Source organism: Miniopterus natalensis, chromosome 6 (assembly GCF_054644295.1).
Source record: "Miniopterus natalensis isolate mMinNat1 chromosome 6, mMinNat1.hap1, whole genome shotgun sequence".
Taxonomy (NCBI): domain Eukaryota; kingdom Metazoa; phylum Chordata; class Mammalia; order Chiroptera; family Miniopteridae; genus Miniopterus; species Miniopterus natalensis.
Window position 1 is genome coordinate 67,203,409 of NC_142086.1, and position 576,716 is coordinate 67,780,124.

General features: G+C 37.3%; 5 protein-coding genes and 2 non-coding genes across 8 annotated transcripts; 5 read left to right on the top strand and 2 right to left on the bottom strand.

Moving 5' to 3' along the window:
• Positions 1 to 100,531: 100,531 nt before the first annotated feature.
• Positions 100,532 to 164,663, bottom strand: SERPINI1 (serpin family I member 1). Its single transcript, XM_016215747.2, has 9 exons — positions 164,547 to 164,663; positions 127,155 to 127,422; positions 125,926 to 126,156; positions 123,847 to 124,041; positions 122,007 to 122,211; positions 115,254 to 115,351; positions 105,623 to 105,709; positions 104,055 to 104,144; positions 100,532 to 103,784 (listed from the first exon to the last, which is right to left on the bottom strand). Exons 2-9 carry the CDS (start codon positions 127,402 to 127,404, stop codon positions 103,708 to 103,710), a joined length of 1,233 nt encoding a protein of 410 aa, XP_016071233.2. The 5' UTR covers positions 127,405 to 127,422; positions 164,547 to 164,663; the 3' UTR covers positions 100,532 to 103,707.
• Positions 151,182 to 151,308, bottom strand: LOC148092935 (small nucleolar RNA SNORA25). The gene has a single exon (XR_015714715.1). It is a non-coding gene; the product is annotated as a small nucleolar RNA SNORA25 (small nucleolar RNA).
• Positions 164,664 to 165,458: 795 nt separating the features above from the next.
• PDCD10 (programmed cell death 10) lies at positions 165,459 to 207,562 on the top strand. The gene is made up of 8 exons (XM_016215741.2): positions 165,459 to 165,565; positions 182,110 to 182,320; positions 190,543 to 190,596; positions 196,603 to 196,720; positions 197,984 to 198,110; positions 204,081 to 204,159; positions 204,343 to 204,425; positions 207,079 to 207,562. The coding sequence occupies exons 2-8, from the start codon at positions 182,225 to 182,227 to the stop codon at positions 207,158 to 207,160; spliced, it is 639 nt and encodes a 212-aa protein (XP_016071227.1). The 5' UTR covers positions 165,459 to 165,565; positions 182,110 to 182,224; the 3' UTR covers positions 207,161 to 207,562.
• A 21,320-nt stretch (positions 207,563 to 228,882) lies between these two features.
• On the top strand, positions 228,883 to 338,261 carry WDR49 (WD repeat domain 49). Its single transcript, XM_087817821.1, is given in 19 exon segments — positions 228,883 to 229,026; positions 248,312 to 248,752; positions 253,932 to 254,108; positions 255,322 to 255,496; positions 265,485 to 265,652; positions 267,293 to 267,441; positions 279,133 to 279,366; positions 292,988 to 293,152; positions 296,313 to 296,430; positions 296,433 to 296,460; positions 302,727 to 302,857; positions 304,926 to 305,024; positions 306,671 to 306,835; positions 308,724 to 308,911; positions 309,833 to 310,030; positions 313,517 to 313,698; positions 320,371 to 320,480; positions 322,533 to 322,679; positions 338,131 to 338,261. Coding segments are annotated over 19 exon segments (3,150 nt in total).
• On the top strand, positions 233,196 to 233,302 carry LOC148092936 (U6 spliceosomal RNA). Its single transcript, XR_015714728.1, has one exon. It is a non-coding gene; the product is annotated as a U6 spliceosomal RNA (small nuclear RNA).
• Positions 338,262 to 344,877: 6,616 nt separating the features above from the next.
• SERPINI2 (serpin family I member 2) lies at positions 344,878 to 370,349 on the top strand. The gene is made up of 8 exons (XM_016215721.2): positions 344,878 to 345,730; positions 350,718 to 350,948; positions 352,282 to 352,476; positions 352,558 to 352,750; positions 358,626 to 358,723; positions 362,515 to 362,601; positions 366,048 to 366,137; positions 370,141 to 370,349. The coding sequence occupies exons 1-8, from the start codon at positions 345,487 to 345,489 to the stop codon at positions 370,215 to 370,217; spliced, it is 1,215 nt and encodes a 404-aa protein (XP_016071207.2). The 5' UTR covers positions 344,878 to 345,486; the 3' UTR covers positions 370,218 to 370,349.
• Positions 370,350 to 402,885: 32,536 nt separating this feature from the next.
• Positions 402,886 to 480,899, top strand: ZBBX (zinc finger B-box domain containing). Of its 2 annotated transcripts, XM_016215717.2 has the most exons (19): positions 402,886 to 402,977; positions 406,881 to 406,994; positions 409,547 to 409,637; positions 415,420 to 415,468; positions 416,364 to 416,473; positions 422,895 to 422,990; positions 439,523 to 439,681; positions 443,501 to 443,675; positions 447,705 to 447,825; positions 450,493 to 450,602; positions 450,965 to 451,065; positions 451,947 to 452,026; positions 453,780 to 453,919; positions 458,141 to 458,451; positions 462,215 to 462,368; positions 463,176 to 463,297; positions 469,206 to 469,458; positions 478,902 to 479,037; positions 480,773 to 480,899. In XM_016215717.2, exons 1-19 carry the CDS (start codon positions 402,910 to 402,912, stop codon positions 480,897 to 480,899), a joined length of 2,517 nt encoding a protein of 838 aa, XP_016071203.2. In that variant the 5' UTR covers positions 402,886 to 402,909. The 2 variants fall into 2 exon arrangements, with proteins under 2 accessions (XP_016071203.2, XP_016071204.2); XM_016215718.2 differs by lacking the exon at positions 463,176 to 463,297 and having other exon boundaries at positions 469,201 to 469,458.
• Positions 480,900 to 576,716: the final 95,817 nt, after the last annotated feature.

Below are 576,716 nucleotides of genomic sequence, written 5' to 3' on the forward strand. Positions count from 1 at the left end.
CAAAAAGTAAGTAAAAATTTAAAAACCTAAGTGTTCATGATGAATTATTTATTATCTAGTAACCAGCTATTTTAAATATCAAAACCAAGACTTTATATTAAGAATAATGAACCCCCAAATTATGTATCTTTTCACCAAATACTTCACAGTATCACTTATATGTGGAATCTAAATAACTGAACTCATAGAGTCAGAGAACAAATTGGTGGTTGCCAGGGGGTGGGGGATGGGGGAAATGGGTGAAGGTGATCAAAGGGGGCAAACTTCTAGTTTTAAGATAGGTAATTTCTGGGGGCGCAATATACAGCATGTTGATTATTGTTAACAATACTGTATGTATATTTGAAAGTTGTTTAGACAGTAAATTTTAAAAGTTCTCAACACAAGAAAGCTGTAACTATATGAGGTGATGGATGTGTTTACTAACCTTATTGTGCTAATCACTTTGCAATGTACATATATCAAACCATTATGCTGCGCACCTAAAAATCACACAATGTTATATGTCAATTATATCTCAGTAAAGCCGGGGGTAGGGGGAGTGATATGACCCCATTTAAATCTAGCAAAGATCTACCTGCTTTGTAAAGAATGAACTGAAGTAAGAGGAAAGAAAAGCCCAAATCAGGGAAGTTGCAGTGAGAATAGAAGATGAACAGTGAAATATGTTGTCAAGACTAGAAATTTATTGCTTGGGAGCCAGGAAGGAAAGTAGAAGGTAATTGAGATTTTGAGCCTGAGCTGGTTGTCTAAAAAGGAGGAAGGAAACAGCATGAGAGGACAGTTGGTGAGCACTTGGGGCATGTGATTGTGGGGACTGTGGTATGTCTTGGCAACCTGGGATGTGCAGCAGTAATTCAGAGAAGAGAATGAAGGGGAAGATAGAAATTTGGGAGCCATCTACATAGATATTATCCTGTGGTAGCAATGAGGTGGGAGGAATTCTCCCAGAGAAAATGAATATAGAGAAAAAAGGAAAAAGGCTTTAAACATATTCTTGAGAATCTGAAAATGCAATTATAAATTGGCATTTCTATGCCTTAATTCTAATATGAGTAACTGCTAAAGCTAGAATATTTATTTTCCAGCTTTCCAAATTAAGCAGAAAAGAGAAATAATTCTTTTATGGTGCTTGCAGCTTGCAACATGATTAGAAATTAAATAGTCTATTTATGAGATATGGATGTTTTGTTTTGAGAAATGCAGAAAGCAGGTCAGACAGAATAAATATTGCTATAAATAAACACATATAATAGGCAACCCCAAAGCATCCTGATTTTGAAAATCAAGCTATCAACCATCTAATATTTTGTCAAGAAGAGAAGATGCAAAGGCCAAATGAGATTTGTAAAGAACAGATGGATGTCCTCAGGTGACAAATTTTTAACTTGAACAATAGCAGCCATTTCTCAGTAGGCTGAAAAAATCTTAATGACCTAAAATTTATTTTAACTTTCTCTGCTTCAATGAATGAACACCCACCACCTCCCCAGCCTCCTTAGGCAGTTTGTTGTGATAGATACACTTTAAAGATAAAATATTGACCTAAACTATATTGACAAGGTGGATGAGAGCTCCCAAACTTTGTTCATGGAGCCTTTGGCATCTCAGCATCTTTTTTCACCGTATTTATTTCTGTGTATTTCAGTATTTTTTTCTCAGGACTTATTTTATAAGTATTCATGTTCTAGCAACTCAGTAGCCATTTGAAAAAAATAATATACATACACTGAAAGAGAAAAATATTTTATATCATTCTTGAATAACCACAATTACTTCCTAATGGGAAGTACAGCTGTTGAGCACTGCAAAATTTCTCAAACCTTGGAATCAAATTGGATGCCACTACCTTCATTTCCTGTTTCAGATAAATTTTTGTGAAGTATTTGCTTTTTATCATAGCAACTGCAGAAAACTGAGCATCTAAAAGATATTATGTCATCCAAAGAAATGTTATGTGGTCTGAAAATTACCTCAACCTTGTAATTTATGAATCATCTGAGAGACACTAAGTATCTATGTGTTTCCCTTAAAAATATAAAATATCCACAGCTCCCCTATGAATTTTGTGCATCACTGTGTGATGACTTGGCACTAAGTTGAGAGATGCAGCTTTAGGGAATTTGACGGTAATCAGAAATCAAAATGAGATAAGGGAACAGAACATTTAGGAGATCATCTCTTTGGATGACCAAGTGATTTCCTCCCTGTGTAAAACTAAGATTCATTGAGCTCATAAGAGGCCTCATCATTTGTTTCTAGTTACACATCAACGTGAGTTTGCATAACTCTTTCTAAAATATATAATTAGTTTTCAAGATAAAGCAATGACCTTGTATCTTCAGAGTCCATCAGAATGTTTTGAGTAAAATCAGGTCAGACTACGTCACTACTTTGGTGGGCAGAATCCAGGAGCCAGGCAGGTCTGACAAGATGTGATTTGTTCCTCTCTTAGAATATGTTGAATTGTTCCTCTGGCACTTTGTTAAAGGACATAGCATCAGAACTATTATCTATTAGAAAAGCCAGGAAATCACTGCATCTAATCGCTACCAAGCCTGGGGATACTTTATTATATGAATGAGATATTAGGCTCCTACATCACCTTAATTGTGTTCCAAATTAGATCCCAACATTAAATCCTTGAGTCCTTTCTCTAATTGCTAAACTTGTTTCCCCCCACCCCCCGCTATGACAACATATTCATTGTAAGTTATAATTTATCAGCTCTCTAATGCAATCATTAGACAGGCCATCAAGATTACCTCTATCTAGCTCCTAGGACAATTATGGAAAAGCTCATTTATCTCCCCCCATTTTGCCCAGAATAAACCTGATTCTAGAATGTGTCATCTGTGAAAGGAAGAAGAAAAAGAAACAATTACTTATTTTTTTCTAGTGTTTATTCTGTCCTAAGCACTTTAGTTATCTTAACGAATTTAGAACTCACAAAAACTCTTAAGTACACAAAACAGTCTCCTTTTCACTGTGAGGAAAACCCTCCTCAGAATTAGTAAGTACTAGAGTGGGAATTCAGATATCAACATGAATGTTCTTTTTACTATACACTGTCTCTCTCTCTCCAGGACTCTTGGACAATGCCACCAGATAATGCAAAGCCCATGCTTGATCTGTGTTGCTCCATTCTAGAACCACAAGTCCAGGATCAAAGGAAGTCAGGGTTAGGTTAAGGCCAGGGTTGGGAATGTCCCAACAGCCAATGTATAGAAATGTGCTCCCTCAGGGGTTGGAAATGGAGTTGGTATTTGATCATACCTACATATCAAGTCCCAACAGTATGGGATCCAGAGCGTATCACACTCCAACTCCATGGGGACAGAAGCTCCTGTACTTGGGACCCTCCCAGACCTTGCCCTGTGTATTGCTAGATCTGACTGTTCATCTGAATCTTTTATAATATTCTTAAATAAACTGGTAAACATAAATAACTATTTCCCTGAGTTCTGTGAGCTGCTCCAGCAAATTATTCAAACCTGAGGAAGGGGTCATTATAACCTCAGATCTATAGCCGGTGGGTCAGAAGATAGGTGATGACCTGAACTTGAGACCAAAAGATAGGGGAGGGACAGTCTTATGAGCCTGCAACCTGTAAGATTTGATGCTATCTCCAGGCAGATAATGTCAGAATTGGGTTAAATTGTAGGACACACAGGTGATGTTGGAACTTGCTTACTGTTGTAGGGGGAAAAACCATATTTGTTGATTAAAAGTGTCAGAAGTGTTTTGTGGAGGAGAAAAGGAACCTCACAGGGCAGAGACTCATTGTAAGGAAGAACTGGGGTTTCCCTTTCCATGTCCTAAACTGTTAATCTAACGACTCCAATGTGAGAGGTGGGAGGGGAGAGCACACAGCAGTGTGCATGCACATTGTTGTAGGTTTATAGGTGATTTCTTTTTCTTCTTCTATCTTTTAGTATATTTCAAATTAAGTAACAATAATAAAATTGTTTTTATCTCTAAGATAAAATAATTTTTAACTGTTGGATGGGATTCTTTTCAATATCTATTTAAATCTCTGATAACAATGAAATAACCTCATGGTTCTTATAATTTTGGCAACTCATAACAATTGAGTATTGAAGTAAAGCTATGGACCCTCTTGCCAGAAGCCAATATACACCAAAAGGGGTTTCAGGGATTAATTGATTCTTTGAAGCATATCTGGTTTTAAAATGCTGCTATGAAGCAAAGAGGGGAGAAAAAGGGACATTTTTTGAACAAGGTAATATTCTGAACAACAACAACAACAAAAAATTGGATAAGCAAATCCCCAAACATTTCTATTTATGTTATAGTAAGGCTATTTAAAATAACAATTTTTAATAAAAATATGCAGGTTAAATTTATATTTATTTTTTCTATATTTGGAGATTATACCTCAATTATCTATCCCTGCCTAATAAATACACTAAATATTGCTTGAACATAGTAAAGTAGTTTTAAAGTCACTTTAATTTTTTAAGGTGGAAAATCACCCCCTCCTTTGGCATATGGAGATGTGCTCTATATCATCATTATTCAGATATCAGGATATAGCCTGAATTGGACTTATTGACATGCCATTCTGTTCAACTAGTAATGTATTTTGAATGATAGGCATATAAAAATATTCAAGATGCAAATTATGTATACAAACAAAATAACCTTGTAAGTCAGCATTCCTGTTGGAATAAACTAAGGTGGTTTGTAAAAAACAATAAATCTTTCTTCCAAAGATTAGTAATGTTTCACAAAGATTAAAGTAAGAGTGTTGTTAGGATTCAAAATACAGCAGACAATATCAAATGACTCTAATTTGTTAGAATGGATTTGTGTCTAAGGTGAGAAAAGTTGAATAAGACTTTAAACAAATTTTAAAATTAATTTTTTAGCTAGAAATGTCAGTTATCATAATCATTTATCATAGGCAGGTATTTAATGCCTCTTAATTAATGATTTTCTCAAAATTATGTCAATCTCAAAAAGAGTCACATAGCTTAATGACAGTTTCACTTTGCTGAGAAGGTGGGTTTCAATTTCATTTCTGTAGTGTTTTTCTTTTTTGTAGTTAATTGCAGATTCGTGGATCTACTTGTGACCTATACCGTTCTCTATTGCTCTGATCAATTCAGTAGTACATTTCTGTTATTTCTAGAAATCTTAAAATACTGACACAGTTTCAAACTTCATAGAAAATGAAGATCAAGGAGTGGATACAGCCCTTACTTGGTAATAGGGAGGGTTAATCCACGGTAACCCTGGTGATGTTATGAAACATAAATGGAAATTATGGAGTGTTTGAGGTAAGGCTAGCCTAGTCTAATATTTCGTACACCAGCAGTGGGTCTGCCTCATTGCTAAAGACAAATACTCCCTGGGAATAGGTGCTGTTTTGCTTCACATGTGCACAAGTGCACATTTATAGCCAATTTTAGAATATAGCTATCATCTGTACTGAACATTAGCTCACAGCTCAGATTAGGTGACACGAAACTATTCAGTCTGTTTTACAAGTGTGACTTTATTCAGGTGGCTTGGTTTAGTTTGTTGGATTAAAAGCACCTTCACCCTGTTAGTTGGCAAGAGCATTTCGTTTTTTCGGTTAACATATAAAATTTTAAATGCCATATTCAGGGGACATTTATGAGAATGTTTCCTGCTGTCACCATTATTTCCCACCCATCATCAAAACTTGACAGGCAGCCCTGTGATGAATACTTTAAAGGACTGAGAAAATTTTCTTTCACTAAGAAATGTCACCACTGGGATGAACCAGATTTTGAAAACAGTCAAAGCTTTAATAATGGATGATATTAGGAATACTATTTATATCCTGGATAGGCCAAAATATCATGGTTGGCATGTTAATGAATAAATTAAGTTTATAATGAATTTAATGGAGAAGATTCTTATTTCTTTTTGAGATATTGCTTTATGTGATATCAATAATAATAATAAAGAGAGAAAACCTAAGTTAAGCATGTACTATATGAAAGACTGCTAACTGTTTTATATGATTATTTTATTTGATAAGATACATCTTAGGAGGTAGGTAGTGCTATTATTCTCATTTTACATGTGATGAAATAGATACTTTGTGTGTTAGTTTTCTATTGCTTCGTAACATATTACCACCTTTGGCTTAAAACAACACCCATTTATTAATTAGCTCACAGTTCAGTAGGGCAGAAGTCTGAGCATGGGGTGGCTTGGTTCTCTGCTCAGGATCTCACAATGCTAAAATCAAGGTGCCAGCTGGGCTGCTTTCTCATCTAGAGCCTCCAAGGAAGAATTCACTTCCAAGTGCATTCAGGATTTTGGCAGAATCTAGTTTCTTCAGACTATGAACTGAAGTCCCAATTTCCTTGCTGGCTCAGTTGGAGGTCACTCCTAGCCACCAGAGGCTGGTCACATTCCTTGTCATGTAGCCTCTTCCATCTTTAAAACAGACAATGGGGATGTCTTGCATCAAATCTCTGACTCCTTTGTCTCTGGTTTAGAAGGCTCATGTGGTTAAGTGAAGTCCACCCTTTCCTAAAGTCAACTATGTCATATGATATAATCTGACTATGAGAGTGACTATCCTGTCACATTCATAGTTCACACCCACAGTCAAAGGGGAGGGTGTTATACAAGGGTTGAATTACTGCAGGTGGTCTCAGAATTCTGCCTACTACACCCTGATTGCATAAATAACTTTCCTAGGTAACATAGCTAAAGACTGGTGTCACTAAGATTTGAACCATAGTTGTCTGATTCTAGTGCTTTGCCCTAGATATTAATTTAAAGCTAAAGATAAGTGAGGAATGTCTGGCCACTGTGATGATGATGATGATGATGATGATGTCATCCTGACTAGACCGTGCTATCTCTTGTCCTGTTCTAAATCCATATCTGCTTTATAATTTAAAAATTTTATCACCAGGATACATGCATTTATTTTTAAAAGTCAGAGGGTACCATAAAAGTTATTTTTGCTTTGTATTTTGAAATAAATTTAACTTGCCAAAAAACTACAAAATTTAGAAATCCCATATACCTGTCACCCAAGTCTTGTTTCTGAAAGACTGAATCTTGAGTTTTCTGCTGAGGAAAAGAAAGGGTAAGAGCCTGACTGTGCAGAATGTGGGGATGGACATGGAGGGTTAAGTGCGACATCTGAATACTTTCAACAAATCTTCCTGTTTTCAGCCCCACTCTGCACCCTTCCCATCAGAGTGATAACTTCAGTTTATGCTTGTGTGTGGTTTTGCAGCTTAAATTATCTTCTTTCTAGCAATTGTGTTGTCATCTTTTTCTACTGTTGTTTCCTTCTTTTCTTGTATGTGTGTGTGGGAGCTATATGTCTTCTTAAAATTTCTGATTGTTTCCTAACTGTGATTTTCTAATAGTCATCTTAGTGGGGGGTCCATTGTAGGGACTGAAAACCAATACCATCAGTTCCACCACCCTAGATAACCATTTATTGAGACTCCAGCAGCAAGAGTTTGCGGGATGGACAGATTGCAGGAACTGAGGAAGAAATCAAACCCCGACCAGAACTCCTACGCCAAGGAAGGGAAGGTGGAAGCCTGTGCTCCATGGTAACGCTGATATTTAGACATGGGCCTCTTATGAGAATCAGTTGGCAGACAATGTTAAGAAACAGTGACAAAGAACAAGAGAGGTCTGCCATCTGACTCTGAGCAATCATGGGTGCCCTGGCCTAGTTCTCCTTCCCAACATCAGAGAAAAAGCTCAGAAAGCAGAGGCAGAAATGTGGGAAGAGCAGATTATACCTCTTCTCTAAGCCGCAGGAGAAATAGCCTGCAAAGGGGAAGAGGAAGAGTGTGAACTTGGAGAATGAGGCAGAACTTTCTGCATAATTGATATTGACTCTTTGAATGCCCCAGTGAGACTATTTAAATAATAAAATAAGGACTAGAAGATTATAGATTCTGGACAAAATGTACATAAGAGAGTTACTGTCCACCTGGAAAGGGATGTGCTATATGACCCCATTGGAGACTATTTTGTTCATACACGAATAAGTAAAAACCAATAATCAGGTGATGTGGTGAAATACAGCTACTCTGAAGTTTACATGTATTCAGATCAAGAAAAGAGAATATATTTTTTGAGGCACTCTAGATTCTAGTCTCAAATACTTGGGGCAAAAGAGTTAGACCAGGAACAGGCTGGCTTAAGCCAAGTGTCTACCCATAATCCAACTAGATGGGGTGGGAGAATGAGGAGGGAGAGCATGGGCAGGGACACAGTATAAATATTACTTTGGGGCCATTTTTATAGATGGTTCTCAGAGTAGGTGGAACATAGGTTGGGAAAATAGTCTCAAAAATAGTGTTATAACTAAAGGCCCGTTAGCTTGCTGGCAGTGATGTCATCAGAGTTAAAATATCAAGTCCACCAGAATCTAATACACTTTTCTTTTCCCTGTGCAAAGTAACTGTGTGATCAAGCAAAAAATAAGTTAGTCATTTGCTCTAGGGAAAAATTACTACTTCCAACTTGCTTACCAACACTAATAGCTTATTCATCAGTACTTTAAGCCCTCACCTCACCGTGCCCTCTAAACCAAAGCTACCACGTTGTAAACGTTGCCCAATACTAATCAGTTCTCCTCCTTGCAAGGCCTACCTAAAATCTCCCAACCTAAGTCATAAAACCCTTCAAATATTTTCCATTGGCTTTCCTCTTCTATATTTCTGTCAAGGTGGTATTCTCTCTCCTTACAATAAATCTGATAAACTGAGCTTTGCTGGAGCAGTAGGTTCATCTGGGGGTCTTCATGCATGTCAACAGCTGACATTGAGAGCTATGATTTCCGCTACATTTCCTGTTTCAAATTAATTTCTACATTTTATTACCACTTGCTTCCCAGAAGAGTTATATGTAGTCAACATTTGCAAAGCAAAAAATATACTTTTTACAGAAAAACTTATTGAAAAGATTCACTAGTGACAAATTGTATCCTGAAGAAGGCTACAGCACTCGGAAATAAGTTTGAAGATAAACACAATAATCAAAGTTTACTCAAAATGTTAGTCAGCCTTTTAGTTGAAATGTAGGTTGAATATTCAGAGAAATAACAATTAGACAGAAGTGGTGATTAAAGAACCACCCATGAGAAATTCTACAGCGTTAATATCAATGACTAAAGAACCGTGGTAATCAAAAGCATTGCTAATACTGCCAATTTTAAGTAACTTTTTGAGTACATTTTCCCTGGCGTATTTTTTAATTTCTCCTAATCATTGACCTCCCATCTGGTAAATAGTAATAAAGGGTAGAGTCTCTGTAATATAAAAATTTGGAACATGACGCTTTTTATTTCTTGCATATCCCAATACTCCTACAGCAACACTATATACAAAGTTAGGTGTTGTGACTCTGCCTCCATTGTAATATTGTCTTTATTTTACTAAAAAGTATGCTCATGACCATATTTAAAATCTGATGCCATATAAGAACAATTAGGGTTGGCTTCAGTCAGAGTAAATATTGGGCAAAATTCCATGCGCAAGTTTTCCTGTGCATACTCAAGGACAAAAGTTAATAGTATTGCTTTGTGTTCATGTAGGTCATTATCACAAGAAGAACCTAGGAAATTGTGGAAGTCTGTTTTCAAAACACCTGTCCAAAGCATTCACTAAGCCACAAAATTTCACTTTCTTTCTAACGATGGCTGTGAGGTAATGACATCATATGTTATTACATTAAGTACTGCTGACACACAGGGACCATAGGAAATTCAGCAAAAACTTTTTCTTAAATATCAATTTACAGTCTCTGATTGGGTGATCTTGGGCAAGTGAGTAAAATTATTTTTCAGCCAAAGTTGTCTCAATTGCTGTATGTAAAGAATAGTATCTGCCTTTCACGTTGTTATGAAGATTAGAGAAAATATCTTAGAACCACGCCCTCCTCTCAATAAGTGTTAGTTTTTGATAATCCATGCAATACAAAAATGAAGCAAAAGAAATTTCAATATATAGGCACTCAAAAACTAGTAGAGGTAAGCTCATTTGCCAGTGAAAAAATTGAGAAATGTGTTCTAACCCTGGAAGAGCTGAGTTAATTTACCACAAAGGAAGCATCTATAACAGAAAGGCAAAAGGGAAGATTTCAGCAGCCTCCTCAAATCAGAGAGTTGGCTGGCATGTCATACCTCTTTTACATCCATCATTCATTAGGAGATTCTGCACTGGATACTTGGCAAGTCAGATTTTGTATAGTGTGACAGAAAAGGAGATATCAAGTTTAAAACTTTTTTGTTTTGGACTTCAAGTATTACCAGAGGCCATCAATATTACCATACAAATATTTAGATGGCTCACTGGAAGAAGAAAAATCAAATTCTAGATATATAATTCATAAATTGAAGTCACATAGGACAGATAGGAGAAACTTTTTGCAAAGAAACTTATTCAAATGAAGAATTTTTGAATTAAAGGCCTCTAATAGAACCAGATGACACTAATACACTTGGGAGCACCTTCTCTGTGGGAAAGTGCATTTTCCCTCATGCACTGGTGAGATCAAAAGGGAGAGGCATTTATGTCTTAAATAGAGATGTAGCCCCTGGGTCAAAATTAACATGCATCCTAACTGCGTGGTTCACACATGGAATAGAGTACTCTTTCCTCCTCTATTTTCTGCAAGAGTCTGTGAATGATTGACATTATTTCTTCCCTAAATATTTGATAGAATTCACAGGTAAAGCCATTTGGGGCTGATATTTTCTTTGTGAGAAAAAATTTAAAATATTATTTCAATTACTTGTTAAAGAGCTATTTGACATCTCTTTGAATACATTTTGTTACTTCATGTATTTTTAAGGAATTTGCTCATTTCAGGTAATTGTCTAATTTAATGCGTAAGTTAGTTCATAATATTTCTTAATAATATTTTTTATTTTTGTAGATTGGCAGTGATGTTTTTTCTTTCATTCCTGATTTTGGTAATTTATGTTTTCTCTCTTTTATTCTTGCTAAATCAAACAAAAGGTTTATCAGTTTTGTTGAACATTTCAAAGAACCAATTTTTTAGTATCTGTGATTTTTCTGTTATTTTTCTGGTTTCTCTTTTATTGATTTTTGCTTTGATCTTCATTATTCTTTTGTTATATCTTCCTTATTAATTTGTTCGATTATATTATATTATTGATTTTAATTCCTTCTTCCTTTTCAATATAAACACTAAAGCAACAAATTTCCCTCTAACATTGCTTTAGCTGCCTCCCACATACAATTGAGAAACTTTATTGAGAAATAAAATTAATGAAATTAAATAACTACATTTGTACTCTAGTTATAAAAACAGAGCAAAGAAGGGAAGAAAAATAGCATAATTATTTGAATAATTTGCTCTTTTGAGTTAGTAACTTACTGTTTAAATAGAGGAAAGAAGTAAGTGAGCAGTATTCTCATACATCATTGGATCTAATAACACTGCAACCTAGAGTGTATATTTTTTCCAGGGCATTGCTGGAGATATCATTATCCCACAGCAGCAGTTCTTTCAGAGCCAAGTTCCTAAAAACCCAGTTAAAGTGTGTAAATATAGTTGACTTTTATGAGCCTTCCATTGTTCACGCCTATCATCAATACAGATTATGGCATTTGCATCTGGTAATAATGGCAGTATTGGTGGGTCAGATAGGCAGAAGAATGCAATACAAAGGAAGAATAGGAATTAAACAGTGAGATTTCCTTTTATCCTGTGATTACTTCACCTGATGTAATAATCTCTGCAGCTGGACCTTGCTGGAGAAAAATACTTTTTTGCAGACACCAGAAGGACTTTTAAAAATGTAGGTCAAATCATGTGACTTCATGCAAATCCCTTCCACAATCCCACTCCCCTCAAAGTGAAAGCCGGGATCTTTGCACTGGCTTACAAGGCCCTGCATGACCTGGCTTCCGTTGCTTCTTGAGTTTCATCTGTGGTTCCTCTTGCCGTATTCACTCTGCTCTGGTCACAGTGGTGCCTAGACATTTCCTGCAACACAGTAGGCATCTCCCGAATACAGGCTTCTGTGGGTGCTGTTCCCCGTGCCTGAATTACTTTTCCTCCACATATCCCTATTGTTTGCTTTCTTACCTTATAATACAAAGAAAGTGTAGAAAGTGAGAGTATTTATAAACCATTATAGCCATTGGCATGGCATATCATGGTATCCAAGTTCATGATCAGAGAACTCATCTTGTTTAATAGCATATAGATCAGTACAGATGCTGCTGAACTTGGTGGTGCTCTGCTTGTTGTTCAGCTGCATACTAGTCATGTGTGATATTTTAAAGTTAGTCAACTATAACCCAAAATTGTATAAAAATCTGACAACTGGTAAGCATTAAATTATAACTTATTTATTTATTTTTAATATATCTTTATTGATTTCAGAGAGAGGAAAGGAGGGGGAGAGAGAGAGATAAAAACATCAATGATGAGAGAGTCATTGATCCGCTGCCTCCTGCATACCCCCTGCTAGGGATCGAGCCCACAACCCAGGCATGTGCCCTGACTGGGAATTGAACCTCCATCGCCTGGATCCTAGATGGACACTCAACCCCTGAGCCACACCTGGCCGGGCTAAATTATAACTTATTATTTTAATTGTTTTACTTCTTAATTCAGAATTTTGAAATTTATAGTTTAACATTCTTTGCTATATTTCATTAGTAAAATTTATATTTATTTATATTTAACCCAAACTTACAGGTGACCTTTTTCTAAGCCTAGTTTCATGAACTTTTTTTTTGTCAAGAGAAAAGACTTTTTTTCCTGAATATGTCATTAAAATATAAGTGATTACTAAGAAGAGAAAAGCAAAAGAACCCATACCAGTTTCAAATAGAAAAAAATATGATGCCTCATGTGTAGAGTTTAGTTTTGTGGCCACAGTTGATGGAGACATGTGAAAACGTCACTGTGTTACTTGTGGGAAAAGTACTGGCAGATTAACTTACACAAATAATAAAAATATAATCAGGATTTGCATTCATAGAATAAAGAAATATGTTTAAATCTAAAAGAATTATTTAAAGAAAAAATATTGAAATGAAAAGCTGACAGAAGTACATTTTCACTATTTCAAATATAAACATTATATTTCACATGTAAATATGGGTGCTCTCTGGGTTACCTAAAACATAGCACTACACACAATTACTGAAGCTTAGGCAAAAACCGACATTAAAGATTTTTGCTTGTAAATCTTGGGTTATGCTGTTGCAAAGAAGGTGGATCAAGCACTTTCCAGTGATACCATCACAGTCTGACATATCAAGGAATAGGTGAATGATAGGGAAAACCAAGTTAAAACAAATAAAGCTAACAAGTAGTTTTCTCCTCGCCTTGACAAACGTACAGATACTGTTCATGACAATTCTTTTATGTATACATGATTTGAACATGATGGCAATTATTCTGTCAGCAAATGTGGTTCAGAGTTTCAGTTTAGTTTGGGAATAAATTCTGATGATGGTGGTAATAACAGGAAACTAATCTGGAGTAGTCGCCCAGATTAAAGAGTTTGTGCCAGAATATAAATCAACTCACTGTTTCCAGCATTAATAAAGTCTTGTCTCAAGGAAAAAGAACAAAAGTCAGCTGAACTACACAGCAAGCTAAGTAGTAAAAATTGTGAATTACATAAAAAAAAATATGTTAAATTCAGGATTATTCCCTTTACTGTATCATAAGGAAGCTGATCATAAACAACAACTACATATGCTGATGAAGATGGTTATCTAAGGGGAATGTTCTGCCAAGAATGCTTGAACTATGGAACAAATTCTTAATGTTTCTACAGTGTATGAAACCAGTTTGCTCTCAACTTTTTTTAAGAACTTTAACAAGATGACAGACTTGTTTTTTTATCTGACAAATGAGTTTTATATAATTTTTAAATTTATCTTTATTATTGAAAGTATTACAGGTGTCCCATTTTTTCCCCCCAGTTGACCCCCTCCACTTCACTCCCACCCCCTCCCCAGGCCTTCATCTTGTTATTGACTGTGTCCATGGGTTATGCATATATGCATATAACTTCTGTGGTTAATCTCTTCCCACCCTCCACCACCCTCCCCTCTTTTCTCTGAAATATGATTGTCTGTTGCATGCCTGAATGTTCTGGATCTATTTAGTTCGCTAGATTCTTTTGTTCATTAACTTCTTCTTAAAGAAGACCCTTCAACATTTCCTGTAGTGCTGGTTTGGTGGTGATGAACTCTTTTAGCTTTTCCTTGTCTGAGAAGCTCTTTATCTGACCTTCAGTTCTAAATGATAGCTTTGCTGGGTAGAGCAATCTTGGTTGTAGTTCCATGTTTTTCATCACTTTGAATATTTCTTGCCACTCCCTTCTGGCCTGCAAAATTTCTGTTGAGAAATCAGCTGACAGTCGTATGGGTGCTCTCTTGTAGGTAACTAATTGCTTTTCTTTTGCTGCTTTTAAGATTCTCTCTTTGTCTTTAACCTTTGGCATTTTAATTATGATGTGTCTTGCTGTGGGCTTCTTTGAGTTCCTCTTGTTTGGGACCCTCTGTTCTTCCTGGACTTGTAAGTCTGTTTCTTTCCCCAGGTAGGGGAAGTTTTCTGTCATTATTTTTTCAAATAGGTTTTCAATTTCTTGGTCTCTTTCCTCTCCTTCTGGCACCCCAATAATATGAATATTGGGCCTCTTGAAGTTGTCCCAGAGGCTCCTTATACTATCTTCATATTTCTGGATTCTTTTTTCTTTTTGCTCTTCTGGTTGGGTGTTTTTTGTTTCTTCATGTTCCAAATTGCTGATTTGATTCTCAGCGTCCTCTACTCTACTGTTGATTCCCTGTAAATTATTCTTCATTTCAGTTTGTGTAGCCTTCTTTTCTGATAGGTACTTTATTATGTCATCGATTTTCTCAATTATTTTCATCATACTCTTACTAATATCCTTGAGCATCCTTATAACCATTATTTTGAACTCTGCATCTGTTAGCTTGCTTGGATCTATTTCATTTAGTTCCTCTTCTAGAGATTTCTTCTCTTCTTTCCTTTGTGACATGTTTCTTTGCCTCCGCATTTTGGCTGCTTCCAGGTGTTTGTTTCTATGTATTAGGTAGAGCTGCTATGTCTCCTGGAATTGGTAGAGTGGCTTTGTGTAGTAGGTGTCCTGTAGGGTCCAGTGGCTCAGCCTCCCCAGTCACCTGAGCTGGGCCTTCTAGGTGCTCCCCTGTGTGGGCTGTGTGCAATGTCCTGTTGTAGTTGAGCCTTGGTTGCTGTTGGCATCCCTGGGAGGAATTGACCCCCAGACCAATCAGCTGTGAGGACCAGCTGCAACTACAGCCAGAGAGCTGCTGTGCTGGAGGCACCCCTGTGGAGCAGGATTTACTTCAGTGGGGCTTTGGTATTCACCAAATGCGCCCCTTGAGTGTGTCACTCATGGATATGGTAGGATTGTAATCCAGCTTGGTGGAGTCTGACCACCAGGTGCACTGTCCCTGAGGCCTCCCCTGAGGTGCCAAGTCAGCCTGTGCCAGTGCCTTGCCCAGGGCCCCCCAGCATGAGTTACACAGCAAACAGTAGTTGGCTGCTACTTGTGCTGGGCTTGGAGGTGCCCAGGAGAGGCCAAGCTATGAGCCAATGCAGCTGCCGCTAGTGCCAGCCCTGGGGCCCCTTATCAAGCTGTATGAGGCATGATGCTGCTTGTTTGAAAGCTTTTAGCAAAGTCCTAAGCATGAGGCTCGAGAAGCCACTTGCACAGAAAAGCCCCTGGAAATGGCCTGGATGAGCTGCAGGTGGGGAGGGGCGGGGCCTCCGGGAATCATGGGGCGGGGCCAAAGGTGTGAGTCAGGTGCTGGCGTTTTAAATATGGTGCCTCCCTGCTGGCTGTGTGTGTGTGTGTGGGGGGGGGGGGGGGGGACGGGACTTGCCACAGGAGCCATGGCCTCCGCCAGCCCTTCTGCCTGGGAGGAAGCCGCCCTCCGCCTCTCGCCCGGATCTCAGGCAGGTTAGTTCCCCCCGAGTGTCCCGGGTCCTTTCAGGCTGCTGCCCGGCGCTGGGCTCAGAGGGAGCGTCCGAGTGAGTCCGTGCCGGGCCCTTTAGAGGAGCTGCTGGGGCTCCCGCAGCCTCCGCGACCCTCAGGGACAGTCCCCGCTGGTTTCATAGCCCGAAGGTGTGGGGACGTCTCTTCCCGGCCCTGGAGCCCTGGGCTGGGGGCCTGCTGTGGGGCTGGGACCCCTCCCTCCTCCAGGAAACCCCCACCGCCCAGATTCCCTCCCGGGTGTGGGCTCGTGGCCGCGTCTCCGTGGTTCAGCGCCGATTCCCCCGCGTCTCCGCCCCTCCTCCTGCTCTCGGTGCTTCCTCAGCTCCCTGGTTGTGGGGCTTCTGTTCAGCCGGATGTCATGAGGCTCTGAGTGATGGTGGTTCTGTGTTTTAGGTGTGATTTTGATGTGGTTGCGGGAGGCGGCGGGTGCAGCTGTTACCTACGTCGCCATCTTGTGTCTTCTACTGAGATATTTTTAATGAGATTTAATTTTCCCGTGCAAGGAAGGGATACAACATATTTTCCAAAGAAAGATGAGACCAAAGGCCAAAATGTACATTAGAAGCCTGGAAGAACAGTTTTTATAGATTGTTATGACATGTCTCTTAGGTGAACAATTTTCTGTGACGTTGTAGGTGATGATCTTGATGAAGCACAGCAGCTAAATGAAATTTCCATAGGTTATTTTTCTAGGTGGAAAATGAGACCTGGGGCATGTTTGTTTTATGATATGGATATACATCTATCACCTAAGGAATTACTGTTGTTTGAGTCACCTTGGCTTTTTGTTCCCTTACTTGGCTCCCCTCTGTTTAATTTTTAGAAAGATTAAAGATAGTATAAATAACATGTAATTTAGTATTGATTACTTTTCTTTGCTAAAAGCATTCTCATTTGGCATTCTTCTTTATTTTTTTTTGGTAAACTTAATTTTCTTCCGCTGTACCATAGGTGCCTAGATAATCATCATGATGCTGCTGATGATGGTGATGATACTGCTGCAGATGACTATTATTTTAAAATCTAAAAAAATTGTCCCTTTTGTTGTCTTCTTGGAATAGCAAATTTTACATTTAAGTGCACCATTTGACTCTGCCACCGAAACTGACACATTTAGTCTTTTGAGATATCTTGGTATCACGCCACAAAAGCTTTTAAAATGGCATTTTAGTGGAAAGAGATATTCTATAAAGAACTGCAGTTATGTACAAATTATTGCCTAAATTACTTTACTTTTCTTGTTCTCCAACCTGAGACCTGTAGTTAAAGAAAAGAAAGTCTGATTCATTTGCTCATTTAATAAATCATTATAAACCCGAAGGTTTACCCTGCCAACAGATGTGGTTCTCTCTATTCCTTACTCTCTTGAAAGCAAGAAGGAACAGTCACCTTGTTCTAATGATTGCTGCAGGTATACGCTGCCAGATCTTAGCTTAATGATCTATATTAGAGCAGAAATACTGATAACTTAGAGATTTTTGAAACAAATCATAGTTTTAAATTTTTTTAAAATTCTGTAGATCAGGGAATAACAAAGTCTATTCCCCACATTTCATCTTGAGTCAACACCACACATATGCACCATTTTCTCCTGCCACTCTCTGGTTACCCTCATATGAAATCTCTCCAGGTATTTTTCACTTTTACAGAATTTAAAGACTTCTGATATTGAGATGCCACTTCAGTAGGGAACTATAGGGTCTGGGCTTTACCTTATATGGGGGATGAAGAAAATGAATTTTAGTTCTAGGGGCCAAGAGTAATCCTGTCTTCTAGCATGTGACCTGTTTCCTGCTAGGCCTATTGTGAATTCCACTATGATTGATGAAAACACACTCTGGGCTGCTGGAGAATGTCTAGAAATGGGGTCATGGTAGAGTAATATGAAAGCTGTGAAAACTGGAGGTGTTACAGCAAGCCTATTGGTTTGGCGGTCGTAAGACCTTGACCTGAGCCAGCAACAACACTTAGTAACTGAATAATCGCAAATAAGTCACTCTAACCTCTCTGAATCTCAGTTTTCTGCACCATATAATGGGAATACTATTACCTAGTGAGCAAGTTATAAAGATTACATACAGTACTATAAGAAATATTTTAAATTGTATACACAAATGTATCGCCTCATAGTGATAAGTGCTCTACATTTTACTCATGGGTTTTGTTTTGAAGTTCACTCCCAAGGCTGCTGCATCAATCAGTAGCTCACAATGGGAAATGGTCTTCCTTGAACTTTGTATAATTTTCTAGATTTTACTTGATATTTCTATATTCTTTTTGAATCTCTTTTTTGAGTTCACCAAAGGGATTCATTTCAAATGTAATTTGAATGCTTTCCAGTGCATCTGCCTTTTCTTGCTCAGGAACCTGCTCTTGCTGTGAGCTAGTTGCTTATACCCACAGCTCCCGGCTGCCCCTGCTCAGGCCTTCCTCAGGCCTCTCATCATGGCCTTCACCCCTGCTTGACCTCTGGCACCCCCTTGTGATCTGCTCTCTCCTTCATGTCCCCAGCCTGTCTCTGGGTATAATTTGCCTCTCTCTCTCCAGTTGGTTAGAAAATACTATACTCTTCACTTTCTTCATTCCGAGAGGTGGGATAAGGGATCCGAGTGGAGCAGTTTATGTTTCTACTGAGAGTTCTCACAGACTTAGCACACAGGCCTTTCCAGCTCTCCAGACATTCCCTCCACTTCCCAGATACTCCATCCTCACTTCAGGTCCTTACAGTTTTCCCTGGCACAGACTACACCACCAACTCTGACCAATCAGGCCAGCCTCTCCTCATTTATGGGGATTAGTTTTCCAGGAGACCTAGTGGGGATCTTTCCAGTCTAGTGTCTCTTATCCCTCAGTACAGACTAGATTCTGTGAGCCTCTTGGGCTGTTTGCAAATCAGAGGTGTGTCTAGATACTAGTGGGTATACCAACAAATTCTTCATGCTAAAATACCAGGACCTCACCTAAGACCTCCATTAATTTGAGTGAAAATAATGGACTTGTTTGGTAAATAAACATTACTCATAGATACATAAGCAGTATCAGAATATGTAACTCCTGAAGAAAAACACCGTTTATGGTAATTCAGGTTCTGATGGATTGGCCCTGTTATTATATCATTTTTGTCTCTGGTAGCAGTTTTTGTCTTAAAGTCTATTTTTTCTGATATTAATATAGCACTCTAGCTCTTTTTTTGATTATTGCTTTCATATTACATTTTTAATGCTTTTACTTTTCACCTGTATGTGTCTTTGAATCTAAAGTGCATCTCAGCATATAGTTGGATCCATTTAAAAATTCTCTGCACTTTGATTGGAGTATTTAATTTATTTACAATTAATGTAATTACTGGTGAGGTAGAATAGTAAGATCTGGCCAGTCAACATCTATCATTCATCCATTTGAAAGAAGACACTATCATTCCTTTACATTCAGACACAGCCAATGACACAATACAATATTTCAACCCCCAAATAGTATGACCCTGGTAATTTTCTTTAGATTTTCCTTTAAACACTTGTAATTTTTATTTAATCAGCCAGTCCAATTGAGGTCTGCCTTTTTTTTGTACTTTCTCTCAAATAAATGCATTCTTATTAATTTCATCTGAATCTTCGTATCTTCTTTACTTAAATAAAAGTATTTCAAAATGGAAGCTTTATGTCCCTATTTAAATAAACACCCACCTGCTATGTATGTGTGTGTATACACACACATGCACACACACATATACCATATCTTAAATAAAGTGAAAATAAAACATTGCTATTAAATATTAGCTAAATACTGTTACCTACTTGAGTCTTTGAGCCTGGAATTTATCATTTCTTTCTTAGAATATATTAGCAACCATTAGTGATGTAATAAAGATATCCCAGCACTAAACTGAGATTGTTTCTTGACTAAGACAAATAAAACAAAATATAAAAGGAGAAGGCTTCTACCCATTTGATTTAATGTTATTTATTGCACCACTTGAAATTCCTTGTACAGAGTCTACATTTTGCAAAGTGCTCTACTAGTGAGAGCTGGCCAATTTTTCTACTCATTTTAGAGCACATACTTTCAATATAGAAAATACTCGGGGCTTATCTTATTGAAGTTAGCTTAGCAACTGATTGAATGAGGCTCATCCACATTATGGAGGGCAATCTGCTTTATACGAAGTCCACTGTTTTAAATGTTGATTTCATCCAAAAAAACACCTTTACAGAAACATCCAGAATAATGTTTGACGTAATATCTCGGCACCGTGGCCCAGTCAGTTGACAGATAAATTTAGCCATCAGAGCCTGTTTGTTTTTATACTACACCTGCCTCCTTCTCTCTCTTTTCCACTCTGACCCCATCAAAATTCAAGGGAGAAGACTATCTACTCCCCAATGGAGGAGTAGAGAGAGATCAAATGCAAATGAAATCCTAGAAAACAATTTTGTAGACTGGAGGAGGGCTAGGATTAGGTTCCTCATATCCCAAAACCTGTTTACTGCTGAAATTACATTTTAAAAAAAGGATAGCAAAGTTACATATGTGCTAGCACAGGGCCTAAAAATGTTTGTATAGGGTCTTGAATATTGTGGCTGCTAAATGAATATTAGGTATCCTAGAAATATTATAAAGTATCTGATCCCTTACCTATCCACCTGCTATTAATCTTAAAATCAGAGCCAAATTACATAGGCTCTTTTGTGTAGATGGAAGAGCTGTGAAGAGTTAAGTATGAGAGAAACAAACATAGGGATGTGCACAAACTTCCCCCAAAGTTTAGAGTATAAGAACAACAATGTATGATAAAATTCATTTGCTTCTTATAAATTTATTTTCCTTCACCAGTGGGCTATTTTCTATGTTTATCCATGCAATTTACTGAGAGGAAAAAAAAAAAGACACAAAGCTTTTAAAAAATGTGTTTTAGACAGATAATGCTTTTAAAAGCAGAGAAAATACATCTAGTCATTGAACAGGTGTGCGCTTGCAAAAGGGAAATAAATGAACCTTTTAAAGCACAATTTTTCATCAAAATGAGTTTTACTTCTAAAAAATGATGGCAATATACCCTTGGATACTTAATATATATTCATTTGAAAGGCATCCGAGATCTTTTACCTAGTGATCAATCGCTTTGTCTTTATTTTTATTTTAGAAAGCCAAAGAGAGAGGCCATAATTCTTCTGAGCAATACAGACCAATATTTAGCTACTTGCTTGAATTTCACAGCTTTGGGTGAGAATAAATATACATTCACATTAGTTCCTTATTTGATCCTTAATTTGCACAACAAAGGTTTGCTATGTTAACTTTCTGTATTGTGCATAGGAAATATTCTTTATGTAACTCTGACTATATTGGCAATAGATTTAGAATCTGTAAAGGTGGGACCTATAGAAGTTAATATATATTCTTAATTGTTTATAGTAGATTTTGACAAAAGTCAAATTTAATGTTTTGTATGAAATCTATCAACATATATTTATGTATGTATGCAAACACATACTCTATTGAGAGTAGGGTGAGATTAGCATACTATTAAAATGGTATTTTGGCCATAAAACTCAGGAATACCAGAATTCTTCCACAGAAAAATACCTCTTCCAATTTTCTAGAAGGAGATAAGTGAAGAGAACAATGACTAGTTAAACAAAATAACATTTTATCACAAGTTAGATCTCTGACAAAAGCTATGGACCTATTCTCATAAATTGTGCTGGAATTTAGTAGAGTTTACCCCCAAACTAGATGTACTAGTAGGTGCCATCTCCTGAGCCCATATTTAACATTTAGAAGTAACAAAAAGCTACACCTCCCAGCTCAGGGATACATGGGGACAAGCAAGTAGAAAAGAGCTTTGATCCACTTGCCTAGTACTGAGTGGGCCCAGACCACCTGACAGGCTCACCTCCAGGACCAGGGCACAGTCTCCCAATGAAGGGGAGAGTGGGAGGGACAAACTGTGTGTGGTGTGTGAGTGTGTGTGTGAGAGAGAGAGAGATGAAGGGAAGAGAGTAGATTAGAAGAGAGGGGAGGAGAAAGAGAGGGAAGGGAGAGAAGGAGAGAAGGGAGAAGAGGGGAGGGGAGAGGAGAGGAATGAAAGCTGTGTCTTTACCATTTTACAAGTGTGGAAGGAAGACAATTAGGAAAATAAAAATCAAAGCCTGCTTGAATACTCCATCCATATAAAACTCAAAGGACTCCCTTAGCAAGGTTCAAACAGCCAGCCTTCTCTCCTTGGGTGAAGGGAAGAGGGGGGACAGAATGGCTGGTTTGAGATGTGGTTTGAGGGAAAGGGGTGAGGGAATGGACAGAAAGGAAGCCAGAATGACACCAAGACTAGCATCCATCTCAGAGAGAAGTTGACATTTCAGTGAGATGTTTGGTTTCCACAAAATATATGTTTTTGCCCTATAACATTGTTCCTTTAGATTCATAAGATATAATTTTTAAAACATTTTCCCCCAGAACTAGAGATCTAACCTCAAGGAGGATCTACTCAAATTTCACTCATTCGCTCAATACTCATAGAGAATGACATTTAGCTTTTGAGAGGTATAAAGAAATAAGTTGAATCCTGCTCTTGAAGGAACTTGTATTTTATACATTGTCAAAAAAAGCTAGAATATAAACTATAAAGTGAAAAATATCTTAAAATATGTATTGCTCAAGGACACTGAGTTTGGAGAAAATAAAATTTTTTTAGCAACAGTAGATTTCACTGTGATTTTCATAAAGTAGTATATTAAGTTTCAGAGTGACCTTTTAGAAATTTCAAACAGAGCTCATAGAATACTTCTTCTGAAGAGAGAAAAAAAAGTGGATAAGCAAATATGCACCTGCATGGTTCAAATATTATGCATCTGCTCCAGAGCTCTAAAGCTAATTAGAAATTTTGTTTCATGACTGCAATTAGCCTTTAAAAAGATGGGCATCCATTAACACAATTTGGTAGTATAATGACAAGCAATTAGTTATAATTGTTCTATTCTGGAGAGAAATAATAATTGAAAGTAGATGACTTGTAAAGGAATTGAAAAACAAGCTTGCTAACTTAATTCTAAAAATTCATTTTAGGAATCTTCCTCTTTGGATGTATATAGAACTTGAAGAAAATAACATTCTTTTCTGTTTTGCTTCTTTCTAGCTCACTTTTATCTACTCTTCCTCGATCTGCTTTATCTCACAAATCTTAGTTTTACCATTTACATTTCCACAGTAATACTAGAGAAAAATATCAGGGTACTTTCAAGAACCTGGAAGGTCAGAACAATTCCTTAGAAGATGGAATTAATTATACCTACTTGAGACATTTGAACAATTAGGTGGAAGTTACAGAAGGCAGATAATAGTTCAATATGAGGGAGAACTTCTTAAAGATTAGGATGAATCAAAAACAATTTTTTTCAAATGTTTATAATTCCTCAGTTTGTTCAAATGTAAGCTGTAAAATCTTTTATTGGATGTTGTAGAGTTCATACGAGTTGATTCGCTGGGTACTTGTGAAGAGTTGGACTAGTTGATATGTAAGGTTTGTTTCCTCAGGCATTGGAGCCTCTCTCACTGAAATTATTTTCTAACAAAGGAGTCATTTGCATTGTGTCCTCTGTCAGAAAGTTGTAATATTTACACAGTTTAATTTCTGCCACTGTTCTGAGTTGAGCCAGTTAGATAATCGTGACTCTGCACACATGCGTCATTCAGAGGAACAAGAAACTGAGACACAAAATTATATATGAGATGCTAGGTGGCACTAGGACATTCCTTTTATGCCTATTATCTCCAGTATATTGAAGAACTGAATATTTCCTAAGGATGGATGTACCTAGAAGTTTTAGAATGGGAGCTTGGTGTGGTTGAGTTAAATAGAATAAAGCTAGAAGTTAGCCCTCTTTGGTGCCTATCCACAAAATTCCCACAAATATAGCTCTATTGCTAATAAGAATCCTTGTATATTTCCCAACACAGTATGTCTGCCAATATGCTTAAATAGAATATAGCTAGGTGCAAGGAAGTGTTACACAGGTCATGTGAGCAGATTTATTTGAAATATTAGCATACCATTTTTGGTTATATCACCCCTAGCAGCTACTAGAGCTGCTGCCACGGCAAAGAGGAGATAGATTCGATAATAGGTTTAATGGTATTCAGTTTATCCAATCAGTGCCTCTTTGTCTTAGTTAGGTATCACCAATTTAAGTCAATGGCCTCTTGCCACACTGCCCACAGAACCTGTGTCTCTTAAAATCAGGACATCAGATTGCAAGCCAACACAGGCTACCTCTTAAAAATAGTGTTATAAACATCTAGAGACCCTTACTTATCAGTGAGGCTAGTCATTCTTCCTCACAGCTACCCAGCACCCAGACCTCTTACCTTCCACATATGAAACCCATGATTTTCTTTGCCAGTTAGAATGTTTTTGCTTGCAGCTAACAGACAACTCAATTCAAGCTATCTTAAACAATACAAAAATTCGTTGGCTGTCATAATGCCCAAATTTCTCATGCCATCATAACTTCTCTATTTCCAACACTTTTGGCCTAAAGTTTTTAATACATTTCACCTTCACTAAGGTAGTTGTATCCTATCTTGTAAGATTACCACTCAAGTCATAATTTCCTATAATCATTTATTCATTTTTTCAACATTTTGATTGCCTACTATGCTATTTTTTTTTGGGGGGGGGGAGCACATCATTGAATAGGTTAAATTGCAGTCCCTAAAATCAAGGAGCTGTATTAGTTGAGAAAGACCAGTTTATGGTATAGCATCAGATGAAATTGCAGAGGTTGATCACATGGGTCTATTCTCTCTTATATATATCTCTGCTCATTTCATATTCACTGCAGGACCTAGGCTAATGAAACAGCCTCTATCTGGAAATCTGCCTGCTAGTGTGGCACAGGGAAAGAAAGTGTGACAAAGCACAGTCTGGTTCTCAAAATTTCTGCCTACAAGTTATCTATATCACACTCACTTATATTTCACTGGCCAAATCACATTGCTGACTTCAAGGAGTAGGGGAAGTATACGCCTCTTCCAGAGAGGGCAATCGATATTGGTAAAGAGTAAAGCAATCAACCACATGACCCTAAAATTTAGAGTAGGGGTCAGCAAAAAACAGTCTGTCACATGATTTTGTAAACAATCTTTTATTGGGACAGAATGATACCCATTCATTTACACATGGACTATGGCTACTTCTGTGCATTACAGGGCAGAGTTGAGTGATTATGACAGAGTCTATATGGCCTGAAAAGCCTAAAATATTTAGTCTTTAGTCCTTTCCAGAAAATAATTTTCTACCCTGATTTGGAGAGGCAGAAAGATACATGCATCAACATTTAAAATGAAATGTGTCCCACTTTCTTAGTTATTTCATGATAGAAGCCTTTTTTGGGGGAAGCAGGCAAGGTATAATTTTTTTTAAATCAAGTGGAGGCATTATTAAGAAAATGTGTCATAAAAAATGGACTATGGAACTGCAGAGGAAATATGACTGAAAAGATGAGGGAAGTTTTTTTTTTAAGAAGATAATATTTGAAGTGAGCTTTGAAAGGAGTAAAGATTTCTCAGGAGTGCCTTCAAGGGAAAAGTATTGAAGAACGAAGGAAAAACTTGAATAAAGAAAGTTTAGGATATGCTCAAAAAATGGTGAGTACTTGCAATGAATTATGGGAGATAAAGCTGTCCATGGAAACACAAACATACCCCCTTGAACTTTCATATTCAAACTATGTTATTAAAAGATGCAGCAAGGGTGATGAAAGGTGTCCAGGCTTTGAATCTTGGCTTCGCCATGTAATAGTTGTGTGACCTGCCTGGTGTGACCTTTCTGAGCCTCAGCCATCCCTGCCTATGAAATGAGAATTATTGGGACCTCGTAGTTTTTTGAGGATTTAAATAATGGATATATATACCTGTCCTGCCCCTGATACATAGTAGATGCTCAAAATTTGTAGCTATTATTATTCATATTACTCTTTTTTAAACCCTTGTCAATCCACTTCTTTGACTTTTGCAACCAGGCCCATTCCTTTCTGACACACACACTTTCTGGTCTTTGTGCTCCTTTTCATGTTGTGCCAACTCACTGGTACAATCTGCTGTTAACTACAATATCCTCCTCAAATAATATTCTTTCTAGAAAGTCTTAAAGTGACTTCACATAAGTTAAAGTTATGTGTGCTGTCTTCTTTAGTCACTCATAAGATTTTTGAGGGAAGGGATTGTATCTTGGTCTTCTTAGAATCTTTGTTGTAAAATTTTACGAACAACATTCACTCATGGCAGAATGATTCAAAAAAATTCCTATTTCTTGCTAGACTCGCTGATTAATCAATGAGCCATCTTGGGAAAACCTTAGTTCTGCAATGAAATTGACCTTTATAAATAAAAATACAAGATTATAAGTTGATCTAGTTGTTAACCTTTCCATAAATTTTGGGAGCGATTAAATTGAATTGTGTTCTTTCTCATTAGCATATAGGGAAGGCAGTTTAAAAATCACATTTATGAAATTCTTTAAACAAAATCTACCTTATTGTTTATTTTCTAAGTATTTAATGAATAGTATATGTAGCATATGGCCTGGGATCTTCCTAAATTTTTATTGTGTCAAAGTCACTAATGATTGAAAGAACATTTAAAATGAAGAGTCCAATGTATGTGGCCTAAAATAACACAAGACATTTCTGATTGTTCCTTTTTGTTTTGATGGCTTCAGATATTTATTTATTATTATTATTTTTTAAATATATCTTTATTGATTTCACAGAGAGGAAAGGAGAGGGAGAGAGAGAGATAAAAACATCAATGATGAGAGAGCCATTGATTGAGCCCATGACCCAGGCATATGCCCCGACCAGGAATCGAACCCTGATTGCCTAGATCCTAGGTTGATGCTCAACCGCTGAGCCATGCCTGGCTAGGTGATGGCTCCAGATATTTAAAGCAGTACTCCCAAAACAAGGGGCTCATAGTTCTGAGGGTGGGCCGGATGAGTCCCTGGAACATGGGGAGACCTTAGAGCCCTTACTCATGTTCAATTTTTATCCCATCATCTATAGATCTCTACTATTTGATGTTTTAAATATAAATATAGTTATCTAGTATTTGATGTATATAATTTTAAAATAAAAATTAATTATATGTGTATACTCAAAATTTATTTACTAATAAGGTATAGAATTTTTAAAAACTGAAAATCATTGATTTAAAGGAAAACTACATATAATATCTATGATAAGTAGCTATATTTAGTCATGCATTTCCTGTTTTTATTGCTTTTAGAGGCAATAGTGATTGCTTTCTTTCTAAGCAGATTGCATTAAAATATAATACATAATTTTGAAAAAATACTGGTGTCTGGTGGTGCAGAATCCTCTGGGAGCTTCGGGGTTCCGTCCAGCATTTTTAGGTTTGGCAAACAGGAGAACACTCTAGAGCAAAAGTTAAAAAAGGAAAAATGAGTAACTACTGAACAAAAGCATCATATTTCACTTACTCTCTTTACAAACAAGTGATCCCTGCCTATTACTATGAGAAGGATGAGTGGCTATCACTTCATTCTGTTTTTCTTATCTTTGCAATGGGTTTAAAATGAAATACTATTCATGTTCATTGTGCTGTAGCTTGCCCTCTTAGGGAGCTACTAGATAGTTTAGTAATTTGTTAAGTATTGATCAACGAAGTGGGACTGCATACAGTCTGTTCTTATGAGAGATCTTATTCCAGTTTTTACAAAGTCCTATAAAAGAAAAAAATATGAATGAATAAATTTAGCCAACTGACCATGAGAGAGAGAATGAGGTCATGTTATGTGCATGTTATAAAGTTAGAAGTTTTCCAAAGAAAAAGTAAAGCAAGGCCACGTTATTTAGTGATAGTTAAGGAAGAATTCTGGCTGAGAGATATAAGAGAACGGGTGGGAAATAATATTGTTCCAAGTTATTTTCTCTTGACAGAGAGCATTTTGAAGCTCAAATGTCAAGTTTAGACCGTCTTTCATGTCAACCCAGTTAAACAGCAGTCGCCTACCCAGCAGCGTGATAAAGCAGCGTTTTCTTTCCAGATCTTTTCTAAATCTGGGGAGTCTGGGGGCTCAGGCCAGAGGAAATGTGTGGCACTAGGATTTCCCCAGGATGAAAAGCACGGACACTTCTCAGCAGCCATGCCAAGTCAACCAATGGTGGTGGTGACCTCCTTGAGTGCTCCCACGGGCCATATGATTCTTTTAGCACCAAATGCTTTCTGCACACTATCTCATTGCATCCTCACAACCACTCTGTCAGGTTGGTTTTGAACCCTCCTTCTCCATTTTAGGTAATTTATCCAAGATTATTAAGCCTGTGGGTGACAGAGCAAAGATTCAAATCTAAGTCTTCTGGCTCCAGTGTTTAGACTTAGTTGACAGGAACGTCTAGTCACTACTTCCTATTAAAAAGTCAAGCTCTGCTGAACTAATATCACTCTGACTTCTGGGGAATGGCAGGGGAGTTTGCTTGTGGGTGTCCCAGGAAGTGGGGCTGCCCTCTATCTACTGGGACTTACACTATTAGCTCTATCATTAAGTCCTTTCACTTTTTGAACTGTGCTGTCTTCTTATTGGAGGATCTGAAACAAAGGAGGAAGGGGAAGACGGTCATAATTTTAGGTGACTATGATCAAGAAAACTCATACTCAAACAACTCTGATCAGAATGTAAGGGGCCACTGAAGGTCTGGCCCAAATCCTCAACACAAAATACCCGGTGACAAAACGGATGCTGCTATAATCCTCAAAGGGTGGGTTGTTGGCTAGGCAACTAAAACTCAATTTGGAAGAATTTGAGACTTCTGCTTAGTTCAGCTTAGCAGGAGTGGATATTTAAATCCTTTCCTCATACTTTAAAATGACCACATCTTTCTGTTTAAAGTAACCCTGTGCTACCTAAGTCAATACACCCTGGCTTTTACAGCTTGAATGTCAGTATATATATCTACCTTAGATTCAACCCAATAAACTTAATACTAGAAAAATAGAAGAACCTCATTATAGCCTTCATTCCCACATGATTCTATACCACTTCATGAATTTTGAAGACAGATTTATAGTGAGACCTCAGGGCATATCAGATTTCAGATAATTAATCTTAATACTATTGTTGTAAGGCATTCTTTGAAGGGAGACAAGTAACTGAGTTGGGCCTAAAGTGTTTTATAAAATCTCACATATAAATTAACAAAAATGACATAATAATAATAAATTATCTTTATGACTGGAAATGTGATTTTTTAATGAATAATGTTAAAATATCCAGTTAAACCTCCTCTGACTGTAGAAAATATGATTTTAAACTTCAAAACATTATTATGGTTAAATATTAAAGCAAATGTGCTGTTACTTTTCACTTATGTAAGAGCCATATGAGAATTCATTATCACAGCACATGAAATTTTGCTCTCAGACTAGAGTCATAAGGGAGACAACTGGAGTAATGAAATTGATGTAGTAACAGCAGAGATTAGAATTTTTATTCCGACAGTGTTTCACTGCACATCAGGGATTGAAGAGTCAAATATGGTGCAGACCTGTGGACTATAGTTGGCGTCTTGGGGAAAGGGCAATGTGAGAAAGGAAGGCAGCGAGAGCCGTGGCTCCTAGCAAAGCTGATGTGGATGAAAGGCTGTAATCACCGGGCAGGGATGGAACATGGAACCGAGAGATGACCTTTGTGCAACACAGTCAGGCTGAGAGGGGAAGACTTGTGGTCATGTGGAGGCAAATACAGGTTGGAGAACTCGGGTGCTCGTTTATGTCCTTTTAATGCCTGAAAGTACACTAATAGTGGTGCTGGGGACTGACTGCAATAAATAGGTGGTCATTTTATTTGGTGCACACTCCAAAGTTGTTTAGATTCCATTATTATCATTAAGAATGTTCCCAACAGTGACAAAGGAATAAAAATGGTTTATTCTTGGCAGGTTTTCAAGCTCTTTCAAGCCACTAGAGTAGATTGAATCAGTTACTTCTTTGTATTCACTTAATGGTGTCCTGTGGCCAAAGGAGTGAAATAAAACCAGAGAATAAGCAGTTTATGAGATTGTCACATGGACCTTGATTGGAAATTATATTTAGAAAATTTTAAAAAGAGTATCTATTAAACATTATGAAAGAAAATGCATAGGATGTGAACATCTAAAATAAAATATTTTTCTATGTGTAAAGTCACATTACAAGAGGAGCAGCAAAGTTGTACGGCAATTGTAAATTAACAAAGGGTGTATTAAAGATTTTTTTAAAAGACAAAAAAGATCAATTCAAAGTTTTTTAGGTGAGATTAGAAGCATGAAATGTCCAAAGTATAGTAAATATAATAAATATTTTCTGAGTGAATTTAAGAAGAGAACTGTTAAAAGTATATGAACAAAATAGGTCCAGAGCCATGGATGCCTGGAACAAAATGACAAATCTCAGAAGGGAGGGAGGTGGATGGGACAAGAACATGCTAACCAAAGACCATATATGTATATATGCATAACCCATGGACACAGACAATAGTGTGGGGAAGACCTGGGGTGGGGAGGAGTTTGAGGGGAGGGGAACAAAGGGGGGGCAAGGGGGGCATCTTTAATACCATCAACAATAAAAAAGTATGATATGCAATGAAGTACAAAAGATTACTTGAGGCACCTGTGGTCTTACCGTTTCCGGTAATTTTGGTAAAATTCACAAGGGTTCCTCTTGAGCACAAGGGATTCTAGCGGAGTGCACCTTAAACTGGAGAGCCCCGTCAGAGTCTCAATGTGGTTCTCAGCCAAGGATAAGTGCTGTATCCTAGGTAGCTTTGGCAATTGTTTGAAAGATGTGAGATGGTTTTTGTTCATATTTAAAACTCTGCAGCTAAATACAAAATATAGACATCTTGTCATTTGTCTCCTAATGAGGATGGTTAACTTCTAAATCTTGCATATGACTAATATGTATGCCTCGCCTAGACCACAGCTGCTCAAAGGAGTGATGTTTTCTACAAATGTCATTTGTAGGAAAAGAGAAATATTTATGTTAAAATATTAAGAGAAAATAAGCAGTATCTATGAGATTGTAAGCTTGCTGAGTGTAGGAATCTATGTTCTTTCTGGCCCATTGTAGATCCTCAATATGTCCTGAATGAAAGAGTGAATGACGGCATATAATCTCAGCTATGAAAAGTTCTCACAGAGAAACAGAATTTGTGAAGAGTACTGACTCTAAATTGTGAGATTACAGTTATTTTTTTTCTTCCAATGTTTCTCTACTTAAATTCTATATTGAGAAAATAACATTTTAGATCAGGGAAAAAGCCTTTTTATATAAAAGAAACCCAAAAGGTCTTCTTAGGAGAAGAGATGCTCAATTTTCTTCATCTCCTAATCCCTTCCTGAGGACCTCTGTCTGCTACTACCAAAGCTCACTCCACCAACCATCTTGCCTAGCGAAGCAGACGGCAGCTCTTTACAGAAAGGGTCTCAAGCAATCCAGAGCCAAGACAGATTATTTTGGGATCCTTGGAGGACCAGTTGTCCATATCATTTGAAAACTTTTCAGTTTGTTTTTGTCACTGTCCTGATTTCCAAACCCACCCCTTCATTAGAATGTGACCCTGAAGCCAAAACTTTGTCAACTACCTGTAGAGTCTTTCCCCACAGGCACTAAATAAATCTAAGTAAAAATTGCTGTCTTGCAACAATAATGTATATATAATGTAACTGCATTTCCAGTTCACAATGCAAGAAGCATGGCAACCTTTCCTGCCAATATGATTCTAGGATTACAAATTACTCCCCTAAACAATGATAATAACAATATTAATTTGGAAAATAAGAGTTTTTCCTCTCTAACGTGTGAAATTTTGATATTTAAACTTATCTTTTTGCCTTGCCGAGGCATCATTTAGCACTAATACCTCTAAGACCTGACCACATGACGTGAACTGCAACATGTATGGACAATGGTCACATGTCCCCAAGTAGCAAAGATTTGATTTTAACTTAGTAACTGGACATGCTAGGAAGCAGGTACCTTGGCAACCTTATGGCACTTAAATCCACCAGTGAGTTGTCCACTAACCAGAGGGTTTCAACTCGAATTAGTCTTCTAAGAATCCTGTTAAAATTTTTGACTTGATAAGGATCCCCCAAGTCCTGAAAGGAAATGTTCAAATTCTGAAGGAAAAAAGAAAAAGAAAATTGTTTGCCAATTTAAAAAAATAGTTATTAAGAATATGTTGTATATGTTATTTAAACCAGTAGTGAGGGGTGTGTATCTCAAGGTAGTGAGGGTGAGAATCCTGACTAAATAATCATTAAAATGACATTCAAGTTTGGGGGTCAGGGGTGGAGGCCAGGATCCTCAGATTCTGAAATTTTCTAAGGGTGGAGAGTGGAAGGGATAAAGCTCTGTTTGGGAATTATTGATTTAAATGTTTATTTATCTTCAGCTTCCTTGGAAATCCTAAAAAAAATCACATTCCGTTTCAAAACAACTAAAAGTGACTTGACATATTTCAAAGAGACTTGGTTTTATTTTTACTTTTAACATCAGTCAATTTTGATGTAAAGGAAAGTAAAACCACTCTCAGTAGTAGCATTGCTCCTGAAAGCTCTATTAGTAAAAATGAGATTAACTTTTTTATTTTCACAATAAAAAACTTTACAATCAATTTTTGTCAATAAATATTATGGAATAAAATGACAATCCCCTTTTTAAAAATTTGAAGCAAAATAGTTTAGTATTTTAAAGGAAATATAGATATCTCTATCTTTAAAAAAAATCACTAAGGTTTTGATATTTAAGATATTAAACATTATAAAATTTGATACTTTAAGTTCCATTTTCTGAAAGTATGAAAGGTCTTAATTTTTAAATAAAACATAAGAAATTATAAAAAAAGTTATATCTATCATTTCTATATTAAATGTCACCTCTTCAGAGAGGGTTTTTTTTGACCACTATTTTTCTATTAAGTTTTCTCTAATAGTTTTGAGTTTATTTAGCCATTCTCTTAAAATCTAGTTATCTCAGGCCAATTAAATTTTCTATGATAATTTATTATCAAGGTTCTATTATCCTTTATTATATATCCATGGTTTAAATGGCAGCTATAAAGAATGAATGCATAATACACTGAAATTATTACTTTAAAGAGAGTCCTTAGAGGTCAAAGTTTAGATGTATTGTTTAAATTTTTTTAAATAAATAAATAATTGTATTCCTTAAATTTTTAAGAGTAGAATATATGCATCTATTATATAGGCATAATTTAAAATTAAATTTTTTAAAAAAGAAAGCACTATGCAGGGAAACATTCTATTTTCATATTTTCGACTAACAAGTAGTGTAACGCCGGCCAATCATTTCTCTTTCTGAACTTCTCTTTCCTTTTGTGAAAGGAAGGAGTTTAGACCAGACCCTGTCTGAAGCTCCTTCTTACCCCCTATTCTTATAATTCTCCAACATACAAGATCAAGTGAAGCAAGAGTCATCAGGAGGCCCTCAATAAGCAGGATTTAAACTCATTCTCATTTCCAAAATCTTCCTGTACAATTTTATTATTTCAAAAAACAAATATATGGCCATGCCACTCTGTTGTGAAGTTGATTCACTTTTATTGCTACCAGCACTTATTTTTCCCACTTAAATCTTTAGTCCTCTGTCTAAATATAATTTGATCCAACCTCAATTTGAAGTTTGAATAATCGCCATCCCATAGATTTGTAGTGGTCAAGATGACTAACTGTAGGGGCTGTTTCAGCTGGGTTATTTTCAGCACAAAGAAATCACAGCTCCTATCCTTCATTGGGGGAAAAGTTTGATTTGTTCCAGATAGCTCTGTTCAGACCAGGCTGGCTGCTCCAGCTGATCAGAGCTGCTCACTTAACATATTGTTCAAGGGACTCCAGGTTGCATCATCAGCTCATTGATAAAGATTATTGCCCAACATTTGGCTTTTTTTTAAATTATCGAGAGAAATAATCTCATTCTCAAAGATTTTAAACTTTTCCCAAGTTTAGCAGTGTCAGGATAAAATAAAAGTTAGAAAAGAAGCAACATGTCATAATGAAGAAAGGTTGAGAGAGAGGTGGAGAAACCCAAACACCACTAGTTTTAGAGAAAGCTCTGAAGAGATACTTAAATATTTGCCCTGGTTATTGCCCTTAAAAAGTGTCATAATTTAATTGACACTTTTTATTGAAAAAAATAGACTTCTTTCTGCTTGTTTTAAGCTCTCACCTTGCAGTCCTCCCAGTTTTCTTGTAGCCATGTTTCCCATTTGTGTTTTTCAATAACACTTTTCCGTGGAGGCAAGGCACACTCCCCCTGTGTGAAGAGTAGCTCTTCTGCAGAGGGTCCTAGGTGAAAGTCACAAGGTAAGATCTTGGAATTAGGTTTAGGGTGACAGGACTGACACCTTCACTTCGTATTTGGCCAGTTGCTTTAAACTTCCATTCAATATTTGGATTGAGGAAATCATGATTTGACCCATATTGTGCCCAAATAGTGTGAGCAGTAACAAAAAGAGTTAACTTTTAACCCTACATAAATTATTTCTAGCCTAGGCAAATGAGAAAAAATCACCAGAATAGTGACTATGATCTTTGTGTAATTATTTCTTACGGGTGTGAAGTCATTCCTGACTTTTCCTCTCTTGTATCTGAATTTAATTAGCCACATGGTCCTACCAGTTTTCCCCTTGAGAATCTTCCCTTCCTTGTCAATGTCCAGGCCCTCAAATTTTCCTACCTGAACTTTAACTTTCCCTTGGATCTCCTTGTGTGCAATGTTCTCTCCTTCAAAATAAATGATACAAATTGTCATCCAACCTTCTTTAAAATACAGCTTTACCATTGGACTCACATGTTCAAAACATTTCAGAAATAAGTCAGACAGAAAAAGCTATGAACCATATGATTTCACTCATATGTGGGGTATTTAACTGACGCTCATAGACACAGACAGCAGCACAGTGGTTACCAAATAAAGGGGTGAGGGGAGTTGTATAGGGTAAAGGGGGCCTAATATTATATGGTGATGGAAGATGATTTGACTTTGGGTGGTGGGCACACAATGCAATATACAGATCATATATCATAGAAATGTACACTTGAGACCTATATGATCTTATTAACCAATGTCATCCCAATAAATTTAATTTTTAAAAATTCAGAAATTTCTTATTGCGTATCATATAAAGATGAAACATCCTAGATTGTCAAGCAAGGTTTCTCAAAATCTTACCAATCTCCAGTTCTAAACTGATTTCCCTCTATTTCTAACCTTATTGTCCAAATTAGGTTTGCACAAAACCTTCAGGGTTGGGGAAAGGTACCCTAATCCCAGTTTTGAGTTGGGTACTAGGTAACTATTTGACTGCAAGTACCTAATTTAATTTTCTGAGTTTCAGTTTTCTATGTCTGATAACATATAGGGAAGACTGGAATCAGGGGCCAGCATGAGCTGAATTGGGTAAGAAAATATGTTTGTTTCAAGTTCATAATATAAAAATATCTATTTCTAATACTTTTCTAATATGAAAATACTATTCTACACCAACACATGCTTTCTTATGGCAATAAACCCCTACACTTTTGTGCTACCCCAGATAAACTTCAATCTGCTATCATGTCAGTCAGGCCCAGGACAACAATCACCCAATTGACTGGGGACATCTTGGGCTCTATTGTCTTTAATACCCACCCCCAATGGTAACTCGCTTTGTGCAATAGATACCCCAGAGTTTATTAAACTCTTCCCTGTATTATTTGTTTGACTTCTATTGATCATCTGCACTTTCAATTATTTTTTTAAAGCAACTTTTGAAGGTTTCTTTGAAGTTGGAGGCCATAGGTCATCTCCACTGTAAGGAGTTGCATTAAATTGGATTTAAAAAAATTTTTTTTTTACTCAGACTTGGTTAGTAATTGAGGATAGATCTTAGTAGCTCAGAACTACAATAGGAATACCTGACAGCCCAAGGATGTTGGCTTTCCTTGCTATCTCTGAGATTGTCCTTGGTCCCCTCACTGGATTTGTAACTTGTAACAGCAATGACTGAATTAACTTGCTGAGAGCTTTTCATACAGAAAGCACTTTCTCTTTAAAAGAATTGTGCCAACAGTTTCCTCTTTTGCTTCATTTAATTGGGAGGAGTTAAGTCAGTCTTGCTCCTCTGACCAAAGTCTTGGGGAATTGCTGTTTATCACACACCGGATAACCTTTGTTTTCTTAGGGACTCTTCTTGGATGTACAATTGGGATAGTTGAGCCCAAATGAAGTAGTTTTGATGGGTCTTTCAGGATCTAAGCTAAGAGGAGGATAATTCTTATCAGGATGCTTTTAAATCTCTCTCTCTCTCTCTCTCTCTCTCTCTCTCTCTCTCTGTCTCTCACACACACACAGGCACACACACACACACACACACTTAAAATTAAGGGCAGCAAATGAGGAACATATTTTTCTCCATGGTTTGAGGTGATGGGATTTTCCAACATTTTCCATTCCCTACATCACCCTCCATTCCTTTTACGACTGCTCACTCAGCCAGAGATTGGGTGTTGTTAATGATCTATGGTGGGAAAATGTGCTTTATCTCCGCTGCGCAATCATATCCTCTGCATGAATGGCCACTGTGGTCATTATGTGGGATTGGTTTTGCTGAAAGCTGACCTCAGCACATGACCTGGCTGCTTAAATCATGGAAGGAGGTAGGCCACTGGGCTCTCTTTATACATGCTCATTTTCATTTTACTCCTACGTTTTAATCTTTGGTCATCCCCTCCAATTTCTTCACTTCTGCAATTCTCTAAACCTCACTCTCCAACTGTGCTCAGAATGCAATTTCTTTTCTCCTCACTGTGGCTGCCACAATCAGCAACCGCCTCCCTCACACAGACACATAAACGCCAGTGCCCTTACTTTACCAACCTTTGGACTTTCTATTCAGATTCCTTCCTTCCCTTCTTCCAAACCTCCTAAACCAGTGTTTCTCACTGTATGGCCCTCAGGTAATCTGCAACAGAATTTCCTGTGATCATTTTTACAAATGCAGATATGGGGGCCCCACTCTTTACTAACTACATCAGATTTTGGAGGGTGTAAGGCCCAGGAGTCTGCATTTTCACACACCTCCAAGCAACTTGTCCACACACTAAAGTTAAGAACCAACTAAACTCAGCCCACGTTAGCCTGTGAGGTAGTCCCATCTTCCTTCTGCTGATGAATTCCTTACACGTGACACACTGCCTCCACTTCCTGAATCTTCTTTCATTCTAATTCCCCGTAATTTCTTGCTCTTTGAAAAATATTTTCTCTAAGGTCTCGAAAGGACAAATATAAATTACCTCTAGTTGCACTATCTACTAATATTTTAAAAATAAGAGTCAGTGCTTAGCTGCAAATAGAGCTGACAGAGTTAAAACATAATGTATTTCACTCAAAGTTTCAGAAAATGATACTATTTCAGTCTCCCTTTGTCAACTGAGTTTCACTGAAAGAAGAAAGGCATTGTGAGAGTAAAGTGAGGCAACAGAGAGGGTCAAATAGGCAGATAAATATACCTATAGCAACTTTTTCTAAATCAGTATAACAATGTACAATATAACTGCCAGTCTGAAAATAGAGATGGGAGATAGCCAAGATATTTGATGTTTTATAAAGACTAAATTCTCATTGAAGCAGGAATTATGTCTAATATTATCTCATCAGCTTATGGGGAATGCAAAAGAGACATGAGAAATGCATGGTCTCTTTTCTTACACAATTTATAATCTATTGAAATCTACTTATAGAAAACAAACTATAACCTGCTTATACTAATCAAGTTATGCATATCAGTGGCTGTAGATCAAGGCTCTTCACACTGTCATACTAATTCATTTATAGAATCTGAGGGGAAAACAGGAATATTAAAATATTGGTTATTCTACCAAATTTAAAATGTTTAGTGAAAACATAAAATGAGATGACCTGGCTTATTTACTCTCTTTTGATGTTATTTTAAAAAGTGTAAAATTAAAGTCATCCATTGAAGTGATAGTGTTGTCTATGATTGTTAAATATAGTGAATAAACTAAATTTCCAAAATGGCCATTGGTTAAATAAGTTTAATATTCACATGATGAAAATATATGCAACCTTTAATAAACATGCTTTGGGTAACGTTGAATAACATGGAAGAAGTGCTCATAATACTAAGATAAGTGAAAATACTTGTTCACTTATTCTAAATTGTTCATACAATTCTGTTAAGAAGTACATATACATAGGCTTTTCAAAGAAAGCATAATTGAAAATAAAAGTCATAGTGACTATTTCTGTAGTTGAATTACAGGTTCTTCTTTATCTGTTTTCCAATATTTATACTGAACATTTACTATTTTCATAATCAAATATTACAATATGCTTTTAAAGGTAGCTTCACTAAATTAGCAATTTCATGATCTTAAAAAAAGAAATTTTTCTACCTACAAGTAATATCTTTTTAAAAATATAATGTCTTTTAATCCCCCCACCAAAAAAACCCCAGTCTACTCAGAGCATGTACACAGAGAATACACGCAGTTGTTCTTTTACCTTCTCTTACTCTTGGACAACGCAGTTGACTTCCTTGAATGTCATGTTGTTCTACTTCGTGCCAAGTGAGGTACTTAAAATAATCTGATGGAAGCTTTAAAATAAGAGAGAGAAAAAATTTCATCTGGCAATATATATTTCATTTACTTTTATGTATAGAAGTGATGCAAATCCATGCCAGACATTCAGCCAAATAATGGAACTCCAAGTACCTAATGGTGTGCTCATAGAAGTCATCTTAGTTTAATCAAAATAGTATATTCTTATACAACTTTGCATCTCCAACACCTGCAACAACTTATGTTTGATGGTAAATGGCAGCAGAACTAAATCTATGTACTCATTCATGGTTCCACTTCACACCACCTCTGATAAATTGTCCTTTAATGTTTACTGAATATCTCATGATGAATCTCATTCTATTTTTGAGCAGTTCTAACGATTAAGGGCTCTTCATTCTATGGGACCTACAAGACTTCCTCCACATGTGACGACTATTTTAAGAGTTTGATAACAGTTGTCATCTTGTTCCTAAGTCATTCAATTATTACTCAAAGATCATACTTTGCAAATGATTAAATATCTAGGAAGAACATGTGGTTCTCCTTGGGAAGAATTCCAATTTATTGACATTGTTCTTAAAATGTGTAGCCAATATTGAATGAAATATTTCATGTATGGCCATCTTCCTTGTTCTAGACAGTATATATTACTGACCAAAATATATGCCAAGATCACATTTGGGACAATTTTATATTGCTTATGACTAGTCAATCACAATTCCCATTATTTTATGCAGTTTATGGTAGTTTCAAGGTAACACAAGCAAAAAGACATATTACTAGGAAAAGATAATTATGTTAAATACCATGGATTTATTCTTTTGTTAGCCAGTGTTATACATATATACAAACAAGCCCAGAATGTTTGATTTAAAGAAATATTAAAGTATTTGGAGCAACTGCGCTCATCTCACAGAGCAGCATTTCACAGAGCTTATGCTTTGCTTGAGCTGTAAATTTGTGTGATTGATACTAACATCAAAAACATTTCCACCATTAAATAAACTATGAGGCTCCGGATTAAACCAAGTAAAGCATTTCTCTTTATTGCCAGACTTCTCAGAGACTTTTATTATTTATTCTAATATATATTGTGAGCCTATACTACAAAGTGTTCCCCTGAACTTTTAAAACATAGAACTATTATTCTTGGAGCAACATGTAGAACTCTGCATCTTTTAAAGCAGAATTTGGAAAAGCTGCCTCAAAATAACTTGGGAAGAGTGGCTTTTTAATAATCATTTAACTTTGATCTTTTTTCTTAATTTACTTATTTACTGAATGGCCTTGATTGTCCCAGTAAATAACTCAATATCTTCACTTAGAAAATAGAATGAATAATAAAATATCTCTTCCTTATTAACAGTAACACTAAAATATTAATGCTTGAACAATTCTTTGAGATATCTTGAGGATTTGCTAACATGCTTTCAAGGAATTCACTCATTCTTTAGAACTACTTTTATTATTTATTTATTTATTTTTAAATATATCTTTATTGATTTCAGAGAGAGGAAAGGAGAGGGAGAGAGAGAGATAGAAACATCAATGATAAGAGAGTCATCATTGATCAGCTGCCTCCTGCACGCCCCCAACTGAGGATCGAGCCCACAACCTGGGCATGTGCCCTGACCAGGAATCGAACCCCGATCGCCTGGATCCTAGGTCGATGCTTAACTGCTGAGCCATGCATGGCTGGGCTAGAGCTATTTTTAAAAGAAACTAAGACACACAAATACATTTTAGATTATTGAGGAATGCAGTCCCTGGCCTATTCTTGGTTGTTAAGTTTAATGTTTATGGAAACTTCATTCCAAACCTGTTATGTGCTTTTGGAATATTTTTTTCTTGCTTCTATCATAGAATACAAATTTCTTAGAAGTTATATTCTCATACTACATTGTCTCTTTGTACTGTTTCTTGGGGCTGTTGCTGTGGGAAAAATGAATCTAAGCTAAAGATGTATTTAAGAAGAAAGTTTTCATCTTTTAACTGGCATCTAATTTTGTCCCCCCCAAAATATTGTTTTTTTAAAAGCAGTTATGGGGTGATTTTGGGATTTCTGACATTGTATATGAGCCATTGGCTTTCTTTGTTTATATCCAGGTAGGGTTGTCAATGTGCTGCAGTTTTGTGAAATGTTGTTTCTTCTTAAGGGAATAGTGAATATTTGTACCTTGCCCTTTTCTTTTCCCCCTTTTAATTCTGACAGACCAACAGACTGATTCATTGGTTCAATAAATATTATTGAAGCAACTATGCTTCATTTCATTCATTTATTCAAAAATACATACTATACATTTGCTAATTGTGAGGCACTCTGTCAGACACTGGGGATACAAAGTTAAATAAAACATGGCATTTGTGCTTAAAAAACTCATTTTATATAATTTGGGAGGCAGGCATAAATAACTCATCTTGATCCAGTGGGATAAGTGGAACAATTATGAACGAAGGCAAGGAGGAAAAGCACACATGGTGGGTTAGAGAAGTCTTGGAAATGGGCAGTTTAGGAGAGGAAAATCAAGGACATCAATCTTAAGCTAGAGACAGGATTTGAACTCAGTGGGAGAAAGGAAGGGATGCCATTCTTGTTTCTGTGGGCATTATCTTTCCACCCTCTCCTCTGGTGTTCCTCCACCCAGCTTCTTTCCTTTCCTCTCCAAGAGGGGACTGAGAGTATCAGCCCCTAATTACAAGGGTGGATTTAAGAAGTTTACACACTTATTAAAAAGTGTGACATATAAAATGAAGTTCACTTTATAAACGTATCATTAGGTAAAGGGCTAATTGAGAATGTTCACCTGGGATGATATTCCAGAATCCGAACGTGAGCGAGCTGTTCTGCTCCTCGGCAGGGCCCACCAGGGGTATGGCTCGCTCAGATCAGAGCAGGACGATGAATTAGATGGACGAGCCTCCTGGCTGCTTGTGTTTCGACCTGAAGAGCTGTGTGAAAGAAAATGCTTAAAATATCTCTTTTAAAGTCTTTAAATGTAAATGCTTTCATATAAAAAAACAATAACAAATTATAAGCGCCAATTTTTCCATTAGAGGAGAAATAAATGATACCCTAGGAATTTACCTAGATCTCAAGGAGTTTTACATCTTATCATAGTCCCAAGCACATTTTTATGGCTAAAAGTCACTTAAGATAAATTCTTCTCAAAGGTAAGGGTGCCTATGTAGACTGTATTCTTAGAAAAGTTTATCTATTGGTGCACACAAATACTCACACTGGTTTATAAGATACGAACCAGGAGGTCTGCCCTCAGGTTAGAGTATCGTTCCTAGAAGAGCTACAGTGACACGAGGCATCTGTAGACTCCCTATTGGTTTCCCATTAATCTGGGCCTTAAATTTTCCCCAAACCTCTTATATTTCCTCAAATTGGTGGCAAGCAAATTAAAAAGTCTGGCTCTTTCCTCAATATTACTCACTTTGAAATACTACCGAATCATTTCACTTAATCCAGTTCCCTGTGTACTCCATTTTTTTACCACTGAAATATAAAATGTCTTTTCTGCTCTCCTGTACAAATTCTCTCGGTAAATATTCATTGTTATATATTTTTTAATCCTTACCCGAGGATATGTTTTTATTGATTTTAGAGAGAGAGGAAGAGAGAGAGAAAGAAAGAAACATTGATGTGAGAGAGAAACACCCACTGGTTGCCTCCCATCCATGCCCGGACGGGGGATTGAATTTGCAACCTAGGTCTGTGCCCTGACTGGAATCAAACCTGCAACCTTTTGGTGTAAGGGGTGACACTCCAACCAACCGAGCCACAGCAGCCAGGGCTTCATAGTTATTCTTACACATTTCCCTTTCTCTTCAGCAATAATAACAAGTTTCTCTTTCTGTAATTGATTCTTTACACTATTTTAAATCAATTTTAAAATAATATCTTAATATGCTTTTTTATGTTAAGTAAAACTAGAAATCAAAACTTAATTTCTAGCTTCTTTTTACTCTTAATAGATCATGTTTTAGGCTCCAGGAATCTTAAGAGACAGCAGATTATATTTTATGGCAGTTATGCCTCTGTAGCAATTTTGCTTACAAGAAACTACACATCTCTTATGTATCAAGGTTGCCTTCATGAACTACAGTATAGAAATCTTTCATTTATTAATTTATTAATTGAGCTGGTAGAGTAGAAGAGCATAACCATTACATCATATTCTAAAAATAGCATTACTGTGCCATTAAAAACACACACCTTATTATAAAAAAGAAAACTATCCTCCCATCTACCACTAAATAAAAAATAATTAGGTCCTATATGAAAAAGTCAGAAAATATATGCCTCTCATATCTTTCCTACTTAAGCAATTCTTTAACAGTTTAGATATTGTTTCTTGAAATTACCAAAGAGTATCTTGCCATACAAACAAATTAACAAACATTAGCAGAACAATATTAAATGGTACAAAATGTATTATTCTTGAAGCAGGTAAATTCTGCCATCTATAACTAGAGTTTTGGCCAACAATCAGGGGGAAGAAATGAGGAGGGAAATAAAATAATATATCAGGGGATAAACAGAGGATAGAAGTGTAACTGGCTTTTTTGGCTCATTTGTCTTTGTTAATATTGTTCACCGTTTTATACCAAAATGACATCAGGAAAATAAGGAGAGTGAATGGGGCTGAATTTTTCTTCAATGACTGGTGTCTGGTGATTCTAAACTCCAGTGATGGTTACACAGTGAGAGGATGAATTAATAGAAAAACCTGGAACTCTCCCACTCTCTTGTTTTTAATCTAAAGTGTGAGAAATGGTCTTATTTTACTTATATAATCTCCTCAAAGAAGGGCACAGGGGAAGTAATAAGTTCACATAATTAAAATATTTGATGAGAAAGATCTAGTTGGTCAGGTTTTCCCATGCTTTCCTTGTATAATTCTGTAAGACTACACACACAGCTTCAAGGTGAAATTAAGTTTAAAAGTAACAAAATTACCTCATCATTATCGTTAGATAACTTTTAGTTTAAACTAGAAATCTTTATGCTATTATCCTGATTACTACTAGACATTATTAATAACAGAAGGTAATTAAAAAATTGGTAACACAATAGGCACCTAACATCCCCGCCATGCATCTCCCATTCTCTCTCTCTCTCTCTTTCTCTCTCTCTCTCTCTCTCTCTCTCTCCAGAATGACTGAAGATTGGTCAAGGGTTTCAGCTAAAGACAGATTACCTGAGAAGATTCTAAATAATACATGACTAGTAGAATTGTCTTCCAGTGTGTAATCTCTCTGTAGGCCCCAAAGTCTGGATTTTTCCCCTCACTTTTTTAATATTACTCCTGAGCACCACACCAGAGTGTAGTGGTGAAGGGCAGTGTGCTGGGGTTTTGTGATAAAACTTTGGGGCATATTCAAAATTTTCTTTGTTTTGTTACTTTTATCACAAATTCCATATAAAGTTTTTCTTCAGTCTGCCTTTTTTGGGAGGGCAAAAATCTTAGCAAAATAAGATAATTTGGGATCCTTTAGTTTAAAAAAGAAAAATAGGACATCCTCCAGGTTATGTAACTAACCTAAACTCCTGCTCCATCTACAACTGCCTTAAATGTGCACATCAATGAAGTCAAAATTACAAGAATTGTGAGTCCTTGAAATCTAAGAAATAGCTACTGCTTTGACCTTGGGCAAGACACTTAGCAGTTCTTATTTTGAATATTCAGATGACGTGGACTCTGCCTGAGTGATAGGATTTTTTGTTTTTATTTTGTAACATTGCAATGATGACAGCTACTACTACTACTACTACTACAATCATTTTGTTATTTACATTTATTGAGCACTTGCTTTGTGCTGGCCACTGAACTAAGAGATTTAGATGGATTAACTCATTTAATCATTGAAATCACCTAATGAAGTGGGTAATATAATTGTTTTGATTTTATAGATGAGGAAACTGAGGCACAGAGAGGTAGTATAACTTGCCCAAGTCACACAAGTAAATGACCAAGTTTTTTCTAACAACTAGGATTCAAATAAGATTCAGATAAGCTACTGTGATTCTTTAAATAACTGTAAAGCTGTATCATTATTAGAGTGCAGTTATTAAGGAAAACCATTAGTATCGATTTTTCTAATTCTAATTATTCCACTTAGGTATATATAAATAATTGCATTGGTTAATAGTACACATCAATCTGAGTCATTATTATTTGCTGAAAACAAAAGTTAAGTCTTCAGTAGAACCTGTGAGAACACCATTCAGATAACAGCCTGGTTTTAAAAACCTCCCTTACTTTCCCTCCCCAAAGAAAATAGAACCAGACACATGCAGTTTAGTTGGTATATTGGTTTACTCATTTTTAATCTTTCTGCCTACAGTGAACAGTTCTCATAAATTACAAATCTAAACCCTTATGAAAGAGGAATTAATATTATTAATGCTCTAATATAAAGCTGCCGCAGAGACGATGCCATGGCTACAGTCGTACAGCATTCGTCAGAGGTGATTTATAGTGTCTTTAAAATAGGTAACATTATCAGAATTGGCCATCTATTCTTGGTTTTAAAAAATGTAGACTGGCCAACAATAAGAGTCAGGTGAGCTAAGACTGCTGTAGGAAAGTGGTGATAATGTAACATCAATTCATGAGCCCCTCTCATCAGAAGATTGCAATGTCCTCTACAATCACAAATTTATAAGCCTCATAAATTGCTGGCTGCAATGGGTGCTATCTGCTTAATTAAAATGTCAAGTTGGTGATTATATAACTTTGTAAGAGAGTGGAGGAAGTTGAGGATGGCCTAGTTTCTGAGGTGAAGCCGAGCTCTTGAGCTAAAGGAGGCGATGTTGGGCACACACCACCTAGGAGGCTGGGGAGGCTCTTTCAGACGTTGAGGGCTGTCCAGATTGTATTGCCTCTGACTTGATTGCTAACCGTTCCGTTTATATTTAGCGTTGCATCGTGAGAGCTTTGTTTTGAGGAAGGAACGAAGAGTTCAATCTAATTTTTCAGCTAGCAGACTTTTCCCAAATCCTCACTGTCTTTCTTTCCCTTCAAAATATTGAGCGAGGCTCTCACATCTTGTGGGATCTTGCTAAAACCAGGTACTTTTGAGGTACAGGCTAGAAGAAAATTACCAAGGACTCTAGTGCATTAAATTAGGATGAAAGGAGATATCAAAACAGCTTTTTGATTTCTTTGACTATTCTTTTTATTTTTGAAATCCAGAATCTCTGTCCTTGCTATGTCTATATTTTATTAATTTGCAAAATGAGTAATAATTATGTTATGTGCTAAAAATGATAATGAGATAATAGAAGTCCTCTGAAAGGAATTCTTATGAAAGCAGGAAGAAATTTGATATTATAATTTGATAGTTTCTGAAATGGTAAATTAGGTATAACAGGTTTTTAAATTTAAATATTATTATGTTTAAATTTCTGATGACTCTAAACTATGTCCCTGGAACTAAACCCATAGATTGAGTAAATAGTAATATAACAATGAGCTGTTCTGAAAAACTGTGTTCTACAGATATTCCAAAAGTATTTCAGTCCCCAAAGTCTAGAGTTTTAATAGATATATCTTAAATTATTTAGGTTGCTGATTCTAAACCCATATAATAATAAATTGTAATTTTTGAAAACCATACTAGAATGAATTTTCAACTCCATCTTAATGAGTCATATTTTAATTTTATGTAACCTAAACTGTATTCTTATAAATTTTGCATGTCTCTGTTACACCAGACCCATGCGCATTCCTATAAATACAAATAGGAGTCCAAATTAAGGTACAACAAAAGTAAAAGAACAAACATCTACTAAGTTGCTTTGAGGGAAAGCTTGTAAACTCCAGTGACTATTAGTGGGTTTGTTGACATTTATAAAGCAAAAGATATATTCAAATACCAGAAACAATGAAGATAGAGAGGCTAAGCTACAGCTGTGCTCCTTCTACAAGACTATATTTAGAAGTTTGTAGAAATTTATGTTAACCATAAATTTTCAATACTTGAGGAATGTTTTATTACTCCTTATATTGTTACAACTTTGAAAATCCAACCACATACAACACTACAACAGAAGAAAAATGTAGATACTAAAAGATAATATGTGATTGAGGTAGAGCTTGTGAACAGAGGCAAAACTATGAAATCTCAAAGGAAATGGGCTGTATATTAAAAAGACAGTATGTATAAAACTCTTGTGTTTTGTTTTTTTTGTGTTCAGAAATGTGACTGAACAAAAATACTAGCATTAAGGAAACTTCTTTTCTTTTCCTTCCTTTCTTCCCCTCCCCCAAAGTTTGAAAACTAAGGTTTAAGTTATAGTATGGACATCATTTTTTTTAACGCACTCTTTAAAATAATTTTATAAATATTTACTAGCTAAAACAATAATAATGATAATAAAGATCATTTTAGACAGAGCTCACAAATAAACCTCCTCTTGGTACAGCATATTAAAGGGTGTTAGCAACTGGGAGAAAAATAAAGTTCATAATTCTTCACAGAACTTCTACCCATTTAGAAACGATTATTTCACAAGTTTATTTCTCCAAATGATGGCACAATTTTTAGCATTAAAATCAACATAATATCTAAACACTGCTTGAGATCTACACAGTTTGCTAACAAAAATAGAACTTCTGTAATAGAACTGCTTTGTCTTCCAAAGCCCTGCCTACGCGTGATTCCTCTCTTAACTATAGGCAGTAAATGAAAGCTATAAATAAGTTTCTTACACTCATATGAAACCATAATGTACTTAATCCTGAAAACTAAAGGTACAAACCTCATTTTTTAAAATTGAGAGGCATCACTATAAAGACAAAAAAAGTCAAGAAACTTACAACTCACCTAATTGTGTATTGTCTAACTATCAGCATGCTTCAAGAAACGTTTATGAAACAGCTATGAAATTTAGAAATGAGGGAGCAAGGGTTGGGTTTTGGCCTCTTTTTTAATTTGATTTGTGGCTTTAATGAGCTAGTACAAGCCCTGTTTTTGTGGTAGTAATTTCATTTAAACTTAACTAATAAATATTAACTAGTATTAACTAACAACGAATAGATATAAACTAATCAATATTTCCTTTTGGCTGCCTTGTTTATTTTTCTCCTGAAATTCACACAAGCTCCTTTAAAGGGCCCTGTGTGTCTATAGATATGCCATCAATAAAACAGTAAGCCCACCTCCCTCTGTTATAACAATGATCCCAGAAATTGCATTGTATTTGTAACCAGTTGCATGGTATTGCGGAGAGGGTGGCAGGAGAGTTTGCTTCTCTCTCAAAACAACCATCATCAGTAACACAGGCTGCATGACTTGACATTTTTAAATGAAATTTAACCTGGTAATGCTGTCTTGGTTGGTTGGTTTGTTTTCTCTCAAGTAATGACAGGTTGCTTTTAAAATTACGTTTTCTTACCTTTCAGACATATCTTGCTGATGCAAAAAGTTCCTCTGGCCTTCATAAAGCTATTTTTCTGAAGATATTTTTCAGCATGTTTCCAGGAGGGCATATGAGAGCTGTCCACCAAGGATCGGTAGTCTCTTTGGGGGTCTTCCATGTGTTCACCGTGACCAAGGAAACGAGGTGTAACCTAGCAACCTGGCCCTTCAGGAGGTATTGTTACCAGTCTCATCAAAGGGATCCCTGTGCTCTTGGAACAAACTGACAGTGAACATTGCTGCCGGGGAGTTGTCTACACTGTGGCTTACCTGAACCGTGACGACAGAAACACAAATGACAGCAGGGGGAACAGGCATCTGCAGAGCATCCCTTAAGAAGCTTGTAGTCCTCAGCTCCATTATTTCTTGAATGGTTTGCATCTGGCTTGGGTTTAAATGGAGCTGTGTTTGTGCAACATATTCCTCAGTGTTTGGTTTCTCACTTCTCTTCTGTAGTTTCAGAAAACCAGCAGAAGGAGCAAAAGGGAAGTTGTCTAATTCCTGCATGAACCTGGCTCAAATAAAACTACTTAGAATCGAAGACAGGGAGTTCTGCCTTATTCAGTACAGGAAAGAAATGATAGGTTTTTTTAAAGCAGAATTTTCACAGAAAAGGGAGCGAATATCACATTATAGTATATACTCATTTATTGGTCCTACAAGTCTGCCCAGAGTGCCTGCTATGTGTATAGACCGCACTGTGAATTTTTAACATCATGAGCTGATAAAACAAAAGTCCTCTAACCCTGTGACTTGCATGTCTCTTTTTCCCAAAATAGAAAAATGTTAGCTGTGTTTTGGAGGACTGAGAAAGTGTTTGCTAAGAGTGTCTCCTCCTGGAAACACTCTCTTCATAAGTGATTTAAATACTTCCATAGTCTACTGCTTCTGGGAACAATACATTTCGGAAAACTTTTTATTCAAAACCTAGTTTCAAAGTAAGATATCTTGGACGGACCCTCAGGTTTACCTTTGCTTTCACTCCCTTTTTCTCATTCCACCTTCATTCGCCTTCTCTGTGAGAAGTCCGGGAAGACACACAGGTGAGGACTTGATAGTCTTTGCCTTCAAATACCTTGCGTGCTACCAGCTATAAACTCTATAGAAGCTGGCGTACAAGCATCTTCCCCCCTTATTTCTCAATTTAACCAAGTTCTTAGCCACCGTTTCTGACCAGGAAAAAAATTCTTACTGTTTCCACTCAGAGTAACTCAGAATCTTCTGGGTTTAAATGTGGTCAATTCAGAATTTAAACCTTGACTGTGAACGATCTCTATTCAGGACCAGCTATGTAATTTTTGGGCCCCATCGCAAAATGTCAATGCAAGGCTCCTTGTTCCAAATTATTAATAGTTTCAAGACAGCAAAAGCAGAGCATGCAATCAAGCATGAAGCCCTTCTGATCATGGGACCCTATATGGATTGCAGGGCATGAAGCCAAGTCTCATCTTCCTTATACCCTGTAGGATGGGACCTTTCAAATGTGTTTACTTTCCCTCTACCCAAGCAAACGAGGACAGTCTGACTCTTTTGCCTGTAGATTATTTTCCAGAGAGGAGGCCTCAGATACATCAGAATTCTCATTTAGCGTTTACATTATGTATTCCCATTCATTCCATCACTGTCCATTGCTTATCACTCTGGGGTCTGTTTGCTTAGAGTTCTCTGCTAGTTATTTTATTCACAGGGTGTGTAATGACACTTTCTCTGACTTGGTGGCAAATCCATAAATTCCATTGTCTCACTCTGGCAAATGAATACATGGTTCTTTGTGCACACATCTTTCTCTTGGAAGTATATATTGACATTAATTCACTGTCTTCCAAACTGCTGTGTTGCCAAAAATACAGTCCAAATGACAGTCTGATTCTCTTTCATTTGCAACTTTTTTTTCTATCTTGAAGCTTATAGGATTTTTCTCTTTACACTTCAAGTTTAGGAATTGTACCTGGATATGCTGAGTTATATGGCTTTTCTCTTCAATACTGCCTAGTACTCAGAATAAAAATGCTGCAGACTAAGGGTTTCTTTAGACCTGCTTTCTCATCAGCTCAGATACATTTCTTTTTGTTATTTGTGTATAAATAAGCTCTCATCTGTTCTTTGCTCCTGCTGGAACAGATATTGTTCATGTACATGGTCTCATGAATCTGTACACAGATTTGCTTACTTTCTCCAGGATTTCCTTTTCTTTGCTGATTTTCTCTTACTTATTGCTCTTGATCTTCCAGTTCAGATTTTAATAATCACCCTTCCGGTTATCTACAGCGTGGAAAAGATCATGATTTTTATTCCAGAGAATTTCCTTTTCTCAGTGCCATGGGCAACTCTTCTTTGTTGTTCTCCCCTTTTCACTTGAGTTCTTGAATAGGTTTCCCAGCCCTTCATTTCTCTGAGGAGCCACCTGGACTGGTGCTCTTCTTGCTCTTCCGCCCTTGCTCTGGATTCTCCATCTCCTTACTCTGAGCTCAGGACACCAGTGGTATTCCAAGAGCAGGGCAGAGTCTGCCCTGCTTACCAGCTGCTAAGAGATACCATGTAGTTGTGGAGCTGGTAGTCTGACATGCCAGCATGGCTGGTTCCAGTAGAGCCTTCATCTGGTTTGTAGACTGCCAGCTCATTGTTGCATCCTCACACGGCAGAAAGAGCAACAAAATTTTTTTTAAATTTATTGATTTTTTTACAGAGAGAGGGGGAGGAGGGGAGAGAGAGAAAAAGAGAGAGAGAGAGGCAGAGAGAACAGAGAGAAAGAGAAATTTGGTGTTCCACTTATTTAGGCCTTTACTGGTTGATTCTTGTAAAGTGCCCTGACCAGTGATTGAACCTGCAACCTTGGCATATTGGGAAGATGCTCTAACCAACTGAACCACCAGGCCAGGGTCCACAAGACTTTTTAATAAAATTTTTTATTTTCCAAATAAGGTAAATAAAAGCAAAAACAACAAAAATACTATATACTTTCATCATCATTTCTAAAATGAAAAAGATATATTAGGTAATCCTAAATAGGAAAAATACTATTTTAAAATAAATAGTATTTCTTTAAATTAACAAAATGTCTCTTTATAAAAATTTTCCAAGTTATTGTTTATTTTTCTTTGTTGGCCCTTGGCTTTGCTGACACTAACTTGTAGACCTGGCTTTGGGTGTTTCAGAGTCCCTGCTCTGGAATCCATTGTAGAGAAGTAACCAGGCTACAGAATGTGCATAAAGGAGAAGGAAAAGTCTATTTATTCAGGAGATTTATAATCTGGAATCTCAAAGCAGGCCATAGGGCATGTCATACTAATATAACTCCTGTGTTTTGGTATGATAACATCGTTTGTACACAAGGGATTTATGTGAAATATGAAGGAAGACTTTCCTATTTTCAGATAAATAATGGGATGAGTTAACAGCTCAACTCTGGCAACCTAAAATATGAGGATGGGATGGTTCTGATAAAAGGTATAAGAGAATATACTAAACAATATTTGGGGTTGCCATAGGTCTCATGTAATAGCACTGCTGATTCTGGGAATAGTAACATTTTCCTCATACATATATCATCTTGTTTAACTTAGCTGATAAGTTCTAAAGATTTTTCTTTTTATGGTAGAAATGTCAGCTAGCCAAATGCCAATGAAATTCACTTTAAAAAATTTTATTCACAAAAAAAATATAATATGTGCCAAGGGCTCTACTTTGTTTTGCCAAAGGCCATTAAAATTATTGATATTTCCCAGTCATAATGAGTTGTTTCTTTAGGGAAAAGGAGAGCAATAAATGTTCAACACTTAATAAAACCACTGTGTGCTCTATACTTATTTTATTGCACTCTAGTTTTTATCTCCAAATTTTTGTTACTATACAGATTTTAGCATCTATCACATCAGCTTTCAAAAACAGCTTATTCCTGGAAACTTATAATGTTTTTATTACTTTTCTGTTTGAAGTTAATTAACCTGCCATTACCAGTAAAATCACTGTTAAATGTGTATTGACAATTTCTAAAATAAGACTCCATTTCTGACTTTATTGTCTTGGGTGCCCTTTAGACAACTACCTTGCTTTATGTTTTAATGTGAGATATCTAGTCTGGTAGAAATAAGTGTAAAGTCATCAAATAATTTTATTGAATCTGAAATCATTTTAATTAACTGAAATTGCCATATAGCCTGGTAGCTCTGAGAGAAGTGATTGAAAAGAATTATTATGATAAATACCAAACAAAAAGCAAGTTATATTTTAAATCATTTATTCTTGTTTTCTTCAAAGAGCATGCTTACTGTTCACTCCATTTTCCAAGGCAAATTTTGACAGCCTTAATATGGTGAATAATGCCCCGGCTGGTGTGGCTCAGTTGGTTGGGCGTCATCCCATGTACCAAGAGGTTGCCAGTTGAGTTCCCAGTCAGGGCACATGCCCAGGTTTCAGGCTCCATCCTGGGTAGGAGGGGGCCGATCAATGTCTAGCTCTCGCATTGATGTTTCTCTCTCTCCCTCCCCTTCCTCTCTCTCAACAGGGCAAACAATAAAAGTCACATGGTGAAATCAACAGATTCAGAAAAAGTGTTTGGCATTATCCTATGTGCATTTTTTAATGTAGTGTCTGTCTAGGGCTGCTTTTTGCTACACTGGCAGAGCTGAGTAGAAGTTGCCACACAACAAAGCCAAAAATATTGACTATCTGACCCTTGATAAGAAAAGTCTGTCTATGTTTCTTTAGATAACACATAGTTCTCCAATGAAACACACATTTATTCTTCCTGTGAATATATTTCTCCTCTTTATTTTTTTCTTCTAGTTCTTTTGCTTGATTTAGCCCATTTTTTCCTTCCTGTCATCCAAGATTCTGTCCTGTTTCTCCTCTTTAACTCATTATTTCTCCTTTAAATAACCAGAACATGAAACTGAAATATAATATATAAAACATAATTTATTGGGTGAATTTTTAGGTTTCTTCTTGAATCCAAAATGAAAATATATCTTCTTTGTTCTCAGCACATCCTGTGCCCTAAGAATCTAACATTAATGGGAAGTTATTGTTCACTATGTTATAAACATTTGTAGCAAGTCAATGACCCTTAAAAGAAAAGGGGCTCCTCACCTGAGAAAAGAGAATCAGGGGCCAGGGAGTAGTTAGTTGCCATCCCCACCAAGAGTAAAAAAAGGAACATTTGATTACATTTCAGTGAGAATTGAGAAAGTGGCTTAATATAATCATTTTCTTTTTCTCTGAATCGCTCTTCCACTGGTGTGTAGATAAAACAGTGTAAAGTTTGGATTGACTACTGAAAGTGTAACATCAGCATTTTAAAATATAAACGTACAAATATAATATGATATATAGTATATTATATCATAAATATATAGTGTCAGCATTTTTAAAAACCACAATATTCCCATGGAGAAAAGGTTTACAAGGAAATGTTTTCCATCACCCTCCCCTGCTGACTCTCTTTGCCTCCCTAATTCTTTCCTATTCTATTTTATCTTTTTATCTCTGTACATGTCTTAAATGTCATTTTTTCCCTCACAATACTGTCTTTGATCTCTTTTCTTTATACATTCTCTGTCTGAATACTCTCATCTATTCCTATCATTTTAACTTCCAAGAGATGATTCTCAGTCTGTATCTTTAACTGAATTCTAACTAAAGCTATAGACATTACGTGCATCTCTGTATAACTCATGTATTAAATTGATATCTCTAATTTAGTGTTATTGGGTCAAACTCAATATAATGTCTCCAAGTTCACCCCATAAATTTTATTTCTACATTCCTCCCCATCAAGCAACCCACACTACCTTACACCCATTTTCAATCAATCCCAACTTTTTTTCATTGCAGGAAAGGGTACCTATATCTGCAACTTACACTGGAATGCATAAAAAAGATGGATAGAGAATAAAGTGAGTGATAAATAAATGGATAGGATGTGGTAAAGCAAGTATAATAAAAAGTTGATTATAAAATTAGGTGGTGGGTATACGGGTATTCACTGTAAAAGGCTTTACACTTTTTTATGTTTCAATTTTTCTCATTAAAAGTGTTAAAAAATTTATTTCAATTTGCCTTCAAATTACCTTTAGTGACTACCACTTTGCCCTATGCCCTCATCATCTCTCACCTAAATTGCTGCAATAGTTTCCTTTGGTTTCCTGCCATCATGTTTGTGCCTATTAGATACTCACAAAGAAAAGTTCTCTAAAATGTTGCTACTCAAAGTGTGGTCCACAGACCAGTAAACAGCCAGCGTGCCACCTGGGAACTTGCCGGAAATGCAGGCCCCACCAGACATCCTGAGTCAGGATTCACAGTGAAAAAGATCCCCAAGTAATTTGTATGAACTTTTAAGTATGAGAAGGACAGCTCCATGTGACACCTCCATTCTGTATTATTCCCTTGCCTCAGGCACTTCAGTGGCTCCCCATTGCCTACAGGGTGGTGTCTAAGACCTTTAGCATGGTACGCAAAGGTCTCTGAGTCTTGGGTAATGTCTACCTCAAAAGCCTCATCTCTTACCAGTACCCCCATTCCCCCTCCACAGCCAGTGGCAGACTTAACGATCACACTTGCCTATTTTGAACATTTTGAATATTTCCAAGGCACAGGTGTCTTGTCTCAGTCTGTCTTCCCTTTCTGTAACACTCTCCCTACACCTTAGCCCTTTGCCTAACTCTGTCCTATTTGTCCTTCAAGATAATTTAGTCTACATCGCTCCCTTATTATTTTGTGCATAGATTTATTGTATCCCTGTATTGTAATTTTTTTGAAATAAGAATGAATGTGTTACTTTTCCCACTGGGCCCTGAGCCTCAGAAAGCAGGAAATATGTTTTATTCATGATTATATTCCCATAGTTCTTGTGCTAGCATAGTTCTTGTCACAGATGTGAGATATTTAATAAATGCTTATTGAACTGAACATGAAAGGAGGTGGTGACCATTGCAGAAGGCGTACTTCAATGTGGAGTGGTGGTTCAGAAAGAGGTTGCTATGGGGTAAGCAAATAAGTAAAACCAAATTCTATTATAGCTATATTCATTTAGCTGTATCTACCAATTTACTTATCTATCATGAGTTCTTATATCTACTTTCCAGATCTCTGAATTTATACATAATAAAACAGCTATTTGATTAAGTGCTTGTATTCTGAATTAAAAATATAAAAGACATGCAAATTCACTGAGCATAAGTATTTACTGAGCATCTTTAAAATGAGGCTGGTCTTATTGAGATGTAACATTGCTTTTGTTACACTTAAAGAGATTTTCTGAGAGTTATAGCAATTATATTTTATCAAGTGTCATGCACAATAGACAAAAATACAATGTCATATTTATCAACAAAGACAATGAAATGTCATTTAGATATTCATCAGGCAATCATCATCTGTCAACAAAGCATATTTCAAATCTCATTTTGACCTTTGCCTGTGAATTTATTACAACTGAAGAGAGAATTAAATATTTTGTCTATGTGTCTTCTTAATAAGGTAAATGAGAGTCGAAAGTAAAAGAACAAAAAGATAAAAATTTCTTGTAATTTAAACTCTAATCTTATTTATCATCCAATAAAAAGCAGTTTTTAACCATATTAGTGGAATAGTAAAACTCTTTTTAAAATTTGCATAGAAGTATGCTGGCAGAATTCATCTATCATTAAAATAATTTTAATGTCAACCACATAGAGCTAAATTATTTTATATAAAACGAATAAACTGAGAAATGTAGATTCTTTCTTCAATTTCCTTCCTTCCTTTCTTTTTCCTTCCACAATATTTATTGAGCAGTTATATTGTGTAAAACATTGTGCTATGCTAGCTTCCAGGGACATGAAGATAAAGTATCCTCTCATTCATTCCACAAATATTTAGTACCTTCCATATGCCAGGCACTGTAGAGATACAGCAGCTAATGGACAAAGCTCCTGTGCTCTTGGAGTTTATATTCTAGCGGCTGAGACAGACAACAACAATTAAACAAATGGGTGAGGAGTATGGTTACTGATAGGTGCTCTGAAAAACATAAAACAGAATAGCGGTATACAGTAGGTAAGGTGGGGGAGCAGGGCCAGGGTGCTATTTTAGCTAGAGTAGCAGGAAAGTTCTCTTTAAGGAGACAGTATTTGAATAGAGATCCAAAGGATCTGAAAAAGTGAGCAATTTGAAGATTGGGAGTGGAGGGAGGTATTCTCAGCAGAGGGAACAGCAAGGATAGAAACTAAGATGAGACGGAGTTGGGGACGTTTTCAGCAACAAAAAAGGGCAAAGCTGATTGGACCACAGGGACCAAGTGGAGCGTGGTAGGACAAAAAGTCAAGACCCAGGCATGATCGGATCATTTGATGTGTTAAGATTTTATTTAAAATGTGCTGGGAAGCCATTAAAGAGATTTAAGCAGAGAGTTTGTGAAATGATGATCATCGAACAAAGATCATTCCGGCTGCTGTGTGGGGAAGGAGCCGCAGAGGAACAAGCGGGAGCAAGAAGTTGGGTTAGGAGCTCATTTCAGCATTCCAGGAAACAAGTAGTCGTGTCTTAAATTTCTCCCCACGTAGGTAGAAAGAAGTGCTTGAATTTGAGATATATTGTTAAGGTGTGTTTGGTTTAGATTTAGAGGGATTTACAGAAAATAATCAGAGCAGGCTCCTGTCAGTGATGGAGTGAACAGTGAGTTAAGGTGGCTAGAGGAGGCCGAGCTGGTGGGGGAGACTGAGAGTTCGGTATAAGATCCGCGGGACACAGCGAGGTGGAAAGGCCAGGCAGCGGGCTTGCTTAGGCACGACTCGGGCTCAGAGGTCAAGGCTGAAGTACACACTTGGATATAATCCCCAAATAGATGATATTTAAAGCCCAGGGACTGGATGACATCGCCTAAAGAAATAAATAAGAGAAGCCCTTGAAGTGACCCGAATGATACAGTATCTAGGGCCAGCGAGGAAGACTGAGAAGGTGTGGCCGGCGGTGTGGAAGGAGCCCGGGGGCAGGGGCGCCCTGGGCCTGCGAGGGCAGCTGCACAGCCCCTCGCCCTCCGAAGGGCTCCACGCTTGGCACTGCTGCTGCCCATTCTTCACAATTGTATCTTTGAACTTGTGTTTTGTGAGTGAGGTTCGATGGGACCATGGAGCACGCGAGGGAGGAAAGTGAGGAGAGAAGGTGGGTGCGTCGTGGGTGCCCTCCACCCCGTGACACCCGTCACGTCGTGATGCCCGTGAACACAGGGTGCAGAGGGCCCATGGGGCTCGGGGTGGGCGAGAGAGGCCCCAAGCAGGCCGGGGGGGCACGCTGCACCTGCAGCAGGGCAAGGGGCCGTGCCGGTGCCTCCAGGCTGTCCTCCTGTGCAGGCTGGAACCTGCTTTCAGAGCGGAAAGAAGGCCGTGGGGAGCGGCGAAGCCTGAGCAATCAGGACCCTCGCATACCCTTTCTTACTTATGTTACTTCCCCGAATGAGCCGACTTCTTACACCGAAATGATACCGTAGAGGGAAAGGGAAAGATGGAGCAACCCGTGAGGCCTTTTCTTTCCAGCCCTTCCCTAGGCGTCCATAAGCCAAAGGGAGAGTGGTGATAGGATGCGGGCATGTGGAGAAGTGAAAATAGTTGAGTTAGTTTTGTGCAGCATTTCCACTCTTCGCTGAAGAATGAAATCTATTTGCATCTATGAGCTACAACATATGAGCTGTGTCATTTATATGAGTTAAATGCTTTTATATTTTTATTTAAATCTGGCATTATGCAATATAAAGATGAATGGTAAAATTCATGCTTATACCTTTAATTTAAAATTTTTCTTTATTTACGAACAATGTTCAAAACAAAAAACACCATAACAAGTTGAGGGAGAGACAGTGAAAGAAAGAAAAAGAGCTTTATGAATAGCATCTTGGTGTTTTTTTTTTCTTTCTTTTTGAACAAGGAAGCCCACATTCTCATCTTGCTCTGGCCCCACCACTGATGCAGCTGGCTCTGCCACGAAAATTTGGCCCCCTGGAAGCCAAGTGAAGAAAATGGTTCCAGAAGGAGGGAGGGGCCTGTCAACTGTGCCAATGGCTGCTGAGAATTGTTTTAGATGATAGAAAATTGATCATTGCCTTAGGCATGGGGACTATCTAATTAAAGTTAGTTTTGTCAGTTTAGATAGTGAAGTATATGTATATAACAGTTTAACAACAGTAAAAATGGGGGGTGTGTACATACACTCATTTTTATCTATGATGTTTCCAAGTGTTAGTTTTATTTATTCTAGTTGATCTCAGGAATAAACTGGCATTTGTTCAATGTAAAAAGGAATCACCCCAGAGCTGAAATAAGTTAAGAAATATAATTAAATTACATACTGTTTATATCTTCTGTCATGACAGTAAAAAAATGTTATTTTATTTTTCTTTCTCTTCTTTTCCTTTGCTCTCTCTTTATCCCTGCACCCCACCCCCTTGCTTTGAAGATGTCTGTGCAAAAGGGAGTGAATTATTATTAGATCAAATTTGGCACTTAAAAATAGCTTGTTAAGTGAAAATCTGTATGTTTCCTGCTTTGTTGGCAACACTAAAAGATGCAGGTGAAATCTGATGCCCCCAACTTTGGCTTCCTCTGTATTATTTACATAAAATAAAATTTCTAATTCGTTATGTAGTAGCTTAAGTCAGCCACTAGATGGTAGATGTTACCATAGTCAACAAATCCTTTCATGAAAGGAAACTGGTTGTAAGTTCACTTTGAATTATGAGTTGCAGAAACACAACCTTCTGTTGATTCTTCCTCTCCATCCCTCCTTCTTTTGAAGAATTCATTTGTGGGGGGGGGGGGGGAAGGTGCTGATTTCTATGAGTTTTCCTTGCATAGAAGTGGGAAGATTAAAGCTTTCACCTATGTACAAGATGGATGATTTCGAAAGCAATTCTAGAATCTTATCAACTTCATAAAATACAAAGTGGAGTCACAAAACTGGCTAACAAATTGCATTTAAATGACTATGAAGATGAATGGCAATGTTGCGCTGGAGTGTTTTCAACCAAGACCAAATAAATAACCTCATTGATCTTATATCTTACAAAGAAGGAAATGACACAAAGATTACAAACCAAAGGTAATATTATTACCCGTATGTTAAACTAGTTATATTGCATAAAAATAGAACTTTTGATATATGTTTGTTGGTTATTTATTCCTTATATGGCAGTTTCACTTGACGAGTACAGGGAGGAAAAATAAACCTGAGCTGGTAGAATAATATTATACCACAGTGCTCAATGTTGTCCCTCAATTATACAAATTGAATTACAGAATCTGCTAGAGATTATGTTTTAATTAACCAAATTGCTTTTGTGGAGTTGTGTATTGTTTATATTTTGACTGATGACTTTAAATATATTTAAGCAACAGAGGCTTATAAAACATGAAACTATAAGTTTGTAATTTTCCTAAGTTGACATACTGATTTTTTCTTATGATAAAGGGAATTTTTTATCTTTGATAATTTTGTTCACATTTAATTTCATTAAAATAGCTGTGGATATCCTGCAGTACTGCACAGCAAATACATATATATATTAAAACAACAGGAATTGGTTGACATGAGAAATTTTAGAACTTAAAAATTAAGAATCAGGTTTGGAAAAGAAACTGAATTTCCTCGTGGAGCTCCCTATCACTCTCCCTTCCTTGGTTCCACGATGCACTCTCTCCTTGATTTTTCCCTGTTCTCGTTGCTTGCCCCTTCTCAGTCTCTTCCCTGGGTTCCTCTTATGCCTGCTTCTCTGATGTTTTTGCTCTCGGTTTTTATTGTGTATTTGTTTTTGTTTTTGTTTGTTTGCTCTTTTGCTCACTCTCCACTATCATCTTTAGGCTCTGGCATTAGGCTGCTGAGGTTCAAACTCTGGTCTGACCACTTAATGGTTAGGTGATCTTGATAAATAACCTCATTATCATTATTCTGTTTTGTAATTTGAGAATAATAAGAATCCTAATATCTCCTGTTAAGTGATAATGAAGCAATGCATGTAATGCACTTAGCACAGTATCTGGCAAAATGTAAGGACTTAGTAAATATTCCATCTAGGACTTTTTTCTTAGAAAATAGAGCTATATCAATTGAATGGCTCTATTCAGATGTGTTATAGAAACTTTAAAATGATATATCCAAATCTAACAAATCAATATCCTATCTTTCTCCAAGTCATTCTCTTTCTTAAATTCATTACCTAAATTAACAGCAACAATGTAATCTAATTTAATCTCTCTAACCTTTCACATTTATTTCATACCTATATCCCGTTGACTCTACCTGGTCAATCTCACCTGAGTTTATTCCTTCCAGTCACTCCCCATTTATTCACTTATATCTTTTTATTCTTTCATTCATTAAGGAATATATTGCCAAATGTGATGGGATCTGGAGAAATGGCAATGAGGAAGACAGTACAGACTACTGGGGAAGGCTGACACGAAACAGGAATTACAAGTAGCTCCTATCTTAGTTATTTCCCACCTAGATTGTCACAGTTACTCTCCCATCTTTCCTCCTTTCAAAACATCTGTTAAATTTGCAAGAAGTTTCTCTTTAAAACACAAATCTAAATCTTAAAATATTAGCCAAAATAATCCAACAGCACAGTTTTTAAAAAATGGATATGACCAAGTTAGTTTTATTCGAAGATTGTAAGGGTGATCCAATATTAGGAAATCCATTATTGTAATTCATTGTATTAATGAAGTAAAAAGGAAAAAAAAAATCATATGATTATCTCCATTGGTGCAGTAGATGCCCTAGACAAAATCTAGCACCCATTCATATGAAAAATACTCAGTGAACTCACTTAACATGTTGCCATATATTTATGGCATCCCTAAAATCTGGGGACACTTTAATGTTTAATATATAATATTGTAACGTTTTTCCTCTAAAGTCAGGAACAAAGATACTTATGATATTTATTATATTTTGCATATGTTGCGAATACTAACCAATGCAATTAGACAGGAGAAAGCAATTAGTGGAATATGAATAGGAAACAAAAGGTTAAACCTTATTTTTTAAGAGAAGATGTGATTATATATCTGAAAAATTCAAAAGAATCCATAGAAAAGCACAATAATTAATGAGACAATTTGGTAAGGACACAGGTTTAAAATGAGAATGTAAAAATTAATAGCAGGTATATGCATATATATACATACTTATATGCATACATACTATATACATATCCATACACACATAAACAAAACCAGTTAGAATATATAATTGAAGATAAGACTCCATTTGTCTTAGGAAAGAGAAGAAAAATACCTTGACATAAACTTAACAAGAAACGTACAACACTTATATTAGCAAAACTGCAAATTGCGTTTGAAAGATCTAGAGATCTTAATGAATGGAAAGACATGTTGATTTTGGAAAAGAAAGAGAGAGGCCAACATCATAAAAATGTCAGTTTTTCCTAAATTAAGGGCTGGGAGGAAAAGCCGTATCAGATTTTTAAAAGTACTATAAAGACTCTATAATTTAAACAGTTTAATATTAGCACATGAATAGGCAGACAAAGCAATGAAAAAATAGAAAATCCAGAAATAGCTGCAATTCCATGTGGAAATTTAGTATGCAGTATTGGTGGCATCTCAAATCACTGGGTAAAAGATGAACTTTTAAATAAGTGTTGTTATGACACTGGATAGCCCTATGCCAAAAAATAATATCGGGCTCATTTCTTGCAACATAAGCCAAGATAAATTCCCATCAGGTCAGATATTTAAATCAAGGGTAAAAAAGAAAAAACAAAAAAACAGCATGCATGTGTTTAAAAAAGCACTTGCAAATTCCTCTATGATCTGGGGATGGGAATACTCTCCTAAATGTGACTCGAAATCGAGAAGCAATGATTAATAAATTTTATTATATGAAAATTTAAATTTATTTCATGGTAAAAAATATACCATAAGCAAAGTAAAAATACAAATGACAGAGAAAAATATTTGCAGTGTACAGCATGAAAATTATAATAAAATATAATACAAAGTTATCCCTACTACATAAAGAGCCTCTAAAAATTGCGATGAAAAAGGCCAAGAACTCTATGGTGCAATGGACCGATCTGCAGAAAATTCATAGAAAAAGAAATGAAAATTGCTCTTAACTGTATAAAAAATTGCCCAGCCTCACTCATGAGGTGATAGTTGTTGACTGGGTGATTGGTACATGGGTGTTCATTACATACATGCAGATATAAATCTGATCGTGTCGTTCATGTGGTTGAGAACTTCAGATGGTTTTTCCTAGCCTAGGATAAAGTCCTCAATTTAAGGTTTAGAATCAGAGTTCTAATTATTTAGTCTAATTCCTCACCATGAACTGGCTCTGCAACGTTGTGCTGTGATCACACCAAAGGTTTTGTTTTTCTCTGATCATGACACATAAATTTTACACTCAGGGCTCTTGAATCACGCTGTTTCTTCTGTGAATGGTGCCCCTTCTTCTGTTCTCTGCTTGGCAAAATCCTGGCCGTCTTCCAGATATACTCAAAGTTCAAGACTGAACTTTTCTTTAGAGCACTTTGCTTGCTCCTTTGAGTCATCACAACACTTTCTACAGGCATCTACGAAGCTCCTCTTACACACTTCTGCAGTGATCGGCTTTTATATATGTCTCTGACATGGGGAAAGGGCACTTTCTTGCCCCAATCTCCTTAGTGTTTTTAGTGCTTAGCATGAAACCTGGCCCCAAAGAGGTACACAATATATTTGTTGAATAATATAATTTTTATGCACTTGCCAAAGAGACTTCAGTGTTTCCCATATAAATCTTTCAGGACAGATGTCAGAGGAATAGAAGCTGGAAAATAGATGTCTTGCAGATTTTGTTTACTTAGCACTCTGAGTTTTGGCTATTAGGACTCTTTCAGTTCAATGACAAAGATTCAACTTTAACTCTGCAAATAGGCAGAATATTTGCTCCTAAAATCAAACCTTGGAAAGTAGATTTGGCCTCAGAGTCCCTGGATTTCTATCTCTCTGTCTCTCTGGCTCTCTGGCTCTGTCATCTGACGCGCACACACAGGCACATGCACGTACTTCTGCCTGTTTCTGGTTGCTGCCTTCATTATTATAAGCCTGAGATCTCCGTGAGGCAGGACCTGGTAGCACATAGCTCTGGGCTTATATTCTCATAGCCTTGTAGTTAGCAAGGAACAGAGCTACTTCCTGCCAGCTCCAGTTAAAAAAACTCCTAATAAAAGCACTCTGGTTCGCCTGAGTCCCACACCTTTCCCTAGATTAATTTCCATGACCAGGAAGGTAGAGCATGTGATTGACGCCAGTTGGGCACCACGCCTCATCCTTGGGTGGGAGAGCGTGATCGGCAGCCCGAAGCAGGGCAGTATTTTGGAATTTGAGGGGAGGCCTCTCTAAGACAGCGAAGATCTCATCCGGGCAAACAAAGAAACAGCTCTTCACCCACACGTGAGGAGGATAGATAATAAGATCAAATGTTGGAAGGAATCTCATATAATTTTATGACTAAAACTTCCTTATTCCCATTACATAAACATTGTAGCTCAAATGCATGATAAAAATATATCGATCAAAAGAAATGACTAATCCGGAATTTTATTTGGACACTTTCATCTTTTCTTTTTCTCCTACTTTCTGATTCTTTTTAAAATAAGGATCCACCTAAAGAGTAAAATTCCCTAACCTAAACTTTCTAAGTTTGATCAATTTTAGTCTTTGTCAACTGTAGTCTCTTTGTTCTTTCTTTCACTGAGCCTATTTCCCCCCAAACCAAATACTGCATTTGAAAGGAAAATGGGGAAAAAAACACACACAACCCAACTGAAGAGAAAAGCTGTCTTATTTGTGAATAAGTTCCTGCTCGCAGGTGTTGTGAGGGTAGGAGGGAAATGGAGCAAGTCCTTGCGTGATACTCTTAGGCGATGCTCGGCCGGCACTGGCGACGCCGTCTTAGGATCCCAGTGCTCTGCGTCTGGAAAACCGAGCTGCCTGGGCAAGTACTAGCACCAAACCGAGGCCTGTGGGAACTGCCATTGGGGAAACTCTGACGTGTCACCTTGCGGGCTTAGCAGCTTTCTCTTGGGTTTATTTGGTCCGCATACATCCGAGTGCCCTTATGTGCAAAGGACTGTCCTAGGAACAGCGATGGACAGGAGAAAGTGCTCCAGGGGCCAGCCTTCTGTGAGAAGAGAAGTGTGCAAGGCTTCTGGGAGGCATTTTGAAAGAAGTTCACTTTCCTTAAGCAAGTTAAACACGCTAAGGTAAAGATGGATTTGTTTTGCTTATCTCTATTTTCTGCTTTGTTTCTTACAATGAACAGATATCTCAAGGGTAATAAAGCAAAATGAAATGAAAACTTACTGTAAAATATGAAAGGGTGCGCCTCCCCTGGCATCAGAGGTGCCAATCCCGTTTCTATCAGCGACCAGCTGTGTGAATGTGGGCAAGTTAATTAATCTCCCTAAGCTTTGGTGTCTGGCCTGTTAAATGGAACTAATAATTTGACCTACCTGCAGAATTGTGGGTATTAAATAAAAGAAAATGTAACCAAGTGGTTAACACTAGACCTGGAAGATGCACAAAATAGATTATGTTCATTATTCTTGTTTTTCATATAAAAAAAAAAAAAGCCATTTGAGGGCTAAACAAACATAAAATCTAGGAACAAGTGATTCTGATCCATTTTCTCCTTTCCCAATATTTTCTCGAGTATGAATTCTTTAGACTCTTCCCACTTTGTACCGAACCCTCTCAGAAGCCACCCAAGGGTTCACTGCTATGAGGTCTCCAGACATTCAGTTGCTATTACTTTGTGTTTTATTTCTAGCAGAAGGAGCTAGTAGAACTTCAGCCCTGTTTATAATTAGAACCTTCAAACTAAGTGACATTTGTCACCATGCAGGCCCAACTGTGGATAATTGAAGCCTATATGTTTCCCTGTAATTGAATCTCAAGGGCACCAATAAAATGGTGACTTTTCTTTTTCATCTTTTCCTGCAACTTTATTTTTCAAGAGTACTCAGGGCAGAAGCAGTGAATGGTGAGAGACTCTTGCTGGCTTCTTCGGTCCTCACCTCCACCCCGCTCTCCCACCCCAAATTGCTGACTCTCCTTCTACTCAACTCTCCCCCAGATTCACTAACTGCCAAAATAGGTTTTCTTTTGAGAGGAACCTTCATTTCTTTCTCTTGTACAAATCTAGTTGTGTGTTGTTTTAAAAAATACATTTAGTTTTACCCACCTTAGAGGTTTTCAGCCAGTTCAGATAGTCAACTCTTAAGTTCATTTTCCTTGGACTCATTCTTTGGATAGTTTCCCTAGTATATAGCAGTGTAACTGGAAAAACAAACCAGCATAATTCTCACTAACAGAATCTTGGAAAACAGAATTGATGATTCTCTAAATATGGTAGCAGCTACTACTAGTACTTCTATTAATGGACATTTAATGAGCACTTACTATGAGTTAGGCAAGGCACAGGCATCATTGAATCCTTTTAAGAACCATATGAGTTGTTATGATTTTCTTTTCCATTTTATAGTTGAGGAAACTTGCTTAGAATGTTAACTAATTGGATCAAGACCACCCAGCCAATGAGTGATGGAGTCTGGGAATGTTAATTAAAATATTAAGCTTAAAATATTTTATGATCTACTTCATAGTAGACAGGAATATAACCATTGAATTAAATATTTGTGTATCAAAGTCTATTCACAAAAGCATGAATTTGGCTCCACAACCTATTTGCATTAAATGAAAACAATAGTTGTTTAGCAATGAATTAAAGTCTGTTATCTTTAAGCATAATTTATGTTACCTACTGTTCCAAGTTTGTGGACTTCTTGGACCACTATGGCATTTTAGTGGCCTAACAAAAAGAATTTAGAATGTCTACTTTCATGTTTTTCCAGTAATGCTCCGAGGCTGCCAGTGTAACAGGGACTGTCTGGAGAAAGGGGTGGGGTTATCTGGTACAACTGGGGTTGCCTGGCTGCATAATTATTTGACTCTCTATGTAATAAGGATGTATAGGTCATTTTAAACTGGTTGATAATTTGCGGTAGTTTGGCAAATTTGGTGAAACATCCACAAAACATTGTCTAAATGTTTAAATTTTCAACCAGCTTTGCCGGTAGTGTGACTTTGGTTTTAAGACTTGACAAGAAAGGAAAGTATGTCCTCTTCATGAGATTTATGTCCAGGGTGTACAAGCACAGTGGATTTTCTCAAGTACTCCCAACTTCAAACATTCAGTTGTTTTTGAAATATCTCCCAAATTTTAGTTTATAGAAAATATAACTGACTGAGTTAAGTCAGTAAACATTACAGAATGAACTAGTCACAAAAGATGATGCAGCACAAGAACTGTGAAATAACAAACCAGGGGCTATCTGGCTGCATTAAAAAAATTATACTTACTTATGAAAATACCTGAATGTCTAGCCTTTCAAGGCACAGCTCTTTAAGAACATGGTGCTTTTCCAGTTGTAAGGTTTTATAAAACCATGATAATAAAAAAGCAGTGTAACTGAGGTTGCAAAGAAAACTGCTGCAGCGCAGGGTGTGTGATGGGATAATCATTGTGTCCATTATGGGCCATTACTTAGTCTATGATCAGAAGTTTGAATTATATTCAAAAAGATTTAGTTATCATTTAATGTGTTATGCGCTCAGGTAGAAATATGTTTGCATTTATTTATGCAGCAGATACATGCACCTGCGAATACATACATAACCACTAGGGGTAGTAGTTGGAGTGTGAGTGATAGGGGCTGCCTGGGTTCAAATCCGGACTCTGCCACTTACTAGCAGCTCAGCTTGGGCAAGTTATTTCACTTCTCTACTCCTCAATTTCATCATCCGTAAAATAAGGATAGCAATAGAACCTAAATCATATAGTGGATGTGAAGATGAAAGGATTTAAAACAGTACCTGGCATATACTACTGTACAAATACTTATTGAGTGCCAAGCAACGTTCTTCATTCTGGGGACACTGAGGTGAACACAACAGGGAAGGCCCCTGTTCTAACCTGTAATTACATTCTCTTGCAGGAGGGAGACAACCAGGAGCATAAACTATAAATAAATCATATAATTGAAGGTTATGATTAAGTACTAAGAGAACAAGAAAAGCATTTTTTGAGAACAATTGAACTCACAATATAACTTAAGATTGATATGTTCTCATTTTTTAAAAAAGTATATATCGATTTCAGAGAGAGGAAGGGTGAGGGAGAGAGTTATAGAAACATCAATGATGAAAGAGGACCATTGATCTACTGCCTCCTGCACGCCCCCTACTGGAGATCAAGCCCTCAACCTGGGCATGTGCCCTGACCGGGAATTGAACCAGCCACCTCTTGGTTAATAGGTCGACATTCAACCACTGAGCCGTGCCAGCTGGGCTGATACTTTTCATTTTATTACAAGTCATAGAAGCATGCGTACATACATGTATATAGGAATGACAGTTAACTTTTGGTGCACCCTCACAAAAGAACTAATGAAAATACTTTGAGAGATATATTCAAATAATAAATTGACCTCTGTTCAACACAGCTGGTCTCCTCTTCTGTGTTCTCTCCGGGTTCTGTTTCTACCTTATCTCCTACGGGCAGCCCATTTATTTGCCGGGCTGTGGCTTTCCTACCCCTTTGCCCTCCCTGTGGGTTGCTGCGCGCTAGCTGCTGAGAAGGCAGTGGAGTACTGCTAAGGGAGCTTTGCTTCCCTCCCAATCTGTTCTATAATAAATGTCTGGGGTTAAGAGCTTTTATCAACAGGGCCGGTTTTTCCTTTGTGTTTGCATGATGCTACAGCTCTTCCAGCCTCTCTGCTGGCAGCACTGCCTTTCCCTTGCTGGCTACCTCGGAGTCTTTGCCCATGTCTTCTGTGCTGTCATGATGGGCTATTTAGCCTAGTTCATCTGGTAGAGGAGCGTTCTCACTGGGGTTTGAACTGAAAGCAGGTTTCCCTTTGAGCAGAAATGAGAAAGCCATGACACTTCATATGTAATATCATAGCCTCTCGGTCCATCATATTTTATCTATCTATCATCTATCTATCTATCTATCTATCTATCTATCTATCTATCTATCTATCTATCTATCTATCTATCTATCATCTATCTATCTATCTATCTATCTATCTATCTATCTATCTATCTATCTATCTATCTCTATCTATCATCTATCTATCTATCTATCTATCTATCTATCTATCTATCTATCTATCTATCTATCATCTATCTATCTATCTATCATCTATCTATCTATCTATCTATCTATCTATCTATCTATCTATCTATCTCTATCTATCTATCTATCTATCTATCTATCTATCTATCTATCTATCTATCTATCATCTATCTATCTATCTATCTATCATCTATCTATCTATCTATCTATCATCTATCATCTATCATCTATCTATCTATCATCTATCTATCTATCATCTATCTATCTATCTATCTATCTATCTATCTATCTATCTATCTATCTATCTATCTATTTATTTTTATGTTATTTTATTTTTAAAAACATATGTTTATTGATTTCAGAGAGAGGAAAGGAGGGGGCGAGAGATAGAAGCATCAATGATGAGAGAGTCATTGATCGGCTGCCTAGCCCGCAACCTGGGCATGTGCCCTGACCCAATCTCTGGGACCCCAGGTCGATGCTCAACCACTGAGCCACGCCCGGCCAGGCCATCATATTTTATTTTTAATGACAAAAGCAACACATAATCTCACCAGAAAGTATTGCAACATAGTAGTGATAGCAGACATCCGTATCTTCTTGCTGCTTCAAATGAGACTGCGCTTAAAACTTGAGCATTCAATACCATCAGTGATTTTTGCTCTTTGTTCTTTTTAGTGTTAGAAAGTAGGTGCCTGTATCTACATCTTTATAAACTATAAGGTGCCTTTGCCATGCTTTTCACATTTAATCTCTTCTCTCTCTCATTGGAATGTTAAATAAACAAGCAAAAATAACTTCCACAGCTGAAATCCCTTTTGAAAGTAAGATTTCGTTAAGCAAATGCTAGCCAAAAAAGACCAGTCTTGGGGCGTGGAGTCTGACCTGCCAGCATCATGGCTAGGTAGAAAGGCAGGTCAGCTGCCCCTAAGTGTGAAGCATTTTTATACATCAAGTAGGAAAGGTGGTCTGAAAGAGATTACATCAGCTATAGGCAAAGGGGTGGGAGAAGGTCCCAGAGATGCAGGGCCAGGCCTGGGACAGGCAGAATCCAAAAAAGCAATGTCCACTCCCATGGACTGGCTGTGGGCAGGAGCCCAGCAGGCCCACCTGCAAACAAGCAGCTAGGGCTTCTGGAGTGAGCTGGAGCCTGGCTGAGCGAGCCTGCAGAGAGAGCCACCTGGAAATCAACCCGAAGCTCCAGCAGGCGGCAGGAGACACGAGCACAGCCTTTATCTGGCCAGCAGCCATTAACAGACTAATTAGTTCTGTCTCTTTCTCACTCTTTGGACTCTGTAATTTAATTTAGAACATCTCAGAATTTTCTCCTTGTCAGCAACATGAACGTCTTATTCACTTCAAATGAGTCAATAGATCAACCTCAGGAAAGGGGCACAATGAGGAGGAGGGACTAATGAAGGAAAAAAGAGCGGATGAAGGAGGGAAGGTGCTGGAAGCCTTTTGTAAATAGATACCCACAGCATAAGGAATATCGTCAACATGCTTTCTACTACTACAGATAAACACCACCAATAAGGGTTTAGATATTTTTCTATCTATTTATAAGTAGATGTGAAGACATCCTCTATTCATACATCAACATAGTTCTCTATGTTCATGCTTTTCAATTAATATATTGTGGACACTATTCAATGTTAGTGCATAGAAATCTAAGTGACCATTTCTAAATGGCGAATATGTAGATGTACAATAAATTATTTAGCCAGCTCTCTTAAAAGATGTTTATGGAATTTTTTCAAGATTTTTTTCAACTGAGAACAAGTAATAAACCTATTTTTACACACATCTTTGCACCATTGCATAAATACTTCTTTAAGATAAATTTTAAAGAAATTGGGTTTTTAAAAGCATATGCAATTAAAAAACCCCAAGTATATACATTCCAAATATCTTCCTGAAAGTCTCTACCAATTTACACTCTTACTGTTGGTGCTGAGAATTTGTTTATATGTACTTTCAGTATCACTAAAAGCTATCTATTTTTTATGCCTCCTAGCAAATCTCAAGTCCGGGAAAGTAGGAAACCAAGAAAGAAAGTAATGTCCCCAAAACTGCTGCAGTCCTTCAGTCTATGCAACACTGAACTCATGACTTATATCAAGTTTCAGTTTATATGTTTAATATACCCCAGGACAGTTCTTTGACCTCTTCAACAAAATTCAATTTTAATTTATATTTGTCCACACCCTTTCCTATGTGATTTGGACAGCTGCAGGCTATCGAGTATAGTAAGAGCAAGCTTCTCAGTGCTTCCCTTGAGTTAGTTCAGAGGTCCTACTTTAACAGGCAGGAGTTAGTCAAGAAATAACGATTCAACTATTTCTTAAAGATTTCACAATTCTACATTCCATAAAGAAAAATGTGAACTCCTGGAAGGTATGGTATTTTCGAAGTGTTTAATGTCAGCTCCTGTGAAGGGCTTGGACATATCCACACTCCAAATCTCACAGGACCCCGTGTTGCAGAATTTGCTAGTTTGCTAACTTCTCAAATGGGATTTGAGCATCACTGTGTGAGTTGCAGGTTACTTGAGCAGAAAAGGGTATAAAAATATTTTATAGTAAAGTTTACTATAAAATAGCAACAATGTTTTTTCAGTTTGAAAGAGCAATAAAGGGGAGCCTTGAGGGATAAAATCTTGCCTATCTCATTGTCTGGATAATGAATGTGAAAGGATATTACCAAACCAGTAGCATAAAAGGCAACATGGTGTGCCGCCTTTAATTTGTTTGCTTAATGAATCATAGTTACGGATTTCCTAATATTGACCCATGAGATGCCATGGATTTTTAAAATATAGAGATAATATAAATGGACAAGATGCTATGACTACAATAGATTTCAATTTGAAGTATTTATTCCTAAACAGAAAAGTTAGCCAGGATATGAAACATGAAAAACATGAAACTGTTGTTGCAAAATTCAAGTGCTGGCTGTTGGCAGGGGTGGGGAGTTTGCTCGGGATGGAGAGGCAGGGGCAGGAGGAAATGTCTCCTATTCAAGGGGTTGAGAGGGGAAGGGACAGGAGGCAATGGACAAATAAAATACTTTGGTGGCTACAGTTACTTATTAATATTTATGTGTTAATAGAGAGATATAGATTTTAATATTACTCTTACAATAGTAAGGTACTATTTAGGGGCATGGGGAATTATAAAATAACATTAATTTAGAAATCAGAGCGAGGAGGTAAAAGATAAACAGGACTAGCAAAATGCTTAGTATGATGAACAAGAACAGAGGGAGGGGTTAAAAAGAGAAAAAATAATAAATAGTGAACAGGATTAAATAAAGTGAGAATAAAACCAAATTATTATCTTTACAATAAATTCAAAAGAACCAAATTTCCCTATTATGAAATAAAGGACATCGAATTATATTTAAAAATATGTACAGATATGCGCTGTTTATAAGAAACACACCTGTAATAAAATGAAGATAAAGGTCGAAAAGAAAAGAATGTATAGAATTACAAAGGCAAATGCAAATAAAAAAGTAAGAGCTAACAGTATCAATATATGAAACAAAGCAAAATCTACAACTGTATTAAGTGAGAGATGGGAGTTGTGTCATGGTAAAAGCTGTAGACCAAAGTGCAGTTTATATCTTTATTCACCAGGCACATAATATCAAAAATATATAAAACAAAATCCTCCAGAAATACAAAGATAATTTAATCAAGCAAAGATGCAATGCATTAAAAATAGGATCAGCAGACTCTTTTTCAAATATTTATAAACACGTATATTTAAAATGTTTGTCTTCTACTGACAGAGATTCTGCATTATTTTCTTACATTATTAGAACATGTACAATTGTGAATCATGTGCTTTATCTCACAGAGAGCCACAGAAACTGCAGTCTCCAGTCAATCCAATAAAACTAAAAATCAACAACAAAATCATGAATAAATAACCAAAAGTACTTTTCTAAGCATCCACCAGATCAGAGTAGAAATTGAATGGCTGATAAAGGCAAATTAATTCTTTTCATGAGCCCTTCAAAATCCATGCAGTTGTGGCCTTGAACATTCTATCAACAGAAAAAGCCTGACATTTAACAATTACGAATTCCGCTTAAGAAAGGAGAAGACCAAGTTCTGTTATTCTAAGAGCTGAACTATTTTAGGCTTCTGGCTTATTTAGTACATTTAAGGTCAGACTGCACAAAATTCATGGGGATTCAGGCCTATTTTTGACAATTTTCCTGTCACAGGCTGCTTTGGCCCTGAGGGGTCCAGGCGTAGATTCCCAGCAAGGAAGAGGCATCTCAAACTTTGGGTTTGAGAGCCCCAAGCAACCCCTCCCCCCCCCCCACCACACAGGCACACACACAGACACGCACACACACACACCCCTTCCAGGAATGCCTCTCACTGGGAGCTGGATGCAAAGTCAGGAGCCTGGGTGGTTCTCAGCAGGCTGATGGTGCCAGGGCTGGGAGTTGCACCAGGAAAGGTGCTAACACAGTGGTACAGGTTATGTCTTGCCCAAGTGCCCACTGAGGGTCAGTGGAACCTTCGGTCTAGCCCTGCTCCACTGGCCAAGTCATGCCTCGGTTTATCCACATCTCTGTCCCCACGTGAAGGGCTATCTTCTTCTGTCTTGGGGCCATGAATGGCAAGGGTGGTGGCAAAAGTCATAGACTACAATACAAGTCAGAGGCAACCATCTCTCTGGGGCCAGAGAGGAGCTCAGGAAGCCAAGCAGATGATGCAGCAGTAAACCGGCCCCCTGGTCTCACGCAACCTTCCCCAGGGAGGTGGGGGCAATAGGAAGAGACACAGTGTCTTCTGGAAGGTTGGAGGCCCAGAAACCACAAGAGCAAGGGATTAGCATACCCTCCTGCACCCCGCCTTGCTCCTCCTGTATGAGGACAGTCTTTTAGGTCCCGATGCCGTGTGGGCAGGTGTGAGGTTGGCCTTCACCACCTGAGCTGTGCTCCTCAGAGCCCTCGGCCTCCACCACCGGAGGAACTGGCTGCCCATCTTTGAGGACCACATGCACCAAATGTGGCCTGAGCGTGTGCCAGGTACCTACCGACAGGGCAGAGCCCTAAGTCAAGCATGGAGGGTTCAGTCACCTCTGAGGCTGCACACGCGCCACCCCGTGACATCTTCCACTGGTTTAAACAGCCAGCTTTGAGGAAGCTCAGAGCTTTCCCAGCTCTTTGGAATGCAGCAGATTCACTGAACCACACAGGGCTCGATGGTACTCCAAGAGCTTGCTACTCAGTCTGAAGTCTGGGAGCATCAGAATCCCCTGGGAGACAAGACGCTCAGGTGACTGGTGAGCATCCGCAAATGTGAGAAGCAGTGTGGTACCAGACCATCCCCTTTCTGGCTCAGTTAGAATTAGTGCAAGAGAAGGTCTACATTGTTTTAAAGCTAAGGCCTTTGAGTGCTGTGTGGTTGGCAGGTGTCTACCCTTTTCTCTGGTTTAAGTTGCTGAGAGGCCTTTAACTTCTGGTCTTTGTGTATGACTGAAAGTTGCTGTTGGCATATGGGGCTTGTTTCATCCCCGCCTGGAGCCCCGAATCTGAATCTGATGTCTGTAGTTAAGGCTCTGAGGCTGTGCTGTTTGAAGAATGGAATGTTAAGTGCCACTCAGTTGGACAGCGAAGGACTTTCTCCTGATGAGTTTACCCTTTTCAGAACCCAGAATGAGTTCTCGCCTTAGAAAACGCCATGGCATCGCATTTTACATTCATTAGGATATGGTACCTTATACTCAGTAGTTCTGTTTCCTACATGACAGTGACCTGTCAAATATGCAATGTGTTCATCTCCCTTCTTCCAAAGGAAACAATCCTCATGAGGAAGCCACGATTTACCAAAAATGCTGAGATGAACTGCTCAGGAAGGAACAGTTTTATTTGGTTTCTTACATTCCTATGTTTGATTTAGACACAGTCCATTATATTTCTATGGCATGATTTCAACAACAGTGGACACTTTAATCATCATTTTGTTTACAACAAAGTATAGCCCATTCATCATGAGGAAGATTTCCAAATACCAGTTATATGTCCGTGCTTTGTGAGGCCATTTGTAAAAAGGATCCACAAAGTATTGTTTTAAATGTGGCATTTTTGAATTCTCTAGGGCACTGGGCTTTCTTTCTCATGGTGATACTAAGAAGGAAGTGGGGCATTCTGTGTAACGGGCTGAGGTCTAATCTCTGTGGGGGTACAAAAAGGAAAAACATGGCCTCTCTCAAGAGTTTACAGTCCAGTGTAGCATCCACAAAATAGGGAAAATTGAATATTATTATGTTATGGTTGCACTGCCTAGCTTGAAGTACAAAGAGAGAAGACATCTCTTGCTGTAGGAATCTGGGAAGCCTGCTGACAAAATGTGTGACTTAAGTATTCCACTTAAATAAAGGCAGGCTTTTCAGTGAATGTGGGCATTGAAATAAAATTAGATGTTAGCCAACATCTGTGTGGAGGTAAACTACAAAACACCTTCCCCAGCGTTTCTGATTTCAAATATCCTCTTTTTCTTCTAGCTTAAAATTGTCATGAGGATGTCCCACTCATGACAAATACACTGGTTAGAGACCAGGGTCCAAGTCATGGGTCTGGGGATGGAGAGAAACTTGCAGGCTATACCTCACATACACAGAGCATGAGAAAAGCTGGGATTAGAATTATATTAGCGTAATGGATCTTCTCATTATCAATGTAATGCATACCCATTGCAAAAAAAAAGAAAAAGAAAAGATAATGCAGAAAATTAATAAATAAGTTACTTGATCTAATATGTTAATCAGAGATTATTACTATAAACATTTAGGACTATATTTTACTAGAATTTTTGTGTGTGCATTTATACTCTAATATAATACATGGGTTGATATCCTGCTGAGTTCTTGGGACTGGCTGTGGAGGTGAGAAGAGAGGGAGTAAAAGAAGCTACAATTCATATCTCTTTCAGCTGGAATTGCATTGTCTTGCATCGATTTTCAGTGCTATCATTTTGATGTATGGTATGACAAGTTACCCTCTTTAGCACCATTCAGTATTCGCTTATGTTGTCTACACTGTTCTCTGTGAGGTTTGACAAATACACAGGCTGAACAAAATGGAAGTGATTCCCTTAGAGTTTTGTCATGGGTTTTGATTTAGTAAGCATATGAAGGTTGAGAGTTACTCAGTTGTTCCTTGAAAAGTTTCAAATGCCCATATCTGCTTCAGTGTGAGGAAAATGTTAAGTCCTGCAAGATGTGGTTCTGATATAATATAAACCTTTTTTGCTAAGCTTATATGTCTCTTAATCCCAAATTACCTGTGTTTTGCAGAATGGAACTGACTGACTGAGAGTTTATGTCTTAAACACATTATATTAGACCCTTTGCAAGAGAGAAATTTGCACCAAATACAGCCTTCATTTATTGAACTCACTATCTGAATGAGAGATATGGAGCATATGGGTTATTCTAATCATGACCTTAGGGATGGGTATAAATTCCAGAAAAAAGCAGAGATGACTGGCCGTCACACCTCCCTAAGGAATCCAAATCACACTCTCAGATTCTCTTGGCACCCTCTTCACCAGGAAACCTCTGAGTCCTTAGTCTATAGACCCTTCCATGGTATGTGAATTAGACTATGCATGCTTCTGTCACTACACTTAACTCTGTTTTTCTTGTTTCTTTCTTATCTAGACTGTGAGTAGTTTGAGAGCAAAAAGTATGACATCCATTGTTGCATCCCTCAGAAATAGCATCTGGCACATTAAAACATTTATAAATGCTATTGGAGTTTATGAAATCCAGAGACGTTCAAGAAAGGAACTGCAAATCAAAATCATTTTGATTTTGAGGTACAGGCATCATCTTTAAAAAGCCAAAATTTCAAAAAGCAGTTATTACATAAAGTAGAACTAAGGAGGTGATCCAAGTGAGAATGTTGGCACTGAAGGCATCCACTCTCTCACAAACAAGTGGGCTGCCTTGACTTGCCTCAGTAGACAGCGAAATTGATTGGTGGTTTAAGAGAAGAGAACAGATTTGTTGGACATTTTTAAGGTTGTGATACAAAATTCAAAGACAAGTTAATTTTAGAAACTAGCCTTTATTTAAATAAGGCAGGTAAATTGAAACAAAATTTATTTCAGAATTTTTAAAAGAAGGGATTTTCTAAATAATTGAATGATTTCCAATTATTTAAGAGATACTGTTTCCCAATCTCTTCTTTGTCACCTACATTACTTTCATTTTCTACCATCTTTTAAGCCAACTTTTCAAAACACAAATATATTTTAAATAGTCATTCAATGTGAAGCAATTTGGCTGTGGGAGGCTCTCAGGGCAAAGGAGAGGGTCATATCATTTGAGGAGGTTGACAGGTATTCATAATATGCATGTATATGATGTATAGGGAAAGAATCAAATCTTAATTAGCCTGAGAAACACATTTCAGAATAATTCTGGAAGAGTAGAGGTTAATATATTTGATTATAAGATGCATTGGTTCCAGTTTACCATATAATTTCTGTCACCTTCATCAAATCTATAAGGAAATGATTACACTGCATTGTTATGCTCAAGTTTCTCATAAGCCCTTCTTGTAAAAAACATTTAGGAATAGGTTGTTCTCTTGGTATTTTCTTTAGCCTGGTTAAATTAATTTTTAATTTATTTTTAATTTTTATTTTATTTTTTAAATTTATCTGTATTGTTGAAAGTATTACAGGTGTCCCCAATTGACCCCCACCCCCTCGCTCCCATCCTCTCCCCAGGCCTTCACCCCGTCTTGTCTGTGTCCATGGGTTATGCATATATGCATATATCTTCTTTGGTTAATCTCTTCCTACCCTCCACCCCCCTTCCCTCTTCCCTCTGAAATATGATCATCTGTTACATGCATCAGTGTCTCTGGATCTATTTAGTTCATCAGATTCTTTTGTTCATTAGCTTCTTGTTAAAGAAGATGCTTCAGCATTTCCTGTAGTGCTGGTTTGGTGGTGATGAACTCCTTTAGCTTCTCCTTGTCTGAGAAGCTCTTTATCTGACCTTCAGTTCTAAATGATAGCTTTGCTGGGTAGAGTAATCTTGGTTGTAGGTCCATGTTTTTCATCACTTTGAATATTTCTTGCCACTCCCTTCTGGCCTGCAAAGTTTCTTTTGAGAAATCAGCTGACAGTCGAATGGGTGCTCCCTTGTATGTAATTAACTGCTTTTCTCTTGCTGCTTTTAAGATTCTCTCTTTGTCTTTCACCTTTGGCATTTTAATAATGATGTGTCTTGCTGTGAGCCTCTTTGGGTTCCTCTTGTTTGGGACCCTCTGTGCTTCCTGGACTTGTAAGTCTATTTCTTTCCCCAGGTAGAGAAAGTTTTCTGTAATTCTTTTTTCAAATAGGTTTTCAATTTCTTGGTCTCTTTTCTCTCCTTCTGGCACCCCAATAATATGAATATTGGGCCTCTTGAAGTTGTCCCAGAGGCTCCTTATGCTTTCTTCATATTTCTGGGTTCCTTTTCCTTTTTGCTCTTTTTTTGGTTGGGTGTTTTTTGTTTCTTCATGTTCCAAATTGCTGACTTGATTCTCAGCGTCCTGTACTTTACTGTTGATTCCCTGTAAATTATTCTTCATTTCAGTTTGTGTAGCCTTCTTTTCAAATTGGTCCTTTATTATGTCGTCGATTTTCTCAATTATTTTTGTCATATTCTTACTAATATCCTTGAGCATCCTTATAGCCATTATTCTGAACTCTGAAGCTGTTAGCTTGCTTGGATCTGTTTCATTTAGTTCCTCTTCTAGAGATTTCTTCTGTTCTTTCCTTTGTGACATGTTTCTTTGCCTCCGCATTTTGGCTGCTTCCTGGTGTTTGTTTCTATGTATTAGGTAGAGCTGCTATGTCTCCTGGAATTGGTAGAGTGGCTTTGTGTAGTAGGTGTCCTGTAGGGTCCAGTGGCTCAGCCTCCCCAGTCACCTGAGCTGGGCCTTCTAGGTGCTCCCCTGTGTGGGCTGTGTGCTCTGACCTGTTGTAACTGAGCCTTGGCTGCTATTGGCGTCCCTGGGAGGAATTGACCCCCAGGCCAATCAGCTGTGAGGACCAGCTACAACTACAGCCAGAGAGCTGCTGTGCTGGAGACAACTCTATGGAGCAGGATTTACTTCAGTGGAGTTTTGGTGTTCACCAAGTGCGCCCCTTGAGTGTGTCACTGGTGGATGTGGTAGGGTTGTAATCCAGTGTGGTTGAGTCTGACCACCAGGTGCACTGTTCTTGGGGCCTCCTGGGAGGTGCAAAGTCAGCCTCTGCCAGTGCCTTGCCCAGGGCCCCCCAGCATGAGCTACACAGCAAACAGTAGTTGGCTGCTACTTGTGCTGGGCTTGGAGGTGCCCAGGAGAGGCCAAGCTATGAGCCAATGCAGCTGCCGCTAGTGCCAGGCCTGGGGCCACTTATCAAGCCGTGTGGGGCCCGCTGCTGCTTGTTTGAGAGATTTTAGGAAAGTCCTAAGCATGAGGCTCCAGAGGCCACTTGCACAGAAAAGCCCCTGGAAATGGCCTGGATGAGCTGCAGGTGGGAGGGGCGGGGCCTCCGGGAATCACGGGGCGGGGCCAAAGGTGTGAGTCAGGTGCTGGCGACTCAAACATGGCGCCTGCCTGCCGGCTGTGTGCGGGGAGGACTCGCCAAAGGAGCAATGGCCTCCGCCAGCCCTTCTGCCTGGGAGGAAGCCGCCCCTCCGCCTCTCGCCCGGATCTCAGGCAGGTTAGTTCCCCCCCGAGTGTCCCGGGTCCTTTCCGGCTGCTGCCCGGCGGTGGGCGCAGAGGGAGCGTCCGAGTGAGTCCGTGCCGGGCCCTTTAGAGGAGCTGCTGGGGCTCCCGCAGCCTCCGCGACCCTCAGCCACAGTCCCCGCTGGTTTCACTGCCCGGAGCTGTGGGGACGTCTCTTCCCAGCCCTGGAGCCCTGGGCTGGGGGCCTGGTGTGGGTTTGGGACCCCTCCCTCCTCTGGGAAACCCCCACCGCCGAGATTCCCTCCCAGGTTTACCCCGTGGCACCAGGTGTGGGCCCGCGGCTGAGTCTCGGATCTGCCCGTGTCTCCTCCCCGGTCTCGCTGTTTCCTCAGTTCCCTGGTTGTGGGGCTTCTGTGCAGCCGGGTTTCAGGAGGCTCTGAGTGGTGGTGGTTCTGTGTTTTAGTTGTAATTTTGATGTGGTTGCGGGAGGCAGCGGGTGCAGCTGTTACCTACGGGGCCTTCTTGTTTCTCCCTCCTAAATTAATTTTTAAGTTGAAAGCTAAATCTCTTGAGATTGTATTTGGATTACAATATTTTATTACAAAAGTGGGAAAGAAGTGTTAAAGTTGAAAGGAATCTTGTAACTTTCCTAATCTGATCCTGAACAAGGTGAATAGAAATAGAAGTACTTGTCGCAGTGCTATGAAAAGAAAGTAAATTTTGTAACCAAGTGATGCTGGCTGTTTCCCTAGTTCTACCACCTACTTTGTGGATTTTCTATTAAGTAGGAATGAACTAAATCATTAAAAACTTGAAATAAAACAGTTGATTAGACTCAATGTTTTACATGCTTCAATTGAGAGCTTACTGAACTAAATATTCTAATAGAATGTCAGCTCCATCAAAGCAGGAATTTGTATCTGTTTTCCAGAGCCTGGAAACAATGCCTGAAACACATAGGTGCTCTATAAAATCTTTTAAATCAATGAATTTAATAAATTAATAGCTTTGAAGAAATAAAACATATTTAACATTAAAACTGTACTAAATATAATTCAGTTTTAATAACTCAGAATCACTATTAAAATTACCACATATCCTCACATCATTAAAGTGTTTTAATTTTGAGGTGCCCAGTTATTTTGGAGGTTCTCATTTTATGGGTTGATGGAAATGAAGTTTATTGGGATTTAACTTCTGCTTTAAAATTTTTAGAGACAGGGACCTTACTATGTATTTGTTCAGACTTGGCTTTTTTTATTAATGTTGAGACTATTCTCTCTGTGGTTCATGGGAGAAGACCAAGAAATATGACTTAATTATTATAGGTAGCAACATTTTGGCAGCAAGCTGTCAAATAAATGGACTCATTAATCTACCCAACCACCCATCTATTCATAATTGTTCAGCATTGGAAGCTGGCACGTTGGATGAACTAGGAAGTGTGTGGTGTAGAGTGGTTCAATAAAGCCTTCCTGTTTAATATTTATTGGGCATCCTTAGTGTGCCTGCCAAATATCCCATTAGATCACAGTTCTCACCTTCAAAAAGTAAGACATAAACATCTTGTAAAGTCTCCGTGGAATGAGGCAACTTGCCAAACCAAAAAATAAATAAATTTTAAAAGTAAAGACTGCAGTTTTACTCTTGAATCTTGATTCTTTCGTGCTCAGTCTGAAGGAATAAATCTGAAATAGAACAAATGGGGCATATCCAGCCTGTGTTCAGTATCCAGGCCATTGAAAGTAGACCCATCCATCTGCAGAAGTCTATACTGAGCTGCCTTTGTGGAAGAAAACTGGATTTATGTTTTAAGAGAGAATGAACTTCATTAATTTTTTGAAAGTTGTGATACAAAGTTCAAGGGAAAGTTTTTTCCTAGAAATTTGCCTCTATTTAATAAGGCAGCAACTTAAGTTAGGAAAATATTCCCTCCAGATAGTGTTAAATTCATTTTATTTATTTATTTATATATGTATGTATGTATTTACTTATTTAGTATTGTTTTAAATTCCCACTCCCCACACCTCCTTCTTGGCAACCATCAGCTGTTCTCTATATCTATAGGTCTGTTTCCTACTACATACTCACCTTTCTCACTGTCCTGTTCCAATGCTTCTAATGGCTTTCCAGTGTCTGCAAGGCAAACATCCTAATTCCTTAGAAGATCATAGTTATGGCATTTGGTCTTTACCTCAATCTTTCTGTGTTTTGGCCAGAGAGAACAGCCTGGCACTATTTACTTTCTCCTGAAATCATGCTTTCTTTCATTCATTCAACAAAATATATCAATTACCTGGCATGCATCAGGCACTCTTCCAGGCATTGAAGAAACAGTAGGTAAATCAGACATTCTTTCTCCTGACAGAGGGCTTATACTCTAAAGAATAGGATATTTCTGTCTCAATAAACTTTGTCCCTGCTTCTTAAATTTGCTTTTTTCCTCTTCTACCACAGATTAAATGTTACCTCCACTTTGAAGCCTTTATTCTGGTAGAATAAATGCTATCTGTCTCTATACTTTGCATTTATTGTTTGGTGGAACTGTTTCTCTATTACTTCATTATCTCCCCACCCAGTGTGAGATCTCAATGACAGGAGCTGTGTTATACCTATCTGTGTATCTACAACATCTGGCATGTTATGGATACTTAAAAAATGCCTGCTGAAATGCCTCAACATTATTGTCTTTTATTTAAATGTCTTTATTTCTTTTTTTATTATTATTGATTTTTGAGAGGGAGGAAAAGAGAGAGAGAGAGATACATCGATTGGCCTCCCATACTCACCCCAACTGGGATCAAGCCTGCAACCTAGGCATGTGCAGGGAATGAAAACCTGCCACCTTCCAGTGTATGGAAGGATGATGCTCCAACCAACTGAGCCACAAAAGCCAGGGAAAATATCTTTATTTTTTGCTTTTGTATTTTCTCCAGGATTATATAATATCCAGAAGCTTGGCAATCCAAGTTTAGCTCAGAACAGTTACACAACCAAAATACGCTCTAAAGAAGTCTATTCCAAGCAGTATTGGTAGAATGATTTAACATATTTCTTTCTGTATCTAAACAGTGAAGCCATTCCTGTCTTTTGGGCAAAAAATAAAGTATATAGCACCCCAAATTACTCTCAAAATGAAGGATAAACATCTGCTATCATTTTGAAAATTAAACCTATTTTGACCATCAGAAACTCATTTCAATGCATACAAAAATAGAGCTATCTATAGTTCACACAGATTTGCATGTTGCTAAGTTATAATCACTGAGTCACTGATTAAGGAGTGGCTTACATCTGGCACTTGTCTTGAAAACAAGATTTTTCACCATCAAAATGGTTGTTTTCCTTTCTTCAGTATTTAATAAAAACTAAAGGAATACAAGATTTCCAATGGCAGTCTGTGACTCTTTCAAGGCTATCAGTTGAACTTTATTGATCAACTCTATTAAAGGGTAAAAATAAGTAAGTATGTAGTTGATTAGAACCCCAGACAACCTCAACATTTGCAAGACACAGAACCAGCAGAATAATTTCAAGCAACTGAAATTGGCATCCAAATAGGGAGGGACTCAGTCTCCTGTTTTGCCTGGCAGCCTAGCATGGTATGACAGCAGGCAGGATGGGACTCACAAGGAGAAAATCATGCAATAAGGTAGCAGCAATCTGTACATCAGATCTACCAAGTACCAACAGAATAATGGCCAAGTCAGGAGATGAGAGCACAAAGGCATGACAGGAGGCCAACTATCCGCTCACGTACCCAACACCGCTGCTCTGTGCATGCCTCCTGGTTTCACATGCAGCACCGGAAAAATGTCAAGGAATTAATCCTGAAATGAAAGAGATTTATTTTTACCACCTGGTGCAATGTGCTTGAAGTATAAATCAAGTTGACTTATAGGTAAAAAAGTACATTTCTTGCATAGTTGAGTTTAGAATCTCGTATGCAAATATGTTGCACCATATTCCTGTGTATTTGTGTGTATTTCTAAAGACTGTATTTCTAGAAGTGAAATGCTAGGTCAAAATATAGTAGGTATCTTTCACATTTTGGTAGGTACTACCAAATTGCCCTCAAAAATTATGTAGAGTTTTATTTTTCTACTAATGTATGAGAGTGCCTTTTGTCTGATGCATTTGCCAATATTTATCAATAGCTTCTAAAGATTCATTTACCTAAAATACCTCCTTTAATTTATTTCCACACTATTATCTTTTTTGGTTTGCTTCCAGAAAGGCCTTATCCAAAGATAACTCATCGCATTTAGCTCAATTCCATTCAAATCTAATGTCATTAATTCATTTTTATCACCTATTTCCTTTGTTTTGAGAGATATGTGTAATAGAGGTGGAAGGTGAGAGACTAACATTCATTAGGTGAATACACTGAATCAGGTAATTTACAAACAGTATTTCTCATCCTAATAACATTATTTCAGTGGTTCTCAAAGTGTGGTGTCTAGACAAGCATCTTCAGCATAACCTGGGACCTTTTTCAGAAGTGCAAATTCTCAGGCCCTGCTTCAGAAAATCTGTGGAGGGCCCAGCACTTTGTTTTTCTCTTTTTATAAGCCCTCCAGGTAATTCTAATATACCCTACAATTTGCATTATGCTCATTTCATAGAAGAGGAACTGAAATGAAATAAATGTGTTATTATAGATTCTTAAACAGTACATCTTCAGGAAATATAACAATTTCAAGGAGAAAAAAGAGTTTCCAATTGTGATATAGAAAACTTTATTATCAAAGAGCCTCATGTCTCATTTCTGCTTATAATGTGCAGCACAGCCCTGTCACATAGGAAGACTTAGAGTTCATTTGACTTACACTTTTTTTTATAGTACATACTCTTGATAGATCATTGACCAGGTATATTGTTACTGCCATAACATTACCAAATAGATTCTTAAGGTATAAACTAGACCCTATTTTAACTTGTAAAGAAAATAATGTTTTGATGTTGTACTTACAGTGGTACCTGGGTTTTCTAATGTAATCCATTCTGGAAGACCATTCAAATTCTGAAACGTTTGAAAACCAAGGGATCAACACTGACAGCTAGGCCTCAGGACCTTGCCCTCAGCAGAAGCCACGTGGCATGTTCGACTTCTGAGGCATGTTCGAAAACCGAAGCACTTTCGGGTTTTTGGCGTTCGTAAACAGCAATGTTGGTCAATGGAGATGTTAAAAAACCAAGGTACCACTGTATTTGCATTTATTTAATAAGTAAAATTATGTAGGGGACTGCTATGCCTGTGGCCAGGGACATATTACTTTATAAAGTACTTGCTTTGTACCACAGATATAAATTGTGATTTATCTACTTTCTTATGCACTGGTATGAAGGATTCACTTGAAGGCTAAATCTAGTTAGAGTATTTACAAGGGTCCCTTAGTAACACTTACTAAATCACCATCAAAATGCTGTGTGCTGGGATTTCTTCTCTAATGGAAGAAAATATTTTTTATTAGCCTCGGCTTCCTTGTGACCAAGAATATTCATTGGTAAGACTGAGATTTCAATGCCTGGTTAAGGCTTTTGTCTTTGGCCAGTAAGCAGAACACAAAAATTCTTGTAGTGCTGATAATGTAGCAAAAGACAGGGTCAAAGTTGAAAGAAGACAAATTTATTCTGTGCTAGAATTAAGGCATCTTTGTCAGAGATGATTATTAGTCCCTGTAATATCTTGTCGTTTTAAGGAGAAAATAGTGCATGTTTTGTTTGGGTCACAGAGTGTATGGGAAATAGAGGATAAAGGGCTTTTATTTTGGCAGAGGAGCGAGTTCAGTGTCACTCATTGTTAAGTTAAAGAAAATTGGTTCCATGAGATGCAGACTTTCCCTAGCTTGCTTTGCCTGCTCACATAGAAATGTAACTCAGGCTGTATATGGCCATTAATTCAAGAATGCAATCTTGGAAATGGGGCTCAAAGGGTGGATGATCGCCAACTCAAGAGCCCTTTGAAACTAGGGGAAAGACAACTTTCCCTTCTTCTGGTGTAGTGGGATAGCCATCAAGGGTATCCTAGGTTGACTTTTGGGAAAAGGCAATAATTTTCTTTTCTGCCAAACCATAAAGCAACCAGAAAAAAATTGATCTACTTAGGGGAAGTACTGTGGGTACTAGGTTGGAGTCCAGTGTTTTTCAATGTTAATGTGCATCAGAATCACCTAGTGAGCTTGTTGAACAGGGGTTGCTAGGTCAGACTCCCAGAATTTCTGATTTATTAGGTCTGGAGTGGGTCCCAAGAATTTGCTTTCCTAACAAGTTCCCAGATAAGGCTGATAATCTGAGAACCACTGGTGTAAGAAAAACAGTTTGGATTTGGGAATCAGCTTACTAATTCCAAATCCTAACAATTAATTGCCAAGTGCTCTTGGACAAATCACTTAACCTTTCTGATTTATTATTTCTCTTTTGTAAATTATGCATGATGGTAATAACACCATCGTAATGAGGTGGTCCAGAATTGTTGGGGGGACCAAATGTGGCCATGCAGGAGAATGCCTGTGAATATTGGTTAATAATGTGTGTATGATGATTACCTTTATGTGTCCACTTGACTGAACTAAGGGATGACCACATACCTGGTAAAACATAATTTCTCAGTGCATCTGGGAAGGTGTTTTGAAAGGAGATTAACGTTTGAATCAATGGACTGATTAAAGATATCTTCCCTCACCAGTGTGAAAGGACATTATCCATTGAGGACTTTAATAGAACAAAAGGATGGAGGGAATCACAAAGTCTCTCTCTTCTTGGGACCTGGGATGTCCATCTTCTCCTATCTTCAGACCTCGGAGCTCCTAGTTCTTGGGCCTTCAGACTGAACTGGATTATATCGTTAGCTTTCTGAGTTCTCCAGCTTGCAGACAGCAGATTGTGTGACTTCATGGCTTCCGTAACTACAAGATACAATTCCTAGAATAAATCTCTCTCTCTCCTTTCTATCTATCTATTGGCTTTCTTTCTCTGGATAATTCTGACTAATATAGTGTGTTCCTTCCCCCTTATTTTACAGTTAAAAACAAAACAAAACTCTTCCATCCACAAATTTATCTCCAGATGGCTCTGCCTTTCTTTTCTCAGGACTGATGTAAGCCAAAGTAAGTCTATCACAATAAATTGGAAATTCTGGTAGATAGTGTTGGTGACCTACCCAATAGCCACTTCTTCCCATTTCCTCTTATTAACAGAAAATTAATTTTGTTCAAGGATGAGGTAGCTTTGTGCTCAAGGAAGAAGGGTTTCTCCCCTAGCCCAGGGATATAAATTATGATTGGTCTAAGCATCTTGGTAACCTTGGTTTTCTTTCACATAATAGAAATAAGAAGTTTGTGAAATAAGTTTTGTACATTACCCAAACTAGAGATATAAAATGAGGTCATATCATAGAGGTATTATAGTGGTTATGTTGGGAATTTCAGATTTTATCCAAAGAGAAAAATAGGAAGCCACTGAAGGATTTTAGAAATAGTCAGAAGAGAAGATTTGCATTAAAAAATTTTTTCTTGCTGCCCCTGAAGAATGAATTGATTTGGAACCAAGTGGACATATGTGAAACCCATAAACAGGCACTGCAACAAGAGATGGTCACAGCTTGAACCAGAGCTACTCTGTACAATATGGTAGGCAGTAGCTACATGTAACTACTGAGCACTTGAGATATGGTTTATCCAGATTACAAAGTGCTGTAAGTATAAAATGCACACCAGATTTCAAAGACTCAGCCAGAAAGAAAGAATGTAAATATCTCATAATATTGATTCCATATTAAAATGAAAATATTTTGGTTATATTGAGTTAAGTAATATGTCTTATAAATTTAACTTCACCAGTTACTTTTTTAATGTGGCTACTGGAAAATTTAAAATTGCATGTGTGACTTACATGTGTGCATTACATTATATTTCATCAGACAGTGCTGATCATTGTTTTGACAACTGAGATAGAAAGAAGTATACACATTAAAAAGTGTTTAGGAGGCTAAATTGACTAATTTGATGATTTATTGTGAAAGACGGTATTATCAAGGATTGTCTCTGTTTCTGGTATGAATAATTGGATAGATACATCATTTGAGATACTGAAGAAGGAGCTGGGTTCAGGAGAGTATGAAAGATAATGTGTTTAAATTCGGTCACATTGAATTTGATGTTCCTTAGAAAAGATACCTGAGCAGGTCATATGAATTTAGAAGCTGGTGAAAGATGGTAAAGGAAGCCATAGGAGTGGCTGAGCTTAAGGAAGAGCTGATAGTCTGAAGAAAAGAAGAGGAGACGGAAAAGGACCTGTCAAAGGGCTAAGAGGCAAAGTAGGAGAGTGTGTTGTCAGAAGAAAAGGAGGGATATGTCAGCATGTAAAACGCTATTGAGACAAAACCCAGCAGAATGTTGATAATTACTCAAAATTGGTGATAGACACATGGTACTTTATTACGATTCTCTCTATAATTGTGTATATTAAAACTTTTATAATGCAAAATTGCTGTTTAATTTTCCAGAGATCTGGAAAGATAAGGGCTGAAACATATTCTTTGGAGAGGTTCAGCCAAATCATCCATAAATTTCTACCAGAGTTAACTTGTACACATTTATAGCTCAATTGATATAAAATACAACAGATGTAGATCTTAAGGCTCAGGGAGGCTTGTTCAGTGAAGACTACCTTACATACATGTCCTTCTCTGTGGCAATAATAGTGTGATTTCATGTAACTGAGAAGGGAGAACGTAATCATTGTCCATAAGTGAGAAAGAGCATAAGAATAAGAAAGTTGGGATCATGTCCTGTGAATTTTCAACCCCCCCCCCCACTGGCCCAAAGAAGGAACAAGACAGAGAGCTGTAAAACTGAGATTTCAGTCAGTTGTGTGGTAATAAGCAGTAGCTTAAATCAAGGGTAATATATTCCAGCTTTGTGGTTTCTTGTTATTAACATTTTAGCCAATGATGAGTATTGTCCAAGTCTTCGTGCTTGCTATATTGTAATTATTTAGACTATAAATTCAAATTCCTGGAATTTTCAGTATAATGATCTAAATATTAGGAATCAATAGATCATCAATATTGTTTTCTTCTCTAGTCATGAGTAAACCAGAATTAAAAGAGCAGTAAAAAATTTTAAAAAGCAATATTTTGTCATATAGATTGCATTAAATGAACTTCACGAAACATTAAAATTCTTTCAAAAATGTAATAGAAATATACCTTTTTGTAGAAAAATAATTTATTATTTTCAAACAGAAAAAGAGAATTTAAAAATTCACAAGCAGGATATATAATAAGTATTGAAAAAATTTAAGTTAGCAGGCTAAGTCTGGATTATTCAAGGAATGACTTTAAAACAGCTGATTAACTCTTGGTAATAATCTATAATAAAATAAAATTAGATTTCTTGCTCCATATGCCCAAATATACTAAAATAAACTCCATATGGTTTGAGTATCCAAATGCAAAATGAAACAGAAATGCTAAAGAATACATAAGTGATTATACATATAAGCATAAAACATTAAGAGAAATATTGATAAATTAACTTCATTAAATTCAAGACATTAAAAACTCCCTAAATTAAAATGAAAGGCAAAACACAACTTAAAGGAAATGTTCACAGCATATGAGAAAAGGTTAATATGTTTAATATAAATATCTTATGAAACTATAAGTAAAAAGATAAACATCCTAGTGAAATACAGGCAAAAGGCATAAAAAATAAATTTATAAAAACAAAAAGACTAAAATTTTATTTCATGTAACTAGTAAAGATTTTAAAAAATAAATGCTATTTTGAGAGCGTGGGATCTCTTGCAGATGTCTGTTGCTATGACTTATTATAATATTTTTGGAGAGAAATTTCAAAACATGCATTAAACCTAAAAAAATTGTATATAGTTTTGACTCAGAAAACTTGCTTATAAGACTATATTTCAAGGAAATTATCATGGTTATGTATGCAAAATATACGTACAAGAATATTCATTAAAACATTATTTTAAATTTTGAAAATTAAAACAGCCAACATTTCCAGGAAGGGAGGATTGATTAAACAAAGCATGTTAGAGACATACAATAAAATGTCCTTTGGGAAAGACATATCGATAAATATTTAATATTCTGAAAATATTTAATATTATGTTTACAATATAATTGTTTAAGTGGTAACAAAATGTATGGTGCCATGTTCTACACACATGACTGCACAATATACAGCAGAATGTTAAAGTGGTTACTTCTGGATGATAAAGTTCTGGTGGTAGAATAATGAAAAATTATTTTTCCTGGCTTGACAGAATTTTTAAAAATGTTCTCTTCTTTCCATCTTCAATAACTTTCTTTTAAAAATTATGACATAGTTCAAACATACAGAAAAGCATAAGTGTCGTGTCACAAACATTCCAGAACTGAAAACTCAAAGTGCAAGCCTCTGACGCTTCACTACGTCATTTTCAGAGTGTTTTCCTTTTTTTTTCTTTTGCTAGTTTTTAGAGTAAATAAGATTTGCACTTCAAACCATAAGGAAATAAGAGGGTCAGGAGTTATTTTTCTACCTTAAATTACTTAAAAAGAATAAATTATAGGTGACAACTATTTTCTGACGTTGAGCTAAAGGCGGTCAGCCCTGGGACCCGTTAGGAAAGGCAGGTGAGCCCCAGAGTCACCTGGACTTCCCGCCTGGAGGGAACTGGGGGGCTGTGAAACAGATCCACTGGACATGCCCTTCCTTGATCTCATTTCTACTATCCTGATCCCTTCTCCATTATTATAAAAATGATATCATACTATATATATATTTTTTTGCTCAATACTATGCTTGAGAGATTTCTTTTCACATTAATCCATGAAACTTTATTTTCATAGTATTGTAGGAATCTAATAATTTATCCATCCATTTCTGTTTTGATGGATATTTAACTCATATTTTATACAATAAATGGATATTACTTTCACAAAATCACAAGTTATTGAGATTATTGAGCAGTGGTGAAAAATATGCCATGATGAGATTCAAATAATATATTTTGCTAGACTCTTGTAAGGATTACCTGATTTTGCCACTAACATGCAAAGATCCATGGATAAGTTTCCCCTACATAGAGATGAACTCTGTTTAAACTCATAATAACTTAAAATTCTTTCACCTTTAATTAAAAAAACACACAAAACCTTTACTCTCAAAAATACTAAGAAGAATTAAAAAGAAAAAGAAAAAACTTACCTTAGTCTCTTTTTTAATGGAAATTTCCTGGGCAATCACACATCTGGCAAAAAGTTTTATCCATTTCAAAAAGTCAACTGAATTTTAATATTTTAATGTATAGTTCACCATCAAGTTGACATAAAGCTAATTTTTCTGAACCCGAAGGTAGTGCTGATGTTCATTCCTCTGTCCTAGGGGCTTGGCACATAATGGGTGGCCAGCAAATGTTTGTTAAAATACATGGATATTGAAGATATTGATTTTGGGCTTTGAGAGACAGTCTGGGAGAGGGCATGCTGGTGTCAGAACCTAAAGATTTCAGAAACACTTGGTGTTTTACAATAAAGAGTGTGGACAGAATATATACTTTAAATTGGTATTTTCCTAAGAAATCTGAGACACATGATTATGGTAGATTATAATAGCTTCCTGTCTGCCTTGCTGACCCTTTTACTCAATATCTGCTAGATGACATTAAAGCTTCAATAAAGAAGTATCAGACAGCAATATATTGGCACATAAATCAGCTTCAATTTAGGAAATATAGATGTGTATATATACGTACATATATACATATCACTGATCATCATGGTATATACATATTATCATATACTAAATATGTTGTCTTTTTATTAGAAATTTCAAAATGTTAATGCTATATTAATTCTTTAAAGATTATAGTTTCAGTTTTGTCATTATTTCCTTGCTGTTTACATTTATTCTTATTTCTTCAATATATACTCTCATATAACTCAGTCATGTTCTGGGGTAGCAACTTCTTTGCAGGTAATACACACTTTTCTCTCTCTGAATTGTCTTATATTTTATTTTCTATTTAAAATCATGATTAAAATGTAGAGGTAACTTTGGGAAAAAAATGAAACCGATGTTTAACTAACTATACAAATGGAACCACTCTTTCAAATGTGTTGGTGAAAATCTATTGCAGGTAAATTTGTGAAGACATGGCATTATTGTGCATTTAATTTTCATTCATTCATTTGCTCAACAATATCTCTGAGTGCCTACAATGTGACAAATTGTGTAATAACTGTACTGACAATGCCTGGCGGTCCTGAGCCCTGGCTTCTAACTGTGGATCACAACCAACAAGCAGTTTGGGGCAGCGATTAGGAAAGCTGGCTCTGAAGAACCTCCCTCTCCCAAGTTAAATTTTAGTGGTGAGACCATGAGCATGATATACAATTGCTTCAAGCATCAGTGTCCTCATTAATTACTGAGGATGAAAATGGCACCTGAGGTTGTTAAGAAGATGGTGTGGTCCAATGCGTACAAAGCGCTGTGGCCAGCACGCATACAGTGCGCAGTAAGTGTTCACACAATGATGAATTGATAACGATGCCTGTGTTGGGGAAAGCTGCACCTTTTTGGATCTCTGTTTCCTTACCTGTAAAATGCAGGGTTGAACCCTGTTCTCTTTAAGGGCAAATCAATGATTATTTGGAAGCTTGAGGGAACTTCTAGTAGAAAACATTTGTACCTCCATTGCCTTAGAATAAATGAGTCATCCTGAGAGGTCGTTAAGGGCTAGTGGAAGTTCAAATACACAGAGATAACAATTCCATTCCTGAGACGTGAACAGATTATGTGTCCATAGTGCTTCCTTTGCCACATCTGAAACCTATGCCAAATCCTAGCAATGGTCATTCTTTAGCATTGTGAAATAAAAAGGGATTTTGCTGAGGGTACCACTTCCAAAAATTTTAAGGTCTGCCTTGTATTCAAACACAGTCACAGTGCCAGATACACTAATATTCAATATGTTTCTCATAGTATTTACTTAATGTCAGGATTTTAACATTTACAAAGTAGAACTATTTATTTTTGCAAACCATTTTTAAAATATATGTTTCAAAGATCATATTTGATGATCTGTTATTTTCCTAGGCTTTTATTAAAAGGTGTTCAGTTTTCTTTGTTGTTGTTGCTATTATAGTATTTGGGGCAGATAGTTTGTTTTAGACAATCAATTTTATTTGCTTGTTTTTGCTAGACATTTTGAGTTTTGAGGTTTTATTTGTTCTGTTTTGATTTTGAAACTTATGCTCAGAACTGAGTTCTTATATTGATAGCTTAAATGCAGTCTCTGGGGGATGCACATAAAACTGCTAAATTGCGTGCAAGTCCTCCCTCATCTGTTCTGTTATCATTTATTTAGAGCTTCCATAGTATATTTTCAAAGTATTTTAGCACTGTTTTAATTTGTGTTATGTCTGTGAAATGACAATGCCATAAATACCCCCAAAGTAGGCTAGTTAGCAAAGGATCAGTAAAAATTTTTAGTTTTTAGGAGAAAATAAAAGCCCAAACTAAAAATCAGAAATAAAAGGTAAATGTATTTAAATAAATGCAGTATGAAAACAAATCTAAAGGAAGTGTTCTTTGCAATAGAGGAAGGGGATTCTAATAACAAATGCTATTTTAAAAAAATGCTTTTATAAGCTCCTTTCCAACAGTACTTTAAAAAAATGTATTCTATAGCTACAATAAAGTGCACAAATCTTAAGTTAGCGCAGCTCAATTAATTTTGACAAATACCCACCCTGAGCTTCTTCTATCACATGCCTTGCAAAGGATCCTAACTGCCTTTCTAAGCTCTGAGAGTAGGAGCTGAGCCAAGCTCCCTTGCTCAGTCAGTGGTGAATGAATTAATAAAGGAATAAGCATTCATTAATAGGATACCTTATCATACTGTCTGGGTGCTTTTGTTTGTGGCTCAGACCTGGGGAGAGATGATGAGGTTAAAGGTGGTCAGCAGCTGTAGCAGCCTCCGCCTGAGGGTGTTGGAGGACCATAAATCAGTCAGGTCTCTTCTTAAGTGCAGTTCAGGGAGAGAGAGGGAGAGAGAAAATCAGGCAAAAGATGCAGTGTCCAGGGGCAGACCTGGCCAGGAAACAAAAGGCTGTTTCAAATTATTTGTTTCTTGGAGTCAGAAGCAGAGATGTAAAAATCTGTCATACCTGTTGCTGACGCACTAGGCCTGTACAAGGGGGCTGCCTAATATCCTGCTTTATTCAACAGCTTTTAGTGAGAGCGACTTCACAAAGATTAGCATTAATTTAAAATATATGTGTAATGATAATTTGAGACCACATTGTGACTTGGGATAAGTATATTATGTAGTGTATTATTTTGGTACAATGTCAAGGAAAAGAAAAATGAAAAAAAATAAAAGGATATGCAGCATGCTTATGAGAATCAATCAGTCTTCTGTATGCTTGGATCACGGTAGGCTGAGGCTATAATAAACAAATAGACTCAAATTTAGTGACTTAAATGTACAAGTTTTAGCTGTTGCTCTTGCACAGGTCAAATGAGTGTTCCTGGTCCCATGGCTCTTCTGGACAGCTCTTCTCCAAGTGGAAACTCAGGGAACCAGGCTCCTTCCCTCTGGGGGTTCTTCCAGCACCTAAGATGTGAGCCTTTCTGTGTACAGTCTGCACCCAGCCCTCAGGTGAGGGGAGAGAAAGAGCTGGAGGGTAATGAATGACATACATATGTCCGATTACAGACCTTTGGCCGGAATTTAGTTACTTGGCTGCACACAGTTGCAAGGCAAGCTGGGCTATGCTGTGTGCCAAAGAGAAAAATGAACCAGTGATAAAAAGCATTTTTTTTTTTTTGCCACAGGGCTAGTCCTATGTCTCCTTCTTCTGAACTGTTATGTTCATTTTTTTTGATATGTTTTAACCACCTTCACCCATTTCCCTAATCCCAAACCCCCAGCGTTTAGCAACCACCAATCTGTTGTTTTTATGAGTTTACTTTTTTTTAAGATCCCACATATACGGGAGATTATACATATAAGTGTTTCTCTTTCTGACTTACCTCATTTATCATAATGTCTTTAAGGTTCATCCATGCTGTTACAAATGGTAGGATTTCCTTCTTTCTTTCCAGCTGAACTATATATATATACATACACACATACACAAGGTGTCCCCCAAAAAAGTACACACACTTAACAGCTGATAGCTCAATTGATGTTTCTTTCTTTTCAAATTTGACCCATTGGAATTAATAATTATTCAAAGTGTGTACACATTTTTTTGAGACACCCTGTATATATCACATTTTCCTTACCCACTTACTGATACATGGACACTTAGGTTGCTTCCATGTCTTGACTATTGTAAATAATGTTGCAATGAACATGGGGGGGGGTGCAGAAATCTCTCTGAGATAGTGATTTTGTTATCTTTAGATATATATCCAGAAGTGGAATTGCTAGATCATATGGTAGTTCTACTTTTACATTTCTGAGGAACCTCCATCGTGGCTGCACCAATTTCCGTTCTCATAAAAAATGCACAAGATTTCCTTTTTCTCCACATCCTCGCCAACGCTCGTTATCCGTGTCTTTTCAATGTTGCCTGTTCTAAGGGATGTGAGATGATATATCATTGTGCTTTTGACTTGAATTTCCCTGATGATTAGTGATGTTGAACATCTATTCATATACCCGGTGGGCATCTGTATGTCTCCTTTGAATAAATGTTTATTCAGTTCCTCATCCATTTTGTAATCAGACTGTTTGCTTTTTTGTTACTGAGGCTTTTTTAGAATTGTTTTTAAATTAAAAAAATTCAATCCTCCAAAGAAAATATCTTCTGTTTGACAGTTACTGAAATTTTTACTTTAGGAGGAAGCCATAGCAAGTCCTAGGCCAGATCAGAGAAGCTGGTTGGGGTTGCAGGGTATGGTAAGGGTATGACTTGGACTTGGTTTAGGCTGCCAACATTTGAGCTTATTCCTCAAATAGCAAAAAATCAGTACAAAGGACATAAAGAATACCAAATGAGAATGAGTGGACACAGTATTTCATGCCTCCCTTGTAGAGGTGGCCCAAGAGTTGGTGGTCCTGGTGACCCTCGTGGAGGGAGGTCTCCTCAAGGTTGGAGGAGCATGAGGACCGTGAACTTGCTCTGTCTACTCCCAGCCACGTCATTGCCCTGAAACAGCTTCTGTGTCTGTCCACAGCTCTAAATCTGCTACTTAAGAACTCTGTCCCCTTGTAATAATATCCAACTTTTGATCTTCAGGATCGCTTCTGTGTCAGCACCAGAATAATCCCCCTTGCCTGGGTTTGAACCTCAGAACCAAGGAGTTTGCCATTTATGCCTATGTTGGGGCTTCCACAGGTAAGACTAGCTGTGACCTACCTCAGGGGAGAAGCCGTTTTCCTAATGCCAGACACTAGGTTTGGGAATCTAAAAATGCTTTACTAACGAGGATAGAACTTCTAGCTGACAAAGTAAACTGATAGGCTTTGCGGTACCTTTACTTTCCATTAGAGTGACTTTTTAAAACCTTTTTCTTTTTTTTTTTTACAGATGTGTGGGTCAATAAATAAGCACCTTTTCTGCAATTTTACATTCAGAAGCAAACAAGTGTAGAATTCAATATGATTATGCAGCCCCACGAGCATTACTTTAGAGAACATCTCTTTAGAAATGTTTTCTATCTTCAAGTGAACAATTTCTTACATTTCTTTCCCATTACCAATCATGCAAGTTAAAAAATGGTTGGTTTCATTAGGTAAGACAATTTATCAAACTGAAAATAAAACTGAAATCATGCATTTTGGCAGGTTTTCTTTTAGTACAGAGGGAAATAAAAAAGCATAGCAAGTGGGAAAAAAAAAATCACCTGAAAATCTTTTTTGCTTCCCATTTGGGATTTATACAGAATTGGACCTTTTTTACCCCCCTTCCTGAAGAACTCACTGTTTCATCTATGCCCCTATTGCACCCAATATAATCAATCTCCTATCCTGACGTCATCTGCTACAACAGTTGCCTTCCTCCACTCGATTTCAAGAGCCTTAAGAGCTTGGTTCTGTGTCCAATTCATGTTTGTACGTCTGGCTCATGATAAATTGGTTAAGCGAATAAATATGGAAAAAACTTCAGTAAAAGGTAAACCGATTACCAAAATTATTGGTGGAAAAGGCTTTAATCTACTGAGTTATAAGAATTTGCTTCCTGAAATATTTTCAGAGACATTCTTTTTTAAAAGGAACAGCTTTTAAAAATAGTTGCCCCCCAAATCCATATGTTCAATCAGTCCCTTGTAAATAGAGCCTAAGAGTTCCAAATATAACATTATTTTACACATTCAAAGACATAGGAGAGCTTTTTAAAATAAATATATTTTCTTTACCAGTTAATGGCAAAAATGATCTTGATAGAACCACCTACACTCACTTTTCTCCATGAGTTTGTCACTAGAGTTGAAACAGGTTTATACACCCCCCTGTAATCTGTATGCTTTGACTATAGAATGTGAGACTTTCAACAGGGAAGTTAACAAGAATGGGCAGTTCATTTATGATTTTTCTTTTGAGTACATTACCAAGAGACATTTTTTTTTTCTTCATATATGGCCCAAGCTGTGTTTTTCTCTGTATTTTATCTTTTTTTTTTTTTTTGCTGGCAGTGGAACCTTTCATAGACATCAAAGTCATCATAGAATTGGTATAAAGAGCTTTTACTGGATCTTTAACCTGGAGTTTTTACTTCCATTGAGTCAAAAATATTATCCCATTTCAAATCTGAATCAGAAATAAGGCAGATGCAATTGTGTCATGAAAATGAAAATGATTTTATTTCAAAAGAATAGGAGATTTTTATTCTACTCTATGAAAATTGTCATTGGATGCCAAAGGCTCATTCCAGGGTGCACGTTTTATAGTTATGTGTAGCTCTGGAAAGATACATGGTAATATCACCAACTGCTTTGTGCCCGTTGTGAAGATTTTTTTCACCTAACTTCTTTACATGTTGAAATAAAAAGGGTTTCTACCCTTATCGGTTCTATTACGATTACAATGACATCTTGTGGCATTTCATTTTCTCTTTTAAAACTTGCCCAGGTAAAAATCAAACATTTTAGTTCTTGCTAAAGAATTTTAGCTTTATTGATGTAATATATATAAATTAAAATTTGAAAAACCTAGAAATTATTATTTGAAGTAGAAGCCAACTGAACAAAATGCATCCTGTGTTATTTGTTCAGCAGATATTTCTAAATAATTTCAATTAGAAAAAATATTTTCTTTCAAAAATATCAAGATGTCACAGTTATTTTAAATTTTATTCCATTGGCACCATTGTGCTATAGGAACTGCCCAAGAAATTGGTTTTAAGGACAATGAAATTAAAAATGAAAAGTCTGCTGCTACTGAAGTATTGTGTGAATTGTTTAGACAAGCTAATTAAAACAATATTAGTGGAGGAAATATTTTACTGAAAGAAAAAAATTAGGACAAAATTGAACCTCTGTCATTTAAATCTAATAATTATCAGCCTCTTCATGGACTCCCTCCAATTAACATGGACAGTATGCTACATTAAAAGATGTAAATTTTTTTAAATGACAAACTGGATTCAAGATTCCCACCCTCCCACTCTGCCTCTCTCTCTCTCTCTCTCTCTCTCTCTCTCTCACACACACACACACACACACACACGCACACACACTCCAGTCATTAACATTCACTTCTATGCGATGGATGTCAGAAAAATTCTTTCAGGTGTATTTTAATGACCAAGTCTAGTCTACTTCAGGTACCGGAGAGCCGTTTTGCTGATAATAATTGCCATTTGCATGTAGCTTGTGAATATTTGCTTTTCTACTTCCTTCTTTCTTTCCTCCCTCCCCTCTTTTTGAATTTGAACTTCTAAGTAACCCTTCTGTGAAAGCAATCACTTTTGGAAATTATAGGCAACATACCCACTTGCTATGTGCTTTAATAAACATGATTCCCTCACAAGCCATGCTGTGAACATTATGCAATTTCCAATTCAAGACACCAATTGTAAGACACTCCTTTGTTTCATGTATTGCTAAGGAAGAACAAATCATTGTCAGTTAAACTTTGACACGTTGAATAGAAAGTTTATTTTAAACTCATTCAAAACATTAAGTATGTCTTTTAGACTTAAACAAAATTTTTTACATGTCATACTTATGTATATTTTACAATAAAAATATAAGCAAATGACAATGTTTTCAAAGCACAGAGTGCAGCTCCAAGTCCTTTTCTGCTATGTCCCTGGTCACCTATATCATTGGCCTCTATGCCACTAAGAGCATCGGTGACACAGCCATGCCCACAATGCAACTTCTGTCTCTAGGGCTTTCTTCTAAGCTATTGACACCAATTCCACAAGTTTTGAAACTGGCATTTTATCTTACTTAAAAAAAAAAAAAATCAATGAAAGGTTTTCAGACAATAAGCAGGATTTACAATGCTTCCTAAAATAGTCATTACGATTCTTTTTCAAATGGTTTGTTGACTGAGAAGCAAAGGGATGGCAGTTAGACAACCGTTATTCAACAAGATTACTGCATGCACAGGCAATGTCATCTAAAGCCACAACTTCTAGTTTTACCAGCAATTGTAAAACACCATTGATCGCTCTGTTTAAATAAATGTTAAACTGTGAAAAATGATGCTCCATAGTAGAGCTGAAATATGGTAATGTCAATGCTAATAGCTAACCTTTCATGAGTGACTGCTGTGTGTCAAGTACTATTTATATTCTTCATATACATTATATTATTAAATTATTAATATAATCCTATGAAGTAGGTGTTACTTAAATATAATTAAAAATTAAATAATTTGTTCCAAGGCAGACATCTAGTAAGTGGTAGATCTGGTATTTAAAACTGGTTCTCTGTCATTCCACAGTGCATATTTTCCCCCACAGATCACTGGTTATAAATATTTAAACAGAAAGTACCAAAAGGTGGGGTCACTCAATCATATGGAAAAAGATAATCTCTCCATCAGCAATTTTCCTTGAATAATAGAGCGAAGAACAATTATGTGAACAAATGTCAGGTTTATATATTTGTGAATTATCACAAAACTTTCAGAAAAGGAGAGAGATAAAATAGTCTATTTGAGAAAGAGAGAAAAATGCTATATCAGCCAGAAGTTGCAATGGCTGCAGAAGAAACATTTTCTGGAAAATGCCATATGTCACAAATAACCACTTAATCTTTCCCCAAATAAACAAACCTCTGCAATTTTCAAAGAGAGGAAAAGTTTATCTATACTTCATGTATAAAAAAAGGGTTAATCTGGGCAAAAGAAAGTACATGGTTTTTTTGCATTGGTGTTATTTTCATTCATTAAACATTCTTTGCACAAATCCATGAATCTCTGTCTCATCAAAATCAGAAACCAATATGAACATAACGCACTTTTAGCTTAGGTTGATTAATGTTAAACTATCTTCTATACTTTGAACCAAAGTAGTTAATAAAAAAAACATTAAACTGATTCTGTGAAAATCTCTCTCCCTGTCTTCATAAGGCACAGATTTCCCCCCTCCTCCATAGCGATGTTTATGTGCATGTAGAGGCTTCAACATTCCCTCAAGAATAACTTAGTTCCCCTGGCCTGTGTTGCTCAGCTGTTAGAGTGTCCGCCAGAGCACCGAAGGGTGGCAGATTTGATTCCTGGTCAAGGGCACATACCGGGTGCAGGTTTGATCCTGTCCGGGCCAGGTGTGTTTGGGAAGCAACCAATTGATGTGTTTCTCTCACATTGATGTTTCTCTCTCTCTCCCTCTCTCTCTTTCTCTCCCCCCCCTCCCCTCCCACTCTCTCTATAAAAATCAATGCAAAAAATAATAATAATAACTTTGTTGGCCCTGGGGGTAGCTCAGTTGGTTAAAGTATCATTAGAGCCAAGGTTGTGGGTTCCATCCCTTGTCAGGGCAAATACAAGAATCAACCAATGAGTGCATAAATAAGTGGAACAACAAGTCAGTGTTTTTCTCTCTCCCCCTTCCTCTCTCTCTTTCCCTCTCAAATCAATAAATTAATTTTAAAAAATAATAATTTTGTTGGCAGACATTAAACAAAATAACTGGGCTAAGTATCATACTCTCTGTATTGCATTCTTAGAAGAAAATTTAGGGAAAAAGCTTCTTGACATTGGTTGTGGATATGTCCAATAATTTTTGGATATGACACCAAAAGCACAGGCAACAAAAGAAAAAATAATAATTGGGACTATATCAAACTAAAAAGTTTCTGCACAGCAAAGGGAACAATCAATACTGTGAAAAGGCAACCTACAGAATAGGAAAAAATATTGGCAAACCATATATATGATAAGATATTAGTATCTAAAACATATAAGAAGCAAAATCAGTATTTTGAAGAGGTATCTGTACTCCCATGTTTATTACAAGGTTATTCATAATAGCCCAGATACCCTAAATGTTCATCAATGTATATATGGATAAAGAAAATGTAATATATATTCCTATGTAATATATGTATGCATATAAATGTATGTGTGTGTGTATATATATACACACACACATATGTAAACACAAATGCAAATATTATTCAGCCATAAAAAGAAGGAAACCCTGCCATGTGCAACAGCATGGATGAATATGGAAGACATTATGCTAAGTGGAATAAGCCAGACAGAGAAAGACCAATACCACATGATCTCACTCATAATGTGGAATCTAAAAAATAAGAAGTAGAGCTCATAGAAACAGAGTAGAATAGTGGTTGCCAGGGGCTGGGTTCTGGGTAAAATCGAGTGACACTGGTCAAAGGGTAAATACTTTCAGTTATAAGATGAGTAAGTTCTGGGGATATAATGTATAGCATAATGACTATAATTATGAATACTATATTGCATACTTGACATTTGCTAAGAGTAAATCTCAAGCATTCTCACCACACAGCTTGAAAAAGCAACTGTGTTAATTTGATGGTGGTAATCATTTTACAATGGGTATATATATATTTTCATGTGCAATTTAAATAAATACCATTTTATTTGTCAAATGTACCTCAATAAGGCTGGAAAAAAGGTTTAATTTAAAAACAAAAGATGCATAATTGTTGATTTCTTCCCCAAAAGATATGTTCAAAGAGAAAGAAGTTTCCATTAGCTGTGAACACTGTGTGTGTAGTAATGAATGCATTTTAAAATAAGTGAAACTAAACCATAAGATGTTACTTTTTCAATAGAAAAGAAAATATTGAAGAAATTATAAACAAAGTCAAACAGTAGTAAAAACTTGGTATTATCAAGTATTCTATTTTTAGCCACTCCATTAACATGCTAAGAATAAGGTTTTATTTAAGGGACATCTAAATTGTATTGAAATATTTTAAGGTAAACATTCTGAATGGTAGAGTTTAATCTTATATTAGCGAAGAAAATGTATTTTGGGCTTTATGCTTGTTTAATGATGTTGACTCTTCCTTATAGGTAACTCATTTATTTGACTAATAGACATATAGATAGAGCAAATATGTGATGCTTAGCAAGTAGAGATCCAGTACTGAGGAGTATCACAAACTCAGAATAACAATCTTGAGTCAACATCAGTGAGCCTGATCTGTGTACATTATAAATGAAAACAGGAGCACTGTTCTACAATAACCTCAGCTTTATGAATAAACGATAAGTTTTCTGAGAATATAAGCTGTAAAAGATTCAGTGTTGAGCATTGTGACCTGGCTATTCATAAATTCTTTTGTGGGCTTTGCCTGTAAATGTCTCTATATGTTTAAAGGATATATTTGAAGTGTTCTAATATGCAGAGGAAGCCTGCATTTTTCCATAGTATGTAACAAGGGAAAAGCTTTAGAGTAAAACCATTTTTTCTCATTTTGCATAAGTTCATTGCATTTTTAATGTAGACTACTGCTCCATTCCCCAAATCTCTCTAAGTTGTGTGAAAATTATAGCCTTTTCTGTTTCCATGTATAAAAATATCAAACATGTAAACCTTATTTTAAATGTAGTTTTGCTACTAACATGAATCCATGGATCAATGGCAATGCATCACCCGCAGGTTGTTAGAAATGCAGGTTCTCAGGTTCTGCCCTAGGCCTACCAAAATGAGAATCTGCTTTACGATCCCCAGGTAATTCTAATACACAGAAAGTCTGAGAAGCACTAACTTAGGACACTTCACTGATTGATCTAATTTTCTGTAAGTTAACTCTATCTAAACAGCCAGTATACAAGAATTCCACATGCGTTCTTTATTTCGCAATATTCAAGATTTAGTGTGTAATAAAATCACCAAGGGAACTCATTAAAATACAGATTTTCAAGTTTTTCCTCAGAGTTTGAAATTCAGTAGGTCTAGGGTCAGACCTGGTTTCCCCAAATCACAACTCTTCTGAACAGAATTAAAGTTAATGACAATATCAATTCCTGTTAACAGCTCCAAATCCTACCTAACACAAGAAAGTCACATCCTAGCTGTTTCTGTTAAATTTTTAAATGGTTTGAACTTTTTCTGAAACTGTTAATCACAGAATCAAAAATTTGGTATTAAGTGTGCCTAATTTCATTCCTAGAACATGATGAGTTCATTCTTTCATTTTTCTCCCCACGCCCTGAAAAAGAAAACCATTATTTCAGCCAATGGATAACAAAGCAATTCACTAGAGACCTGCCTCCACTGGAGTCAACTACTTCTTGTTCTAGAAATGAGACCAATATACCCTGCAAAGTACTTATAATTCTCCAGAGGCCCCGAACAAATGCACCAGGAGCCATCAAGTAACCAATGGGAGAAACAGAAACGTGATACCCCAATTACAAACATTCAGGATCAAAAATGTAAAAACCTCTTAGAACAAACAAGAACACCTCTGTGGGTAGAATTCAGCCCAAGCCCTGTGGATTCCCAGTATCTGAACTAGCATGTTTTTTTCTAGTTAATTACCTGGTCACATACATACCACAGAGCTTATTTTTATTATTAATTTGCTTACATGGTTTACTTTGAGGCTTTTGAGAACTTGGGTGTAGTTTGGATTTTACTTGCAGCAGCAAAACATGGTGATACACCAGGCGTGTAATCTACTTGAGGCTTCTGACGCCACATGGGTTTTTAAAGACACGGCCAATAAACCATAGCTATAAGCTGTGGGTTTGCAGAGCCCTATTCTTCTAACAGGTTTTGTCGTGAAGCCATTCAAAAGACATTCAGTTTGCATTCTTCTATATTACACTAGACACTTTTCAGAGAAAAAAACAATCAAAATTCTTTCAGAGTACCTGTCTTCGTTTCAATGATTACTGCTTGTTATGTTTAAGCGTATAGTGCTCATTTACTTTCGTGCCTTGAGCCTGCATGATTATAAAAGATTTACGATGTCCCCATCTTAAATTTGGAAAACTCACTGTTTCCAGATTTCACCTGGAGGTATTTTTATACTACAACTTCTAAAATGAAAAGCAGAGCTGTTCACATGTTCACTATGTACTTTATTTTAAATACCAGTACAACAAACACAACAACACAAGGAGCTTTACCTCAATAATACTGATAACATTCCTTGACAAGTTGGCTTATAATTTACATACATTGCTTTTAGTTGCAGTTATTTTAATTATTATCTCAAGATATACTGTAAGACACAAATCTTAAATATATACCAGTTGCAAACATAATGTGCTTAGTTACTATTTTTCTTGTTATTCAAGTGAAATGATTTAAAGTTCCTCAAAATCATGTCCGTTTGTGTTCATTGTTTCAGGATGCATGACTCGGCCCATGAACAGGATCGTCCCTGCATTGGGTTGGAAGTGAACAAAAGAGGGGATAAACAACAACAAAATATATTTATATTAAAAAAGGGATATTTACTTCTCTTCTTGCTTACAACAAGCAATATTTAAAAAATAAAAATAACGTATCATTTATAACGTATCACGATATAAATAAAAAATCATTTGAACATTAGAAATTATCCAATAAACAATGTGGGAAAATGTTACCAATTTAAAAATTTATTTCTCTTTAACCTAGTAAAAAAGTTCTGTTCTCATAACAGACTCACCTGTCCTCCTATTCCTGATAAGAAAGAAAAACGGATGGTCGACAATCACTTGGGGATACAGCACAGCCATCCTACTAATGGCAATCATTCCTAAGTGCAGAGAGAAGGTAATTACATGTCTGCGGATGTGCAGGGACTAATGAGTAATTTCTCCAAGCCATCTATATTTAATGCAAAGGCAATGGCTTACGGGAAACCCGACTTTAAAGACTTAAAGAGAGAAAAATGATAAAGGTGCTAATATTTCTATTTGACTTTGAACACCCCCCCCCACCACACCCAGTTTCCTACCCCACCAAAAATAATAGGACAATTTATTCTGCCTCTTACAAAACATAGTCTCAGTCTCAGATAAATACTTACATCTTTACTGAAATGATCTTTCAGTTGAAGGAAGACAGAAGAAAAAAACACCCTAAAAAAACTAAGAGTTTAAAAAACACCCTAAAAAAACTAAAAGAAATGACTTGAGAATATAAAAAGCTAAGAGTTTTTTTATATTCTCAAATCATTATTTCTTTTGTCTGAAATGGGTATTTTCACATAGCAAGTCCCCAGGCCTCTCCTAAGTGGCTGGAATGGCAGTGATCAAAGGGAATATATAGCAGTGAGAGACTCAATGTGTTTCCTACAAGCTGGGAAACTGAATTCCCCTGAGATACTTATTATGAATGACCGTTTTATACTTGCTTCAGGGTGATTCCACTGTCAGGAAAAGGTCGCTATTAAATTATGTAACTTTTAAGCTTTCTTGATGCCTGAGACTACTTCTATTTCCTCCTGAAATACTGTTTTTACTCGGGCTATCCTTTTAATGGACAAATTTAATGCAAAGGTAGAAATAATGTATGCAAATACAATGCTACATTTTATGAGGCAGTGATGGTGGAAATTTGGCTAAAATTTAATGATAAAATGGAAACAAATCCAACCAAATAAAAGGAGGGGGGGGAAAAAGGCAATGTGAATATCATTCTCACTTAACTAAGGAAGTCAGAATGATCGAAATGATCAAGGATATTTGCCATTTGCCATTTTTGCCTTGGACACATGGTTTGTGTCAAATTCCTTGAATTGTTTATTCAAAATTGTGATTTTATTGGTATTGTTATTTAGTTAAAAGTATTTACTACATGCTATCATACACTCTTGTTTATGTATGTGCTTTTAAAATCAAAACTTTTCACTGACAAAATTATAAACTAACTTCCGTAAGTAATTAAGTAGGAAGAAAAATGTTGAACTGGGCAGCAGGGAAATATTTAAGACAGTGGAACAGGCAGCACAGCAGGGAAGTCTATCCTACAGAGCTGACTGTGCCCTGCATTTATTAGACAGAAAACAGGACATGGGAGCTCCCTGCACGGCGCCCGGGGTGAGCGCACACTTCGTAGCCTACTTAGAAAATTCTAGCTGGTTCAGCATTAGCTAGACTTCTACGTTAGAGCAGAGCCAGAGCAGTCAGCTTTGTGGCTAGGCTCTGAAAATGACCCCTGCCCTCCACCCAAGAGCGCTTCAAAACTACAAATCTAGAAACGGTGAGAAGATTGTAGAAAGGAACTGGGCACCTGAGGTGGCAGCAGCCTCCGAGCCCTCTTCATTAACCTCGATGAAGGACTTGTGAATTGCTTTGGAGAGGAAAACCCCTTTGTTATCTGCAAGAAAGAGATGACAGAGCATTTCTTCAGCATCAGAGACAGGAAAGCATTTTACCCTTTGATAAGAGGATTTAAAAACTGTACGAGGCATCATATGCTGACGCATGATATAAACTTAATGGTATAAAACAAGAAATAATGTAAGATTACATTTATGATTTGAGAGAACCATCAAAGATGTATATTCTGATTAGCCCTCGTTTTATATTCTCCTGCATTTATAACTAGTCAAATATATTTAGTTGGCAAAACACACACATGAATTCCAAGACAGAAAATATAAATTCATATTTAACTGATGCTATATTATTTTCAGACTCTGATGCCTATTTTCATTGGTCTGACAGCAAAGGGAGGGACAATGACTAAGGGCCAATATTATGGCCCTAAATGCAAAAGTGACAGAACCCAGTTCCTGAATGGTAATGGGTACCCACATTCCCAGCTAAGCCCTCTTCAAATATTCTGAGGGGAGTTCTCAAAGACACCTTACGATGTTTCAGCCACATCAATTTGCACAGAGGAAACTGCCCCCAATGGTTCCTGAGCCTGATCTGCTGGCTGTAGGAGGCACCTTGAAAGAAGGAATCTTGTCCTTTCAACTCTGACCTCTGTCCCAAGTGTACCCTCCTCTCCTCTAGTCACCTAACCTCTCATCTGCCCTCATTGACCCACACAGAGTGGTGGCAGTGGGAGAGGCATAAAAATCAAGAAAACAAGGATGCTGAGGGTTCTTGCAAGAGAGCTAGTTATTTTTTAAAAATAATGAAATGGATAAACCTTTAGTAAGGTAAGTGAGGAAGAGAGGCTGCTCACATAAACAGTGTTAAGACAAAAAAGAACATATCTAAAGATACAGATGAGAATTTTTAAAAACCACAAAAACACTATGTATAATTTTCTGAAGGTAAATGCTAATCAACTTTACAAGGTATAATTTATTTACTATAAGTGTATCTATTTACAAAACACAGTTTGGCAAGTTTTGATAGTTATATATATATCTGTAAACCCACATCCACAAATAAGAGAATATTTCCATCTCCCCCAAAATATTTTTGTGCTTTATTTAATGCAGGTAATTTTGAAAATGAATGGGTTTGCCATCAACTGGACACTTTTACAGTAATGTATAAATTATAAAATTGAGCCAAGGAAAAAATAGATCTGAATAATCCAGTAACCATTAGAGTACTAGTAGACAAAAACTTCCACCATCCTCAAAATTAAAGACTCCAAGACTAATGGGTTTTCTGGGTGATTTAACCAAACCTTCAAGGAACAGGCAGAAATTTCTGTTAAAAAAAAATTCTAGATGCTAGAAAAAGAATAAAAGTAATCTCAGTCATCTACGGGTAGTCGTACCTTGCTATTAAAATTGAGCAAGGGCAGTCTTCTAAGGGAAAAAATATTAACCAAACTCTCCTATTAACATGTAGGTAAGTGGTTTTTCTTTCTTTAAATCAGAAAATTAAACCCGGCAAGATATTCAAATAAAATTTTTAAATGAGTTTCAGGGGATGTCACAGTATGTTATGTCGCCACAGTTGAAATCAATTCCAACTGTCTTGAGTTCACATCAGAGCTTCCTCCGGGATGACCTTATCAAACGCAACCAATTTATGCCATTACCCTAGTAAAAACCCTCTCCCCGCTCCTGCGCACACTGCCTCCCGCCTGCGGCATGTGCCACCCTGCGCGCCTGCTCATATGCGATGTGAGGTCCCCCGTGCGGTCCCCCTGCTGCATTCGCTCGCGCTCCAGTTCACTTGAGCCGCCACAGCCCGGCGTCCACACTTGACCGCGTTTGTGTCTTTGCTCTCCCAGAAGCTCTTTTAACATTTGCTGTCCAGTAAGACACCTAATCTACTTTTAAAGTTCAACTTCGAGACCTGCCAGGGCCTCTTCTGCTCTCCACTGATTCCTACCTCCCGCTGAAGTAGAACTGACCACACTTTCCCGCTCAACCCAGGATCTAACTCTATTGAAGCCTTCATAATAGGTCCCATTTGCACGGACCTCGCTTCCCGGACTGCCAGCTTCCTTCAACCGAGGAGTGTGCCATTCCCCTTAGTACCCCTGGCTTCTGGCATTCAGCGGGGGAGGAAGTTTCCTGGTGGTGTGTAATTTTCCAGTATTTAACCCAATAAACAGAAATTTATTAATTGCTGAAGGAAAGAGGTCACCTATTTCATATTGTAAGACTTTGGGTCTTGGCACTCGGTGAGCACCATGACCACAATTCTGTTCACGATTATAGCTATAAACTTTATTCTTATAATCAATAAAACATATGACACTAATCCAACTAGATGCTCTAGGAAAATTGATGGAGAACAGCAGCAGAGAGGGAAAGAATACAAAGACCACACACACTGAAACTATAAAAATCTAATCGAGCAGAAGAGCAAAGGGAATGGCACCCAACAGACCAGTGTCATCATAGACATTTCAGAGAGCAAAATAAAGATCCTGTCCAATGTTCTGACTCCCAGGGGCGAGCAACTGCTGCGTGAGGGATGGCAAAGGTCTGCAGACGTAAACGGGACCTCAGGACACTCAACCTTCAGAAAAACAGTACCCGTTTGGAAATACAAGTGGGAGAAAAATGTAAGGAATAAGAAATCACATCACAGATACTGAGGGGGAAAAAGAAAATGAGTTTTTTTCTCTTGGGAGGAACTTCAAGCAGTCACATTAAAGTAAAATGTATGCCGAAAGTGGTTTAAGCAAGAACGCTGTCTGCTGTCACCGAATTTTAGGAGGAGATCAGCTCATGCAGGGATGCAGGCACGTTAACAACCTCCAGCTTGCCCTCCAATGCTGCCCCTTGTCGAGTAATTGTGTCCATCAGGCCATCTTTCCCGCTCAGCCCTACGCTTACTCCTCCAGGGCCTGGACCTTGCCTGGCCTATTCATCTTCTATCAACAGGTTCTTTCACACTCCCAGGCACCAAGTACACACTCAGATATTTGATGAATCAGAATGTAAGGGAAATTAAAGAGATCTAATTTACACTGATGAGCTTGTCTTATTGGTTAGAGAAAAGTCAACTCTTCTCTAAAATAGAAAATAAATAAATGTAAATCAAACAGAGCTACAAAAAAAAAAAAAAAAAATCCATACGCTGGCCCCAAGCAGTCTTCTCCTTCTGGCCACAGCAGACATTGCTGCCAAAGGACGGGTCCTACTTTCCTCCAGGCAGTGTGGAGCCAGGCTTTTCACACGGATAAGATGGGAACTGGGCCAGAAAACCCTAGTTTCCTCAGAGAAGAGCTGGGCAACAATTCAAGCTCTTCTGAAGACAGCGGGGCAAAATACTTAGGCATTCATTGAGTCATTGAGCAAATATTTATCAAGTGCTCTATGTGTAAGAGGTATTGTGCAGGGCCCCAAAGGCTCTAAGTATCTGTGATTAACATAATGCTGGCAGGATGGCATCATGCAAGTGGATGCCACCACATCCCTTGTGGCACGGTTCCTAAACACAGCCAGTACAAATGGATTTCTGTGTCCCCAGGATCATGCTTAAAATAACAAAATGAAGAGTGTTCCATAAAAGGATGATGAAACTAAATATTTTAGATGCTAAAATATTTTTAGCTTTAACCCCACCCATGAACTTTAGAAAGGTTTCCAGAATTTGAGCTCCTTCAAGGTAGGAATAATGTGTGTTTGTTTTACTGGATAAATTTTGTTATAGACAAGCAAATATTCACCCATTCACTCACTCTTCATTCATTCATTCATTCATTCATTCATTCATTCATTCATTCATTCATTCATCCTTCCTTCCTTATACTAAGCACCTCCTATGTGCCAGACACTGTTGACGCACTGGGTATAATGGTGAACTAAACAGGTTCTTCCTAATGGGGGAAAGCAGACATTGAGTGACAAGGACAACTAAAAAGCAAATCAATAAATGACCACAATTTCAGTGTGTGATAAGTGTACTTAGAAATAAGAGCAGGTGATGCGTTGGCTGGTGACTAGGGCAGGGAAGAAGAGCTCCCTGACACAGGGCGTTAGGAAAGGCATGTCTGAGAAGGTCCATTTGAGCTGAGGCCTAAAGTGTACAAAGGAGCCAGCCAGGGGAAGACCTGAGGTAGGGTTTCCTGTGGAGGGAAAGGCTAGTGCAAGGCACATACAAGCCAGGCGTGTTCAAGGACCCAAAAGAGAGCTTGTGGGGCTGAAATGTGGGAGTGAGGAGGGCTGGAGGTTTGAGAGAAGCCCCCACGCCCGGAGCCAGCGGGGCGAGCACCATTCCCTCACCACGCACCTACCCAGCGTTATCCCGGGCCCCACTCCGCGCCGGGCTCTGAGGATGGAACAGCGTGGGATGCAGTCCCTGCTGCTGAGGAGCTCTGAGGCCCAAGACACATGTGTGCACGTACAGCCTAAGAAAAGCTTTGCGCTGTGAGAGTCCACAGGAGGGAACGTCAGTCGTCTAGGAAGGAAGAGGTGTCAGTGGAAGCTTCTCAGAGGCGGCAATATTTGGGCTGGTTCTTGAAGAATCGGCAGAGGAGTGAAAGTCAGAGAAGGGGACAAGGGCATTCCAAGCAGAGGATTATACTTGCAAAGTGAGACAAGCAGAGGGGATGACCTGGAGGTGCAGCTGGAGCCTGGTTTATTGGGGGATGGGGAGTGGCAGGGGATTCGCCTGACCTTAAGCATTTGCACCATGATGCTAGAGAGCTGGGCTTTGTCCAGAAATAACGGAACATGACTGCTTGATTTTAGAAGACTCCTGTGGGTGAGCAAAAAGGTAGGGGCACGAAGATCAAGTTTGTTAACTGCTGCAATAGTCTGGGCAAGAAAGTAGGAGTGGAAGTGGAATTATGGCACCAGGAGAGAAATACAGCCTCTGGCTTCCAGGTGCAAGGAGAAAGCGCGCAAACAAGGGCAGGATGGGAGTCAGGCGCCATAAATCTGAGCACTGGAGTCTGACCTGGGTATGGCTTTTGCCATGTCTTCTTAACTCCCGTATTTTATTGGCGCCTTTATGAAAGCTCGTACTTTATGCTGAAAGATTTAATACTCATTTTTTCCTTCCTTACACCTTCCAAGAGGATTATCTATTAATCCAAATACTGACAGTCACTCATTTCCATTACAAAAATAGCCCTGCTCCCTAACAGGATCCACACTGCAACTGGATGAGCATTTTAAATCGAGCCCGAGAAGAAAATGATTCTCAGCACTCTCTAGATTCCATGTTTATTGTATGAGCGTTTACTACGTTTTATGTTAATGAAATTTAGCATCAAAAGCAATGGATATCAAATTGAGATAAAAATCCAACAATAAATACAGAGCATCTCATCTTGTTCGTTCCATCATTCAGTAAGTACAGGGCAGAAAGCACAGTGCTGGGTGCTTCCCAAGCTCACATAAGGCTCAGTCTTCGGGAGGTTTAAATTCTGGCATGGGATATCCAGTGCATAAATAATGATGTGATCAGATGTGATATGTGACATACAGACAAGGACAGAATATTTTAGAATGTAAGGAGTGAGCGCTTCTGGTTGTAATCATGGTGGCTTGATAAAGCTGGGGATGTCTGAGCTGAGGCTCAGTTCTAGAGGTATTTTGGGTGGGAGAGATTTCATAAAGTGGGGAGCGGGGGGATGTGTGGTGCAGAGCGAGTGTTCAGTTTGGCTGGAGCACAAGCTGTGTATAAGGAATCAGCCAGTTAAGGCTGGAGGGAGCTGAGGTCTGAGTACCCCACTGAGCAGGGGCCGGTGCACAGCAGGCTGAAGCGAGGCTCTGAACAGGAACTGGAGTGATCTGAGAGTGAGTTTTAAGGCGATTAATCTTGGCAGTAGTAGATAAGCGGCAGATAAGACAGATTAAATGGAAGAGAGATTGGAAACCATTTAGGAGGCTATTGAAATAGTCTAGGGCAGCAGTAACGGGAGTCTGAAATGAAGGCGGATGCCAATGAATTAGAAAATAAAAGAGTGGATTCTAGAAGTCTCAGCAAAGGATTCTCAAGCCACTCTTTTTCCAGAAGCAGGAGGACATTAAGCAGAGTTGCTGCTGCTGCTGGTGTTGACTTGGCCCACTACTAAATCACATTTGCTATTTTTGAAGATACATATTTTATTGCATGATTTAAGAATGTAGCAGTGTCCCATTAGTACCTAATTGTTTTCTGGGTGCTTTCGAATTTACAAAACCTATTAATAATGTTATTTTTAAAGTGTTTCTCAGTTTTTAAGTAAGAATTTTAATTGAAGAAATAATACATACACAGGGTAAAATTCCAAACAAACAGTACCCAGTATGTGAAACAAAAACTCCTCTCTTATCTAAAAGCCATTGTCCCGTATTCAAGAGGCAACTACTGCTATTAGTTTCTAAGGCCTTGTTCAGAAATGTTCTGTGCATTTAAACGCTTAAATACACACCTATATTTCCTCTTCCATCTTTGGACCCAATATGTTCCCATTCTGCTCTTCAATTTTTTCCCCCTCTCTGCTTCCACAGTGCTTTCTCTAGTACAGGATTTCTTAACTCGTCATTACTCTTGACATTTTGGGCTGGATCATTCCTTGTGGGGCTGTCCTGTGCAGTGTACATTACACATTTATAGAAAGCAACCCTGGTCCCTGCACCCAAGAAAGCAGTAACACTGCCTGATTTTGACAACCAAAAAGGTCTGCAGCTATTGCTAAATATCCCCTGGATGGCCAAACTGTCCTGGTTGGGAACCACCACACCAATAAAACATTTCTATCACTCTTTGTTGTATTAAATCCAGCTGTTTATGTCCTTTCCCCCATAGTGTGTGTGCTTCTTTAAAACGGGTATAATATCTTGGTCATTTCTTTATTTTATGATATAGTACTTTGCTCACACTATCTGCCTCACAGAGAGTTGTTAAATGAAAGAAACAGACATGGCATTGAATATAATTAATGTACATCTTAAACACCATGAAGTTCTCATTAAAGTAGAAAATAACAACCAAGTAATAATTTTCCTGGGTACTTGTGGGGGTTACTAAGTGTCATAGACATTTTAGTTATTATTTGGATGCAAAAAACGTGACAGGTGACAAGAATACCAACCATGTAAGGCAGAGTATATGGTGCCCAAATAAATGATGCAGGGATCAAATGGCACTGAACTTGGAGGAAGCAGAAAGGCAAGCTTATAGTTGTATAGTGTTTGAATGAATGAGTCATACATTAATGTGTGTGTGTGAAAGGGCGGGGGGAGGATGTATTGGTTGGGGTGGCAGGCATGCTGGGGCTATCAAGACTCTGGCAAAACTAAAAATTTAAGAATTAAAGCTTGAGATACTGGCTTTAGATCTTTTATCAAAGCTATCCTGAGGACCTGAACTGGGTAGTGTCTGGGGATGGCCAATTCTGGATTTCTTACATATGTTTTAAGGAGCACATGTTTCAAGAAATGTACCATGTAAGGTGGCCTCAAAGAAACCTCTTCCCTCCTCCCCTCCCTCGCCTTATCCTCCGGGGAACATCTGCTGTGTGCCAAGTATGTGCCAGCCCTGTGCCAGGTACGGGAACGCAGCTGCAAACAGGGCGCTGGGAAGGATCCGATTCTGATGGAGTTTTGATCAAACAAACAGCGACTTCACATATATATGATATGAACTCTGAGGGATCCTATTGTTATTTCTAATCTCCAAACCGTCTGCATTCATAATGTATATCTATGCTCTATTGTCTCTGTACATAGTAAAGGCAACTAAATATTACCTTATAAATATTACCTTCCAGATATGTCAAAAACTTTAAGCTACACTGGCCACAATAATTGACTTGCCACTGCAGTGCTACTCCCTCAGGACTGAAAAAGCAGCAGATATTCGTATGTGTGACATAACAGCCTAGATGTTTGCGTGAGACAGTGAGAGTGACTCTCTAATCAAACTGAAAGCAGAGCCATGGACAGAAAGCAGAATGTAATTACCTAGTTGGAATTTGGCCAGTATGGTAGACAGATTCTTTCAGTTCCTAAGAAAGGGAGCACAAGGCCTTTACATCCTACTATGCTTGAGCCATGAATGTATTTCTGACTCAGGTTCAAAGACTCCCATTACCTTTGGAATCTCCACCATTATCACCTTCTTGACAACCTCACTGAAGAGTTCAGAGCCTTAGTTGCCAGATGTGAGTCATGAAAACCTTTACTCAGGGGAAAGTCACTTCTTTTGTGTGGATGGGAACATTTACGCAGTGGACATTAAGAAAAGCCCTATTAGTGTTTTGCAATGTAAGCTCTCTAAATGCAGGACAGAAGGTGTGGTATCAGATACATCAGTATAATCTCACTGCTGAAAGCTAAGTGCTGCTTAGAAAACAATCTGCCCAGTCCTAAACCTGGGAGGGCAAAGCTTTCTTGATTGTAGACTTTGAGAATTTATTGAAAACTATGAATGTGCTATCCCCTCCCTGGCGTAACCCCCCCCCCCCCCCCCCCCCCGCCACCCGCCCCTGTGAATGTACAGCTATCTGCAATTTCAGGGACCAAGGCCTCTACTTCTCTGAATTCGGTCCATGGGCCCTCACGCTCCAGGTTTAGAAGCTATCATTCAGTCAGCTGGATTTTCTATAGGGTGATACTTCAGGAGAAAACTAATTTCTCCCCCGAAACTATGAACTGCCAAGGAAATTTCCTATCACCTCAGCTCTCTCTAGATGGAGAACTGGTTTCAATAAATAGCATATAGAGGCCTTACATTTGGAGATTCTTTTGCCTTGATAGATATTTGACTTTATATCATCAAAAACAGATTGTTTTATTTTCCGTGTTCTATAGAAATGATAGAAAATAATTATAATATAAGCGGAATCTCAAACTCACAGGTAGCTTAATGATAAACGTCTTGGGGTTGGCTGCTTAAAAATATTTCCAAAAAGATTTTGCATGTTCTAAGTACTTTAACATTACTCATATGTTATGATTTTTACCCTGAACAAATTAGGGCATTCAAATCAACCAATTTGAGTGGATTTTATTTTCTTGGGATAGTTAAAATAAATTACTCAACACCCAATATACTAGGTATATTTTGAAGCTACTTCTTCAAAACCGATGTTTTTTATTAAAGACTTAGAATAATATTTGCATCATCTCACTAAGTACTCTTTTAAAAAGTGTCTAGTTCCCACAGCAGAAACTCATTTACCCTCTTTCCCTTCTTCTTTCCCCTATGATTTATTATTACCAGACACACTGAGATATTCAATCAACACATTTATCGATTATCTACTCTACAAGGCATTATGTCAGATGAGATGGGAAGTTTAATGATGTATAAGACAGGTCTTCTGGAGAATATAATCTACTAATGAAGATAAGACATGGACCGGAATAATAGAAACTTAATGTTACGACTATACTTATAGTTTTGCCTGTAGAAGTGAATTATATTTGATATATTTATCTAGCAAATAACTATATTTTACCTCGAAACTCAATAGTCAATAGAGGCTTCAATATCATCACTTTAAAAAGCTTTCATGAAATACATTTTTTTTTTAAATTGTTTTTATTTCCTACCAGACAAGGCTGTCAAATTTGCATTTTTGATGAAAACTTCAGTTATTCCAAGAGCCTTCAGAACATCTTTTAAGTCAATTTCCTCTTCCACTGTGAACCTGGAGAACACACAGGGGGAAAAATAACTAGGTATAGCATTTTAAAAGTATTTAGGTACAGTATCTTGTTACCTGGGACAAGAATAAAATATTAGATACGTTGATTTTTAAAGTCTCTTTTATGAGAAAAAATTATGCTAAAACTGTCTTTTGACTGCAAGTAGTATTTGATTGTGCTTGTAAAAAGAGGGGGAACCAAATAGAATAATATGATAGAAGAGTATTAAATTATTAAGTAGAAAAAATATATAATATGGACACTAACCATAATATATGGTGGAATAAATGAGTTTTGAGATCAAGAATCATTACCATAGTACTACGTAAAACTTGTAAATGAACAGCTTTCAAATCCTTCGACCTGGTAATATATTTGCTTTATAGACGGGTAATGAGTAATCACACATTTCCTCAAGGTGCTTCATTCTCTTCTTAGTATCCTGGTCAACAGTCTACGCAGTGGAAAGGGCTATGTAAGAGCCAAGTTTTGCTGTAGAATTAATACATGCAGTATTTCAACTCTATATATTATAACTCACAGAAAGGAAACATAAAAACTATCACTTTAAAAAATATATGTCTTCATGGTTATATTAACCTCTAGGACATAAGCCTATTCTCACAGTAGCATCCCAGAAAAACTGCTAATCAGTGAAAGTGGGTTAAATATTATATCTTAAAAATGATGCACTTTTACAAGTATACAGAGTTTTTTTAAGATAATAGATCTTTTTTTGTTCTAATGAATTAATATACATAAAAATTAACATACTTTATGAATTATACATAAATGTGCCTCATTTTTGTAAAAATAAATACATTATTTAAAAACTTAAAAATAAATACAGTGATCATTAACAGAACATTAATTTTAAAAACTGTTTTCCACAGAAAGCCAGATTGTTACTAAAATGGAATATCTCCTAAATCAATGAACTGTATCACCCATCTTACTAGTAAAATATATGGACCATACATGGCTGCATTAAAAAACAAGTGTATTTGTTAAAAGCAAATGGTTTTATTACTTTCCATAAAAAGTGAAAACAACTGATTAGAACTAAATGTGCCTCCTGATCAGCATAGATGAAAATGTAAATTTTAGGCAATGTCTGTGTACTTAAAAGAGCTAAGACTGCCACAGTCACTGAATGTTACGTGCCTTCTGATGTTTGGCTTTAAGAAGAGTGACAAGGCAATGATCGCTGTCAATGAGACTCAGATAGCGAGTGGAGTGATTAGGAGAAAATAGTTTTAGCAGGTCTATGTTTATGGAAAAATAAGGTAAAAGACAAGTAAATGTATAGCAAACATATTAAACTAAATACTAAATTTTATCTATAGCCTACACTTTAACTTGGACTTAACATTGTTTGTCTTTTACAAAAAAAGTAGATATTAATTGTGAAAGTATAAAGGGGGGATGAGTAGCAAAATATGGAACATCTTGGAGAATACATTCAATGGCTTGACTAAGGTGTTTTTGTATGTGTGCGTTATTATCATCATTATTATTAACTTATTTTTTGATCACTTATATGGGCCTTACTATCTGCTAGGAACTGTTCCAAGAGAAAAAACACCAGATTTCTTTAAACATTACCACTTTGAAGTAGGTATTATTATTAGCCTCAGTTAAAAGAAGGAGAACCTGAAGGGCAGAAAGATGAAATAACTTGACAAGGTCCTACAGCTAAATAAATGGTAGAACTGGGTTAGGGGTCAGGTAGCATGACATTGGTCCTGATTCACCTCAAATACAAAAGTAAAGGGAGATATCAGAAGGGGATTCTTTTTCCTTCTTAAAAGAAACTTGGTTTGTTTCACACTTCTGAGGCTGGTTGTTTCGGTGAGGATGGTAAGTTAGTCGGATTGACCTTGGGCAAGTCCCTTCACTTCTGAGCATCAGTTTGGGCTTATGGAAAAATGGCAATAATAATAATAATAATACCCACTTCATAGTATTTTTGAGGGAATTAAATAAGGTTTCTAAAAGTCTTAGGATGGCTCTGGCATGTAGCAGGATGCAATAAAGGGCAGTACTATTAAGAGTTCTTATTATATTGAAGTTATACATAATATTCACATTATTATAGGCGTTAAGATGTGCATATTTGCACTTTAGTGGTAATGAAGTAACTTGATTAAATAGCTGTTTTAATCCCTGCTACTTTAACTGTAAATTAGTCAAATCTAGTGTCTTTCATTTTAATATTTGTATATCTGACATAGGACAAAATGCATAGGTCAGAGTGAAATAAAATCTAGGTGTCCATGAGAATGTTTGTTCTAAGTTTAAGACAGGATATAACCACTTGCCATTTATTCATTCATCTTCCTTTCCTCATCAAACTATTGAAAAAGAAACAATACCTATTATCCATTTTTTATCTCTTTCCCTTTAACATAGGCTAATATTAATATAAATGATCATTATTATCTTCTTTATACTGAATGCTTACTATTTCAAAGGTACTATGCAAATCCTTTTATGTACAGTATCTCCTTTAATCATCCCTCTGACAACCTCACACAATCCTATGAGAAAGGTATTATCTGTCCCACAAAAGAACAAACTGAAGCCCCCAAAAGCTAAGCAACTTGCCCTAGTCACACAGCTAGTGGGTCATCAAATGAGGATATTAACTAAGGTCCTTCTGACTGCAAAGGCCCCCAACACTAATCACTGTAATTCCAACAATGGTTTATTTGAAAACAAACAAACAACTACAGGCAGATTTTATATTTCACCCACTGAATTTAAAAATAAAAGGCCAAACAGTGCTTTTTTTTTTTTAAACCAAAGCCATGGCTGCTTTAATACAGGCATATAATGTATTGGTGTATTTGCACCTTTTTATTTTATTATTATTATTTTTTAATCTTCACGCAAGGGTATCTTTTCATTGCTTTTCAGAGAGAGTAGAAGGGAGAGAGAGAGAAACATAGATGTGAGAGAGACACATCAATTGGTTGCCTCCCACACTTGCCCTGATGGGAGGCAGGAATTGAGCCTGCAACCGAGGTATGTGCCCTTGGCCGAAATCGAACCCGGGACCCTTTAGTCCTCAGGCCAACCCTCTAACCACTGAGCAATACTGGCCAGGGCTATTTGCACCTTTTTTATCTGAGTAAGTTGCAGAGGTATGTAGAGGGCAGGAGATTTAGAGACTGAGTGGATGTGTGGAGCAAATGTTAGAAAAGAACAAATATATGTTACCTTTAAGAAAATTTATAACATTTATAAGCAATTAAGAAACTAAGCAAGCCCTTTGTAGAAAAACCTAAGAAAAAACATTCATGTTAAAAATGAAATCAGATGGCTTATGCATTGGTTTTCTTTTACAAACATGCAACTGAAGTGCTTTATTAGTAGATAATCATTTCAAAACAACAGCATGGTTTCTGGTTACATAACAGAGAACCACTTTATATCCTTTGGTTTCTCTCTGATCACAAATGACAAATCTGAGACTACAAAAGTCAGAGTGGAAAGATACTACAGCCAGAGACCTCTGCCTCCCAAGTATTAAGATATTGGATTCTGATTTTAGGAAACTCTTCTTACACCTAAGCTGTATCAGTAAAGACTGAAAAGCCAGAACATACAATGAAGAATGTAATGCTCATTAGAACTAGGTTTTTAAAACTCCTACCTAGAGAAAAGTATATATAAAACTACCCAGAGGTTAACATAAGATAAATACTAAATAGTATTTAAAATGTACACTGAAAAATAAACAATAATAGTAACAATAGTACTTATATGATGCTTACTCTGTGCCAGGAATTATTCTAAAGTGTTTTTTAGAGAATATATATATTTTATATATTGGCCACCTATTTTTGCTACCATGGGTAAGTTAGAAAAATATCTGACAATCTCATTTAAATCTTAGAGATGTATGCCTGTACATAAACCTTATGGCATTTCACTGGGTTTGGTGACATCACATGGGTATAGCAACCTTACGCTCTCCTGAACATACTTCTTGTATTTTGGATAAAAATACAATTTTAATTTATCATCTTATTCCTGTAGGATTTATTGTTTTTTTTTGGGGGGGGGTAACAAAAATACAATAGTCATTGTCCCTTCTCTCTCCCCCACCCCAAAATACCGTATACCCCTTACGGAAAGCATTTTACAGCTTTTTGTATAAAATCTACTATAACAGAAAGTAAAGTACCTGTCAAGCAGAACAAGAATTGGCCAAATTACAGAAATGCAAAGTTGCATTTTCAGGTAATAATTTCCACAGGAATAAAACTACACAAACCATTTAAGGCAGACACTTGAGTGAACCTAGAACGCGGGTATCAGAACATTTTTACCTTTGCTAAAACTGGGTCGCATGAGTCATTACCCTCACGGAACATTTTGTGGATCCTAATGCTATCAAATGGAGGGGGTGGCTCGCTTCCCGTGGATTCTCACCGACACAGACGCATCTGCAAACGCCAACCTCTTGAAAAGGGCAACCAAACTGATCTCCTCTAGCCTCCCTGCCTACGCGTTAGCCGCGCAGAGCTCCCAGAGAAACGCTGCATGGGAATCAGCGGCGCCTGGTTCAGTAACAGGCATTAATAGGAGCAAGCAAGCTAAACCGTTTCGTAATTGAAGAGCATCTCTTAGAATATGAAAAAGTAATTGTCTTCTGCTGCCATGTTCAGTTTCTCAGTGAACAGGACCTGGAGGCCGCATTTTCTAGTGAGTATGGTTGAATTAGAGTATGTGATACTTAGGCACTCGTTTACAATTCTGCTACACTGCTCCTAAGTTACTTTGCATCCTCACAGAATTCAGCATTTGGAGATGCTGCACTTAATGCATAACATTCAGTAAGGGAAGCATTAATATGGTACTGAATTTCTCATATTATCAAAAGGCATTTATTATAAAATGCAAGGAAAAATACGAAGTTAATGATAAAAGTCTCCGGATGAGAGTTTAGATCTGATTTAGATAGTTATTTAAATTTAGTTAGTAATGGTTAAAAGTAAATTCTTTTAGAGTTAAGATATGTTGTTTATATATTCAGTATGTAGACATCAATTATATATCTATATGAAACTTTGCCTTATTTACTAGATATTCACTGGCTAACTCACCTCGAACACAGACATAGTGGAATCTTTCTACATAAATGTGTTATCATGGAAAGTTATGCAAACTTAACACTTTAGCAAAAAAGAAAAATAAATATTTGGAGTACAAGTACCTTAATTTTTCTATGTAGACTAAGAAATGTATGCCTAAATATTATGTATGGTTATATATTATGGGTTTGTAATACTAACATAATGTGTATATATAGTTCTAGCCAAAACTGTCTACAGTTCCAATAATCTCCATTAACATAAGCAAACATCAACTAATTTTCTGAAAAATAAGCATTTATATAAAATAGAACTTTTAAATAGTTCCTAAAATTAGAATAAATATAAATGGATGTTCAGTAACTCCATTTTAATAATAACATTATCACCTTTCAATGCTCATATTAATTAATCGTATTTGTATAACTTTCTTCATATGGAATGAATGTCAGAACTGTACTTACACACACACACACACACACACACACATGTGTTTAATCTGTTGTTTATTTGTATGTCTTGTTTACTAGTCCAGAATTTACACACTAGATGTATAAACTTGTTTGGGCTCACTGGCCACGCTCCCCTACTAGGTTTTTAAAGTATTCAAGGACTGAAAAATTATCTTCAGTTGGGTTTTGTGGCAAACACTTCTCTGTTATGGGGGAGAGATCGACTCTAGAAGAACTTACAGAAGTAAAGCAAAACTTACAAAAGGGTAATTTCATGGTGGGGTGGTAACATAAATGCATTGTCACAACAGGGAGATGCACAAGTGAGGGCAAAGTGAGAGTCACCTGCTCCACAAGGGGGCTCATGGAAGGCTTCCCAAAACTGGTGCCAGAGCTGCACCCTGAAGGCTAAGTAAATAAATCTGGCAGAGCAACGTGAGGAGAGCATTTTAGGCCAATACAAAAACACATAGAGGCCCAGAGGCACGGAGAGAGCACGGTGCCTGTGGCATAAATACAAGCACACAGACAGTCCACGTTACATGTTTGCTGTGCTGAGTGGCCAGAGGCGGGCTGAGGAAGAGAAGGGGAGTCGGCGCACCACGGCCCTGTTCGGACTCTATTCTTTTGGCCACGGGGAAAATGCTGAGCTCCTTCCTGCTGACCTATGGCTGCAGCTCGACACCTAGCACAGTGACTTGCTGGTACTTTTTCCAGCAACGTCAGAGGTTATTTTTCCAGCTATAATCAACTTAAAATATTAATGAAATACAGAAGACTGTCAATGTAAATTATGTTCAGAGACAATCTATTGGAAAATCTTCTAAAATGAAGCTAAGACTATTGACTCCGATCTGAAGCTAGGTGTTGGTAAATAGTACTGAAAAAATCAATGTGAGCCTGTGTCTCTGGGCAAGACCACATGAAAAGGAAAGAATACTTTGAAAATAGGAGAAAAGGAGAGGAGGGACAGCTGGGGGGGGGCAGGAGGAGGAGAGAGGGGCACAAGCCTTCAAACCCAGCAGCAACGGCGGCAGCTGTCCGGGCAGAGTGTTCGTTGCTATGCGCCCTCGGCGCTGTGACGGGTCACTCGGGAGCCTCACCTGGGCAGGTACACCTCCACTTTCTGCTTCTTCACGGAGCCCGCCCACTCTTCAATCAGCTGCGCTTTGAGCAGTGGCTCCAGGGTGGCCAGGGGAACTTCCTGTCTGGACAGCACCAGCATCATGCTGATCTCATCTCCCTCATATGGTATTTCTAGGACTTGGTAGATACCACCAGCTTCATTGGAGCCATCACTAAATTCCCCTAAAGAGAAAAAAAAAGGTGTTAAAAGGCCCATATCAAAGCCTAAATAGAAGGTTTAAATTTGTTATAATTATTTTCCAAAGCAGCGTATAGAATGTAAGAAATCTGGGCATCTGAGAAAAAAGGGTTTATTTAAAAATAGACCTTAAAATTCAAGTGAGTCCTGAGCCCTCCAGAATTTATTTTAGAATCCCCAGAATTATTGCACATTTGTCATAATATGCTCTCTAGACTTAGTTTTTATTTTTAAATAAGACTTTGAACGAATATAGATTTAAAGGATGTTATTAGAAACAATGAAAAGCTCTGGTTAGAAAAATAAAGTCCTGAATCCAATATCACATTTACCAATATCTGCCTGATTACTAAGAAGAGAAAAATTGATCATGTAATACCTGGTACTCTATTAATACCACAGTTAAAAGTTTTGAGGCAAAGGGAGCACAGCAAAAATAAAATCTATTGCATTAACAATATCAATCTAGTGTACTTGTGGTGATTATGACCTTCAGATTAGGTAATTAGGAAAATTAGATAATTGGCTTTGTGTTTTTTAAACGTAACTAAATTGACTAGGCTTTCATAAAAAATGAAGTCTTTAAAACAAATGGTCTTGCCACAACTTTAAAATTTCCTCCATTTTTCAAAAAACAGTATTGCTTTTATTGTGACTACTTTCCTATAATTGATCTAGGGCCTTTAAACATCACATTAAACATTTTGGTTCTCAAATAAATGGGCATTTTCTTTTCTTGTTTTAACTGCTAATTTGATTAACTGTGATTAAATCTTTTATTTTTACAACACATTTTTAAATAGAATAAGCTAGTAGTTCTAACATACATTTAGCTTACAATTACATTTTGCTTATGACAACAAACTATTAGTTTAATATAGGGTGCATGAAAGATTCACACCGGAAACTTCTGAAAAGTCCAATAAAACATCTTTGAAAATAATGCCAAGGATATTGAGTTTTATCACAAATTATAGACCCTCAATAAATGAAACTATCAATGAATAATTATGTTGGACCACACATCCATAGGTGTGAAAGCAAAATTTCAAATGAATGTTTATAATTCAAAAAGTTGAAAGGAGTCAAATCAAGAGCTGAGTGGAACATATGGATCAATGAAAACCATCCTAAAGCCAATGACTTTTTGTAGTAACTGTATAGTCTTACACTAGGTCAGGTATTTTTATGTGAATAAAGTCACTCTGCAGGTGAGATCAAACTTATAAATTAAAGAAACATTGAAAATCTGTCAGTGCACATAATACTCATTTAGGATCTAATTAGAGGCTTAGAAAATGGAGCTAAGGAAATTTAGCTCAAAGTAAATTGACAAGAAATTTAAGTAATGAATATTTCATGTTCTTTCTTAGAAATTTGTGGAGCTCTGGCTGGTATGGCTCAGTTGGTTGAATGTTGTCCTGTGCACCAAAAGGTGACCTGTTTGATTCCCGATCAGGCCTCATACCCAGGTCGGGGTGCCTATGGGAGGCCACCAATTGATGTTTCTCACTTTGATGTTTCCCTCTCCTTTCCTCTCTCTCTAAAATCAATAAAACATACTTAAGAAATTTGTTGATATACCTCAAAAAGAGAGAAATAAAAGCCAAATGTCATACCATAATAAAATTCTCCTTGTTGATACATCATTGGAATTTGGACTTCACTTTCATCATCTTTAGTGAAGGAAAACGTTCTAGTATTTTCGGGTCTAAATTGTGACTTCCAGTTGCCCTTGAAATAGACAGCATTGATGAGTGCCAATTGAGTGACAGCGTCAAAATCTCTTGGGGATACCAAATCTTTCAACAGACCTATTCAGGAAAAATAAATGGATGAAAGTCCATATTAAATTGGAAGATGAAAGGAGACCAAAGATTATCAAACTACCATCTGATAGAGTGATCCAGAAAAACTGTATACCATTACTAAACTTACAATAAAATTTAAAAAGTATCTTACTTTCAAAAGAAAAATGTTACACACACACACACACACACACACACACACGCACACACGCACACACACACTCTTACAGTTTAAGGGCATCTAAAACACCCACACCATCTAAAATAATACAAGTATCTTGAGCCTTGCAGAAACTACAGAACTATATACAGCAGAATCTCAGGCTTCACCAGTTTCTAGTTGCAATGATGCATGTAAAACTCAGCACGGAGTAAGCACTCAATAAACAGTGCTAAGTTTATTTTTGAACCTTATACATGATTAAAATGTCATTCATTTCAATCATGCCCCTTGTACACTGGATGCCTTTCTACCAAATATAACAACTAATTTTGACTAGGTAAAATCACGTAAGTGGAAGCCAATTGAAAGTGTGCTGCCTTATTTTCTGTCCCCTGAAATGTTCCTTTCCAAATCTGTCTTGAAAGGTACTGGGTCCCTGATGATTGTTAAGTGTTTACAAAGAGTTTGGAAACAAACAACTTTTAATAACTCAGCCTATCCCAGGTAGGTGATTCTTCTTGATTTATTCTTTGAATGTTAAAAAAACAACAATATACATTTCTTTTATCTTACATTTTAATCTCATAATTGAAAGAGTGATCGTAGTAAGAGTGATCATAGAGAAAAAGTCATATAGTGAAAAACATAGGACCTAATTTTGCTCTGTACTCTCTCATTTTATTAATTTTAGCACTTCTGTGCTTACAAAGGTGCTTCCGTTTTTGAGGATAGGACATAGGGTATGCCATCAGGGTTTTTTTGTTTTTGTTCCAACATAAAATTTATTAGATTAACATTATTTGAGGAGTTTGATAATACGAATTAATTTAATGAACAGCTGTAGTAAAACTACTTTAAATTTGGTCTCATTTTTTAGATTCTAATTTCAATTTTTTATGGTAAAATTAGAAAATAAAATGAAATATGAAACATTTGGAAAACTTAAGTACATTTAAAATATATGAATTAAAAATAAAATTTTAAAGTAATGCATTTCTTTCTAATTTCTCTCCATTTACTTGGGCTTAAAATGGGAAGGGGCGTTGGGAAGAGATTAACCAAAGAACTTATATGCATATATGCATAACCCATGGACACAGACAACAGTGTGGTAAAGGCCTAGGGAGGGGGAGGGAGTAGGGCAGAGGGGGTCAGTGGGGGAAAAAAGGGGACATCTGTAATGCTTTCAACAATAAAGATAATTAAAAATAAATAAATAAATAAATAAATAAATAAATAAATAAAATGGGTTGCTCTCTTTTAAAGGAATCCCATACAATTTTTTGATTACCAATCAAGTTCCTGTGTTTTAAAAGCCAACAAAAATCTTTAAACTCTGACTTTTAACTCTCTTATTCTATTTTAATCATAAGAGAGCCACCAACTGTCATTCCAACCAGTATCTAATTTATTAAATAGTCAGCTCAAGCAAAATTCCAAACAGTAGCTAAGATTACTGCACAGAAAAAAGCCATCAACTGGGGAGTACAGACTTCAGAGTAATTTATCAGTGTCGAAATTCTAGGCATGCCAAAAGACTAAACTTATTTCTCAAATGTTTCTTTATAAACAATGCTTCCAGAAAGACTTTAATCCGTACAATATAAGATGCTTAACTAAATGCTATCTAATATTCAAAATGCAAAAGGAATGAAGAGGCAAATAATTTCAGGGCTAAGCAAGTCAAAGCTAAGCTATCTGAGAAAGAAAAGCGGCAGACGACATACTGTTGGTGTGATTCTCCACCCACTTATTGATGTGGTTGGCCACGGCGATATTTTGACTGAAGTCCACATGATTTACTTCCGCATTAAAATACTTTTTCATCATTTGTAAAAACTCGTCATTGACGTGAAATTCATTTTGCACAAAGAGGGAATTGGCAATTTTCATCACATACTGGCTCTTTTCAGCAGTTGCCATGTTAGAAAAATCCTTCAAGAAAGAAAATTCTTCACCTGCAAAGTGACACAGGATAAGTTTATTAGTGGAGCAAACACAGAGAGTGGAGGGGCAGTAAAAACACAGCCAGGGGCCCAGGGGAAAAGCACCCCCTAATCCCCATACTGACTTGGTAAGGAGGTTCAACTTTGTGAGATTTCTAGACGTTCAAATGAACATTTTGCAACTGATATTATTTTTCATTCTAACTGATATTTTGTTAGAATCAATAAAGTAAAGATTTTCTGGTGGTTTACTTTCAAAGTGCTTAGGTTACTTCCATTAAATTAGTCTTATGTTTATTAGGAATAAGAATTAAGTTTAATTATCTAGTTTAAAAAATCAAATTATTCCTTTAATTTTAGTTTTACTAGACTTTTTAAAAACTTTAAAACTAGAAAATCCATTCGTAATTGTTTTAGTTTTTAACTTTTTAATGAGTTAATTCTCACATGTATATTAGAAACATTAAAATAGAAATCTTACATCATGTCAGTGATTACAAATACCTTTTGACTACAAATTTTCTCTAATACATGCAATTCTCATAATAATGAAAAAATTCTTAGATGCTATCTAAACAATGAAGATAGAGTTAATTTTAAGCAAAAAAAATTCTGATATTCTTAGGGAATCATGTTGCTTTTCTTTAGAGCACTCATCACAGTTGTAAGTTTTCATTTATTTATGTGATAATTGATTAATATATGTCTCTCCCTCTAAACTGAAAATTCCATCAGAGCAAGAAAGTTTGCTTTTGTTTATCACAGTAAAGTTTATTTAAGTAATAATAACATTATTAATAATAATAATATATAATTTCCTTAAATTAACTCAGTGAGGGATGGAGCATGGAATCCCCTTTCTTGGGCTGCCTAATGTTTCTCCTAGCCATACCATCTCAATGAGGTTACTTTCTTACTGAGGGTAAATACTACTGCCTCTGGCATGAGAACATAACTAGCTGAAAGTTAAAGCTAAGCTATCGTAAGAAATCAAACCTAAGCACACTTACCATTTTTCAGGCTGTCATATCCCATTGAACGACGTATTTCTTTCAGGGTAGACCCTTGGGCCCCAAGTTCCATCATTCCCATTGCTAGGGTGATGCTCAATGGAGAGAAAAGAATGTTTTCATCTTCCCCAGTGGCTCGAAGGTGATTATACATATTCACCGAGAGCTCAGCAATGGTTTCATCAGGGAAAGTGGCCCCCACAGCCAAACTGTGCAGAACCAGCAAAGAGAGAAGTCCAAGGAAAGCCATGTTGGAATAGTTTTGGTCCTGGAAAACAGTAATTTACATTAATTATCTCAGGAAAATAAAGAAAAAAATATAATATAAAAAATCAATGACTTTTAGCAAAGTTGTAAAGCAAACCAAAAGTTTTTAAATATATACAGTGTTAATATCTCTCCAACAGAAGCCCCATTAAAGGATTATGTTGGAGGGCCTTCTTTTTGTCCCTAATTCCTTCGCCATCTTTTTCACCCAGCCCTGCAACCTCCCCTCCCCGCTGACAGCTGTCAGTCTGTTCTCTATTTATAAGGAAGGTCCTATTTTAAAAAGTAAATTAATAGTTGAACAAATAACATTGCTAAGTTCTGAGGATACTCTCAGGAACAAGATGGCCCCAGCCCCCCGTGGTTAAGGTTATGTGGAGAGACATATACAAGTAATTCTAGGGTGTGTGTGTTGAGGTTAATTAGCCTGTTTGTCACAGCCTCCCCATACGTAGCTTGGTCATAATTCTGAAACAGTCTACTTTAGCTTGCACCACACGACATAGATCCAGGGCAGCTAGAATGACAACCAAAAGACAGTTCCAGGGTTCGGGATGAACTTGTGAAGTCAGGCAGGTGAAAATGCCACTCTCCCCATTCACAACTGTTAAAATGAATGCCCCGTGCAGCTGGGTCACCATGTGGCGGGAAGAGGTGGGACACACACCTGCCCGCCGCGGGCCGGGTTAGCAGCCCCGGCTGTAGGCGCCCGGGAGGTGGCAGCCCGCAGAGGCCCGGGAGCTGGCAGCCCGCAGAGGCCCGGGAGCTGGCAGCCCGCAGAGGCCCGGGAGGTGGCAGCCCGCAGAGGCCCGGGAGCTGGCAGCCCGCAGAAGTGGCCGGTGCAGAGCAGCCTTGCTGGCCTCCCTCCCGCAGCGGCTCCCGCTGACAATCCGGTGGCAGGAACCCCTGAAACACTGTGCTTTCTACACCCAGGATAATGCCACCATGTCAGCTTACAGCAACAAGCCGGGGTTCTCCTTAAATGAATGCTTCTGAATATCAAGTTCACCTGGTCCTTGAACCCATTTCTCTTGGGAAGAGAAGGCGCTGGCAGGGCCCAGACACCTCTGAATAGGACCTCTGCCTCTCGGAACACCAGGGTTCCAAAGGCTCTGTCCCCCCAAACAGCTGACCGGCACACAGTGGGGACTTGATTCCCTTTTTCCTTGGAGTCTTTCAGTTTGTTGGCATCTGAAAGCTAAACTACTTATTTAAACAATTAAGTAGCTTACTTGTTCTCTATATTGTATATCTATTTCCACACATACATAAATATATTTAAATCATCATCAGCACAACACGTAAAGTGATGTTGAGCAAACACATTTGGAAAATTGTATTTCAATTAGTATGAAACATTAATAGTCCCTGTTCCTCAGTTAAGAGAGTGCATAAATATTTAACTTAAGAGCAGTGTGTTTCCAACAGATTTTTGAGACAGGCCTTCCTAATCGGTGCTGTCATATTTGTAATTGCAGTTGCAGAGAGCTGCCTGGTTAATCTGTAAGTCCTTCACATTTGGGGGTCTAGTTTTAGGTATCGGTTCTGTTGGACTGAGAGGTTCCAAGTTACTGTTCCCCCAGTCCCACTTTTATATTAAGCTTTAAATACTACTCGCCTGTTTAGGACGGTAAGGTTAGCCTGTGTGTAAATATGGGCTCGCACTGCCCACTCTGTGAGGAGGCAGAGGATGGCTGCTGTCGGGAAACCGAGCGCGATGCCACGGGGCAGTGTCCCCCACCCTTGACACTTGGGGGCAGAAGCCGGGTGCCGAGGCGGCAGGGCTCCCCTGCTAGTCTACCAGCTTCGGCCGTCCATGGGAGGCTGCTCGGCACCCCCTCTTCCTTTTCTGAGCCAGAGGAGTCCAGGAAAAGACTGAAGTAGAATAGATGAGTTTTCTCTCTTTCAGATTCAGATGGCAATTTAGCAGGTAGCCTTCTAAGTTAAAAGAGAACTTATAACATATCCAGTATTTAATACTTAGGATGTAATGCTGTTTAAGGGAACTCTGAAATCCAGGCCAGATCCCAAAGTCCATGATCTTAATCAGGACACTCTACTGTTATCAGACATGTCATCTTAACCTCTACTAAGTACAGACCCAAACCTGGTCCTCATTACTTTCACTTAATGTTATCTAATACAAGACCAAAAAGTTAAAGACACTATATTACTATAGCGTCTGTCATTCAATAATACAACTATTTGGGAACCACTGCATTTAACATGAATGTCAAATTCCAGGCTAATAAAAAGGTTTCATTCATATAAAACAAAAATTAACCTACTGCAAACCAATAAGAATTCCAGGAAACAAGCCCAAATATGTTATGTTCATAGGCATTTTTATTTACAAATGATTGTACCTTGAGATAATAATAATAGTGGACGTATGATGTGTGATCTTTGGCCAGTCACATGCATTCTATTAGTCTTAGCTTTCTCATTTGTGACACGAAGATGCTAATCCCTGCTCTGCATAACACTAAAGAAATAAATGAGATTGTGTGTGGGAAGCATTCGTTTCAAAGTACACATTATACTAACAAAGAACATTATCATTAGAAAATATGCTTCCTAGGTATACATATTTGCTAAGTCAAACAAGAGTCTATTGAGCCAACATGAGTGTTTTATCGTTCCTGATGGCCCATCTAATGTACCACCATTAGCCATTCATTCAATCAAGATGGATAGAGGTATCAGGAAAATACCAAAATTTATAAGAAAAAGCTCTTGTCTTCAAGGAACTCACAGTATTACAGTGTTCTTATCTATTTAAAAGAAGGAGACTCATAAGAATCAGGAGAAGGGTAAATCATTTCTTCAGAAAAATGCATGCACATGGAGCACAGAACATTACATTGACTGGCCAAGATATTCACTGGCCTCAGGTCAGGAACTCCTAGTCTACAGCAGATGGTCTAGATGCAAAAAAGAGCAGACATTCAACTTGGCAGTGTTCTCTTACTCTGGGAAAGAGATACTAAAACCACTAATGCATCTTTGGGCTTCTAGAGGACGCCTGGAAAGAGCACCCATATGTTTGTGAGAGGGCTCTCCCCAGGGCAGTGAGCAGCAGGCCATTGATTTACATGTTCTGCTTGGAAACTAGGAGCACCATGGCTGTGAATGGTGGGAGTGGTCATATCAGGAAACTCCTTAGTAAAGATTTAAAGCACTCTGCTCTGAAAACACACGTACTACCCATAATTAAGTGATCCCTCCTCCTTTTGAAGGTAAGATTTCCAGTGTGCAAGCAAAAGGACCTCTGCTAGCCTGGTCTAGCCTTTCTGGTGCCACCTACCCCACCCCTCATCCCTGGCCCCCTTCACCTCTGACTACTGCCTCTGACTACTCTTTCTGAGTCTCCCCCCCCCCCCCAGGGCAGAGGGAAAAATTTCCTTTCCCCCTTATGCCTTCTAGGTGTAGGTATTCTCCATGGATCTATTCTTAGCCTTCTTTGGGTAAAGTTCTCACTCCCGCTGGTGAACTTCTTGCAAAACAAAGATGCTTCCACTATTATCCTAATCCTATTATTCCCAAGTAAGTAAAATTCTAGCTCTGGCTTTATTTTTATCTTAATTTCTGATGTGCATTGCAAATTGCTCTTGATATATTTAGCCTTTGACTCTTGCCAGCACTTCAGATTCAAGGTGGCTCAAATAGGACTCTCATCAATCAAACCCATTCTTTTTTTTTCTTCTTAAAACATCAAAATCCTTGTCTCCTCTCCATATCATTTTCTCTTATGTTCAATAAGCTGTCAAGACTTATCCCACGCTGCAGCCCTGTCACCTCTTGTATCCATCATCCTGTGGCCATTCCCATGGCCAGAGTGACAGTTCTTCCCTTTAATGCATTTTCAAGGACTCCACCAGTAGCTCTCAGCCATTCTCTGAACCCCAGGTTACTGCCCTCTTCAATGCAACATATGCATAGCCTCCAGGTGAATTGTCTGATGTACTGTTATGAACAGGTATTCCTCTATTTATAAAACCTCAGGATCTCTCTCATGCCTGTGGATTAAAGCCCAAAATCTTTAGTCTCGAACATGACCTACTGCACTGTGACCCAGCATGACTTTCTCCCTACAACTCTCCCTTATAAATCCTGCAATTCTAGCCAGACATCCTTTTGCAGTACAGATCCCAGAACTTCCCTCTCCTGTTGCTGGATTGTACAGTTCTTTTTCTGGAAATACTTTAACCTGGTTCCATATGTTCAAATCCTAACCACTCCTCAAGGTTCTGCTCCACTTCCATTTCCTACATGAATACCCGTCTGGTTCTTCCATTAAAATAATTTCCCCCTCTCTGAAATCTTGGCACATTTTATCTCAACCACAGCACATAACACTGCTTTCTCTTACTACAGATAAATCTGTACATGTATCATCTCTTTTCCTAGGCTTTTTGAAGGCACAAATGGAAATACATTCTTTTATTTTTTTTAGTATGTTTTTATTGATTTCAGAGAGAGGAAGGGAGAGGGAGAGAGAGATAGAAACATCAATGATGAGAGTCATTGATCAGCTGCTTCCTGCATGCCCCCTACTGGGGATCATGTGCCCTGACCAGGAATTGAACAGTGGTCTCCTGGTTCATGGGTGGAGGCTCAACTACTGAGCCACGCTGGCCAGGCAATACATTCATCTTTGTGTATCTTAAGATAACCGAAATAAGCACCTAATGCATTACACATAGTAGGTGCTAAATATATATTTGTTGAATTAATACAGCATGAGGTATAAAGACCCACAATGCTGCATTAGAAGGAACAGCAAGAATAGCTGTTGCTTCTAAGTTCCCGAAGCTAATTTAATCTGAGCCCAAAGGTAGTACCTCATTTCCATTTTTTATTCCTTTTGATAAAGTGTTTCCTTATTGAGTCTGAGACGATCTTTCCAGCCTGACAAAGTGGCCCTGTCACTAATGCTGGCATAATTCAATGGCTGGACATGGGATGCATTAACAAACAAGTACACCACCTTGAAAAATCACAAAAGGTGCTACCCAAATGTTACTGTATTAACATTAGTCTACAAAATGCCAGGGCCTCACCATTAATCATAATAGCACATTCTAAAATGAGTTACTCTCGCTTAGAGCATTACTTTGTAGATTCATAATTTTCAAGCTACTGAATAACATGCCTTTACATAAAAACAAGGGCCTGCAGTACAGAATAGTAGTCCTGCTAGAAAAGGCAGAAGGCGTTGAGCTTAAATAAACTACCGTTGATTCTTCCATTTCTCTTCCTTGCTGCCAGTGCTGGGGTAGGTTGTGGGCATTGTGTGTGTGTATGTGGCTTTAGAAAATACTTCATTGAAACAGGTCAGGGACGTAAATCTTGTAACTGAGGTATGAGGAATCATAAAACCAGAAGATAGCACAATTAAAAAGATGGTCTTTTAAAAAACTTCCTTAGTAGTTAATCTTATTTATAGAGATGGATTATCCACAAATGTAACTTGCTTTGTTTTTGGTAACCCAATTATTTGATTTAAAAAAAGGTTTCAGCCCGGCTGGCTGGGCATGGCTTAGCAGTTCAGCGTTGACCTGAGATCCAGGTGATCGGGGTTCGATTCCCGGTCAGGGCCCATGCCCGGGTTATAGGCTCGATCCCCAGTCGGGGGCGTGCAGGAGGCAGCCGATCAAGGACTCTCTCATCATTGATGTTTCTCTCTCTCTCTCTCTCTCTCTCTCCCTCCTTTCTTCTTTCTGAAGTCAATAAAGACATATTAAGAATTTTTTTTAAAAAATAAATAAATAAATAAAGGTTTCAAATTGTGAGTTGAGGGACAAAAGGAAGTGTTCTTTAGCAGGTGAGAACAACGGCTGAAGAAAGTCCTTTCTCCAGCAAAAAACAAACAACAAAACAAACCAATAAAAAACCCCAACAAAACAAAAAAACAGCCACAGGAAACAACTAAGGAGAGATGCCTAATGCCAAGAACACTGTCTTGAATCTTTCTAGCCTATTCTCAGATTTTGCAAGTAAAGGACTAGTAATTTTTTAAACGGAGGGAGCCAATATAGGGTGGCTAAAGTTTTGTTTTACCAGTAAATAAACTGGGATGGGGGCAAAAAAAATTTAACAATCACATAAAAGAACACATCAAAGAAAAGAATGAGCATTTCAACATAAAAATAAGCCAGTCCTTTAAAGTGGGTATATTTGAATTCATGAAGTTTCGCTACTTTTATTTTTATTGTTCCCCATGGCCTAGTGCTTGGTGCTTGGAAACCATTGTTCTAACTTTGGTTAGCACTAGCTCCCTTGGTGAAATTTGGAGCAGGTTGAAGTCTCCAAGACTTTGCTTCCTGACTTACTAAGAGAAAGGGTTAACCTAGATCACCAGCTATGAAGCTGGGAAATTTGTCAAATAATTTGTCACACATACACACACGTCATTATCTTCTGAAACAATCTGTATTTTAGCAATCTGTAATTTAGCAAATTTCCTCAATTCTAACATGCATGGTGTTCCCTCCCACCACTAATTTAAACTTCTCTAAAATTGGAATTTTACAATCAATGTCCAAAGAAATCAGCTAGTTCTCCGACGGAGAGACAAGCTGTGACACTGTTGTCATTTCCTGTGTGTCATAGGCTGGACAAATGTGAACTTTCCGCTACTTGCTTACCATTGCTTCCCCAGTTGACTTATTTCCATTGGCACTGCCTCCACTGTGGAGTTTTTGCTAAACTTGGGTCCAGAATTGTCCTCAAAGGACTGTACTATGATTGCAGCACTGAAAAGGAAAGGGACCACATATGCAGAACAGAAAGGTAGGTGTAAATTTATTGTAAGTTATGCAAGTGTTCATCACTTGAGAAGTGAACCAACTGACTTTCTTGTAAAACAACAACCGAATGTTTTACAAAGGTTCCAAGAATAGAAGACACAGGCAAGTAGATAAATTTGTGCCAGAGATAAGTCTCTTGTCCTTGGGATATATACAAAAGAACTTTCTGTTGGATGTCAAGCAGCACAATTTTAAAGGCAGAAGAATTTGCCAAATCTCTCAAAATAAATCAGTATTTTGAAATCAAGAAAAGGGGAATGACCCAGGTATGCTTTGTGAAAGACTATGGCTCAGGTACTAAGCTGTCAGAAGCTTCCAGATAGCTTTCAACATTAGCTGTATAAATGTGTGGAGGGTAGGGGTGTGGGGTGGACTATTGGTCAAATAATCAAATGGAAATGTAGAGAATACACAAAAACATACTTTGAAATTACTTAAGATTACATTTTTAATCACAAAGGTGTTAAAAAGTTTTGATCAGGAAATGCATTATGAAAAGTATCATGTCATACACATGATAAATGGTGGCCACAAGTGATTCAGGATGTTAAGAAGGCTTACGCTTAAACTTTGATTATTAAGGCTGTAATATGCTAAGGTATGCATAAATATCCTCCATTGTGCTATTTTAAAAAACTGTACATTTTTCCAGTTAAAAGTTTTTCTCCCAAAAAAGTGTTACTATATTGAGATGGGTCTTAAGACCAAGGGGGCAGAACCAAAGAAATAAAGGATATAAGGAGGCTTAATTCTGTAATCTCAACACTATGAAGTTATGATCTACATGATTTAATCTTTTCATCTTTTTCTCTTTCTTTGGCTTCTTCCAACTATCTAGACCACTGTGACTCTTCCCATACTGTCTTACACTTTCAATAAAATACATGTTTATGTTCTTTTTTCTGTTTTACTGAATCAAGCAAAAAGAAAAGCCCACCAGGTATCTCTCAAACAAGAAAGAAATGGCCAGATAAATCAAAGGTACAGCACTATGGAGAGAAAGTAACCTATAAATATTTAATTTACCAGAAAAAGTTATGAAAGACTTGGAAATGGACCAATTTTTCTTTGATGAAAAATTAGGCATTATCTAGAACATACCTTTCCAGGTTATGAGATCCTATGGGTTTGAGGCCCTTCATTGTCTTTGAACAATATTACAACTCTCTAAGTCTCAGATAATTGATAGTGATGCGAATGATTCCTATCCATAAAAATGACAGTGTAGAGGTATGGTTAAATGCAACTGATTATTGACCTATGGACATTGACCAGTTTTGCATTTATTAAGCAAATGTATTTCAGAATTCCTGATGGGTTTATATTTTATCTACTTTTTGAATTCTCTCATGAATTGGTTATAACATTTTACTGGTTGTCTCATTAATTAATGAGGCAATAAAATCTTTTAATTTTTATAATTTTATGAGTATGAGAGTCAAGATTATTATCTTTTAAAAACAATTATTCTTTAAACTTTTAAAGTTAAAATTTTTCTTTCAAGAAATACCTACTTTCATGGGCTACTCAAATAATCAGAGTAGAAAAGAACTGGAATATTAATCTTTTCTTAATCATGGAATATTCTTTAATTACTGGTTCAATTGATAATGTACCAGTGGTACCCCAAAATGATTTAGTAGAACCATGAGGCTTGGAATTACTGATCACATAGCAGCTAGTGCTGAGGTAGCTATGCTATATGTCTAAAGGTCGAAAGTTCTTGTGTATTTTGCAAGCATCAAAGAGGAAGTTTAGGACTGGAAGAGTCTATAGTGGCCCACTCATTTAGGAACTAACCAGTCCTGGATATGTTGGCAAACAACCGAGGGAAGATGTGGTGCTAAAACTCCCTAGAATTTCTAAAGTGCTTTGGTACATATGAATATATTGTGTCAATTCCTCAGCCTCAAGAGGAGGTTCACTGGAATGAAGATAAACTGTGACTTAGAAGATTCTCTTTCTTTGGTGGTACTCAAGGCTTCCAAGGAGATTTTGATTTTCCCCAGTAATCTCCCTGGGACATATCTAGTAGAAAGTAGGAGCTAAAACCTTCAAGAACATTTCACAGCAAAGATAACCTCTTGGTAAATTGTCTTGACTCGATAAGTAGATGCTGAATAAATAAGTCTCTGGCTAAACCTTTCCCCACGATAAGCCATAAGAAATTTCAAAAATTAAAAGCCAAAATACTTGATTACTCTGTGTCCTTCAAGAAGTTAGAAAAATGTGGCCCAAAAGAACTTTCTGTGATGATAGAAATATTACATATGTATACTTGCCACTGTGGCTACTGGGTACTTTTAATGTGGCTAGTGTGAGAAACAAGAACTTTAATTTTATTTAATTGTAATTAATGTCTATAGCCACATATGGCTAGTGGTTACCATATTTGGCAGTGCAGGGTTAGAAGTAGGCTAAACAGATCTACTCTTTGTAGCATTGGTTCTTGACCAAACAGCCCATAATACAAGTGTTTAAACCAAAGACCAGAAAAATAAGTAGCATAAACTCCACAAAAGATGTCTCCTTACCTAAGATGTTTTATTCAGAAACATATCCCCTTTCTTCAGGAGATCTCAACTGATAAAGAGGCTCTATTTAGAATTCACCTGCTTTTCATTAAAGCTGGTGACTACTGGGGAAAATAAAAATGCAAACCAGAACCAGTGAGCTGGTAGGTCCCTATCCCTCCTACAAATGTGATTTGAGCTTTCCATAAAATGGTAATGAATAATTCTGTTTGGCACAATCCTGGAGCCTTTGTGCTTGCCAATGAATGATTTCCTTTGGAATACTGTCAGGAGAGCTAAACAAGTGACACACAAGCCCCAAGGCAAAATTCAGGGAGTCGTTTCAAAGAGACCTGTTAAAAAGTCATCATCAATCAAGGTCATGTGTGGCCCAAGGCCATTTTGGAAGAAAGCCTGGCATTAATGGTTTTAGCTTACCCATTAATGTTGTAAGAAATCTATACTAATAGCTCTCTTCCCCAGCCTGTGTGCTTAGCTGTTTACAAGACTACATCATGTTCCTGTTAGAAATGCCTGTCCAGACCCTCTTTCTAGAGGTGAGGAAACAGTCATTTGTACTGAACAACTTCTTGTATACAAAGGGTATTTAATGAGCTACTATAGATGCTAAAATGATAAAATTCAAAGGTGAATGCAATACCTAGAATTGCATTCATTCATTCATTCATTCATTCACTCATTCATTCATTCAATAAAGATGTGTCCTTGCCAGCTACATGTTAGGCCCTGTGCTGTGTGTTTGGGATACAGACAGAACAAGATGACACAAGATACATGCCTTTCTGTTATTTTCCTTCATGTGATAGGTCTACATTGTTTAAAGAGAAATCTGGCTTTTTATTCACAGCTTTAAAAGTACTGAATTTTCTAATCTTTTCATATAAAAATGGCACTTGTATAACAAAGTTTTAAAAAGTTGGCTGTGTCCCTGAAAATCTAAAAATACCCAGATGTAAAGGCTGTTTCTCAATTATTTTGCTAATGGAGGGAATAGTAGACTGACTCACCCTCCAAACATTCAGTAACACTTGAGTGTTTCCTGAAGGGCTGGGAAACAGGTAAAATATTCAGAGAAGTTCCTCAGTGTACAAACCTAAAGAAAAAAAATTCTCACAGAAAGACTTTCAGAGCATTCAAAGCCAGTTTTAAACTTACCTTAGCGAAAACTGTAAATACACTATTGTAATGTGATGATATCCTAACAGGGGATAGTGGCAGTTAGGGCTGTTGGTCAGACACAGCAAAATGCATGTATCCCAGCTACTCAGTATCTATATTTGTATTTATATCAATTATGTTAATTTATGTTAAATTACATTTGGGCTATATTTACTGTTTCTGTCGTGTCTTCCTTTTGTTTTTGGATTCTGTGTCTGCCACTGTAATGTAGCCCTCATAGCTGCTGCCATTTGCTCCTTTAGCTTTATTTAACCTCTTTCCTGACGTTATATGATCATGTGTGAGAGTTTGAGGACATCTCAAAACTCTCCTGAGAGGAAATGCATAGGCTCACTTTGCTTCAGTGTCTACTGAGACCACACAAAGCTATTTTCTTTTATTTATTTATTTAATTTTAATTTATCTTTATTGATTTCAGAGAGAGGAAAGGAGAGGGAGAGAGATAGAAACATCAATGATGAGAGTCAATGATCAAGCCCGCAATTGGGCATGTGCCCTGACCGGGAATCGAACCCCGATCGCCTGGATCCTAGGTCGACGCTCAACCGCTGAGCCATGCCGGCAGGGCACACAAAGCTATTTTCTTATTCAGCTAATAGCCATAATATTTCCGAGATCCGAGTGTTCTTTTAGTAAGATGGTTCAGGCTCAAGGGATTCTGACACTAAGGTAAATGAGAAAGGACATTAATATTAGGTCATATCTTGTGAACTGCCATTTTTATAAGTCAAAGTGGTCAAATATCAGCAACCTACTCCTTACTGAGCATTTGCTGTGTGCCAGGCTGAGGAATAGAACTTTCATATGCTGTTTTTGCTAATTTATATTTCATACAGTTGTTTCAATTTTTTCAGAAGTCGCAGTATCTCATATTTTAAAAATGCACACTAATTTAGAAATTTGAAAAAAAAAAACTATTATTTTAATTCCTGTTTAGAATTCTGTTCTCTTCACCTAGTTTAGAAATGCTAGAAACTGACAGAAGGGACTCCTTAGTGATAAAAGTTACTGAAATCAGGTGGCTCTTTCTTTCAAAGAAAAAAACACAAAATACTCATGGCTCACCCTAACTGTACCCTGGGGAAATGGTTACATACATTCCTTTTTAAACAGTCTTTTGCAGGACTACAGACCACAGGGAAGGGGAAAGTGAGAAAGTGTGTGAGAAATAATTTTACTGCTTTGTTTTTTAATGTCCCTATAAACTTGAAATACAAAATTTCCATCACATTGACTAATGTATTAATACCCTAAAAATATCCACCTGTTAGCCCATTTATAACCCTGCCAGAGCCACTGCAATCGGGGTTTCTAAAAGCAGCGCTGGTTTCCTCTCCCTGCAATTCTCGCCGCAGAGTGTGGGCAATCAAGAAAAACGCAAGCGGATGAAAAGACTCCCTGAAAGTATTCTGGTTACATTTCCCTGTAATTTTCCCAACCCCATTTACAGTATAGTAACACCTTGAGGAAGTGTGTAGAAAGATAAATCAAAGAAATAAGCCTATTTTAATGTTGGACAGGGGAAAAAAGGGAGGAGAGAGAATACTTCTCTCCACACGGCAAAGTGAAACCACCCGAACAGTAATCGACGGCTCTTACTTTCCCAGATCTGGAGAGAAACGGATTTCATTATTTTCTTCTGAGTCTCTTCCACGTTTAACCGCCCTCGTTGACAGGAAATTCTCCTTTATTGTCCTTGATCAAGCTCCTCGCAGCAGCTTAAGGCTTTTCTCCTTGTCTGGGAGGGATGCTTTAGGGGTCTGGTGTGAGCAGCGGCGCCTGCGGCCCAGCGCACCTAAGGCGCTCGGCTCTCCTTAGTTCACTGAAGGGTCTCGGAAGAGTCAAGGCGAAGCGCAGGCAAGGGTGTCAGTTTTTGTTTTGCTATCTTGTCGACTGCTTCTTACAAGTCTTAAACAGTATCCAAAGTGAAAGCTAGTTGTGTCAGAGAAATCTCAGAGAATATGTTTATGACTCAAGGTATGTGTCAGAGCCCATCTTGGAGATGAGATTTATCTCTAAGTAAATTGAATAAATTAAATAGTTCTCCGAACATGTTTTAAAAATGCAGATAATTGGTCCTGCAGAGAATGAATGAACAATGGGCATCCGGTTGGCATAAGCGCCATGGGTTTTATGCTGTAACAGAGCTATAGATCTGTATTTTAAATATACAGTTTTATAGTCCCAATAAGAAAAACAATGGGAGTCAAAGCTCAACAAGTGAGACAAGCGCAGCCCCAATGGGACGGGATACCTGTCATACGTTCTCACTTCTAGTGTTGCTTGGGAGTCTACATGTGAGTGGCTGGAGCTTGAAGCAGGCAATTGTTAATAAAATTCAAGAATGTGATAGGAATATCTAAGTTTCAAAATTTTAAAAAAAGGAATTCTTCCTGTAAAATATATTCCTTTGACCTCACTTTCCTCCCCAGGGACCAACTAATTCATGGAATCCTAGAGCTGAAATAATGTAATAGACCAGGCATCTAGACATAATACAAATTAATACTGGTCTTCATAAGAAGCCAGAGGATAAGTGAAGGTAACCCCATTTTGTAGATTAGGAAACTGAAACCAGTAAATTTACGATATTTTACCAAGTTCATAAGTTTCCTGAGGAATAAAAAGGGGATCTGAACTCTTGTCTAAAAGCTTAGAATCCCTTGCTTTACTCTGCCATGCTGCGCCTGTTGGGCAGGAATTTTCTCTACAGGACCATGTGTGTGCATGCGTGTGAGTGTGCATGTGTGTGTGTGTGTGCGTGTGAAAGAGAGAAAGCTGTTCATCCCAGTTTCAGATTGGCTCCCTTACTGACTAGGTATTTCTTAATGTTTAGATGACATCTAACTCCTTTTAACATATTGATTCTATTTGTGACAAACGATGCTACAATAATCTTTAAACATAAAGTACATTAACTGGGATTAATGCATTAACCTGCTCTATAACGCACTACAAGACAAATTTTTTTAACTAAAAAAAGTTAAATAGGTAAAACATTCACAGAGTATGAAAACATTCAAAGTGAAACATTCCAAAGGTATGAAAAAGCATGTAGTGAAGACTCTCTTTCCCACACTCTCTTGTCTCCTAGTCAGCCAATTTCTCTTTGGTGGAATGAATTAATGTTATCTTCCAGAGATATGTATGTATATGCAATATATGTATTTCCCCTTTTCTTACAGAATAACATAATATACATTCTATATATACTGATTTGCAATCTCATTTCTTCATTTAGCAACATATCTCAGAAACTATTTCCTATCATTACACAGGAAGCATCCTCATTTCTTTAAAATCAGCTTTACAGCATTTCACTGCATGGATACTCGATAATTTACCTAGTCTCCCACCACTGGGAATTTAGATTATTGCAATCTTTTGCTATTACAAATAATGAGGCCATGAGTAATTTCAGAAATGCATCATTTCACAGGTGTGCAATTATCTCTGCAGGATAAATTCCTAGAAATTAAATTGCTAGGTCAAAAGACACAAGTACTGGTAATTTTGATAAATATTGCCAAACTGCCCTCCATAGAGGTTATATCATTATAAACCCTAGGGATATACTCAGAAAGAAACAGGAAAGACCTACATAAGTATAATTGAAATGCTGCTGAGGAATATACACACAAAAAAGACCAGAACAGTTCATCTCCTATGTAGCATTTTTCCTGAAATGAGGGCAGATAAACATGTTAAACAACACCATGGGTGTACAATCAGCACAATCCAGATGGTGGGAAACTCCACAGGATAACTGATTCAGTTTCAACAAATAAAATGTAGAGATAAAAGGCAATGAGAGTCAGGAAAGCAGGGAGTCAGATGGCTTAAAAGAGATGAGAGACATATCATCAAACTGAAGTGCCTGTCTTTTATTTGGATGCTGGTTAAAACAAACTGTAAAAATCATTTGTGTTATTATAAGACAATTGGGGGAAAAGAGTAGAATAAGTGGAAATTGGTACCTTATTCTTAGATATAAATATTCGATATCATAAAGATACCAGTTCTTCCAATATTATTCTATACAGTTAATGCAATTTCAATAAAAATAGCAGCTTTAAAAAAAATCATACATTATAATTTAAATTCATGTGGAAAAAATAAGAAGCAGGAATAGTGAGGAAAATTCTGGGGGGAAAAGGACAGTGATGAGCTACTAAAATGCATTGAAAAGCTATAATAATTAGAATAAGGTGAAAAATATACTTTGGTATATGACAAAATTTGGCATGTAAAATCAATGGGGTAAGAGACAGTATTCAGTACCTATAAAGAGGATGATTACTTTGTTCTTTAAATCAAAATGAATTCCAGATGGGTCAAACTTTAAATGTGAAAATGAAACTTTAAAATTTGAGGTAGCCCGGCCGGGCATGGTTCAGTGGTTGAGCATTGACCTACGATCCAGGAGATTGAGGTTCGATTCCCAATCAGGGGTCAGGGCACATACCAGGGTTGTGGGCTCGATGCCCAGTCGGGGGTGTGCAGGAGGCAGCCGATCAATGAGGACTCTCTCATCACTGATGTTTCTCTCTCTCTCTCCCTTCTCCCTTCCTCTTTCTGAAATAAAAAAAAGATATATTTAAAAAAATAAAATAGAATTCGAGGAAGAAATGATGGGAATTTAAAAACCTATATTCATAGGGTACGTGTGTGTGTGTGTTTCATTTATACAAAGAATTGTGTATGTGTACATACATGCATATAATTTTTATGTATTATATACATATATACATATAATGTTGAAACAGAGAAGTCTTAAGTGTGATAAAAACATAGAAACCATTAAAGAAAAGATTAACAAATATACCAAAAAAAATATGCACAGCAACAATCTTATGAGTAAAGTCAAAAGATAAGTGAAAAACTGAAAAATGTTAAATTACAGACTAGAGGATAATTTTCCCTACTCTATATAGAACCTCTATAAATAAATAAAACCAACAAAAACAGTATAGAAAAGTAGCAAAAGTTATGAATAGATAGTTCACAAAAAAAGATTTTAAATAGCTCTTGGTCAAACTTTTAAATAATTATTAATTACAGTAAAATACACCAAGGTAACATGAATCACGTATCAGATTGATAAAAGTAAATTAAGACCTACACTATATTATTATTAGAGTATGACCCTAAGGCAATTTGATTTGTGGCATGTAATGGACAAGGGCAAAAAGCTGTGACCCCTTAGAAATTACAGAACACGCCTGCAATCTCTAGGATCGGGGCTATGCTGTCTCACTTACACAAAGGTCACAATATTAGATGACTTATCCGGAATGCCACTGAAAAACTAGAAGCAGCAAAATCTTTAAGGTTTTTAAATTAAAATAAAAAACCCATAAAGATACACATTTTGTATTGAAGACTGTATACTTAACTCAGAGGAGCATGCCACGGTCGCTACTTCGGACTGTTTATTTTATTCCACGTACAATAATAGTATATATGCTTGTTTCGTTTTCCCATTTTTAGCAATTAAAAGAAAAAAAAAACTGAGAAAGGAGTTCATGGAGACAGGCACACTGACTTTAGGAAGCCACAAAAAATGTTGGTCTTACAGCAGATGAAAACTATGCATATCTGATATAAGGCCTTAAGTGTAGCACCATCATCCGCAGGCGCTTTCTGTGCGGATCAGTGTATCAGCACCCAGTGTTGGATGTTGATGATGATGCCCTTGAACCCCCTCAAATATATTCACTTACTCTGGTAGACTCTGGAGGGATGTATGTAATATATGCCAGAAAAACGACCATAGGCCATCTGAAACAGAATCCTGGGATACCAGGATACATTTCAGTTGTCTAGAACACTCAAACCCAGAAAAACAAATTCCTCCGTGGACGCAGCTAGCTATCTTAATGTAGTTTTATTTTTTATTGAATTTATTGAGATGACATTGGTTAATAAAACCAGATGGGTTTCAGGTATACACTTCTATAATACATAATCTGTATATTGTAGGATGTGTTCACCACCCCAAGTCAAGTATCCTACCAATTCTTTACCTCCTTCTACCTCCACCCACCACCCCCTTCCCTCTGGTAATCACCACACTGTTGTCTGTGTCTATGAGTTTATTTTTATTTTTTCCGCTTAATTCCATCACCTTTTCCACCTAGGCCCCCAACAACCCTCCCCTCTGACAACTTCTGTTCTCTGTATCTATGAGTCTATTTTGCTTGTTATTTTATTTTGTACCCTAGGTTCCACATGAGTGAAATCACATGGTATCTGTCTTTCTCTGACTGGCTTATTTCACTTAGTATAATACTCTCCAGGTTCATCCACGCTGTCACAAATAAGATTAATGTAATCAAAAGACAAATAATAAATTGCCATTGGTGTGCTTTTGTTTTTAACACACAATTCAGATTTCCCAGCCTTCAATAAGTCTGAATTGGGTAATATATAACTTATCTTATGATGACTTATTAAGAAATAGTGTCATAGGTTTATGACCTTATCGCAAAACATGGCCACATGTCATATTTCAACCTTACTGGCCTTGGCATCGTTATGTTAACAGAGTGGAATTATGTTCATGTTTGAATCTGCACGGCTTAATAGTGGCAGCAGTCAGCACCATCTGCTGATGGCTCTCAGTGTCTGTGGCAGGAAGGCTCTCTGTGGTCAATTTTCTTTTTGGTTGCAGTTCTCTTTGCTGTTCCTCGCTTTTTAGCCATGAAAATGGATGGCTTTTAAAAGTCATCAAGTGTTTTTTGCAGTCAAGCTGCTAGGCAACAAAAGGTGTCCTCAGGGGGGTGAGTTATTTTAAGACTGAGAATCCAGTATGATTAGATAGTGTGTGTGTGGCCTCCAAGCATCATTAATATCATTAATGTGAGGCAAAAGTCCTGGACTAAATGGCTTCTGGGAGAGCATAATTTATTTCAGAATGACATGACTTTAACATGTTTTTGTAACCTATTATTAAAAGGGGAGACAATAAAAGGATTTCTCTAAATCAGCACTTCGCAGTGTGTGGCCGGGGGGGACTTCTGCATCAGAATTTCCTAGGAGACGGTGAAAATGCAGGTTGGGGACCACATCACCAACCTCTTGAATCAGAAATTCTAGACATGGGCCCCAGTTGCCGGTCTTAAAAGATACTTCAGGTGATTGTTGGAAGCAGTCAGGTGCGAACACTAAGTTGGGAGGGTAATAATGAGGAGATGCCTGTCGGGAAAGCTGAGGTCAAAACAGGGGAATGGGGCGAATGGGGAAGTAGAACTAATTACAGACCAGGCACTTTACAAGTCAGCTCATTTATTCCTTTACAATCGAGTGGCTGTGATGTTGACATTTATTTCTAGGATTATTGTTTAATACCTACTTCCTCCCTAGACTGCAGGCCCCACCAGGGCAGGAACCACATCTATTCCACTCAGGGCTCTGGGCCTAGCCTGTGGCTTGGCCTGAGATGTTCCTCAATATTTGCTGAGTGAATGATTTAGGTATGTCATCTGCACATAAGGACAGGCAAACAGACTCATAGAGGGTAGATAGCCTAAGACCACACAGTTTATAGTGAGCACAGTCAGTCGGGGCTGGATCCAAAGCCCAGGCCACTATGTCCAATACCCTTTGTTTATCATGGGCCATTTAATTTGTTTGCAGAGGAGACTTATCTCCATATTGCCTGTTAAACGCTCAAATCCCCCTGTAACTGAGTTTATTTATAAAATGAAATAATATGGTATATTAGAATGTGATAAATATCCTGTAAAAAAAACAAACAGCAACTCAGGGGAAGGGGATAAGAGAACAAGGGGATGAGAGGAGTATTATAATTTGAAATAAAAAGATTAGGAAGGCTTCCCTACATAGGCGATTTTCAACAAAGGCTTCAAGGAAGAAGAAACACACTGATAACTGGGGTCAGAGGCCAGAGATTAGCAAGAGCAAATGACCGAGGAAGGAGTGTATCTGTTTAGTCCAACATCCAGCAAGAATCCAACACAGGTAATAGAGAGGGTGAGGAGAGTGGTGGGTGAAGCTTCATCAGAGCGAGTTGAGGAAGGACAGGAAGAGAGGAGTTAGAAACTGAGCAAAGACCGTTCTTGAAGAACAGAGAAATCAGGAGTAGCCAAGAGAAGGGAGTAGCCAAGAGAGGGTTGTCTTTGTGCTTGCTTCACGTAAAAGAAAAAACCAGATGCTTGTTTCTTAGGAGTGATGCTCCAGGAGAGGGGGCGGTGGTGATGATTCAGGAGAGAGGGCCTTGAGGAGCGGTGGTGTGAGGAGAGGATGACAACCTGAGCACAAGCAGGGACCAGCCTTGGACAGAAGCAGACAATTCATCTCTAGAAAAAGGAGACAAGGCAAAGTGTATGGGTAAAGACAGATGCTTTTAGGTGGGGTTCTATGGGAGTGGAGGCTGTGGAAATTTTTTCATGGATTCCCTTTTCTCCAGGAAATGGGACACAAGGTCATGAGCTGGGAACAAGGTGGGAGCAGGTACTGGAGAACCTGCCTCAGGAATATTTTTCACTGCATCCTACTCCTATATATGCACTGTACTTGGTACTTCTGCTTAAACATATGGGAATATCTTATGCAAATATTCTTGCCAAAACAGTGTTACTCATCTTTGGTTAGAATTAGCTTGGAAAGTAAATTGTACAAGTAATGAATTTTGAGATAGAAATTAATACAGATTGAAAGCCCTCTCCTCTGCTCCCATTTGTATTGCAAATTTATTCTCTTAAAATTATTTCATGTTCTGAATGTCACTGAGAAATTTTGTAGATCGCAGATGTGCACCCCAGGAGTGGGTTTCCAACCGTAATTTAATTGAAAGGGTCATAACTAAGTTTCACCATATGGGGCTGCCAGATGTAATCAATGCAATGTAAATTTGAAGAAGGCATTATTGAGTGTGTCGAGGCACATTTTATAAGCAATGAGAGCTATCATTTATACAACAGAAGTCATTCTAATGTCTTATGAAATTAGAACATCAGTAGAATACACAAGTGTTACAGGGTTAATACAGAACGAGTAATTTTGGTTGAATAAAATACTATTTAAAGACATACACAGTCAGACAATAAAGGCACTGCTTACCACTCCTCCACCCTACTACATCAATCAAATCTGTGTGGCTAACATGGCTTAAAGTTTTAATACTAATACAGTTGATGATATATTTGAAAACTGATACAATTGGGAATTTATTACAGAGAATGTGGACAAATTCTTCAGCCATAAAGTAGAGCCCTATAAAGTTTTTAACCTGGGGCCCATGAACGGTTTAACACACCGAAATTGCCATCACTGAACTTTCGGCTTGTTATTTGGAATCTTCGTCTCAAAGCTGTTGAAACTCAGTGGCCAGTCTTGCAATGCATAAACTTTATAACAAAACCAGTGATCCCCCAAGTCTATTATTTGAATGTCTGAAGTCAGGCTCAGAACAAAAGATCACACCTGAATAAAAAACATATAAAAGGCACTGTTTTCTCCCTGTCTACGTCAGGTTGTAGAAGGCTCTTGTAAAGCAAAATTGTGCTTCAGGAGTAGCTGTTGTGCTGGTATCAAATCTTGCTCAAATACAGATGTGTGTATATATATATATATATATATATATATATATATATACACATTCCATATGCCACCAAACAATGACACTCCAAAGCTAAAGATCCAAGACTACCCACCCCACAGAGAATATCATCTTGAACTCAGCTACAGTTATTTGCAGTTGTGATGAATGAATCTTAAATGTTAATAAAAATCTCCATGACGTTGAATTGATGCCCCTCACAGGCTAATCTGAACACATGTGTGAAACCGATGAAGGCAAACAGAGATTTTGAACTTGGTGATCTTTGGCCAGATTGGATAAATCCAGGAGAGCTGTTCCACTTAAATAATCCAGAGGGTTTCAGCAGGTTAAGAGTTGTAGTCAACCACACACACACACACACACACACACACACACGGACACACACACACACACACACACACACACACGGACACACACACATGGCCAGGCTACCAGAACAAAGGAATCTCCTGTTGACAGCTCACAAATTTAAGCTGAGGCAGGAGGTTCACCCCAGGGACAGTGTGAGAGTACTGGAGGCCACATGTATTCTCTGCTCAGTTGCCTTCTGCCCTTCTGGTGCCAGAACAGCATGTGATGCGCGGCACCTTCTCTTGACATTAGTTATACAGCCAGCAGTTGGCCCTTCTACCAGAATCACTATAATTTTGGTAAGATCCAACTGATGGCACCACACTGAGGAACTGATGAAGCCAGCCCGCTGAACCACAGAGCTATACAGACAGCAAGACTAATTTAAGCTTACTAGTGAAGCGGAATTTAAGTCGATTCCAAAACAATCACCAAAGCAAAGTTAACATGAAGCAATTAACATGCACTTTTAAACAGCAGCCTGTCAGTGGCCTTTCCCTGGGGATGGGCACTAAATGTTTACATAATAGTAGTAAAAGGGACCTCAAGGATGCTGAGCTTTAAGGCCAATTCTGTCGCACTCTTGCTACCATTTTTAGAGGCCCAGTTACCACCACTGCTACTTGGAATGAAATTCCTAACCTTTGTCACTTCGATACTTCTGTTTCTCTTTCAAAACTCACCTTATTTAAAGACAGCCCCCACGAGTCATTTCCATTTTTGTATGAATGTTGCTCAGTACAGTGTCTTGCCTGGAAGATTCTAAACAAATGTTTGCCACATAAAAGAAGAAAACAGAGAGAAATAGCTATATTTATAGAATAAAAATGAAAACTGGATTAAGAATGAGAAGAACTGAACTTGAGCTCAAACTCCATCCCTCACTAAATGGCAAATCTCTCACTCTTGCTGGATTCTGTTTCCAAGACTATAAAATGGGAATAATAATGCCTTCTCCATCTTCCTTGTAAAGTAGTTATGAGAATGCAGGGGCCATAGTGAGGAAAGGGAATCTAACAGGACACAGACACATGGCTCAATGATGGGTAGCCTTGGGCAAATCACTGGCTGGCATCTATTTCTTGTGTCAAGTGAGGATCATAAAAACTCCCCTATCTCTTCTTAGGCTCTTTTTATCAAGGGTCACTCAATTATCAGAAAGTGTTATGCCTTTTTATTTATTTTTAAAATATTTTAAAATTTAATTCTGAAATAATTTTAAACTTACAGAGAGGTTGAAAAAAGTACAAAGAGGTGTTGTTATATAAACCCTTTACCTGGTTTCCCCAAATGTTAACATCTTAATTATAACTGATGCAGAATTATCAAAACTAAGAAATTAACATTGATATAATACTATTAACTGATCTACAGACCTTATTCAAATTTTTCCAGTTATTCCACTAATGTCCCTTTCTGGTCCTGGATTCTATCCAGGGTCCCACATTGCATTTAGTTGTCACGTCTCCTTAGTCTCCTGCAATGTTAAAACAAGTATCTTGTGGCCCTAGCCTGTTTGGTTCAGTGGTTAGAGTGTCAGCCCATGGACTGAAGGATCTCAGGTTCCAGTCAAGGGCAGAGGCATGTACCTCAGTTGAAGGCTCGATCCCTGGCCCTGGCTGGGGTAAGTGTGGGAGGCAACTAATTGATGAGTCTCTCTCACATCGATGTTTCCCTCCCTTTTCCTCTCCCTTCCACTCTTTCTGAAAAGCAATGGGAAAGATATCCTCAAGTGAGGATTAAAAAAATGATAATGAAACAAGTATCCTGTGGATGGATTCATTAAGACCATGCAAATATCCTATTTCTCACACTTTTGGCCAGGAATTTTAACATCCCATGATTATTCTCATCTGCAACGACTAGCTAAATGGTGATTTTTCTAATGGTTTATTTCTGCTATATTCATCGGTTGGAATTCCACTGTAAAGAGCGATCCCTTCCCTCTCTTTTATTTACATGTTAAAATCACTTGTTTGTACAAGCATGAACTCATAGGTATTTCTTTTATTCTATGAGTTATAGTCCATTGCTCTCATTAGTTCTCAAATTGTCCTAGATTTTCTATGACCTTTTCAGATGGTTCAACTCCCATAGATCAATGCCTTGCTAAAAGTCAATTCACCCCCAAGAAATGCCTGTTTGGATACGTGGCATATGAGAAAACATTAAAATGCATAGCTGGAGAAGCAAAAAATGTCTGGGTTATCAAAGAAACAGGATACTGGCTCCAGACACCAGCAGCTCCAAATGAAGACAAAAGACCTTTAAGGAGATAGGAGCGCAGAGTACTGAATACTCCAGGCATTTATACTCTGGCTGGAGGTTTGACCATCTGGCAATTGGCAAGAAGGGTGATTAGGGACATTTATATTCCTGGTTAATCTGAATATACAGAGGCCAGGGAGAAGTACAATTTCAAGTTCAATAACTATATTTCATGGGGGGGGGGAATATATCATTAGTGTTTAGGCTACTTTAATGACTACTTTAATGAGAAAACTTTTGAAAACACATAAAATCAATCTTGAGTATGATCTGTATAACATAAATCCCTGTGCAACAGACAGATGATCATGTTTGTTCATAAAATCACTTATGAATTCATCACACAGACTCATATTTTGAAGGTTTGATATTCCCCAGCACTGTGCAAATACCATCGATATGAGCAACAATTAAACAATGTCTCTAGTGATCTTGCAGTGTGGTAGAAACAGTTCTTTCACAAAGCCAGAGTGTTGCAGGTGGTCTCAGAAAAAGCTCTGGGCTTCACCAGTAAAATGGCAAGGTGCTCTTTGATCTTTCCAGCACTGAAGTAATTTGATGCTGTGACTCACTAACTTGATTATTTAAAAATTGCTGTTTACTCTTTTTCTATTTTTAATACTCACCCGAGGATATTTTTCCCATTGCTTTTCAGAGAGAGAGAGGGAGAGGGAGAGGGAGAGGGAGAGAGAGAGAGGAAGAGAAAGGGGGGGAGGTGAGAGAGACACATCAATTGGACCTGGGACCCTTCAGTCCCAGGGCCAACACTCTAACCACTGAGCCAAACTGGCTAGGGCAAAAATTGCTGTTTAATGTGTCTTTCTCTCAAAAAATCCTAAACACAGTAATAGATGCATTTTTCTCCTTGACAAATCCTTTGTAGCTGCTTAAACACTGAATCTCCCAGAACGGATTCCCGATGTGGGGAAAACCTCATTTACATATGGTCACCAACTATTTTTCACACAGTGGCTTAGACGTGTGATGTAATGAAGAGTCAGCTGAGACTCTGAACACATTATGTTTTTTAACTTCTGTCTCCTCAGGGAAGCACAGCACTATTGAGTGTCCATTACATCTTATGGAGAACTTCCATCTTAGGTCACCGTATTAAGAGCTCCTGGTTTTGGTCCCACAAGCTCTCTTTGAAATGACCTATAGGAATACATTATTTTTAAAGTTGGAGGCAGACAGTTGGTTGCATATTGTAGTTACTTAAGTTTTTTCTTCTTCTTTTGATTAATGGAAATCCAATAGCTAATCTAAATAATTGTAGCGGTGGACTAGAAATTGCTTTCACTGCTGTGATGCCATATTAAGGACACGAGGAATATGCTTGTATCTTTATCTTCCAAAATAAGAAGATGCCTTATCTTAGGACTGATGGATAGAAATACTTATTTGGAAATTTAATTAAGAAACTAATTTTAGAAAATCAGCACATCTACTTGTTTTAATAGTTAACAATATAAGCTTTAGGTTTATTATCCTAAACCCAAACTATTTCATTAGTACTAGAATCTCACTAGAAAAATGAAAAACAAGATATTTTTTAAAAAGGCTCTTTATGTCATAATATCATATTCACATTTTATATTTACTGCAACTTCAACTATGAATAGTGATATTGGTTTACATTGTACAAGGTTCCAGTATTAACCAAAGGCTACTTTTAGTTACCTTTTTCCTAACCCTTAACCTAAATAACAGATTTTTATACAAAGCATAGCTATACCACAATGGGCTTGTTTGAAGGAGTCTAAGACTATCATGTTGTTGTTTTTTAAAACAACTGATTTTCACTTATAAGTTGATTTTAAAATATTGAATCTATGAAGTAAATTCTTAATTAGGAATTGCTTCCAAACTAGCATCCTGAAATATATCATGATTAAAATGTATCCCTTACAGATAAACTTATATAGATGTGGAGTAATACGTGTAATGCTTATAGTGAGAGAAAGGACCTACTGACCTGTTAGGAGAGTTGAAAGACTATAGTAAAAGTAAGGAAGGAACTGGGTTTTGTTAAATGAGTATGTTTTAGAAATATCAGTGCAGACAACAGAATGGCTCACTGAGCTGCCTGGGGCTGCAGGGAAGAGTCATCAAAGATGTTTGTGAGCAGCAGGGAAGGAAGAAAAGAAATCAGCATGACCAACTAGGTGGTGAGTGCTGATGGGAATTGAGGAAGCAAGCAGCTACTGGAGCTGCAGAGGAGAGGGGCAAGGCCAGTTCAGCTCTGGACTCCATGGTAGGCCTGCAGATTAGCACTGAAAGACAGAAATCCTGAAGTGAAAGAAAACCAAGGAATTTAGCTGATCAAATCTTGGAGCCCTGTAGAGCAGCAGCTTGAAAATGAGTTTGGTATAACTAAACAAATAATGAGGGTGTGTCCAATTAACATCCTTGTCTTGAATACAGTTCTACCAGAAGTAGTTTTACTTCTAATCCATTTCTCTGGTGAGTGACATTCCCAGTGTGTCCCAAGTTTGTGTAAATTCAGATTTGCACCATGGATTTCCTTAAGGCCAGGTCATAAACCTTAATGTTATTGTATGCTGACATTTAAAATATTCTAACTTGAACAGCCTCCATGCAATATAGAAGGCAGAGCTTCATGCTGCAAACTGCGAGCTATGAAAGCATATGTCCCATAGAAGCAGGGCACTCAGAATTGCTTAAATATTTCAATTGCATAAACGATCCAAATGCTTGCAAACATTTTACAATTATAGACCAGTAGAGGGCTTTAAGAGGCACTTTCATCTATTCCAACTGCTGAATTTGCATCTCCGTAGCCCAAGGTCTGGCTGTAATGTGTGGTTCTGTGGGTTGACAGATTCTCATTTCTCCTGTTTCTGGGATTTGTGGACATCCTGTGGTGATTCTAACCCCCATCCCTTTCTCCCTTCTGGATTTCATGCCTAATTAACTGACATAAAAATGATTGCAGAGCTCACAAATTCTTAAACTGAGATAAAACAAAGGTAAATGTGGCATAACTGAGTCTCTTCCAACCAGTCATTAGGAGTATAAATATTTCCCTTGGAAAAGGAGCGTGAAGTAAGGTTAATACACGATTTTGGAGAGTAAGAAATCTATTCCCCCTTCCTTCCTTCCTTCCTTCCTTCCTTCCTTCCTTCCTTCCTTCCTTCCTTCCTTCCTTCCTTCCTTCCTTCCTTCCTTCCTTCCCTCCCTCCCCCCCTCCCTCCCCTTTTTCTTTTCTTTTTTTTTTAAATTATGGGCTAGCAACTGTATTTAGAATGAAATCCAAAGTAATATACCTAGAGGCACATTCTACAAGCACATTATGACATTCCTCACCAACAGACAGACAGCAGCATCACTGAATAATCATTGCACAGTTTCATATACTGGATATGCTTTTGCCTGACAACACTGACAACCCTGATATACAGCCAACAACATTTATTGGCTATTATCCCAGCGACAGTGGTTCCAGGCAAGATTCAGAAAACGTGTTTCTTCACCTTTGCCTCAGCACACTTGAGGAATATATTTAAAAAGAGCCACTCTTTTTTTTATCTCTCTTAAAGAGATCCCCATTGCTGAATCCCCTGAATCCCAGCAGGATTCATTTATTCCAAAAGGAGATAATAGAAAAGTACTCAACATGCCAAAGTCTTGTGAAGAAAATGAAGGAAAACCACAGAACATGCCAAAGGCTGAGGAAGACGGCCCACAGAAGGCAGAAGGATGCCCTCAGCCTTCCGAAGACAGTGAGCGGAGGCAGAAGGAAACCTGCCCAGGGATTTCGAGGCCACTCCCGTTAGGCACACGGACCCTGAAGAAATGCTAAGAGCAGAGGAGGTGGAAAGGCTTAGGGAAGAAGCAGGAAGAGGGAGACACAGGTTTGTGAGGATGCACTGGACGCAGGGCCATTCACGCAGCTGTCCTTATGTGTGCTTTAGGCCTGGCTTTTTTTTTTTTTTTTTTTTTTTTTTTAGGTAGTTTTCTTGCTACCAGCATCTTACTGAATTTTTGTATTTTGCCCCATTCTCCAGGTCTACTTTTCAACTGAGAAGTTTCACCCATATGCATGAAAATATATTCACTCCATACTGTAAAGTAAAATGTAAGTTACAAAGCAGCATATTTAGTATCAGCTCACATACGGAGCATAAAATCCCAAATTGTGTGTGTATGTGCGTGTGTGTACATACATACATACATCGAAACCTCAGCTGTGCTTATTTCTGTGTGGCGTGAGTTTTCTTTTGCTCATATGTATTTTTTAATGAGCACGTGTCACAGACAGAATTAAATATTTTTAATAAGTGAGAGTAAAAAAATTTGTGACCAGCTTATAAGGGCAATGGGGCACCTAAACTCTTGATGAGATACCTTTTAAAATGTAAACCTCAAATCACCTCTGGATCTCTTAGCCAGGGGGATAAAACTGGCAATTATTACAGATAAAAAAATAAATAAAAATAGCTGCTCTGTAATAGGCAGTGGAAGTGAGGAAAAGTTGAGTGAGGTAGTCTGCAAAAAGCTGCAGAGGCTATTTTAATGCAGCCACCTCGCTGCACATGCTCCTATGCCCCCTTCTCAATCTTCATGGGGGCCCAGGGCTTTTGAAAATCACTGATGTAAAAAAACCAAAAACGTTTTGCAAAAGGCATTAGGGTTTTCGGCATTTATTGAGTACCTGTTATGTACTAAGCACTTTCTATGTTTGTTTGTTTTATTAAACCCCTCCCAGTATCATAAGGGAACTTCACAAAAGAGAAAACAGAAGTTCATTCACTCAACAAATATTTTTTAAGCATCTACTATTTTCCAGGCACTTTTCTAAGACCTTGGTGATACAGCTGTGAACAAAACAAGGTATCCGCTTCCAAAGCTTACAGTCTATGGGCTCAGAAAACACTCCCCCCAAATGAAGCTGATATTTGAGACTAGCCTGTGTTCCACATTCTGTATGCCCCACTTCCAGAGGCCCCTCCTCATCACAACCTTTCCTGAACCATTGTTTTCTTCAAGCCCCAGTATCCCAGACAGACTGCTGTTCGCTTTGAGCAGATACCATGCAGGAGGTACTGGGCCCTGCACACAGTGATGAGCACGGCAGACAGGGGCCCTGCCTTATGGAGCTAATCAACCCAACAAACACATGAGTATCTAATTGCAAACCGTGTTAACACAATGAAGAATACATAATAACGCGCTATGTAGAAGAATCCTGCGGGTCTACTTCAGACTGGGGTGGGCATCAGGGACGGCTTCTTCGAGCAAGTGTCATTTATGCTGAGAGCTGAAGGATAAATGAGTAGGAGAGACACAGTATTCCGGACACAGGGAAAAGTGAAGGCCGGAGGGCAGGAAAGAGATCTTAGAATATGAGGTACGAAAAGAAATCGACAGAGGAGGCTGGATAAGTACACAGGGGGCAGATCATATAACGGCTTTGGAGGCAGCAAGGATGCTGCCGTTTCTCCTAAATGCAAAACACTTAAGCTATTTACAGAATGGGTTATAGGGCATCTAGAGTAGAAGCCTAAGAACAAACTGGGTGGTTACTGCAACAATCGAGGTGAAAGGAGACTGGCTGGGTTAAGGTGGCTGCAGTGGAGACAGAGCAGGAGTAGACAGATTGCGGATATCCTTATTCGAGACAGACTGAACAGGACTTAGGTAATGGAAAGGAAGGGTGAGATGACACCCAGATTTCTCCTGGACCATCTGGGTGGGTGGGGATGCCCTTCACTGAGATGGATTAGAATGGACCAAGAACAGAGAAGGTGAGAGACGGGGATCGGTTTTGTTTTGGAGTGGTAAATCCGAGATGCTTATGAGACATCTCCTTGGGAAGTTAAGGAAGTCGTTTGATAAACAAGGCTAGAGTTCAGAGTATAGGTCTGGGATAGAGACACATTTGCGAGTGCTCAGCACATTTAAGACGATCCTATCAGGATGATGAGATTTCCTGGGGAGTGTGGAGAAGAGAAGGCCTATGGCCAAGCTCTGGGAAATTCCAATACTTGCAAGAGAGAAAATAATCATTCATGTGAGCACAGGGCCTGGCAGAAAGCAGGCACACAATGCATGTTTATTACCAACCTAGAAACCAAACTGTATTTTAGCTGCTGTCAAAACACACTTTCCTAGTTTGAAGCAATACACTCTAGGTTGGAATAGCTAATGTATGAGGTGGAACAATGTGAATTGTCTTTATGTGAATTGTCTTTATTAATTTATTTTTATAGGTAAAAAATAGCCAAATTTTGGCAATTCCATAAAGTTCAACCTTATAAACACAACTTGAAATGAAATCCATTTATATCATAACATAGTAAACAGTTTTAAAATGTTGCCCTGTCATACTCGAGGAATAATCTTTTGCTAACATTAGAAGCTTCTTTTGCAAAAGATATTAAAACAAATTGTGCTGCATACCACTTACCAATTAGTCTTACCCTGGCAATTAAGCTGACAGCCTGGAAATGTCATTGACAATTTATCACCATGTTCTGACTATTGATGGCCCCAATATTATTCCCCAGTTAATCTACACGTATTCAGCAGGGTAAGCATATGGTTTCACACATCTCAATTTTCCAGTCTGGCTTTAAAAAAAAATTCTGATTTCCTACTCCTCTCTACAGGGAGAAAGCACTTAAAGGAAATTAATAGACATGGTTAAACACTCCATAATTTAATCTTAGCTTGTAGAGACTAGCTTTGAAAAACTATTCTGATACAGTGTGAGTTACTTTGTATAATCACAGGTCTAGTTCATTTTATCAAACATACATATTCCGAAGAGTTGTTAATAATTCAACAGCATATTTTAAATTTACCAAGAGCTCGTGATTCAAAGCTGAGATTACAAACTCAGATATCAGATATGTAAATTAGGCCAATGTAATAGAGAGGAGTGGAAACTGAAGAGGGTATTCCACGCCTAAAGAAAAACATAAACTCTGTAGAACAATTCAGCTGGGATGATACAAGATGGGAAAATTTCAGCTTCCAAGCTGACAGTCTGAGACCTCTGATTTAAAGTAAACTTACAGTGGACTTTCTTGTATTACCACTAGACAGACTCTACTTTGTCTAAAGTTAGAAGACTTTACATACAATAATTTTACTATATTTTAAAAGGGTCATGCCTATAATTGTAAATATGCTAATTTTTTAAGAACAGAAGACTTATAGTTGTAGAATGCAAGATGAAATACACAAAACACTGTGTAGTAACTATGGTCTATTCTATAGAAATACACAAAGGACTTTGATCACTTCTAAAGTAATGAATGAACCATGTTTAGGCTAGAAACAAACCTGGCTCTAAGTGGTGATACCTGGGGCAACCCACATAACTTTCTATGACTCATTTTCCTCATCTACAAAATAGGGATCAAAGTAGTACTTATCTCACAGACATATTATAAAAATTAGGTGGGATAACATGTGTGTTCTTATCTCCCCTTGATGATCTGTGCTGCTGGAATACTTCTTGCAGAGCTTCCTAAATTCAACCTGGAAAAGAGAAAGCCTACAACATAATGTACAACTAGTCATTTCACATGTGTGTCTCTAAACACATCACCATTAGCAACCATTACTTTAGATGTTTGGATAAACAACCATGTGAGAGCAAAACATCGATTGGCATCCCACCGAGGATCAAGCCCGAAACCCGGGCAATGTGCCCTGCCCTGGAATCAAACCAGCAACCTTTGGGTGCACGAGATGATGCCCAACCTACTGAGAGCCAAACCGGCCAGGGTGTCTGTCTTAGATTTACTTAATGTTCTTTGTGTTCAAGACCTCATAATACATATAGTTTCTTCAAGGTTTTTTGATTTAGCAAAAACAATAATTATACCATTGTTACATAGCTGTGAGAATACTGGTATTGTACAAGTTTCATCCAGTATTACATGTCAAATGAAATGATATAAAATACAATTTAACCTGCTTTGAATGTAGAGCAAGTGATTTAATATCTGTAAGCAATTTAGGATATTTTGTAGAGGCTTCTTAACTGGAAGGGTGAATGTATTTAAAAAACATTAATTGCTTCAATGATTTTAAATTGCTCTGTGAAGTACACAACAATTAAATGCTCCAGTGACTGATTTAATTCAAGTGAATGGCCAAAATTATACATCATAATACAGCATCTATAGCGTACTACTAACAGTGGAAAAACAATAAAATTAACTCTTCAAGTTACATAGGGTTAAAAGACCTCATGTACAACTAGTTTTTCAAAACAAAATTTAAGTTATATATAAAAAAAAAATGACAGAAGCAACCCAATGTGAGGCAAAATATCAAAAGTATGCCAGTGAGCTCTTCTGAATCCACTCAAAAGAAGCCAAACTGCTGGGGAAGTGGGGAGGGGAAATGGACTATAAAGTTGATAGGTAATCATTGAATTGCGCTATGGAGATCACTTTGTGACACCTGAGTTACTGCTACTAAGAATTCTGGTCTGAGCTATATCTGGGAAAAACAATACACTTAGGAAAATGAGGTTATTAAATCTAAGTAAATTCCATCTGCCTTCCTTCCTATACTAAATTACGAGCTGTAAAGAGCTCAGAAGATTCCTTTCCTAGGCTGAACCAGAAGGGGGCCTCGAAGCAGTGGCTGGAATCTGAGGTACCAGGCTCACACTTCAGCAGCTACGCTGCACAGGCCAGCAGTGAGCATGTTAGTCCCAAATCTCAGAACTCATCCCTTCCTGTGCTGGCTCAAAGATGACAAATACCTGTATAATTTAGGTATAAGCCTGAATAAGGCCTCCCATTTCATTAAAAATAGAACTTTCAAGACCAGTTGAATTTTAGTTAAGATAAAGCTTCATATTCCATTTATTTCTTTTTCTCTAATTCTCTATTTCTGTGTCAAGAAAAAAAAAGTCCTAAGAAGTGTGTGTATGTATGTGTGGGGAGTGTCACTTAAAAGTACATCTTTAAGTCAGCACAGTTCTAGAGTCAAGGAGAAACCACATAAATTCCAAACAACATTCAATTAATAAATTTATATCTAAAGTACACACACATATACAAGGCTGCAGCTAATAGCAACGTTTGTTCTGTTCATTCAGAAACCCAACGAAAGACAGCAATATTTATATTTCGTTCTATATAATCAACTGTTGTGGGAGGACTGAATTTAGTGCTAAAACAGATGTCTAAGAAAAATTCACTTTTCTAGTAGTACTTGACTGCGAAAAACGTAAAGTGATACTTTATTATAGGTCGTCAAATATTTAAACAAACTGTTACCAAGTACAGACTATACATAAGGCTCTCAAAGTAAATACAAAGGTAAATGAAACTGTCTTAGTTCTGAAGATACTACTAAGCACCTGGTAAAGACAGTTACTAACTCGGTTACATGGGCACCATGACAAGCACCGACAGTAATGCAGAAGGAACCCGGTGAGGGATGATTAATCGATCATTAGTTCTAAGCCAGTCTGTATCTATCAGCAGGCTAGCAAACGTTAAAACACAAAAGAGAGTTAAATATCTGCACTTATTACATTTACTACAAAAGAACTATTAACAATTAACCAGACTGCTCCAGGTCTTACAGTAACGAAAAGAAAAAAACACATTTGAGTACTTAATTCTAACACTAATCAGATTAATTTGTTTCTGCAAGGTCAAATGCAAAAAACAATAAATACCCAACTCCACATGCGTGTCAACGCAATCAGTCTGACTTCTTTTCTTCTTGCTCTTTTTTTAAGAAGGAATGATTAGAAACGTGGATATGAGGAAATTCCGTTTTCACAGAATGAAATATGCTCTTTATAGAAAAGATTCAACGAAGGTATTTACGTGAGGAAAATGGTTCTGAGCCACACACAGGCTTCCCTGGTTGTAAAGAGACCGCAGGTGCCGAGGGTGGGAGCGCCTCTTCCTCTCGCCCAGATTCCCTACCCTGGGGACACATTGAGAAACACCGGCACTCAGCGTTGTAGGTAAGTCCTTTTGCGGCCCACACAGTCCAAATCAAATTGAGCTCAACTGACACTTTCACAAAGGCTAACCAGCAGGAAGACATTCTCAGGTTTAATTAATAGTTATTATTCTGTGAGGTCAACTGACTCTTGCCTATCAAAGTGCAAGACATCTTAGTGAGTACAATCCAATTAAAAAATGGGCAAAGGATGTGAATAGACACTTCTCCAAAGAGGACCTACAGATGGCCAAGAGACACATGAAAGGATGGTCAACATCACTAATCAGAGAGATGCAAATTAAAACCAGGATGAGATATCCCCTCACACCTGTTGGGATGGCCACCATCAATAAATCAACAAACAAGTGCTGGCCAGGGTGCAGAGAAAAGGGCACCCTTGTGCACTGTTGGTGGGAATGCGGATGGGTGCAGCCACTGTGGAAAACAGTGTGGGATTTCCTCAAATAATTAAAAATGGAACTGCCTCATGACCCAGCGATTCCACTTCTGGGAATATATCTGAAGAAACCCGACACAGATTTTAAAGAATATATGCACCCCTATGTTCACGCAGTGTTATTTACAATAGCCAAGTACTGGAAGCAGCCCAAGTGCCCATCAGTAGATGAGTGGATATAAAAGCTGTGGCACATTTACACACTGGGATATTACTCAGCTGTAAAAAAAGAAGGAAATCTTACCTTTTGCAACAGCATGGATGGACCTGGAGAGTATTATGCTAAGTGAAATAAACCAGTCAGAGGAAGACAGATAGCATATGATTTCACTTATATGTGGAATATAATCAACAAAATAAACAAACAAAATAGAAACAGACTCATACAGAGAACAGACTGACAGCTGTTAAGAGGGGAGGGGGGTTGGGTGAAAAAGGTGAGAGGATTAAGCAAAAACAAAACAAAACAAAAAACTCATAGACAACAGTGTGGTGATTACCAGAGGGAAAGGGGGTTGGGGGAGGTAGAGGAGGGTGAAGGGGGAATATGGTGATGGAGAGGACCTGACTTGGGGTGGTGAACACACAGTACAATATCCAGATGATGTGTTATAGAATTGTACACCAGAAACGTACATAATTTTATTAACTAATGTCACCCCAATATATTCAACAGAAATTTTTTTTTAAAGTATTGGTCAATGGTTCTGATTCAGTAAGTGGCAAATCCTTACCTTTGTATAATAATTAATACCGATCCTCAAAGCAACACTTAACCTTAGGGGTTTGGTTTAAAAGGGGACAGGTGTGTGTGTTACTTTTGCTATCTTTAGTGTCTGGGTCAAGTACCTCTGTTATTAAGGGGCAAAACATCATTTTAGGTTTTTACTTCTTTTTAATATTATATCCAAATAATAGTAAGTTTCAGTTAGAAATGATTGTATGAATGCATGATCTTTTCTGCTTTCTTTCAATAACCAATGATTATTCAAAATCTAATGAATTAATGTCAGTCTGACTCCAGTTAAAATGACAATGTAGGAAAGTACGGTATCCCACTATGGATATAGGCCTCTAAAAATTAATGATTTGGGGGAGCTCATGAAATCACTTACAGGCATTTAACAAATTAAAAAAAGATCAAACCTCTTTGCTCTTACTAAGGGTATGTTTTTCAAACAGTTTTCTTCACATCTATTTCCACTTGTAAAGCCCCCAACCCTACCCCACTGCACCAAAACCATTTGCTCTTGAACATTTAAGTCATCAGTGAATCCTCCTGTTAGAAAGAGAAATTCATGCTACTCAATAGGCTTAGAGTCAGAATTTCAAATTTAAAAAAAAAGTCCAAAATGTATTTTGTAATTAACCAAGTCTTTGGCTAAAGAACATTAATCTCAGAGCATCTTCCATTCAAGAGAGAGATTCAGCACCCTGTTGGTTTTCATGTTGTATATTCACGGATAGCCATACACAAATGATAAAAATCAAGAGCAGAATAATTGGCTTTTAACCTAGGTAGTACTTTACATAAAACTCTGAACTGTCATGTACTAAACCTTCTCAACACCAGTAACATACAATCAATGTCTTCAGATTATCTGAGATTTAATGTGAATGTCAATTTAAAATGTGTCAAGAATTCAAGGTAACAAATACCCAAGTACCATATATTGCTAATGATTTCCTCCCTTATAAAAACATCATCTTGGGAGCACCTTTCTATTTAGTAGATGGGGTGCTGCCTGATTCATGAATTGTTGAATAAAGCCAATTAGATCTCTAAAAATAAATAAATAAATAAATAAATAAATAAAATAGAAATATGCTCTCCTTACTTCCAAATGATATAGGAACCCAATCTCTTTCACTGACATAACAAAAAAATTCACCTTGGAAACAGGTGAAAAATCCACTGCTTTAATATCACAAACTCATTCATTCCGAAAGAAATTCAATCCTTTATTATACCTTAGAGTAGAAGACCTATGAATAGTTGGGATTCAAAGTACATCTGAATTTTAACAGTTTGATATTTATTTTATTTCCCATTTACTTGATTATTAGCTCATCTCCAACCAAGCTCTTCCAAAAAGATCTTTTATAAAGGCTCTGAAAGAACTTCATTGCCAGTATTGTTATTATTATTAGTATACAAGGAAAATAAACCATTGACAGCAAGTGTTCAGTTTCACAAAATGAATCACTAGCAGAGTCTGAGAAAGAATCTAAGACCGATTCAGGACAATCCACTTAATAACAAATAACAAGGGTAAACAATCTTTTCTAAGCCTCACTACACCCTAGCATCCATTTTCCCCCCTAAAATCATTTTCACAGGGTCATATCAGCTGTGTGGATTAATGGACTCTCCCATGATGTAGCAAAGATTAAATCAGATCCTTACCATGGCTGCCAAGTTTAGTGGCTACTGTTGCGTTTTCTTCTAAGCTCTCGGCTGCTTCTAATACTTACCTGATCTGCCTGGGGACAATCTAAAGGCAGCTGCTTTTCTAAGACCTGTCAACCTATATATTTCCCTGGTGTATGAGAGTGTGGGAGGGAAGGAGTTACTGGAGGGAGGGAGTAAATACATTGATAAGTCACTTAGGTTTATCAGTGGTAGCACACTGGTGGGAATGAACTTTAAGCTATGAATAGAATTTCTTCCAGCCATTTCTTTTCAAAAAGGAATTTTGTGTGCCTTTACAGAAATAAAACCCAAAAGTCCTAAATAAATCAAGAAAGCATGAAAACAAGAAAATAGAAGGTAATTACTCCATTTTATTGACCTGAGTTCAAAAACATCCAGATTAAAATATTCAGGCAGACTCTGAAATATACAACTGTCACAATGAAAGAATTTCAGAGCAAAATGTGCTGCAGTATGCTACTATGAATAAAAGCTATGTAATCTGGGGAACCTGTAACAAAAAGAAAACAAACTAGGCAAATAGATTTTTACATACTTTTCTAAAAACGAAAGGCTGTAATATTGTCATAGGTACACAAAGGTATGCAGTCTCTCATCTTTACCTAATATTAAAATATATTTTCATCCATAGTTATTTAATTACATTATATCACACATGGTTTAATACTAAGAATAAACTTATTTTATGATACTATTACAAGTATTTTAATTCTGAATACATCATAACACATTTGAGGGGTAATCAATTAGCATATACTGTTTAAGCAGAAAAGATCCTCTTACAGCTCTCCTTGTACTTTTTAATATACTTTTGTTTTTTAAAATGTGCTAATATTTCCGGATATGTACAAATGAGAGAATTAGGAGCAGCAATGAAGTGCACCATATGTTCGCACTGTGGCTGAGTCCCGGTCTTTGTTCCAATAGTCTAGAGCCACTGGAAGGAAAGCTAAGTATCCATCTACTGAAACATATTTTTACATTATTGCTGGCAAAAGTTCTTCTAATGGGTTTAGTTTTCTTGATTATTCCTGCCTGCATTTGCTTCTTTAATACAGACCTCTTTCAATTCTAGGGACCTGCAGTACAACCACCCTGGAAAACAGGTCGGTAGCAGGATAATCTGATAAAACAATGTAACGGATAGATAGCGAAGGATGCAAAGTTATTTTCCTAGTGACAGAGTTCTGAAGTAATTCTGTATCAGTGACATTTTGTTTTTTACCATCTACGCACCTACCCAGATAACATTCACCTTGTTCTCAATTAACAGGTTTTCCCTCAATTTTACAATCTCCCTGAACAGTTTTCATGGCACAACTCAAACCAAACAACACTAACCACGCCCTTTCCATCCAGAGTCAGGCCACCTTTCGCTCCCCCGCGTCCCCGCCGGCCAAAGTCCAAAAATGTACATTTCACCTAAAAAGGTTCGCACAGCCCTCTGAGCCGAGGCAGAGACTCTTTCTCGGCCGTGCCGTGATGGAATTCCTGCTGGGAGACGCTTTCTCCCGGGCAATGTGCAGGCGCCAGAGAAACGCTCAGCTTACCTCCCACACACCTGCAAGCCCTGGCGGGATGCGGGCGCTGAGGCTCAGGACCGCGCTCCGCTCCGCTCCGCTCCGGATCCTGCTCTCCTCTCTCCCGGGAAACTAAGTCCGGGCTGCGCCGTCGGCTGCTACGGGGACACAAGCTCCGCCTTCCCCTCCTCCAGTTGGCGAATTCGGCAGCTGTTGCTCCTCCCCCCGCTGTTTCTGCTGCCGCCCCGGCTGGAGGCGGCGGGAAGCCGTCCTGGACCTTCCCGACCCCTGCGCTTCTGCAGCTGTTCCGCCGCCTCCCTTTCCCTGGGGACCCCTCTCCTCTCGCTCCGTAGCCTCACACCTGGAGCTGCCCCCCGCCCCGCCCGGGCACCGCCAGGAGTCCAGGCTCAACCTATCCCTCCCCGACTCGCAGGTCTGGCCGCCCGATGTGTCTGGGGCTCGGCCGCTCCCGTGGAAGCTGCTCCTCCGGCCACGGACCCTCCCCACACTGCCCCCTCCCTCCACCGCGGCGCTTCCCCCAACGCGTCCATTCCAACCCTGTCCACAGCTCAGTAGCTCTATGTTCCCCACTTTGAACTCTCCCCCTGAGCTACTTCCCTTCTTTCCTCAGCTCCACTAGCCCGCCCCCACAATGGGTGAGTAGTCGCAGGGCCGATCGTGCACCCTGATTGGCGCAGGTGAGAGCTGAACCCTCCTTTCCTCTTCTTTCCGTGCACCCTCTCTCTTCATTTCACCTCCTCCCGCAAAGGCAGGGAACTCTCCTACTATTGGCTAGAAGTGTCCCCACCCATCGCCTTACGCTCCACCGCACGGCCTTTCGGGAGTTGTAGTCCTGCTTGTGCACGAATTGCCGGCGAAGCCGGCGAGTGGAACTACGAGTCCCCATAGGCCCCTGCGCGACTCCGGCTGGGCAGGATTCCGGACAACGCCTGGTTCCTCTCGGGTCCTTCCGGCGTCGCCGGAGTGAATTGATCCGGGAGTTGAAGAGGGCTCGAAGGTGGGAAGTGAAGTCAGTGCCTCAGTTGCCGGTAAGGTGTGGCTGTTCTGTCCCGGCTCCTGTAGCCCTGCGCGGAGCACTAGAGGTTTGGAATCACACGAGGGCCGTGGCTGAGGCACTCGGGCTCGGTTCTGGCAGGCGGAGCGGACGGAGCTGGAAACGGGGCCCTATGGGCGTAAGCGAGGTTACCCTACGCGAGTGGCGTAAAGCTGGTTTGTAAATGCCGCCTGCCCTGCTCGGGCCCGAACGCCTCCAGGAAGTCTCTTCTAGGTGGGGGCGGGAGGGGAAGGGCGAGGTTGGCCTCTGGTGCCCCGGGAGCAGGGAGAGGGCGGATGTACCTGGGGTGGGGTCCTCTTAAGGTGTGGCTTGGGGAGGGGAGGCGAGGCTGCTGTTTTCCTTTGCCTCAGAAGTAGCCTAGGGAGGAGTGGAGGAAGGAAAAGACGCTTGGGAGTCTTCTCGGGGTGACTCAGGTTATGCCCTTTGAGGAAAGAGCTGGGGAAGGAGGAGTCAAATGTTGACAGAGATCTACGGATTCATTTCCAGCTTCCGGATGTCGCCCCTCTAAGGAGGTAACTTTGCCCTGAGGAGAAAACCGTAACCCTCTTCAGGGTAATCCCTAAGATACGTGTACACTTCACTGCGTTCCAAGAGCTTTTACTTGGGGTGCTGATGAGGAAACTGAGAAGATGAATGATGTGCCCAAGGTCACACACGTAGGCACAGATCTTCCGAATCACAGCTGCTGCACCAGAAACAGAGTTGGTTGTTTTTGAAGAGGGTAGAGAAAGTTGCAAAATAATGCCTTTTATGTATTTTTAAGAAGCCGTGTGCAAGGTGAAGACTTTTTGAACTGGGGGAAAATTCCTCCATAAAAAAAAAAGGACACACTTTATAACTTTTTGAGAAAATAAGAAAAAAATCAGTTTCAACTTAACATATGTTTTTCTTTTATTAGGGATATATTAAGTGATGGACCGTACTATTACTTTAAACAGTGGATGATGATATAGGAGAAAGTCAGTTAAAGCACTGTATCCCATCCTTTAAAGAAAATTCTTTTCCCCTCCTACCGTAGGACTTTTTTCTCTCTCGTTTTATAAAACTGACTACAGTGGGATTGGAATTCTTATAACTTGTTTTACACTTTTTAAAAATAAAATAGCATCAAGAGAGTTTAGTGTGATCATTACTAGAAAAGAAGATATGTTGCATTTCTTGGAGGTAATAGCACATTTTTGTTGATTTTTTTTTTTTTTTAATTTTTCCCTCATTTTTTGCCTCTGGGATGTTTGTATAAATAACATGAGGCTCATACATATTTTATTTTTCTTAGCATTTTCTATGATTTTGAACTCATTCTCAATTTAAATTAAAGTGGAAAAATGGGACATTAATGTTTTATATTGAGTAGAAAGTGATGTGCTTGTCTCAGTCTTATCCTATACAATTGTTATAGTTCATGAATATATTATTGGGTAGTTCTTCAGTAGAATTTTGGAGTGTATTCATTTACATCAGGATTTCTTCCTGGTAAGTTTATAAACAATCAGATCTCTAGTAATAGCAGGTAATCAGTCATAGTTTACTGTTGTATAAGTTGACCATTGAAATATGCTGCGTTTTGAATGTATTTTGCAATTATTAATATTATCACCTTTTGAATGCAAAAACACTAGGATCAGAGGTATTAGGTTCCTCTATGATCGAAGTTAAGACGACCTGGAAATTAATATGACATTTAAAATAGGAGAGAGGTATTATACTGTAGAATGAAGTAAAATCAGGAATAATATAGCACCATGAGTAATGCAGTACACAAGGAAGGGAGACCAACTGAACAAATGGAAAATTATGTGGGGGTTAACTTGCTTCATGCTAAGTTAGAAAGGTGCCATAGTTTAAGTAGACCATAAGGTGAATGTGAGTGAATGAGATAGTAAAGCAAGAATGTTAATGTATTTTATAGATGGCAATGTAGGCATTTACTTTTTGTTGGGGGAAGTGTGAAATGAGTTCTGCCTTTTGGCATGCAGCTGTGAGGTTGTGAATGAGCTTTTGAATTAAAAGTCAGGAAACTTTGGAAGTAAGTACAATTAATATAATGCACTTGCTCTGCATGTGTTATTTTTTTGTCCTTGGTTCAATTCTACCACTAACTTTATTTCTGAGGTCCAGTTTTGATATTTCACCCATGTTGCAATGGTGGAGTAACGTTTCTATTATATTTATTCTCTTGCAATCACATGCTGGAGTACTGTGGTCGTTTTGGATATCTGTAAATTGAATAATTTCAGGTTTACAGGGTTATGAGTGCACTTGTATTTTCATAGTGGTTTTGCAGGAGCCTTGTGTCAGCCTTTGGACGTCATCTCTTATAGGACGTAGGATGGATGTCTCCCATGCACATCTCTCTCTTTCTTTTTAAGGATATAAGATCATAAGAACGTGTGTATTATCGTTGTATTCCCAGTAGGTAAAATATTGAGTACCTGTTTACAAAGAGAATGAAGAGGTTCAGAATGGTTAAGTGCAAGGGCATGTAACTGGTCACTGGTGGGACCAAGGCATTATCCAGGTCTTCTTTCTGCAGATCTTGAACATTGTAGACTCAGTTCCCTTAGGTTATTTATTTTACACGAGAAAAAGACTTTAAATGACTTAAATATTCAGATACTGTTATCATCTTACTCTGTTTTATGCTGACAATTTATCTTTTGTCTCCTATTCAGCTCTCTACCCTTATCCCCAGCCTTTCTCATTTGCTGTGCCTTTCAGCCACTGTATCCATGAACTCCTTCCTGACTTGGGGACCTTTGATTTATGTTCTGTTCTCCCCTGCCTGGACTGCTTCTCCTCCCCTTCATAAAGCTGGCCAACTTCTAGTCGTTTTCAAGTCTCAATTTAAATGTCATTTGTCAGGGGAACCTTTCCTGACCTTTGACCACTCCTTCCTAAAATTAGAGTAAGTTCTCATGATGTCTTCACCACACTCTGTACTTCTCCTTGGTAGCATCATCACAATAGGAACTTAACTGTTTCTGTATCTATTTGATAAACGTCTGTCTCCCTCACTAAACTATAAGCTACCTGGGCAGAGCCCTATCATTTGTCATGTGCCTTACTTCTCTACTTTCACAGTATCTGGCACAAAGTAAATGCCCAGTAAATATTTGCTGAATGAATGAATAAATGAGTGAATGAATGAGTGCATTCATACACAGTGCCTCCAGCACTCTGCTAGGGACAGAAATACAGAAATGAGTAAAACAGACATGTTTCCTACCCTTAGATAAAAAGGAATTATTGACAGAAGTTTAATGTAAATTGTAGAAAGATGTTCTTTCTTGGAGGTCTCTAAAATCAGAATAGTTTTCTATGGGCAAATGATGTAGGAATCATTTTCTATTACAGCAAATTTTCTGTATAACAGAGCATTTTGGAGACCTTATCACTGCCCTGTTTTTTGCAAGCAACATTCATGACAAAATACAGAAATAGAAGAAACATAACTTTTAATGAATTCTATTTTTCCCTAATGTTACCTAATTTTGTCCCAAACTAAATCTGTTTCTTTTTTACTTTGTTGTTTCATTTTGGTTTTTAACCATGGCTATCTTCCTTTGAATTTCACCTTTAATATTACCTTTAGACAGGTGCCTTTGTAAAGTCGAGTAGTGCTTGTTTCGAAGGAACTTATATTTTGGGCTTCCTGAAAAAATTCATATTTCATTAAGTTTTATGGTAATATTGTATTTGCTTTCAGCCTAGATACTTACGAGAGTAAAAAGATGGTCATTTTAAAAACATGCAAACTATATTTCAGGAATAAATTGCCTTAGGTGTTGGTCCTGAAAACAAATTCTTTAATCCTTTTCAGTACTGTAGTGATGGCATAGAATAAATTCAATAGCTCTGAGTTGCTGTAGGCTTATATGCTTACATGAATTTACCAATTCACTCTCCCACAAGATATTGTCAAAAAAGTGATTGCTGATATTTGGCTTTAAAATTTGATAATTCTCCCAGTTTTTATTATTAAATATAAGTCTTTGATAAGTTTACTTTTTAAAAAATCAGTCCTGTTATTGGAATCTTGGACAAAATTATATCTTTTGCTGTGATAGCCAAGATATGGAGGGTAAAACTGAAGTACTATTTCTTATGTTGTTGGTTTCTTCAGGTCAGATGATAGATGATATTACTAAGAATTTAAAGTTAATTCCATGATATTTTTTTCTCCATAATATAAACTGTAAAAATGATTTAGAGGTTAGTGTGATTGATTGTGTCTGTTACTGCATTTGAAGTGTCATAGAAAGTTTTAGTGTTAGAGACTTATGTTTTAGGAATACACACACACTCTGTAAAAAATGAAAGCACATTCATTGCAACAATTAGAAATTTATTTGCAGAAAGGTTAAACGGTGTAGTGTAGTGGTCCATTTTTTGTCTGCATGAAGAGGAAAAATTCAAGTTTTCTCATTTTAGCTACAAAATTAATTGCATCTCGGATGTATTGTAATATCACAATCCTATTTTTCAAGGTCACCCTTACATTTTTGTATGGGTAATCTTTTTTTTTTTTTAACCACCCAAAATGGGATCTATTCAATCTCACTTTTTTACAGTTGCCTAGAACCAAGTGTTGTTATTTTTTTTTAAAAAAAAAAGGAAAGAAAAAAGGGGATTTAACAGCAGGCTCATGATTTATTGGGTAACAGCAGTAGAACATATTAAATGGTAGTCAGTACTGTTTACTCAGGCCAGTCCCTTGGAAATAAATTTACCAGAAGTAAGTATAGATTTCATAATAATGATACTTTAGTTCATTCATTTATCAAATATTTATTGAGTATATACATAATGTGTGAAACTGCCTTTGGAATTTTCTTTGGAATGAATTGGGATATAATACGATAGCCAATAGTTACTGAGCAGTAACTAAGTGCCAGGCGACATGCTAAGGATTTTACATGATCTCATAATCCTCGCAACAATTCTGTGAGGTAGGGGCACTATTATCCCCAGTTTAAATGAGGAAACTAAAGCATAGAGAGGTTAAGCAACTTGCCCAAGGTCACGCAACCAGTAATTGCTTAGAATTAGTATTTGAATCCAGGTGGACTCAAGAGACCTTATGTTTAATCATTGTAGTAAAATTGATGTTAGTGATTGAGCTCCATTAGAGGGCAGTTAGATTTAGAGTTGCAATTACAGAGTAGTTGTATCCTAGATGCTAGTCAGTGTGGCAGGCAAAAATTACTTGTATTCAAACTCAATCTAAAAAATCCCTTTGGAGGCTACCTCTTTGGAGACTAACATAATTTCAACATAGTCAGTTTTTCCTCTAGCTCTGGAATAGAATTACTTTTCCTGTGAGTGCTAGATGAAGTATTTAACTTGTTATTCAGAGGCCATGTTGGAAAAGAAATGCGTATATTGTAGGACTAGTACAGGAGTCACAGTGTGGTGAGCTGCTCATTGTGAGAGGCACTGTGACTTTAAATCTAGGGGGTGGGGGTGGGGAGATAGCAGGTCCATGTCTCATTTCTTTTATTCTGGGGTTTATGTGCATGGAATGGAATTATGATTACTACGTATTTCAATAGTTATTTTTCTGTTTTGTTTTCAAAAAAATGTTAAGCATGTCTGTTGAACTTACGTAGGGTAAGTATGTATATAGTAATGCAGGTATGCTCCTTGAGTTATGCAAAGTGGCAACTTGACATGTCTAGTTTTTTTATTTTTATTGTCTTTCCTCCCTGCAAGACTACACACCTTCAAGGACATGGACTATATCTGACTTTCCATCACATCTCCAACTAATACTGTTGTTGACTTAAACTGACTGCAGAGTACTCTGCTGGGTACTAGGAAATAAAGGAATAAAAAAGTTCCTTTTAGGGCATTTCTAATATGGTGGATAGAAGGGGAAGGGGATGGAAAGGCTACTATATGAACATTTAGTCTTTCTGATATACGTATTTTTTTCTAGGTTTCCTTTTGTTTTTACCTTTCGATTCCCTTCACCCCCTTTCTGATATATTAAGTACTTTCACATTCTTTAGTTCATTTGATAATTTTGGGTTAGAGCTGTTAGGAAGGGGGGAAAATGATAGTTTCTCTAACTTAACATCTGGTTCCTGGCACTGAAACATCCTTCCTTCATTCTGCGTTCAGGATGAACTGGAACTCAAATGGAGTTAAGAAATGACCAGACCCTAAAATGTCACACCTCTGCTGCCTTCATGGACTTACATATAAGGTTGCTATAAAAAAGCCAGTTGGGAATGGTAAATGAATCAGACCTGGCCTCTAGGCTACCCTCCTCCTTGTACTAGTTCAGATTGTTGCAAGGGTTTCTTGATTCCAAAGGATTTTGAATAATTCTGTGGTCTTTTATGCAGAAATCACATACTTTTGTTTGCTGCCTTTATCTATAATAAAATTAGCTTTTGGCAATATTGTCAAAACTTGAGAAATTTCTGAGTTCCTAACTTAATTTTGGTGTACTTCATTAAAAAGCGAATTACAGTTTTGCAAGTGAAGGTTATGTGAAGAATTGTGTATACAATATAAACAGATATCATTCTATCTTCCTCATTTCTTCTTGTGACTAGTTGCATTTGTATTTGAGATCAGTTAGAAGCTAATGGTGAAGTTAAATGTCATTATCAAGATAGAACCTGTTCTTTTTAGCACCTAGTGTTAAACAGATGAGCCAGAGTCAATTTGTTTTCCGGGGCTAATCATTTTATCAACATTTGAGTGTCTTGTGGCAACATTTTGATGTGAAGAAATTTTGTAAGGTAAGGTAAAGAAAATATACATTGCATAGAGGACCGTAGGCAATTAGTGGTCATTAACTGTAGATATCTAAGATTATAAGAGAGACAGAGCCAGACCCATGTGGTATAATCTCCTTAAAGTGTACTTTCCAGCAGAAAACATAGGATCAGTATGAGTACTTAAATTGAGTTGAATTTCTAAGGGATTTTAAAGGAAAGCTTTGGGATTATACTGGAGAAATTTAAACAAGAGATCACAGATACTAACAAAAAGGAAAATAGAAAGATGTATCTCAATTAAATACTTAAGGACTATTCAGTTAGACGTTATTTGATTCATGAACCACTAGATTAAGAACTTTATGGGCAAAAGGTGGACATATCCGAGGGGACACATTTGTTTCCTGTCCTCCAACAAAGGTTTTCATTTAAATTTTGTTCAGACTTGGCTTTAAGAAAAATTTAGGCATTGGAATAGGAAAAATAATTGAGGCTTGTCACAACTAAAGAGATATGTATTCTTTCCCCTGAACCAGTTGTACAGAAATATTTTAGAAGCCAGTGGTTGGTGTTTTTGTTGTTCCCATTTCCCATCAGCTGATTCAGAGGTAAGGAGCCCTTTGATTCTTCCATCAACTTTTGATTATCTTGTGTAGACTATCTTCTTTTATGAATTATCTCAAGAAGGTCCTTGATCGTTACTTAGTCTGCTTCTGGGCCCCAGCTTTCTTTATTAAGTTGATGTATGCACGTTAAAAGAATAAAAAGTAATTTTAACATGAGCTTGACAAATGATGTTAAAATGCAGTTGATGACCAGATTATTTTAAGTATTCCAAAACTATGTAATTTTCTTTGGATGATATGTAACTTTTTCTGGTGGCCCAGTAATTTATTTTTGCCTCCATTTTGGCAAGTGGACGTGAAAAGTTATTAAAAATGTGCTATGTAAGCGTATGGCCTTTATGATATTGTGATGTCAGTATTATGCTATGATTGTGTGTGTTATGCCAGGGGCAAGACTAGGGTGAGGCAAATGGGGCCTAGGGTGCAAAATTTAAGGAGATACTGTGTCTTGCAAATAAGAGCTCAGTTTTGTGCTTTAGACATCTGGTGTGCCTCACCCTATTTCCAGTCCTGATGCCATGTCAGGTTCATAGAATTTTGAATAAAATATCAATAACTACAGTGTGAATTGAATGCTTATCATGTGTTAGCCACAGTATTAAGTGCTTTATATGCATTTAGTACTCTTAATAACTCCCTGAGGTGAGTACTTTAATCAATATTTCCATTAGTTTCTCACTGAATTTAGAAAGATTAAATAACAAATGATATGACCCAGCTGAGCAAAAATTCAAACTCAGGTCTTTGTTTCAAACAAACGCTTATCTACTGCTCTATACTGTCCATCTGTGTGTAGAAAAGCTGCTCATTCACTTCTCTGCAGAATATGCAAGTGCACACACTGCCATGATACGTTTAACTTTCAGGGTGAGTGAATCAGAGGTCTCAGCAGCACCCAGCTGAAAGTCACAGACTTGTGTGGCTGAGTACCCTAAAGTGCCTTTGAATCAGAGCCACATTCCTTTTGGCTTTAGTCTCCAGACATTCTGCATGGAGTCTGGGGGTCTTGACCCCTGGATGACACAGAGCAGGATAGGTTAGTCTAGAAGTAGTTCAAGTTTAGCAGATTAACATGTCTGTACAATTGGCTATAGTAACTCAGTAGCATATATTTGTTTAAAATATCTGTCACCATTCTATTTTGTTTCTTAATGTGACTAACTGTGGAATATTATTTCTGCATTGTGGAATTTGGAGATTGGACTAGATAATGTATTTGGAGATTGGACTAGACTGTTTTCGCTTTAAAAATTTAGTGTTTTAACATTTAAGTTTCTTGAATGTGTAAGCATGTGACAGGAGTAAGGGTAAATTTGGAGACCTGGAACTGTCTGAGCTATGGGAAAATCTAGGTCCAAACATCTTTTGCCAGCCCTTACCCTTTCTATTGGGGCCACTCATCTTTGTTCTTCATAATGCTCTGTTTATAATGCTTGTGTACCGATTGTCCCAGAGTAGTAGTTTTCAAATTGTGGAGAAAGGGATGGTAAACTATAGTTACTTAACACATTGGATGAATGAACAGCTTAGTGTTTTATCTTTTGTATAGAGTTTGATAAAATATTTTATTTGGAAAACAAAGGAACAAACAAGCCTTCTGCTGTTTTAAAGAATTTTAAATCACTTATCTTTATTTATGTGGCTTTCAGGAGTCCTTGAGTCCTCTGGCTTGATTGTGCAGAAGATCTGACTTTTAGAAAGAGATCTGATCTTGTCATTCTAAATTAAATGTACTTAATCGTGGTAGCTAATGTTGAATAATTACCATGTGCCATTCACTGGTAACCTTAAACGATAAATACTATTGTTATTCCCATTTTGTAGATGAGGAAAGTGTAGCACAGAGAAATTTGGTAACTTACCCTAACTTACACAACTAGTGAGCGGTAGACCCAGGATTGAATCCAGGCAAGTCTGGTTCTAGAATCACTATGCTTATTACTCACCTCTGATAACAATGCTGTTAATGTTGGCTAAGTATAACTGAAACAGTCATATTCCTCTTTTCCTTAGGTAACGTTGTGGATTTTGAAGCTTTTCTTAGATCCTTAACTCTCACTTAACCCTCCATAGAAAAATGAATTGTGAGTTTTAAATGAGTATTTATAAACCATATGTTTAGAACCAAGTCTGTATTATTAAAGGAACACCTATCTGTGACAGATATATGGAGATTTTTAAAAATGATAAAATGAATGGAGTTAAATTTAGAACATTTTTACATTTTTCCTTCATGGTTCATTGTGATCTCATTTGCCAGTGTTTTCAAAGATATCTTCACTCAATTTTCAGATGTTTTAGTTAAAACCTCTGTTAATAGCTCAGCAAATGTTTATTTGGTCAGATATGTTTACAGAGATGTTGAAGATTATATCTTTTTTATCTTGTTTTTAAAAATAGTAAAGGTGGAGTTCTTCAACTAATTAGTGGTATCAGATACCCAGAAATTGTGGCATAAGACTTAGAGTGCCTTTAAAATTTTGATTGAGTAGGGTAGATCTTCCAATGAGGTGATAATTCTTTGTGGAATGTGTACTTCCTTTGAATGGTTACTTAAAAGTGCAAAAATGCAGTGCTTAGTAACTTTGTAAAATGAAGTCTTTAATATAGAGGCTTTATGGTTTGATTTAAAAATTACCTTATCTTTCATTCTGACCACATCTCTTTCAAGTATACAGCTCAGTTTTTTTCCACATTATAGAAGAAACTAAAGCATAGAGAGGTGAAGTGACTTGATCAGAGACATGATGGTTTATAATTGACAGTAAGTACAAGGATGTGAGCCCTTGTTTTCAGACTTTAATTCTTATGCTCTTTTCCCATATCTCTCTCTGTGCACAAGTTATCCATTTGATATTTCGAAGTAGCCTTAAAAAAAAGTTTGGTATATATAAACAAATAGAGTGGCCAAGTGTCACATATTGCACTTACCATTAACAAGAGATTGTTTCTGGATGTTCCTAAATCCAAAATTCAGTAAATGCTAAACCAACTGTATTGCATGTTCAGGGAAGTTGAGTTCTACATTCCCTTATTTAAAAAGAAAACTGTAGAATGGAAGACCTTGAATTACAGAAAATATAATTTTCAGAGGAGGGAGAGAGACAGAGGTATATCTTGAAGGCTACCTGCTTGTTTTGGTTTGAGTAGGATCTCCTACCTACTTTATTCTTCTGCCTCCCTTTTTCCTAGTTTTCTTCTCTCTACCCCTTTTGTCACTTGTTTGGAAGTGACTACAGCATTTTGACATAAGAAGGCCCTAAAAAGTAGGTTTGATATTGCATGCTCACCTTTCCAGCTATGTGAAATGGTTAGACTGAGCTACATAGTCTTGGAATAAAATCAGTTTATCTAGGAGCCTAATGGGTATGATTCCTGATGCCAGGTGCTTGAGAAGAAAGCAAGGGGTTGTCAGTTAGTTGAAACCTTGAATCAACCAACTATTGAGGAGGCTTTCTTTACTAGAATTTGTAAATAGTTTTTATGATCCAATCAGGTCTTTTCCTTTTTTAAAAAAAATTTTCCATGAGATTACTTTTGAACCTAGAGTAGATACCAGTACATAATAAAATATTATCACTGAATTTTAGAGTTTAAGGCCTTGAGATGATGTAATTTTACCCCCTTTCTGCTTCAGATAGGGAAACAAGGTCAGTGATTAAGTGAAACTTGGACAAAGTCAAAACCAAAAGCCCCTGTCTCAGGTGCTTAGTCAAACTTAATTTTAGCTGAGTCTCTGAGACTGACCTTAGTAGCTAGGTTCTCTGATGTAGCCACAGTTCTTTCCATACCAGTGGTCTCCAGCCTGTCCTGTTCACAAGCGTCATTTCGACTGTCTGCTAAAAAGACAGCTTCCTGGACCTTTTGTTGGAGATTCTGATTGAGCAGTCTTGGGAATATGTGTTTTTAGTAGGCACTGAAGTGATTGTGATGGCTTAGAAACTATCGCTTGCATCCTTTCCCATAGAGAAAGTTTTGCTTTGTGATAAAAGTAGGATAACTTTTGGGATCTTATGTGTAAATCAAGGTTAATCTAATGTTGAAAATGTTTGCACGTTGACAATTTTGTGAACTACTAAATTATATACTTTTTGTTTCCCCAGCATCTAAAAAATATTCTAGCAGCCCTAATAAAAATGAAACATTAGAATTTATAACCTTGGACTTTTATTTTTCTTTAGTTTTATTTGGTGTTCGTGTATATTTCTGTTAAAATCCTGATTTTATTTGCAGTCATTTTTTGCTTATATTCTCTTAGCTTAGTAGGAAGAGCTTAGGAAAGTAAGAAGTAGTAAAAACTGGTAAATGTGACATGGTCCAGACTTTGTTAATAGAATTAATTAGATTTCTGTGTTTTTGCTTTGCTAGGCTTGGTAATTTGAAAAGTATTAACAAGGATGATTCAATTTATAAATTGCCCATCTCTTATTAATTTGTTCATTCAACAAACATTTATTAATGGTCTACTGTGTACTTGCTATGCTGACTCTAATGTCTCTAAAGGGAAAAAGAAAAACTTATAAATGGTAACACAAACACATGGATTCTGCTTACTGCTAGAATGAATAAACTTCTTTTAGCTAAATGTTCATGGACAGGTTGGAGATCCAACAAAAATAAATAACACTTCTCTCTTTAGGGAGGGAAATTAAAGGAATTACAAGAATTTAGGCCTGGGTACGAGGGCTGGGTACTGGATTTGACTACAAAGGAAAACAAGACAAATAGGCCTGCCTAGAAAGCTTTTAAGTGTCAAATTAACTTGGGAAGCTTCTTTTTCACCCCAAGAAATGCATACATCAGTACCAAGTATTTCCCTTTGTCCACTCTTTTTATTTGTAAGTAAATATAGCTTTGACTCTAGAGTTATCTCATGCCCCAGATGGAGTAAAGTGAGGCTGTTTAAGGAAATGCTGATTCTGAAGCTTGAGATATACCCAAGTGAAGTTCTTGAAATGAGCAAGCTCCTGAAGGTTGGGCAGGGCAGAAACTTCTAACAGTAAGAGTTTAGCATTGGAATGGCCAAGAACTTATTTTTGTTGCTAGCCAGGCAGCACATCATCAGTCCCTAAGGGAATAATTGTTTTAAGCCCAGGAATATATTTAAGACTGATTCCCTCTGTTAGAAATTTGCAGTACTATTTTGAACATTCAGGGAAATAAGGGGAAAAGTATAAATAAGTAGCTTGCCTATATTCTGTTTGTTCTAGTATCTTCATGTTACAAAGGCTGTTTTTGAAGGCGAGTTTGTTGAAAAGTATACCTTGTATCTAAATTACTAGTATCTATAGTTCTGGTTCCTTTTTCTTTTTTAATTCTGTGGATGCTAACCACTCAAGAAACAAAGCTTACTTTGAAATGAAACCTTTTACCCCAAAGTAACACATCTGAAATTGGAAGCAAATAGTTCTTGCTATGTTGCCACCCCTACCCACATTAATTTTTATTTATTTATTATTAGCTAGCAGTTGTAACCATGGACAAGTCATTTTTTGAATTTTGGTTTCTGCTGTACTAGTGGGTGGATGAGGTGACTTTTTAAGGTCTTTCCAGATTTGGGATATAGCCTCAGAATTCTTCAGTCTAGTATGAATGCATAATCAGTACTCACTCCAGAAACCAGTATCCCTTAGGGGCTGATGATGTACTGCCTGACTGACCAAGGCCTGGCCACACCCATGCTAAAAGGAAGGAACCTTCTCAAAGGGGCAGGGCCTGAGCCCTTCCTCAGATCAGCTGACCCTTGCTCTTTAGGTAAAAGGTTCTTTTTTGCTTGGAGTGATTTCAGGTTGTCCATTTAACCATTTCAAATGAAGAAGCATGTAGAAAGAATGACAGCATATTTTAACAGCAGAAGAATTTAATAAGCCTTGTTGGAATTAGTGGTTTTTGGTTGGTTGGTTTTTTTGTTTGTTTGTTTTGTGGTGTATGTGTTTTTTGGTTTTTTATTTTAGAGGACATTTATTAAAGCTGGAAACTGTGAAACAAGGAAGGGTGTGGGATAACAGAAGGGGGAAATGAGCCTAGGCTGGGCTGTTTTGGCTCACTAAGAAGTCAGAGAAAAGGGGACCTTGGGCGCAGGTTCAGGGGTTTGCCTGGGAGGAACTGCTGCAGCCCTTTGCTCCTCTGGTTGTAAGCCTCGTGGAATCCCTTAGAGTTTAGGAGATGCATGCCTGTGGGGGAAGAAGAGGAAGAGGGAGTAGGGGAGGGGAAAAGCCAGGTCATACTCCCTGGAAGGAGATTGTACTGGATTTGGTGGTTTTTAACTCATGTAAACACTGATGAAACCATGAATGGCCCTACTTTGTGAACGTGTGTTCTGAAAAGTTGGAAGTTAATCCACAGGAACAATATTAAAAGGTGGTTAAGTGTGTTGTAGTCCAGCCACCTATTTAACCCAGAATGTTGTTGCTATAATACCATCTTTTGTTATGACAAATAGTAGCTGATAGTATTGTAAAATTAGTTTAGAGGAAATATATAATTAATTTGAATCATAAATATCTTAAAACTTCCTGACATAGTATAATACTACTTATTAAACACAATTGAAAACTGAAGAATTCAATGCCAGTATTTACAAAAATTAAAAATTAAGTATTTGAGCAAGTTTAGTGTAGTGTATAGGTAGATGTCAGCAGGAATTCTAAAGTTACTACCTCTCTACTGATCCCTTCATCTCCTTCTGCCTTTATATGCAGGGATAGGCACATGTCTTCCAAAGAGTAAAAGAAAATTATTCCATTGAGCCTACTTTAGTATATTCGCCTCCATTAGTGTTTCATCTCCTTTTTACTGAGATTCTTGTAGACTTCTCTCTCACCAGCTCACTATATTAGCCCCTGCAAGGATGATCCTGCTCTTTGAATGTTACTCTTGACCTCACCAAGAAATCAGAAGTTAAAAAAAAAAATTGTGGTCCATGCTTGGGAGTATTTGAAACACCTGGTTTTTGTGATGCTGGTTCTCTCATCCCTTTATCCCACAGCAGTAGAGATTCCTGACTTCTCCCCTGTGTCATACTCACAATTGTTCATTTTCTGTCTTTCCTTCCATGTAGTATAAGCTCCATGAGGTCAGAGACTATCTAGCCTTGTTTACTGGTCTCTGTTTAGTACCGGGCCTAATGTTGTATAGGTTAATGAATAAATATTTATTAAATAAATGAATGATTTTTTTTTTCTGTCTCCCAGTGAGAGAGCTCTTTAGGTTCTGTTGTTGACCCTGTCCTGCTATTTCTTACTTGCTTTTTTTCATTGATAACGATGCCTTTTACTGTTAAACTGTGAATACAGTACCCATTGTTTTCATTTTGACAAGTTTCCCTGTATTTCAACCCCTCTTCTTTGTTCCAAATTTATTATAAAGAAGAATTTACAGTTCTTTCTAAGTGGAAAAGTAGATTACCAAATGGCCTATTAAGTAGTTGAATAGGAACAGTAGGGCCACAACTGAGATTTACCTACTTCCTCTTGCTCATTTTCATCCTGTTGATCTCTCGTAAAGACATGTTTTCCCTGCCTTTAGTTTCTGTTCCTCCATTCTATTCTTAATGTTCTGACCAAAGCAATCTACTTAAATCAGTGGTCTGATCAGGTACTGATTTTCTCTTGCCCTATAGAATAAAATGTAGGAATTGGCCTTTTGTTGTTGTTGTTTTTCTGTGAAGTCAGGGGGCATATATTTCAGTTCAGAAATTGGAAAAACCGACCATGTTTAGAACTACCAGAAATGCGACCAGACTGTCCCAGTAGATGTTGCGTTCCCCCTTCACTGGTCAGGATACAGAAGGCTGGTAAGCAGTTCTCAAATGGGATGGGTTATTGGAGATTTGAAGCTCTAAGTACTACTCCAGGCCTTTGATCGTATCTTTCAAACTGCTCAGGCTTTCCACAGTCTGGCCCAGGTACTTTGTTAATGATTAGGACATCTTATTCACCCCCACTGCATCTTGCATGCAGTAGGTGCTAAATATATATTTATTCGGTGAATAAATAACTTCTACTTTCTGGATATTTATATGGGTGGATGGGCTCAAGTTGTTTTGTTTCCACTTCAGATTTGATTTTCTGATGTGGAAATATCAGATCTGGATTCTAAGTACTGGGATCCGGTCTTGGGCCTCTGCATGTGTGATCATGGGCAAGTTATTTATTGTCTCTGAGCCTGCTTTTTTATCTGTAAAATTAGAAGGACAGTTACTGTAAAGTAAGTTATTATAAGGACTAAATGCATGGAAAAAATGTTCCAAGAATGCTTTACAAATGTTAGAAATTGTTCAAAATTGATTGCTTTTTGTTTAATATATTATTATTAATATATAGGTATGTCACTACTATTATGCTTTCACTCTATAATAGGCTTATATTTTAGCCTAGCACAGGAAATAAGTATAGTTGCTTTCTCTTAAAAAGCAACATATTTCCTCAGCTCCTGAAGGTAAATTTCTCTATTACTGAATTCTTGATATTTGAATTCCAAGCTACCTGTGTCTGTGGATTTCTTGTCTTAGTTTTTGTGTCAGATTTGGACAGAGGTTCAAAAAGTACCACTGGCAAAATTAAATAACATTTTTTCCCCCAAATAGACCACATTTGGTAGCGATTTTTCCAATTTTAAGATTTGTCTTAAATTATTTGGTGCTTATGTTTTTATTTTTAGGTGACAAAATCAGTGAGCAATTAGCAAAAGGATTTTAATGAAAATGTTATACACTTTAATTTTTTATTCTTTATTCTTTATTTGTATTCCATATGCACTTATACATTGTACATTTCATAATTACAATTTTATATTACATATAAATGCTATAATGATGTATTGTGATGCTTTCTCCTAGATTGCATGTGATGGAATTAGATATGTCATTAAATCTGTGGTGCTTCATACAGAGCTCTTTCTGAGTGCAAGATGAGTGGGTTCATGAAACACTGCTTTGTGAAGTAGTACCTAGTAAGAGATTTGCTGTTAAGAAAGGGCAACTCTTGAATCCGAGAAGGGAAATAGAAATATCTCACTGACCAGGGCTGCCTTTACAAGTGAGATATAGTAACAGATCAGATTTTCATAAGATAAGGATTCTACTTTGGAATAGAAAATTATCGGTATTTGTTGTTTTCTCTTAATATAGTAAATCTTTGTTTTTTCTCTCCTTTACCCAGATCAGTATATGTTTTGTGCCCTATTCTTTTATCACAAAAAAGAGAAGAAATACTGCAGTGAATGAAGATTCCTCTGCATTTTAGCACTGCTTTTTCTACTGTAGTTGGCTTTTGAATGAGGATGACAATGGAAGAGATGAAGAATGAAGCTGAGACCACTTCCATGGTTTCTATGCCCCTCTATGCAGTCATGTATCCTGTGTTTAATGAGGTAGGTTGGGATCTCATGGGATCTCTGTAGTTCCTTAACGTTTGTTTGTTCCTTCATATAGCAAATACTTATATAAATGAACTCCATCTATGTGTTAGGTATTGTGCCAGGACTGGACATAAAACTGGGAGGAAAACCCAAGATACATTGTTCTGCCTCTGGAGGTTTCACTGTAGTAGCAGAGAGATACATTAAACAAAAGAATACAAGTAATTAGATAAATGAAAAATTGTGGTAAGTGCTATGAAGTTAAAAAAGAAAAATAGGTGGGACCTGTTTTAGAGGTCAGGGCAGGACTCACTGAAGGAGAGACATGCTAAGCTCTGAAAGGGATAAATACGGATTAGACAGTTGAAGAGTTAGGGACAAGCAAATTTTAGATAGCCAGAGGAGAAGCACAAAAATATCCTAATGAGTTACAGTCAGTAGCGACATTTTACTGATAAATAGAACATACCAGTGCTTTGTATTTAGAGAAGATGTGGTTGCTTTTTTTATTTGAGGAATATTCTAGGACTTAATAATATCAATATATTTTTGATTTTTCTTTTAAATTAATATTAATTTGCTAAGGTGTGTACAGAATTCTAGAGCTGTGCAAGTTTCTTAAATATAATCTAATCACTTCCTCCTTTTAATGGTAAACTAAGGTCTTGATATGTGAAATTATTTTTCTGAAATTACCAGTAACTAAAATCTAGGACTCCAAATTCAGTGGCTTAATGCTTTTTATCTATTTAATTAGGTCCGCCCCCCCCCCCCGTTTTATTAATCTAATTAATTATAAAGCTATTGATTCCATTAACCTTATTGTTATTACTATAGCCTGGAAGCCGTTACTATTTCTAAAAGCTTTTCATCTCTTTTTGTAAAATAGTTACATTAGAGTAAGATTGTGGGCTTCAAAACCATTTATCCCACATTATTAGGTTTAATAATGTATTTGATGTATTTTATGATCTAATGTCTTGGAGCCAATAGAGATTCATCCTCTTCAACTTGAAATCCAGAGACTTAGTTTTCAGTTCATACAAATATTTTGAACTTCAGACACTGTCCGCTAGGTAGTGTTAGGCTCAGTGACCATAGAAGAAAATGCAAAGCAGTGGCATAGGTAAAATTTATTTCTCTTACATAAAAAATTACACAGGTAAATGGACTAGGGCTAGTATTTTGGCACAGTATCATCAGAAACTCAGTTCCTGTCTTCTGTCCCATCGTCTTAGTGCTTACCTTCCATTTTTAAGATCACTTCAGCATGTGGGATGGCTGCTGAAGCTCATCATGTCCTAAGTTGTTTCCTGGAAGGGGCAAAAAATGGAGGGGGTGGGGGTATTACTTCCAGGTATTATTCTTAATAACCTTTTGAATGTCCTGTACAAGATTTCCATTTACATCTCACTGGCAAAAATGTAGTCTTATGACCACACCTAGATGCATTAACACCCCTAGATGCAAAAGAGATTGGGAAATTTAGAAGTTTGCTACTAAAGAGGAAGCAAGTAGGCATCTTTTGAAAAACCTGTCTCTATTATACTGCTATAGTGCTAGCTTCTAAGGCACTCTTTTAGTGCTGGATACACCTATCTCTGGCAGCAATAGCAGGCTCCAGTAAGTAATTCCACCATTTTCTTCTAATACTTTACCCATTCAATGCAAGACTAGAGTTACTGTTAGAAGCAAGTGCTGTTTAGTATTTACTAAATGCCAACCATTTTATTTGCTGAGTGTTCTGCTCCGGTTTGGAGATGTGGAGAAAATAAAAAGCATTTTTAAGCATTGTAAAACACAGATGCTTAAGCAAATAAATTATAAGCATTGTAGGGAACAGATGCTTAAGCAAATAAATTATTTAATTATCTGTATACAAGGTAAGACTTAAGCTAATGGGTAATCTTGACGACTGGTTGGTGGACTTCTCAGGTACTTTAAGAACCATTATGACAGTTCTTCCCAGAGGTGCTCCCTCTTTGCGTGTCTGTAGTCTAACTTTGTAGGTAACTCAGTAGGCTGTTGGGACAATTTGTAATGGGGGATATTCTGTATTTACCTTGTTATTTTGAGTCTTTTTCTTGAAAGGAGGGCAATTACATGTCTGAGCTTCAGTCTGATCCTTTCATTAATGAGGAAGAATGAGAAAAGCTTTTTTAACAATTTGGGTGATCTTTTTCTACATATGGAAAGTGAATTTTATTTCAGTCTTGACTTTGGAAAATGATTGTATAGGTTGTGGCATCCTGGTAAAATGCACTGTTGGGATTAATACTGACACAACCTTTCCTAATACATTCATGTATAAGGAAAGTTAACTTGAAAGAAAAGAATGGCTATGAATGGACTAGTAAATCTCTTTCAGAGATAAAGGCAGTGATTCTCTCCAGATGAGATCTGAAAATAAATGTAGGTTAATGGAAGTGGTTCAAGAACTAATTGTTAGAAGTAAAATTTGAAAAAGAAATGACTAGATGTGGCAGACTGAGAGATACTGCATCAAATTGTCAGGGTCTAATTCTCAGATTGAAATTACTGATCAAACATAGTATACAGGCTTTTTAAAAAAATTATTTCTGTCCTGTATTTTAAAAAGAGTATTCAGAATTAATAGGCTTTTAGGAATATTGGTAGTAGTAGGTTTCCTCTTTGATAGAAGTGAAACCTTGGCCTTGATTTAGGAATGGAGTCAAATAATTATTGCGCCTTCAAATGTGAAGTGTTTGGTTAAAAAGAATAAAATACTAGCATTGTTCTCTGACATTCCAGTGTATTAATGTAACATCTTAAATAAGATACCTAATCAGCTAATATTTATAGTTCAGAGGTGGATTTTGATATAAATCTACTCATTGGGAAATGAGTTAGTTTGGCTTTTGTTTTTCTGTGCTATGCAGATTTAAAGATAAGTGGTTATCAAATTAATCCTGCAGAAAGTAGTACCACAGTAGGGATGAACATTTTGCTCTGAAACTAAATGAACCACTAAATTTTGTCCACAATGTAAGATGAGAGTGAAAAGGCTTATGCGTTCTCACCATAACATTACATCCATAATAATAACAATGGTGGGACTCGAAGTCATCCTGTAGAACAGATTTTTAGTCAGCAGTACATCCTTACACCTGAGGAAATCTTAGTACTCCAGCTCACAAGGTGGAATTATTTATGGCATTCTGGGAGCTTGATGCTTGCTAAACTTAATGAAGCTATGCTAGGACAGCTGAAGGAGTGGGCTTGTTTAATCAGCAGCTGCAGAGTTCAGAGTCCAAGTATATTGCATGTGTTGTAAATGTACTGTGAAATAGGTCTCCTGGTTGCATTATGGAATGAGTTTATAGAAACCTCATGCTAAGTGTTAGATCAGATTCTCATGTACTTAATACTTTTCACTAATTCTTTATATTTGGAGGAGAGCTGCATGGTTCATTTCTTTATTCCAGGAAAAGATTTATCATGTATTTTATTTTCCCGTGACTTTTTGGAGGAATTGTTTTAAGGTGAAATATAATTTACGAAGAAGTAGGTATTTTGAGACAGAAGTAACAGTTTTGCAACCAAAGATGAATTTTATAATCAAAGGATTATATGCTTGTTTATTAATCACAAAAACCAGCACTTCTGAATAAGTAATTAGTATCATTCTATTCAGAAGCATCCAAAGCAGCTATTTCTGCTCTCAGCAGAATATGCAACTCTTAGTTTACCAATACGGGAATGAATCCTGGGATTACTTCTCCAGCTTTATGTATCTACCTATTCCATTTTTTTTTCCTAGTGAAAAAAAAATCAAATCCCAAATTTTGAGCATAGTAAACATACTTTTTCACAGTGAAGGCTTGGGTTTCACCTGCAATACCACCATCCAGAGGTAATCATAGTTAATATTTACATTTTGATTACTGCTGTCACTTACTAGGCTATATAATTTTGTCTTAGTTTTCTTATGTGTAAAATGAAGATAAAAACTAATTCTCACCCTCGCCAGGGTTTTCAGTGGTTAGAGGATCTGCCCTCACACCTAAGGGTGGCAGGTTTGATTTCCAGTCAAGGTTGGGGCATGTGCGGGAGACAACCAATCAATATGTCTCTCTCACATTGATGTTTCTCTCTCTTTCCCTCCCTCTCTCCCCTCCTGCCTCCCACTCTCTCTAAACAGCAATGAAAAAAATATCTTTAGGTGAGGAGTAAAAATAATAATAATAATTCTCACAACTCAGTGAAATAAATGAGTTAATATATTGTAGTGCTTAGAATAGTAGCAGGCATTGTAGTTAGCTTTAATTATTAAGTAGTGTTCCACGTAATTTCCTGACAAAATTGTGATGATACCCTAGTTTTGCTTACTTATAAGCAATGTTTTAAAGGAGTATGTTTATATTAGTTAGGTGGTTCTGCTTACCTTTTTGCCAGACAATATGGCATCCCCAGGAACTGATTCTTTTAGAAACATTTATTGAACTTACTATGTACAAAACACAGATGACTGCATTTGCTTTCTCTTTGGCAGTAATATTTGGGGATGGAGTGGGAGGTATGTCAGTATGGCAAATCATATCTGATTTTGAGGAAGTAAGATTTGGAGACATTTCAGAACTAACTAGCCTAATTATTTTGACTTTAAAAAAACTTTCAAAAGATTTTATGCAGGACTCTTTAAAACTTAAGCAACCAAAAGGTTAGATGGATTTGTTTAAATAGTGGGTTTAAGAAACTGGCTTGATACTACAAAATAAAGTATAGTAATTAACTGATACTTCTGGAGGGAGCAAATAATAAATGAGCTCTATGGAGTCAATGTCTAACTTTTTAAAATATTTTTAAAATAATCTAGAGAGTAAAATATTACAAGTTTGCAGTTAATGGTGCTCTCAAAAGCTATCAAGAATAAGTTGCAGGAGTTCACAAAACAGAGTGGTCAGAATATAAGGTTGGGGTGAGACCTAATGCTAACATTTCCCTCCAAATGTACTTCAGCAGGCACTTTTCCTTCTCTTTTAGGTGAGATGAGGTGTTATGTACCTTTTTCTCTCACTCCGATATTCTTCTTTTCCTTTACTCTTTTATGGATGACATCGGAGTTCTTTATGAAGGAGGCCCAAGGAGTGCCTCTCCTTGTCCCAGGATCCATTAATGCAAAGTGTACTCATCTATTCCCTCTTCTTTCTTTCCCTCATCTATTCCACTTTCTTTCAGTGCAGGTGTATGCACTGTTAAGTACTACTAAAAAATGAGTGCATTGACTCTTTAAAGATACCCCAGCCAAAGACTGTTATCCCAAAAGCAAAAAAGTGCTGATCTCATTAGTAAAAGTATTGGAAACAAAATAGAAATTCTATTCTAATCTTACATAAAGTCATTATGTCCCCATGTTACAACCCTGAGGAAACCCATAAGTGGGAGAACTGCCAAGGAAGATGATTTTAAGAGGCCACACTCTTCAAGGACCAGTTCAGATCTCATCTTCATATTTTTATCTACTTTAGTTGACAGTGGTTCCATTAATTTCCATGTAGCTGCTTTCTTAAATCTGTCTTCTGGGGTTCCAGGACTATCCTCTGTTTCTTTGCATCTCTCTCACTGTCTCCCTTACACATGGTGGAAACTCAGGTATTTGTTGGTTCTTAAGTAGTTGAAGAGATTCACTGATATGGTAGACTCCACTGTGGAGAGGGTGAGTACAGGGAGACAGGGTAGCATTAGTGTTTTGTGCATGGATTTTGGAGCCAGACACATCTGGTGTGAATCCTCTCTTTATTTCCTAGCTGTTTAACATTTGTATAAATTTATACAAACTGAGTTTATTTTTCTATAAGATGGAAATGATGATATCTAGTTCCAGATTTATTGTGAGGATTATAGATACTCTCTATAAAAATACTGTGTATAATAAAGGCCATAATAATTAGGGTAGCTGTTAGAATATTACTGGAACCTGATATTCTCATAAAAGGTACTAATAAGATGAACATGATTTTATTATGAAATCATATATCACAAGTGAGAGGCCTGACGTAGAAGCACTTTTAATTGGGAAGAGAAAAGCATATCTTGTTACCTAAGTATTACAGGCTAAAATTATAGATTCAAGAACAATTTAGATAAATTTGTGGATGAGAGATTAAGTTCAGTTAAAAATATATATGCACCTATATGCCTGATACCCCCTGGGCAATGTGGGTATCATAGAGGTAATAAAACCTAGTGGGTTTTTGCAAGATGTGTGAGTATATAGTGTATCCTAGAATGACTCCTCTCAGAGTTCTGGTGAGGTGTTTCACACTTCACAGATTTGATTTAGTATGTTTCCTATGACCTTCCCCTTTCTTTTCTAAGGTACGCATATGTAAAAATCTAGAAATCTAGAGATGTTGATGGTAAAGGAAGTTGGCTAATTCTATGAGTTCCTCACTGACTTTTCTTGGGCCCTTTTACATTCCTTTCACATATCAGGGCATTACAGAATGAGTTATATTGCTGTTATTGAAGGCACACATCTGACTCAGACCTTTGACTTGTTGAAAGAGGTCAGAATGTGGTGGTAACCCAAATGAGGAAATAGGTTTCTGTCAGGGTGGAAACATTCATCCTGTCTCCTCCTGCCTGTCTCTTGCACAAGAAGAACTTGAGATCAGATGAGTTGTATTGTTATTTTAATCTACAGTTGAAGTCCTTATAATTAAATGAATTCTGTGAGGAAAAAATTCATTTTTGGAGATATACCTCTTTGTTAACTTTATAAATGTCTCATAGAATTGCTTTTTTGCTATATTTGCCAACCTGGTCCCCTTGTGTTTCCGTATTACCTATGAAGGCAGCGTTAGATTTGCAAGATGTGTAGAAGCTAAGTTAAATACTAAATCAAAGGGCCCACTGTTTATTTTTGGAGATAAAATATTTATCTTGTCAGATTTTGTTGCTTTTGCCTATGCTTAAGGTGAGTAACTTATAGGGAGATAAGGTTCTTAACATTTCTGTCTTGTTTAGAAAATAAATTGATTCAAAGTGTTAGAGATTCCTTAGATATGTATATATACAGGGTAGGTAAAAGTAGGTTTACAGTTGTTTGTATGGATAATAATACAAGAATAAAGTATTTCACATACTCAAAACTAAACCTGTTTTTGCCCCACCCTGTTATGTTATTTATAAAGGAAAACCTACATTTTCACTGCCTCAAGAGATTGAAAGGAATATTTATTGTGTAATAAATGCTTATGAGGTTTTTGTAGAAATTTTCTACTTGCATAAAAATTTATAAAAGTCAGAATGCTTTTGGACGTTTAATATTGTCCCAATTAAAAGATACATACACTGAATTTTATTGAGTTAACTGGCCTATTCCTTAGGGACTAAAGAAATCTGAATTTGACTGAAGATAGTTATTTTAAGCCTGACAGTTAACTCTTCAACTAAGAGGTTTTTTTGTTTTGTTTTTTTTACAAAATTGTATGCCTTCTTTGGCTCACTGAAAATGAGTTATATAAAGTGTCTCAAGGTCATTTTATCTTCCAAAATTATAAACCTTACATATTTGGTATAAAAATTAAAAGCATTTGGATTGAACTTTGGATTTAGTATTTTACTAACTCTTTTTTAATCCTGATAAAAGAGAGAACAGATATAAGCATCCCTGAAATCCGGTGATCCACAGTCTTCAATTTGAGTGTCAAGCAAACCTTTTATCTGCACTATTTGCTAATTAATAAAATAGACTAATCTCAGCTTAATCCTTGGCTGAGGGGATTGTAAAGCAATTAGGAAGGAGTAAGGTAGTAAATACAAAGAATCTTAAGTAATAAATGTTTTCTTTGTATTTGTCATTTTATATTCAGTATATACACACACACACAATTTGCCATGTATTTGCAGCAGAGCATTGAGAGTTAATCTTAAACCTTCCCTGTTTTTAATAATTCAAGTGATTATATTTATTCTTTCTGTAGGGACTTATTTTGTATTTTGTGCTTATCTTAAATGTACCTTTAAGGTACAGGGTTTCTTTAAAAAAAAAAAAAAGGAATAAAGAACTGATATGCATACCTTTATTTTTCATGGTTTCTGATGAAAATTTTAGATAGAATCTCTTTGGAGAATTATAGTGATTTAGCAGTAATTTTTGTTAGTTGAGTGATGTATGTATCAGTGTGCTTACTATAGAGTAGGATATCCGAAATGTTGCTTTTTCTAAGAAAGTTGATATTAATTTTGATTTAAAATTTTTATTGCAGCTAGAACGAGTAAATCTGTCTGCGGCTCAGACACTGAGAGCAGCTTTCATTAAGGTGAGGCAAAAGTAACTTACTATGGTTATTAAAATGTATTTTATACATAAACGTAAATACCAGCTGATAATTGCCAGGTTATTTTTTTAGTTATGACCCTTTCAACCATCTTGCACCTGTTTTGGCGTACTCTGTAAAGCTTAACACGCTTCCAAAAAGTAAGCCAAAACAAGTGCTCTTTCCTTAAAGTTCATCTTTTCACTGTGTGCTTTTGAAACTGACTTTGAAGTTAACTTTGGAGTAGATTTTTAAATTATTTTTTGTTTGACTTGTTAAAAACTTCTGTAAAATTATAACTCAAAAAGTGTTTCTTCATATTGTTTAATTATAGAACATAAGTATAAAACAATGTTTTTGAGTGGGGAAATAAGACCCATGTGTTCATCAGATTAAGGACACTTTGAGAATATACAGCTAAGTCACTCAGCATGAATTTTTTCATTGTCTCTAGACCTGAGATTTTCAACTGGTAATCACTAGTCACGTGTCTCTGTTAAGCATTTAAAATATGGCAAGTTCCAAGTAAGTTGTATTGCACATATAAAATACACACCAAATTTCTAAGACTTAGTACAAAAAAAGAATGTAAAATAACTCAGTAATAAGTATTTTATATTGAGTACATGTTGAAATAATATTTTAGATACTCTTAAGATAATATTTTAGATACTCTTAAGATAATTACATTTTTTTCAAAAAATTAAAATATGGCTACTAGAAAATTTAAAATTACAGAGGCTTATATTTGTTTCTTGCATTGTATTTTTATTGGATGGCCCTACCTTACATATTTGGTGCATTCTTTCATATAAAACTTTATCCCCATTCCCCAAAATACATATCAGGATGCCTCAAACTTTAATTTTTATTTACTTTTTTTGTGTTTGTTCCCATCAGTAGCTAAAACAACTTATATTTTAGGTAAAGTATTTTAATGTTTAAATCTAGAATAAATTTATAGTTGAGATTCCTTGGAGTTGAAAGTATAAATCCATCTAATATTTTAATGGCAAAGATTAGTTTATAGGTATCACTCTTAACTGATAGTATAATGTCACCTGACACCCCCCCCCCCCTTATCTCTCCACAAGAAATTACATTGTATTTGTTAGATTGGAACTATTTAGATGTGTTTAATACTCTAAAGTGTAGTGTCAGGGTACACATTCATACTAGCTTCTTTAAAACATATCCTTGCGAAATCATTGGGTTAATGAAGAAAACCAGCAAATCAATACCCTTTTTTTTTCTTATTTGCTTATTAGTGTGGTTTGAAATAGCATATTTGGTCATTAGGGAGGCTTAATGGCAACTATTTTAAGCATGTACATAACCAAAGGAAAGAAGGAAAAGTTATAGGTTGCACAGTGTGCTATTGGTAAGGCAAAAGTCAGTTTTTCAGCTCTCCTGCTACCAAGGACAGAAGGTCTCCTGTGTGTTCTGGTAGAGAAGACCCTATCTGAAGCAGTAGATTGTATACTAAATGATATTCATACAAGAGATAAAATAATGAATTTCATGAAGCTTTTTCTTGTAATGTCTTTATATATAAGCTTATGTTTTAACACTGAAGTACAAGTTAAAAGCGAACAATGTGTTTACAGTGTGTGGCTATGGTAGATCTGGTTTGATACATGGGCACATTTTGCTATCCACAGCAGGGATACTTAACTGGGGATAGTATGAGTTATTTTGGAGGAAAACAGTCAGTTTTGCATTGACTTAATTAGCACATTTAATTTGTTAAATTTCAGATGAAATTTCAGATGAAATTAAAGGAGGCATGCATTGGAAAGATGATGATTTTTGTGTTTATATGCATATTTCCATTTCTTGGTCCACAACAACAGTTGTATTTATCAAATTTTAATATCTATTTTTGTTATTTGGGGGAAAAGGGTTAAAATAATTTTTTTTCAAGATAAAATAATACTAGTGAGAATCTATTCTTGCTTTAGATTCCTTTCCCCTCTAGAGGTTCTGATAGATTGTGCTGTTGAGAATCACCGATTCGCAAGAATGGATATTACTACCCTTGGGAATAGCTTTCTCACAGTTGGATTCTTCGTAGAAATTGGATACCCATAGTGTTGAGGGTTTTATTCAAGGGAGGGGGGACCTGTAGTTATATAGTCTCTGATTTAATGGTAGCTTTATTTATTTTGTTAGAGTCATTGGGTAAATTTAAGGCTTTTAAAATAAGAAGTAGCTTAGGTTAGACTTCATACAGAAGATACTAAGACAACTATTCTCAAAGTATGTGCTGAAGTATCCTGGGTCCCCACAGCAAACTCGGGTGTTATGAGATATTTTAAAATTTTGAAGAAACAGTGCTGTTCAACATCTGGTTGACACTGAACTACTAGCTTGCATACTTGCTGATTCATCATATTTGATTGGACTACATTCCTTTCAGTCGTGTCATGTCTGTTAGCTGGACTTTTGGCCATTGCTGTGATAAAAAGCAAGTGCCACAAGAAAATCAGTGTACAACAGGAAGTGAGGGTAGAGTGTCCAATCTAATTCCAACATTTGAGTCATTGTACATTGCCCAACATTGTGCACAGGTCTCATTAAAATAGTAATTATGGTTATTTAAGAATGAAATTAAATACTTTCAATTTTTGCATTTTTTTGAGGGCTACTAAGTTGTTAGGACTAAGTCATTTGAACCTATTTAATACACAGTACTGTTAGGTATTTCTTTTGGCACTAAGAACACTGAGCTGAGAAAGTTAGGGACCTCTGTGAGATTTCTGTAATGTTCTAGCTTTCGCATTTTGGGGCCCCAGACCAACCTGGTATTGAAAACTTTTTCAGGCTTTCAGCATTTAATTTTTTCAACACCTTATTATAATTTAATCAGAGAGATTGTTTTCTGCAGGCAGTGTCTGGAAGCATACAGAGAATGCTCCCCTGCTTTCCAAGATAATGTGTTATGATACTTTAATGCTACTTAGGAAAGATAAGCCAATTATCAAATACTAACTTATTTAAATAGTGTATTATATGTAATTTTTGTAGCAGTTCACCAAATTTATAAAGTTTATACTATACTATCCTAAGCCATTTGTATAGCTAGCTTTTCTTTTAAAGGCAACTCTTGTTTTCTTTAATTAAATAGATCCTATCTTAAATATATTTGTGGAAGGAAAAATTAAAACAGATTATACAGTGGTTCCCCCTTATCCACAGTTAAACTTTAGTTACCTGTAATTAACTGCAGTCCAAAAACATTAAATGGAAAATTCCAGAAACAGTAAGTTTTATAATTTTAAAATTTTAAATTTATAACCCTGCCGATGTTGCTCAACCCATGCACAAAGAGGTTACGTGATCGATTCCTGGTCAGGGCACATGCCCCGGTGCTGCCTCGATCCCCAGCAGGGGTTGTGCCAGAGGCAGCCGATGGGTGTTGTTGCATCTGTGTTTCTCTCTCCCTCCCTTTCCCTTCCTCTCTCTCTAAAAATCAATAAAAACTTTTTTTTTTAATGTGGAAATTATAAATTTATATTTTAAATTTTAAAATTCCAGAAATAAGTTCATAAGTTTTAAGTTTTCTTTCAAATATTGGGGTGTAATCTCACACCATCTTGCTCAGTCCCACCCAGGACTTGAATCATCCCTTTGTCCAGCGTCTCCATGCTGTATATGCTCCCCTCCATGATCCATTTAGTCACTTTCTCAGTGATCAGATCAGTCTGTCGCAGTATTCCAGGGCATGTGTTTAATCCTTATTTTACTTAATAATGTCCCCAAAGCTCAAATGCAGTTATACTGGCAATTTGGAGATACCAGAGGGAAGCTACAAAGTGCTTCTTTAAGGGAAAGGGTAAAAGTTTTTGACTTAATAAGGAAAGAAAAAAATTTGTATGTTGAGGTTGCTAAGGTCACTGGTGAGAACAAATCTTCTATTCATGAAATTGTGAAGAAAAAAAAATTCGTGCAAGTTTGCTTTCGCACCTCAATCTACAAAAGTTACAGCACAGTGCATGATGAGTGTTTATATAGTTAAGTAAAAAAATCATTAAATTTGTGGGTGGAAGCCATAAACAGAAAATGTTCCAGTTGATGACAAAAACATGTTGCACCAGAAAACATTGAGCCCGTGTAAAGACTTCAGCAAGGGATCCCCTGAAACGAGTGACACCAAGCCATTTATTGCAAGTAAGGGTTGGTTACAATAAGATATTTTGGTAGAGAGACCATGTTTATGTAACTTTTATTACAGTATATTGATATAATTATTCTTTTTTATTGTTGTTGGTCTCTTATTGTGCCTAATTTATTTATAAGTTAAACTTTACCATAGATGTGTATGTATAGGAAAAACATAGTACCAGACAGTCCCCAACTTATAATGATTTGACCTAATGATTTTTCAACTCTACAGTGGTTTGAAAGCTGTTCGCATTCAGTAGAAAATGTACTTGGAGTTTCGAACTCTCATCTTTTCCTGGGCTAACAATATGCGGTCTGATACTTTCAGGATGCCAGGCAGTAGCAGTGATCTGTGGTTCCCAGCCAGGGTAAACAACCGATACTGTGTTCCCAGTGTTTTTTAGATACTGTGTTCTGAGTATAGGTAGGTTTGGCTAAGATATGATGTTCAGTTGGTTAGGTGTATAAAATGCACTTTCAAGTTAGGATATTTTCAATTTGTGATGGGTTTATAGGGTCATAACTTTATCGTAAGTTGAGGAGCTTCTGTATGTATAGGGTTTGGTGCTATCCAAGGTATTGCCCATGGGTAAAGAGAGACTACTTACTGTTAAAGGAAATGGAGTTCAGTAGGACACACTTTATTGTTACTAATTACCTATCAAAATGACTTCCCTGAACATCATTTGACAACAGTTAAAATGATGTCAGGATTGACATAAATGTGTGTATTTTCTTTGCCCATTTTATTCTACAACCTTTTAGTTTTTGATACTGAATCTAATGAGAAACAAGATGTCATAATGGAGAGAGTAATAGGAGCAGAAGAAAGCTGGATCTGCAATGATACCAGAGTGGAATTGAAAAGGCAGAGATTAAATGTGCTTGACACACAAGAAAACAAATAGGTTGCCATCTGGTTAAGATCATAAAGTGTTTCTATTTTCTGTTTAATATCAGGGCAAGAAAGATGGGAAATCATCAGCATAATGATTAAAATTGGCATCCTAAAAGAAACCAAGATATTGTGTGATTATAAGATTTAAAACAATTATAAAATGGGACAGAATTACTGGGGAAAAGCCAAATCTTGAAAATTTACTTGGTCGACACAGAACTCTTTACGCTCAGTTCTGAAATTACTAGACAATTTTAGTGCTCTAGGGTGTAACGTAGAACCAAATGCAAACTCATTAGTGAAACAAGCTCAGGAGGTAGTAAAAGGATTAGTGATGTTCAGAAAACTAGTGAAGGAAATATTCTTGCTACAAAAATAAAACAGAAAGTGAAAATCATTGTATAGGAAAGTATTTAAGGGATTATGTGTCTTCAGTAAAACTTGCAAAAGAAATCCTGTTTTATTCGTTTCATTTTGTTTTTGTTACTCCTGACATTGTTGGTTTAAATGTAAAGAATCTGCAAAACACTGGTGAAATGAGTAATTAATTGCTTATTCCTCAAGTTGAAAAATTAGCTAATGAAAAAATCTGAAAATCCTTAGTATATTTAAACAACTGAAAAGAGCAATGGATGGACTACCAAAATACATATAATGTTTTATTTCTATCTTGGTTATTAGTTTGATTGCAGGAGCGTGTAAAGAAGTAGGAAATGTTAAGTACTTTATGTTCAAATGGAAAACGGACCGTGGCTGTAATAAAAAGTTAGTGATGCTTAAGTTTTAACAAAACAGAAGTGAATGTTATCACCACACCTGATTTACAAAGATTTCTGCCTTCCTAAGTTGATCAGTCTAAGTTCCCAAAGGTTCAAAACAATTTAATTTCGGTTTTGAAATTCTGACTTAGTTTTTATATTTCAAAACTAGCTTTCTTTTTCTTATAGGCTGAAAAAGAAAATCCAGGACTCACACAAGACATCATTATGAAAATTTTAGAGAAAAAAAGTGTAGAAGTTAACTTCACAGAATCCCTTCTTCGAATGGCAGCTGATGATGTAGAAGGTAAATCAGAAAGAGTCTTGTTTAGTTTTCTTACAGTTGTTGGAAAGCACTTTTTCCAAATCTTTATTACTTGGCAAAAGGTGCAGCTGCTCCTTCCTCACCCTCTCTTCTTTCCTTTTCTTCTTGTGATGATATTGGGGGAGGGAGGACTATATAAAATAGAAAAGCAGTTCTTTTTGTTTTATGTTTGTCAGATTTAATTACTTGAAATAAAGTGTTTATGTTGTGCAGTTTAATTTTCCCCCCTATTAATATGTTTGATGATTTCTGGTTTTACCAAAAGAGAAACTCTATCGAATGATTATTTAATTTTGTGTTGACTTTATAGCAATTTGAAATAATGAGGGTGTTTTTTTAACTTTAGAATAGCTTTTTTTTCCCTCCAAGCACAGATTTGAGAGAACAATATAATCACCTTTACTTCTGCTGCTTTCTCATTTTTTGCTTTTTTAAAACTAGAAATGGGTTTCACTTAAATTTAGCCATTTTCCCACTAATAAAGAAAAAAACAGAAGTACAATTTCCCATACTTATTAAGGGAGAACAAAAGTAAATATTTTGACTAATTCCATAACTTATGTTCTAAACTTAAGCATTTCCAGCCTGTGAGGCCAAGTTACATTGATTGGTAGGGTGTAATGTTTCCAAGTCTACAACCGATCTGCTAGTAACGTGTTTGCCTCTGCCACATCTGGTTGAACTTCCTTTTCAAAGTTGCTATTCTGTGACTTGACCGTTGTGTTGAATTTTTGGTAGTGTTTTTGTTTTTAAGTGAGATATCAAGAACATGCTGAAGATTTTACTAGGTTGTTTGGGCTTTGGTATAATGAGCCATTGTATATTCAAGATAGAGGGTTTGTTCAAGTCATATTCCCCATTGGCAAATGCATACTGTTCTGCCATCATGTTGTCATGAACGTCATTACTTTAAGGTCCCCTTGGGAAATGTAGCTTCAGAGGCCCGATAAATTTGATTAAGACTCCTTTTTAATTTTATTTATTTATTTTGCTTTCATGACTTTCTATTTACCCCAAATTGAAAATGTTTAGTCTTTTATCTTCTGTTACTTTACTTGGTAAGAGCCTTTTTACTATCAAACTAAGTTGAACTCTAACAAATTCTGCTTTGCAACCTTGTCTTTCCTAGTTATCTGGCCTTTCTGCTCCCCTCCCTTATTACCCTGTTGACCAACATTGGGAATTCGTAGACTTGCACTTGACAGGGAGTTGCCTGATGCTTTTATTATGTATTCATTTTATCAGAGTATATGATTGAGCGACCAGAGCCAGAATTCCAGGACCTAAACGAAAAGGCACGAGCACTTAAACAAATTCTCAGTAAGATCCCAGATGAGATCAATGACAGAGTGAGGTTTCTGCAGACAATCAAGTAAGCAACTTCTTGCTTTTGTTCTTTTTTTCTCAACCACTTCAAAGGAACCATTCATTCTAGATGTTTTATTTTGGTATGACATTAATATTAAATTAAAATATTAATTTCAAATAAAATTGGAGTTTTTAAATGGTACATGTTTATTAACTTCTAAGCTGTGGCATTTAGCTTCAGAGTACAGTAACATTATTTTAGAATGTTTGTTTTAAAACAATGAAATGTATGTAAACTGGAATATAGTTTAAACTACATAAACTGTGGAAAAATTAAGTGTCAGATTAAAGTGAGTAGAGAAGTTGGATAAATTATACAGCTTCATAACAAAAGATACCACTGTTGCTTTTATTTCAGAATTGGCACGTCATTAGAATAAATCACATACTCTTTGTGAATAGCATTTGTAATATTGACCAAATTGTGAAGCTTCAAATCCTTGCCCTTGGGATGCTGGTTAAAAGACTAAAAATGCATGGGTCCAGGAGGCTGGCTGTTGGGAAAGGTCATTGTAGAGCAGTGGTTCTCATACCAAGACCACTCTCCCCAGGGGTGAAAGGGTGGAGGAACGAGGGGGGAACTACAAACATAACTTCTTGATGAGTAGTTTTAAACTGAAGCGTCTGATAATTTTCTTCAACCGCAATGGATAGAAAACAGAGAAATCTGGAAATAATTGTAGTGTCACTGTTAACGCAACCTGTTGTTGAAACCACAACAAGAAATTGCTAGAAAGGAAAGATTTAGTGGTTGCATCAAACATCGTGTCATTAAAGAACGTTGGGAGGCTCACTTGGAATAAATTTTAACATTCATTTCTCAGAAATAGTACTCTTTGTAATTTACATTCCAAAATGTTATTTTAGTTAGTTTGGGCACTTATTTTGAGTGATATAAAGGGAAGAATATGTCCCATTTTGGAAAATAATGGTTCTTGATGGGCACCCAACCCAGCTATCAAGGAGAGACCCTCTGCTTTTCAGTCTTCTGAGGAACAGAAAGTGTGATAAAGGCTTCATTGACTAGCCAAAATCTGTGCAGTGGGACAAACCCTAAGGTAAATATTTTACCATTATTGAGAAGCCCCAACTTTCTTTAACTATTTTTAATATGTGAAGAAGGAAGACAATCAACTGTTCATGGATTTTTATTTTTAGGTTGGTATAAAGTAAACATGTTTGGCCCATAAAAGGATAAATTGTCCGTGATCTCAAACGGAGTTGTTTAAACAACATTTCTACATTTTTCTAGTAATTAAGTTTAAAATTGTTTTGTTGATCTGTACTACATTTTTATGAAGATTTGACATTTTCGGAATAGTATTTCAGCAAATTTTGCTTCAGGTCATTGAAGTAAAGGTTTATAGAATCAATGTCATCTTAATAATAATATTAATCACTTATATAGAACTTACATGCTAAGCACTTTTTTAAGCACTTTATATACATATTAACTTATTACAAAGGAAAGGAAATTGAGGCATCAGAAATGAAGTAACTTTCCCAAGTTCACAGAGCTAGCTGGGTAGTTTGTAGAGCCTGGTATGAAGCCAAGTAGACTGACTCCAGGGTTTTCTCTGCTACTTCCTACCATAGATTCATAATGTTGATTTAATTTGGTAATTGAATGAAAAGTTTCTGTTTGGAAGAAGTGTGACAAAGGCCATCTTTTATAGAATGCCAGTAGGGAAGAGGGAGAACAGTATTGTGGTTACAGCTAGGGTAGAAATGATTGGTCCAGAGCCCTCATCCTTCTACTTTAACTCCTTCTCTTGCCCCTAGGGAGTCCTGAAGCCTCTGTGCTAAACCCAGTCTGGCTCTAGAGAGATACAGTTTGAAAACCACTGTATTAACAGCCACATTTTAATCATAAGGATGTTGAGGTCAAGAGCCTAAGACTTGTCCACAGTCATTGACAGAGACTGAATTAGGGCCTTGTCTCTCATTTTTGAGACAATAGTAATATTTCAGTTCTGTTTTCTGGAGTGTACTCTGCACAACTGAATTAAGATAATTGGCAGTTACAATTTATTTTTAAACGTTTCGGGATAATTTGTCATGGAAAGTTTGTTGATAATATGGTATTTCTGAGCCTAAAATTCAGTGATGTATAAATTAGCATACATAGCTAAAGGTGTAATTATCTGTGTTACTGATATAGATAGATAGATAGATGATAGAGGATAGATAGATATATTTTAATATATAATGTTACAACTGTTAAATTATTTAACAAAATAGTAGCTAAAATTTTACCAAAATAAAAAGTGGTTTATCCTTTAGGTTCACGTATTGTGCAGTTACTATTTTTCTTAAAAACATTTTACTTTCTCATATTAAGGTAGGTATGCCTTCTATTCATTTATTTTAGCAATATTTTTCAATGATTATGTATCAAATACCTAACTATATCAAGTACTATTCATGATGTTATAGGTTATATTAGCGTAAAAAAAACATTCCTGCCGGCTAACAAATATCCGGGTATTTTTGTATGTGTTAGCAGACCTAGGTTTGAATCTCCATTCCAGTATTTAGCTGTGTGACCTTGGATAAGGTGCTTAGCTTCTGTAATTCTAGTTTCTACCTGTGAAGATGAGGGTAATAGTTGTGAGAATGGAAATAAATGATGTACACAAAGTGCGTAGCACAGAACCTAGCATTCACTCATAGCACATACTAGCATTGTGAAGTAAGGTTTGTTTTTTTCAATTTCTCTCTGTGGAGTTGATTAGGAAAAATGATCCAGCAAACAAATATTTTAAAGTACTTTTGATTAATGAATGTTTCTGTTTGATTACATTTGAGCTTATGCAAATATTTTGTAAAATTAATTCATGGGATTTTTTTCTAAGTCTGGCACATTCCAATTAATGGATGACTAGTAGAGACTTGTGATTCAATAGACCATAAAGCTATGCATTTATCTACTTACTCATTATAATCTACATTTGCATATTCATAAGCAAAATTTTGCCTGAGTTTGGTTGGTTTCCATGATGGCTTCAAAATAGCTTTTCCAGAGCTGCTTATTCTAGAGCAAACTAAACATATAGCATAGGAATTTCCTTCCCTTAGAGTGTTTGCTAACAGTGATACAGTTAGAAGCTCTGCTATTCTATGCAATTTTTTGATAGGATGTGTGTTTATATTTCATCTGATGCCTGTTGTCCTTTCAGTATATATGTTTTCCCAAAGTTTCCCTACTAAATAGCTGCAGTTTGCTAAAATTCATTCCTATTATATCCATACTCTTTGTCCCTTACCACAGAAACCATTAACTCCAGCATATAATTGTATTGTTGTTTTTTTACCTTCAAAACCTTTTTTACCTTTTCCCTAGTTCTTAATCTATTTAAGTATTGTGTGTGTGTGTGTGTGTGCATGCTGGCGCATGCTGCTATTTTCTCCCATAGGAACCAAACCCTCAGGTATTCACTAATATAATTTATCTTCCTTGGTGCCATAAATGAAAATGTTGTTCTACGTACATACAGATGACATACTATTTGACATAAATTGATGTAGATTGTTTTAGAGAAAGCCAAGCCTAAGGATAAACAGCCTTGGCCTTTATAAAGCTCTATGGCAAATAATGGATTGATCAAACCTTACTCTACGTTCTGGGTTCCCATACTGTGGTTTCCAAACCAGGTTAATCAGCAGAATCACTTGGGGAGCTTTTTTTTTCTTTTTCTTTTAAAGCACAGACAAATTCCCAATATTCATTATAGGATGGAATACTGTCCACTACTAAACCCTTTTCTTCCCTGCCACTGCTACCGCCTTTTGTTTTTGCTCCCAGGTGAGTGAGTGAGCGAGCAACCAGTTTCAGAACTGCTCTTTTGACCTATGGAATCCAGTCATTATCACTATATATGGAACATATGTTCATGTTGATGAGCATTGAATGCACATTTTAATCCTTTTTAGCATAATTTTAAAGTATACCACAAAGTATAGTTGTGTCTAAACAGCTCTCTCATCACTGTGTAACTTGCTCCATTATATTTTGTCTTAAATAGGCTCATTGTGGATTTAAAGAATCATCCATATTCAGAGATTTGACATTTTTTATTTGTTGAAATTGTAATTTTTGTTACATAATAGGATGGTCATGTGACACCTTTTTATTAAGCATAGGTGGACTTAAGCATCACAGCAATACAGAAAGATTCAACTTGCTTAAAACCACAAATGAAAGGAACAGTTGTATAACTTAAAACTGTTATTAGTAAACTAGAGGTAAAAAAAAAAAGTGCATAGATATCATGTCTGTGTAAAATTCTTTGTCTTATTTGAACATATGATGTTTCTACCTGAGGCTGATGTTTGAAACAGGATATATTAAGTAAATACTTACTGAAATGTTATTAATACTCTAGACTAGGTTAAAATAACTTTCTTCATACCAAAGTCCTGCCTACTTACAAGTTTTAGAATTTCCACATGTTTATGTACTAGAAATATGCTGTGAAACACACACATGCACACAGAAAGCTGGACAGTCTGCACACTGAGCTTTTTTTTTCTTTAATAAGCAAAGCTGAAATGTTACAGGTATGAAATAATTGAAATCTGACATTTATGATTAAAAAGTCAGTAATAAAAGGTTGTATTTGGGATGGTCTCAATGTATGTCTTACTAATTCATATCTTCACACTTGGATTGCATTTAAACAGCAAAAAGAAGAGATGTGAAAAAGAAGGCTTGCCTTAGAGAATCTGAGACTATTTGTAAATGCAGAATTAGGTTAAGTTCAGTTTGACCAAAAAAATTGCTGTAAGTTAGAACATAAAAATTGAAAAGAGAATAGATATAGAAGATAAGAAGAGTGTAGAAAAAATGGTGCATGGGTAGGAAGAATAGTGAAATGAGAATTATAGATTTCTTCTCTTTCTTTAGTTAGGGGAGAGAGGTATTGATGCATATATAGGGTGCCCCCCCAAAATGTATATACACTTTGAATGATTATAAAGTCAGTGTTTATTAACATACAGTTCATTTTCAAAATTTTTAAAAGAATATACAGAAATGAATAAATTTTTTTTGTCAACACCTATTTTCAAACTGATGACCTTTCTGGTCCAGGTATTGCTGGTACACAAAGCAGTGGAATCGCAAACATCAAGAATCATTTCATTCGATATTTGTGCACCTGAATTCATCTACTGTTCCTCATTCTGTACTGTAAACTTTATCTTTTATGTATCTCCATAAAAAATCTAGTGGATAAATTTTCTTTGTTCAAAGCTTAGTTTGGCTTCACCCATTATTTCAAATCAGTTAAACCTGAAAAGGAGTGAAAATTAAGTGAGTTATCTGCTGTTAAAGTGTATATACATTATTGGGGGGATACCCTGAAGGATGATTGCTGGAAAAATTAAGGTAGAAAAATACTCTGATATTGTCTCTCCCAGAAATTTAAATGTACTTTAAATACATAAATACAGGTTTGGAAGGGGAGGGGAGGTGGTCATTAGATAGAAGGTAAATGTTTCAAGAGAACTGTGTCTGAGGAGGAAATATTTTAAAGCAGACTATTAGATATATAACTGGAAGTGTTGGTAAATATGGCAATGAGTTACATGTAATAGCAAAATTTTATATGATTGCTTATGAGATAGCAAAAACAGAATATGGTAACTTGCATTCAGCTGTATTAGAGAAAGAAAAATTATAATTAGAAAAGATGAGAAGCAGAGGCATGTTCTTTTAAATTTAAGTAATGCTGAATGAAATGTTACTAATTCGGGAAAGTTAATGTGGAATGTTTGGTCAGCAGTGCAAGAGAAAAGTCAGGATCACAGAAGGGTACACACTGTAAAACCAGCCAGCCAAATGTTTGCACTTGATGTGATGTTTGTGGGTATGGTAATTAACAGTGTGAGTAGTAATTCTTAAAAATATATATACAAACTTCTTTTAGATATAACTGATTTTAAGAAGATTCTTTTTTTTCTTACCCAACAGGGATATAGCTAGTGCAATAAAAGAACTTCTTGATACGGTGAATAATGTCTTCAAGAAGTATCAGTACCAGAACCGCAGGGTAAGTTTACTAGAAGCCTTGCCACTGCCACCCCGGTGTTTGGTTTGCACCTAGTTATTTCATTGCATTGAGTACTAAGACAGTTTGATTACTGATAATAACCTCCTACCTTTGACTTTGGCTTTTGTGTTATTTCTTTTTTCTTATTTGGTGTTTTTTTCTTACTATTTTTGATGTCTGTAGGCACTTGAACACCAAAAGAAAGAATTTGTAAAGTACTCCAAAAGTTTCAGTGATACTCTGAAAACCTATTTTAAAGATGGCAAGTAAGTACTTTTACTTATCTTTCTTCTCTTTTAAAATAAAATATATAGTTTATATGATACTAAAACCATATAAATTCTTTTTACTATATTAACCCTCCTACTACTAAGGTAAACTGTTAACAATAAACAGTGAATGGTTGATAATCCAGCCATACCATTCTATAGCAGGGATGGCAGACTTTTCTTTGAAAAGGGCCAGATAGCAAATATTTTGACTTGGTGGGCATGTTGCAACTGCCTGCCTCACCTGTGCTGTTGTAATGCAAAAGCAGCCATAGGTGATATGGAAACAAGGAGCATTGTGGCCATGTTCTAATAAAAATTTATTTATAAACCCTGAAATTTCCATTTTGTGTAACTGTCACCTGTCACATAAGATTTTGATTTTACCATTTAAAAAACAAAAGTATTCTTAGTACACAGTCCATACAGAAACAAGGTGAGATTCAGCTTACTGGCCCAACTTTTTTAGTAGTGTCACAATACCCTGGAAGACTTGTTAAAGCACAAATTGCCTTGGGTCACAACCCCCAGAGTTTCTTATTGTCAATTATTGTCCAAGAATTTGCATTTATTTCTAAGAAGTTTTCAGATGATACTGATGCATAGGTCTCTTGAGAGCTGCTGCACTAAAATTAAAACAAGGGTTCTCTATCCTTTTTGCACATTAGGTTCTCTTAGGTTCATATTTTCCCTGTGCATTGGCTCCACCCACCTTCAGAAATTCTGACTCAGTTGCCTTGGAGTTGGGCCAGGATTTAGGCTTGTTTTTTTGCAAGTGTGCTGCAAAGGTGGTAATCCATTGCCCTGGCAAGAGAGACACTTTCATAGGAAGTATACTAAAAAGGTGAATTAGTTACTATTTTTTAATTTGTATACAGTTGGCTGTTGAACACTCCAGAACACCAAAATTTTTATGTTTTTTTGCATAATATATATAGGTATATATAATGTGTATAAGCTAATGCAGAGGCCGTTCTGCAGCATCATACCTTATAGAGAATTTTTTGTATCAAGTAGAATTCAGGAAACTTTGTCGTCAAAACCATTTTTCTAACAGTGTTTAAAGTCAGAAAAATAAAGTGATTATTTCAGTTATAATTGGCAGGGACCTCTAATATGCTGTCTCACCATAGACGTTTTAAGGTCACTATATCCATGTCAAATTATTACGGTATTATTGTAATAGTATTTAAAAATAATAAAATAATACATTAGAATGGTCTATTGATTTTTAAAGCTATTTTTATAGTTCAAATAAGTAAAAATATTTATATTATAAATCAAAGATGCTGAGCTAAAGTATTAATGGTTTTTAGTTGTTCCATACCACTATTCAGATTGTCTCGGGGAAATGCTTCTTCATGATTTAGTTTAATAAGCTGGCAGGTGTGTTCTGAAAATACACTTGCATCTGTTTTTCCTTGATCTCCTCTGCCAAGGCCAAAAAACCAAAAAAACACTTTAAGAGAATAATTTACATGTTGGGATCATTATTTCCAATTCTAACTCATTAAGGACTGTCATGGAATAAGTATATTGACTGTCATGGAATAAGTATATTGAAAGGTAGAGATTCATTTAGAGCCTAATTTTCGTTGATCTGAAATTATTTACTTGCATTCCTGTTTGCAGTTAGGATACTTGGGTTCAGCATTTAAAAATCCCAATGCCTTGGCCCCAAAGTTATTTTTAACAGTTCAAACAGGCATATGGATTATTCAGGTTTCCTGTCACTGCTTTTTCTCCATTCAGCAGCTTTAAATTACAATTATTTATGTATGAATAATGTACCACCAATTTTGTACCTGTTTCCTCAAACTGAAAGTTATTACTACAGCCTGATCTTTGAGTTATCTTTCAATAGGGGGATGAATTTGCATTGATTAAACTAATTCTTCAGGTCCCTCTTTTTTGAGAAACGCCTAGGAAGAAGATAAAATCTTTAGCTGTGCAATGAAGAAACTGACAAGGCCACACAATAGCACTAAGAGCATCAGCTCTGTCCTCTAGTCTCATGAAGATGGGCAGATAGCAAATGTGGAACAGCACAACATAATTTTTAAGAACATATTTTGATATATTGTCAGCTTCAAAAATTGAAACTGCATGATTATTTTGTTTTAAAAGTAGATTAATTTTAAAAGCAGTTCAGAATTCTCAGATTTGTTTTGAAAGACGGTAAGAGAGATTGAGATGGATTATATTTGAAAGTAATTAGGTTTTTCTTAAATATTTATAATGCCCATTGACATATAGATTTTGAGATTGATTATAATGCTTCTGTAGGTTTTAATTTGGTAACTTCTACAAAACCACAGCTGGAGACTGCATTTGAATCAGTTATTTGTTGGACCTATGAATGAATCCTGGTGGTTCACGCTCCACCTATCATTAGTCACCCACCAACCCTTACATGCCAACCGGAACCACTAGGGGGCAGTAATTCCTAGATAGTTTCAAATGATTGAGGACCATTCAATTCCAATCTGGAATAAAAGGTAAAGTTAGGATACTCAGTACTTCCTCGCCTTTTTTTTTTCTAAATTGATTTAATTGCTACTGTTAGTAGATAGAATTAGTATAAATACTTTTAAAGAATGAATTTTTTTGGATAAAATTAATGCTTGTTCTTTTTTTTCTCTTTGAACAGGGCAATAAATGTGTTCATGAGTGCCAACCGACTAATTCATCAAACCAACTTGATACTTCAGACCTTCAAAACTGTGGCCTGAAAGTTGTATATGTTAAGAGATGTACTTCTCAGTGGCAGTATCGTACTGCCTTTATCTGTAAATTTTAAAGTTTGACTGTATAAATTATCAGTCCCTCCTGAAGGGATCTAATCCAGGATGTTGAATGGGATTATTGCCATCTTACACCATATTTTTGTAAAATGTAGCTTAATCATAATCTCACACTGAAGATTTTGCATCACTTTTGCTATTATCATTCTTTTAAGAATTATAAGCCAAAAGAATTTACGCCTTAATGTGTCATTATATAACATTCCTTAAAAGAATTGTAAATATTGGTGTTTGTTTCTGACATTTTAACTTGAAAGCGATATGCTGCAAGATAATGTATTTAACAATATTTGGTGGCAAATATTCAATAAATAGTTTACATCTGTTAAACATTTCTTTACTTGAAAAAAATGGCTATATATATATATAATTATATATATATATATAAAATCGGAATACCAAGACTACTTGGGTTAATGTCTAAAGAACTTCTGATGGGAGTTTATTCGCAGTTTATCAGATAATAAAGCAGCAAGAATTTTTATTTTTTTTGTCCTAATCACTCTGGGCAAAAAGTAGTCAATGGAAATATTTTTTTAGTTATGTATGGGGTACTGACTATTTTTCCAGCCTGTTTTAAGAGACATATGAGATAGGTGGCAATTTATAGTGTCTTCACACTATAATGCCACTTTCTGAACTCTGACAATGTAAAATTAAGTCTTTCTTGTGTGCTAGGCCCTAATAAACTTTGCACCTTTCCCCCACAATAGCCACAACTAATAGTAATTTGAAGCTGTACCAGTGCTAGTTGGTTTGAGATTGTCATGAGTGTTAATAATACTATATACTCTTTTTAAATATATATAGTTTTGTTTCACCATAGGGAAGTTTTAAGGGAATTATGTATCAAATATTCATGTTAATAAGCATTTTCATTTTTCAGTTATGAAATAAAGGAAAAAATAGAATTTGTTTATTTTTTATAAAGATTTTAAATGTTAAACTAAATTTCTGTTGACAATATCATTTTTGATGCTATAATGAATTTATTTTTAAAACTTTTCTTCATTTTAAAAAATATTTTAACAAGAATTACTGTCATTGGGAATAAAAAAGGAATGAATTGTCCTCTAGATGTAAAAAGAAAATATGTGGAAAGAAGCAGAACAGTAGACTACTGGATGAAATCTCATAATTTATGGACATTTTACTGAACTGATGTTTTTTTTCTTTCAAGATACATAGCCACTAAAACAAATAGAATTGGTGATCTTAGTAATATTTATTCTTGACAAACTATTATTTACTCTTAGAAGTAGATGGATGGTCTTTTGCAAAATAGACATGAGTTTATGAAAACAAACGTAATTTTTTTTGGAGCAGCAGACTTTTCTAACATAAACCAGTGCTTCCGCCTGTTGTTTTTACCTCCTTAACAGAACACGTGAGCTGCCAGCCGTGCCACAACTCATCTGTTTTCATAAGCCGCCTTCTGTCTTTTTAACCCACTATCCAATATCTCTGGCTTTGGTTTTCATGAAATTTACCTCCAGAAAGGACACTTATTCTCAGGATAATTCTGTTTCTTTCTTAATTCTGGTGGGGCTGAATTGGGATCAGTGAGGAAAGGGCTAATGTGGCCCCAGTCAGATACATCTCCAGAGAACAGAAAGGTGGCTCCCAAGGAAAGGAAGGCAGGGAGACACTGTCGAGCACCTTCTCTGTGTGAAGAACTGTTCTGGGTACATTAATTATCTTAATAGTCCTGTGATTTAGTTGTCTGCCTTGCAATTGAGGAAACTAAGAGAGCTTAGGTTACAAGAGCTGGTAACAGCTAGAGCCAGGGTTTGAATTTGGCGTTTGTCTCCAGACCATGCTCTTTCCAACAAACTACTTCATCCGTTGCCAGAAATGGACCTTGTTTAGAATTCCGGTTCCCTAACACAACCTGGCAGGCTCTCCTGGGCCACAGGGAAGTGAGAGAAAATAGTGCAATGTGATAAGTCTTTTTCATAAATCCAAACTTTAAAGGGTCACTTTTTACTTGGTGATAATGGCTATTTTTTTGGATGTTTAAAATGCTGCCACCTCACACTTTCTTTAAATGATACAGTCGTAGATGGTAGTTGTGTTTTTTTTTAATGATTGCATTTTAATAACCTTATCAGGTAAAACATGAGATTGGCAACTCAATTCAGTCCCTCCTAAATTTTTTTAACTTTATGGAAATGATTTTATTTTTTTAAATATATATATGTGTCTGTGTGTGTATATATATAATTTCGTTTTTTCCTTCACCATTTATCCCCTCTATGCCCTCCTCCACCTCCACCTGGAAATGATTTTAAATTTACAGAAAATTGGCAAAAATAAGAATAGTACAAAGAACATCTATACATCTTTTACCCAGATTCACCTATTACTGAGATTTTAGCATTTTCGTTTTAACTTTTGCTTGTTTATTTGCCCTCCCTGAGGTGGTCTTGGCTCCAGATCATTTCTGTGGCCCCCTTTGTCTTTTCCAGAGTTTACGTAACATACAGTCTTCGGTCTCCTGTCGCCCCCTTTTTAATAGCATGTCCTTCATTTTGGGTTTCCTCATTAGACTCAGGTTATGCATTCTTAGGTTACTACATTGGTGATGCTGTGTCGTCATGTGTCACACCTGGAGGCCTACAGTGACCATCAGCTCCTCACTGCTGGTGGTAATTTTGTTCACCAACCAGGTCAGGGTTTGTTCAGTTACTCCAATGGAGATTTACTGATTTTACCTTGCATGTAGAGAGCAAGCTGTGGGAGACTCTTTAAATCCAGGCTAGCTTTTCCCCCTGGATTTAGCATCCATTGATTCTTCCTCTTTATTTTGATAGTTGCAAAATGGTGATTTCCCAGTTACAGCATCTCTTCCTCGCGCGCCAGTTAGCACGCAGCATTCTGCTGTAAGCAGGAACACTCCTTTCTTCATCCATAGCTGTCCACGAGAATTTTTATGTTAACTATTGTTCTGGATTCCTGGTTTTCTATCTTTTCAACTGCTTGCATTTCATTACTTACTTCGGTGCTTAAATTGTCTTAGATCTGGCCAGTAGGAGCTTCTGGCTCCTATTTCCTTGTGGCATCTGCAATCTTTTTTTTTTTTTTTTAGCACATTATCTTAAATAAAAGATGTTCCCAGATCTGGAACCTGGCTGCTGTGTGTGCTCATCTTTACTAGGTGTTTTCCTGCTGCTAGGCCTATTCAGCAACAGAACTAGGAAATGTGCGTATACACACAAATGCGCGTATTCACATTTTATACGTGCTCATGCCCACATTTGATTCACACTAATATCTCCAGTTCCAGTCCAGCCTCAGGGTTCTTTCTTGCCTTCCCCATTTCATATTTCTTTGTCCCCTTTTCCTCAGAATCCTGACTCCCAAAAAAGTCAGTTTATTCACTTGTTCAATCCTATAATCTAAAATAGTTTTTCCTGCTTTTGCCCATATCGCTGTAAAAAACACACACTTAAAAGCCTGCAAAATTATTTGTATTCTCTCCCTGCCTGTACCCTGCCTGAGACTAAGGGTATATAATTACAGTCTGTGTTCATAAATTACTTCGATTCATTCTTTTTTTCTCTTTCACTGTGATTACTTGTTTGAAATAAATTGGGTTCATTTGTTTCAGTTTTCTTCCAAGTGTAAGGTCCTCCCCACCTCCACTTCCCATCCTTGGTTTAATTTTCTTTTAAAGTATAGGACATTAACATGCTTCTAAAAGTCAGAACTATACAAAAAGGTGTCAGAGAAGTGTCACTCATGTCTCTTCGGCCCCATCTCCCCCACCCCCACCCCCTTTAAGTACCCAACTTCAGTGTTTTTCCCCATGTTTCATTATATAAGAAAAGTAGTAAATGTGTTTTCTTATTTCCCCTCTTTCTTACACAAAGGGTAGCACACATGTGGGGAGAGCAATCTTGGTTCGTCCAGGACTGAGAACTTTCTTGGGACACAGAACTTTCAGTTAAAGCTAAAACTGGATGTGTCAGGCAAACTGGGAGGGTTGGTCATTTTATATACATGCTCTTTTAAAAAAAAAAACTATTGGTGTGTAATTTACATCCCATAAAATTCACATATATGTCCTTTTAAAAAAAATTCAAGGTATTTAATGTCACAGAATTCACCCATTTTAAGAGTTGTGCAACCTGACCACAACAATCCAGTTTTAGAACATTTTCTTCATTCTAAGAAAATTCCTCACGCCTGGTTACAGCTAAACCTTGGTCCCAGCTCACCCCGGTCCTCGCCAGTTCCAGGCAACCAGCAGCTACTTTCTTCTACAGGCTTTTCTGGGCATTTCCTATAAATAGAAACAGACAGTGTTATCTTTTGAGTCTGGCCTCTTTTACTTAGTACACTGTGCTCGAAGCCCATCCATGTCAGCATTTCCATCAGTATTATTGCTGACTAGTGCTCCATTGTTTGAATGATGCATGTTTTATTACTCATTTAATAGTTGGTGGACATTTGCATTGTTTCCTTTTTGGCTGTGATGCATCAGGCTGCAGTGAACATCACCTGAAAGTCTTTATGTGGACATGGTGTTCTTTTCTATCGAGTGGAATAGTTGGATTGTTTGAATAACTTATATTTAACTTTTTAAGAAACTGTCAAACTGCTTTCCAAGTAGCTCTACCATTTTACATTCCCACCAGCCATGTGTGAGGGGTCTTGCTTCTCCATACCCTCACCAACATTCTTGATGACTTTTTATAGACATTCTTGTAGATACAAAGCGGTACCTCATGGATTAAATTTGCAGTTCCCTAAAGATAAATGAAGTTGAGCACCTTTTCGTGTGCTTATTAACTGTTTCACATACAGAATTCATAGAGATCTTTAGCATTCTTTATTTTTTTGTAGATAGCTTAACATTCCATGGTGTGTAGATACTATATTTTATCTTATCAATCCACTATACTTGGGCATTTAGGTGTTCTGTATCTTGCAAAATTACAAATACTATTACAATGAATTACCTTACATAAGCATTTCTGTTTAAAGGTATACCTTCAGAGTAACTTCCAAAAGCAGTATGCATAGGCATGTGTAGTTTCATTAGATCGCCAAATTCCTTTCCATAAAAGTTGTGGCAATTTGGATTCCACCAGGAATGTGAGACTATTTTCCCAAAGCTTCACTAACAATATATTGTCAAGCTTTTGAGTTTTTGCCAGTCTGATGGGTGAGAAATGGTATCTCATTGCAGCTTTAATTTGCATTTCTCCTTTAAGTGAAGTTAAAAATCTTTCATATTTAAGGACCATTTTATGTCTTTTTGTGATTTTGATTTTGCTATAGTTTTTATCATACAAACTTCTAAAATTTTTATGTAGATAAATTTATCAATTCCTTTATGAAACCATCAGGGCTTAGTGCTTTTTTGTTATCAAAAAAAGTTTCCTTGATAACTTTCTTTTATGTGTTGGTTCTTTAAACTTCGTGCAGGAGTCATTTTGCTAAACCATTTTTCTAAGAAACTATCCATATCCTCTAGGTATTCAGATGTATTTCCATTGAAGTGAGTGAAATAATATTCTATGTTTAAAATTTTTTTCTCTAATTGGCTATTTCTCTATTGTTACCTCTTATTCTGTATATATGCACTTTCTCCCCTTTATTAAACTAGCACATCCTTTGTCGACATTTTTGTTTTTACAGGATTTTTATTCATTAATTTGATGTATTTCTGTTCTCTACCTCTTTAATTTCAATTTGTTAATTTCTGTTCTTGTATTTATTATTTTCTTCCTTGGGCTTTCTTTTGTTTTACTTTTTGTCCTAGACTCTTTCAGATGGGAATATAATTAATCTTCATTATTTATCGATATAGGTGTTTAGTGCTATGCAATTTTCTCTAAGCACTGCTTAGAATGTATTCCACAGAAGTATTTATCATTATTTTCAGAAATTCTGTAATTTTTGTTTATTTTTTATTTTGCCCTGGAGTTAAGTTTATTAGAATATCTCTAATTTCCAAATGGAAGAACCTTTTTGTTTGCATTATTAATTTCTATTTTTATTGCATTATAATTAGCAAGTAGTTTGTAATAACTTTATAGTACCCGCTGATTCTTTCTATGTGCAATAATATATAGTCAGGTTTTTGCATGTCTGTGTAAATGTTTCATGCATACTTGAGAAGGTTGTATATTCTCTTATTAGGATATAGTATTCAATATAAATACATAACATATATCTTTAGCTTTTTTTCTGCTGTTCACTGGCCCTGTGTTGCACTGTTTGTGAAAGTGTCTATTAGTAGTGTGTTTCTATGTTTCTCCTGGCCTCTCTTGTAGTATTTGTTTTGTTTAGGTGGTTGATGTGTTATTTGTTGTATAGATATTCATACCTGTTACATCCTAAATGTGAAATGTGGATTTTAACATTATAAAGCGCCCTTTTTTGTCTAAGTTAATGCTTTTTGAAGTTTGTCTTTTCACCTTGAGTTAAACCCATTCACATTTATTGAGATGACTGTTATGTTTGGGCTTAATTCTGTTATATTATTTGTTATAATTTCTATGTGTGTATTTTTTCTTTTTGGTGTGCCCACTTTAAAAAAAAAATCCTTTTGGTATTTAAGAAAGTTTGTACTTTTAACCTTGTTGTGGCTTTAGATTAATAATTACAGGATTTTTAAATCGCCTTTTTTTCTTAAACTTGTCCTGTCTGGTATGCCAAGTGAAATCATGTTCTTCCACTCTCACCTATTACCTAAATGAGAGTACTTTTTCCCCCCTTACATTTCCCTTTTTCTCTTTCATCTCTCATTTTATTACCTTATCAAGACTTAGAGTATTTACACATTACATTTCAACCTCTGGTCCCACCGGTTTCAGTCTAAACTCGACAATTAAATATATGAATTGCTCCTAACTAGTATTTTTGCCTAAATTTTCTCAATCATTTAGGTTGGATGAAACTCATGCCCTAGTAGCTTCTATACTACACATTTATATAGTATTCTGAGTTCTTGGATGTTCAACATAATTTTCCTATAGTCTTGATACTTAAGGGTTATCTTGGTTGTATATATCATGCTTGGTTCACATTTTCTTAAGTTTCATGAAAATGTAGCTTTCCTGTTGCTTTGTACAGGGTGGGGCAAAAGTAGGCTTATGGTCCTTTCACGTACTCACAACTGTAAACCTACGTTCGCCGCACCCTTATGTTGTTTGGAGCAGCCCAATGTTAGCCTCACTCTCGCCTTTAAATTATTTTTTCTTTTTGCCTGGAAACCCTGGAGATTTTTTCCCCTGTTTTCAGAGTCCAGAAATTTTGTTAGGATACGTATCAGAATGGATGATTCCAGCTCAATTTCCTGCACTTTGATAGGCCTTTTCTGTGTGTGGCTTGAGGTCTTCCTGTATGTCTAGAAAGTTTTCTTGGGTTACAGTTTTAAGTGTTAATTCTGTCCATTGTTTTTGACCTTCTGAGACATCAGTTAACACGTTGGGTCCTCTTTGCCTGTCTTCTGTTTTAACCACTTTCTCTGACCTTTTCAACTTCATGCTTTTTTTAATTTTCACTTCTCCTGGTTGTTTTTTCCTGTTTTTCTTCAAGACTGTTAAATTTTTATCCAAATGTACTCTATCTGGCACCTTTGAATTTAATCTTGATTTTTGGTATAATTTCTTTTTTCTTTCCTGCATTCAATCAACTCTCATTTCTTCCTATTTTTGTGCTTTTCTGTTCTTAGCACTTCTGATTTAGGCTACTTTTTTCATATGTCATATGTTCACTTGAGCCTACTTTCTTTAGTTGGGATGTACAGTTATGGTTTTATTTAGTTCCTTTGGATATTTTTGGAAGGAGGGGATTTGCAGCAGCAGCCATGAATTGTGGTGGTGCTGGGGAAAGAAGCCCAGTGTGCCTTGCCTCTTTTTATTACTATCAGATACTTAAATCCCTTCTTATTTCCTTCTTTCCTCCCACTGCCTCCTCTTCTGGATACAGCCCTGACTCTTCCGTGTAACTAGTTCTATGAACTATGAAATAACCACTTAATTTTCAGAATCTTGGCCTTTACCGTTGCACTTTCTCTTTCTAGGGATGATTTCGCCTTTGCTTTCTCTACATCTTCTGTTCCTTCTCTGCTCCTTTTCACAGAATCTCCTAAACTCCTCCTTCCTTGCTGTTCTTACTCTCAGGCTGGCCAGCCGCAGGAGAGAAGTGTGAGCTCTGCTGGGATTTTTCTTCTCTACTTATAGGTGATTTGGAGGTTGTAGTGATCACTGTCTCCTAATACTGAAGGCACAAGTCATCTAAAGTTTAATTTACACTCCTTGTTGAAATTAATCATTTTATTTGGCCGGGTGCAGGGGGATATTAAGACTCAGCCAGCCACTGTTCGCCAAACCTGAAATTTCCTTTTTCAGTTTCTAAAATAATTCTGCTGGTTTGTGAAATCCAAAATTCCTAAAACCTATGGAATAAAAGACTGGGCTTTAGGGATACGTCATCACCCAGCCTTTTTCCTGGGAGGCCAGATCAGGAGAAAGCTGTTGGCTCCCCTCTGTCCTTTCAGTCCCCTCTCCCATAGGCAGCCCTGGTAGGAAATGAGCGCCGTTGCTCTTTCCCTGGTCGTGGCACTCTTGCTGCTCACCTGCAGGTTAACTTGGGATACACTCTTCTGTTCCAAGAAAGTTCTAAATGGCATATCCATGTTGGCTAAAATGGAATACTCCTGGGCTTCAAATTAAGAAATAATGTCTATTGAGTCCAGTGGTTATTTTGAGTCATCCAGTGGAATATGCAAAGTAACTGTGATAAGTGATGGCATAAATATAAATTTTTAGTAAAATCTAGTACTATTAATGATGCCTAAATTCACATATATTAGTCTACTTTGGCTGCTATAAGGAAATGCCATCAACCACATGCCATAAACAATAACAATTTATTTTCCCACAGGCCTAGAGGCTGGAAGTCTGAGGTCAGGGTGTCAGTACAGTCAGGTGCTGGTGAAGGCTCTCTTCCTGGCTTGTAGATGGCCACCTGCTCACTGTGTGCTCATATGGCGGAGAGAGAGAGGGGGAAGGGGGGAGAGATTGATTTTAGTATAAGGAATTGGTTCATGTAATTGTGGAAGCTGACATGTCTCAAGATCTGCAAGTTGAGTTGGCAAGCTGGAGACGCAGGAGGGCAATAATTTAGTTCCAGTCTGAGTCTGAAAGCCTGAGAACCAGGAGAGTCTGAGGGCAGGAAAGAAGCTAATATGCCAATTCAAAGACCATCAGGCAAGAAAGAATTTTCTCTTACTCAGGGTAGGGCCAACCTTTTTGTTCTAGTGAGGCCTTCCACTGATTGGATGAAGCCCACCTACATTACAGAGGTAGTCTGCTTTACTCAGTCTACGACTTAAATGTTAACCTCATCCAAAAATTCCTACTCAGAATAATGTTTGACCAATTATCTGGGAGTCCCCTCTCGCAGTCAAGCTGACCATCACAGACTGCGGGGAGGGAGTCTTGGACCTGTTGGTAAGACTTGGAAAGGAGATAACAGAACAGCCTAGAAGAACTAACAGTTTAAAAATCTGAATTTAGAATTTAATTCACATGTGAAACATTCCCTTGTCTTTGAAATGTGATAGTGACATCACTGATGAGGTCAGGCATTCCAATAATTTGGGTTCCAAATGTAAAATGATCTTAAGTTTTGAATTTGGCAAATCAATGGTGTATTTTGATGCCCCTCCCTCCCAAACTATAGCTTACCAACAAGTAGGCCTAAAGAAAGATGAAATCTAATTTATTTTAGCTGAAAAATAAATAGGACTCATAAATGATATCTGTTAAATAATTGTAATTGCCAATACAATTATTTAACAGAATGCCACCTTCTTCCTAAAACATGCACAGGAAAACATGGAGAGGCCAGAAGAGGAAAGGACAGCCAGCACAGTGCTTAAACTTAGGCACTCCATGAATATTGAAGGAATGGCCCATTAAACTACTTTTACAAAACAGTGAAATAACATTAAATGTATGTTAAGTGTAGAAAATCTTTAGAGAAGATTAAGAGAGGGTTAAGGGTGCTAAGTGAAAACAGGATTTTTTTTCTCCCTTGCAGAGCAACAGAGAAAGAATCAAGGAAGATAATGCTAACAGAAACGAGTGAACCTTCAGACATCTTAAGGAAGATCTAAGATAGATGCTAAAATTAATACTAACAAGGAGGGATAAAGCCCCTGGGAAAAAACACAAGAATGAAAAAATGAATTTGCATACTAGGCCTTTCAGCTACGAGAAATGAAATTAGGAGAAGGGAACTGTTGTTCTAGAGGATGAGTCTAAATAACGTTACCTTATAAATGTACTAAAATGTTTCATTTCACATGAAATATTAAGATACTTTTGAGTGTTTTGTAAAGACGCTAAATAAGAGCAAATAGTGCTTCAGAAAAGATTTCACCTGGGCACAATGCCTAAAAAGCTACAAAAATTACCAAGGACATTATTCTAAATGGAATTTGAAGAAAAAAAGAAATTATATACATTAAATTCCAAATGAGCTAAGATTTCTGTAGGGGGGTTGGGGGGATGGGAGTATATTGGTCTATTTCACCTACTTTTTTTGATTGGCATTTGTATTTGGCTTCTTTATAATGTTTATGTATTTTTCTTTTTTATTAAGCCTTTTCCAAAAATTGTTTTTGAGAGTATTTTTTTTATTTTGACAGTTTGACATTTATATTCCAAACAAAAGTGCCAAGCTTTTTCAAGCCTGTGTTACTAAGGTCTTTGAGAAAATGAACCCAGTCATTTGATACCACTGCAGGGAAATAGTTATCTTTCTGAGTCAAATCAGCTATCACACAGGTGTTCCATATTCCATTTTATTCTATAATTACCCTAGGGCGTCTGCTTGGCGAGTGTGGGTGGAAAGCCACTCTGCACAGCAGGGTACGCACTAACACCTTTCTTACCTGCCTCCTTCGGTGGAACCTGTACTCGGAAGCGCCAGGTCAGCCGCCTGGGCTTCCTCCAGGCGCCCCTCTTAAGGAAACTGCCTCACCCACGGTCTTTGCTGAAGGAGAACGACCTTGGCTGTTTCTGTGTGACCTTTCCCAGCTACACGGATTGGAACAGGGGTGGAAACCTATCCAAGGGCAAAAAATTGCTGGCGGATGGCCTTTGAGTTTGCCAGTTCATAATATGACTTGGCTCCATCGTGATGAGCCACTGCAGATTCTTGCTTCAGCTTCTAAACTAGATGATTCTGAAGATTGGTTGGCAGGCGGAGAGGAAGCTGAAAAGGCACAAGGAAGCTGTAACGCAGACGGGGCTTCCCTGAGCGACACCGGGAGGAAGCAGAGGATGGGGGAGGGAAAACTGATCCAGGGGTCAGTTGCCAGCTTGTAGTGAAAAAATAGTGTGAAGACAAAAGAACAGCTGGGAGGTTCTCAACGTACATTTAAATAAGAATCCAGTTGACTGCTGTTGAGATAAAATAATCCAGTTCCCAGCCCTGGTTGGGTTCCAGAATGACCTTCCTGTACTTTTTAGTAGTTCATCAAATTTGGTGGTGCTCTAATTCCTTACTTCTCCAGGAGTGCCCACCCCTCCTCCCTCCCTCCCTCCCTCCCTCCCTCCCTCCCTCCCTCCCTTCCTCCCTCCCTCCCTCCCTCCATCTCTCTCTTCCCCCATCTCCATCTCTCCCTCCCTCTTTTTAATAGCACTATATAACAAATCCTCATTACGTGGCTATCTGAGTGAGCTTGTTTTTATAACCAAAATAGCCTGGCCTACATTGCTTAATGGTAGTTTTTGGGTGGCTCTATTTGTGGAACATTAATAGTTAGGTATTCATTTATTTCCCTAGTGCCAAAATATTACATTTATTCTCTTAATTTCTCCATTTCCCCCAATATAGTTTGCCTCCCCTCCCCCCCCTTTTTTGGAGACAGTTCACCACTGAAATGAAGGTGGGCGGGGAGTGCAATCTAATTAGCAATGCTCTCCCTGCTGTCTGCACAATCACCAGCCACAGAATCCCCTGGCTGATCAGAAGTTCCTTATACTTTAGAAGAGGGGGATGCCTCCAGTTCTACCTATCACTGACTAATAAAAGGCAGTTATATGTTTTTAGGTTTATTTCCTTTTTTCTTTCCTGCTTAAGAGTGAAAACCGTACAAAACAGATACTTCCCAGGTAACAGGAAGGCACGAAGGAACAATAGTCCTCGCCTGTTCCTTTCCTCCTGTGTGTTCAAAACTACAAAAAGCACAGAAACACAGGAAAATGATGTCAGGCCCAGCTTTTCCATGACTAGTGGTCAGAATCCTGATCTGCGCTGATCCCCCATCTTGATCTCCTTCCTCCCGCCCCAAATATGAAACACGGAGAAAGCACCCCAACATACATAACCTCTTCTCGACTGGACACCCTCTTAGCTGGTTCCCAGAAACCTGGGTCTAACAATTACAAAACGGCACTTACTGCTAAACCTTGCATATTCTCTAGTATTTTCTAACAAGACAAATGTTACCATCTTCCTAATTGTGTGTATCTGTTAGGAAAAATTAGGCTGCACGTAACAAAACTCTCCTATTTAAATAAATAGGAATTTTTTTTTTAAACATAAGGAATCTAGAAAAAGGCAGTTGCTGATGTTGGTTAAGTGGCTCAAGCATTGACTTTCTGAGAATTTGCCGTCTTTCCCTCATTACTCCCGTCATGATGTCCACGTTCAGGGCAGGATGGAGAAAAGGGGAACTCCTGGCCTATTTTACCATATAAAACATAAGCTTTTCCAGGACCCACAAGCCTTGCACTTAGGGTTGTGTTGGCCGGAGTTGTGTCATGTGGCCGTTTCTGCCTGGAAGGGAGTCTGAGGAAAAAGCAGGCCACCTTGCCTGGTGTTGGACACAGTGTTCTACGTGAAACGCAGGCCTTGTTAGCAAAGGAGAGGCAGGGAGGAGATGCGGGCAGGAGACCCAAACTGCTTGCAAGGTGGCCAGAAGAAAAGATTAGCAGTTGGTTCACTCGCCTTTACGAGCCTCAGAAAGGTCAAGCATTTGACCTTGACACATTAACTCCAAGAATTATAAGGAGGCTGTGTATGCTGGACCTAAGGAAAAGGAGAGTCCCACCAAATGTGACAATGGTCCAAGCACCTGTACTTCCCTGTCGCAAATGAGCGTGGAGAAATGAATAACTGGTACTACGAGATGCGGGCTGCCCTGGAGAGTGGGCACAGTCATGGGCACCTGGGTGGGAGCAGCGGTGCTGTGACTCCCAGGTGAAAAGCTGAAGGGACCCCAGAGCCAAGGGTTTCCCTGAGCGAGGTTGTCCTACCCAGATGAGAGCCACAGGGCATCCGGGAATCTTCCATAAATGCACATCTCATCATGCTCCAGACTCTGCTTGAAAATTGCCTTAGCCTCAGTGCCCTCAGCATGCACGCCTGGCTCCTCAGTGCGACTGTCATGGTCTGGACCCGCTTCTGCAGCCAGGCCCCCGCCCCTCCTCCCGGGCCTCCTTCCCTATGCATGAGCCCTCCACACGACACTGCTTCTGTCCCCAGAAATCCACCGTGAACTCGGTTCCCTCCAGACCTTTGACATACTGTGTCCTCTGCTTAAACCCTCTTCTTCCTGCTCTTACCTGGCAAACAGCGAATCAGCACTTGGGTGCCATCAGAGCTATGGTTTCTTTCAATCACATCTTCTTTCCTCACCTTGCAACTTTGGGTTAGGAGGCCCCGCGTGTCCTTCCTTGAATCCAGCTCATCAGCTCTCTTAGAGCACTGTAGGTAGTTCCTCTGCTTATTTGCTATCTCGCCCTACTAGATCGTGAGCTTCATGAGAGTAGGGGCCAGCCTGTCTTTGTGACTTTATATCGCCAGTGCCTAGCACTGTGCTTGGCCCTTAGTATCAGTCACTGTATGGGGAAATGAATGAATGAATGGGTGAAGACACAAATATATTTACATTGTATTTCTTTGAGAGAGTTCACTTGCTATAAACAAGTACCAAAATCCCCACTGTGATCCAACAGGAGAAGCAGGTGGTATAGGGCTCAGCGTGTGGCAGATGTACAGGTGCTTGACTGACAGATCCATTAGTTGATCATATGATTTCACTCATCATCATTTAGAAACTATTGTCAGAGTCCACATTCATGTTCTGGATATTACACATATGACTATAATAATATTACCTGGGACGTAACATCTTCTCTTTCTCTGTGGCACTCACAACATTCTTATACTTTCCCCCTCCCCTCTTTTTAAAATTAAGTATTGGAAGGGACTTTAAAAATCATGTGATTTAAGTTTTTAGATGAAGATTCTGAAACCAGAGAAGTTGAATAACTTTCCCCAAGGTCAAGCAGCTGGTTGTTGTCATAGATCTGTATCATTATTTCCTTTGTTGGAAACCTGACTCACTTCCCTAAATTTAGCATCCCACTTGGTAAATCTGTGAGCCCAGACCATTACCACTGCTATATTTTCCCAGTAGGTGGATGAGCTCTTTCTCTGAGCCGACTGTCTCCCTCTCCGCACTTGCACACATCTGCAGTGGACACGAACACAGTAATCAGCATCCTCCCATCTGTGCACTCCCTGCCTCATTCGGGACTGCACTTTAAAGGACCTTGTGTTTTGTGTGTGTGTTTTTTCAGACATTGGCAAGAATTAATCTTGAAAGTTACAAAACCAAAATATGTTGAGTAAATTAAGACCCATTTTCTCTGACAGCATTTGGTCTAGGCAGTGATTGCAAAAGCTCCATCTGCATTTTGCAAGATGCCATCTCTATGAGTACACTTAACAACCTGATTTAGGAGTGTACTTCTGATATGAATTTGACTATTGCTGCTCCTGCCACGGAGAAATAGAGGCCCTTGGTCTTTAGGGCTTTTCATCAGAGTGCCATTTCGGGAGCACTGTGTTCTGCGAGAAATATTTATTGTGGCCGTGCTCTCTTGGGATCGCAGCTTTCAATCTTTTAGAGTGCATTTGTCTCAGAACTTTGATTTTTACAAGTTTTTGAATTTCTTTTTATTGCCTTTTATTTTTTAAAATTTCTTTGCTTTCCTACATAGACTTTCTTAGAGTAAAGAAAAGTGAAATGGCTGCATTTTTCACAGGAGTGAAAAATTTTCTGAGTTTGTGTGTGTGATAAATACAGGATTGGCCCAAGGGCAGAAGTATGAAATACATAATTATCTCCAAATTACACTTCTGCCACCCAATTAGTGATCAGTGCTCATCCAAAGCTCTGTGACTACTCACTGTCCTCCTGTGCTCATTAGGCAACTTGCCTGAGAAGCTACACTCCTACACATCTCTTCTCCCTCTCCCTGCCTTTCTCTATGTATATGTACATATACATGTATATGAATATGCATATGTACATGTATGATCTTTCCCTGAGGCTAACCCATTCAGAGAGTCCATATTGAATTAAAATCTGCTTCCCTTCTAGAATAGTTTTTAATGCTTTATAAACAAAACATCTGATTCTGAGGATTTGGGGACTCAACCTGAGAGTCGCTTTATGACAGACAGTAGTTACACTGTTTTGGTTTGGGGAAAAAGCCATTTCTGATGTTATTAAAGCTCGGTTCAGACAGTGCCAGACAGACCAGTTAGTTCTTCTCAGAGAAGACTTCTGTAGTTACCATTAGTGCGATTCATTCTAAGAGAGAAAATGTTTCTTCAAAGTGTTAAAAACCACACATACACACACATTGCATTCATAACCCACCTTGAAAATATTGATATGGAATAGATTTAGACATTAGCATGCCCTAGAAGCAATAGGAAGGATTATACAATCCTGGCTTCAATATGAAGCTTCATGACATGGGTAATTTTGCTTCATTCTGTTTTACAACTGCAATGTTCCAGCCCCTCTGTGAACTCCTGTATGGCCTCCCCGAGCTTGGAGCAATTTGCTTTCCTCCGAGTGTGTACTAATATTAATGCTGATTCTTGTGCATAATGTTCCTGCAATTTACAGACAGCTTTCACCATGTTATGTCATTTTAACCTTAAAGCCATTCAGTGACCTAAATAACATTGCTATCTTCATTTGGAGAAATGAGTCAGTTTGCTCAAGATTATAGCGTTGAAAGCGAGAGGTCCGAAATTTGAGCCCGGTATTCTAACTGCAAATTCTAAGCTCCTTTGACTTTATTACCTAGGCTATGCTTTATTATTTTCCCACTTTCCCCACTCCTCCGCTCCCAAACTGGATTAGAATTTACGACAGTGTTTAGCAGATTATACTGTACATGGTTTTACACTATGGACTACATAGAAGAGTCTGAGTTTTGAGTTCCAGCTTTGCTACTTCTTTGCTATTGGACAAATTGCTTAATCTGCTTAAGCCTCAGTTTATAAATAATGTTGACCAGAATAGTGCCTACATCATAGGATTTCAAAGAGAATTAAATGACAAAAAATTGGTGTAAAGTCTTAGCAGAGACCATAACATGACATTATTATATTATGCAATTTACAAGTTGTGTGAAGTTGGGAAAGATACTTAATCATGCTTAGTTCCATCATCAGTTTAAAAAAAAAAAAAAAAAAAAGGGACAATATTAAGTACTGTGCAGGCATATCATGAGGTTTAATAGAATATCATTTGTGAAAGGGCCTAACACAGTACTTGGCGCATACTAGGAACTCAATAATTGTTAATTTCCAACCTACCTGCTTTCTTTCTCTCTTCAAAGAGGAAATCAATACGTGTTTACTGGATTTTCAGTGACTCCTTTCATGCAATGATTTTATGACTATTTTTTAGTGGTTCTATACATAGATGCAAGTATTCGATATCAAGGTGACTTTGACAAACTGTTCTAAAGCTCCAAGTAGAATAAAGCGCAGCGTTTTCTCAGAGAGGCGACATAAAGGAACCTGGTAACCTCGTTCAGAGTAATTGCCCAGAAAGTGGCTCCCTAGTGAAACCTTCGCGGACAACCAGCAAGTCCACTGCGACCTTGAACATAGACATTGGATTTCAAAGAGAAGTATTTGTTCAAGCAAAGAGGAGCTCAAAAGTGATTAACTGTTCAGAAGACCCATCAGAATTTGCTCTAAAAGACTGAACTTGAGATATTTTTTAGGCACTGATTCTTAATATTCAATTCAGTAGACTCTATGTGTCTCCTGATAAAGCCCCTTTTCAAATGGGTAGGGATTCTGAAGTCAATAATTGGGATTTTCTCAATTTTACATTTCCTTCCATATATTTTTAAATTTGGCCACCACCCTTTGCTTAGACTAGAACTTAAAATACAATGACAAGTAATTTATTGCAGAATTGCACACTTAGTTATTTTAGGATATCATTATTTCACAAATTCTCTTGTTCAAATACTCGAACAATCTGAGAAATGCTGTTATGAAAATAGTTTTGTTACTTTGGACATTGTGTTTGGACATTGTTCAGCAGATCAGAGGAAAGCAAACATTGTGTTTCCTCCGATTTAACAGGGGACCTGCTTTCTCAAGAGATAGGATTAATTTGAAACCAACATTTACTGTTAACCTGTATCTCTGAGCAACGGTGGGCATAGAGCTGTGTCTCACTCCTCTTTGCTTTTCTGGTGCTAGAGTAGCGCCTGGCACAGTGTAAGGCCTCAACACATTTTCATCTTACGTAGAAATTATACATACATGCATATATATACACACATATAATAAATGCTTTGTTTCAAGAGCGCTTGAATAGTGTATTAAAAGTGCCTTGAAGGTGCACTTTCCAATTTTGTTTCCCTCATTTTCTTATATCACGGAATCCTGCCACTGAATCTCACTCAATGCCCCCTATTCCCAGGACCCTGCCCTGCAAACTCAAAGCTGTAGGTGAATTTCACTTCCCACCCATCCTATTTTACAGATGAGTTCCCACTGCTATGTGCTGTGTAGTTATGCAAAGCTCTGCGCTGGGCAATGTAAGGCATCGGTGAGGCACTGTCCTTGTTCTTAGGGAGTTAATGTAGTCAGAGAGATACACAGGCAACTAATTATATTTCAAGGCAGAAAGAAAAAGTGCTGTGGTGAAAGTACAAACAAAATGCTGTGGTTGCAGAGTGGAGGGAGTAATTAAGTTGGACTGGGAGGATCAGGAGCAAGGAAGGAAAGGAACTAATATTTATTGAGGGCCTAGAAGCTGCCAAAAGCACGGCTGGTGCTTTCTTTCCCTCAGGCTCTGGGAGGAGATTGGGTTTAAAGTGAGCCCGGGGAGCCCTGGCCTGTGTGGCTCCCCCCAGTCAAGGGCATGCACCTGGCTACAGGTTCATTTCCCTGCCCCAGGCGGGGCCAGTGCAGGAGGCCTCTCTCACATCCATGTTTCTCTCTCCCCCCTCCCTCCCCCTTCCCTTCCTCTCTCTCTGAAAAATCAAGTGAAAGTTAACAACAACAACAACAACAAAAGAGCCCAGAGAGATATGGCGACTGGGCCATATTAGGAAGGCCCATGTTTAAGAAGCGAGGAGACCATGGGAAGCCACCCTTCCTTCTACTGGCCCCAAGGGACAGGGACGGGACAAGAAGCAGCCTCAGCAGCCTCAGCTTGAAATGGTTCGGTGGGCAATGGGGTGGAACCTGACTTCCGTTAAAGTGAGGAGGTGTTGGGGAGGGTTCTAGGCACAGGTGAAGAATTTTAGTAAGAAAAGGCTTCACTGCGAGGGGAGGGCAAACATAGGGAAGGGGAATTAGAGGAAAGACGAGGCCCGCGTTTGTGTCGATGAGTATAAATTACTGGGGAAAACAGAGCAGGGATTTGGGGTTGCGCTGGGGAGTTATGAAAAAGACACATATGGGGGTGCTTGTTCAATGGGGAGAGCAAATCAGTCCCAAGGTGCCAGAGGGGGCAAAGGAGAGTGGGTGTCTGTGCTTGCTTTGCTCTCTTGGGTGCTTTGCTCTCCAGGATGCTAGTAGTGCTGGCCCATTCCTAAAGAGGTGGGAGCAAGTGTTGGTTCATTTGTTAGCATTCTCTCTCAGCTCAACCCTCCACTCCTTCAGAGCATGGACTATCTCCATCACTACACTGTTCTCCAAAGAGCCTGCTATTGGAGTGGGCATGTGGCAGATAGTGACAAAATCATAATTGCTTCATGACAAGCAAGAAGATACATTTCAGCAGAGTCAAGAGGCTAGTTATGGATTTTCCAGGGTTGTGGAAATTTAACCTGAAAATTAACCATACACTTCCAAAGTGGTTTAAAGCCATTTATGATTTTATGATCAAGAACTATCTCTAATGACATAATTTTACAGAAAGAACATGGTGTCAATTTATTAACTTCTAGAGTAATGTGTTAGCTGCTCGTTATATTTTCCTGTTTTGATTAATGAAAACGTTTAGAGCTGCATCTTTATGAAGGCCAAGTAAGCCAGGCAGTTTGACCGTCTTAGAATAATGAGAGAGGCCCTGGCCGGTGCGGCTCAATTGGTTGGGCGTCGTACCATACACCAAAAGGTTACTAGTTGGATTCCTGGTCACAGCACATGCCCGAGGTGCAGGCTTGATCCCCTGTAGGGGGTGATAGGAGACAGCAGGTCAATGTTTTCCCCTCACTTCGATGTTTCTCTCTCTCCCTCTCCCTTCCTCTCTCTCTAAAAATCAATAGAAAAAATCTTTAAAAAAAGAATAGAGAATTTTGCATCACCAGCCAGTGGGATACCTACCTCTCCTGCAACTTCCCTCATTAGTGTCTGTTACTGAGCAAAGCCCAGCTCTCCAGAATACCACTATAAAACATTCTGCAGACATTTATGGACAGATCCAGCTCATCTAAACTATTATTAATTTACAAGTTAGGATGGGATAAGACAAATTTTGTTCTTATGTGAGATAACTTAGGGGAATTTATAATATTAGCTCTTAAAATGGTTTCCTAGCTCACGTGAAATGATAAGCCAAAACAGGGACATTGGTGGTAGACATGTCCCTTTTGCTTTCCTGTGCCCCTGATACACAGCTATAATATATGATGCCACTCTTTTCCTCTGAGCCAAGATAGGACTTCAGAATCCTTCTCAACACAGCACTATAAACAGCAAGAGGTTGGGACTGGGCTGAAAGATGAACTAGACAGGTAATTGCTTCTAAAAAACTATAAACCGTTTGGGACAGGTCCCAGGTCCAATTCAGGACTTGACATAGGATAGGTTTTTAATAAATGATTTTTGGAATAAATGATGGACAGATAGATAGATGAATTAGTGAATTCATAAATGTCATGTCTTTTCTTTTTCTTAAACTGGTATAGGAATGTCTGCAGGAAGCTTCCTTCCCTGTGTTGAAGGCAATGTACTGCGTGCCACCATGTGTCTTGTAAGTACCAGCTCATACAGTGATAGGGTGGAAAGGACCTAGAGACTATTTAGTGACAACTTTTCAGTTTTACAGAGACAAAAATAAGGTGCAGAGAGGGGAACATCTGTAATCAGGCTCCTGAGGAGGGAGCCAGGCAGGCTGCCCACTGTATCTCACCCCTTACTGACCGAGTGGCCTGTGGCATTTGCCGTGTCTCTTCATCTATACAGGGGCACAGAGATCTTACCTGCCCAGAGGGTTGTTGCGAAGCTTGAGGTAAGGAATACAAAGTGCTCACTGTAGTGCCTGGCACACTGCAAATAGTCTAAAAATGTCAACATGTCTTCTTTTCCCTCTTTTATATTAATAGTAGCTGAACCAGTGATGGTACTATAAGTAGTTTTATCATAAGGTTAATCATATTATATGTTGCTGTTTTTTGTCATATTTTCAGTGAATTGAAAATTCTTTCAGACCATCCCCACTTTAGGCAAAGAGAATATAAGGAATGGATTCTTATTAAATAAGAAAAAAGAACCGCAACATTTCCTGTGCAAAACATATAATTCTTGAATGTTATGCCCTTTTCTTTGGCTAATCATATCATTTCATAATACACGCCATGCTTCATAGAAAATATATTTATAAAAGACGACTTTAAATAACACAGCAATAAGATTTAATGAAAACTGAGTGGGCTGAATTGTCCTTTAAAAAAACCCCTCAGCATTTGCATTATATAGTCCACCCTTCAGGTCAGTTATTAGCTGGGGGCTGGGGGAGGAAGAAAGGAAGAGTTGTAGTTGGCTCTATGTCGGTTGCCAGGAAACATACAAAAGCAGCAGCGACAGAGGAAACAAACAACCGGCCCGGCGGGAAGGTGGCCTTCAGGGCAGCGCTTCGCGGGACACAAACCCTGCAGCTGCCCATCCAATGTCTCCAGACAAGACAGCGGAGTTTCAAACCGCAGCATGTTCGTAGAAACGAGGTTAGCCAACAAGGTTTTGAGAAGTTGCTTTTCTAATGCACTTGACATGAGGATTAGGAGCTGCTCTCTGTGTCAGTTGCTATAAATATGGGGGAAACTTTACCCATTTTTAACCAAGTCAGGTTCAACAGCGTGTAAGGAGGGGGTGTTTTAAAACATTGGACTGCGGACTTTGACAATAAACTGTGAAAGTGTGGGGGACGAGGGCTTCCATTCTCTCCCTCTCAGCTCGAACATTCTGCCTCCTTCTTATAAGCCTTGAAGTGGATTTGGATTTGGATTTGGAATTCTATTGCTAAGTTGGGTTTCTTTTCAAAGATACTTGTTGAAGGAAGAAAAAAAAAGTCTAGAAATAGTTGAAGGCTCTTGAAAAGAGGCGAAGCCATTATGAGTTACCAGAGTGCTGCACTTGAGCTGAACAAGGGGTCGGAGCCTGGGCCGGAAAGAACAGAAGGTGAAGGCCACGGCACAGCTCTGCTCGAAAACCAACTCAGTGCGGGCGACTTTGTCAAAATACAGAGGGCCTTTGAGGTAAGCACTAATCGTATATACTGGAGGCTTGGAGTTGCTACTGAAGGAGACTAGATGAAACAGGGAGATTTTCCTCTTAAAAATTGTTATGTATTTAATGGTTAAAATATATTTAATGGTTTTATATATTTAATGGTTAAGTTCACACAGTGACAGATGATTACTAGACTTAGGGAGGTGATCAAATTATAAGGTATAAAGATGTTGAATCGCTATATTGTACACCTGAGACTAACACAACCAATATAAGATCATACACCAAATATAGTTAAATTAAAAAAATAATTAATAAAAAAGAAAACCAAATAAAGGTATTATTCTTAAAAACAAAACAAACGAAACAAAATGGAATTGAAAAGAATTGATCAGGCTTGGATTTAAAACCAGAGTAACTTCATCCCTCTATTCTTCCAGTCAAATTATATTATTTAATTTAGTGTGAAAGTGCTGCTGTTGAATACCATTACCACGGAGGAAGGAAAATGAATTATTGGACAAAATTCTTCTTAGAGATCAACGAAAAGTTATGGTTATGAGTGGGGAAAGCCAGATGTCTAAGGCGACTCCCAGCAATAGCTGCTCTTGCACGTAACAGGGAAGTAAAACTCTGCATCGCAACATGCGCCTCTAGTTTGTGAAAATCCCCCCCCCCCCCCCAGGTGACCCAGCTCCTTTTCAAAGCTGATTTTGGCACTTCCTTGTCTGGAGATCCCACATGAAGGACCCGTCTCCCACTCTTTTTCTAAATTTTGGAACAATGCCAATGAAAACAAAATGTAAAGTTTTCATTTTAATTATACACATGAAATAAAGCTTAGGAATTCTAACTATAAATGAATATTTTTTTCTCTCTTAGTTAATCAGTTGGGAATTCTGCAGCTATGCTCCATAAAGAGCCCATATTAAAATGGTTTTTAGTTTCTCACGCGGATAGGAAGAAGTGATCTGTGCTGTGGAATTTAGGTAGGCATGAGCCTCCAATCTTTCTACTTCATTATGTTTGTTAAAATATGATCTCAGGGCTTCAGAAGGTCCTCCCAGGCTGCTTGGAAGTGTCCATATTAATTTGAAACCCACATACAATGTTTTGGAATATTACCTTGAAATTAACAAAGTATGATGAAATCTAAAAACTGTATTATACTGTAATTGGCACAAATTTTAATCTTTAGCTATTCCAAAAAAAAAAAAAAGGTTGCTAACCACTGAAAAACTGCTGTACTGTGTTTTGTATAACATGTTAGATTTTACCTGTGTTGATAAATTAATGTCCCAACAGTATCGATCATTTCTTCATGATAGAATCTACCATAGTTAGTAGCAAAGACCTGCTCTGCCCTACACTTTTTTCATTCTTATCTTTACATATTTGCTGTTCATCCAACCCCCTTTGTCTGAAAGATTTCAGTGCTGCTCATGTCCAATGCCCCAAATAAATTTGGCATATTTTGATAAATATAGCAAACAATTTGACAGGACATTTGGAAAAACATGTCAGCAGGTTATGACAGCTCTGACTCTGGAATGAATAAAAATGTGGCAGTTTTGTTCTGGTGCTAAGAACACAAATAATCTGAATGCTCAGGTTTATTAGGAGAGTCAACATTATAAAGTCAATATGTTAGAGAATGAAACCGTTCAGAAAGATGGGGGGTGGGTGTTCTTTTCAAATTACTGATTGATTATTTGGGGTAAATCCATGTGAAACTGGTCAATTAAATCTCAAGATTTTTTTTTCTTTTTTTCACTTTAAACGTTTCAAAGGCCAGACCACTTAATTTGAAATTACCAGTTGGAGAAACACGTATTACTGATGGGAGAAGAGATTGCAGTCCAGAGCTATTGTGAACATAGAGAATCTAATGATAGCTTTTTAAAAAAAGAAATTGAACTTTGCAGGTGTACTATCAAGGAAAAAAAAAGTCTCTCCATTTTTTAACAGACTCAACACACACAGAATGGAATAATTCAATGGCAAATGTGTAGGTAGGACTAAAAGTTAGGCCCTTGATCCAACACGATTTCCAAACACAGTGTGGACACCTAGAGAAGAATGATACCCTAGGCGATTTCACTGGAGCCCAGCCCGTCTGTCATGAGCGTTGGGCCCACAGGCTACAGGTACAGATAGAGCTGTGAAAGGAAACATTGCCCTCGGCAGCTGTCCTGCAACACTGAACTGTAAAGGCAGTGATTTGTAGCCCAGTCACTGACACATCATCTTAGAGATTGACTCTAGATCCCTTTATCTCTTATTTTGTTTATTGTTTATATGTAGTCTCCTTATTTGGATCTGAAGAGTTGTCAGACGTGAGGTAAAGCCCATCCCCTTTAATAGCTGTAGTGATGCTTGATTGAAAATGGGAAGTTGGGTCCTTCAATTGTATAGCAAATATTTTACACATATTTCCAAATGAAATGTTGCATATCATATAAATCTTAGTAGTAATATTTAGAAATAAAGTAAGTCAAATTCTTATGTTTATCGTGTGACAGTACAAATGAGTCACAATCACTTAATGTTTGAAATCCAGTTTTGCGAATTATGATGTGACTGTGCCAATCACTTAACCTCTTTGGGCCTCAGTTTCCTTTATTTCTAACTTGGGGATAATAGAGTTGTTATGAGGATTAAGTGAGAGCTCAATTAACAGCTATTACATGCTCACTTAGCCGAGGGTGAACCACATGGTCTCTAATGTCTTCATTCTAATTCATATATTTCCTAAAGGCAATTAAATTTTAATAACACTCACTGCTCCGCTTCTACATTTCTTTTAGCTGTGGTAGGAAGTGGGGATAGTAAGATTTTCAAAGATATAAATTCACATAGAAGAGAGCAAAAGCATCATTTCCCATCTCCTGCTTTATATTTTAATAGCATTCGAAACATTTTAATTGATGCCATGATCCTTTCTTTTAGAGCAAAAGTTTCCTGGGTAGAAGTACTAGAAAAATAACTTATGAATTTCATTTTCTTTCAAGTGATGGTGTCCAAAAAGCCATATGTCAGCTGGAAGGGAGGGAAACGTGTATTATTCATAGAATTGTAAAATGGCTGTTCCCCAAAGCTTCCTATAGCTCCTATGATGCTTAGAGAAATGGCACGGCCTCTGGGTATTCCTATTATTTTGATGTCAACCATAATTTACATGTTCTTAGGTACTTCAAAAGCCAGCTATTGTGTAAGGAAGGATGGCTGTGGCTTGCTGATTTGATAGGAATGTTGAGAAGTAGAAATTATGGGCCAAGGGAAAGTTGGGAAAGGTGATGGGCCTAGAGCTGGGGGCTGGCCCCATCTACTCCATGCTGCCATTTACCCAAGCTCTGAGAAATCTTTAAATTAAAATAGCTAGAAACGGTGTTTCCTAAACCATATGTAAAAGGTGGAGTGTTTATACTCAGAGCAGGAAAGGCCAAAACCAGTTCAGGGTGAGAAAGGCAGAGTAAAGGCCTGAGCAGGAAGCCCCACCGACGTTCAGGGAGGGTTCTCGGAACAAACCTGTCCCGGGCGTGGGGGGGGGGGGGCGCAAAATGGAATCTGAACACTATGCACTTGTGCCAACTTCACCTCAAAGGACCGGGGAAGTTCAGGAGGCAATGGCGCAGGTCTGAGAATCGTGCTTGAGGTGTAATGAAGTGAATGATCCACAGGACGTAGGATATCCTCGTGCTTGATTGTCTTTGTAAAGTTCCACTGATGGCTGCAGACAGGTTCTCCCGCAGGGCTATCGGCAATGCTTCTTCGCTCCAACAGGTCGAAGCTGAGGGGCCTGACGCCCTGCCAGGCAGGCTAGGCTCAAGGGGTCAAGAGAATCAGACTTAGTCCTGTTCTACCTTTCCATTGTCTTTCTTTCAAAACGCCCAGGATTACTCCCAATTCATTAAGGAACAGTCTTCTCTTGTCTTCTCACTGCCCGTTGTATCTTCACTATCAAGTTACCCAAATGGACAGGAGTTCCTGGACATGTCTCATGTGCTGACTATTCTCATCTCTGGCTTCTTTCCTTTCTACCCCAGGAACCACCATCTCAAAAACATAAATAAAGTCACCCTTCCTTGTTCCATTTCCTTTCTTTAGAACTGTTAGATTTTGCTCCTCTCTGACAAAATATGAGACAGTCCCTAAAGTTTTAAAAATGAAATAAAACTGATCGTTAAAAATTCTGGTGCTCACTTCGGCAGCACATGTACTAAAACTGGAACAACACAGAGAAGATTAGCATGGCCCCCGCACAAGTGTGACATGCAAATTCATGAAGCAAAAAACAACAACAAAACCACACACACACACACACACACACACACACACACACAACTCTGTATTATGTTCTTCAATAAACTTTCAAATTTAAAAACCTTCATTTTTATAGTGTGCAAACTGTGTAAAATAGCTCACACATGATAGAGGTTCCTTTCTCACTCATGTAAAGTAGAAAGCGGGTGTTTCTATTTGGTGGCAGCGCCAAGTAATTCAGGTGCTCAGGCTCCTTGTAACGTCTACCTTCCATGCCCCCCACGCATCGAGCTAGTGCTTGGGGGAAGGGGTGCAGGAGCACATGGGAAGGTTTTGTGGGCTCCCATCCCAACTGCAAGGGCGACTGGAGAATGTAGACAGGCGTGTGCCCAGAAAACAATCTCACCACACTTCTCAGAGTTTAATGGCAGGAGATTTTTCTTCGCTCCTATAAACCAGCATGCTTCATTTTGTAAATGAAGGAGAGTCATGTGCCAAATAGTGCTTTGTGTTCTGCCTTAGCCGCCAGGAAGTTAAAAGCTAAATTTAGTGTTCAATTGATAGAACTATTTTTAACATCGGTTTTTCTGGAACAATTATCTGCTATTTTCATTATATGACTCTTGCTCTTTTATCTTTGCTTTAATGGTCCAGCTGCCTATGAACCTTCTGTTGTAACGGAACTAAAACTCTTTCTGGAAATCAGTGGAGGTAAAATGGTGAATACGAATTTAATGCTTTTCAAGCATGGTAAGATCTGCTAAAGCACTTCTATATGTATTTTGATATTTGATACTCTCACCAACCTGGAATGTGGGCAGGGCCGACATTTTTATTTCCCATTTACACATAAGGAGAACACAGCTCAAAAATGTGTAATTGAATTACCCCTGGGGCAGAAGGAGCCAGGGCTCAGGGGGCAGACTGTTGGCTCTCCAGCCCATTGTATGGCATGGCTCCCACTGGCCACAAGACAACCTCTCTTTGGGACATTGCTCTAAGGGACAGGGTAAGGACTGCATTAGCTAAATGAGCATTGCTAAGTTAATAGCACACAGGCACTGTATCTCACTATCTTGGAATTAATGTGTAATCAGCAAATAAGCAATAATTCCTACAATAAAATCAGTGCAGAGAAAGAATGGATGAATAAAAGGAAAAGATAAGAATATTCCATTATTTTTTTAATTATATTTTCCTTTCTAAAGGCTTCTCAGTGGAGACGTGTGAGAAGGCAAACAGGTAAAGCTTAATTTATAACTCTCTTATATGGTGCAGAGTGCACACAGCAGCTCAGTCAATTCATCACCTACTGAAAAAAGAAGCAGGTCAGAACATGTCTCACCCTAACTCTCTCAGTGGAATCAAAACCCCTATTTTTGATGGCAGCAGAAAAATCAGTGAGGCTCTGCAAGTCCCTCTTCTCAGCATTAGGTAATAGTGTAAAGACAAATCCAATTCCACTGCAGCTGGCACAATTGGAAATGACAGAGGACTCTGGTGGTTTGGTCCAACTTGTTAGAATTCATGGGTGAGGTTAGCAAACAATGTCATCACTAAAACGCAATAAGTGAAGTTGTGTGTCAACACATGAAAAATTGGTTTTCCTTGAATGCTGTGGCCTTTGAGCTGAATTCTGTGACAACTTCTAACAGCTTCATGCCTTTTCCAATTTCTCTGTGTGCTTCTGGAACAGGTGTTTATAAACATTAATCTGGATCAGAGAGGCTGACGAGCAGTGCTTTTGGTGAACAAATGTTTTAACCTTGAGCTTGGGCCAGGACTGGAGCAGAGGAGGCAACCAGGAAACTTGTTATAAAGGCGAGAGAAGGGCAGCAAAGGTGCTGTTGCTATTCATTTGTGGTGCATGTAGCCAGACCTGTAGACCAAATCCTACTTTTTCAAATTTCCTGAGAATTAAAAGAAAACAAAGAACTGTAATTTGTGCCATTTTGACTTCACATTTCTCACATATTACCAAGTATAGCATACCCAATAATGACACAAGGCCCCACCAACTCTGTTGTTACAAATAGGGAGCCTCTGAATTGTCCCTTGATGATTTCTGACTTTTTTCCTAGACTCTGTGTCACACTTGCTCAGGCACAAGTTCCTTGGGGTCTTTTCTTTCTTCTTCATGTCTTACCACCGTTTTGTGGATGTGACTCTCATTAAATCTCGACTCTCTGGGCACCAGCGTTCTCTGCTGAGGATGGGCAGGTACACTGTTTTCCTCTACCCCTTGGCTTCCCGTGTGTGCATGCTTCTTCCCTAATTCTCAACACAGCTGAGGCCAGGTTGTCACACTGGTCTTGCTATAGACCCGCACTGTCCAACATGGTGGCCACAAACCATATGTAGCTATTTAAATTAAAATGAAATGAAATAAGAATTTAATAAAATAAAACATTCAGTTCATCAAAAGCAAAGCCACATTTAAAGTACTCAGTAGCCACATGTGGCTAGTAGCTACCATATTGGACAGCTAAGGAAGGAAAAGATGCAGGCCAATCTATATGTGGGGTGCAGAAATTTGAGAAAGTTCCCATCTGATTGACATCTCCTCTTCTCCTCTTCCTCCTCTCATCTTCCTCTTTTTCTCCCCTTCATTCCTGTGACTTACAAGTTAAATTTCTTTATTAGTAGAAAGTGGAGAATAAGACTAAGAGTTTGGCAAGAAAACTTGGAAGGGTTCCAAGTAGTTTAGAGGACCTTTTTGAGGTTGGAGAGCCTGTGTTTTCTTACAGTGATAACATTCTGCCCATTTGTATGACCGTTGTCCATCAGTGTTCAGCAGCCTGCATGTGGGCCTGGAGAAGATGCTTTTCCAGGGCTAGTTACTAGATACCTGAAATAATGAGAGATCAAAGGTATGAGTATAATGACCGGAGATTGACTGAAGTGTTGGACCTTTGGTTTGAGAAATGGAATAGCAAGGAGGAGATGATAATTTGGGTATAACGGTTTTCTTCTAGAACCTGGTTGGGAATCTTTCTGACTTTTGAGTCATTTCATGCTTACTTTATTGATTTGGAGTTCATATATAAATTTTGAGTATAACATCATAAAGTTTGAGGGTTCTAAGTAAATATCTTTTACCAAAACTGCATGAGGTCATTTGAGTATACACATTCCAACCTCATATTTTTCAGCTTTGTTGGTGAACATGTTATGCTAGAGATAATCAAGTTTGGTTGAAATCAATGTATTTGTGCTGTGATAAAAGTGATTAGGAATTAAAAGTCCTTGTTTGTAGGCCCACTTTTGCCAATAGTGTGCTTTGTGTCCTGAGAAGTCTTTTTAACTCTCTGGGCCTCAGTGTTTTCCTTTTAAATGAAAAGTTTGGTGTAGATTCTCTAAACTTTCTCCCAGCTCTAAAATGCATGGAATTCAGGATGCATTAAATCCTTTGACTCAATTTATGGTTTCTAACAAAAGAACAAGAGCCCAGATGCCCATCAGTAGATGAGTGGATAAAAAAGCTGTGGTACACTTACACAATGAAATATTACACGACTGTAAAAAAGAAGGAAATCTCACTTTTGTGACAGCATGGATGGACCTGGAGGGTATTAAGCTAAATGAAATATGCCATTCAGGGAAAGGCAAATATCATATGATCTTACTTATATGTGGAATCTAATGAACAAAATAAACCAATGAACAAAATAGAACCAGAGACGTGATTAGGTGGAACAGACTGACAGCTGTCAGAGGGGAGGTGGCTGAGGAGACTAGATGAAAGAAGGTGAAAGATTTAGCTAAAGAACATATATGCATAACCCATAGACACAGAGAGCAGTGTGGTGATAGTCAGAGGGAAATGTAGGTGGGGGCTGGGTGAAGGTGGGCAAAGTGGGTGGAAATGGGGACAGGAAGAGACTTCGCTTGGGGCAATGGGCACACAATGTGGTATGCAGATGATGTTTTATTGAGGTGTACACTTGAAACCTGTATGGTTTTGTGAACCAATGTCACCCCAATAAATTCAATTAAAATATTTAAAATAACAACAATTAAAATGGTTTTTATAAACAGTACATGTTTAACCTTTTGTAGTGATATTTCCAGATGGAGCTCATTGAAGCTCAGTTGTCTCTTGGTGGCACCATTCCTCTGGGCAGGCTCATGACCCCAAGTTTCTAGCTTAAACAAAACAGATAATAGTAATAAATATCACTTAGGCCTAAAGCAGAGAACTGAAAACTTCCATAGATAGAGAAAAATGATATGGACAATTATACATCTCGGCGATTACAATTATCTTCATTTAAAAGTGAAAGATAGATTTATAGATTTTGTTTTTCCTGCAGCTGCAATTCAATTTCAATTTTTCCAATTTATAAGGAAATCTAACTGCTGAAATTTTGGTTTGGGAAAGTTTAGTTCCAAAGTTTAAATTCAGTACAGGGATTTCAAGGTGTGTGTCTTTGTTAGTCACAAAATTTAAACTCCATTTAGTTTGGTGAGCTTTTGAATCATTGATATCATCATGTAAATGAAAATTAAAACCAACTAAAATCAGTTGAAGCAAGAGAAACAGCACTATGAACCTCGGCTGGTAGGCTGGTCTCCTGTTCTGTTCTTCAGTCTCTCATGAATGTTCACTGGGAGGTGAAAATTGCAGGGGGTGATGTCAACTGATGCCTCTGTTTTGAAATTACATATCTAATTTGCTCCAGAAGATGCTCATAGGGTTTGACAGCACACCCTAATACATATTCATTACCAATGTTCTTTGTAACCAAGGGAAATTGAGGCAAGTGAGGCAGCATAAAGCATGAGAAAGCAACGTGTTAATTTTAAATTTAATTACAGAGATGGGGGCAGAATGCATGTTGATAGTGCATATTAATTCCGCTGTCACGAAACATTACCCCCAAATCATGCCAAATGTTTCGCAGAAAAAAAATGTTGTTTATGGTGAGGCGCTTGTTAAAACTAGAGGATTCTGAGGAAAACAAGATTCTGAAACCCTATTAGAAACTATTTTTTCATGTAGAGAAAAAGAAACATTGCAGAATTCTAATGATCAAAAGTAAAAGCAGGAAGAAAAAAGCTTTCCAACTAAGGAGAGGTGGCTGGGCCATACCAGATTTCTGTTTATGGAATTTTATGGAATGTTTAAAGGTTAAATTCAGTATGAATTTGGAAAAAACAGTAATTAGTATGATTCTTGTGATCTCTTTACTTTTGGTACCTAGAACCACGTGTCATTCATTGTGACCAGCACACTTCGCCTCCCCACCTAAGTATAAGGATTTGAAGAGCATAGGCCTTGTCTGTCTTGTTCGCAGCTGGTGATGAGTGCTTAGAATAGAGTTTGACATGGAGCAGGCAGTTAATAAGTGTTTGCTTAATAAATAAACCTACCCCATGCTAGCTTGTGTCGTTTACATGCCCAATAGATCAATAAATAGATATATAGAAGGATGGATGGATGGATGGATGGATGGATGGATGGATGGATGGATGGATGGACGGATGGAAAGATTTCTCTAAGTGCCTTACAATTCATCATTAGGCATTAATTTTTGGGATCTGGAAGAAAATACTAACACTGGATAAGGGTAGTGATCCTTGGGTCATTGACATGCAAACACACTGTCAGTTTTGACAGAGGAGAAAATACCCAGATTTCTGATCCAGTGGAATTATGTTCTCTCCATAGTTTGTAACTGGGAACTGTATTCTTGTCTTGGGCAAGTCCTTATTTACAGAGTAGGAGAAAAGAAACTTTGTCTTTCCTCATTTCATTATAAAATATTGCTATATATAGGAAAAAGTTAAGGGAAAAAACAAACAACATTTCTGAGAGGTAGCAGGTTTTTGAAAGAACTGAATGTCTGCTTTGGGAATGTATTGCTCTGTTCTACCAGAAAGTATGTAAATGTTTAGGCTTACTAGAACTATTTTTTAGCAACTGATGAGTTCTATAAGGGTGAGAATACCACAACTTGGTAAGCTTTGGAGCAATATAGGCAATCTCATATACTTTTGATGGAAATGTAAATTTGTCCAACCACCTCCAGAGGAGGGTTTGGGGAGATACATAAAAAACTTTCAGAATGTGCAAATTCTTTGACTCAGCAATTCTGCTTCTAGGAAATTTCCCTCAGGAAATAATTGGGCAACTGAGCAAAGATATATGCATAGGGATGTTACTGGGTTGTTTACATAAAACAGCAAAGATAGAAAATAATAGGGGTTTGTAAATTGTATGTCTTCTCCTTAGAAAATTGTGCAGCCATTAAAAATGATGATAAAGACCAGTATATATTGTATAGGCACAGCTTCATGACATGACCTAAAGTGGGAAAGCAGCAGAGATATGTATATCATGACACCATTTGGTGAATAAAACACAGATATTTATATTTCTGCCTAGAAAAAATCTGAAAGACCGATGGCATTATGGAGGTTTTTAATTTTGGGTTTATCTATATCTTATATGTTCTATAGTAAAAACAGATTATTTTGTGCAAAAATGAACAATTTTAAAAATGCACTGGCACACACACATTGCCAATTGAAAGCACATGATATCTTCCTTAAGAAAAAAAGGCTGTCAAGTTTCTTACAAAGGGTATTTTCTTGAAGGTTTGCACTTAAGTTTAGTGCTCAGTTTTCCTATACGTTACAGTGAAACCCAAATTTTGCAAAGCTCAGAAGCTGAAGGGAATTTTACAGAGTTCATTTTTTGTTTTTATAAACAAGATAGGCAGCTCACTAGCACTAACTGTACCTGCAGAAAAGCATTTATAGGCAGAAGGAAATGATTTTTACAATATTCTCTGAAAGGGATTCAGGGAGACAGGAACCTTTTCTAATGGTCTAAAGTTGTGCATGCTGAAATAATCAACCGGACATGCTGAATATATTACCTGTCTTGCAAGAAAAGTCAGAGGAAATAACTGATTATTTTCTTACATAGCGAAATAACATAGCAAAATAAATTTACAAACATTATCTTAGGGAGGGCTGAATGAGAATATGTTTTTCAATGGATCATACACTTTTCACTTTTACCAGAAAATGAGTTCTCAGAGACACAGGGGCACTAAATTTTACCTCAAAAAAACCCAGAGAGAGAATATTGACTAATAGGAGTGACAGGCATACATTAAAACACGATTAGGTAGTTTTTATTTGGTAGGTCTACATCAAATTAGAACAAATTGGAAGAAAATTTTATTAAACCCATATAAATTAAATTTTCAAGTGAAGGGACTGAGAATTAATTATTTTGTGCTCTATGTTTTATAATGAAATCAAATTTTCTAAATTCTTACTATTTCCCTAATTATACTGAATACATGCTAGTGAATTTAGCTTGATGTGGATGTATCTTCAACAATAATAACTGTTTGAATGGAATTATTTAATGAAAAAATGGTCTTATATACAGATTATCTTATTGGACCTTCAGACAAACACTGAGGCAGGTTATGGCTGGCCTGTGGTGACACAAATATTATTTAACAAACTCAGGCATAAAACCCAGCTGCTATAAAAATTAGTACTGATTTAAATATGTAAGTATATATGTATACATACAGATATACATACATACATATACATATATATATATATACATATACATATAAAAAATATATATATCCAGCCCTGGCCACTTTGGCTCAGTTGATTGGAGCATTGTTCTGGTTGTGGGTTTGATTCCTGCTCATGGCACATACCTAGGTTGCAGGTTCAATCTGGTTGGGGTACATAATGAAGGCAACAGATAGATTCACATCAATGTTTCTCTCTCTCTGTCTCTCTTCCTCTCTCTCTAAAATCAATAGACATATCCTTGGGTGAGGATTTATGGATATATATATTAATATATATACATATATATACATACATATATCTACAAAGATAGCTCAAAGAGAAATTATTTTGCCACTCACTACTGAAATTAACACAGGTTGAGAGTTTGTAGAAATTAAATCATAGTATACACAAGCTCATGTTCAAATTGAAGGATTATTTTTTCTTCCTTTCTGTGAAGTAACATTTTGCCAAGAAGTTTAAGGCAAAAATCTCTAGCTCACCTAAAGTTCATAGAGTAGCAGTACACGTGGCTCAAGACAAGAGGGAAGCTACTGTTACTCACAGTGATGAAATGTAAGTCTTATGTGTATGAAATGGTCGCCTGGTCTTGGTTTCTGGGAACAGGTAAACTTTCACCGGGCTCACTTAGGATAGTTTATATTTATGCCTCTGAGGAAGAGCAGCTGACAGAATGTGTACACAGTTTCTGTTTCATGTTATGCCTCAAACTAGCATCTGCTGTCATGATGGCAATGGTCAGAGACACAGGGCTTCACATCCGATTGTGGAGTCTCCTACACATATTCTTCTGACCTACTAAGAAGTCTCTTAGAATCATCTAGTTAGCAACTAGCTAACCCTGATAGATAGGACCAGCTTATTTTATTTTTAAAAAGAACTTTGTGTATTGATTTTAGAGAAAGAAAGGACAGGAGGGGGGGAGAGAAGTTTGTTGTTCCACTTATTTATGCATTCATTGGTTGATTCTTGTATGTGCCCTGACCAAGAATCGAACCTGCAATCTTGGTGCATCAGGCAGTGCTCTAACCAACTGAGCTACTTGGCCAGGGCAGATTAGTTTATTAAAATTAGTAATTTTGTACAACTTCAGAGGCCTTACACACACACATACACACACACACACAAGCACACACATCAACAAATGAATTTAGCTTAAATCTTCAGCGAAGAGTCATTGTTATCATGATGACTTAATTTATAGTCTTATTCTTTAAAACCTTTAGCAGAGAATTAACTCTTATGGAGTGTAAGTGTGCTATGCTCACATGAAATTATCCCATGCGGTATACATACATTGAATTATCAACTAATCCTGAGATCGGCCCTAAGAGCTAGTTATTATGATCCCCATTAGAGGTGCAGTAGCTGAGGCTGAGGCAACTATACAACCACACAATCTCCTTACCACAGCTTGTGATGTATACTGTAATATATATATGTGTGTGTGTGTGTGTATATATATAAAAATATAGCAGAATGAATGAAGTAATCTTAGGCCCAGAACGTAAATGGGAGCCACTGACAAAATAAGAGTTAATCATATGGTTAAGCATTTGTGCTTTAAAACTTCTATAAAAGATCACATACTTTAATTGTACATTTAACTAATTTATTAAAGCGACATACTAGAATAAAATAAACCACATACTTATTGATCAAGGCATAATGGTTCTTGAATAAGTTGAGATTTTTCAGTAAAGGCAAATTCCTAAATTTTACCCAAAGATATGCCAAAAATCATGGTTTTATTTTAAACTTAAAACAACAAAAGCTAATGAGTGAACAATCAGTAATGGAACTGTCAGGTATATCATACAGTTGTACCTTTCTGTCAAATTTCTTAAAGTGGGAGTACTCATCAAATCTTCCCAGTGCATACTGGCATTATCAATGTGCAGAAATTATTTTCATTGTTTAACTCACTTCAGGGAAGAAAATTTGTTTTAGTCTTTGTTTATGGTCTAGTTCCAATTTCATATTCCAGAATATATAAAAGATTGTTTTGATATTTGTCTGTCAGAAGAGTTTCTTGTTCTTAGAAATAAAAATAAGTTATTACTTTATAGGAGGAAAATACTCTGAGATTCAGCTTTAAAATATATATATATTTTAAAAATGGGACACTAACATAGATAAGAGGTTGATTGATGTGATGCAATGATTTAAGTACAAGGTCAACATTGACTCAGTTTTCAAATAGTTTGCAGTTTTGGCTCAGATGGAGTGTTTTTAGGATCAGATTTCTTTCTCTACACTTAAAATACGGGTCACTGAAAAATTTCCATCTATCTAAGCTTTTTAGACTAAAAATAATTTAAGAAAGATAAGAATAATGGACTTCTGAGTAGTTCAAAGGGATAGATATCAATTATTTCACAGGAAGTTAATTTAATTAAAAACCTAGATTAACTTCTGTTAAATACTTGATTACATAGTTCTGGCACACATAATATCCTGCCTCAAGTTGACTATATTTTTGTGGGTCTACTTCTGAGCTCTCTGATCTGATCCATTGATATATTTATCTATTCTTATGCCAATACCACACTGTCTTGGTTACTATAACTTTTTAAAAAAATTTATCTTTATTGTTGAAAGTATTACAGGTGTCCCATTTCTCCCCCCCCCAATTGACCCCCTCCACTTCGCTCGTACCCCCTCCCCAGGCCTTCACCCTGTTCTTGACTGTGTCCATGGGTTATGCATATATACATATAACTTCTGTGGTTAATCTCTTCCCACCCTCCACCACCCTTCCCTCTTTCCTCTGAAATATGATCATCTGTTGCATGCGTCAATGTCTCTGGATCTATTTAGTTCATCAGATTCTTTTGTTCATTAGCTTCTTCTTAAAGAAGACCCTTCCTGTAGTGCTGGTCTGGTGGTGATGAACTCCTTTAGCTTTTCCTTGTCTGTGAAGCTCTTTATCTGACCTTCAGTTCTAAATGACAGCTTTGCGGGGTAGAGCAATCTTGGTTGTAGGTCCTTGTTTTTCATCACTTTGAATATTTCTTGCCACCCCCTCCTGGCCTGCAAGGTTTCTGTTGAGAAATCAGTTGACAGTTGTATGGGTGCTCCCTTGTAGGTAACTAATTGCTTTTCTCTTGCTGCTTTTAAGATTCTCTCTTTGTCTTTAACCTTTGGCATTTTAGTTATGATGTGTCTTGCTGTGGGCCTCTTTGGGTTCCTCTTGTTTGGGGCTCTCTGTGCTTCCTGGACTTGTAAGTCTATTTCTTTCCCCAGGTAGGGGGCTTTTTCTGTAATTATTTTTTCAAATAGGTTTTCGATTTCTTGCTCTCTTTCCTCTCCTTCTGGCAGCCCAATAATACGATGTTGGGCCTCTTGAAGTTGTCCCAGAGCCTCCTTATGCTATCTTCATATTTCTGGATTCTGTTTTCTTTTTGCTCTTGTGGTTGGGTGTTTTTTGTTTACTATGTTCCAAATTGCTGATTTGATTCTCAGTGTCTTCTACTCTACTGTTGATTCCCTGTAAATTATTCATTTCAGTTCATGTAGCCTTCCTTTCTGATTGGTATTTTATTATGTTGTCAATTTCCTCAGTTATTTTCATAATAATATGCTTGAGCGTCCTTATAAACAAAATTCTGAATGCTGTATCTGTTAGCTTGCTTGGATCTATTTCATTTAGTTCCTTTTCTAGAGCTTTCTTCTGTTCTTTCCTTTGTGACATGTTTCTTTGCCTCCACAGTTTGGCTGCTTCCAGGTGTTTGTTTCTATGTATTGGGTAGAGCTGCTTTGTCTCCTGGAATTTGTAGAGTGGCTTTGTGTAGTAAGTGTCCTATAGGGTCCAATGGCTTAGCCTCCCCAGTCACCTGAGCTGGGCCTTCTAGGTGCTCCCCTGTGTGGGCTGTGTGCACTGTCCTGTTGTAGCTGAGCCTTGGTTGCTATTGGCGTCACTGGGAGGAACTGACCCCCAGGCCAATCAGCTATGAGGACCAGCTGCAACTACAGCCAGAGAGCTGCTGTGCTGGAGACACCCCGATGGAGCAGGATTTACTTCAGTGGAGCTTTGGTGTTCACCAAGTGTGCCCCTTGAGTGTGTCACTCGTGGATGTGGTAGGGTTGTAATGCAGCGTGGTTGAGTCTGACCACCAGGTGCACTGGCTCTGGGGCCTCCTGGGAGGTGCAAAGTCAGCCTCTGCCAGTGCCTTGCCCAGGGCCCCCCAGCATGAGCTACACAGCAAACAGTAGTTGGCTGCTCCTTGTGCTGGGCTTGGAGGTGCCCAGGAGAGGCCAAGCTATGAGCCAATGTAGCTGCCAATAGTGCCAGGCCTGGGGCCACTTATCAAGCCGTATGGGGCCCGCTGCTGCTTGTTTGAGAGATTTTAGGAAAGTCCTAAGCATGAGGCTCGAGAGGCCACTTGCACAGAAAAGCCCCTGGAAATGGCCTGGCTGAGCTGCAGGCGGGGAGGGGCGGGGCCTCCGGGAATCACGGGGCGGGGCCAGAGGTGAGAGTCAGGTGCTCGCGATTCAAATATGGCGCCTGCCTGCCGGCAGTGTGCGAGGAGACCCGCCAAAGGAGCCATGGCCTCCGCCAGCCCTTCTGCCTGGGAGGAAGCCGCCCCTCCGCCTCTCGCCCGGATCTCAGGCAGGTTAGTTCCCCCCCGAGTGTCCCGGGTCCTTTCAGCTGCTGCCCGGCGCTGGGCTCAGAGGGAGCGTCCGAGTGAGTCCGTGCGCAGCCCTTTAGAGGAGCTGCTGGGGCTCCCGCAGCCTCCGCGACCCTCAGAGACAGTCCCCGCTGGTTTCACAGCCCGGAGTTGTGGGGACGTCTCTTCCCAGCCTGGAGCCCTGGGCTGGGGGCCTGCTGTGGGGCTGGGACCCCGCCCTCCTCCGGGAAGCCCCCACCGCCGAGATGCCCTCTCGGGTTTAAATGGTGGCACTGGGTGTGGGCTCATGGCCGCGTCTCCAATTCAGCCCCGATCCGCCCGCATTTCCGCGCCTCCTACTGCTCTCGATGCTCCCTCAGCTCCCTGGTTGGGGGCTTCTGTTCAGCCGGGTTTCAGGAGGCTCTGAGTGACGGTGGTTCTGTGTTTTAGGTGTGATTTTGGCGAGGTTGCAGCTGTTACCTGCACCGTCATCTTGTTTCCCGGTTACTGTAACTTTAAAGTAAGCCTGGAAGCTGGGTAGAGTCAGTCCTCCAGCTTTGTTTTTGTCTTTCAATATTTTACTAGATCATCTGGGTCTTTTGCTTTCTCCATGTAAACTTTAGAATCAGTTTTTTCATATCCACCAAATAAGTTGCTGAGGTTTTGATTGGAATTGCATGAAAACTTTGGATTATCTTGAGTCTCCCTGCTCTTGAACAGGAACAATTTCTCCATTTATTTAGTTCTTCATGATTTCATTAATCGAAGGTTTGTAGTTTTTCTCATATAGGTCTTGTACATATATATTTTGTTAGATTTACACATAAGTATTTCATTTTTGTGGATGGTAATGTAAATGGTATGGTTTTAATTTCAAATTCCATGTGTTCATTGATGGTGTATAAGGAAGCCATTGCCTTTTGTATATTAGCCTTGTATCCTACAGCCTTGCTGTAATCACTTATTAGTTTCAGGAGTTTGTTGATTCCTTCAGATTTTCTACATAGATGACCATGTCATCTGAGAACAAATGCAGTTTCACTTCTTCCTTCACAATCTTTATATCTCTTATTTCCTTCTTTTTTTTTTTGGTCTTATTGCATTAAGTAAAGCTTCCAGTGTGACGTTGAAGAGCAATGGTAAGAGAGTACATTTTGGCCTTATACTTGATCTTAGTAGAAAAGCTTTAAGTTTCTCACCACTACACATATTGCATGTTTTTTGCAGATAGTCTTTATCATGAATGGGTGTTGAATTTTGTCAAATGTTCTTCTGCATCTATTGATATGTCAGTTAACCTTCATAACAATTTTCTTGGGACTCATGTTCATTTTAGAGATGGGATAATTAAACAGTGACGTAACCTCCCAATAGTTCCCACAGTTCCTGGTAGAATCAGGATTAAACCTAGAATTGTTTGACCTGCTCTCCAATATGCTGCCTCCCAGAGCTAACTGTCAATCCTGACTTTGGCTCTGAAGTAATAGGAAAAGTAGATTCTCTCATCATGAATCTCACCAAACGAGACAACCTATTAATATTAAGTTATGTACTTTCTTGCAATATGGATGATTTTTATTATTCATGAATTCTGTATTTGTAAATTTGCCTACTTGCTGAAATTTATTTGTAATGACAAAGTTAGTACTTAAGATAATTTTATGAACTTTCACAGACATATCCAGAGTAGCAAAAAACTTCAACTTCCAATGTGCATACTCCAGGCTGAGGTCAAACAAGATAATACTCTGCTTTCTTATTTCAGCTCTCATACTGTAAACAATTGTCCTATTTGTGATTTCTTTAGTGCAAAGATTTTTGCATTTTGTGCTTTTTGTTGGTGATTTCACTCTTTAAAATAGCCCCCAAGAGTAGGACTGAAGTGCTATCTAGTGTTTCTAAGTGCAAGAAGGCTGTGATGTGCTCTATGGAGAAAATACATGTGTTAGATAAATTTCATTCAGTCGTGAGTTAAAGTCCTGTTGGCTATGCGTTCAATGTTAATGAATTAACAATATACATTAAAATAAGATGTCTTTCCACAGAAACACACATAAATCAAAATTATGAATTGATCAGTTGATGGAAATACTGTGACCAGAGGCTCAAAGAAACCTAACCTTGTATTTCCCCTGGGAGCAATGGTTCAATATCTGCTGATTTAGTATTTACAGAGACTTCATAAAACATAACTATCACGAATAACAAAAATCAACCTTATATGGGTTCACTATTCTCTGTGTATATTTACAGACATGGACTTCTTGCCCTTGGATTAAAGTTTCACTGTTGTATAAATTCACTGGCTGTGCTAAACTTTCTTCAGGGATTCATCCATTTTCTGTAAATCACTGTATTAATTTCCTATAGATGTTATAACAAATTACCATGAATTTAGTAGCTTAAAATACACAACTTTATTATCTCACAGTTCTAGAGGTCAGAAGTTCCAAAATGGGTTTTATAGGGCTAAACCAAGGTGATGTCACAGTTGTCTTTCCTCTGTAGGTTGTAGGAGAGAATCTGTTTCCTTTCCTTTTTCAACTTCTAGAGGCTGCCTGCAACATTGGCCCATAGTCCTACATCATTCTGACCCATGCTTTTACTATTATATCAAACTTCTGACTCTCCTCCTCCCTCTTTCACTTATAAGGATACTTGTTATTGAGGATGTCTGCTTGTATCACTATTAATTATTTTCTCCCCAGTGCAATTCACTTTAGTGCTGTTATAACGTAAAAGACATTTTTCTTTGCATCATAAAAGAATTGCTGATTAGATCCACCTTGGGGGGTGGGGATAGCACAATACTCTGGTACTTATGATGCTTTCACTGTTGTCTTGTTTTTATCCCAATTTCTAGCCTCCAGAGTCAAGTCAAACCACTTGTATGTCCAGAGAAGAGTTCATGCAGACAATGAAAGAGATTGTTGGCTGGGGCACAAAGGAGGAATATGGGAAGCTCTTTGACAAAGTGGATGTGGCCCAAGATGGCTTCATTAATTGGGACAAGCTGACTTCATTCATGCTGTTAACACTTTATGAGAATGATGAAAGAGCAAAGGCAACTGTGGTTCCCCAGTGGAAAGACCTTGAATTCCTCCCAGTGAAACACAAGGACACCATTCAAAAGGTCGTTTTCTTAAAGAGTTCAAGCCGTTATCTGACCATCAGTAAGGAGGGTTTATTAGGAATCTGGGGAGAGAATTTAAAGCTGCAAGAAACACTTCCCATCACTTCAGATGCCACCAAGCTTAAACACCTGTGGGTGACAAGTCTGGTTTCTCTGGAAAATGTAAACAAGGTACAAAGTCTTTATACATCAATTTACTGCTTGTATAAGGAGAAAATTGATGGGACAGGGTTCCAGATCAATATCTAGTATAACGCCAGCAGTGACAGATTGCCGCATTGCTCTTTTGTGCCTCTACCCTGACCTGGAGGGAATATAAGTAGAGCCAAGGGAGCTACTCTATTTTCCAAGCTGTTCTCTTGTGTGCCTTTAAATGACATGGCTGATACTGACTCAGATGCTAGACTTTGTCTCAAATGTGGTCATGGTGCATTACTAGCTAATAAGACCTTTACGGCTATACAGTTTACAGCAGAATCCTGGATCTATATGCAGAGCTGAGAGACTGTACAATGCGTGGCACAGCTGAGCACAGTTACAGGGCACTGCTTGTCTCATTTTAATGATGTTGACCACTGTACCAATCAGTTTCTTAATTCTGATGTGTAGGGTCCACTCAGTCCAAATATAATTATGTCAAGAGCAAGGTGACATACTGAAAGGAAAATGAGTTTGTGAGGGAATGATGCAGCTTAAAGAATTCATGTTCTTGATCTTTTATATTAAGCAGATGGTAAATTTCACTTTGAAAAATTTTAAACTCACACACAAGCATGAATAATAGTATTAAGAACCAATATTCACCTTTAACCATTTTCCAGTTCACACCCAATCTTGTTTCATCTCTACTTCCCCTCAGTTGGAACCCCAAACATCCGATCATTTAATCTGTAAATATCTAGTATTTTTAAAATGTGTTTCTTTTTAGTACAACCATAATACCACTACACATTTAATGAAAATAGCAATAAATCCTTAATATCATTAAATATCCAGTCATGTACATCCTTCCTTGTCTTATGATTTCTAATAGTTTATTATTTATTTAATAGTTAGTTTGAACCAAGATCCAAATATAGTTCAAACATTGTTAATTGTTGATATGTCTCTTCTGATCTACGTATTTCCCTTCTCTCCCTCTTTATCCTTGCATTTCATTGTGGCTGATGTTTGATGTTTTGTTAAAGAAACTAAGTGTTTGTCCTTTAGACTTTCCCACAGTCTAGATTTTGCAGATTGTATTTACCTGGGGTTGTTTAACATGTCCACTTGTTCTCGGTATTTCCAGTTAATGAGTAGTCAAGACTAAAGCCTTGGAATAGGTGTTCCTCAACCAGGAGGCACAAAATGCCTGGTTCTCTCTCTTCTTGGGACGTTAACAATTATGGCAGATTATTCCAGATTCATCCGTGTATTAGGAATTGCAAGATGATGATGTGAATGTCATCATTTCATCTTTAGTATTTATATGCTGGAATACCTCTATAAAAAGAAAGTCCACTTGTCAATTATTTAGCTATCATGTTGCATAAGTTGTAGAACAAAGACAGAATAAATGCCTAATTCTTTACTTTTATTTACCACTATTCAACATAATGAGCTGTTTTTCTAATATCTTCTGAAGTTAAAACATGAGTACTACTATCACTATGGTTATCAACAGCATTACAAACTCATGGATTTAAACAAATTTGAATTGTGTCAATCCACTGAGTTATTATCCCATCCCCAAAATTGTACCATCTTTGTTCAGTGGAACTAATGTAAGTCAGCTTCTGAGTCTTCTTTGATATAAGCCTAACAGTCCTTGAAAAATTCTTTGCTTCCTGATATAACCAGATGTTCCAGGATTATCTTGATATATTAAGCTAGACCCAGAATCAGCCATTTCTCCAAAGAGCAAGGATTCATTTTAGTGGGAAATAGCGTACTCTACTTTCTGGACCCATAAAAAGAAAATCATCATCATTAGCTTCCCCTGTGGCATGCCCTGTTCTATTAATCCCCTCAAGGTCACCATAAAGTAGATATTATCCCCCTTTAAGAGTTAGAGATTGAGCAAGGAGAGGCTGTGAAACCTGCCCCAGGTCACACAGGATGTAATCAGTGTTGCAAGATTTGTTAATGGTGCAGCCTAGTTTCAGAACCTGTGCTTCAGCCTTTGCTGCCTGGTTCCTTCCTGCTGAGGACCTGGTGTTACTGCTTAACTGCTATGGCTTAAAACATAGTTCTAGTCCAGATTTTTTTTTTATGCCTATGTGCAGCATTCTGTTCTTATAAATATAATGCTTGTGTTGCTTTTTAATGTAATGATTATGTTGCACTATTTTTTCTTTCCAAGACTGATAAATCTTAGCCTTTCTTTTGTATTTACTCAACATACAAACTTCAAGAATGCTGCTTTTGCTTCTTTTTAAAAATAGCTTTATTGAAATATAATTACACAAAATAAATTGTACATATTAAAAGTATCCAAGTTAATCGATTTAAATTCATTTATATACCTGTGAAAAATCAACAGTACGATGAAGATAATGAACATATTCATCATCTTCAAAACTTCCCCTGTATCCTTTTGTAATCCTCCCTCCAGCGCCTCCTACCCTTCCTTGTCCAGTCGGTAACCACAGATATGATTTCTGTCACTATAGATTACTTTGCATTTTGTAGACTTTTATATAATTGTCATCATACTGTGTGTGCTCCTTTTATGTCCAACTTCTTTAACTTGGCTTAATTATTTTGAGATACATCCATGTTATTTTATTTATCTTTGTAATGCTTTTATTGGTATGTAATATTCCTTGTATGGATATAGCATATCTTTACCAATGCTATGATCAGGGTTTTTGTTCTCTGAATTTGAGCCATTTTATTTTATTTTACTTTATTTTATTTTTATTTTTAATGTTTCTTTATCTTTATTGTTGAGACCATTACAGGTCTCCCCCTTTTAACCCCACTGATCCCCTCCACCCCACATCCATCCCACCCCCAGGCCCTCCCCACACCAATGTCCACGTCCATGGGTCATGCCCATAAACATACAAGTTCCCTGATTAATCTCTTTCCACCCACACCCCTCTCCCCGCCTTCCTTCTGAGATCCCTCAGTTTGTTCCAAGCTTTTATGTTGCTGGATCCACTTTGTTCATCAGTTTATTTTGTTTATAATATTCCACATATAAGTGAGATCATTTGGTACTTGTCCTTCTCTGACTGTCTCATTTCACTTAGCATAATACTCTCTAGTTCCCTCCATGCTGTGCCAAAGGCCAAAAGGTCCTTCCTCTTCACAGCCGCAGAGTACTCCATGCTGTAAATGTCCCACAGCTTTTTTATCAGCTCATCTACTGATGGGCACTTGGGCTGTTTCCAAATCGTAGCTATTGTGAATTACACTGCTATGAACATAAGGTTGCATAAGTTCTTTGTGATTGGTGTTTTGGGTTCCTTAGGATATATTCCTAGAAGTGGGATCACTGGGTCAAATGGCAGCTCAATTTTTAATCTTTTGAGGAAACTCCATACTGCTTTCCATAGTGGCTGCACCAGTCTGCATTCCCACCAGCAGTGTACAGGGTGCCCTTTTCTCTACATCCTCACCAGCACTTGAGTTCATTGACTTGTTGATGGTGCCATTCTGACAGGTGTGAAGTGATACCTCACTGTGGTTTTAATTTGCATCTCTCTGATGATTAGCAACATTGAGCATTTTTTCATATGTCTCTTACCGTCTGTATGTCCTCTTTGGAGAAGTGTCTGTTTAAGTCCATTGCCCATTTTTTAATTGGATTGTTTGTATTTTATTATATTGTGGTTTTAATTCACATTTCCCTAATGACTAATCATATTGAGTATATTTCCATGTACCGATTTGCTGCCTATATATCCTCTTTGGTGAAGTATCTGTTTAAATCTTTTATTTTTTTATGACTTTGTTTTGTTATTATTGAGTTTTGGAGTTATTTATATATTCTTGGTTTATACATTTATCAAATGAATACTTTACAAATATTGTATCCCAGTCTATGTTTTGTGTTTACATTCTTCGAACACTGCTTTTGGTAATTTCATGTTCAGATTGCTCATTGTTAGTATAAAAAGTATAATTGATTTTTAAAAAATGATCTTATGTCCTGCAACTTAGCTGAACTCATTTATTTGTTCTAATCTTTGTTGTTGTTATTGTCATTGTTGTTAGTTGTTGTTGATTTTTTAGGATGTATGAGATTATGCCACCTACTAATAGGGATAGTTTAAATTATTCCTTTACAATCTGGATGCTTTTATTTATCTTTCTTGCCTAATTCCCCTGGCCAGAAACTTCAGTACAGTGTTAAACAGAAGTGGTAAGAGTGAACCTTCTCATCTTGTTCCTGATCTTTGGGAGAATATATTCAGATTTTCACCATTAAGAATTACATCAACCGTGGGTTTTGTTTTTTTTATACATGCTCTTTCTTAGGCTGAAGAAGTTCTCTTCTTTTCCTGGTTTGTGAGTATCGTTATTATGAAAATGTGTTGGATTTTGTCAAATGCTTTCTTTGGTATCTATTGAGATCATCATGCAGTGTTTGTCCTTTATTAATATGGTGAATTACATTGATTATACCTGTATGTTAAACTAACCTTTCATTCCTGGTATAAATATCACTTATTCATGGTATGTAATCTTTTAAATGTCTTATTGGATTCTCTTTGCTAGTATTTATTTGAAGATTTTTACATCTATATTCATTAGAGATATTGATCTGCAGTTTTTTGTGATGTCTCTGTGAGGTTTGATATTAGGATAATATTGGCTTCATAAAATGATTTGGGAAGTGTTTCTTCACACTTGTATTTTTTAGGTGACTTTAGGCAAGTTCTGTCAATTTTATTGACAAATTTATTTACCCTTTTAAATATAGGTTTTAGGATATTATCTGACTTAGGAAGGCTTCTTACCAAGTTTTTATCAATTGATATCTGTGAAAGCTTTTGCCTGCTTTGTAAAACATGGTTTGTAAAGTTTGTGGTATGACTGTGTAAACTTGGAGCTCTGTGTCTGTTTTTCCTGTGTGATTAGTCATCTAGTCTCCATGGATAGAAGAAGTTGGTGGGTGTGTGAACTGACGATAGACAAGAAAGTATTTTCAAATGACTTTAGTGGGAAATATTTTTTCTTGGTTACCATCCAAAATTAGAATAAAGCACATTTGTGCCACCATACCTTATTTCTGTAATGCTCTTAAGAACGCTCAGGGAGTAATGTCTGATTTGGTGCTAAGATTTGCATGTCTGTTTTGCATATTGATTTCACTAAATCCATCAGAAGTGCTTTCTGACTTTCAACTTTGCTACTTTAGATAGCGGTGGCTTTTACAACTAAAGAGATTTGTTTTTATGATCTGCTGTCCAAAGAACAATTTCCCTGCCAATATAAACTCCAAGGCTTGAAAGGAACACCAATTTGCATGGATTATTGGTATGACCCTCTTGATGCCAATGAATCAGTTCTTTCTTTTGGGGACATAACTGGAAAGGTAAGTAAGGGAACAGTAAGATTGAACACTATCTTATTTATTTATTTATTTATTTATTTAGAAATTTATCTTTCTTGTTGAAACTATTACAGATATCCTCCTTTCTCCCCTCATTGATCCCTCCCCCACCAGGCCTTCGCCACACTGTCTGTGTCTATGGGTTATATATATATGCATATAAGTTCTTTGGTTAATCTCTTCCTGCCCCCCTCCCCCCTTCCCTCTTATCAAACAGTAGCCAAATATAGAAATAGAATTCAATGAGTGTCTCCTTCTAATTGAACTACATTATAGATCATAAGATCACACATGATGAACATGAAAAATGGATTAGGTCACAATTTTTCTTCCTTTTTTATTTTAAATTTTTATTGATTGGTTGATTGATTGATTTTAGAGAAAGGAAGAGAGAGAGAGAGAAAGAAACATTGATCAATTGCCTCCCTCACTCACCCTGACCAGGGATTGAACCCAGCACCTTTTGGTGTATGGGATGACACTGCAACCAACTGAGCCACTCCAGCCAGAGCTTATCTTCTTGCTTATGAAAAAGAATCTTTATTGTGGGTTTTCTTGAGTATGTATAATCTCAATTTTCATATTTAGAGATTTTTTTTTGGCCTTTTTCACCACAGGATGCTTATAATCTATTAGATCCCGATATTAATACACATTAACTATCAAATGTTTAAAGTTATCTCTCATAACTATTTCAAATTAATTATTCGGATTTTCATTCATAAGATTTCAGGCTTCTCAGTACCAGCCTCCTGGAAAGTGATCATTTCCTATGTCATATAACATAGATGCATTAGAGAGAGCAGCACAGACACCCAGGCGTGGAGGCAATGATTTCTGTCTTTTTATCAAATTCCACCGGACCGCTTTAAAATTCCTACTGAATGACACTAGAATATGCCTGTGAACTCTTAAGTAGTCTAATTTGAACAATTTTCTTTCATAATTGTGAAAGATTTTTATTCCTACTGTTACTAATGACAAGTATATCATAAAAGCAAATGAACTGCTCTTGGTAATTGCCTTACTTACATTGTAGTTCTGTCTTTTAATATAACTGCTTGTGTCTTTTAGATAATATTGAAGAGCTTCCTATTAACTCAATATCAATTTTTTATTAATGATAAAAAATATAGATTTTTCTTGCAACCATTTCTCTGCCCACGTTTGTTTTTCTTTCAATGTTTCTTTCAAGGTTCAAGCCATTATTTTCACGATGGCCTTGATCTCTCTGTTTGAGCGTCCTGCTAGTGCCTGTGAAGATGAAGAACCCGCCATGACCATTAATTGGGCAGAACTGCTCTCTGGGTATCACAAATGTTGCTATACACTAGAGCATACACTTCACCATGGAGACTGGGTCAGGCAAGGTACTGAATTTGCACAGTAATGAATGAAATGGTCAGTTTCGGCTTCTACATTTATATCCTTTGATGAAAATGTTACATACAAAATGTTCACTTTTAGAAACCAATAATTAGTTCTCTGGAGGTTTTGTGCTGGACTCTGCTATCCCCTGCATACTAGCAGGAATCCTTTCTTTCTTTTATTTCCTTCTAAATTATGCCTCATACAATTAATTAGGTGAGCTGAGCACTCAAAACATCTCAAGAGAAGGGAGAAAATTGTCACAGAATCCATTTAACTTCAACACCGCTCTGATCCTAACTAGCCTCATCTAGTCACTTCAAGACTGCTTAATAAAAGAATTTAACAAATTCCCTCAAAAACCACTCCTTTGTTTTCTTTATGTTCTCGAGGGAAATATACTAATTTGGCTGCCTTCAAGATGGAATCTTCTTAATTATCTTTTCTCTCTCTTTTCTCTTTTTTTGGTATAATGAGAGAGTTTCTCTGATCTAGAGTACTTGAGCAACATTTCTCTGTGTGATAGGATTGTTATAAAACAGAATCTATAGAAAGCCAGGACTTTCATAAACTTAGTCACCAATGAGTTTATTAGTTTCACAATATGCGTAATTCTTACAAAATTTGCACCTGATCATTCAAGATTCAGATGTGCGGCATCTGCTCTAATATCTCCTTTGATCCAGAATCTATTTAGATTCTATTTCTATGTGGTAATTTTCTCATTTCTAAATTGCTGTGCTAAATGGTGCCCATTGAAAGGAATGGGAACTAACAATTTTATTGACTGTTATATGGTAGGTCTATTCCTAATTTACTTTGAAGACTAGACAGTCAAAATGGACCCAACTGTTGGCTTTTACACTTTCTGGATTCTAGGAGCTTGGCAATGCTTTAATGCATGACCCACAATAATAATATTCCACATGAAAACCTACAGATCCTGCATTTCTCCTTCAGTATAAATCATTCCATGTCCTTGGTACCTTCTACCCATCTTTTAATTCTGGCATGATATTAGTAGTGGGAAAAACAAAAGATGTTATTTTTTGTTCATCAGCTATGGATGACAGGCACAAAATTATGTGTTACATTTTCATAACATGGAAACAAAAATCACAGTACTAGAAACTGTAGGGGGTTACTGAAGCTGCTTCCAAGCAAGCATGATATTATAATACATAAACCAGACTAGATAGATTGTGGTAATAAAGTCATAGTTCTTGTAATCTATTTAGATTCTATTTCTATGTCTTCAAGTTATGGAATCTTTTCTTCTGGAATATTGTACAGAAGTTTCAAAGATTGGGGCTGCCTCTCTGGTTCAGGTGGGCCAGAATACCCCAGCCTAGTGCCTTACTGGGGGGGAGGGGGGCTGCAGAGACCTGGGGCATGGGATGCACCCAGTGGAGCCGTGATCAGAGAGAGGCCACCTCAGAGAGCTCCAGCATGGATGGGGTCACTGCCACAGCAAGGACAGTACCCCTGGGGGTGAGATTGCTATCCTAGTGTGTCTGAAAGAGCATCAAGCTAAGGAGGAGCTTTGAGCTTTAAGGTTTAACTGAGTTAGGTTCTGTATTTACTGAGGACCTCTTACTCCTTTCTTCTTTCATATTTCTCTTTTTAGAATAAGAATGCCTATTATATGCCTGTTTCACCATATATTTTGAAAGTACATAACTTGTTTGGCTTTACGAGTTCAGAGTTTGGAGAGGAATTTGCCTCAGGGTAAATTGTGTCCTGAGTCTTACCCATATCAGATTTACAGGATATTAGATGAAACTTGAACTTAGACTTTAGAGTTGATGCTGTAATGAGTTAACACTTTTGGAACTGTTGGGATGTGCTTTGCATGGAAGAAGGATGTGAACTTGGGGGAGGTACACGGGCAGAATATTATGGACCAAATTTTTGTGTTCTCCCAAAATTCACATGTTGAAATCCTAACTTCCCAATATACAGTAATGATATTAGGAGGTGGTGCCTTTGGGAGGTGGTTAGGCTCTGAAGGTGTAGACCTCATGAATGGGATTAGTATTCTCATAAAAGGGACCCCAGAGAGCTCTCTCACCTCTTCTCCATGTGAGGACACAGCAAGAGGCAGGCCAATCAGGAAATGGGCCCTGACCAGGAATTGAATCTGTCAGTCCCATGATGTAGGACTTCCCGGCCTCCAGATCTGTGAGAAATAACTGTTTGTTGTTTAGCCCACCCAGTTTGTGTATTTTGTTATAACAACTGAAATGCAGTAGACATTGGGTAAATGCTATTGAGAAATATTTCAAAAGAAAAGAGGGAAACCAAATAAAATCTAAGTATTTGTAAAATGCTTTTTAAAAATACAGATAGAGGATTATTTATGGTTAAAATGGTTGTGTGAGAAAGATATATTTACAAATAATGTGTAGTTTACTACTGTGTGAATGGATGCTGCGGAAAGTTGAGAAGACAACTCAAAAAAGAGAAAGTAGAGTGTAGAAAGGTGAAGTATCTATGTAAGATTTTCTCCTTTCAAGTGTTGGATCTGAAGCGCAAGTGCCTCTGAAAGGGGGGCCTACCTCAGTCCTGACCAATTAACGAGTAACTTTTCTCAGATTTAGCAATAGAAATTAGAAGCTCAAATAAAACTTTGTTTGCAGCTCTGTTGTTTCACTGTGAGGAGAAGGCAGGAAGGCTGAAGTGAGGGGGCAGGGGGAGGAGGCGCAGATGGTCAAATACAGGCTAAGGGCTTCCTGGCGACTGCGTCCCCTGGTCCGCAAGACTTACTGCGTCAGGAGCAAGCACTCAATGGCTGCTTTCCTCGGGTATTCTTTCTCACCCCAGCAAAATGAATTGATATTCTTAGAAATGCTTTCGCCGATTTTCTTCTCAGTGTGAGGAGAGAATGTACAATTGAGAAGAGAAATACACGAGCATGTACGATAATAATGTTTCATTAAACTAAGGATAACATATCTGTAAAACGGAAATGTCAAAGGGAAAACTCAGTTTCAGACATAAGAGTATTAGCTTATTCCTTTTAGATAAGGCTCAGGCTTCTTATTTAACACTTTGAGGGAGAAAATGTTTTCGTCTTATCTGAGAGTTTCTGTGTCATATTTTAATGGAAAAATAATTATATTCTGAAATGCTTGTAAAGTTAGTACAGAGATTTTGGGCAATAGCGGCAAGATATAAATGTTTTAAATCTCAGGAAATTTTCCTTTTTTGGGTCCTAAATATTTGCCTTCTCATATAAGACAATATCATTGGAAACCACAGAATGGAGATGCAGCTATTGAAAGAGTGAGCGCTCAACAGCCAACAATAAAAACTACTGACGCTTTATTACAATGAAATGTACTTGCCCCCTCTGTTTGACCATGGCCAGAAGGTACAAAACAGTCTGAGCTGATGACAACACCACTAATTGCTATGCTAATCAATGGAGCTGTGCCCGCGAATTCAGAATACAGACGCCAGGTTGTTTCCTCAGGGAGCCTTCATAATTGATAGGGACTGTGTTGGGAAGAGAAGCCAGATTTAGTGTCTTGCTTGTGTGTTGTTCCACTTGGCTGTGTCTAAATCAGTTCTCCAGACAAAATGATGGTGCACCACTGAGTTAGCTAGAGCACAAGCCTTTCCTGGCAGTCCCCTCACTGTGTTTAACGCGGCTGAAACCAGCTGCAAGCTGGTTGCCTAGGTTTGAATAAAAGAAGCTTCTCCCTGCAGCTTGCTCTGTTGCGTGATGGAAGGGTAAGATCCATTTGTATCATGGACATGGATCTAAACAGCATTTTGAAAAGTCATTAAATTAATTGCATTATTTTTGAAATTGCTGAGCAGTGCTGAATTAGATGCATTTTGATTTTTGAAAATGGAACTAATAAAGTTGTTTTTATCTTTCCTCTTTCAAATGGTAGTTGCTCAGACTAGAGTCCTGTGGTGGTCTGAGAGAATGGGGCTCCAACTTGAAAATAAGAAATGCAACTGAAAATAAACTCTCTCAAATAAGAGAACATCAAAGGAAGCTCAAGGCAAGGTGTTTTCCTAAGTCACATGATTCATAAAGTAAAAGCCTGGAAAATGATAAAACTTCCTAGTTAGAAATGGCCCAATTTTTACCTTGCTTCAGATCTACCTGTTGGCAAATGGTACAGCGTGGTCTTATTCTAGCTCACTCTAAGTGCACCTAATAGCACTACTTACTTAGTTTTTAGGTATAACTTTTCATTTTCAAATCACTTTTCCCACATTACCTAATTGCTATTATACAGGGTCATTTTGACATACTCGAGGACAGGAATTGATGGCAGGTCTCCTTAATGCCTTTTTAAAAATGACTAAATGGCAAGAGAGCAGAAAAGTTGAAAGTTAGCATCCTAATGGCAGACACGACCAAGCTTTTTCTCCCTCAAAATATTATTTAACAGAAATGTGTATTTCATGCATTTCTTTTATTTTTAGTACATGAGTTTTTATCAGTAAGTGCTGCATAGTATGATTTTTCTGTTTTTAAGCCTTACATAAATGTATCATCCTGTTTGTATTCTGCAATTTGTATTACTCCAGGTTGTGAGATAAATTTGTGTTGATTTAAATGGCTTCCCCCCATTATTTCTCAGGCTGTAGACTTTTTCACCTTCTATCTAGCCTCTTGTTGATGGACATGCAGGAAGCCCCCCGCTTTTTTTTTACCACTTTGAATCATGCTAACATTCTTTGTATACTCCCTTGTGCACATACGTGGAGTCTTTTTAGCTCACATGCTTAGGAGTGGAAATGCTGAGTTGTGGGTTTGGATTTACCTACCTTTAACCACCAGGGCTGCCAGGGATGGCACATCTTTGCCATCTGTTGCCAGATTGTTTTTCAAACTGGTTGTATCAATTTATGTTCTCACTAGCAGGTGTGAGAGATCCCGGCTGTCCACATTTTCACCAACCTTGGTATTGTTAGATGTTTAAATTTTGCTCATCTAATGAGTGTGAGATACACTCATCAATTATGGTTTTAATTTGCATTCCCCTGATTATTGGTGAGGGTAAAACGTCTTTTCATAAGTTAATTGGCCATTTAGAATTCGTCTTCTGTAAATCACCTGGACTGTTTTTCTGTGGAATTGTTTTTCTTATTGATATGTGGTTCTTTCTATATTACAGCTAGTAATATTTATTTTTATCAGTTATCTGTGTTATAAATATTTCATCCCAGTGTGAGGCTTGCTTTTCATTTTGGCTAATGGCATATTTTTTCATGAAAACAAGTTTGTAATTTTAGTGCCAAATTCATCTGTCTCTTATAATTCGTGCTTCTTTTGGTGTATTGTCTTTTTAAAAAAAATAATGTATTTATTTTTCAATTTCAGTTGGCATACAATATTATATTAATTTCAGGTGTACACCCCAGTGATTAGACATTATATAACTTATTAAGTCATCATCCTGATAAATCTCATACCCATCTGACACCATATATAGTATTCCCTATGCTGTACTTTACACCCCCATGACTATTCTGCAACAACCAATTTGTACTTCCTAATCCCTTCACCTTTTTCACTCATCCCCCAACCCCCTCCATCTGGCTACCATCAAAATGTTCTCTGTACCTATGAGTCTGTTTGTGTTCTGTTTTCTAACAGAAATTAATTTTTTCCCTCTACCAATCCCCAAATTCACCAAGAATATTAAAAACAGATCATTTACTTTTAATCAGCTTACCCCATCCCCTAGCTTGATATTTTAAAAACAGCATAACTTATCATTTCCTTTCCTGTCTTTAAGAAGTGAGGAAAACATTTTATCTATCAGGTAATTTGATTGTAAGGAAATGGCTTTACTCTCACCTTTTACTCAGGCGTCTCAGGAGTTCTTGCATTCCACAATTTAATCAGAAACAGGTTCTATCTTGCTTTAGAAATAAAGTGTGAATTGTTGAGCCTCCAATATGTAATACTACACATGGGCCCATAAGTGTCACTTGGTAGCATTTCAGATTCAAACCTTAACACTCTACTTTGACTACCAGAGCAGAATGTACATTTTATACATCTTTCTTTATAGCCTCAAAACTGAAGATGATACTTGTATATAATATGGGGACATGTGACAAAGTAGTTTTTGGGGTAGAAAATATATCTTATTTTGATCATAGTGTAGTAATATTAGGGAAGTTCTGTGAATTTGAAGATACAATGCTAGTGTTTGGTTTATACTTTAGATCTTATAATACTGCTTCACTGAGCCAAGTTACAATAACCCTTAGCATTTTCTGTAAACAAAGGGCATATTTTCAGTGAGGTTGCTTCCTAATGAGAACAATTGTCATCAGATTTTATATTGTTAGTACTTCTAGTAAAGTAGCAACAGTGGTGTTAGCAGGTGATCAGGAACCTTTATGCCCCTATGATTAACACTCCCCAGCGAGGCTCAAAGACTCACTGTTATAGAAGCCGGTCCCTTCTGGGGCTTGGCCGGCCTGCCTTCCTCCTTTCCTTCCTTTTTCTATCTTCCTCTCTCTCTCCCTCCTCCTTCTTTTTTTTTTTTTTTTTTCTTTTTTAGAAGGAAAGACAGCAGATGCAAGAAAGGGATTAAAAAAACACACAAAGAGGGCATAAAAATACAGTTCCTAGGGGGGCAAGTGAGGAGATCAGGAAAGGGAGACAAACCAAGTGGTGGCTTGGCCTGGGACTGAGAGCGTGAGAGACATAAAGGGAGCTGGTAATAAAAGAACCTCAGACCTGTCTGCGTGTGGCAGTGTGGCTTAGTGGAAAAGCATGATGCAGGAATGCAACACAGAGAGCTCAGAAGCAAACAGGAGCGGGTCTGATCTCTTTTCCACCTCCAGCGAGCTGCCTGCCCTTGGGTGAATCGGCTTTGGACTGTCTGTTGCCTCATCAGTAACCTACCTGCTGAAGATGATTGTAGGATGAAAGCAGCTGGCGTGATGCCTAGTTCAGGGAAGAGATACGGTAAACTATCCTAGGAATTATTACAAGGAATTCAGAGCTTGAGGGAGATTACACAATGGGAGACGTGCGAGAAATACATCATCGGGGCAGATTCCAGGCAGAGTGGAGGAGTAGCCCATTTTGGTCTTTAGCAGTGCTTCATGCTTTGTGACTCACTTTTCCGTGAATTATTTGGCATGTCTAGTGCTCAGTGAGGCAGCTCTGCTCTGGTCCCCTTTCTGAAAGTCTCCTTTGCACCATCCCAGACCTTCCTTTTTCTCTTAGAAGCTGTGCTCAGGCATTAGTTAGGAGAACCCCAGCATCAAAGGCCAGTTAAACTCATTTAATTTAAAGAAGTAGAAGCTAAAAAAAATTTAAAAAGGAGCTCAACATAAGCATCGATGAACACAAACGGTTAACATCATTAGTAACAGAAATTGTAAGAATCCCTTGAGAAAGCCAGTGAAGTGTTTTAACAATTCAAAATTGCTTGTAGCTGGAGGTTCATCATCTGAGTTCTTCAGATCTATCAGGGTTGGGCTTCCTGAGTGGAGGGTGGAGAGGTTCCAAAAATCCTGGTATTTCATGCAAAATGTTGTGTGTATACATCTTTCTGGTGGAGAGGGTATATAACCTTCATCCTAAAATTTAAGAGCTATGGAATAATCATCTGGAGTATAAGAGAATGGCAATACTCTATAGAATGTATTCTAGTGCTTGCTACTTAGGAGCATCAGTAGTGGCACAACTAGGGGTCTGGTAGAAATGCAGAATCTTAGGTTTACTGAGTGATAATCTGCATTTTTACACCAATCTGATCCCCAGGTGACTCATATGCATGTTGAAATTTGAGAAGCCCATTTCAGTGGTCAACAGGTCATGCCCTGTATTCTGAATTTGTACTCTAGCTCTGTCAAATGTTATGTCACATTAAACTGTACCAAAATCAGAGTCAGAATGCTTGGGCTCCAGGCCAGAGTCTGACAACAATCAGTTGCTGACTGGCCAAATCATTGAACTCACATGGATCTCTATTGCTTCATCTGTAAAATAAAGTAGATCAGTCCTCTTTCAGTACTAACTTCTGGAGTTTAATCTTGTTTCCCACACACGTGTTTTATCACCACTTCTCATCAATTGAAATGATATCTTTCTGTCAACCCTTACCAAATGTCTTCTAAACCCTGAAGCCCACACTTTTTCCTTCTTGGAGCTTCTATTATACTTTCTGTGCCACTCAGTTGGTCACTTTATTGTGTGCTAAAGTTTTTTCTAGTTGCTTGATTTACATCTTTTATTACAAGCTTGGGGGCATCCAGGCTGTGTCTATTTCTTCTCTTATTAATCTCATCATAGCACAGGGCACATAGTTGATGCCCAGTAAATCTTTGAAGATTGGATACCATATTTTGAGACAGGGTATCTATCAATGACAGACTGGATGTTCTCCATCTCATTAATTTAGTTTTAAATTGGCCATGTTAAGCCATATATTTCATAGTGAGATAAATATGAAGTATGTTAATTGAAGCTATTCACATAATGTCAATATAAGCTCTTAAATGAATAAATTCTAGTTGCTGCTAACTCAATAAAATAGACTAGAGGAAAAGAAATGTGTTGAGCTATCCTGCCTCTCAAATTGTTCTTGCCTTTAGTAATTATTTAGAAATGTGTATATATATTTTATGTCCAGCATAACCAACAATATAAAACCAACACTGTGGTGCTCACTTGGAGAAAAAAATTAAAAAAAAATCTTAAAATGGCAGAGGACATAGGACTCCTGGGTTAGAGAAAAAAGGACCTTATTACTCACATCACAGCAAGCAACAAACATGTGCATCAGCATATTCGTGTCAGGTTCCCTTGCCCGTTAAGTCCCATGGAGGAAAAACGATGGTCCCAGGTGAACACTTGCACATGCAGTGGGCTCTGTTACAGGAAAGAAATCCCAAGCTTAGAGGATCTCAGTCTTTTTTACTGGACCGGATGCATGTCCACTCCAGAGGAAGACATTAATTTTTTTATTCTGGGAAGTAAGTTTGACTACATTTTGCTGCAAAGAGAGACACCATTTCTACATTCCAAGGTTGTTTTCTATGCAAACATCCTTAAAAAGATAGTCTAGAACAAAGGGAGTCAGTGATTAGTGTCAAAAGAAGTGCAGGAATTCTGGACATCCATTGCGAATTGTCATTCAACAGTGTCACTTCTGATTCTACATAATATGTAGATCAGAAATATTTCTAAGGGCCATTATGTTAAAGCAACATTCCTCAAGCTATGCAATATCGTTCTTCGTGTAAGGTGGGAATTCGATTTTGAGGTCAAATCAGAAATCCAACTCTGGGCACAAATCATTGAGCAAAATGCATATGAGAACTTCCACTTAACTGTGGAGGGCAGCAGTTGTTGGAAGTTGGGGAAAGATCTGCTATAGTTCTTTGCCTTTGGAGACTGAGTGTGAAAGAATGGAAAGGTTCTCCTGACAAAGGAGTACTCACTTTTCTTGCTTGGGAAGTAGGATTTTGCTCCACAACATCTGGTATTGGGTCATCAGGAATACAGGAACAGCCATTTTACCCGAGTCTCTAGCTGTGTTTGAGTTTTGGCAGGGCATTGAATCCTGGCCATCCCACTCTCAAACAGTCGAAACCAGGCATAACTCAAATAAACCATGGCTTGGCCATGAGCTGGACCTTGGAGAGCAGCAGATGGCTGTTAAGCTCCTGTTTGCCTGCTTCAGACCCAGGAGCAAGAACTCAGGAGGTTGGCCAATTACTCATCTTAGATTCCCCAGAATTCCATATAATTATAGTGATTAATATTTTTTCCTGCCCTGTGTCCCAATAAAAAAAATTCAAGGTAGCCTTGGGTTGGGTAAAAGGTTTGAATGCAGACTTTGTTGTAACTTTTCACTGTAAATTCTTTAATAGGATGGGGGGAGGGGTAATCTGAGTTTAATTTTTAACTTTACCTATTAAAATGGTTCTATTTTGCTCATGTGTTTTGAGAAACTAATTAAATATTCTTTTTCCTTTTTTTTTTTTTAACAGTTTTTTACAATGCTTCTTTAGATGCTATCATTTCCTGCACAACCAACAATGCAAACACTGTAGTGCTGGCTTGGAGAGAGAAATCAAAAAAGCGTCTTCAAATGACATCCTTCAACATTGCCCAGGGCATTCATGCTTTTGATTACCACTCTCGGCTTAATTTAATTGGTACGTAAAATAAGTCATGATAACTATGAGGGACTCATAAATAGTCTGGATGCCAATTTGTATGCAAGAAGTCTCTTCACCTAGCTGCTTTATTGCCAGAGAGACCAACTTGAGAAGCTTACATTTTATTGCCCCAGAATGTCTGATAATGATGTATTATGGTGCGGTGTATATGAGCTACACTGGGGTGAAAATATGAGAAAGAGCCTCAGTGCTTTAATTAGTGTTTTTATTAGCATTGATAGGGTAGTAAAGTGATATACAGAAAGAAGACAGCTTGTGCAGTGTCGGCCATTCTACCATCGTTCTAACACCACCAAAGTATTGACCCCCCAAATATATCATTTTCCTTGCTACCCCCCTCAACACATACACACATGTGAACTTCAAAATATAGAACATTTTCACCTCTCAGAATACAACTTCTAATGCTTTTTGAAAAATTTTAGATTATCCTAGCTTTAGATTATTAGAGTTTTTATGTAAAAGAGCACATTTTAGCTGAGGAAATAAGCTATAAAGGTTTTCAGGCATTAACTGTTTAAATATATAGACATTTGAAAGCTGATAATTTGATATGTATGATATTAGTTCAAACATTGTAAAAAAGTTGAGGTACTATTGAAAAATTAATAGGGTAGTTACAGAGAATGGACATATATGACCTACAGAATGGGTCACTTTAACCCTCATTCAATAATTATCATTCATATAACGGGTATTGATAGACTCTTAGCTAGGGGCCTGAGTCCCTAAATTTCCCAACAATAATAGCTGACAACTATGGTAAAAGATAACTTGAATATGAACTCGGAAATATACCAACATTAAACTTTCAAGGAGTATTGTAGATTTATTAGAGAATGCTGGAGGGGTTGATCAATTGACTTTGAAAGGACTCAAATATCAACCATTTCATTGATTGATTGATTATTTCAACCCCTTTCCACTGATCTCTACTTTGTACCTGACGCAGTGCTGAAAAATGAGGGTAAGCTCAGCTCCAGTCGGTCCAGGCACAGCGAAGAATGTTGTTCTGGTTTCTCCACAAACCTGAAGCAGCACTGTGCCCCCTGCTCTGAATTGCAGCCAATTGCACTCTCTGAGTGCAGCCAATTTATGTTCAAAAATACCTTATTCTTGCAATAAAACAGGTCAAAAATATATTGGTGCTTCTTGTTTGCTTGTAAATACTCAATTATTTACATGGCAGTGAAAAATAGTTTGTTTCCTTATACTTTTTAATTATTTTGGAAGCTTTAAATATTGTTTTAGTTCTTTCTTACTCCTGGGATAACTTTACCATGTCTATGTTCCTAGGCTGTGCTGGGTGGAAAGCAGAGATGGAAGGACTAGAAAGCAGTATTTTGTCCCCTCCTGGTTGGGCTGCTGCTTGCTTCCTAAAAGAGACCGTATTGACCTTTCACCTCATGACCACCCCTTCTCCCCTGCTCCCTAGGTCTCAGCTATCTCATATGCTGGAGCTCATGCCCTATGAACCTGGGCTGTTGGGCAATGACAAGATTTTCCATCCTTTTAGACAGGCATTTGTCTACAGATATGTGATAAATTCAGTTCATAAAGAAAATGTGGGTTATTCATGTTATTAAAAACATTTTTTTTTTTCTGATTCTGATTAGCAACTGCTGGCATTGACAATAAAGTTTGCCTTTGGAATCCCTATGTTGTCTCTAAGCCAGCTGGTGTTCTTTGGGGCCACTCAGCCAGTGTAATAGGCGTCCAATTCTTTGCAGCAAGAAAACAACTTTTCAGCTTCTCCAAAGATAAAGTAAGTAATGTTGTGCATTTAATAGTTCTGCTCCCCAGTTCTGCCCAAATCTACCCTTGATCCTGAAGTACTCTGAGAGGTGGTTTAGATTTTAAAATATACTGGCTAACTACTATGTTTTTGGAAATTAGTATTTGGAAAAGACATTGATAGTCACTTGAATAGTCCTGGGTAGAGGGACAAAGTATTTCATTAAATTTTTTTTTTTAAACCATGTGCTCAGGAGTTTAATTCTTATTATTGAGCTCTTAATAGGTCACATATTGATAGTTTCTAAAGTTTTCACTAATTCAGTAGGAAAAAAACAGATTGGGGATGGGGGTAAGGAAATGTTACTTTGGTAAGACACAGCCAATGAGCTATTGTTGCTTCAATATTGAAGAGACTCAACAAGTAAGAACTTAAAGTTAGTCTGAAGTATATCAAGTACATTAAGAACATTTCAATTAGGCATATCAGTCCGTTTCTACTTGATATTGATAGGATATTTTAAGTATGATAGAAAAACAGGGCACTGGAACCAGGTAGTCCCAGTTGAATCCTGACCACGTTATTTACTCCTTGCCACACCCCCCCCCCCCCCCCGAGAGAAAGTTTCTTAATCTCTAAGAATCTTGTCATTTGTTCCTCTGTAAAATTTCCAATTTACGTGATGCTTGACTTATAGATCCCGTTAACACGGGATAGATTTCAGTACACCTGGCTGTAAAGTGAAGGGTGGGCAATAGGCTTAATGGGGATAGTTTCTGAGACTCCTAATCTTACTCCACCCGTAAGTCCTATCAAATGAGCAAATTTTACCGTGTACCTATCACATAAGTCCTCTCTCTTTCCTTTAAACTTCACCAATCAACTGCCAATTTTTGTTGATTATACCACAAAAATATGTTTATCAGCCTCACCTCTCCCTCTCAGCAGCCACCACTCGAATTCCAAATCTCATCTTCCTTTGCCCTAAATACTACAAAGTTTTCCTAACACGTCTCTCCACTTTCAGACTGGTCTGACTTCAATCTGGCACCTTGTAGTGTTTGTTCAATGATCATTTATTGACAGCTTGAAGTGAAGACACATTACTGTGAATCTAAAATACCAAAGAAACTCAGAGTGAAACCTTTTTTGATGCCCTACTCAGATTTTGTTGTTTTGAGATCTTTTAGCACTTTGTTCTAACTTTCATTATTGAATTTAGGACAAATTGATTTGTATACTGGAGATTGTATATGTACATTGTATCCTAGAGGCAAAGATCATTTGTTGAATTCATTGCTGTTTTTCCCAGGACCTCACACATATCAATGCACATTAAACACATGTTAAATATATGACATACCAAATAGTGCAATTGTCAGCTAACTTATAGAATTTGTGAAGTTAGGGGCAATGTCTTGTTTGGATTGTGTTATACAATAGAAGGTCCCCAATAATTCTTGAGGAACTAATAAATTTATTAGTCAAACTAACAAATCTCTATCAAACATAATTGTAAAATAAATACCAGGTATTTTATCATTATGGAGCTCTCTGAAAGGTTTTATACCTTTAAAAGCAAGTGAAAAAAAATGTCCTTAGATTCAGAATTGAGGGTGTGCAGCTATTATCAATGTTTAGACTACCTGGTTTCTTCCCAACCACTTTTAACATTCTAGTTTTGCTTTGACTTGTAAACCATTACATTATAATAAAGCTTGTCATGCTGTCTTTCACATTAGTCTAAATCCATTTCCCTTGGATAAATGCATAATAATCTCAGTCTTTATGTCTTCACCACAAACAACAGGGCTTTCTGTTAGCAGGGTAAGCCTCTGCGTTTTTGCTATAAAATTATTTTGGGTATTTTGTAGGGCTGGGGATAAGTTAGGGAACAGGGAAAATGAAAGGAAGCATCCTTTTTCTAACAGAGTTTTTGAGGGAACCGTGTTTTGGTCAATGAGTTGCTAAATTCGAGGTTTTTCAGAGCAAAGTCATTTAGATCTAAATAATTTCCTCCCCAAACGATCTGAGACCAGTTCTCTTTTGGAAGACTGTTCTATTGCCACTTTCTAGTGATGAATAAGCAGTAAGTTTATCCCTATAGAATTTGATAGCATGGTAAATGGTTGTCCAATTGCATTTTGTTTTGGGTTCCTAAACTGTCTCATCAGATGGCAGTCACTGATGGCAAGGCCCTGCTGGAAGCCAGCAACTTGGTCTTTTGAAGGAGGCAGCACCATGGGGAGTAAGAGGATTTTCAAAGCCCAGAGGATGATATTCCAACCAGTGAACCTGATTAGCCTTTTCTGCTGCTCTTGGCCCTTCTCTCCTGGGTTACGAATCCTGACTTCGCCGCCAGAATCAGATCAGTTTGTAACTTAATCCTTTGTTCAAGGCTCTGATTTTGCCCAGGGCCTGATTTCTGTATTGTAGAACCAAGGTTGATAAGAAAAGTACAAAATGCAATTTCATGTTGGTGTCTCCATCTTACCTGCTTGTCTTCTTCCCCTTCTGTATCCACTACCCCCAACTTCTCTCCATTTACCCAGAAACTGTCATTTTCATTTTGTTTTAATTACGTAAGTACATGGATTAATGCCTTTCCATAAAAATTACACATGAAGAAGCATGTGGTAAAAAAGAGAATATTCTTGTTAACTTCCCCTTCAAATCCATTCCTCTCCCCACAAATAGCTAGTATTAACAGTTGATGTGTATCTTCTCATATTGTTTTATTATTACTTAATATATTGTATCATAATATATTGTGTTATGATATTTTTATGATATTTTTATATTATTATATATACCATTCTATGTATGTGTACAAATACAAAGTATTTATTATTAGTTTTCTGGTAAATGGTATCACAGGGATCATATTTTTCTGCAACTTGCTTTTCCCTAAATAATCTCTCCCAGAGAGCTTCCTATGTGAGTATACATAGCCCTGAATTTTTACCTGCTACATAGTGATCTACAGTATAAGTGACCATAGCTTAATTACTTAATCACCTATTTATAAAAAGATATAAAGATATTGCTTCTGTTTTTTAAACTTATAAACCAGCTATCATACACACACACACACACACACACACACACACACACACACACACACACAAAACACCTCATAAGTAAATTTCTTTGTGATAAGTTTCTAGAAGTTGTGCTACTGGGTCAGCAGAGATGTACTTCTTGAAGAATTTTAGTAAATATTGGTGATTTCAACTCAGAAATGTTACCCTAATAGGAATACTCATGAGAGGTGGGTAAAGGTCCTCATTTCCCCAAGCTCTTGTCAATAGTCAATGCCATTAATTTATTCACCTTTTTGTGAATCTAATGACAAAACAGTAGGGTAATTTTTTTTCAAGTGTTTATTGGCCATTTACGTTTGTTTTCGTGTGCGTTATCTGAGCATGCCCTTTATCTTACTAGACTTTGTCTTTTTCTTACTGATTGGTTGTTTGAAAAATACTTTGTTCATTCTTTATTATTAGGATGCAAATATGCCCCTCAAGCCTACGTCTCTTACCTTTGTCTGTGTCATTTTTCTCATTAAAATGTTTCTAATTTTTATAAAGTTGAGTCTAAGAAATGATTTTCTCTCTGGCTCTGGATTGTGTACCTAGCTTAGGAATGTCTTCTACACCTCATATTTATAAAAATACTCTGTTTTAGTTTCTGCTAATACTTTTTATATTGTAGAAATTTTTGCATTTAACCTTGCTCCTTTATTTTTGTGTAAGGTTTCTATTTTCTACAAATGGATAGCCAAGATAATTTTTTTAATAATCTCACTGGTTTGAAATGCTATTGTTTTCATCATTTGAATGACTATATACATGAATTTGTTTTTAGATGCTTTATTTGTTCCATTAGTCTACTTGTCTGTTCTCACACGAAATTACCCCTGTTTAACCATTTTGATACCTGGTGAGGCAGCTCCTACTTTTTGTTTTTCTTTTTCAGTTTTAACTATTATCTGTCATTTTACTCTTACAAGTAAATTTTAGGATCAGTATGCATGTTCCATGAAAACCATATTGGTATTTAAATTGGAATTTCTTTGAACTTGATATTTGACATCTTTAAAATATTGAGAAAGCATATACCATATTTACCCATTTATTCATTCTTTTAGCTGTTTTTCAGAAAAAAATTATGCACAAATTTGTGTCCTATTCTCTGTTCAAGTTTTTCCTCCATATTTTAGGAGACACCCTTATCACGTACATTCTTAACTTTAAAGGGGGTGTTGCTAATGGCGTGTGCCCATTTTCTACATAAACTATACACTGAATTTTTACTTTTATCATAGTTTTTTCCCTAAACATTTTAAAACTGCTTGGCAGTTTTGAAGAGTCATTGTTTGTTCATTTGGGGAATTTTACTTTCAGCTCTTTATTTCATACTAATTATTTTACATTCTTATCTAGTAATTCCAATATCTGGAGTCCTTGGTGATTCAAATCTGATATTTGCCATTCTGGTGATTCTCCCTCAGGGTGACTTGCTGCCTTTTATGTTTGGTTATCTTTTACTGTTACCTTGTTTTCTGCTGTTGCTAAACTAGGGGCATTCTGAGGAACTAAATGGAAACTGTTTTCCTCTGGGGATTTGTATTTTTTTTGATGGTGGAAATGAGGAAAGCTCTGTCCTGCGGCTACTGCGTTCTCCTTTCCCACCGTCCGCTCTAAGTGAACAGCCTCGCCTCGGCGCCTCCACCTTGCTGCTGGCCCAAGGCTTCGGCTCCTGGTTTTAGCCTCTGCTTTGTGCCTACTGTTCACTGTCTCCATCTGAAGTTTGCTTCTGTTTGTCTCTTTCTTCCTTTGCAGGAGTGGAGCTTGTCTCCACTCCCCGAAGGCCCAGCAAAGCAGTAGTTATGTTTTATTCAGAGCTGTTTCTTTGAAGCAGGAAGGCCCCCGAGAAAAAAACTCTCTCTGTAGTCACACTTGAGCCAGAGTTCCTTTGTTCTAGCTATTTTTTACTTATTTCCTTCAAAGGTGTTGTTAGTATAAATATTAAGTTGCTTAAAATAGAAACTGAAAGTGTTGAAATTTACTTGGTAAAATAAAAGGGGAACTGTGATTTTTGACAAGCAGAGTTAGAAATCTTTTTAAAGGCCAGCAAAAATTCTGTTATTTCCCCCCCTATATTGTGTGAGTAATGAGAATGGCAAAAAAAATCAATTTAACTGAAATTTTAAAATTTCCCCAATTAGAATTTTTGAATTTTTTTTCTAAAAAAAAAATAAAATAAAAGAAAGTGCCTGAAATGAAATGTTGACATTAGTTAGATTTATTGCCAAATTTGAACTGAGAAATCTATGAGATTTCTGCAGAACGGTTCGTAGTGTTAGAAAACACTTTAAGGTTTTCAATATCAGCTACAGAAAACACAGACAGACGCATCATGAAAATTTGAGTCTCAGAGCTATATATCTTCTCTCATTTCTGTTGAAAAGACTGAACAGTCTGGTGGCGTGGCTCAGCGGTTGAGCATTGGCCCAGGAACCAGGAGATTGCGGTTCGATTCCCAGTCAGGGCACATGCCCGGGTTGTGGGCTCGATCCCCAGCAGGGGGCGTGCAGGAGGCAGCTGATCAATGACTCATCACTGATGTTTCTATCTCTCTCTCCCTTTCCCTTCCTCTCTGAAATCAATAAAAATATATTTTAAAAATAATAATAATAATAAAAAAGAATGAACAACAAAAAAGAGAAGAATAATGGTTATGGTAACAATTTAAAAATAAATAGCAGCCCGGCCTGGCATGGCTCAGAGGTTGAGCGTCGACCTAGGATCCAGGCGATCGAGGTTCGATTCCTGGTCAGGGCACATGCCTGGTTGCAGGCTAGGCAGTCGATCAATGACTCTCTCATCATTGATGTTTCTGTCTCTCTCTCTCCCCCTCCTTTCCTCTCTCTGAAATCAATAAAGACATATTAAAAAAGAAAAATGAATAGCACAAGAGAAGATTTTAATTTGTGACTAGCATTTTGTTTGACTTCAGCATTGGTGAAAATATGTTTTAAAGAAAGATTTGTTATTTGACTTTAAGATAAAAATGTTAGCTGAGGCATTCTGCCAGCCATATCTGTTAAAAAAAATTGCCTTTAAGTATTCACTGATTATGTTTTTGTGGATTATCCAAAGGCTCAAATTCTAAATAGACTTGTTAATACTTAAAGGTGTATTCAGGAAAACCAATGCTCTGTTTGTTATCGGATTATCTGCAAATACGCTATTTTTGTGGATTATTCCTGGAAACCTGAGCTGCTGCAGCTGTCCTCAAAATCCCTTAGTGATATATACTCTCTCTCTTTTATTGTTATTTTATATCCATTTCCTGCAGAATGGCAGGAGTTAGTAGTAAATGTTTGATGAAACCAAACAAGTCTAATTCCCATAGAGTCACTGAGTCTGTCTGCTACTTTTCCCTCACTCTTATTATTAGGGATTTATGATTTCTTTTCCCTAACTACATTGAATTAAACTTGGACATGTTGCCAATATGTCAATAATCTTGATTTGGTTTTAAAAACTGCTTTCAACAATAAAGAAAAAAAACTGCACTGAAAACAGATTCCTTATCTATCCATGTATCTACTCATAAACCTATTTTATCTATGAAGTTATCCATTTATAAATGTGATGTTGATAAGACAATATTTAAACACATTAAATTTCTTTTTTTGGGGGGGAGGGTAGGACAAAGCTAAATACTTTACATTTCTTTATTTTTTCATTTTATTCACTTAATATTATACTAGCAATAGCTTTGAAGGAAATAATTAGTCAATTTAATTAATTAATTGATTAACTCATTTATTTACTAATGACTTATTCAGTATAGTTTTATTTTGTCTATGGGAAATGATTCTGCCCATCTCTGGCAGGGAGCAGGGAGATTCATCATCAGAAATAGACAAAAAACATGGTGATGTCCATTTCTTTAGGTCAGTCTTCCTGACACACCTCCTTGAGTTTGTTCAAATTGTTGTTATTTTAGAACCTTTAGATAATGGGTTGGGCAATTAAAATTATAGAACTCTAGAGCTGGCAGGGCCTGTTTAGTAGAAAGATGAGGTCATGGAGAGGTAACACCAAATATCTCATCTGACAAACCTCAATAGTTTAAAACTCTGATCTGGGTATCTGGAGTCTCAATAAATTGGCTTCTAGTTCCAGTGTATATAAGGAATACAATATTTGCTTTTGTAACCCTGCATTATTAAACAGCTAGCAGTTGAAAAAAGATAAAAATTAACTAGAAAAAAATGTCATCATCTTTCTGTGACTAGCTATATTTTACCTTGATGTAAAATCATAGCCTTAGATACTTATTCCTCCTAATATAAAATAGATAAAATAGCCTGTGCATAAAGCATTTTAAGGACTTCACTTAGTAAATCTGAGTTTGGACAGACATTACAAGTTCCTAGTTATCATGATATAAATAGAAAATAGTACAGTTTAGATGAAAATTTGTGAAAAATGTTAAAAAACAATCAATTATTTAACTTTAATTTTTAAGCTTGTTTGTCAATTTATTTATTTTTCTTCCTAAGAATAAAGAAAACATCTCTAGGATATCTGGATTAAAAGTCGATATTAAATATAGTCCTTTCTGAACTATGGCCTAATTCTTTTCCAAAAGTCAACTTGAATGTAAAAGAAGAGGTAACTAGATATTTAAGTGGCATTTTGTCAAAGGACTGGATTAATAAAACTCAATTAATGTGAGATATTTTTCATGATTAAAAGGATATAAACTAATTAAGAAAGGAGGGAAGTACAGTTATCTGGTTTAAAGCCAAGCCACATAATATTACTGATTAAGCTGAGAATAAGGCTTCTTGTCCAAGGAGATTAGCACTGACCTTTAAACCAAGTAGAGAAGTTAAGGTATAATACAAAGGTAATACTTGGGAAATTAAAAAAAAATACTAATGCCTGAGTCCTATGCTCAGAGTTACAATTTCATTGGCCTGGGAAAAGGGCCCAACCATAGGCAACTTCTAAAGCACCTTGGGTGTTTCTAATGGTAAGATTAAGGACCACTGATATCAAATGTGGTTAAAAAACTTACGGGAAGTCACATACCATGACATGATTGCTAAGAGATTTTTTATTTAATTTATATGACCAAATGTCAATGAAATATTAAAGCCAATATAAATTACTTAAACCACACAGTGGAAAATGATTCTGGCAGAACTATAATTCGTTAATACTGTTGAGTTCTTGTTAATCTATGCTCAGCTGTGCCCCAGGTTATTATTCTGACATGAAGTTACTTTTTATATTTTAGAACAGGGTCCATACTAAATAAGACAGAATTTTGGACAACGAGGGCAAGACTATCACAAGTAATATGAGTGTTTGAGAGTGACCTAGATGTGTCTAATCTTATGGCTTTAACATTCTAAAAATAGTTTATCAGTTCTATTTATATTTAGAACACATTGAAATCTATCTATTTGCAAGTCTTGTTTCTTGTAGAATCTATATTTTTGGAGGATAAACATTTTTCTGAGGAGCTTCCAGAATATTTTAAATAAAAATAATTTAGTAATATTTAAGAATCAGAATGAGTTCTTTAATAAAAAAATCTTGCCAAGAAAATCCAATTTACTTTATATTTATACAGGGTGGGACAAAAGTAGGTTTGTAGTTGTAAGTATGTGAAATACAGAGTATATTTTGTATTATTACTTATTAATTATTGTATTATTTTCCATATGAACAAGTGCAAACCTACTTTTGCCCACCCCGTATATTCTTGGGGTTAGAGGATTGGTAATGCTGTTTAAGAGTTGATTAGGTCTGTTTAAGTTTGTTGTAAGTGTTGGTAGATGGAGGGGTTATCTTATACATCAAATGTGATTATGTCTGCAAGATATTTGAAAAATTCTCATAAATATCATTAGCTAGGACAAGTCCAAGAATATCTGAGATCTGCAATTAGGTGAATAACCATGTAGAAATAACCATGTAGCATGTTTTTTATGGGATTGCTATATTCTTGGACTTGTCCTAGCTAACCTTTTCATCAATAAGCTGGATAAGGACATGGTTATTAGGTGAACTACAACCTTCAAGAAATTAAAAAAATATTTATTGGACATCTGCTATGTCCCATGGGATGTGTGATTAAATTAGGGAGGATTTGTCAATATAACTGAATTATGATCCAAATTATATTGTCACACTGTAACTCTGAATCAAGACTAGGAAAAATGCTAGTCTTAGCTTAAAACATCAGATTTTTGAAGATAGGATGTTAGATATATTATTTGAATCTCTGTTCATCAAAATAAAATCTAGGGTTTTACTTGATTAGGACCTCAATGTAAGTGAAATGCATGATGGAGTAGCTTAATCAGCTAATGAAAGAATAGGCTGCTTTAGAGAACTCACAGTACCTGTAGCAGTGGTGAGAACCACCTGATATATTGGCTCAATTCTGAGCACATTGCTTAAAATAATCCTTGAGTATCCTAAGGTACTCATCTTGCAAATTGGTGAGTCAAGAAATAGTTTTAAATTTATAGTGCATTAATTAATGTCTACGTATATCATTTTAAATTATGATAACCAATAGGACTAAGAAATAACATGTCCAGATGGAGAGAAATGGGAAGATAAAGGGAGAAAAGGAGTGTTAAGTAACCCCTTTTCTTTCAGAGGAGAGAGTCATTAGATATGTGAGTAATATATGCTATATATACACAGACACACAGACACAGACACACACACACACAGACACACAGACACTCCCATTCACACCCATGGCCATTATTTGGTGTCATGGAGAAAATCAGACCCAAAAAGAGATAAAAGAAGGCTGTCTCTGAGGAGTGTGACTTGGGGTCGAGAGGCATTGGCTGGGAAAATAGTCCTGCAGATTTTATACCACGGTCAGATTCTACCATGGTTTTTAAAAGTAAACAACGTATGGATGACCATTCTTCCCTGGAGAGAAATGAAAACAAAGATGAAGTGAGAGAATTGAAGGGCTTCCATGGTGGAGTAGATCTAAAAACCGATTACATGAAGGTTGAAGGAGCTGGGATAATTTAACCTAGACAAAAAGCACAAGAGGAGTCAGAAGAGATTTATGAAGAGATTTATGAGGGCAGGATAGAATCAAGACCTAGAAGAGAATGTCTTTGGCTCAACATATTTAATAATTACTGTAAAAATTCCTATCTTGTGGATTTCCAGGGTCTGTATGGGAGATATGTGTGCCCATGTACCCCTAAAGTTACATGGAAAATTGTGTCCTTTTATAAGTATATGCATTTAGGGGGAGGGGACAGACTGTTATTGTCAACAGATTTGTTTTCAAAAGGAGTTTACAATTTAAAATAGGCTAAGAACTACAAGATTGCCTGCCTTATGGAGTAATAAACACTTATTTAAACAGAGACAATTTTTAATAGATAATTTTGAAGTAATTCTCCCATTGGATAAAATAGACTAGTTTATTTGAAAGAACCTTATCCAGTCTCAGGTTCTAATATTTACACAATGAAAAAATAATAAAATAAATGAAATAATAAAAGAGCAGTTGTTGAGCACATTCCATGCTGGTTGTCATGCTCAGTGCTTAACATGGGCTCTCACAGCATCAGATGACGGAGGGACTACATCAAATACTCAGACAAAGACACTTACTGGAGGTCACCCTATAGGAAGGGACAGAGCCAAGATTAGAACCCAAGAGGTCTGGCCCTAGAGCTTGTCTGCCCTTTGGATGGGTTTTCCATTGTCTTTGTTTTGACTCAGTTTCCCTCACTTGCATATGTTAATTCTGGACCAAGACTCATAATAGCAACATTTGCACCTGTACAGCTGCTTCCTGTGTCTTGTCTACCTGCATATTATCTCTGTGTCTTGATTGTGCTTGAGTAAGAGTCTAATATCTGTGGGTTGTTTGAACTTGATATCATTTAATACCAAGTCTTTAAAATATATATGGAGATGGAGGGAGAGAGGGTGAGAGAGAGAGACAGAGAGACAGAGCACTATTAGTTTCTATTGCTACTGTGACAAATCACCGCAAACTTGGCTTGAAACAATATAAAATTATTTTGTGTTCTGTAGGTTAGAATCCCAGCAAGGGTGTCACAGGGCTAAAACCAAGGTGTTAGCAGGGCTGTCCTTTCTGGAGGCTCTGGGGGAGAATGTTCCCTTGCCATCCCAGCTTCCTTGGCTCAAAGCCCCCTCCTCCAACTTCAAAACCAGCAACAGTAGGTCCGTCCTTTTTACATTCCATCACTCTGACCTCCCTTATGATTACATTGGACTCATCCAGGATAATTTCTCCATCTCAAAATCCTTGATTATCACATCTGTGAAACCCCCTTTTCTGTGTAAGATAACCTAGCCGCACATTCCAGGGATAAGACAGGGCCATCTCTGGGGATCATCAGTCTGCCTACCATAAGCACCTACTAAGTGCCAGGTACTTTTCCAGGGATTGAGACAAAACACAATCCCTTCCCTAGAGGAAATGATTACAATTGATGAAATATTTAGATAGATAAGGGAAAAACAATATGTGTTATGACAGAAGTGTGAACAATTATAGCACTTTGGAGGAAACAACTATCTGCCTGGGGTCAAGGGTGAAGCAGGAAAAAATCTGGCTGAAAATTAGAATTGTTCTTGACTTATTCATATGACTTTATCACTTTCCATTCAGGTCTTGAGACTCTGGGATATTCAGCACCAGCTATCTATCCAGAGGATAGCGTGTTCTTTCCCCAAAAGTCAGGACTTCAGATGCCTCTTCCACTTTGATGAAGCCCACGGTCGCCTTTTCATCTCATTTAATCACCAGCTAGCACTGTTGGCAATGGAAAGGGAAGTCAGCAAGAGGGTGAAAAGCCACAAGAACTCAGTCACATGTGTGCTTTACAATTCAGTCTTGAAGCAGGTAATAATGCTTTCCTGTCCCTCTCCCAACATGTCCCCATATCCAGAGGCTTTTTCCTTAATTCCATTTAAGGTCACTGAGGACAAATACAGAACAAGAAGCATGGGAAAGAAATGATTTAACAGGCATGTGCTTTTCTGCAATAATGTGTGTTCAGGTGGATTTGAAGATGATTTCATCTTCAGCCAGTGATCAGCGCAGCACTGACAGTTATAACACAGAGTTATAAGGAATGACAGTATTCCAGCTAAAACAAACACAACGTGTTACACTATTGAACTTGTCTTCGTTACCTGCTAGCTGGGGTCTCGATGGCAAATGCAAGTAAACCTGGTTGTAAAATTTTCTTTTATGAACACCATCTTCCTGTATCCCCATGGAAAGTTCTGAAATATGCATGAAATGTAATTAGCAGAGACCCATTTTGCCAGCATATTTTACACCAGTGGCTCACAGTGGCGGCCCGGAATGTATTCATAATAAAATGATTCAGTTAAATGTGGTGCCACTTGGTATGCAGCTGGAGTGTTGTTTGTCTCCCCACCACTTTAATGACGCTCTGCAGCCTTTGCTGATCGGAGCGCTACCTGCATGTCAATGAAGAAGCCGCCTCCCCCGTAGCAGGGATGCCACCCACCCAGACCACAGGACTTCTTGGAGCACCGGGAGGGCCAGCCTGGGGTATTAGCGAGGGAGTGGGCACCCTTCTGCTGCTTTGATCAGCTCAGGCCTGATTGTAATAGCACAGCAGATCTCCAGTATCCAACTTGGGGCCAATTAAACAATAACTCCCACCCATTCTTTACTTCCTCAGCAGAAGCTTCTGCAGTCACACAGACATGAGTGGTTCAGATTTTGCGCAAGGGGTGGAAAGCTCTTTGTTAGTAATGAGCAGTGTGTCATGTCACTACTTCAAGCATTCTGTTCTCTGGTTATTCTAGGAGATAAAAATTCCTCTAAGAAACGATCCATTTTGAATTCCATCTGTGGGAAATGTTCCCCAGTAAATGTTTTACTGAACCTTATGAAGGCAACCAGTTAATTCGGCTCCCTGGTGGCCACTGAGCGATGCATTTGCTTCCAGGAGAACATTATGCTAATTGAGATCTGCAAAGTTAAAAAGCTAGGTTTGCGGGTAGATGTTAAGATCCTATATTGCCTGGCCATAGATGAGCAATATTCCCTGAAGAATTCAGGAAATGGGACCCAAAGGAGTTCTGGAATTTTCTATTTGGGACATGAAGATAAAGCCAAGATAACACAAATATATGCAAGTTTTGGCAACAACAAAACATGCACATATGGTATATGCTGTAGGAAGAATCATTGTACAATCGAGTGTGCACACCTCTTTATTTTCGCTGCTAATAGCATAAATAATTAAAAGCATTAATATGTATATAAAGCACAGAGCTGTATGCCACATACATAAGTGCTTCCTAACTATTAGCTGCTAAGCTATAAAGAAACACTTTAACATTGTATTACATTTTTTAATTATGAAAATGTATTGGCAGTCAAGTAAAAGAAAACATTATCACCCACAGTCCCATCAACCAGTGATATTTATCACTTTAGAGTAATCAGACAAAGCAAATAAAATGGTTTTGAAGAAATACCAAGTCAGGATGGAAGGAAACTCAGGTCTGTAAAGGCAGGTCCAGGGTGTCTTCCTGGGGCTCATTGCTCAGTAGGCCCATAGGTGCTCATGACAGGACTGTGGGAAGGAAAACGGGAAACAGATACATTCCCAACACACACAGCAACGGTGGAGTTCAGTGTAATGAAGCAGAGGTAAGAGCAAAGTGCTGTCTGTGGAAAGGGATCAGTTCTGCCTGGCGCTGGGGTGGGTTGCATTTCAGCAGAGCCCTGAAAGTTAAAGTGGGGGACCCTTAAGAGGAGAAGGAAGTAGTTCCAGGCAGAAGACACAACTTGAGCACCTGCAGAGAGGCTTGAGCACTCACGGTGCATTTACAGGGAGAGGGGTCATTCTGGGGTAGCCGCTCTGGGAGCACTTGGCAGATGTGGGAGTTGAAGCCAGATTGTGAGGATCATTCACTGAACATACCACAGTCTGGTCTTGGAAAAATTAGACGTAAACTTGGGGTTAAAACACTAATTCTCAGCATGATCCCAGACCCCTGAGGACTCGGATCCGTTCAGCAACTTGGCACTTTTCTGTGACTTTTCTGTATCTTCCTGACTTCTGGAAGATCAAAACTATTTTCATCATAATATTAATTTGTTATTTACTTTTTTCACTGTCATTGTCTCATCAGTGTATAGTGGAGTTTTCTAGAGGCTACGTGATGAGCTATGACATCATTGTTGTGATGTCCAAAAGAACGTGTGCTTTTGTATTCTTGTGTTTTAACAAATTCTCAATTTAAATTTCTAATGTGAATTACCTATCTGTCTATGTCTTCCATACAAATAAAAGCTATTGAATTCTTCAATAATCTTAAGGGACCCCCAAGATCAAACGTTTTGAGAACCTCTAGGTTAGAGAAATCAGAGTTCAAATGTTGAGCAGATTACTTAACATATCTAAGCTTCAGTTTACTAATTTTTTAAAATGTGTGTGTTTGTGGGGCATAAACATGATAATGGTAACAACATGTATCTCTTGAGCATTTCTTGGTAGGGCCTGCCTTTTGGGAGCAGATTCTTTTTCCCAAGTGGCCAGACCTAGCAAGTCTCCCCCAGGTCCCCCGTACCTCTCAGGTTGAATGTTAATGCTTTGTAACACCTCTTTTCAGCTTGTTAACTTCTTGGTATTCCTTAATCTTTATTTAATCATGTGTCATGTGAAAACAGAAGTTAGGAAAAGTTGGAAAGATGGAGGGGACCCTGAGTTGGGCTTTGTCCCTACCCTGCTTCTGTTCAGGAGCACCCCTTGAGGTAAGGAAGTTGTTTGCCCCATCCCTTCTCAGCCATTGCAGTCCCTGGTCATAAGTATTGTTCTAGGGCTCAACATTGGTGCTCTCAGCTCCCAAAGTCTCCAGGGACAGCCCCAGCCACACTTATCTCACCTCTCTCTGAGCACTGGTCACATGTATAGTGGTTGTTTTCTAGTTAAACACTCAACTCTCATTTTTCTCTCCTATGTTTTTGGTGTAAGGGAAAGATCCTTGTCTTCCACTTCTGTATTTTCCAACAACTCCTGACACTCTTCTGAGCACCAAATGGATGCTCAGTTGCTAGAGTTGGTCAATTATTTCCATTTCTCATTCCAAATTCAAAAGGAACCCATGCTTTTCTAGTCCACTGACACTAGCTCTTTGGTTATGTGGTTTTGTGCCTCTTTTGAAGACTTCCCATTTGTCTGAAATTAATGGAAAACTTTTCTCCTGTTGTCATTTCAGCATGTAACTGACATGTGAGTATTATTTAATTCTATTTGACTTCAGCGGGGACCTAACATATTCCCTGTATAAAAGCAACTTGGCACTTTTCTGTGACTTTTCTGTATCTTCCTGACTTCTGGTACCCTGACATCCCTAATCTAAGAAAGTGATGGTGAGCCATGCAAAGCCTCTTACAACCACACACTTTGTTATACCCTGCAAAGATTGCCCTCACAGCTAGTGGCAGGACAAGTTGGGACAGGGTGATGGAGTCCCTGGAATGCACAATTTTGAAAGAATCAAAGTAACTCAATATCCTGGAGTCAGTTCTAATAAACTGTGTTTGGACTGAGTTTTTAAATGAAGCTTTTCTTAAAATCTCATGAATTTTAGGAACCTTTAAAAATATATTTGTAGATATAAACAGGAACAGATAAAGTTTGGGAGTTATCACTATGGCTTTCATCCTAGTGGTGCAGGTTAATGTGTTTTTGTAAAACAGATAATGTTTCAGTTTGTTTTGCACCTAAGACACACTTGTTGTCAGGTTAGACATTTAGGTGTCATCAGAATTTGACAGACTATAATATTTACTACTTTTGTTATTGAAATAACTTTATTTTTTGTAAAACATTACATGCTTATTATAAGAAATTGGAACAATGCGGTAAAGCTCAAATAAGAAACTAAATATGATCATGTTCTAAATATCTCTCTGTGCATAGACTATTTTGCATAAATTTGGTTCTGTAACCTACTTTTTAATTCTATAATAGATTGAAATCTATTTCCCTGTACCTAAATGTAGATCTAGTTCATCATTTTTAAAAGGCAGCTCATATCCCACTGTAGGTATGTATCATCATTTACTGATCCATTTGCCTTGATGAGAATTTTGCTATTACAATTTTTTTTTGTACATAACTATATTCATGCTCATGACTTTATTTCTCTAGGGTAAAATCTTAGGAATGATTTTCTAGGTTAAAATATATGCATAATATATAATTTGATACACAAATTGCTTCCCATAATCTTATCATTTTATCCAATCTCTAAGAGTAAACATATTAATCACATACATGATTGCATAAACTTGTCAGACAATGCTGCCTGGCTGCCTCCAGCAGGACTCCTGAGATCCTCGGTGGGGTTTCATAAACCAGCACGGGATGTTGGCTTTGAAAATCTGAAGGCTAGACCTTCCTCATATTATCCGGAGTTGTACTCTTTCTTGAAGACCAACTCTCACACTACCACATCACTCATCAAAAATGACACTGGGGTGTAATGTTTTGGTACCAGTGCATCTCCTATCCTCTTTTCTATACACCATTATTTTGGGAAATTGAGATTTTTGAGAATCTAAACAATTCAGTTTGTAGTTCCCTTGGTAGTTACAAAATCTGAGAAAAGGTAGGCTGACACATTTAAGGGAAATTTATCTCCATCTTGCAAGACATTATACCTCTTTAGTGCTTGTATTTAGGGCAAAATCAATGAGTTTCTCTTTTGAACAGAACTGGATGAACACTAATGAAAACTCCCTCTTTGCCTACCTTATTGCTCTGAGTGACCTCCATTCTGTTAACATGACTTTTCTCCATTAGCTTGCTTAAGGCTTTCCTTGGTTTCATATTAATCCTGAGCTTATGAGGTCTAATCACTAGATTGAGAAATGGTAAGTCCCCTAGTTTTAAGGTTACACCAAAATACATACACACGTGCACATGCATACACACAAATTATTTAAATGTCATTAGCTTGGAAGGAATAACACATTTCAGTGTTACAAAACTCAAAAGAACAAAGGATACACTGAAAGTTTCCTCTTATCCCTATGTCTACCTACCCAGTTTCTTTCCCTGGAGGCATCCAGTTTTATGAGTTCCATGAGCCTCCTTCAAGGGCTTTTCTGTTCATACACAAATAAATATGTGTACTCACTTTTAAGTATATATATGTAATTGTTAATTTTTAAGAACACATTATTTTAAATGTTGTTTACACAAATGGCATCATATTATAGGCACAGAAACATTGCTCTGCACATTGATTTTTCACCCAATGATACAACTTAAAGGTCATTGTATCTCATTACCTAAAGAATATGCTTTCTTTTCTATAGCCCCATGTGACTCCATTATACAGATCTACCAACCTTTTTAATAATCAGTTCTTATAGGCATTTAGGTTAATTCTGATATTTTGCTATTACAAGTAATGTAGTGGTTTTTAAGCTTGAACACACAAATTTTAGCACAAGTGAGGAAATATCTGTGGGATAAATTCCTAGAACAGGTCAGAAACTATTTATGTCAGTAGCCTTGATAGATATTGTCACATGTTCTCAAAAAAAGCTGCATTAAATCTATCAGCAGGGTAAGAGAGGATCCTTTCCTCAGCCTGTCTCATCATCGCAGCCTCAGCTTCTCTAAGATCTTATTTTTTTAAAAGCACCCTTTTAGGTTCACAGCAAAATTGAGAAAGTGCAGAAATGTCCCAATCCCTCTGTCCCCCAACATGCACAGCCTCCCCCTTCTCCATGTTCTCCACCAGAGTGGTACATTTAGTACAACTGATGAACTGCTACTGATCCATCGATCCAAATGTAAGCACAGTTTATATTAGGGCTCACCCTTGGTGTGACACATTCTGTGAGTTTAGACAAATGAATAATAATATGTATCTACCATTATAGCATCATATAGAGTAATTTCACTGCCCTAAAAATCTTCTAGGCTCCACCTTGTCTTCCACCCTTCTTCCATAAACCCTGGCAATCACTGTCTACATAGTATTGCCTGCCTTAGAATGTCATACAGTTGGAATAATATCGTATTTTCATATTGGCTTCTGTCACTCAATAATATGTAGTTACATTTCCTCTATACATTTTAATGGCTTGAAAGCTCTATTTTTTAGCACTGAATAGTATTTCATTGTATGAATGTACCACAGTTTACTTACTTATTCGCCTACTGAAGGATGTCTTGGCTGCTTCTGAGCATGGCAATTATGAGTAAAAGCTGCTAAACATCTGTGTGCGGGCTTTTGTGTGGACATAAGTTTTCAACTCTTTGGGATAAATATCAAGGAACCTCATTGGTGAAGTGTACGGTAAGATTGCGTTTAGTTTTGTAAAATATTGCCCATTGCCTTCTAAAGTGGCCGTGCCATTTCAGTTTCCCCTCAGCAGTGAAGGAGTGTTCCCATTGCTCCACAGCCTCCTCAGCGCTTAGTGGTGTCACTGTTCCAGATTTATGTCATTCTAATGTGTAGTATCACGTTATTGTTTCACTGTGCATCTGTCTGATGACATATGAGGTGGAGCATCTTTTTATATGTTATTTGCCATTTGTTTATCTTCTTTGGTGATGTTTGTTAAGGTCTGGCCCAGTTTTGAAATAGGTTGTTTTCTCATTGTTGAATTTTAAGAGTTCTTTGTATATTTTGGATAACAGTACCTCAAGAATATGTCTTTAAAAAATATTTTTTTAGTCTGTGGCTCATCTTTTCATTCTCTTGACAGTCTGTGTTGCAGAGCAGAGATTTTAAATGTAATGAAATCCAGTTTATAAATTATTTCATTCATGGATTAAACTATCTATGTGGACAATTATAGATATTGGTGTTTTAACTAAAAAGTCATTGCAAAACCAAAGTTATTTAAATTTTCTCCTATATTATCTTCTTTGAGTTTTATAGGTTTTTTGTTTTTGTTTTGTTTGAAGCATAGGTTTGTGATCCATTCTGAATCAGATTTCCTGAAGGCTATATGGTCTGTATCTAGATTCATTTTATTACATGTGGAGGCCCAGTAGTTCCAGCACCATTTGCTGAAAAGACTATCTTTCCTCCATCAAATTGCCTTTGCTTCTTTGTCAAAGATCAGTTCATTATATTTATGTGGGTCTATTTTTGGTCTCTCTATTCTGTTCCAGTGATCTATTGTCTGTTCTTTTGCTGATACCACAGTGTCTTGATTATTGCAACTTTGTAGTAAGTTATGAAGTTGGGCAGTGCCAGTCTTCTGATTTTGTTCTTCTTCTGCAATATTGTGTTGGCTCATCTGGGTCTTTGGCTTCTTTATATACAACCCATTATTTTAATTTCTGGTCTGAGAATTCCAACATCCCTGACATGTCTGAGTCTGATGTTTGCTCTGTATCATCAAACTATGTTTCCTGCCATTTAGTATGCTTTGTTTTGTTTTGTTTTTCTTAGTTGGATATGATATACTGAGCAAAAGCAACTTCTGTAAATAGGCCTTTAGGGATGTGGTGGTGAGGTGTGGGAAGAGGTGAAGTCTTCTAGAGTCCTATGATTAGATCTCGGTCCTTCAGTGAGCAGGTGCCTCTGGACTGTGACCTTCACATATGCTTCTTAGTTGTCCCCTCATCCCCCTCAATTGTCTCTTCCTCCCTGTTGGGTAGAACAGGAAGGTGAGAGGCAGCTAGAATTTGTTGTTTCCCTTCCCCAGGTCAGTTAGCCTCTGATAAAACCCTAGCAGGTTAGGGTCTGGTTAAACAGTTTCTCCTGAGGGCAGAACTTGTTAAGATGAATGGAGTATTCTGACATATTTCAAAATAGTTTTCTTTCTCTTGCCCCTGCCAGGAACATGAGGGGATTTTTCTTCAATATTTACAACAAGAACCTGGTCGATATCCTCAAAATAAAACTTATAAAATTGTGGGGTTCCCCCATGACTGGCTCCCCCTGGAAGTTTTAACTCTCAGACTTGTCCACTTTGAGCTTGCAGCAATTTGTCAGCTGCAGTTCCCATTTTCCTGTCTTGGCACTGCTGCCTGAGAGTTTCAGTTCATGAGTTTTGCTGTGGTAAGTTGGGACCTTATTTATTTGCCTATTGGTCTTTCTGATGTTGGGGGCAGTGATTTGCCCTGTGACCTCATTTTTTATATTGATCTAAGAAAAGTTGTTGGTTTTTCCGTTTGTTCAGTTTTTTACTTATTGTTAGGATGAAGTGAGAAATTCCAAGCATGGGAGTCCAATGCAGTCTCAGCTATTTTTTGAAGTAGTTTTTTCTTAGAGAGGTGGTGGGATTTTAGTCAGAGTACCTAGTACTTTACAGTGAGCAAGTGATTTAATTTATCTAAGCAACAGGTTTTGTTTTTTTTTAACCTAGAAGATGAGGATTTTAATATCTCCCTTGAGGTGTTCTGTAAAGGATTAAAAGGTATTCTATGGAAAGACACACAGAACAGAGCAAGAATAAAAGGTAAATAATTATTAGTTAAAACAGGACAAATGATATTTTTCTGGCTTTGTCCCCTGGTTTCTGTGGGTGCTTGGTGACCTTGGGAGTGTTTGGAATACCTCTATAATGACTTCAGGTGGTCACAGCCCATGGCCCTTCCCCTCATACTGCCTAAGTCTTGCGAGCCTGTTGCCAGTCCTTGAACAAGCTAAGGACACTTCACCTCAGGGCCTTTGCACTGCTGTTTCCTGTGCCTGGAACTTTCTTCAGCCCGGTATCTGCATGGCTCCTCCTTAACCTCAGTCATGCCTTTCCTCAAATGAGTCCTCAGAGAAGCCTTCTCAGAGCCCCCAATTTGGCACCAACTCCCAACGATCTCTACCTACTTCTCAGTTACGTTGTTTCCATAATGCTTCCCATTTTATATATATATACATACACATATATATTTGTGTGTGTATATATATTTGTTTAATTTTTTCTAATCTGGTTGCATCTCTCCCCCACTAGACAGAAGGGCAGAAATTTTTCACTGCATCTCCAATGCCTAGACCCTGTGCCTTGAGTATTATAGGTATTCCATACATTTAAGGAATAAATTTGAAAGAGAAAATTATACATTAATCTACGAAGAGGTTATATATATATACACACATACACATATAATGACAAGAGTATATCAGCAGTCAAATTTAATTTTATGGCAATGTGCATTAAGGAGCAGGCTTCACGCAAACAGTGTGCTGAAAATCAAGGACTATGTCACAACATAGAACCAGTATTAACCAGAACCTACTGTCGCTAGGACAATGTCAGAATACACGAGTAAGGAAGCAGGTGAAAGACCTGCAGAGGTTAGTGATGGGCAATGACTACCTTCACGTGCTTGAATCCTCTGTCCAGTGCTCTGAGATAGGATCATTCTTCTCGCTACTTACTGAGCTGTAGCTTCAGAGATCTGGTGCAAAATAGATCTTTATATTATGGGACTTTAAACAGCACTGACTTAAAAAAATTATAAAACAGCAATTAACTCTAATGTCCTGATCCCTTGGTAGCCGGCGACATCCGCTGCTGTGATTTTTGATTCCTCCCCTTGCTTAGACCTAGAACTTAGGATGTAAATGAAAGACAGCTAAAATGCCGATGTTGTCGGAATAGCAAGAAGACAATTAGGGGACATGGATACAGTGTCACATCTCTTAGTATTGTCTGATTGGCTGTGACAGCCTCAGATGAGAGAGATAAAAAGACCCATGCATTCCTAAATAGTTATTAACTCAGGTACAGAAGGTGGAGTGTGCTCCCGTCGGAACAACCAGTGGCCCCTGCGGCCCAACGCACCGCAGCGTAGTTATAGAAACAGGCCCAGTTCTGCTCTGCGAGCCACCAGGGCCCTGCCCTCAAGGGCTGGTGTCTCCTGATCAGCAGCAGCCAGAAACGAAGTGAAAACTTAAAGGCCTTGATGTCATGGAAATGCGGCTTATGAATGTGATGCCAGTACTTCACCCTGGGCCTTACACCAACCCAAATGGCTTGCTAACCATAAAGCCCCCCCTCTGCAGTCAGACCGCGCCCTTCATCTGCTGAGTGATGCTAAGTGTACTCCTCTCTCCCAGAACTTTGAAAGTCTTTTCACCTGCTTTGTTCCTCTTGTATTCTGACATTGTCATGGTGACAGTAGGCTCTGGCTAATGCTGGCTGTATGTGGTGACATAGTCTGTCCTTGTTTTTCAGCACACTGTTTGCTTGAAGCTGCTCCTTAAGGCAGATTGCCATAAAATTAAATTTGACTGACTATCTACTGTTGTCATTATTGATTCATATTTCATGAAAAATTGTTAAATGAGCACAGAAAGGTGCTGAGAACTGATTAGTATGTTGGAGTTCAGGCGGGTGGGCGCGAGAGTGCGAAGCAGGGACTTAATTAATTCCTGATTGAATGGCTGCATTAGATGGAAGTGGTGGGCTGGCGATTGCATGCTTTGTGATGTGGCTGGAGCCAGTCTTGAACAAGTGAGCAAGTCTTTTCTTGGAATATAACCTTATTTTGTTTTGATCTTTTAATTTCTGTCAGGGAATACCCATTTTTTTAGGACTGAACTGTTAAGCATGTAATAGGTGCTCAATAATTGCTTTTCGAATAGAAATCGTGAAATGCTTCATAATCTTCAACTTTTTCTTGAAAGAGCACTGTCAAACTTTTCTCATGCTTAGAAAATTATATGTTTTCATGGTTTCCTCTTTAATGAATACAATCCAGATTTCTAAGCAATTAGACTATGAGAAAAAGTCACAGGTAGGGTATAATATGAAATCTTAATGCACATCTACAAACGTGGTTTCTAAAATCATAATTGCCTATATTCCCTGTCATGGCTGGAAGAAAGCAAGATATTAAATATTTTTGTTAAATTGATTTGGATATAAAAAGTGATATGAGCCCACATAACAGGTCAGATGAATAAAGCTTAAATGCAATAATAACACTAGCTAATTTTTATGGCTTATTGATCGTATGCCATGCACTGTGTTTTATAAATGTTAGCTTATCCCTGTCTCTTAAAAACAGTTTGAGGTAGTTACTATGACTCTCTCTAATTTATAGGTGAGGAAACGAGAGCTTAGAGAGGCGGGGGAATGAGCCAAGGTCAGACAACTGACATTCAAACTCAGGCACCCTGGCTCCAGGCCCAGTGCCCTTCACCACCACGCATATTGCACAAACCAAAGCAAATGGAAACAGTCAGTTACATGGAATGGTCATTAAAGTGTTAGGTCACACTGTTTCAAAGAGCCAGGTCATTTGTCCCAGAAATTACACTATCTTTTAACAATGGTAATTAAAGTTACATCATTTGAGAAATTATTTGATTCAGAGTTGTAATTTCAGGAAAAAAGTCTGTGAGAAATTGTGTACTTATGATCATTTCTTTGCTGAGACATATGTTGCTAAATGGTGGCCCTTTGTCCCAGTTCCTCTTCTCCATTTTACCTCCAGAGATACCTTTGGTGAGCATCTCTTACCTGGACTATTGCAGCAGGCTCCAGTTTGTTCTCTACGCTATCGCCAAAAGTACCTTCACAAATCAACCCACAAAAAATGCTATAAGACTTCCTCCTTATTAAGAACAATGGGATTGTTCTTCATTTTAATTTACGTCATACACCCTACTGACAATCCAACAAAAGCTATAGACCCTTTCTGTGTAAAAAGGGCTCTATATACTTTACTCATTAATCTCTGGCATAACTTGTTAGGGGTTTCAGACATCCACCACCAGCTTGCGTCCTCACCTGACATTCCCCCGTTTATCCCATCATCTGCACCCTGGTTCCATTACATTTCTTACTGTTTCTCATGCTTGGAATATTCTCCAGTCCTCTCTTCTAAGCATGCTCTCCACTATCAGGAATACCATGTTGGAATAGAGGAAGCCTTATGATGTGTTTGTCATGGGCAGTCCATGATTCAAACCTCATTCTGTAAGCCTGGGAATGGTACTTAGCTAATTGGAATCTTGCTTTCATCACTCACAGATGAGGGTGGTAACATTATTTATTTTACAGAGTTTTTATAAAGATCAAATGAGATAGTGAATGCAAAGGGCTTGGCACTCAATACATACCTATTCCTGTCTTCAATCCTGATTGACCCTCCTCACTTTTTGTTCCCCAACACTTACCCCGTGAGTGGATTTTTGGATTTCCTTTCTGTGCCCACACAGCACCCAGTTGATACCTCTCAGCGGGTAGCATTATTTGACATTTTCCGTTTCTTGTCTGTCTCACCATCCAGACAAGTAGTTCTTAACCCAGGCTGCACACTTAAGTAACCTGGGAAGCTCTTTAAAAAATGCCCCTCCTTGCTCCAATTAAATCGGAGCCTCTGGCCTGGTACGCAGCCACGGTTTTATAAAGTTCCCCAGGTGTGTTCACAGTCAAGCCTAGAAGAGAGCAGGGCTTCACTGGTGAAGCCGCTGCCGTCTTGGAGCTGGGTGCAGAGTGGATGTTCAGTGTGTGCCCTACAACAAATGAATGAAGGCCTATCCAGGCCGTCTGAATATGCACTTGATAAACTTTAACCCATTTAATTATGAAAATGTGACACTCAAATTTCATATTTTTAGTAAATTTACATTTATACAATGGTAATCAACACATAAGCAGGTCAAGACATGCTTTAAGTTTTCTCAAAGTAGATATTGCTTCAGAAAACTTCTTATGTACACATTTGTATGGTTAGTGGTTTTGTTTTTTTTTCATTCTTTGGGTCCTAAAGTCCTGTTGGTGAGATGATTTTAACCTATAAATCTCTTAAAGGGCGCTTAAATGCCTAGAGCTGAAATCAGCAGTCTAGCTGCCACTATAAGATTTCTCACTGTTGAACTACTATATATCATTCTATCCCTACTAGCATTTATTTTGCTGCCTTTCTCTTGGAGTGTATATGCAGATTTATATTTAACCTTCCTGTGTTCTTTCTTTTTAGTGACCCATCAATAATAGTGTTTAGCTGTAAGAATATACACAGGACCTTGAGAAAGGAGGAAGAAAGGACTAATGGCATTAAAAGCAATAGCTCTAGCAATTTGTCGAAATTAACTTTTCCTTATAATGGCTGCTAGTGCTTTCTTTTCTGAGTGCTAAATGGAAATTGATATATAACAAAATGTGTCTTTTCCTATAGTAAATAGTTTCAGATCACCACAACTAATACAATCAGCTTTCTCATTTAAATGCAAAAGATCTGTAAGTTTATTTTCAGTAGGATTCGATTTCAGGGTGGCCTCTAGACACTAAGCTGAATGGTGGGAAGGGAAGTAGATTCCTATCTTTTCTCATAAAGAGAATCATGACTTTATTACCTCAGTTCTGGCCTAGAAATTAAAATGTTATCAGCTCAACAAAAAAAACAAAATACATTACAAAAATGTCTCTAACTGTTGGCAGATCCTAGTAGGGAAAATGTACAGGTTAGATATTTTTAACTGAAATAAAAAATGGTGGATTCTGGGACTATATTTAATTTCTTTACAATGTTCTTTTCTCTTAGGTAATCAGCTCTGATGTGGGGTCAACTGTTTGCTTCTGGATGATAGACACTGGGCAGAAAATCAAACAATTTACTGGTTGCCATGGAAATGCAGAAATCAGCACTATGGCCCTTGATGCAAATGAGATGCGGCTTTTGACTGGCAGCACAGATGGAACTATTAAGGTGGCAACACAGTGATGCTTTTCTATCTAGACATGAGGGGGCTAGGATACTGGGAGAGGAGACACAGCTTTGACAATATTTATTTGTGTCTTTTGGCTCTGCAAGAAGAGAGATGAGACAAAATAAGTAGAGCTAAATAACCCAAACCATCTAATAACAAAGCTGTTAAGAAAATAAAACTCTGTGGAAAAATGAATAGATGATTTTTCTGAATAAATTATTTAGAATAAAAGCACAACTTGGCTTACTTATTTCAGAAAGCTTTTTCCAGTACTCTGGATAGAGGACTACTTTGGGGAATAAGAGGCCTGAATAATTTTCATGTGTTTCGGGTAATATCTCTAGTTTTCTTTTTCTCGACTTATAAAATGAGAAATCAGGGCAAGTTGGTAAACTTTTCAAAATGGCATAAGTGCAAGTTTGTCAGAAAATTAATATTTGAAAATCAACCCATTTTGTAATTTGCATTTTTATGTAAAGGTGAGATGGTAAAGAAAGAAGGAAGAACAATCATCATCTTATTTATTATTCATCTTAAACTAACATGATTTTAAGCTTTTGGGTTTTTGAAATTTTGTAGCTATTATTAACTTCTTCTGGGGGGAAGGTGCTATTTTAATTTGCAAAAAAAAGATCAAATTTTTATGCAAAGCTAGATTTAATCTGAAATCATGCCCATCAGTGAATCTTCCCTGCTCCCCTCAGCTCATAATGACTATGTTTGATTGGCAATGACTTGTGACATTTTGAGGCAACAGAAGGTAGTTTTCTGAATAAGCTTTAAGTGGTTTTCAAACTCCTGTCATCTCTGGAGTCATAAGGGTGTTAATTAAATGTACCTTCCATGATTGGATGCATGATGCATTGGGGTGAGCTTCAGGGGAGGCTAAGGGAAAGCTATCTGGATACGTAGGTGTAACCTCAAGTCAGCAGGGGGATCCCAGGCTGGGGACGGTCAGTGGGAAGGAGGTGCTACGGCACGCTACAGTAAGGATCTCTGGGAATCAGCAGGCTTGGCCTCTGGGAAGGTTAACGAGTGGAGTATGGACTGGGAGCTGGGGTTTCCGTAAAGTAATCTGGCTCATGGGAGGGCCGACTGGTAAAATGTGTGAAGGTAATGGGATAATCCCAATCCTAATAGTCGAGGTGGAATAAAATAGGAATAACTGGAAGTGGAGTATTAGACAGTGGCTTAGGCACAAGGAAGAAGCAACTATCCCCCCTACGTCCTGGGGCGTGAGACAAGGTGTTAAGAACTGAGCCCTACGGGAAGCGGGTTAGGCTCCCGGTACTCTTACCATGGAAAGCAGCCGTGCAGGGCAGGGCAGACTGGCAGATGGTGCTGAAGGGGTGCCGGCTAAGGGACTTGGCAGGGTCCGGGGGAAGTCAGATCTGTATATTACCTATCTGTGGGTGCTGTTTTAGGTGGGTTCGGTTAAGAGCCATGTTTAGAGGAAAACAAAGTGATGTGACGTGGGTGAGCCTCCCGGTCTCAGCTCAAGCCTTGACATCTTAGAAGTTAACGTGAATTTAGTAGTATAATCACAGCTTCTGAAGGTACATTCATCTTTATCACAGTAGCACAACAAAATTCTGAGATTTGGTGACCTCTGCACAGGACACATAAACCAGGGTTGAGCTACACTGGCCGTAGTCTGTGAAGAAACAAGAATGGGTGACGTTTTCCAGTCTCATTTATCACTTAGCATCTAAAATAATACCTATGCAATCAAAGATCTAAAACCTATTTATCAAGGTTTTAAAGCGTGTTTTTAAATAATGTTTTGAATAATTAATGGATGCCTATATATAATAGAGTTTGAAATATAAAACAGATATAAGGAAAAAAGAAAGTCTCTTCTCCCGTCCCTGTTCCCAGCTCCATACTTGCGGCTGCCACTGTTCAAGGTTCTTAGTCACGCTTCTGGCCTGTGGGGCCGTTTCTTCCTCAGTGGCAGTTCACTGCCATGCTGTTCTGCACTTTGTATTTTTCTGTCCTGGACATTGATTCATATGAATGCAAACAATAATCATAATGTTAGCTGATGTTTATTGCATGTTTAGTATGAAACAGGAACTTTCCTAGCACTTTACATACACACACACATACACACACACATACACACACACGGATGTGGTTGTTGCTATTATTATCCCCATTTTATAGATGAGAAAACTGAAGCCCAAGGAGATAAAGCAACTTGCTTAAGGTGCCGTAGCTGGTTTCGTTTTGGCAGGGCTTAGACATCTGGAGGTGACTCTTTCTTCTGAATGGCTACATTATCTGCCACTGCATAAGTATTCCATATTTGGATGTTCAGTCTCTTATTAGTGAGCCTCCAAATTGATTCAGCTATTTAGCTCTTATATGCAATGTTTCAGGAATATGCTCCAAATTAGGCCATTTCACACATTTGAGTGTCTCTGTGTAATGATTTTCTGCAAGTTGAATTTTTGAGTCAAAAGGTACATGCATTTAAGTTTGAGAGAAAGACAACTTGCCCTCTGTGCGATGTACCAACAATGTCTCATAGTAAGACATAGATTTAACTGCTGGTGACCTAAGGACATTCTCTCTTAAACTACACCCATTGGGTTTACTGTGTCACCAGTGCCTGAGGGGGAAACCAGAATTGCTTGTGCCTCTAAAGGACTGGGTCCTAGCACCCACTGTCAATAAGAGGTTATGTGGGCAGATGACCGGAAACCTAGTACAATGATCACTGTTTCAGGTTCTGTATTAGATGTTTAAAATTCCAAGCATCCTTTAGGAGTAAGATTCCTGTGTCATAAATGAGGAAACCAAATTTTAGAGAGACACACTTAGAGCAAGAGCCAGAATTTCAACAGACTCGAGAATGGGGCTCTTCATGATTTTAATTTGCTGCCCCCCTTAAAAATATGCACTAATTTATTAGCCTTTGAATCAAGTATTATTAGAATAGACTGATAGGGTTATACATAGAGTAATACATTTAATGGCTAAATTTAAATAGTGAGAGAATTTTCTTTAATTATTACATATCCCGAGTGAATCAACCCTTGTCCAGAATGGAAACACAAAAATTTAGTGTAATCTTATTATACCATGCTGTTTTACTCAGTAAAGAAGACATTTTCTTTTCTTGTCTCAAAGGAGATTTTAATTTTTCTCTTAAAGATATGGGACTTCAATGGATATTGCCACCACACACTAAATGTTGGGCAAGATGGAGCTGTGGACATTTCACAGATCCTGGTTCTTAAGAGGACAATACTGGTTACAGGCTGGGACAGGTATGATACGCTTCGTACAAAGCTACAAGAAGGTAAAATGTTCTTATCTGAATCAAAATCTAAAAGAAAAAAGAACATAGAAATCTTGACCGATTCTGAGTCATTAACTTTCTTGTGACCTAGGTGAGTGAGACTGTTTGGAATTGACTGAGTGCTCAGTGACTACAATATTATAGGATCATGTAGCTTGAGCAGTTTTGAAAATTGTTAGAGGGCTTTCCCCTAGCGTTGGGAATCTGCCTTTTTCTTTAACCATTCCAGGTAGGGACATAATACCACTTCCTGAGTATTAACTCCAAAAGTTTCCCAAATTTCATAGGCAATAAATTCTTAATGTGTAAATTACATTCTCTCACCCGTAAAAGGAGCTCATTCCTTCTCCTCTCATTGCTTATTTTAAATTGCAGCACAAGAGGGAAAGAGCCCACTGAACTCTGCGTTAGTGCCTCCCTCTTCTTAGTGCAGAGAAGGGCCTTTCACAGCCCACTTACTGTTCTCAAGGAGCTATTCTTCCATCTCATTACGAAAATTACTTTTCTTTCCTTTTTCCTGAGAGAACTAAGAAATCATAAACAGGGTCTTTTCTATGGCACTGTATAAGTACTAGGAAAATTAAAGTGCTATGTTTTGAAAATATATTGTCCATAAATTCAACATTTCACAAAATACTGCTCTAATAGGTAATTTGCTCAAAATTATTCCTAAAGAATGATGATAGGAAGGGTTTGAAGCTGGGATTAAACCGATTTTATACCTAGAAAACTAGCAGTGTATATACTTGGGGATTTTTATCAATCATATGAAAGGCTTTTCTTCTAATGCAAATGTACATATGCAGAGCAGAAAGCATAGTGCCACACACAGCTTAGCTTTCAGGGGAAGTCTGAATATAAGGAAAGACATAGAGTCCATATTATTCTGCTTGATAGTAAGAACTAATTCCATCAATCTCACCTTTGAAAGGCAAGGCTTCTTCATATCCCTGGGAGTGATCCTGATCCATTAAAGACCGGCAGCCACTCCAACAGACTATGGCCTAATGATCTCTATAATTAGGCTGCAGCAGTGAATAATATTTAACTCTCTAATATCATGGCAGGGTAGATGTGTAGTATATAGTTGATCCAATTTAAATTTGGACATAACAAAAAAGAATTTAAAAAATTAATCAGTGTAATTAAAAACTTTAGAGATACTATTTTCTTAATTATATTTTTTAGATCTCCATAGTTAGAAATTAGCATTACATATAAGGCTTTTTTTGATTTGCTTACAGGGGAAACATTTTAAAGATGAGATGTATAGAGTCATCTAAAGATGGTTTAAAGGAACACCTGATGTTCTGATCTATATTGGCGGGTGATCATGTTCTATAATCCTAGGATGCTTTGGGAAGACTGGAATGAGAGGAGGAAAAGTTACCACTCCTCCCATATTTCTCCACCTTTTCTATCTTCCACAAGGTTGTCAGGGCTTGCATCCCTTAGCTGGAATCGAAAGTTAAGGAATACGTTTTCAGTGATATTGTTTCACTTTATGCTGTTAGATTTAAAAATTATATTTCCTAAATCAGAGGCCTTATGTTAAAATGGATTTTGGAGGATCTTTGCAAGGACCTTTTTACCAGGAGGCATCTAACAAAAGAGGCAAGAGGATAGGTCAACTGTTTGGTTATAGCTGGGGAAGGATGGTCCATTGAGCCAATTCCTTAATAGTTTAGTGATTAGAGAAAAAATAGCTAGAAGATTGACAGTCAGTTTATTAAGCTTTCTTTAAAACCCAGAAGAAACTGTTAAGCTGAAGCTTTAACTTCAGGCTCTAACTAAATAAAGAGATGGGTTTGCTAATTTTATCCAGGATTAAATAAGAATTCCATTTATTTAGTTAAGTAGAGAAACATGCCATCTCATTTATTTTATCCATAGAGCTTTGTGGCATTTGGCACTTGATATATGTTGTCTAATTTAATCCTTAGCATCATCTTGGAAGGTATGCAATATTTTATAGATATCTCAAGTCTCTATCTTTAGCTCTTATCTCTCTAAACTCACCCATTGGCTTGCTGGACGTGTCTGACTGCAATCCCAAATTCAACGTATTCTAAACTGAATGTATTATTTGTCCCCCTCTGCAAAACCTGCTTATTCTGTTACATTCAGAGCCTCTGTTAACAGTCAGAGACCTGAACATCCACCTTGGTTTTCCCTTCTCACTCAACTTCACCACCGAGGAGTCACTAAGCCTTATCTACTTTATATTCTAAATATTTCTCAAACCGGTTCTCATGACTACTACAGCCGTATAATTCAGAGCATCATTTCCACATACATGGATGTCAGAGCCTTCTAATTTGCCCTCTCCTCTAGTAATGCCCCACTTTTACCTCTGAAATAGATACTGCACATTTTAGCTACAATGATTTCTTTCTACGCTGCGTTCTATCTATGTCTCTTCCATGTATGACACCTTTCACAGTGTCTACATAATAAATTGAAGTTCCCTCTGGCTTGGACCTATTCTTAGTTTCATTCTCACTCATTCTCATGTACATTTTAAACTCTTGGAGCAACCTGCTGTCAGGGTGCTCCCCTTCAAACTCACTGCTCCACACCCCCTGGCCGTATTCTTCCCTTCTGAAGCATTTTCTCATGTGGCTAATGTTTATTCCCATTTCAAGTCTTGTTCACATAGTTTCCCCACCAGGATATCTCTTTACTTCCAGGATGGAAATATGCCTCCTTTATGTCTTTGTGCTCTCTAGCTTCCTGCCTTTTATCCTACATAGGAATATATATACCATTGAGCACCTAATAAGCAGATATATAGTATGTAAATATATAGTGTCTGGTACTTATTAGATGCTCAGTGATATTAGTTAAATAATTTAATGTTTATTGACTAGACAGGGAATCTGGGGATTGGCAAGATTAATTACTCATTAGTCACACTCTGAATAAGAGGCGCACAGAATAGATATTCAAATCTATTCTCTCTTCGCAATACATCAGAAAGCTAAGTATCATCCACCCTCTTTTATAACGAAGGAAATGAAGCTTGAAGGAGTTGGGTGGCCTGCCCAAGCTTACAGAGCTAGCAGGCAGCTGAGTTAGAATTAGATACCAAAGTCCACGCCCTTTACATTCTTTCTAGTTACAGATGAAGCCTTAAATCACAAGAAAGCAACTATATTCTTTTTTTTCCTTTTTCCCCCATAAGTGAAGTTAGTTGCATATGTTTTATTACTACTTTTAAGACAGTTACTGCTTTTAAAACTTTATTTAAAAAATTTATTAACCTCATGTAGAATTGTAGCAAATATCCTTTTTGTTGTTGTTAAAAGCATTACAGATGTCCCCTTCCCCCCTCCATTGATTCCCTCCACCAGGCATCCACCCCCCACCCCACCCCACCCCACCCCCCAGGTCTTCTCTTCACTGTTGTCTGTGTCCGTAGGTCAAGTATATATGCATCTAAGTTCTTTGCTTAATCTCTCCCCCTCCCACTCCTCACCCCACCTTCCCCGACTGCTGAAATTCGCCTGACTGCTCCATGCTTCTATGTCTCTGTATCTATCTTGTTCATCAGTTTATTTTATTCATTAGATTCCACATATGAGTGAGATCATGTGATACTTGTCTTTCTCTGCCTGGCTTATTTCCCTTAGCATAATACTCTCCAGGTCCCTTTATACTGTCCCAAAGGGTACGAGATTCTTCTTCTTTACAGCTGCGTAGTATTCCATGGTGTGAATGTCCCACAGCTTTTTAATCCACTCATCTACTGATGGGCACTCGGGCTGTCTCCAGATCTTAACTATTGTAAACTGCCCTGCTATGAACACAGGGGTGCATAATGGAACTGCCGTTTGATGCAGCCATATTCTTTTAAACAAATAATTTGATTGAGTAGGTTGGTCATATCGACCAAAGCTAATGAATCATACCTGTGCATTTGAAGCAGCATATAAAAAATGTATTGTCAACTTAACACCTTAAAGTTCTAGCTTATCATTATTTTCCCCCTTTCCTTCCCACAAATATTTTAAAACTGCACCCAGATGAAAAGTATTGGGTGAGGAACTATGATGGGCTGAATGTGAGGAAGAGTATTTGGTGCTCTTCTAGTATCACAGAAGAACACCAGAGACCCTTGGTGTCACATTCTAGTTAGGAAGTCAACACATACACAGCAGGAAATGGTAAATGCCACTAAAATTATCCTAAGGAAAACCTGAAATGGAGAGCCCATGTTAATTATTTGGAAATACTATCATTCTTACATAGAAAATATTTCTGTCAGAAAAATGAAGCCCCAAATTTAGAACTTCTAGAAATGTGTTTCTTATCATTTTAGGCAAAATATACTTTAGAGACATATGGTCAACTAAAAAAAATACCTGGTTAAATACCTGGCCATATTTATTTTGGTAAAATGAAATGAATGAAGGATCAATTATCTTTGCATTTGTTTAAAGTCATGTAATATGTACATTATGGTAAAATCAAGTATATAATCATAATAGTTTAGTATTTTATTCTGCCTTAAAATTCTGATTCCATACTTGGCAACTCCCTATAAAACCAGACTCAGACTCTTAGTTTCCTCCACTTTATTTCTCTTCTTTCTGTTAAAGGCGAGGCCACTGTTTATGAAGATTTTATCTCTGTTAAATACCTAGACCTATACAAATACTTAAAAAAGATAATCTTTTATATAATTTCAAGTAATTCTGAAAATATTATTGATGGTAGCATCCTTCACAAAGTTTTGTAAAAAAACAAACAAAAACAAAAACACAACCAATGAGGTACTCAATAAATAGCTGTTGAAGTAATTTGGTTTCTAAAAGTATTTTTAAATGAAATGAGATTGGGGATTTAAAGTTCCTCAACAATAAAACTTACCTATCACAAGATATTAAATTCTTAATGATTGCCTTAGTAAGAAACTATAATTCTATATGACTCAACTGGTTTCTATTATTAGGATAAGAATCAGAATGAAAACTTCCCGAGCTGTGAGCTATTCTGAATAACCATGTTAGAGGTCAGGAGGAGGCAAGTATGTTTGAAATTCACAAATAACCCTCAAACGTAATTTTGTGATGGTTTTAGTGTTTAAAATTTGACTCCACACATTTTAGGGAAAAGGGTAAAAAGGAACTGATATATAGTGAACTAGTTTTCTGTCTTTGAGATACCCCCTCTTTAGCCTAAAAGTTAGTAGATAGATTCTTAGGATAATTGGACTAACAACACATGAACAAGTAACCTTGAAGGGAACGAGTAGTTGATTGTGTTCTTTTGTTCTTTCCATGACAATTTTTACATTATATTTTATTAAGGCTATTTTCCTAACTCATTCATCCTAAAAGAGGTTTTTTTTTAACAGCATTTAAAATTTTATTTTTCTGCACTTGATAGAAAATAATTTAGTTCTCACAGAACTGGTCATTATGGTATCTAAATTCTGAATTAAAGATATGATCATCTTCTCAAGATGACACAACAACTCAGTAGCAGGACTCAGGATTTCAAACGTGAGTTGTGAAATAGAGTGTCAGAAAGAACAAGTCTCAGACCCTTAAAATGGCCTTAAAATTGGCTCATTCTGTACTTTAATTTTACTCTTGGCAAAAGTACAAATGTAAAAAAGTTATCTTTGAAACGGACAGAGTAAGAACTACAGTGTGGATTCTGAAGGTATTTTAAGGATAACTGTCATTTCAGGTTGAGGTTTTAAGGGAAGGGTGGCAGCTAATTAGCTTCTTGAGATTTTGACACACAAGGTCAGATATCAGAAGTGCTACTTTTTGAACCATCTTATGAAAAGCAATCTGTGCTTTTGGGTGGCACTCCCTAAATATATCTAGTTAATATGGGTATCTCAGGGAAAAGACATCTGACATTGAATTTTAGCTGAGGGATGACAGAAGAGACAGAGGATTGACCTCTTCCCTCCCCCTCCCACCTCACATTCTCCGTACAGGGAAACTTTGCCTAGGGTCTTAGTGATGGATAATTAAGCTGATAAATGCATAAATGTTTAGTGTTAATGATTGTAAAAAGGATAATTAACCTTCTAATACTAAGTATTTATAATTTACCAGATAATTTAATGAGAGAATCCAAAAGAAAATTTAATGTGGGAAGTTCAGTGTAATGGATGGCATGCGGGGAAAAAATTGGGTAGGGTAGTATTTTAGACCGCCCAAGTCACACTGCCCACGTGGATGATGGCTACTCAATATCTATATCACTTTTAGATCCACAGCTAAATTTTATATCTTTTTTACTAGGGCTATAACCGTGTTTCGACCTCAGAACTTCAATCAGTTTTTCATCCAGCCTGAAGAATGGAAAGGAGGAATACGGCACCGGGACGACATTGTGTGCGCTGCATTTTTACCGCCGCAAACTCTTGTTACAGGTTAATTAAACCTTCACTTCACAATCAATGGTGAAAGTTTTTTTTTTTTTTAAAAATCTCACTCACTTTAAAAAGACCTTTTCTCAACTGTAAAATAAATAGATTTTTTTGAAGAAGCAGTTCTTGCACTTAAAGCTATTCTTGGTCCTTATTTGTAGGGCTCCCGAGCCTGACTACCTGGCTTCAGGTCCTGTTTTCACCACTTGTAACTCACGATATTGAGCAAGCTATTTAAACTCTAAATCATACTTTTCTCTGGCTAACAAGAGTGTAGCTATATCTTAGTTTATAGTGAAGATTAAATAAAATAATTTGTACAAGGGTTTAACGCAGTGCTCCGCACACAGTAAGCTCATCAGTTAATGTTAGCTTTTTTTTTTATTGTCTTTTTTCCAGGAGCAGCATTAGGGCTCTTCTGTGGTACTCAGATGTTTTATAATGGGAGCATATTAACCCTTTGGCACAATGTAGTCTAAGTAATATTGGTTAAAGACTGGCCTCATAAAATGTCAACAAATTTAAGCTCTTAAAAGGATCCATGGGCAGACTTTGATGTGACATATTAAAGAGGAACAGTAACTGTTGTATCATTTCTGGCCAAAGAAAACAATTTATAAAGACAGATTGCATCATGAAATTAACAAGCCCATATTTTGACAGCCTACACTTTTTTCTTTTTTTAGAATAAAAAATGTCATCGATTAAGAGAAATGAAAACTTACAGGAAAAGGGCCAGGATAGCTATGAAGTGTTACAATATGGGTTTTATTGCTCTATCTGCACTTAAAGTTGCACTGTTTTCAGGACTTTCCTGATTACCTTCCAGTAGAGCCAACATTGCTATTCAGTTTGCTTTCTAGCTGCTGGAAGTCAACCCCTGCAGGGAGTATCACATACTGACGGATAATGGAAACAAGTAAACTATAAGGCTGTATAGCTGTTATTCTGAAGTGTCATAAAATACCATTGTAATTGGTGAATAGATAATGTCTTCATTCCTTCTCATCCCGTCAGTCTTCTGTGAAAATGTTTGTTTAAGCACTTTGAGAGTAAAGCATTTCAAAATCATAGGAGAACATAGGTGCTCTGATGGACAGCTAATCCATGGGAATACACCGTCCTTGGCCAACTTGTGAGTTGCACAGGTTGCTCTCTCTAGGACAGTGCAGAGCTTAGTACATATTACTCTCTTCTCTCTCCAAATCCCAACAAAGGCACCATATGTACATCCCAGTCGAACTCAGCTTTCCTCCTCTGCCCTTTACTTGACATTGACACTTGGCTCAGTAGGGGGTTGTCCTCACTGAGCTGCTGAGAGCCAGTCTGGCAGGCATTGTCCCTCCCCAAGACAAGCTTGGTCAGATGTAGCCTCATTATTCGCATTTTTCTACATTCTCTGTGAAGAGCGGTAAGGAAGGACTTGCTATAGGGAAAACTTTAGAACTGGAGAAAGCAATGTGCAATAATAGTATAGGAGGGAGGAAATGAAAAGAAGACATACGCACACCGAAGAAGGATATGGAAAGCAAACCCAGAGAAACTCGATTTCCCTGACCTCACTGAATCATTTTAAATTTATGATAATTATTATAAACCCTTTTTCAGTACTTATAATATGCTAGGCACTATTCTAAGTACTTCTCATTCTTCACATCAACCCTAGGAGATAAATACAGTTTTTAATTCAGTTTTTTAGATGAGGAAATTGAGGCATCATGTAGAGTTAAATAACTTGCCCAAGGCTGCACAGTTAGTAGGTGGCAGAACCAGGACTCAAACTCCAGTTGTTTCATTGCGAAGCCCTTATTCTGAATGCTTTATTACAAGGTAAAAAGACATAACAGTAATTTTTTATCATACTTAATGCACACATATGTTGTGAGGCTCCTAAGTTCCAAAGTTTAATAAAAACACTAATTGTTATTATTCATTTACTTCTCCAAAAATATATAGAGTACCTACTATGTGCCAGATTCCATGTAAGATTTTTTAATAATGATTTCTTCTAGTTTCTGTTACTCATATTCCTCTTTCTGGCAATTTATGTTCTCCATGCTGGCTCATCTAGGGAGTTATGATGGAGAAATCATTCTGTGGAACAACAACACAGAAAATGCTCACTATGTCCTTCACCCCGATTACCAGAGGCTGCTACAATCGAAATCAGGTGAGTGCAAGTTTGAAACTAAAATAATGTGGCCGAGTCAAACCACAATGGGCCTGGTTGTTTATGCATGTACCATTGCAGCTTGCTCCTAAATTATAGATGATTGGCTATATGATAAAGGGATTAGTGATATTGTCTTGTCAAAGTGACTTAAAAAAATTCTTGAGATTTACTTGGGTTAGTAAATTCTCCTTGGCATGCCATTTTTTCTCTTTATACTATATCAGCATTTCTGAATTACTGACAGCAGGGAACAGGCCTCTCATTTCTATCTAGTTTAGTTTTTGCCAATAAACCTCACCAAATTGCCTTTGAGTGAACCTTGGGTACCCTTTGGTAAGAAAATGGAAACTCATGTTCACTTGATTGGCTGCTCAGGATCAGTCTAGAGCTTATATTAAATATTATGCCACCTGGAAATCTTAAATTATTTCTTATGTTAGAAACCTGTGGGAGCATTAGATGGGAGTATATTGTATTTTATGGGAATTTAGCCGAGCACATGAATATTTTATACTTAAGCAAAATGTCTTGACAATTGCCTTTCACATTTTATTTTAGCTTCCATAGGTACTAAAGGTTTTTCCTTAGACTAATTTATTCAGGTAATGAATATGTCATTCCTCATGGCCCATCACTGTTCTGTTGTCTCAATTGGATAAACTCAGAGGCTGAACTGGACCTTAGAAAAAGACTGATCATTAGATACAGGGTTTTGTTTGTTTGTTTGTATGTGTGTGTTTTGTGTGTGAAAAGTTGAGGGACTGATTTGATAAGAGTAAGGAAACATATTTAAGAGATTTCGGACTTTGTAGCCTGCAGGCCCCAAACTCTAACATGCTTTCTGTACAAGGAGGTAATCATTAGAGTTCAACTGAACCCTCCATGGAGTGGATGGAATTCTGCCTCTTCCTCTATATTGGCCTTCAGGAGAGCACTGTCTTGGTCTTACAGTAAACCTAACTGTGGCTATAATTAAAAACATTTTCTTTAAATAAGAAAGAAAAGCAGATAATATCAAGTTTTTAAAAGACATGAGAAGCATTGCTATAGATTTCTTGCTTTAAAAATTTGAAGATACTTCTGTATAGATTATTCATAACTTTGGGCAGGCTGTTCATAGATTCTAAGATGAATATCCCTAGTTTTTCTTAGTGTAGCTTGGAGATAGTGTCATGAGATAATCAAAATAGCATAGGAATATCCTTTCCAAGGTAACTCACTAATAAATAATATTGCTCAAAAAGATCATTTAAATATATTTAAATGGTCATTATGTCTCATGCAAGATTAATATTCATGATTAATAAGCTGAAAATGCTATGATAATAGGATCACATTTGTCCTGAACATATCAAGATCTCTAAGATGTGACTACAAAATGAAGTCCTTATTAATTCATATCAAGGGAAAACTGTAAGTGTGTCTGGAATATGCAAAGAAAAAGGCAATCAAAAGATCCTTCAAGTTGGGGTTGAGGAAATGACTAGCAGAAGGTTGGATGGATATTGAATGGCAACCTATTCTGGGACTTCATGGGGTCATCTGAAACTGTAATGAAGGTGGGCCTATTGTTTTTCATAAGCAGTCGTTTGAAAAGCAAATGTTTCTCTTCTTGAAGACACTTGGCTTTGTCTCTATCACAGATACAGAGCCTCAAAAGCTCCTCAGTGCTGGGAAGAGCTGCTCCAGCCCTCCCACAGCAGACCAGGCTATACTGGGAGCCTGTTCCTTTGAGACTGGCACCCAGAGCCATAATGCTGTTATGAGGCTTTGCTTCCTTGAGGCAAGAAAAAACGTTGCAGTGACAGGTAAACTATATATGTATATTTTGACTGCAGAGTGCTTTGATATATTGTAAAATATTGGAAAAGAGGGCAATAAAGAGAATTCAGTCTAACTGTATTTAAGTCTTGTAGAGTCTGACTGCATCTAGCTGACAGTCAGTACTGGGTCATGGGAGGTCCTTACTGCAGAGGTTAGGCTTCAGGAGGATGGGTCTAAGAACATGAGCCAGACTAGACCCCACCAGAATTTTATACAGTACTGCATATGTCAGAGTCAGAGTGAGCAAAACTCTGGAAAGCTACTTAATATGGGCAACAATTAGAATTGGTCTTCCAGCCATGACAGAAAGAGGTTTGGTAGGGGAGAGTGCACAGTAAGAAATAAGCACTATATGGATGATGTATCATAGAATTGTGCACTGGAAACCTATAGCGTTTTATTAACCAATGTCACCTCAATACATTTAATCTTAAAAAATTTAAAAAAAGAAACATGCTCTAAATACATTATCTTAGTGTTGATGCAGCCTGCATTTTCCCAAAATAAAAATCTCATTTTGAGACTAATGCATATATTTGACTTTTTAATCTAAAAAATACATATTTTAGAAGTATTTTTTCCTTAACTTTAGGAATCTAGACATATATGTATTGTATGTTTAAAACAACATATCTGAACCATGTTTTCTATATACATTTTTCCATATTCAATTTGTAGATGGAAAATCTGCATGATTTTTATATAAAATTTTTCAAGATTAAAATCAACAAAGTTATACTCCTACAGAGCTTTAGAAGCACTGTGGAATATTTAGAATAGATTGAAACAGATTCTAAAACTTTCTATTTTCTGGAACTCACACTCACAATATGAACTGTTATCCTGAAGTTGCTGTTCTTTCCTTAAGACTAATTCTTCTTCTTTTTTTTTTAAATATATCTTTATTGATTTTAGAGAGAGGAAAGGAGAGGGAGAGAGAGAGACAGAAACATCAATGATGAGAAAGTCATTGATCGAGCCCGCAACCTGGGCATGTGCCCTGACCGGGAATCGAACCCCGATCGCCTGGATCCTAGGTCGACGCTCAACCGCTGAGCCACGCCTGTCTGGGCAAGACTAATTCTTCTTAATGTTATCAGTATTTCTCAGTTGTTTGCACTGAAGCCACTACATGCTATTATTTCTACTTTAAACAGATATAATTGTTAATCAGTAGTACATTTGTGAAGCAAATTGAAAGTCATCTACAGACTTATCAAATAATAATAGTAACTTTGCCACAGAATAATTTAGGTAAAGTGCTTCTACAAAGCATATAAAAATGGAAAGTGAAAAGGTTAGTTCTAGGTCTATGAACCAAAAAAAAGTGTCTCATAAGAGCTTACAATAAATTTTTGATTAAAAATGTAAAAATAAGCTCATAAGTAGGATTCTAAGCATGCTACTATACGGGAGAATCAATAATTATGCTGCTGCTACTACATATATGCAGCCAGATCTGTGCATGAGGAGTTTTACTTCTTTGGTATTTGTGTTCAATGAGTTATTAAGAAAGATGGGTTTTATGTAATTCGGATATTATCATCAAGTTGCAATTAATATAAGTTTATTTGAAGGAACAAATTAATTCTGTCTAAAATAAAAAAAATAATATCAAAATTATGAATGAAGGAAAGAAGACTAAATTTAATGCAGCATCTTAGATATCCTTTGTTATTTAATATTCAATATAAACCAATAAGGCTATCTTAGGGTTATCTCAGTTTTATATTTGAAAGAATTAAAGTGCTGGGAATTGATCTCAGGGTTACCTCCCTCTACAACATGCACATGCTTTCCATAGCGCAAGCCATTGAAGTTGTTTAGGTAATTATGGTCAATTTCCTAATTAGGTAATTCTTTACATGTCAGGAGGTGCTAACTTGGTGTCATGTGGAGGATCTGGATATGTCAGATTCTGGGATACATTTAAGAAGCAACTTCTGGCTGAATTTTTGGCTCATAGTGGAGTTGGACCTATTATTATGGCTACTGATAAATTGAATCGATACCTCGCCACAGGAGACCTTGATGGATGGTTGAAAATCTGGAATATAGAGGTGAATTCAAAACAGTCTACATTCTCTTTATTATTTTTGGTTGCCTTTTGTTGCAGATGACTATGAATCCAGTCTTGTCTGTTTCCTGGATAAAAGAAGAAATGTTTGTTCTGAGTACTTTTTTTTTTACAGTATTTAAAAAATTTTTAAATACTTTTTCAGTTACAGTTGACATTCAATATTTTATTGATTTCAGGCATACAGCATGTTGGTTAGACATTTTTATAACTTACAAGGTGATCCCCCTGATTGAGTATTTTAAAAGAAACACTTATATGTATTGAGCAGAGACTTCTTTTAAATAATTTATGGAGAAAACTAGATTTTACTTAGTATTAAAAATCTTCTGTTAATATATACTCAAGTCAATCACCCAATGTAAGAATGCAGTATTGTCAGTAAGACACTGCAGCATTGTTTGAGAATGAATAATTTGGATATACCTTATTTGAAACAAGACTATAAATGTAATTTAAATAGAGTACTGGTCCTTCACCTAACATTATTTTCATTGTGAGTTAATGTGGGATTTTTTGTGTCACTGATTACCCCCTCAATTTTCTAATAATATTATAAAATTGTATAATATGTGACTACCTCTATGTGATAAAGTTCCCCTCTATCAGATAATTGGCTTTACTGTTCATTTTTTTCTTTCCATCCTTCCTCTCCCCCTTTTTCCTTTCTGTCCATTTTTCAAGTTAGTTAAATCAGTTAGAAACCTTTTTTGAGTGTTAATTTCATTTTATTAACCTCTGTTATGAACTATTCTTTTGCATTTGGATCACAGATAATTGGTCTCAAATGGACCTACTTTTCATATCTGTATCAGACATTTTTAAAAAGAAGTATTATGTGTTATGTCTCGGCAATAATTTAATATTTGGACTCTTTAGAATTCTGGCATTTCTTTTCGCTCAGGAGTACTGTCTGAATTCTAGCAAGAGCAAAGTCACACAGGCCCCAGCTCTGCTAAGATCATTCCAACCTCATGAAGACCAGATAAGTTCCCTAGAGATGTGCGAGCGGGGCGGCCGTTCTCTGATTGTCTCCTCCTCTGCAGACTGCAGCATTTGTGTGACTGATGTCTGCGGTGCTCCTGTCTGGATCTTTGGTCAGGTAGAAATATTGCTTGTTTATTATTCTAGTATTTACTTGACATTTAGTGTAAACTTGGGCTGATTTCCATTTGAATCTCATCGGCTGTTGATGTTCATCAGTCATGAAAGGACTGACTTCCATTCTGGAGCTGGAGCTCTAGGCATCTCTTGTCCTGTTTGCCATTAACCATGGCAGTTCCATCAAGATGAGGACTCCAGAGACAGGGACAGATGGCTCTGTGCAGCTAAATGTACTCCAGGATTTGGGAGAAAATTTTCTCCTCTAGAATAAGTGAATTCTTTCCATTTCAAAATTGAATAAAAATACAGTGCGGATAATATTAGCATGTTTTATTAAACTTAGATGAGCCTGTCAAGTAATAATCAATGTAACAATCAAATAGAACATTTTAGAAAGACAAACCTTAAAGCTCATCATCTAATTTACGCTTCTGAAAATAATAACAGCCAATATTTGCTGAGTTTTTCCTGTATTCCTGGGGCACTGTTCCAAGGTCTCTACATGAGTTATCTCATGTAATCTTCATAATTGTCCCTCCCGTTATAGAAGAACTTTCATTTGTCCTATTTTACAGATGAGGAAACAGAGAGGCACAGAGAGTTTGAATAAATTGCCTTAGTTCACAGAAGCTAATAAGGAGTAGAGTTTTGCTTTTAATTCAAGCTGGTTTATGTCAGAGTTCATGCTTTTAACCCCACCCTCCTATGAAAGTAAGCTCTCATTTGTAGGAGGTAAAAAAATGGAAGTGGGAGAATGGAAGAAAGAAACTATTCATTTTCTCACATTTCAGTTCTTTTTTTCTGTTTGTTTTTATGGGAACTCTGTTCCTGTTCCTTTTGTGCTTCTGGGAACAAAATATTAGTTTGATCTGTTTCAACCATGGTGGTGTGAGGTTACGCTGAAACTTTCATTTCTGTCTGGCTGGTTGACTTGGTTCCATCCAGCACCTAAGGTGCCACTCGCACGCTGTGAGAGTACAAAGCAAGTCTCCTCGTGTTGGAAGACAAAGTCTGCTGTTGCTCTGTGTGTGAAGTCAGTTTGGCAAAGTTAAACTGTTGAGAAGTTAATGCAATGCCAATGTTGCTGTGCAGACAAGGTTCGCATGAGATGAGGTGGAGGTTAGAATGACAGGTAATCAAAGCATCATCAAGTGGGTGACGTCTGGAACATAAGAAGTCTCCTAAGTTGGGCTGAAGCAAAAATAAGACAGTACTATGTGCGGGTGCTGTATAAACTGCCCACTGAACACAGTCTGTATCTAAATTTAGTTTTAATTAAGAAGTAAAACTGAAATGCTAGTAAAACTGTTCATTTTAATGCCTTTGATATTTTTCTTTAGTTGCTTTGTAAAGTCCTTTGAATTTTGAAGGACCTCAGCCCCCAAAAAGCCTGCATGAAAATTGTTTTTGTTTTTGTTTTTCTTCCTGCTGTTGACAGAAAAAGGGTCACTAGAGCTGGTGTAGTTTTACGAAATAAAGTCTGGCAAAACAGGGACAGCTGTGTTTTCTAGTCCCTTCTGTGTGAGCTGTTGAGGTTTTTTTTAATACTTTTTAAAAAATCTAACTGTCTTGAATATGGGCACGCTAGTCCCAAGGGATACAAGGGAACAGGGCACAAAAGAGGAAGGGAGGGAGAAAGGATGGGAACAGAAAAATCAGCAGATACTGGAGAATAGCAACAATGAATGTCCTTCCCAGAGTGTGAAAGAAGAGGCCGCCTTTTACAGCAAGGTATGGGAGGTAGACAGAAATACGTAGATAAAAAGAAGAGGGCCAATTAATAAATATAACTAGGATCAGAACAATTTTTACTGAACAAACTTGATTTGTAAAGCGGAGTGACTTCTGCCCTACATTTGAATGAGGCATTTGTCTTTTACTTGAATTAATTCTGGTCTAGCAGTTATAAAGATGGGAGGAAAGCATTAATATATTTTAATTTCCCACATTAAGACTTAATTTTCAAATCACATACAGTCTGATTAAAGTATTTAAAATTTAATGCAATGTGATTCTATATATTTCATGAAAGAAGTTTTTTAATCACTGTGAATCACTTTTACAACATAGCTATTGATTGGAGATTGGTTTTCAAGTTAGATTTTTAAAAGTAAGTGGTTTTGTATATCTATTTCTAGAGTTGGACAAATGGGAGTGGAGATGATTTAACCATAGAGATACATTTATTCCAGGAAACTGTTAGGTGATTGTGGTATAAAAAGAAATTAGATGCTCTGTGCAGCTCTTCAGTGCCTCTCCTTAAGCACTCTCCACAGTTTGACTGGGTGGAGTTTGTTTATTGGCACCTCTCCTCCTCCCTATGTGGGGGCCAGTGACTTTGTGACTATTCACCCTGTGTTTAAAATTTGATCTAGTTGCCCACATTTAAAAATTAAAACATTTCGTATAAGATCCAGACTTCTCGCTTCTCTTGGAAAAGAACATATGTCATTCCCTGAGAGTAACTGTAAAATGGATTCTCCCTAATTCAGCAAGGTCGAGTTTCATTTGCTGTTGATCATCTTAGATGAGTCTTCATTCATTCGCTGACATTATCTTCCTGGCCCCTGTCGACATTTCACTTTGCCCACCCTTCTGACGAGGTTATGAGTTTGTAGGCCAGTCCGATATCCTGGGGATGCCTGATGTTACCCTTCTATCACACTGGCTGTGATCTCTGGTGCATGCCTGTTTATACAACGTGAACTGACAGAAGACAAGGAATCAGTTCTGCGTTTAAAATATAAAATAGATTGTCACTGGGGGCTTTTGCTATATGGATACATATTAAGAATTATAGCCAAGATGTGTTAAAACTATCATACAACACATTTATTTTTTGAGAAAAATGCTCAATAATTGGACTGGTGCTTGAGATATTTTTAGGAAATAAGATGGAAAGAAAGTACTTGTATCAAAAATTAACTCTGATGCCCGGCTGGGCATGGCTCAGTGGTTGAGCATTGACCTAAGATCTGGAACATAGTGGCTCGATTCCCGGTCGGGGCACATGCCTGGGTTGCGGGCTTGATTCCCAGTGTGGGGCATGCAGGAGGCAGTCAATCAATGACGACTCTCTCTTCATTGATGTTTCTATCTCTCTCTCTCCCTTTCCCTTCCTCCCCCTGAGGTCAATAAAGATATATTAAAAAAAAAAATTAACTCTGATGATTCTTCAACAAAAGTTTTGGTTTTCTTTTAGTAAATATACATTTTGCTATTCAGGATTTTAAAGTAAGAAAGTCAATTTTTTGTAGTTCATTATCATCTTTTCAGAGAATTTTTCTTATGACTCATTTTCTACCTTTATCCAAGTTACCTGTATAAGTCTTATCTCCCTCAAAAGACTGTATGTTTCTTGAGAACAGAAACCATGTCTTATTCTTTTATTGGGAGTGTCCCCAGCACTTTAATTAGTAGTGTAGCATATAAATGTTCAAAGAAAAAAATCATGAAAATAAAATAAATCCCTTTGTTTTTACAGGCCAAGCATTGGCAAATTGAAAACTGTTCTTCTCTTCCTAAGAAGGAAAATAATTTAATGGAAAGTGAGATTCAAGGAGAAAGCATTAGGGAAACTCCTTTACTTTCTAAGGAGGAATCATGTGTAGACCCAACAGAACATTCTCTACTTGATAAGAAAAACAAAGATGAGTCAACATATAAGTAAGTAATTTTAAGTGTTACCATGATGTCAACTGGAGCCTAGATGAGACCTAGGTAAGATTGGCCCAAATTTCCTTTCGTACTCTGTGCAAGATCCAATGACTACCTCAAGATTTCTCTAAGGTTTGTGTATGGCAGGGGGAGAATGAATGTCTTCAGGGTTATGTGTGTTTCTTATTCCTTGCCTCCATTGAATTCTTGATTTCCATTCAGTGTCTTCCAGTCCTTTGTTTCTGCTCCATCAACAACCTAATTGTGGAAATTAGCCCTTTTCGTCAAAAACAATACATGTGTGTATGTATACATGTATGTATTTGTCTCAGAATGTATGTCAGATTTTACTCCTGGTTTTGGTAGGGTTCACAGAAGGTTCTATGACGGAAGTTCAAAGAGGTAAACTTTGATTATTGTACATGACTCTCCTTTTAATCTTCTAGCCTTTCCTTCATGCTGTTCAGCCATTTCTTCACTTTAGTAGCATGGGATCCCTCTGCTTGATTCCATTCTTACAATCCCCCCTCTCTCTCAGGTTAGGCAGTTTTAGTTATTTCTTTTGTTTCTTATAGTATTGCTAACCCATGCTCTCTTAGTTTTACCTTTCATACTAAACAACTATTATTTTTTGAAATGATGATTTTATTCATTGTCTTTTCTTTGATACAAATGAATTTTTTTTACCATGTGCATATATTCTTTTAGGATTATAGAAAAATTGCACAGAAAGTAGTGTTTCTACATACCTCACCCTAGCCCACCCAGTGTCTTGCATTAATGTGGTACATTTGTTATAACTGATGAACCAATATTGATACTTTATTATTAACTAAAGTCTATAGTTTACATTAAGGGGGTACAGTTGTGGGTTCTTTGAGAACCCCCCTCAGGGACCTCAGCATCGCACATTTTCAAATCAATGCATCTTTGGCCATTGCCCTGTGGCTCTACCCCACTAGCTGGGTTACCTTTGGAAATACACATCACAGTGTTTTTCTGTTATAGACCTGTGCATTGGCAAGCCTTCCCTCTTGCACAACTCCTCTTGGTTTAACTTCTGCTTGACAGATAGGAAGCTCACTCACCCTCGTCACACCAACTGCTCCCTGGTTGTCCCTCTAAACCTACTTACCTGGGTTGCTCCAGCCACAGCATTTTGCCTGTAGACTTTTTCAGGCATGAATGAGCCACTGGTCTACTGTGTCCCTCTAATGATTTTTGCAGGGAGCAGTCATTCAACTCTTGGGCTGATCTATGTGAATGCAGGCTAGAACTGAAGGGGAAGCTTCCCTCCACTCTCATGGGAATGGCCTTAATGTGCACCAACTTCTCCTCTCCTCTCTTATGTTATTGAATCTTTGGTCTTTTTGTATCCTAGAATGGTGGTTGGCCTGGGTTTCACCAGGTTGGTTTTGGAGCTACCTCACTTAGGAACATGGGTACACTTTTTACCTCTTAATTGTTTTGCTTTCATACCTTTTGGACCTCTGCTGATAGGGAAATAGAAGGGAAAAAAGCACCTTGAAAACTTCCTCCTGCACTAAATTACACTTTGGTATTTGCTCTTCTATTTCCTTGAATTATGGCTTGCTGAAATGTCAAGTGGCATTTTACTTTCAAGCAGAATGATCTTTTCAGTTTAGAAATATAGCATGACCAGTCCTGTACAATAATAGCATGCTGCTATCCAACTCAATTTTATAGATCAGGAAATAAAGTTATCCCGGATAACACAGATAGCTCATTGTTTCTCTTCCTGTCACACCCCTAAAAGAATAAAGGCAAGTGTTATAGATTCCTGGCCAATATATTATTTTCCCCTTCCTTGTGACAAACGCAGTTGTTGTTTTTTAATTTTTTTAATATGTTTTTATTGATTTCAGAGAGAGGAAGGGAGAGGGAAAGAGATATATAGAAACATCAGTGATGAGAAAGGGTCATTGATCGGCTGCCTCCCACACGCCCCCTTCTGGGGATTGAGGCGCAACCTGGGCATGTGCCCTGACCGGGAATCGAACAGCGACCTCCTGGTTCATAGGTTCACGCTCAACCACTGAGCCATGCCGGCTGGGCAAGTAATTTTTTTTAGATCAGCCTTTCCTTAGAGTTAAAAATTAGCAATTTGAACTGTGTACTTCTTTCTTGAGTTCCATCTCATCTTATTACATTTTGTCTTGTTGCATGACTTTGTGTTATGAAAATTAGTGCTGATATGTAGTTTTTACATTTACAGATTTCTCTTAAAACTCAAGCTTTGTATTCTGCCAGATTAAGTAGGTGTATAGCTGAGTGATCTCATCTTGGTTGTAAGTTTCTGTAGGCACTGGGAGAAATTTCCAGCAGTAGGAAAACAAAGTTATCTCTATTGTACTCTATCTTGTCAAATGACAATACATAAAAAAAATCTGTGATCTTTACAATTTCTGCCTTTATCTAATCTGAATGACTAGATTGAAATAATTTTAAGACTTTGCAGTAATAAGATAGTACAGAATAATGTCATTTAAGAATTATTAAACAGATCTAAAGAAAATGGTTAAAAACCAATCCTCAAAATTGACTTGTCAGGTATATCCCTCACTTCTCTCAGGATGTCTGTGTGGAAAAACACATGCAATGTCATTGTCAGCTGTAAAATGTTCTTCATGGCCTCAGTCTAATACCGAAGAGATTATAGATTATTTCCTCCCTAAGAAATTATTATTCTGAAGAATGTGCTGTTTTCTTAATTGGATTAGTAAATCCAAGGAGAGAATCATGCCAGTTCTTCTCCATATACAAAAATATGAAAGAAATATGTAAAAAATCTTAAAGAGACAAAACGGGGGAAAGCACTTTCAGTATATGTGTATGCAGGCGGGGTATGTTTAGATGGAGGGGTGAAACAGTAAGAAAGCTGGAGAAGCAAAAAGCAAAAGCAAATAAAACATGGGAGAGACAGGAAAATAAAGAAAAAATTTAAAAATTTAAAACTGTGTTCTCATTTTAACTCCTAAGACTTTTTCCCCCCCAGGATAAAAATCTTGGCATAGATTATCTTTTCTGGTTTATACACAAATACCAGTTTCTCACAGTGCTTAAGGTATTTTATAGTATTATGTCTGAGAAGTAGGTAGATGGTAAAATGTCATCTTTCATTTCAGCCCTGGGGAGACGAAGATGAATACAGAGTTTAAGAGAATGAGGAAGTCCTAATGCTAAGCTAACAATTGATACGGAGAAATAGACTTTGCCCTTGCTCAGGTCTGCAAGAATCATAGTACCATTAGAAAATGAAAAGAAATTGAAGAAATAATTAAAGAATAAAATAGGCAGTAAAAACTACAGAGGACATGGACTTTTCTTTATTTATGGCAATATTTGGTTTCTGGACTCACAGAAAATTAATCTAGAAAAATACAGATAAAATAATTTAGAAAGTACAGCCTTAGAATATTTTTTAATTCAAAACTAATACATGTTCATTAGGGGAAAATTTGCAAGTACAAATCAGCAAGAAGAAGAAGATGAAAGAAATCACCTGTGGCAAAGCCATTGCTAACACTTAGGAATTTCACTCTTCCAGGCTTGTTCTGGGCAAAATTATGCAAATAAATAAATGTACAGTTTATTAAAATGGGGATTTAGTATACATAATTTATAACCTGTTTTATTGCTCAAAAATATACAGCAAACTTATTTCTGTATTTTTAGTATGAGTGTACACAGACATCAACATTCACTAATGACTCCCTAGGACTGTATCATGTGTTTTTTTAACCATTATCTTCTTTCCAAACATTTAGACTATTGGTGACTTTTAACTGGGAAAACATTTCTTTAAATACCTTCATGTGCAATTGTTAGAGTACTCAGCTGAATTCAACATTAGAATAAATTCTCTGAAGTGGAGTTGCTGAGTCAAAAGTTTTCATACTCACCCCAGGATATGTTTTTATTGATTTTAGAGACAGAAGAAGGGAGAGGGAGAGAGAAAAACATCGACTGGCTGCCTCCTGCCCCTACTGGGGATTGAACCTGCAACCTGGGCATGTGCCCTACTAGGGAATCGAACCCACCACCCTTCTGTGCACAGATGATGCTCTAACCACTTAGCAACACTGACCAGGGCACTGAGTCAAGAGTTTTAAAGGCCCTTGGATCATCTTGCTAAATTGCTGTCCCCACATGTGGGCTTTCTCTCCAGCATATATGAAATGGCTGCCTCTGGACCAACACTTGGTATTGTCATTGTCTTAAAACTGTGGTCATGATCTTCCGTTATTGTTTTAAATTGCATTTTTAAATTATTTGTAGAAGTAAACATTTTTTCACATGCTTATTAACCTTTAATAATTCAAGAGCGAAGTTGAGAGAAATACTAGAATTCTATGAAACTAACTCCTGTGGACCCTTAAGACAAGCATATCCCACAAACATCACACCCCATGGGGTGTGCTCACCAGCTCACAGATAGCCACCTCTGTTACTGAACCACCTCTTCATTAGAGAAGGGCTCTAATGTTAAGTCAACTTTGTCCGCCTGTAGTGGTCTCTTTCATTGCTCTTTATTCTTATTTTAGGACAGTGAAGAGCAAGTCTTTTCTACCTGCTTTTATCTACAAATTTTCCTTGGCTACCATTAAAAAAGTTGCTTATGGGGATAGGGTTAATTATTAGAAACTGGATTAAAAAAGAAGATAGGAAATGAAAAAGAAATCTCCATTAATTTCCCAGTAAGTTTATATAAGACAAAAGGCGCAATTAAAATTAATGGTTTTTAGACATGTGAAATAATTATAGTGTTCTAAATTCTATATTATTGTAATGAGGGAACTGATATTTAATATTATTTATGTTATTGATTACCTAATTATTCTGCCAGTAGATTTTATGTGAGAGATTAAACTGGAAAATATATAGACAACTATAAAAAAATACACAAAACATTAAAATCTCATTTTAAATCAAGTCTTATGTGACATAAAACACTTGGAGGATTGACAGTCTACTTTCACCAACAATCTGTGGACATAATTATCATTTGCACGTGTATGACAAATGAAAGGAAATGAAAGTCTTAGTAATTTTTGAAATTTAAGTCTTAAAAATACTTGTACAGCAAATTATTTTTTTAATAAATGCTGTATATTCTTATTTTTTGTCTGATCATTCTGGTAGTTCCTAGGAGTATCAGAACTGGCTGTAGGGACTATAGGAACTCTTTGCTTTGAGTAGAAAATATTGTCTTATTTTTTCTTAAAGTGATAGTAGCCAGTACTTACTGAGGTCTTACCATATTCCAGGCACCGTTCTAAGGTCTAAAAGCAGGAAAGAGCCCAGGGTGTTTGGGGAAAACTCAAGGTCTGGTGTTAACTAGTCCAAAAATAGACCTCACTACTTCAACTGTTCCTCAATTTATTTCAATAATACTTTTCTGGGGAAAAATTCTCAATCTAGTAACTACAAGGCCTAACAGCATCATATTCTATCCTTCTTGTATCCACCACCAGCTCCTCACTGTTGCAGATTCTCCTACCGTCTTAAAATGACTCTCTAATGACACCATCATTCTTGTCTTCAAAGCCCAGATAGTGGCTAAACAATATGCTCTTATTCATAGAAGACCCTGTTGTGAGGGAGGCCATTCCAGTGTGATCTGGGGGAAAACTGCCACCTGAACTCAGGCTTTGAATGGCAGAGATTTCCTAAAGGAAAAAAAATCTATAATTCCTAAAAGCATATGTGGATACCCCCCCCCCCAAATCAAGGAAGTTAGAATTCCCCTCCTCATCTTCCTTTAAGTGTGACTGTACTTAGAAACCTGCTTCCAGAGAGGAGTGTATAGAAAAGAAGGGGAAACATCACTTTTAAAAGCCAGTGCAGACGCTTGGCAAACACGGCCTTGGCCAGGCGATGACGTCAACACACACAGCAAGTGAGGTGGCTGGCGCGCTCCCTTGATAAGATTGGTGAGAACAGCGCTTCATCTCTTGTCGTCTTCCCAACGACCTACAACCCCCATCTAACCATAAGAAAAACATCAGGCAGGTCCAAATTGAGGAACATTCTACGAAAAATCTGACACAAGTGTTTGCCAAAACTTTTAAGGTCATGGAAAACAAGGAAAGTCTAAGAAGATGTTTGAAACCATTTCTTGTTTTCTGGCTGGAATTATATACAACTATATAATGATTTCACTCTCTATGTTTTATTGATAAAACTATTTTCCTTGGGTTCAAGCTAATCTAAAATTTTTTTATAGATCCATATGTGGATCCTCAAAAATGCTGAATTTTTCTGAATTTTGTATACCATAAATGAAGATACAGACCTGACATGGGATGAAAGAGTTTTTGACACATCGCACAGATTGTCCCGTGTAACTGGTACACAGGGCAAGCGTAGCGTGTGTTTCTGTAAGATTTTTCTCTGCATAGCTTTTTCTCTGACCTACCTGTTGTTATGAGGACAGAATCTTTGCTTTAACTAGCCTCTCTAGCTCTTACCATTTTATATTAGCACACGGCTAGCAGGCATTTTATTTAAAGATTTGACTTGTTTGGTGTAAACAAATGTCACTACTTGGGTCCACAGGATAGAGTTTTTGTTATTGTTGAAGGAAGACATGTATTTATAACTGGAAAGCGTTCATCCTTTGTGGTTAATTTTATTTCACTATGAATTATTTTCTTCCAGTGTCAGACCATCTGAAGTCATAAATTTAGATATAAAATATAAGGAAAGAAATATATATAAGAAAAAAATGCATAACCTTTACAATGGTGAAGTTAGACAAAAATCATTCGGTAAGTAATCACCACTGATTTATTTTTATAGTGTTATTATTTTACTGATTGATGTGAAAAAGACAAATAGCTCCTCTGTGTGCCAAGAACGTTGGCATTCCTTAATAAACTTGAAAGGAAGGCCCTGTGACCCCACTTAACAAAGGCGGAAAGTGAGGCTCAGAGACATTAAGTGACTTGTCCAAGGCTGCACAACGCACAAGTGGCGGAAATGTAAGATCTAAGCCAGAAACACATGTAAGCTGCCCACTGCAGTTCCCAAAAGAGAGCTGACACAATGTTAAATCTTTCCCCTAAATGCTTAGAGATGAAAATGAATAAAAACTAATTTTGTTCTAATCCATAGCTACACAGGATGATGCACTTAGGTTATTGACTGACTAGAAAAAGAATTATAAAAAGTAACTGAAACAAAAGAATCATTATTATATTGAAGTGTATTGTTTAACAGTATGGTGATTGCCAGAGGGAAGAGGGATGGGGGGAGGTAGAAGAGAGTAAAGAGGGGATAAATGGTGATGGAAGGAGACTTGACTTGGGGTGGTGAACACACAATACAATATACAGATGATGCATTGTAGAACTGTACACCTGAAACCTGTACAATTTTATTAACCAATGTCACCCCATAAATTCAAAAAAAAAAAAGTGCAGTGAGAATCATTCCCAAAGCTCCATCAGATAGTGAGACCATTTTATATACTATGAATCTTTTTTTCAACTTATGTCCAAGGGGAACCTGCACTTTTATAGAGCAGATATTTTAATTTTAGAACTTGGGTTGAAATTTTGCTGTCAAACGTTCATTATTTGTTAATATTCAATGCACATTTATAAACTGATCTACTCCATAGGAATTTTGTCAGGATTACAAGAGACATTACATGTAAAGAACAGTGCCTGACATATTATAGAAACTCAATGCAATTTTATTAGCAATGTTATTAATTAGTTATTAATAATAATAATTATTATTATACCTTGGAGCATGACCTTTGGAGTGAAACGTACTTGAGCTGAAGTCCAAGGTCCACTGCTTACCAGCTATGTAAATTCAGGCAGACTGTTAAATCATCTTGAGCCCCCTCTGTTTCCTGTCTGTCAGCAGGCACAATGATACTTTACAGGTTGTGAAGACTTCTTCGGTTTGACTTAACACATTGCTTCTCAGGCTTTGTTCCCAGGCCTAGCAGTATGGACATCACCTGGAACTTAGAAATGTAAATTTTGTGGTCCCACCCCCACCCTACCTAATGCGAAACAAGCCCTGCAGGCAATTCCGAAGCCTGGTCAAACTTGAGCACCACTGACACAGCACAGGACCTGTCCCATAGCAGGGGCTGAATCTGTATTAGTTTACTCTTCCTACATCCTGAGCCACCATGACAAAAGCACAAAAGCACAGTTGCCACCTTCGCAGAGCTAACAATCAAACATAAAGGCACATCCTGAATTCAGCTTTTGTAGGCTTCCAATCTATTATCCATTTATCCTATGAAGCAAAAAGAAAGTGTTTCCACTTTGCCCAAGACTGTGCTTTTTGGGGTGTGATTAAAAGAGCTTTCCTTTCTATCATCTCATTGTACGCACCATAGATACAATCACACCTCTCTGGTTTACATGTTAGCAAAATGAGAAAGTACCTGCAAATTCAAACCTTTAGAGACGTTGTTAAATTAAATGCTTAAAAAAACAGATTTCATGTCACAAAGGATACAATTTTCTTATAGATAAAAGAGGAGCTGGAGCTTTTCCCAAACCGCAAAATACTCATTTTCAGGGGAAAATAGTGAAAGAGTGCTAAATAAAAAATAAGCGAATGGGGAGCCTTGGGTTGCTTTTAGTCCCTTTGAGTGAAAGGGCCAGGGATTTACTGTGAACAGCTGTGTTTAGAGGGTTTGCCGATGACGGCAGCTGTACCAGCTGGGTGACAGGAAGGCTAAATTAAAAAAAAAAAAAGTTAACTTGGAAATGTGCTGGCTCCTTCTGAGGAATTAACAATACTGTCTGTACTTTTATTTCTACCTTGCCATAAAACCCGCTCCTGTGAAGGAGTATTTAGGTCGTTAAGCATCGGGGCCCTGAAAGAGCTACCTGAAGTGAATAAACCAGCCTTTCTTCTAGACCCTGAGAAACACTTCAGGGACAAGCCGGCGGAGGAGTGCCCCCAACTTCCAGAGCTCCCGTCGCTTTCTGAGAGTAAGTCCGCAGCTTCCACCAGCTCTCCCCAAACTCAACCAGTTAGAAAAAGACAGTAGAAAGGAAAGCAAGACATGTTTGCCTTCTGGGTTGCAGTGAAATGAAGTGTGGTTTGACTGTTAAGATTTATAGCTCAGCTGCTGATCTGTGCTCCCAGAAAGGCCGGCCAACACGCTGGGATACATACAAAGAATGTTTTTATTTTGTCCCTTTTCTCAAGTCAGAACGCCGTGGAGATGTGTTATGAGTTGCCACGGATGGGAAGCCTTCCCTCCAAATAATCTTAATTTTCAAAATTGATTCCGGAGAAAGAGACATCATAAGACTTCCTTAGAGTAGAGCCTCTGATGACTTGGTTTTGTTCTTTTCATGTAAAACACTACAAGTAAAGGCTACTTAAAATGTATTTTAGAGACTTCCTGCTGCAGAGCTAGGCTAATATGATGACAAGAAAGCTGAACTTAGGAAATACAAGTGAATGCTTGCGCAGGGTTTGGAAACAAGATGTGTAAAAGGATGCTTTGTTTTTCAGACTGTTATAGGCTTCGGAGTTTCTAAGAATCTGAAGAATAATTTCTGTACAAAAATGCTCCCCATACGGAGGGGCCCTGCGGGAGAGCAGACAGAGCAACCTGATTCTCAGCGAGGCGCTCAGAAAGCATATGGGCCCTGCAGGGAACTCATTTAAAATAATTAATGGAAGTGCAAGTTTTAGCTTGTAGTCATCAAAGGATCAGGACGCACGCGAACCATCTCCTGAGATCTGTGGTTTCTAAACTTTTCCAGTCCTCTGAGATGGGGGTTCGGGCCCCTCCTTGAGAAATCATAAGCCTGTAGGAGGGAGGTGTTTCCTTGTGTCCACACTTGAGGTTCAGGCCTCTGTCCTTGCTGCTCCCGGTGGAAAGGGACAGCAGCTGGCCATCTTCTTTTTTAATTCCACTTGTCAGGGAGGTACAGTTGTCATTCCTCATCACCAGGGTTTCCAGTCAAATTAGTATCACTTCCTTTGCCTTTCCTCAGAGTTCTCTTTCCCAAATTTATAATCATCTCTTCGCTCTCACGAGGGTCATCTATGGCTTCTGCTTGTTTCTTTTAAAGACATGATCCATAAACATCAGGGCTCGAAATAACCTTCTGTGCACCTAAAAGGGCTTTCGGCCTACTGGCCCACTGCTTTTCCCCAGCGTGATTCATCTTTGAGAATAAATACGGGGAGCGCTTACCTTGCTGTCCTGTCCCAGACAGGGGAGAACGTGGGGGACAGACAGCTGGAAAAGCCCCAGAGGGCTAGGCCAGGGTGGCCAGCAGCCGGGACACAGAGCAGGCCGGGAGGAGCCTGATGGAGCCGGGGCCAGGGCTGAGGCAGGAAGGCGTTCAGACGCCCCTGGCAGGCGGGTAGGGCGCCCGCAGTCGCCGGCCTGGGCCTGCCGAGGCCTGCTCCTGGGGGGCCTGTCCGCTGGCTCGGCCGCAGCTGAGCTCTCCCCATGCGCAGGGGGTGTGGGGAGGTGGGGGGTGGCTCATGGAAATACCTGAACTCCCGAAAAGACTCTAATACGTTTTCCAAGAGACAAGAGATTTATTTTCTCCAGGGTTTGTTCATTTGAAAACTCCCTGTAATTTGCACACAGTTTTGCAAAGACATTTTTTTCTCTTTAGCTTTTTAAATTTTCTCCAGCTTTTCTTTTCTTTCTTTTTTTCTTTTTTTTTTTTTGACCTTCTCTGCAAGTGAAAATAGTTCCTTTTTTTAATCTCACATTTAATTTCACAGACTTGAGGGAGAGACAGAGGCAAACTACTGAGGGCAACAGAGTGCATGACACAGGACACCACGGGTGAGGTTCTGCGGGAGCCCAAGGAAGGAGCCAGATTCCCCCGGGCTGGGCACAGGAGGAATTCCGAGCGGAGGACGCACCTGAGCTGGGACTCACAGTGCGCAGGGTGGGGAAGGAGAGAAGAAAGACAGTTTCGAGGGAATAATGTAAGAGAAGACACAGGGGTGAAGTCAGGCGGAAGCCCAAGTGACTGCAACTTGGCTGCAGTGGCTGACTTCAGACGGTGACTCGCTAACGAGTCTGACAAAGCACATTAGCACCGACGCCTGGAACATGTTGAGTGTGATGAACTGGTTGCTATTAGAAATCAAGGTCTGGAGGAAGGCAGAAGATTGTAATGTCCTCTGTGTGATAATATCGTAAAGGCTTCAACTAGCTGACTGAAATAACATTTGCTCGTTTATGTATTTAACCTTTCCTAAGGTAGATATTGAACGACTGCTCTGTGCCAGACCCTGTGCTGGATGCTTGAGACACAGAGCTAACATGTAGAGGCCTGGCCTTTAAGAATCTTGAAGACTTTTTGGAGAAATAGGCAGATGAAAAAACCAAATAATTATGCTTTGCACCAAGGGCTGTGACGGTAGAGATAGAGACCACATGGAGAGTCGTAGGTGGTTTTTCTAAGAAACCAGATTAGGCCTGAGTTGGATATTAAATGTTAAGTTGGTATTACTCAGGTAAGAATAAAGGGGGCTGATATTCCTGGCAAAGGAGTAGCGTATGCAGACATGGGTGGCGTGAGTGACGTGTGTGCCGAGGGAGCCGGCTGCACGCAGTTCCAGGCAGCTGGTCCTGGAAGGGGCATGGTGGGAATCAAGTCTAGACAGGTCGGTGGGGCCCCGATTGTGGAGCACTTAGTTTGCCGTGTGCTAAGGACCTTGCCATTTATTTGACCAGAAATGAGGAACCATTATAATGTTTTAATCAAATATTCTGAATTACACCGTTTTATGTCTTTTATTAATTCTTCGGTTTTTGTATCTCTTTCTATTAATCTTAGTGACTACTCTAGAGTTTACAGTATTCTTTCTTGTGCTCTTTACGGCTTGTGGTACCAGGTTTCCACCTGAGATTTTTTTTCAGTCTGAAGAATTTTCTGTAATTTTTCTTATAATGTGGAGCTGCTGATGAGTAATTTTCCCAGCTTCTAAGTGTCTTAAGTATGTATTTATTTTATTTTGACTTTGGAAAGATATCTTCACTGGGTTTAAAACTCTAGATAAGGAGGATTTTTTTTTCTTTCAGCTCCTGAAAGATAACAGCCCATTGTTTCCTTACTCCCATAGTCTTTTTGAAAATCCAGCTCTTAATATTATTGTTGCTTTTTTGAACTTATCTCTTTTCTGGCTGCTTTAAAGGCTTTTCTCTTTATCCTTGGTTTTCAGGAGTTTTATTATAATGGGTATAAATACATTTCTCTCTGTATTTATACTGCTTGGGATGATAGGCATTCTTGAATGTACCTTTTTTCAATTTTGGACAATTCTCAGCCCTTATCTTTTGAAATATTGTTTCTTTAAAATTCTCACTCTCCTGTCCTTCTAGGATTGCAATTACACACATGTGGGACTTCATTATAGCACAAATGTTCCCTATGTTTTTCCCTTTCTCTACTTTGCATTTTACTTCCTCTTTGGGCTTCATTTTGGATATTTTATACTGACTTGTCTTTGCATTCATGGATCCTGTCTTTTGCTGGTCTGCTTTTATACCTGTGTGATCAGTTCCCAATTTCAGATTATATATATGCATATACACATACATATATATGTATATATACACACATATATGTATGTATATTCAGTTCTATAAAGCCATTTGAATCCCTTTTATCTGTATAGATTCTAATTCTCTGTTGAAAGTACTCATGTTTTCCCCCAGCTTGCCCACATTTTCTCTGCGTTTTTTTTTTTTTTTTTTTAAAAAACGTGTTTATAATAGTAATTTTAAAGTCCCAGCCTGCTAACATCAATATTTACGTGATCCTTGTGTCTACTTCTAATGTCTATGTTCCCTCTTAGCTATTGGTCACATTTTCCTTCCTTTTTGTAAGGCCTGTAATTTTTGTACAACTTCTATTGTATGACAGAAATTATGTATAAAAGATCTATAGATACTGAAATTAATGCTGTTTTCTCCCAGAGATAATTTACTTTTTCCTCAGTTCCAGAGAGAGCGTGAGGAGCCAAGCACGTTAATCCAACTAGAAACTGACCTTGGTCAGTGCTGGGTTAGAGCTCTAGCTAGACTTAGACTACTCCTGATGTCAAGTATCTGCTTGCTTTAGACTCTTCTGTTAGTGGGATATTGTCTCCTAAGTACTGCAAGACTGTAGGAAACCTTGCTCTGCCTCTCCAGCCCAACCCTCCACCTCCCACACCACCCCAGCACTCAGGATGCGTCCTACAGGGAACACTGGCCACAGCTATGAAATTTCTCTCGATTCCAGCACATCACACCAACCCACAGTCATCAAAAGCTTTTCTAATTTTACTTTCCCTTAGAATAGTCTCTCTGTCTATGGTAAGCCTGTTTCTCAGAAATGCCCAGACATGATCAGTCCCCAGAGGGAAGAAAATATTTGGCAATCTTAGCTCATCTAAGAAGGGTTCTACCATCTCTAGAATTTTAATGTGATCATCTTTGCTTCCGCAGCCCTCTGATAGCTTTAAAAATTTATTTCTGTAATTTACCATGGGCTATTTTGGGTTTGTTGTTTTTCCTATCTGGTGCAACAAAAAGAATGGCCTGCCAGTACCTATTAAATCCTGTCCGGAAATAAAACTCCTGTCGAAATGTTTACAACAGGAAAGCAACATGACCAGATTTGCATTTTAGAAAGCTTTCCGGAAGCTGGTGGTGGATGCGGTCTGATGAGGCTCCATCGAAGGCGGCACATTGTAGTGGCCGGAACTTATTCACAACCAGCTACCTGCTTTTGAGCCCTCCTGTGCCTTCTCTTCCTTGCTCAGATCTCAATAAATTACATAAGCTGTTAAGTCCCAATTTCCTCATCTGCAAAAGGGGGATAATGACACTTGCTTCTTGGAGTTGAGTTAATTTTACCACAATGAACACCACTCACTAAGCTTTCATTAAATGCTATCTATTATAATTTTGAAGATTAGGAGGCCCCAGAAAAGATGTAACTAAGATGAGAAATGTTAAGAAAAAAGAATTTAAAGGATTATGTCCCCTGATGAGATGTGAAGACATATATGACTATCAGGTTTCTAGCTTGGATGATTATGCCAACAAAAGAGACTATTATTGAGAGAGAAAATACAGGAAAAGAAGGTAGTTTAGAGTTCGTTTTGAGAATATGTTGAGTTGGAAGTGCCCAGGGGACATCTACCAAAAAAAGTAACACTTTTCTAAGAAACTGACTAAAGTAGAAAGAAAAAAACAAAGAGTGGCAACTGAAGAGCAACTACAGTCAGGACGGGCTTGTTTCAGAATTGATTTTATGTTTAAGGTCACTTTTTTCTGATAATATATGGGCATTACAGAAAATTGGCTAGTAAGAAGCAAAGAGAACTTTAAAGAATATAGGAATAGCAGGTGCAAAGATCTGAGACAGAGAGACCAAGGAAGATGGCCACCCAGCAGGCAGAACTTGCTGGAAGTCAGCTTTTAAGGGCGCCAGGGGGGCCATGCACAGGGAGGTGCCGTATCTCAGAACTTGCTGCAAAACTATTCAGGGAGTTCAGGGGAGGCTGCGCTCAGGGAGGAGTCACACTGATGGTCCTCTGCTTGCTTCTTGGGGTGTTATGGAAAGCCATTCACTGGGTGGTGCCAGACAGGTGGCACTCTGCTACAAAGCCACCTGAGAGGGTGACAGCCAAAGCTGCTGGCTCTGGGGTCTGGAGAAGCCACATCTACATTCTAGGGGTCTGGAGGTGGAGGAGCTTGGAACTGGGGAAGTCATGCCGTAGGGGCCTAGCGCTGGAGAAACTGCTGCAGGAGTCTGGGTCCAGGAGCAACTACTTGGAAGAGAAATCCGTTTCTCCTTCAGTGTCTCTCTGGTGCCCTCTAGTGACAGAGCTCAACACCACACCAGCGGGCAAAAGAAATATTCAGAGGGCTCCGGTCCGTTATCACAGAGCCAGCAGTGAAGAGTGGCTCTGGAGTTCAGGGCCAATACATTGATATCACCATCTTACCTTGCTCTTCATGCTCTTTCCACTCTGGGTTCTTTACATGGTTTTTCTCACCTTTGAAATTACAATCATTATCCCTACTAAGTTATGAGGTGTAATGGTTACAGTCGTCTTTCGGGAGACTTTCCATTTATGGAGGGGATACAACATGGAACACTCAAAGCAATAAAGATATAAAGGCACCATTTTCAGCATAATCCTGGCTCCAAATCAAGACTCTACCACTTGCTCGCTACATGGCCTTGAGAGGTCAATTAAACTCTCAGTGCCTTAGTTTCTTCAACTAAAAATGGACATCATATTAGTTACCATTCTCATAATGTTGCTGTGACCTTTACATGGCATAACCCATGTGACAGCCTTAGTACAGGGCCGGACACCTAATAAGAGCTTGATGCATTTGCTTTAATGATAATATTTTATTATTATTCCCCTAAACAGCTCTATGATATAGGAATTTTTATTGTCCCTATTGTTCTATATAAAGAGTCTGTGGCACTCTGTGACATAGATATATGGAGCCTGTGGCATAGGTCTCAAGAGTTTAAATACCTTATCTAGTTTCACAGAGCTAGTAAAAGATGGACCCTAGATGCAAAGTGTCCATGTTAGTAATATTTCTAGGTGCAGCCTTTCTTGTTCAAATAGTTATAAATTATATTCCCTAGGCAGCCTACTCTTATGCTGATTTCTAAAACCAGCCATTTTACTATAATATTATCTATTTTTATCACTTTTATTTGAAATTGTTCGTCTCATTTTCAGCAGAATACTGCTGAATTTAAAAATTGTTATTACAAAAGAGAACTTCAAAAATTCTCAATTGCCAATATATTCCCCTCCACTCTCTCATTACAGAGTGTCCCTTAAGTCTTTGCACTGCATTTCGCACACATTCCTGCAATCTCCATAATTACAGTGTGCAGAGTTATTTGGCAATTGTATGATGAGAGGCTTTTTGCCAGACCTACTTTCAATGTTCTAAACTATCACTTTGGAACTCCGGACAGTTTTCAAACACTTCATAATCCCCAGGTGACTTTTTAGTTTTACCTACTGGGTCTTTAATGTCCTTTTGTATTCTCTTTCCTTCCCTTTCAAGTTGAAACATCTTTCACACTCTCTCTTTAGCTTCCAAGTTGTTCCCCGCAGACTCTCAAACAGCTTGAAACCCCTCTTTGATATGCCTGATTCAAAAACCTACTTAGAAGAGTCTCTGGGTCAGACTTCACCAATAAATTCACATCCTTTCAGAAAGGCTTTAAAACTCCCAGTGCAGAGAAAATGCTGCATTCCTGATACCTCAGGGGAACTGTTTAGGTGTTGTTCTGTCAAAGACAAAATAAATAGGGCAATCACACAGACTATTTCAATTAGGTGTTTGCAATGGAGAGAATATTCCTTAAAGAGAAACATCTCAGAGAAAAGGAAGGGGGCCTGAACTGTGATAGAGGCAGGTCAAGGCACCTATGAGTCTTGTTAGACTTGTGAGGAAGGGAGAGAGGGTCTTACCTGACCATACGAGAGAGCAGAGTGGTCCTTTGCTGTCATCTGTTTCCCAAACAAAAAGACATGGAGGAAGCTTATATTACTATTACTAAGTGAAAAAAGCTAATCTGGAAAGGAGCACACTGTATGATTTCAACTATCTGACATTTTGTAAAAGGCAAATCTGTGGAGACAGTAAACAATCAGTGGTTGCCAGGGGTCGGGGGAGACGAGATGACTACTAGAGAAATACAGGAAACTGTTTAGGACACTGAAAGTACTCTATATGATAATATAATAAGGCATATATATCATTATACTTGCATCCAAACCCCCAAAATATACAACCCTCAAGTAAACTATGCACTTAGGCTGATTATGATGTGTCAATGTAGAGTGATCGTTGGTAAAAAAAATACCATTCTGGTAAGTGATATTGATAATGGGGAAGGCTATTTATGTGTGGGAGCAGGGGATTTATAAGAAATCTCTGGACCCCCCTTTCATTTTTGTTGTCAACCTAAAACAGCCATTAAAAAAATAGTGTTTGGGTTTTTTTTAAGAAAAAAAAAGTCTCTACAGGTCCCAAATAATAATTTGAGTCAAATGAAGACTATTACAGCATCATGATTAATCCTCACCGTCCTGCGGCTTTGTTGCCTGGCTGCTACTAGGTGATGGCTGAACTGAGTGACAGCTTGACAGTATTGATCTGGAGTCTAGATTTAGAGCAGTGGACTAGCTCAGGCATCACCTGGAAACGACAGAAATGTAGCAGCACAGGACTCGAGGCAGATCTGTTGAATCACAGTCTGCATTTGATCAAGATTTCTAGGTGTGCGGGGTTTTTAAAATTTTTTACGCATATTAAAGTTTGAAGAGCACTTTCCTGGAGGACTTAGCCTAGGATGCAGGATGTAAATGAGGAAGGAGGTTTTCAGAATACTGCACAGCCACAGACTAACAACAGCTGGTCATTGCAGTGCTCTGCTCACGTAGCCGCCTAGCCCCTTCTTGCCAGGGTGCCTTTGTGAGGTTTGCCACTATTGTTCATCTGATTAGTGGCCAATCAGGGGGCAAGGGATGAATCAGATGACAGAAAATTTACTTTGCTTCATGAAAATTACTGAATCATTTCAGTGTAGTGAAAATCTTTTAATAGCTTCATGACCACCACATCTTTTATTTTCATTGCTTTAAAAACACCTTTTTGTTATCAGTATAACAAATCTTGTCAGGCAGTCAACCAACAAATGAAGTGATGGATGTATGACCGTCATACTTTCCCAGGCAGGAAATAGTGAATGTAAATGGTTACAAATAATGCTAGATGTTGAAGAGCTGGGGTTGTGGCAAGTGGATGGATATAGGATGTATGATACCAGAACCACCCTTCTATCACCATTAGGGAGCCGAGCCCTCGGCTCTCTGGAATGCAAGAATTCCAAAGTGTGAGGCACCCCTTTGCATGCCTGGAAGTATCTTCATTCACTTCTTCATTTATTCAACAAATATGCTTGTTGAAAACCTTTATGTACCAGACATGATGCTGGGAGTAGGGTATACGAGGCATAAAGGCAGACACATTCTTTGCTCTCATTGAATTTATCACCTGGAAGAGAGCAATTGATGATGGGTATGTAACTATAAGAAGAAGATAAGTTTGGATAGTGGTGATAAGATGGATGAAGTGAACAAGATAATGTGATAGGATGTGTCAGGGGGAGCATCAGCGAGCGTCTCTCTACTTTTTGAGATCAATCCTGAAAGAAGGAAGTAGTCCCCAAAGAATTGGGGGCAGAATATTCCTAGGACAGAGAACAGAAGTGTAAAGCTGATGAGGTGGGAATAAGAGGAACATGTTCCAGGGACAGAAAGGTCAGTTTTGCTGGAGCAGAGTGAGAGAGTTGAAGATGGAGACTGGTACAGGATGAGTTTGGAGGGGTTCGGGAATCAGACCATGTAGCCTGGGTTTAAGTGTGAAGGGAAGCCGTTAGAGTATTTGAAGAAGGGATGTGACTCCGTGAATCCATATCCATTGGCTGTTGCTAACTCCTCTAAGAGAACTGCTCTCCAAGATCTAAGTGAGTTGTGGGACCCAGAAAGCAAGGAGTTTGACCCTTGAGGTTCCTATGCTAGCACCTGTGTGGGACCGTGAAGGTGCTTTAAGATAAGCTGCATATTTTAAATAAACACAAACTTTTTTTACAAGGAGTGTTCAAGAGATTCCAGTCACAAACCACAGAAACTTGGCAAGCTAGTTTATTTGTCTCAATGAGAACACTTTGCCCTTTGAAATTGTTCTGTGGTAAACAGTGTGTTTCATGGCAAGCTCATCAGTCAGGATTCCAGGAAGCAGAATCAGCAGGACCATATATTGAAATTTATGACACGGAATTGGCTTGCAGGATTGTGAGGGCAGCTGACCAAGTCCAAAATAAAGGGAAGATCATGGATGAGCTGGCAAGGCAGAAACTGTTGTCCAGTGGTGGAATTTCTCTCCTCTCCTAGGGAAGCCTCAGCCCTGCTTTTGAGACCTTCCAGCTGAATAAGTCTGGCTCACCAGGGTATCCAGGATTATCTTCCTCCCCTCCCCAATTATATGAGAAAGTTTATTTATAAAGTCACAGAAGTACAAAGAAGTGAGCCAGTTGGGCTGCATGGGCTCTGAAAACAAGTTACAGAGGCAAAATAAGGGCCCCTGGAGCTTAGGAGAAAGAAAGCAAAGGTAGTGTGCCAAGGGAAAGAAGAAGGGAGAAAGGTGCCAGGAAAGGTGCCTGTGTGCTCCAGAGAGAGAGCGTATGCTGGGTCCAAGGTAATCTTTCTTACTTTAAGCTCATTGATTAGGGACTTTAATTACATCAGCAATATCCTTGCAGAGCAACATCTAGATTAGTGTTTAATTGAGCAGCTGAGGACTTTAGTCTTGCCAAGTTAATACATCAAGAAAACAAGTCATTAGAGCAAGGCTACAGACATCCTTTTATAACCTTAAATAAGTTCAATAAGTGGTTAGTGGCTTCATCCATGTATCATATTACATTGCAGACTCACTCACAACATCATATGAAAACATTATGCCAGTAACCTAGCAGCTGTTGCTCCCCTGAATAGTGAGAAGAAATGATTATCTTTATCCATTTGGAAGGTGTTTGGTTAATTTTGACATTGTTTTTGTCATGTAAAGGAGATTGCCAATGACACCAATGAAGGTTATGTTGTTTTATGGGCCACACCTACATAGATTCTTGTGTGTTAGGGAAGTTGCTGGGAGTTTTAGAGTGTCTAGGTGAAGAGCAGAAACCAGGTTTTAATTTCAGGTACCTTTCTTAAAAGAGGTCCCAGAAGAAAAGGACCCAACTCTATAAGCTCCAGTAATTCGTGGAGATTTTTTTTCTCTCATTCTAAATAAATAGCCACTTTTATGAATAATTTATTATTTGTAATTTTATATTCTTTTTCTTAAAGAGAGACCCCCAAATCCTTAGCTTCATGCTCCAAAACAAGGAATCCACTCCTGTATATGAATTTTTTAATCATCTGTTTTTTAGCTCAAAAAAATGAATTATCCTAGCAAGGTGGTCCCTTTCAGGATCTTACAAATGTCTATCAGTTAGTTATTGGTATAATTGTCCTAAAAACTGGTTAATTAATACAGAAAATGTTTTGTCTAGTTCATAGACAAACCTCAGTAAAACAGCTAGAGTTTATTTTGAAAGCAACATTTTGGCTCCCACTGAGAATCTCAGGAGAGCTCTAAGGCATTCAGAATGCCTTATGATTCTGAGGTGCTAATCTGTAGTCAGCTGGGACAGGATCAACTGCTAATGTACAGAAGTCCACATTATCTCCTACTGTGGTATCAGGCAAATGGAAAGTGTCCTCATTTGTAGCTTCGATTATGAGGTAGTTTCAGGTTTATTCATTTTTGCTTAAAAAAACACACATATTCACACAGTTCAAATACTGATGGGTTCAGTTCCCATTATCATTTATTTCTGGCAACCCTAATTACGAGTTTCTGTGTCTCCTTGGAGGGTTTCTGTATGCATTTATGATTCTGGATTTTGAGCACTACTTTCCTTTGGTTTTCATTTGCCTAGATACTTTTCCAACCTTTTTATTTCAAATTTTCTGAATCACTTTATTTTATTTATTTTATTTTTAAAAATATGTCTTTATTAATTTCAGAGAGAGGAAGGGAAAGGGGAGAGAGAGGTAGAAACATCGACTGCCTCCTACACCCCCCCACTGGGGATCGTGCCCGCAACCCGGGCATGTGCCCTGACCAGGATTCGAACTATGATCTCCTGGATCCTAGGTTGATTGCCAACTACTGAGCCATGCCTGGCCGGGCTGAATCACTTTATTTTAAATGTGTGTTGGTTGTTGCTTTGGATCCAACTAAAGAATTTTTTTTTTTTTAATCATGAAATTGACATTTACTTTTATTGATATGTTAGACATTTTGGTTTTGTATTTCTTACGCTCTTTTATGCTATTTATTTTTATACATACTTGAAGGTTTTTCACTGGATCTGGGATTTTTTTTCTTTGTCTTTATTTGGAGGGTTTTATGTGTTTCTTCTAGTGGTACATTTATAGTCATGGGTTCATATAATTCCTCTAGCCCTTTATTTCTCTAGGACAGTAACTGTGAGATCCATGCTGAGTGACAATGAAGTGAACCTTTCTCCATTCCCCTACCCCTCTTCCTCTACACAATGTATTTAATAATATGGCCTTTCTTTGTGCTTCCTTTTGTTTTAAATTTGCTTATATTATTATTATTTGGCTTACGTTGTTTGTCTCTTAACTATTATCATGAGTAAACGTCTCCCTTACTCTCCCAATTTTTGTTGATTGTGTCATGTCTATATTGCCAGGCGGGTGGCACATACCTTCAGTTTGTCATCCTAAACGCCACACTATTTTGTTCTCACTTCTACATTTAAATATATTCAGTGCTCAGCGCCAACTCTCCCAAATTTTCTTCGGTCATTTCTTAGTTTACTTTGTTATAATTTTCTTATAAAGATCTCTTGGGAACAGCAGCCTGCGTTCTCTGCGAGGGGGAGCTTTGTCATCTCTAGATCCGAGGCAGTGTGGGTAACGCATCCCCGCACGCTCTTGCCTTGATTGTCCTGTTGGTGTTGCTCCGCTCTCTTCTGGTATCGCTCATTGTCATGAAGAGATCTCACGCAAGATATATTTCGCTCCTTTTAAGTGACTCGGTCATTTTGTCTGGCTGCCAAATAATTTTGCCTTTATCTCTAAAGTCTAATAATTTTACCAGGCTGTGCCTTGCCTTGGACTGTTCGGAGTCTGTTACTCCTGGCGCACAGGACAGCCAGCCCTCCGTATCTGCGGCTTTGGCATCCACATTCAACCTACTGCCCATTGAAAATATTAGAAAAAGGTTACATTGTTGCTGACATGTGCTGTGTAGTCAGGCCTATTCTGTGTTGAACACGCACAGACCTTTTCCTTGTCATTATTCCCTGAACAATCAGCATGACAACTAGTTACCTGACGTTTACACCGCATGGCGTTGTAAGGAATCTAGAGGTGATTTAAGGGTGCAGGAGGATGTGTGAAGGTCATATTCACCGACCACCTCATTGCACACAGGGGGCCTGAGCACAGGCTTCCTTATCTGATCCCCGACGAACACGAGGGGTGACTGCATGTCCTTTCCATCTATGTCAAGTTGCTCATGTGAGCAAAGTTTCATTACATGATACCTTCCAATATTTGTTCAGCTTTGCTTTGCTTTCTTAAGGACTCACCCCATTTATGTCTTTGTTGGATCTATTTTTTTCAATATCTGTCATTTTCCTCTCTAATTTGTTCTTTTTAAAATTTTCACCTTATTATTTTTGTTTTTCTCATTTATACGTTCCATGTTCCCCGTTATGTCTATTCTCACTTATAATATTTTTCCCCCTGTAAGTTCTTTGTTCTGACAGCTCACATTTCACCACTTCCTGCTGCGTCTTTGTTTCTTCCCTGAGTTTTTTCATTTCTGCTCTGTGATCTCCCTTTATAGAAGCAAGAGCCTTTTCAGGTTTTAAAATTTAATTTGCGACAAATGTTCAGTAACAATATTTACCCAGTGGCGGTGGTCCATGTATTGATTAGCTTTGCTGCTCTTTAAAGCATGTTTTGCTTTTAGTTTTGCTTATAATAGCTTTGTGTCTATGGTACGCTGATTATTTATTTTTTAAATTTCCTCTTTTAATTAATGAGATGAATGAGTTGGCTTTTCTTAGACCTGAAATCTGTAGTAAATCCTGGGGCGAGAGCTTGTGACAGTGATCAGTGTGGCCTTCAGATTTTACAGCCCAGGGGCTGACTGCTTTCAGCAACAGTGGCTCACGGGTGCGATTCTTCGTCGCCTCCCCTCACCTGTTTCTCTGGGCCAGAGGAGGTAAGGGGGGCTTCTGTGTCCGGCCTTGTTCGCCTCTGTCTACACCACAGGCGTACAGGAAAGACAGCATTTCCTGCGGGCCGAGCCCTCGCCTTCCCGCCTTCGCCACACTTGCTGAGCGGCCGCTGGCTGCCCCCCCCCCCCCCTCGCCCTTCACTCTGGGCAGCCCTGCCCAGTCTCAGCTGCTCGCCTGCCCTTCTGCATATTTTGTAGGCTGCGGGTTACATCTCTCTTTGGGTTTTGCTGAACGTGGAATTTACTTGCAGAGTTATTTTTCTTCATGGTCGTGGTTCTTGTATAATGTTCAAGGGAAAAAGGGGAAATATATTGATTTATAGAGTTATATCTGCATAGGAACTACAGAGTTTTTGTTTTGTTTTCAATTTAAATGTATAAAGATGGAACTATACCGTGAAGTTGCTCAGTGTTTACATAGTTTATTTCAAATTCCTTGGTTTGGGATTTAAAGTACTCCCCAGTCCAGCTCCAAGCTCAGTCTACCTTCATTGCCTTCATATATTTTAAGTTTTTGTTAAATTGTATCAAATTATTTAGAGTTACCTGAATAGTAGTTCCTGTTTTTCCAAACTTTTATTCCATGTGTTCCCTGTAGTTGACATTTCCTTTCCACCTTGCTAACCCATCCTCACCTCCATGATTTGCGTTTTCAATTAAAATCCTATCTGGACTTCAAGTTCCCCTGAAATAGCGTTTAATTCTTAAAGCTTTCCCCCTGTTTTCTGCAAATTGCTATAAGCTCTTTATATGTTTAGCCACAATTTCCATTGGTTGTATCCTCTTAGAACTATATGCTATTGTATATGATATTTTGGTTATTTGGGTACTGCTCCTTTCTACCAGTTGAAAGAAAACCTGCAACTTAGTTATATTTGTGCCCCATTTACGCCTGAGCACAGAACATTGTGCATAATATACATTCAATAAACATTTGCTGAAGTGATAAAATTAAGCAAAAGGCCAAAATTATTTTTTTGAATGTGTGGCGCAATTTCCTCCTACTTCTCACTGATGCACAATATAACCACTCATGGGGATAATTTGGCTCTTTTTTCTGAAGCCACAGATCTCTGCAGATCAGAGCATCTTATAAGGATGTGATTGCAGATGCACTGGTTTAGTCATGCAGGCAGTCAAACTGTGTTTTGATTATTTTAATTGTCTTATTTCAATACAGAATAATTTGTTCTTGGCTTTTTATGAGTCCTTGATAGGTTTTAAGTATATTAAAAAACAAAAATGGAAAACAATCTTCTTTAGTCTTCTACTGTTAAATGGTGGATCTCTATTATGATATAAATGCATTAATAGAACTAACTCTGTTAAAATGTAACTTTTAAATTTAAATTGAAGTCAAAGGAATAGCAGAAGCTTAAGAGAAAGTTTACCCCTCAAACTCTAGGTTTTAGAAACAATTTTTAAAAATAAAATGAAACTTGAATATTTTCTCCCCACTATTTCATTTAATTGGGTCCCTTTTCAAATATAACTTACATGTCACTTTCTTCACCATTTTTTAGCTTTGAAAGCTGTATTTGTTGAGAAAAACCTGTTTCCCAAAGACTTTCTGGATCATGAAAGAAGAGCCAAGCAATTATGTCAAGAAACAACTAGTGAAGTGAAGATAAAAAGAAATAAGAAGCAACTATAACTGAAAGAAAAATAGATATTTCATTGACACATAGAGTTTGTGTATGAAATGCAGAAAAGAAATCAAGAGTTTTGCCCTCCTCTTTATTACTTTATATTTCAACTTCAGAAAGTTTTGTTTTGTTTGAAAGTTTTGTTTTCAGATAATGTTTTTACCCATCACCTTTCACTTTCTATTTTCTTTCTAAAAGAAAGATTGGATTAAAGAGGGGGCAGTATTAATTGGTAATACCCATTCTAAAGTGTTTTTATATTAAAAAATGTACAATTTCAGAACAAAGCATTCTGATCAGTTACACCTTTCATTGCTTCTATAGACAAACATTTTGGTCAATTTTTATTGTAAAACCTGCATTGAAATTAAACACAAAAAGTACTGACACAGTGAATATCTACAAAGGTGACTGAGAAAACCATGCCCACTTATTTATACTTTGTAGTGTTTTTTTGTGTTTTTTTATTACTCACCCGAGGATATTTTTTCCATTGTTCCTTCAGAGAGAGTGGAAGGGAGAGAGAGAGAAAAACATTGATGTGAGAGGGACACGTCGATTGGTTGCCTCCCACCCACACCTCAACCAAAGCCGAGGATAAACCTGCAACTGAGGTGTGTGCCCTTGGCCAGAATCGAACCTGGGACCCTTCAGTCTGCGGGCTGATGTTCTAACCACTGAGCAAACGGCCAGAGCTCTAGTTTTTTTTAAGAAATGATACTGCTAATGCAATTAGACCTTGTCAGTAGCAGCTGTTCTATTATTTTCTGTTGGCTTATAGCCATTCTTATAGGTACTTATTAAGACATTCCTGCATAAGTTCTACTTCTATACTCTGTTATACTGTTCTCTAAAACTGAGTGGCATAGTTCAACCAGAGAGGTAACAGCCTCAAGAAAAAAAGGCTTCTGAGGTTATATAAAGAACTCACTCTATGTGGAAGATCAAGTAGACAGTGTTTGGTTTTGAAACACAATGCTTCACCTCTTTGATCCATTTTTCTTTATAAATATAATCATCCATCAGGTAACAAATATTCTTTTTTTTTTAATGCTCACCCAAGGATATGTTTCTATTGATTTTAGAGACAGAAGGAGGGAGAGGGAGAGAGAGAGGGAGGAACATGGATATGAGAGAGAAACATCAATCAGTTGCCTCCGGTATGCACCCCAACCAGGGGGTGAGTGGAGGAGATGACCAGCGGGGCTGGGAGATTAATTACACTGAGTAAATAAGAACGGACTAAATAAATGAATAAAATCAGTAAACACTGAGGATAGTGAATGTCAGATATCTCAGTCTTTAGAAGGTAACTGAAAAATTTGAAAGGAGAAAAAATGGAAAGAACCCTGAGATTTTGAATTGGGATTTGAGATATCAGATATCAGTGTGAACTCATGGTTGCAGGTAGATAGATAAACAGATAGAATGGAATATGCAGGAGTAATAGAAAATTATGTTTGCAGTTTGCTTTCAAATGATTCAGAAAATACAAACTACAATGTACGTATATATATATATATATATACCACATATATGTATCCACACATATATATTATAGAGATAGCTGGATAGATGGATAAAGATTAGTTATATAGATAGAACACACGTATGAGGTGAAATGTTAACAACTGGGGAAACTGAGAGAGAAGAGTGGGAGGCAGTAGTTCTTTGTATTATGTCAGCACTTTTATGTTACTTTAAAAGTATTTCAAAGTAAATTATTTTTTAAAATGAAAACACTGCCTTAGGACAAAGGATTCCTTGAGAAGTTCAGGCAGAGGCTGAATAACTCACAGGGATGTTGCAGATAATTCTCCCACTGGTTGGGAGATTTGATTGGACAATTCATCATTTCAAACTTTGAGCATATGATTTATGAGTTGTCTATTGGTGACAGTACAGTGGAGTAAAATTTGAGCCACATTTCCAGAAATTTAAAAGAATATTCAGATGTTAAGGAGATGTACCAAATACTTTGTGAAAGCTCTTTTCCCCATCCTCTCATCCATCCATCCTCCCATCCATCCATCCATCCATCCATCCATCCATCCATCCATCCATCCATCCATCTATCCATCCATCCATCCAATTATTGCAGGCATATGCAAGGGACTGTTTTAGACATCAGGTATATTCAAATAAATCGAATACACTTCTTCTGCCATCAGTTTTCTGAAGTGAAGGCACATAAAATGCTGTGGTTTATTAAGCAATGATTGAGTGAGCCCCCTAGTTTTTCTAGTATAACTTAGAAATTATCTTACTACACATACTTTCCTCTTTCTACCCCTAGAGATGACTTTGTTGGAAGTGATTCGTGTGAAATAGTCTGGTTCATATAGTCAGATCTCTCTATAGCCTACTGCATGTGCAAAGCATTAAACTATGTGCATCCCTAATCCCTAATTCAGTGCTTCTTCTGTGAAAGGAATTAAGGGGATCTGCCTCACAAATATATTTAATGAGAATAGAACTTTTAAAAGTATGAAAATCTCTCTTAATGATACTGTTTCTAATACTTAGGAACAAAACACATACAAAAGGGGAAAAATTAGTTATGTCTTACTCTCTTCTTTTATGCTTTACAGTACCTAATTGTGTTAGGCAGGTAGCAAGTTCTCACCTATCAAATGTTAATAGAACTGAAGACTTTATAAGCTATTTCTGAAATTAACATTTAGGTTTAATGATTTTTTTTGAATATATCTTTATTGATTTCAGAGAGAGGAAGGGAGAGGGAGAGACAGATAGAAACATCAATGATGAGAGAGTCATTGATGGAGCCCACAACCCGGGCACGTGCCCTGACTGGGAATCGAACCCTGATCGCCTGGATCCAAGTCGACGCTCAACCGCTGAGCCACGCCCGGCCGGGCTAGGTTTAATGATTTAAGATCCATTTTTCTACAGTGAAAAGAACTTGTCACATTAAAATAGGATATGCCAGCCTTGGCCACTGTGGCTCAGTTGATTGGAGCATTGTCTGGTGCACCAAAGGGTCACAGGTTCCACTCCCAGTCAGGGCACAGAATCCCCAATCAGGGCAAGTATGCAACCTACCGATGTTTCTCTCTCACATGAATGTTTCCCTCTCTCTTTCCTTCTCCCTCTCCCTTTCTCTCTCTAAAACCAATGGGGGGGGGGAGGGTTTTTTTGTTTTTTAAAAAAAGGATGTGCTATATTTTTCAGTAGGTTATGTTGTTTGTAGTATGAAGATTTACACTAAATAAAATTTAACCTGTTCCCTTTTCAGGACATTTTCCTCTTATCACCCAAAATATATGGAACAAATTGACAGGAAAAAAATAGCTGAAATTAATCTATGGAAGAATTAACTTTTAAGTCCTTTATTTATTAATGAGAGCACTTGATTGTGTGTTTTTAAAGTTTGGAATGAAATACATTTTTACTTTTAAAAAATTACAAAATGTTAATAAATGCTAATTAGAAAGATAATGAGACTGAATCTGTAACCCCTTGCTATTATTTTTTTCCCTAATGCTCCAGAGGCAAAATAGAGTTGTAGAAGGAACAGATTTGTCAAAATATTTAAAAGGTTTGCAGTAATATTTTAAGGACATTTGTGGTATCTTTATTGTCTTTTAAAAGTGCTTAAACCAAGGAGGAGAAATTCATGGCTGTTGCTTTTCACTCCCCAAAAGAAAGGAAAATGTACAGTCTGCTTGAACTACTCTAATATAAGCTCCTTACAAAACAACTTCATTAAATGATCTTACTAAGACAGTGTATCTGTCTCTGTCATTGGATGGAAAAATAATGACTTGTCCCTGGGTAAGTCACATTATGATCCTAACATTGCAGACATAATAATTTGGGAACCAAGTGTACTTGTGATGGATGTTTGCTGGTGTCACTGCATGGGTAGGAAAACATTGATTGAATGATAGTCTTAGACTTCCAGATTTATTATTTATGAATTGCAGAGTAGGACAGAAGAAGAATTGTGTTCTTGTGTTGCATAACTGTGTTTTTGGAAAGTAATCTCGAACATTGTTAAGTTAAAAGCTGCAAATGAATTTACTTATATCATAGTAAGTAATATTAGAGTATAAGCCAACATTTAGAAAACATTCAGAGATGCAAGATGAACAATTAAAAATTTTAGTAAATTAGAAGATTATGGCCAACATCAGTCATCAGGCTCCCCAAGCCTGTTATTAAGTAATAATCCTAGGACACTGGAAGATGTTAACAGGATCCTTGAAAAAGGTTTATTTATTTATTTTTAACTCTTTTAAAAGTATCTATATTCATTTTACTTCTTTTTCATAGATTTATCAGAAATAATATTAGTTTAGTAATCAATAGTAAATACTTGTTTAATTGTAACTGGAACAAATTTTCCATTTCTGTTCTCAGAGGCTACTTATGAATAATGCAATGTATTTAATATCTGATTGCCACTGACGTGATTGATTTGAGCTAGAACAATGAGATCATAACCCATTCAATTATACAACTGTTTTTCACTAATGAACTATTTCTAGAAAAAATGATGCAAAATTTTAAGAGCACATAAACTTAACACCAAGTTTAACTATCAAATTCCCTATGCTTAAGAGTAATACCTTGATATAATTTGGGAAATCTATAATCTTAATCCGGTATTTTTGTTCAACATAAAAATTACATTTCTTTAATATCCATACTTTTCCCTAAGAATTCCATTGGGCCTGGTGTCCACAGGAAGTCCCTCTATTGCATAATTTTACAAATTGTTGAGAACTCTGTAAATGCAGCAGTAATTTGTCTCTCTGCATTCTGGACTGGATTTAATTTTATTTTTCTCATAGGCATTCGGAAATATTTATGATGGAGTACATTGGTAATCTGATGTGTGATTCTTGAGAAAAACAAAAAGAACTAATTACTAGCAGATTTGTAGGCATTGGCACATTCTTCTAAATTCTAAAGAAGTGAAATAATACTATAAACTTAATGGGCTCTAAAATTCTAGTATTGTTTTCTCTCTCAGTTCTTGCATATTTCATCGTTGATCATTAAGCTGATCATGTTGGTCCTTTCATACAAATGTGGTGAACACCTGCTTTGGTCTTAGAGGAATTAATCTAGCAATGTTCAAGATAAATAGAGTTGGCCTTCGCTGATCAGGTGTTCCATGTACTAGTGTTTCTCAGCAGGCATATTTTAGTTATAACATTACCGTGAATTTGCAGGAGCAAATTTTGAGTAAGTACTTTAAAATTAAACAGCTCTTGAATAAAGTATGTATGCAATAATATTGACTATGAGTGTTTAATAGAGTAAGAATGGCATTTCAATTCACTTTGGTGGATATTTAAACTTGTCAAATTAATACATTACTTTTATTTCTCCTTAAAAGGTGTCACTATAATTCTGAATATCAAGATTTTATAGGACTGTTTATCAGGTTGTTTAGTTTATTAGTACTTTGTGGTTTCTAATGAGATATGATCCAAAGGCCAGTGAGGTAAGTGAATTTTTAAAGCCAATGTTTTGTGTAAGCTTGTAATTTACTAAGTACCAAGAAATTTTCAGGGAGAAATGGATGCTCAAAGAATGGAAATTTTAGTTATTAAGATTATTAATAACAATGAGAGGATAACTTCCAGATTCTAGTATAAGGGAAAAATTACATCCTTTATAATAGTATTTATTATTCTAATACAAACCAAGAACATAAAGGTGTGCCTAATGGATTACCACTTGATGACTTAAAAGTATTGATAACATTTTGACTATATAGCTACAAACCAACATTTTGGAAAGAAATCATCTGAGATAGTGACTGTATTAATAAATGATACACAGAAATTTATTTTGCATGTAAAATTTCTCTTACTCACTAGCTTCAACTATTGTTGCTCTGCTACTTACAACCTTGTGTCCTAATCTAATCCTCAATAAAACATTTTCTTGACAGGATGAATGTATCTATATTTTCAGTTTAATAAAACATTTTCTAACAAATATATTGAATTGAACTTTGAGATCCGTTTCCATTGCAAATTGTATATCTAAGCAAGTTGAATTTAACTATATATATTAGAAAAGAATTTGAAATATATAGATAATGATTCCACAGCTTAGTTTTGGGGAATATTTGATTTGTAATCTTTGTATATAACAGAGATTCTTAATGAATCTTTTGTGGGTCATGGTGACCTCCCTAATAATCTGCAAAACACTTGAGAAATATAGTTATTCAATTATTTAAGGCTAACAACACAGTATTCTGGAGGCTTTTATCTTTACCCCCAATGAAAAGTTATTTCCTAGTAATCTATTAAACTAGGAGTTATTATGAGTTACTTAAACGTATATTTGTAAGGAAAGGTTAGCGTTACTAAAATTTATGAGGCCTTCAGAGTCAGTATTCCACGAAGTCTTTGGTAAAACTGCAAAACCTCATTCTGCTCCAGATGTAATCAGGGTTGAATTTTCTGCAGTTTCAGTGAAGAGCACTTTAATAGGGTGTCATTAGTGTTATTGTGACTCGGTTATAGTTTTCAATTGCAGCTTTCTTATGTTTGTTATTTGTCAAATTGTTCTTTGATTTTTGCAAAAATTGCTCTCCTTTTTTCTTTTGTTGTACCATTTATATTTGGTTGTAATTTCATTTCTTTAGAATTTTCTGAGGTTTCTTTTCTTCCTTTGGAAAAAGTACATGTGGGTATTTTGCCCTACAAATTTCATAACTTTTACTGTTATAAAAAGTTAGCTAGATTACTTAATTGATTTAGAATACATTAACTTTCTAATATTATAGGTCCAAAACTGCACTGGAGTGTGTTCATTTTTTTATTCCATTTCTGTTTTTGATCTATAAACTATTTTAGAGTAGTCTGGACAGAGAGTTCCCTTGATATCAGAGTTATAGGCATTCCATTTAAAACCATGGGAAAAGATAGGAAAAATGTATCATATAACCATTTAGAGATAATATTACTATTTATAATGCCCCAGAATTATAATTTCTCTTTTGATTTTAAGAAACTGCTATATATTTGAATTTGTTCTTGAAGCAATATAAAAAATACCATTAGCACGTGGCCTATTTCTCTTAATAGATGATACTTATTCTGAAAACTGACATTAGAATATTTTTGTGGTAATTTGTCCTAGTAAGGAAGTTCTAATAGGTAGAAAGTTTTCTTTGAGTGTGATATGATAAACTCTGATTACTTTGAAAACTAATAAGTTTTGAATTAATGCTCAGAGGTCAAAATGTTTAAGATCTTGTGGAGTCTTCTACTGAGTTTTTCTGGAAGTCAAGCCTCAAGACCCTTGGCTCAAAGAAATACTGAGTTTGCAGTGGATCTTTATCAAGCTATTTGTTCATCTCAAAAGGACAACATTATATTTTCCCCATTTGGAACAACTTTGGTTCTTGGAATGGTACAACTGGGAGCAAAAGGAAAAGCTTACCAGCAGATAAGACAAACCTTAAAATTTCCGGAAACCTCAACTGGTAAGATTCTTATGTATTATTTGTACCGGATGAGATCTGGCCAGATTTATTTTAAAAATATTAAAGAGAAGTTCATGGTCCTAGAACTTTAATAAATAAATAAAAATGTTGTGAAAAGTATAAAATTATAGCCCAACCGGCGTGGCTCAGAGGTTGAGCATCGACCAATGATCCAGGAGATCGGGGTTCAATTCCCAGTCAGGGCACATGCCTGGGTTGCGGGCTCGATCCCCAGTGGGGGGTATGCAGGAGGCAGCTGACCAATGACTCTCTCACCATTGATGTTTTTCTCTCTCCTCCCTTCCTCTCTCTGAAATCAATATAAATATATTTTTTCAAAAGTAAAAAATTATAATAAAATGGATAATTGTAATGTAAACAATATCCATTCATTTAGAATTGTTTCCTAATGAAAGTATTACCAAAATGATTTATTAAGAAATTAATTCTATACAGATATAAAATTGTGAGTTTATTCTGATACGTTTTAGATAGTTTTAATTAACTGAGATTAAATTTTATGTATATGTGTGTTTCTGTATATGCATATATATATACACACATATCTATATATACACATAAATATTCTTCCACTGTCACATGTTGTGACCATTTTCTCATATCATGCAACTGCTTCAGAATATAATTTTTAATTGTTGCCTTTTATTACCTCTTAAAGAAATATCATTACTTACTGAACCCCTCTTCATTAGGTTGTTTCCAATACGTCTCTTATGAAAATCCTTCAGTTAGCACCCTCACCCAGAAATCTTTGTGTTTATCTCTATCTCATTAGCTTTTTAAAATTAGTTTTCTAAGTAAAATGTAAACTTTTACTTCAGTGAGATCAAGAGAAAGCATTAATGTATACATTTTAAAAGCTTATATAGTTAACAGTTTTTAAAAATTGGGAAGAAAAAACCACACCTTTCAGAGGCCTTTTGCGTATGAGTGGTGGTGGTTTGCAATCTCCCAAAGGCCCCTCTGCGATACTCTGTAGAAGCTTTAGTGCTGGCGTCCCACTTGAAGGGGTGGCTACCCATTTTGCTGGCTATCCTGTACTCTCAATTTCCATAATAATTCAAATTTTAAACTTTTACACCTCAGTCAGATAATACGTCCTGAACACCAGAGAAAACATCAGGTTTGTGATTTGGGAATTTATTCACTATAACTAATTTCAGTGTGGTTGCCTTAGCACAGAGCAGTTATATTTAGGAATTTGTTTTTCTTTCTTAAAAGGTTTTATTTGCATCATTTTAAACAAAGGCAATTTTATGTAACAAAAAAAGCTGGTGAGAGTGAATTGCAAGAGTTTTCCTTTGTGAATAAAGTAAAAGGAAGCCACCGTGTCTCAGATTTCGTCTCAATGGTCTACATTCATTTCAGCAAATCCCGCAACACAGTCCCAGGAACATTTAAATCACGTGATGCTGCTTTGAAAAGTAATAGAACATTTATGAAGATGTGTAAAGTTGATTCCATGAGGAACTAGCAAATTAGAGCCTCCAAAAATCTAAATTACTTTAAATGGGTTTAATCTTACAGAGAAACACAGATGTCTTAACAACTCTGGATTGTGAATGTAATAAACATCATAGTAATAATGATGACACTATCGATATATATGTGTATATATATTAGCAGTCACTGGATTGTGAGCTTCATGCACATGATCTCATTTAATTTGCACAATTACCCTGAGAGGTAGACGTAACACTGATGGACAGATGAGAGCACCCAGGCAAAGAACTGTTAAGTAACTTGCCCATAACTAATTCCAAAAATGATTTAGTGAGGGTTATATATCATAAGAACAATAATGAAAATTTTTATGTTTTTTTGGAATAATACCTTTGGACAATTAGACATTAACATTTCAACACATATGACAAGACGTACCAATCTCGTTTTCTATTATGCTTTGTGAAGGGAGAGAGGGGGGCACAGATGGAAGAAAACTGCAAAGAAGCAAAGAAAGAGCAGCTGAAAAGGGAGAAGTTTTGAAAAATAAAAAAAGAGGGAGAAAATTAAGGAATAAAGGAAAAAGAGATGGAGTTAAGGAAGGGAACAGCGAGAGTACATGAAGGCGGACAAAATGTCCAGGGGGGTCTGGAGAAAGAAGAGCGAATTTGCACTAAGGGCAGAAGGAAGGGTGGGACGGATAGGAAGGCAGTGCCTGGAACAGCCATATTAGGAGCCAAGGCAGGAAGAAAAACCAGTAATAATAATACTATCTTTACTTAAAGTTTTTATGTTTTATTCATCTTGAATTTATATAAATTAATACTGATTTTTAAAAGCTATGCTATGGTAAGATATTATTTATCTTGATTACTGAGTTCATTGGCATCTCCTTAAATTTTATGCTCAGGGTATCTCATTGACTCATCTTAGTCCTAGCCCTGCCTTCAATTCCCAGTGGTGATCAAAGGTGCACTCTGTTGAATCAGTTTATATTTTACTTTTTATGCTGCCAATCTGTTTCACATTAACACCTGGCATGTTCTACAGATGGGCATAGAACTCTAGGCATCCTACCCCACTGGGCCCTCTACCTCACTGGGGCTCTCAGTGTCCTCAGTTCTTTCCCCCATTGCCAAAACATCTGTTCAGAATTTACCTTCTCCAGTTTACTGAACCTTTGATAATGCTCCATTTTTCTTTGCCTCTAACAATTTTGTTTACTAATCAAAGACTAACATGAAGGTCCTTCTTTATTACGAGAGCCTTATGGAAAGAGACCTGGGCATGAATTCCTGACTCAGCTCTGCAATCAAATGACCTTGTGATTTGGCACCTCTCAAATTACAGTATCTCTGGATTTTAGATTTCTCACTATAAAAACAGGAGTTTGGATGAGATGATTTATATGGACCTTTTGGCTAAAATAATCTATAGTCCTATAATCCTCTTTGTTTTCACCTTTGGATCTGTCACATTGCACTCACAATTCGCCTTTGGGCCCTTCATAGCAAGAGAAGTAAACATGTACTAAATTTTAGGACGTTTTCTGGAGGTCTGGTACAATCAGTCCAAAAGTCATGTTCACCCCATGACTTGTAGGTTTTCCATAGCTTTATTTTAAGAAATTAAACTTATTTTCATAGTTTATTAGGAGTCATGTATATGTATTCTTTTTTATCTATGATGAAAGAGGTTATTAATCTGTAAATTAAATCAAATTTGTAAGGCAGATAACTTTATATTCTCCTCCAAACTTGTGCTACTTGGTGACATTTTTTTATTGACTTCTGAGGCCAGTGATTTATCAAAGGGCAGCTGACTGTTTGTCACACAGTCTTAGACCTTAAGTACATGACATAAATCTAGTTGCTCTGACAAATGAGTTGGAACTATTTTTTTCTCCCCCTCTCCTTTTTTTCCTTTCCCTTTAAAAATGAATTACAAGTTCCTGAAAACTGGTTTCAATTTTTGCCACTTTATTTCTGACCTTAATATGTTCCTTTAGAGAAGCTTCCATGCCTTCCTTCACTCAGGGAGTCTTCTTTGTAGCTTCCCAGCTATTGAAACATTTTTATTAACTTCCAATGACAAGAAATGATTACATCTGAAATCACTGCATAAACAAGGAAAATAGATGAATTATCTTCCCTTCTTTATGTGAGGAATTCCAGGGTTGTAAAGAATTACCCAAATTCTTCAGATGAAGTTTTCACATCTAAAATATTTCATGTCTGTGTCTATGTTCCCGGAATGGGGAATTACAGTTTGAAATATGATACACTTTCCAGAGCCTCAGGTATGGTTGTGTAGGCTGTACCTACACGAGAACGCCAGGACAGAGAGGCAAGTAGGGACTGAAATGCAGCCTCCACTCAGCTGGACAAGATATGAGGCCATGGGGTTGTATCAGCTGGTGAAGGCATCTGTTCTTATTTGCACGAAGATGTCCTATGGGCTGATAAAGTGTTTACACGCAACCACAAACATACACGCCCATGCCTCTATCCAGCAGACACCGAGTAGTAGGTTTCTCTCAGTGACACTTTTTAAATCTCCTTATTTGCTGGGTATCTTACAGTGATAAGCTATTTATGTTTCTTCAATAAAAATTAATTGCATTTATTAAACCTTAATGTCATAAAAATGGTTTCTTCAGTGTTTAACTGAAAATATAACAAAGGCCCTGAATAAACCCTTGATCTGAAGTATAGTTCCCAGACTAAATGATTGAGTTTCAGGACTAAGCCGAAAGGGAATGAAAAATATTGGTACCCTTTAGTAATCAATAGGAAGCCTTCCTGACAGCACAGTGATCAGAATGATCCAACGATAAATAAATAATAGGTCAACGGTGATTCTTAGCTGACTCTGATGGACTCATCTGGCTAGTGGTTATAGTTGGGATGGTTAAAGCTTTTATTGCTCATGTAGACAACCAAAGTGTACAGATTCATGAACCTGAAGAAATAGGCAATTCTGATTCTTACGCATCTCTAGAGATGATTATAGGGGTTGCCTAGGAAATTTCAAATCTTGGACAGGTGCAGTTGCTCATAAAGAGTAATTCTTTCTTAAGCTGAAATAAAAGTGATATTGAAGAGAATTACTAATCACTGTCATACCCCCTGTCAGCATCCATTAAGGTTCCCCTTTTATAGATATCGCATGCTATGCAAAAAATGAGATTCTAAAGATAAATTTCCAAGTACCAATAAGCTAAATTTGAACTATAAAGAAGGAGTTTCCTTCACACTGTTTAAATGCATATTCTTGTTTTAGACAAATTTCAAATTTACATGGATATTGTTCTTTTCCTATAGAAGAGCTGATTTCTCTAGGAAATGCATATTCTATGGGAGATAAATGATTAAAATATTTATACTAAATTAGAAAGGATTATTAGTTATATCTAAGGGTGCAAAAAGTGGTGCTATGAATCAGATTGCTTAGAAGCAAAGCTGAAAAGCTGTTGTTTTTATGTTTTCAATATGTCAGTATACATTATAATTATTTTTTTTAGGAGACGAATTTTCTGCGCTGAAGTCATTTTTCTCTGCCGTCTCAGAGAAAAAACAAGAATTTACATTTAATCTTGCCAATGCCCTCTACCTTCAAGAAGGATTCGCTGTGAAAGAACAGTATCTCCATGGCAACGAGAAATTTTTTCAGAGTGCCATCAAACTGGTGGATTTTCAGGATGCAAAGGCTTGTGCACAGACAATGAGTGCCTGGGTAGAAAGCAAAACAGATGGTAAAGTTTTCCACCTTCATAAAATCATTATTTGACATTGTATTCATGGTTTTTAATATCTGAAAGTAAAGAATGGTTGAATATTTTCCTACTAAACTGGCTCAGAGGGATAAATCTCCTATTTTTCTTCCTTGCTATTCAAATTAATACTCAATTAATTGTAAAACCAAGAGAAATTGCAAGCTGCTTAGAAAAGTACACAGATTCCTTTTTCTTTCGAGAAACACCTATTTGTGGAATTCTTAATAGAAGAATTTTAATAATAATTTTTGTTAAAGTACAGCAGCAGGAATATCTTTGGCCAGATAAAATTAGATATGTCAATCCCAAATGCTTTTTTCCCCACATATACTATAAATAATTAACACATCTAAGTTGGATATGTTAATGTTTAATAGTAAATGTTGGTAGTCCTGTTATAAACATGGCAATCTTAACTTTAAATTAAATACAAGCTAGCAAAAATTCCAGAGGGTCCAAGAAATGACATAGTAGAAAGAACATAAGCTTAAAGTCCTAGAGATTAGTTCAAGTTTTAACAAGTTCTAAGCTATGCCTCATTTACAACGAGAATGTTATTAAATTTTCAGACTTATTGGAACGTTTGATAATAGTCTGTTTCATTTCTTATTATTCTGCTACAAAACAGTGTGATGGTGGAAGCTGCTACTGTATTCTTTACGGGAAGCCTCACGTGGGGAACCATAAGTTGAAAACCAGAGAAGGGTGTTGTGATCCGTGTCCACAAGGAAGTCCTATTACTGGGATACAAAATGAAAACATCCTTAGGCGGCTCCATGACACCCAATCATGTTTTTGTCTCTAACTTTAAAATACTCAGTTCTGTTTTTTTAGAAGACAATTATATGAGCAGCTCCATACTTATCTCTTCCAATGGTCAGAGGCAGTAGATATAAGAGTAGAAGGTTGAGTGTATCACTGACATTAATTCTGGTTGACCCACTGGAGAACATTGAAATGAAATTGGAAAACTAATAAATATTCAGAAAGGGATATTAAATTTTTGTTCTTTTTGTCTGAAAAACAGTTTACAGAAATAATCTTACTAAAGAGAGGTCATTACTAGATCAGTTCAAATTTGCCTAAGATAATCTTGTATATCCTGTTTCCTAGTGTAATTCCATTTGTACCCATTTCTAAGTAAAATATTTAATAATGTTCCTCTTTACTCTCAAAATTGCTACATTTAGTTAGTAAAACACCCTGTTTGTAAGTGATCTGCAGAAGAAATTTTTGTTTTAATTCTATTAAAGCATTTCCACTAAGAGCTATTGTGTATCTCTTCCTGTCTTCTCTTCCTACCCCTTTACAGGAAAAATTAAAGACATGTTTTCAGGGGAAGATTTTGGCCCTTTGACTCGACTTATCCTGGTGAACGCTATTTATTTCAAGGGGGATTGGAAACAAAAATTCAGAAAAGAGGCCACAGAGCTGATGAATTTCACTAAGAGAGATGGTGCAGCAGTCAAAATTCCAATGATGAAGGCTCTTTTGAGAACAAAATATGGTAAACATGAGAAATCACATTCTAAAGCTTGACTTCGGGAATTGTCAAGTATATTTAATATCTTATTTTTCTCTATCCCAGGTTATTTTTCTGAATCCTCCATGAAGTACCAGGTTTTGGAATTACCTTATAAAGGTGACGAGTTCAGTTTAATTATTATACTTCCTGCAGAAGAGGTGAGCATAGAAGAAATGGAAAAACAAATCACTGCTCATCAAATCTTGAAATGGTTCTCTGAGATGCAAGAGGAGGAAGTGGAAATAAGCCTCCCTAGGTTGGTAATATTTTATTATTCTGGTTCTTATGTTTTTATTTATGGAGGAACTTGAATTCAGTCAGCTGGACAATAACAAATGCTTGAAAAGGCTATAGATACAAATGAAAAGGAAAATGCATTTGCAGGTCTGAACATCACCAGCATTGCTTTTCCAAGAAGAGCACTGAATGTAAGTGCCTAATATTTTCTTAAAGAGATGAAAAAATGTAACTCTTCAAACTAGAATGCTAGGATTAAAAGAAGTTATTATTCTTTTTATTATACAAAGTTATTTTTTCTATTTTTTTCTTGATTAGAATTTAAAATATTTATCTTCTATAATATTTAAGAAAAATAAAACACCTAAACACTTAGGATACTAAACAATGAAGAGATGGGTTAAATCACCTTTGACAGAATGCTCTAACAGAATTATATATAGACTCCTAGGGTCAGTTTTAGATAGTCAATACGAAATGGAAATTGCAAAGGCATGTCTCAGTAAGCAATAATTATAAACACTAATTTCTTAATATTATGCTTTTAGGAGACAGGAGAGATTTCAGAGAGTAAGATGTGTCCAAATAATTCATTTCACACTCTATCTGAATTTTTAAAGAAACAAATGACTAATAGAATATATACTGTTTTTTATTTCTATTTTTTTCTTCATACTCAACAAGGCCTGCATGGTCTATGTGCCCCTCTTCCAGATCCATGGTCTCCTAAACTTCTTGGCTTTTCCCTTCTTTTCCACTTAGTCAAGGTCCAGTGAGTCATTTCAACCATCCTTTCACCAAACATTTTTAGTGTTTTTTGTCCCCATGTCTCTGTCCCTCTCTTAATTCTCTCCCCAACCACCCTCAATCCTGAGTCTACTCAAAAAATCACTTCTGCTCCTCAACTCCTGATTTTGTTTAGCAAAATCCAGAAAGCAGTCACTTCTGGCCTCACCAAGGCTGGAGCTTGGGACTCCATGTTTACCTGCAGAGAATTTTCCTTTCTGATACCCACGTCACACCAAAATGTTGTCTCTATTCTCTATGCACTACTTCATGTTGACTTTTCTTACAGGCAACATATGTCTCAACTTCCTGTTCTTCAAAGAAAACAGATCATAAAACAAACTCACCTCTCTACCCTTCACCTCAAAATATGTATGTCTTTGCTAATCCTTTCTTCTACCTTCTTTGATGTCCTGAGGAAAGAAGTAGCCTATTTTCTCATCCTAACTCTGGGCTCTCGATCCAAATATTATTAACCATCCCATTTTTCTTGACCATCTTTCTTGAACCACTGTGGCACTTCTCTCTCTGTTTATTTTTATCTCTCTGTAAAATATTCCTGCTCCCTGACTTACCCCTTTTTCTTTCTGCTCTCAAATAATTTTTATCAGAGTTTTGGTTTCAAATTTTCTCTCTTCTTTCTCTCTTTTGTATTTGTTCTTTATCATCCTGTCTCTAAAATCTGAATTTCTCCCTTCAACCCCTCTTCTGATTCCCTATACAGGCTCAGTAAATACTTTTCAGCACACTGACAATTTTATATTTTATTACCCAGTCTTTTCTACCTGAATGGATGTATTATGGTTTCAAACTAATAACGGAAGATTTAGGTAAAACTGAAACAATTTAATCAGATGTATGTTTCCTTGAACTCTTATAATAAATTACCACAAACTAGGCAGCTTAAAACAACAGAAATTTATTCTCTCACAGTTCTAGAGGTTAAAGGTCCAAAATCACAGTGTTTGCTGGGCCGCGCTCTCTCTGAAACTCTATAGAATCCTTCCTTGCTTCTCAGCTCTGGTGGTGATCCATTATCTTTGCTGTTCTTCTGCATGTAGATGCCTCTGCTGTCATGTGGTCACCCCTCTTCATGTGGCATTCTCTTTTCTTAGAAGGACACCAGTCATATTCGACTAAGGGCCCGCTCTATTTCAGTATGATATCAACCTAATTGCATCTGCAATGACTATTTCCAAATGGGGCCACATTATAAAGTGCTGGGAGTTATGGCTTCATGACAAACAGAAGGGGGTGGGGCACAATTCAGCCCGTAACACCAACTGTACTAAATTCTGTTATTGTAAGGCAAAAGAAAGCCTCTTTGGTAGCAAAATTTAGTAAATGCTAAAGAGAGAAAAGTTAATCTACTAATACTTGTATATAAGCAACATTGGGAAGGAGCATGTGATTGTCTAGTTACTGTTTAAGAAACACTTCTCCTCCCCCTCTTTGACGGATGACTAATTAAGATCTATTTTGATATTCAGGTTACAGGTAAGGTGCAGACAGGTAAATCCCTTGCCTGTGGGTACGTAGCTGACAAATGGCAGAGCCAAAATTGCAGGAGTCAGAAAACTAGTGTATGTGAGGCCATCATGAGGGAGAGCACAGAACAGAGGAAAGGGTCAGTGGTAGAATGAGCAGCAGGATAAAAGATGTGGAGCGGCAGTGCAAGGAGACTTTGACAAGAGATAAGTCTGACCATACGACATGACGTATCGTATTCTTGCTGAGCTAGAATCAGTCCCAGGCCTGGCCAGCTGTGGCTCTCTGTGTGACCTGTGTGTGAACTGCGGGTGGGTGAAAGACAGTGAACTCAGGGGCAATGAGGCTGGCTATGGGAACAGATATGTCATGACCAGCTGCAGTAGTAAAATGTTCATTTTAGTAAAAGTAAAACGTTCATTTACTTTAACCTATTGACACTGATACAAATTGGAATCCCAAGTATGCATTAAACATTGTCCAGATATGTTTTATATGTAACAGCAAGTATTTTTAATTAAACCATGAGGCTAATAGAGTATTTCACACAGACACACACATACACTCTTCAAGTAATTGGTTAGAAAGTGAGAAGAAGCTACTATGTATTAACATAATAATAGTTCAGGCTCAACATCGTCAAGGATTGTGTTATATTTTTATCCTTGTGTGCAGCTTTAAAATTTGGTTTCCTTGGTTCTAAGACTGAACATCCCTTCCCTTGCTTTGATGACTCAAGCCCACTGTATCAAAGCTGGGATTCCAAATAATACAGACAGAGCTGCCAAGGAAGACCCAACCAAGACTTTTTTCGTCAAACAAGAGTCCTGGGTATAAAGGAAAAGGAAGGGACAATACCAGTCCGCAGTAGGCCCTGTAGACAGGAGCGAATCCATCTCAAAACAGAAATTCTGAATTGCTTTTTCCACTTTCTGCAGCTTTTGCCTCCGTAAAACCCTTTTAAACACAATGGGTTGCATTTGGCTGTCAATTTCTGTCCTGTAAACAGATATTGTTTATGTATGCTGAAACATTCATTTTGTGACTATTTAGTTGTTAATTATTTATCCAGTCTTTTGCCCATTCTTTTAGCTTAGCTGTATTCTTTTGACAAGTTTAGAGAAAAATCAAAGAAAAGGGAAAATGAAACCACATCTAGAATAAATATCAAGACACAAAATTTAGGTGAGGTTCATAATTAATAATATATATATAAATTATGATTTGGAATTATATTTTTATTATAAGGCAATGGGAGTTAGCACATTAGCTCTGATTAGGAATGGACCTCAGTTTGAATCCTACCTCTGTCTCCTATCTTGACCTTAAACCTGAAAATCAATCTCCTCCAACCTTCACTTTTTTACATGTTAATAGGAATAGTAATGGGAATAATAATTCTAACTTCCTGGAGTTTATGTGAAGATTAAAAATTATAATCTATATTAATGGAAGTGCTATTCATGGTTTTAATAATTATGGGTAATTAGAAATTGGTTGTAGATTAAATGGTTAAATGGTCTCTCTTGTTGTAGGTTTGATTGGACTATATAATGAGCAGGACTGTTACTTAAATGACTCTGCTGATAATTAGGCATTATTAGAAGTTGTAATAAGTCTTGCAGTACTCTTGTTATTATCCTAAAAACAGTCAATTTATAGGTGGAACATTTATTCTCTGCCTTTTAGAAGCCCATACTCCATTCAGTTTAAAAATAGAGTGTGGTAATGAAACAGAAAACAAAACAAACAACCCCTCAAAACCATTATCCTGCATATTATCTTTCTTAGCAGGAAGATCAAAGGAAACAGTTGAAAAAAGTTGGCATAAAACAGACTATTTTCATTATCAGTAGATTTTAATGCGCCTATTGTGCCCATTCCCAGTCAGCTAAGGCTTTGAATGAGTTAACTTCTTTCAAAAGTGCATAATATTTTACCAGAAGTAATTTAGGCCCCATACATTTCTGCCATGGCATATTCATTGTTTTGAAAAATTATAATTAAGAAGCGTGTTCGTTCAGTATTTGGCAATTAAAACAATGATCTAATTAGACCAATTGCCCAAGCTAATTTCTAGCCCCAGATGTGGGCCTACCTGTTAGCTAAGCAAGGATCCTCTGCTTGAGCAGCTGTGTCTGTATCAGAACCTGAGAACATGGGCAAATGCCCATCAGGGGACAGCCAGCAACTTGGGCAGGAGTTGCCTGGGAATGTGGTTGGTGTAAGAATATACATAGCTCCCTGTTTGAGGATTACACTCTTTTCTTTCATAAACAAATATTCCAACCTGGCTTTCAAATGCAAATTGATGCTTTATACATCTAAAATGTCAGTATTAGCTTCTACTATTATTATTAACTATTAATTATTATTATTATTGAAGTGGCAAAGTGAGGTTCAATGATTGCTGTTGACTTGGAGTCAGGGCCTAAGACAACCTTTGAGGTTCTCTGTGTAAGGTCCCTCTTCACAGCAGCCTGGAGAGTTGTGGCGAATCTGGAGTCCTAATTTATGGAACAAAGGCAGGAAACAAAGGCAGGAAAGTTAGAGCAGGCAACAAAGGCTGCAAGCTCTAGCCCTCCCCTTCTTGGTCTTGGCTGGAACATCACAGATGCTACCTTCACTGACCACCTGTTCCCTACTTCTCCCTCCCCAATTTCCTGTAATTGAGAGGACCAAAACCAAATTGCTGCCTGGAGAGGAAGGTCAAGCATGAGCCCCATGGCAGTCACCCACCAGGATCCGAAGCAGACAGAGGACCACCCTATCCCCACCCTTGCCCACATTTAGTAAAAACCTTCCATCCAGACCCCATTGACGCTTCTTATTCTCCAAAGGAGACCACCCTCACTTCCCCAGTGCATACTGCTATCACTTTATAAACTTACTGTGCTTTGCTAAATCTTTCTGTCATGCTCTTGAATTCCTTCAGGTTCCCTGACAAAAATCTGGATCAGGTTGGGGCCTCCCTTGGTCTCTCCAGGTACTGACAGGCAGCAGATATACTGGGTGTTTTTGTTTTTCTTTTATAATTTTTATCTTTTATTTTATTTCCAAGATATTTAGTTCCCTTTCAACATTTTACACCATTTACTGGGCCTATTGAAAAGATATTAGGTGTGTCAATAAACTGAAGGAAGTCACATCAATTATGACAATGGGTGGGAAGGATAATAGGTTATTAACACCTCTCTGAACCTCAATAGCCAACAATTTCCTCCAAGGACTGTTGGCTCCTGTTCCTCTCTCATCACATCTTGGACATCTGCCAGGGACAGTCTTGGATGGTGTGAAAAAAACTAGGCATATATAGTTGCTGGAGGTGAACTTTTAATCTTCTAGGGAAGGAGCCAAGCAATTGAAAACTTAAAACTCTCACCCTGTTTAGTTGGGTAATTTTTACTTCAAAAAACAGTATTCTCCTCCCCTTTCCCACAGCCATTTATCTGGAGCTGGGGAAATATGGTGTCTGGAAATGTGAGGAAATGTAATTGGGGTAATCAAAACAAAAGATTTCACCATTTAATCTCTTTCAAGTCATCCACTTTATAGATTAAAAAAAACATTGGGTAGCAAATGTGTAGTGTTTCTTCATCTTTTTTTTTTTTTTTTAACAGATTTAAAGTAGAACAAAAATTAGACTTCAAAGAAGCTTTGTATTCTTTGAACGTAACTGAAATATTTAGTGGTGGCTGTGACCTTTCTGGAATAACAGGTAATATGATAAATAATTCTTATATTATCATGTTAATCTGTTTTCTTAGTAACTATGTTAACTGACTGATCTTAAAACTGGAAGAGCATCCAGTCCCAGAAAATACATACACGATGAGTAAATGTCATAGTAGTGTTGAGCTGTCTGTAAACACTATTTTGCATTTAAGCACTTTTCCTTAATGAAAACCAGAGAGCATTTTAGAATGTTAGATAAGCCTTCCAACCATGCTTGTAATGAAACTATGTAGGTAAAGTATTATATGGGCTTTTATTTCAGCCCTATTTGGATATTCTTATTTGAACAATGGGAATTACAACTTTGAGTCTCTCATCTAAGCAGAGCAAATAAAACTCTTATAAACCAATTTGCAAAGGTTAATTCAGTAATATCAGAGCCCATGAAATAGGCGTTCACAACATGCCAGATGATGAACACAATCTAGAAATTGTAATGCCACAGCTTGTACATTTAGCTTGGGACTGGCAACACTGGGGTGATGGGGTTCTTATGCTCATTTGCACCTGGGAAATTGTGCGGGGTTAAGATGTTCACTTGCACAACAAAGTCCAAGACAGTCTTTTAATTTTTCTCATCCATAACCATTAGTTCAAAAATACACAAAGAGAAAAAAATGGATTGAGGAGGGCCCATTAATCCCAAGTCACTTACCCTCTTTTAAACTGTCTTCTTTTTTATATAAAGGGTCCTAATAATACAAGCCTATCTATCTGATGGGCTTTTGTGTGATAACATGGAAATTTTGTATATTCCTATATAAATACCCGGGCTTTGAAGAAGTATACATTAATTTATTCACTCATCAATTATGTGGGTAAATGAGCAGAATGCACTTTCCTGGTGGAGGAGTTGGGTGGGTACACAGGTGGCATAGATATTCATTGTCACCTTCACACATGATTTAGCTACTTGTTCTCACGCTGACAGATAGACCTAACTTTTTTGACAATTTCACCAGCATCAGAAATGAGACAGTCAACATTAAATACTGCAACAGGATGCCACCTCAGTGTGCCCTAGAACACGGCCACATCAACGACCTGAAACAAACCAAGCCATTTTTCAAGCACCTCTTCATCTTTGTTTTTTTTTTTGAAGGTTTTATTTTTATATATATCTTTATTGATTTCAGAGAGAGGAAGGGAGAGGGGGAGAGAGAGAGATAGAAACATCAATGATGAGAGTCATTGATTGGCTGCAGCCCGAAACCCGGGCATGTGCCCATGTGCCCTGACCGAGAATCGAACCCCGATCGCCTGGATCCTAGGTCGACGCTCAACCGCTGAGCCACACCCGGCCGGGCGAGCACCTTTTCATTTTAAGCTTCTTTCTCGCCTTTGGAAGCTTCCTCGCTGTACCTCAGACATTTCAAACAGCTACTCACTCTACAAATTCCCAGCAATTTGTGATTTCTAAATATCTCATTTTACAGGCAGATTTGTCCAAAAAATACCTCCAAAATGCTTCATAAAAGAATTTATGCAAGAGAATAGCCTTGATCAACATCTTCAGCTCTTTCTCTCCTTAATTGCCTGTTTGATTTGTTTTAACTACTTTGGTTCTGTCTTATTGCCTGAAATAGAACAACCACAGCTAAGGATTACACTATTCCTGGTCATTAGGGAAAGAGTGAATTCTGTGCTATACCTACCTTTCATTTGTGCAAGAAGCATTCACTGAAGGGTATTGTGAACCAGACCACCACTAGTGCTATTGGGGTATTTGCACAAAAGAGACACTACCTTGGACTCTTGTAGTTCAGAAGTTTTAGATGAAATGTTTTCAGAGTTACTTTAGAAGTTTTGATATGAAGATTTGACTTCCATTATTACATTTTTATGTCATCTTTGGTAAAATATTTAACCATTCTGAGCCTCAAAGGACAAATCTGTGAAAGGAGATAATTATCCTAGTGGCAGAAGTAAATGAAAGAATGTATATAAATCACCTCTTTCAACATCTTGCACATAGTAGGTACTCAATAAGTGTTAAATAAAAAAACCCACCAAACTAATGAGGCAAGTGGCACATTAATATTTACTTGCATGTCTAGCAAAGCTGTGAAAGGTTTTTTTTTTTTTTTGGTCTTTTTAATTTGACTAAGACATATGTGGAATTTTCATAGGAAATTAAAGGAAAGAATTATTACAAAGGTGAAGAAAACAGTGAGTTTATGGAGTCCAGGTTTCTTGATCTGGCCTATTGCCTCTCAGGTCCTGTTCTTTTCCCAGGACTGGGCCCTCTCTGTGATAAGATGGAATACACAAGACCAATAGCCCGAGAGTCATTTGGTCTGGTGACATTGTGAAGACGAGTGAAATGCTCTGCTCCTCCCCAGCCTACTTTTTGGTCTTCGCTCTTGGTGTGGGTCCCTAGATCACCCACTCTGTGCTCTCTGTGTGAATCCTGTCGTATTCCAGGCAGTCCTGGAGAAAGAAGGTGCCTTTTTGCCTGACCTTAAAGACCACTCTCTTTTTCAGTTAATCTACACAAGGAGGTGGATGCCCCTCTTCACTACCTTTAGACAGGGTGAGGGAAGACTGCTCGTAGGAAGTGACATTTTTGCTGAAACCTGAAAACAAGGGAGCTAATCAGGGAGATGTCTGGGAAGGAGTCTAAGCAGAGGGAGAGCTAAGGTTAAGATCTTGTGGGCTGAAGTTGTAGCTAGACTACCCGACGAAGACAGGAGGGTAGATGAAGATATAAAGTAATCAGGGCCCAGGTACAATCATCGTAAGTGATTTGGAGTTTGCTTTTAGCGGGATGGGAAGCCAGGTTTTATGTAAGTGTTCTTTTGATGACCTCTGGCTATCTTGCCTGAGGTCATTTCATTTTCAGTAAGCTTTGGAGCTAGTTCCCCTTTTCTGATTTATTTCTTCAGTAATCTTTTCACATTTGGTGGCTTTGGTGGAGTCTACCTGCACCACATCAGCTTTCTCCCTGAGACATAAAGCTCCTCTTTCTCCTTTCTTTGAAAGTTTCAAGGCCCATCTTCCTCCCCTTCCTTCTCTCATCACCATTGAATGCACAGACCACGTTTCAGTCGTCTCTCTGCTGAACATTGTCGGAGCAGGGGTGGCTGATGGCTTCTGAAACTCATGGTTTCTCTTCTCCCTTCTCAAGGAGACCATCCTCACTGTATCAGAAACTCTTCACACATACATCAGGAGAGAAGAGGGACATCTCTCCCAGCTTGTATCCACACCAGAACAAAACGTTGCATGACACCATCTTACACTGAAAAATCTGACAGGTTTTAAAGCATAGCTCTGAAGTGATTTTATAACAGATACCACAGAAGCTCTTTTGACTTTCATAGTCTCACCGGTTTTAAAGGAGAGTAAATTTTGTTTTAAACTTAGATCAAAACTGAATACAGAATTTAAAAGGCAAGTTGGCTTTGAGGTTGAATACAGAGGGTGAGATTAATTGCAATAAGTAAAGCCTCTTTTATCTTGTCTGTAAACCATGGGTAAAGGGAGCAAAACCCACTGTCCATTCAAGTTATTTTACTTAATGAATATCTTATTTGAAGCTTATACCCTTCTGTGTTTACCTTATATCTGGGCCAAACTTTGTCTCTCTGTATCTGTCTCTATATCATTTCTGCAAAAGTTAAACTTGAACCACCTTTATCTTCAGCAAATTAATTAACTTGGAAAGAGTTTATTTCCTTTGCTCTGTTCATTTGAAAATGTAATTAACCTGGGACCCAAAAAGCAATGACTCTAAATTTTAACTCCTAAATACACTTTCATATTTTCCAACAGATTCATCTGAGGTGTATGTTTCCCAAGTTGTGCAAAAGGTTTTCTTTGAGATAAATGAAGATGGCAGTGAAGCTGCAGCATCTACTGGTAGGACAAAGGATTTCACAAGTCGGGAGGAGAGATTGGGGAGGCAATGAGCAGGAGGGTGCAGGCATTTGTGCAGTGCTCGGATCTCACTTTTCACTCCTGCTGTCTAGTACTCTATAGGAAGAAAAAAGAAATTGGTTGTATAAGGTGCTTAAACATCTCTGCAGCCCTAGCTTAATGCAAAAGGAAGGGAAGGAATTTAATTAGGAGTTGAGGCCTATCTACTGATGTGTGCTTGTTTGCAAATTGGATTACCTGTCAATTAGCAGGCAGGATGCGTGAGAAAACTTTAGGTTCAAGTATAAAATCATGATTGTTCAGGGATGCTCACTCTTAAGTAATTGTATTCATTTCATGCTTCCATCACACCAAGTCAGTCCTTTGTCATTGATTCTTGTCATTTTCCCCATGGCAGTGGTTCTCAAACTTAGTTGAATATTAGGATCACCTTTGGAAACCTTTAAAAAATACTATGTCCAGTACATGGCCAAAAATAATTAAGCCTGCATGTCTGGAGATAAGATCCAGGCTCCAGCATTTGTTATCTTTCCCGAAGTGTTTCCAGTGTGCTTCCAGGGTTGAGAACCAGAGCTCTATGGGGGCCTGCAACCCGGATTTGCTATTGCAAGCGTAGTTCAATGACCAGCAGCCTCAGTGTGACTAGGGAACTGGTTAGACATGCAGAAGCTCAGGCCCAACTTCAGACCTCCTGAATCAGAAAAATGCAAGGTCTCCAGATGATTTGTGTGCACATTAAAGTTTGAGAATCACTCTTCTATGATACATTTCCTTGAACAAATGAAATTTTGAATAGTAACTATGTTGTATATGAGATATTTAAAAATAATTAGAGAAAAGCCTTAAATTCAATTGGAAATGAAAAAACAACTTAAAGGAGTCCCTCATATGTCTATTTTATTTTTTTTAGACTATTTGGGTTGTAACCAATATGTAAAAGTTGTGCATTATTTAAATCGTTATGTTGATAAATTTTTATGTCTATGCAGATGTGAGTTTCTTGATTAATTTGTAATGTAGTGGCAATGGTTTTTCACATCTGGGTGTGACACAGTGGACCCTCATTTGGCATCTCCTGAAGGATTTTCTATTACTGTACTTAAGGAGCTTACATTGGAGCAGTGCAATATTTTAATTCTTAAAGAAACCAAAAGGTTGCATTGGTATGAGGTCACTCCCCATGTAGACAAATTTTACAGCTTCTTTTACATAGAACCAAAAGAGTTATAACAGATAATTATCTGATCCTTTCATTATATTGGTGAAAAACAAGCCCAGCAGTGTGAAGTGTCTTGCCTGAGGTCAGACTATGAATTTACAGCAGAGTTTGAACCGAATCAGTTTCCTAACTTCATGGTCAGAGTTCTCTCTGCTGTTGTCCCCTGGCCCTCACTTTAAGTCGCGAGTTCTCCAACAGGCTGTAACAGTCATTTAGGGATCAGCAGTAACCCTAACGTGTTACACCTCAGAACAGTCAGCATATTTTAACTTTCAGGCATCTGCTCAAGGGTTGCTTAAGAACAAAAAAGCTCAAGTGTTCACCCAAATGAAAATTGGAGTTATACTGACTACGATTTTCTGATTATCTCACTAATGCAGACATGGGCATGTATTCACTGGTAATTTTGGCAACATAGCCCTGATAATCCAAACAGGATAGTGCTATGCATTTTATGTTATTAAGTTTGTTTTATTGTGAAGGGGATCAGAATATGCCACCCTAAAATGTGCCACTTTGGCAGAAATGCTATTTTGAGCTGAAGGAAACTGAGAAACAAGAGATACAAAAAGAGCTCTCGACCCACCCCATTTGCCTAAAAGTAGGGCATAAATTTTATCACAGAAGATGGAAGTTGGCAGTAAAATGTGTCTGCACAGCAAACCTTACTGAATAAGCCTTATCTGCCATTAATTTCCCCCATATATTTACCTTTCCACAATTTATACTCCTAGAAGTCCAAGCCTTTTTCCTTTGTCTAGTCACTTCCCCACAATTTACCACCTTTTGTAAATATGGTACATAAGTGCTCAAGCCTAACCACTTCTTTAGGTATTCACCTCTTTTCTGTGAAGCTCCTGTGTGGATAAAAAAATACAGTGTCTTCTATGAATTTGTTTTTGTCACTTTAATTTGGACCCCAAACAAAGATTACAGAGAAATAGTGTTTTTGGGGGGGGTTTTTTTGTACTATTGTTTTTCAGTTCTGAAGACTCGTTACATTTTTTAAAATCTTTCTTATTTATTGATTTATTTTTGAGAGGGAGAGAAAGAGAGAAACATCAATTTGTGTTCTACTTATGTGTGCATTCATGAGTTGGTTCTTTTTTTTTTTTTTCCTTTTTATATCTTTATTGATTTCAGAGAGAGGAAAGGAGAGGGGGAGAGAGAGAGAAACATCGGTGATGAGAGAGTCACCGATCGGCTGCCTCCTGCATGCCCCCGACTGGGGATGGAGCCCGCAACCCGGGCCTGTGCCCTGACCGGGAATCGAACCCCAATCGCCTGGATCCTAGGTCGACGCTCAACCGCTGAGCCACGCCCGGCCGGGCCATGAGTTGATTCTTGTATATGTTCTGTCTGGGGCTGGAACCCGAAACCTTGGCGTATCAGGATGACACTCTGACCAACTGAGCCACCTGACCAAGGCTACATTACATTTTTTTAAAATTATTTTTTCATAGGTCTAAAAAATTGTACAAAATCATTGTATTATTAGTAAAGGAAACATTTGAATTGAGTGTAGAAATATTTAATCTATAAAGGAAAAAATTCAATCACAAAAATTCACCTACTCTAAATATTGACAAATGACACAATAGAGCAGCATGGTATAAATTATCATAGTAAATAATTGTTAAGGCAGCAAATCTCTGCTTCTGATCTCATAATAAAAACCCCAGACACATTGACAGCACAAATCCTAAAAGCTTTGAGCTCACAGAATAATTTTGGGAAGGCAAGTTAAAAAAATAAATTTCAACTCAGATGTGATTACGCAAGCCTGAAGAACAGAAATAAAGTGCAAACATATCTGCATAGGAATTAGACTTGAAACATTATAAGAATAAATCATATAATGTAAATAAAAAGTGAGCAGAAAATTGCTATTTAAAGATGAAATATTTCAAATGCTTTCACTAAATTGAATCTAGTATCTGAATTTCTTCTTCGTTGAGCATAAATGTGAAGTTAGAATTAGCCCCTGACTGATCCAATATTTATTCTTCTGCTCTTCAGTTTTTAAATTTATTTCAAACTTCTCTGCATTTAGAAAATGGTAATTTTTCCAGATGTTAACTCCTCAAACAAGATAGCCTTTCCTGTCTACATAAAGTATTATGGATATATTTTCTTTACTGATTTTTAAAAATTTTTCTTTACGATATTTAATGTGAACATATAAATAATTGTTGTCTCTATTTTATAGGAGTACAAGTCCCTGTGATCATGAGCCTGGCTCAAAACCAATTTATAGCAAATCGTCCGTTTCTGTTTATTATGAAGAATAACCCAACAGGTACATTTTTGGGGATTCCCTGGGGGAACTGTTTAGGTTAAGCACACCTATTCCTAGTTGCCGATTGCAATCTACATATCGGAACTACTTATTCTTTCCCTGGATATCTGTCGAGTGCCTGTTTTGTATTAGGCATTCTAAGAGATGTCAAGGGCCTGAAATAGGGTAGTGGTAATAATAGCTGCCAACATGGCTGTTACATGTGCTAATCATTTAAAATATCTTTATCTAAAGCTGTCCTCATTCCAATAGGTTAGATATCTGACTAATAAAGACATAGAAGCTCTGACAGAGGTTTTGTAATTTGTCTACGTGGCAGAGAGGGGCTAGGTACCTGTTGGTCTCTGAAGTCAGCTCTCTAGGATGCTACAGCAGGAGTAGAAATGGGGAGATGTAGAGTTGTGAAAAGTTTCAAAGGCGGATTCCAAAAGGATAAGTGACTAGGCATAGGCTCTGAGCGGGAGGGAGGGGCCAAACATAATCCCGAATCTCCAGGTTGGTCATTTGGTGAACCATAGAGCAGGTAGGTACAAAAAGTGGAGGTAACAGTAGGGGACTGGATTGGCATTTGACACAATGTCAACATGTGGAAATGCAGGCTGCCTGGGTAGATGATTCTGCACTTTCTCTTTTGAAAAAGGGAGATCAGGAAGGTAATACAGTGAGGGAACTTTCTTTAAGTTTATATTTAGGACTCCAGGCATCAGGATGACCATGTGAAGGTTGTAAACCAGAAGAGAGCAGAGATCATTGTTTATTCACTTCTGTATTCAGCCTAGTATTTGGCCCAGTGCCTTGCACATAATACCAGTGTCCCTAGGGATTGAGAGTATGGACTTGGGTGCCGGACCTGGGCTCGAGTCCCAGCTCAGTTGACTGATAGTTGTAAGACAATCACTTACGCTTTCTAGGCTGTATTTTCCTTATCTCCTATATGAACATAATATTAATACTCATCTCATAATGTTAAATGAAAGGATATATGAAGTCTATAACACTGTGTCTGGCACATAGTGTTTAGTATGAGCAAATCCATAAATATAATTGAGTGAATGACTGAATACAGAAAGGAGAATGAAAAGTTTCTCTGTGTAAGCTGTTTTACATGGAAAGGAGATGTAGTTAATTTCAGAATCTAAATCTGTTAGGTTAACTAAATCTGTTAGGGATTCTGATGCTATTGGCTCCCTAAAGGATATGTCAGTCTCTTCTTTTTAGGCCCCATGAAACTAATGGTGAGTGACTCTTCTGAAAGTTATACCTTGGGAACAGTGGAATAGTTTTAGATTTGCTGAAATTGCATGGACACAGCTTCAATTCGAGTAGTAGATGTGTCAGTGTTAAAAGATATTCTGAGTATGTCAATTGATCCATACATCTTTAACCTTTGGATAACTCTTATTTCTTACAATTAGTATGTAATTATTGAGCATGGAGAACAGAAAGAAATGAAGCTACATTGAGCATTGATAAACAAGGAAATAATGGCATTTAGAATAGTGATGTGTGACCCTCTGTTTCCCAAGTTGATGACTAAGGCCATGTAATAGCAATCAGTTAAGCAACAGTGAAATTCAAAACCCAAAATAAAGTCCTTATTTTTTTATTTGTGATAGGGCTTCACTATCAGACCTTAATGACAATTCCTACTGTTCTATGATCTTAATTGTAGTGAAACCTTCTAAACTAAGGTTACTCCCTTAAAATATTATTTGAAATGGATGGCCACTCATTTATTAGGAGCTGTAAATTGTTGCCATAAAATGTAGAATAGGCTATTATCTTAAGACAATACACATTCATAGATTTATTTAATTTTATCTCACAAATGAACTTAAGAAATCATTTAGATTAACCAAGATGATAACTCTATAGCATAGTAGACTACTAAGCAGCTTAATGCTCTACACAAAATATATTCATTTGACAATTTCAGAAGTGTGAGGATGAGTGATTTTATATTTTGTTCAACCAATTTTTATCTAGATTTAAGAATTGTTTTGGGTCAAACAATTCTCTTGGGCAAAATCCATACATTATTTGTATTTTTCTAGCAGGTTAGTATTATATTTTAGTATGGTCTTTCATAGCTCTTACAAGGCTGAACTTCAAGAAAAATAATGTTTTTTTATTCTTTTAAGCTGAGGATATAGGCCAACTTTACAGACTTTCGGAAAAAAAGTTGTGAAAGATGCTACATGAAATGTGTCGTTTCTGAGAAAGTAGTGAATTATGATTTTGAAACTAACAGTACTACACTGTTTAAAACTCAGATCTTGAGTTGAAGGGAGAAACAGACTGCAGGGTATTTATTAAGAAATCTTTACTATTAAGCCATTAACATTAGTTGTGCTATTGTATTTTAATATTAGGAAGCAAAAGTTGTTTCCCTTTTATGTAGATGTTATATAAATACAATAACTAAAATGGGGACACTTCTTTAAGAAGGGGGCATGAAGAGAAAAATGGAAACAGTAATGATTTCTGCTTCATCCTATTTCTAAATCCATTGCTATTATGTCAAAGGAGATTTAACTAATCTTTCCGATTTAGTATTGAGTAGATTGGTGACTGCTTGATGGTTCTTCTAGGTCAAAGAAACAGATTGAAAAGGCTGAGACAAATAGCTTTTCTCTAATGTCCTACACTTTTGAGTGTTTAAAATTTTAGACCATTGTCTTCAGTTATGAATTTCTATAAAAGTTACTTTAAAAATTTCCTGAACAAATAATTCAGGTAAGAATTTTGATGCCATAGAATCATAAAGATACAAGAGTCACTGATGATTCCTACTGAGATGAAATATCCTGGGAAAAGTTAATTATGCATCCCTATGTATCTGGAAAATAGAAATATTCATTTTCTTTATTTTTACAGAACTATTTTGAGATTTTTTTAATTATTAGTGATTATAATTTTTTTTAAACTATATTGATTTCAGAGAGAGGAAGGGAGTGGGGGAGAGAGAGAGAAACATCAGTGATGAGAGAGTCCTCATGGATCGGCTGCCTCCTGCACGCCCCCTGCTGGAGACCGAGCCTGCAACCTGGGCCTGTGCCCTGACCGGGAATCGAACCGCGATCTCCTGGATCCTAGGTCAACACTCAGCTGCTGAGCCACGCCTGGCAGGGCTGATTATAATTTTTTATAAAGGCGTTATTAATTATAACTTTGGACAGAACAGGAAAGAATTAATGAAAAAGGTTTCTCTCACTGTTATTCCAAAGACATTGAAATATACTTTCCATCAACTTAAAAATGATATAAAACTTCTTTATCACTTTTGAAATTGGCCTTTATTACATATGACTGTAAGGAACTTAACACAACAATTGACACGGATCCATTCAAACCACTTGCCTTACCCCAGCTGGAAAGAAAGGTGAATGGATTTTGACGGGCCATTTGCTTCTGTCTTGTCCTCTAGCTCTTAGTCCCTTGTTTCTTGCAAACACAGGATGGCTGGAAATAGGTGTTTGCATTTATGCTATAGACTGTGTCACCTCCGTGAGGTTTTGAAGGCACTAGAGAGAGGAAAATATTGTCTTTAGCAGTGAGCTTTGATTCAGAGCTGAAGATCTGAGGAGCTGTACTTTTAACCCTAAGGGCTGTGTTACATGCATAAAAAGAGCCTGCTAATGCCTCAAATTTCAAACTCCGCACGCTCATCACTATTTTATGATGCGGCGTTTGCCTGACTAAGTCCATTTAGAAGAATACCTTTCGGTCCCTTCATCTTTGCTTTCTTGTATGAAAAATAGGACTAATGTATTTTTCATGACAAGCTGTTGTGGGTGTTAATTTACTTTACAAATTACCAAAAAATAATTAATAAAGATATAATTATGTAATTTAGACAGAGAGGGCTTTGCTGTTAGACATTGCTTATTTATCTTATAGAGAACAAAGGCTAAATGATTTGTTAAAATATTAAGAAAAGCTTATTATCACCAACATATTTTTCCTCCAGAAATTCGTAAAGTATTTTTTTCCCCTTTCCTAGATTCATTTTTGTTTATGGGACGAGTGACAAATCCTGACACTCAGAATGTGAAGGGAAGAGATTTAGACTCACTGTGAATGAAATGCAGAGAGAATGAGGTGATTACTGGAAACGAGTTCATTGTCAAAATATTACCATCTTGCAAATCTGTTCTTTATATCTTTTTCTGTTTTAAACTGTGCCTGTGTTAATGTGTATTAACATAAACCTGCATTAATGAATAAATGAAATTATTGATAAATGAAAATTTATTCAATGTTTCTATTCTTTTTGTATGTTTTATAAAGCCTATATGAACCAAAAGCAGTGAACTTGCATTAATATTATTATTAATATGTTAGAACAATCCTGTCTAAGATATTTTAGATATCAGAGTCTCTGTGTTGCTAAAAGACTGCACTAGCTGACTCCCAGGTATAACAGCGTTATCCAGACCATGGGGAAGTAAGGGTCCCATAGAGTGGGTGTTGTGTGTTGCGTGGGGGTGCTACTTAAGATGCAGAAATCCAGTATCTATGACAATAGATAAACTTTGAGTTTTTTGCTAATCCTAATTTGGTATTCTCTGTGTTACATGTAATATTTGCCTTGTTTTAAAACCTTTGGAACATATCAATTTTTTTTTTGTTCTGGTTTATGGTTTAAACATGTCTTGGAAGTAGAAACATTGAGAACTTTTATAAAACTTTCCTGTACGTCAAAATGGCAGTTAAATTAGTGTGATTCAGGAGGCTGACCTTCCAAGCTTTTACAACATTGAGCTAAGAAAATGTTAGAGTGAAGACTGTAATCTATAAAGATTAAGTGCAGAACCCTTCCTCTGAATACCCTAAACTGTCAGATGGAAATATCTAAAATAATACTACATTCCAATGACTGGATATAACATGGTTCACAGTTTTTCTATTTTCATGTTAATGATGTAAAGTGTCTTTTTGTTTATTTGTCTTTGCAATTCATGGCAGAGAGCTTAATGATAATGGCTACCCATTGTTGAGCCCTAATTATGTGTCAGGTACTAAAGTTAAACACTTTACATTATGTTAACTGTACTGGAAATCTGATGAGATACTATTACCCATCTTTCTGATAAAGAAACTGAGACTCGACCATGTTATATAAATCAGTCAAGACTATAGAGCAAATAAATATGGTGGTCTTTACCTTATTTCAAAGTTTGAACCCAAGACTATCTGAGCTAGAAGACTGTGACCATAATCACTCCTTCAAATAAAGTCCTTCAATGTAGTACAGGTTTCCCCCTGAAACATTGCGCTGTCCAGTCCCCTAAGTCTAGGTGTCCATCTATAGCAAAACCTAGAGCAATATTCAAGATATTATGAAGAACATTTTAGAATTAATTGTGATTGCTTAAAACCATAATATATTAAAAGCAATGTTCATTTTCCTAGACAGTCAACTGGAGCTTACTTAGGTATAACACAGTAAATGCTAATCTATATGTTAATGATATACCATAAATTTGTTCTTTACCATGGAACTGGGTTAAAAATATGCTTCCTCTACTCAGGAAGAAGAGAATAATCAGCTAAGAGCATAGTAGTTTCGTTCAGGCCTGTTCCAGATTCTTGTTTCCCAGGGATTGCCTGAGTTCTTATGATGTTCTTCCACGTATCACAGGTCAGTCTGCTCTGGAGATAGCTCCCTTCCTTCCACACATCATAACTGAGCTTCCACCAAGTTCCAGGCACTGCTCTAGACACGGGGGATAAACCAGTGAGCAAAACTGATGTGGTCTCTGCCCTCAAGGGGCTGACATTTTACTGGGGGCAGAATGACAGTAAACCAGTGAACAAATAAATACAGAAACAAGTTAATTTCAAATGATGAAAAGTAATGACTAATGAAACAAGATGAGGAAATAAGAAGGGATTTATAAAATAATATAATGTAGTAACGTGACTGCCAAGTTTCACTTTAAGTACATGTTTTTAATGTGTTCCTAATGTATTTGCTTTTCTTCAATAAGATCTGCTAAATGCCTGCCTCAAGTTCCCTACTGCGAAGCCTGACTTTGTAGCGTAGTGTAGTTTGGCTGCTGTTTTTCTTGACTGATTTCATGCTCTATGTCTGGTAGGTGTTACTTGCCTTAACGAAGGAGAGAGTTTAAGATATCATAGAAGAGAATGTAGCCTTCTCAAGTGGGTTCAAGCTGAAAATCTCCACTTCCACCATCTAGAAATATAGTGGTCAAAGCACTTCCATGTTTTAAACTTTTAATCTTCACCTTCAGCTGCTATTAACTCAGTAGTTATAATAGCTCCATATCACAAAGGTTACAATTGTATAAAATATATTTATAAAGTATATATCTATTATGAAATAAAATAAGTATGAAATTATTCTTTGCCAAACTATACGACACTTTTAAGATTCACAACAGTACATAATTTTGTGGAATAAAAATATTGTCAAATTAAAACTCCGTGTAAAAATCTGCTACATCACATATAATTTTCTCCTTCCTTGAGGCAAAATGGCCATTAACATAGTGGTATTTTGGGGGAAAACCTTGAGATTGGGTTTTACTGACTTCACATAGTTATAATTCTAGAGGAGTATGTCACATCAAGTCATGGGACCTGAGAGGTCAAAGGACTGCAACAAAAAACAATGACTTTTTGGGGGTGAAGTTTATAGAATTCTCCTGAGTAAGATGATAAAGATTTGGAAACCTTGAAAGACACAGAGAAAAGTCTCAGCAGATTTTATTAGAGGTTGGTGCTTTGGACCTCTGGAAATAAGTATCTTCCCACCGCATGGCCTGAGGCCATTGAGATAGGCTGTGAGGAGCTGCGGCCCTGAGCTGTGGATCCTGAGGCTGACTCCACGCAGAGTGGAAAAGAGGGCCGGCAGTAATCTGTTTGTTTATAAGGGGTCTTTTTCTCTAACTCCCCCTTCCTTTTTTCTGGTTTCTTATGTGATCATCTCTAAATCTGGAGCCTGAAATCCAAGAGGTCAAAAATCGAGTTTCTTTTTCTTTTGATATCTCAAGTGACCACCCTGATGATATAAAAAAAAGTAAAAGAGATATTTTTCACTGTCGAACATTATATTTTTGGTCTGTCACCTCAGTTCTCTGGGGCTTCAGTGTCTTCACTTGTATAGTGAAGGGGTTGGGCAAATCTTATTTAGAGTTTTTATTCCAAAGTCGTATGTTTGTAAACTTTGGGCTTTTCAACAAAAACCCATCTTGGGAATATTTATTGTCTATTAGTAGCATTTTTGTGTGTGGCCCATTACATACATAATCCTCAACTGTTTACAGTTATCTCTTCCTAAGTTTAAGATTGAATTTTTAAAAACAGAATACATGTAAAACAATTTTACTGCTATGGCAGAGACCTCTATCTAGTGACGATTTTTGGCTTCCACAGTGTAGAGCTGTTGCTGGGCAGTGGTGACCTGGCCAAGACTTCATTTCACCTGCTGTTGCATTATATGAGTGGGGCCTTATAATTAGTTCTTGTCAATAGAACGTGAGTGGAGATGAGTGTGTTACTTGTGAATTTAAGTGATAAGAAACAGTGTCCCTCTCTAAGTGCTCTCTTCTTCTGTACCAGTTAGATGACAATGCCCAAGGTGACCCTGGAAGCCCTAGAGGATGACATAGCCATTGTTAACCTGGGTTCCTTTGTCACTGTACATCACAGACCCTCTCTGCTTCCTGGGTCAAAGCCAACCAGGAGTCCCTACTGGCATTGGAGTGTGATGAGAGCAAGAGTTATATTTTACATTGAAATTTGAGGAGTTTGTTAATGATAAGAGTGTTAATCTGGTACCTTTAACAGGGTGCTTCTATAACAGAACCCAAAGTATGTGGCATAATTAAAATTGGACAGCAATAACAACAAAAATAACAATGACAACACAGTTACAGCAGGCTGGAAAGCAGGAGAGCTTATTAAGCTGTGGAAATATTTGGTAAAATTGTTGCCTATGATAACTTGGAAAGTAGACTCCATGCACACGGACCTACTACCCACACAGAGACTACATTTTATATCTCTCTTGAACTTGGTAGACTACTTGACCTGTTCTTACCAGGTGGCAAATGAACAGAAATGCTATGTGTTACTTCTGCCTGCAGTGTTAGGAAGCAAGTTTGTCTACTTTTCTTTCTCTATTGTTTACTCTGTTTTGCTGTACATCAACAATAAGGATGACCATGGGAGACTTCAAGGCATCTGGAAGAGGGCAGAGGCTCCATCAACCTGGGTCCCTGAATGCCTGCATGGATCACACCCATCCTATCTTCTGTCCTACCACCACTGACCAGGAATTCACACACTGGGTTCTGCTATGTGCAAGAAATACACCATATCATGCGAGGGCATAGAAACTAGGTATCTAGTCTCACCAAAATAATATAACTCTCATGAGTGTACAGTGGAGTTTCAATAAGCTACAAGCTGTGTGATATTGCAACAGATTGAATGCAAAGACAGATATGAGACTATTAAATAAGCCTGTAATTAAATAAGATATAAAAGAGATATAAAAAATATAAAGATATGCTATTGTTCTTGATGACTTCTTAAAATTTGGAAAACAATTTTCTAAAATAAAAATGTTATTTATGCTAACATGTAATAGGTTTATTATTGCCACGTTAAAGTGAATTCACACAAATACATTTAAATTACTTAGTTTTACTTTCTCATATGACAAATAGTTTGCTCTTCAGTATGCTCAACGATTTGTAAGTGTGGAAAGATATCTTGAGATCAAAAAGTATGTGAACTCCTAGTGTATACACACAGGCCATGTTGACATGAGACAGTCAAACATTGCACACACATAAAATCTAGACGAGTAATGGAGGGAGGGTAGAAGCGTGAGTCTGGGAAACCAGGACTGTATTACACCGTGAACTACGCACATCACAGTCATGGATATCTGCACAATGTGGACAGCTATTTCAAGTACTACCTTGCCTTCCTCTCCCTTCAATATTTTTCTAACACCAGAAAAGGAAACAGAATAGTTATAAAATACTTTACATGACTACAGGAAAGAGGGACTGCAGAGCGTGACTACAGAGCAGAATATAGCCACAGGGAGGACCACAGAGAATCAACGGAAATTTAAAAAAATACATTTCATATATATATTTACACATATACATATGTGTGTCTGCACATGTGTGTGTGTTTGTGTTTCCCCCGTGAGGGAATATAAAATCCTACAAATTGTTTTATAGAAAACATGCATTAGGAGAAATGCAAGGTTCACTTTTATTTTCTCAGTGTTTGCTTAGATCTTTACAGGGTAAATGAGAAATTTAAGGAACATTTTGTCAAGGCTCTTTGGCTACAGAAACCCTCATGCTGAAACAGAAAAGATGAATTATTTAATGACACAGGGATATTTTCATTACCAAGAAAGAAACTGCAATCAAGTTTCAGGAGGGGTCAGAACCTGAAAGTGACCAACATCAAGTCTTCAAGATGTTATTAAATTATTATCCTTCCTTTTGGAACACTATGGTTTTTCATCTTTGCTTTCTCTGGGATCCTAATAAATTTATTTGTCTCTATAGATTGGTGTTTTTGCTGCTTTCTGTGTATGGTTAAATATGACCCATGTATGTTTCCATGATCCAAGCCACCATCAGAAGCTAGCTAACATCATCAAATTCCAATTTCAAATGCTTCAATAATCTGATTGGCTCAATTTGGGTTATGTCTGGCCCTGATCAAGATAGCTATTGCCTAGAGATATTTAGGAGCTGATGCTCATTAAGGAATAAGTTAGTTCTCAGATAACTGCCTTGTGAGCTGGACAAACACTGCCTTTCACTAAAAATTGGATATGTTAACATATCCAACAGATTTCTACTTATCTCTAGGTAACTTAGTTACCTTACCCAGTAGCTCAGCCAATTGTGAATACAGCATTTAATCACTGCAGCTTTAGTAACTGGTGTAAACACTCTCTTTATACATCATTTTAGGTAACTGTTTTCATAGAAATCCCCTGGACAATCCTCTTTACGAAGCTTGAGGCTCCTTAAGCAATTGCTATATCGTAATGACATTTCTTTATTTGGGCACCAGAATCTCACCTAAATTAATCAAAACCTATATATTAGAGGGGTCTGATGCAACCTGAGAACGTAACTGTGGGTATGAGTAGGTGTGCATTGAAAGCATATAATTGACTTTTAGCACTGGGATCAATTCTTAAAAGTATTCTGTCCAGAGTGTTCTTTGTCAGAATGCTTCATCACTGTTCGTGATGTTAGAACTACAATGGATCCCACTCATCAAATGAAAGCCCTAATGCTATCCTTTCCTCACAGCCTGAGTCAATGGGACATGTGTCACCTGGTATGACATGTCACAATGGGAATTTCCTGGAACAGCCAAAAAATGAACCTAAAAGAAAGTGGTCCATTCCCCTTCAATTCTGCTAGAATGCTGAAAAAAATGTAACACCGAACTCTCCTCTTTGGCCATGCACTGTATCTCTTGTTCCTCTGGTTAATGGGAGGAATTTGAAGTGCCATGTATCTTACCAGCACTGTCTTACTTGTGTCTCTAAGTATCCGCTTAATTAAAGGGGAAAAATAATTTCAATAGCTTCACACATGGGACTGGAAAGTTGGATTTTAATTAGACTAATTTAGTAACTAGGGCAATATGACATATGCTGCAGCGATAGTGCTTTTTATAAACATTCATTTGAAATCTCCATTTTCAATACTGATCATGGCTGTGCACAGAAATAATTTCAGCCTAGTCTTTAACAGATTCTAGGGATCCGATCTGACATTATCAATCTCCATGCCATCATATAACATAGCTAACAATCGATGTGCTCAAAAGCAGACTTTCCCAAAGGCCGCAGCCGCAGCATCAGGAAACAGGCCAGAGCCCAGCGCCCAAGCCTGGCTGCCTCCCGCTGCCCTAGATTCAGCATCGCTCCTAGGCCCAGGCATAGGTCCCATGTCATAAACGTCTCTGACTGTGCCCTCTGTCCAAGGAGCTAAAAGCCTGTGAAGCCAAGGGTTGTTTCCATCTGGAGCTTGGGCCTCTCTCTTCTAGACCATGCTTTGAATTCCCCAAATCCTAGAATTCACTTCCTAAACAGCCCCGAGCCAGCTCCCAAGGTTTGTAGGTCATTCTTAATCTGTTCTCTCTAAGAAATATTGCACAGCCAGATGGCCCACTCCAAGACCTGAAAACAAAAAACAAAAAACAAAAAACAAAAACCACCAAAAAAGAGCCAAAGGACTAGTGTTTGCAGGGTCATAGACGGAGGTACAGGTTGGGACAGGCATGCAACTGAGCCCCTCCCAGAGAGGGATAGAGGCAGGGATGGGAGATAAGAAGGTGGGTTACTTCCTTCAGAAGACAAGGATCTTGCCTCTTCTTATACTGTCTTTTTGTTACAAAAACCCAACAAATTCAAGAATTCTAAATTCCAACCTGGTTTTGGTTATTATGAAGGTTTATTTACAGGAGAAGGAGAATAGATATACTTGCTTTAATTTTTTTGGCTTGATTTATAACTTTTAAATACTGAGACATGTGGTATGTGGGCCTCTATTTGTGCTCTTTTTAAGTATCCCCACAAATGTTAGAGGTCAGCATGCCCAGATTCGAAGGAGTTTCCAGAAAAATGCAAATACTTTTTTAATATATGACTTTTGCCCTAACTCTGAAGTATTTGTTTTATTGGCTAAACTGGATGGGGAGTCACAGAAACAAAATCCTCTGGCTTATGATAAGACAACTTAATCTGGAATCAGACCAGGCTGAGCAGCTTGTTTATATCTCTCCTGAACACAGAGCTACATCTCACCCCTTTATATTTGATCTTTAAAAGTAAAGGAAGGTGAATCTAAGGAAATGCTTGACCAAGGAGAGTGGAAAAGACAGAGTTCACCTAAAGACTTAGACAGCAGAAGACTAAAACCATCTCTTCTAGGATCCCTGTATCTGAGAAGTATCCTGGGGCCTGATATCATTTTCTCTACACTTGGCTATGATCTCTTCTAGGGAAGAGGAACTGAAAATGACCAGCAAGGTATTATTTGTATTTATTGGACTTATATTAGGTTAAAAAAGTATAGATTGAGTACTTTCTTCCATGATTCATTTTGCTGTTATGACTGAGCCCAGAACAAAAATCACTTTCAAGGGTTGTTATATGGATTCGTAGACTTGGCAAACCAAATCTAAAACTGAAGCTAAGATTATTGTGAGTAGAGCAGCCTGAGAAATGCTCTTAAGCATTGCCCTTCAGTGAATAATGCTTAAATGAGGTTAGTGTCTGCCCAGATGTGCCCTAACATACACAGACACAGCTTCGGATGATGCTCCAGGGATTGCTATTGCACAGAGTCCAAGTAGCAGCATTAACGTTAAAGATTCAAATTTCTTATTATAGCTCATCTGGTAAATTCATCCTGCAGTCTTTTTTTATTTTCATTAAGCCATTCATGCAGTATTATGACACCTAGTATTAAAGCACAGTTCAGATGTCAATAAAGTTAGCAATGCCAATATTATTCACTGTTGATCTGATGAACTGCCCCATTTTCTGGACTGCCACGTTATATCCAGCTATCAGCAACACTAGTGCTCATAAAACCTAACCTTTGCAGGGCTCACCCTGCCTTTTGGGCATGATTTTAGAGGCTGCAAACCCTTCCTGTTCCCATGATTTTAAAACCTCTGCTCTGCACCTATCATTGTCTTAAAACCTGTGCTAAGTTTTAGAGCTAGAAAGACATAGTTTTTGCCTTTCAAGTCATTAGTACTGTGAGAGTATCAGGCATGGTCGACTTGCCAAGATGTGGTGAATTCTTGCAGTAGAGGTGCTCCTTGTCATTAAGTAACTAGGTCTCTATGCTGGCCTGTGCTAAAAATGCAAACACTGGAGATAAAACTCACTGGTCTATTAACATCTGTATTAGTTAGGTAAAGGTTAAGCAGCTGTAAAAAAGTAGGTCCCAAATACAGAGGCTTTAAAAGATCTGTCCATTTCTAGGCAATGACTTCATGGTCATGATCAAAGCTGAATTGCAGACATGCCCATGTTCTGGCTCAAGGCGAGGGAAAAGAACAGGTGTCAAGGGCAAACAATTTTATCTTAAACCAATGAAGTAGCCACTGCACTTATCACTTCCACTCATGTTCCCTTGGTGATAACGAAGTCACAGTTCAGAGACAGCTGCAAAGGAGTCTGGAAAACACAGTCTCTCCCTAGCTGGGTGGCCACACATTCGCTTTGAACTCTATTACTAGGAAGAACAGGAATATGGATTGTGATGGACAACTAGCAGCCTCCACCACAAAAATCATTCGAAGCATCAGCACTTCCTGCATCGTCCAAACAATAAAGTAGCTATTGCTTTAGAAAAATCTTAAAGTTATATATAGGGCATAAAACAGCAATACTTTTAATGAGGAGAGAGTGAACGGCACTTTGCAGGCTAGTTGGGCCTGACTGTGTGTTGGATGTAGAGAGTCTAGTTGTCTAAGATAAGCTTGGAGGAGACTTGACAACCAAAGATCAACTTGGAGGCACTATGAGGGATACCTGGGGGCACAGTGGAGATGTTACGTTGAGATGCTGGTCGGACTAGGTCAAGATCTTCCCAGAGCAGTCTGCAAGCACCTCATTTATTTAGGTTTTGCATACCATGTTACACCTATATTTGCCTCTCTGATTGGAAAAGTCATATAGGTATGAACATTACCTTTGGGCATTTGTACCTATAAAAGTGTTTTAGCATTAATATAAGAAAAAAATCATTTTAAATTAATGTATTTACAAGAGATTTCACACTCTTTTCTTTCTGCTATCCTTATTTGTTTTTTTGTTTGTTCTGTTTTGTTTTTGTAGAGAAATTTAAAATATATGCTGAGGGTCTTAAGCATAAATTTATATTTATTCATTTAAGATTTTTGAAATGCTTAAGGCTTCTGGGATTCTGTAGTTATGTGATGATTTGGCGCCACCCAGCAGACCAAGCAAACATTGACTTTGTGGCCACTTGTAAAACACAGGCCTGAGAGCGGAGCCAGCTGGCCTGAAGGCATTTCTGGTGGGGGACTGAGAGGAGCTTCCAATAAAACAGCCTGTCCTCCTTCTTGTGACAGGAGGCAGTCAGGGCGATCGGGAACTACTATGAAGATCAGAAAACTGATCTTTTGATTTAGATTATTACTTTGCAAGGGACAATTCATACACATAAAATTTAAATTTTTTGTCTTGCACGACTTCCATTCCTCACCTACTTTTCAGGAATAAAGTTAAGGTTTGGCTCTTTGTTGCCCTTTTTCATAGTCTTCCACTCCCTTCACCTTATTACCAGAGGTCACGGTAGAGAACCGAGAAAGTTTACTAATTTGCAGTGAACTCTGAATTGTAAGACATTTTCCTAGATGCATACCTTGTGATCAAATCAGAGATTATCTTAGGAGAATTATCTTATTTATGGGACTACAATTTAGGTTTTCTAACATTTACATCTTTTCCATACACCCTTTCAATCTCATGAGATCCCTGGAGATGGTTGCCATTGTATAAATTACTATGAAGGGTGTATTAAACCTTTTCAGTTTATTGTGAAAAACATAAATATGCTTTTGCTCAGATTGCCTTATAGTGTATTTCACAATGTTCTTTATAAAGTGCACACCTTTCCTAGAAACTTCACACAGACAGCCCTGCTCATAAAAAGATATTAAGGGCTAATTATCTCTGAAGATGTCATTTAGGTTGAAAATTTACATAACATTAAAGAAATTATGATAATCCCTCCAGTGGGGAAGAATTTATTGGTCACTTAAGTTGAAGGAAATGCCTCCTGCATCTTCCTTATGGGTTTTAGCAGCTTTTCTAATCACTGGCGACACCTATTCACCAGGAATGCTTTCTGTGGTTCCTAATTTCAGGTCAGTAGTTCCTATTCAGTTTAAAAGTCAAATTACCTGTAAAAATAATCTATACTAACTTTTTCTTGCCCTGTTTTTCATTCAGTCCACATCTCCACAAAAGCTATTCTGTTAGAGTTGGAAGAAATCTCCTCTTCTCCCATTTCATGGGATGCACACCAGTCTTCATTTTCTTGCAGCATTTAGCTCCCTTGGACACTACCCTTTTCTTAAATTAATCTCTCTCTCTAGTTTTTGCAGCATAGTGTTTCTGGTTGTCATCCATCTCACCTTTTCCTGCCTTGTCCCCATTGCAGGCTCCTCTTCCTCGACCTACCCTTTCTCCGTCAGAGTTCAGGGCTCCCTGTGTAGCCTTTATCTGTGTTTCTTGAGCTATTCAAATCTTGCCGATGACCTCAAGCACTGTAACTATCTTTAACTTGACCTCTTTCCCATCTGCCAGACCCAAATGTTCAATTGCCTACTGTACATTTCTAACAATGTCTCACACATAACAGAAGTGTCTAAAAGCGCCTCACTTCTCATTCTCACATGTGATTCTCCTTCACACCATTTTGGTGAAGAGCATCCATTCCATCTCCTAGAAAGAACCCTCGAAGATTCTAGATGTCTCCCTATTGCCACCCCTGATCTGCGCCAAACACCCTGTATACAAGCTACAGTATCAGCCACATTTTATTCATCCAATGCATAGTATAGATCCTGCCTCACAATGGATATATAATAAGTGTTAGTTGAATATGTTGTATTTTCCCTTCACCCTGACCGTGCATGTGCTGTCCCCCCTCCCCCCAATTGCATGAAATTCCCTTTCTTTCCCTTTCCTGGGAAACCAGCTTATACTTCAACATCCAGCTCAGTAAATCTCTATTTAGTCAGACTTTCAAAGCACTTACCGCATTGTGTAGTAATCTTAATTATGTCCTGACCTCCAGCACCAGAGTACAAGCTATGGAAAATAGAAGGGAAGGATCTTAAGTGTGGCCGAATGAACATTAGAGTCAGTTTTAGAGGGATTGGGGTTGAAACGGACTGGGTTTGTATTTAATAGTTTTGAAACTTTTAGCAAGGTTTTAAACTTTTTTGAAACTGCATATGTACACTACCTGACATATATTTGGCCTCTATAAATGACAGTTATTATTGCTGGGTGGTGTTGATGAAATATTTGTTATTACAAAGTATTCACAAAGTGTTTATTGGATGAGCGAGTTTATGAGTGAGTGGGTGAGTGAATGACCAATAGCTGGTGTTTTTACTTGGATTATCTTTGTAACTACTTTTTCTGTATCTGAGATTTGCTTGTTTTCATCAGTTTCACAATAGCCCTTAATTAACTGCTCCTGTACAAGGTTTTCAATGAAGCCAAATTGACCTGTGATATTACCCTGTCAGTTAAAGAACAATTTATTTCTGGTGTCTCACATGCCCTCAGATTTTGCTAAAAGCTTGTAAATATCAGATATCTAAAGCTAAACTTTCTTTTATGTGCTATCTTAATTCTTTAAACAAAAAAAGAGGAAGGTTTGCAGTAAATACCAACCAGTAGTGATAATAGCTGCTCATTAAATTTTTGTACAATTGATGTATGCACATTACAAAATAAATTCATGGGGCTTAAAAAATATTTCCTAACAAATACAACATGCATATCATAATTAATGGCCTGTAATTATAAAGTTAAGCCTCCAGACTGAATATTTTCTGAACAATTGAAGATTTTTTTTTTGTTTCCCATAGTAAAAGCATAACACTAACTATGTTATCTGGTCTTTCCGAGAATCTTATCCCTTCTTATATTTGCTGTAGACTGACAATAGCGTATCTGACATTTCAAGAGAAAATAAGTTTGCATTTCACAGTTACAGTCGCTATCCCTTTTTGCTGTGATAAAATAGTGAAAAGGAAAATAATACCCAGTAAGACATTCTGACACATCTACACGTTTCTGAAACATAAACAAAATGAAGAATTTGAGAACCCACAAATCACTTTGCCATTGCAGAGCTGCATGATCTGCTATCTCGCCTGCCTGAGCAGCCGCATGACTGAAGAGGAGTCCATCCCCCCCCCCCCCCCCCCCAGCACATGGTGCAGCAGAGCAGGGCAACGGGCGCACTACCAACTATGTGGAGTTTTCTTTTGTGCATCAGGATGCTACCGGCCCAGACATGTTTTGTTTCTCTTCTTCCTAACCCCTCCGCTTGATTTTCCTAGTCTGCAGTTTGCAGTTTGCTGAGCTTAAGCTCAGTCTCATTTTCCATGCAAACACAACCTTCAGACCTTCTTCCCTTTTTGCCAGTGAGTTTGAGTTCAGTGTTTCAAAAACCACACAAGATTATTTTCTCTCCCTCGAATGCAGCTGATTCAGCGGGGCATTTTTCCTTTTGAAAGGCAAAGCCATTTCCAGGGAAAGTTCTCCTAAAGATGATTTGTTTTTTCTTAGCCTTATAAGTTTTGTCAGCCTCTGCATTTCTCTCAGCATAAGAGGCTCCCTCCTGCCTCTCCCGTTTATTTATTGTCTGCTGTGCCACCAATAGTTTTTCTGGAATCAGTGAAATTTCTTACCTTCTGACTTCTTGCTGGTCAACACAACTCTCCACCTTGACGTGTTACATTTGGGAATGAAATATTAATATATGAGAGCAGGCAGTGCTTCGAGGAAGAAGGAAAAACAAGGAAATACATATCAAATCATTTTTCTCATGACATGGAAAATATGGTGCGTATGGCGTGTGTGCAAATGTTGGGATGGAATGGGAAGGGATTTATTTTCGAAAGAGCATCAGGAGGCAGTCAGACTGTGTACATGGGGAGACTTGTATATCTTTGCAAACCTAAGGTGGTGCTTTTCCTTTTTCAAAGGAAACAGCAATTCAATTAGTGGCTGGACCTACAAAAATGCAAAGGAATTGGAACCAGGGAAGATACGTTAGATGTAGAAGGAGTTTGTAGAAAGAAGCCAGATTTCTACCACAGAGAATCTCTGTGCTTAACCAATATCTCATCAGTTCTGCAGGTGAGTAGCTGAGTCCTTCATGTTTATAAATGAGACACCCAAGGATTTAATGATTAGGAAAGGGGGGGAAAAGATAAGCAGTGCCATGCTTGTCATAGGAGACGAGGGCACATGCCCTTCTCCCTGGTCTTTCCTCTCCAATAACAATAACCAGATCTGACGTTGTGGTGATCTTTTATTTAATTTAACTTTTATGAAAAGCAGAGACGGGTCGTTTAAATTCCCTGAAGTAATTTTGCTACATCTCAGCCTTCATCACCCTTTGCTCTTAGGAAAGAAAAAGGGCAAGAAAAATTGCTAATGTAATTTTTTTCTAATTAATGTTCATTGACAAAACCTTAAAGAGTTTAGTGTATCTCATTCTTGTGTTTATTTCAAAAGGGCTGCATCATTTGAGCACTCTCATAATGTGTAAACCATAAATATTTATAGCATGCCCAGGCATTCATGACTAGTTTCAACAAAACAAAGCAAGGGGGGAAAAAGGAGCTGCTACTTCTTAAAAATAAATTCAAATCTGGGCATAAAATACAACAAAAATCTCTAGGTTTGTCAAGTTGTGCATGAGTCTCTTTAGATATGTTAAAAACAAGACAACGGGCCCGAAACAGACTTGCTTTTGCTAAGCCCGTGTCACTAAAATGGAAAGAGCCAGGAACAATGACCAGCGCCAGTCCCGCAATCTGCCCCAAGAGCCCTGCCGTCCCGTAAAGGAAAGGAACCTCGCAATCACCAGCTCGGTTTTTGCTGGCACAAAACTCCCTTGTTCCTGCTTCCATAAAAGTCTTTCATTCTGGTACTGCTCCCCAGAGCTCCTTTCTTTCGGCTTGATTGGATGCTCTCCAATTCAAATCATTCTTTGCTCAAATAACTCTTAAACTTTTTTATATGTCTGCTTATCTATTAACAGATACCACTTGGATACCAAAATAAATACATATAAATAATATTTCTTTTTATGAAAATAAAAGGTTTCAAATGTGACCAAATTAAGATATTTATGAAACTTTTTAATAGCATATTTTGTTAAAATGTGTTCATGGATTATCTGCATCATAATTATCTTGATCAAAACTTCTTGAGTGGTGTGGTGTTTTTTTTCCTACTCTGCGGGGGACTGAAATTTGTGGTTCTGTGTTCTATAAAATGAGAAAAGTTTATTAATCATGGGGCTTGGATGTTGCGGCGATGTCAGATATTTCAGAAAGTTTCTGGTTCCTTACCCTCATTATCTGTACTTCTTTCTTTCATTGCTGGTAACAGTTTGCAAACTCACATTGTCCTCAAAGCACACTTTGAATTAGCAGGCCGGCAGGAGTCCTAAATAATCAGAATCTTGTGAGATGGTATTTAGGGACTGGCTTTTTAAACAAGTCCCCAGATGATATTTATGCACCTGGAAGCTTGAGCACTATTGCCTTCAGGTAAACCTATTGTCCTTGCTCTCAATCATGAGTCTATGGAACCTAATATCAACTGTAATGCTTTTTAGAGCAACAGGATTTGTAACAGGGAGTTTGCTCAATGGCCAAGTATATATCTTTCCCCCCACGGTACTTTAACTCTCCCTCTAGTAGTCACTGTCCAGGCCCTGCTTTCACCTTTCATTGTCTGAAGATCCCTATTCTCTGTCCATTACACACATTTGCTCTTTTTTTCCCCCTCTTGGATTTCAAAGCATTGCATCAGCTGATTCACTTCCCCTAGTTCTGCATTTCTTTCACTTATTTTTCCCTGCTAATTCTGGCCACTGGCCTTGCCCTAAGTTTAACTTTCTCATATTTTGATACAGTCTCCCTCACTGATTTTTATCCATTGTGATCACTTCCCTCTCTCACCTCTATAGTAACAATTCCAGTTTTTCAATTTTAATCAGTGGTCTTTCCACTACTGCACTCTGCCTGCAAGATTACCATCCTTAAAACTTTTTTCTTCCTCTCATTTCTATCTCTGCCAATGCTAAGAGCCTTCTGCCCTATGGCCTTGACACTGGCCACACAAGCTACATTCTTACAATTTTGTTCCATGCCATTAAGATATACTTGAGAGTTAATGTCCCTGGGGTTGTGCACATGGGAGTCTTGATTCTCTCAATCACTCAGGCTTACAACCATGCAGGCTTTGTTTCCATAGCTACTCACTTATACGTTTGACCCTTGCGTGGGTCCACTTATTCATGGATTATTTTTTTCAATAAATATTGTAAATATATTTTCTCTTCCTTATTATTTTCTTAATAATTTTTTTCTTTAGCTTACTTTATTGTAAGGATATAGAATACATATAAATGCAAAATATGAGTTAATCGGTTATTTATGCCGTAGGTAAGGCTTCCTCTCAACAGTAGGCTCTTAGTAAAGTTTTTGGGGCATCAAAAGTTACACATAGATTTTCAACGGTGCAGGGTAGGGGGGTGTCAATGCATCTAGCCTCCACGTGTTCAAGGGTCAATTGTTTATTCAACAACGGAACACACTGAGGAGCAGCTGACATAGAGCCAGGGAACACAGAGTCTGGAGCACAAGGAACATATCTTTCGTGACTTATCAGAGTTAGCATTACCCTGAGAACAGAAAGTGTGTTCAGTACTGATTTAATTTATCATTGGTGAGCATTTTGACAGATTCTAGCCTTCAATTTGTATGCAGTTTCCAGCCGGTGGAGTTTTGGATAGTGACTTGGAAGTGAGAGTGTATAATTAGAAACAAGGTTATTGTGATTTTCAAGACACTTTACAGTTTATAAATATTTTTATTGTGTGCTCTCTTGTAAACCTCATCACGACCTGATAAAGTTGTTAACGCACTAGTATTGATATTATACTAATGGAAAACTCATGGATGTTAAGAACCTGCCACTTTTTACTCAGCTACTATATGTGGGATTAAGTTCAAATTCAGATCTCAGGCTCCTTTATGATCTTTTGATGGTCCCAGGCTGCTTTTCTAACACTGGCAGTCCTGCCCGCCTGCTCTTACTGTGCACTCAGCTTAAAAACAAATTCACAACCTAATTCTTGCATAAAAAGACCAGTATTCCAGGTAAACCAGCTAGTAACAAAATTGATAACTATAATATACAAAATATGAGACTAACAGTGAAATATTCAAGAACATTATCTCCTCTTAAGAAATTTAGTAATTCCTAATGAGCCAAAGAAAGTACCCATCTAGTTCAATCTATAAATCTTCCTATTCCATCATTGTCCCACCACAGTCTTCATCTCCATTCTTCTCAGGGGCGTAAATAACTAATGCATTTTTGAGAGGGTTGAGACATGAGCCCTAGGGAGTAAGTAATAGAGTTGTATGCCTCCCTTAAAAAAATGAATTGGAATTAGAGGGATCATTGAACAAGAGGATAGTTTTAATATGCCTCTATTTCCTCCTTTGGCTCAAGACTGAGAATTAACTGATGGCAAGGTCCCCATCTTCTTTGCCCTTCCCTTAGGTTGGTGCTTCCACGTATGATCCTTGGACCATTGCAAGTGCTTGTAAAATGTACAGATTCTTGAGGCCGACCTCAGATTAGTGAAATAAAATATCAGGATTGAGTCCTTGATATTTATGGACACTTAAGTCAGAAATTCTGCCAGAGAGAGATTACCTGAATGCTTATGCAGGTGCAAACCTTTTTGGAGAAGCTAGTTCCCCAAGCACGTGTCAAACTTTTGGCAGCTTTCTATAGCACCTATTAGAATCAATCAACAGTAATGCAGACTTGCTCATTTTGGGCACGTAGCATTTTGTCTCACAGGAATTGAAATATCAGATGCTTACCTCTCGTCTTGATGGCAGAAAAAACATAAATTGGAGAGATAAAAGGATAGAACAGCATTTTTTACCATGTCAGTTGTTACTTTCTATTTAATCTTATTAATGTTCATATTTTTTGAATAATAAGCAACCATATTCTTTGACAGAATTATTAAATCCAAAACCGTGTTCATGGGCATGCGACTTGTACTTGATACAATCAGAAAAGAAAATAATGTTTAAGCCAACATCCCCAAACAGTTTAAAGTGGGAATAAAATATTTTTAAAGTCTTCAAATAGCAGATATTGTTTTGCTATAAGCTATATAAAGCCTAGGGAAAAGGTTAGAAAGAGAAAGTTGAGAAACACTTTGAAATGTTAAGTTATAGCACAACTCCACCCAATGGATTTCTGTTGAATTTCACTTGTGTTGAGGAACATATACTAGATGCCATCTGAATTTATATTTTATCACGAATATGTGAAAAGTAAATGGTTAGTGATGTGGATAGAGAAATGGCTAGCAGAAAATACATCCGAGCATAAACAGTTTTTGATATGTGTGGAAAACTTTCTATCTTAAAAAATATTTTTCATATTTTCATTTATCTGCCTACATCTCTCTCTCTCTAAACTTAGTAAAAATGTCAATACAATTTATTTTTAAATTGTTAAGAAACATTTCACAAAGTGCTGATGAGCAGTTTTTTGAGGCCATCTACATGATAAAAAGGTTATGCTTCTTAGCTCTCCTGTCATGTATTTAATTGGTTGTGACTTATAATCCAATAGTTCAATAAAAACAGAAGTGAGATAATTAGATTTTACTTCCACCTTTTCCATTAACTTGGTTTGCTATTATAGGCAAATAATTTAATATCTCTACATTGGTTTCCTCTTCAGTGAAATGAGGACAACCACATTAACTTTTTTTTAAATGTTAGCATCAAGAATTAATTGAAGCAATGACTGGAAAGAATCACAAGCACATGAAGAAAATATTCATTAATATTCTGGAAAATAACACCATTCCTTTATTTCTTGGAACAGTTTAGAAATACTAGCAACCTTATATTTTTTGAAAACTATAACCCACATAAGTAGTGCTAAAAAATATACAAGATTGTAATAAAATCAGTAAAAATGAATAAAATAGTGACAATGTAGATTAGTTTAGTTGAGCATAAGAAATAATTAAATATATATTAAAAAAAGAAATAATTAAATATGCTTCATGAATGGTAAGGTAAGGCTTAAGCTGCTAAAAAATTCAAATATAGTGGCTTAAATAAAATAGAAGTTAATTTTTCCTTTTATATGAGGGTCTGCCTGAAGATGGGCATCCAGACTGGTAGGGAGACTGTATCTCTCACATTCTGTTGTAAGAATTTAGTCACATAGCCCCACCTAGCTTTTAGATAGGCTGGGAAATGTAATTCTTAAGTGGCAACTGCATTACCAGGGAAGGGGGGCAAAAAGGGGTTTGGTTTGGTTTGGCTTTAGGCTAACTAGCACTCTGTGAGTTATATTTATACTGAGCTAGGTTTCTCAAAAACAGTTTGTGAAATCATTACATCATCAGAAAGAAATCATAGCCTGCATTTACTCCCTAGTGGATCTCATTTCCTACCATAGCTTCAAACTCTGTCCATATTTTGATGATTCCTAAATGTACATTTCCAGCTTTGGTCTTGGCTGGAACTACCCCGGACTGGCCTAGTGGAACAGTGCACTCAGCCATCCCCTCGGCTGTGTGCCGTCTCAACTGACCGTGTCAAGTCATTCAATGGCACCAACACCCACCCCAAATCTAGAAGTCAGACTTGATTTCTCCCCTTTACAGGAAACCATTTCTTGACATTTCCATTTTGCCTTTCTTCCATTTGTAATAGAAACCCTAAGTTTTGCCCGGCCAGGCGTGGCTCAGCGGTTGAGCGTGGGCCTAGGATCCAGGCAATCGGGGTTCAATTCCCAGTCAGAGCACATGCCGGGGTTGCGGGCTCGATCCCCAGTTGGGGGGGGGGGGGTGCAGGAGGCAGCTGAGCAATGACTCTCTCATCATTGATGTTTCTGTCTCTCTCACTCCCTCTCCTTTCCTCTCTCTGAAATCAATAAAGATATATTAAAAAAGAAAAGAAACCCTAAGTTTTACATGAGCACCTGGCATCCCAGCTACAGACTATATTTCCAGCTTTCCTCACAGTCAGGTGTGGTCACATGACTAAGCCCTGTTTATGTTGCCATTCTGTTCTTGCATGATGTCTATTTTATCCATTAAAACCCTTACATTAATCATAGTTGTTTTAAATTCTCGATCTGATCATTCCATCCTTGCCATATCTAAATCTGATAACCTAGATGATATAAACAATTTCTTGAAAGACACAATCTGCCAAAAGACACAAGAAGAAATAGGCTAATTGAATAGGGCTACATCTATTAAATAAATTGAGTCAATAATTAATAACTTTCCAAAACTAAAAACACTGGGTCCACATGGTGAATTCCACCGAAAATTTAAGGGAGAAATTATGAAAATTCTGTACAATTTCTTTCAGGAGAGAGAAGCAGAAGGAATATTTCCTAATTAATTCTATGAGGCCACATTATCCTAATAGCAAAATCAGACAAAGACATTATAAGAAAAGAAAACTATGGACCAATATCTCTCTTGAACGTAGATGCAAAAAAGTCTTATCTTCAGTCCTATAAATGCTGGGGACCCTCCTTCATTCCTGTCTCTCATCCAATCAATTTCAAGTCCACTGATGAATTTTTCAACATAAATATTAGATCCTTTTAATTGCCATTAATCTTGCTTCTTCTATCTTGCCTAGGCCACTAGAGCCTCCCAGACTATAGTAATATCCTCTTAATTAGTCTCCTCTTTGCCAGAGTTGTATGAGTCCTACTTCTTTTCTTCCCACTTCCCCATGTCTAAGCATCTTTCACATTTCAGGAATGCTGGAAATTTTTAGATTGTTTTACTTACCATATTCTAACTTACTATGGGGAAGTTTGTGTATGCTTTTTTTTTTTTCCAATGCAGAACACTTCCTAATTTCACCCACACCTGTAATAAGATACACTTATTAAAACCAGTCTGGAGCCCCTACTCAACCATCTGGGCCAGTTCTAGAGAGGGCATCGCTTATGCTGAGAAGCCTTTCTTGAGCCTCAATTGTTGGGTTGGGTTAGTGTTCTTTCTCTGTGATCCTACTGTATCATGTTCTCACACAGTTTTAGCAATTATTATTCTGAATTCCTGTCTGTATCTCCAATCTAGACTACTTTTCCAGAAATTTACAGAATACAAAACTGTCTTGTTCATGATTGTAGCTATTATCCATCAAGGTACTTAGGACATAGTAGGTCCTCAATAAGTGTTTGGTCAATGTCTATACCTTAATGAAAGCTAGCTACATTAGAGCATATGGTTTTTTGAATTTATAATATAAAGATGGGTATACAGGTTGTGTTAACTCACAGTAGGCATAAGAATGATAAATCTAGTTCTAAATGGAGAGAGTTGTCACAGCTCCTTTTGAATGTTTTGGGAGCAACTCCTGCAAAGGTAAGGCTGTTATTATAAAATGTTTCACAAAATCTGATAAAAAAAAAAAATTCTTCCCTTAGAGATCAAAACTGTGAGAGAATAAAGTTGATAAAAAAAAATTACTGTTAGACATTTTCTGCCAAACAAACCTTGCAACTCTTGTTTTGTGCCTCCCAGCTTGGGTGCATAAGAGAAAAATGCAAATTTTCCAATTGAAGTGCAGCTAACAGTGCATAAATCTCAAGAAGACAGTAAGATACACTTATTAAAACTTGGCAATTATAAAAAATGAATGACTTTTTTTTCTTTTTAAGATGAACTTTTTCCTAAAGCTGCATCAATTATAAATAATTGTCTACAAGCAAAACTGTCACAGCTAAACTTAAAGAAAACTAAGAAATTAAACTGATTAAAAAATAAACAAGATGTTTTATCTTTTTTTGAGAGAATGGCTTCAAAAGAATGTCAGATGACTTTCCTGTCTTTGTATATGTAGGAATATTAATTTAAAATTATCAGAGACATATTAATGTTCTACTGTTGCTTAAAAGAATTCTCTGGGAAACTGCACTTTGGATTTGCCTTATAAAGAAAGATACTTTATATTACAGTCCTTCTGGCAGTCGTCTTAGTCAAGATTCTTTGTTCTGAACAACTGAACTCAAGTCATGCTAGTTTAAGATACAAAGGCAGCCCTGGCTAGTGTGGCTCAGTTGGTTGGGCATCACCCCATGCACTGAGAGGTCACTGGTTTGATTCCAGGTCAGAACACATGCCTGGTTGAAGGCTTGATCCCCAATGGGGGGCATGTAGGAGTCAGCTGATAGATGTTTCTCTCTCCCTCTCCCTCTTTCTCTAAAGTAAACAAAAACGTGTTAAAAAAAATAAGGAAAGAAACAAGGGCAAATTTACTTTAAGGATATAGGGGTTATCCAAGGGTTAGGATGTGGTTAGTCCTCAAGAAAAGGAAACTTTCATAAAATTCCCTCCCTTCCTCCTCCCCTTTTGTCTTCCTTTAATCATTTCTTTATTTTTTACTTTCGGTTGGTCCACAGGGAGGAATATTGTTAACCCAAGAATCTCTCACTCTCGGTTGACTGGTCCCGTTTGGACGCCTGTCCAATAAACCATTACGAGGGTAGGTTGGGTCATTCTGCCAAGACGCACAGAATGTTTTCAGGAAAGGGGAGGGGGCATGAAGGGCCGATCACCAGAGCCCGTTACAGCTGTTTATCAACTTCTGGATGATACCAAGACATTAGCCTTGCATTAAATTAGAGGGTGTAGTAAAAATAAAATGAAAGTATTGCGTTTGAATCAGTATCTTTCTAAAGACCTCGTCGCGTGAGTTCTACCTTCACCTACCTACGCTAGGCCTGTTCACATGAGTTGCATGGAGGTGAGCTGATATTGGCAACAAACATTTCAGGGACTATGCCAGTTCTTGGGTTTTTTCTTACCACTGCATGTGGTACCGGATTCTTGGCTGTCAATGTATGAATGACACAGAATAACTGAGGATCACATTAATAAATCCATTCACGTCATCAAGCTGGTTTGGGAGGCCCCCGCGACGCATACTGCTGGATAAAACAGGCGAAGCACGGGCTTCGTCTTGGCCTATGTCAGGAATGCCGGGCGAACGTCTCTCAGAACCATCTTCTCCAGGGTTTTTGAAGGCTCCGGGGCATCTTCAATTCTTCCTTTAGCTTTGGTTACTCTCTCTATGCTGAGGACACCCTAATATACGTGACCGGCCTCTATCATTTTCCCAATAACCGTAATAAAATAACATTTTAATTGCATCGCTTCCTGTTGCTATCTCAGGAGTAAAACCTTCCAAACCGAGCTCATCCTGTGCCGCCTCCTGGCCCCCTCCCTGGCAGTGGCCCCCTTTCCCCCGGGCTCCAGTCCCGCTGGAGCTGAGGGAGGGTCGCTTGAGGTCACCCGCGTCCCTCTGCATTGATTTATCCCGGACGCGCCGTTTCCATCGTGGAGCAGCCGAGCCAGCTTTTGACCTCGTTCCCTCGACTTCATCTTCCCCTGATGGCCCCCACACTGCCGCCAGCACCCCTGGAGGCCAGGCTGCTGGCCTGCCGCGGGGACCACTTTCTGCTCTAAAGGCAGTTTTGGAGTTTCCGTTGTGAACAGCGTAACGCCTGAGGTGCCTTCGAATCTGCCCCGAGCGTGGCTTTTCACTCGTCTCCCTGCCACACACAGTGTGTTCGTAGGTACCGAAGTCCTGAGGATGCCGCGAACATGTCACGCTCCCGCACACCGTGCATGCACGCTTGCTGCCTCGCGTGTTAGTGTCTCCTAGGCCCCCCTCCCCTCAGTAGTCCGTGGCTGCCCAAGGGCAAGGGTGCGGCCTTTGTTCCCTCTGCGTGCACCTGAGGGCAGAGCCTGCGATGGAGCAGGTGTTGGACGGGCCCTCGTTCAAAGAAGCTTGTGCCCATCCAGCAACCCTAGGCATTTATTTTCAACTGAGAAAGGGTTTCACACTGCAGGAAGCAGGCGTTTATCATACATTGTGATCTCCCTACACTTGAGAAACATCAGGGATAAACGCCTTATGTTATGGAAATTTACTTACTGAAGAAGTCTGTGTCGTGGACGACAGCCGGAAATCGCAGTGCTGAAAAATAGTAGAGAGGACACTGTCACCTCTGAACTACAAGTTTCTCTTTTTTCCTCCAAGTTTACCTTCCAGACACGTTTAAATAGATTTATATCATACTAATTTAAGATTTTGAGAAATACTTTTGTAATTTTATGTTGCCCCTAAAGTTTAGCTATCCTTGACAATTTGAAAAATCCCATACATATGTAATAGGATGTTACATTCAGTACCTGCCAAGGCATGAAGGAAGTAGATGCCTCATTTAAAAATAAGACTACATTACAGGACCTGTAAAAAGGAGATGCTAGAGAACTTATTTTGCAGTCCTGAACTGCCAACTTCTAGAAGCCTGTAAAAGAATTTGAGGAGCTAAGAAATGGAGTAGAGATTAGAAGAGTCCTTTTGGGAAGCTGCTGGTACACCGTGTCCCATCTCCTTTCAAAGAGTAAGGCTTGGTATGATCAAAAGTAATTTCAGTAGTTAAGAACATGATGATTTATAAATATAGAATGTACTTGTTCCAGAGTTTATTTAATTTATTAAGGAAGGAACCACCAACATGGTAAGGCTGGCTCAAAAAAAATTTGATAAGCTAACCATATAGGGACATTGACAAAAAATATTGGTATTCAATTTCTAGGTTAGATACAAAACTGATAAATGTGCTACAAGGCAGTAAAACCCTAAGCTCTGGAATTGTTCGATCTAAAGGACAGTTACATGTAAAGTTTCAGGGACTTATGAATAGTAAATGATTGTCACAAAACTGTACGATTTCCTAGAGAATAAGGCAACCTTTGCGTGGGCTCAGAGTGGGCATTAAAAAGATGTGTAGTCGTTCCTTATCTTATTTCCATGCTTTGAACAATGCCAGTTAACAGTCCCTGACTATCATTTGAAGCCTGGTAGGACATACATCAGTGGGTCCCTGCAGCGGGGGAGGCAGTGGGCTGGCTTTTGGCTCCCATCTGAGGAGGTAGAAGCATAATTGTCAGGCCGGCTGGTTGCCAATCTCTGAGCCAAAGAGAGGCAACCGTGTTGGCTGCCCTGCACTCCCTCGGCCGGGGGGCAAAGACGCAAGAGCACTTTCTGTAGGTCAGACATGGGCCACGCACACATGGAAGAGAAAGTGGTTATTTAGAATTCTGTCCAGGAGGAGAGAGCCCCTGAAGAGAGAAGCGAGAATAATCCCTTGGTGCCTATGGACATCACCGCATCTGAAGGAATTTAGGTAAGAAGTCCGAGGTGGGTGGGGATGGGTGGTCTCTGGGGCATAGGGAGCTTTGTCAGCATAAGAATGTTCGACCCTGTAGAGAAGTTTTATACAAATTTATTTGAGTCAAACAGAGGATATGCCTGGAATCAAGATCTCAACAGACTGAGAAACAACCAAAGCGTCCTTGATAGATGATTGGATAAAGAGAATGTGGTACATATATATACATACATACATATATATATATATATATAATGGATTACTACTCAGCCACAAGAAAAGATAAAATACTGCCATTTGCAACAACATGGATGGGTCTTGAGAATATTATGTTAAGTGAAATAAGTCAGACAGAAAAAGTTAAGCGTAAGTCTTTTTAACAGGTCCTTGACTTCACGCTTGCCTGTTGTCAGCAGGCTCAACCCCTGTGGAAGGAAAAATACCTTAATGCTAAATCATTTGCAAAGTTTTGACAGTTATGTGGAACTGGACATTGTTCTTACTCATCTAAGAACTTTTATTTCTGTGAGTGACCAGGAAAGTCCTAAGGCCTGCCACAATTTTCCTCTAGGCAGTGGCCTATCAAGTACAAAATAAGGTTATTTAATGAGTTGGGCTGGCTTAATGGAAGTGTGTGTGTGTGTGTGTGTGTGTGTGTGTGTGAGAGAGAGAGAGAGAGAGAGAGAGAGAGAGAGAGAGAGAGGGAGGGAGAGAGAGAGGGGGAGAATGTGTCTTTTTAAGCATGACCTTGCAGCTACCCTTTCCATTCAATAAGTCTGTGCTCTCGATCTCATTCTTGTGCGTAATTTTTCTTTAAATTGAAAATCCTAGTTCAGAAAACTTGCGTTCAAATCTTGTGTTCACACTGGCACAATGAAGCATGAATTTGTGAAGACCCTCAGGAATACTGTTCTCCTGATACAGATGTGGTGAACTATTTGCAGAATTGTTGGTATGTCAGTTAAAGGCGCTCTGCTTCAGGATATTGGCTCTCTAGAGGTGTCATTGTTTTTATATGTTTCAGTTCACGTTGTCACTAATCATGGTTCTGAAAGACAAACACTTCACATTTTTTCCGTTTACTATGTAACGTGGCATGGGCTTATTTTTTTGGACTCTGCTTTGTTTTGCATAGCTGTGCATGAGCGAAGATATTTTCCTGAATATAAGATAATGTCCTTTTAATGCTTTTGAAAAGTGCCAGAATATTTTATTGATTATTTTTATGAGTTTAATTTTACCATTTTACCAGTAAATGTTTTTAGGAATTCTTTTCTAAAGTAAAAAAAAGTGCTATGTGGAGTGATCCGAAGTTTTACGTAAAATACAGCTCTTGATTAGGTCAGAAGTGAAGTTTGTTTACTGTTCCCTGTCTGGGATATTCCTGGCCCCGATTACCCCATGTCCTTCTCTCTCCCTGCTTTCAGAGACTTGTCTGACCTTCTTACCTAAATTTGGGCTCTTGATTATTTTGTTTCTTTATTCTACTCTGTCTTTAAAAGAGCTGACATATTTATATGGTTATTTATTGTTTTTCCACCTCCATTAAAATATAAGTTTGAGAACAGGAGGGGCTACGGTTTTTTTCACTGCTATATTTTTAGAACCTAGAATGGTGGACTCCCAATATATATTTGTTGAATAAATGAATGAATGGATGAATGGATAGGTGCCTGACGAAAACCCTTCCCGGTGATTCAAAGAGCACAGCTATCTATCAGAGAAACAGAGTCCTGAACAAGAAACTTCTAGGAGTATTACACACATTTAACACTTGCCACTGTATTAGATTTAAAGGAAGGGCTTGGTGAATTTATACTATGAGCACTAGGATAACAAAAAACGCAGCCATACCACTTCCATCATTTTTAACCATTTATTAAGTACCTACTATGTGCCTGGCTTAGTGCTAAAGATATTGTTTCATTTACTCTTCCATGATACATTATGTATGGACTAAGTGTAACATTATGGGTTAAACTGGGTTTTATAACTTGCTCAAGGTCACATAGCAGGTGCATTGTGGCAGGACTAGAAGTCTTACTCAGGTCTGCCTTGATCTCGATGCCCAGAGTCATGACCACAGGCTATCATTGTTCTTTCTTATCTATTCTGGTTATAATCTTATACAATTGAATCTGCCAAGGCAAAACATTGTGTTCTTTAAATGAGTATTGGCAGGGACATTAATGTGGAAAGCAGTGGTGCAAAGGGTGATATCATAACCAGGGACCTTGAGATTATTAGTCTAGTAATAAAGGGAGATTCAGGGTGGATAAGCACAGAAGTATTTTTGACCAACTGACTGCAGAACCAACCACATATCCTACTTGCAGAATATAAAAACAGCAATTAAAAACTACAACATATTTAGGAAGCCAAAAATAAGTTCACCACAGGTGACTCTGAGAAGTGTGGATTGATTCTCTCTCTCTCAGATACACACACACTCACACACACCCATATATTTGGTATAAAGAAAAAAGAATTCTTCTGAGTATGTGGTTTGCCAAGAGACCTGGGTTGTAGCCTTGACTTTGGCTTTTGTGACCTTGGATAAGCAACTGAACAGAGTGTCTGGGTTAATCCTTCTTGGGTCTGCCCCTACCTAGCTTTGTAATTTTGGGTTGTTATTCAAACTTTCTGTGCCTTAATTTTCTTAGATAAAAATTGGACTGTTTTGAGGGTGAATTAAATATTACAAATAAAACTCCTAAAATAGTGCTGGGACTATGTCAGGGGTTCAGTATTAGCCAAGTGTTACCCCCTCCCGCAGAAAGCCCCCAGGGCCTCAGGGTTTCGAAGCCCTTCCTTCCCTCCCTTTCCCGTTACCTGCCTCCGGTCTCCCCCTCTCCCCTCCCCCCCTTTTCCCCCTCCCCCCTCCCGGTCTCCGGGTTCCCCTCTCCCCTTCCCTCTCCAGGGCCCAGCCTTGCTCCTTTGCTCCCTCTGCCGGCCGACGGCGGCAGGACCCAGCGTTCCCGTTGCTATGGGTACCGAGCAGACGCGGTAACCACGGAGACCAAGGCGGACGCTCAGGGCGGACAGCGGAGGAGGGCGGAGGGGAAGCGTCCGGGAGTCTCCAGGTGGGTGGCCGGCGGCGGGCGGCGGACCCGGGGGTCCGCGCAGCGCGGGAGCGCTCGGGGTCCGAGCGGTGACGGGAGCGGGACGGGGCCGCGGGCGAGGGGCGTGGGCCCGGGTGGAGCGGAGGGCGCCGGGCAACCCCGCGGGCGGCGAGGCGCGGCCTGGGCCTCGGGAGCCGAAAGTCGTCTTCTCCGTCCGCAAAACACTTTCCCGCCGGGAAGCTGACGGAGCCGGATCGAGGGTGAGCGCGGCCTTCGGCAGCGGTGCCCCTCCGCACCCCGACCTTGCAAACGCGAGCCTCCTTTATTCTTTGAAGTTACTGGCGCCCTAGGAAAGAACTGGTGCTGGCCAGGCCCCTCGCACCCCCTCTCCCCGCCTTTCTGCGGGCGCCCGCTCGGTTCGGGGAGTCGGCCCCGCCCCAGGGAGGGTCCCGCTCGCACCCCGTCTCCCCGCCTTTCTGGGGGCGCCCGCTCGGTTCGGGGAGTTCGCCCCGGCCCAACGGAGGGTCCCGCTCGCACCCCGTCTCCCCGCCTTTCTGGGGGCGCCCGCTCGGTTCAGGGAGTCGGCCCCGCCCCAGGGAGGGCCCCGCTCGCACCCCGTCTCCCCGCCTTTCTGGGGGCGCCCGCTCGGTTCGGGGAGTCGGCCCCGCCCCAGGGAGGGTCCCGCTCGCACCCCGTCTCCCCGCCTTTCTGGGGGCGCCCGCTCGGTTCGGGGAGTCGGCCCCGCCCCAGGGAGGGTCCCGCTCGCACCCCGTCTCCCCGCCTTTCTGGGGGCGCCCGCTCGGTTCCGGGAGTCGGCCCCGCCCCAGGGAGGGCCCCGCTCGCACTCCGTCTCCCCGCCTTTCTGGGGGCGCCCGCTCGGTTCGCGGAGTCGGCCCCGCCCCAGGGAGGGTCCCGGCGCCGCCCGCCGCTTCCTGCGGGATCTCAGGCTGCGGGGGGTTTTCTTTCCCAACCAGCACTGGAGGTGCTCAGGTATATAGGTTCAGTGACGCATTTTTTTTATAGCCTTTTAAAATCAGGGATAGCAAGTCTCAAAAGAAAAAAGTCACATAAAGTTGAAACTCCACAGGATAAAACTATGCAAACTATGGAAAACAAAAACAACAGAAACAAAAGGAAATTCTCCAGCTCCCGCTAGCATCTTAGAGGTTACCTAGAGGTCTGCCCGGTTGCGCCACAAGTTAATTATTTGAAAGTGCCCCAAGTTTAATGATCAGGTAGGTGGGTTGGCTGAAAGATTGAGTGCAGTTTGAAAGTCAATACCTGACTTCCTTTCAGGGCCTGTGCTAGAAGAAAATGCCATATATTTATTTAGTAGGCCACTGAAGTAAAGTATATTATTCTAGGGATTATGTATTACCAGTTTTTTTTCTTTAGATTTTTAAAAAAAGATTAAAAATTTCTATATATATGTTTAGAATAAAGATATCAGATAGTGAAAATATTAAAAGTACAACTCTTTTAAGAGTTTAAATCTACTATTTTAATTTAAATTCATTTTTATTTAACATTTCTTGCTTAGGTCTTTGATTTCTAAATACATGATAAACATGTTAATCCATCTTGCTTATTAGACCCTTTTAAAATATGTGCTAACATAAAAAAAGAAATCCTAATTTATTGGCTTTTAACCTTTCAGGTCTAAGATGACCCGAGTCCTCAGGACAATCAACTAATATTAGATAACTTTTCAGTTATAAAAATGGCCCATCTTGAAAACAATGTTTTCCTAAACCTCCAATTCTGCCAATAGTGTGATGGTAAATTCTCTAGGAGACTAGGGCAACTCTTTCTTGATGGATGCTCTGCGTTTCTAGATTTATAGCTCGTCATAATTTTCTTGTTTCCATTGGGTGGCAGAAGGCCTTGGTGCTTGGCATTCAGAATAAGAATTGTATAGAAGGATCATCAAACTGTCATGGACAATTTTAGGTCATATTGTTTGTATATGTGTGGGGAAGAACAAGGTTGGGGACAGGAAAACGATGCAGCCTAATAAATCAGGTAACTAGAAAATTTTCCAAATAACTACCAAACTTTTGGTATTTAATGGTAAGAAAAAAATTGAGTGGCCAGAGGACAGCTGGAGGTTTGCATCACAGGGATTTTACCTGTATTTCCCTGGTTCCATTAGGTGACTGAAATTTTGTGCTTTGCTGTTCTTCCTGATGACATTGTTAATCCTTGCTGTCCCAAGAAAGGTGACTAATTCTGTTGGTTTTACTAAAGGAAAGGGGAAGAACAGCGTGACTCACAATTACAGTCTTCCTTTTTTCTTCATATAAGAAAATTGGCTTGTGTGTGTGACTCGATAAAACATTTAATTGAGAAGAAACCTTATTAATTGCATACAGTGAAGTGAAATGCCCCCTGAATAAGACTATTTATTGGTTAAATCACATTATCAGCAGAGCTATAAATCTCAGTCATCTCGTCCTAATGAAATTCACTGACTTTCATTTCCGTCTTTGTGTATCAGATCAGCTTTATGTCTATGTACATACACACATAAATTGTATATCTCAATGCATAAATAAAATTAAGACAATTTAAATTATTTTAATTAATTAGATACATTAACTTTGTGGATTCTTTTATTTTTTAAATGATAACGGTAATGATGACATCATATTACTTTTCTTGAAAAACCAACAGTAGACTAGGGTCCAACAGTTGGATTTTTTATTATAATCAAAAAGGGATATAGACACTGTTATAGGAGCATGATTATTCCTGTAGGTTTTTTTAAAGGTAGCTTTTTTAGCCTCTGTTTGATAAAAAGGAGACAAAGATTTTACCTACAAAGAAGATGCACCCTTCTCCAAAGCAAACAGAACCCTAGGTTTCCATTCCTGTGGTAACTTTAGTTGTTTTTGACAGTGATTTTAGCTTTGAGAGACAGGAGTTGGCTGAGAAATGAATTTGAGTTGGATGCCCCTCCTAAGTAATTCTGTGGGAAAATGTCATGGTATTTCAATTGCTTGTGTGGTTTTCCCTGAGATGATGAGTTCTTTGAGGGAAGATACCATATGTTATTAACCATTGTGACTTCAGTACCAGTAATAGGGGTCATAAAGGAGCAGCTACATAAATGTTTGTTGATTGAAGGCAGAAATATACGTAGCCCTATGAAGCAACCACTACATTGCTCACAATATAAAATTATTTTGTGAAATTCCATTTTGTAATTATCTTCAGAGAATAAATTAATTTTTCCAAGGTTGTAAAAATCGGCCCTTTCATGATATATTTGATTTTCGGAGGTAGAGTAATCTGAAGCTAGATTTGAGTGAAAAAAGTAGTTGCTACTGCTGAACAATATCATATTTAGTTTTAAACGAAGCACAACAAGATAGATTTGTGTGTTTTTTGAGGGTATGATGGACTCTGCAAACAGTTTCAAGAGAGGCATTCCAAAAATGCTTTGAGGAGTGGTTGCATCATTGAAATGATGTTTCCCTGAAGCACAACAATGCAGTTATTACATGTATAAGTTTTATGGCCCTTATAATTTCTACCTTGCTTGATGGCTTCTACATATAGTCTTAAATACCATATTTGACTCTACACTGAGTCCAAGCAACAAATATCCTTGGACCTTGACTCCTTCATGCCTCTCAGCACAGTACTTTATATACAGCAGAAACTTAACACACATTCATAGGGATTATGAGCACATAGGAACACATATATAAACTGAGAGTATCAAGTGGCTTGGGCATGTAAGAGTAAACACTTTAATATATTGCCTCTTGTATTTCTTTAAGAGTTTGGAATTTCGAAATTTTTATTCTTATAAAAATCTAGTAATTTTGCATGTGATTTAGTAATTCAGCATTACAGAGTAAATTATTATAGGACCATAAATAATTGGGATACTCAGGAAATAGGGTGTTCTGAATAATTTAATTTTCTGGTTAACTTGGAGTTAGGCAGAAAATCTTTTTTGTTTCATTTCTTTTTCAAAATTCTTTCTGAATATGCTAATTTCTGATCTTAGGCAAAGAGCATCATTAAAATTTTCTTTGATAAATGAGGATATTAAAATGCCTTTGGGTAATCATTACATACCTTAATTTTCATTTTCCATGATCATATATGTAAAGAAAAAAAAAAGGTTTTAAGTTTGTATTGTATTTCTTTTCACTATATTTAGTTACTCTTGGATATTATTTTTGAATGGGAACAAATATGTGATATGTATTTTTATAACATTAACATAGAAAGAGCCAGAATATGTCCTCTATTTGTGTTATGAATGTATTCTTCACTTATATTTGAATATTGCCACAGTCTTTGGCTGCATAATTATTGGTCCAATTTTATTTCCATCACAAATGTTATATTTATAACTTTATAAGTATAAAAAATTATATAACTTGTAATAATTAACCACATATAATAATTTTTTTATTGTTTAATCTTTGATTTAGCCTTTTCCCTAGTAACAATTTTTGCATTTAAAGTTTTTCTGAGTTATATGTAGTTTTGAATTTGTAAGTTAATTCTTTACCTCTGACATACTTTTTTTGTCTTTGTTACTTTTTCAGAAGTTTCCACAAATCACAATAATTTTTAGACAGTAATCATGAACAGCAAAGATTTTGTAGTTCTTCCATGGGGAAAACCTGGACATTCTGTAAAGCTGAGATATAAGTAAGTGCATCCATATTTACTTGAGAACTCATTGTTAAAGGTTCTGTGTATTATAATTAAAAGTATTCTTTTTACATGAGGCTGTTTAGAGTTGAAAACAAATTTTGTGAATTCTTATCCCTGTTTTCCACAGCTGAATTTTTATAAGAGAATCTGTTTGAAATATTATAAATCTATAATAGTTTAAAAAGTAAGGACTACAAATATTTATGCCACAGGAATTGAAGGAAAAAGTTATAAATGAAGGTTGGTCTTAGTATTAAAACTATGACAGAAAGTTACAAATATTTTTGTGACACTTATTTAAAGAAGAAATTGCCCTGTAGAAACTGAAAGTCAAAATTAAGGAGACTATTAGGGTGAGTGACATTTTAACAGGAGAAAGGAAGTATTCACTAATCTAGCACTTTGCATATTATAAAAGATGCTGCCTTGAACTCACCTGTCTCAGGAAGAGTACCTTCTGTCCTAGATTGCCTAGTAGATGCATTCAGCCAGAGCCAAGTAGTTCTGGGTATCCTGGGAATTTCATGACATGGCAGGGGCTCCAGAAGGTTCAGTGTACTGTTGGCCTTTGAGATCATCTAGAGTCACTGAAAATTCCCAAGTCCTTCCTCTCAAATATCACTAAGAGCCAAGCAGCATGGGTTGAGGACAGACTGTCAATTTTTAATTTTAGCTTCTGAGTTCCCTACTCCAGATCAATAGTCCTGTTCTCCCCAATTCTCCCTTTACTGTAAAAGCATTGTGTAAACTGAAAAATGTACAAATTTATGGCATTATCACGATAAGGATTATCATTTTTCAGTGGGGAGGGGAGCTATGCAATTGCTAATATTACCAATTTTCCTTTATTATGCAAAAAGAGATGTGCATTATTTGATTTTCATGATATGTTCCAAGTCTGTGGTATATAAACATTTATCCAACAAACATTTAATAAGAGTGCTTAGGGAATGGTGGAAACAAAAGTAGGAAGTCACAATCTTTGTCCTCAGGTAGCTTGCAGAGGATGTGAGTAGGTAAAATTACATTTACAATACAGCATGAGCCATGATGTGATGTGAAAGCACAGGGTGCTACGAGAACATGCCAATTGCTGGGTTAAGGTCAGCTGGTCTCCAAGCTTTGCCTGACATGCAATTAGTTGGGTGAAACTTGGGCAAGGGCACAGAGACACATAGTTTGGGGACTTTCAGACATATCTAGTTGGCTAAGATTTATAGAACAAAGTTGGAGAGAAGAGCAGGGTTATATAGATAATAAACTAACTTGTATACCACAGTCAGGAGTTTGGAATTTATAATGGATATGAGGGGGAATCACTGTTTCCTGTCCTGTATGTCCCCCTGATCCATCCATGATCCACAGCCCATAAAAACTAGAACTGAAACACCCACTCTATGGTAATTGCTCTGGAGTTTCCTTTCTTGGCCTTTCCTTGTTCCAAGCCTATTTGCATTTGACATTGTCTTAACAATTATCTTTACATTTGTCTCACATTTTGGTGTTTTCCAACCCCCCACTCACTACCTCTTTCCCAGCCCTGAACCCATTTCAATGGGTTGTTTCTGGCCCTTGGATTTGTTGTGTTGACAAGGCCTCTGCACGATCAACCTGTTTTCTTCAGTGGTTTTGCCTGCCAGTCTGGCTCTGTGTCCAAGGCTGTCTCCAAGAGAAAGCCTTTGTCTTGTTCCAGACACCTAGAATCCCACCATTGACTTGACCCTTTGGTCTGTAGGCCAGTCTTGTCTTTTCAATCTCACCCATTTCCTCTACCACAGTGGGTACTTCAGAAACATTAAAAGTTCTCTCAAACGAGTGACAGTCATAGTTGTGCTTTTGAAGTTTTCCTCTGGAAGCCAGATGGAAAATGTAGGCCCTTGAGACTTTGGGCTGGGGGGACATCAGCTTAGGGCCTACTCCTGAACTGTCCCTATCCCATCCCAGAGTGATCTAATTCAGGAAATGACATTGTTGTCCTCCTGGTCACTCAACTAAGAAACCTGGGATTGTATGAGGTTTTTTCCTTGCCTCTTCCCTGGACTGTAACCTACTTCTGGTCAGTCTCTATGTCCAGCTAGTCCTATTTTCTTATATTCTCAAATGCTCCTAAAGTCTCTAGTCAGAGCAGCACAATCTCTCTATCATTAAGATCATTAAAATAGTCTCCTAACTGGTTGCCTTGATTCCGGGCTGCACTATCATTTAATTTTCCATTATGCAGCCAGAGGAATTTCCCTAAAATGCAAGTCTGATCAATTCGGTTAACATCCTTTAATGAGTTCTGTTGCTCATAGAGTACAAATTCAAATTCCTCATCGTAGCCTACGCGGCTCCTTATGATCTTGCCGCTGTGGCGCTCAGAAGTTCCATTTCCTCCCACTTTTTCCATCCTACGCTTAGTGGCCAGTCAGGCAGAATTCCGCGTTCCTTGGCCCACACACACATCACTCTTTTCGGCCTGTACCTGTACTTTCCTCTTCCCGGAACATTGCTGTCACCAGCTCCCCGTTGACTGGCTCAGTCCTTTTGTACCTTAGGGTTCAGCTCAGTCTTCACTTTCTCCAGAGACTGTTCCTACAGTTCCGGGGGCTGGCTATGTGCCCTTTCTGGATGCTCAGGCACCTCCCTTGTACATCTCCAGTGAGCTCAGCATCACACTGTATCTCAGTTACTTCCATGCTTGTCTGTGTTCCTCTCTATATTGGAAGCTCCATGGAGTTTCATATCCTATTACCTACTTTAGTGATTGTATGTAGTAGGGGCTGAATTACTCCTTGTAGAGCAGATATAATGAAAATAATGCCTCTCCTTCAGTATCTTTGCCAGCTTCTCTGAACCCTTGCACAGCCTTTTCCTCATAACACTTTACACATGTCTTCCTGGGTTTTGTCCATTTGGGAACATATCTTTGGCCCACTGATCTTTGATGCCTGCTCACCATCTCTAAAAGTTAGTTTCCCCTTCCGATCTCCATTATTCTTACTTTGGTCCCCTGCTATAGCATGCACGGGCGCCTGTGCTACAGGGTTAGAGTAAGCCACTTGTGATAAAGAAGGTACAGATGGAAACTCGTGACAGATCATCAAAGATAAACAGGTAGGCTGGCTGAGACCTGTGAGAGAGGCAATGACGAAGGCTGACTAGGGAACAGAATTGCAAGAGGAAGAACATGGCTGTGTCAAAAGCTTGATGAGCTTCAGATATTGTTATCAAGATCTCTTGTACAAGAATCTCTGAGGGGGCTCTTCTCTGACCTCAGAAAAGGTCTCTTCTTATTGCTTTTCTTCAGAGGAAATGATTGGTGGTGCTTGGCTCAGTTCCCATTGAACCTTTTTGATGGCTCCTATACCAAAACCCTTAATAAGTGCTTTCCCCAAGCAGGCTCTGCTCTCTCTCTCTTTTTTTTAAATTAAAAAAAATTTTTTTATTATACATACATGAAATAAAGGTAGAAATTTACTGAAGGTTTAGCAAAAATATGTATTCCACTTATACAGAAAAAATAGTTGTTTTCAACAATGTGCTTCAAACCACTTGAATCCTTGGAGAAAAGACAATATAAAAATTAAAAACTAATTTTTCCTAAGTTTTCTATTGTGTGCCATAGATATTCGTTCATACATAAAGGCATAGCTCATATATAAAGTGAATTACTATTTAAAACCTCTAGTGATGCAGAGGGGGAAAAAACCGAAAGCCTAAGATTTGCAGAGATACCTTGCTTAAGGAGAGTATTAATAGAAAGCAAAGGCTAATTTCAAAGGAAGTAGTTGAAATGCTTCACCATTATTTATTATTCATAATTTTGCTTGAGAGAAAAAAGATGATGTAAAATCATTTCACTGTGATTTTATTTGTTTACCCCAAATGAACATTCTGCCTTTAAATCTTACTCAGAAATGTTCAAGAACTAAAGATGGAGAAAGTGAAGCTGGAGCTGGAGAACCAGGAGATGGAAAAGAAACTGCAGGACTTCCAGTCAGCAAGGAGCAAAGGCCAAGAAGAAAGAGGGTAGGAGGCATTCTTGGAGAATGTCAGAGGAATAAGCTGAGCTATGTAAATAGCTGTTCTATACACTATTATCACTCCAGTGAAGATTCCTCGTGAATGAATAATTCCTGGCTTTTCTTGATGAACAAGCAAGAGTAAATTTCCTCTACTTTTTCTTTTTGTGTTTCTTATATAAAACGTGTTGCTTTTTAAAACAACCAGACCATTACTTTTGTTTCTTCTGGACCTCATTTGCTTTTCCACTTTTTTGTTTCCCTTCTTACATTTTTCTTCTGAATCACTCATAGTCTGGAATGTTCAGGACATTAATGCAGAATTTGCCCTTTGTTCTCATAAAATGGCCATCCGCATGAGATTGCCAGTTTACATTTAAAGCAATTTTTGTTTATAAAAAGACTTCTGAGGGGCAGGAGTTTACATGGACATATATAAGAACTATTCAAACCCTAAGTCTGTTCAAAATATTTTTAACCAATATGCTTTAGCTGAAATTTATGAATGAGAAATCTCTAATATTATGCTTGTGTATCTGTACTAATTTTCCTGAGAATTTGGTTGTATTATAGAAATAATAAATAAATATGATTAAAGTAAAATAGAATTGATAGTTATATAATGCAGGTTGTCTCTTCTTAGCTCTAGACCGATTCCCAGCCCATTTTACAACATTGCTTTTAACAACTAAAAATTCTTTTTGTGTTTTTTTCTTTATTTTCTTTTTCCCCCCATTACCATTTATCTCCACACACCCTCTTCCACCTCCCCCACCCCTCCCCCCTGCACTCACCACACTGTCGTCTGTGTCCATGAGTTCTTTCTCTTTTTTTCTTTTTCGCTCATTCCCTCCACCACCACCCTCCACACTCCCCCACCAGAGCTGCCAGCCTGCTCTCTATCTAGGAGTCTGTCTCTATTTTGCTTGTTAGTTCAGTTTGTTCTTAAAGTACACATATGAGTGAAATCATATGGTACTTGTCTTTCTCTGACTGGCTTATTTCTCTCAGCATACTAAAAATTCCGTCACCACAAATGTCATATCTTTATACAAGCCTGTGTGTGTGTGTGTGTGTGTGTGTAGCTGACATGTCTTTTATGTTTTTACAGTGCTTCCTGCCAAATGAGCACCCATTGATCTCAGTTTTTAAATGGCTACATAGTTTTTCTTTGCTTGGATATAATGGCATTTATTTTTCAGATTTTTATTAAGTTTTCAGTATTTTGTGATTATATGTACTCTCATGAATATGCTTTCTATATCTTTTTTCTGATATATGCAATGTATCTGTGGGATACATTTCTACCTGTATAATTTTAGGTCAAAGTATATGTGTAGTTTACATATTCGTAGGCATTGGAGAAATTGTCTTTCAAATAGGCTTCAAAAGTGTGTAACATTCTTCTATAGCGAATGAGAGTGTGTGTTTCACATGCTTTTGCTGGTACTAAGTATTATCAGACTCTTTGTATATTAAATTCGCTTTTGTTTGGTGCACAAAGTGATGGTCATAAAATATCTATGAAGTACGTTCTGAACCATTAAAGAAAATTCAAATTTTTATTATAGTTTTAGTAGTATTTACTTTTAAGTCTAACTCTTTGGAAAATATTCATGACACATACACACACACTTTCTAATACCAGAGTATTGGTTTAATCAAGGCACCTCAAAGTTCTGTGTCACCCCAGGTGACAGTTTACTGTGTACTTTGCTGCTCTTCTCTTGATCCAGTGACCAGGTCTGTGTTTTTGGAACTTCGCTGCTTTGGACTTCTCAGTGGATCACAAATATGTCTGTGAACCAGAGTTTCCGAAGTCAGCCCCCAAGAGTGAGTTTTCGTTAGCCGAGGAACCTTTTCTAGATATTTTTTTAAAAATGTTCTAAAGTTTGACTGACTTTTCGGGAGAATTAAATGCTTTCCTAAGGTTACATGGATAGTAAATGTCACAGCCAGAAAGAGAATGCGCCCCTTACTGCTTAGGAAGTTAGAAGCCCAGTGTTCTCATCTTGGCTTTATTATTTATTATCTGTGACCTTGGACAAGTTTTTGTCTCATTATTTTTAAAATGGGAACTGGACTCCCTGCCCTGTTGACTTCAAAACAATTTGTGAGTCTCAAAGGTGCTTTGAAAACTAAACTGTAAAGCTCCACAGTGTGCTTCCTTTGTAATCGCTGTTACCTTTCAGTGTGGGCTGCTTCCTTGCCCTCATTACATTACTTAGCTTTTAAAACGGCACGGCCATCTGTAAAATTTCCTATAAATCAGTAAAGCTATCTTGAGTCATTATAATGTCTAAAAGTAGAATTCTTCATCTGTTTGGACATTTCATTTTTATTCATTTTATCTCAAATTTCCAAATGTGGTAGAGCTATATTTTAGAATTACTGAGGTTGGTGTGGCATTATTGATGTTTCATTTTCATTTTGTGGTGGTCTGTTACATGTTAGCAATTGAATTTCCATTTCTGGAAACAGGAAAAATGTATTTGTTTTCATTAAAAGGAGAAATGTGTTTAGTTATTACATTTTATCTTCTGTTGTTTTGTATTGAAGGTCAAGTGACTATCGCTGGAAATCTGGAAAAGTGGGAAAATTGGGTAATCAGTCACAGATACTGTCACAAAATAAAGGGAATGTTATTAAGGTAAGAACTATTTGATTCTCAAGCAATTTGCTAAGCAATAATATATGAATTATTTTTTGTAAGTCTTGCATCCCCTTCCATACTTAAGAACTCACTGTTCTTGTTTTAACAACTGCATGTTATTGGATTTTGATTAATTTTTTATGGGTTATATAGAACTTTCATATTCAGATAGCTTTCTGTTTTCCATCTGCAAGTTGATTTTTAGAAATTCACTGTGAGTTGAACTTTTTTAAACTAATTTTTTTCTATTCAGTTCAGTTTTGGTTTCAAGTACGTGAAATAGAACTGTGTAGTTTTATATTAAGGTGAAAGCAGTTATTTGATGTAACCAAGGACAGTTACTTTTTCTGCCTTTCATTATATCACATTTGCTTAATGTGTTGACGTTCTGCTTGGATAAAAATTATTATTCATACCCTGTTGATTGCATATGTGAAGATACCCAAGGGAAAACTACTTACAGCTTCCCCAGCTAGAGAATTGTTCTATCTTTACTATGTATTGTAAAACACAACATTACGTTATATGTATGATTAAAGCCAGATGAGTGTCTTTCTGTAAAGAAGACTGTTTTGCTTCTGAATTCTTTAGTACAAGATCCGTGACTTTGTAAGTCTTAACTTATATAGCTTTTTCTTTTTTATATACCTATCACCAAACCTTCGGTGGACAGTTGGCATCTACAAACATTTTACTCGGTGCTTCTAAACGTTTCTGCTTTGCAAAGCATTTTATTTTTATTCTTATTTTGTTGTTGTCGTTGATCCTTACCCAAGGATATTTTTTCCATTGATTTTTAGAGAGAGGGGAGGAAGGGAGGGAGGGAGGGAACCTGCAGCCCAGGTACTGCAACCCGGGTGAGTACCCTTGACTGGGAATCAAACCCTTGACTGGGAATCAAACCTGCAACGCAGGTAACTGCAACCCAGGTGAGTACCCTTCGGTGCCAGGGCCAATGCTCTAACCACGGAGCAACATGAGCCAGGGTGCATTTTATTCTTTAGTGTCATTTTCTTACTGAAATAGATTTCTTTTAATTTTTAGATTAAAAGTTTTATAATCCACTTTCCATTTTTATTGTCTTTCTGAGCTACAGTGCTCCATGTTTCAGATGTTATTGTAAATATAATATATTGAAAGTGCTGACTTTGTAATTATTGACTTATTTATTCTTTAGTATTTATTAAGTGCCTTCTTTTTCATATAGTGAATTATCTTTATCCTTCAGAATATCCTCAGCTTACGTGAAAGACTATGCACATATGAAAATATTTTTAGAAAACATCAGTATACAATTTTTGCTGTAACTAAGTATGAACCATCCGTGCTTGAGAAATAATAGTTTAGTTCTGCAAATATATGACAGTCTACTAGATTTGCGAGAAAAATGATGAATAAATCATAATGCTAGTCGCCACCATCTTTGTAACTGAGTTGAAGGAGGAGAGCATGGGGGGTTGGGGGCTGTAGAAGGGGGTGTAGGAGGTGAGCTGGGACAGGTGGAAGGCCTTCAATCACAGACTCGGGGGTCTTGATTTTTTTCATTGGGTGAATGGAATTCCCCCCCTCTCCCCCAGTTTGGAGCAGGAGGACAGCAAGATTAAGGTGATGATTTGTGATGGTTGATTTTGTTCAAATATCCAGTGTGTTTGGTGTTTATAAATATAGAGCAAATGATATCCAAATTGTTTTGATCATGCATCACATCCAGAAAGAATATATTTTGAGCATAGCTTCATACTCATGAACTCTTTATTTGTTTATAAATAGAATTCATATATATATATTTATATATGTACTTATTTACACATATTTCATGTGAATTGTAAAGCAAAACATGGAGGTTAATCAAGGATAATATAAACATAACTAGATGTTTGCTTTCTATTCTCTGGTCTTTTCCTGAGCTCCCTCAGGTGTGCATACATGCTACTTGGGAGGCCACTGGTATAGAGGCAGAGAGACTATTAAAAGTATCTAGAGATTCCGATGAGAAGAGTCTAACTTAAAATGTAGCAGAAGAAATATAAAGGGAAATATGGAACCAAAAAAAGCAGTGAGAAAGGAAAGGAGGAAATTAAATATATAATTGATGTTGCAGCCTGGGTTGGCTAGGAGATAGAATACAGAAGGAAGCTAGAAGAAAAGTTCTGGGATATTGACTTAGACTTTCTTCTCTCCCTTCCTTCCTCCTTCCCTTCCTTTTCCCAGCTTTACTGAGGTATAAATAAATGACAAATAAGACATTTAAAGTGTACAATATGATGATTCAATATATATATCAATATATATGAATCATCCCCACTGAGTTAATTAATTCATCTATCACCTCACATATTTCTCTCTCTCTCTCTTTTTTTGGTCAGAACATTTAAGTTCTACCCTTTTAGCAAATTTCAAAGTTTTAGAGATTTTATTTGAATTCTCATGTGTTAGTTGAAGCTGAGAGAGTAAATGTGGTTCCTAAGAATTTATAGAAAGGGGAACAAATGTATAAAGGACAAAGCTCAGGAAGGGCAGGTGTGAAGGGTAAAGCTCAGGTACATTAATATTTGCTATCTGTCTGTGTTAAACCAGTCAACAGTTTAGCTGCTTTTTCTGTTTTATCTCATTAAGTGCTTCTATCACTCTTAAAAGGCAGTGGTCATTTTTCTAGTTCCTCAGATGAAGTAATTTAACATCACATAAATAACTTGCTCAAGGTCAGACTTCAGGGCCAAGATTTGAAATGCAGGCTCTCAGGCTGGTTCTAAGGAAACTCGGCCGCTCTGCAGTAAAGGGAGCTTGAGAAGAGAAAGAATGGAGAATGGAATCAAAGTCATGCTATTTCGTAGAAGAGGGGGGTGTTTATAGAAAACATGGAGAAGTCAATACACTGTCTGATACACTGTGTAGTGGAAAAGTTTTGAGTCTAGTTTTAGACCAGTGTTTCTCCACAGGGGCCAGTCCCCTTCCTCTACCAGGAGACATTTGGCAGTGTTTGGAGACATTTTTAGTTGTCACCACTGAGAGCTGTTTGTTTTGTTTTGTGGGTTTTTAAAAATTTGCTAATGGTATGTAATGGCTACAGGCCAGGGGTGCTGCTACACATCCCACGGTGCATAGGACAGCCCTCATAGCAGAATTACCTCGGCCAATATAAAAAAACCCTGTTTAGACTAAATTCCTCAGTCATTTCATTAGCTCTGTGATTTTAGGCAAATCATCTGAACTTTCTGAGTTTATGTCACCATGTTTGTAAACACACATAACGGTACTTGCTAATTACTTCACAGAGTTTTTAGCAATGTGTCAGATAATGGGTGTGAAACTGATTGTAACAGCAACTAAAAATCACATTAAGATGTCTATTTATGGAGAATGAAAATTTCTAGAAACACTGAATTTTGTTTCATGATTGGGTCATTAGATGCAAAAATATTTTCAAGTGGTTGAAAAAGGAAGGCCGGTGGCGATGAGTAAAGACTAATGTTGCAGTGAACATGAGAACAGAGGATGCCCTCTCAGGGGTTTAATGGGATCAGAATCTGGGAGAAGATGAGTCAGTTTGTAGTTGGGAGATGGACTGACAAGGGTGGAGTAAAGATTAAAGGTGCAAATGAGAGCAGTGCCAGTTTCTGGGGGTGCAGCCTTTGAAGAGTCAGTTCATTAAGGGAGCCTTGACCAAGGGACAGAGGATGCATTTTCTCTGAGACCAGAAAGGTGGCAAAGAGAACAGGTGGCAGGAAAGGTAAAGTTTTAGGGGTTTTGTCTGACAAGGGGTGAGGCAGAGGAAGCTGTGGGAAACTCTTCATCAGAACACCTCTAATTGGATTAAGAATGAGAATATTTGAAAACATGGCTTGTTGGAGTGTGGGCCCAGCTTGGCAGACTAGGACACTGAAGGGAGTTTGGAGGCACCTGTGAGTGCCAGGGAGGCAGGTAATGACAGCATAGTCTAACCCCGGTGGCCCAGGTGACATGTCTGTGTGGTAGAGCCACTAAGCTGCCCTGGTCCCCAGTGGCACCCCTTCAGCATCTGCTGGTGGAGACGTAAGTGGGTTAATAAAGTATAGGCTTCCATATATTGAAGTCCTGGAATTTGGATATACATATAAGTGAATATACAGAGAGCCATATATATGTGCATGTATGTGTATATATGCATGAATGTATGTGCGGGTGTATCCCTGGTCCAGCCCTATTCCACCCTCAGCACTTTCCCAAACAGATAAAAATCAGACTTAGGAGGCCCTGGCCGGTGTGGCTTAGTTGGCTGAGCATTGCTCTGTGCACCAAAAGGTTACTGGTTCAATTCTCAGTCAGGGCATGTGTCTGGGCTGCTGGTTTAATCCCTAGTCAGGGTGTGTACAGGAGGCAACCAATTAGTTTCTTTTTCACATTGATGTTTTTCTCCCTCTCTCTCTAAAATCAATAAAAACATATTTTTAAAAAATCAGACTTAGGAGGAAATTCTATTTGCCTAAAAATAGCAGTTAGGCGTTTGTTCATTGAAATATTTTTATGCAGTTTGAATGTTTGAAATAAATATGACTATATTCATAGAGCAGAAAAATATTCTTCACAACACCAAAAAGAAATTATAAAATTTCCCTAATAATGGGTTCAGTTTGCTTTAGCGAATCATCTCCCCAGGTAGCCAGTAACCACATTGACCATATTGCAAGTGAGGCATGTCATTAAGGCGATAATATTGGGTAATTTGGTTATAAAAAAATGAGATTAAGTTATCTGTAACTTGTATAATATTGCAAGTTAAAAATAAAAGTTTGATTCACTAAGAATTGATGATCTGAATCCCATTTTCTTTTTTGCTGTGCTTGGCACAGAGCATCTGAGTAGCTACTTAAAGAATTTGAGAACAAATGCCCTTCTGAAGCAAAACCACTACATTCACTGAGAACAATTAGGCCTAAAATTTCAGATGGCTGCAGTTGGCACAGCCAAAGACATAGAAGCAACAATTGTTCTCAAATTCTCGTACAAATTGGGCAACCAAGCGTGCAAATTGCAAATTGAAAACTAGGCACGAATTGGCAGTGTCTAAATGCGCACGCTCCTCCATGTTCGTCTGTGTACTCTGAATGTTGGTTTTAATAAGACCAAGGCGAGTATGGGCAATTGGCAAGTCTGTTTTATTTCTTTAAATCTTAAGATCCTAGGATTTTAAGTGAATATTTATCTGAAATACCTAGCAGTGAGTCTTATTTATCCAGTTATTTGGGCTACAACTTGGGAAAGTCAGGGAACACAAATAACATATTTGAAGGTTAAATCTATGATGCTTAAATACGTGGCTCTCTAAATTGGGCAAATAAATTGGCTTCTACAGTTATATAAGCAGAGTAACTCAGAATTCAGTTTAGATCAGTCTATACACATAATAGACTTTGTGTCTCTCAGAAAGATCAGAGGTAGAAAGCCTTTATATTTGAATAGCAATGCTTTCTCTAAAATCATTTCGTGATGATATATATAATGATTTTTGTTTAACATAAGATGTTTTAATCTCCCTAACAATTTATGGCATGTTTAAAAGACTGGTTTTTATATATTTTCAAAAGTTATTTTCTTTTTTATAAATTTTTATTAATTAAAAGGTTTCTTTATGCTTTAATGATGATCTCCTATTAATTTTATATTATTCTTTCAAAATGTTTGTTTTGTTCAAGATGCACCAAAATTTTATAACTTTCTAATATTTTTTTGTTAATGACTTAAACTTTCTCTGAATAAGAGAATGTATGCCTAACAAATAGTATCTATTTCATTAATATAGCTTTCTCCTGGGAAAGTGAAACTAAAATTATTGAAGGAGCAGCTTCAAGGTAAACAGTTTACCACTGTATTATTAGATGCTACACATACAGTTTCTTTTACATCTGAATTACATAGAAAATTGAAGTGCTAGAAGTGTTCATGCAATATAAAGATTCCAATCCCCAAATGATGACTCTTTATCTTTGATACTCAAAATACATTTTATTTATGTTTGTCTGTGGTGGGGGTGCCTTAATTTATTTTCAGAGACTGTCAACTTTGAATATGACCATAATATAGCATTTTTCATAGTGAGGACTTTCGTAGCACTGGTCCTTAAAGTTTATTAATGTAATCTTTTGACTAGGATAATAATTTGGCAGTATAAAATTGTAAATTGAAATTTTACTTTAGGAAATTAAGAGAATATTGAAAAATTCCTCTATATCCTAGTATATTTTGACAGTAGCAAAAACCAAAATTAATTTTGAATATATACTAATTCCAGAAGAAATAAGACTTTTTAATAGAGGGTAAACACATTTAATTTGAATGGTTAAGATGATTTGGTAGAAGAAATTCCAGAAATGTATATAACATTTACTATAGAAGATGCTCTGTGTGGGCTTCGGTTTGATCCACAGATGGGACAGAATGCCACAGGAAGTATACCAAGAGCACAGTTTTTAACGCTTTTTACATTCTGTAGTTTCACACGTCCAGTTTAAGTGAGCTTTAAGCTGAGTGGGTATGGGCGGATATATGTGGCCCTATAGTCATGTGAGGGGAATGCAGGCTCTCCAGCCCTGGGAGAATTAGACTTGACTACATGCCATTCTTATCGGGTAACTAATATTTAAATACTATTTGAGAATTTAGAAATATGCATACTTTCACCGCTTTATCAATTGGAAATCTAAACATCGTATTTTAAAGTGATTAGTATGACTTTTTTTCTTCCAGAGCCAGTGAGACAACCACTAAATTATAAAACGGCAAGTTCTCCTGGAAGTGAAAAGCCCAAGATAAAAGGGAAGGCTTGCGGACAGTGTGAGAACAAAGCTGCCCTCCTGGTACGTGCCCTCCCATGAGACCGTGGACTGGCGCTTACGCAGGGCCTCAGGCGCTTTCCCAGCCGCTCCTTTTCCTCCGTGACTCACCGAGGGTGAGATAGGCGCCCGGGAGGCCCGGCCCTCTCCCTGCGAGGCAGGGCCTTAGCTTAGCTCCGCCTTGGACCCTGCCTGTCAGCACGCACACAGCTGCAACCTTCCACCCACACCCCGAACCCCAACCGCAAGCCTTCTGCTTGACTCCCATGTCTCCTCCGTACCTCTTTTGGTAACTCTTGAAGAGTTGGTTACACTTGCTGTCATCATGTTCTCGCCCCTCATTCTCTCTCTCTTTTTTAAATTGAGGTTTATTTTACTTACTGTGAAGCGGGCAGATCTTGAGTGTATAACTCGATGTCTTTTGACAGATGTCTACACTCCCATCAAGATAATAGAATACCCCTGGGAGTCCCCCTGTGCCTTTCCCAGCTCATCCCCACCATAAAGGCAATCGCTGCTCTGATTTTTAGCACCTTACACTCAGTAGTGCCTATTCCTGGACTTTATGTAAATGGAATTATAAGGTATATATATAAACTGGAGTGGGCAAAGTAAATTTATAGTTTTTAGTACACAAAACACAGAGTTTATTCTTGTATTATTGTTATTTATTATTAACCTACTTTTGCCCATCCCTGTATATATATATTTTTGGTAAGTTTTCTTTTGTTCCATGTGGAGATTCATTCATGTTACGTTTATTAGTAGTTTGTACATTTGTATTACTGAGTAGTATTCCATAGTATTGACACACCAAAATTTGTTTATTTATTCACATGTTGAATGACATTTGGGTAGTTTCAGTTTTTCCTCTGTTATGTTTAAGGCTGCTGTGTACATTTATGTGCAGTCTTCCCTCCCATGATGGTATTTATTCTTTCTTTCCTTAAAAGTTCTGAAGTGAGCTTGAGAAAAAAAAAAAGTCCAAAGAAGAATGCTTTCTGACAGTTCTCTAATTTTTCATTGGTATCAATTTCATGAACTTTAAAAGTATTGTAAAATGCACCATAAGATGGGAACTTAGCCATTTTAAGTGTGCAGTTAGTGGCATTGGGTAAATATTGCTGTGCTACCATCACCACCATCCATCCACTGAACTCTTTTCAACTTGCACAACTGAAATTCTGTACTCAGTAAGCAATAACTTCCCGTTCCCCCTCCCCTCAGCCCCTGGCAACACCCTCTCCATTTTTCTGTCTCCTTAATTAGACAATCGGATGTCTCATGTAAATGGAACCATAAAGTCTTTGTTCTTTTATCACTATATAGCACTGCCCTTATTTCACTTAATGTAATGTCTGCAAGATTCATCCATGTTGTAGCATGAATCAGAAGTTTCTTCATTTTTACTAATATTCCATTGAATGTATTTTCCACATTTTGTGTATCCGCTCATCCATTGATGGACACTGGATTGCTTCTACCTTTTGGCTACTGTGAATAATGCTGCTGTGAATATGGGTGTACAAATATCTATCCAAGTTCCTACTTTCAATTACTTGGGGTGTATACCCAGAAGTAAAATTGCTAAATTCCCGTTCTCTCTTAAACCCTCTCCATTCAGCATTGGGTTTCCACTGCTGTCCAGTAACTGCTCCTGTCAAGGTCACCAGCGACGCCCACTTTGTTAAATGCACGGTCAATCCTCAGGTCTTGTCTTACTCTGTTAGTGATGTTTGCTGTGGAATCCCTCTCCTCTCCTGTGACTCTTCGCTTGGCTTTCTCTGAAGCACCATTCTGTCTTGGTTTCATTTTATTTTGCTGCCTATCTCTTCTCAGTTTTCTTTGTTGTTTTTCTATATTCTTGACCCCTTACCATCGGGGTGCCACAGGCCTCAGTCCTGGGTCCTCTTCTCTGTTCCATCTACCCTTACTCTTTAGGTAATTTCACTCACTCTCTTGGCTTTAAAGACCATCTCTACTTTGACCAGTCCCAGATTTCCATCTCTGACCCATACCTCTCCTGTGAACTTTCAACTCAGTCTGCCTAATCAGTATCTCTAACAGGACATCTAACAGGAATCGTTAACTTACCATGTTCAAAATTGAACTTTATCTCCAACAAACTAGCCCCCTCCCATCCCCTCATATAAATAAAGGTGAACTCAAATGTTACTTATGCAGCACCTGAGTTTCACTCCCTAGTTTTGTGAAGCTTCTTCATTCATCTACATAGCAGTTATTCCCCTTCGATGCATATTTGTTTATTTTCCAGCCACCTCTAACGTAAACCTCATGAGAGTGGCAATTTCATTTTGTTCTCTGCTGTGGGCCCACCGCTTATGCCTGCACTTTAGTAGGCACTTAACAAATATTTGTTGAGTGAGTCATTTCTTTAAAACTTTTCTGCAGTGTAGACTTTAGACATCTTCCTTTCAGTTAGTATTGAAGATATTTCAATACCTTTTGTAATTTAATATATCCCACATACTTAAGAAGCAGTTTTCTCCCAAAGAATTTAATGATTCTAACTAATATTGTAGAGTATGTTGCAGTTTCAGAGAATTTAGCCATAATTACTTCTGATGTAAGGCTCTTTTACTAGCCTTATTTAATGGCAGTTTTAACTGGGTTCAAAGAGTTAGAGTGCTGTGAGTCTAATGAAAGGCTAATAACAACATTAAATGTAAAACTGCCTGTTGGTATAATGCTCTCACCATTACATCGTACTACTATTTTACTGAATATAACGGTGGACAGTAATTTAAAGAATCTTAGGCAATTGGACCTATGTAGAAATGTTTAAAAATACAAACAAATGCTAATAGTTTTGAAGTTGGAAGTGTAAAAGGGACTTACTGGTTAAATTTAATTGTTGGAGCTCATGTTTCATGATCTGGAAAAAAGGATTCATGTGGTAGCTATGAGTCAGTGTCCCTATGGAATCCTATTCTATGTTGAGCACTTTTTAAAGGCCGTAGAATCTGAACAAAATTGCACACGTAGATAAGACTTGACCTGACAATGAAGGATCTGTTTCTCCATAGAATAGAAAATGCAAGAAAAAGACATCCCAGACAGGATAAATGGCATACGTCTTTGCTGGAAAGCAGGGGAGTGACAATGTGTGCATTAAAAAGCTGATTTGCCTGAAAACTGTGGTGTATAGAAGCAGGGATTTAGGCCCTAAACATACTTAAACACGTCACTAAGATTTTCATAAAGGATGTTCTTTGATCTGAAGTGAAAATAATATACTTGTCAAAGCACAACAAGTTATTTAAGTATTCAAGCTAGGCAGATCTCATGCAGTAGAGTTGGGTAGTGTTAAACTCTGAGGTTAGTCCTGGCTTTTTAGCTTCCATCATTCTAGATGGTAATTCAGATTGGTTAATTAGAGTCAACCGTTCTACTTATGATAGGATCTTCATCAGGGAAAATTGTAAATTCAGGTAGGGGTTAAGAGCCTGTGTTTGGGGGGTTTGAATCAACTTTATCGGTTATTAACTATGTGACATTTAGCAAATGACTTAATTCCTCTATATTTATGTTCTCTCATTTGTAAAATGGAATAATATGAATAACAGTAGTCTGTACGTCTGAGTTATTGAGGATAACAGATTAGTGCATGTGAAATATTTAGCACTGTGCCTGATATATTGTTAGGAGCCAATCAATTGTGTGACTTTGCTGTTGGCACATTTCCTTTTGTCCTTGTGCATTCACATACATTGATGGTAAAAGTAAAATCCCAAACTTCTAAGTTTTTTTTATTTTTAAGGAAGTTACAGTAGCTTTAGGCTGTTTTTACAAGGCAAAAGTGAAATGAATAATTAAAAATTATATATTAATTTGGCAAATGTGGATAATTAAACTCAAATGATTTCTGAAGGCCTAGTATGGCTGATCTAGGCTTGATAAATTAAAAGGAGGTTTGCTGAAACTGCACTTGGTACTCCATCACCGAAGAAGCATCTGTGGTGGAATGGAGTGCTTATCTATGATTTTAGTATGTTTCTGCTAGTTATATAAACTGCCTGAAAAGATTTTCCAGTTGGTGGTCATTTTAACCCAATTTAAATCCAAATATGCTTGTATAACAAAAAATATAAGCTTACTCTGGCACTCGAGCTTTGATCTTCCCTGACTACAATGTCCATTTGGCTACTTTCATCAAAAGTCTGTTGTCAACAAATACTTGGCTTAGAATTATATTTTAAAACTGATTTTCTCTTCTCTATATTACATTGTAAAGCCATTGCTGAATATTTATGAGAAATTTATTAAAATATTAGCAGATACGTAAAATAAAATTTAGGCACAATACATTTTGAAATCTACATTAGTACCAGGATGCTACCATATATATATGTGGAATTAATACCTTTTTAATTGATTTTACACATGAAAAATTATGAATGTAGATACTGTGTTTATCATCGTTTCTCTAAGAGACTATAGCTCTTGAAACAAGAGTTGAAAGGGTAGGACTAGTTCCCACACTAGGGATAGTGTTTAAGTTTCTTAAATAAAAAATTGAGTGCCGTATAGCTGATCACATTTGAAAAAATATATTTGGGTTTTAACAAATACCAGAATATGCAGTCATTTGAAATATTAGATTTTATTTTAGTGCAGATTTTATCTTTTTAAAAAAATAAATGATTAGTGCTGCAATTAATGGTCAATAATTGATTTAATAATTAGTAATGTGGGCTGAGGGCAAAGGCTTGAACTTTGAGCCAGAATGTGGGGTTGAAATCCTGGCTCCATTAGCTATGCTACCTGACAAGTTCTTAATTATTATTTTCTTTCATTACCTGATCTTCACAATGGAGATACAGTGACCATTCTAACTTTAGAGGGTTGTTATGAGGATTATGAGATGAAACATGTGTCCACTAAACATTTTGAATATTGTTATTTGATTCTAGCTTTCCTTTTTAGTTTCATTATAGTTACACACAGTTTCTCACTTTTTAAAATTTTTGTAGAGTTGTTCTAAGCATTTTATATCTGCTAAGTGTGTCTACATTATTGTAGGCAACTATGTCATCCTATGGGGACTTTTAGTACAATTTTTTAAAATTAATGGACTTAAAATTTCTATTGGATTTTAATAAGAGTTTTTGAGTCTACTCTCCCATGTCATACATTCTAGTGGCTTATTACTCAGTGTGCGTCTGTGCACCGGCGGCTGCATGGCGCCGTCTGGGAGCTTGCTGGAATGCAGCATCCCAGGCGGCGCCTCAGACCCCCTGAACCGGAGTCTGCATTGCAGCAAAATCCCAGGTGATTCCCGTGCCCCTTTCAGTTTGAGAGGCGTCACTCTATCGCACGTTTCAGCCCACCGTTGACCAGTACAAGGCAGAAGAGCTTGGTCAGTCTCTCCTGAGTCTGCCCCAGATGCTTTCGGCTTACATTTCCCTGTTACGAGGACAGAGGAATGAGGGGAGAATGGTGGTGGCACCCTAAGGGGCAAGGAAATGAAAGGGTGAAAGGGAATGTGAACTCCTTGACATAGACTTTCTGACAGCATCTCTCTTGGTCCTTATGCTCTCTTATTTGTCTACCAGTTCTTAGCCTGGGCCAAACTCAAGAAAATGAGGGATCTTTGCCATCTGCACTTCTTTTTGTCAGATTGTAGAATGTTGAAGTGGTTATACAAGTGCACTGCAGTAATTTCACTTGCAGTAAAAAATTCCATTTTCTTTTCTCTTAACTTTCAGTTTTGCTTGGTACCATCATAGATATAGGTACATCATATTTTTCAATTTATCCGAAAATTTAAAAAAATTACATATTTACACCATAAATGATGTGGAAGATAAATATAATCATTTCAGTGGTCATAAACATTGTTGGCATTTTGATGCAGTTTTATCCAGGGTTTTAAAAAAATACTTTGATTTGAGGAATCTTTTAAGAATACTTTTAAAACCATATTTTGATAATCACCCGGGAAGGAGTACCATTCAAAGAAGTGTATGGCGATTTTTGGAGGCAAATAGTATACATATCATTTGAAACTAATTGTGCCCTATAAATCCATGCAGAAAGATAAAAGAACTGAAATGGAAGTAGTTTTGACCCAAAGATAGTGCTATTTATTTTTTACCAGGTCAGGAAGTTTGACCTGATGCTGCCAATTGTTTTATGGTTTATTCAAAAAATTGTACATGCATACATTCATCTAACACACATATAAAACTTACATTCTAGCCATTATATTTATTACTCCCATGGGAGTAATTTGTTCACAAGTTAGTTTTTCTGAGAGTTAAATCCTAACTGGGACAAATGGTTGTCCCAGTTTCCTTGGACTTCTGAATTCTGATGACACCTAGGTATATAATTGGAGAAATAAAGATAGTAGTGATAACATCTTTACACAAACATTTTCTAAGTCATGTTATAAGATTGTATTTTTAAAATATCTTTTAAGGTATGTCTTGAATGTGGAGAAGATTACTGCTCAGGGTGCTTTGCTAAAATTCACCAGAAGGGGGCACTGAAGTTCCATAGAACAACTATTTTGCAGGTATGATTTTTAAAAATACTGGTAGTGTATTTATAGAATGTTTGAACACAAAGACATTTAAAACATGATTAATTATGTAGAATTTAGGATAATTTACATTAATTTCTAAAATTCTATTATGTATAGATTTTACATATATCTTAAAATTATTTTACTGAACACTAATCTGGATTCTTTTTTGCTATTTAAACTGTGTTTTAATATAGTTCCTGAAACACTTAGCTTGGTTAGAGTTTTTAGATTATGCATTCTATCTGTGAGCTTGACATTTGAAAACTAGACTATATTTTTTAACTATTGTTTTAAGTGAACATATGACCAAAGTATTATTTCTAATTTATAAATAGAAATCTCATTTTTGCTTTTTTATGTTTAGCTTTAAAAATTATTATTTTATTTGTCCTCTCCCATTATTATTTAAATAAGCTTATCTCTCAGCTTTCTACTTTTCCTCCTACGTATTAGAAGCTTTTATTTATCTTCATATAGTCATCGTTTTTTGAAATGCCTAGACTCAAACCATGTCAAGTGATTTTAAAATTTCAATACTTAAGCAACAAATATAGTTAAATATAGATATGACATTATACCATTTATATTTAATGATGCCTTGATTTGTCATAGATTTCATTCCTTTGACAGTAATTTATTCAACACATATTCATTGAGTGCCTTGAGGAATCAGTGCCTATGGTAGGCAGTGACCTTACCCAGATGAATATCACTAGGATCCTGCTCTTGGACCTGGAGATAAAAATGACAACCAAAGACCTTGTGAAATGGGTTAAAGTTTCATTATTATCTTAGAGGCAAAAGGATGGAGATGATTAGATCTGTATTTATAAAGATCACTGGTAGATTTCAATCTTTACATGTTACTTGAGTATAAATATTGTAGTTCTAAAGATCCAAGTTGTGATAACCACAAAACATAAAACTGACCTCACTCAGTGTTTAGAGTCTCCTGGCAGAAGTGGTTGGGGGAAGAAGAAAAACAAAAACAAAAAAAGCCAGCTACCTGTTATTCCCCTTCCTCAGGATGGTACAATTGAACGGTCATAAGAAATGAAAATTGATATATATAAAGTGAGTGTAATCGTTCCCATAGAAATAGTATAGAATTTAACAAAAGGCACTCCACTTTAAGGGGAAACAGTATAATGATCCCACTGTGAGTTCTATCAGGAATTTTCCTTTCAATGATTTATTGAGCACATTTTTTGAGCTATCACCCTGAATTAAGGTACCACTGGCATGGGAGATACAAGAGGAATGAGACACGGCCTCTTCCCTCAGCTTCAGGATTTGACCCTCAAGATTTATCCAAGTCTGATTCTCTTCCCCCTCCCCTCCCCTCCCCTCCCCTCCCCTCCCCTCCCCCCCCTCTCTCACACACACACACACACACACACACACACACACACACACACACACGGAGAGAGGAGGAAAGGAGAGAGAGGGAGAGGGAATATTAAATTCTACCTTTGTTAAATAATTATCTGCAAAGTAAAATGCATGAGAGGGAATTACTGAGTGATCTTGCGTTTCTCCCCTTGTTTCCTTCATGTCCCCCATCTTTCCCCACGTGTTGAGGTTCTTGACTCTCATGTGCCTTGGCCTGATGACCATCGCATAGTGATGAGTGGACATTCTTTTCTGTTTGGCTCTTTTATTAATCAGTCATACAGTGTTCCTAGTTTTTCACCATTTGGGGAACTTGAAAGTCATGAGATATTTTATGGACTGCTGAATTCATACCTAATCTGAGGAGTCAGGGCAGACATCTGATATCTGAATAGTATGCATTACTATGCAAGAAAAAAGCATTCTAGACTGATGGCTGATATACATCTTCTTAGCCTACGCTGACATTTCTGGTTATCACAAAGCATGGCCAAATTGGATTGTTGGAAATTGTTTAAGCCCCCATCCTACAGCCCAGTTAATTGGTATGAAGTTCACCGTCAACAAGGACCCTTTTTGCTCTGGCATATCTTGTTTTACTTACGAGATAAATCCCTGAAAAACTGAAGGCAAACTATTGCCATTTCCATGTCGACTAACATTTCAGTTTCACAGGGCCTTTTGATTTATGGTTGATTTAGACTGGGCAGTGAGTCTGACTCAAGTTTATTTTTGCCTTTCCCAAACTCTGTTAAATAATTAATTATCTGCAAAAGAAAGGGTAAATGCACAAGGGGAATTACTAAGGGTGAAAATCCTACTTCTATATTTAGAATGATTTTCAACACTAAAGGTTGAAAAAAGTTTATTTTAGTGGGTAAACCTCATATTGATGAAAAATAAGGTCTTAATATAGCAGGCATTTCTCTTTCCTTTTAACAACATATAATCAAACAGAAGAGACAAGGTTAATCAGAGATAATGGAAGATACAGGAAAAACAAACCAGAGGCATTCTAATGTGAAGTAGGACACGCACAAAGGGGAGGTGGGTTAAACACATCGTTACTAGATTCTGGTATGTGTATTTTCTTTATTGGAATGGAGATTTCCTTGAATGGAAAGGAGAGACCTTGGGCAGTGGAGAGGTTAGTGAGAAGAAATAACAGGTAGAATTTCTGTTTTCTGGTACGAGGCATTTATATCCAGCCTCGTTACATTTTTATCTCCAAAGAAAGGTATGCCTATATAAATACGCATATAAGTGGGAATATATGCCTGCTTGAACATACCTACAGGAAAGTAATTATCAGGAAGAACCTCAGTTATCTTCTGAGTACAATTTATGCTGACTGACTTTATGGTAGATATTTTTTCCTTTTTGTTGACTGTGACTGATATTAGCTTATGGACACACATTACCATTATTCTGTTACTGTTTAGAATAATACAGCATTTTAATTTATTTTTATTGGGGTATAATTTACATAATATTTTAGTTTCAGTTGTACAACATAATCATTTAATTTTTGTATATTTTGCAAAATGATCACCACGATAAGTCTAGTTAACATTCGTCACTCTACATAGCTACAAAAAAGCATTTTTCTTGCGATGAGGACTTTTAAGATCTACTCTCTTAGCAACTTTCAAATAGTCAATACAGTACTCTTAGCTACAGTCACCACGGAGCACATTACGTTTGTGTGACTTCTTTGTTTTATGACTGGAAGCCTGTACCTTTTCACCTCCTTTCCCCATTTTGCCCAATCTCCACCCCTGCCTCTGGCAACCACCAGTCAGTTCTCATAATACAGTATTTTTGAATCATAGCTAGTTGTTTTGGGTAATATGGTTACTTAATTGGGTGATCTTATAGTGGCCGCTTTTATTATTTATTTATTTCTAATTTTTAAAAAGTTGATTCTAGAGAAGAGGCAGGGAGAGAGGCAGCCCATTTTCTGGTCCAATTTCTGGTCTATGTGAGGGAACAAACTGCCAGCAGCCCCCTTTGCCTCCATCGACAACTCTGATGGGCCATCAGAACCCCCCCCTTGGGACTGGCAATTGCACTGATGTCAGCCGCTCTCTACCCAGTTCCCCTCCCTTCACTTGTCCACAGGTGTTCTTCTCAGCGCACTCCCCAGTGAAAGTCAGGCCGGCAGCTCTCAGCATTTGTTTCCTGGGAAACATGACAATATGCAATTTAGACTGAAATTATAGATAATTGTTGCCCTAAATTTAGAGTAATTTAGCGCTGCAATTTTGAAGGTCAATATGTAACATCTTTTGCTTTACTTTCCAAATTCCGAACCAAGCGAGAAACAGATATTAGAGTCAGAAGGTAGAAATCAAAATATCAATTTTATTGTTGAAGCAATCAGAATTGATGGTTGTGGCATGAATGTACAGGCAGGTGCGACTTCCCGGCACTCCCTGAGTGGAGCCTTGTTTCTTCTTTGCGCGCCCCACCCAATTGTAGACATTTACCTTTGGCAGGGCAGGGCCTACCCGGTAAAGCTCCCGGATGGCCGCCTGCCTGGAATGCAGCCCTCTCGGGCAGGCGGCTCTCAGAGAGCCTGGAAGAGGCAGAGGCTCACTTTCTTCTCCCAAAGTCTCACCAATAAGACAGAAATACAAGGGTGGGGGGGTAAATGTTCCCTCGAACAGGAATTATTATAATTCACATGATTTTAGAGTTCAGGTGATGTATACAGCCTAAAAATATATACATTTGCTTTTTATGAATATTAGTTAATATTACACTTGAGAAAAAATAAAGCGTTTAAAACACATACAAACAACTGAGTGCTGGAGTGTGTTACCTATTTTTTTCAATGGGAATATTTCTTGTGTCACAAGTCTGTGTTCATGGTCCTTCAATATGGTTATTACTTTGCACTTTATCAAGGGGTTTTTAAAACTATATTGGTATTGACTGGTCCCTCTTTTATATCTTCTGATAAATTTTAAATTCTGAGGAGAGGAACTGTTTCTGTCTTGTTCGTCACCGTGTTTTCAGTGCTTAATATTGTACCTGGCACATGTAAATCAATTTTTGAACAAACGAAAACATGAATGAATCCCTAACGATATGCTCAAGCTCCTGAAATAATTTAAAACTATATTTTAAGTAGCAATGTTTATTTTTTCTATGAAATTTGAAAGCCAAAGATTGGATAATTATAACAATTTATGATATGTTAACGTGTTATGTTAGAGAAGGGTTAACAGAAGCCTTCGCTCTTTCCTATGCTAATTTGACCTTTAGTTAACTCTCTAGCCCTTCCCCTGGGAAACGGAAAGGCAGTGATGCCAGCCGCCTTTCCAGACATATGGTGACCATGACTCCCGGTCGGCCAGCTGTCCCTAAGCAGGAGAAGCATAGGTCCGGGCGTGAGAGCGAGCGCCCGAGTGGGTGGGCGTTGCACCTGGCACGCGTGGAAGCGGTGCAGGTGGGGTTAGCTCCAACGGAAATGCGGTTTGCAAGCGAGGCGCATCCCTCAGCCCTCCGGGCTGTGCTTCTGCGGGAACTGCTGCCGGAGGCCACCCCAAGAAGATGCTGTCCTGTCGGCAAACTTAGTCCTGTTCTCAACCTCCGAGCGCACCGATGCTACGACTGCTCTGACGACAGTCCTGTGAGTCTGAAGGTTTAGTTAACCCAGGCAGACTCCTTGGTGGGCACTGCAGTTAAGTCTCCCATTCACCAGAATTTCAAAAACCAGAATGGTGGGAACCGGAAGGATACATGAAGAACACTCGTATGGGCATCGCTGACAAATTTTTTGAAGAACAGCTTTCTTGAGATATAATTTATATAACATTCAATTGATTCATTTAAACTGTACAACTCAATGAATTTTAGTATATTCAGAGATATGTACAACTCTCAGCACAATTAATTGTAGAACATTTTCATCTCAGAAAGAAACCCTTTGCTACTACTCGCTCCCCTCTGTTTCTCTCCCCCACCTCCCTGGCAACCACCAGCCTGTTTTCTGCCTTTGTAGGTTAGCCTATTCTGGACATTTAATGTAAATGGAATCATATAACATGTGGTCTTTTATGTCTGGCATTTTTTACTTAGTACAATACTTTCAAAGTTCACCCATATTGTGGCCTTTATCAGCACTTTATAATTTTTATTTATTTTTATTGTATTGTGGTGTATTTACACCACATTTTGTTTACCCATTCATTGCTTGATGGACATTATTTTGACTATTATAATAATGTTGCTGTGAACATTTGCGTACCGGCTTTTGTGTGGACATCCGTCTTTTTTTCTTCTTAGCTCTCTCTCTAGCAGTGGGTCATATGCTAACTTGATCTTTAACTGAGGAACTGCCTGATGTTTTCCAAAGTGGCCACTCCACTTTGCACTCACACCAGCCGTGTGAGAGCTCTGGCTTCCCCGTGTCTGAGCCAGCACTTGTTCTCTGTCTTTTTGGGTCTGGCATCTTTGTGGGCACAAAGTAGCATCTCGTGGTAGTTTTGATCTGCATTTCTCCAATGATTAATGATGTCAAACATCTTTTCATATGCTTATTGGCCAGTGTATATCTTTCTTGGAGAAATGGTGACAAGAGTTTTTGAGAAGACCTAGGTATGGGACTGTTTATTGGCCTGCACTTCAACGAAACTACATGCATGGTGATGATCTTTTAGATGACAGTAGTGAGAAAAGCTAGGGGAAGGGGAAAGGTGACCTTTGAAAGGGGTATGGGAAAGGGAGAGTGGGGTTTCTGTTACCATCAGTGAGAGCTGGGAGAACGTAGTGGGTTAGGGAGCATATTACAGAAGCAAGTGACAGGTACAGTGAAAAAAAGGGTAGATGCAGTCAGTGCAAGGGTTTAGTGCAGAGAGGGTCCGAATCAATGTCAATGGGAAAAAAGAGTGTTTCTATATTTAAGCTGAGGGAATCTTTAAGATAAAACTCATATATGCAAGCTCAGAAACTCACAGGGTTGTTGGGTAGGTCAGATTAAATGACAGCAAATATAAAAGTATTCTGCTCGTAGCAGGTGCTCCATACATTAGGTTTTATTAGTCAGGATACATTGTTAGCAGAAATTCAGTACAATTCCTACACCATCTAAATTTAGAAACTAGAGAACAAAGTAATATGACTGATAATGAGCCTGAAATATTAATGAAATGGTTACTTTTGGTTTTAGGGCTAGTTTCCAAACGATTATAGTAATATATATTTTGGAACCCTTTTGTGAAAAAAACCCACAGTGAAGTAAAGTATTAGAGCCCAGTATGTCCGAGTATATTTAAAAATGCAGACCCCTTCCTTATCCAGATTGAGAATATAGAATCTCAGTTTTGGAGCAGCCCTTTAAGATCATTAATCTAACCACGTGTCTGAAGCTTTAATCATTCACATTGATGCTGGATATTTGAGGAGCCTTTATAATTTGCAGGTGTTATTTATGTTATCTTACAGATCTATCATGGAGTCTCACAAATTTTACAGTCATTTTACTTATGATATTTTATATTCATTGGGCTTTCTGGGATAAAAATCATCTAATTGTAATGTAACAGCATTACTAAATATAAAAATTACATATGACAAATTATTTATTGTTAGTGAGTTTATTCTACTCTGCCTAAAAATCTGTCATTCAAAGCATTACATATAAAATCATTTGTTCCCCCTGTAGTTCAAATATGTTAGCTGAAAGTGACTAACTCCTCTGCATGCATTTTACATGTAATATTAGTTTAAAACAATAGTGAGTACTTGCTAAGATAATTAATATTGTGCATAATTACATGGCATCAGGACTGCAAATAGAAAGCAGATTGCAGGTGTGAATTTCCTGCATCATTTTCTCGTTGCTATTCTGGCTCACTTTTAAGACTGCTCTCTAAATAGAATTTTTTAATGTTGGGATAAAACTTGAAAGGCACAATTATTTATTCTGAGATCCCATTTTTCTTGATACTAAGAGGTTTAAAAATTTTTGACAAATGTTACCTTTTGAGCTATTATGTTTATATGCTTTATTACTTTATTTTAAAATATTTTAACTGTGTGGTTTTATTTCATTATTTTTACATGTGACTTTACGATAGTACTAAAAATCGAGTCCAGATTAGTTTTGTTTGATATTTACTATCTGTTGAATAGCAAATTGCATTTATATCAGGGGCATGTGTCCAGGTCCTTGTTTATTTTTATCATCACTTTATGTGTCAAGGGGGAAATAATAATACCTAAATCTTTGATTAATAAAAACCTGTGGTTTTCATTAGACCTTTATGAGAAAAGTAAATCTGAGAGCCCTTTAAGTTCTACTTAAAGTTCTGCTTAAATGATACTGGAATAAGCAATAAACTTCAGCCACATGAATTTCACACTTGCAGGATTTGATTCCTGTCTGGCTTGCAATAAGTAGTTCTTTATACCAGTGATATTTTTGTGCTACTCATGCACATCCCATATCTGTTTTTAGAACTGTGATGAGCAGAACTGGGTTTAAAACATAATTCTGTTGTGAGTTCCCTTGTTGCAATTTTATTTCATTTTTTATACATAATATATAGAGTTTATTATATACTTGGTTTCAGAAAAGCTCTCAGTACATGTGACCTCGGTGCTCAGTAGCAGTGACACATATGTATTTCTCAAATCAAAGCTTGGAAGTAGCCAGTCCAGGGTACTTTCTTGCTCTGCTATTGGGGAGAGGGGGCTCCATTTCTCAAATTACCTCATGGTCTGAGATGTCTATCAAGCTTCAGTTGGACCTGTTGCAATTTTCTTTCATCCCATAAATATTAAGTTCACTTCTGTTTTTCACTTATTTATATGAGAATTTTTACTCCAATTCTGTTTTTCTTTTTTAGTTTCTGCCATGTGGAAATTCCTGTCCCTTTCTTTTCTACCTTTCCAGCTGGCCTGAACTTAAGTATTTTCTTATTTTCTTTTGACCCTAACAGATATCTTTTCCTTTAACATTCACAGAAAATTCAGATTTGACTCTGGTAAATCATAGGCAACAAATTTGTACTAAGATTATCTCTAAAGATGGATTCATCCAAAAAGCAAAATAACAATATGCTCTAAGAATAGAAGATACATTTTAATAATGTAGAAAAATTGAAAGATAAGGCTCATTTTTTAACTCTAGCTTAATGAATTAGGATGCTTAAAATTTTCTATTTTTATAAGTAAATTACTTTTACTTTACAAAGATATTTTTACTAAGTGGAAATTTAATGGGATCATTGCATCTTGGCATAGATCCGTGATAATTTGAGGAATTTATCTGCTTGGTGTAGTTAGTGTAACTTCTTTTCTATGTAGTTTTCAACTCAGAGAGATTTAGTTCGATTTGTTATTGTGGATTTTAGATAAGGGGATCCTTATAGTGTCATCATGTGATGTGTTTAATACATTGTATGAATAGAAATATGCTGGCAAAATAATTTGTAGAGGTTTCTTTGAATAAGTAGACATTGAGCAAATGTTTGATAAGTTTTAATAAAAATTTCACTTTGCTATAAAGCATAATTCTTCAGTGTACATGTGTTTCTGCCATAAAAATGATATAAAATTGTATATTGTATTATGGCAGAAACACATATACACTGAAGATATGATTTCTAAAAAATTTCCCATTCTGGAATATCACCCACTTAACTAACAGGGCTTCAGGAAAAATTAGGGTGAGGGGAGGACCCCTCAAATCCTATGACACTTTGTAACAGAGCCCTAACAAAAACAGGTAACCCCCTGATGAAACCACTGGCACGCCTGGCTCGGGGACTTGTGCTTCCTTCTCTGTGACGCAGATCCTGGTAGCAATTCAGTTCTAATAGGTCATTTTCATCAGAAGGAAAGAAATCTCAATCATACTGTTGATTCCTTATTAAGTCATTGTTTGAAGTCGAGGGAATATCTTTGTAGCTTTAGCTGCACTCCCATTTTTCCAGATCACTTAACTTAGTGGAAACTGCAGGGTTGTTCAAGGCAGTAAACAGTCAGTACTTGTGTTAAGGGGACACTTTCTATAAATTTTCAACTTTTTTTCTTTTGGTCTTCATACATTGCTAAGTTTTTGGCTTTAATTGTGAAACAGCTTGACCTTAATTGCCTCCTTAAAGTAATGTGCTGGAGAAAAAAATCACCTTAAGAGTCAATGAAACTCCAGAGTTTTGCCGACATTGTACTTCTATTTAGCAATTGCTTATGATGTAATTCACAGCAAAGGAAACAGAACAAACTGTACTTGGGACAATATTCCCAATATGCAAGGGCAAGTGTTTTTCTTAAAAGGCAGGCCAAAATAAATGAATAAATATATGAATATAATTTTACATATATATATAATTCCATTAGCACATTTGATCTTCCTGAAATGATTTTATCATTTAAAGCTATCCAAGTGCACCCATATTCAACCCCAACAATCACTGCAACCAATGACTTCATAATGTTTCTTCTGCTGTAACAGCTTTATTTTCTCTCTCTGTGCCTACGTATATCTCTATCTCTACCTCTGATCCTTTTGCTTTGCATATACAAATGAAATAACAGAACTCTCCTGCAGAAATTAGTTTTTAGCTCCTAATGCAAGGCTGTGGTTGCAGTAAATCTCTTCTAAAATTTTGTAATTGGAAAATCAATGAGAGTTAACACCATGAAAAGAGATATTGCAGCATTTTCTTTTTTCACACTTAGGAAGTAACACAAGTCTAAATTATGTGGGAACTTCTTTGAGCTGGGACTTCTGGATCATAGGAGGAAGCATGGCTATGTCAACGTGGTCATTAATATTTTTTGCAGGATAGCCAGGCTTTGGGGTGGTGATGGTAGTTAGAGTTTTGAAGCACTGACAGTGTCATAAAGTATATCATTTTTCTAACTAAACTAAAACTTTTACTCTTGGACTTTAACTTCTACAAGGTGCCATCCATTCCAAAATGCTATAACATATCAACTCTCTTTACTTTGATTAATGATACATTGTCAGAGTGATGAATTCTTCTAGAGTGTAATTTGAAAGATAATATCATTCTAGGGAGAAAAAAAGAAAGTTCAGGTGAGAATTTAGAACAGTCACCAGATGAAATCCTAGCATCACACAGTGTAGTGAGGGATGTGGGGGAACCTGGAAATGCTGGCAGTAAATCACATTCTTTGGCTTTAGTTTAAGCTTCTATTCTACAGTGAGATATATGATTTACTATGTGCCCCAAAGGCTGTTTTGGTTTTGTTTTTAAACATTTTTAGCATGTGGAGAAGATGCACAGGTAATTTTAATCATTTTCAGCCCCCTCTGCCTCCTGTTGATACCTTTTAGTACTTCTATATGTAAATTTTCATACTTAGAAAGATGGAAATACTATTATCTTTGAGTTTTAAAATTTGAAAATATATTTTTAATAGATGTAGTACAGTGTTATGATACTTAATATGCATAGTTATCTATTTTAAATATTTTATAACAATAACCACATTCTTGTTCACTGGCTACTTATTACTTAAAATGATAGTTTTTATATTGTCAAGTGAAGGATAATTTGTTTTGTGTTTCAAATTGGATAATTTATGTTGACCTATCATCAAGTTCACTGAGTCATCAAGTTCACTGAGTCATTCCATTTCACATCTCTTGTTAAGCTATTTAGGTCATACTCAAAAATTTTCGTTTTGTTCTCTTTGATGATTTTCATTTTTTAAATCAGCCCTTCTGTAGCTCTCTCATTTTCAGGATCACCCCATTAAGTGTTTGGCTGGTCTACTGCTCACCTCAACTGGGACCAAAACCTCAGGCTGTCAGAGCTATAGGTTTCATTTGTAATCAAATTTGCTCGTTTGTCGATAGTGCCACAGAAACTTCAAGATGCTGCCTTCCGCTGAGAATCAAGCACACTCCCTACTGAGCCAGGCCAGCCTTGCCCTAGTTACACTGACAGGCTTGGGAAGGGAGATATAAGACAGGAGCAGCCCCACGCAAGGCAGACACACACGTGCTTTCTTCACCAATGTCACAGTGGTTTTCCTTGAGTAAATGCTTCTCAACTTGTTGTTTGCTTTTGGTTGATTTCCTGAAATAGTTTTTTTAACAAATTTATCCAATTATAATATTTGTTTTATGGAGGTGCAATTATTTCCTGACCTCTGTATTATACCATAGTCTGAAGTCCCACTTCTGTCTACTAAATTTGATAGAAATTCTATTTTCTGGATATTTGAACAATTTTTCTACAGAGAAGTAGTGTATTGTGATCTAAATAAAATGGTAGCAGTTATTTGAATGCACAGCATTATGTTATCCCTCTACTAGGTGCCTTTCAGTCAGATTGAATAGTCTTCACAGCAGCAGCTTTGCCAGGAAGCGATTGTCTTCATTTTACAGGTGCAAACACTTATGCTTAGTGAGGTACATGATTTGCCCTTTTGTGCTATTATCAATAGTGCCATTTATTTTATCTTTGTTGACACTGACTTAGCTCGGGTAAAAGGAACGAATATTCAAATGGAATTTTTAGTCATTTTTAGCAAAGTAAATCAGTTAAATTTGATTCAACCAGCATTTCTCAACTTGTTAACCAGCGTTAAGCAATGTTCTAGTTGCAAAGTGTGACAGACAGGGCTGCCGGGAGGAGCATTAAAAGAAGGTGATGTGAAACATTGTATGTAAGGCAGAATAAGACATGGTTCTCTCTCTCAAGGAATTAATAATCACAAAAGGGAAGACAGCTATATTCAACCAATTGTAACACAACTGACTGATAAGTGTTTTGACACAGTGATGCTCAAAACTGAATGTGCATGCAAGTTACCTGTTAAACTGCAGATTCTGATTCAGTGAGGCTGAGTGCGACCTGATATTTCGTATTTTTAGAAAGTTTCCAGGTGATGGAGATGCTGCTGATTTATGGATCACACATTGAGCAGCAAAGCTCTAGTATTGATGTAAGCAAGGATTTATAAGAGCACACAGAAGATATGTCAATTTTGCTGCAGTTAGTTGAGGGAGAAAACTTTGTTTCAGAGAGATTAAACAACTTGCCCTTTTAAACTGCTTTTTATAATGCCATTGGATATACATTGGAACTGGATAACATTTGATCTGGGCCTGAAATGATAAATAGAATTATAATAGGAACACTTGCCTTTCCAAGTAGAGAGGAAAACTTTGGTGAGACATGGAAATAATGTATTTATGTATGTTACTAATGGGAAACACTTTTTTTTTTTTTTAATTCTCAGCCGAGGATATTTTTTCCATTGCTTTTCAGAGAGAGTGGAAGGGAGGGAGAGAGAAAGACACACATCGATTGGTTGCCTCCTGCAGGCACCCTGACTGGGGCCAGGGATCGAGCCTGCAACCAAGGTACAGGTCCTTGGCTGGAGTCGAACCCAGGACCCTTTAGTCTATGGGCTGATGATGCTCCAACCACTAAGCCAAACTGGCCTGGGCAAAACACATTTTTAAAACTTTTTTTTTTTTTTTTTGCTAGCTCAAACAATACCCAGTTAGAGGTAGTTTCCAAATATGCTTGCTACAGCAAAAGGACACCCAAATCTCAGTATCTTAAAACAGTAAAATTTTACTTTTTACTCACCTAAGAGTTCAACATGGGTGTCCCTGAGACATCTTCCCTCTTAAGCAATGATTTGATGACTTTTACTGTAACATTCACCATATTCCATATGTTCCTTCCAAGGTCACCATACACCAAACAGTAAAAAGTGTGGAGAAGGCACATTCGTTCCTTACCACCTTGTCACTGGAAGGGAAACTCATTACTGTTTCTCACATTCAGCAAACTGTCACAGAGCTCATCGGGTTCAAGGGGAGAGCCCACCTAGGTGAGGAGATTTTGAGTATCTAGCAATTGGTTGCCAGCTCTTCTCTGGAACGAGTATGGGAGATTGGGAATGAGTTTGGGGAGCTGAAAATTATTAACGTGTGATATATTTTTCACATATCTAGGAACTTTTAAGTATTGTGAAATAGCATGTTATAGCACTGTGGTGCATTTCTAATCTTATTGATTCTATTAAATTATACACCTCTTAGTTAAGGACTAGATGGTTTAAGTTTGTTCTGTAATCTTACTCTTATAGAATACTTTTAACTTTGTTCAAAAGTTTTACATTTTTCAAAGTTTGTGTTGCCCCACAACCCTCCCCAAATATGTAGGTGGCAGAGAAGGTGAGCAAAATGAGAATTTGTTCCGCCTTTCAATTTGCTAGTCTTTGGTCAAACCTGAAAATAAACAAACGAAATAAATTAAAAACAAAAGAATTAATTATCTTAGTTTCAAGAAATCACAACTGAAGCACGTTGTCTGTGTTAACATAATTCAGGAGGGAAAAAGATTAGACTAAAAGAAGGAGAGTCTTGGTTCTAAATCGAGCCCTGACATTTTGTACCCACTGGCTTTGACCTGAGCTTTAGGAGCTTGGGTTTCCTTGTCTGAGTAATGGGGATCAGAATATCTCTTCCCTTTCCTGGAGTGATTATTTTAAGAACAAGAAAAATAAAGTATTCATATACACTTTTAAAACCTAGGAAAGTAATATTTAAATATATGGTTTTCTGGGAAAGAAAATTCCCATTTATTGCCATTTTATTTATCCTGAATGAACAGAACTTTAAGCATTTCGTTTTATCAGTTATCCATGATGTTTACCATATTTTTAGTAGTAAATTTAATGTAAGAATAAAATAATTTTTTGGCCATTTCATTTTTATGTTTAATTTATCTTTATTGTTGAAAGTATTACAGATGCCCCCTTTTGTTCCCATTGACAGCCCCTCCCCCAGGCCTTCACCACACTATTGTCTTGTCCATGGTTATGCAAATATGTATATAAATTCTTTCGTTAATCTCTCCCCACCCCACTCCCACCTTCCCTCTGAGATCCCTCAGTCTGTTCATGCTCCTATTTCTGGATCATATCCTTTAAAAATGCTACCTAAAAATGTTATAAAAATTATTGTAACATTGATAGCAAGGTTCATGTTAGGACAGGAATAATCCTTCTTTTGTGTTATTTAAATAAACATATGTATTTGAATGGTAACTTTATTGTGATAAATTATATAGAATTAATACTATTGTTTTTTATTTTGATATTCGGTAAAATGAAAACTAGGTATTTTAACCACTTTTGAAATCAACAGACCTTTATTCCAGGAAATTTAAAATCAGGCTCAGATTGGATTATTATGTTTAAAAATATTTGCTAAAATACGGGTATTTCTAGAAAGATTAAAGCATTATTACAATTGGCTTGAATTTTTTCCTTTTTTCTTTTCTTCCTTTCATTTTTTCTTGTTAAATCAACTGTATTTAGCTTTAATATAAACAATAAAGTGCACACATCATTTCTCTGCTCATTGTTTAAAAATTGTGTAAAAAACAGCATAAATGTTTTCATCTTAAGCATTTGTAAGTGTATAGTTCAGCCGTATAAGTGCAGCAGCAGTAAATAAGCCATAGAGATCTAATGCATAGAATAATGAATATGCACAATAATATTGTCCTATAATTATGAATTGAATTTCTTTTTTAAAATGGGCTGCACAGGTCTCCATGGGATTTCTAATGATCATTGTGAAATTTGGAGCAGATACTGTCGATTTGTACATGCATAGCAATTTTTGCGCAAAGGTCATTTTTCATATATAATTTACTAGTTCCATGTGGAATAACACCAGTTAATTTGATGTTCACTGATTTATTCCAGAATCAGACTGAATCTTAACAAATTTTCAAAAGTTCATACTGGAAAGTTTCCATGTAATCTTAGCTATTTAAATAGATAGCTAGGTGAAAATTTAAAAATGGAATATTCCCATGGGAGAGTACATACTTATTTCTGATCCCCACTGGAGTTTTCCTCTGTCTTGAGGACATTTGCTAAGAAGAAAGACCTATTGCTTCTGTTCCTAATGCCAGGCTCTCAGAGAGCCTCTGAAAGGCCTGCATCTTCCCCCTGGAGTGTGTTTGGTTCAGGCTCAGACCTGCTGTGTCCTAGGGCAGACCAGGTGGTTCGGACAGGAGACTCCTCAGAGAACAGAGCCTGCCCCAGGTTTGCCTGTTTGTTCCTTTTCAGCCACTCTGAAAAAGGCATGGGGAAAGGTTTGCTGAATTACTTTTCTCTATCATTTATTTTAATTCTGGAGTCCTCTTGCTCTCTCCCCCCACACTTTATTTTTACCATGGGTTGTTTTCCAGGCATGGTGGTAGCCATACAGAGATTTAAGTAGACCTGTTTTTATTCTGTGAGCTTATATGGTATCCTGGGATGGATACCAAAAGACGATGTAAAATCAATATTGCGGGGGCGTTGGTAGAGATCTATGCAGGGTACAGAGAATGGGCACCTCACACAGCGGGGGAAGGAAGGCCGGGAAGGGTTCCCAGAAGTGGGAGTAACTTGGGACAAATCCAGAAGGAGAAGAAGCCTGCCAGGCAAAGAAGATAGTCCAGGATGGAGAGCCTTCTTGGAAACCAACACTCATGAGCAAAGGCACGGCCTGAGGAGAGACTTGGAAGGCCCCAGGCAAGGACAGGCAGACCCACTTCCTGATCTACACTTTTAAATAGTTAATATTTTCTAAAGGTGTTTTATCACTGAGGAATACTTATTACCGCTTATTCAGGCTCCCATTAGAGTAGCTATATTTAGTTCTTTAGCCTTGGTGTGCATAAAATAACACATCCATTTATTTGGGGTTGGCCTAGTGGAAAGGCTGTGAGTCATTAGAATTGTGTATACCTGGGGTCACTTCCCAGCCCTGCCACCCACTCACAGTGTGACCAAGGGCAAGTTAGTTAAACACTCAGAGCTTTGGTTTCTTTATCCCTGAAACAGAGATAAAAATAGGTATGCTTTAGAGTTGACTTCAGGATTAAATAACATGTTTTTAAGATACTTAGGATAGTATAAGCCCAAACCAAACTAGCCCTTCATAACATTGGCAGCTGTCACTATTATATTGGTTGATATAAATGCCAATAGATATGTTTAAATATTAAGTAAAATACATTGAATTTAGTAGTTACAGAATAATGAAAATGATTTGATGTATCTAACTTACTTAGGCTTATACTTGGCTTTTTAGTTATATTTTGTTTCTTTTTCAATAGGCAAAATCTCAAATATTATCCAATGTATTGGATGTTGCCCATCGGTTTATAAAGGAAATTAATCCAGGTGAACCCAAAGGGGAGAATTGCTCTACAAAAGAGATTAGTAAAAGCCAGCCTAAACCCAAATCTCCTCCTCGTCAGGGGTGCAGACCCCAGGTAAGCTGAGGGAAATACAGGAGACATTTGCCGTCATATATGGTCATGGAGACTGTCATGCATATACTTAACTAGAGCTGTAGAGTTTTGCAGATTATTTTGTCATGTTGTTTAATATGAATTTGTTTTTTTATTAATGAAGAATATCTTGACTATAAAAATACGTTTAAGGAGATTACTTTGATTCCACTGAATGCTGATTTCTTGATGAATGATCCTTTGATCATGTGGCTTCCTGGACATTTCCACCAAGTCAGGAAATGAATGAGTGTTTGGGAGGAACATAAAAATGGATAACACAATGCAATATAATGATTTTGTATTAATCAGGACTCCAGAGAGGCTAAAATTAGAAAACTTTGCCAAGTGTTATAGATGACAGTAAATCTCGCAGATTTTTAAAATCAGATATATCCCAAATGCTGGTAATTATTGAGATTGATTACTGATTCCATGATGTGCTAGATAAGTTTCATCAGCTCACTCCCATATTCTTACAATAGACTTGTTGTACTGATTGTTTTAAGCAAAAGACAGGCTTGCTCAGATTTTTTTATTTTTTTTATTTTTTAAGTTTTATTATTGTTTAAAATATTACAGATGTCCCTTTTTCTCCCCGATGACCTGTTCCACCCCATTCCTTCCCCCTCCCCAGTCCCTCTCCCCACCATTGTCCATGTCCTTGGGTTGTGTATATATGCACATAAATTCTTTGGTTACTCTCTCCCCCTCCACCCACCCGCCCTCCTCCATCCCTCTGACATTCATCAGTCTCATCTATGCTTCCATGTCATTGAATCTATTCTGATCTATGTAATACATAATCCTCAGATACTCACCTTTTCACTGCAGTTCAGAAATAGTGCATAACTTGGCCAAAGTCACACGGCTTGTTACTTGGTGACAGAGTGAGGCTTGAACCTCATCCATCTGTTGAGCTCTGAACCCAGGCTCTCAGAACATAAAAGGAAATGTGCTCTGTGCCAGGAGGACCTCTTTACAGCAGAGGAACTGCTCGAATTGCCCAGGAAAGTCAGCATATTTGCATGGATTTTGTGTTCTGACAGACTGGCCACGGGTGCTTCTGAGGAGTCACTGATGAATGGACAGCACTGATTCATCATATTTTCTAGCCCCTTTAGAATGGGCAGGGTCATGTTGGGCTCTGAGTGGAAGCAACATATGACAGTTCTGGGCTGAAACATTTAAGAGCCGATGTACAGTCTGCTGGCTTTTTTCTATCCTGACACCACTATGTGCAAGCCAAGTATTCCAAAGGCATAGCTATAAAATGCAGTGTCTTCTATCTCTGATTCGTTGCTTGGAAAGGAGCTGCCCTGAGGAGCTACTGCAGTCACTGCCCACTTAAACCCTGTCACTGAGTTTTCAATGCTTCTTCATTAGTGCAGTGCACATAGAGACACACACATACATACTGCCTACGCGATGCCTGTAATTACCTTCCCACTTACTTCTAAAACTTAGTATTTTCAAACTAAATTCATTATTTCTCCTCCAAAACCTATAGATATTACTATTAGTGTCAGCGTATCTTCCAGCTTCCCAGGCCAGCAAAACAGTTATTTTTTCACAGTCTTTTCTTTCCTTCCTCTGCTTGTCTGATCATTTACTATGTCCCATGCAGTCTACCATCTAAAAACTTTCTTGAATGTTTGGTGATTTCTGTTCTTACAGTTAATCTAAATACTGAAATTAGCTTTTTCTTGAGGTACAAGTTTATAGAGTGTAAATTTCATTTCATTCTCTCCCCTTCTAGGAATCAATATTTTCAATTTTGTATGTAGATATTTATTGAAACCAGTATTAATATACTTAGCATCCTGCTCTGCAAACGTGCTTTTTACATGTAACAAAATATTTTGACACCCATATAAATACAGTCTAGAACCTTCTCATTCTATACTGTGGCTATAAAATACTCCATTTATTGGACTTTTAAAAATCTATTTTCCACTGATCAACATTTACTGTTTCAATCTTTTGTCAGTACAAGCTATAGTTATAAAGAATGTTTTTGAAAATGTTGTTTTGCATATATATGTATATTTACATAATAAATTTCCGACATTCCTAACTGAAGAGGATTATGCATTTGTGATGTTGATATTGCCAAATGTCTGTAACATTTTCCTTGGTGTCCTTGCATCCAAGCTCACTATTCCCTGATTTCTCTCTTTCCCACACGACTGTGTGGGACTCTTCAGTGCCTTTGTGTTTCCAATAAGTTTAAGTCCAATTTTCTCTCTATGGCAGGCAGTAACTTTCATGATCTTCCCCCTGTTCATCTTTCCACCGTTTATATTTTTTCATATCCCACTTTTTGCTATAACAATATGAACTACTTTTAGTTTCATGCCACTGTGCTGTTTGGGTCCATGTCTTTGTCTGTGTATCATCCCCTCTCTCTGGAATCCTACCCCTGCCACTTTTTGCCCATAGAATTCTTGTTTATCTGAGTTAGATACCTGTTTCTGTTGTGGACTTACTAACCTGTGTTTCTGTGGCCAACAGCTAGCATAGTGTCAGGCAGGTTCCCAGGTGCTTTTTCTTTATATTTAAAGTTTTATACATTTATTTAATGATCTTCTTTCAATTGTACTCTAACAATCTGCATATTTATTTTGCAATTAAGGACTGCACATAAAGGATTCTACTTTTGTATCTGGAAGATACACTGGAGATTTAACAATTTGATATCAGTATAGGTATCCACATTTCATAACTCACCATTGGTGTGGAATTTATTTTGCTATGGCTAATTTGAATGTTTTCTCTGATTCAGTGGATAACTGCCAAATACTACCTTTATTTTTTGTGTGTGTTTGTAATGGATTTATATTCTTGTACTGAATTCATCCTTTCTCCCATCATCACACTAAGAAGCATGCAATGTTTCATATGCATTTCATTCATTCATTCATTCATTTGTTAATGAGCACGACTTTGAGCCAGGCACAGCTCTTGGCACTGAGGGGGCAAAATATTCCCCGATTTCATTACATTCTAATGGGGAGAGAGAGAGATGATAAAGAAATAAACAGAGATAAGTTACTTTGAGAAAAATAAAGCAGATAAGGGATTAGAAAGTGGGGGGTGGGGAGAGTCTATATTTTTAAGGCCATCAGCAGGGCCATCGCCTCCTCTCTGAGTAGGTGACGTTTGCGCAGAGACTGAATGGAAGGAGTGGAATGGCTGTGCGGAGCTGTGGAGAGGGACCATTCCAGGCTTTGGGTACAGCCAGTGCAAAGCCCACCGCGGGAACGTGCTGGGTGGGTTCCAGAACTGCAGAAATAGAAGTTTGGCCGGAGCGGCTTGAGTGAAGGGGTGAAATGAAGGAATTGAAGTAGAAGGTGGGGAGTACAAGGCTGTGCAGGCCCTTGTAAGTCCTAGTAGGGTCTGGGGGCTTCATAGAGAGTCAGTGGAGGGATTGGAGCAGAGGCCTGACATGGTCAGATTTGCATGTTTTGAAACTGCTCTTTCTGCTGTGGGGAGGTTGCAGGAGCAGGAGACTGGAGAAGTAGGAGGGCCACATACAAGGCTGTTGTCGCTTTCCAGGGAGAACACTGGTGAATATCATAATGATAAATCCTCAGTCCTGTAGACTCCAGTTTTAATAGTTTATGAAGAGACCATTTGTAATTGCTCATACAATTTTAAAGAAACCAGTAAAACATATAAATAAGTACAACTTTAAAACATTCTATTCTAAGCTTAAAAAATGTGACTTACAATGCCTCTGCGGTTTATGATACGGAAACTCTAATAACACATACTTAGATACATTTTTAATTGGTTTAGATGGAAGTTTCAACAACACAAGAAGGAGAATGTAGAAACCCGAGGGAGAGGCTCTTGTGTGAAGGGTCATTCGATGAAGGAGCTTCTGCCCAGTCCTTTCAGGAAGCTTTAAATGAATGGAGAACTGGACATCATAATGACAGTGGGAAACAGAACTCACCTGCAGCAAAACCAGGTATAGCTATTTTTATAAAACAAATGTAAAGTATAGCTGAACCTAACTCCTTTCTCTGTGAATGTAAGTGCAATATTCAAAACAATTAACATTGGGATAGCAGTTTGATATAACTCCTCAAAAGAATGGTCGCTGTATGACCATTGGTTGGTGGTTTAATATTTATAGAACCCTTGAACTGGGCATTGGGAATATTTGTGTTTGTTTCCTACGTAAATTTGGGCTCTCGAATAGAGAATTGGTTTCTTTCAGCTCCCATTCCCCTAGAAGAAAGCTTTTGTCAGGACAACCATTTCTTTATTGGATTGTAATTACAGCACATAAAACAGGAGAATCTTTGAGATAGAGAAGTCGAGAATTTTTTATATTTGTCTTGAAAAATGTATTTCAAATACTGCCATGAACTTCAGGGTAGAATTGATTAGTCTTCTGTTTTTCTTTCTTTTTGAAGAAAGACTTCTTGTTTTTATTTTTCCTTGATGATTTTCATGTCCTTTTTCTAGACATTGAAAAACTAGATGACTGAAGCGTAGAGCATCTTTGCTTTGAGTTTCCCAGTATCTCTTGAGGAAAACCATCCTTTAAAAAAGTGTTTGATTTATTAATTTTATTACTCAGAATCTTGTAGAGGCTTTGAATTGCTTTTCATTGAGAATAAAATGTTAGGTAATAAATTTCAATAATGTATCTTAGTTGACAGCATCCAATTTTATTACTGCTATTTTACTCTTTCTCAATGAAGGAACTCTCCTGGTTGTTCCTCCTTTATAACAGTATAATTTCTAACATTGAGGTATCGAATACTATCTTCCCATTAGAAGTGGGGTTTTTACTAAACAATTTTCTCTCCTTTAAATATTTTTTTACATTTTTTTATGAAATTCTAATTTTATTACTATTTCTAGAACTTAATTTGTATACTCTCTTTATTACATACCTCAATATAACTCTCATTGACTATGTTTTTATGTGCCTTTTATTTTAACTTTCTTGTTTTGATATACTTTCTACTATTCTACTCTGAAAGGGACTAAATCTTCCTTTTGATTGTCCACTTTGAAGGACATAGCATTTAAAGTAAAAGAAGGACTGATTTGATAAATCAGATTAGGTCAAAGAAGTGGAAAACCATTTAAAATACAGTGGTGCCTCGGTTTTCGAGGGTTTCCGTTGCTGAACATTTCGGGTTATGAACGCTGTAAACCCGGAGTAAATGCTTCGGTTTTCGAACCCGCCTCTGAAGTTGAACAGGCCGTGCGGCCTCCACTGAGGGCAGCATCCTGAGGCCTGGCTGTTGGCTGTGGGTCCCTCGGTTTTCCAGCGTTTCAGAGCTCCCACGGGCTTCCAGAGCGGGTTACATTAGAAAACTGAGGGACCACTGTATTTTTAAATTTATTTTTCAGTTACAGTTTACGTTCAATATTATTTTATATTAGTTTCGGGTGTATAGCATAGTGGTTAGACAATCATATACCTTACAAATTGTTGCCCCTGCTATTTCCAGTACCCACCTGGGACTCTGCGGAGTTATTACAGTATTATTGACTGCATTCCCTGTGTGGTATTTTACATCTCCATGACTGTTTCGTAACTACCAATTTGTACTTCTTAATCCTTTTACCTTTTTCACCTAGTCCCTCAATGCCTCCTGCCCACCCCACCTCTGGCAACTATCCATCTGTCCTCTGTGTCTATAATTCTGTTTCAGTTTCGTTTGTTCATTTATTTTGTTCTTTAGATTTCACATATAAGTGAAATCGCATGGTATATCGTTCTCTGACTGACTTATTTCACTTAGCATAATACCCCCTAGATCCATCCATGTTGTCCCAAATGGTAATATTTCATTCTTTTTTATGGTTGAGTACTATTTCATTGCATATGTACCACAGCTTTTTTATCCAGTCGTCTATTGGGTTGCTTTCATATCTTGGCTGGTGTAAATAATGCTGCAATGAACATAAGGGCCCATATATTCTTTAGCATTATTGTTTTGGGTTTGTTTGGGTATATACCCAAAAGGAGAATCACTGGCTCATAAGGCAGATGCATTTTTTATTTTTTGAGAACTTTCTGTACTGGTTTCCACAGCAGTGGCACCAATCTGTATTCCCATAAACAGTGCATGAGGGTTTTCTTTTCTCCACACCCTCACCAAAACTTGTTTGTGGATTTACTGATGACAGCCTTTTTGACAGGTGTGAAGTGATAACTCACTGTGGCAAGTAATTAAAAACTTTTGTTCTTTATTGTAGAAATAACTATATTATAGGAATAACATTATGATTATTTAAAATAATTTGGTTATAATAAAAAAGTTACCAAGAAGAAAATATAAATAACCCAATCCTACAATCTGGAGATAACCAGTGTTAACATGTTGGTACATATTTTTCAGGGAGAATATTCTAGCACAATAGGCTAGAGAGAAATTACATTGGAAAGACAAGCCTGAAGAGAAGATAAAGGGTGGCATAGATATAGGTGGAAAATTGGTAAAGTACATGATCATAAAAACCAATGGAGGGGATAGTGTTTTAAAATAAAGAAGTAAGGTCAATAGTGTAGTTTCAGTGGAGGAATCATTAAGATGAGAACTTTTGTTGATATAATATGTGATTTTTTTTTGCTCTAGAGTATTATATATATGTTTGTGTGTATTATATGTATATGTTTGTAAATATTTTCCTTTCCTTAAGATATTAAATAGATACAAAAGAACGTTTATAAAATTTATATAGCTTATAAAGAAAAACAAAATACTAAGCATCTGTTCTCTCCCCGCTTTCCTTCCCTCTAAGAGATTATCACTAGCCTGAATTTTGTGGGTTTTTTTTTTTATTTCCTTGATTTTCATGCAGTTTATTGCACATGTGTATCTCTAAACAACAAAATGTTAAATTTGCATATATTTGAACATTCTGTAAGTGGAAAGCTAGTATATGTACTCTTTTGCAACTTGTTTATTTTACTGAATACCATTTAGCGATATTTATCCATGAAAATGTGCATAATTGTATTTCATTCATTTTCACTCTTCATAGTCTTCTGTTATATGAATATAACACTATTTACCTATTTAAATGTAGATGGTTATTTGGGCCGATTCTCATTTTTGAAATTACGAATGGTGCTGTTGCGAATATTCTTGCACAGGTCCCCTGGAACACGTGTGCACACATTTCTAGGATGTCTGTTCCCGGGAGTGGAATAGCTGCGTCACCAGGTGTACCTGTCTTCAAGTACACCAGACAAAGCTGAGTAATTTACCCAAGTGTTTGAATCAGTTTACACTCTCACCTGCAGAGTGTGAAAGGTTTGGTTGCTTCCCATTATCACCAACATTTAAATAGTCAGATTTTAAAAGTTTTGCTGGTCTGACAGAAATAAAGTGGCCTTTCTAATCTGTTCACCTCCTTACAGATGACATCCAGTATCTTTTCATATGTTCCTTGGCCATTTAGTTTAGTAATGTGCTTTGAATCTCCAAGTTTTCGAGTTATTTCTTTCCCAGAAATCTCCATCCGTTTTAAATATCTCTGAATAGTGGTTTTAATTTAGTAGTACTTCAGAAACATCTGACGCATCTGGAAGTCAATTGCCGTGTGGCTATAAATTCATGAAGACAGTTGTCTCCTCCAGGTGCCACCACCTGAGTTATTTCTTTTCTGTTTCCCATAATGTGTAAGCATTATTGTCAGTGGCTGTAATACATACCTTTATGTTTGTGTGTGTTTATAGACTATATAATGAGTATATTTGTATTTATCTTTAGCATTTAAAATCAGTAGCTTTTAAAAACCTTTTGAATCATAAAATTCTTTAATTTCAAGGGATTATTGAAGAACGCTGTCTATACAGTCATTTAATAAATCATCAATGTTTATCTCTTTTGCATTATTTAAGCCTAGAATTGTTGATTACAGATAACTATCAGAGCATATTTGGTGAGTTCTATATCTTGAGAGAAGTTATGATAATTTATAGACTAGGTTACATTAACTCTGTATTTTATGTTTATTGTTATAGACTCATTGGAAGAATGTGAAGTACAAACCAACCTGAAAATTTGGAGAGAACCACTTCATATTGAATTTAAAGAAGACAGTATATCCTACATGGAAAAATTATGGCTTAAAAAACACAGAAGGTATTTTCTGACTTTTTGCATTATTAATAAGAAATAATAAAAGCTATTTATGTTTTTTGCTTGTGTGACATGCTTTTTTTTGTAGCAATCTCATATGTATGCTTGACATTTGCATAAATAATTTTAAAGCAATATTAAATCCCCATGAAGCTTCTACTGTTCTAATAAGAATTTTAATTCTACTTATGTATATGATGCATCATTAGTTTAGGGTTTTCCTTGAGAAATGTAAATGTAAATGTGGGAAAAGGCACAAAACAGTATAAAATTTAAGAATAATAGCAAAATAATGTGATAAATGAAAGACTACTGAGAGAAGGTATTGCTCTCAGACATTTGACATTAGCATAAACTTCTGAAGCTATATTTTTCAGAATCTAATTTTAAGTTTAATTAGACCTTTAATTTTATAATTTTATTAATAGTATTCAAATATATTTTATTCAAAGACTAATATATTAGATTCACCATTTCATAAATTGTTTAAAATTTAACATTAAATATTAATAAACAACATTTATTTTTCACAGTTCTTAAGGCTGGGAAGTCCAAGAGAAAGGTGCCAGCAGATTCAGTGTCAGGAGAAAGCCAGCTTCCCAGTTCATAGATGCCCATCTTCTCATTGTGTCCTCACATACGGATGGGACTAGGGAGCTTTCTCCAGTCTCTTTTATAAGGGCACCAATCCCACTCACGAAGGCTCTACCCTCATGACCTAATCTCCTCCCAAAGGCCTTTCCTCCTAATATCGTCACCTTGGGGGTTAGGATTTCAACATATGAATTTTGTGAAAACACAGACATTCAGAACAGAGCTTTCTGCTCCTGGCCCCCAAAGATCATGTCCTACTTTCATACAAAATATGTTCATTCCATTTAATTGCCCTAAAATTCTTAACTCATTCCAGCACCAACTCAAAAGTCTAAAGTCCACATTCTTATCTAAATATCATCTAAATCAGGTATGGGTTAGGCTCAGTGTATGATTCATTCTGAGGCAAGTTGCTCTCTAACTGTGAAATCAGCATACAATAGATATTCCCATTCTAAAAGGGAGAAATAGGAAAGAAGAAACAGGTCCTGAGCTAGTCTGCAACCCGAGGGCAAATTCTACAGGACCTCAAGTCTTGAGAACTATCCCCTCTGTCTATACTCTGCCCTCCAGACCAACTGGGGTGGAGGTCCCACTTCTAGGCATACTAGAGCAGGGCTCCAGCCTTTCAGACACACTGAAGCAGATCCCTTAAATTCTCTTGGCCCACATTTTCTCATCTGGAAAATATTGAGTTTATAATAAACAATCTATAGGGCCTTAGCTCTAATACTTTACTATCTAGGCTCTGTCAGTCTTTGGTCCAGGGCTTTATTCACAAAATTAGATGTTTTCACTTCATGAAGAAGTATCTGGATAATAGTACATTTATGTGTATCTATGATTGAAAACTTTCCAGTTTGACAGTATATCCATGCCAAACTGGAAAGAGATTTCTGGTGGCCAAGTGCCAATTTGTCTCTGACTTTTACTCTTTAATATTTCCATCACTTAATTAAATTATGGACATAAAATGACATGCTCATCAAATTTGTTTGGACACAAAGCTGAATAACATAAATATTTTGGAGTGTTCTGATGTATACATTACCTGTATTGGGAAAATACACATAGCCATAGATTGCCAGGAAACTGTCAACTTTTAGTGCCTTTGCCAGTTGAGAGGAAGACTATATAGATTAATGGTTATGAACATGGGCTTGGGAGGCAGACACCTTGAGTTCAAATTCCTCTTCTGCATTTATTACCTGAATGACTTTGAACAAGTTGGTTTACTTCTTTGTGCCTCAGTGTCTTCATCTGTAAAATTAAAATAATACTAGTGACTATTTAATGCATCTATTAAAATGTAATGCCCCAAGTAGTTAGAATAGAGCCTGGTACATTTTAAGTTATGCATCAATGTTACCTATTAATATCATTAAGAAGGCCCTGACCTTAACATGGGGACTTCATGAGCTTGCATGGTCTACAAGGGCTGTAGTTACTCTTATTCTTGTTTAAAAAGTGACTAGCTCCCCAGTAACTTGGGAATGATTTCTGGAACACTCTTGACCTCTGAGAATCCCTGTGCTTCATTGCCTTCCATATGAGATGGGCCACATCAAACCTCATTGTTAATTGGATGACAGATGCCATCGTCAGAACACTTCATATTCATATCGTGGGACCCTATTTTATTACCCTACTGGTTTGGTGGAAGCTTGGAATAATGTCTTCAGATTCTCTTAGAACTTAGCAACATAATGCCAAAGCTGTGGGACACAACACACATTCATAAATTAGCTTTTTAAACAATGTGGTATGCTTAATGGGCTTCATGTGGCTTTTTTCAAGAACACTGATTCTATCATAACTTTACTATTCATCCTAACCAAAAACAGTGGGATATGCAATTAAAAAGTCTTGTGTGATGTTAATTTGATTTACAAAATTATTTTAGTGGATTAAGATTCTGTTATGCAATCATGCTTTTCTTCCATGAATTAGAGGTACAACTATGATTTCATTATTAATTTTGTAGACTTACTCCTTTGCGAAATAAATCAATATCTTGTCTAGGAAGTTTTAGGTAATGTATTTTAGTCTTCTAATTGCTTCCTCCTTGTTTTGTAGAACTCCACAGGAGCAACTTCGCAACATGCTACCAGATACATTCATACCTCAGTGTACAACCACTAGTGAGGCACAGAGTTCTCAGAATAAAAGTGATGAAGATAGTGATGGTTAGTTCAGTCTTGATTAGACAGTTTCAAAATTTATTATTTAAAGTTTTAAACACTAAGCATTAATCAGCATCTGCTTTTGTTTTTCTTTACTGGATCATTCTCAACTGGACTATGTACCCTTTATCTCCTGTTCAAAATGCATACTTTCCCCCCATTTTCTAGATATACTTTCATTTAAAAATTGAATGTTAAGAAGATGTATATTTTAATTGAACTAGGAAAATTGGCAGCATTTCTATATTTGTGTGGATGGATGAGAGAATATTATTCTTTAATTTTTCGCTATGTTATTTGAAGATAGGAAATTATCAGATAAAGTATATGCCTTGATGATATTATTTTCCAATCTTATTTCCTAGTTGAGGAGACCAAAGTACAAAGCCCAGCTCTTTTACTGCCAGTAGAAGAATTAAGCACAGAGAGACCTGAAATCTCTGTAAAAATAGTCGAACTGGATGATGTAAGTGCATAATGACCAGTCATATTACTTAACAAACAGGAAATTCATAACATATAGTTGCAACTGCATATTATTTTCAACAAGACTTCTTTGATAATCCAACATAGTTTAATGGGAAATTTACATGTGTTTGAATTTATTCATGCTGATAGTAATAAAACAGTACTATTTTTTAGTGTTGACAGTAAGTTTCTGCATTAATAATGCATCATTTTTTTGGAAGCATGCAGTGTGGGAGATGAAAAGACATTTTATTTTTTTAACTTATAGAAATCTAGTTTAGTGTTGTACTAGTTCTTTATATATCAGGCTTTTAAACAAATATTAGTATGGTATCTATTTAATAAAATCTGTATACATTTAGGTTTTGAATGTTATTTAATATTATCTTCTATTTAAAGGAAAAATTGTGTGATGATTTAATGGATTTAGTATAATAATAACTTGAATACAGGTCTTTACAAGACAACAAATAGAATTGGCTGAAGCTAAAGCCAGTCAGATCCAGAGGTCCAGGCTGAAGGTTTAAATTGTGACAAACTCAGTGCCTTTCTGACTTTCTAATCATCTAGTAGCTGAATAAACCACTTATCCTTGATGTTTGTATTACTGTGGTTGTCAAAGAAAAATGCTAGAATGTAGGAATTACTTAGCAACATTATTATTTCTCCTTTGGATAAATTTAAGCTATTGAACAAACAACTATGCACACACATGCATATATATGTGTGTGTGTGCTTGCTAAGTTCTTGATGCCATATAGTCAGAGAGCTCATGACATTATTTGTAGAAGAAAATTCTATAAATATTACTGACAAGTTAGCTGGTTAATATATAATACATTTATTGAACATACTAATATGCAACATGCATTTAATAAGACTTATGAAGAGGAATTTGAAGGACGGGGGAACATCATGCCTTACAAAGTTGACTTAGCTGATGCAGAGAGTCAACAAAGGTAAGGTCTTTCTAATTCACTTTTGCTGGCTTATTAAAAACCCACCAAAAAAAAAAAAAATCAGCTATCTCTTTAAATGAGATATCCATAGTGTAAAAAATGAATAACTTAAATGTTAGAGTATATTTTACTAAAACCATGTTTAAATTTGTGTACACTATTGCTAATATTTGTAAACATTCAATAATTAGAAAATTGTCTCTAATGATATATTTCTACTCTTACCTAATATCTGGATTATTTAATAGGTGCTTCTGAATTTAGGAATTGTTCTTATTTGAAATGGCTGACCAAGGCCATTATATGTCATATGAGCTTTGTTCTTTTCTTAAAAGATAACTCTGTATTTTCCTCACTTCAGTTTGCTGTGAACCCTAAATAAAAACAGGTACATTAATAATTAGTTTGAGAGACAAAAAGAGCTCCCAGACTATAGATTACTTCCTAGACAGATTTTACTTTGTGATAAATTAAATAGATTAAGTATAATGGTTTACTTTGCAACTTTTTTGTGGATTTTTGTCATTTCCAAATGAAAAATAATATCTAGCTATATTTTTTAGTAATGTTAAAATTACTCCAAGGGACTTCACTGTTGAAACTTTAGCTAGGATTTCAGACATTTTGACTACAAGTATTAAATTGGTTAAACAGAAGAATGAAGTTTCCATTAAATAACCCCTAAGCCAATTCTTTGTTTATATGTTCAGATCAATTTAGGCCCCTCTCAGCATTTTGGAACAGCATCCGGCCTATGCCGTGCACTCAGACGTGAAAAGCCCCACGTTTGGACACATAGACCCAGATGTCTAGCAGCAAACGTGCTTCTTACATTTGACAGAAGGCAGTAGACCTTCTGGTCAGTAGATTAGAAGTTTATATCCACTACTATATTCCTAAGGAACCGAATGGCATTTCTGCTCTCTAATTTGAGTGGTTTATATGTCTTATCTTTGCTTTGACCTCCATGTATGGTATTAGAGAAGACAGAAAAGTTACTGATGGTGGTTTGGCAATAGTTTTGCTTTTGGGTTTGGAGATGCCCTTAGAGCTTCTTATTTTCTTAGAAAAATCATAATCATAGTTGACACAAGAGGATCTTTTTGATTAAGCATAATTCATGAGTTTTTGTGATGGTACTATGTAGAGCTTGCATAAATATCAGGTTTATTAACATATTACTCAACTCATAGAAAATGTTATTTTAACTGTAACTATACCTATATATAGTAATCATCATTAAAAATGAAACAAATGCCACATATGCTATTTTAACTCTTATAGTTCATTGATGAACAACTAAAAGTTTATTTACATATAAGGCCTTGATTTGATGGAATGAGACTTGACTTAGGATAGTGAACATACATACAATACACTTTACAGATGATGTATTGCATACCTGAGACCTACATAATTTTATTAACCAATGTCACCCCAATAAGTTCAATTAAAATTGAAAAAACAACCACCTTGATTTTATCATATTTCAATGAGCTTAAAAGATAATGCTCCATCTTTTAAAGAAAGAATATATCAGTGTTGGCCCAGTTACCTATTTCTTTTAAATCCATAATACTACTTAGTTATTTGTAGTTTAGAATGTGTCCACAGCAAGGCTAAAGCAAATATTAAATCAGTGTGAATACCCCTATTTCCTTAAGGTTTTATTATATATATAAGCTGGGGCTTTTTACTTTTTAAATAGTACTTCTTTCAACTCTATTCTTTTGCTTTTCCATAAACATGGAAGTTGCCCATTTTATGATTATCAGAATACTTTTCTGTATGAAAATGACATCCATCAGCATTGTGTTTTCACCAAGGGAAAAAAAGACCTCTTACATCTTCATCTAAGCAGCAGCTCTTCTTATTGTGAAGGTTACTCAAAAGGTAACTTTTTTCCTTGTTGATTAATATTATTAACAATAAGTGCTGATAATTTAATAAAACCAATTGGAGTGCAGTATATAAAAGCTTTGACTATTTTCCTGTTCATTTTAAACTTAGAAAATGTAGTACTCAGAAGGAAATTGGTTGAAAATATACCCATATAGGAGCTTAGGACATTACAGGGCCCCAGATCTAGTCCAGAAGGTACTTTTTGCTTCCCTGGAGCATGGTTTTCCAGTTACCTGTGGGAAATGCTGAATATAAATGTCCATTAAGTGCTACTCTAAAGATGCTTATTTAAATAGACTTTAGTTTTTAGAGCAGTTTTAGGTTTGCAGCAAAATTGAGCAGGAAGTTCAGAGTTCCCGTATACCTTCTGCTGCCACAAGCTCATAGCTTCTCACACTATCAACACCACACACCAGAGGAGGACATTGTCAGTCAACAAGCATAGATGGACACCTCGTTACCACCCTAACTCCATAGTTTCCATTAGGGCTCACTCTTGGTTGTACATTCTGTGAGTGTGGACAAATGTGTAATGATATATATCTAGCATTATATTTTATACAAAATAGTTTTACTGCTCTGGGAGTCCTCTGTGCTCTGCCTTCTCATACCTCACCTTCTTCCTAACCCCTCACGACCACTGATCTTTTTATTGTCTCCATAGTTTTGCCTTTTCCAGAATGTCATGTAGCTGGAATCATACAGTATACAGTCTTTTCAAATTGGTTTCTTTCATTTAGTAATATGCATTTAAAAGTGCCTCTACATTTTTTCACCATGGCTTGAATAGCTTTTTTTTTTTTTTTTAGTGCTGAAATTCTTTGTCTGAATGTACCACAATTTATTTATACATTCACTTATTGAGAAACGTCTTGGTTGCTTCCAAGTTTTGGCAATTATGAATAAAGCTGTTATACATATCTATGTGTGGGTTTTTGTTTAGACTTACATTTTCAGCTCATTTGGGTAATACCAAGGGGTGTGATTGCTGGATCATATGTTAAGTATATATTTAGTTTTGTAAACTGTCTTCCTAAGTGGCTGTACCATTTTGCATTCCCACTGGGAATGAATGACAGTTCCTGTTCTCCACATCCGCATCGGCATTTGATGTTGCCAGTGTTTCAGATTTTTGCCATTCTATTAATTGTATAGTGGTATTTCATTGTTTTCCTTTTCAATTTCCTAATGGCTTATGATGTTGAACATCTTTTCATATGCTTATTTTCTATCAATATCTCTTCTTTGGTGAGGTGTCTGTTGAGGTTTTTGGCCCATTTTTAGTTGAGATGTCCATTTTCTTACAGTTGAGGTTTAAGAGTTTTTTGTTATTTTGGATAACAGTGCTTTCCCAGATACATATTTTGCAAATATTTTCTCCAAGTCTGTGGCTTGTCTTATTCTTTTGGTGGTGTCTTTCACAGAACAGACATTTTTAATTTTAGCAAAGTCCAGCTTCTCAATATTTTCTTTCATGGATCCTGCCTTTGGTGTTTTGTTTGAAAAAAGTCTTCATGATACCCAATATGACCTATATTTTCTCCAGCATTCTAGGAGTTTTATAGTTTTGTAGTTCACATTTAGGTCTGTCTTTCATTTTTGTAAGGTCTGTATCCAGATTAACTTTGGGGGCATGTGGAGGTCCAGTTGTTCCAGCACCATTTGTTGAAAACACAGTCTTTTCTCCATTGTATTGCCTTTGCTCTTTTGTCAAAGATCAGCAGACTGTATTTGTGTATTTATGCAGGTCTATTTATGGATTCACTATTCTGTTCCATTGATCTGTTTTTTATGCTTTTGCTCATACCACATTGATTTCATTACTGTAGTGATACAGTGATTATTGAAGTTGGATAGTGTCAGTTTTCTGACTTTGTTCTTCAATATTTTGTAGGCTATTCTGGGTCTTTTGTCTCTCAGTATAAACTTTAGAATCAACTTATCAATATCCACAAAATAACTTGCTGAGATTTTTATCGGGATTGCATGGTGTCTATGGATCAAGTTGGAAAGAACTGACATCTTGATGATATTGAAGCTTCCTATTCATGAACATGGACTATATATTTCTTGCATTCTTTGATTTCTTTTATCAGAGATTTCCAGTGTTACTCATAGAGATCTGTCTATATATTGTTAGATTTATACTTAAGTATTTCATTTTTTGTATGTTAAGGTAAATTATATTGTGTTAATTTCAAATTTTACTTGTTCATGTTAGTAGACAGAAAAGTGATTGACTATTGTCTATTGACCTTGTATCCTGCAGTCTTGCAATAAACACTTATTAGTTTCAGGAGTTTTATTTTTATTTTTATTTATTCTTTTCGATTTTGTACATAGACAGTCACATCATCTGTGAACAATATCAGATTTATTTGTTTCTTCTCAATCTGTATAACTTTTATTTCCTTTTCTTGTTTTACTAATTAGCTGGAATATCCAGTTCAATGTTGTAAAAGGAGTGGTAAGAGGAAAACCTAGCCTTGTTCCTCATTTTAGGAGTAAAGCTTCTAGTTTCTCACCATTAAGTGTGATGTGAACTATATAGTTTTTTTGTAGTTTTTATCAGGCTGAGAAGTTCCTTTTATTTCTAGTTTGCTGAAAGTTTTTATCATAAATGGGTGTTGGATTTTGTCATGTTTTCTGCGTCTATTGACATTATCCTGTGATTTTTCTTCTTTAACCTATTGATGTTATAAATTAAATTGATTTATGAGTATTGAATCAAGATATCTAATTTTTATGACTTAACGGGGCTTCCGATGAATAGACTAAGTTAAGTCATGCCTATATATTCTGCATCACATTGAAACATTAGTAAATGGCTGTTTTGTCTCATTTCAACAGCAAAAGATCCTAATAATGGACTTTTGCCACCTTGAATAAACATTGTAGAGGTTAGTTGCAGACATTTACATATAACAAAAAGGCATGCATTTCTACCCCCCCAAAATCAGATAATTTCTATTTAAGTTTATAAGGAAAGCACAGCATTATTGTTGAAGTTTTATTGAATTGAATAGCCTTTATAAAGTTTTTCTTATAAAAGCATTTCTATGATATATAAGTTGTTGCATTTCTCGTAACATTTGTGCAATTTAAGAGGTGGTAGTTGTTGGAAGTGAAAGTTCTAAATACTATGTGTAATTGCTGAGCTGTATCAACACTTGATTGCAACAAGTCCTTTGGGCTGCAAGGCAGAATTTACATCACTGGAGACTATTTTAGTCATGGCCTCTACTATTTTACACAGTATACCTATAGAGATAAGCTGTTTATGCTGGAAAGAGAATAGGAATAATCGAATGAAGCTGTGTTGAATCTGGATAATGGTATACATGTTTTTATTTAAAATGAAAGCAATGCGGTGTAAAAATTGTTAAATAATTGTTATTCTTCAGGAAATCTAGATCAATGTTTCACAGCCTGGGCTGCACATTATAATCACCTGGAGAACTTGGTAGAGGGAAAACAAACAAACAAACAAGCAAACAAACAAACAAATGGTAATACAGCGCTTGAGTCCCATTCCCAGTGCCCGATTCGGTTGGTTTGGGGTCAGGCCCACACACTGACAATTTTAAAAAGTACCTTCAGAGGATTCCATTGTGCAGCCAGGTTGAAACCAATGATCTAAACCAAGTGATCTATTAAAAGCAGGCATGATGAGGTGGTGACCAATAAACTCTTGCTCATTTCGTAGCTTTCCACGGGCGGGTGTCCAGCTTAAACACCCCCTGTGCCTCTAACTGCTGCTCATCCACCCGGCAGCTTTCCTTTTGCCCCCTTCTCATCACCAGCATGCTAAGGAAAAGAGGTGCAGTGTGGAAATAAGATTCCCTCTGCATTTTCCCTCTTAAATTGCTGTTGTAAAACTTGAGTGGGAGAGGAGGTAGGCAAGTGGGAATTGAACCACAGGCTGAATAAAAATTTGCATCAATTTCAAGATTTCATTACAAAATAAAATCTTGCCTCACTCCATTAGTCTCCAGCTCATTAAGGTTTGAATGCCTAAGTAAATCATGATTATCATTTAGGAACAAAAACTGTGATAGTATTTAAACACTGAGAACTCAGTAAAGAAATGTCGATAAAATGGTGTTTATTGAAACAGGTTCACACCACACAAGAGTTGGTTTATGAACAGATTAATCAATTTATTTGTTTAAATTTATTTATTTAACTTTTATAAATGTGTGTTTTCCACAGCAGGAACTTCAAACACAAATTTTGGCAACAATGTGGATCTGGATGTTTATTCTCCTGCTGTTGAAAAATTAGGGGAAAGCAGCTTTTCTGAAAGACATTACAAAGAGAAAAGTATAATAGACATGGAAAGTAATCAAACGCTGGATAATTCGTGCATATCATTTGAGAGCAAGGATTCTTATCCAAATGTAGACTTAAAAACACCTCCCATTAAGGAGAAATTATCTCAAGATATAAAAGAGTCCTTGGAATTTAGCAACCTTCCCAAGAGGCCAAACTTTGAAGATTCAAAAACTACAGAGTCACCACTGGTAATTTTCTATTATATTTGTTATATTAACAATTTTATAAGAAACATCATAAGAAAATTTTATACTCACACAACATATTCTTAAATATTCCTATTGAAGTTAAAATGTCCTACCGTATATTACCATGAGGTAGTTGAACACTGATTTATATGAAAGAATGCTAATGACCTACAGGACAAATTCTAATATGGTAAATGCCATTATAATAAATGGTTTCTATAACAAATAAAACTTTAAGACCCATCTCATGTACCATAGTAGGAACGCTGGTACCTTTCTAAATGAAATTTGCTATTATGAATAATTTAGTATAATAAATCCTTTCTAGTTGTTTTTTGTTTTTTTTGTTTTTTTTACTGTATAGTCACTGATTAAAATAAAGGCACATGTGTAGATAGAATCAGATTTGTGGCTTAATGTAAGTATGGGATTTAATGGTATCCTTCAGGAACATGGCTAATAAAGAAATAAGAGGTGAAGTTTTTATTTCTTCTTACAAAAAAAGGCAAAGTAGCTCATTATTGCATTATTTCCAAAACTATATTTAAATCTCTGTTCTACTTACTAAAAATCTTAAGTAATAGTGATAATTAATAATAAACTCTTGGGAAACTGAGCAAGACAAATGTTAACTTCTTTGGAAACTGGGAAGTCAAACATTTTAGCAACCTTTTAAAGTCACTTGAAATGAATCTCCATGGTGCCTAAACTGAAGGTGGTACCAAAAATCAGACTAAATAATGAGCTGCTGCTACTTCTGCTTGGGGATTGGGCTGCTGTGCCCACTTCGTGGCAGGACTTGTTCCCTTTTGAAGTGGGAAATTGGAACTGAGACCCCTGCAAAACCTTAGATTCCCTAGAAGTCTGCTCAGTCTCTGAAGGACTTCACCAGGAGACATATTCACAGATGCAAGAAGATGAAAGGAAACTGATTTCTGTGGGGATCTGGGCCAGGTCAATAAAATATCTAACTTGAAAAATAGAAATCTTGGGCTTTCATTTAGCGTAGGTTTAGACTATGAATATACGTTTTCTGCTTGGAATCTCCAAGCTACAAAATTATCATTAATGTTAATCTATATCTATCTATTCATACCTTGAATGTGTCTGACAAAGGTAAATTCCAATCCTTTCTGGAAAGACATTCTCATAACTTAAGTAATAATAGATTTCCCAAAATAAACCCCCAGTGCAGGTGAGCTATTCTTCCCATTCTCCCATGAAGAAAACAGTTGATCACAGATTGAATTTGTGCAAACAGAAAAAACAAGAACTCTAATTTTCCAGTTTTCACAGGGCATCATGAAGAGGGCTGGGTGACTCCTGCACCTGCAGTGTGCTGTGTTATGGGAGAGGAATCCTGAGCATATGAAACCCAATTCTTTTATACTGGACATAGACCTGCCTGACTTTTGTCTTAGCAGGAGACATCATCTTCTGTAATCTAATAAAAGATGTTTGGCAAAACTCACAGATAGACAAACTGTGGTAACTCATATAGTAATGAAAAGCAATGTAGTAGTTAAATAAAATAGAACTACTTTTATTAACATGGATATATATCTAAAAAATATGATGTTAAAATTGAAATGTAAAGGCTTGATAGAGTTTGGCTTTATAAACAGCATTTTTTAAAACATTTATGATATGTTGCTTTTTATGGATACACTCAAATGTAATAATAGTCAAAAATTATCATTGGAATAGAGTATGTCAACTTCAATGAAATAATCAGTTTATAAAGATTAATATATAGTTTGGTATAGAAATCTCTTATATGTGGAATGTAATGAACAAAATAAACTGACGAACAAAATAGAAACAGAATCATGGATACATAGAACAGACTGACAGCTATAGAGGGGAGTGGGGCAGGGAGGACTGGATGAAAGAAGGTGAAGGGATTCGCCAAAGAACATATAGGCATAGCCCATGGACACACACAACAGTGTGGGGATGGCCAGAGGGAAGGGGTGGTGGGGGCTGGGTGGACGTGGGCAAAGGGGGGGGGATGGGGACATCTGTAATAATGTCAATAATAAAAAAATAAAATAAAATAGAATGTAATTCAGTTTTATTTCCATTATATCTCAATAAATCTGGAAAAAATTAAAAATCTAAAGGAATTATTTTAAACTACTAGTATTAAATTATATGATCAAGTTGAGAAATGTGTTGTACATACCTATATACTTAAAGTATTTCATAATTAAAACTGAAATGTTAAATAGCTACTAATCATATTTTGATCTCTTACACTACTCATGTTAAAAAAAAGTGGTAAATGATTACATCGTAGAAAACAGCGCTTTATAAATAATCTACTTTCTTTTCATCTCTAATTACTACATGAACTGTTTTTATGCTCCCCCTGCCCTAGTAGTAGCCATTCCCTGAAAAGAAACTACTTAGAGATTTGTTGTGCTCCAGTGGAAAATTCAAGAATGAGCAGTAGGGGCAATTTTTAGCAATGGCATTAGTTGACTTCTAAATTGAGTGTAAGACAGTTCATTTTGCCCTTCAGTTTTCAGAAATTGAGATCTTCATACAGGCGAAGCCACCTATGGAATTAAGTACTAAGTTGCAGAGCAGCAGCAGTGAGATAGGGCCGGGTGCCAGAGAGAACACGGGATAGTCAGGGGCTCTTGGTTTTGGTTCTGAAACAACCAATAGTTAACTTTGTGAGTTTCAGAACAAACCAACCCATTCTCATTGTTCTTAACGGTCAACCAAGGCTTTTAAAAACGCTTCCAGATTTGTAATTGCCTAATCCAAATATGAGCTCCACTAGGGCTGAAGGGGTTCTGTAAATTGGTTTCAGTGTCTGGGGGAGCCAGTGAAGATATGAGTAGAGTGGACCTGGACTTGTCTTTGAATGAGATAATTTATTGGTCGCTAACTTGGTTTTGTAACATTTTAGCATTTATGTGATTTATAAATTTGAATAGAATTGTAATACTGTATTTTGTGTTGGTTATCACCTTGAACAGAACACATTGGGGCATTCATTGATCCATTAGGGAACTTTTAAACACTGACAGCCACTCATGTACTTTAAGCCCATTTGGAGCTCTCACTTCGAATCTCTGATCTGTTTCCTACTAGGCTCATGTACTTTTTAATCTCATTTGTATTCTTCCCTAGGGTGAAAGCATATAAAAAAAAAGAATTCATAGGGTGATGGAATAAGTCTAGGCATCAAATGAGAGAGACCTATATTCAAAACCTAGGTCTGCTAGTTTCTAGCTACATGAACTTCTCAAATTACTCAGCTTGCTCCCGACTCAGTTTTCTATTTGCTTCATGATGAGTATTTTGGTAACTTGGACTTTGTCCATGACCATGGTCAGATCAGATTAATTCCCTTCGATATTTAATTTCATCTTTGAAATTATTTTATGTATAGAAAAAGACACTAGTTCAAAAGCACAGCAGATGAGAGATTCTGTTTTGCAGATGATGTGTATGCAAAGACATTGAAAGAAAATAAAGGAAAGAGAGGGCCAAAGAAAACTTTGTTTCGTGAACTTCTGTACTCCTTGAGTTGATGGCAACTTTCACATAACTTCTGTAATTGTGGTTTATACATTTCTCAAAACTTACTATATGTAAATGTCATTATTTATGTCTCCGCTACGAGAAATTAAACTTGAGGAAGGCAGAATCCATGCCAAGAACATAGTAGGTACTCAATGAATGGATGTGCTGTTTTGTGTTGATGAGATAAAATCAATCTAATTTTGTTGAATATTTTATTTCCTAGTTGTTACAAGAAATAGCCCTCAGAAGTAAGCCTATAACTGAAAAATATCAAGGACTTGAAGGATTCTTTGTCTCTGATAAAAATGAAAGGCTCGACTCACTTCCTTCTCCTAGCTTAGAAAGCAACCACTCCAGTACTAGGATTTCAATTGCAGGTAAATTCAGACATGAAATCAGATGGCCTGTGGACCAACCTAACAATTTTCTGATGCACTTTTTTTAAAACAGTCCCTCCTCATCTTAGGAAATATTAGGTGATTCTGTTCAACTAATAAAATCACCATATTCTTCTCTGGCTGAAATTAGTGCTGTGTGAGTTCCCACGTATTTATATTGAAGGCTGCTATCAGAGTGAGAGAACATGACTATAATGAGACCGGGGAGAGATTATTTTTAGAATTTAGAAATGTGGCCCTTAATAAACTGTGAAATAGAAATTCTTTGAATCAGCTTATTAACTGGTAAGCACTGTATGATGATTCTTAAATGCCAACTTAGAAGAAAATCCCCAAATCTCAGGATCTGTGAGATTTCTGAGATGTATTTGTCATTTTCTTTCAAAACTAGATTTTGGTTTCACATGCATTCTTAGGATACCTATGTATTCAAATGCATTTACTCACGTACAAACTATAATACATTATATTGTTAAATACTTCTTAAAATATTTGTTTCTGTCCAAACATGTGTAGATTATCTTTGCAATTTAGAGTTTATTTTTTTATTAAGCTATGTGAATCTAATGGTTTTTAATGTGTAATTATGAGATTTTGTCTTCTGTAACATATACCAAACTATTACAAATGTTCCTTAGTTAGCGGAATATTATCCAGTAAACAATATAATTTTATTAACCACTGTCACCCCAATAAATTCAATAAAAATAACAAATAACAATAAAGCAGCCACATGAATTTTTCTCCTTTTACAGTTTATATAATTGTGCCATTTTTCTATTCAAGGAGACAGAGACTGGATCCCAGATCAGAGCCTAGGTGCACGTGCTGACAGCGCAGTTGCCTTGGGTGTTGTGCAGAGTGCCCAGAGCTCCTCAGCAAGTAGAACAGAGCAAAAGATGGGTGAGGTGGACTGTAAGACCACAGTGACATATTGGTGACTCTCTTTGTTTATTAGTTTGTCTTTAGCAGTTTGCTAGCCACCTGAGAATTAATTTTTGCAGTTTTATAATTTAAACTTAGTCATTTTAACTGTCCTATACTTTTCTTCCCAAACCAAAAAACACCCTGGAGTAGTCATTATTCCTGTCAAAAACCCTGAGTTGAAGTCTTAATTATTTTCTGTAGCAATGTATTGAAGCATAATGCTTTAAAAATGTAGCTCAGGATACGGTGTATATTTTGAACAATCCTTACCTACCCGGATTCATTACACTCTGAGGAAAACTATATATATACTAGGTTTTTCATACTCCTCCACTTGGTTTATATGATGATCAGATATAGCCATTTGTGAAATGAATGGCTTAGGCTAAGATGACTGCTCATAGGTGTGGTGAGGCACCTCCATTCAAAACCTAATGCTGAGTGTGCTAACCCTAGGATCTTGGTTTAGTTTACTCCATTCTCTAACCAAAATAACTGAAAGATTTTCTATAGGGTAACTCTTTTGACATGTTGAATGATTGTTGCAATATTTTTATAGTGAGTGTAGGCAGAGAATTTTGACATTATTACCATCAGTGGTATTATTGTTATTCAATAATACCTGTTAAAGTAGGTTCGCTTTATGCTGAATTTCATATGAGTTTGCAGTAGATGACTGAAGAATTAAGGCAATTCAACACATGTGTTGAGTGTGTTGGCACTGTGCTGGGCTGAGGGGAAAGGATACATCAGGAATATTCCTGATAGGCTTAGGAGGAACATTTGAAAAGGGACTTTTTGCCTTTGTCTGAAAGCCATCTTCAAGCCAGAAATTTAATTACATATGATTTTTACAGATATGTAAGATTTACATGTCTCTCTTGCCCTCAATCTTATGATTAAAGCTCCTTGGCTAGATTATTTTCCATATGCCTTTATGTTATGAAACTGTCAGATATGAGATTTTTTTAGTGGAAAACTATCCATTTATGATAAATGATTTTTGGCTCTATTATTAGGTACCCCATACTCATATCAGAGTCTAGATCAGCTCCAAAAATTCTGGTCGCTTCCTTCTGAGTCAGTCAAAGGAACTGTTTTAAGGCACTGTATATTGATGGAAACAAATTCGCATGCATGCTGTTAGAAATTTGTTAAGACAAGTCTTTATACATAAGTAGCCAAATGTCTTTAAGTATCCATTTGGAATGGTCAGTTGAAATCAATAATTTACTCTAAATACCATTTGTGAGAGCACCGACTGTAGGCAAGATACTGCCAGACACTGGTGATAGGAAATAAGGCCTCCTTCCCGTAGCCTGAGAGCTGAGTTCCCTGGGGAGGTTCTCAGGATGTCAGTGGGAGCAGAATCAGCGGGGAAACCTGTTGTAATGAAGCTGGTTCTCTTGACCGCACTCCTAGGGATTCTGATTCATTAAAGCTGAAATAAGCTCCAGGAATTTGCATGTATTTTATCAACAACTCCATATTTTGCTAATATAGTAGTTCAAAAATCATATGTTGAGAAAACTGCTATGTAGGTATGTAAGCATCCATTACACTATCCATAAGTTTTATAAAAGAACTGTGAGTGACACACTTTTGGAGATTGACATGTAATTGATAATAGTTATAATAGAGGTAGGTACCTGTGCAGTCTTTTAGGAATAGAAATGATAAAATAATTGCTTTGCCACTGAAGGGTAGAGTTAACGGACTTACTGCTAAACACACATGTCTTTTATAACTACCATGTTTTACATTCACAAATTTGAGCTTACATTGCAAGCTCTTTGAGACTAAATGGCATCTCAACCGGACCTTGAAGAATTCATAAGATTTACCAGTTTGGGGCAGAGAGAAATGGCTTTATGGAGACAGAAATGGTTTTATCTCAGTGGCCTGAAATAAAATTTTCCTGGCTATGCTGTAAGTTATGGAAATCTTACATTCTGCACTGATGACAGTATATAAAGGAATTCCTATTTCTGTAAGATTTTTTTAAATTTGTGAACGTAAAACATGATAGTTATGAAAGACGTGTGTGTTTAGCAGCAAGTCCATTGGCTCTAACCATCTCCTGCCAAAGCCTCCTCCTACTCCTCCTCACCCACATTTCTGTCTCTGTAAATGGCACCACCATCCAAACATTGCCAAGTCTGAGCACCAGGAATCCTCTTGACTATTACTCATCACATCCTACTCATCCCTAGATTCTGCTGTTTTTAGCTCTAAAATTGACCTCCAATACAACCACTTCTATTTTTACTGTTCACGATGAACCCAAGCCAGTTGTTCATCAACTCTTGTCTCCCCCAAATTCACTTTTGCCTTTCCTCAAAACTATGATTAATTTCCATCAAATTCTACTACTTACGGTCAGTGAATGAATTATTGATATGTGTTGTCATAAAATTGTTTATGATTCACTATAGGGAGTGAATCCTATTTCCCATAAACTTAAGCCATAGATTGTGTCATGTCAATCTTTTGCTTAAAAGCATCCCATAGCTCCTTACAGAAGATAGAGAAAAATTATATTTCTTACTGTGCATCACACAACGGTACCCGTGTTGGCCCTACCCATCTTTTCCAACTGCAGCTTCTCCCACGTGCAGCCCCACCGGCTGGCTTTCTGTTCTTAGACAGGCCACCCTTTTACCTTACATTTTAGCTTTCAAATTTGCTCTTCCCTCTGATCCAGGATGCTCTGAAGACTTCGTCTCCATCTTCACACCCTTTTCCCTGTGAGTGATTCTTTCCATTTATTCAGCCTCAGCCCAGATGCTGCTTCCTTAGAGAGGGGCCTTCTCAGTCCACCCCGTCTACTTACTGCTGGTCTCTTGAGTCGCTTAATCACATTTATCTTCTTTTAACTTTCTCATAGAACCCATCACTAAATGAAATTATTTTCATTGTTTATTTTCTGGTTACCCCACTCCTAATTAGAAAGAAAGCAAGGACCTGTCCTGTCCTGTTCATTGGTGCACCTTCAGTGATGGCACAGGGCCTGGAACATTGTAAACACTTAGGAAGTGCTTATGAATTAGGAAAGCTGGATAGCAGGACTGTGTACTAGTCTGCAGTGCAACTTGAGGGCCGTGGCAGCGTCTCATTTGCTTTTGAATACCCAGATCCTGACACAGTGCCTGGCAGTTATAGGATTTGACAAATGATTTTGTAATTGAATCGGATTGGGTATGAATTTATAAGTGTTGGAGGGAATTTAAAGACATTATTCTGTCCAACTCCTTAATTGGACTCATGAGATATGAATTTTTATGTCTCAGGTCACAAGCTGATTTCTAATTCAGGGAGACTAGACAGTAAGGTTCTCACTTCTCAGTTCAACATTTTTTCCACTAAACCATGCTGCTGAATAAAATTTTCCTATGTGTTTCAAGAACTCTTAGAAAGTACATTTCTATTTTTTTATATATAAATTCTCAGTATTTTACACAGCTGAGCAAGAATATCAATAGACAATAATGTTTTGCAACCTTTGTTCAAGAAGAAAATATTGGGCCTTTTGATCAGAATGGAATTTATTATTGAAACACTGTGTGAAAAGCATGTTGCCCTGATTATGCTTCATCAATTCTAATTTATAATTAGAATAGCTACAATAACTATTGTTGTATTAAGTGCTATCCAGTGAGTGATTAAAATTTTCATATTCTTATCAGCATTCTGTGTCTGTCAATATAACCCAAAGGCACCCTTCTACTTTATCTTTCCAATATTTGGCATGGTCTCATTAGTAATCATAAAGCATATATTCTTTAGCTAATACCAAGGACAGTTTCTAATGTCATATTTAGAGACCAACTGTGATCAGTGTTCATCTATAATTTCCTAAGATTACATTGCCAGTGACGGCACAAATTACTCCTAAAGTAATTTCATATATTTATAATCTACAAACTGGACTTAGAAGAAGTATGGAATGATCCCTGCAATAGTGGCATTTTTCATTAATGCCAGCCTTAACTGTTTCTCAAACCTTAACTCTACCAATTACATTAATAAGCATATACAATAAACTTTAGAGAGAATGACATACTCACCTACATGAATAAAATAAATGACTAAAATCAAGGACCAAATAGGAGCATCTTCTGTCTCTTTCTGCATGTTGGTTACTCTAAGTTATACTTTGAATATATTTTCATTAAGAAAGATGGTCTGTCTCTTTGCTGTGTGCTAAGCACAAGTCTGACTCATCCCTGGTGTACTTTTATTTTTTTCTCAATTGGGATCAATTAACCTCAAATACTGTGGCAACCAGATGTTGTTATAAGAGTTCAGCAAGTATTTGTACTCTCCTGAATTTTCTGAAGGACATCTACATTATGTCAAAATTTTCTCACCTCATGTTTTTCTGTGTTGGCAGAAGTCCAGTGCTTGCTAATAACATCTTTTGTTTGTTTTATTTTAATGAGTCCTAAATCCCTTTAAATTTTACTTGACTGAGACCTAGCATAATATAGACACATGGGTGTGGTTTTCTCCATAGATCTAGAACTTCCAACTTATATAAGTGAATGGCTGTTACATTCACTCACCTGTGCTTCTATTGCTGTTCCTATTACTGCTTCATTATGTAGGAATGGCAAATTTGCTTTTCTAGATGGCTATGAATAAAATATTGATTCTTTACATATGACAGGTAAAAGGGGAAATCATTTCCAAATTCTTGTCATTAAAATAATTCTTAGGGTTATTTATATTTATTTTTCTTAAAACATAGGCACATTTTTTTGTCAGTTTTTTTTTTCTTCTCCCAGGATTGTCTCTGAACACAAACAGATACAAAAGGTCAGGATCTTATTTTAATTTATTCATAATTTTATTCCAACAAAAATTGTTTTCAAAATTGATTTCAGAAATGTTCATTAAAATTGGTGCCCTTTGGGACTTACCTTAGTCAGTTTTAATTGATTAAATAATTACATACTGCATTAAGATTCTTCTTCGAGTACTAGCTACAATCAAAGTAGATCTTTAAAGTTAAAAAAATAAATAGTCATTAAATGTTTAATACATGCCAACTGCCTGTAGCCTCTCTTCCTTTGAGTCCTTAGATTGAGCATAATGCTATATTGGCATATGTTCAGTCAAATCATAATTTTTATGATAATGACTAGCACTTCTCTAAAGAATTTAATATTTTACAGAATACCAATTTTTGTTAAGGGAATACAAGTTTATCTTATAAGTCGTTTATACTCAATATAAATATATTTGCCTAAATCAGAACAATGAATGGGTACATTTAAAACTTTACTGGTGCTATGTATTTCTAAATTTGTACCTTGAACATTCCCTTTACTAAAGAATCTTGGAATAATGCCACATTATAAATTCATTATGTTGTATTAGTATAAAATTTGAAGTGATTATTTTTTTCCTACTATGAAAGAAACACATATGTTGAAGAAACCAACTAAATCAACCTTCGAAATATAGCAAGATAAGGCTGTGACTGCCCTGGTAGAACACAGTGATAACCCGATTTAGATCTGTGCTTCTGGGGCTTTCCCACTGAAGTGCCCTATAAAGCTGTAGTGTGTTGAATTTATCTGGAATAGACTTAGTTTGCAGAAGCTTTGCTTTAGTTAATACTACGATTATTTTCTCTTTTTCTGAATATAAAAAAAAATTAGGGTAAAATGACTCAGAAGTGTTTTTTATAACATGGGAAAAGTAATTTTGGATTAGCAAATTGTAATAAAGTATGAATAATAATCTAATATTCATTTTTTCATAAACTCTGTTGCATGATCTTAAATGCTCTAAGTTTTGGGGGGGGCTGGTATTTTGTGTCTTTAAGCATTCAGAATTTAAAAAGCAGTTGATTTAAAAAAATTATTTTTCATTTTAGGCAAGACATCACAGAGACCTTCAACAGCTAATTTACCACTTTCCATCTCTGTTAAAAGAAGCTCCAGCTGTCTTCTTTCCTCTCCTCCTTCACCAAGAAGCGCCCCTGCTCAGTTGTCTAGAGCTGCTTCTGAAATTTCAGAAATTGAACACATTGATATTATTGACCACAGTGAGCCCTTCTTAGAGGGCTGCACCGCTGATCAACAAACCTTCGACAGTCTGGAAGAGGAATTAAATGTGCTGAGAAATCTTGCAGGTATTGCTATTATTTTTTCACTGTAGGCAATGTTAACTCTGCCCTCTGCCTGATTCTTCATCTCATGCTCCTAGAAAGCAAGCTGGCAAACAAAAAGGCCTTTCCCTTTACCTCTTTTAACCAGCGAGTTCTGTATGTTTGCTTGGATATCCCTCGAGATCACCCTGAAAATGATGCCAGCGACACAAGAGAGAGTCTGCCATGGGTCACACAATACACAGTTACATTGTATTGCTTAAGAACATTCATGTAACAGAAAAAAAAGTTTTTCTTCTTTCTGCAAACCCACTGAGTGACTAAATCTGTAGCTTTATGAAAGCTTCTGCCCAACACCCTTGTTGGAGAATTAAGCTGTTAGATCTTTTAAAGCAGTATTCCTTGAGCTTCACCTTATACAGAAAGCCTCTGGGGATCTTGTTAAAATGCAGATTCTTTCTCAATATGCCTGGGGTGGGGCCTGAGATTCTGCACATCTAAGAACCCAGTTGAGACTGATGCTGCTGGTTGGCAGACCAGTTGAGGAGAAATTATATCTGTGCACTCCACTTCTTGAACTCCGGTGGATGGAGTCTAGTAAATCATAACCATGTTTTTTAATTTACAGAGGTCTGGTTTAGTGACAAAACATTGGGGGAAGAAATCTTAATATTCACCAGAAAGTTGTTGGCGCAGTTTGACAGAAGCCAGCTGCAAATCTAAGAGGCAGATCACTCCTCTGGTCCTATGTATTCCACCCATGGCTCCTCCCTTGGTTGCTTGTTGTTTTAGTGATATTGACCTTTGAATAATGACTTTGCTTTTTTCCTAAAAGAGAATACATCTTGATTTTGCAAAATGCAAGCAATACAGAAAATACAGGGGGAAACCAAAATCCCCACAAAATCTTACTATTCTGAAAACAACCATTATTAATATTTGATGAGCATAATTTTAAACTTATCTGCTTATGTCATAAGTATACATATAAGAATTTCTAGTTAGAAGGATGAATAGATTGTAGGAAAGAATAATTTTATAAAAAATAGACATGTTCTGCATAATATTTTTTAATGTTATATATTTATTTACCCAATTTAATAGAAATAATTTAAATAAAACTAAAGGAAATTGTTCATTTCAAATAAGTATTTTTGATCACAAAATATTAAGTTGAACTACATGAAATTGCCTTTTTGTAGACAAAATAACACGACAATGGAATATGGGCAACTTTATAGGGTCCTACTTGGAATTTTTACAAATATGCCTTTAAAAATTAAGAAAAAAGCTAAAAAGAAACAGTAAGAAATTTGGGCCATTTTTAACTTTATGATTTATTTTAGACAGTAATAATTAAATTCCTATAATAAAAGATGAGAACTCATTTATTTCACATGTATATATATTTTAAAATATGTCTTTATTGATTTCAGAGAGAGGAAGGCAGAGGGGGAGAGAGAGAGAGATAGAAACATCAATGATGAGAGTCATTGATCGGCTGCCTCCTGCACACCCCCCATTGGCACTGAGCCCGGAACCCGGGCATGTGCCCTGACCGGGAATCGAACCCTGACTTCCTGGATCACAGGTCAACGCTCAACCTCTGAGCCATGCCGGCTGGGCTTATTTCATATTTTTTATCTATGTAGTTATAGGTAGTATTGAATAAATCCCTGTTACAGTGATGTTATAATTTTTCATTTTTTAAGGTTTCCTTTTTTTTTTCCTTTGTGAAAATTCATATGGGTTAAGTGATCAGTACCAGCATTTTTACTACAACTTCCCAATTCTAAGCTTTTTATTTTGATTCTTCTCGGGAAGGTTTATTGGGGCATTCTTAAGAATGCCTGCGTTTACCCCTGTGATGGGTTAGCAAGTTAGCTAGATGAATTTAGGGGATCACAATTCTCCCCCTTGCGTTTGGTAGATATTTCTCCATTGTCCTCTCTCCCTGAATATGGTGCTAGTTTGTTCCTTAGCAGTTTTTCCCTTTAAATTTTGTTAAATGTGATTGTCAAATAGTTTTTTTTCCCAAGTAGGACTCATGGTAGCTCAGTTTCTCCAGTTCTTTCATGCTGCAGAATGCCTGCTACCTCTTCTTTCCTCACTGGATATTTGGGAGGGAAAAAAGTTTCATATCTTTGAAATTCAGTAACTGAACCAGGGTTGTTTCAGTTTAAATAACCCAGCCTTTCTTAAAATAGAGGGTTCTCTTTCCATCTGCAAAATAAGTTCCTCTTTATTTTCAGAGGAATTTTCTGCTATTGTATATTTAAATTGCTTTTCTGTTCCATTTGGTTTTCTTCTGCTAAGAAACCTATTTTGTTTATGTTGGATCCTCTTTGTACAATGTATTCACTTACATTTTCTTCAACTATTTAACTTATTTTTCACTTTCTTTTGCATTTACTGTGATTCTCTCAAGAGTGGCTTCTATGTCAGAGTTCCAGTTTTCAGTGGGCTATCTTCCGTTCTTTATTGATCAACTTAATAAATTAGCTCTCTAAAGTATTGCTTTGAGTTTCTTTAGTAATTTTTTACTTTGGTATAATTTCAAACTTACAGGAAACTTGCAAGAATGCAAAAATAGTACAAGGAACTTCAGTATGTGCTTTACCCAGTCCACCGCCTGTTTGCCTGTTGACCTCATTGCACATGTGTACACACACACACACACACACACACACACACACACACGCAGCTCTTTTCTTCCTGAACCATTTAAGAGGAAGTTATAAACCTCATGACGCTTTACCAAAAAAAAAATAATAATAATTCAACCTGCATTTCCCATGAGCAAGGACATTCTCTTATCCCATCATAGTACAGTGATCAAAATTAGGAAATTTAACATTGATGTGAGTCTCTAATCCACAGGGCACATCCAGTTTTTAAGTCTCGATGTTCTTTATAGCTTGTCTTTTCCTGGTACAAGATTTAATCCAGAAGCAAGTTAACATTTGATTCCTTTCTGATGTCTGACATGTTTGATCTTTGAGACTAGTTTTGATTTTTTTTTAAAATATTTTTATTATTATGTTTTTGTAGCCAAACGACTTATGGGAATTTTCTTATGGTCTTGATCTGTTTTCTACCAGATTCGTCTCGTATTTAATTGTTCTTTGCATGCTATGGATTCTTGGATTCTGGTTTGTTTGTTTGCAGAGCTAGTTGCTATCATTTCTTTGTATCTTACTTGCTCATACTTACTGTGGGAGGCTTTGCTCATAGCCTCTGTCTTTCCTGATATAGTGAGACTATATTTTCCCTGAACTGCTTTCCACCTGTGCTGAGATCTGTCAGCCTTCTCTTGGGAGCTACATTTGTGGGTTGGACATTGCACTCGTTTGTATCCTGTCAGCTCAAAGTCCTGAAGAGGACAGATGAGGGAACGAGGAGCTCAGCCTCCTTTGTTGGCGAATCTGGGTTCTCTTATATTTTTTTTTTTTTTTTAATTTCATTAAATGTGAAATTTCACTGAAACTGATTTCAAGTATGTTCTGTCCCTGTGGGGACACTTGCAGGTTTGCACTTTTCTTGCCTCTGCTAAGATCTTGTAGTGAGTATTTAGGGGCTTTAAAAATATTTCAGAAGTTTTCTTCTTCCCCTTCACCTACTTTTCAAACTGGCATGGTATTGGTGGGACTTGTCAGTACTTTAGATGACTCTCCTTTTGCTGTTATTAGCATAACACTATGCTAATAACATAGTGTGGGGGGTGGACAGCAGTAACACTCAGCTATATACCTCAATGAATCTTCTATTTATTTCTTTGGTTGCCTCTTGTCAAAGTTTATTATGTAAACTTGTAGCCCTTACTTTGTTTGGTTCCTGTTACGATTTTATTTTATGTTTATTTTTCTGCTTTTTCTATTCATTTCATTAGAAGTTGAGGGAGGAGAGTTTATGATCCATCTTTACCCATCCATCATTCATCTGCTTTACTCTAAGTTGCTAAAAATCAAATGTAAATCTCCTGGGAGGTAATACTCATGCAAAAGGCAAATTGTAAAATGAAGTATGTCTGGTGGGGACTGGATCTGAAAGGATAACCATGTAGTTTTTAATCAGAAAATAAAGGGTTTCTTATTTTGATAGATTGAAAAGTTCCGTTATTTACAAATGAAACACAGTACTTAAAAACAATAGTCTGTTTGCATGTGTGTTTCTAAACACTGAGCTTTTTCTTTGCCTTCATTACTCTTATTTCTTACATGCTTCATTTTGCCATGTCTCTCATTTTCTCATACACCAAGCCCAGCATTTTCATTGGAATACAAAACTTTTCATATATGAAAGCAAGCACATACTGCATAGCCTATGGTCCAGGAGCAGAAAGCTGTCACTTACACATGCTTGACCCAGGCTCAGCTCTCTTTTTATTTGGGAAGATTAGCTTTGGATGAGTGCACAGCTTTGAGGTACTCTCCTGGAGCTGGGGAAGCAAGGAGATGGCACATCAGCTGAATCAACTCAACAGTCAGTGAGGTGACAGATGCTGTAGTGAAATCAGTCCCTATTCTAGAAAATTCACTGAGTCTGCACAAGGTTTTTGTATTCTGTTTAGCATCAATGGGCAGAAAAATTCCACCCACACTTTGCTACTTATGATGCAATCTGGTAAAACTCTTGAGATTTAGTCTCATGCAGACACAGCTACACAACTTGACTCTTATACAAATGTAAATGTGTTCACTTCCCTGTGAAAGCTGCATCTTTGTGAGCAGCTAACCTTGACCTATTTTCTTTTAGCTCTAGGATGCATCCACTTCCACTAAGTTCTGTGGAAAACAACTTTGCCAAGGAGCTGGGAGAAGAAAAGACAGAAAATAACTGCATTAAGTAAAGCGTTTCTCCTTTGATTCAGATTGCCGTGGCGGATATTAGAGCCATTTCAGAAGTAGCCGCTGTGGGCACAGCAGGGGATGTGTGTGTGCAGACACGGCTTCCTGCTCAATCAGGAGACAAGGGGCGGCAAAGCAGGGTGGCTGAAAGCCAGGCTCCGGGGCAGGGGGATGTGAAGGGGAGCTGGTTTTGAAACAAAACAGTTACTTACTGACTTTGTGACGCTGGGCAAATTATTTTCTTAATCTCACTTTGCATCAGTTTCTATGTATGAAAGATGGATATATTCTAATAAATTCTGTCATAAATTGTCCAGTGATTGAATTCAAATATGTATTAAATGTTATGTTTATGATAATTTCTTTCTTTCTACAATAAGGAGTTTGGATGCCATTCTAAGAGTCCTGGCAAGCCCCTGGGTGTTTGAAGTAGGGACACACACACACACATACACACACACACACGCGCTCTCTCTCTCTCTCTCTCTCTCTCTCTCTCTCTCTCTCTCTCTCTCTCTCTCTCTCTCTCTCTCTCTCTCTCTCTCTCTCTCTCTCTCTCTCCAGTACCTAGCACATAGTAAGTCCTAGAAGAAAATTTTAAATTATATAAGGAACCAGTGGGTGGTGCTTTCTCCATACAGTAAGGTAAGGCCCTCTTGATAAGTCTACATTTTAGTGAAAACATCTAAAAGCTGTTTGTTTTCTACGACTGTTTTCTTCTGGGCTGCTTTGAGGGTTATAGTTAGCTATAGCTCATGCCTTATTATTATCCTCTCCACAAATATCTTTGTAAATAAGACAGTCATTTCCTTAATAAGCTCAACATATCAGTCTAACCTACTTATTAAGGCACCTTGACAGTTTTCAGGTGTTATAGTCTAAAGAAATTTGGAAAGTATCGGAACAGCTGCATTATGAGAACGGAGCAGTAGTGATGCAGTTTAAAGTACACACCTTTTCAATAGTTAAACCTGATTTGTTTGTTTCAGACTCGTTCTGATTTGTGGTTTAAGAGCCTTTGTGGTCCTTCAGTTCCCATGGCAATCTTATGTTTGTGTGAGTTCGTAGGTAGTTAACGGAGCCAAGTAATTAAAGAGAGGAAAGTACTTTGTTTTAAACAAGGAAGAGTAAAAACCTACCTGATGTTATCAGGTGTAGCCAGCTGTCTGTGATGTAAAATAGTGAGTCAGTGGCTTCCTGTGTAATTGGAGCCTCTGTTCATTGGTTGGCCATCAAGCACAATATTAAGTTGTAAAAGGCCTACTCTGGTTTATAGTTAGCAAATTCACTAGCTAACCCCTATAAAGACAGTCAGGTTATGATGGGCTAGAATGGCAATCTTTTTGCTTTAGGGCAACTTTGAATTTCAGGGGAAAAAATGGAATGCTCCACGTAAGTGAAAGTCAACATATTTTTAAAAATTCTGATATAAGGAATATGAAACCAATGAATAATAATATTCACTGTTTATTTTTATATATAATGTCACTGCATTTGCTCCTCATAGCTACTCTGGGAGGTAGGTGGGGCAGGTGCTATTTTTTATTTCCCCTTTGTGGATACAGGCTCTGAGTGATGTAACTGCCCATGGTCTCCCCTGGGTGCTCAAGGGCCCAGGCACAAACACAGGCAGGTCTGCCCCACATTCCTTTGTCTAACCACCATTCCACAGCGCCACTTAAATAATTTGAAATCCTCACTTCAAATAGATACTGTGACCACTTAAGCTGGAGAGAGTGTGGACAGAGTGAAGGTAAAGGGAAGAAGGTTTGGAGGGATAAACAAGACAAGACCCAGTGGCAGAGGGAAAAAGAGAAGGCGGGTCAGGAAAACAGGAGCTGAAGAGCTGGCATGGGGCTCTCACAGGTTACAGGGCAAGTGTCCTGGTGGTCACACCCTCCGAAGCACTGGGATGGCATTTGTAGCTACGCTACATAGTCCTTTAGAAAATTTTTTTGCTTTTGCTTTTGGTTCATTATGTAAATAGCCTATCTGCTGTGTTTTCACTCTTTGAAGTTTTTAACTTTTTTATGTTTTTAAAATTTTAATGTTTCTTTGGTCCATCCTTTCTCCTTTCCTTTATTTCTTTTACTCGTCTTTATTTTTGTGTGGAATGAAGTAAAATGAATGTGTTTTAAATGAAATGAGTTTTAGAAATGCACCCCAGAAGTTTATATTTAGTCAGTTTTTCTCTTTTGTCTAATTCTTTTTAACCTAATTTAATTTTTTTCTATCACCATTTATGCACCCATACCCTCTTCCACCCCGCCTCCCTGGTATTATTCTATTTAAGAGATTTTTCAACGATCAGAGAACATACACTGCTACTCTAGGGACAGAAAATCCATTTTCAACAATCACCTGACCTGACCATCATAAAGTAAAATTTTCAATATAAATATCAATCCAGCTTTCCTTCATTCTGTATTAGAAAGTCAGGAGACTTGGGTTTTTGTACAAATGACCTTTTAGGTTTAACACTACCCTGCAACAGGGCTTTATAAGCAGTTTTGTTTTCCTCTGCCATGAACTATCCAGTGATGTCACCTTTGCTCCTGTTAACTTGAGAAGATGTTCTGAAATATAATTCTGAGAATGAATACGTGTACAAAAACAGGCCCATTTTGTTTGTACAACCTGAATTAGCTCTGTGTTCATCCAATTAGGACTCAAATACCTAAAAGGGGTCAAATACCTTTTCTGGTGGTATTCTTTAGTTCTAAGCATTACTATTGCGTTTTAGTCCTATAATCCTACCAATTCCAAATCCTGAATTGACTTTTTTCCCAATAATAGGTAACATGATAGGTAAAGATGCCATACACACCCATATTCTTTTACTTAGTGGAAACTGGGAGAGAAGGTAGTGGCCTAAAGCTAGAGGATTCGATTCTGGAACACAGTGATTTATGATACAGGTGAGCTAGAATAGCTGAGGCCTAGCTCCAGTTCTTTGACCATGTGTTTGTGTGAATTTCAACAAGTTGCCAGTCCCCTGTGTGCCCTTGATTTCCTAGTCTCCAAGTGGGAATGGGACAAAAGTTTTAGCTGAGAAATCTTTTCTTTTTCCTCCAAATTCATCTTTATTATGTAAGCCTCAAATGTAAATAAGACTAAGGAAAGCTGTCCTGATTGTTTTAGCAGTAGCCTCATCCTTAAACCTGTCATAATATGAAAGTCAGTGGGCTAATCATTTTTAGGATACTTTCAGTTATAAATGTATGGAGGTCTGTCTTACAGCAGAAATAATAATCTAAGTTACTTTCAGTAGGAGAATCTGCTTGCTCAAAAACTTCAAATTAATAGGACCAAAAAATAAATTCTCTTCAGTCAAGTGTATAATGCCTTGTAGTTTGGTGTTTGGCTGCTCTGATCGGTAGGATGTTTACTTAGCACTTTGATCAGAAGGAAGGGAAGACAAGCACCCAGTAATTTAAAAAATTTTAAAAGTCAACATAATCTTATGTACAAGTCAGGTGACTCTTAGGATTGTATCAGTGACAGAAAGAAGGCATTACGGCCTTTCTAATATAGTAATTTATTTTTATACATAACTCTTTGGTAGTTTATATAAAGATATGTTTGCTTATACATTTGCTTACTTAAGTTGCACTATTTTTTCTTACCTAGGCTGAATCATAGGCCAGCTTTATGAAATGGGAGAAGATTTAAGGCTTCTCCCCTTTCACATACAAAAGGTTAATTTCTCCCCAAACAAAGCAAGGAAGCCAAAACAAACACAAAAGAGAAGCTTTGCCAAGGCTAACCTTTGCCTCAGACTGTACGGAGGTAAAGCTTTTATGTCCTAGAAGACAAAAAGTGCTTAACATTTAGACAAATTGAGGAGTTGCACAATATTCTAGCTTAAAGAGGATCACTTGGTTTTCTTTGCAGTTTTATGAAGTCTCAGGACATTGGACATTTTTCTTAAGTATAATGTATATTGAAAAATCAATATGGCTGTTCAAAATAAGTCAGATAGAGAAAGAAAATGCTGTATATCATTTACATGTGGGATCTAAAAAAGCCAAACTCCTAGGAACAGACTGGAATGGTGATTGTCCCGGGCTTGGGGGTGGGGGAAACTGGGAGATGTCGGTCCAGGAGCACAAGATGAGGAAGTGCCAAGGATCTGACCCACAGGCAGGGGTTATAATTAATGTTACTGTATCACACACTTGAAAGCTGCTAAGAGAGGAGATCTTAAATGTTACCACCACAAAAAAGAAATGTCATTTATGTGATGTGATATAGGCGTTTGCTAACACTTTGGTGGCTATCATTTTGCAATATATGTGTTTCAAATAAATGCATTTTACACCCTACACAGTTGCATGTCAAATGTACCCCAATTAAGCTAAAGAAAATAAAATTGGAGAATTTGCTAAGAAATTTCAATGTGATTAAAGTGGCTTGATACCCATGCCCTAATTTGGAATCTCAAAACAAATTTACCTCATACTGTGACTATCCTACAAATATTAGAAAATTGAGATGATTAAAAATCTCTGACCCTCTTTATACTACTTATAGTTTACTCTGGATAACTAGAGCCATATGCTATGCATTTGTTTCTTCTTGAATTTATGAGTTGACAATTCATGAAATAAAATATTTCAGATTCTTCAGAAAAACTTTACAGCCAAACCTCAGAAGAATCGCCAGCTGTCAGCCAGGATTCGCTGAGTAGAAGTCAGGCTACCCTAGATTCCTTTAAGGCCTCACATTCAAGGAGCCCCTGTGGAATTGAACCGAGGTAGGTTATATGTGCCCATAATGCATAGTAACAATTTTGACAAGCCCCAACCAATTCTCTTTACTATATAAAGAAAGATTGTCCTCATGTGGGTACTTATATGGCCATTCGTGCAAAATATTTGTGTTCTTTGCTGACCTATTATCAGGATTTAGTAAAAGGCTTATGAGGATGTTACTTTAATATGAAGAGATAATTCTCTGCTGGAAAACATATGTCAGAAAAATAAAAAAAGGGGTTTAATAATCCTTCAGCATTTATTTTTAAATTGAAAAACAGCTGCCTTACTTTCATTAATTAACCTAATAAATTTTAAAACTTTGCATTAATAGAATCTTACCCAATGTGAATACAATTTTCAGAATGGAATATTGAGAGGTTTCTTTCTTGAAATTGAGTCCAGGCTGTTAATGATAGCGCATTTTAATTTGTTATCATTTCACTCTTTCCTCATGTAAGGTGAGCGCTTTTAGGGATGGTAATCAGTTTATAGGGAACATGGTTTATACTAATAAATGCTTAAGAAATGCAGTTTATCACGTCAGTCTACTATTGACATACTGGAATTCCTTGAAAAAGGAGGAGGGTTTCTTGTAGGTTTAAAAGTGTAAATAAAAGACTGTTATATTGTAAGTTCCTTTGATTGGTTTGAAGGTTAATATTGCGGTAAAAGGAAATCAAGAGTGTTGCCCTCTTTTTTTCTGAAAGAAGAAATAATTTAGCTGTGTTTCTTGGATTTTTGCATTTCTAACACTACTTAAAATTTATTTTTAAAAAGGGTAAATCTAAAATGCTATTTTTTCCCCCTAAAAAATGAAAAACAAAGTAACTAAACCTATGACTTACTGTCACCATCCTTTCATAAAAGAAAGGACATTTAATAAAAAATATAAGGGGAACACATTAACAGAATAAAACACAGTGCTTTACAATTAAGAATGTCATGAAAAAGTCATTACCGGTGAAAATTATCGCAAATCTCCCCTGGTTCACAGATGAGAGTGTAGGCTCTGCTGATTTAGCCTGTGTTGGACACAAGAAAAGGATCCAAAGAACACTTACAGCTCTCACGGAATGTTATGCATGTATTTTATATTATTTAGGGGCATACATGGCTGACTATCAAGATAACTTAGACCAAAACATCTGAGTTGTGCAGGCTCCCTTCTGTTCCCCACTCTACCTCATTTCTCAAAACCTAGAACCCTACACACGAGAGCCTCCAACAGAGCTTCCTCTCCACCATGATACACACAACAAAATAGAACAGCTCAATAATTGTCATTAATTTTGGTTTTGGCATATCTTGACTGGCTATCCACATAGTCCTAATTTACTGTACACAAAAGACGTGATTTATCTGGCAGTCTACATTCACCGGGATTCTATTAACCAGCCAGTGTAATGATGAATGTCCTTAACGATGACCCCGAGGCTCAGCAAGCTTCTGAAGTGCCTTCTGAATCATCAGGGAGAGACACAATCAGAGATTGTAAAATCTTCTCTCCTTGGTACCACTGTGGCTTTATTTCCTGAGAGGGGGAGAATGATGAGGATTTCTCATTAAAAGGAGGCTTGGTGTATTGGGCACGTTGAAAATGACTGCCCCGGCCTGAGGCAGCCCTCACACCTGCTGCCTCCCTGACTTCTGTGGCTGTAGTATTGATCAGAAGATAAATGAAGAGGCGCAGCCTGGTTCTGTATATTGTGTATTGATCTTTTAATGTATTTCCAGCTTTTCTGAAAAAGATACCGAAATTCAGTCTTTCCTGACACTTTGTGAGAGCGGCACAGATGAGGAGGAGACAGACTTTCTTGATGAGCAGCATGTCATCACACTGCCGTGGCCACAGAGTACCTAAGGATCATTTGCGCATTGCTTTTTACTTTTTGTACCCAAAGGAAATGGGAAAAGTTAACAACTAAAAAAAATAACCAAACAGTCACTTATCCAGGTGTGGGAGATTTTCATTATTAACGTGTCTGATATTTCAAGGTTTGCAGACTAATAAAATGTAGTAAAATTATAAGTTTGAGGACTTTTTCCCCCCAAATGATATATGGTGTGTCAATTAATCTATATTGCAGATCTTATTAGTAAAATTTGGTGAGTTTAAAAAGATAGCAGTTATAACTGTGTCCACAGAACCTACCATAGGCTAAAACATAATTACATTTAAAGTCCTATTTGTCAAATTATATTTTAAATACGTCATCAGTAAGAGTGTACATTTGAGGGCCAAGTCATACTTGGCAGTATCATCAATGTGTCTGGGATCTGTTTTTTACTTTGGTAATGATAGGGTTTTTGTTTTGTGGTGTGTGTTTTTTCTGTTAGTGTTTTGGTATTTATAGAAGTTCTGATAGCTTCAAAAGTTGCAGCTAGAAAACAGAAAAGGACCCAAAATGAAGTGGAAATAATACTTATTCTCTGTTCTAGTGAAGCAGAAAAGATCCCCAAAGCATCTTATTTCAGGAGGGCCAGTGTGATGGTTAATTTTGACTAGGCTATGGTATCCAGATATTTGGTCAAACATTATTCCAGCTTTCTCTGCAAAAGTGGTGTTTTTTTTGGTTTGTTTGTGTTTTTTTAGATGCGATTAACATTTAAATCAGTAGATTTGAATAAAGCAGATTTCCCTCCAGTCTCATTCAATCTGTTTGAAAGCCTTAAGAGAAGAAAGACTCGGGTGCTCCAGGGAGGAGGGAATTCTGCCTTCAGGCTTCCTCTGGACTCCAGTTGCAGCATCAACTCTTCCTTGAGCCTCCAGACTGCCCACCTGCCCTGTTGATTTGGATTTGTTAGACTCCACAATTAGTTCTTTTTTTCTGGAGAACCCTGACTACTACAATCACTTTGAAAAGTGATCGTGATAGCTAATGAAAATAACAGATATGGAAGTATTTTGCTCGTCTTGGGCAGTACTAGATACTTGGGTTAGTGGGTGTTCAGTGTTTTATAGGAACTTGTGATTCAGGGTCTCAAGAGCAGAAGAAGACATGGAGAGAGTTTTACAGATTCTTAGAATGGCTTCCCCGTAAGGAGTTTGTGAACTTATCAGAAAAATATCCCTGCAGTTGGTTGTGCCATCATTTTGGCTTCTCTGATTCTGGATAGGAACCTCCTATAAAAGACTGATGGTTGAGTGTAAATTCATCTCTGATACTCTTTCCATGGCATCAATAAATTGTACTGACATCCACACATCATTTACTGACAGGATAGAAAATGACGAAGAGACCTATAGCCATTTCTATGTCTTTTCTTCTAAAAATGCCCTTTATTAAAAGTGATTAACATAAGTGAACAATAAGCAATCAGCAAAGCCAATCACACCATGAGAATAAAATTTTTCAAACGAAATATCTTAAAATTAAGAGTGTGACTCCCCTGTAATTTTTACTGTCTTCTGAGCACTTCCTCTATCACAATCCCATAGAGAGACAACAATGAGTCACCCTTGAACTTTCATCATTTATCTCAAAAGCCCTTCTGGCATCTTGTCCCGAGGCTGCTAGCTTTCTGAATTTTATTATCTGTAGCTGAAATGGGGATTGCCTGTTCAAATATGTTATTTTTCTTTTTAGCATGTTTGCTCAGGTTTAACGTTTCTTGACTCTGCCTACACTCCTTTGCTCCGAGACATCATCCTTATACTTCTGATGAAGAAAATGGTTCCTCTGGATGCAGTTTATAAAACTTGTGTTTTTCTTAGACAAAGTGGAAGGAGATGTGTTTCTATTCTCATTAGAGAAGTAGGGCCACTAGTATTCTTTGTGTTTTTAGTCATAGCTTCAGCCTTTTAAGAACTAGTTCAGAAATACATTTTATAAGGTGCCACTGCCTTTTACAACATAAGAATTTTGAAATAAGAAACTAAGCTGATAATTAGTTGTCATCAGTGGATTTCTGGCCAGAATTTGAGATAAAGAGTGTACTGTTGACTTTGTCATTTAACTTCCAATCTGGCATTGAAATTAAACATGAGGGTCCTCTGTGCAGAGGAGAGTAGACCCCCTTCTGCCTTTATTTGCTTCCCGTAACCACACATTTAGAAATGTTCTTTAATTCCTTTGCCATTAGTATAATGAGGAAATAAAAACTAAATAAGATTAGAGCCTTTGCCTGAAGCAGCTGCAATGTGTTCTCTCATTTTGAAGCTCAAGTTTAAAATTACTGTTTAAGGCATGCATCTAGTTCTGACTGTGGAATTGAGTTACAGACACTCCAGAAAAATCACAACCATGTTCCTGATACTAGAGTTAGTATGGTGTGCCTCTCAAAACTATTGGACAGACAGCCATATGATATTACATGCATGTTGGAATTTAGTAGCTTATATTCACATTTGCCTGGTGGTGTAATAGCCATATGGAATTCTGTAATTTTACAGCTCCAAACACACACATGGTGGAAACAAATTGACATTAAATCATATTTGATAGTTCTAATCTGTTTGATATTTGTTGAAGTCCTTCACATCTAGTGCACTCTACTGTGTCACACAACACAGGCTAGGGGTGTACTGACCTTAAGACCCCTTAATGTTGTGCCTTACCAGTGTGGTGGACAGAAAACTCTTTTTGGACAAATGAATGTTACAAAATGGCTCCATCTCTGTAATAGCACACTCAGATACTTTGAATAATGTCTTGATTCATAAAACAACAACAAAATTATCTTTATTCCTATGAATCAGTTGTTGGAAAGCTCTTGAGCTCTGCTTATTTCATCTTGTTTTTGGCCACATGCTATTTCTCTAAGGTCTCAAAACATGCCTGCTCAATGAGCCTTTCTCTACTTTTTATCTAAATTAATTTCTCTGTTCCTTTTCCTCTATTTTTTTAAATGACATTCTACTTTTCCCTTTACAGTACCTATAATTATAAACTTGTCTACTTTTTAAATGTATATTTCCCAATTAGACTACATATTTCAGTAGAGCATGGATTATCTCTATCCTGTTCACTACTGCATGCTTAGCCCCTTAGCATGTGCCTAGCTTAGACTGGGTGATTAGTGAATGAATGAATGAATGAATGAGCAGGATCCAACTCCTAAGTCATCGCTGTCCCCAACTTCTCCCACTATATGTAGTGGGAGAAACAGAGGTCATCAGCTTACACTGTTTACTAGCTGGCAGACCACTTATTTGAAAGTGTTCCTTCCTCATGCAATGGAGAAAAAGTTACTGACTTTGCTTTGCTCAAAAGAATGTGGTGAGAATCAAATGCAGTCATGAGTGCGAAACACTCTAGGAACTGGAACAGGCTCTGCCACATCTATCATCACTTTTTATAAATTTAGGCTCAGTCATGGAATATAAAGACAAATTAATGGACAGATCAGTTAGTGAATTCAGGATCGAGTTGACAGATGATTCATAAAAATCACTTAATATTAAAAATGGAGAATGCTTTCAGTGAGTTGGGCAATTAGCATGATATATAAAGCTGGCATTTATGTTGAAAGCTAAATACCTAAATTTATTTCATTAAAAATATTTCTGAAACATTGTTCACTATGTTTATAGATTTCTTCTCTCATGTTAATTCAGAGTTTTTAAATATTAAAATTGCACTGGTACTTTATAAACTCTCTATGCATGGTATTTTGCAGAGAGAAGAAAATTTTAAAAACATACTATTTATATCTTCCCAAATCTGTTTTTATAGGATATTCTGTTTCAGCATAATTTTCATCTCTGGTTATTTATTGCTAGCCACATTTTCATAAAAACAATCTTTATTTCCTCAGAGTTCATCTGTGCCTGTATTTTATACCCCACCTAAAGTCATAATTCTTTGTTAGTGACATCCTGATTGTTTGCTGGGTAAATGATTATGATGTTGCAAACAAGATTATGACTTTAGCTGGGAAATAACCTGCAGGCATAGATGAACTCTAAGGAAATAAAGATGTTCCTCACTTAATGCAAATGTCTTTCATAGTTAAGGAAAAGGAGTGGATATTCTTAATGTTCTCTGTGAAGTGACAGTTTATGTCTACAATGAAAATAATTAATTGATTGATGGGGCTATCTTTTTTCCCCCCAAATACAAATACAATAACAGTATGGAAATATAGTTTTGAAAAGTCTCTCTATTTGCTCTTATTTCTGACAAAAGGAAGCAATCAATATGTATATAGTTATCCAGAAAACAAATATACAATTTTCTACATACAAATGCTTAGAAAGATTTCCAAGAAGGGAAATGTACTTCACCCTTATTTGAAAATTAACTAAACCTTATCTATTCAACAGAAGTTAATAATGAAAGAGATGTTTAGGGTAAATTTTTATATAATTTCACATTTTTTAGGTAATCGTCATATTTTTATAGAATGATTATTTTGTTGTTTCTTCAAACAATGCACAGTTCTTAACTTTTGTACTTAAAAAATGAGAGCTAAAAGTGCAGGTTGGATGTGAACAGATGCATCTTTAATTTTTGAAAAGTAGTTATCACATTTACTTTCTCCTCTGACCGCCTATGCCATAGCCCTTGGAGGGTAGCTTGTAAGTTAGGCTATTGAATCAGTTAGGATCTGGTTTCATTTTATTTTACTGGAAACACCAAACAACAATGGAATAACAGGAGTTTATTTCTCTTGTATGTCAAGTCTGGAAGTAGGCAGTCACGAGCCGGTATGAAAACTACATGTTACTATGTGATTGCCATCCTCAAGGTCACCTTGTCACCCAAGATGGTTGTGGATCTCTAGCCGTCACAATCTGCGGCTGAGGCGTCAGAGTGAGGGAAGTGTGGAGAGCAAGATAGGACCTCCCAGATGAGGCTGCTTCTTTCAAACCAGTCTTCCTGGAAGTATCGCACAACTCTTTTTTTGTGATACAACTCTTATACCTTTTTGACTGAAATTTAGCCACATCTAGATCCAAGGGAATTTAGAGATATAGTCAACTAAGTGGGCACACTGCTGCTCAGAATAAAATTGGGGTTGTGTGACAGGGCAGATGAGCTGAATGGATCCTGAAAGCAACAGACACCTCAGCAATAGTGTCTCTCACAGGCTCTAATACTATTCTCATTACTGATCCACAGCTGCTTGGTTTCAGAATAGAGATTTTGCAGTTAATGTGGTTTGAAACATGTGGTAGAAGCTAACCTTTTGAAATTTAAATAAGTCAAATTTAAGAGATACTATTATACTTAATTCACTCAATTTTTAATACAAAGCATATCTCTTTCGCAGTCTGCAAGACATAGTTAAGTTACACAAACAGATTTCATTATTATTCAGCTTCAAGTTTTCACCTTAGAGCTTCTTGAAACACATTCAACATCTCTTTAAAGTTCAGTCTTTGGGCTAATGCCCAAATCCAATCTGCTTTGGCAAAGACGTTCAATGTGCTCTGTTAAAAATATTGCGATATGAAATATTTGTTTCAAATGAATAGTAAAATATTAGGGTGTTTTGAAACCAACGATGTTGGAAATTTTCACAAGAATATAGAGGACAAATATAAAATAGTTTCTTATAAGTATGTTGAATATTAGTATGGTAGAGCCAGAGATTACAATGGTTTCAGGGATAAAGCCTCATGGTTATGTTCCCATACAGCAGTGCTTAAATCCTTCATAGTCCAAATATAAAATGAGAGATTAATTGCTTCTGAGTTGGGTTCTGGGGAGTCTTAGGGTTTCTTGCTTTAGGGGAGGAGTATAATGGGGGACTGAGTTGCTCAACAAAAGCATCTATGCTTGGATATTTTTTATATAAAGGGTTTTTTGGGGGTAAGATTAAAGAAAAAAAATCTGCTACAAAAATTAGAGATTTGTAGCCTTGACTCCTAGAAGATTTCTTGGCCCCATCTCAGTCTAGTATTCTGGGATTTATGTCACAAAATGTCACATGTTGTCAAGATATGCGACTGAATTTGCATCTCTTTGTTATAAGACCAGACTCCAGAGAACCATGGAGAGAAGATAGTTTATCTTCCTCAATTCATTGAAAGCTATGCAAGCTATCCAACTATACTCAACTTTATATTTTCAAGCCAGGCAGCATAGTTGCCTAAGCAGGGCCCAGAGATGAGTCAGATTAAAGGTTGCCAGGCCATGGTGAGAGATCTGGAGAGAGGGAAAACAATTCGTTGTAAAAGGCTGCCTCTGCATCTCAGCAGGCTGATGACGATGATTTCAGGCAATTTTTAAACAGTGATGTGGGTTTGGTATGCCATCAACTTCTCTGAAAGACCCCTGAGGGAAGGAACTCAGTGTCAAAGAGATAAGGTTTGTAGGACAGGGTTGTAAGTGTTGGGTGGGTGTGAGGAGGCAGACGGTAAAGGAAAGGGTATTAAGGGCTAATGGCACATCAGGACCACCCAGCCTGTGTGGGAACAGTGCAGGTGGTACCTTCAGTCTCAAAGAGCATCAGTCTCAACAGCATCTACAGCATCTAGTAGCCTGATGGCTACTAGACGTCCCTAAGCCATCCTCTCACATGTGACTTGCGTATAAATATCACTCTGTTTTCAAAGAGCCATTGCTAGAAATGAGTAACGTGGAGCTCCATTCTAATTTTGTTCTCTAATCTCCTCATCATAATCACTTTTATTATTTTCAGGACTGACCTACTTGACAACTATGAAGCAAAATTTCACACCACATTTACCTCAGGGCAGAGTATCCTCTGGAGGTCCCAGCAGGTTTCCAAAACAATATCACAAGTGGGCCAGGTGCCTTCCCTTGGCTTCTCTGGCATCCGGGACCAGATGACTCTGGAGGGAACTCATGCCTGTTGCACACAGATTCCCCTTTATTGGTTCTTGAAATGGCCCCATTTCCTTCTTTATCGAGGGAGAACTAAACCTCAAGCAGATGCTTGTGATTAAATAAGGAATAAGGGATAAAGACGATAGAACTTTTACCAAGGATGTGTCTCCTTCTGCTATCAGAAAATGCCAAGGTGAAAACAAGCCACTTATTTGCAAATAAACATTGCACTGGGGTAAATGGTTTACTTTCCAAGTTTGAAACAATTATACTTTGACAGCACCACTCTCAAGATTTTAGGTTTATTATAACATCATTAAAAACACATTTAGTTGGTATTAAGTGAAGCAGTTCATTGCACTGTTATGTAAAAGACAATTTTGACATGAAGCTAGTAAAAAACAGTCTCAATTTAATTTTTTATATTTCTAAGGAAATATTTCCTACCTTGTCATGAATTAAGGTATCTGATTGACTGAGATGTCGCTGAATATAGCTCAAATTTTTTTCTATAAACAAAAATGTAGACTATACTAAAAAAAAAATAGCCAATTTTTCTTTGTATGGTATTTCCTGTTCTAGGATATAGAAATAAAGGTGCCTCCATTTTTAAATTAAATTTGGAGAAATTATTTCACTTAATTCTACAACACCAGTCAACATAAATGCTACCTCAGAAGAAGGGCGGTGTTTTTGCATTTTCTTTACGGAATTCTAAGTGTCCAAAATTTAAATACAGGTTAAGCACCTAATTTCTTGAAATGAATGCCCTTTAGAATGCCCACCACAGACTTGGTGGGAGATCTGTTTATAAAGGAGATAGAATTTCTATCCCTTGCTTAATCCAAAAAGTTCTTTTTAGAAAGGGAACAACATACCATTTTATCTTCCATTGAAAACAGGTTTTTGAACCCTCCTCTTTAGTCATTGCATTCACAATCATTTTTGCTTCCTCGGCAGTAAAATTTCTGATAAGACATGTCTAGACACCACTTCCATTTCTCCACCTCCTGTGGGGTTTTTTTGACCCATGAAATTATGCTCTTGTTCTCGCCACTTGACCGTGATGCTCTTGCCAGTAGTGACCCCCATACTTTTCAGAGCTCAGGTTAGTCTCTCAGCATCATTGGATGTGGTTGATTGGCCCATTGTCCTTGGAGCTGTTCTTCACGTGTCCTTGAGGACACCACACTCATGATTTCCTTTTTATCTGACTGACTGCTCTTCACAGTGTTGTCTGAAATTTCTTCTCCTTCCCCAGCTTCTGAATGTTTATGTGTTCAGGCACAATCTTGCAACCTCTTATATACCTACGCTCTAAGTGGTCCTATCCAATCTGAAATACATAATTTCACTTTAAAAATTACCCTCTTAACTCCAGTTTAGGATACCAACATGCTGCAAACAGAACTGTGGATTTTCCTTTGCAAACTGGCTCCTTTTTTGGTTTTCCCATTTTTTACACGACAACACTGTTCACCTAATTGCACAGGCCAAAGACACTAAGAGTTACCTTTGAATCTTATTTTCCTCCCAGGATCATATCCATTCTGCAGGAAGTCCTTATTAACTCTCTCATAACATATACCCTGGAAATTGCTTCCTCTAACTGCCCACACAACTCCCACCTAACCCAATTCACATCTCTTACACTTAATCCAATGTCTCTATTTCACAAAAGTTAAAATTATCTTTAAAAATGGGGGGGGTGGTAGAGGGGACATCTGTAATATTTTCAACAATAAATAGAAATTAAAGGAAGAAAATGAAGATCAGATCACACGCCTCCACAATGAGAACTCCTCCACTCGCCCCACATTACAGTTAGAACTAAAGCCAGAATTTCCCAACGGCCACCAAAGCCTCCTGTGATCAGGGCCCTACCTAGCTCTAGGGTCTCATCACCTGTCCCTCTTCCTCAAGCTCACCCTGCTCTGAGCACACTGGCCTGTTTGCTATTGTTTGAATTCAAGAAGGTTCTAACTTCATACCTTTACACTCACTCTCCCTTCTTTAACACTTTCCCCCCTAGATCCTCACATGGCTCCTTCAGGTTCAAGTTTTACTTCAAATCTCTCTGAGAGAGATTTCACTGGCCATTATATGTATAGGAGCCATATACATCGTCACTCTATCTTCTTGCACGTTTCCCCCCAATATTACTACAGAAAATACTTGTTTACAATTCTACCTAGTGTCCTCATTAGCATGTAAGCTTTCTGAAGGCACACACTGTCTTGTTCATGACTATGTCACTAGTGTGTGTCTGGTACAGAGAAGGTGGTTAGTAAATACTGATTAAATAAGAGAAGTTTCTTCCCAAAGGTCTGTTGAGAGGGCAGTTGATAGGAGAAATATTCTACAATAACTTTATAACATATGTTGAGGTATTGCAAGCATTTTTATCACCTCATATCTCTCAGAGAGGGATAAGTATTAATGGTAAGTACTTTTATTAATAAGTACTTTTATTAATCCCCATTTTACATGTGAGAAAATGGAGGCACCAAATGGTTAAGAAATGTGCCCCAGGTTACAAGGCTCCTAAGTGAGGATGCCAAGCTCCTAAGTGAGGATGCTGGATTACAATTATAGGCAACCAATTCCAGAGTCTACGTTTGCCAGCATGTACAATACTTCCTTACTGCTGCTTCTCTCTACAGTGAACTTTTAAAAGAGAATTTAATACTGATTTATAGAACAGATCTTAACTTTAAGTGGTAGTTGGCTCTAAGGAATTTCTGTTTTGTTTTAGTAGAATATCCTAAGATGGCTTTATTATAAGTAAGTCCATTTAATTCTTTAAAATTTGTGCCTTTGAAAAAAATATTTAACATCTGCTACATTGCCCCAAATCCAGTAAATGTTTAATAGGTCAAGATTGAATAAAATATCAAAAGCAAAATCTAGATATGTGATAATATTTATTCTCTTAGCATTACAGTGGTCATTTTTCTTTCCAAAGTGGAATATGTAGTTTTTTTATGAATAAGAAGTGACTGGCGAGGAGACTAAAGCTGGTGTGTGGCTTTTTTGTCCTTGGCTGTAGGCTTAGGTACCACCTGGATCATCAGCTGTCCTAGTATGCCTGCCCACAGAAAAATTCTGTCAAACACCTCACTGATATCAATAGTATTATCCACCTAAAAAACATTTTTGACAATCCATTATGTGCTAGACCTTGAAGTAGGCTGTGGAGAGTAAATAAATAAAACTATGAATCCTGCCTCAAGGAATTTACAGTCTTATATACACATAAATGGACACAAAATAATTGCACTAATGAATGCAGGCTAACCTCTGTAAGATTTGTGCTAAGGAAGGCTTCACGAAAGAAGTGATGTTCAATTTGGGTCTTGAGAATGATTTAGGTCTGTCATGCCAACTAAGATAGTTAGGTGAGGGTTTAAAAGCATTCCTGGCAAAATTTATGTGTCACAAATAGCCCACTTATAGAGGACAATGATTGTCTTTTAGGGTTTCTCATTAATAAGTTAATAATTATCATTCAGTTCTGTATTCAGGCAATTTATAGCCTGAAAATGGAAGATTCTGAATTTCTGTGTGCTAAGGTTGTCTTAAGGTTTGACATCAGAGATCAGTATATTCTTCTAAGCTCTGGGGACCTGACAATCTGTCCTAAATGGACAGGAAACAAGAGAGTCTATTTTTCAAGTTATGCATTAAGTAGTGATGACAGGATAGAAAAAGAGCAAGGGAGACCTCCAGTGATGCGTGGGGACAAGCTGAAGCCAGCCATACATGGCAGGGGTATGTCATTCAGTATAACAGCGACATGCTTATTTGCCTTCTTGAATTCCCGGAAAAACAGTCACCACCAGGGACCTCTGGCAAAGTGAGTGATGGGATCATGGGCTGTCTTCCTTTCGGGTTCTGTTAGATGGGAAGCATTATCAGCACTGTTTGTTGAGATATTTATCTCTTGCATTATCACATGCAAATTATATTCAACACAGAGGAAAATATTTTCTGTCAATGTGCTTCAGACTCTGCTCCACGGAGCACTAGTGGTTCCAAGAAGCCCCTTGTGGTGGAGGGTATCAAGGAGCAGGGTTATGACCCCTGCCCAAGCTTTGGTCACAGAAACTCTACTTCATTTTCTTCCCTATCACTCTATTGTATAAGATTTTTCTCTACCAAAAATTTCTTATCTAAAGCATTGAAATAGTACTGTTCTAATTCAAAGTTCACCACAATGAAAAATGAGTCCTTCTTGTGACTGTTATTTTAACTGCATGGGATGCTGTTGTGTACATGCTTAATGCAGGATAGTGCACGGATACAGAAGATGGACTGCAAAGCACCCTGTTTGGGAAGAACTCAGCTTGGCCCAAAAGCTGAGTCATTGTTCTGATGATGCACTTTTATTGTACCAGTTTAAGAAGCCCTTTAACTCTGTAGCCTCTAGTTCTGCAGAAAGCAGCTTGAGACCCTCGTAATGTGTGAAGTGACTCTACAACTTTTTCATTCGCTCAGTTGTAAGAAGCTAAATAAATCAAAGAAACTTTTAAAGTCTTTTTATTTCAATACCAAAGGATATTTTCTCTGGTTTTAAAGAATTTGAAGATGTTTTTGGGTAGACCTGTAGAGATCAGGAGGGCCAAGGACTTAGACTGAAGACATTCCCTTGGTGGGCCAGGCACTGGGGCTCAGAGGAGGGGCCGTCATCCAGTTAGTTACAGGCGAGGAGAGTGGTCTGGACTTACAGGGGACACACTGGAAATAAAGGGGAGCAGCAATCAGCCCATCCCGCCTTCTGCCTGGCACTGTGGGAAGTAAATCAGGTACGATCAAGGCAGAACCACAGCAAGGGAAAATGATGGGTATCGAACAGTCATGAAAACAGGAACGATAGTATACGTGGAGACCTGGTCAGAGAACTAGGTGGAAGTCCACTGAGAGCCTGAGGTCTCTGGAATATGGGGGAAGGGTCCGGGAAGAGCCATCAGGGAGTTTGTGAACCCTGTGAAACCAACCTGGGCGATTTTGTACTGTGGAACGAGTCCACGGCTTGCTTTAGTTTTAAAGGAGTTCACGTAGGAGTAGCTTCAGGATTGCTGAACGGGACCCAAGGTCAGACTCGACTGAAGCCAAGGTGAACTTGATGCGGAGATATCTGAATAACAAACTGCTTCCCAACAAAACACAGGAAGGGGGCAGGAGGGTTAGGCCTGCTTTAGGCAGAGGTGGGGGAAAATAAGCAAAATGTAACTAATTCTGGCCTTCCCGAAGGCTCCTCTCTCTAGCCAGAGCTACGGCAGTTAACGAGAAGGGCCCGTCCAGCCTCCCCAGTGGAGATCTGCTCCCTTTACAGGGAGCGTGGATGTCACAGGTAGGAGAAAGAGCAGTGGGAGATGGCTCTCAAGCTTTAAATCAAATTGGGGGATAGTACTGTCATTTACGGGAATGTTATAACAAGTAACAAAACTTAAAAGGATAATTTCATAATATCATATATTTAACTTATGCTATAATATTCCCCAAACATACATATTTTGTCAGGGTAAAACTACCTACTTTCCACCATTTAATGATGATTTTAAACTTTTACTATTATAACTATGAAATTATATTAATTTGAGTTTCATACTGTTTTCTTTTGTGGTTTGATATCATTCAGAAATGATATCAATCATATCTGCAGAACAACAAGACCTTTGGTATGCCAGTTTATCAAAAATACATGGATTAAGCAAATATAAATCCATTTACTGTGAGAAGTCTGAGAAAAATACAGTAAGATGTCTTTAATTGATTTACATTGAAATGTGAAGCCTGGTTAATTCAGAGGCTTATTGGGAAACCAATCTAGTCCTGATGTGGAGATAATGGACTGCTAATTGCCATGCATTTGAGCCTGTTAATATCTTGTTTCCCACCCTCTGTGTTCTCTCCCGTTGGCATGACTGCCATGCACATTGACCTGAGCTGTTGGACAAGGTCAAAGTGCTTAAGGCATTAAAATCTCCAGCCATCTCACTCTCATTACTAATACATATATATATATTTTAGTATTTCAAAAAAGAAACATTGAAACAATCATAGAGATAACACTCTCTTTTAATGCCACAGAGTGTATATGAAGAGCCATTAGGAATAAAGACAGATTAGTTGGATCATGGGGCTGGTTAAGAACACATTTAGCAAGAGTATAACAGAAGTTATAAATTTCTTGAGGACTATAAATATCTGAACTTGGACCAAGAAAAACATAAAATAATGATTTAAAGGCATACATTTTGCCTGAATTCCAAGCTGACTAATGGGTTATAAGGGGCATTTGTTCATTAATCATACTTATGACAGAGGAGAAAGAGTGTTAACAGAAAGTTAAAGACTAGAATAGCCCCAAATGATAAATTTTACCCAAACCAATTATTTTATTTTTAAAAATACCACAAAACTTGAGGGCTCACACACACACACATAATAGAGCTAGTTAGAATCAGAGCTAAAACTAAATTTCAACTTAGGATTCTCACACACAATCTCTTCCAGGATGTGTAATCTATGATTTCTTAGCATGTCTCTCCCAGGAAGAATCTATTTGGTTCTTTAATCCTTTATAGAAAAAAGGATTTTTTGCTGAGCATTTTAGAGTTAAGAACCAATACGCTCTTTGCTTCAGGGAGCTCACATACAAAGGGTGGGCAGATAGTATAACATAGCGGTCAACTCTAGCAGAATGTCAGGCATGCGCATGGGGTGAGGAGCCTGCGGGGAAGGACAAGGCTGGGATGGAATGGGAGTCCCTAATGATCACTAGATGATTGTTAAGTCAAGAAGGAGAGGAAACAGGACCCACTGACCTATAAGCATTCTTGTATGGGATTTTAGAAATGTTACACTTGAGTAGATGTAATCTAATGGCACATGTCTTAACTATAAATACAGCACTGAATTTCAGCCTCAGTCACTCCCTGGGCCTGAATTCTTGTGTTGGGCACAATCTCCATAACATAAGCAGAAGGATGTTCCGAGCTGAAGATCCATAATAGGAAAAAACTACATAACCTTACATTGAGAGGTCATTATTAATTTAAGAGAGGTGAAACAATTCTTATATACTTCTCCCATTCTTCCTCTTCCTAAGTCTATACCTGCTTAATCTGTCTAAATGCCAGAGAGTAACAATTTACATTGCTTACAATATACTTTATTTTTTAAATTTATCTTTATTGTTGAAAGTATTGCAGATGTCCCCTTTTCCCCCCATTGGCCCCCTCCACCCCGCACCTTCTCCCCCACCCCACCCCAGGCCTTCACCACACTATTGTCTGTGCCCATGGATTATGCATATATGCATATAAATTCTTTGGTTATTATGTTCCCACCCCCACCCCACCCTCCAACTTCCCTCTGAGATTCATCAGTCTGTCCCATGCTTCTATATCTCTGGATCTATTTTGTTCATCAGTTTATCTTGTTCATTAGATTCCACTTACAAATGTGATCATGGGATACTTGTCTTTCTCTGACTTATGATGCTTTAATATGCATAAATTGTTTTTTTTTTTCTGGGCTACAATAGTGTAGTTATTACAGGTTTAAATCCTGGCTCTACCAATTGTTTATTAGCAATACGAACTAGGGCAAATTATTTTTCCTGTCCTATAAAATGCAGATAAACAAGCAGTAGGTACCTCATGATATTCTTGTGAGGGCCAAAAAAGTAAAAATATTTAGAGTGCTTCCAAAAGTGCTTGGCATATAGTCTTATATAAATGTTAACTCATTATTTCATTTGATTGATATAGTAATGCTATCATGTCTGTATGGTACATAATTATCCCATTTAATATATGAGCCACATATCACTTGAAATCTCAAAACCACTTAAGAGCTTATGATATTTATTATGAATCGTGGAAGCCTGAAGCCCTTCTTAATGTTTTTTTTTTTTTTTTTGCAAATGCCTATGGCTTGCATTGTCATAGTTGTCTTAGCTCCTTTACGCTAGCCCTGAGAATGACTTGCCCTTCCTCACTGAGTCACTACTCCTCCCTCCACATCGGCCACTGTTTACCATCAGCCTTCAATATAAAGGTCTTCAGTATAATAGAACTACTAAAATTTGAGGATTCTGACGAGGGATTAAATTGCATCTTATACAGGAAAACATTTTAAATGGTATATTAGGCCTCTCTCCTTCCCTGCCACAGAGATTTCTAATGCGTGTGCCATGGAATGCTGTGCCCCCACACTTGCCATCTTATTGTCATCTCTCTCTATCTCCCCTCTTATTTCTTCTTTGATATTTCTTCCTTTCCCCATTCTCCCTTCAATAGTAAGAACTATATTTATGTCATTTTCTTGTGCAAGGAAACTAAACCTTCCTTTTTCCCTACCTTGGTTTCTCCTTCTGTCCTCAGGAGATAGGATATTATCTCCTATCCCAAGTATTTTATTGCTTCTTCTAAACAAAGACAATTCTCTCCCTTTTGAACATTGATTTTTCTTTTGCATTGCCAACACATGGGGAAACCAGAGCGTTGAGGACTCATGTGGATCGCTGTAACTTACCCATGTGATATTCAGCAGAACAAGAGCTTGAACCAAATTGCTTTGACTCAAATCCAGTACAATTTCTGTTGTCTTCTTTTAAGGAACACCGATGGCGTACTTGATTGTCTTGTCTTTTGACATATTTATTGAGTATGTGTTCAAGTGAAGGCACTGCTAGAGATGAAAAGTTTCAAAGATGAGTAAGGCTTAGTCTATGGCCTCAACGTACTTAAATTTTTACTATGGGCAGCAACATTTTTACAGGTTGCAAAGAAAATGACCTTGCATCAACTAGAGAAGTTCTGCTTTTGACAGTATTACATCTTGGGATACTGTCTAAGATTTTTGTTGAATAAATACTTTATCATTAAGGAAAGGAAAAGGAAAGGCAGTGAAATAAAGATAATTATCGATATAGATAGATTAGTGTAGAAATCCTTCGCTTCACCATTTTAATACTTCCTTAATCAGCCTGATAGTTCATGACTAGTGATTTGATTCATTTCTCTTTAAATAAACATTGTTTTAAAATTGAGAAGAAGTTAAAGATGAAAATAAAATTAACCTTACTTACCCTAGTCATTTATTTTTGTTAACTTTTTGTCATAGTTCCTTTGAGTTTTTGTCAAAACATGCACATATCTGTAGCCAGAGATCTTTCTGCATATAATTTGTGTTATGAATAAAATTGCATCCCCAAAAATTCATATGGTGAAGGTCCCAATGCCTAAAACTTCAGAATGTAAACATATTTGGAGATAAAGTCTTAAAGAGGTGATTAAGTTAAAATGAGGTTGTTGGAGCCCTAATCCGATATGACTGGCATACTTATAAGCTGAGAAAAAGATACCAGGAGTGAGCATGCATTGAGGGAAGGCCGTGTGAAGACACAGGAAGAAGGTAGCCATCTACTAGCCCCAGAGAGAGGCCTCAGAAGAAATTAAACCATTCAATATCTTGATCTTGGACTTGTAGTCTCCAGAACTGTGAGAAAGTTAATGTGTGCTTTTTCAGCCACAGTGTCTGTGTTATTTTGTTATGGCAGCCTTTGAAAACCAACTCAACTGGTATCATGTTTTCCCCCATAATTAATATTAGATCGTGAGCATCTTGCCATGTCAGTAAAAATTCTTCATGAGGTAATATGCCACTGCAGAGAAACATTATAATTGAATTGACTGTTCCCTCTAGGTAGGTATTCGGCTTTTGTTTCTGTTTGCTAATGAAGTTTCAAAGTGGAGAATTAATGAAACCATTGTTCCCTTAAGATGGCCTGAAGAGGAAGCTCTGGCGTTGGTTATCTGAGGTAAAACACCACTGACAGTGTATTTCAACTAAGACTGGTAAATAGGAATCACACTTTCCATCGTAAATGATGTTGCCTGATTGCAGTGGTGCCTCATTATTGCAATGACTGTTAAAGGCCTGTCACATGAACCTCCATTTTCGGGTTTTAGAAGATGGCTATTAAGACTTGATTTGGAATGAAACCCCGCAGAATCAATTTTCATATTTTCTTTTTTAAGCTCTTCCTTTCTGAACTTCCATTGTGACTTGGTTTGAATTTCATTAAAATGATAAAGGAGATTCCTAGCAGGAGTTTACTAGTTTCAGATTTTATCTTTGGATCCTTTAATCTAACAGCTTTGCTTTAAAATAGAATTTCATAGACCATTACTTGATCGTATTGATTAGTTCAGCTTGCTAAGTAATTTTAAAACAAAACCACAGAGATATTAAATCCTAATAAAGTTTGCATATTCAATAGCTGCTTCTCAGCTATTTAACCAGATAATACTTCTCACAATCTGAGGCAAAGAGAACAATTGCACAGTCTCTGTTCCGGTACATTATTTAATGAGGACGAGCTTTTCCTAGAATTATTTGGAACTTCATAGTGTGAGAGGAGACCACTGGGCTGTTCATCAGGATTGTGAATCAGGCCAAGGCCTGCTTCTCTCACGAAGAAGCTGTGCAACCTTGGGTACTTGGACCCCTGGACCCCAGTGACATCAACAAGTCTCAGCTTGATTACCTGCACGGGAAGGTAATGGTAACAGTAGCCCCCATCCCTCCCAACCCACCACAACTGTTCAGGGACCTCATGTGACTGAGCAGGTACATGGGCTTTACAAACTGCTTATGTTAGTTATCGTTATTACCTCGTGTGTAGATGCGAACTGTGTCGACCTTTAAAACAAATAATACATCCTAGGTGCTCCACTTATGTGAAGATGATGCATGGTATGAAAATGTTGTAAAGCCTTCCCAAAATAAAAAGAACACGAAATTTCCTGAAGACCTTATGCATTTTCCCTACCATCAAGAAACATCTCTCTAAATGTGTAGAGTTGCATATTTTGTCTGTTTTGAGAATAGATTTTTTTCTTCCTCTAAACATGATTTGAAATGCAGAGACACAACAAGAAACCGTCTGCATTTTGACTCACACTTTTATTTTTAGTTATTTAAACTGTTATTTTTAGATACTTTTTTGGTGGTTTACAAGAAAAGAGCCAGTTCTACTTTCATGCAACTTACCTCATGTGTTCCTGACTCATTTATATCATTAACCTAAAATAAATAATCAGTTCATACAGATTTGTTCATGTTTTAGAATTGAACACATTTGGTTGTCTTCATTTTATGTTACTAATTGGAAACCATTAGTAATGGGCATTTATAATTTAATTTGAAATGAGAATTATTCTTTGACTTTTAACTTTTTAATGAGGTATGAGTAACAGAAATGTGTTTTTTAGTTTTTGCGAAAGGAAGAAAATAAGGGACTTGTATTAATAAAAAATCTTGGCTATAAAATTCTCTTATTACTCAGTAGATCTAAAAATGACTGTGCTATGGAAATATGAAATACGCTTCTCCTCTCAGCCACTTCTATAAAACCCAACCCTACCATGACACATTTCTTTTGTACTGTTATGTGATCCAAATATAAACTTAGGTTGTGTTTGAGCTATTACATACTTTGCAATTCTTAAGGAACTTTTCACAAAATTGAACCATCCTGAGCCTACTGAATCAGCATCCTTTGGGATGAACTACAAGGAATTCAGAGTACAGAGGATTCTGACAGACTGCAAACTTTGGAAACCACTGAATTAGGTGATTCATTTATCCTTAAACAGGTTAATGAATCCTACCTTTGGTCAAGTTTTTCCTCTTTACCTAGGATAGCATCTCCCACCCAACTTCACATTCTCATTCTATTAATCTAAGACCTAATTCCAAAGCTACATCTCCATGGAATCTGATTTGAACCTTCCAGAGGGATGGGATAGCAGTTAGTTGGGGTTCCTCCCACTTTGCTTACACTTCGATGGTGGTATGTACTCCATCTTATAGCAATTATTTGGGAGATGTCTTCTTCACCACTAGAATCCATAGGTTCTCGGGGGGCAGAGAACTTTCTTTTTCTTTACCATCTGACTGAGCGCCCATACTCATCATTCCCATATATTCTTCTTTACTTTTTTAAATTTATCTTTATTGTTGAAAGCACTACAGGTGTCCCATTTTCCCCCCCAATTGACCCCCTCCACCTCGCTCCCACCCCTTCCCCAGGCCTTCACCCTGTTATTGTCTGTGTCCATGGGTTATGCATATATGCATATAACTTCTTTGGTTAATCTCTTCCCGCCTTCCACCCCCCTTCCCTCTTACCTCTGAGATATGACCCTCTGTTGCATTCTTCAATGTCTCTGGATCTGTTTAGTTTATCAGATTCTTCTGTTCTTAGCTTCTTCTTAAAGAAGACCCTTCAACATTTCAGGTAGTACTGGTCTGGTGGTGATGAACTCCTTTCGCTTTTCCTTGTCTGAGAAGCTCTTTATCTGACCTTCAGTTCTAAATGACAGTTTTGCTGGGTAGAGCAATCTTGGTTGTAGGTCCTTGTTTTTCACCACTTTGAATATTTCTTGCCACTTCCTTCTGGCCTGCAAAGTTTCTGTTGAGAAATCAGCTGACAGTCCTATGGGTGCTCCCTTGTAGGTAACTAATTGCTTTTCTCTTGCTGCTTTTAAGATTCCCTTTGTCTTTAACCTTTGGCATTTTAATTATGATGTGTCTTGCTGTGCGCCTCTTTGGGTTCCTCTTGTTTGGGACCCTCTGTGCTTCCTGGACTTGTAAGTCTATTTCTTTCCCCAGGTAGGGGACTTTTTCTGTCATTTTTTCAAACAGGTTTTCAATTTCTTGCTCTCCTTCTTCTGGCACCCCAATAATATAAAAGTTGGGCCACTTGAAGTTGTCCCAGAGGATCCTTATACTATCTTCCTATTTCTGGATTTGTTTTTCTCTTTGCTCTTCTGGTTGGATGTTTTTTGTTTCCTCATGTTCCAAATTGCTGATTTGATTCTCAGCATTCTGTACTCTGCTGTTGATTCCCTGTAAATTATTCATTTCAGTTCATGTAGGCTTCATTTCTGATCGGTACTTTATTATGTCATCGATTTTCTTAGTTGTTTTCATAATAGTCTTACTAATATCCTTGAGCATCCTTATAAACAAAATTCTGAACTCTGTATCTAGTAGCTTGCTTGGTTCTATTTCATTTAGTTTCTTTTCTGGAGATTTCTTCTGTTCTTTCCTTTGTGACATGTTTCTTTGCTTCCACATTTTGGCTTCTCCCAGGTGTTTGTTTCTATGTATTAGGTAGAGCTGCTTTGTCTCCTGGAATTTGTAGAGTGGCTTTGTGTAGTAGGTGTCCTGTAGGGCCCAGTGGCTCAGCCTCCCCAGTCACCTGAGCTGGGCCTTCTGGATGCTGCCCTGTGTGGGCTGTGTGCACTGTCCTGTTGTAGTTGAGCCTTGGTTGCTGTTGGCGTCACTGGGAGGAATTGACCTCCAGGCCAATCAGCTGTGAGGACCAGCTGCAACTACAGCCAAAGAGCTGCTGTGCTGGAGGCACCCCTATGGAGCAGGATTTACTTCAGTGGAGCTTTGGTGTTCACCAAGTGTGCCCCTTGAGTGTGTCACTTGTGGATGTGGTAGGGTTGTAATCCAGCGTGGTTCAGTCTGACCACCAGGTGCACTGTCTCTGGGGCCTCCCGGGAGGTGCAAAGTCAGCCTCTGCCAGTGCCTGGCCCAGGGCCCCCCAGCATGAGCTACACAGCAAACCGTAGTTGGCTGCTCCTTGTGCTGGGCTCGGGGGTGCCCAAGAGAGCCCAAGCTATGAGCCATTGCAGCTGCCACTAGTGCCAGGCCTGGGGCCACTTATCAAGCCATATGGGGCCCGCTGCTGCTTGTTTGAGAGATTTTAGGAAAGTGCTAAGCATGAGGCTCGAGAGGCCACTTGCACAGAAAAGCCCCTGGAAATGGCCTGGCTGAGCTGCAGGTGGGGAGGGCGGGGCCTCCGGGAATCACGGGGCGGGGCCAAAGGCGTGAGTCAGGTGCTGGAGATTCAAATATGGCGCTTGCCTACCGGCTGTGTGCGGGGGGACTCGCCAAAGGAACCATGGCCTCCGCCAGCCCTTCTGCCTGGGAGGAAGCCGCCCCTCCGCCTCTCGCCCGGATTCCAGGCAGGTTAGTTCCCCCCGAGTGTCCCGGGTCCTTTCAGGCTGCTGCCCGGCGCTGGGCGCAGAGGGAGCGTCCGAGTGAGTCCGTGCCGGGCCCTTTAGAGGAGCTGCTGGGGCTCCCGCAGCCTCCGCGACCCTCAGCCACAGTCCCCACTGGTTTCACAGCCTGGAGTTGTGGGACGTCTCTTCCTGGCCCTGGAGCCCTGGGCTGGGAGCCTAGTGTGGGGATGGGACCCCTTCCTCCTCTGGGAAACCCCCACCGCCCAGATTCCCTCCCGGGTTTACCCCCCGACACTGGGTGTGGGCCCGAGGCCGCATCTCCACGATTCAGCCCCGATCCACCTGCGTCTCAGCCCCTCCTCCCACTCTCAGTGCTTCCTCAGCTCCCTGGTTGTAGGGCTTCTGTGCGGCCAGATCTCAGGAGGCTCTGAGTGATGGTGGTTCTGTGTTTTAGTTGTAATTTTGATGTGGTTGCGGGAGGCAGCGGGTGCAGCTGTTAACTACACTGTCATCTTGTTTCCTCTCCCATGTATTCTTATATGCTGTGAATAGCTCAGTATTTAATAAGTGTAATTCATTATGACTTCCGACATGAAGAGAAAATGGTGCAAAGGAGGAAAAAGATTGCTCCATATACTTATGCTGTTATTTAGAGAGGGTGGATCAGAAGTTAAGCCTGAGCACAATCTGAGAATCTTTGATGCTTTTCTTTAATTTCAGGTTCCAGTTTCAGAACTGAGTCTTTTCAAAAGGCATGTAGAAATGAGGTGATGCTGAAGCATCTGAAGAGTCTATAGGAGTAAGTTTTTCCAGTAAAAATATAGTACATTAAATTAATTTTTTTTTTTTAAATAAATCTTTATTGATTTCAGAGAGAGGAAAGGAGGGGGAGAGAGAGAGATAGGAACATCAATGATGAGAGAGTCATTGATTGGGCCAGCAACCCAGGCATGTGCCCTCACCGGGAATGGAACCCCAATCGCCTGGATCCTAGGTCAACGCTCAACTGCTGAGCCACACCCGGCCGGGCTAAATTTTTATTTTAAGGAAACAACACATAATTTTTGCTCTAAGTATGCCCCATGCAATATTTTTGGGTGATCTACATTGTTTTTCTAAAATTCAGATTTAAGTGGGTGTCCTGGATTAATTTGTGTCTCTTCAAAATTCATGCCACCTGGAACTTGTGAATGTGTCCTTATTTGGAAATAGAGTATTTGCAGATGTGATCAAGTAAAGATGAGGTCATATTAGGTGATTATGGGCCTTAAATTCAGTCTCTGATGCCCTGATAAGAAGAAACACAGATACACAGACACAGAGGGGAGAGACCACATGGAGGCAGAGATTGGAGTGATTGCATCTACAAGGTGAGGAAAATCAAACATTGCAGGCAACCACTGCCAGCTAGAAGGATCAAGGAAGTATCCTTTCCTAGAGCTTGCAAGAGAGACCATGGCCTTGCTGCCAACTTGATCTCGAACTTTTAGTCTTTAGAACTGAGAGAGAATACATTTCTGTTGTTTTAAGGTGTCCAGTTTGTGATATTTTGTTATGGCAGCCTAGAAAACTAAAGTGTCCTTTTGTTGTTATTGTTTTGTTTGTTTCCAAGTCTGGCAACCCTTTGAGGGACCTATTCAGTTTTTTTTATTTTATTTGATCATATTATCAGGCATCTCTTGATAGCAAGATGTGTTGTGATTATAGCTATATGTTTGTAAAACAGATTATGTAATAGACCATAACTTCAATAGGATATATATAATAGAATTTTGAATTCATTGTAGGAAGAGATGACTTTCTGATAAACTCTAACATTAAACAAAAATCTTAGATAACTATGTGCATATCACAAAACCTTTTATAAATTCTATTGCTGGCATTCCTCTGCTCACTGTGAGAGGTAAGATAAAAGAGTAAATCTTTACATGTGATTTCCTGGGTCAAAAGGCCTAGTAGATGGCATCAGTTCCCCACTTTTTGTTTACTCAGAAGGTCATCTGCATACAACTCCCATACAGCCCAATGGTTTACTGAGGGTTCTTTTTGAGGATATTCTCTGTGCACTAAAAAATCACTGAACTAGACAAACCAGAAAATTCATGTCCTCGGAGTTATCCTCAATCAACAAAAGATGAATGTTGGTGGGTAAATCTGCCGAATTCATCAATTCTCAGTGGTACAACGGGAGTGCATTTCAGTCTCCCACTGCTCTCCAGTGGAGGTCACCTTCTCATCAACTCACCCTTCATTGGCTCCCCTGCTTCCACTTCCACTTCCCCGATCTTCTATGTGTTTCCTGAGATCATTTATAAAACAAACTCTTTGTGTCTAAAACTTTATCTCAGTGTTTTTTACTTTCTCTCTCTGCTTAAGAGAAAACACAAAAACAAAGTGAATGCACATTTTAAAAGCTTTACATTTAAAAAAAAGCTAAATTGCTTTCCAGAAAGATGAAATCTGCCTGCACTCCTACTACATGACCTTTTCTTTCATTTTTTTAAAAATTGAATTAAAGACTTGCCCAAACTTCTAAATCCTCTGTGATAAAGATAACCCCTGTCTGCCTGACAGGTATATTGCACTTTTGAAGGTATATTATGTCATTAACAAATTCAGAAGCTAAAGTTTTAATTAATTGCTCAAAATTCCTAATTCAAAAACTAGTTATGCTTTTTCCCAGTGGTTTTTAAAGCTTTGTGATTCATTCAGATCTAATAAGCATTTTTATCTGTTATTTGGCTGGAAACCTGACACAATTTTAATGGAACCATTTAGACACGACCCTTTTAATTTAATCTTCCAATTCCTAATATACAACCTCGTATTTTATGACTTTTATTTTTTCAATGTTCTCCTTTGAAATAGTGACAAGATCCATGCTAACAAATTTTTAATTGACCTTTAAAAGAGATATGCCACCTTCAAATCTAATAGGTAAAAGGACTCTTAATTTCCTTCTTCACTGCACTAAATATGTTTCAATAATATTACAAATAATTTTTTTACATTATCGTATTAGGATGTCTATGTGTCTGTGACAATAAGACAAGGAACAGGAGGCCTGTTTAGGTTTAATAAAGCTCTTGTACCAAATCTTCCCACATTTATTTAAACATGTTTTAAAAATAAAGCAAACCAAAAGGAAAAAAGATAGGGGCAATTCCGAGGATTCTGAGAAATTGCTTCTATAATGCTAAATATAACACTATCAGGACACTCCTCCTCAAGTAACTGAAATGCCTGGAGAAGGGTTTTTATGTGTTTTTTTCCCACTTTTGAGTGTTTACTAATTCTCGAATAATATTATAGAAAAATCAAGGTCAATCTTCTAGAAAAGAGCCCTCAAGTTGCTCTGTTTTTATCAAGCAATGGATCCTGGGAATATTTCCTTTATGGTTGATTTACAAGTTTTTCTAAAATAGCCCATAACAACACTGGTGCTTACATGGTATTTACAGGTCAGGCTGCAAGACTTGTTTTAGGGACACAGACGTTTACCTTGGTCCAGCTCCATCAGTCCTAGAGATTCCGAAAAGATGAACTCTTTGGTTAAAAATGATTGCGACAAGGAAGTAAAGAGAGAGAAACATTTGGATTGTGTGTGTGTGTGTATATTGCATATACTCTCAGAGATAACTGTTAATCTGGGCTTCTATGCAGTTAACTATGTAATTTAATAGGCTCAAAGCAATGTATTAGAACTTCCAAGGAAGTTGCCATAGCATAATCTGGAAACAACTAGATGATAAGAATCAAGATTCAACATTAGAGACTATTCTTTCAAGGATGAGGAAGAGCACGTGGTCATAAATATGGGACAGTAAATTTTTGCAGTATATAGTTGGTGACAAAATTAAGATTAGAAAATAAATCATAAAGAAGCTTGCATTCTGTACTGATTTTAAAGGTTGAATTGTGGCTCCGACTGTGGAAATCTTAACTCCTTAACAAGGCGAACTGTCTATTTTTGTATAACTCTATTCTGTAGATACATTTTTCATGCGTAGCATACAACTAGTGCCATCAAGCAACCTTGGCTGAATGCTCTTCTGGTACCAAAAGAAAAGTATCACTGGTAGGTAAGAAATAGTACATTGCATTCACTTCAATATCCCCACAGTTTCTGCTCTTATACTGTATGTCAATACCTGCTTGATGTTTTGGTATTTTCTTATAATGTCAATAGTCAATGAACCAGCTTTGCTATGGTTGTCTTCAAAGGAAGAAAATAGTGATAGAAATTGTGTAATCTTAGAAAGCCTTAGAATGGCTTTTCTCATTTTGGAGCTATTCCATTGAAAAGTATCTTCCTTGAATGAATCCAATGGCATTGATATGCTAGCCTCAGAAAGTTATATTTAAGGGTACAATTTCCACTTTCTTTAAAACTCGGGTACCCAATCACAAGTTCTTTAAATTTTTAAATAATTTTTTATAAGTTCCTTTTTTTTCTTTTTTAAATATATTTTTATTGATTTCAGAGAGAGGAAGAGAGGGGGAGAAAGAGAGATAGAAACACCAGTGATGAGAGAGTCACCACTGATTGGCTGCCTCCTGCACGCCCCCAACTGGGGATGGAGCCACAACGCGAGCATGTGCCCTGAGTGGGAAACAAACCGCCATCTGGATTCTTGGTTGGTGCTCAGCCACTGAGCCACTCCTGGCCAAGCAATTTTTAAATAATTTTTAAATGTTTGTCTTCTGTTAAGCCAGTAATTAAAATATTCTGAAGTATACTTGGAATCCTGACTTTCCAGGAGCTTTCATAGTCAACAGCGCCAGCAAACTGGTGGTGCTGAATTCGAATCATCACTGAATGAGTCATTTTGCTATTCTTGACACTGCTGCCTTCGTAATGATCAATTGTTGATAATACTGGGCTGTGGAGAAGGGTCCACTTAAGTTATGCATTTACCTGAAAATTTCCTGCTTAAATCACAAACATAAGGGATGTAAATTGCAAGCATCTATTTTATTAAAAGTTTTATAAATGGTTTTACATACGGCCAGAATCATATTTAAGCAGTCTCTCTAATATCACCAAACTGATACACGTTGAAGAATTTATGAAGTAAAAGGGCTTTTTATAAGAGATTACACTTGCTTTAAATTTTCTGCTAGCTCTAGGAATTACATTTATGACTTTCACAATCAGTTTAAAATAGAATTGAGTCCATGTGTTAGTTTCCAGATTCTTGTCTCGAACCTTAATGAACTGGTTTCCAGTTTGTTTTAATGACATTTCCTCTTGGTCATACCCCGGACAAAAATGACATTTGAAATGGCTAAAGAAACTGTTTATGGTAGTAAGCATAAACTGCTCACAATAAGTTTTAGGGGCATCACTATGTGAACAATATCATGCAGAAGAATTTACAGCAGCCATAGTAATTTTAACAACAGTTGGGTAACAAAATATTTGAGAATGGCCTCACTGACTTCAGACATACATGGGTTGCAATGCATATGTATCATGTTTCATATTCCAATGTGGAATCCCAAAATGAGTTGATCTAGAGAGGGTGAAACTCCTAAACTTCAGTGTTAAGTGAAGACTTGGGTTTTGTGATGCCGGATGGTGTAAACTCCTGTGACAGCCCTTAATTAGTTTATGTTGGAAACTACTGCTCTAGACTCTTTGATATGTGGAGGTGGCTTGAAGCTTTCTTTAAGCTATTATAAACATCATATTTGATGCATTTAAGGGTTACCATTATGGCTTCAATTTTAATAGAATATATGGTGATTTTGTAAATAGGTTCTCTAAGATATCCCCAAAAAGTTATTGTCACAATAGGTGATATGATTCTGCAGTATAAGAATTACAGCATCCACTAAGAAAAAAATTTATGTCAAATTTCAGTCCGAATAAGACTGATACTGATTAAATACATACTTTTGACAAAGCCACACATCTTGAATTTCTATGTAAAAGACTATTTGGAAAAGAATTAGTTTGACATGAGTTTTGTTTCCAGGTTACTAAGAACATTGATGTTTCTTTTGAAGATCCTTTATATTATTTTATTCTAGATAGGAAGGAAGTCTCTCAGTTCATAGTTATTCAAAAACAGATTGACTAACATCAATCTCTCATTGCCAAGGTCCTAGTCAATTTGAATGATTAACCTTAGAGTTAATAATGAATTTACATTCAATGATATTGATCAACTTTATTCTTACCAGATTTCCTTTCTCATTATGAAAATAATGCAGTGTTAGAGAAATAGATGCTAAGAGGATTGGGAGTTGTCAAACTGTCCTTTAGTACAGGCAAATATACTCTGATTTAAGCCCAAGCTCATACAATTTCAGGAGGAATGCAGACAAATGTATAAAAGAGAAAAAACACTATCCTAAGAGTCATTAAGTTTATATAACAACTACTATCTGGGACTTTAATGACAAATTCTGGGTATCTGACTACTGTATATTCTTGCATAGTGGATTAAAAATGTCTACAAATTTTTTGTCAATCTTTTTTATTGAGAGGTTGACTTGATTTTTCCTTAGAATATGGCAAAAATGGTGGTGTGCCCGTTCTTGTCCTAGGCTTTATGAATACTTGAAGTTTCTGATTTCTTAAACATGGAATGTCATTCTTGGGACAATTCTGAGACTTTGGACACCATACTGTGAGAACCCAGAACACATGGAGAACCTGTGTGATGAGCCAGCTCAGATGGTTGAACCATCTGATGGCTCTAATATCAATTAGTAGTCCATCTGGCCTATCAACCAGAACACTGTACACTGGCTCTCCACGTGGTTTTGCGTTCTCACAGTGTGGTGTCCAAAGTCTCAGAAGAGTCTCACGAGTGATGTTGTTTAACTCAGAAGAATCACTCAGTTGAGCACAGTAAATCCATAAAAATGTGAAACATAAAATTGTTATTGTTTCGAATCAGAAAAGAAATAAAAGCAAACTACAAAATTTTAAAAGCTGACAAGTATCACAACTGACACAAGTCCAGTAAAATGCTATATTTATTAACTGGTTGGTACACGTTTATAATATATATTTACCCCATTTGCCATGCTCTATGATTTCCTCTTCATATGGCAATGGTTTTAATAAAATATTATTTTCAATATTGAGGAGAAAAAGGAAATATATAATAGCTTGGTTAATCAAAATGTGTTATTGTAATTTTCAAATCGTCTTATTGGTAATCCCACATCTATAACTTCTATGGTTGGTTGCTCTCAGGTTTCTTGTCCAGGGAAATCCTTCAGAGAACTCCAGGCCTTTACTTTTCCTTGGAATGACCTCTGATGCTACGTCTAGTACAGCTCAGCCAGGCCCTGGGGAGTCTCTCAGCACCATCACCTCCACATCTGGGGTCATTATTTAGGGAGGAGGTTGCCATCAATCAGGCAGCATCTCATTCACATTTTGTAGAGGAGTGAGCAGTATATGTGGCCTATGGACAGGCTGGATTCCGAGGGGAGGCGCCTGAGGAACTGGGCTTTCAGGGCTCTGTGCTCCACGTGTCCGTTTCACCAATCAGGAAACCATTTCTCTCTTGGGGAGAGGTAAATGAAGGCCTTCACACCAAGATCATAAGTTCTCCTCCTAATACTTAGGAGATGGAGGGAGACGCAGGAGTACAGTGATGGAGAGGATTCCCCTAGAGAGGCTAAGCCCATGGAGGGTCCTAATTTACGAATTTTCTGTCTCTTTGGCAATGAACTGCGCAAACATTGCCAGAATTAGTATGTGTGTGCCTTTGTCAGCAAAGGCAGCCTTTTTTTTCTTGATTCTTTGAGAATGGATGTGACAAAATCTGTTGCACATGAGTATTTATAATTATTACTCTGGAGTGTGGAATTCAGGGGGACCTGGTGTGTGTGTGTGTGTGTGTGTGTGTGTGTGTGTGTGTGTGTGTGTGTGTTTGGCATTCACTTTTTAGCATACTCCAAAATTGTTGAGAAGTAATGGGTAATTTTTATTTTTAAAAGTGTTTTGAAGACTTTGAAGAGTATGGCATTCTCCTCCCAGGCTTGTCTTCGCCCTTCAGTTTGGAAGGTACATATTTTCATATTAATTGGGGTGAACATAGGGAAAAGTCTCTAGATGCCAACATGGAGAGAGATTTTTTCAACTGTCTGATTGCATTCAGATCACAGGAATCCGCTTTCTCCTCTGAAACTTCAGGTCTTTACATGACTTGCAGTCTTCTGGAATAATGTAATCTGAAAAGATAGGGGACAAAGCCATCATGGAGATGAAAGGTCAAAGTCATCAAGTCTTCAGAGTCAGCAAAAGAAAGAACACAAAGGGGTTTGTGTTCTGAATGCTTCATAAATATTAGATGTGTGTTTGAGTCTCAATATCATAATCACGAAAATTTAAACTTACATTGTGAATTTTTTTCTTATGGTGATAACAAATTGATCACATTTATAATTTATTTATCCTTTATAATTTAGTTTCAGCATCACAGCCAACTGGGAAGGGTTTAGTGCTCCTCTTAAAGCCTTATAAATGTTTCCCTTGTTCATAATTCTAGCACAGGGTTTTCACACTGTTTTACACCATCTCTCTACATGTCATCTTCCCCACTGATTTGTGAAATCTTTTAAAAATGCATTTTTTATTATATTTATCTTTTTATCCCAAGATCTTAGCAGATGGCTCCCAGGCATTAGCTACTCAGTAAATGTTTTGATAAATGGAACTGTGGATGAATGAATAATCTAAATCTTCCCCAATACCCCCTACTTTCCTGTGTCAAAAAATCCCTTGGTCTCTTCCCCAAGGTTTCTCCTCCAAATAATTGCTTTTATGGTATTTCCAAAGATCCCACAGAGTTTAACCATACTCTCTTTAATCTCAAATTGTTTTCCTTTATTATGATTTCTTTCCTATTATCCCAGATTGTCTTTTCCTTTGTCTTTGAGATAAAGTTTGGAAAGTATGCCATTCTGGAGATCTCTGGGATTCTTGGGGCTAGTTTGCTGTTTTGTGCCATTCTACCAGCTATTATAACAATGTAATATATTGTCAATATTAATTGGCTTTTCTGGGAAGCTCCTGCTGTGTGATTCAATGCAGGATAGGGAAATCATAAATCAGTTGCAAATTTTCATAAATACTGAGGAATAAAATACTGGACAATTTTATGCTGAATTCCAACATTCATTTATATCCCTTGCTACCTTGGATAGTAATATCCTTAATAATATATTTTCCACTATTAGTCTGCTGCAGATTTGGTATTCGTTGAGCTCATTTCAATTTATTATTCAAATGCAAATTGGAGCTGTGGAATTTTGCATGACTTATAGCTAATGTTTCAAATAATGTTTGCTTTCATTTTACTAAGCTTCTGCACAGTGAGATTTAGTGTGACAGTGAAATGCAGAGCTCTGTCATTCATTGTAAAAAGAGAGATGTTGTTTGATTCTGACCTCTCTGAAAACCTAAAATGTCAGTCACCAATTATCAGTTCCCATTTTGCCAGGATTATTTCAGCTTTGCTCTGATGTGCACACCATCCTCTTGTATTAGCCGAGCTGGCTCTGAGCTCTCCAGATGGGCCATGGGTATCCCACAAGCTACTCTTTTGGGGGTGGATGGGGAAGATGATTTTGGGTAGTGCAATTCTCACATGGCTCCACCAATCTGTGATTTTGCTACTCTTGTCAAAGATAGATTTCTCACTATTCCCACTATTCTGCCAGAAATGTATTTGTTACATTTGCCATCTCACTTGACAAACAAAAATGCCTCATCTGAATAAAACTGGTGTCATAAACAGCAGAATGACAGGAGAGGGGAAGTTAAAAACAAAACAAAACAAAGCTGAGCAGTTTAGGTCTAGTGGCAGTCCTCCCCATTTTAGCACTTTTTCCTCTCTGCATAATAAACAATCAAAACCCAAAAGCCAAATACATTGAGAGGTGTCACTTTTTGCTATATAGAAATATAGTATTCCAGTTACAGGCAACTCCCTCCTTGCCTTAGAAATAAAAGTGTGTTTTAAAGTTGAATAGGTAAATTTTTAAAAAGGAGAAAATATGACAAGCATCTAATTCAGCAAAATATGACACGCTGGAGAAAGTTTTTAGACTATGGCAACCTCTTCAATGTGACTTCTCCGCCATTTGTGTCAGCAATTTTTTGAAGATGAGTGCTTGTTTTTTGATTCTTCAATTCAAAAGGATCTGCTTCTTTTGATACTGGTATTTAAAATATACCAGTGTGTTGTAATATACACTTCATTTATAATGAAATATTACATTTATATTTCATAGGTATTGTTGACTAAAGAAACCCTTTATATATATATTTGACTTTTAGAACACAAATTTACTGAGGTCAGTAATTTATATTAAAGCTGCCTTGTTTGCAACTGTTCTGAAACAAAGAAAGGCTGCAATATAGTTAGCTACATAATAGAAGTGCTATGGAATTTAAGACAAGGGAATTCAAGAGAGAATAAGCATGCAGCGGACTGGTGTGTATCAGAGGGAATGGGAGAGTGGGTGGGGAGAGATTAACCAAATAATCTACATGCATGTATGCATGACCCTTGGACACAGACATTAGTGCTGTGAAAGCCTGGGGAGGGGCGGGAGTGGGGTAGAGGGGGTCCATGGGGGAAACAAAGAGGACATCTGTAATATTTTCAGCAATATTAAATTAAAAAAAATTATCTTTATAAGTTAAAAAAACAAAAAAGAGATACAAGAAGGACCACATAACTGATCAACGTTAGAGGTTATCTCTAAAGTTTCTCCCAGGCCTGCTGGTTAAGATGATTATTCCTCCTTGTTTAAGATTGTTTTTCCCTTGAAAAGGGAGTGTCTCTTCCTGCCTTCTCCCCTCTTCCCTCCTTCCTTTCTTTCCTTTTTTTATTTTTGTTTTCCTCCAACCCTCCCTCCCTCTCTTCCTTTCTTCCTTCCTTCTGTTCAACAAATGTGTTTTGAGCATGTAGTATCAGTATGTGGTAGCCACATACTGATAGCCACATACTGATGTGCAAGTTACTGATAAACAACACATGGTCCCTAGCTTCACTTTGTTTAGTAGAGTTTCCTAATGTAATTTATCATAAATCCAGAAGGGAACATTTAGGGAAAGATGGATTAGTCTTTCCTTGGCACTATCCATGTCAAAGTTCCTGTGCTTATATATTAAAAATGTATATGGACAAAGGACATGGATAGACTTTGCCTCAAATGGATATGAAATTCAAAACAAGTTTTGAAATAATGTAATCAATAATACATAAGAAAAATGGAAATTAAAGCAAAACATTTCATTTCACACATAATTATATAAATATAGATATAACAAATATATACATATATACAGGGTGGGGGAAAAGTAGGTTCACAGTTGTTTGTATGGAAAATAATGAAATAACAAATAATAATATAAGAATAAGTTCTGCATTTCACGTACTCACAACTGTAAACCTACTTTTGCGCCACCACACACACACACACACACACACACACACACGTGTGTGTGTGTGTGTGTGTGTATATATATCTTCTTTCCTAACCAATAGATTCTCCCCTGAGTAAACAAAGGCTGGGATCCTTTTTTTTTCTTGGAGGCAGCTTTTCTCCTTAGTGTTCAAGTCAGTTGTTTGCTTTCAGACCTCAGCTCTCTGATCAGTTCAAGAAAGTTTTGAGTTTGTTGATTGCCTGGGATTTTTGGTTGTTTTTGTTGTAACGTTTGAAGCAAAGCTCTGTCCGGCTTCCTGCATCTTAAGCAGAAATCACAAATCTCACCAGTTTCTTCTAGAATATGTCGAAATGTTTGAGCAGAATCCCAACTTTTATTTGCATATAACTTATTGGATTAACCTATTTAGATAAACTGATGTGAATCTTGGACAAAAATCATAGCCACAAACACTATCCATAACCCTATAATCCTAATGGCAGGAGTGAGTCATATCTAGTGTTTTCATTTGCTTTGGTCAGTTGTTTATAAGTATATGGGTGAAGTTAAACTTCATATAGACAGTGTTAGAAAATACTATATACTTCATCTCCCACATATTAAACATTTCGCATACATTGTCTTTCATTGTTACAACACAGATTTAAGGTAGAGGTTACAGGGTTCATCTCCCGTAGATGAGCAAACTCAATCTAAGGAAGATTAAATTATATCCTCAGGTAAAGGGGGCAGTAAGAGGCAGACTCACACTTTTCCTACGGGCATGTGCCCCATAATGACCTTTGGGTCAACTATGGATCACGTATACCATATACCACAGCGTATGGCGTATGATTATAACCAGGCTGAAAAATTCTATAGCCTAGTGGCATTGTAATTCCGTAACATCACAGCAGAATGCGTTACTCATGTGTTTGTGGTGATGACGGTGTAAGCAAACCTACTGTGCTGCCAGTCAGATAAAAATATAGCACATACAGTTATGCATAGTTAGTAATGCCCGAAAATAATAATAAACAACTATGGGTTTACTGTACGCTACATGTCATGACTGTTTTCTATAAGCTTTCGATACAACAGTATGCCCTGTTACGCCAGCAGCGACCTCATACATCTTGCGTTTACTTCATCTCCCAGTTGTATCACTTTTTAGTCCTTGATTTAATTTTGTTTTGAACAGGAACATGCTGTGCCGGCTTGTAGCCTAGGAGCAACAGGCTATCCTATGCAGCCTAGGTGAGCCTTGCCCTCTGGGCTTGTATAAGTGCACTCTATGGTGTTCACACAGGGATGAAATCCCCTAAAGAAATATTTCTCAGATTAAGTAGTGCATGACTATATAAATTGAGTTCTAAAACAAGTCCATTTCTTTTTCTTTCAACCTCAAAGTTTGTGTAACCTCAGATTTAACTGTACGAACATAGATTTATTGACACTTGGATGGGCCAGTGGATTTTAATTTCTTTGGCTAGATTTAAAACAAAACAAAATAAAACAAAACAATGTGTCATAAGATCTTCTCTAATGTAAGGATTCCAAAGGCAGGAGGTGACTGTTACAGTTCTGTAATAGTCAGGTTTTATCTTAATGCTCAGCAATTTCTTGTTTGTAACAAAGCTTTATTTTTCAGCATGATAGTTACTTCTGGCAGCACTTGGCCTATTTCTGTATTGAAATTGGTTTTAATCCTTAATTTTCAAACTGTTAAAATGTGATAGAAGATTTAATGTAAATTTGGTAACTTACAGTGTAAAAATAAACATATAGACATGTCTTTAGTGAATTGTCATAGTGCGTTTGCCATGAGGCTGATGAATACAGGGTGGAGCAAAAGTAGGTTTCAATTGTTCTTATGAAAAATAATAGAATAATTAATAAACAGCAATACAAGAATAAACTGTGTTTCACGTACTCACGACTGTAAACCTAATTTTACCCCACCCTGTATTAAACTGTAGGGTTCCTCACTGACTCATTCGTTGCCCTAATTTTGTATTTGTAATATTGCACTTTTAAGGACTCTCCCTCCAAATTGTATAAATTTTAGGCTTACAAAACTGATCCCCTTATCCTTGGGCATAATTTTTAATCGTTCAGAGTTTGAGGTATTTGCTACCAGTTGGCTGGGAAAGGTTTGAGATACAGTCTTATTTTACTTCTCCTTGTCATAAAGTCTCACAGGAATCAGACTGCCCTTTAATTAAAAGGAAATAGTGTTCCAACAGGCTATTATTTGCAACAACAAAGCACTTCTGAGAAATGACTTCCAGCAAATAAGTGCAAAGATACTTCTTAGATAGTTACCAATCTTTGTCCAATATTGAAAGCTTGTGTTGCAAAAAGTAAGTAAAACACCAAGAAATATTCAGATATATTACTTTCGGCACAATATAAAAAAATGAAGTCAAGAAAACCATGTGACTATCGAGGAATGAAAAACATCAAAGAGCTTTTCTTTTTAAGGTTTCTGAGTAAATGTGGATGCAATAGAATATTTTTCGGTTTCATCTTTGCTAAAGGCTTTTCTTTATGACTTATAATTTTGGGAAAATATACTGTGCAATTGATCAAAACCTAATATAAAGGTAACTATTGCACATTACAGTGGCTAATTCTTCAGAAGAGCATTTCTGACCATTTAAAAGACATTTGTGATGTACAACACACTTCAATATACTGCTCTGTTTGCATGTGCAGTTCATTTTTGAATACAAATTAAAAGTCTCCGGTATTAGATAAAAATCACCAACTTGAATTTCTCATGATGACTAAAAAGTGTCTCTTTCGAAAGTCAAAACCACTTTACCCACTATGCATTTCGAATGGTATGTTTTCCCCATTTGGAAGATAATTAGTTCTATAATTTTAATGATGTTGATCATCTTACAACAATTCTTATGATTTATTAAGCACACATATTATTCTAGGTATTTGTATGTACAAATCATCATAACATTCACTGCACTTTTAGACTTTTGGATGAAAATGTAAAAAAGTAAAATAGAGAGTTCATGACACACAAACATTCTAAATAAAAAAAGTATTGTTACCTTCATCATGTTTGTGGTAGAAAATGAGCGGAATATCACTTCTAAGGGGAGGTTGGAGGATCAGTGCAGCTTGGAATTTTATATGACTAGAATTTACTTTATTCAAAGAATTCAGTAAACAGTATTACATCTCGCATCTTTAATGACAGTGTAAGTAGTAATGACTGATGGGTCATTGGTGATGAGTGTAAGATTACAACTAAAGGAACCATATTAATGCTTTTCCATTTGCCTGATAAGGGTGTGTGTGTGTGAGTATGTGTGTGTGTGGTGTGTGTGTGGTTGTGTGTGTGTGTGGTGTGTGTGTGGTGTGTGTGTGTGTATGGTGTGTGTGGTGTGTGTGTGTGGTGTGTATGTGTGTATGTGTGGTGTGAGTGTGTGGAGTGTGTATGTGTGTGGTGTGAGTGTGTGTGTGGTGTGTGTGTGTGGTATGTGGTGTGTGTGGTGTGCCTCTCAGTCCCTCAAATAAGGGCCTTTGATTTGCTCTTTCTTGTTAGCTCCTCCAGCTCAGCTGTTAAGAGTACCTGGCTAAATAAGCTAATTTCTAGGTTTTTGGATATTTAAGTCTGAGATTTATCAAAAGCTGTGTCCAAAGTTTAAAATTACTTCTGGGTAACAGCATACAGCTTGTAAAATCATAGCTCCATGATGATTCTGGAAAACATGATGATAGGTGGACTTTTATGAAGCTATGTATTTTCTATTTGGAGAATTATTCTTTCTTAGTTATCATGATGGTGTTTCTTTGAGACTATTCTGTGAGGAAAAAGGGGCTGTTCTGTTAGGATACGCATGCTTCCAATGTTTATATAAAATAAAAAGAAAATACATTAAATGAAAACCCAAACTAAAAAATAACTAGAGGACCTTTTCATAATAGGATAAGAACATAGTCTATTGTCACAATAAGGAAACCCTTCATGGTTTCTCAAAGCATAAACTCTGAAAAGAGCTAAGAAAAAAACCCTCACTGTAGGTCTATATATAGTGGGCTAATACTGTACCCTGCTGGCTGTTCAACTAACAGGTCATGTTGGACTCGGACTTTCTTACTTTAACATTCCTTTTTCCTACTGAGCCGTTGGCTATTGGAGCAGAGGTGATATAATAAGAAAACAAAAGTGATCAGTGTTGAACATCAAGGCTGTTCCATTGCTCCCAGTGTCCTAGGCTGATAACTTTCTCTATAGACCTAAGAAATCTTGGGTTTCATATAAAAGAGGGAATTATATGAATAACAAAATCTCTCTCTCTCTCTCCCTCCTATAATAAAGAATTTGGCTAGCCTTGGTCCCTGTTTCCTGGGAGATAACCTACATATCTTTGGAATAAAGGATTTTGAGTGACTTTGTCCCTAGTTCCTGAGAAGTAGCATCTAAATCCTTGAAATTTTGTGATTGATAGGAATGCCCTTGTTAATTCATGATGGGCTTCTTGGACTGCACCTGACAGTTTACGCTAATGAGGTGACTCATGGTGGACCTTTAGATAGTTTATGCCAATAAAATGACTCAGGATGAGAAGTGGTCATGCTGGGAAGACCTACCCTAGACAGTTGAAGCTTTCAGCCATGTGCTACCTGCCTGACCTATTGGGGGAGGAGTCAGGAGCCAGAGACTGAGTTCAGCCAAGAGGTCAATGATTTAGTTAATTGTGACTACATAATGAAACCCCAATAAAATCCCTGGACAATGAGGTTCAGGTGAGTTTCCCTGGTTAGCAATAGTCTGCATAATGTCATACATTAGTGTGCCAAGCAGGGAATGTGCCTCTGGGGTCAATGAAAGCTTCAATTTTAGAGTCCTGTCAGACCTCATGCTATGCATTGTTCCTTTGGCTGGTTTTGATTTCTATCTTTTGTAATAATAAAACTGTAATCATAAATACAGTATTTTGCCGAGCTGTGTGAGTCTTTCTGGTGAATTATCAAACCTGAAGAGGTAATGAAAACCCTGAATTTGCAGCTAGCTGGACACAGTGAGGGTGGCCTGGAAACTCCCAAGCTTGCATTTGGTGTTTGAAATAAAGGCTGTCTTGTCAAGGATTGTGCCCTTTACCTGTGAAATTTTGCCTACCTCTGTGTAGCTAGTGTCAGAATTCATCACATGCCCTAAATCCAATCTTGACTTAATAATGAAAACTCATGAGCAAAGGTACATTCAACAATATAGAGCTTAGATAGTCCGTAAAACTAAATTAAATCCTCTGATTTAAAAATATATCTAATTAAAATTATGACATGAGTCATACTTTGTTGGCAGGCCTTAAAGTATATATCAAAAGAATAAATTTTATACCAACTTATTCTCCTGCATGTATTATTCAGAAACTTCATTAAATCAAGGCTATTGTCATTTGCTAGCTGTTGATGACTGTTACTGTCTGAGGAACAGATGTATCTTTTTTTTTTTTTTTTTGAGCAGAAAACCAGTCAAAATGCATAAAGAATATATTAGAAATTTAATGATAACTTACAATTTCTAGAAAATACATATATTAATAGAGAAGATAAGAAGATGTAAACATAGTATTTTTATTTAATAAGTGGTGATAGTGCAGCATAAATCTAATGTTTGGATTTGAAATTACCAAGCAAATAATGAAGAAATTATTAAATAGCCTTGGACATCTGGTAAAGTGAAGGAGAGTGAATCACTGTAATGGCCAGTGCTTACAGCTTAGTAAATATACTAGATGTTGAGGTTTTATAAATAGGTCCTTCCATCCATCTGCCTTCCCATTGCTATTAGGAGTGAAGCCCTGTGAAGCACCTCTGCAGGTTTAGTAACAGTGGATAATGCAAAACTCCATGGGCTCATCATTAGGAAATGTAGAATGGACCAATTCTAAAGAGACCTTTATAAATTACTATGGCATAATCACTATCTAGCTCCTAAATCCATCTTCCCAGTGAATGTGAATCAGAAATAATAATGAATTCAGCATAGGTAGGAGGCTTAGTAGATAATGATGACCAAAAAGAATTGGCTGGGCACATAAAGAAATAACAGAATCTGGGGATATAATACTGAATTTTAGAGATGAGACTCTAAAATAACAATTGAAAATGAGGATGTGCTTTATCTCAGGGTATAATAATAGTACACTTAGATTAGTTTATCAAAAAATTTACATGGATATTTTTTATAATAGATAATTAAAAGATAAATAATTGGGTCAAATAATTTGTGCTTTTGAATTTTAAACATTGTATCAGTCCTACTTCAGTAAGAAAACACAGCCACCACACATATTATGGAAATAGGGTGTTCATTACAACCTATATGAATGTGGGTTGGAAATTTATTTTGTAGCTAGTCAAGATGTGTCCTTCAGGAAGATGAATTTTGTTAGCAATCTGATGGAGAACATATGTAGGAAATAATTTAAGGTAATTGAAAAACAGAACTATGATTCGATATATTAAACTTGGCAAAAATTATAAGGGTACAACTGGACTTATTTCAATGGCTAGCTGTGGCTAAAACATTATGAACAATAGATTATATAAGAATATATTAGGTGGGTTCATAGTGAACAAAAGCACAGAACCTGGAATACACAGTGAGTATGACCAGGAGCGGAAAGTGTCCCATTTGGATGAAGCTGTGATCCTTCAGAGGGAAACGGTAGAACATAGAACATGCAGCGGAGGATGAGCTCATGTTGTGAGGGGTGTGGCGGAAGGCTGGCTCTGTCTGCAGGCGTAAGTGACAGGGCCGAGGGATGGGTGGTGGCGTTAGAACAGGCCGCGCTGAGGCCACTGAGGTAGGCTCTGCGGAGCTGAGCACGTGCAAGGAGAGTGCAGAGGAAGGGCCGCACCCGCTGATGCAGGTTTGCCACAGCCAGTACTGGGTAGCCTGCAAGTGAGCGTCTGAAAAGATTATAAGCCATGGCCTTCTGTTTATAAGTCCGTAAGTGCTATTAAAACAGTTGAAACGGAAACCAGATGAGAAATAAGGGTTAAGAACTGTATCTGCTGTCCAGACATCTGTACTCTCAGCAAGCTGTTGAAAGAAATGCTGCCTGGGAAGCCAAAGTCACCCAGGGGGCTAATCAGCTTAAACACATGACAAAAGCCATAGACAATTCCAAAGTGCTAACAACGCTAACTAGCAGGGCTGCTGCCAAGGCGACGCACGTCGCTGCCAAGAGAAGAAGAAAAAGAGTGGTTCCCCCTCTGTCGAGCGTTTTCCCCCCAACTATCCTTGGAGAAGCTGGTAGCAGGGGGGGACTTGAGAATGCTCCATCTGGCGAGAGAGCTGAGGCTCACAAACCTTGGCTGGTTTGGGCGCCGAGGAAAGGTAGTTAAAAAGCGAGCCGAGGAGTGTTTGCGAGCACAATGCAGTTTCAAAAATGTTTTCCTAGCCCCAGGTCGCGTTTCCGCCTGCCCTCTTTTCCGTTTCTGACAGTGTGAGGACTTAATGACGGTTGAAAAATTATTTAAGAATCACTCATCTTTCTGATTCCCGATCTCTCTGATGTTCGCATTAAAAGCTCGTAAAGGTCTCACGCGTCTGCATTTCACGCTTATCTTTCTCTATCAGGTTTTAATGTGAAGCTGGCAAAGAGCAAGGATGGATTAAAGCGTGCAGGAGTCATTACTCTGGAGCTATTATCCCCGTCTTCTTGTCACTAGTTCATTGGTGTCACTGGTTAGATTTCACTTCATTTCCTTCACTTTTCAAATGACAGGAACAATGGAGCCATGGCACTGTAATCTTGATTTTCCTGAACATGACATTTTGTGTTGGTAGCTTTATTAGGTGCTTTATTTGCAGCATTTCCTATGGGAGATAATCTGGGCGGTTCATCTTATATCTTTGTTCTCCTGTAAATTCTCAATTTGTCCATTTAATAATTATTGTGGTTTTGCGAGATCTTTCTGCCCTTTTTTTATTCACAATTATCTTGAGGTTAGTCTTTGTTCATTTACACACAGGTTTGTAAATCATATTTCCAATTTGTAGTTCAAATACATATTTTCTTAGTTGGCTACCAGAATATAGTCGTCTGTGGTATTACGGTGGACACTGTGGCCTTATGAACACCATTCACTTATTTGGTGTCTTCCATTTATTCAGAGCATTCGTTTAGCTCCCACTAAGTGCCACACACCCTTCTAGGCACAAGAATTCCATAGCAAACAAAACAGACCGAAAAATAACCCCTTCTCTCATGGATCTTAGTTCTTCTAGAGAGAGAGATAAGTGTTAGAAGTGCTGTGAAGGGGGTGCAGTGAGTGACAAGAAAAGTCAGAGAAGGGTTGTGATTTTCAAAAGGGAGGTCAAGAGAAAGTCTCATTGGGGAAGTTAAACTTGAGCAAAAATCTCACAGTTGAAAGATTGAGCCACGTGATGACAGGTTAAGAGCATTCGGGTCGGTCAGGGTGAGCGGCAGATTTGAAGGCTCTGAGGAGGGAGAGGGTGTTCAGAGGCCAGCGGGGAGGCAGCGGAGCTCCGTGGAGTGAAGGAGGGGGGAGAGAGAAGGTCAGAGAAAGAGAGCGAGAAAGGTAGAAGGCCGTAGGTGTGATAATTTTGGTATTTATTCTGAAGGAGAAGACATTGGGAGTATTTAAGCCAGAGGGTGATTAGACTTATGTTTGAAGGGATCATTTGTTCTGGATTCTGAGCTGACAATAGCTATAGATTTGCAATGGATAAAATGAGGAAAGCAAATGGAGGGATCTCTGTGCTGTCTTTCTAATACGTGATCTCCTCTGAGTTCACAAAATCAATCTGGCTCTAATACTTTTGGATATGTCATGATATTTGAATGTATATTTTACTCAAAAGGAGGTATAGCAAAGCAACTTAGCACTTGCGATCAGAAAGTCAGTCATCTAATCATATTTTCACTTAGGGCAAGTTATCTAACGTCTCTCAGTCTGGATGCCCTTTTTTGTAATTTTTTTAAATCATCACCTGAGGACATTTTTTCCATTGCTTTTCAGAGAGAGGGGAAAGTGGGGGGGGAGGGAGAGAAACATCAATGTGAGAGAGACACATTGAATGGTTGCCTCCCGCATATGCCGGACCAGGGCCAGGGATGGAGCCTGCAACCGAGGCACATGCCTTTGACCAAAATTGAACCCGGACCCTTCAGTCTGGGGATCGACACTCTAACCACTGAGCAAAACTGGGTAGGGCAATATTTCTCATTTTAAGAATGTATTATAGAGGTTAAATGAGATAACACATGTAAAATTGTTTGCATGGTACCTGCAAATAATAGGCACTCATTAAACGTTGGCTATTATTGCTAGTTACTTTTGTCATTATGTTTTCATGTCATCATTTATGAAAGAATGTTATGTAGGAATTGTGAGCATAACATTGCATCTTTGCTAATTATTGAAAGCAAAATCATGATCCTCAATTTTATTCAGTTATGTAAATAGTGCATTTTTTACCTTAAAGGTTGAGAGACACAAAAGAGAATCTCCTTGGCTGGAAGTTTTAAGAGCAGGATAGTTTCTTATCTGTCAATTGGGGGCCATTCACCATTCTTAAAGCTCAAATTCTGTTTGAAAACAGACAAACATACCGGATTAGCCCTACAAAGCCAATCACCTGTTGGCTGAGAGAGAGGATAATAACCTGAGTCAAGCGCCCCAGAACATCCATTTCACTCATTTAGCACTCTCCACGGACCACAACAGGATATGTGAGTAAAAGCACATCCTCAGGCTCAGATATATTTTCCTATATATTAATACGGCTTAAACATATGGCAGTTTAGGATCTCTTCTAACCTGATAACATTAGAGAGAAATAGGTTTAGATTAAAATGCTATATTTTATAAGCAAGATGTAGGGGACAAAGAAATCTGGCTGAATAATACAGATACAATTTTAAAAGTTTGAAATTATGTAAAGAATATTAGTCAACATTGTTCTGTCATTTCAATTTGTGTATTTAGAGGAGGTTTAGACAATGTATCTCTTGTAAGGAAAGGAGAAAGAAGCTCATGGTGTTTAAATCTAGTGTATGCTATAAGCCAGAAGTAGTTGCATTCAAAATAAGTTACTAGAGAAACCCAGGACTTTCACAAACATTTTTTTTTTTTTTTTTAGAATTATTTTGTGGGGTCTTTTGTGCCCTTTTGGTTGAGAACAGTAATTTATGGGATGCCCATTTGGAGAGCTAAAACCACGTTTTCTTCTAGATTTGGGTTTGGCACTAGGGAGTTAAGAAGCTAAAATAAGACCTAGAAGAAAAGCTGGGAACCATTTTCCCTTTTACAGGGCTTGCTTAGGTTAGATGCTTCATGAGAGAAAAATTAGAACATAAAGACTCGTGTCTTGCATTATTCTGGAGAGACATAATTTCAGATATTCTACCAAATTACTTTGGAACAGGTGGTTCACATTTAGAAAATGTAGTCATGTTACATAGGATTGTTGATTCGATGAAGGTGCCAGGTCAGAGGGAAAGGGTGTGGGAAGGCCGAGATGGTGTTTGGGTCTGTACGTGTGGGTGGTGAAAGTACAGCACAGAGGTAAGAAATTGGTTTTGGTGTCAGCCACGCAGGGCTCAGGTTCTTCCCAGCCACTTTCTGGCATTTTCTTCTTTTTTTCTAAATCGTAGCCATAAAATTAAACAAATAATAGCACTTAATATTTTTAGTGGGAGTTAAATCAGATAACACATTTTATTGATTTAGAGCAGTGCCTGGTGTGTGGTAGGTGCTAACTAAATGTTAGGTTGTGGTGGTATCATCATCATCATCATTGTCATCATCAAGGAGTAAGGATTAATAAATCCTACAGGAGCAATGACATTTTATTGGGAGTTTAATCTGAGAAGAAAGCAAATCTAAACTCTCAAACAATATGAAATCCACAAAATAAATTTGGGCATTTCAGTTGGAAACTTTCAGTGACAAAAGCCATTTTGACCTTTACTAGTTTTTCAACAAGCTTTTATTTTCTGCATGGATTGACCTACCGATCTGTGTTGCTATTTTCAAATTTAGTAAAAGGTGTAGCTGCTGTTGGAACTTGACATGAAATTTGCAAAATATCTGTGTTGCAGTGTTCCCTGTATTGTATTGATTAGATAAAAAGTGTGTTCCAAATTCATCACATATATTGCTATGGGAATATAAAGAATAAGTTAGGCCCTCTGCCCAGAAGGGGTTTACCACGAAGAAGAGAGACGGATATAAACAGGAATCCATTCAGAGTTTATTAAGGGCTGAAATAGAGTTTTGAGCAAAGACTTGGTGATCATGCAGAGGATACATCAAGTAATTCTGGTTGGGTAAATCAGAACAAAATTACAAGATTACTACTTTGTGCCATTCTATGAGTTTACCTTTTATTCTTTAGGCAAGGGAGTTTTCTGAATGGTAACAAAAATGTTATTTAGCTTAGGATCATCAGAGTAGCAGTATGGGGACTGGGAGTTCTAACTTACACATTATTAGAGAAAAGTGTAAGAAAAAAGAACACTAGTTTTGAGGTCAAATGTCTTAAATGTGTATAAGGTTTTGATACAACTTGCTTTCTTAACCTTGAAGATTAATGATCTGACCTCTATGAGTCTGTTCTCTGAGCTGTACTTGGGAAATACATTGTCTCATTTAAAGATTCTTGCTGTAAGGATCAAATTAAACTCATGTTATATTGGTCAGAATACAAAACCCCCTGAAATCTCAGTGGAGCATATCCAGCACAGGTGGGTGGAGGCTCTGCTCCACACAGTCATTGCAGGATCAAGCTGCCAGTGGCAATTGCTTCTTGTAGATAAACCTTTTGGTAGGTGTGGGAGGCAGCTCTTAAATTGGCCTGCTAGGATCCCCATTTTCTGATATGCATGGCCTTGTGAAACTCCCTTCCCTTGATTAATTTGCCTCTAACCAGAAAACTATAAAATGGGGAAGGCATGCCACATTTATTACTGGGTTGCAAAATGTGGCTTCTGTCTTACTAGTAAACTCTCTCAAACTGGCTTCGACAAAGCAAGCTAATATGTTGAGAGATCCTGGTGGTAAGAACTGTAGATTGTCTCTAGCCAATGGCCAGCAAAGAACTGAGGTCTCATTTCAACAACCTTGAAGGAATTGTATGTTGCCAACAACCACTTAAGTGGGATTAGCGGTTGATCTGTCACTAGTTGAGCTTTAAATTGAGATCCCAGCACCAGTTGACATATTTATTGCAGTCTTGTGAAGCCCTCTGGAACAAAAGACTCAGCTTCAGGGGCGTTCCTGACCTCCAAAGACTGGGGCATAAATGAATGTGTGTTGTTTCATGTCGCTAAATGTTGGGTTGATTTCTTATGCAGCAACAGATAATACAGTAAGGGCAGAAATTACTGAAATATTGGATTCTAGAATTCAAATATTTTCACCTGGAAATGAGAAATCATGTCAACTGAAAGCCCTCTTTGGACCTAGTCACAAAGACCTACCTAACTGCAAAAAAGCCCGAAAATGTAGGGGAGCCCATAGAGATGTCTGGTGTGCAATGCTGTCACAGGCAACAGAAAAACTCCACACATATTTAATGCTTAATGAGTACACCCTGGGCCCAACTGTAACCTCATATGTAACCACTGAAGCAGGAACTTGATATGATCACTAACCAATGATCTTTTCCCACCTTTATTTTCAGCAACATCATAAAGTTAATCTATTGCAATGATTGCCATTTTCTGCATATGATATTTGAAGTATTTCTGTGTCTATTAACAAGCTACCATTTAAATTTTATTTTTTCATAACACTATTTTGGGTAACATAGTATATGTTTATTCATTTTCTAGATATTGAGCAAGCCTCGAGGGGTTAAAGATCTTGCTCAGATCTCAGAGCCAGAACAGAGTCTCAAGCTTAGGCCCCCTCCCTCAAAATCCTGTACTTTCTTCTTTATGAAGGACACATTTGCTGGTCATTTTTAAGTGGTCGATTAGAAACTGAGGTCTTCTAAACAGGGTGTAATCTTATAACCAAAGAAAGCTGTGCTGCTGACTATTAAAACTGCTAACTTGGATGTGTGGTGTGACAGATGCTGTAAAATGGTGGCTGTTATGAAGGCAATCTTTAGTCAAATGTGCAATTTTAACAGTGGTGGGGCTGCAGTAATCCATGCTGTAAAAAGCAAATGAATAAAACAATATATGTAAAGAAGGCTCATTGCTGCAAGGAGAATTCTTGGACTTCATTGCTGGACCAGACTCTATCTTGCTGTGAGACCTTTGGCTCCACACCTGATTGACCCGTACCTCAGTCAATCCAGATGGCATGAGGGGGAAGAAGCCAGGACTCACTGAGAACCAGATACTGCATCTGAGCTGTGATTTCCTAAGTAAATGAATTACAAAACAGTGTTGAAAGAGTTTGCTTTAGAAATATCCAGGCAAGACTCATCTTGTGCCATGTTAAAGAAAAATTAACATTAAAATTAAATCTATCTATCATCTATCTATCTGTCTATATCTATCTGTCATTTATCTATTGGGACATATATTAAAAGAGAGGAAGAGAAGGAAAGTTGTGAATTCTACATGGCAATAATGTGAATATGATGGCAATTGTAACTCTTAGAAATAATGTGACTTTTTTTTTAGTTTCTTAGTGAGACAAGTGTTTAATATTTTTTTGTGGGGGAGGGAGGTAAGCTTTTACTTCTAGGTACTGCTTTTGTAAAGGTACTTAGCCTATGTTAACATATATAAAAAAGTACAATTAAGGCACTTAAAATAAATTATGTGTCATTAATCATAAAGAAATGTATTTTATAACAAGGGAAAAAGGAGCACATGCACCTCAGAGAAAGAAGGAAACCTATCATTTTCAACAGTGCAACTTTAAGAGAATTTGGCACTTACATACACACAGGTGAAAAAACAAACACAATTCTAGTGTAGAAAAGCCTGTCATCAATCAACAGGTGACATTAAAACCTAGCTTCTCTTATATTTCTCATACCTGCTCTAGAAACACGGGGATGTCTAGTAGATGTAATTAGAGAAAAACTGTTGATGGCATTGGAAATTCAAATCACATGCATCCCAGGCCTGGAGGCACACCGATCGTGAAATCTCAGATTGGACAAAAACAGTAATAGCACCTACATTCTTAATTCCATGAGTCAAGCCAAAGATTCTGTGGATGAAAAAACAGAAGATAGTTTTGTCTCAGGGAAGCCTCCTGCTTGGGCTGAAAGTTCCGGTGTAAGCTGATCTGGAAGTGGGAAGCCGGTGGTGGCGCAGGAATGCTGTATTCCAAGAGTTCCTGAGTGATCACAACATACCAGTGTAAAGTAACGTGATGTAGAAATTCCTAAGTCAGCAAAACACAGTTCTGGTCGGTGTCCGTTTTCTCGTCATAGGAAGGACCCCTCTAGTTCAGGCCTCGGTTGCTCTCCATGCATCTGCTCTGCCCACATCCAGGCTGTACTCCACTTGACTGTGAGTTAAATTTTGAAAATGAAAATCGATGTCATTCCCCTGCCTCCCAGGGGATGAGCTGAACCCTGTTATCAGGCTTGCAGAGCGCTGCCTGGTCTCCTGCCCTTTCCTCCCTCCTCACCTGTGACTAGACTGCCCCTCCGCTTCCTCTTTCCTTTCCCCAAGCTCTGACTTCTCCCCCTCGCATCGCCCGCCCTCAGCCTCCTCTCCCCCGCTGCTCTCACCCAGCACAAGGTAAAGCCTTCTCCGGGCCTCCTCAGGAAGGATCGCTGTCTTAAAACCTCTCACTTTAACACTTCCAAATACTAGCCATAGATGTGATGAGAAATTTTTTTTTTTGCATGATTGTGCTTGAAATATCCTGGCAAGACTCAGTTTTTTTAATGTCCTGTGTTAAAAAAAATTAAAATTAAAAAAACCTGAGTTAATTATTAATTAACTAATAATTAAACATAAATCAATTAAATTAGCATTTCTAATACTATAGATTCTAAGTTCTTATCAGAACTATGTCTCTACTGCTTACTCAATGTTACTCAAAAATTTTTGATTGAAAATTAAATGAGTGAGTGTATGGAATCATGTAATGTAGAGTGCTTGAATAAAACATGGATGGAATCATAGAAGAGTAATTATACAGGTGATTTGATAAACATGTAGTTTGGAAAAATCCTCTTTAAAAATAATTCTATTTTCCGGTTGATGTGTGGTTGATTAGTATGGAAGACAAAGCTAAACTTTTTGCTTATCAGCTAAAATCTATAGGCAGTGTTAGGGCATGTTGCCTGCTTTATAGAAAGTCCTCTGTCCCTTCAAATGTTTCACGTAGGTGTAATGACAAGATTACAGCCATTTTTATCTTATCTCCATACTCTGTCATACAATGGAAACAGAAGATGCTTCATGTTTGGTGTTCTGTCCTGTGGGAATTGTGCTGCTGATTATACCTAAAACACACATGAGGATTCAGACAGAAACTGCGCAATGCATATAAAATACCTTTCCTTGATGGAAGATGTTTGTTGCCTGAATAAATACACTCCTCCCTTCTTAGGTCAAATGGATTGTGGCGTCCCTTTGTTACAGAGACCGGTGGCACTGATTTGTTCCTACCCTTTGCCTTATATTACAAAGCAAAAATGTCAACAGTGGTAACCAGAGTCCTGATCTCCTTGGAGAAACGTAAGTTATTTGGAAGAATGATTTACCTTGGCTTATGTGCTCCTAAACCTTTCTGGCCAACCTAGACCAAAGTATGCATGCATAGATGCTTAAATTTACTGAATAATTATTCAGTCCTGAATAACTTTTTTTTTTTTTCCTTTTAAAAAGAAATATATTTCTTGGGAAGGCTCCTAGGATCAAGACAGCCATGGGGAAATTCAATTGTATTTTCCAGAGGATGCATTTCTTTTCTTTGTCCTAGAACTTCTCTCTTTAGTGAGTGAAGTTTAAACTTAGAACACAGTAGCCAGCTGCCCTGCCCTAAGACGACTTCCTCACTAAGGAGCCTGTACTTCTGGCCCTCTGCTTTTCCCTGGCATTCATGCAGGTGGGGTCCTAACCAAACCCCTAGGTCTCATGCATGCTCCTGCTCTACGAAACACTAAGAGTGCACCTCATGATGATCAATGCTGCAGACAGGAGCATAGTGTGGTAGTCAGACCACTAAATTGACCATCAGCAAACCTAGGTTCCAGTTCTGGCTGTGGGAAGTCCACTCAATAAAGTACTTATTACAGTTATTGACATAAAGTAAGGGGAAAAATTATCATTAGCTAATTATCACTTAACCTGACTGTAAAATGAGCAATTTTACTTCAATGACTAAAATGCTGTAAGTCTTGGCAATAAATCGAGAAACCTGTGGGGGGTAAGTGAATGGTGCTGGATATTGACAAGGAGAGAACTTGTAGCTTACTATCAAGTGGTAAACAGGGTAAACATTCCTCAGTCAGTTCAAGGTGATTTAGAAAATCGATAACAAAGTGAACAGGAGAAAATTATTTTCTCACCAACAAATAAAATTAGATAACATCGTTTAACCTGGTGTACTGCGAAATGTTAGGAGAGCTATTTAAAAATTCAGTAGCTATGCCCAGTCACCAGTCATATACAGCCAATGAATCTTTTCTTTTTTAAAAAAAATATGTTTTTATTGATTTTAGAGAAAGAGGAAAGGGGAGGGATAGAGAGATAGAAATGTCAATGAGAGTGAAACATTGATCTTCTGCCTCCTGCATGCCCCCTACTGGGGATCAAGCCTGCAACCCAGGCATGTGCCCTGAGTGGGAATCAAACCTGAGACCCGTTTGTTCACGGGTTAATGCTCAACCACTGAGCAACACCGGCCAGGCCAACCAATGCATCTTTGATCACACAATCATTTTTACAACCTTAGTGATCCAGAATTCATATCCCTTATGAGACATACTCTTCACCCTTGTTGTCCAGATACCCTGGTTTTCTTTACTATCATCAGAGGCATATTGCTTATTCAGGGCCTTTCAGTGTGCTAATCTCCCCTGCCAGGAAAATTTCTCTCCTCACAATCATTCTTCCTACTTAATAAAAATCTACTCACCTGTCAAGTCTCAGCAAAAATATCTTTCTCTAGAAAGCCTTGTCTTTTTTTTTTTTTTTTTTTTTTAAAAAGATATCTTTATTGATTTCAGAGAGAGGAAGGGAGAGGGAGAGAGAGAGACAGAAACATCAATGATAAGAGTCATTGATCAGCTGCCTCCTGCACGCCCCCTACTGGGATGGAGCCCGCAACCCGGGCATGTGCCCTGACCGGGAATTGAACTGCGATCTCCTGGATCCTAGGTTGATGCTCAATTGCTGAGCCACGCCAGCTGGATGAAATCTCTGCCCTTTTAAATTATTTCAGACAATATCAAATCCTCTTATTCTAACCTTATGACTCCTTATAATCTTCCTTCATAGTATTTATCTTTATTTTCAAGTATATACCAGATGATCATTTTTATTACAGTTTATTTTACACCTCCCGTAAGATAGAAAGCTCTATTAAGGCAGGGCCCCTGTCTGTCTTGTTCACTTTGTCATCCAAAGAGGCCCAGTACACAGGACCTGGCAGATAATTGGCAATAAATAAGTATATGAAAGGCTGTATGAATGAATTTCGGAATCCAAACTAATTGTCACATAGTTCTTATGTATTTTAATCCTCAAAGTGAGGACTAACCAAGTGAAGTCAGAGGCCATAACCGTTCCACCAACCAAACAGGAACTCTTCGACATGTCTGCTCAACAGACATGCAACTTGTGTTTGCTTTTCTCTGATGCTTTGGATATCTATGAAATATCACTAAATGGATTTTGGGGATCATAGCTGAAGGTCTGATATTTGGCCGGATTCCCTGACTTTGCCAACAATGTACAGGGCAGAGGTGAGAGGACCACTCGGACCCCCAGTGTTTGTTCACATTGCTGTGCAACCGCCAGCAGAGCCCCACACTGTGGCCTGGCCAGGGCTGAGGCAGAGGCCAGAAATGCAAGAGAAGGCAGTTCAGTGAAGGAAGCACCAGGGACACCTTGAGGAATCAAAAATTGGGTGGGAAGCAAGGACGAAGGGTCAGTCTACAAATTAGAAATGAAATCAAAGGGCAAGAGTCAGGATAACTGGTCAACCAGGGTGCCAGCAGAAGCAGAAATGCAGAAGGAGATAAAAGGTCTAAATATAGGCTGTGAGGACAAGCCAGTGCAAGCAGGTTTTAGAAAGTGTTTAAATTTAAAAGTTTTATTTTGTTTTTTTCATGTCTGCTGGATTATCCTAGGTCTTGATCTGCCTGATACCTGAGCCAAGCCCAGCCCAGGCTCCCAAGATCTCTATTGTGTCCTAGAGCCCATTGTCTGGGGTCTTTGGCATAGTTATTGCAAAAAGAGAAGTTCAGTCACAGAGATAATTCCCAGTTTCTGCATGATTTACCAGCTCCTCTCTCACAGGCATAAACCTGACACAGAATCTCAGAGTGGTTGTATTATCTACTGATCTTTGAAAAAATATGATACAAATTCCTTGTAAACAGGTTTTAAGTTTTGTAGTGAATAGTGATGTGGACAGTCGTAGTCAGAATCTTAGTGACTTTGTGAAATTGATGTTCCTTTCAGTATCCAGCTCCAACTTCAATGCTTGTCAGCATGTCATCATTCTTGCTTCATTTAATATTTTCACTAGCATTTTCTTTGAGATTTCATTTGGATATTTGCTCTGGCCAATGGGAAATGTGGGTGGAGAAGCCCTGTGAAAGGGGACTTCTTTCCTTACTGTGCAGAATGCTCCAGAGGGATTTACTGGAATGAGCATATTGCCTCTTAGATGAAGGCAGGCTTAAGGGATTTTCTTCAAAGGAGAGAATCTCTGACATATTAAATCATGTCCTTTAGAAATGTGTGCTGCCAGGGTCAGAAATACAAGGGTGTGCTTTTAGCGAACCAATTTTCTCCCTGATAAATACCACTTCTGTGCATTTAAAAATAATAAAACAATATGAATCATACTTTTTCTAAGAATTAAATTAAATCTGTTCCTGCAAAACTAAACACAAAATCCAAAAATAATGCTGTTTTTGTGGAGAAAAATGTTCTCTATCATCTATCTATCTATCTATCTATCTATCTATCTATCTATCTATCTATCTATCTATCTATCATCTATCTATCTATCTATCATCTATCTATCTACTATCATCTATCAATCTATCATCTATCTAATCTGTCATCTATCTATCATCATCTACCTGTCATCTATCTATCTATCTATCTATCTATCTATCTATCTATCTATCTATCTATCTATCTATCTATCATCTATCTATCTATCTATCTATCTATCTATCTATCTATCTATCTATCATCTATCTATTTATCTATCATCTATCTATCTAATCTATCATCTATCTATCATCATCATCATCATCTATCTATCATCTATGTATGTATGTATGCATGTAGGTAGGTATCTATCTGTCTGTCTGTCATCTATCATCATCATCATCATCATCATCATCATCAGTCTCTATCTTTAGACAACTCTGTACTAAGTCCTCAAGGACATCAGCAGGGACTAACGTCCATGCTTTTGAATATCTCATTTCCAGTTTCCTTTGAACCTTTGCCAGTGAACACAGAGTCTGGTACATAGCAGGTGTTTCATAAGTGTCAGCTGAATTAATTTAATTTGTTTTCTTGAATTGAAATTCTTTCCTATCTCAACTGATTGCCCCGACACTTGGCAGCCTCCTCACTACCCCATACTGTTTTTAAAGGCACAATTCACTATCCTAGCATGCAGTTACATTTTCTTCCATATATAACAACATAATGATGATGATGATGATGATGATAGGATGATGTCCTCATTCCCTTTCCCCTTGATTTGTTCTGTAAAGAAAATATAGTCAATGAGAAAGTATTCATGACATGGAATCTTGGAAACATTTCTTTCCATTAATACAAAAGCCTTTGCTGTCCTGCTTTGCATAACATTACTACCTTTTAGAAGTGCCTTGAAGTCTGTCATTGTGGGAAGTGTTGAAGCCCTGTAGGAAAGGGAGATGTTTCAATAGATTCTACTCAAAGTGACATTATTTTTTTCTTGAACATCTCTGCTGTGGTAGTGACCCTGACCAAAGAAGAGAATCATTTCTTTTCTTGCCATTTTTAATGAGGTTCAGGTGGAATAACTTTTGGGCACTAGAAAATAGTAACTAAGATCTTTTTCCTCAGAAATTAATCTTTGTAGTCAGAGGAGGTAGATATTTGGTGAATCAGAAATAAAAGGTCTAGTTTATGATGATTTTGATACAAAGACTGGTACTCATGTGTTCTCCTCCCCCGTTAAGCACAAAGGCATTCTTGTTCAAATTATTTTAAAGTGGATGAAATTTTTTGAAAAATCTATAGAAATCTGTAGCAATAGATTGCAAAATGTATGATGAAACATTTTAAAAGAAGCTGCAGAGATAAGTGACTATTTATACTTGACTACAAATGCTGATCTTCTAAAAATTCAAGTATCCACTGATCCTCATGAAGGAAATAATTATATCTTTTTGGAATTATCATGACCAACATTGCTTAAAAAATTGCTGTGAGCTAGATTTTTAGGAAGCACAAGTTATAAGCATCTATAAATTAGGACCTCTGAGATTTTTAGGGTACTTATAAAAGATTCTGTGTTGGAAACATTAAACCTTTTTCTTAAAGCTATGAATTTTAATGTACTTCATGTTAGAGTATTAAAAAGCAAGCAAGCTCTCTTTTTACCCATTTTTCTTCATTTCTTTCTGTAGATGTCACTGTAGCATAACAAAAAGAAAGAAGGCTTCTTTCCTTCTGAAAATATATGAGTTCTACATGCAGCTGAAAGAGAGTGATGATTTGATATATGATGCCAGGGTTGTCATATCAACAATAAGGTTTCCAAGCAACTAGCAGAATAAATTATTTTATAGATTTATTTGCTTAGCCTCATAAAATGGACCAAATGGAAGAGGTTTTTTTTTTTTCCCCCCACCCGTGATTATGTGGTAATTAAAAAAAGTCATTACACAGAAATTATGCATTGAGTTCACATTGCTAAGAAGAGTTAGAAATGAATCATGTAGCTATAATCAACGCCAAAAGGCTTAATGAAGATTTGCCGCTTATAAGGAAGTATTGTTGTTTTATGTTTACGTATTTTCAATAATTGGTTTCTAGGGCCTATACCAGGACTGGTGTAAAGTTGTTCCAAATTTACTCTTTAAAGAGGCTAACATATGCAGCCCTCACGACCTTGCCCTTTAAACACTCTTCAGAATGACCTCCAGGGGCCCCTGTGCTCATTCTATTAGAAAGAGTATCTTAGAATCCCCTACATACGCAAATGGCCTGTGCTGGTTCCTGAAAAGGCTTCCAAAAAGTTACCGAACATATTAGAAAGTGAAGCATTGATTTTTTTATATTTATTTATACAATTGCCCTGGGGATGTTCCAGACTTGTTAAACATTCACAGTCCATATTCTCAAAACGTCCTTGTGTGGTGCAAACATTTTCATTGCTACTTCTGAGCTGCTTATGTCTCTACTTGGGAAAGCCTGACCTGAATGTAACAAAACTAGCCCCCCTCCCCTTTTATTTTATTAGAACTTTCTCCAAGATCTGTGATTTGCTCAAGTTGCGATGATGTGGAAAAAAAGAAAAGAAAAAAAAGATATACCAAACTTCTCAGCTTAAGCAAGGAAAGTAGAAAACCTGCCATGCAGTCCTGGGACAAAGTCTTTTGTATCCATCCATCTACCACAGATACATTTGTTGATGGAAATGACTGCCTACAGAAAGCACCCTTTTCCTTTGCTTTTCTAAAGATGCCTTTTTATCTCACTTTGTTTGCTTTCCTTTTGAAATATTATTTCCTTCAAACACCCATAGGCTGTACATAGCCAAAGAATCAGCAAAAAGCACTTATATTAAAAAATTACTAAGCGACCACAGCACCACACTAGATTTTCCTATCTGAAAAGGTTGATGAAAATATAGCTATAATTTTCTGAGCTATGTGTGGTAGGACATCTTCCCTGACCGATTCAGATGCACTTGCTCCATTATTACCAACATATTTTATACCTTTATAGACATTTCCGAGAGTCAGCAAGTGGAAGGAAACGATATCTCTCCCTTCAGATGACATTGTCCTAATATTATTATGCTTGCAACACAGTTGACAAGTAGGGCTGCTTCTGCATCTCAGTCCAACTTTAGACTACTGGTGTTTCCTTTATCTTTATTTTGTTTCATTCAAGTCACAGTTGCCTCAGAAAAAGGAAAAGCAATTCTGAGATTCATGACAGTGCTGCAGATTCCCAGGCATTACAATAAACATCCTTCCATACTGTGCTTGTTTTTTGTTACCTGTCGATGCTCTACTTCATCGCTTCTCTAGCTTCTCAATGCTATTTTCAGTAGCACGCTCTTAGGCAAATTTTCCCTGTTATCTTTCTGGGGAAGTCAATCTATATTCATCTTCTCCTGTCACAGAAAACAAATGGGCAAACTTTTAAAGAACCTTACTCAGCCTACTCCTTTTCTTTATAACATTTTTGTTTGTAAAATCGTGTCTTTGATTTCTTAATCCAAAGTATAAGTAGCCACATATGCTTTCCCATAAACAAACAACCTGGGTCTGTAATGACTTCTGTGAAATAGGTGGGGGATTTGAAAATGTACAAGAAGAGTTTCCTTTTTTTACTTTTTCCAATATGATTTCCCTTAGGTCCTTTGAGACCATCTCTGATTAATGCTTGTCAAAGCTGAATGCACATACCGATTACCTGGGGACCTTGTTAAAGGTATATTCTGATTCTGGAGGTCCTTGGAGCATTTGGGGCCTAAAATCCCCTATTGCCAACCAACTCCCAGGCGACTCCGGTGGTTTTGATTTGCAGGTAGCACGTTCTGCAGCAAAGCCTTAGAACACAGCTGCCTTGCAGGTGAGAAGCTGAAGCTTAGGGTGTTGAATGAAGGACCCAGTGTCTCTTCCCAGTTTATTATTGAATCAACTTAGAACTTCAGTATCCCAAAGCAACAAAGGATATGCGTTTTTCTGTGCAGGCTACATCAAAAGATGGATGGATGCCAATTTTCCTGTGCTTAGAACCAGTTCTTTCCTCATTATGAATGTTTTCATGTTTATTCATCAATAAAACTGACATAGGAGAAAATTAAAATATAATGTTTTCAAAGCTTAGAGCTATTGTTTTCTTTTAATCTGAAAGACAGAGGCTTGGGGAAAATAAGGGAATTTATCTTCAAGTAATTACAAACTACTTGACAACAGAGGCAAGAATATTTTAGCATCAAAAATTTATTGTTGTGTTTTAATATGAGCTTTTTAAAAATATGAACTTTCCAATAGTAAAATAAGTGCAATCAAACAGATGGGATAAAGCATTGGTGGTGAAGCAATTAATTTTCTTTGATGATTCATTTTGCTGGCAGAAAAAAACAGTAATTTAAAGGCATGAATGTTGTTCTCGGTGTCACTTAAAGAAAACCCTGACATTTTGAAAATAAAAAAGTTCTGAACTGAAGAGAATCTGCTGTTGACACCTTCTCTCATCAAGAATATCTTCTGCTGTGGTTAAGCAAATGTCCCTTACTTCCATGTTATTTAATGTAAATTTCCTTCAGAATGTTTATGCTTGGTCAAAGGGGACAATTTTCTCAGATAAAGTAGAAATTTCCATTCTGGCTATGCTACATGGGATATATTAGGACTTTCTACCCAGGGAACCTTGGTGGTTGGCATATATTCATTCACCAATCACCAACACAATTTTATAAATGAAAATAAATAAAAGATTGAAATTTCCAAGATAAATAATTTGTCATAGCAAATAAAAAGTCACGCACTTGGGTCATATTGGATCATGATTAATAATGGAAGAAAAAGAAGAATTTTGGTGAGTGGGAACCAAGATACATACTACAGCTGAGGGGCAGTTCAGAGCTGGGAGCCTTGCAGCAACACCAAAGCAGGCTGTCCAGGTAGGAGCAAAGCAGTTTTGTCCAGACAAATCACAAAATTCAAAGTAGGGCCCATTTGGCCCTCAACAGGACATGTTGAACCGCCCTTATTTAGCCATTACTAATGAATGGCTTTCCTAAAGTGGAGCAGGAATATTAACTTGAATGTCAAAGAGATCAGAAAATGCCTGCAGATTGTATTTGAAAAAATTTGTGTTTAGGTGTGGTTTTCCATGGGTAAATCTGCAAATTTCAATGGATCCTTAAAGTGGCTCATGACTACAAAATTTAAGGCCTAATGCCTTAAATTACATGAACTCACAAGTGGTGGCAAAGAAATTCCTGTTGCCCTCAAATATATTTTAACTCAGTCTTCTAGATTATTCTTATGCGCCAGGAAATGCAGACAGTAACGTGTCTTCTACAGAGACATGTTTTACTTTGTGCCTGAGGCCTTGGGCCTCTTCTATTTAACTTAAGATAAGCCATCTCAACTCTCAAGAAACTTTATTTAAAAATGAATTCTGTGGAAATTATGTAAGTATAAATTTTAGAAATGTAGAGAGGGTTTAATTATTATCATTACCAAGTTGTATGAATATGAGACATTTTGCATGTTGTCCTTGTAAATTTGCTGCAGTCAAGAGTAGAGCTTTTATTTGCACAGTATTAACCTAGAAAAATTAAAACAGAAAGTAAAATATAGTTGTGAGTAGATATAGTCTTTTCTGTCTAATTATAATTAATTATCCTAATTTAGTTGAATAATTTAGCAGGAAGGAAATAGAGCTCTTTCTCATTTTTAATAGCTTTTTTCTGGACGATCTGCTCTGTGGTTTGAGTTCCTTTTTGCTGTGCTCAACCCAATGCAGTCCATTTATCAATTCATTTGTTCAACAAATATTTATTGAAAGTCAACTACAAACAACATTGTTTTAAATTCTAGTGGGTAGAAAAAGTAACATTCCAATCAGTAAAATACACTGCTTCATCCCTGAAGTACCTTACGATTTGTTTATGTAGAACGCCATATGCTAAATAACAATATGTGGCAGAAAGTACATGATTGCTGTATTGGCTCCGGAAAGAAAGTAGGATGGGATTTCACAGCAGTGCTGGAAGTCTGCAGAGCAGTTCCATGAATTAGTCAGGCGCTATGCTACTATCTGGGGAATGAATAGCATCTGATCACCATGTGAAATGTGTGTTCTTCATTTCTCTGTTGTTTGCTGATTGTGTTCCTCTCATAAATTACCATATTTTCACATTTCTGTTTCTCAGTCTGTGAAAGGGGCACCAAGGTCATCCTTCTTCCTGAAGCTATGAATGATTACTAGGGAGTTGTTGCAGAAGAGATCCTCAATGGGAATCGTGCCCAGGAGGCTGCTATCTCCACTGGATGAACCAAAATTAACCATATGAGGCTTTTTAAATTTCAGTTTTCTTATCCACAAAGTGAAGATGTCATTTATAATTGGAGATACACACACACACACACACACACGCATATACAGTTTAGCTCCATAATAAAACGCTTATTACTAGAATGTTGTTTCAGTTATGCTTAATGGGTCTTGTAGGTCTTTTTTGTTTATTCTTTCATTGGTTCAATAAATAACTAATTTCTGAGTTCCTATACTACTGGGCACTGGGGATATAGGTGACTGAGCCAGGCATATCTCTGCTCTCATGGAACTTAGCTTTTAGTTAGGAAAGGGTTGATAAGAATAACTGTCGTGGGGGGGGTGAAACAGAATACTAGCTTAGAGAGGCGGGGATGGGATAGAGTTAGGAGTTTGAGTTAGATAGCATTTAAAAAAGAACTGTCACTGAGGTTGTACAGTCCTAAAATAGATTATGGTTTCTATATTTTCATAGGGAGATCTCTGAACTAGGTGGGCACAGAGCCTTAAGCTTTAAGGTACCTAAAATTTGTTTGATGAGTTGGTTACAATAGCAGATTCCTGACTATCTTCCTAAGTAAAATGAGGCCTAGGACTCTGAATTTTTAAAAAAGCACATTGAAGGTTCTTAGGCAAGTGGTTCATGACAAAATACTTGCTTGAAATTGTCATAGACTTTGTTATTGCTGATGATTCTTTATTCTACCATTCTACAAATCAGTGACAGAGTAAGTGAAGCAGGATATAGCAGGAGTGATTGGTGCCTTTGCATAACTAATTTTTGTTTCCAGTTTGCATAATTCGTGAAACACAAAATTCCTTTAAATATCACTTTAATTTGCTTTTTAGTTTGGGGATTTCCTTTACCTATCTTTGCCTATTCTGAGTGTTCAAATCTTATTTTTTAGTTGATATTTATTCAGTCCTGATATCTACCAATGGCAATATGCTGAGGATTTAGGAAATACATAAAACAAAATAAATATTTGAGCATGACTGAACTCACAGTCACATGATATGCATTTTATCAAAAGCAGATACGTGCACCTTGAAATATATAAATAAAACACATAAAAAATGGCAACTAGTGAGTTTCTTTTCCACTAAAGAACTGTTGCATACTCTAGGATAAGAAGCTAGTGATATCACTAATTTATAAATAGTTTTTTTTCTTTTCATTTCACCCAACCTTTTGTCACTAACATTCCAGTATGATTTTCTCCATAGATTCCTTGATTTTCTAAGAGAAGTTATTCTGTTTCAGAGTGAGAGTATATATCTTTGTGTAGGTGGGTGGAGGTCTTTACTTGGAAACTCTTGGGTGCTATCACTACTTCAAAGTCCCAGTAACTAAGACATGAAGAGACAGATGTCTTCTTACCTGAAAGCTATCCTGTCTTCCCCCAAATGTCAGGAGGTTCTTTCTCTTTCTAAACCAATGTATCTGGGTAGGGAATCCCCTTTCTTCCTCCAAGCCACCTCTTTCTTTCTCAGCCTTCAATAGGGACCTACACATTTACATAATCCAAGAAACTAAGATTGGTTTATTTGCAAAGTAATAGGGGAGCAAGAAAGAGATGAATGTATTTAGGAAACACTTCTTAAGTATGAAACAACAGAAAGAAGCAGAAAGAAAAATATAATAAACGCTGAGGAAGCTCAGACTGATAGGGAATCATGGTTCTTAAAAAAACACATGTAAGTTCACACCCATGAATTGTGCATCCATTCCATTTTTGTATGCACAAAGGATTAAAAAATTAAAAAAACTTTCATTACAGAAATCTGTCTATCATGATGTGGTATGTAAATTCTAAAAAAAATAAACTGAGGAAGGAAATAAAAAAATTATAAACAGCTTAGCTTTTGTATTAATTCAGACTGAGATAGAATATTATCTGCCCATCTGGCCTAAGAAATCCTTTTTGTATACTGGTTAACTTATGTCAATATAAAACATATTTACTCTTTATGAAAATGTCAAAGCACATTATTAAGGTATGTTAACTACCTTAAATGATTTGACTTTGAAATCTAAGCTTTCCGAAGGCTCAGATCATGGCTGCCCTGTGGTATGTTTGCCCTCTAATAGACACAGTTGTTGATGCAAGTTTCATTGCAGTGGACTTTATAGTGAATCATTGACAAATCACATTATATAAGGCCTGACAGAGCAGATGATTTCCAAGGCACTCAGAAGGAGTCTATTTCCTCTTCTCATAATATCAGAAGTTTTCCTTTTGTTGAAGTTGGGCAGAAAAAACAAGCAAGGCTCTGGAAAGTTATGTATTAAGATCATTGTCATACTTACATCTGCACAGAATAATGAAAGATACTGGTCTGCTAGATTACCCAATATTTTATGAACAAGATTATGTCTAAAGGATTAGGAAATGAGTAACATATATATTTTAAAAACTGACCTTGCGTTATATTTATTGAATTTGTGCTAGACTTTTCTGGCTGAACAAAATTTATGAGAAATAGTGATTCAAGGAACTTGATTTTTCTATTTCTTGCAAATAATAGAGCAATTAATGGTTATACATTATCACTTTATCTCTGTTCAGCCCACTAAGGCATTAAACTGTGGTCAGGTTACAGCCATTAATCAGAAATATAAGTATATTCTTGAAAAAAATTGAACTAGCTATCAATCCTGGTATTTTGCTGCACATAATACATTTAGTGTTTGTATTAAATGCTTTTGCCAACATGACAGAATAAAATACTTTAATTGCCAATAGCTTCTAGGAAACACATGAAATAGTACTAGATACAAAGGTAGAGTATTACTTTGAAAGATTATTTGCCTGCATAAGATCTATATGGGTGATATCCTTCTGTTCTCATAGATAACAATGGATGAGACTTAAAATATTTACAGTGACAAAAGTAAAAATATGTGTTTAGAAAGGACTCAGCACGTTTGGGCAGATATAATACCAAATCATATATTTCAAACACGGAGCTCTGTTGAATGGATAGATATGGCCACAAGAACAGGTCTATTTTGATGTCTTGAAGACAACTCATTATTTCAGAGGTGGTAAGAACTGAACATTTTTACCTGAACAGTTCTTCAGGACAAATAAGGTTTTTTATTTCTCTATGAATTCTCTGTAGCAGAGTGTCTCTGATTTGTCATTTAACCCCTCTAGGATTTAGTTTTTTCTCTACTTTAAAATAAGGTTAAAACAGCACGATCTCTAAAGTCCCTACCTGCCTCAAAATGCTATAAAATCTCTGAATATCAACTGAAAGTGTTTGCAAAATGTGTGTGTGTGTGTGTGTGTGTGTGTGTGAGTGTGTGAGTGTGCGCACGCTTTCTGGTTAGAGTGCTGATTTTTTAAAAAATATTACCAAGGAAAATTTTAAATCAGTATTTTTAAAATGCATATCTTCTCCAAATAACTTCATTGAAAGGTACATAAAAAATAAACTTTAAGAAAAACTGTAGTCTTTCAAAAAGAGATTTCCAAAATAGAAAGTATTTCCTAAGGATCCTTACATAATTATGATGTTTATTGTATGCTACATTGCTTGTGTGATCTTGACTTATTAAAAAGTCTGATTTTAAATTTTGGTAATAGACATTGTGTCATGGCTGTTTGAACTGGAAGTGTTCCTAACAAATCATTTGCTTTAACAATATTTCTCACAGGAATTAATGTCCTGATATTTTTAGTAAGTGACCTAGACTGAGAGGTTATAGATCTGTCCATGGTTACCCAGACACTTGCCTTCTTAAGAAGTATGAGGCATAAATAAGACAATTCTTATGAATATAATTTTATAAACTAAGTATTTCACTAATATAAGGTATCATTATTATTCGAAGTATCTTTGACTTATTTTCCCATCACAAAGTCTTTTTGTGTTATGAGACCCAATTTTAATGTGCGTTGGGCAGTCCCCCACACTAACAAAAAATTCTCAGGCACCAGCCACATGCCCAAGAATTCAATGCGATTCTGAAACTGTCTTCCCAGGGATAGCATCAGGTTCCACAGGTTAAATGCTCAGTGATACAAAGCTGCCTGGGCCCTGTGACACCGGGCTTTTACCTGAGCTTCTGACCGGCTGGCTATATAATTCAGAGGTTTCCATGGCGCGCTTCTTAGGTTTGATTAATTTGCTGGACGAGCTCAGAGAACTCAGAGAAACATTTTATTTACCATATCACCAGTTCATTACGAAAAGATATAACTCAGAAATAGCCAGATAGAAGACATGTTTGGTGGCAAGGTATATGGAAAGAGGCAAGGGGCTTCTATGCCCTCTTCACGTGTGCCACTCTCCCCTCATCTCCACATGCTCATCAACCTGGAAGCTCTCTCCAAACCCTCTCCTTTTGGGTTTTAAGAAATTGCAGAGGGAAGCATGTAGATAGAGTATAAGCAACCATCAAAACCCAAAATATTATTTAGGACAATAACCTTCTGAAACGCATTGTAGGTTGGCATGCTTAAAGCCTGAAAAAAAAAAAGTGGGAGAGAGAACTCATTGAAGTAACAATATCCAATATAAATTCTGAATAGACAGAAAAGGGAATTTATATTCATTTGTTAAATACATTTTCAACCTTATGTCAAGTCATACCTTAATCTTCTGGCAGCTTTATGTAACCTTCACCTCGAAGAACTTCAAAAAGAACAAGTTAATGAACTTTCCACTGCTCATCCTGTTTTCCTACCCAGAGGTGAGAATAATTTGCTATTTGCTGTGCTGAAGTTAAAAAGACTTTTGGGAATAAGAAAACTTCTGTTTGCATTTGAAAATGAAACTAATTCAGGGAAGTTCTGAAAATTGTTAAATGATGCTCTTGGTAGGCATTGTGAAAATTGTCTTTAATACCAAAAATTTGTCTTTAATTGACCATTCTTCCAGATAATTTAATTCAGTTGTCAATTTAATTAATTAGCTATGTTTAGCTTAAAAATAAGGACATTATTTAAATTAAAATTAACTTTTGGCAGCTCTCTATAGTTAAATATGGCTAAACTGTAGTTGCTAATAATGAGATATGTAGGACAGAGAGACTTTTGGTTCACCACTGTGGGTCCAGAAACAGGCTCCCAAATTTGCAGGATTAGAAAATCTGCTTTATTTAAGTATTCTAGATAGTTTCGATTTCTTAATGACTTACAGAACAAAAGCATTCTAGAGAGACTTATTTATAAACTAGGATGTTAAATAGAGATTTTAATATGAGATATAACTAGTAAGATTACCAATACTTGACATTTGCTGAGAACATTTCCCTTTGGCTGGGGCAGTATACTCAGGTCCCCATGAGCCCATGAGTTTAGAATGAACAAAGAGCAATTACTGTCAAACTATAGTACTTGAAAATTTTATTCTTCATGCTAGAGATATTTATAATTAATAAAGAATATTGGTTCTTTAGAGTCAACTCCTTTTTTTCATATGGAGAAAGTAACATATAGGAGTTTCTTAAATATTTAGTGATTATACTGAAGTTAGGGAGAGAAATAAAAAAACTCCGAATCTTTTCTTTCCTTTTTTGGTCTTTAATTTCTTTGACTGTGATTAGCCAATTGTTTCAGAATGTTATGCTATGTTTGAGCAGAATGAAGTTTTGTTTCCTTCAGTTACTTTCTAGTCACCAATTGACTTTTTGTTGTTGTTGTTTTGTTTTCCTTTTGTTTTTATTTTGTTTTATATTGTTTGAGACCTATAGAGACCATCTGATCCCAGAAGCAGAATGTTGAGCTTGGATTCAAACCTCCCTTGCATTTCTTGCTAGTTGCCTTTGCCTCATTTATTTTTCATCTACAAAGTAGAGATAAGATAAAGGGTTTTGCCTGGCTGGTGTGGCTTAGCAGTTGATCATCAATTTATGACCCAGGAGATCCAGGTTGGATTTCTGATCAGGGCACACGCCTGGGTTTGGGGATTGATCCCAAGTAGGGGCCATGCAGAAGGCAGCCAATCAATGACTTTCTCATCATTGATGTTTCTGTCTCTCTCCCTCTCCCTTTCTCTCTCTGAAGTCAATAAAGATACATTAAAAACAATAAATAAAGGAGTTCTGTGGTGAGATGGGATTACATGCAAAAACAACTAGCATTATTCCTGATACATCACATGCATTTAGTAAAATGGTGATTGAATCTGAGTTTGTGTTGATCACCTTTGTAGGATATGAGAGCCATCCTCTTTTCACTTAAATGTGTTTGTGAAAACTTCTCCCCTGGATTGATTCACTATCTCAAATGCAACACTCTTTTATACCTTCTTAATTCCTTAGTGTTACCTATGTGGGTATCTAAGCTCAACTAAGTCAATATTGAATATTATTTGCTTCAATTTTACAGGGCAATGTTTTCTGCTTCTGTCCCTAAATTATAGGTATGTCGTCTTTTGGAGCTTATAGTAGTGTGCTAGACATGGTGTATACTGGTTGAGGGCAACTTCTACTCATATTTTCCCAAGTGCCCATTCAGTAACTTCATGTTAATAACTTGAAATCAGCCATGTTGGAAATATTTACACCATGGAAATTAACAAATGCTACAAGTCAGGATGCCAGGCTGATGGAAGTTCTACCATCTTGTACCTGTAGCATAGTACCTCAGTCATGGCAGAGAAAGAGCAGCTGGGAGGTTGTGTATTACTCTTTTGTGCATTGGCTTCCTCTCATAGCTATTGTCCAGAATTAATTAAATGTCTGAACTTAAATGCAAGATAGCAGTGGAATAATGAGGAGCAGAAGGCATGTTTTGTGAGCACCAGAGTTCGCGTCATGGGTAATGGTTCAATGTTAAGTTAAATAACCCTAATTATTAGTTACAGATTGCATTTGAGAAAACCATTTTGGTAATGATCAGTAATGATTATCCTGATACAGTAAAATTATCCGAGACTAATTCATAGTTATTTCTTAGGTGAAGTTGGCTGGTCATATACTATGAACTGATGAGATAAGTCCACTGGGATGTTTTCCAAAGGACCCGGAAGCTTTATGATAAAGAACTAATCCTAAGGTAAGAGAGAATAAGTCTACAACAAGATTTCTACAAATAAAGAAATCTTTGATTCTAAAGGAGGAGCTTCTAGGGAAAGAACGGGGGTTTCTTTCTCAGTTGTGACTGTCATCTCAGCCATGCCTGAACTCATATTTATGATTTCAGGAAAGAAGATATAATTAGACACACATTCAACATATGAATTCCAGCAATTTATGCAGTCCCATATAATATACTCTTGTAATGTTTTAATGGAGTCAGCAGTGTCCCCACAGTGGCACTGGCGATGGTAGAGGTGATAGTCTTAGTGGAAGTGACTGTATGCAGGAAAAGTACTACTTGCCTGGGGAGTGGTGCATTGGGGATGAAAGTAATACCCACTAGAATTTGCCACTAGCTGGTAAGAAATAGCACTGCTGTGGCCACAGATAGAGTGATATCCTATTAGATCTGCAGGGCCATTTGAAATCTCTAGTGTAGGCATTGCTTTTAGTGGTGAAATTATGGAAGAAATAACAGACCCTTTATTGCTGTGAACTCTCAATTGTTTAACAAAGAGTGAAATTTGAACAGGAGACTCTATAAAGTTCTCTAGTACCAACTTTACAGAATTAAAGAGTTCATACATGAAAAAGGCTTATATAAATGTCTGTCACACAATAAGTGCTATATTATTATTATTGTTATATGTACAGTACCATCATCATCTTATTTCTATATGCTTTAAAAGTAAGTTTAGCATTCTGCTTCCAAAATGAGTAGGCTTTGGGGTTTAGGGCACTGTGTATGGGCTTGAATGACCACTAGTAATTAAAAAAAAATTGGTGTAGAAAAGTGATACAGAAATCATTTTCTGCATGGAAGTATAAAGTTTAAACTAAGCATATAAATTTTATATATTGGTTCTTTGACTCTAACTTTACACATTATCTATAGGAGAGTTCGCTTTCTATAAAAATTCTAAGCTATAAGTAAGTTATTCATTTGAGGTGAATTTAGAAAATATAGACATTATGCTCCTTACGTGGACAGGGTAAGAGATAGTACAGGCACACATCATCAGAAACAGAGCCTGGAATGACACAAGGGAGTTTATTTCAATCATCTGAGTAAGTGGTGCTATTAACTATAGTGCACAAGCTTTCTCCACAAATGTTACTAGTACATGTTTAGCATCAATGGAATGTCAAAAGAAGTTGCACTTAAATAAAGTGTTCCTGTTTCCTTGGAATGCATTCCTAATATTAAATCAGAAATGGTGTAGCAAATGCAATTTTATGTTAAAATGTATGTTAAAGCACTTTGAGAGTTGTCAAAGGTGGTGTAACCAAGAAAAAAAAGGAAAATGTGATCAAGGTCTTTTTTTGTTTTGTTTTGTTTTGTTTTGGCAATAAGCATGTTACTTCAAGTCTGAAAGATAAAACTGTCTTCTGGCTGTACATTCTTATTCTCTACAGAATGCCATGTTTTATAAATTAAAAAAAAAATCTGGCAAAGGGAACAAATTGAAAACAGGACATAAGAACCAGAAATTTATACTTAAAAGTCATAAAAATTAAAAAAAAACTTGAAAATATGATAGAGACAAAAAGGTAAACAGCAAAATAACAGAAATCAGGTAATGTTATTATTGGCATTGAATGTGAATTTGTTAGATTTATTCACACAGATATTTACAAATAGAGAAGGATGACTCCCTTGTCTTTTCTAGCCCATATTGTTCCTAAGGATAATGTGAGCATTCTCACATATAGTAAGCAAGAAACTAAAAAATTAGTGCAAAATTATTTTTCTTTCATATTTATATTTGAGTTTAAATGAAATTATTAATGTATTGACATTTATTGAGTAAATTCATAACATTTTATTTTGCACTGTTATTTAATTCTACATCTGAATCCCTAATTCTAGAACAGCTTGTCTAGTTGGAATTATTTTACTTGAAGAGATGGAGGGAGGGGAGAGATCTTTCATGTGTAATCTAAGTTGTTGGTTTTTTATTCATTTTTTTTGAAAATCACATCATCTTCTAATATTTTGTATATACATAGGTGACTGGATTACAGATGGCTGCTTATAAAAGAGTGTGTGGAGGGACTCTTCTAGCATCTACTGAGTTCAGCTATTCTGGGTAATTGGAGAGAGTTGTAGCTCTCTAGTCCTGTTCCTTTAGAATCAATGAAACAGCCTAAATGTTGTTTCTAGTGGGAAAGGAAGGACTCATACATGCAGGGAGCAGGTAGGCACACAGGAGGCTTGGGTGGCTGGGCTTGCTGACTTCTGGTTAATTTTCTCTCATAGGACTGGAAGAAAGCACTCAGGCTTTTCTCCTGAGAAATGTCTGCCCAGTTCAGACTGGCATCAACCCATTTGGGGAAGCTCTGATGATTTCTGGTGGGGAAAATATAGGGCAAATTGGAAAGGAGGGCAGCAGTCTTCGGTGGCTATAGCATTTCCATTTCAAGTGCCTTCTTGCTAATTTACAGACCTTCTCCACAGGAGTCCAAAACTCTTGTTTCTTCCCTCTTTCTTCATCCCTCTAACCATCTAAAAATTGTGGCTGGTTTTATAATGGACATATGCAAACCAGATACATGAATATAGAAGAGGAAGGGGGTAATTCTACCTTGAAGTTCAGCTTTCCAAAAAAATAATGGTTGGATAGAAATTTGCTGGTTCAACTCCTTGAGAGGTTGTGTAGGTAAGGAGTTACAGGTCAGGAGAGCAGCCTGGGCAAAGGCTTAGAGACACATAGATCGTTGTGGTTGAATCATAAATAATGTGCATAAAAATGCTAAAAGATGAAGCTCTATCTGAACTCTTCCTCCTATTCCAGGGGGTATGATAAGCCAAACAATGGAATGTTTAGATATGTAGCGATTCCAAAGATAAGTACTAAATTGTTTGTAACAGACAGTGCCACAGATTAAATCAATAATAATAAAATTGAACCTTAGATCCAGAGATGCCTCTCCCCACTCAGCTTCCATTCCCTTTCCCACTTCGTAGCTGTCCACTGCTGTATCTACTTCTTGGAATGTCCCTAAAACCCTTGTCACAATGTTTCCTGTGCTGAAGGCCTCGACCATGAAAATGGGATAAAGAACTGGCAAGTTTTTGGGTTAGTTTAAGAGGTAGAATAGACAGAATTGGTGGCTAGTTTCATGTGAGGAATGAAAGGCAGGGCTGGCTAAATAATTTTTGGGGCCCAGTACAGATGAAAACCCAGGATTTCAAATGGTGCTGTCAAAGCATTTAACCAAGTGTGAGTCCTTCTATGAATGGGACCCTGTGCCACTGTACAGGGCACATACACCTGAAGCTGGCCCTGATAAAGGGAGATAGAGGCAATGACTGCTATTGTCAACATAAATAGTTAGATGGTCGTAGGCACCCGTAGTGGCCAAAGTTGTTCTAGAGAGAGGAGCAGAATGAAATGCTGAAAAGATCAGGCACTGTTCACCGGGACATTGAATATCTGCTTGTGAAAAAAAACACACCAGCTTTTATTTCCTTCAATATCCACCTGCTCTCTCTTAGGCCCTAAACCCACAATCCTTAATAACTTTTATATTTTAAGGTGCTACAAAATTTTAAGTGAAAAAAATAATGAGTCTGCTTAAAAGTAATAGAGAGAAAGCTTTTGTCTCCACCAAGATAACAGACTATGTTGTCCTAAACACAAGGAAGGGAAGAATTAAGTTGATTATTTCAGTGCACTGAAGACAGTAACTGAATTTCCCAGGCTGTATCTTGGAGACTTGAAGGAGACAATAATCTTCCAAAGGTGTTTTATTTATTGACCAGGCCCCCCTCAGGGATTTCTATTTATTTTTACGTCAGACTCCTTATTGTTGACTCCCTTTTAGTAAGCCATTTATTTCCATAATAATATTAATACTTATTTATGAAATGACATGAAAACCAATTATGAGTTGTATAATATAAAGCCCGCTTCCTGATCTGTGCCATGAGTTTTCGTGGAAGGCGTTTAGCTATTGTGTGAAGTCTGTTGAAAGATGACACCGATGACGCCGCTGCCAAGTGCTCTCCCATGACTCATAGACAGAGTTGCCTAGTAACTAACCCAAAATAACATTGCTGAAGCACAGCAAACCAGAGAGCCCGGGCTGCTGCGGATCAGGACAAAGGTGCCCCAGCCAGCCGCTAACTTTTCTTCTCATTCATGGTTTCAATTTGGAAATTTTGTGGCCTTTGGTCAGTGATCCATAGAGTAAATAAGAACTTCTGGGTATATAACATCAAATCTAGTGACTTTCTTTTTTTCCATTACTGACTGTGGTACAGGCTTCTTTGAAAGTCTGATCCAATCATGAAAGATGTGAGGGTCAGCTCAAACTAAATAAAGCAATAAACCAGCCCTCAGAGGAGACCAAGAGTTTATCACCTTTTTCTAGGGTTTGAAATCTGTTTGGGTTGTTTTTTAATTACAGAAGTAAAACATGCTTATGCTACACAGTCAAATCAAATTTTAAGTGTTCTTTCAGAATACATGCATGTATTGTAATATAATTTTTTAAAAATACCTCAGCTTTAGTCATTTTTAACATGTGTGATTAAATAAAGGCTCCAACTTTAGCTAAAACCAAACAGACAAACAAAACCCCAAAACAAAATACACGTATGTATGTGTGCAGGCACGTGTTTACATATACATTCACAGTGTTGAAATCAGTAGAGAGGTAAAAATAAGGTGAAGACGGAGAAAAGTTCATTGGACTTGCAAGTTAGGTCATTATTGGTTTTTTTTGTCTGAATAGCTTTAGTGAGCTTTGTCTGAACAGGCTTAAAGATAAAAGCTATATATTCCTAAAAGAAATATTGGTTTTATTGTGATTGTTATTCTTTGAAGACGTTAAAAATTAAAGTATTTTTGTCCTTACTTAAAAATTTGAGGATGTCAGCTCTGATCTCAGTATTTTAAAAAATCCGCATGCTCATTTCGCTTTCCGAAATTCCCTTGCTGCAGCTTTATTGCACTCATTTTCATTAGTAGCTATCTTTACATGCAGGCTCTAAGGAATCTTTCTTTCCCCTACAGCACTTACTCTATATGGCAACCGACTATTCATTTCCTCTTTGTGGAAGAACGTGTGTATGTCAGGGGAGGGGCTTCATTCACATTGTCTTTCACACGATCATTTAGAGACAATTCTCTGCTGTTTTTGTTTGCAGGTATGCTTCGATTCCCAATACTTCTAAATTATTTTAAGATATGTGAGCGGTAATAAGTAGTTCTACCTAAACCTAATTGCATTTTATTCAATGGGGGATAATCATCATCATCATCAATATATCATATTTGCTTATAAATTTTCAGACAATATTTTAACACAGAAAATAAAGTCAAAGTAAACTTTAAAATTTTGATTCATTTCTATAATTTAGATGTAACATCAGCCATGGCAGGAAGTTTCTTGCAGAGGGCAACAATGAGAGTACGTGACATTAATGAGGTTGACCAAGGGACAAGGACATTTCAGTTTCTCAAGTGGTTTTTGAAAGCCCAATCTCTCATTCTGCATTTATAGAAATCTTGGGTAAAGGCAAATCCGGAAATCAACCTTATTAATAATCTACCTCCTGAAGTCAACACAGCTGGGCATGAATAAATTATTTCTTCAGTTTTAACTTTTATTTTCTTAATGTTTTAGAATGTCTTGTAAATTATGATCAAACTGTATCGGGCTCCAGAATGATCATCTTCAGCATTTATCCTCATTTTAAATTTAGAATTTGGCTCTCATTAATGTCATCTTAGGAACAACATAAATCACAATAGCTGCTGAAATAAAGAATTTCTGGCCCGGCCAGGCGTGGCTCAGCAGTAGAGCATCGACCTAGGATCCAGGTGACCGGGGTTCGATTCCCAGTCAGGGCATATGCCCGGGTTCCAGGCTCAATCCCCAGTCAGGGGCGTGCAGGAGGCAGCCAATCAATGACTCTCATCATTGGTGCTCCTATCTCTCTCCCTCCCTCTTCCTTCCTCTCTCTGAAATCAGTAAAGATGTATTTAAGAAAAGACGAAAAAAAAGACCCTTGCACTTTAGACAGAGTGTCCCAATACTTCTAAATTATTTTAAACAGGGTTAACAGAATATACCTTCAGGAAAATTATTCTCAACACTAAGGTGAGGAGGGATGAGGGGGATACAATGTTACCTGTTCAGAGGCTGCTTTTGTCCATGTGAAAAACTGATGGCGTTTGAAAGACTGTTGATGCATTGTGGGTAAAAGGAGAAACATAAACGAGCCACACAGAAGTGAGAAGCAGTGGTCTTAGTTGGTGACTGGATGTTACATGTGAAGGAAGAGTCAGAGAGAAAGTGGAGATTTTTAGATCTGTTGTCTGTCTGAGTCAATGGTTATGCCCTTACTGGATTGGGATAACTGGAAAGGACGCAGGCTATAGAAAAAATATTAATCAATTTAGAGTAGCTGAATTTCAACAAAAAATACTTAGAGAGAATGGAATGATATTAGGCAGGAGAGGAGAGACTACTTTGACTTGTACATTAGATGCATAAATTTTTTTGTTTGTTTTTGAAAAATCTGAGTAGTATTACTCAGACTTGATATAATAAAATAGCTTCTCCATCATTCTCTTTCTTTGTCTCACTCTTTATGGTCTCTGAACATGTTCTCTTTAAACCAGGCAGCTCAGATTGAAACTTTATTTGAGCACATGTGTCAATTTTCCAAAGCAAAAAGATCCTGGTAAAAGATGGGTCCTCAGAATAGCATTGGGAAGACCTGATTATCTGTTTTTTGATATGAAATCAATAGTGTAACTAATTTTAGTTCCAAATAGGAACAGAAGCAGCAAGAAAGTTGGGGAATAAGGAAAGAGGCAGTTGGCAAATTGGGCAATGTATCATTCCTCCATCATTTTATGATTCGGCATATAAACACAATGAATTATAAGAAAAATAGGGGCAAATATCACACTTGAAGAGTCTATATAAGGAAAAGGGCCATAGAAGATGAGCTACTACAAGCAGAAACCTGTGTATCTGCCCTTATAGTGCTATTCTCAACCTCTGGACCTCAGAGGGACTTTCTTCCTCCATTTCAAAAAGCAAGTCATACGTGCCATGATAATAAATTTGCTGTGATATTACTAAAACAGTTTTCAGCATATGAGTGCATCCCTTCATTGGGACAGAAAGCTGGAGAACCAGGAACTTCTTTTCTTACTACTTTTCAAACTAAAAGAATCATACCAATAATCAAATCAGCTTGTTTTTAATAACTAGCATTTCACTATTAATTTGTGCAAAAAACAATAACAGAAGCAATGAGAATTGATATTTGCTACTTTAGAAACATTTCTTCTCAAAGTGTCTAGACTAGATCATCCAGAAGTGATATATTTTGATCATTTATGTTTTAAATTTTCTTCCATTCTTGATACGTTGACTCTGATTTTTCTTTCTTTTTTCTTTTTTGTAAACACAAAGAGACCCAGTGAATGTTAGAAAAAATGGTGAAAATCATGGAGCAACAAGATTATATTTTTCCCCTCTATGAGTTATATATTTTAAGAGTGATTATAAAAATGTGGTCCATATGACCTTGCTTATAGATTGATACCATCTGCTCACCTGAGGATTTCTGTTCCATGGCCTAATGCACACTTGCAGATGAATGCTGGAGTTGTATAACATGACATACTCCTACCTGAACCTACTCTTCAACTGCCCTTCTGTTCCCAGAAACATTTATTTATTCAGAATTAGAAATAACTGGGAATAACATCAAAAGAAGAGAACTCTGTTACTTATAATTATTCATCATCCTAACCTCTCTAGAATTCTTTTATTTTTTGCAGAAGCATAATAAATCCCCCAGGATCATATGTCAAATGGAAGAAAAATTTCTACCTATGGAGCACAGAAATAATCATTTTATTTTTAGAAGAAGAAACATGAAGTAATTTTGTTCAAACTCTTTCAAAAGTTTTATAGCTCGGCTGGGCATGGCTCAGTGGTTGAGCATCAACCTATGATCCAGGAGATCGCAGTTCTATTCCTGGTCAGGGCACATGCCCGGGTTGGAGGCCAGATCCCCAGTCAGGACTGTGCAGGAGGCAGCCGATCAGTGACTCTCTCATCATTGATGTTTCTCTCTCTCTCCCTCTCCCTTCTTCTCTCTGAAATCAATGAAGATATATTAAAAAAAATTCTTTTATAGATGACTTCTTACAGTGTTGACCTATTATCATGGCAAAACCCCATACCCATTTCATTAGAAGTCATGAGGTTTGTTTTGATTTTTGGTGTAAAGTAAAATAAATGTCAAAGTGTAAATAAGAGTGACTTTTTCAAGAGTTTGTGCTGAGTGACATCAAAGGAACTTTTATTAGATGGAAAATCACTTCATCTTCCTGAGTCGTGGCTTAGGGCTAGATATCTAACCAAAGACAATGAGTTACTTGTTGGGCATATGGAGCTTAGAAAGTGATTAGTAGAGGAATGGAAAACCTACAAAGCATTGCTTCCCAATACATTTAGGATTTCACATCAGGTTCCAAAGTAGAGAACTGATTTTATATATATATTTATATATATATTTAATTTAAATATATATTTAAATTAAATTTGTTGGGGTGACATTGGTTAATATGATCATATAGCTTTCAGGTGTGGGTTTCTGTTACAAGATCTGCATATTGTACTGTGTGCCCAACACCCAAAGTCAAGTCATCTTCCATCATCATATATTAGGCCCCCTTCGCCACCAACCCCTCACCTGCTTTCCTTTGGCAACAAGTGGAGAACTGGGTCTTGAATTCAACCCATGGAAAATGGGATCAGAGACTTAACTTCCTCCCAGGAGGCAGCAGTAAGTACTAGAGAGTTGGACATAAGTTGAAATGCCAGATCCCTGACTTAGTAGCTGAGTAAGATTGCACATTTTCAAAAACATTACCTGTTATTAATTTTATGTGAAGATGGGAATTATTCTACCAACATTACATGGTAGGGTAGCATAAGAAAATAACATAAAGAAAGCACCTGGCACATGGCAATTTCTACATAAATATTCATTTCCCTGGCTCTGTTAAACCACACCTGTTATTTGGAGAAATGTATTGCCAAGTATGAATTTTTGTTCTTTTTTTAACACTCTTTTTGAACCAACACAAAGGATCATATTTTCAAATCTGGTTCACATGAATAAAAAAATGTGTCTGTTTTTAATCTTAAAGGCAGTTGGGAGGGACAGACAAAATTGGGAGGTGTGAACATTGAACACCACTCCCTAAGCTCTTCCTGTGCAGCACATCTGTTCTCTGGCCAAGACTACGCATGATCTCTAAGTGAGAGGTTAGCCCCTCACCGAGTAGAAGGATTTTAGTCCTTTCCATTTCACACCACAGCTTATGTAACACTGTCTATAGAGCTTCATAAACCATTAGATTTGGGGTATATTAACTACGAGCAATCTTAAGCCACAGGCATACTACAGAGAACATTCAATAGAGATCTTTCTCTTAGTAAATATTATTATTCTGTTACCTAGAGATCCATCATAAAATTGTTGACAAAAGTATTAGATGAGATGCTCTGCCAGTTTCTCTTTCCCCCAGAAGTATCCTGCTGGGGAAGGGAAAGAATGGATCACAAGTGCTTTAACTCCTTCACTGTATCTTCTTTAACAAAAGCTTTAAATGGTGACTGGCATATAGACATGTCAGCTTCCTCCTATTTGCCTCACTGCATCTTCATGTACATTTCTAATAAACTGATACTTGTGAAATAATGGGAAAGCATTGGACAAGCATCCAGGGACAGACATACTTGTGCTTGTACTGACCTTGTCCATGTTACTAAATAGCTATGAGAATTTTTGTGGATTACATAAAATGCAAATAGTGGAGTCTAAATATTTCTGAGTCATTGTTTATCTGATAAACTGGGATTATTCTTTTTCGGTGTGTTCAGAAGGATTTGGAGAGTTAAATATGAGTAATGTATACAAAGAATAGGAAATATAGAAGTATATATTATGCAAAAATAAGCTCACTGCTTGATTTTCAGAGGGAGGTGTGCTTAATAAAAATTTACTTTTTTCTATAATGAAACAAAATTACATGGCTCTTTACATATACACCATGCTCACTGTAAAGTATTTAAGTAGTTATAAAGATATATAAAAGAAAGTACAAATATTTCTTAATTCTACCTTCAGAAATAGCCATAGTTGAAATCTACAGTATGCCTTTCTAGACTACCCTCTTTACGTACATGCGGTCTCTCAGTCTTTCTCTGTATACTTTTCTAAATGTATATAAGTATGATGATATTATCATTACAAATTTCCAGCTTTCTTTTTTCCTCCTAAATAATACTTTGTAGTCATCTTTCCATGGCAATATAAATTGATCTACAATTGCACTGCAAAACAAACACTAAAGTTAATTTTGTAAAAGTGAAAATTCCCTTTGTATTTCTTTTGGTTGGTGAAAACAGGAATAATATAGCTCTTTCATAAAAGTATAGTGGAATAATGGGAAATTTCTAAAATGGGTTGGGGGATACTGGTAATTTTTTTCTTTACAGCAGCCTGAATCATGACACCGCTTTGCTAAATGACTTTCTAATCTTTCCCATTTCCAGTTTGCTCCTCAATTCCTTGCATCCATCGTCCACTCCATGGGTCTACTGAATATCCCAATGACCATTGCATTACTAGATTTTCATAATCTTTATCATAACTACTTGCTCACTTAGGTTATGACAGAGATAAACATCCTCTTGTGCTTCTTTCTTGCCCTCTGTGTACCTGCATCATTCTAGTTATAACTTTCCTTTCTTTAAAAAAAAAATAAATTGAGCAATGGGATGACTTTGGTTAATAAAATTTTATGGGTCTCAGGTGTTCAATTTTATAATAAATCATCTGTATATTATATTGTGTGTTCACCACCCGAAGCCAAGTCTCCTTCAGTCACCATTTTTCCCTTCTTGACCCTCTTTTACCTCCCCCACCCCGTTTTCCCTCTGCTAATCACCATGCTGTCTATTAGTGCTTTTTTTTTGTTTTTGTTTTTGTCTTTCAATCCCTTCACCTTTTTCACCCTTTTCTTCCTTTTCTTTGGAATCCTTCAAAGCCCCTCTTCTCCCCTCTACTGGCCCAAATTCAAATCAATTCCCAAGCTCTGTCATTCTTCATGCCTTTGCTCTTAGAACTCCTTTGTTTTCTTATGTAGCCCTAATTCTTCTCTATTCTAAATATTGCCTCTAATAATGACCTCTATTTAAATATTACTCTTAATTTGTTGATTTTTGTCTGAGATCTCTTACTTAGATATACTGATGATTTCTCAGTTATAACATATCCCCAAATAATTCCATCTTTAGATGTTCAATGAACATATTCTTCATATGCAGGTCTCTAGACCTTTTGTCATAATTTGTGGGGGCTTGGGATAAACTACACTTATTTTTAAAATAAACTTTAAAATTTAGAACAGTTTTAAACTTACAGAATTATTGCAAAAAGAGTACAAAGAGTTCTTCAATATTCCATACCTAATTTACCCTATTATTGACATATTTTAATATAGTAAATTTGTCACAATTAATGAACAAATGTTGATACATTATTATTAACTAAATTCTATACTTTAATAAGATTTTCTTAGTTTTCTCCAATATCATTTTTCTATTTGAGCATCTTATCTAGAATGTTACTTTACATTTATAAATTATGTCTCCTCAGCTCATCTTGGTTGTCACAGTCTCTTAGATGTTCTTTATTTTTGATGACCTTGACAATTTTGAGGATTACTAGTTGTAATTTGTAGAATATTTTTCAATTGTAACGAAGACCACGGAGATGAAGTGCCATTGTTATCACATCAAATCAAGGGTGCATACTGTCAATATTACTATTGATATTAACCTTAATCTCCTGACTGGCGTAGCATTTGCCAGTTTCTCTACTGTAAAGTTATTTTTCCCCCTTCCTCTCATATTGTAATTTTTGGAAGAAAGTCTTTATGCATAGCCCACAATTAAAGTTGTGAATTATGTTCCCCCTCTTTAAGGATGGAGTGTCTGCATAAATTATTTGTAATTTTCCTGCTTTGGAGATTTAAAGTGCTTTTGTTGTCGATGAGAATAAGTTTCAGCTATGCCTGACTTACATGCAAACATATCAACATTTAAAAATATTAACTTATATTACTAAAGTTCTGCAATGACAAAAGAAGTGTCAATTAAAGACAAATATCCTGCTGTGATTATGACATAAGTTACCAAAAAGCAGTATCATTTTTTACAGCTGCAGGAGGAAATTCAGATAAAGATAATCACTGAGTTTTTATGGGCACCATGCTTTACTCTGTGATGATGCCAAATTTAAACACATATAGAGCTACTTATTTTTAAGCAGTAACACTTGGGAGTTTGGACCAGAGAAAGGAATAATTAAGTAATATCAGCACAATTTTCTTTAAAGTTCTATCTACATAAAATTTATTTACATGTTATTAGTGAGCAGGTGGTCTCTGGAGAAATAAATACCATGTGTATCATAGCCTAACGTTATATGGATCGTCAAAGTCTATTGTTCCAATCATACCTCCTGCTTCAGAAAGGAATATCTAAGAAAACATATGACTCTTTTTTTTAAAAAAATTTTTTCAGCAGCTACCTCACTCTCCTGGCCCTGATTTTTGTGTGTGTGTGTTTTTAATTGTTAACAAGATTACAGATGTCCTCCATTTTCCCCTCCTTTGCCCCCCTCTACCCAGCCACCACCTCACCCCAGGCCTTCCCCACACTATTATCTGTGTCCATAGGTTATGCATATATGCATATATGTTCTTTGGTTAATCTCTTCCTGCCCCCCTCCCCTCCCTGAGATCTGTCAGTCTGTTCCATGCATCCATGCCCATGGACCAATTTTGTTCATCAGTTTATTTTGTTCATTAGCTTCCACGTATAAGCGAGATCATGTGATATTTGTCTTTCTCTGACTGATTTATTTCACTTAACACAATAATCTCCAGGTCCATCCAAAGGGTAAAGATCCTTTATTTTATTTTATTTTTACCACCACATAGTATTCCATGATGTGAATGTCCCACAGCTTTTTTATCCACTCATCTACTGATGGACACTTGGGCTGTTTCCAGATCTTAGCTATTGTAAATTATGCTGCTATTAACATAAGGGTGCATATATTCTTTCTGATTGGTATTTCAGATTTTAGCCATTGTGAGTAACCCTTCTATGAACTCTGCTTGATTCAGACTGGGTTTTCTATGGATTATACCATCTGGATTGCACCAAAATGTCATGTAGGCCATTTCAGGATAACTATTCTGTATTTAAAATATATACCCAACATTAAAAAATGTAGTTTGTGAGGTAGGTGTGGGTCAGTGTAGGGGTTATAGGCACAGAAAACTTGTACTCAACTCTATTGGTTTCTCTACAAGATGATACACAACAGGCTCCTCTCAAACACACAAATCTTTTCTCAAAAATATTTTGTTTTTAAGAGAGAATAACAATTTCATCACTATAACAAAACAAAGAATTACAACATCTGCTTTATATTGAAGCAGAATAGAAATTTTCCTTAGCCACATTGAGCTATAAGTTAGCATCATTTTTTATAATTACTGTCAGGATTGCACTGTATAGTACAAATGGCTGTTTATATTTATGCATTTAGTTATATAGAGTCATATAATTATGATATTATTCCATAGTATCAATCTCAACTAAAATTTTATATCATATAAAGATAAACAATTGAGTTAAAGAATAGTTGGGCTAGCATTTTGTGTAGTTAACTAGACAAGATAAAGTTTCCTAACTAAAACAATAAAAATTCTGTTAAGTCCTGGAGGCAAAATTGGTAAAAAAATACCTTTCTAGGATGCTGTCTTCAGCAGTCTTATTTCTGTGCTGAAGTACCAAAAGGAATTGGAGTTAATCTACTGGGAAATAGGAAACCAATGAAAGGCTTTAAGAATGTGAGTAACATGGACACATTATTTTAGAAATAAAATGACTTTAGTAGTGTTGTGGTAGTTGAAGAAAAAAAAAAGCCTGGAGACAATTTTAGGAGTGAGAAATGATGAAAGCACTAGAGAAGTAGGGAAGTGGATAGTTTTATACAGTATAAATCTTAGTTCCTTAGGCCAATAATACTCTCTACTCTGTTGTAATCTTAGCCTTTATTCACTCTTCTCTCATTCATTCATTCATTCATTCATTCATTCATTCATTCATTCATTCATTCAACAAAGAATGTCTATTATACGCAGGATTCTGTACAAGCCACTGGGGATGTGACTCAGGGAAAATAGGTAAAAATTCCTTTCATTATAGTTCTTACATGCCAAGTGGGAAGAGAGAGAAAAGAAACTTAGTAAGTAATATAGAAATTATGTCAAAGGTGATACGTTTTGCCCGGCCGGGTGTGGCTCAGCGGCTGAGCATCGACCTAGGATCCAGGCGATCAGGGTTCGATTCCCGGTCAGGGCACATGCCCGGGTTGCGGGCTGCAGCCAATCAATGACTCTCATCACTGATGTTTCTATATCTCTCTCTCTATCTCCTTTCCTCTCTCTGAAATCAATAAAGATATATTTAAAAAAAAAAAAGGTGATACATTTTATGAAGAAATAAATATCAAGGAAGAGAATTGCTGAGGAACAATAAGGAGTTCTCTTTGGCTGGAATGGAGTGGGCATCAGTGAATTAGGTGATATACATAATAGGGAAATCAGAAAATGTAAGGCCTCATAGACCTTTGTAAAAATTTTGCCTTTTATTCTGAGTGAAATAAGAAACATTTAAATATTTTTAAGCAGAGGAATAACATGATTTAGCATAAATTTTGAAAGGATTGGGGAGAGAGCTGAGACACCACATAGGAACTATTTGAATAATACTGGAAAAAGATGCCTTAGACTGGGATGGAAGCCATAAAGAAACACAGTTTTTGGAATATAAAATAAATAGTTTATATATAGGTTTTGATAGTTTGAATGTGGAGTTTGAAAGAAAGAGAATAATAAAGAATTACTGCACTACTTTTTGCCTGAGCAACTGGAAAGATGACATTTATTGGGATTTAAAAAAGCCACTGCAGAAGGTCTGGATAAAATAAAATTTTTTAAAGGAGTCTTTTTCTGGACTTGTTGACATTGAGATATCTAGACTTTTATGTAAATATAATGAGACTCTTGGATATAGTGCTACAAACTATGAGATTAGACAAAATCATAAGGAGTGTAAGCATAGAGAGACAAGGTAATACACACACACACACACACACACACACACACACACACATATATATACCAATATAATATTTATAAGCTTGGTCCATGGACCAAGGTCTGGGTATTTTGCCATCTAGAAGTCAAGGAGATGATAATGAATCAGAAAAGACACTAAGAAGAATTAGACAGTGAGAGAGAAGAAAATGAGACGGAAATTGAGAACATGAAGGCATTAACTTTGTCCTTAATGACAAACTATAGGGTATGATAATTCTAGTGAGAAGCTAAGTGGAGATAGTTTATTAAAAGAGAAGATAGCAGCCAGCTGAGAAGCCATCATCCTTAAATATACTCTACATGAATATTAGAATCACTATAAATTATAAGAACTAAGTAACATGAACCAACTGTGATGCTGGAGCTAAAAATATTCATAGATGTGACCCAGGGTGTGCAACAAGGAGAGGCTGTAGTCGTAGCATGAAAACATGTTAAATTAAAGGTTTTTGTTTGTTCTAGAAGAAGACCTGCAAGCAGCAGTGAGAAGCCAGAATTATTTCTATCTCATCTCTAAACGGTCTGAATGATGAGAGGAACAAATTGGCAAACACTCGAGAGGGTCCTGGGGAAGCAGTTCCTCCAGGGGAGAGCCAGTTTTTATTAGATCAAGAATTCGAAGAGAATGTCCAGAGACACTGATGAGAATATAAGGTGTTTGTTTGTGAATTCCAAAGAAGTGGAAAAGTTCAGGAGATGGCATGTGGGAGCAAAAAGTCAGCAAAGAGGACTTCTAGAAATGTGTTGAGGTAAGAGTCTGGGTAGTAAAAATTTCATTGGCTGACATAAACAGAGATAGAAACACTTCATCTTCTAATATTCTGAAATAATCCTCACTTGAAATGTATTCTTGCCATTTTGTACCTAGACAAATACCATTTGTGTCTCCCATCCCCTCCATGAAATATTTGTTGGCTCCAATTTACATAACTGTTCCCTTTTCTTTGTAGAACCCACATAATTAACTCCACCCTGCTGGTTATTAACTCCACCCACTTGTTTATTCACTCATTCAAAAACCTTACAGAGTATTTACTGCGTGCCCAGCACTGCATAAAGAAGTAGTGAATAAGTCTTATTTCCTGTAGTCAGCATGAGCGAGTGGGTCTGTTCATATATTCTTTTCATTTATATTGTCCATTTCCAAATAGCAAAGGCCATATTTTGCAATTTTGCTATATCCCATTTAGTCCCTGTATAGTTCAGTCCCACATAACTACTAAGTGTTCTGTGAATGTTATGAAAAGATTGAACGAATAGTTTTGATCTCTCTTGATCTGAAGATATCGCAAACATAGCATGCTTAGATTAAGAATATGACCGTATGTTTAGATAGAAATGTCTTCGAAAATTTACAAATCAGCTTTTCATAACCCATCAGTATTTCTAAATTATTTTAGTGCTAATAAGAAAAAATGTTTTATATTCTATGCCTTTTTATTAATTTTTAAATGGTGTTTGCCATCTTGAATAAAAGGCCTCAGGAAAATGATAATAGAGGCACTAGAATAAATTTAAAAAGCTCTTGATTCAGGAAAATGTTTGAGTAGGAAAAAAACTGAGTTAGGAAAACAATGACACTATTAAAGAACAATGAAATGTAATTGAAAAGATTATTGGATTAATTTTTATATTCATGTTTACTAAATTCTTCTTAAACAATTAATTGATGAACCCATCCTTCAGAGGAAGCTAAATAGCAATATCTTGAAAAATCTGAAATCTTAAAATTTGAGTGCAAGCTCAAATTCTGATATTTTCTTAACCATGAAGATGAGGAAAAAGGAAGTTGGGCAGAGCCACAGTCCTTATAAATATAATGTGAACCAAACATCATCTAACCTGTTGGTCAATTCTCTTGAAATTATTTTCTTTTTCAGCAGAATTAGTGAGACAAATAAGGAATGGAATGTCTTCAGAATTTATGGATATCTTAGCTTTTCCTTCACTATTAACTCACTCACAGACCTACATCAAAGAATGATGACAATAGAAGACGAGCTTCTACCAGTAATCAAAGAGGAGGGAAGAAAGAGACAATGGAGATGGTGAGTCACAGCTGGGTTGTAAATCCGATTTTTAAGTATATTTATTATTTCCTCAAGAGGATACAGGAGAATATTCAGGGAACAGCTCAGGAAGCACCATCCAAATTCTCAAAACTAAAGGTTTGTGTTAGAACCACTGTTTAGATCCCTCAAAGTCAGCCAAGTTATCATTTCCCTGACAAGAACTGTAAAGACAGACCAGAAATATGTGACCAGAAGACAAATAGGATCAGATATCCTGAATGAGGAAATTCAGTTCACAGGCAATGAGAATAAATGAGATTGACAGTCCTATCTGGAACATACAGCGTATGGTTACTCTCCAGTAATCCACAAAAATGTAGTAACAGCACAGCACTAGTATTAATAACTTGCATTTTTTCATGTGCTTGAAATGTAAAGTTCTTTGATATAAATTATCATATCTAAGACCATATTTTTCCTGTGATGTAGGCAAGAATATATTTTCAAAGAAGGAAACTGATACTCCCAACTGAGAAAAGATTTCTCAAGGGCATTCAGTCACTAAATGGCAAAGCTGGGACTTGAACTAAAGGACCCAGCCCTTTCTCCTGTGCCACATCTGTTAAGAGCCATCACAACCTAGGGCCTGACTCAGGCTGCTCATCTGTTTATAGACTTCATAAAATACAGAATCCATTTTACCATAATCATGCCCTCTCAAATTCAGTAAATTCTTTAAAAGCAAATCAATCTTAAGTAAATGTACAATTAATAATCTGTAACTTGTAATCCTGTTTCTTAAAGTTTTTAAAAGAATTAATAGCACCTATGCATATTTTATATATTTGTTTTATAGCTACTAACTGCTGAATAGACATATCAAGAAGACATAACTGAACATTTTAACATAAATAATGTATCCAGGAAAACATATTTTAAACACAAAACAACTGGTCCAACAAACTTATTTTCATAAGTAATATAAAAATAAGATGAATAAAATTTTTACACATTTTTAAAGATGCAGCTCTCAGTTATATGCCTGACTATTGACTGTTTTTAAAAGTTACTTCACAGAATGTTGTAGGGTTGAAAATGATGAAACATTTTGAAAAGCATATGTTTGCCCTATAAGTAATAGGTATTGCAATTACAATTAATATTTCTCTTGAAGCTCATTTGATGTCCTTCAAAAAATGATGAGACTGGTGACCAATCAGAATCAGTGACTATCGTCTATTGATCTCAATGTTTAACACCTCCCCCCCTCCCCAATTATTTAAACCCACGACAGGCAACTTCTTAGTGCCCGGGCAGTGTTATATCAACATGAGTGACTTTGTGACCCATGGTTTGTGTGTGAAAGAAGCAACCAAGGTATTTATAAAAGTTTACTGAAAACCTCCCAAAGCAACTGGTATGAAAACCTTTAAAATGTTAGAAGAGTTCAGGGAACCAAAGTTGGTATTTTTATGGAATGTTTAAAGCAAGACATAAATATTTTAGTGAACTGAGCTGCTCAGTCATCTGAAGTTTATGACTTGGTTCAAAACCATTTATCTAGTCAGAAGCTCAATCTAAACTGTAGTTTAATATTTCTGTTATACAATTGCAGCTAAGAAGTATTACTGATTTTCTGTTTGAAGAGTTCTGTATCGCTAAAATAGTTAAAGAACGTGAACATTGCTGGAGGTGATTAATAAAACCAATAGAAACCAATAAAACCAATATAAACATGTGCATTTTACTGAAGAATAATCATTTACTTTTCAGCAACCTCAGAATCACATGCTTATAGGTATTTTTCCCCATGACCAAAATAAGGACCTTTACTGAAACCCCATGAAACAAAGAAAGAAGGTAATAAATATTAATAGAGCTGTTTACATGGTTCTGTGGCTGAATTTATGCTTGCAATAATACAGGTACACTCTCCAAATTGCTAGCAAGGGGAAGGAATGGGCTTTATTAATGTCTACGATTTCAAAGTGCTGCTCCAGATTTTACTCAGGAAATTATTGCTCAAAATCAGTGGAATGTATAAGGCCGTTTTCCTTTAGTTTCTGTCCTGCACCTTATTTCTGTTACTCTTTTATTTTGAAAATTCAAGGTTAAGCAACTAGCTTCTTCATGGCATAACACAATAAACATGAAATTACATTAAAAAGTGAAGTTTTGGCTAAAGTATTAGGTAATGCTAAGGTATCTATGTGAATACGCTACCATTACAGGGAAGAATCCTTTAAAATGAAGTTATCTTCTTCATGTCCTACAAGACAGTTAAATGTGCATTTTACTAGAATGAGCCTTCTTGAGGACACGGGCACTGCCGTATCACAAGGGCCTCAAACAGTGCCAGGTAAAAAGTAGGTGCTTTAGAAAAACTTTTGAATGAATTATTGAATAATCATGATAAGTTGACTACAACTTAGTTTTAAAAATACAAAAGAATAAGACTGTGAAATTCGCTTTACATTTTCACCAAAATACTGTGCCAGCACCAAACTCAACATGTCTAAAACCAGACTTATACTGTTTTCTTCTGCAACAGCCTTATTACTCTTCATTCCCTCTTCTGATGAATAATACCACATATTGCCTATCATTCTGGATTAAAATCTCTGTCATATACTACTCCATATCATTTTAGCCTCTTTAAAGGCCAAAGCCTGGCCCGTCTACTCTAAATATTTTCAAATTAGCCATGAAGTCCCCAATCACATTTGCCACTATTCTGACTTGTGTATTTAGGATATTTTGTTCTAACAAGTGTAAGAAGTTTTTATGTGCTCTCCTTGCCTTCAATTTCTGTTCCTTTAAAATCACTCTGAGATGATAGGAACTGTAATTTGTATCCGTTTGCACTAGGTTATGCTGAATATATAAAGACAAAGAAACAAACAAGGTCATGCAAAGTAAAGATAGGAGTTTATATTTCCTGTGCATGTAAGGAGTCCCAAATCAGGATGTAGACCATCATGATTACAAACGAGGTTCCTTCTATTTTGCTGCTTTACTAACCTTCATGAGCCACATTATAGTCTAAGGTGGTTGAGTGAGCTACACCCAATATTATTACATTCAAGTCAGCAGGCTGTTAGAAGGGAAAGATGAGTGCACCACTTGGAAGAATATTTTCCATAATATTTCTGATTGATATCATTGGCCAGAACACAGGTATGTGGTTACAACTTACTCCACAGAGGCTGGAAAATGTAGTATGTCCAGGAGAAAATGCTTGCAATCTCTGCCAAACCAAATGATTAGAACACGCCTATACTGTTTATGTTAATATTCTCATTTTCTTGATGAAACAAACATCCTTGGAGAGGTTAAATAATTCTACAACTTTATGATCCTCAGTTAATATTTGCTTCACTGCTTTCTGCTCCTTTATGCCTCCTCTTGCACTTCCATTCTGCTCCTTTCTGGCAGGGCCTTGCATTTAAGCTTTTCAGATGGTCAACAAAAGCTTGGTGAATGGATAAATCATTGGCCACATGTAAAGGGGAGAGTTTAATTGTGTCTTAGAACCTAATAGTTCTAGTCTAGCATCAGGAAATAACTAGTTTTTACCAAGAATATTTCTTCACTCGTACATCATTATCATGAAAGGAACACATTTAATATTCCAAATCTCTCAGCTGCGAATCAGAAACCAAAAAAATTTAAAATACAAGAGCATGACAAGGAAGAAAGGGGTTGTAGCATAAAACTTATTTTTACTTATAATTTCCAACCAAATGTTACTTATCCAACCTTCTTTCTTTTTGTTTGATCAACTGCATATTTTGAGCTTTTAAGAAAGAGAAAAATATTGCTAGATATGTGAAGGGTATTGTAGTATTAAAAAAAAATCTCATAATTCAGATACATTAGTTACCTGAAATAATCAGAATGCAAGTACTCCTGTTGACCGCTGATTATTGTACTGTTGAAAACTTGGGAGAAAGGATATTCAGTTGTGGTAAAAGTCATACAAATAAACTACATATAGTGAGTATTTTTCAGTTTCTTGTGCTGTCTATCCCCTGTTAAAGTATGTGATAGCCTCATTTTTTTTTCTTGTGTTAATGTGTAGAAATCTCTGTTTCAAGAACCTTTTTACCCCAAATTACTTCTTTCTCAGCCCATGCTCTAGGTGCTGCTGAATGCCACTTTGCTCATTGAAAAGAAAGCATTTTTATTTTCTTCACTAATTAAATAACCACTTTCCTTGTCTAGGAGTGGCGCTTTACTAACTTACAGCCATATTTTTTCATATAAAGGAGACAGATAATTGGTAACACTTAAGGACACAGGTAATTAAACAGCATGGTTGAATGCTCAAGTTGCTTAATTTGCTAGAAATCATTAACGTATAGCACTGCTTTAATTGATTATATTTTAACATTTTTAAATTGTGGGAGAGTAATTGTTTCTGGATTTTTGTAATTATTTATTTCCCTCTCTATTTGACTTTATATTTAATTGGCAGCAGAATAGTTTGTTCCTTGTAATCAGATAACCAATTTACATTTGTGTACTCAGTTTATTAACTCAGTCTATTAATTTGCTCAACAAATATATTTATTGGTGAGGGAAGGCTTCTATCTTATTTTGCAACTATCTTTTGCAAGACACCATTTTAGGCTTAGAAAATAAACAAGACAAATTTCCTGTCCATATCTGGAGTGTTGGGAAAAGACATAGGAATGATTAAGTATGTACAAAATGGAAAGTAGAATAAAAGGGATTTTGATAAACTGCTAGGAGAACACAGAGAAGTAACAAACTTTCCCTGATAGTTTCTAAAGCATTTCATCAAACAGAAAAACTTTGATTTGGCATTGAAGTTGAGTAAATGTAGTCAGATGGAAGATCTGATTCTAGCGTTTTATTCAGAAAGCATGTACAGGTGAGCCCATGATGCATTTAATACTTAGGAGAGAGGTCAAATGTGGCCAGAAGGCAGGGTATGTGACGGTAGAAAAGACTTAATCAAGACTGGAGAATAACTCACTTTGTATCATATTTCGTGATCCTTACCAGCCATCAAAATAACCAATTGCTTAAATATCACAAAGGCCGCCGCCCAGTGCTGTTGCTGTTGTGGGAAATGCCCTAGTCCGTTGTCTCCCCCACGGCCTGCGATGGCTTTTCCACAGCCATGTTGTCCTCATTTGCCTCTCCTCCGGCTGTCACTGTAACTAATGCCCAAATCCCGCCTCTGGGTTCCAAGTCCCTGATCCCAGATTTGGAATTACATTTCTCCCTTAATTAATTGAGCTCTTTTGAACAACGACGGAGAGTCTGGCCCCTCAGTATTTGGAGAAATTCCCTAAAATTAGATTAAGTCTTTCCACTTTACAATTCTTTGTAGCAGAACATGAATATATGACTTGAAGTGAATTTGCCTGAGGTATTAAAATCAAAATTACTTTTTCAAATAGACTCAAATAAGTGTCCCTAAATAGGACATGTCCTCTTGATCTCAAATGTGTTTCTTGAATTTTCATACTTCTATTCTCACAGTCTCCAACTGGTACCTATCTTGCTTTCTCCAAACTTTGTGTGTGTGTGTGTGCGCGCGCATGCTATATTCATACAGAAAGAAGCAAACTTTTAATAGTATTTCTCTGTGTGGCACCATTTAGTAGGCTCACTTACAGCTCTTTTACCTGTTCCTCTAATGATGTTTTTCTTGGGAGGTAGAGTGGCATAATTTCAAATCAAATAGAACTGGGCTCCAATATTAACCCTGGCATGCACTTGCTTTGCAATTTTGTGCAAGTCACTTAGCTCTCTGATCCTCAATTTCCTCACCTGTGAAGTAGAGATTTTACCTTGCAGTGCTTTTGCGAGGAGTTAAGCATAGAACTCTTACTACAGTGCTGGCCATCTGTAGACACACAAGAGTGCAGCTCTTATGAGTATTACTTTATGCCCCCTGTTCTACTTTCAAGTGATCTATTGATGTCTTAATATTTTTCATTGATAATGTCTTTACTATCTTAATTTAACTGAAATTTAGCTTTTCCTGTATATCAGCCAGGGTTCTGACAGAAAAATGAAAACTACACTGGACATTTCAACAAAGAACTTTGATAGATGGAACTATAGGAACATAGGTATGGAAGGTTGAAAGAGTAAAAAGGGAATATTGGAGTAATAATAGCAGGAAGCAGTTGTTACTCCCAGGGAACAGATAGGATTACTCAAAACCAGGAATCTTGAGTGAAAAGCCCAGTGAAGCTGGAACTCAGTCAAACTGGAGGAAGGGTGCTGCCAACTGCTGCTGCTTTATGTCAGAGGATATGAAATGAGGCTGGTTCTGAGAAAAGAAGTGAAGTGTCGCCATTGTCACATTTCCCTCTGGTGTCATCCACTGTCGGAACCCGACCAAGAGCTAGCAGTCCAAAGAGAAATGTTTTTGACAGAGTCTCAGCTGCAGCCTAACAAAGCACAATCAACATGGGTTGATTTATAGCTGATAAACACTAGGTGAATGACCAGTATGGTCAAATGTATGCCTACTGAATATCCATAAACACCCTTCTACATATATCTGAATTTCAATGTAACTGCAATTATGGCACTAACCTCCTGCCTAAGAAGATGTAACTATCCTATGTCAAATGAAAATGTGCTTATCCTCTCCCTTTTAAAGGGAGACACAAAGTCTCAAAGGGCATGAATTCCAATGGGATTGCTAAAATATAATAAGATGGGTCCTGAATCACCATAACCTCATATGCAGCCTGTATTAGAGAAGACTAAACATTTATATACCAGAGGGGATTTCTTTGAAGGGAATTTGTAGAAGTTGAGTTTGCCCTGCAGAATGATGCACTGCTTTTCTTGCATCCAGACCCATGTGAAATGGGGCTCAGACAGAAAATGTTTTTCTTCTGAACTTCCAGTTCAGACCCCCTCCTTATTAGTCAGTAAAAGACTAGAGAATTTATGGATGACCTTAGCATGTGTACTTTAGCATGAGTTCCTGTACCTGTGTCTCGCAGGCTGTTTGAAAGAGTCCTGCAATGGCAGCCTGACAAGAGAGGTCAGCAGTGGGAGAAACCCACGCTTCCCTTCCATGGGTTGCAGTGATATTTTCCTAAGGACTGAATGAATGTGATGGAGAGCCCCTAGAAGACTCTACCAGATAGATAAATAGATGATAGATAGATGATAGATTAGATAGATAGATGATAGATAGATAGATAGATGATAGATAGATAGAGATAGATGATAGATAGATAGATGATAGATAGATAGATAGATAGATAGATAGATGATAGATAGATATAGATAGATGATAATAGATATAGATAGATAAAAGGATGTCTGTCAATAATTCAAATGCAACATATGAAATCTATTTTTCAGTCATTAGGAGATATTAAGATTCTATTTCAGGCAACTTGGCATATGAAATAATCTGGAAAAAACTTCACAGAAAACAAACAAAAAGGCTTCCCCTGTAAAATACATGGGAAGCCTGGAGAAAATATCACCAACATCCTTTAACCACAGAGTTGAGTTTGTAGGGAAGTAAGGGAGACTGGAACCCCTAAAGGTATAAATTAAAATACAAGCTGCAGCTCCCAGTAGGGTGTATCTTGATTCCAGGAACCTTGTCATGGATGGAATAATATTTAAGTAGAATTCCCCAGATATGATGATCAACTGGTATCAAGAATGAGTTTAAGGATTAAAAAATGATGGAATAAAGAAGTAAAATTTCCAACCTGACAAAGCAGAGAGAGATCATTTGGAAGGCAGGAAAATAAAAGAATTTCAGTCCTAGACAGAATTTGATGTCTTGGTGAAACATCGTGGTCTGGTGCTTGGGAGCATCAGAACTGAAGATCAGAATTTGCAAGTTACTAGTAGACATATAGAAGATGACTGAAGCCATTTGGGGAGGATGATATCTCTACAGAAGAATGAAATACATGGGGGATCTGGTAATGAAGCAACAAGAGAAGGACCACTAGTCATGAGCCAGACAGTAGAAGAGGGGCTCAATGTGGGGCTTTGAATAGGTTTCTAGGGATATAGGAAGAAAGGACATAAAAAATGATGCCTTAGACACCATGAGGAGAGTGCTTTTCAAGGATGAAAGGCTCATCATTGGGGTCAAAGGCTGTCTAGAAATCAATGACTATAAACAAACACTTGATTTAGCAACAAGGAGGACTTGGGGGTCTTTATTGAGGGTGGTTTTGCAAGCAACCAGTAGAAACAGGATTCAAATCTGAACCTTATGCTTCTTTCAAATTCCCACCTCTCTGTTAAAGGGTCTTTATGAGCCTTTAATTTACAGATTAGCAAACTGAGGATCATAGAGAGAGTTAATCGATTACCTAAAGCAGGTCATCAAACTGGCCAAATCCAGCTCAATGTAGATTTTTTGTATCTGAAAGCTAAGAATGATGTTTACATTTGAAAATAGTTACATTTAAATGGATCTATAAGTACCTTCAAGATGTCTTTGATTTTCTTTTCCACCTTCAAAGCCTAAAATGTTAACTACTGACCTTTTGTTGAAAAAGTTTGCTGACCTCTGGTTAGCCTTTCTAAGAGTAAGTAACAAAGATAAAGGTCTTCTGATTCTCCAATTCACCTACAAAACTAAGCAAACCAATAGAATAAACCAACAATTTCCCAACAATTAAACAAAATTACTTGAATGAGCTGCATGTTGACGCAAAGCATTAGTAAACATCATAAAAACCAAAATGTGAATATAGCTTCATAACAGAAATTTAGAAACCTTTTTAGAATAATTTCTGGGATTGATCTTCAATGGTGTTGTACTATTTAAAAAATCAATACCATAATCAAATAAATTATCTAGATGATGACATTTTTCTGGCTGAACCATTATCTCAACTGACTTACATATGTAGGCTGGGGAAATAAAGATTATGATTTAATTTTGATAATTTATATGCAAAATAGTTTTTATCTTTAGGGATAGTAAAAGGAAAAAAGTGGTTTTTGACTTCATGCCGTGTATGAAATACTTTAGTATTTGTATAAAATTTTAAAACATATCCAATGACTCCTCTAGTTCCTTTGCTTGCAATATTGGTAATTTTTAAGTAAATGTCAAAAGTTATTAAATTATTCACTCCAGTGAGACATTTTATATGATGGGACAATTAATGAATAATAAACCTTATTTCTTCTCTTCTCTCACACAATAAAATAGACATGTGGAGAAGGGAACATTCCACCCCAGAGGCATAAACACTAGTCTTAACTCCTTTTTCAGTAGCTGCATATCTTTAAATGAGCTCTTTATCTCATTGATTCTGTGTCATGAATTGTAAAATTGAGATATTGGGGGAGGCAGCTGGAAGAGTTGACCAGTGAGGTGTTGGTACATTCCATTATAGGTTTATTGTCAATATCAAATAAAACAATGCAAGTGAAATTATTTTTAAAAGTATATACCACAGTAGCAGGTAAACTTTAAGAAAAATAAGATAATTGGTTCAATTAAAACAATACATGTTTTCAAACAGTGACATTGGTCATGGTGAATGTAGAATTAAAGTTTTTGTAAAAGTAAACAATATTTTCCTTATAAGGGTTGTGTATAAAAACAATCTTTTTAAAGGATTAAATATTTCTCTCTCATATTTCAAGCAAAATACGATCACATTTTCTTGAATAAAATGAAATTTGAACTGAAAATAAACCAAAACTTAACCTTTAATTTTGTTCAAAAGTAAGTGACAATGAAAAAATATTTGGGATTTTGGGTCAGTAAAATGATGAGGAATATGAGTGAAGAGCATAATATATTAGCATGTAAATGTTTATAAAATATGTCCGAAAATGTAGACTTATTTTTATACAAAATAAAATAATAAAAAGTATAAGATAGTGAAGAATATGAGTAGCTCAGTTAAACACTAATTGGTGTCTTTTAGATAAAATAAAATGTCTGTTTCAAAGCATACTATTTATTTATTTAACTTTAAATAACATTTTAATTTGAATATTCAAAATGCAAAGAAATACAATATGCTGTTCACACACTCAGAGGTAAATTGAAGAGCTTTAAGGAAGTCAATTAAGTAGCTTGAGGGAGTGTGCAGTGGTCTGGACAGAAAACAAAGGCTTCAAATGATTCTTAATTTCTTTAATCATGTGGTAACAAAGATAACAGACTTACAAATATCATTTGGATATGGACTTTTATAGCATAGTGATATAACATGGAGAGGGTGCATGGTAGGGAAGACATACCACTCTAAGGAATTAACAAGTGAAGAAAAAGACATGATGAAATACTGTTTTACTGATGTGGCTTATCTAAGAGAAAACAATTTTTTTAAAATGTGTAAGCATGGAAAAATTCAAGTTTGTGTATTTAAGAACTTCTGGGTTACCACAGGTCTATTGTTTCCTGCACTGACTACTTTGCCATTTTAGGGTAAATAAATCAGGAATTGCAGTACTTTGCTTGTAGTATCACTACAAAGTAATTCATAAATGAGATTAAAGAACTCACATTCCTCAGAGGCAATAGAAAATGTTAAGATACCCTGATGGGGAAAAGTGAGAGTCAAAAATTATTAACCAATCTCATGTAGTGTCTTTGAAATCACATAAATATTAGCTTTCCATTTTGATCATAGCAAGTACTAATGCAAAATCTTATACACATAGGAAATACAAATAGCTTCCAAATTTTACATGGCTAACATCACTAGGTGAAGAAATACTTGTGTTGTATTGGTTAGTATGGCTCAGTTGGTTGGGCATCTTCCCGTGCACCAAAGTGTTGCCAGTTGAGTCCCTTTCAGGGAGCTTGATCCCTGGGTGGGGAGTGTGGGGGGCAGCCGTCTCACATCCATGTTTCTCTCTCTCCCCCTTCCTCTCTCTCTAAAAATCAACAAAGAAAAGTAAATAAATAAAAAAAGACTTGTGTTAAAGAACATTGAACTTTAACCCTTACTCATGAATTTATGTTGAACAATTTAATTTTTCGTAAGCCAAACAAAAAATTAAAATATTGAAGAAATTAATTATTTTTGAAATTTCATAAAAGGAGCTCTTAAAATAGGGAGGCTTTTGTGAAGTCAGCAGCAGCACTCAATGCACTAAACCAGGGAGTGGCTAGACTTCGAGAAATCAGTCGTTTTGAGTTATTTCCCACTGAAAAAAATGGTAGAGTTGTCAACTTCCTGCATAATCTGCTTCAACGCTATAGGAGAAACTTCAGGGATATTTAAGTGGATGACATTATAAAGTGACATAGCTGCATATTTTTCCCTCTGCTCAAAGCTACAAATGAGTTCAACTTTTCTTCAGTTACATCATTTAACATTGGCTGTTATTTCTTGTTTAATAAATAGAATGAGCAATGTAATAGGACACTGAGATGAGAATGCTTTTGTTTTTGGGCAAATCAAGGGTAAAGTTCCAGGCTTTTTAATGTCTCTTTTTATTATTCAAAGTTTAAAAATATCTGAGGCATAAATGTAAAGTGGTTCATACTTTTTTTTTTTTTTTTTTTTAAATTCATGCTTCATTGGCAAGGGACTAGGCATTCAAAATAAGTTATAAAAATAAGATATATGAGAAAAAAAAGGAGCAAAAAGACAATGTAAAATAAAATGTTTTTTTGTGTTTTTTTTTTTTTTTTACTTGAAGGAAATAGATTAATAGTTAAATGCAAATGGTCTGAAATCTCTATCAAAAGGCAGAGACTATCAGATTAGGTTGCAAAATAAAACCCATGCACATATTTTATAGAAGAATTACACTTAGACAAAACAAACAAACAAAAGAAGCAATTGAGTTAAAAGAAGCAATTGAGTTGGGCTAAAATTGCTGGGCCATATGATAGGTATTTGTTTAACTCTTAAAACTGTCAAAGTATTTTCCATCATGGTTGTGTCATTTTACACCCCAAAAATATATGAACGTTCTGAAAATGGTCTTTGGTTTTATATAAAATTTAACTGATCATACTTTATTTTGAAGGTGAGCTAACTTTAGATATTTTATAAAGAAGAACAATAAACAAGTATTACTTTGCTTATTTATTTTAATATCTTACTATTTGCTTCACTATATTCAGGAGATTTAGTATAGGTACAGAGATGATCAGAAAGGGTTTTTTAGAGATTTTTTGGTGTGTTTTTTTCTGACGTGCACTCATATTTAGGCCTTTCACATGACTGGTGATTAAGGTGTTGTGTCCTGAGGCCATGGGTAAAATATGGACAAAGCTCAAAGAATAGAGTGAATATTTGACACACTTATGGTAGTAACTGATACTAACAAAGAGCGTCAGATTTTCTATTAATAAAACTCTCATCAATATTTCTATTTTTAATTTATATGTAGTAAAATGTACAATTTGTAGGGTATGGATCTCTAAGTTTTAATAAATAGAGCTGTGTATCTTCCTTAATGGTCATGATGCAGAACAGTTTCATTTTCCAAAAAAATGCCTTATGTTGGTCTTTTATAGTCAACTCCTCATTCTAATACCAAACTTGGGCATCACTGTTCTATTTTCCACCCCTGTAGTTTTGTCAAGACTGCATTTCTTAGACATGAAATTCATTTTATATCCAGATCTAATTATTTAGATAAACATTGGCAAATGTTTTATTTTCTAGGCTTTTGTTTAGAAACTTTAAAAGATTATTTTTTTAATACTCAAATTTCAATAGAATCATTTAAAACAAAAGCTTGGAGAGTTCTCTTCATTTTTCATTTTATGATGTATTGACCTTTGCCATACTGCCTGTGGGCACAGATGGTCTTTAAAGTATTTGTTGTACCATGAAACGCCCACAGAAGTTTAACTCATATTTGTGAACTAGAACTGAAACATGTGCTTCCTAGACCGCTGAGGCCCAAATGCTTTGATTGTGTTCAGATAGACGGAAGTAGATGTGAACTTTGCTTCTTATGTGAAAAAATACAATAAATTAGGAATCAGTCAAGATAAACATGCTGAGTAATTCTGGATCTTTAAAAAATATTTCTGTGGCATTTAAAATTTGTAATTTTGGTGGGAGGACAATCAGGGCGATAAGAATGATGAATTTCTTCAGTAAAATCCTTTTATTTTATTTCTTTAAAATTAATTTTTAATTAAATTTATTGAGGTGACATTGGTTAATAAGATTATACAGGTTTCAAATGTACATTTCTTTCTCTTTTGTTTCTTTAAATATATCTTTATTGATTTCAGAGAAAGGAGAGAGATAGAGAGACAGAAACATCAATGATGAGAGAGTCATTGATCGGCTGCCTCCTGCACGCCCCGACTGGGGATCGAGCCTGCAACCCGGGCCTGTGCCCTGACCGGGAATCAAACCCCGATTGCCTGGATCCTGGGTCAGCGCTCAACCGCTGAGCCACGCCCGGCCGGGCTCAAATGTACATTTCTATGATACATGATCCGTATATTGCATTGTGTGCCCACCACTCAAAGTCAAATCATCTTCCGTTACCATATATTTAGCTCCCTTCACCTTTTACTCATCCCCCCGCCTTGCAGTTCCCTCTGGTAACCACCATACTATTGTCCGTGTCTCTGAGTTTCAATTTTATATCCCTCATGTGAGTGAAATTATATGGTTCTTTTTAGATGAAGGTACCACATTGATACAAAATGGCAGGCAGAACTGGTGGAAAATTTTTTTATTGTGGAAGATACTTAGATAATTGTGTATAAAAACAAAACAAAACAAAGATCACC

Coding starts and splice junctions, on each gene's coding strand:
- SERPINI1 (XM_016215747.2), bottom strand. CDS start 127,404: ATGGCTTTCCTTGGACTTCTCTCTTTGCTGGTTCTGCACAGTTTGGCT. Junction 122,212..123,846: donor ACAAGGAGAATTTTATTATG/GTATGACATTTG, acceptor TTTTCTCTTTAG/GGGAATTTAGTGATGGCTCC. Junction 104,145..105,622: donor GGAGGCTGCTGCCACCTCAG/GTGCCCAGTTCC, acceptor CTCTGCACTTAG/GAATGATTGCCATTAGTAGG.
- PDCD10 (XM_016215741.2), top strand. CDS start 182,225: ATGAGGATGACAATGGAAGAGATGAAGAATGAAGCTGAGACCACTTCC. Junction 196,721..197,983: donor GGCAGCTGATGATGTAGAAG/GTAAATCAGAAA, acceptor TCATTTTATCAG/AGTATATGATTGAGCGACCA. Junction 204,160..204,342: donor ATCAGTACCAGAACCGCAGG/GTAAGTTTACTA, acceptor TGATGTCTGTAG/GCACTTGAACACCAAAAGAA.
- SERPINI2 (XM_016215721.2), top strand. CDS start 345,487: ATGTTTAAGATCTTGTGGAGTCTTCTACTGAGTTTTTCTGGAAGTCAA. Junction 352,477..352,557: donor TCTTTTGAGAACAAAATATG/GTAAACATGAGA, acceptor TCTCTATCCCAG/GTTATTTTTCTGAATCCTCC. Junction 362,602..366,047: donor TGAAGCTGCAGCATCTACTG/GTAGGACAAAGG, acceptor TCTATTTTATAG/GAGTACAAGTCCCTGTGATC.
- ZBBX (XM_016215717.2), top strand. CDS start 402,910: ATGAACAGCAAAGATTTTGTAGTTCTTCCATGGGGAAAACCTGGACAT. Junction 416,474..422,894: donor AGAACAAAGCTGCCCTCCTG/GTACGTGCCCTC, acceptor ATATCTTTTAAG/GTATGTCTTGAATGTGGAGA. Junction 450,603..450,964: donor AAGTGATGAAGATAGTGATG/GTTAGTTCAGTC, acceptor CTTATTTCCTAG/TTGAGGAGACCAAAGTACAA.